The sequence below is a fragment of the Drosophila simulans genome, chromosome 2R, assembly GCF_016746395.2.
Source record: "Drosophila simulans strain w501 chromosome 2R, Prin_Dsim_3.1, whole genome shotgun sequence".
Taxonomy (NCBI): Eukaryota; Metazoa; Arthropoda; class Insecta; order Diptera; family Drosophilidae; genus Drosophila; species Drosophila simulans.
The window spans coordinates 16,260,182-16,717,202 of record NC_052521.2 but is presented as its reverse complement, the minus strand read 5'-3'; the positions used below and the strand labels follow the sequence as shown (position 1 = coordinate 16,717,202).

Genomic DNA, 457,021 nt, shown 5'->3' with positions numbered 1-457,021 from the left:
GAATTGGCAGCTTTCGTGTAAATACTTTTCAATTTTTTAGGGTTTCGACGGCACAAAACGACGACGATTTCCACCACACACACACACCTGTGTTTTGCAAGTGGGCTAGAATAAAAACAAAACTGCCATTGAAATAATTCTGCACTTGAGGGTAATTACATTATCGTTAAATTCAAAATATAATGAAACTGGATTGTACAAGTTCAAATTGGCGAGCTTTGGTTACCGGCAATGCAAACCTGTTCATGGTTTCATGAAAGCAAAAGTTCGAGTATATTCATATTTGTATTTGTTTCCAGCGAAATGTCGGACTTTTATATTTATTAATTGAAGCGCAAGTGTGCCACAAAGTATTAATCCCCGGCTATAGGTGAATACAGACATCAATTTTGCAAAAACTTTTATTTATTGCGAAATTAATGAATGCCAGTAGCTATAGTATTCTATGAACTTTTCGTGTTTGCACACAAAAAAGTGTCGACATGAAATGGTAGTTATGGCATATTTTTTCATTTACATATTTATTATCTGCAATCTGTTCCACCTTCCGCTTAATTGATCATAATATATAATATTTAGTCTTTGGCCTGATAAGAGTAATATGTTCTTATCACTATGAGGTGCGTTGTTAGATAAGAAACTTGGTGAAACGAAACATATATAAATTTAATTAATCTTAGGTAAAATCTGATTGAGAATAAATGTACCTAAAACCGACAGCAATATAATATCACATTATTTATTAGCACTGCTAAAGTAAATAACTAAATATTTTAAATACCTAGAGAAATACAACTTTATGAATTCCTTCGTAGCGTTCTAAATTTATTCATATGTGGTTTATTTTGGGAACTTTTAGCCACCACCCGGATTTTCGACCCTGCGAACAGCAAAACGATGCGGATAGCAAAAGCGAATTGAATCGAAACGCTAAACCCAGCGCCACGCCCACTTTCTGCCTCCCAGCAAGCCCACTTGTGCTGGCTTGGCAAATTCCAATTAATTTATGAGCCAAAATCTTGTTTATCGGCTGACGGTTTGTCGGTTTTGTGGCTTTGTCTGTCTTGCTCGAGTGCTTTGGACTTTCACTGCTGCGGTTGTTGCTGGTCTGAGTATTGCTGCGATTAGAGGCGGTAGTTGCTCCACAAACAAGTTGTTTTGGAGCAAAGAAATGCAGGCAAATAGCCCCAGCTTCAGCTTGAAGTCTTAGCCACTCATATACTAGCTACTTATGAACGCGATTGGCGCTCGTAAATTCAAGTGCCTTCATAGCCGTGATCGTCTAGTGGTTAGGACCCCACGTTGTGGCCGTGGTAACCCAGGTTCGAATCCTGGTCACGGCAATGCTGCAATATGCATTGTCACGGAGAAGGATCTGCTTTTTTTTTGCTCACTATTTTGTTTGCAGTGCAGACTATCTGGCTCTATAGTTTAAGTACTCTAGTTATAGAACTCATGGATGTGTTAGTCTTCAATCCGCGTGTTTGGTATGTGGAGGCGGATGGATAGATAAGGATTAATGTGATCCCCATTTTATAAGCATTGGGAGTTTTACCATTAAGCTTAAAATTCAAGCCACTAATTATTCCTTAACTCTACTATTTGGGAATTTTTTTGAAACAAAAGATTTTTTACTAAGTAAGTACATAGTTTAAGCGCTTGCATACAAAAGCCTTAAGCCAACTTGCATGTGAAATGTAACATTTTATTTTAAATTTCCAATGTCCTTCATTTATTGAAAGAGTTTAAGATAGAGGCTTTTAATAATTTATTTTATAAATCGTTTTTTGTACCTCAACGAGCCAATATATCTACCTCAGAAATCAGCTAGATAAAATAGGCAATTGTAACTTATAAATAAAAATAACTAAACCTCTTGGGCCATATATCTCCCAAGGATATTTCAAGCAAAAATTGATTTATTTAATCTCTTTTTAAGCGCCACACTTTAAATAGTAAGGGAAAGCACCTGAGCTTGGCTTCAATTGTCCTGACTTGCGGCTTTTCCTGAAAACTGAATGGCGGCTGGCTTTGACTTGAATTTTAATTTAATTGTGAGCAATTGACAGAAATATACAAAAACCCAATCCAGCACTTCGACCGAAGGATATTAAGACGCTGCCAGCTGGTGTTGACATAAAAACGCAATAAAAATACTGCCACCGAAACGGAGCAGACGTAACAATACACAGTAAAATTAAATAGGATCCTAAAATACCCTGATTCAAGGAATAAAAATAAAAAGACAATATATTCTATGATTTTCTTACATTGCACCATATAAAATATCCTTTCAAATATTTTGAATATAACTTAAATGATATCTTTCGTTCAAATTAGCAGCACAAGCCTTAAAATAACGTACACCCCAATTTTCCCTTTAAATAAAATTCCATGTTCGGTGTACGTACTGGGTACTTGCCCAAAAATCACTCAAAATCAATTGAATGTGGCCAGCACCGGTTTTCCCGTGGCAATAAGGGAAATCAACGTGAAAATAGCGACAACAATGCGTTTTGTTGCCGCTGCGGAGCAAGTGCTTATTGGATTTCTCGTCGTGAGAAGCGGGTGACAGCCTTTGGAAATCAGTACTGGTTGGAGGAATGGGTGTGGCAGGCAACTGGTCTGGGCTGTGGGTGCTGATGTGGGGCGATACAGAGTGTCCCATAATTACTTCAGGACGGTGTGAATCTTGTCCCAATTGCAATGGCGAATTTAAATTTTCCGCAAATAAAACAGCCGGGTGAGACAATCGCATTATTTACCATACACAATACAATATACACGTAAAATGCAATGGCCATTTTCATGCCGTTTCAATGAAAGTAAAGAAAAATACAAATATTAACCACAAAGGCCTTGCTCCCATCTGTGGGGGTGGTTGTGAGCGGTGGGTGGTGATTGGTGTGCAGTCGCCTGTATTTATGCATTTAAATTCGTCCGTTTCTCTATACGTATGTGTGTTCATATTGAATGGATAAAAGGGATTTGCGTTTATTTCGTTCTGCGTCTGGCCTGTTGGGTTCTTATATAATATATATGTATATATATATATCCATATACGATCTGTCTATATGGCCGATGTCTGCGGGGCCATTTCGGAACAGAACGCAACACGCCGGAAACATTTTTGTTGTGCCATTTGCATTGTCATACAATTTTGCTCAACACATTCGCAGCAACAACGGGCACGGGCCCATTTGGTTTTATATTTCATAAACCGGGGGATACGAAGGTTTCGGTTTTAAGCGGCAAGTCAGAATGTATAAAATACAATAAATATGTCATCAAATTGTGGGTTGTCACAAACACTTTATATACATTTGTACTGAACACCAGTATGAGTTCCTTTCTGAAACTATATTCAATCCCTACATTTTCACTATTTTACTAGCTATTTGGATACAGCCTAAGTTCTTTATTACATTCATTCAATTTACGCTTGTCCAGTCCATCTTAAAGTTTGCTTGTTCTTAAACGAGCAACGGAAATGATCGTTTGAGCGGTGCTAATTGAATAAAATGTTAGACTCGGCTGGGAATTAAGAAGAAACTTGTAACTTCGTTGACTCATTTCACATTTTTAAATATATTTGGTACCTGGGTGATAAGCTACAATTTATGCAAATGCAAGATCATACAAATATATTCTACAATGGCATCGCGACGAGAGCACGTCTGAGTTTAGAATGCAATTATTAGTGCAATTGTACGTGTCTTCGGCGGTGGCAGCTCCTCAATAAGTTAAAATAAACTATGAACTAAACGAATAACAGTTATTAGCACGTGCACGCAGAAATGAGATGGCACCAGTGGTGGCCAGGACAGCCTACTGGACCTTCTTGGCCTCCTTGGGCGCAATGGGTAGTCGTTCCACGGCCTCCTTGTAGAGCTGGTTAAGGCCAAATGTGGCGCGCACATTGTCGCTGGAGAAGAAGAACTTCTGCAGTTTGCCCTTGGAATCGACGCAGGGCCTGCGGTCCGTCTCCTTGCCCTGCTGGAACAGGATCACAGTGGGTAGCTGTCGGGAGAAGCTGCTGTCCGAGATGCGATACTTTTGGGCCACGTCCGGGAAGCGTCCAATGTCAATCTTGCCGAACTTCAGGTGGTCCGTGTTGTACTCCGCAGAGAGCTCGGCAAAAACGGGGGCGAAGTTTACGCAGCTGGGATTCCACACCGTGTAGAAGCAGATCAGCCAGCTGGTTCGCTTGTCCCTGGCCAACTCCTCCTCGAAGACCTGTGCGTTGCGGAAGTAGGTGATGTGCTCTGGTCCGCGGTACGAGGGCTCCGGCAGCACCATGCCCACCAGGACGCAGAGCAGCAGAAAGCCCAGGCCGTAGCGGAAGTCCGCGTAGGCCCACAAAATGGCATTGGCCACTTTGGTGTAGAGGAACGACGAGGCCAAGTAGTTGATCATGGTGACACTGCCCGTTTTGCGTGACCGTATCATCACCACGATCAGCAGGAAGAACAATATTTCCACCTCACGACTGTCCAGGTCGCATGCTTCATCCTCTCCGGCGAGAATAAATAGGCGGGTGCAGATGAACTGCGTCTTTTTGGCTAAAAGGTACGATATGGCCAGCAGGATGTTCACCCAGTAGTATGGCTTGGCCAGCAGCGCCATCTGCTTCTTCCACGTCATCTCTGCGTCCGGGGGCTGAATGCGCTGATGTGGGTCACGGTTTTAATTAACAATTTCCCGAGTTTTTCTTTTCTTGCTTTTGACAGCCAATTGTTAATTTTAGCCTCGCCGTTGATTAGAAATTAGCAGCCTAGTTGTCTGGCACGGGCGTTGCCACCTGATGAAAGAACAGTGGCACCCTTGACAGTGCTGGAAAGTGTATTTAGTTCTTTGGCGCCTTTTTAAATTCAAAATCGTCAATTAACATTTCGGTTTTTTAAACGTTCAAATTTACCGTTTTATTTACTTATATACATTATTATCTTACAAGTTGAAAATATTTATTTTTTTACACTTAGTATAAATTTTTTTGTTTGATAAACATGGATGAGCTTTTCAATAATCTAATGTTATTTGTAGCATTTTATTAAAATAATAATTAATCGAAAGTTAAAAACCGTAAGCAGAACTTGGAACAACCATATTTGTTTGCCCGAAAACCAACCAAAACTGATAAGCGAATTATTGTTACATCAGCATTTTGCTAAAGTCATTGAGCGATTGTTGACCTAGCTCACAAAGGCCACTGCAAAAAAGGTAAAAAAAGGCATCGAGGATCTTCATTATCGGCACACACGCCGAGTTCAAATCTGCGAAAAAGCTTGGCTCTACGTGATCTCAGACGCTCGTGGCTTCCATCAGTCGCCTTATCGCACAAAATTATGTTGGCCTTTTTTTGTAGTTCCTAAATTAAATGTGTTTGGAACTGTGTGAATACTGTGAGAATTTTGTACCCACTTCATAGAGCATCGGCTGTATTATCGCCATCGTGACTGGCTCTCCGCGTTGTGCAAAGATTAATTTTTTTTGTAGTAAACACTGTGCGCGTCACTGGACTAAACGATTTATTTTTAATCGTATTATTGAGACCATTTTACGAGGGTCATCTCCATGATCCCCATCGGATCGATCACCCACCTCTTTACTGGTTTCGCTAGTAGGCCGTTCTTTGTTTATACAGCGATTATATTATGTTCAATACACTGGCAAATAAAGTTAGTTTGTCTGGATGAAATTTAAACTGGCCGGGAAAGTTGTATTTCTGGAAAATTTTCAACAGAGTTATTAGTATTCTCCTCAGCGAATTCTGTAACAACTTTCTAGTGGCTTTATAATTAACTTCAAACAATCATTCACATTATTGTAAAAAAATGTGTTGAAAACATTTTATTTAAATTAAAATATACTTTTTTAAGTGCACAGTTTTGTATAACACCATAGAAATGAAATATGAAAACAATAAAGAAAATGTTTTGTTCTTTTTTTCTACAAGACCTTAGAAAATCCCAGATCGTGAGTAATCACAGGCAAATCAAAGGTGCAAAAGCATCAATATTGTCTGCGCCAAAACAAAAATTAAGTGAAAATTCCAGTAAACAACGTGCACTTAGGTCAGTTTTTAATAATATTATAATCACAAATGCCTTTGCCAATATGCTGAAGTGTGTTGGCAGCCGGATTAATCTGGTTTGGATTAAAGTCTCCTAAGATTGTCAGCCATTTGAGTACAGGGACACTCGAGATGGGGAAGAGAACCTTTAATCTGGGCTGAGGCTAGCAAAACTGGTCTATAGATCCAGGGCTCTGATAGCCATATCAAGCACTCAAATCTACTTCCCAGCCCATCGAAACTTCCCGTAGAGCTTGGAAACAAATAGACTTTTGTGTGTGGAAGTGACAAAAAGGCAAAACCAAAACAATGACAACTGCAGCTGATAAGTGGCACAAAATGGCGATCACTTGCCGGCTTTATAATCGCGCTATCAAGGCAGCCTGATCTCCTGTCTCCCGCTTATCACTTGGCAGCTCCGAACCGAGCCGATCCCCGAACACGCGGTCTATAAATTCCATTCGCAGCCAGGCGACGTCTTCAGTTTAAATCCGAACCCTTGTGCTAAGTGTTCATCTCCGAGTAGCAGGCATAGACAATCGCAGACAATCGAGCAAATTCCAGAAAAAAAACGACAGGCATTAAATGCCAAATCCATCGTGCAAAACTAACCATTCCAATTGGCCTAATCTGATTCATAGTTGAAATTGTGCTAAAAAGAAAAACCAAAGACACTGGGACGCATTTCGATCTGAGCGAAATACCCCCTATCCCAAAAACTTTTTCCGGACTTTGAGTTGGCCTTTGAATGCTGCTGCAGCAGTGCGAAAAAATCATCAACCTCGATCAGCATTTTACAGAGTGCTGGAATACAAGCCCATTGCGAAACTTTGACTTCATCATCTCCCTTCTGAGCGTTATTTCCCTGAGTGGTGGGTGGTGATTTTAGCCAGTATTTTATCAATATATAACTAACTTTTGAATCCCCCAGTTGTTAAGATGGCCGCCATTCCACAAGGTGCATTCGCAGCCTGCAAGATCCGCGAGCAATTCAACGAACGGGAGCTGATCATCGCCCGAATGAGGTCCGCTGCCGCAGATAAGGGTTCCGTTGACAACGGGAACGCAGCAACCCGTAAGTACACATGTCCACGATCTCGATCCACTGGGTCAATGGAGCTCTTACGCATCAATTTTGCACTTCCAGAGCGCGAGTACTCGCCCAACAAGTACAACGACAAGCTGATGAACTCCATCTGGGGATTGTACAATCGCTATTCCCCCCACAATGTGAAGAAGAACGAGTACGCCCCCACCAAGTGAAGACCTAAAGGGGGGCCACGTTGGCTTCCAGCTGACGTGCCCCAAACACGACTAGCATCCCCACCAGGATGTTGGTCAAAATCACATATTTTTATATATATATATACCCACAAATATAATCTCAAGCATATATCCATTTAAACACACATCACTTTGGTAACAAATATCTATTTAATGCTGTAATGTTTTGTAAAATTCAATAAATACTTATGATATTGTATGTAAAGGGACAAGACCATGAAGCGTAGTTCTAATTTAAGTAGCAGGACTCGTAGGTCGGCACCATGTACTTGATGTTGATGAAGGCATCCTCGCCGCCATGCAGTTCCAGCACCTGCAGCGTCTCATCGATGAGGTCCCCCAGATTCAGGTTGTTCTTCTGGGCGTAGTCGATCTCATCGCCGCAGTTTACTAATCAGCACAGAATATTCCCTTCAATGGAAGTTATCTAGTTCAGTGGAATACCTACAGTTTTTCACCTTAAACGCATTGAACATGGGCAGCAACTGGCGGTAGAAGGGCACCAGGGCGGGTCCCACCAAATCCGAGGACATGACCAGCTGTTGGATTATCTTCAATGTCGTGCACATTACCTCCAGGTTTCGTGTGCTCAATGCGTCTGCAAATGGGGGCGTATTTGGATTTGGTTTTGTGCTCGCATTGGCAAGGTGCAAATTAGACCGAAAAACTTCGAGGCATTTGCGTGCCAGCCAATGCCCTGGTACTCACTCTTCAGCGGCAATATTAATTGCGGTATCACCGGGTGTATCTTCTCGCCCCCGGCCAACAGGAGATCCGTGACCCCCTGGCGGGCATAGGTCTTGTAGGGATGTTTCGTCTCCGCCAGTCCGTCAAAGAAGAGCGGCAGATAGAGGCTGTAGTCCAGCTTCTCAATGTCCACCTGGGGGAGATGGGGAAGAGGCGACACCGTGGGCGGGTCAAAGGTGAATAGAGCGCTCCAAGTTCGAAATTGGTTCGTGTACCGGCGGTGGCGCAAGTTTCGCAAGTGTATATTTGCACGCCATGCCGGTTAGGCCCTAGCTGATTTCCATTAAGATGCTCTTTGTTTGCTTACGTTGTCAGTGGAAAATTTTTAGAACACATCGAGAAATGGGCCTGTGTACCTGTACCTGCCTATAGACCTTGCAGTGCTAAGTCTAGACTAATCTTTGTTCGAGAGTCTGGTTTGATTATAGTTACCAGCTTAGCTCAGTTGATTTGAGCTAACAAAGGGTTATAATATAACTCATTATCTTTACCTGATTGTAGGCATATTTAAATGACTCAGAATAGGAATTTTACTTTGATTTTAAGAAGACAGCAACTTAAGTCAGAGGCGACATCGCTGCGTGAGTCCCACATATGGGGTTCCCCAACTTCGACCTTCGACCCCGTGACGCAAATCAGGCAGTGTCACTCACATATCATTCTGCTGTCACGACGGCATTTCGGCCTAGATAAACAAACGCACCACCCAAATGACATACGCCGCATATGTGGACTCCACATGGAATAAGATGGAGTGCCATCCAAGGTCTGTGACATTGAACCAGTCAAAAGGGGTCACACACACCCATGTGAGGTGGGTGGGATTTGGGGGACCCATGACTTTCCGATTGCAGCGGAGTTCCATGGTAAAAATTGACTGACAGTTGGACGGTGCGACGTTTTGAATGTCAGTAGTCGCATTCCGGCGGAATCGCTTGCCCGTCAGCCGTGGAGCTCTACTAACTCCGGAAATAGACAATGGCATATTATTTACTCGGTTTTTGCTTTCAGCTGCAACACTTGAAATAATTGGACACGCAGGTGTACGAAACTCGAGCTGAATTCAAATATGGGCTTTGTCTATGGGTCACCGAGTGGTAAGGTTACCCCTTTCTAGTGACAGTCGTGCAATTTCTTTTGATTTTGATTTGCATTGACTCACATTTGCATAGATGAAGTTTAAGTTTGCCGACAGACATACGGAAAATTCTAGCTATCGTTACAAAAATAAATCATTACCCGTTTGTAAGGTCTTAAAAAGAATTAATTTACAAGCTCTAAATGTATGACCTATCTGAATTCTTATGAGCTACTACTCAATTTCATTTCGAACTAAATAATATTCCCATATATATAGTATAATTAATAAATCAACTAACAACGAACCTAATGGAATTTATTTCCCTACCAATTCCCCCCACTCACCGTCCATCCGATTTTGTCGCCCCCGCAGAGGTACTCCATCTTAATGGGCAGGTCGCCGCGGTCGAAGTACATTCGAAAGAGTGTTCCTCGTCCCGGATCATTAGCCCCACCGGCGGAGCAGCCATTAAGACCCATGCCCAAGTTGAAGGTGGACATGGACTTTTGCTGGCGCCTCAGAACTGAAAATCAGTACAAATGCAAATGGGGCGGGGATGTCATTAGGGAAACAAATACCGATGGGCGAAACACCCAAATAAACAAACTAACGCACTTTTCGGATTGGGCACCCGACTCCTGGCACTGGCTGTCTTGGGGGCGGTTTCGTGGATGGGTCCGTCGATGACGACCGTGTTCTTTTGCTGCGACTGAATGGAGAAGGGTGGAACGTAGCGCGGACGCGACGAGACCGCTGCTCCATGGATGCCGCTAAGTGGACGCAGTTGCGCCGGATTGGCGGACTTGGAGCGCGTCGGCCTGTGGTAGTCGTGCGTGGGACGCCTTGCCGTCGCGGTGCGTGCCGTTTGGGCCATGGCCATTTCCGGATGATGCGACGATGTGCAGCCACGTAGTGTAAACAGCGAACTGCCGAGCGAAGGAATTTCTGTAGCCAGGCTGGCACTCCTGGTGTTGGCGTTGCTTTTGCTGTTGCTGTTGGGTGTCGTGTCGTTTCTATGGAGCACGTTGCTAAGGCCTGGGGCGGCTTAGTGACCGATAAGCCAGCAGTTGGAGCTAAAGCCGCTTGCTCGCATTCGCTGCGGTGCTCTCTTCCAGTCGCATATTTTACAATAGCAAGCCGGTTAGCCTTATAGGCGCCAGTTATGTTGTTATTATCATTCGACTGTGCACTAACCAAAGTCCCCGAGTGCACATGGATTTCCCAAGCAGTTTTATTGGGCATTTCAGGTCAGCGAACTCATCGGAATGGAGGGGATCAGGGTTTTCTGGGGGCGCAACCGCAGATTAACAACGACAAATTGGCACAGCTCATGTCAATCATGCCAGGAAACTTATTGCTAATCCGGGTTTTATTTTATTACATTTGATTGAGTAATAAACTATAAAAACAAATAAACAACTATTGATCCATAAAAGCAATATATTTTAATTTTCAGAAGTAATCAATAAATATTAAAACTTATATAAAGTATAATAAATTACCTATGTTACCTTTTCTGTTAATCAGAATTTATTAAAGCTTTTAAATCAAAGTACAACTTTGGCATCTTCATAATTCTTATCAAGTGCCTAGAGAAAAACATAGAAATAGAATAATAGAATCTCAAACAAAGATCAAAAATGAGGTAAGCATGGGTGAATTGTAAATTTAATTGTAATCCCATAATTTTGAGCCAATAAAATACGTTTTAGGAAGCGCGCCAAGAAAACTTATCGATAAATCGCTAATTCTGCTATGCAGCACTGGTGCTTTGTTTACATTCTGCAGAGTTCGGCGTTTGTCTGGCAACGCCGCACCTGTTCTGTGCGGGTGGCGTGTTGCAAAGTGCGAGGGCACTGAGAAGTACCAGTGTTGGCTAGCGATCGGGTGCGAATAAAGAACAAAAGTGTGATATGTCGCTGTGAATAGCCAATTATCTCTGTTTTCTCGTGCTAAATCAAAAAATTGTTTAAAAATGTCTGAGCCAGAGGTGACCAGCGTTGTAGATATGAAATCGCCCAACATATCCTCCTCCTGCTCCTTCTTCAAGCTGAAGAAGCTGTCGGAGGAGTCGCTTCTACAGCCGCCTGAAAAGGTCTTCGACATTATGTACAAGCTGGGCGAGGGCAGCTATGGATCGGTCTACAAGGCAGTTCACAAGGAAAGCAGCTCCATTGTGGCCATCAAGCTGGTGCCGGTGGAGTCCGACCTGCACGAGATCATCAAGGAGATATCCATTATGCAACAGTGCGACTCGCCGTATGTGGTGCGCTATTACGGCTCCTACTTCAAGCAGTATGACCTGTGGATCTGCATGGAGTACTGTGGCGCCGGCAGCGTCTCCGACATTATGCGTCTGCGCAAGAAGACGCTGACGGAGGATGAGATAGCCACTGTTCTCTCGGACACACTGCAGGGCTTGGTCTATCTGCATCTGCGTCGCAAGATCCATCGCGACATCAAGGCGGCCAACATCCTGCTTAATACCGAAGGCTATGCAAAGTTGGCCGATTTCGGAGTCGCCGGTCAGCTCACGGACACAATGGCCAAGAGAAACACTGTGATCGGAACGCCCTTCTGGATGGCCCCCGAGGTGATTGAGGAGATTGGCTACGACTGTGTGGCAGACATATGGTCATTGGGCATCACCGCCCTGGAAATGGCCGAGGGAAAGCCCCCATACGGTGAAATCCATCCCATGCGAGCCATCTTTATGATTCCGCAGAAGCCACCACCATCGTTCCGGGAACCTGATCGCTGGAGCACAGAGTTCATTGACTTCGTGAGCAAGTGCCTGGTAAAGGAGCCAGACGACCGGGCAACGGCCACTGAACTGCTGGAGCACGAGTTCATACGCAACGCCAAGCACCGATCGATCCTAAAGCCCATGCTCGAGGAGACCTGTGCCATCCGAGAACAACAACGCGCCAATCGCAGTTTTGGCGGCGCCCTGGCTGCTAGTCAGGCGAAGAGCTTAGCCACCCAGGAAAACGGAATGCAACAACACATCATGGACAACGCGTTCATGGAGGATCCGGGTACTCTGGTGCCGGAGAAGTTCGGCGAATACCAACAGAGCTCTGCCTCAGATGCCACCATGATAGCGCATGCAGAGCAAGGCGCGGATGAGGGCACTTTGGGGCCGGGTGGGCTAAGGAACTTGTCCAAGGCAACTGCTCCTGCAGCGGCCTCCTCGACAGCATCTCCTCTGGACATGCCGGCAGTTGACAGCGGCACAATGGTGGAGCTGGAGTCGAACTTGGGTATGTACATTTTTGGGCTGGCCTGGCCATTTGTTAATGTATTGTCTGTTATTCAGGCACTATGGTAATCAACTCCGATTCGGACGACTCCACAACGGCCAAAAACAACGACGATCAGAAGCCGCGAAACCGCTACAGGCCACAATTCCTGGAGCACTTCGATCGCAAAAATGCGGGAGATGGTCGTGGCGATGAAAAACCCATAGCCACAGAGTATTCTCCGGCAGCAGCGGAGCAGCAACAACAACAACAGCAGCAGCAGCAACAACAGCAGGAGGAACAGCATCTGGCCAGCGGAGCCAACGATTTGAACAACTGGGAGCACAACATGGAAATGCAGTTCCAGCAGATCTCCGCCATTAATCAGTATGGTCTGCAGCAGCACCAGCAGCAGCAGCAAGTTCTGATGGCTTATCCCCTGATGAACGAACAACTCATCGCGCTCAACAATCAACCGAATCTGCTGCTCAGCAACGCTGCGCCAATGGGCCAGCAGGGAATACCGGCAGCGGCTCCAGCTCAACCGCCGCCCGCATATCAGAATCAGCATATGCATACGCAATCGCACGCCTACGTTGAGGGTGAGTTTGAGTTCCTCAAGTTCCTTACCTTCGACGATCTGAACCAGCGGCTGTGCAACATCGATCACGAGATGGAGTTGGAGATCGAACAGCTAAACAAGAAATACAATGCCAAGCGGCAGCCCATTGTTGACGCCATGAATGCGAAGCGCAAACGCCAGCAGAATATCAATAATAATCTGATTAAGATATAGGTAAAGCAACTCACAATTTCGCAAGACAACTGATTATGAAATCTTGACTCACTCAATTGCCTCTACATTGGGTTAAATTTGCAGATGATTTACTGAATCTTACAGAACCATCATGAATCTTACAGACCCATCATCTGTATCCTCTATAAATTATTCGTGCATTGTGCAAATTCAACCTGGTGGAAGGGTCTAAAATCAATCACAAGAAATGAAAACACAAAAGCTTTATTGTAAAATGCAGTGAAAACAGAAAAGAAGAGTCATCGGCAGTATCTTCCAGCACGAAAACATATTTTCTGTTAGTTTTCATCACATTTATGTTTGGTTTCTTATATCCTAGCTTCCAATGATCTGTCTTTTAATATAAATAGTTATGCTCGAATAAAATTTATCTTGCGTTTCTTGTAGCTGCACGTATTGTGAACTGCCCAGGCCTTATCATAATTTAATAAGACTTATAATATTCGTTCTTCCTTGGTAACTATTAACCTTAATCTCTAAAACACTTATTTTCTGTCTTCGTGCGATAAAAACAGTAACCCGTCAAGCAATACTTATAAAGGAGAAACATTTTTATACGCATTGGAATGCATATTTTTCGAACATATATTTATCAAAGCAAAATGCACAGAAACACTCACATTTAAACATTTATATATACCTAGTACTTTTAGCAATTATAAATAATTTACATAATAAATATATAGGAATATATGAATCAAAAATTGCATTTAATATTTTACTTGACGAAAGATACTTAAGAAAATAGTTTAATATGTAATGATATATGTAGACCAAGGAAACCTCCTTTTTATTTAATTATGTCTACTCTTGTATATCCATTTCCTGAGTAGCCTGCTGCATGTCGTGCAGTTGCGCCCGCAAATCTTCGGGCAAACTGTGCTCGTTCAAGGCACTAGGGTCTTCACCATCCACGACAATCTCCTCTGGATCTGGGGCTCGTGGCAAAAAGTCAGCCTCTGGGAACAATTTGCCAAATATGTCGCGAGCATTGGCAATGGCCGCGTCATAATCCAGCTCGTAGGTAGGTGGATTGGTGTAGTAAATGTGCTCGGCAGCGGGACTTTTACTAGACTGGGCAGCAATTGTGAAGTATGAGCTAAATATTATTTGTGGGTCTGATTGATCGAAGAGTTGGCTAGTGAAAACAGCTAGATCAGACGCTGGATCCTCGCTTAACGCTGGCGTGGTCAGATGGAAGATATCTGTAAAAATGCATTCATTTAAAAAGAATAATTCACATATTTTCTTTAAGTATTTACATAAACCATCGGGACAGGCTCCTGTGTAGTGCGACAGTTGCATTAGGAAGGCTTCCCGTCCACCTTCATCGTCAAGTAGTCGGAGAAGATTTACACCGCCACCTCCCTTGTTCAGCTCCTCATTGCCCAGGGGACTGGACGATATGAACAAGCCGCGTGAGATGTGCGGCTTCAACTCGATGCCCTTTGAAACTGGTGGATAGCCGGGGGCAGAGACCACATTCTTGGCACGCAAAGTTTTCCCTGCGCTGCTCAGCAGGAATTCATTTGAATTGGAATCTAAGGCAATGTCGTCAACGGCTCGTTTTAGGCAGTAAATGCCTCCATAAACAGCGCACAAACGACAGAAGCACTGCGGCAGTTCCCCGCAGCCATACATGGGAAAGAGAAAGGGTGTGTTGCCATAGCGGCCCAGACTGCCCAGAAATCGTTGTGTGCGCTGCATACCCTCCTCGAAGCTGGTGCTGGGGCCACACATGGCAATGGCCTGCATCACGCACGACGATATCTTTTCGGTCACCCGCTGCGCCTGCAAATATTCCAGAAACGTTCGTCCCCGGAATTCCAACGAATCCTCGTTGCACTTGTCCTCGCCGTAATCGTTGCAGGCGGTGAGAAATTTCATCAGCAAGCGCTTTTCCACGATGGTCAGTGTTTTGGTGTTGAAGACATCGCTACGGGAGCAGGGCACGGACACAATTTCACCTTTGTGGCGCATGCACACATGGTCCACGGCTCGGAATTCAGCATAGCGGCAGATGTTAGACTTGATGAGCAACTGCACCAGCTCTCCGGCTGCGTACAGAATGCGCGGGCAGAGATCCAGGCTGAAGCGTCGCGACTTGGCCAGCACTGAATCCCTATTCCAGGATTGTACATCTGTTTCAGATTCTTTTTCCGTGGTATGCCAAGTGTACCTTGCATTTCGCAATGCGGAATGGGGCTCGACTTCCTGGTCCAAGCGGGCACATAGAGCGTCCATGGTGAAGGAGCTCCATACATCCCCGTAGTACTCATTATTATCCAGGTGGAGCACCGATTTTCCCACCCTGCTGCCCGCAGCGGCGATGCAGGACTCGGTGAAGCCTGAAAAGGGCGTCCCTCGAATGACTCATCTGTGGTTGAAACTTGTTTTCATAGCTTCTTAATTACCTGTGCCTATGACGACCAGGTCAAACTGCTCCGGCAGGTCATCCAACATGTTTTAAGCCTTATTTGCACTGATATTCAAACTATATTTACAGATAAATAAAGTATTCCGTGAATTTATTGCGAATTTACTTAAACAGCTGTTTAGAGATGCGCAGTTAACGATGACGTCCCCAACAAACAGCTGTTTACAGTATTGGCTAACGAAACGAAGCGTTTAAAAATTGTTTTAAATTTTAAATATAATTAAACCTTTGTAAATAATGCAGTTTAACATTGCATTACAACTTTTTAAGCATTTATTTATATTAAAAATTGTCTAATTCAAAAGTTATCGCAGGCGATACTGAAAATACTGAATTTCCCATTAAGCAAATCAACAGGTGCAATAAGAATGCACACATACAGGTGGAAGTTGTGCTTGTAGTTGTAGTCGCCGCTACCATGGAAACGGAAAATTCGTAAACAAAAGCCGGAAAATTAAAAATTGCAGAATGTACGCTGCCGAAACACAGAAACAAAGCCAATAATGTCCTTTGAAAAGATCCTTTACAAATATGAGGAACCGCACGGGATCGGAGATGTGTACTTTATTTGGCAGAAGGCTTTGCTGGCCACAACTGGAACCGATGGATCGGTGGCCCTGTACAATCGGCAGGGCCAACTGGTGCAGCGCATCATACTTTCTGGGTGAGCTATGCTCAATACCAATGTAATAATGAATAATGACCAGTAATGGAATCCCTTTTCCAGGCTGTGTTCAGGATTCGCCTGGGACCAAGAGGGTGACCTGCTGGGCATCATCACCAGTGGCTCTCCAAACATAACGCTGTGGGAGTATAACAGCCAGGAAAAGATCAGTGTGGAGACGGGTCTTCGAGATCCGCTCACTTGCATTCTCTGGTCCAAGCAGCAACAACTACTGGCTGTCGGCACAGGACGCGGTAATCTGGCCATCTATAACCACCGCAGCGGAAAGCGACCCACACCGGTTCTGGGCAAGCACAGCAAACGAATCACTTGCGGCGCCTGGTCCGCCCAGAATCTGTTGGCTCTCGGTTCGGAGGACAAGAGCTTCTCGTTGAGCAACGAGGATGGCGACACAGTGCGCGTGGTCCAGCTAAGAGATGCGCCCACCGACATGTACTTCGCCGAAATGGCCAACGACGAACGTATTGCGGGAGACAATGCCATCAGCATGATCATCGGCAAGCGTACTCTGTTTCTCTACTATCTGCCCGAGCCCGAGAATCCTACGGAGCTGGGCTTCCAGAGTCGCTACGGATCGCTGATGCAGCACAAGTGGTTTGGCGATGGGTATATCCTGCTGGGCTTTTCCAACGGACATGTAGTGGCCATCTCTACGCATCCCAAGGACGTCGGACAGGAGCTCTGGCAGGTGAAGAACCACAAGGACAGCTTGACCGGATTGGCATACTGCCCTACGTTAGATATAGTTGCCTCCTGCGGGGATGACAGGTAAGTACTTATATTCTTATATATAAAACCTGTTAAGAAACATACGTATGTTATTATTCACATTTTTTAAGCAGCATTAAGATTCATTCAATAACGAATCTCCAGGAGACGGAACGTATTATTACCGTGCCAGATCATGCCGGTGTTCAGATGATCGATTGGTCGCCCGATGGCCAACTATTGGCGGTTACAACGAACCATGGTACTGTTTACATCTACGTGACCAAGCTGCCACATCTCTTTGCCGTCTCTGCACCTCGGTTTGTGCTGTTGAGCAGTCTCGCCGAGGTATCCATCTATGTTTACGCACCGGACAAGACAAAGTCGCTACCATTCCGCTTGCCTCTGGAGGGAGAGCCCACCTTCATGGCCGTGGGGCCATACAATTTTGCTACAGGAATTGAAAAGCACGTATGGTTCTATGATCTCGGCAAGAGTTTGGGCGAGGAGCCTCGTCCACTAAGCGAACGCGATTTTCCACGCAGCGTGGAGAGCATGAAACTGAATGCGGACTACTGTGCCGCTTTATGTCCACCACAGCTTATACTTCAGGCCATTGCCGCCGACAATCCAAACTGCAAGGACAAACTGCAGGCGGTTTTTCCAACAGCTCTGCCCAATATGCCCAGTGATGCGGTGATCACGTGCTTTGCACTTAGCCAGGAGCTTCTGATCTTTGCTACAGATGTGTGTAGCTTGAAAATAGGTTTGTTCTTTGCGTAATAACTTATAATATAATTCCAGATTGGTCACCTGGTGTTCTATTCCCTGGAAAAATGGGACAGCTGTACAATCTACAGACACAGTATGGGCATCCGGCAGCTCTTCATGGACATCGAGGGCACCAAGGTCATTTTTATAGATGATCATTCCCAGGGCTATGTTTTCCTCCCCGTTGTCGAGGAGGCCCTGCTCATTCCGGACATTCCCAAGCAGTGCCTTGGCTGCCTTTGGGATCTTACGCAGCCGAATATCTTCATTAGCTACGATGCTAGAATCGTAAATACGCACGTCTTTGTGCGGCATTCTGTACAAGGGACACACACCCTGATGGTGGGTGAGTCCAAACTGAATCCGGGTCAATTTCCTCTGCTGCTCTGCGGCGGAGAAATGGCTTTGCATATAGATGGTGGCCAGTATGCCACACAATCACTCAGTACCCACGTCGTAAATCCCAGCAACAGCCAGGCAGCCAATCTTCAGGTGCTCCTGAAGCTGAGAAACTACGACGAAGCCTACAAGCTGTGCAAGCAGATGAACCAGAGCAGCGCCTGGCGCGAGTTTGGGGAGCAGGCCATTTCCGATCTGGAACCCGATATAGGTAACACTAATTTTCTTTCGCTTAGATTTGAAATTAGAACTCTATGTATTTGCAGCAATTCGAGCCTACCGTCAGCTTGGCGATGCTGCCCTGGTTAATGCTTTGGGTGAACTGCGCTACGTGGAGGATCTGGACATGCTTATCGGCTGCTGTTGTACACTCTTGGCCCAGTACGACCAGGCCAAAGAGCACATGCTAAAAGGAGTATATACAAGAGCAGCTCTGGACCTCTGTCGAGATCTTCTGCAATGGGACCAGGCGCTGCTTTTGGCCCACAAAAACGATCCGCAAGAGGTACCCTATATAGCCAGGGAATACGCCCAACAATTGGAGTTCAAGTAAGGCACCTAATACTGTACCAGTAGTATTTAAATATTTTCCTTACTATTTTGCAGTGGAAACTATACTGATGCTCTATACCACTACGAGAAAGGGTACAAGGAGGACTTAATCAACAGCAAGGAGACTGAAACGGATGCTTTGATGGACAGTTCCCCCGAATACGAGGAGCATGTCCGTCTCTGCAAAATGGGTATTGCAAGAACTTCTATCAGAGCGGGAGACTTCAGACGTGGGGTAAACCAATATCTGATCTTCAACTAAGATAAAGATTTACATAAACCTTTCCTTATGTTAAAGATTCAATATGCTGTGGAGCTGGAGGATCAGCAGCTTTTGTTTGATTGCGCGGAACTGTTGGCCACCGTGGGACATCTAACCGAGGCAGCGGGATTGTATGAGCGTGGTGGTTTCTATGACGAGGCCTGTGGCCACTATATTGCACTTAAGATGTGGAACAAGGCCAATAATATTTTACCCAAGGTGAAAAGTACCAAACTTCATGCCGCTTATGCCAAGGCAAAAGAGAACGATGGCCACTATGAGGAAGCAATACGAAGCTATCGTATTGCGGGTGACTTGGATGCCTGTGTTAGGATCTACCTGGACCACCTGTGCGATCCGCATGCAGCCTCTGAAATTGTTTTAGAATCGCGATCCATGGACTCGGCCAAGCTGCTGGCCAAGTTCTACCAGAAGATTGGCGATGTTGAGCAGGCCCTTCAGTTCCTCGTCATCTGCGGCTGTGTGGAGGAGGCTTTCGCCCTTGCCCAGCGACATAACAAGTTGAGGCGACACGGGGAGCTCTTGGAGCGATACGAGAATGCCAAATCCTCCGATTATCTGGCACTGGCACACTATTTTGAGGGTGAAAAGTATACTCTGCTGGCGGGCAAGTATTACTTTCTGGCAAGGGAATTTACCAAAGCCCTCAGGTTTCTGCTAAAAGCATCCGCTTTCAACAACGAGGAGCAGGTATCGCTATCGCTGGCCATTGACTGTGTGGCCACCTCGAACAATGAACAATTGGCCTCTCAGCTAATCGAGTTTCTGTTGGGCGAAGTGGATGGCGTACCGAAAGACCCACGCTATCTCTTCCGTTTGTACATGGCGAGGAAGCACTACAAGGATGCCGCCAAGACGGCGGTTATTATCGCCAATCAGGAACAGATCGCTGGAAATTACAAATCGGCAAGGGATCTGTTGTACTCCATGTACCAGGAACTGCGTCGGAATAATCTATCCGTTACGGCTGAGATGAGGCATCAGTTTATTTTACTACATCGCTACACATTGGTGCGAATCCACGTCAAACTGGGCAATCATTTGCTGGCCGCCAAGCTGCTTGTTCAAGTAGCCGCCTGCATATCCCAGTTTCCCGAACGTAAGAACTTTCTTATTCTTATTTGAAGATGTATACAACCATGTTTTTATTCAGATATCATTCCCATTCTCACCTCCACGGTAATTGAATGTCATCGAGCTGGCCTAAAGAAGTCGGCGTTTACCTACGCCTCCACTTTGATGCGTCCGGATTATCGGAATCAATTGGATCCCCGGTATGCGAAGAAGATCGAGTCGATTGTCCGCAAGGCTCCCAAGGGTATTAAGCAGTTGCGGGACGAGATCGATGACGAAACCATGGAGTGTCCCATTTGCGACTCGAACTTGGCCAATATGGAGGTGACCTGCTACAGCTGCAAGACCACACTGCCCATCTGCATTGCCACTGGGCAGCACATCATCAAGCAACTGATGACCTCATGTCCACAGTGCGACTTTCTTTCCTTTCGCGCAGAGATGGAGAAGTAAGCTTCGTACGAACTTGCCCTTTCTAAATTTGACTTAATTGTATCCAATTTACAGTATTCTGTCGGAGAATGGAGAGTGTCCCATGTGTGGCGAGAACGTGGCTCCGGAGCAGCTCCTGGATGTGGAGGACATCAGGCCATACATTCTGGCAGCCTCTTAAGATTGAATTATTTAAGGACTGAAGCAAACGAATAGACTGCACATCACAATCACAACACCAAAAATATATTCTTATAAGCGGCAATGCAAAAAATACACTTCATATATCACTAATGTTCTGGCCATTTTTCTGTTCTCTAAAGGGTTTTACAATGAATCGTGGGTTATTATTATTAAAATGTTCTATACATATCAGTATATTATTTAATTATATTTTTCAATGTTCAAAAATTGTTACAACGGCATATGTGGTATTTTTGGTATTTTCTTTTAAGCTCCAGAGAACGCTTTAGTGCTTTTTTTGATTACTACCGACATGGTTGTTGTTAGTCACTTCCCCAATCAATACAGCCGCATACCACCCGGTTTTTCTGGAAAAGTTTACCAAACAATCTATCCATATATATCAGAACTGTACACACGGAAAGCAAGATGTCGACTATAATTGAAACCGGCAAGTCAGATTTCATCAAGGTGAATGTTTCCAACTCCCACAATGATGCAGTCGCCTTCGAGGTCAAGTTAGCCAAGGATCTAACAGTTGCCCAGCTCAAGGTCTGTCTTGTAAAGGATCAATAGGTTGCATATACTCATGTATATTCCATTTTCAGACCAAACTGGAAATACTGACGGGCGGATGTGCCGGCACCATGAAGGTGCAGGTCTTCAAGGGGGATACCTGCGTGTCCACAATGGACAACAATGACGCCCAACTGGGTTACTATGCCAACAGTGATGGACTCCGGCTGCATGTCGTCGATAGTTTTGCTACCTTCTCGTTTGACAGCGCTCCCGTCGAGAAATTCGAACTGTCCAAAGATCAGTACGAACAGCGAACCGATTCTGTGCGCAACTACCTTAAGATGAATCGCATGGGCAAGTACAACGATGAGGAGATGCAACAGGCGGAGGAGAAGAAGCGCCTTCAGGCGGAGGAGATCCAAAAACGGGCAGAACTTTGTGTACTGGGTGGCAGATGTGAGGTAAAGTTATCAACTAAATTCATCGTTGCAAAACGTGTTTATCAAAGCATATGTTTTCTGCCAGGTTACGGTTCCAGGTAATCCAACACGACGAGGAACGATCCGATACAATGGTCCGCTTGAAGGGAAAAGTGGTCACTTCATTGGAGTGGAATACGACGAACCACTGGGGAAAAACAATGGAAGGTAACGTATTACAAACTAAGCGATTCCATATTTCACAAATCTCATTTCTGGTTCCATTGCAGTTTCGGTGGAAAGGCCTACTTTACGTGTGCCCCTAATTACGGCGGCTTTGTATCACCATTATCCGTTACGGTTGGTGACTTTCCGCCAGAAGACTTTAACATGGATGACGAGCTCTGAGAACACTGGGCACTCCCACACACAGGCCACACAATCTCGCATCGCACATGCCAACTTAAGCAGAAGACTTACGAACCGCTAAAACTATTTGTACACATTACAAATGAAAGAACATTAAAATTTATAGTTATGCCATTTTTTATTTATTAATTAAAACATCTATGTATGTATGTATATCAGATATTCTTACAACATGATTATTCGTAAATTCTATAATCGGCTTTATCATAACTCTGATTTAATGGTGTTCTCAATCATTTTGCATTGTTTTACATTAACTCAACCGTTTGTAAATCAAATAAATATCAGAAATAAGTATACATCTAGCTATTGTGCAATGTGGATCTGGGTGCGTCGATTTATATTACTGACCGCAGATTGCTGACAACAAAAAACAAAGAAGGGGTGAAGTTATGTGAAGTATGTGTGTCTCCTTTAGTGAAGGTAGTCCGGCGATCTACTAAGGATAGCTCTCGGTGTATATGTAATAAGCTGCTTGCTTTATATATTTATGCATGTATTATATACCTATGTATGTGGGTTCATGCGCGTTCTTGCCTAGTCCTAGTAATTATTAATAAGTTTCAATTAGCTGTCATTTAACAACAAATATATAAAACGATGCATGCTTTTCTCGAAAGTTAAGAATTACAGAAATGCGTCACAATCATGATGAAGACAACTTGATGTGCAACTTTGTATATGTTTTGGTATATATATATAGACTGTTTTTTGAGCCTCCACAACTTAGATAAATGGTCGTCTTTTTCTTTTCTACATCTCACTTGAGATCGCTCCTCCCAAAGGTATGTTTTAGAAACATTCAACAATTGCATGTAGAACGGCCCTAAAAACCACTGGCTCGTCTTTTCCTCGGGGCTAAGTGAACTTGGTGGAAACTAGGTAACATTGGCCATCATTGCATCGCATTGTTACTTGTTTCGGAGTGGTGTTGTTAGTAATCCTGAAGCCTTAATAATAGTATACATACATTTGCTGTCTGTCTGTTCTATGAACTGTTCAAATTGAGGGAAATTAACAAAAATTTCATGTATAAGTACCAACTACATATTCGAGCAAGGGTATAATAATTACAATAGATGTTCGGGGCGTTGCTATTGGGCACACTTCAATAGAGTAGAATGAGATATCATGAACTAATCACACCACGACACTATCGCTAAGTGCTGCCACAGACGACTTTCTTGAAAGTGCGAATTAATGAAGAAACAACCCGAGTCGGATATCTATGAGTTTGTGTTCTTTGATCGTTTGTTTGCCAAGCAAATTGATTACTGGATATCGACACATAAATGCAGTTTATAGAGCGTTGATTGGTTTCTTGTTAATATTTATTGTTACGGTTTTATTGAGTGGTGTTTCTGTTACCCTTATATTCACTTCTGTTCCATCTTGCATGCTGCGCGATGACATATATTGCTGGCCCATTAACTAGGTTCCTAATAAATAACGTATGTAAATATGTGCGTATCTATGCGGGTGCTAATGCATGTCAGTGTGGATAGATAGAGGAGTTTGTCTGCTTGATTGTAATGTGTAGTAATATATCAATACGTTCGATCTACGGAGAGATGCTAACATTAATTATTTCTTGAGATTCCAGCAGGGGATTCGCCGCATTGCCTTCATATTCACTCATTCAATAGATACAAACTGCCCCACAATTAAACGTATTGCTCATGCCACGCCCTCGTTCCATTCCATTAGAGAGTTGTGGTGCGCAGCATGGCTACCTTGCCCTCCGGCTTGCTGGTTGGTCTCTCCTTATCCGTGTCCGCCACCTCCTGCTCCTTATCCTTCTTCCTAATCGCACCCTTCTTGTCCGCATCATTGTGCCTTCCGGCAGTTAGTTTGCGCACAATCAGGCTCCCGGTGTGCTTGATGTTCCTCTTCAATCGATTGCCCCCACCACCGCCGCCGCCATCGCCTTTGACCTTTTGCCCACTGCAGCCACTTATGCCTTTGGCTTCACTGGTTTTGCCGCCTTCAACGCCCTCGGCATCCTCTTCCATAATCGGATTTATTGGGCTAAATTCAGCGAAGAGTGGCACATCCACGGAGTGACCTGGCTGTGTGTCAATCACGTGTAGATCTTCAACCTCTTCGCTGGACTGCAGATTCTCCTTGGAACTGAAGGGAGAGTACATTTGGAACGCCGAAAGCAACGAGTTCGATTTTTTCTGATCCTCGCTGCCACCTGTGGACAGCCTGCTCTTCTTACGCCGCTGGGAGCCCTGCTGGCTGGTTAGTGAGCGACATAGAAGAGAGAGCTCCGACAGCCGGGAGGTGCTGTCGTTGCTAGGCCTCCGACAATTAGCAGTGGTCATGGTGTCAGATGGATCAGTGGGCCGCGAGGCGGTGGCGGCCGCATTCCCCTCGTTGTTCGTTTGGTTAAGTCACAGCTTGAGTTCAAAAGCAATGCGCGACGCAATGTTCTTGAAGCCAATGCTGGTGCCTGAAGATCAATAGACAGTTGAGTTATTTAAGCTTTACTTAGTAATATAAAGAAATCATACCGGAGATTCGCTTGAAGCGCACTCCATTCAGAGAGAGTCGTGGCAGCTTGCACACTTCTATTTCCCATTGCACCAGTGAGTCTGTATTGGGATCTCCATGCACGCACCACAGGACGAATCTATGAAGTACGGTAAATCATTAATAAATACCAATTTGTTTCAATGATATCCATTAATTTACTCACCTTTCCCGCTGCTCGTAGTCGCAATTATTCTGGTCCAGCACCTCCCTGATCTTTTGCATTATCTGCTCGGGCATCAGGGGCGATGTGGTTTTCATTGACCATGTGAATCGTAGAACTCGTGGCTTAGCCGCCTCGTCTGCGATTGTGGGACTGAAAATATATAACTTATTTATAATCGAAAGTCTCGCGGTCCACAGCCGTTTAAGTGACATTTGTACGTTATTCTCTCTTGCAAATTTGTGTAATGATTTATCAATGTAATAAGCTGCATACTTTTTCATTGCATTTGATTGCTTTCAAAAATTAAATCAATTTCATGTTTCAACAAGTTTCAGGACGTTATTTGTACTCTCATTACAATTTGGCTCATTTTTATATTTTTAAGTTTTAGAAAAGTTTAAGTCAAATATATATTCTTTATTTGTTAACAAACTCCCAGTTTTTTTTAAACCACACCCAGAGTCTCGTAGACAGCAAATGCAAGTGTTAGTGGATAATGAAATAAAATTGAAATGCATGTGGGGATATTCTTTTGCTCGCAAATGTTTCACATCGTTTATTATGGATTTATTAAATTATCAATTGTTTTAATTATGCGTTATTTCTTTGAAACTTAATATGTATAGATAACTACTGATCGAGCCACTGAAGGCGCCCGATGATAACACGATCTATAGATAATCAGCTGTACAAATAAAATGGTCACATGCACTAGTGGTAATACATTGTTATTCCTTGAATTTAAGTTAAATTGGTTTTCATGTATCGCTTTGTATTGTTTTTTTAGTGACTACGTGGTATGCTTAATTACTAGATACGCTGCACATCTGGCTTCTGGGTGATTATGAATTGCAAGATCGTTAGTTTGCTGGCTGGCTGCTTGGTTGGTTGGTTGATTGGTTGGTTGATATTGATATTGATTGATTGTATGATCCACGGATACAATTTAATTCAAGCTCATATCGAAATACAAATACAGATCCATACATACATACACATACATATAAATACAAAGATCGCTAAATAAAATTCAAGATCATCGTTACAAAATTAGCAACTTCTTTTGGTGTTTTATTGTGGCTACTATAAAATAATGATTTGGGCGAAAACACCACGCACTTTAGTTCAGTTTAGATCGTTTTAGTTGAGTTAGGCTTAAGTTAATTTACTTTTTGCAGTTATATCTCACGTTCACTTCATCAGTGATATTTGTTTGTTTGTATAACTATAATTGCGATACGCATTTAACATAAATATATATGTAGTTTAGGTAGTACTCGTAGGTGTAATATTTAGTAGTTAATATAATCCATAATCGTGACAGTGACAGCAATAGTAGTCAGGATGCTCTCTGATCATTGCATTTATCATATCTTGGTTTCTTAGTGGATTTCTGTTTGTTTCGGTTTCGTTTCGGTTTTAATTTGTATAATTCTTTATTTATTCTGTATTGCCTTTTGCTGGTCGCGGTCGCTCCTCGCATCGTTTTACAAACAATGAAAACAAAGGGTTTCGTAATTTCTGTTTGTGGTTGCTTTACTTTTAAATATATGTATATGTATCTTTAATTTATATAAATTTATATGTATAATTAGTTAATAATTGTAATAAAACATAGGCGTATTTGTGAAATTTCAATTTAACGCAACGGAACTCAACGTTGTCGGTGTTCATTTGAAGGGGTTCGAATCGAAACCGGAAACGGATCTGAACACGAAATGGAATTCGAAAGCGATTTCGGATCGGCAACGGCAACGTGAACAGTATCGTTTCCCGATCTGATCCGATCCGAGCGATCCGATTGGATTCGACCATATCTGTGTCTGTCTGTTCATATCTGAACCTCTCCGTCACGCGCGTTTACTCTAGGGGAATCGTTTGTTTCAGTTTCAGTTTTAGAACTATTAACAAGAAGTAGTTAATGCTTGTTTTGTTAATTACTGGTTTGGCCTAAAATTAAAGAAAAAATTTTAAACAAATTATTCACGGCTGGAAAAAATATTAATAATGGGTAAAACAAATACCAGAAATGAAACCAAAGAAGACAGATAAGAATAAAACGGAATATGGGTAAGTTTCATTTTTCATGTTTCTTCATAGAAAAAGAAAAGTAAACGCAATCGTTCTTCAACTGATAAGTACATTGCACATTGTACACTTCACAATTTTTGTCTTTCTATTTGTCAAAGAGCATAATCGTAATTAATTGAATCATGTATTTAATAAATGAAAGAAATAGACAAGAACAAAAGAGCCTTCCTAGCGTGAGGTGATATAATGGATGTACATAGTTGTACAAAGCAAACGTGGATATACAGGATTAGAAAAACTACGTAATATTTATATATGCTTTTTGTAAGAAATCAATCGAGAATAAAACAAACTAAAGGTTGTGACGGAGATTTTGAGAGCGTAGAGAGGAAGCGACAGACGTCATCAGATTATTATTATCAGATTATATAGTTGGATTCAGTTCCGTATAACGTGTACTTTTTCGCACACTGTCACATATGCTTGTATGTATAGTTTTGTATTTGTTTAGCACCTGAATCAGAGGCGGATTTCTATTTTGGATTCGAATATTGATATTGCAATCGGTGTGATGGTTTGAGTTCCGTATTATTTTTTGTTTATAGTAATTGATCAACCGTATTATATGGTACATCCCGACCGAATAGCCAGTCATTCACTGTTTCTAAGGCTGAGCCACATTCAGAGTATATTTCACAAATTACATATGTAAGTAGTATGGTACGTATGCTAACTAAATATGGATAGGAATAAAAATGTTTTAGCAATGCATTGCGAGCGTCTAACTAATCGACCGAACCGACATATGCACCCCACCCATCTTCACCGATCCACCGATCCACAATCACCGAACCCAATGGAACCACCACAACAAATTAGGGGCATAGTGAGTGCATCGGACCGATGTGGTGCATATGCGAGTTGGCGGTCGTTCTTAAGCAAAAGTCCTGGGTGTACGTTAAATGTGTGTTGTTAGGTGTTTGTTGTATATACATAGAGAGTACATACTTTCCTGCTGAAAGTCTTTCGGTTCAACAAATGGAAAAAAAGGTAACAAAACAGAAAAAAAAGAAAAGAAATTCCATATACAAAACATGTGCATATCATTAGTGGAGGATAATCAACTGTTTCATAATTATGAGTTAGCTTTTCGGATTAAAACAAAATATAGCTAATCATCTCATAACGCCCATTACACTTTTTATCCATCATGCATTCGAATGCAAGTGCTGGTTGTCATTTAATTAGTAACTATCCTAATCGGTCGAATAACTTGCGCAGTTGCATAGCAGCTATGTTGGTTGATATGGGGAACTTTCATTTAGGAGTTGCTAACTTTATTTATCCTGGAAATTGAAGCTGCTTCTCTCTCTGTCTCTCGATAAAATTATTAATTTAACAGGGTGCAGTTAAGTAGTTTAACAACGTGATTCTTGTGAGAGGGTGAGGGGGCCAGACATGAATATCCAAAACATTGAAACTATGTGCACGTTATTTAACACCCTTCTTAGGGGCAACACAGTGCGATTCAGTCCATAAAAATAAAACTTTTTAATGCAGAAATTACGAAACGTACTTGTCAGTCATGATGCCCAGATTACTACAATCGCCAATACTGTATAGTTATACAATTTTCCCAACTAAACCTGTACCTTTTCATCTCAAATGGTGTCTGTGGTTCCTCTTCGCCTGTCCTTTCTCAGAGCTAAGCTCAAAATAGCTTTTAACTGTAGTCTGTTTTGATTTGGAAAATTCTGCATATCCAACGGGTGTTTTTGAACGAGATATTTTAGTTATGTGCTCGATGGACATGGCATTGCAACTTGTTTGGTAGCGATTACTTTTGGGGCTGGTTTCAGTGATTTATTGGCGGACTCTCAGAATGGACTCGGTACGAAATACAAACATGAGCATAATAAACACACATGGATGTATGTGCGGCAGATATGCAATAAAATGAAACATAAATATGAAACATAAAATGATAAACGAGAAAAAATCAAACAAACGAGAAGTAAATTAAAAAAGAAAATCATAAACCAAATTGATGTAAGAAAGAATAACAAACGAATAATAAATGTATCGAATTGCAGTTTGCATTTGCTTTTCTTGTAATATTCCATTAACTGAAGAAATGAATTTGCCACTTTGTGATATTATGAAGCCACTACTTACCGTTTGCTAAAACGTGAGGAGAGTTTGGAGAAGAAGCTCATGCGACCCGGATGTGAGGAGTCGCCGGAGGCACCGCTGGTGCCCGAGTATTCCAGCGCTGTGTTGTTTCGTGCTCTGGTTTGACCTAGGGATTGCAATGATTCCATAGTTAGATTCGGATCGCTAACGCACTCAAGGATGTGTACACAAACACAGACTAGATGCTAACTGATTCCGTTTGGTTTTTAAGCTAGGGTATTACTAAAGTAACTCCGAGTACGTACATACGGCTCCACTGCTGGGCTCAAAGTGCAATGCAAGTATATTACTAACAAATAAATGCTATTTTCTAAATGATGTGGTTAACAACTAGTTTACTCACTGGGAAAATCTAAAGTTATTACAATTTAACTAAATCAAAACTTATCTTCCAATTGAATTTAATATGTTAGCTACTGCTATCATTTAATATATTCTTTAAACTCTCCCATACTATTGACTTCAATTGATAACATGTACTAGTAATCTCATTGCACTTTGTCCCATATGCAAACATTTTTCAGTTAACTTTATTTTTAGTGAACGCGCGATAGCTGAATATAGACAGACAAATGTCCGTTCTCGATCGTAGAGTAATTTTGTTCGCTATGAATAGTTTTCCATCCGTATTTCCAAATACACAAATATATCAAATATTTACAGGTGGGCGGTTTTGGATGGGATTTGGTTGATTCGATGCATAAAAGGCAAACGAACTAGATTTACGAATCCACTTAGACAAACGTGCAGAGGGGTGCGGCATTGGATCGCGGAAATCATAAGCGATGCGATGTATAAAAACATAAAGTAAACATTCAGTTAAATGGGTCGATCGAGTTGATTATATAGTAATTAATCGCTTGACAACCTAAAAAAAATAATAGAGGCGCGTTTGATATGCATTTTGTATGGAGAAGAGGTGCAGTGCGGGATACAATTGAATTGTTCTAGTGGATGCAGCATGAAAACGGGTTCAGTTTCAAAAATAAAATCAAAAACATCACTCGACAACGCGTTAACATCTACTAATGAGTTTAGCCTAGTTCGGCCTTCAATTATTTATTTAAATGTTTTAGTAGAAGAAGGTGGGGATAAAATTAAATTATTATCTTTAAAACTAATAAAAATAAGTGAACAGAAAACTCACCAGAGTGAAAGGTTGAACGTGATGGAACATTCCTTGGAAAGTGTCTGCTTGATTTAACAGCCGATGCCATTCTAAGTCGATCGAACAGACTATATATGTACAATTACGATACATATGCACACATAGGTATGAATGGAAATCAAATCAGTATCGAATCAGTTCGTCGGAGTACATTCAAATCCAATGAATCGCATTTCGGGAAACGAATATGGTTTTATCAGTATTAGATTGTTGTTTTTTTTTTTTTTTAGTTTAGTTTGGTTTGTTTGTTTTTCCATTAAATATTTGTTGATTGTTTTTGTTTGGAAATGTGTAATCGTTTGTACAGAACCGTTCGAGCGTTCGTCCCGTGTTATGATCGTTAAAGATAATGTTTTGGTGAATGGAATGAGTAATGGACGTTGGGTCATCATCATCAAATCGAACCAAATCGTATGGAGTTTCGAAGCGTTACCCATGTTGCGTCATTGGCCAATTGGTAGTTTTCAGATTTTGGTGTTCGTGTTTCGTAATTGTTTTCGAGATCGGTAGGGATTGGATTTCGTATTGGGTTGTATGAAGGATGGCGGCAGGCGGGTGTAGATGGTCAGAGCAGCGCGAATCAAGCAGTTCGTTTGATTGATGTGACAAATTGATGATGTTAACCAAGGGTTTATGGTTTTGTATATTGTTTTATCGATCACGTCGCAGACATAAACAAAATGAAAAGAAAAAAATAAAAATAGATCATGTAAATTTTCTTAAAAAGACAAGCACTTAAAAATACGTTTCTTAGATATTAAATCGGATACGACAAACTTCGACTGTTTCGTTGGTTGTATGGACATGAATATATGCAGGAATGTAGAGTATACTCGAAAGCTCGGCAAACAAGAAGGTTTGATCCTTCAAACTACATGAAAGCATTATTTGATGGGACATGCGTTCGACTGACTATCGAGTATCCATTTTGTAAACGTTCTTGTACTTCGGGTGGAGCAATTTATCAACTGAATTTTTATTTATTAGCACAAACTAGAAAGCTCGTCTAAGGCATTATGTCCTAATACGATACGCGATAAACGTTCAAAAGTTGGGGGTTATTATTCGAAGTAGTACGCATATAGTAGTTATACGGTTAGATACATGAAGATCGTACATTGGAGAGCATATAGTATTTAAGACCAGGTACAAAAGTTACAACAGCAGCACAATAACAGACTATATAAAACTGAGTTGTTAAGTATCGGTAGGTAACAACATTAACAATAAACGAAAACACACAATAATGGAAAAAATTCAATTATACTGGCGATGGTAGCAGAGTCAATAGAGTTTTACTGACAGAGACAGACATGCATGAGGAAACAAACAAAATAATGAGTTCTTATTTTAGAAACTTGGATTTCGATCGCTAAAATTCAGGCGACTGATTGGACTTTCCCAATGCGAATACGAAATAAAAAACTATTCACTTGATAAGGGTGTAAATCTGGTAGTTCCTATCAGTTTACTGGAACACCAAGCGGTAAGGTCGAGCAATATGTCTTGGCATCGCCGCCAATTGAATTTCGTTTAAATGAATCACAAAAGTATACCAACAAAATCAGAAAAATATAACCAAACCGTACGCTAGTTGTATATACTTAAGCAATATATCATTTTATGGAAAGGGTCGTGTTCGCATACGTTACGTCTTACGCAAGAGTTACGTGAAAAATACAAATGAGCCATCAAGTCGATTAGAGAATAACTACAATACTTCGATTATGCTATCAATAATTGCAACGAAACTGCAATTATTGGGTATTTGACACGCCCACGACCCTTAGTTCAATGAGGCACAATAAATATCTCTTAACGTAAGATGCATTTTCACTCACCGAATTTGTTCGATTGGTTTAGTTCGGTTCGAATCCAAATTGAATTCAGTTCAAACCACATTCATATCATTATTTGCATATGCATTTTCAAATCGGATTGGTTTTGTTGTCGATTCGGTTAGCAATAATTGTTGAATTGTTGGATTGTTATTGTTGGTTTTGTTCAGGTTTTCAATTTGCATTACGAGTACGATCGAAAAGGTAGTAATAGTAGAGTAGTACAATAATTGAGCGTCGATAGGAGGACGAAGGAGGTTGTTGCAGATTCAGATTCGTAGGTGGTGGTGTTATTTGTTGTTGCGGATATAGAACGCCACAGAGAATGGATGTACATATGTGGTAGTGTAGTAGTTATCAAAATTAGACATTTGGTTTGTAAACAGACAATGTTCAAAATTGTAAAAAACATGAAAAGATAAGAAATTTACATTATTCAATTGATCAAATTGGTTAGGTCGTTAAAAATACACTGGATAAATAGATAAATACAAAACGAATAGAACAAAACTAGGATAGGCCAACGCTATAAACTAAGAGAAGAGTGAACGGTAAACAAATCAAACAGAACACCTAATAAATACTTATAAATACGGATAATAATAGATGCTTAGTCACTAGCCTAACGACCATCGCTTGGTTCCATTCGAGGTCGTAAAATAAACATATTTAATCAAAGCTTTTAAAAATCTAGGCCTGGGTCATAATCATTAATTTGTAATGGTTACCAACAGCCAAGTTTTTTTAACATATGTATCACGCACAGAACAAATACCTCTAGAAAGTTGAACACTTTTTGTAACCTTTGAGTATTTAAGCAATTGTTATTATGGGGCTGTTACAAATCTAATTTACTTTTATAAGCCAGTTCAAATTAAGGACATATTAGCTAAACCATCTAGTATCTAGTTCTTTAATAGTAATAAATTGCAATTCTTTTGCAAAACATCAAAGGCAGATTGGAATTCAGACGGAACAATGGTCATGTATAGATTTAAAAGTGCTTGCTGTCTAGTTGTTTTTGTTTTTCGGTGACGGGTATACAAAGTTCTTTGTGAATGATTCCGAGTCGATGATTCATGAAGATGAAACGGCGAAATGATTGTCAAAATGCACAATAATTCTCCCAAACAAATAAAATGCCAGCCAATATTTTAAATAATAAAGAAGAAACCGAAAGCAGTTGAATTTCAAAGAATGCGTTAATCAAACTAAGAGAATTTGGTTTGTTTGGTTGTTGCGTTTTTTTGTTAATTACTCAAGTGTATACCTCGTTCCGAGCGGGTCATTTGAGACCGAGACGCAGCCGTCTGTAGAGGGGCGAGGGCTCGAGACAGACGCGCTTTTGGTATGACCTTTTCCAGCGGGAGCTGCCGATCCACTGCTGGTAATTTGCATGTTTTAGGTTTAGGCCGAAAAGTGGTAGAATCGTAATCGTAAATATGACTTTGTTTTGGTTTTGTTTGGAAAGAGTTTCGGTTTTTTTAAGATAACCAAATGAAACGATGGGTAAATGATAAACAAGTAATTTTTGAGTGTGCCAAAGGCACGGCAACTAAAGAGAACTGAACTGTGCGTGACTATATACAATTAAATGTCGTTCGATCTTCCAAAGATCTGCTCTACGTTTTTGTATTGATGGGATTATAAGCTGCTGCGGTATCTAAATGCCATCTAACCTCCGGATTCGATCTGATTTGATCAGATCGTTTTGCGTGCGAACCAAAGGCAAATAATATATATATATATATAATTGTGGCAGGCTCCATCGCTATCGACTGACTGAACAACTAAATAAGCCTGCCAAGTGGGGAATGTTATGATGCAAACAATAACTGGGTAGTAACTCGTACAGCTGTTTAAGACTCAAACTAGAACTTATAATCAGAACTAGCTTAACTCTCACGTACTTTGTCTCTGCAGGAATAACGTTGGTTTTCTCCGTCGACGAAGTCTTTTCATAAAGCGTGGTGGAGCGACGTGGAATGATGCCACTTGTGCCGCTGACCGTGCGATTGCCATTCGTCGGATCATACTTCGTTGCCGTTCGCGGCTTGGCGGGACTGTTCAGTGCTGTGAATTCAGTAATAATATAAGTCTCATTGCTCATTTGATCAATCATCATATTAGCACTTACTGGTGTCTGCCGTGGTGAGCATCTTTTGGGTGGCCGAAGCGGGTCTCTGATTCTGAGCGGCCAGTCGCGCTGTGTTCTCCTTAATCGTAGCCGAGTCGATTGTGTTCTGTCGCTTAAAGTTGCTGCCACTGCCGAGGGCAATTTTAAGCTTAAAATGTATATCACATCATCTGTCAAGCTACTTACACTGATGCTCGATCCGCCGCTGATCCTGCAGCATTGTAGTTATTGCTTGGATTAACCGCACCAACGGCTCCCGTGGCCGCCGCAACTGTTGCTGCCGCATTTGTCGGTCCAACACCTAAAAAAAAAACATTTAATCGTGCATTAAAATGGGTACTTCAGCACATTGGCATTAAGTTTAACCGAGGTAAAAATTTTCTTGGACAAAACTGCTTATACTCACTAACTATGGTAGGTGAGTGACGATTAGCTAGCGCACAACGGATTAGTAATTTTAAAAGGAAAGGTTAGTCTAAGTTCTCTATACTAATGTGGGTTTCCTAGCTCTGCATGTTCGACCAAGAAAGTTTTTACTCTTGATTAAATATAGATGAACCGTTAGCCCCAAAATGGGACTTACGCAAAGTTTCCGCACCAGACGAGGCTCGGCGACTTGGCTTCGTGCTGGACGCCGATATGCTCCTGTGGACTCCTCTGTGCGTGGGACTCTGGACACTCGCACTGCCAGCATTGGCGCCCGCATCGTTGCCCGAGATGTTGCGCAGTGAGAGCGAGGAGCCAGACCGCGATCCGTCACTTTCCGGCTGCGTGGAAGAAAATACTCTTTTAGCACTTCTGTTGGTCGGAATGTAAAGGCCACCAACTTACGTCTGTACTCTTGCGACCCAGCAGCAAATATGTGGCGAAAACATCGTCGTAGCGCACCTGGGAGAGCGAAGCCTCGATCTCCGATCGATTGTAGCCCATCGCGACTAGAGCTTCTAAACATCGCGATGCGGAAATGACAGACAATTTGGTTGTGAGTGGAATGTTTTTATAGACATTCAGTGGAGATATTAATACGATTAGGTAGCGCATGCAAATTTATTACAGTTACATTATATATTTGGCTATGAAATCACCGATGTCGAACTGATATAGTTCGATGTCGAATAGCCGGAATTGTGTGTTCTTTTGGCCTTCAACTGAACAATTGGCAGTAAGAACATTGGATAAAAAGAAATCAGGTATATATGTATGTATTTAGATCATGCAGCTAGCGAAATTAAATAATACAATTATCATCGGCGTGACAGGACCCAAACCGGATGCAATCTCGAATTTTTCTCAGAGAACCTCATTTATTTGTTTGTTCGTATATCTGTGCACATACCAACAGATATTTACACTCGCAACAAGTAAAAGAAAAACCAATAAAAGATAACAAAGTCATACAACAAAAATTCGATTTTCCCTTGGCTGGCTGTTCAAGATTGATTTAATTTTAAGATTATCCGTTCTCTTGAGCTGGTTTGATATCTTCCTTGACGGTCTGTTTGTATGTAGAATTTTGAGGACAGAAAGTGAGAAAGAGAACAGAGAGTTGGGGGTTAATGCGGAACTCTGGGGGTCGAGCGTTAACGTTTCCACTACACAGATTGCATACATTTTTAGGTGGACCCTTCCGCTCGTCGATCAGAAAGTTGACCATTAACATCAAGGTGTACGCACTACGCCGAATCGAGAGCGAATTCTTGGCACCGGTTTGTGACCCCGCAGCTATGTGAGAATTTACAAACGAAACACCATAAAGGTAATTGAATTTAAAATACAAACATCAGGATAACACAACACTGGGAGAACCCAAGTAAAAGGAATTCCGTAAGCAACATTCAACTACAAAATGAAAACAAGTTTATAAAGAAAGAGTTTACAAAGGAACTAGTAGTATTACATTACATAAACAAAGATCGCTTGATAACAGCAATAAAACACAACGAGCAATTGGCAGGCAAAACTCCATTCCACACACAATTCGTTAATAATATTAGTAATAAATTTTGTATACAGTACCCGTCTTACCTATCCGCTTGGGATCGGCTAAATCGGCTTTGGGCTCAATATAGGGCTTGAGTTCGTCCTCCTCAAACCCCATGTTCATCCACTTGTCGCCCATGATTGTTTCCAGACTAGCACGCTTTGCGGGATTCAGTACTAAGAATTTGCGGAGCAAGTTTTCGCAGTCAGTCGACATATAGAAGGGAATTCTGTAGGGATAAGCGATTTGGTTTAGTTCTATTCACTTTCAATTTATCTTGCCACACATACCTATATTTGCCTCTGAGCACGCGTTCACGCAACTCCCTCAAGGTGGAGCCGTCGAAGGGCAGGGAACCGCTCACTAACGTATACAGGATGACGCCCAACGACCAAACATCGACCTCGGGTCCGTCGTACTTCTTGCCCTGAAACAGCTCCGGTGCCGCGTACGGCGGACTACCGCAGAACGTGTCCAGCTTTGAGCCGGGTGTGAACTCGTTCGAAAAGCCAAAGTCAGCGATTTTGATGTTCAGTTCGCTGTCCAGCAAAAGGTTTTCAGCTTTTAAGTCCCTGTTATAGATAAAAAAAATTCGGTTAATAAGGTGCCAACTATATTAATGGATCTTTGGTTTGTCCTAGCCTGTTTAAATAAATCATCTGATTTTAATTATCATTTATTACTCTTACCTGTGAATTATTCTTTTTTGATGACAATATTGCACGGCTGAGACGATTTGTCGAAACTTGACTCGCGCCTCCTTCTCCTTCATGCGTCCGTGGAGAACCAGATAGTCGAAGACTTCTCCGCCGGATGCGTACTCCATGATCAGATAGAGCGTCTTCTCCGTTTCGATTACTTGGAACAATTTAACTATGTTGGGGTGATCCAGCATCTTCATTATTCTAACCTGTGGGCAGAGTACGATTAGTAAATTATGTCAAGATAACCTTTTAAGCGAAGTACAAACCTCTCTAAAGAGTTTCTGTAGTGACCCAGGATTGAGTTGGGTCTTGTCAATTATCTTGATGGCCACCTCCTTGCCAGTGGGCAGGTGTTTCGCTAGTTTCACCTTGGCGAAATTGCCCTTGCCGATCGTCTTTATGAGTTTGTATTTGCCAATATGCTCCTCAGTAGCCCGCCATCGCATAGGAGCACTACTCCGCATTTGCATGTTAGGCGAACCCTGTAAAAACAATGGTGAGGGGTAAGTAAATTTGTTTTTTGCTTAGTGTCAGGGGTCGGTACTAGTAGATATAAAACCCAACAATTCTGTGACAATCCTTACTTATGACCCGTTTAAGAACGCATTGCTAACGATTAATAGTTATATTAAATGAGATTTTAAACCACATTGGTATCGGTTTCTCTGAACCAAATGATGAAAATGATATTGAAATATGGTAGATTCTAATGGATTTTGATTTTATCCCTGTTTACCTGCGCAGCATTGTTGCTGTACACATTACTGCGGTTTGACACCACGCTAGGTACGCGGCTAGTGGGATGATGTCCTACAGGCGGGTGAGCTGATCTGGTCACATGCTCTGCTCGACTGGAATTGTACGGCGGAATGGGTGCCACAATTGGACGCTCCGAACGTCTTTTCGAACTGGCTGCATTACTTCCTGTTCCTGAGGCACCAGATGCCCCAGAGGAGGCTCCATGACTATGTGAGGACTTTTGGGCCAACAAAGCTTCAAATTGTCGCAAATTCTCCTCACGCCGCTTAGACGCTGAAATGGTGGTGGCCGTTAGCTTAGATGGAGCCACTCCATCCACCACGCTGCTACTGCTACCGCCGCGACTGACCGAGCGGGAGGTGGACGTGGTGGAGGAGGAGCTCCTGGCCGCCGGAGTGGGTGCAGTGCCAGCTGGTCGCCATACCGCTGGCTGTTTCTCGTCCTGCAAGTGCTGCTTCTGCTTAAGAGTGGCCCTCATGGCCAGCACCGTATCATTATTCTTCGTATCGGAGGCAGTACGTGCCAGTTTAGCCTTCACAGCATTTGCTCCGTTTGCGGCAGCAGCCGAGTTCTTGGAATAGGCTCCGATCGAATTACGACCATCGCTGCCGCGCTGGAATTCCGATATCATCAGCTCATTGCTGTCATCCAGTTCGCCTGCCCGCCTGCCGCCCAAATACTGAAAATCATTCTCGGAGGACATGTCACTAATGCCCGGTCTCAGAAGGTTTTCCGTTTCACCGTAGCGCTTGCTCTGCTTGCGCTTGATCTCCAGTTTCATCACGTCCATCGATGATTGGGATTGTTGGTTTTGCTGCTGTTGCTTAAAGCTCTCCTCTACGTTATGGATGTGCTTCTCGATGGAGCCGAGGGCAAAGGACACACCGGCATCATCTTCGGTGGACAGCAGGCGTGGCATAGGCGGCTTTTGGCGTTCTTTGGGCGTGGGATGCGGCTGCAGGGTGGGCAGAGCCGATACGGCTATCCTGGGCAATGGAGTGGCTTGGTCATCACGTCGTCGAAGCTCCACTATGCTGTCATCTTCGGTGGCTCCATCGAGATCCTTGTTGGCAAGATGTGTTTGATGCAGTTCCATTTCCTTTTCCGTTTCCGGCAAGTTACTGCTGCTATTGTTGTTGTTGCTGCTGCTGTTGATGCCGCAGCTGTGGTTGCTGTTCTGGTTGCTAGATGGCGCCACACTGAGCTTGGGCGGTGCAGGTGCCGCCCCCTTGCGGGCGGCATACAGCCGGACACTCTTCCTGGTGGCATCGCCGCGATTCAAGTCAGGTGTTGTGGTAGTGGTGGCCTCCATAGCTCCTCCGTTTTGCTGCTGATTTCGGTTTGTCTGTTTTTTCTCTTTAATTTTTTTGTCGTGGCACTACTTCCCTTGAGTGTGTTGGTGCACAAGTACTTGTTGCTCGGAGAGATCGCTACTTTAACTTTTTTCTTATTTCTTTTTCAAGTGGCGCTTGGCGTGTTTATTGTTCTTACACTGTGAGTTTGGGGAAAATTATTAAGTTGGGCTTGGGTCTTCGGAAGTACAATGCAGCTCACACCGACAGGAGTAAGTGCTTGTGTGTGCGTTCGTTTGCATTGGGCTTTCTAAATTCTCAACGTTACTTTTGTTTGTTTTTTGTCGCCTAACCAACACACAACAAGTCGCAGTTGTTGCGCATTAAAACCTCGAAAATGAATTAAACACACAGCCAGCAACTTCCATTTCTACGTATGTACATATGTATGTACAGATGGGCGGACAGGGAGTGTGTGTGCGTGATATTTACGACAACAGGCGGACAAGAGCTAATCTGTCTCCCCGGTGACACTGAAATAAACACACGGCAGGCGATGTGGGGATGTGAAAGGGAGGGCAATATACCTAAACTCACATACATACATACATACATACATAGCAAAAGAGAGTGCGCGAGAGAGAAAAGCGAAGTGGCACCTACACACCTGTGGTGGAGGTGAGCTCTTGTGCGTGTGTTTGTTTTTGGCCTCTCACTGATTTGCTCTCTCCTATTTCTACTGCTGTTGCACAAGCTCAGCTGAGATGCCCTCGCTCTCTCTCGTGTGTGTGTCACGCTTTTCCTGTCCCCACCCCCACCCTCCTCTCCCACGCTCTCTTTTCTGTTTTATGATTCATTTGCCTTTTCGCTATTTTCCTTTGTTGCTTTTAATTACTGTCTAAATAGTTACGATGTGGAGATCTACAAGTATCTGAACAATTCGTCCGAACGAGTCGTTAGTTGCTGGCTGGTTATATTCCATTTTTATTCGTCGCTGCTTCAGTGAGCAAAGCGAAAAGCTCCAATGCACACACACAGACACACACATGCACGGTCGCACCAATACATTGAAGCAAATGAACTACTTTTAGACAATTGAGCCGACTTTTTCACTGCTGAAAAACACAGTTAGGCTATATACATTGGTCGTTTGATAGTGTGTGAATATTTTCTTTCTTTTTTTTCACTTGGTCTATGGACTATAAAAAATCACATTTCGCGCAAATCCCGATTATTAAAAGGTTCGTTTCGTTGGCCGGAGGAGTTCTTTAGCCACACACACTTATCTTATCGCAGAGGCACGCGGCTTTCGCAATTTTTCGCACTCATTTTACGTGGGGGTTTGGGTATTGGTACTAAATTATAGCTCCTCCTCTGTAACTCTGACGCAAACGTCGTCAACTGACTACGACTACAACTATACGATATACACCAACAAAAAACACAGCAAAACGCAGAAGACACCGAAAAACAAAGCTAAACAGGGCTCAGCAGCCAAAGAGCCACTTGGCCACTCAGCAACTGGAACTGGAGTGCCGGAGAGCGAGAGCGCGGAGTATTCCAAAAGCACGGAATCGCTTCGAGCAGCGACGTCGACAGCGGCAGCGGCGTCGGCCTTAATACACCAACACACCAGCACAAGCACACGATCAGTGGGCAGCTCTCTCCACTGGTGGAGCAGTACCACCACCAACACAGTGAGTATCTCTATCCGTATCTGCATCTGTGTACTTGTTCTCCCACAAAGAGAAGCCCCGTTTGGAGCTCGAAAGTTGTGCGAGTGTATGAGTGTGCGAGTACCACTGAGCGTAACGCTGGGAAAGAAACTGTTAGCCGTGTTTGCTGCCATAGTTTAGTGTTCTGCGCATGTGCGCAATATACAAGTTCCACCAAGTTACGCAAAGCGCTTCTTCCCTGATTCACTACGATTATAGTAACATTTGATTGGACTTTGGTTTTCTATTATTAGTTCATTACTTGATGCATTATGTAAGAGTTCTAAGTCATAAAACCAAAAGGACATGATGACTTTATCACATCTACACTAATCTATCAAATTGTAGTCGGAAGACTACGCTCGTCGCGAAGATTTCACTAATCAACTTCCCCTATTCCCCTACCACACTCTCAACACAATAAACGAGAAATACACACAGTTTGGTACTAAAACTGCAATCCCGAAAGAACAATATTATGAACAGCTTGTCGTTAAATAATTGTAGGTCATTTGTTAACCGATACAATGAAATTGGTTATATAAAATATTTAGAGACACAAATGATCCGACAGAAACCAAACACATTAGGTATACTCAAAAATAAATAATCTGGAAAATAGAGAAACTGTCATTTTAAGATGTCAAAAAGTGTCTCATATGAAATTTTATCATTCTGTTAATTTGTAACTCGCCAAGTTGGGTTTTAATTTATTTATACGAGGTATTTAGTAGTCGAGCCGGTATAAAGTGTCCGTATTAATTAAGCTAATTGAATAACTTGCAGCTTAATCTACATTAAAACAAGACAGCGAGATTTCAGTCAAGCCTTTCAGGTCCCAAACAAAATCATTAAAGATAGAATTTCATTTTTCGCATGTTAACTAACAGGAAAATCTAATGAGGTCAACTAATATGAACTTGTCCTCCCGGCAATGCAACCGTCTTTATACATATAGCTGTTTTCAAACAGAGAACCCGTAATCCCTATTATCCCCTAATCTTTAAACGTATTTGCATTGGGTTTTTATGTAGCACTTTTTTGATTAGACTGAAAATATATATTAGTTTCCATATGGATTATAGGAATTCAATGTGGGGTAACAAAAATCTGAAATTAAACAAAATCCGTAATCAAAATAATAGAAATCGTAATTCATTCGATCGTGGAAAAAAAACCAAAACCGTGACAGATACAGACAAAAACGAAACAGCGATTACGATTAGATTGAATGAAGGTGGCAGCACAACAACGATAAATTTGCAATGTTCATAAATGAATGGGGAAGTGTGAGAGACCGACAAACTTTATGGCTTTCTTAAGAGGGAGTAAATCACAACTAATATAATCCCCCCCCCCCCCCCCCCACTCTTTTGAAATGAAGTAGCAAGGTCAAGTGTAGTTTTGCTCAAGAGCCTAGGCTCTCCTAGGAAAGTTTACTAACGCGACTAAACACCTGCCTATAAATCACATAATTGCCAATATCGCAAGCCCCCAATATAAATACTCCTTAAGAATTTAACGGGTTACCGTCGAAGGATTTCGAATGTAAGCAACCATCGATAATATCGATAAATTTATATCCAATATTACATACCCTCGAGTTGCGAGCCTTGTCACTGGATGATGCCGACTCCTTGGCCTTGGGCCTTTCCGCCTTACTGGTGGCCACAATGGGCAAGCCGCCGTTCTCGATCATTGTCACCACGATCTTATTGTTTCGACTGCTAACGGTGCCACCCCCACCACCGGTTGCGTAGGATGAGTTCGCCGCCGCAGCTGAGGCTGCATTTGTTGCCGCTAGATTCTTCTGCCGCAGGGCGTTCGATAGCCGCTGCTTTCGTTCCGCTCGGGCCTCCTCCTTTTCCCGCTGCAACTTGGCAATAGTGGCGGGCGTGTGGCTCTTGGAGCGCTTGAGAAACCTCATCAGTTGGCTCTTCACATTGGTGGCGGCACTGCCATTTCCCTGGCTTGTGGCATCGCCTATTTCCTCTGCCCTGCTGGACCTTCGGGATATTTGAGCCTTGGTGGGTACCTCTAGGCGACGGAAGACGCCATCGGCCATTCGCACGAAACAGCCCTCCGACATCTTGTGAAAGGAGTCGGATGGCAGTTTGTGGAAATCGCCATTGGGACTGCGGTAGTAGCAGTGATCCGTCCGATGATAGCCATCTCCCACAATATAAAACTCATTGCGCCCCTCCTTGGGCGCCACTACTGCTGCTGCTGATGCCGAGGATTCGGCAGCCAGATCGTCAGTCTTGGCACTTCGATCCACGGGCAGTTGAAAGGCCATCAATTGGGTGGTGCTACTACTGCTCGCACCAGCTGCATCCTCTGCTGTGTTAGGCAGGACACTACCCGAAGTCCCCTGGCCGGGATTAACTGGTTTCAGCTCACTGATCGTTACCGGACGACGTTCCGGGTTCTTGCGCATGATGCTTCCATTGCGCAGAAGTGAATCTCGCAGGAGGGAGAGCTCATCCTTACGCAATGGTTGCACCAATGTGGGGTAATGTTTCGAAGACGAAGTCGATTTGCGGGTAGAGGTTCGTCGATTTCCAAACTGTGAAGCCGGTTGTGGTGGTTCCTCTTTGTTGTTGTTATTGCTACTGTGGTGCATCTGCCGGTGACTGGAAGTCTGGCCCATGGTGGGTGCTTTGGTGGTTTTGCGGTGGGCGGTTCACTTGGTTGGTTCGTGGCTGGGTTACGGTGGTGTTTCTTCGTTCTCGTCGCGACTCGGTGTTCACGGTATACGGATTATTGGCCCAGTTGCAACGAAACTGAGACACATATTCCCTCGTTCTTCGCGTTGGCAATTATCACAGCGAATTTCTTGTGTAAACATTGAGAGATGCGCGCGTATACGTGTGCATAAAAGTATGAATAAATTTTGTTCGTTTTGTGTATTTTGTGGCACAACAATCACAATTCAGGCGCAGCTTTGTTGCTTTTATTTCGAAAAGACCATCTTGTTAAATTCTATTAGAGCACAATGAGGGAACATTGGAGAAGCAATCGCAGTAAAAGTCACAGTCTCTCGGTCACTAAATTGCAAACACATTCACCGTGCCAATCTTACTGAGCAAAAATAATTTGGATTCGCAATGCACAGAGTAAAACAATATCATAAGAACTGATGGGCCTATTTAGCAAGCCGCTTATCCAGTTAAAGAAGCTATGGAGAATTTTTAGTAGCACAACTAAATTTTCTTGTTGAATATGAAAGTACCACAAAAGTCTTTGAATCTTATATGAACGTATCTAGTCTTGTCATTCACAAATTCATAGTTCTATGACAATTTTAAATTCATTTCTGAATGTCACAGATACATTTTAATGAGTAAAACCTGTCTAGTTGTGGTTGTATGTATAACCAATTTGAAGAGTTCAAAATTGGGACTAATGAGTGTTGCTAATATGTATCTCTGTGCATGAAGAATATGTTATCTTTGCTTTCTTCTCGGATATTTGTAAACTTGTTGCTTACATGACGCGTAAGAGGGGCTGGGGGGTGGGTGGTTTTAGATAACAACACATGTCTCTTATCAGTTATCGCACTTTACACATCTCTCTCCGTGTGAGTGTTTCTGTTTTTTTTTGTGGACACAAGACATTCGCGATAAGTTCCACAACCGTTCCAGCTGGGTTTGCTTTTGAATGGCTGAGTGTGTGTTTGAGAGTCTGTCGCTGAGCGGTTTGTGGATCGTAAGCCTTGGCACGCCCGATACAGATACGCAGATACACAGATAGTAGAAGACCAGCAAAAAAATAACAACAACAAAATAAGCGTTAAAGAGACAACGATGAAGCCCCACACATTGCTGTGGCTATTTCTGTGATTCCCTCTCGCTCTCTACGCTTCCCCGTGTCTCTCTTTCCCTCTGTCCAGTTGTTGTTGCTATTCTTCTGCTAGTTACCTCGTTTAAGCGTTACTTACACGCACACTAGCGCACAGCGACTGTTGCTTTTGCGCGTGTGTGTTTTGGGTAGGAATTTGTTCGTTTTTTTCCTTTCATTCCGCTTTCGTTCTTTTCGCTTGCACTACTACTGTTTTTCTTCATTTTTTTTTTGTATTTCTTGTCATACCGTACTTTATAATTAAATTAACTTATCACCCGCAATTGGCTCATTTCTCAATGTATCTGCGAGTTGAAGTGGTTGGCTCAAAAAAAGCTGGATACATTTCACTGGAACTGCAGCACACACACAAACACACATTTATATGCGCACTCACACACAGCGAGTCCAAGCTGGAAATTTATAAATTAAACACTATTTAACCGAATTTATTTATAAACACACGTGCGTGTGTACTTAGTCAGTTAGAGTGTGAGAGCGACTGTGACTTTTCCTACGTCAATTCGGTTTATTTTAAGCTGCGTACTCATGCCCTTGATTTCATTCTAAGTGAGCTTAGCTGATCGGATTAGCCAGTGACGTTGTTCTTTATCGCGGATGTTGTAACGCCTGCGATTTGGATTCGGATTAGGATCACAACGATGAGAACTGCGCTTCAGCTTTTTTGCAATCTCTTCGCCTTACTTCTGTTGTTTTTTTCTTTATTTTTTGCGATTTGTATTGTTTGACGTAACGCCCTTGTGCTTGTGCGATAATAACTGGTCACAATGGCAAACGGCGAATTATAAATTGAAAGTAACAAAAATAACAACAAGAATACCAGGGGAGTCAACTCATCGCGGGGCGATAACGATACAGGCTAGGCGATATAGCAACGATATCGGCGGAGAGCGGATAATGACAACAGAAAACAGCGCGACGACGGTGACCACACGAATGAAGTGGAACTTAATACTAAAACAAGCTTTCGACCATCGCTGCTGTATGCTGGCTACTTTTGCCATTGTGGCTGCCGCCGATGTGGATTGTAATTCTGTGGATGTGGCGAGCGAGCGAGCGAGCTTGGCATTTTTGCCAAAGTTCTGCGTCTGGGAAGGTCGTTGTTGTTGTTGTTGCTGTAGCTACTCCAAGACAACAACGACACACCCTATTAAAATCGTATGCAATCTGCAGGTAAGTGCAGGTGATTCATACCCCATCACACGCACACTTACTCAGAAAAAACTGGTAGAAACCACACATATTTCTCGCCAAACATTGAAAAACTTAAAAGAGAAGGAGAGAGAACTCGGAAGAGCTTTGGCAAAGGGATCCCCAGTTTGGGAACCTGTCTGGGAGCCAAGCTTAAAGCCCACATAAACATCAACTCAGCATAATTTGAAAAGACTTCCATTAGAAATTCCAAGATAGATAAGCAGAGATTCCAGCATGTAGCTAAAAATCTTTAAAGATTTAGAAAAAATTTCTAAAAAATTAAAAAAAAAAAACAAATAATTTTTTTAAGAACAATATAAATTAAGTTAAAACAAGAAAGAACCCCAAAAACTTTTGTAAAACTGTGGATAAGTTATGATCATCTTGATCTTCATGACACTAAGAAGAAAGAATTAAAGAGGATATAACTAGCCAAAGAAAAGAAAAAGTTAGTCACTCACGATTCCACACCTAACGTTCACAAAGGCAAGTAGTTAAGCTTATTTACCTACACCACGTAAACTATTCAAGTGTATGCATGTCGGATACAAACACACAAACTAAGGCAGAAAATTATTTAAAATCAAAACAGTTATATGATTGTGCGGAGAGGAGTACGAATCCCACGGTTTTGGCTTGGACAACAAAGATAAAGGCTGAGAAACAGAGAGGAGATAGAGCGACCGACGTGATGTGATTATCGAGAATTGTTTAAATACTATAATTGCACTTCTGAATGGACGTCGTCAGCTGTATTGACTCAGACTTTTAGTTTTTCGAATAAAGCAAAGTCCACAGTATGTATGTAAACTATTGGTGCTACCAATTAGCAAGTACCACCCAACATTTTCGTAAAAAGGTAAATAAAGTGACAGTTATATTCCTATATGTCAAACTCATTAAACAGGTCCCAGATATAGAATATTCTTAGATACCAACCCAATTTACTGAACTTGTGGATTTAATACTGTAGCATGGTACACAACGATATAGATTTAATTTAACTGTGTTCACATTGATGATGATATATGTAAGAAAAACAATGAGGTTTCGATTACTCATAATATGAGACACCAGTTATTCTAGATAAAATTCATAAAACAAAACGTGTCCCTTACACAGACAGATTTATAATTCTGATATATGATATGATTTTTAAAATACGTTTTTAAAATGTATTTATATATAAATTTCCCCCACCTGACAAAACACAGAATTACTTTGCGTACGACACATTTGACACAGACGAAAGACTTCTGTAAGGCGAAGCTTAGATTCGAATCAGTTAAATCCAGCAGTATGGTATTTCGTATTCTACAAGCTGACTTTAACTTTAAGAGTCTTCACTTCACCTTATAAATGGACCAGAAGAAAACTGATGACCCAAGCCACAGAACGCATTGCAGGAGCAAACAAGAGATGGGTTGATGAACAAGGCCCCCAAATAAACGGACTAAGGGGGACGTGGGGACGGGTGATAGGTACGGACTCTGAGGAAACCCAAAATAGGACTCACCTTGGCGGACGAGGTTCGTTGCTTGATCGCGGAGGGATGAGCCGAGTGGGTGCTAAGCACATTCTTGTTGACGGTGGGCGCCACTCCGCTGCCGGGGGTGTGGTGATGGTGGTGGTTAATCGCTGAGCTCGCCACCACCGCAGAGTTGTTGCTGGACAAGCGGGCACCGTCGGTGGTCATGTTGTTGGCCACATGATGGTGGTGCTGGTGGCTGTGCTGGTGCGAGTGATTGGTGTTGGCCGCTGACGCCGAAACGGTCGCTGGACCCTGGGAAACTGATCCCACTCCACCTGTCGCTGCCGCCCCCGAGGCAGGCGTGGGCGTGGCCGCAGTGCTATTGCTGGTGGCCGAATTCGAGGACGTTACAATGGGCATCATTGTGTTGGTGTTGGCGACTGGCGTTGTCGTTGGTGGCAGTGACACAATGTTTGCATTGGCCGAATCATGCTGCTGCTGCTGTTGCTGCTGATCCTTGACCGAATGCGAGGATGTGCTGATCGAGTTGGTGGCGTAGGTGGCGGTTGTGCTGGAGACGGCGGCCAGTGGTGGCACCGCGTTTGTGGCGCTCGATACTGGCGCCGCCGGTGCTGCAACATTGGATGCTGTGCCATTGGACACGCTATCCGCTGGCAGGGCCTCAGGAACTGACTGCAGTGTGGTGCGCATTGCTGTCGACATATTTTCAAACAGTCCAATAGGGATTCTTAGAGATTCTGCACGTGAGATTCGAGTATTTTCGGGAGTCTTTCAGGTTTCGGTGCTTAAAAGTAGACAAATGCCCAGTGGGTTTCTATCATCCGTGGTACTCCTTCACATCTGCAAGAAATAAATGCACGCAATTAGTATGGAGCTAAACAAAGCAGACCACTTGTATCCTTCGGCAATTATAATATGGCTGGCCATTCACTTGCCATTATCAAAAACGTAGCCGATTGCCAGCTCCGATTACCGACCTCAAGCCATAACACTTTAGAGGCACAATAAAAAAAATAATCTCCTTTGTCTGCTCGAGTCTACTAGCTTTGTCCACACAAAGTAATGCAGAAAATCAAGTTGACCACTCAATACGAACCACTAGAAGCAGATTACTCAGACATTACGAGTGTATCCACATATTTAAATTATGTTTTGAAAGGCAAGGATCTTAAGGTACTTTAATATTAATTAGTCGTAATATTATATCGACATTATTAAATCTGCATTGAAACTAAAAATTACATTTTATAACATAAACAACAAAATCGGAATCCCAAAGAATAACTATGTTAATTAATTCAAATATTAATGGAAAACTGATTACGCGAACTAATATTTACATACTATTTCAGGAATCTTATGGTATGGTTTTTACAAGTTGCATACCTACAACATCTTTTAAACTAATAATAATTCAATTCAGTACGTTAGCAATAATATTTGGCTTATGGGGTTTACCACTGAGCTCTACAAAAACAAGTTCCGATTGATTTTATTCGGTATATAGTCGTCGGTCAGGAAGTCGATGACACTCTCGATTTCGGCCTTCAACTGAACGTCCTGCAGCATGCGCAGTTCCTGCCGCACTCCCGGCTCCAAATTGTGGCGGGCGAGGAGGTCATTGATTTTCTTGTTGTCGCCGGCAACCAGGGCAACCGCTCCAGTGCCGAGTGCGGGAATCTCCGAGGGGTGTAGCCCAATCCAACGCAGCGCAGGTGTGGTTAGTCCTTGGCTGGAAAAACTCATGGACTGTGAGCCATGGCGATAGACGAGCATTATCTCGACACCAAATGGATCGGCGTCCACGAGAATGTAGGCCTCCAGTTGGTTCTCCTCGGTGAGCCGATGGACAATCCTCCGGGTACAGCAATCGGGGTATCCTTTTCCAGTTATCAGGATGAAGCGTCGTTTAAAAGTACCAAATACATTTCTGGATAAGAGACTCTCAAACACCGACTCCTTTTCAACGATCAGCACAAATTCCGCCTGCGTTTCGATTCGATCTATCTTCGCGGGATCCGTGGGCAATGTCAGAGGTCCACCATACAAGCTACTGTCCAGAACGTCTCCGTTGGTCATCAGCAGCCTTAGGTCGCCTGCAAGAGTAACCGGATGAGCAGGGAGCCTTTGATCAGGGTTTCCAGATAAACTCACCTGCTACCAGGCCCTTGGAGGCGGCCAGTATGCCCAAGCTTAGGGGGGATGTGCTCAGCATACGACAGACATCTAGCCTGGCTTCGGCAATCCTGGACTGCGACCGGACTAGCAGAGGATTGTCATAGTATAGTCCACGAACGGTGAAACTTCCTCCGCGGACTTGCAATCGGTGCACCCGGGAGAGCATGTAAATCAGCACGCAAAAGCTGTGACGACTTCCGCGATTATTATAGCTGACTCGTCGATATTCCGAGATCACGTTGCCGGATGAATTTCGGGGAACACTAAGAGTGGCATTGCCATGAACCAAGTTGCTCAGCAACTCGAGGGCAATTCTTTCTATATTCTCCGCAAATTCACCCATTGTTCTAGCAATTTACTTATATTACGAACGGATTCTTAACAACAAATATGTACGTCTTCTTGATTTCGTACTCTTGCAATCTACAAAATGAGGTTTTTTAATATCCAAATTAAGAGAAATTATTAATAAATATAATTTTACTTGTGAATAATAGCTTTAGACTTCATTAAGCGACATACATACATTTTACCATGAACTTGGTTACTAACGCTTAAATTTTAAACAATTTCATTTTTGAATTCCCCCAACTTTATGTATCCTTGCTCCCAATTTCCTTTAGCTCTGAATTCGAATGAATTCTACTGTTTACGTGAATCAGTTTAATGATTTGAAACATTCTTTAGAATTCGAAGTGTAAGCACTTTTTTGGTCTAATTTAATTGAATAGGGAGTGCCACGCCCCCGGGGTTTTCTTGTTGGTTCTTTGAATGCCTTTGTCACAAGCGGAAACCCCGCAGGAAAATGAGTGAAAACTGTGGGCTAAAACGTTGAAACACGCCCACCGACCTACGCACAGTAATATTTCATAAATACGTAAGCAATTCGTGGACTTACATACCATACGAAAATAAAGTGGGCTTTGCACATACTTATATCTGCTTTTGTAAAAGTTTATCGCGTAAATCGGTGCGTGGAAACATTTCGAGGGGGGTTATAAATAATTTCCGAAAGGAGCTTGCTGGCTAAAAATATACCATCGAAATGAAAATTCCCTTTCGGTGAAAACAACTGTTTTTTAAAAATTTAAGCACGCACACTAGTGGCAAATGAAGAGAGCGCGAGGGAGATGGAGAGTGCCATAAGTTTATGTGAATTTCTTTATTCGGTCTTTCATTTTTCTTCTTATTTTATTATTCTTTTTTCCTTCTTTTTCGTATGTGCAGAAAAGTGTACTCGTTGTTACAAAGCACACATACACCGAGTGTGGGCGGGCGGGGGGTTTTCGCTCTCTTTCGGGGAAGAGAAAGAGAGAGTGGGGGAAAAGAGAGAGCGCCAACGAATGGGCTAGGAAAACTAACGAACGGAACGAAACGGAATGGCAGCCCAAGTATTGATTTGCTGGTTATGGTGCTGCCACTTCTTGTACTTACCAATCAAATACAATTTCCGATCGGCCCAAGAAAAGCTAAAGCTGAAAAGCTATTAGCTCTCTCGCTCAGAGAGGAGTCGCTAGCTGCTGGTCGCTGCTGTTGTTGTTGGTGTTGCCATCGATGTAACGCATATTATTATTTAATTTCTTTCGATTTTCCCAGTTCCTTTTCCGATTCCGTTTACCCGAAAGTGGTTAGGTTTGGAAAGGCTCTGCTTTTTACCGACTTTTACCGAACGAAAACGACGACACACACAACGAAATGCAAATGCAATACATAGCTTTCTCACTCGCTCACTAGCTACCTCTCGACCGCTCTCACTCGCACAGCAGCAGTAGCAGCAGCTCTTTGGTTTTCAATCAGATTTTTCTTTCTTATATTTTCTTATCGCGATGGTTTTTTCGTTCGCTTTTTTTTTAAGAAGAACGGTCACCGATTTTTCACAAAGATTACGAACGCACCCCCACTGCTCTCCCCTGTCACTGAAAAGCCACAATAATAACAACAACAACGACAGTCTTGTTGGCAACAAATGGAAATATTCGCTATATGCTCTGCGCTGCTCTGCCCTTCGCAAAACTAATGTGTATCCGCGATGGGTAATGGGTAACTTGATATTGATACGATTACTAATATTATTGATAGCCGATTAGCCGACATAAGCGGTGGCCGCAATTGGCAAACGACGATTGTCCCGCTCACGCAACGCAGTTAAATATTACTATTTTCCTCCGTCCACATCCACTTTGGCAGCAACAAAAGTATGTACGTCTCGGTCTCTCAAAAAAATTCACATTACGATACGGCAGCCATATTGTAGCAGTGTTGCCAGCTAGACGGTCTTCGAAAATACTAAACATTTTCCCCTGTAACTTATATACTAAAAATACAGCGAGCTGTCATCTAAACAACCGCGCCCACAGACTGATTTATTAATTTGCAATTTTAAATAATCAGTTAAATTAAAGTTTCGAGACTGGTTAGGGCTACACAACCCCATGTACGTGATTGTTTATTGAGATCATTTAAATTCATATGCTAATATATTTTTTCAATATTGACTAAACATACTTTCAGGGGCCAATGACTGTATTTTTGAGCTGCCATGCTGACTTCGGAAACGGCCACTTTGATTTCTACACCGCGCCGTTAACCATCTGGCAGCACTCTCCTAAGAGAGCGTGTTCCAAAATCTAAGAGAACACATTTTTTATGAGAGAAAAACAACCAAAAAGAATTATTATTACTGAAGTTAACTTGAATTATGAATATTTTCTTACGACTGCATTTAACTTAACAAAATATAAACCATTTTTTTGTTTTGCTTTTATTTCAAAAAATATGTATTTGTATAATAAACAATTTATCTAGTTTATGTGAGTCACAAAAGTTTAGTTAACGATAAAAACAAACTTTGAATGATTGTCTTCAATGAATAAATAACTAAGTTACCAAAGCTCTATTCTCCCTTTAAAAACAAGTAGTATTTGTCTTACCTTCTAATCTTACTCCCTGACTTTCAATTCCCTGAAAAGTTCTATATTGAAAACCACGAAACTTAGAGCTACACAGATTAGAGAATGTTTAGCTAAACACTATTTATCCAGTCGTATATAAGTAAAGGGAGGACTAACCTTTAGTAGAATAAAGAACCTTAAAAACTGAAAGTCAAAAATAAATTATTTGATAATTAAGTTAAGTCAAATTTGTATAATTTCCCAACTGATCTCTTCCAGAATTTTTTCTGAGTTGTTCTAGATATTTATGATGCTCTCATCACATTAGTGTATTGGCTGTGAGGGTTTTGAGTTGCTCTCGATCCACTTCCTAAGTAAATCTCCCGGCTGCATAGTTGGCTGTTGCTGCGGAAGAGTGGTCCTCGAGTATTGATATTCACTAGGCGTTATTGTGGGCGTAGGCGATGGCATTGGCGGAAAAACTGCGAGATTTCTCTGACTCTCACGGGCTTCGGACCAGCCGTAGTCCCTTACAGTTGGAGCAGCTGTTCCGTATTGGGCTTCTGGACGTGGCTGCGACTCAAACCCAGAAGATTGTGACGAAGTGCGGGAAAGTTGATTCTGCTGTTTATCTTCGTAATGTCTCATTAGATTGGAAGTGCTTAGATCTTGGTTGAAACTTTGATTGGCCGCCACCCAGGCGCTTATATCAGCTCCGCCGACATTCCTGTTTATGGACGGCAAACGCGATGGCATCAAAAGATTTTGCGAGGATCTAGTGAATGTTTGGCCTTGTGCCAGGTTACTTTGTCCATGGCGATGCCATTGCGACTCCAATGGGTTTCTCATGTGTTTCTGTTGAAACATCATCGCCGGCTGGACTCGCGGTGCAACCACTGTAGAGGCATCACCATAGTTCGAAGACCAAGCCTGCTGTTCCATCCGTTGCTTCGACAGATGCAACGAGTCCAGGGACAGCAGAGAAGCAGGCGTCCGAATTGTTCGCTGGGAAATCGTGGGGGCGGGTGAGTGACACACAGAGGCGGTTCGCATGGACAAATTGCCATTGCTGATATCACTGTATCCACTTAAGTGCTGACTGAGAATGCTCAGCGTTTCATCATCGCATTCGTCCGCACAGAGGCGATGGAAGCTCTCGCAGGCAGACTCGTCCTGATTCACTTGACTCAACAGATTGGTCCTGTTGGTGGCCAACAGAACAAGGGTTACAAAACTTCCCATCAGCTGTTGAGAAAATTTGTTAAATAAGGTTCAAATATAAGCAAATTAACTTACTATAAAAGATATTCCACTGATGTAAGGATCCAGGAATTCGATACCCATAGCATACCCACTCCATAGCAATAGAGCAATGGTGAATCGTGTAAATTTCAATCCGTCGTAAATCGTGTGCAGGAAACACAGGGCCAGCATGGCATATGGGTAGATCCCAATAAAGCAGGATGCGAAGGTTGCTTGCTGCACCTGCTGTTGGCTTAAGCCCAGCGAATACAGCAAGAGTTTGCCAAAGGTACGGCCGTACAATAAAAGTTTGCTTGTCAGTTCGCGCTGTTCCAGGAAAATGCCCACGCCCGAAGTCACCACTCGAATTAAGGCCAGCACATGGGAGTAGGCATAGAACAAGGCTAGCCCCATGAATTTTCCAAGGTAAGTCGTAAACTGAATGGAAGTTGCATTCGGCAGCCGGCAGAGCAGGCACAAAATGTTCACTACAGTCAGGATGGTCATCAGAGTGCGGTATCGCTGCAGCTTTAACTGCCGTTGGGCAGTGGCCAATCGGTTGAAGTGCGGCTGCTTGAGCAGCGATGCTCCCTTGATGATATAGTTCAAGAACTTGGAGCTCAACACCATTTTCTTCTTCTCGTGCAGGACTTTATTCACATGTCGTTCGCAGCTGCTGCACAGGCGAAACTGCTTCTCCAGTTGTTCTCTACGGAAAATATAATTGTTATTATTTAATAACTTGAGCCACAGCTTTTATATTATAGGTTCTCTATAAATAGATGTACAATATAAATCGGCTTACTCATAGAAACTATCTAATCTAGTTAGCATGTCTTTGATTTGCATACCAATGTAGATACGGGTATTTAGATCATATTTAGACATACATTTGGTATGTTTGTGGTATATCTTATTTGCTTGACTTATTTGTAACATTTATAAAACACATCCATAACATGGTATATATAATGCTTATTGTTATGATTGTTAAACCTTGCCAATTTAATTAGCTCACCTGTAAACCTTGAGTTCCTGATCGAATCGGGATTCGTTCTTGGGCTCGAATTGGGAGAGCTTCTCGACCTTCAGGCGCTGCGCCTCGTTGCACTGGTCGCACAGGCCGTTTTTGGGTGCAGGAGGCTGAGCAGTCAGGACATCAGAGTAATATGAGTTGGCACAGATGCTGGAGCTGCCTTTGGAGCTGTTCTTCTGGGAGCCGAGACTGCAGTCCCGCTGCGACGTAATATCCCGGTTGTAATCGCCGTCCTTGGTGAATCCATTGTACTGCTCGCACGACGGGCAGGTCCAACTGTTGCGATCCTGGTACGGAACTCGTACGTTGCCATTGCAGAACCAGCAGTTGACGCGGGCGTCGTAGCGGGATCTGTAGACGTCGCAGGTTAGTAATTCTGGACTATTAGAACTCAATGCATCACTTACCGTATGCTAATATAAACCTTGAACATAAACGTGCCGGCCACAAAGAGAATGGCACAAACAGGTATGGCCGTCGCCGCCAGGCGAATTAGTAGGGTTAGCATCGCTTTAGTATTTCGCTAATCTCGCACGCTTATCTATGCAGTCAGGCTGGTGCCTCTGTGGGTCATGGAGTCACTTAAATATACAGATGCCACTTAGAGATCCACTTTTTCCAAACGAAACGCAACGCCGGCAGCAAGTCGGCATTAGCGCGCGCAGAAAATAACCACAAAATAATACAGCGGAACATCTAGCGATGACAGTCGTTAGGCGATGCGATAGTTTCTATAGTGGGCGTTGATGATAGCTGTGCCGAAAAGTTAAGGTGGTAAAACTCTGTAAATTGGTTTTGTTATTATTTGTTATTTATTTTGTTATTCCCCTCGTTTGTAACTGCTTTGCAAAGAAGTGGACTTCATAACATGGAAATAGGTCAGTCAATAGCTTATAATAAAAATGTAAAAATTGTTGTTCACCGTTTGTTGTCGCTGGAATTTACAGGATCTACACTATTATCAATGTAATTAACAATGTAAATAATAATTTACCTTCGAATTCTGCTTTGTGGTTCCTTAATTTAAAAAAAAGAAGTTTTTTGTTTAAACTTTTTTAAAGTTTGCTTACATCTGGTGCTTATTTTTAAGCTCAACAAGATCGTACTGCAAGATATCTTTTCAACTGAGTTTAATGTGATAAATTGTACCAAAATGTATTCCTTTTCAATAAATTTTTCAACTTAGCTACTATCTTTCGATTAAACTTTGTATTAATTTGATTGATATTAATTAAAACTTAACGTTATGTCGGCAAGTGGTATGTTTTTGGTGTATTAGCACACTAAAACGGGATTTCCTTTTCATTCTGTATGGCCACACTGCTGCCATCGTATAAAAGCCCGCGCTCTCCAAAGCGACTGCACTAATTTTACCAAGTGTGTGAAGCGGACAGTTTGTGTTGTGTTCGACTGCTATAAGCGAAAGATAATTTTAAGTTAAAAGTTCAAAAACCTAAAACAAATACAAAATGAGGGAAATCGTTCACATCCAAGCTGGTCAGTGCGGCAACCAAATCGGCGCCAAGGTAAGTTTTCCCATTTGCATTTTCCATTCATTTTCCATCCAGAGTACAGTTGCCAAAATGGCGTCATTTTTGCACGACTTCGCTGTCCATGTGGCAAAAATTTTTATTGAGGCCGGCATTTTCACACTCACACATTTGCATTTATGTATACCAAGTTGTGTGCGTGTGTGTACGAGTGGTCTTTTTGAGTCCCGGCATCTGTGTTTGTATATACCGCATATTTGTCCGATTTCGCAAAGATGCTTAAAATTTGTTGTTCTACTCTGGCATTTGGGGTCCAAAATTTAGAACGAAAGTTTGTTACGCCCAAATTTCCGATCGATATAATGTTTTAGGGCCATTGACATTCGCATATGTACTTCGTGCACATATGTATGTACATATGTAAGTAATTATAGTTGGGTGTGTCTGCAATTACACCGACGCTGGTGGCTATGTGTATGCCTGTGTGCGTGTTGCATGCATGAGTCATTTTCTCTTGGGCGAAAGACTTTCATAGTTTTTCACCGGTTGTGAAAGCCATTTCACTGCCCAGATGGTGAAGGGTACTTTTCTATCGTCAAAACACGATAGCTTTTCTACACGCACACAAGAGTTTGCTGCTCATTTGTATGTGTGAGCGTCGGCCGGTTTTTTCATTTTATTTTTTTTTGCCGCTATGCGTCTTCTAAAGAGAAAACATGACGTCATTTTAACCTAAAATGGCTGAACCGGTCGTCGCTGAACGGTTCGCAGAACGTATAAGAGTTGATCTTATACATAGATGGGATATAAGTATGTAGATATATGTACGTAGGCTGCATTAGCTGTTCTATCGATTTTCATGCATTCCACACTCTGCTGCCTACTTCAAATTGCGCTACTCCGGCGGCTTCTCTATCTTATCATGGAATGAAACAATTTTCTATTTTTTATTCATGACTATAGTATAGGCAGATTTCGGTTCTCTTTCGGCCATTATTTGCCAAAACGAAACTTTACTTTGAGCAGTAGGAATTGGGAGTCTGCAAGGTGAGATGATGACCTTACATAGAGGAATTTGCCATCTGTTTGTCTCTATCCCAGTTTCCTCTCGCACACAAACACAACGAAGCCGAGAAGGGCGGTGCTGCACATGCGTGTGGGATAACGGGGCTCAGGACACGAAGGTGATGTTGATGATGACGAATCTTTCTAGTCCTTGCCCGAAAAATCAATACCCACATCCTGGGCATGGGCCCATGAGCCGAAAACAACCCTCGGAAACGCCTTAAAACCCGAGCAGCTGCAACATCAGAATTGTTGTGCCCAAGTATGGCTCTCAATATCTCTCTCTCTCGCTTTCGACCCGACCGGCTTACAAATGTGTATTTCTATATTTATATATACACTCTATATACATAGAATCCGGTATGACGGTGCCATTTCGCTAAACGAGTGTCAACCACGCATTTCCTCCAATACCAGTGTAGCGACTTATTTCGGTTAATTGTTTTTATTTGTTTACGCGACATAAACAACGACCATCGCGAAAAGTTCAGGTGACGTAATGCCCTGAAAAACAGACGATTTATGCGCCAGATGGTCGGTAGTTGGAGCACTAAGCTGCAGTTTTAACCTCTCAGCAAACAGACAACGCCAACGCCTCTCTCCAAGTGGTACCCACTGCTCCTCCCACTCCTCCTCCGTTTCCGTCTTGCAGAGACGAGAGTGGGTCGCGAGACCCGAACAACCGGTGATGTAAGCCGCATCGGAAGCAGGGGGCTTTTGGGGTGGCAAACCCCGGCTCTGAGGTCGCCGGCATTGCGTGGGGGCAGCACGTTGACATATAGACAGACAGACAGATAGTAGTCATACAGCTCAGTTTCAGCCCACGCCCGAAGATTCGAGTAAGATCGGTTGGCGGAACGCAATGACAGCTGCGCCTCGAGATCCGAAACGAAAACCCACGCCAGATGACGTTATCGTTGGTGTGGCGATGGTGCTGCTGGTCGTGGTGGTGGAAACGCACCAAAAATGGTGTTATGTTAATCGGAGCTCGGCCCATACACAGAGTTTATGATGGCGTACATGGGTGGCCTAAACCGCGTAGCCGAGCCCAGACATGTGTATGTACATCGGCTGAGCTTGTGCCCATTTATTCCAATCAATAAAGAGTTATATATAGACTGACTTTCCATAACCCAGCACCCATTTCGTTTGAGAAGGTTTCTGTATCGAAGGTATCTGTATAAGTTAAAAGAAAAACAAGAAAATAAGATCGCCTTTCACATGCATCAACTTTTACTGGGCATGGAAGGAAATTTTAAGCAAATTACTTGCAGAATTGGAAATGAGTTTCAGTGATTAGTAAAAGTTTTCTTCAACTGCTCTTGTGCAAATAAAAGTTACCGTTGCTTAAGCATAAACTTCTTTCGTGATTTATGTGGAGCTATCAAATATATAATAGCTATATATATATTTTTCGTTTTACGTGTTATTTGTAGCAGATGGTCTAGGCTTTGAGAAGTTTTACTACCATTGATTTTGTGTGGTGACTCATTTGCAAGTCATTCATACATTTTCTTAAGACTGAGTTAGAAAACACCCCCTAGAAATCGATTTTCCTGCTGACTCATGTTCACAAGAAATTTTGTACAGCACCTGCAAGTCCTAATCCCACTAATCCCAAATTCTTTACTTCCATTTCTCATTTGCAGTTCTGGGAGATCATCTCCGATGAGCATGGCATCGATGCCACCGGCGCCTACCACGGTGACAGCGACCTGCAGCTGGAGCGCATCAATGTGTACTACAATGAGGCGTCCGGTGGCAAGTACGTGCCCCGCGCTGTCCTTGTCGATCTGGAGCCCGGCACCATGGACTCCGTGCGATCGGGACCTTTCGGCCAGATCTTCAGGCCCGACAACTTTGTGTTCGGCCAGTCGGGTGCCGGCAACAACTGGGCCAAGGGTCATTACACAGAGGGTGCTGAGCTGGTGGACTCAGTGCTCGATGTTGTCCGCAAGGAGGCCGAATCCTGCGACTGCCTGCAAGGCTTCCAACTCACACACTCCCTTGGCGGCGGCACTGGCTCCGGTATGGGAACCCTGCTGATTTCCAAGATCCGCGAGGAGTACCCCGACAGGATCATGAACACATACTCGGTTGTGCCGTCGCCCAAGGTGTCGGACACCGTTGTGGAGCCCTACAACGCCACCCTGTCGGTGCACCAGCTGGTCGAGAACACGGACGAGACCTACTGCATCGACAACGAGGCTCTCTACGACATCTGCTTCCGCACCCTCAAGCTGACGACACCCACATACGGTGACCTGAACCATCTCGTCTCCCTGACCATGTCCGGCGTAACCACCTGCCTGCGATTCCCCGGCCAACTGAACGCTGATCTCCGCAAGCTGGCCGTCAACATGGTGCCCTTCCCACGTCTTCACTTCTTCATGCCCGGCTTCGCTCCCCTGACCTCCCGAGGCTCCCAGCAGTACCGCGCCCTCACTGTGCCCGAGCTGACCCAGCAGATGTTCGATGCCAAGAACATGATGGCCGCCTGCGACCCACGCCACGGACGCTACCTTACCGTCGCCGCCATCTTCCGTGGACGCATGTCCATGAAGGAGGTCGACGAGCAGATGCTGAACATCCAGAACAAGAACAGCTCCTACTTCGTCGAATGGATCCCCAACAACGTGAAGACCGCCGTGTGCGACATCCCACCCCGTGGTCTGAAGATGTCCGCCACCTTCATTGGCAACTCCACCGCCATCCAGGAGCTGTTCAAGCGCATCTCCGAGCAGTTCACCGCTATGTTCAGGCGCAAGGCTTTCTTGCATTGGTACACTGGCGAGGGCATGGACGAGATGGAGTTCACCGAGGCCGAGAGCAACATGAACGATCTGGTGTCCGAGTACCAGCAGTACCAGGAGGCCACCGCCGACGAGGACGCCGAGTTCGAGGAGGAGCAGGAGGCTGAGGTCGACGAGAACTAAATTCGAATCGGAAATCAATCGAATTCTCGATCAATGTTTTGCGAAAAAAAATGAAACGAGAACAAATGAATTCAGTTGTAATAGATTTGTTCTCTTAACAACGTAATCAATAAAGTCGGATCCAATTTTGTTCACAAGTCTAAACAATTATGGTTTTTGTGTGGGGGTTTCTTATAATTAATAAGAGAGATATTAATCATTTTACTGACTGCGTTTTGTAGTCCAAGAAAGCTGATTAATGTTTGGAGTGTTGGTATTCATGTAACTAGGCTTATTAATGTAGGTTTTGGCAAAAGCGAAGTATTTGTACATTGTTTTACATTTTCTCACTGTATTATTCGAATTCGCAAATTTATGTTTATTTAATCGGAGTTTCTCTCCCAGCTAAAAACAATAGAAATCTTTTCAACGGCTGTGTTTGTTTTGGACATGGTTATGTTTTGGTGATTGATAATTTCATTCACATTAGTTTATTTATAGACCTTCTTTATTTATTGACAATGATTTGCTCTACCTACCTCAACTTTCGAGCAAATGCTGCATAAACAAAAGTAGTTCGCCCTTGAAGAGGACATGACATGATATTTTCAGCGTAGGAAGTGGGCCTACGTACCATTGTGGTTCAGTCGGCCTTGTATGCAATAAATCTAATTAATATATATATTTTATGATAGACTTAAAGCTACGGTTTCCCACACACGATTTTCATGAAGGTGGAGTGTGAGTTTTTTGTTTTTATTCAAAACTTCAAAATCCACTTTGCATGTGTCATAAATATGAGTCATGTATCATAACCTTAATTCACTTTAATAAGCATAATTAGTTGGTTGGAATAGCTCGATTAACTACTTCTGCGGAGCAGATTAAAGCGATTTGCTGTTTGAATGAGCAAATATATAAATAAAATATTAAATGCACAATTAAAGTGTGGTCATATAAAAAAATAAATTAATATTTAGCAGAGATTAAAATTCATTGCTTAATAAAATTATTGCCTAATTTTATAGTTTTATTGTGTTTATCTTTGAATTACACATATTCGATCTAAATTTAGATGCAAAATAGGAAGTAAAATATAATTTTGCAATAAAATATTTAAAAATCGATAACTTATCGATTGACAACACTGCGCTGCCAGGGCCGCCGAAAACAGTGTGCACAGTGTGTATTGATTGCGTGTGTGTGTGTGTACCGTGCGGCCGTGTGTGGGTGTCACTGACTGATATTTGACAAGTAAGATAAAATATAAATATTAGGGCGATTTTCGCGATCCGTGCTAATCCCATCAACGATTTGCCGCCCCCCACTCAGATGATAGCAATGGACGAGCAGCGCGGCGACAAGATCTACGGCGGATGCGAGGGTCCGGACGCCATGTACGTGAAGCTGATTTCCTCGGACGGCCACGAATTTGTCGTCAAACGCGAGCACGCTCTCACCTCCGGCACAATCCGGGCGATGTTGTCCGGACCGGGTCAGTTTGCCGAGAACGAGGCCAATGAGGTGCATTTCCGGGAGATACCGTAAGTAGGGTGGCTCCACCAAAGGCACAGCCCAGTTGCTCCGCCGGCAGCAGTGCGCTTACCTGCACGGCGACCAGTCTGTGTGACCTAATGACCGGCGACAAATTTGCACAGATGTACGGTACATAGCCAAGATGTACGCAGTTACATGGGTGCATGCATGTACGTAGAGCACACCCAAGTAAAGTCCACGAATTACAGATCGTTCGGTATGATTCAAATTGGCCCGTTTTACACGTAATCTCGGGCACAACTGCGCGCATTAGATTAGCACACAGTCCGGCATCGATTGCTGCTACAAATCAGATTGATGGTGTTATTTCCGTGTATATTCTGATTGATCTGTACCTAAACTCTATAATAGCAATCAAAATGTAGGGTTTCTATAAGAAAAAAGCCAGTCAACTCCCAACTCATAACTTCTTTAGCTAAACCAGCTTATAAATTTAAATGCTCTATGTGCATTTGTGTTATGTCTGTTTAAGCATTATTGTTAGATTGGTAATCGAAAGTAGTTTTTTCAACTATTAAGATTGTTTATTCGTTTCAGATCCCACGTCCTACAAAAGGTCTGCATGTACTTCACCTATAAAGTGCGTTACACCAACAGCTCTACCGAAATACCCGAATTCCCGATCGCTCCGGAGATCGCATTAGAACTTTTGATGGCGGCTAATTTCCTAGACTGCTAAAAACATAATATTGGTTAATTTGAATTTACATTATTTACAAGTGAACGAAGGAGGGCCAGACTGCGTAAAGCTTAATCGCCCATGTTAATTTGGTAATGAAACGAGAAGATCGTCCCTGCGAGAAAATAAATTTCTGTTGATTTCCTAAACGATCAGTTTTGTAATACGCTTTTTTCGAAAAACATTGCTTTTTATTAAACATCAAGACAAAAGTGCAGAGCGTCGCATTTCTATTTGGAGTGCTTGGACCTGGATTTGGCGGCATTTTTGTTGTTCAGCATGGCGAAACGCATTTGCTGGATGAGCCATTGGACACCCTCGCCCAGACCTTCGCCGGATATAGCGCTGCTGGAGCAGATGTGCCAGGGTTTGTCCTTGATGTTCTCCAATCTGAGAGCTGCACACGGATGATATATTATAAGCAACATGTAGTTATTAACTTTTGAGTAACTTAAGAGAAGGACCTGCTGCTATTTTCACACTGGATAGCGAGTCCTCCATGTCCATTTTGTTGCCGTAGAAGAGAATTGGCACGATTCGGTTGCACAAGTCCGGATGCTGCAGCACCAGATCCAGCTCATCCTTGACCACCACTAAAATTGAAACATTGAGCTATGGGCGGGCGTTGTTAATTTGCATATCCAATACCGAATCTCATGCGATCGCTGGAATCAATGACGTAGATGATGCCGTGGCAGTTCTTAAACTGGTGCTCCCACAGATTCCTGTATCGCGTCGCACCGGACATGTCGATTGCTTTTATGGAAACACCTGACATGCCTGCTCCAAGGGGATACATATAGTCATAGCTGATGATTCCATTTCCACTTACTGTAAAACTGTTCCACCATGAACCCAACTGTGGGCACCACAATGGATGTCTGTTCGCTGGACTTTTTGAAATGATTGATTATCGAGGACTTTCCACTGTTGTTCAGTCCCAGCACCAGAATCGTCATCTTATCCTTTTTAATCTTTATCAAATCGGCCAAATTGTGCAACATTCCCATTTTACTGGCGGACGGGCATCAATTTTATTTTGTTTACGGCGATTTTCCTGACATGTTTGGCCCTGCAAAGGACTTTCAATTGCCATGGCAACCCGCTTGGTGTTGTCATCGATTTATTGAAACTTATGGCCACCTTCAACTTTGGCTGCCGCATCCGATTCGTTCGCCCCCACGAATTTTCAAGTTCACCTAAGGCGTGACTTTGAGTATTGGTTCGATTACAAAAGTAGGGGGAGGTCACCCATCATGCCCAAGATGGAATTGTTTTGGCCGTAAGCACACCTGCACTGAACTAAACGAATAGTAAAGGATTTCTGAGCAACATACATAGAGATTAGGCTTTAGGATTTCATAAAATAAATGATCATGGGACTCAACGTGTAGAAAAAACTGGAATTTGTTGCTTTTGTTACAAAAGTTTTCTCATTTAAATGACTTTAAAATTTGCCAAATGAATAGTAAACTTTCAAATCCTTAATGCCTGTCACTGATATCCAAATATTTTCGTCGAGACAATACAATATGCTGTAGTTTTATCCATTAACAAGATGTTGGGGTTGATAGAACCTAAAACCGGTTAAGGAATCCCAGCAATGGTTTCTTGCCAAATAACTCCAATCACGATCCACATAGTTGAAACTATTGGCGATAAATAATGTTGATCAGAACTACGGGTTTTACGTGTTGACACAAGCCAAGGTTTATTGTAGAATTCTTCTTAAAAAACATGGTTACGGATAGAGCTCCTCTACTTCTTGGTGTTCAAGATGATACCATCGTATTTCTGCTGGAACCACTTCATGGCATCCTCCTTGGTGAGGCGGTGCTGGAAGCCGACAGTGCCGGACTTGCGCTTCCTGTGGTTCACGTTGTAGCCTGCAAGATAAACCAGAGTAGGAGATAAGAAATCAACGTTTTTCGCAATCCAGGAGACGCTGTCGAAATTGTACCGTGTGGCCTCGCATGGAATGTAGCGAGTCCAACTAAGCACATCTTCTTTGCTGTGCGCACATTCACTGAGCATCAGAGCCTCGATTGGCAGAGATACCTAATTAAGTGCGCGATTCGAAACGTAGGAGACAGATGCTTACCAGGGCGGCCGAGGACGACGTAGAAGTCCAGACCATAGATACCGATGGAGGGATCGTACTTGATGCCCAGATCGATGTGTTCCTGGATGCCGAAACCGAAGTTGCCGGTGGAGGAGAAGTTCTCCCGACGCAGCTCGTACTCGCGCACCTTCAGGCCACGCTCCAGAATCTCCTCGGCCTTGGCGCCGCGCACCGTGCAGTGGACAGCGATCTTCTCGTTACGGCGAATACCGAACGAACGGACCGTGTAGCGGGCCTTGGAGAACACTGGCTGCTGGCCAGTCAGCTGCTCCAGCACCTGTTGGCATGCTCTTGTTAGCCAGTGATCATGGTTATGCTGCATCTGGGTCTATCTTACCTTGGCGGCACGGGTCAGCCTGTCACCGGACTCGCCCACGCAGATGTTCAGGCAGAGCTTGCGGATGTGCAGATCCCTCATCGGGTTCTTCGCGGGATCGCGCTTGATCTTCTTGGTAACAGCCTGAAAAACAACCAAGGAAACTCGTCACTTCTTGTGCTGCCATCGTAAACACACAGCGTACAACTTTTGCATGACAAAAATATGGTTGAAAATATGTCGATGCGTGCAGCAATTGTGGTTGAACCTACCGCCATTGTGGTATGTAGGAGTGAAAGCTGCTCACAGGTATCCCACGCTACAAATAAACGATTTAAAAGTGGTTAAATAAAAATATCGGCAAAAAAACGCGGAGCACTCACCGGAAACTTGTAAGAAAAGAAGGAAAGGTTAGTGTGACCGCGCTGAAGCGCACAAATGGACCTAAAAAACGCACGACACGTGCTGTTGTCGTGCTGTTATCGAACTATCGTGCTGTTGTGCGCACGGCCTTCCATCACTAACGGTTAACAGAGCAAATTGTAAATAAAGGGGGTATTCCCTAAAATGTTAATCACTAAAATTGGTTTATTCAATTATTTCGTTGAATACTGAACAGCAAATATGGCAGATATTTGCTATTAGTTGATTGTGCGGATGTTTACAAGAAGACCTATTAAATGACTTTGAAGTAGCTTGATTTGATAATTGTTTTATTGGCATGGTATGGAAAATTAGAATAAAGAATTATTTAAAATATGGCCTGGTTAATTAAATTCATTTCGTATTAAACACATCAATTAAGTAATGCATCCAAATTAATAAAAAAGGCACTTTTAATGATATTAATTGAAAAACTTGAAGTAAACGTCAATAATTGTTTATTTGAATTATTAATTTTAGCAATAATGTGTATTTCATAGAAGAATTCCGTCAATCCGTGTGTAGAGCTTAGTCGATGGACTTCATCTTGCAGAGGAAGTTAATCGGTAGCAACTTGATATCCTCGTTAATCCTGCAGACGAACACATCGCCATCCTTGGACAGCACTCTGCCCACGGACTCGCGGTCATCGCCGTAGATGATCTTGAATTCGTCGCCATTGCTTGGTAGCACTGGCGCCAAGTGCTCGCTGACGATGGACACACTGCGATCCTCCTGGCGCAGGAATACGGAGCACACACCGTTCGAAACGGTGCGGATGATGCCCGTTTGCCCAACGAGATCGGTGTCGTCGTGCGTGTGAATGCGAACTTCAATGTCTGTGGTACACCAGTCGCCCATCGAGGAGTCCAGACTGGCTCCAGGTGTCTGGGGATTGTACGGCGACTGCGGTATGCCACCCGGAGTATTCGGTGAATAAGTCGATGGCGACGGAGTGTTCATGTAGCCAACGGGATACGGCGACGGAGCAGGACTGGGGCTGGGATTGAATGGACTGTAGCTTCTGTCCGATCCATACAGAGTGCCAGGAGTTTGCGGGGCAAACTGGGAAGTCATCTGATAGCCAGGAGTACCTTTAAGATTCGATAGTTACAATATGTCAAGAGCGACGCGCAACCAAAGCACTTACTTGGATTGTATCCAGGGCTGGGACTGGGCTCTTCAAGGGAGTAATCGAAATCGTTGTTCCTGGCCGGCGTTGTGTTTGCCGTGGGATCCCAAGCGCCATGTCGTGGTGTCATGCTGCCATCGTGCGATGGTGTCATTGTGCCATAAGGAGTACGAGTATCCGTATCCCAGTTGGGCGTCTGGCTTCCCACCAACGGAGTTTTCGATCCGGCAGCGGTATAACTGGGAGTCTGGGCACCGTATCCGGGAGTGCGAGCTGGGGTGCGTCCATATGTGGAGACACTGCCCTCTTTTCCGGTGACTCCCACAATGGCAATGTGATTCCGGTCCACCGAAATCGTCTGGCATGAGGTATGCAGTTCCACACGAGCCGTGCTCTCGGTGGCATCCTTCACAATTCCCACGGCGCCCTTATAAGGTCCTCCACTAATCTTAATGGTTTTACCCAAGATCTCACGGTCACGGGTCACTCGGAAACCACCTCGTCCACCACGGGCGCCACCACGAGCTCCACGACCAGCGGATGGATGCATGGGCGATTGAATGCGCGGCGACATAAATCCTAGACCGCCCACCATGCCGGCATTATTAACGTTCGTCTTGCTGCCTCCAGCCAATTGCAAATGCCTAGTCTTGCACACAAATATTCCACCGTTCTCCGTGTACATGCGGCAATGGAGAAAGGCCAAACTGCGGTACAAATGCTTGATCTCGCCGGAACGTCCCTGAAAGGTTTGACTTTGAAGATACCACAAATTGGATAAAATGGAATAACTTACTGCATGGGGTCCCTCCATCACTTTGACTACATCGCGCCGGCGAATCTGGTTCTGATCTGCATCCAGAGCCACCGTATGGCGGTTCTCCTTTCGCTTGTGCAATGCAGTTGGCTTGCACTCGATGCACTTGCCATTCATGCCCAAGACATGGAAATTCTCACGCTCCAATCGCACAATGACACCCACATTCTGGGAGCTGTTATGATACAATTCTTATAAGGTCTGTTTTAAAAGTCATTACATTCGTAAACTCACTCCAGTTGCACCATATCTCCCCATTGAAACTGGCCGAGACAGTCCACACCTGTGGCCACATCCGAGCACAGTTGCAAGTCCCTTGGCAGAACCTCCAACTCGTGATTGGTAAGATCGGAGACGAGCACCACTCTTGTAGGCTCGACGCGAATAATGAGACCAGTTTCGCCTTCGTAACGACCAGCCAACACTCTGGCGTGATCTCCTGTTTTGAAGTATTTGCGCAGCTCACTGGCTTTGAAAATCAAAGGATCCTGCAAAAATCACTTGTTTAATTACGTGATCCTACTTTTCTTTTGTAATACACACCTTTAAATCTTGATGTTTAGGCATGACAGTAATCATGGTGCCGTCAATAGCCACAATCTTGGCCTGCAAGTTTTCCAAATCTCCCACGCAGACTTCCACATTGTCGCCCATTGAGAATGAGTGAGCCATAGTGGGATCATCCTTCACGGTGCCCATAATTTCCAAGTTTACCTCTGCATAAGTAAATTTCCAGGTTAATATGAACACAAGCAGGTCTAACTTCCATATCTTACCTTCCGGAGATTCTTCAAAGCGTTCTAGCTCGGCTAAAGTGGGCTTTACACCGTCCGAGAGAATGGCCGACATGGTAAAGTTCTTATAGAGGAATCCCTTTCGCGAATATCGATTTCCCTCGAAGAGCAGGAAGTCACCATCTGAGTGTACTTCACCTCCAATTGCCCTAAACAAAAACGTAGTTTAGGTCTTGAGCGAAATCAACTCCAATGGTAATACATACCTTACGGCCTCTGGATCAAAAGGTTTAGCTGCTGGGCGGCGTTTCTTCTTGCGCTTGTTATCGTCACTCTCCTATAGAATACATACAATTATAAATCTCATAACACTTTATGAACTGTTTATGATCGCCCTACCGTTGCTGTTGTTCGCAAGGCTCCTCGCATGCGTGTGTAGTCAATGCGAGGAAGCAACTTGAGATGTACTTGGTTCTGGGCCAGATCCACGTAGTCCACCTGTGCGATGTCGTCCTTGTAGAGACCGCGCTTCAAGCGCACCCATTGCTTCACTTTAAGGCCAACCTGCTCCTTAACCACCTTTAGCACATCCGTCATCTCCTTGATGGGCACCATTTCCTGCTTCCATTTGCCCATCCGAAGATTACCCACGTTATCAATGCAAGTTTTAACATGAGTCTGCTTGTAGGCCTCCAGGTAAATGTATCCCTTGACGCCTTCTGGTGCAATAATAGATTTGATTTGCAATGGATCGTCTGTGTTCAGGTAGGTTAAGTACTTTCGCATCAGAAGAAGCGCTGTGGCCTTCTCCTCGCCTATGCGACATTTCACCATCCACAAATTGGGATCCCTGTGCGGAGTGCATAGAATAAAATGGTTGCCAGTTGGTAAAGATATGGAAACTCACTTGATGCCGGGCAATAGAGTTTGTTGGGTAATTTCGTCTGACATCTCTTCACCGCCATCTCCAAAGTGGCGTTTTGCAATGGACTCATCGGCGTACTTCTTACGGAGGTACTCCTCTATCTCATCCTCCTTTTGAGTGCTAGAATAATGTAAACATATTAGACTGAGACCGGGTATTATCTTAAGCTTCAACTTACTCCCAAAGATTTGTGCCTCGTCGACGAATTTCAATATCCCTGGCTGTGGGACCCAGCTCATCAATCTCATTGCCCACAATGCCAATTTCATTGGCACCCTCTTCCCACTCGTCATCTTCATCGACCTATAGTTCAGTGAATGATTATAGTTATATATGGAAAAAGTATACGTGTTATAAAGACTCACTTCATCGTCCACTTCAGCTTCGTCAATGATGAAGCCACCAAAACGCTCCTTCTTTTTCTTCTTTCTTGGGTGATCGTCGTTCTCCTCCTCATCGTACTCCTCGGAGTCGATGTCCTCGCCTGGTGGCTCCTCCTCCTCCTCGCCGGATTCATCGCTCTTGCCGCGATTGTCTCGTCTCTGTGGAGATTCCGAGCCAGATCTAGAGTGGCCCGATTGGGAGCGTGATCTGGACCTGGAAACGGAGCGAGATCCCCTGGAACCGGACCTGGAACGCGATCTTGACTTGGAGCGGGCACTCCGTTGCGACTTGTTGGAAATGGATCCATCTTCGGAGCCACTATCCGACATATTACTGACTTCCGAGTCCGACATTATGGCCTATGTGAGTCCTAATAGCAAACAAAGAAATGTGATAACAATCCATTTGATATGGCAAGAATGCACATACATTTAGGAGCACCCCGCCACTTCTGATATGCAGGTGCTCTTGCGGACAAACGAACATATGCAAGTTAATTTTGCGAATAAATAAACTTCATTGGATGTTGATCTTTTCTTTATTCCATTGTTATATAGATGAAACTGGTTAGAATGCCATATCGTCTTTTTTCTACCTTTCTTAAGTTTTTTTGCTTCTTTAACACGAAATTTGTAAACGTGTGCGAGTGCAACGAAGCAAAATCGGTGGTTTTCATATCTTCAACTTTTGTTCACAGTATATATCACAGGGGTATATGCATTTTATACTTGCAGCGAAGATGTAATAAATCTAGTACTTACTATATCCTTTATGTTTAATTCGATTTGTTCGTAGCAAATTGTGCAAAAGCAAAAAAGTAATCCTTTCCACGCCAGTGGTGAGACAGTCGTAAATCTGTTGTTATCGATATCTTGCGTTAGAAAAGTTAATACCAAAGTGGGAACTAGTTCCGTGAACTAATGGTTGTTCAGAAACTCAAAATTAAATTATTATAAGTAAATAATATAAAGCATTTATTCCGCTATAAAAAGATTAATTTTAAAATTGCAAATAAATGTTTAATTCCACAGACGATGTGTAGCGCTCCAGTGAACCAGTTCCAATTCGGGAACAGCCCAGCTGGCTTATTATCAGCAGAAGGATTCGGTCACACTGGCTACTACGGAGAAATAAGTAATCATATTTTTAAAAATAACCATTACTAGCTGATAAAAGCCAGCGGGCAAGCACAATTCCATAACCTGAATCGACTATGTGGCGTTGAAGTGAAAACACCGCAAGGTTCACCGTGCAATTCACTCAATAACCATATCAACCCCACACATCTGGCGCAGACTGTATGTATAAACAGATGCACATACGGGGATGTGCATGTGTGTGCCCACTACCACCTACCGCATTTCCATAAACTGAGAGTTTGGCAATAACGACGAATCTCTCGCTTTCCCGACCAGATTAAAGAATTCGGTTATATAGCCCGCCGATCGACGGCCCGTAACTCTGGCGTCGGCAGAGAGTGGGCGTGCAAGTGGGTTTCTCGGGGCAGTAAGGTGTGGTTCCACAACACCATAAAGCAGACGAAGCGAAAGAAAAAAACAAAAAAAAAAAAACACACAACTTGGTGGTGGGAAAGTCTCTCTTCTCTTCCACCTGTGAAGATTTGCAGGAAGTCCGCCAGTTAGCTAGTTATTGTGTCATGCAATCGATATCCGCCGTAACATATGCTTCTGGTATCTCAGGTTGAAACCTCTATCCGGAATCGCCCACTGTGCGGTAACTGTGGACCATGAACACCGCGGGAGCCACCAGTCAACCGCCGCCCACTAAAAATGAGAGTGAGTTATGCTCTTGCCCCCCTACCACCACACCATAAAACTAAATGAAATCTATTTCCCCGCCAGTTCACTCCGAGGAGTATCTCATCCACGTGCATATGCCGAACAAGAGCTTCAAGGCTGTTCGGTTTAATGTCAAGGAGACCGTTTTCCATGTTATCCGGCGCACCGTCGAGGACCTGGGCACGGATGGACGGACACCCAGCATTCAGCGATATGCCTGCCGCATGCTCAACATGATAACCAAGGAGGTGATCTGGCTGGCCAGGAGCACTTCGATGCAGAAGGTTCTCTCGCACATCCTGACGCCCGGCTGCTCAAACGTCGACTGTCCCAACAACCAGTCGGAGTTGGATGAGGTTCTATTGGAGCATGGAAGAAGGATCACCGACAATAGGGTGTGGCGTGTGGAGCTCAGAGTGCGCTACGTGCCAAATAATATTCAGGAGCTCTTCGAGGAGGACAAGGCCACATGCTTCTATTACTTCAATCAGGTGAAAGAGGACTTTATCCAAGCCAATGTCACATCCATCGACACTGAAGTGGCGGTGCAACTGTGCTGTCTGGGCATTCGTCATTATTTCAAGAACATTACCGTGAAAGCACCAGACAAAAAGCAGCACATTGACTACATTGAAAAGGAAATCGGATTTAAAAGTTTTCTTCCTCAATCTGTGATAGCCACATCAAAGCCAAAGAATCTTAAGAAACTGATCCAAGTCGGTTACAAAAAGGTCTACAATTACAACGACATTGAGTACTTGACGCGGTGGGCATTCCTGAAGTTTAAAGTCACGTGTCCCGTTTATATATCGTTTCTTGTTACAGGTTCTTTGATCTTCTGAAGAATATTTATTTAACAAACTTCGAGCAGTTCTCGGTAACCCTGAGCTCGGCGTGGAATATTTCTGGAATTCTACACGTCGGTCCTCACATTGGTAATTACTTCACAGGTGTGCAAAAAATACCTTGCTAAACATATTTTGTACTTTTAGGAATCTCGTACCAGACTCATCCTCAGGCCAGCTTGAAGAACGTGGCTCAGTTTAAAGATGTGGTCTCTATTAAAACGTGCACTTTACCAAAGGAAAAACTGTCCAAGTCTGGCGAGAATACCACGGAACCAGAGCTTCAGAACTTTAATTGCAACTGCCAGAAGATTAAAACCCAAATAAAAATATCAGCTTCCAACAACGTGGAAGATTTGGTTATAACGTGCAATGGTATTAATGTGAGTTTGTAGTTTAGAATTATGCTTATTGCCTATTTTAACGCTTATTTTAATTATCTACAGACCGCTGAGAGTATTGCTGACCTAATTGACGGTTACTGCCGGCTGTTATCAAAAGACCTAGAGTTCACGATTTGGCATCGAGAGACAAACGCGTCGAACGAAGATAGCGCAAAAGCATTGCCCAATGATGCGACGCTGGGGTCCAATAAATCAACTTCAAGTCAGGGAAAACCGATGCTGACCGATGATTATGCCGAGATTGGATTATTGGAGGGCGAGGGCGACTACTCTACGCCCACCGTTCGGAATTATGAGTTGGACAGAGCCCTCATTACGCCGAGCGCCAAAATTGGTGTGGGACAGTTTGGTGATGTGTATGTTGGCACGTATACGCTTCCGAAACTGGGCAAGGGCAAGAACTCTGCAGGAAATGGAAAAAATAGCAATAGTGACCAAAGAAATGCCGATTCAAGGCCAGATGTTATACAAGTGGCGATAAAGACATGTAAAGCTAACGACGATCCTGAAAAAACCGAAAATTTTCTTGCCGAAGCTTGTAAGTTTTACAATTACGTTTAATTTGTTTGCACTTTCTTAAGACTCAAATTTTACTTTCAGATATTATGCAAAAATTCGATCATCCCCATATTATTCGTTTAATCGGCATTTGCAGCGTAATGCCCATTTGGATAGTTATGGAATTGGCCAAACTGGGTGAACTGCGTGCATACTTAAAGACAAATAGCGAAAGGTGATACTGAAGCATTAATAATTAATTTGATTTTAATAACTTGATTGTTTTGATTAGATTAAGCCACGGTACTCTACTGAAGTATTGCTATCAGCTTTCGACTGCTCTCAGTTATTTGGAATCCAAAAAGTTTGTTCACCGAGATATAGCGGCGCGTAATGTACTAGTCAGCTCACCAACATGTGTTAAGGTAATATTTAATTCACATTTGCGTTTGACTGAGATTTACTAAATTGATTTCAAACTTGCAGTTGGCTGATTTTGGATTATCACGTTGGGTTTCTGATCAGTCGTATTATCACTCAACCCCCACAGTTGCCCTACCCATTAAATGGATGTCCCCTGAGTCAATAAACTTTAGAAGATTTACCACTGCTAGCGATGTTTGGATGTTCGGTAAGTAAAATATGTGGCTACCTATCTACTATGGCTAACCTTGTATTTATATTAGGTGTCTGCATTTGGGAAATACTCATGCTCGGTGTAAAGCCTTTCCAAGGCGTCAAGAACAGCGATGTTATATTGAAGCTCGAAAACGGGGAGCGTCTGCCATTGCCTCCTAACTGCCCGCCTAGGTTATATTCGCTAATGTCCCAATGCTGGGCGTACGAGCCACTTAAACGACCAAATTTCAAGCGGATCAAGGAAACTCTACAGTAAGTCACCCTAAAATCTAAACAATACTTGATTAAACAGTATATTTTTTTATTTCTTAGTGAAATTCTGATTGAAGACAGCATTAATTCATCGGAGACACTGAAGCGGGAGCAACGAAAAGTGGCTTCCATGTCCTGGATTGGCAGTGATGACATCGACATTCCGCCATCGAAACCTTCAAGGGTGATGCACGATCCTGGTAATTAATTATATTTAGCTAAATTTATTTAAGTATTCTAATGCTTTAATTATTTGCAGACATCACTGGTTTAATGCCTGAAACAACGGGGCTACCTCAGACTTATATTATTGCACAAAATCCCGCGGTGCTGGCCAAACTGATGATGGAGAACCAAAAACGAGGCATAAATCCAGCGGCGTACACCACACCAGCTTCGGTATTTAATACTCTAGCCGTAGGATTAGATGACACCAATCCGAATGTTTCGCTTAAGACTACTAAGCTACCAGCAGCAGATTTGTTAAAACTTGACCCCATCGCAGAATCCGAAAGGCTTAGGTCCCAATTTTCAGCTAATAGCAGCGCTAGTCAACTGGCTAATCCCCTTACTGCTTCTGCTAACCCCCATGAATCCCTCAACTCACACCAGGCAGGAATGTTTACGGGTAGTTTGCCTTCAAAAAGCAGCTTCGTCGTTTGCCCACCCCAAACAGAGGAACACATGCAAGCCGAAAACATTTCTAACCCGTCTGTGTCCAAGGTGTCCGGATATAGCCTATATGGGAGCCTGGAGAGGCACCCACCACCACCTGCAAAAGCCATGCACTCCAAAGGTGGCAGCCTGGAACGCCACCAGTCATTGATGTCAGCCCAAAATCTTGTTTTCTACAATACAAAGCCGCCACCAAACTGCACGAATACGGCAGAGCGATCGAGGAGCATGGAGCGGAACACATACTTCCATGCCTATCGCCAACAGATGAAAACCTCTATTGAATGCGAAGCTCTTCCCGAGGAGATTTACGATTTTGGGGGCATCGGACTCAAGACTTGTGTGTCCGCTAGGCAGCAACCCAAGTTTAGCCCAATGGTTAATGTGCGACCAGCTGAACTGGGCCAAGTACAAAACACAGATTGCTTGGGATTACAGCCGAATATTCCTGTATGCGGCACAATGGACTCTTTTGGAGTTATATCCCCACACAACTTGGACGAAAGTCTAAGACATCAGAGAGAAATGGAGCGTCAGTGGATGACTTCGGGACCACAGAGCATCACAGTTAACCCTAACATTTCCGAAGGAGCTGCTTGCTTGGCCACATTGCAAGCTGAAGCCATGGGAAATCAGGTTTGGGCCTATTGGACACGTTGGCAGCCAAGCTTTGCATATCCTTTTTATTTCCCTTTGGTTTTTTACTTTTATGCTAAAGAGCATTATAACTATATTTGTATTTAGTAACATTTTTAAGTTAGCTTTGATTTATTTAAGTTTTAGTTAAAATATTCTTGAAATCCTTGAGCCGCGAGTAACAAATCCTCTTTATTTGCAGGGCATTCACAATGTTTTGGGCGAAAAACTACGACAACAGCAAAAGGATAGCAACAGCGATAGCGAATGGTTAATTCAAGAAGAATTGCTAGTGAGTACCAAATAAACACTATTAAGAAAGTGGTTTTCATATCATACAATTTTCAGCGGCAGAGATCCTGCTCAATACCTCAAGGATCGCTCAATGATCATCAGGCACAAATGTTTAAGCTTGACTTCATGTCAGCTGGTCCCTCCAGTTTGCCGGACTGCTCGAACTCCAGTTCTCGACCTATGACACCAAATGCCAATCTCTCTTCATTGAAGTCGAACCACTCATCGGCAGATCATTTGTCCAGCTTGACAACTGCAGAAGAACAGATGGGCTCAAATGCCCGAAACCTTGGTAGTGCAGTTCCAAGTCGACCACCTAACCGCGCAGATGATGAAGTTTATTGCGCCACCACACTGGTGGTCAAATCAATAATGGCGCTGTCGCAAGGTGTGGAGAAAGCGAATACCGAGGGTTACTTGGAATTGGTTAAGAACGTGGGCGTCAAGTTGAGAAACTTGCTAACATCGGTGGACAAAATATCAATAATATTTCCAGCACAGGCCCTCAAGTAAGCAAGTTCGTTGTTTATAAAGTTGATTAATTTAATGCTATTTGTTTATAGGGAAGTGCAAATGGCACATCAGGTACTTTCAAAAGACATGCATGAATTGGTCTCAGCGATGCGATTGGCTCAACAATATAGTGACACTACGCTGGATTGTGAATATCGCAAGTGAGTGCTAACCACCGAAACTAATTTTGATATTTAAGAATTCTAATTATGATTTCATTGGAAGGAGTATGCTGTCTGCTGCCCATGTTTTGGCTATGGACGCCAAAAACCTGTTTGATGTCGTCGATTCGATACGTCAACGTTATCAGCATCTATTCCCGCCATCCGCCACAAAAGAAACAAGTTGTTCGTCAAGTTTTGAGTCGACTTCTGGATCTATTGTCGCAGAGCCAGTTAATGACCTTGGTGGCTATATCAAGACTAGCACTTCTGGAGATTTGCTTCAAAACACAGGAATATATGATAATGATTTGCATCATAGCTTCAACTCGCAATTACAGTTGCAAAACCCAAAAGGAAGCATCGATTTAAGCGGCGGTGGTAGTCTACAGCGAGGGATGAGCCTTGGCTTGGACACCACCAGGTCGACAAACGAGCCGTTGCGAATTGTTGAGGAGACCCTGGGCAGCCCGGGTGAACATATGTACTGCAATACGTCCGCCTTGCACGGCCACGCGTAATTCTAAAGCTTGTGTTTTTTTCTATGCGAAGATAGATATTAACTTAACGACCTAACTACTGTAAATACTTAATATATATCAGAATATGTATATCACTCGAACTATTCAGCGGATAATTCGCTTATCTACGTACGGAATATACATAGCTTTGAACATACTTACTCACTAAAAAGTTTGACGAGACCCCAACTCGGCCGGCCGCATTCTCACATCGTCATGTAGTCAAAATAATTTAAGAAACAAAGACACGTTTTTGAATGAAGATGGCTAGTAATAGTAATTTATAGATAATCTACTCGATCTAATACAACTAAAAATTAAATTCATCATCATTTCGGGTGTGTTTTAAGACATTTATATTGTGATTTATAGTTTACCATTATAGGCTTTACTCGGAGCTAATTATTTTGGTGCAAGGTTCAATCACAAAAAATAAAAAGATTAACTAAACAAAATGCGTTGTTTCTTTTTTTAGTTATTCGTTGAATCCAAAGCAAGAACATTTTTTAATCATCCCAATAAATAAAAAACATCTTAGAATATACGGGGTATGGAATTCTTTAATAAGTTAACATCGGCTCACGTTACAAATGCAAATGTAATAAATCTTTTTATTGGGTCAACAAGTCATTAAATTAGGTAACAACACCTATTGACATACAAACAATGACGTGATTATATTGGATGAAATCTTTTTCGGAAGTGAAGTTTGTTTTGTACTATATAAAGAAAAATATTGGAGATAGCCATTAAGAGATTCCATGTAAATATTTGTTCGAGTTGATTTGCTAGCTTAGATATATATCCTTTACGAATATATTGTGCGCTCTATCCACTCCTCCAAAGTAAAGGTGGCTGTTTCGTTCTTCTCGGTGTCGCGCTCCTTGAATATATCTAGAAAAAACGTTTACAATAGAATTTCCACTTGTTTAAATTAGGATCATTCACATTACCAATATATGTCTTGATTTTAACAGCGCACATGATGAAATCATCGAAGGCTATTTTGCCATCACGCGAGCCATATCGATGGCCCAAAACATTTAGAACACGATTGTTTAGATGATAGCCGGCAGAGTTGAGAGCCTCGCGAAGCTGGAATCCGGATACCCTGCCCGTATTCTCCACATCATAGACCTTAAATATGGCCTTCCATTTGGCGATTTCCGAAAGTAAAGTCTCGAACTCCTCGAATCCCAGCTTTCCCGATTTATCAGCATCCAACATGGCAACCATGGAGCGGCAAACATCCTTGGAAAAGCCATGAGTCTCATCCACAATTGCTGTAAAGATTTGTTTGTATTCTATTCTTTTTTAAAAGCATATTATTTTACCATTTGGTGTTACAGGACCTCCATCCGCCGGATTGTCCCCTATCAGCCTCTTGTTCGACTGATCATTCATTCCCAACTGCTCCTCGAATGGCGTGCCCTTTAAAAACGGTCCACAAATCAAGGACAAAAGTCCACAAGCGCCAGCTCCATCGTCGCCAGGACCAGCAGCCTGGGTCTCAAAGGCCATGTTATTGGAGAAACGATTGAAAACCACTGGTTTGGGCAAATCTGAAAGAAATCGTTGTTTGAAACACCATGTGTGTAGTTTTTAATCTCGAGCCTTACCGTCCCTCATTGAATGGTCCAGAATGCGTTTCAATTCCATCCAATCCACCTCCATGTCCTTGCCGGCAATGCTGTCGAACAGGCGTCGCAAGCCCTCCTTCTGAGGATCAATGGGCTTGGGTGTTGGGAATCCTGGCGTAATCTTTAAAGCAAAATCTCTAATTAAGCGATCCCATTGACCACAGTTAACTTACCGTATCGGCTTTGCCGCCATAACCCACATGATCATCATTCTCTCTAGATGGGAGTGAAAAGCGAAATGATTGACATTGAAGTGAATGGAAAACAATTCGTTTATAGAGGAACAAATGGAATACAATACTATGTACAATACAAGGATTTCGAATGGCCTAATGAGTATTGAGAAGCAGATATTCAAGATGAGCTTAATTTGTTGGGGTCCATTATCAAAAGTATGTTGTTGTGGGAGTTTCCTTTATTTTTACTTTAATAAATATCTCGTTACATGACAAAATACAATTTAAACAAGGGTTAAAAATAATCCGAAAAATTAAACTTTGTTAAACCACCCCTTTGATAATTGATAAATTAAGGAAGTGGAACTATATATTAATCAGAATTATTCTTAACACGTAACAGACAGTTGGACAGACAGACCGACATTACATTTGAGTTTATCTAGAAGAAATATATTTCGAGTTTCTGGAATACTGCAGGCGTTAATCTCAAGTAAAAATATATATAAGAAGAGTGATTAAAAATGGCATAACCAACTTATCTGTCAGGAATGTGTAGAGGGTAAAGAAACAAATCTAGTCAAACATTTACTAGCACTAGAGATTAAAGAATACTATAGTCACATACCACATATTGCACGTAAGAAGCTTTTAGTTATAGAAACCCCTCATTATTTCTAATATACAAACTCATTGTCATTGTCTACTTGTACGCACTCCATGTTATTTTGAGTTTCTGAGAACACTCGAATGATGAACTCTCCCTCCTCGTTCGGATCGAAAGTTGAAGGCACAATCAGGTAGTGACCAGGAGGCAATTTGAAGCGAGCACACACCTAAATAAAAACGCAAATGTTAAGGGATTGCAACCATATCCTGGATATATCCGTATACGTACTTCGCGGGTGTTGATAAAGTGCGGCGATCGTCCCACAGAAGACTTGTATCTGAAAAAGTTCAGACCCTGGGGACGGTTTTCCAGTTCGCGATCATTAAGGCTATAGATAGCGAAACCAATGGTCAGACACTCCATTCCCATATTGCGCTTCGATCTGCGATTCTTTTGCATTAAGGCCACGATGACGGTACACTGTCCTTCTTCATCTTCCTCATCAGGATCGACTAGGGTGATAATGTACTGGGGGTTGTGCCAGAATGTATCCAGGAAATTGCGGCAGCCACCAGCTGTAACACCGGGTGTCCATTCTCCCTCATACATGGACATCTCCCACTTTCGCTTGCCACTGTTCTGTTGGTCCTCGGTCAGCGAATCAGGCGACAAATTGCAAATCTGAATAAAGTCATGGGTTATGAATCATGAAATATTTCAGCAAGAAATGTTAATAGTCCTACCTCCACGCGATCGAAGTGGTTAAGGAAATCTTGGAAGGACATCCAGAACTCTCCGTCTCTGTCGAATGTTAGTCCAATCTCCGCCTTCTGTTCCTCGGGTATATAACGCCATTCTGGTGAGCTATCACTCCATGGTCCATTCCACTCGGCCTCATTGCCCCAAGGATTGCGCATTCTTATCATAGGGATCTTTCCCTGGCGATTTGGCGTCACGATGTCAATAAGGCAAACCTGTTGAGATAAGTTTGTATTATTAAAAGTTCTTATCATAAAAAGTTTTCTAACAAACCTTGGTTATGGAGTAAGCGTGACCACGGATTAAGCCCTGAGGAGTTTCAGCCTCTGTTACATTTGGATCAGGCTCAATAGAGCATCCCATCATGGAATTGCGTTCAGCTGCTTTTTGCAGGATGGTGAATAGATTGCCGGGGGCTTCTTTTAAATCGTACCACTCGGATACGCCGCCAGTAAAGTCCTCCATGGCCTCGCAAGTGCTGCCTCCCTTTAGTGCCTCGTAGGATCCGTGAAGTCTAGAAAGCATATATACATGAGTGGAACGAAAAGTATGTGAATAACGTTGTCCTACTTGGCATAAGCCTTCTCCAGCAGGGCGCTCCAGAACTCGTTCTTCTCCGTGGAGTGCATGTACATCAGCTCTCCATTATAAGTGGGCAAACGGTCATCAATGATCACATCAACCCATTTACCTTAAATTTTAAATAAAATGGTAAGGAGCGCATGGATATTGGTTTTTAATAACTAACTTACCATACTGCCAAAAGCGGAAATGGAAGATACCAGCATAGTTCTCCTCGAAACTCTGTTCCGCTGGAATTACGCGGAAGAAGAGGTTGGATTCCTGAGTTAAATTGGCTGTGGCAGCCAAGAGCCAACTATAAATGTAAGCATTTATTTAAAACTATTAATTATTCTAGCTGTGGAAGTATAGATTTGATTCTTACCAGTCACCAAGCTCGCCTTGCTGGACATCAAAACGTGAATAACCCTCCACAAAAAACTGGGGATTCTCCGCGATTTCCTTTATAATTAAAGCATTTATACCTTCAGTTACAGGTAATATCAAAGTACCTAAAACTTACATGAGGTCTTAGCCATTCGATGTGACGATCTGGACGCCGGGAAAACTGAAGCGACTCGTTCGAGGCCGGGAAAAGTGGATCTTCGAAAAGGGAACCGCTGGCCAGGCAGCTGTTCAATATTGTCTCATAGTCCTGCACCTCGGAATAGGGTCCCAGGTTCGAGCTCTTCTCTCCCAGCTAAAAAATACGTGCTATTAGTGATATGAATCTAACAAAATTGATGTACTTGAGTAAGAGTATTATGTATGTACACGATAAAGTTGTGTAATGGAGTTGTATAAACGATGATGCGTTTTACACTTTACATGCGAAAGAAAAAGAAAACGAGGACAACACAGTACGACACTTTGGCAGCGCATTATCCTTGGAATGGAATTATGTCAATGCCACAAGGATGACGGGAGTAGGTACTTACGTTCCCATAGTACAACGTACTACTACTTTGAGATTGCAATGGTTGCTAATGAGTGGAATGTATATGTATTTGTTAACATGCATATGTAGATTTCAATGGATTGGTTTCTATGTTTGTTTAGTATAGTATAGCCCCCTGTAAATAAGTGATGATAACCCGGTGGGTCAACTTACAACTCTCATATTCTTGATGCTGGGCAATACCCTCTTGGTGTCGGCCTCCTTCTTGATGAAGATCTCGTTGATCACCGATCCGACCACATCCTTGGCCGCTCCCATTGCAGCCTCTCCAGCTGCGTTGAGGAACTCCTGTCCCGCTTGCCTCAAGAATCCCCTCAAGTCGTCCATCGTGCAGATATCTGAAAATATAATTATGTATGTAGTTTAATGTCAGTTGGCAGTGTAAGGTGCCGCCTCAGATTAAAAACCCATTAATAAATATTTATTGTTCAAACATTTGATGTCTAGTTAGCAACATCCAATATTTATATCGCCCATATTTACTTATAAGCCTCGCGGTGAAATTAAAAGCACACCCAGAGACATAAATATGGTTTAACGAGCATTACAGAATCGTTAGTATTCCCAGTGTGACTGGAAGTCCGGCTAAATGAAATTACTTTAATTCACGCAAACTGAATTATACTTTGGAGACAAGAATGTCTCGGTTCGCACCCAAATATAATTCAAATGTTTCTACATATACAATGCTGAATTTATATATATGTAGTCCCGTATATATGCTATATTGTGTGACATCATTCGGAAGCATGAGAATCTCTAGTGACTCAAAGGGTGTGCGCCATTCGGGAGATTGAGCTTCGTTTCTTATCCATATTAAGCCGGGATATTGACATTGACCCACGGAACTACTACAGATGTACCGCACATATAGGGTATATATTTTTGTGACAATAGTAAATTGGCCTTTAATTGGGGCGAAATATGCTAGATGGGCTCCCATCTGTTATTGTATTTGCGAACATTGGTAATTCCACGGCGAAACCCAAACAGGTTTGATAATTAATGCATTCTTCTGGACTGGCTCATTCCCGTGACCACCATATTTTCGTAAAGAATAGTAGATTCGTCATAAGCACTTGATATTTCTAATACTATATATATTTGACCATTTCCCAACGGACCTTGATTGGCCGAGAGAACGATTTCCGAATCGAATCACGCACTTTCACTCCCCAAAATCACAGCACAACAATAAAGTAACGGAACCGCGTACCTTCACCAGACGGAGATATTTACTCACTACAAATATTTATATCTGTAGCTCAACACCTGACTGCTATCGAATGTTTTGGTATTTATGCTTATCGAAGTATTTGTGATTTGCCAGCCCTATGTCAATTTAAATACATCGATAGCTGCAAGATTTGAAACAAATATCGACACATTGACATTGCCTCAGGTTTGTCCATCCCTAACAAAATCGTAGTACGAAATATCGAAAACGAAACACATCACGCGGGCGAAATTTCGTGAAGTTCAGCATTTACAAATTGTAAGCAGTGGTTTTATCGAACCCATTGACCAATTAGTGGGCTTCTAAAATTAGTGATAGACTTTATTAAATGAAACGAGAAAATAGAGGCGAATACACCCGTACAGCAAATTGACCATCGATTTTTTCACGGCATTGCCGGTGACGAGAATGCGACGCCGTTCATACACACACACGCACGGACACGAATGTGTGTATATGGCGCGGCGCTTGTGTGTGAAAGTGTATTCGTATAAATAATATGACATAATCGACGTGTGCGGCTTAATTGACATAGTTTTTGTGCGAAGAATACCTAAAAGTGCGAAGAGAGCGCCAAAAAAGGCGTTTTTTGTTTGTGGTTAAGGTGGCAAAAAGGACTTGCACCGCTATTTTCCCCTGCGCTTTGCTCCAAATATTCGTTCCTCCCCACACACTCTCTCGCACACACACAAGCGTGTATATTTGGGCGTTGCAGGATGAAGAACTCTCTTTCTCTCTCCCACTTTCCTTCGCTCTCTTCTCGTATTCTCTTGAACACTTTTGCGCAATTTGAGTGATTTGCAAGGCAAACTAATGTTTTTCGATTGTTTACCAAATTTAGTTAACCCCGTTTGGAAGCCAGTTTGTCTGGAAGTTACTTCAGTTTAGTTGTTTTCAACATCTCCACTTGACGTTGCCTAACACTGCCCGCCCTCTCTCTCGGCTTCTTTGCCACTGTCCGTGCGCAGTTCTCTTTTGCGCTTCATTCGTGCTCTGCCCGTCGGACGTGTCCGTACGATTTTGGATTAAGTTCTCGTAGGCAATTCAACTTGAAATATTTATTTGCTGCGGTGCAACTAAAATTTAATTCAAAGAATTAAAAGTGCTAAGTGCTGTTAGCAGCGGCCATTTTGCAAAAAAATATTAACAGTTATTTGGTGTAGTGCAAGAAGCCGAAAAGAAAACAAAATTATTTATATTAAACATATTGCATTCAAGGCAATAAAAAGTTAAATCTATTAAAATATTTTCTACCCTCTCCCTCCCCTTTTACCGATAGTCTCCCTCTGTGGCGTATGTGTGTTTGTACGAATTAGCGGCTGAAAACCAAAAACCGAGGTGCGAGAGCGAGAATACATTTATAAAAAACGCGTGCGTTTCTCCTCTAACACATACAGTGAGTGTGACCGTTGTATTTGTGACCTGTGCCTGTGTTAGCGGCCACTGGAGGATCAACGAATTTAAAAGAATACTAAAAGTACCGGTGAGTATTCTTGCATCTACCGGATAATGTGTTATAATCCCGTTAAATAGTGAATGTCCCCTCGTGCCCTGCATTCGTTTTAACCGTTATGACTATGAGCGGCAATTCGGCCGGTGACGCCATCTTTTGTGCTTCTCTAATAAGTGTTGTTTTTGTTTTTTGGGTTTGGTCAAGCTCACGCAACACGGCGTGTGAGAGTGTGTCTATTTTGTTGTTATGCTTTATAGACAGTGGCGGAACTACAGATTATTATTCAGGGGTCATGTATGCACATTTTAGATAAAGAACATATGATATTTAAATTAATCCGAAAATATGAGCAAATGTTTAAGGTGTAACACCACATTGACCCCCATTCAGACGCCACTGTTTGAGCTTCATGTTCTAGCCACTTTTCTTCTCTCTTTCTCTTTTTTCGGGTGGGTGTGATTGTGTGTGCGTGTGCTTTTCCTTTCCTTATGATTCATGCTTCTTTCTACCTCCGACTTTCTATGCGCTTGTCAGATTATAAAAAAAATACATTTTCCTCTGATTTTATTCATCTTTTATTTGGCAATTTGTTGCGAATGCCACTTGCAAATCTCTAGCCGTGTGTCTAATGCACTTGGGCAATAAATCCGCCTGCTGGCGCGCATCTGTGGGCAAGTTTCGTGACCCACTTTTCCTCCTTGGTCTCTCGCCTTTCAGCAAAGTAAATAGTGAAAAGCAGCAACAAGTGATAAACAGATTTGTAAATATTGTAAACTTGTTTATGCCAATTGTCAGTGCTACCCAATGCCTGCAAGAGACTTTATAGTTGCCGATGTGAGTTCTTGCCACTCAGTCAGTTCGATTTTAAAATTTGTTGTTTCAATTCAGGCCCCATCTTAAATTTTCCGTAATTTATTGTAATCTTGAACAAATAGGGATTGATAACCTTTTTCTTTCATTATTATTTAATCCAAATCAATACGTTATGCTGAAATGAAACATTACGCTTATAGAATTTAATACAATTTAAATTAGCAATGTTTCCTATCCAACTTTGTTTCATACATAGACTTCTTATGTATTTTGAATGGTGCAAGTCATAGGTGTTGAATTGAATGTGTGCTCTCCCGCAATCTTATCAGAACCTTCTCGCTGGTTACGTTTTCTTGTTAGATTGCTGTTTCGATATAAGTACCTACATATACACATTACAACAAGCCAACAACATTACCAATTTAAGTTATAAGGACTTTCTCCTTTGCTAACTATCTACCTACCTATTTACAACTTTCTTCGATTTCTATTACCTTACTTCCTGTTCTATATACTCATCCTATCAAAATCGAGCATTCCATTTGCCTTAGCTACATATTGTGCGATACATGACGTCATTTCGCACACATTGCTTATAAAAAAGGTAAAAAAAAAAAAAATAAAAATTTGCTCTTTTTGTTTGCTGGCTTTTGTTGCTAATTCGAATTTACTCATACAAATGCATGGACTGTGGGCTTTATAATTCATTGCTTATGCTACCTCCCCCTTTATCACCCCTTATCAAGCTTTTCACTTGTTCCTCTTGCTCTGTTGTCCGTTTTCAATTCGCAAATTAGACGTGACTCGTTGGTTGAGGGTTTCAATTGAGGTTTTTTGCACACCGCAAGTTGCATTTAGAGAATTTTCGAAAATCGTTGTGGCGTTATTTGTATTGAATTCCATTGGCACTACGAATACTGAAAAGGTGGAAGCAGACTCAGTGTAAAAAGACAACAAAATTAATACAAAAACAGTTGCTTCCGCTAAAAAAAGTGACACATAAAAGTATCTACACAGGAAAAAAATAAATATGATATAACCTAAACAACATAAAGTACGAAATCTTAGCGGGTTGGAAAATTCTAAATGTTTTCTTAGTCAACCGGATCAGCCAAAATAAAATCGAATTGGCTTGCTCTTTTTTTCTTTGTGTGCATTTCATTCTCACGGGAGGAAGTGCATAGTTAAAACTGTAAACAATTGTTGAGGAAACTCGCCAACAAAAAATGTTATGGAATGGAAATGAGACGGAAATTCGAAATTGTGAGCCCCCGAAACAATAACAAATAAAACAAAAACAAAAAAAACGATAAGAAATGCACTTCAAGTAGACGAGAAGACCAACTTTCTAACCTTTATTGAGGCGTGTCCGTCAATGCAAATGCATTTGATGGGGCCAACCAGTCCTAATGACTTTTGATTTGGGAACTGAAAATTGTTTACTCAAGCGTGTGCTTATCGAAATTCCCACTGACGTCACATCACTTGTGATTAATTGATTTGAAAATGGTTAGGATTAAGCTGAATAATTTTGATTAATGTGGCTGCAGTGGAGTTCCTCTGCGAGTCTGGCAACTCTGGCTAAGACGAAAAACAAATTTGTCCAAGAGCGAATGCTCAAAATGTATGGCTCCCTAAAAACTGAAAAATAAATTCTACTCTGTTTCTGCCCCAAAGCCAATTGACGTGAAGATGCAACAGAGTGAGACGGGAGAAGGAAGGGGAGATAGGCAGCCTGAAAACCCTCACATATAAATAAATAAAAGAGGCGTACGTGCCAAGCTTCAAAACAGAGACACATAAGCAAGATTAAAAAAAAGAGAGATGTTGCTGCTGGCTAAACAACTGCAGCTCATCAATAAAACAGCAAGAACAACAATAAACCAGGCAATGAAACCCAGCTAAAGAGATAGACAGAGACAGCGGCATGCACAGCGACAAGCAATAACAAATGTACAGTTGCAGAAGCAGCACGGCCGCATCGGGCACCTCTTTGAGGTTAGTCTTTAGTATTAAATATATTTCAGTTTTGGAATAGATTTCATTGATATTAAGTAAAGTTAAAATAGTTAAACCAAACATAAAAGTTATCCAGCATTTTTCAAAGCTTTTTGAACTCTTTGAAAAATATTTAAATCCACATCATTTGTAAAAGATAAAGATCTGCCTTGAAGTGCAGTCAACTGTGTTTGTCACTGTTTGCTTTTGTTATTTCAGCTTTAAAAGCTGGCGACCCGCAGAAGGAAAGCAAAACAATGTGGATAATTATATAGAAAAGTTGGGGAGCGAAGCGGAGAAAAATGTAGACAATTTCTGTTAAGATGGGAAGATGATGATGATGGAGCTGTGTGTCTGCATTTCTTGCCTTCTTCAACATTTCTTCTGCGCTGCGCTTGAACTTCAATTGAATCGTATCTTCTCTCCTCTCTTTCATTGCATATATACCCCTCTCTGTCGACCGAAAGTGATTGAAAGCCTGTTATTATGGTGGTCTGATCCGACTGAACTAAATTTAAATCGGAATTTAGGCTAATTTCGTTCTCTCCGGTTGTGTGGGCGTGGGAAATGGGAACCAGTTCTTATGTTGTGTTTTTTTTCCTGTATCTTAAAATTACCACAATTTGTTGTAATTAATGTAAATACTATGGAATTAAGTGTAATTTACATTTGTGTCTGTACAAACGTGACAAGTGGCTGGACATAATACAATAAATAGCACTGCAATTGCTCATTGCTGCTCTTCCGTCAACTTTTAATTCTAAATAGCCAGTCAGATGATTTTCCTCTTTTTAAATGCCCTGGCTAACCCACTTTAGTACCGGGCTCAAATGTCGATACAAAAATCTGGTTTTTCGAGCACAATCTCTGCACTGAAGCATTGCCAAACACGAGGGCAACACAATAAAGCTCTATAAAAAGACCATCATCATTATCATCGGCATATAACAATGAGCTGAGCTGGAGCAACAATAAGCGCAAACGTGTTGCCGCATAAATGAATTCATAATGCAAAAAAAAAAAGGAAATATTACAAAAAAAAGGGGGAGGTTGAAAAAAAGCGATTGTGTAGCGCACGAAAGAGGCGGCTTACATAATCGTTAATATCCTCCGAGTTTGTAAATCAACACCAGAAGCGCCTAAACTGCATTAGCAATGCTTTTTCATTCGTGTCTGGGCTTTCACGCATAAACATTTAAAGAGCATTTATTGGCCAATTGAAATGTGCAAGATCACCTGAGCGCATCGAGGAAAGGTGTTATTAAATCAAATTGAATTGTTATTCGGCCATACCCATATGCTTATCAGCTCGTAATGCAGTCAGTAATTTGTATGTAAATTTTTCTCGCTTTTCCATGTAGTGATTTTCCTCTGGCGAAGAATTCCAGTTATGCTTTCTGCCTACCTATAATTCAATTATTTTATTTTGTTTGCTGGGAGAGTCGTCTCATATGATTGTATTGTTTACTATCTGCGTGTGTGTATGTGTGTCTGGGCAAAGCGCAATATAAAATAACGAGTAGTACGAAAATATTTTAACGTGCGCAAACTAAAAATATTCACATGACATCATCGAAAAGAGGCGCTGACCGCCGAACAGCAGACACAGCATCTCAATAAACTCTCTGTTTGCTATGAAAGACGAGAAAATCGGCCGAGAAAAGGGAAAATGCTCTCTGCTCGGGGAATTCGTTATATAGAATATGTACTTTGTCATGGAAAGCCAATTAAGTAGTTACTTTTTTATGAAGCCCAAATACCAGGAAGTTGACAGTATAGAATTTTGCACAAGTTGTTATAAAATATTGCTTTTGATTCTGTTAACTTAACGTTTTCTTATTGGGATGGAGTGTTTAAGCTAACAAAACAAAAGTTACATTAATATCGTACTCTGTTGAACTTTGAATACTTTTACTAATTTCAAATCGTTTTTCATGCTTCCTTGCAGGGACATCAATATAAAAGTATTATAACCACGCAACAAATTCAATTTTAAGGTGAGTTTTAGTCTTGTGCACGCCCATGAGTCAAGTGCTAAGCAAGCAAATAATAACAGAACGGAGCAAACAAACTCGAGACCTCCCTCTCTTGACTTATTTTATATTTTATCTGCCGGTACATATTTGCTTTTGGTTTTTGCAATCATTGTGATTGAGGCTCTCGTTCGTTTTTATTGACTCTTGCTGTTTGCTGAGGGAGGTTTGAGTTAATTTCAGAGAGCAGAGGAAACCACACCTCACTCAACTTTGAACTTTTCGCTTACGCCACACTTGAGCGATATTTAATTATATTCCGGGTTTTTATTCTAATTTTCGTTATTTGTTTTTTTTTTTCTGTTTTGTATTGTTTGCCAAACTAATTGAGAACTAATCGAGGCCGTGACCGTCAAAGAGAAATAAACGATTTGTACGGCACTCAAGCGGAGATGTTTCCCTCTTTTAGCATAGATTTAGTATTCATAATTTAATAATCAACAACTAAAGGTGATGTCATGGGGGCGAGGTTTCTCAACTTTTTGTGCGATAAGCTGTTTGAAAAAGTTATAACTGATTATATGACACAGTGATATAGATACGCATTTAGGTAGATTTTTTTTTCTAAAAAAAAACTTTTTTTAACGGGCAGCAAGTAGAAACAGAGCAATCATTTCACATAAAAAGCAGAAAAATTGCATTTTATGCAGTAACAGTCTAATTTTTTCTGTCAGATTTCAGAGAAAAACACGCTGAATTGGCATCAGTGCTTCCAGATCTCTTTACATGCCACGCATAACTTCACCTCTAATTCAATTAAGGATGACCTTTGTTTTACTGGACTTTTTGGTACTGGTACATCATACATTCTTTATGCTCTCTTTCTGCTTCGCTTGAAATTGAATTAAAAGCCACTTAAGCGTTGAGTCTGCTTGGCGCTTTTTATACCGACTGTTTCATTTACGACCATTTGAGTATGTGCGTAATGTTATATGTGTATATATTGCTATATATATATCATATCTATGTACGATGTATAAATTCTGATTTACCCTTCGGGCATGGTACACTGGCTTTCAGCAAATAAAGGGAGCAATAAACAGAAAGACAGCAACGAAGATTGGATTGTTTTGCCTTCATCTAGCACTTTCATAAATGGGTCATTGAACCAAACCGAAGACCAACTTCGGTTTTCATTTCTTTTTTCATTTTGGCATTTGGTGTAAAAAGTTTCCTATTAGTTTCGTTTTACGATCACCGCAAAAAGCCAATAAGATAAATATACCGCTAAAGAAGTGGGAGATAATGAAGCTCAGCTTGGTTTTAATTAAAAATTCAATGGGGATTCCCAATTGTAGATGAGTGTTGAATGCGGTTGTAAATCATTTCTATCTTTGAAAATTTCTAAGATAGTTTCTCAAGTTTTAAAGCAGTAATAAATCTTATGTTCCCGTTTTAATATTGTTTATATGGCTGAAAACTTAAAATCGCCTTAATCATAATCATAATAATCATCACTTAAGGGTCCTGTCGATAGTATTCAACCCTTCAATAATTGCCAAACGAACCGGATGTTGTAGTCTGTACGTGGCAGTGCAATTAAAACTCCATTTAATGTTGCAAATATGGGTTCGTATCAAGATTAAGTTACTGTCGCTAAGGACATGTGTGTATCGTTGGGCTTTCCATCGATTATCCGGGCCACTCAAACTAACCGTAAACACGCAGCGGGCTGCGATCGCGTGTCGGGGTCACCAGAGTTCAGCCACCAATCATCCACCTCAATGCCGGGGACAAGTGAAATGAGGCGCGATTCCTTGTGGAAATACCTGTCCCGCGACACGCCCAAGTTTTTATTGGGCTTTCCTTATTGTCCTTACAGTGTTGATTCCTTTTTTTTTGTTCGGCTTTTCCTTTTTGTGGCCGGCATTTTCATTACCGTCGTGTTGCCATGCAATTTGGATGGTTGGCGGCGCCACAAAATGCCGGAATGGTGGCGCCACCAATACGATTTGCCGGCCGGGAATGCTTCCACGCGGCTCGTAAAAATATCCTTGGAGTGGGCGCACTGTGGGTGGGAGGTGGTGGTGCTTGTGCCTCGGCTGTTTATGTTTGCGTTTCGTTTTGAGTTAATGACAGGAAGTGACGTCATATTCCAAGGGGGATGAAGTTTTATTTGAGCTGTGATGGGGTAAGAGGGTGAAGGTTTTGGGTGCGTCAATGTCCTGGATGATGTCATACTTTACAAACAAGATTGTTTTAAGGACTTAACTTGTTTGATGAGGAAGTACAATAACAGGCAACTTAAAATAATGCTATACTTATATTTGACAAAAGTAAATCTAAATTAATATTTTCGGTGCCAAGAGCTTTGTCATTCATATTTTAACATTCACTAAGCAATATTAATTAATTATCCACCATGCACGTCAAACAACCACAACAACTGTGCAGATTTCAAGTTTATTTGGCAATTTTACAAACTAAATTTATGTGAATCAAAAAGACGAAAATTGGGCAAGCTTTTTTCTGGCCTTTGGCCAAGTGAGTCAAAGACACGAAAGCACCGAAAGAAATACATTTGCTTGGACTCTACATAAAGGGGTTTTTTCGTACATCAAGGGCAGATAAAAAGCAGAAGCCCGAAAGCAAAGCAAACAATTCATTTTCCTTTCGTTCAACTTGACCACTTGTTGTTGTCATTTAACTTTTGTTTTCCTTCCACCAGAAGCAGCAATTGTCTTATTTATGCACTTTTCTCAAGTCTTTTTTTTGTTCATACACAATGGGCGTTGGCGCCAGTTTCGATGAGATTTATGTGCGGATTTTGTAATTCAAGACACGCGACTCGCACGCGACTTTCGGTAGACGTTCAGTAGTGGATCTCTGGACTCTGAGAACTAAAGTAAAGTAAAAAATAAACTAAATTGCCGAGAGAACAGCGGAGAAAAGAAGAACGTACGGGTACGGAACAGACAAACCGGCAGCTTTGTTAGCAAAACAAACAAAATTAGCGAGGGGCATGTGAAGAGAAAATCCCCCCGGCTAGAAGATCTGCTACCACCTTATTAAGAAATTCCACGCACGGACGGCAGAATGCCTAAATGTGAGAAGAGATAAAGCGGCAGAACCACGATTAAGACATTTCGGTGATGACAGGTCGCAGATATGCCCATGAATGGAAGAAAGCGTGTCATTTAGCTTATCTATATTTAAAAGGTTATAATTACATTTAAAAGTTGAAGCTTCGGTGGCACGAGAAAAATAAAAATATTTTCTTGCTTAGGGAAAAAAAAGTCAACATGTTTCCGCCCGGGATCGAACCGGGGGCCTTCTGCGTGTTAGGCAGATGTGATAACCGCTACACCACGGAAACAGTAGTAGTTGTACAAACAGTAGCAAAAGCGAGAATACTACATTTCATTCATAGGTCCAATGTGGAACGAACGGAAACTAACGAATCATTTTCTTTCATTTTATTCGATTATAGTTAGCAAACTCGTTTAATAACATGCTTTCACAGCTCACACTATAGTTGACGGCCTATGAATTTATACTTTAATTTGTTCATGTTTCTTACGAACGGAGTTTTAAAAACTAAATGTTTCCTTTTTAAATCTTAAATGTGAATTTCATAGAAATATTCTTCTACTCCATACCTTTGTTATTTGTGATTTTATTAAAAAAAAGGGTGAACATTTATTTTTAATAAACAAAAAGCATAAAAAAAAGTATCACATGTTTCCGCCCGGGATCGAACCGGGGGCCTTCTGCGTGTTAGGCAGATGTGATAACCGCTACACCACGGAAACAGCTGCAAGTCGGGCAACCGAAGACCGAACACTTTTAGTGTGGCAAACAAAAAATATATCAAAATATTAATACAACATAAACAAATCAAAGAATTTAAAATATATGAAAGTGCACTGTATAATATGCCAATCATTTATATCGCACATGTGTGCGTTCCGTTTATTTTGCTTTACACATTGAAAATTTAAAAAATTTAAATTAATTACAGTACTGCAGTGTTTCTTTTTGCAACCATTTACTAGTTCCACAAAAGTAAAATCTTTTTGCAAAATTTCTAGTTTCACAAAAGTAAAAATATAAACTTCTATCGCAGCCGGTAGGATTCGAACCTACGCTCCCAGAGGGAATCTGATTTCGAGTCAGACGCCTTAACCACTCGGCCACGACTGCTTGTGAAGCGAGCGCGTCCAAAGTGAAATATACCAACTGGTATCGGAGCAGGTCACAGCCCTCTTACTCATTCGTAGTGCGTTAGTTTGAAATTCTGGGGATGGTCTGGTGCGAAACCTTCTACTGTGGGACTTGCTAACTGTGCGAGTTCTTATTTACAATGTTTCGCAGATGAACACGTATATATTTTCACGGTGTGCGCGTCGTCCTAGTGATCCACATCGTCAATTTTATACAACAATATCATAGATTTACATTATTTAGGAATTTTTAAAAACACTCCAGAGGTCAGAACAATATAAAATATGACAGTCGCGCCTGTTATTATATATTTGTAAAATGAGCAGTAAACGTCCAGAGATTTAGAATCTAGGTTTGCTTTAAACCATTTCGCTGATTTGAGTGTACAGTTTTTAGTTTTCTTCTAAAAGCGAAGTGACTGACTACAAATTATAGTTATTTACACTTGTCACTCTTTACTACTCTCCGTTTCAGTAACTTTTCTTATATTTATTGTTATCGCCGCCATATGGGAGTGGTCTAGTTTTTTTTTTTTTGTAGCTTAAAAAATCTTTCCACATGATCATCATCATTATTGAATCTGGCCATATGCTCCACTGACTGACTGAGTGACTTGTTGCATTATTAAAACTGAATGAACTCATTTGCGAGCGACCTTATTGCCCGCCTGCTTGCCGTTCTTACATCTCGCACTTGAGGCGATGGGACAGCTGTCTGGTCTGCGCTCGATTGAGTGGAAGATTACGTAAGATCTCTTCCGTTGCGCGATAATTGAATACTTGGGAAATTTAATTAACGCCAGCATATGTGTGAAAACCATATGAATATTGAGGGTGTTTGGCTCTCTGGGTCAATTGGATTGAGCTGTGCAAATTGAAGTGCAAAATGTGTTTCGGTTTAAACTTTAGGGCAAGACCGTGACATATTATTTATATTCATAGTTTAAACAATTCAGGTAAAAGATAATTTACTTAGTATTTAGTTATTTGGTTGGAGTTTATCTTGTTTAACTTTTATTTATGTTATCTTGGTCAGAATGTGGTGTTTAGACCTGTGTTATCGGCCTTGCCTTCCTAACATTCTCGACAAAAAACGTGTATTTACATATATGTATGTTTTTTGTTTGCCGGTTTCGGAGCCGGCACACTTTAACCAATGAAAGACATGGGTGTGTCCCGCAGCAAACAAGTGTGATGTAATTGCATAATGTCAACAACAATTGTCTGACGCTGACGCGCCGGTGGCGACGAGGATGGCGTCGCTGTGGCATTAGCTGCTCCTAAATTTAATTAATGTCTTCCGCATAAAAAGGTCGCGGAGAGAGAAAAAAATATCAAGAGTGATTTGGAGAAGTCGTCTGACATTGCTAAGGTTCAATAAACCAAGTGTTATGCAGGTTTAGATACAATTTCAAATTGTCTATTGACACTTTTGACTATATTCGGTAACCAGTTGCGAATTTTTTGGGCTATTCAACATTTTTTCTGTTGCCTTAAACTGCAGTGCAACGTCAATCGTTTTACAATGTTTAATACTGGATTAAGAAGGGTATTTTAATATTGAGATCTTTAGAAGTCTAATGCAACGCGCGAGAAATCAAATTGCCGTAGGAACTCTTCTTCTCCTGACTTTAATCAACCTTTTGCCACCTACGCAACAAGCAACTCCAATCGGAGGAGTCTGAATCAGCCCACGCGGGAAAACTCAACTCTTTGGCTCGTTAAGTTTATTCAACGCCGACGCACACAAAACTGCCTGACTCGTCTGCATCTCGTTTTTTTTTCAATTTCTTTTTTATTTTTATTTTTTGTGTGGACACTTAAAAAGCGTTTATTCAGCATTATTTGGTTTTATTTCAGGCAAAACCAAAAACTTCTACCGCCACCCACGCACATTGCGATGGGGTTCTGTTTGGCAGCAAAGTTCAATTACCCTAACATCACGATATTGTTGTTAGGAGCGAACTAAAATATGCGGCACGCGTTGCCTGCCTCCCTGCCAATATGTCATAATTAGCAAAACGGCAAAGTCAGCAGCGAATAAAGCCTTTGGCAATGCGCTTTTGCAATGCATTTGCATTGTGACTGCCTCCTTTTGTGAGCAGGTTTTTTTTCCCTAAGCTAATAAGCTGACTACAAAGAAGTGCCGCCCAGGAATGGGGTTATACCTTGAATAGAAAAAAAAAGTAAAGAATAGTATTATTTCTTTATTATTTTATTTATGCTGAACAGCAGTGCTTAAAATAAAAATGTTACAACCAAGATGTTTTGATTTAAAGCAAATATAATAGAATTTTGGCTGTGTGTAGTTTTTCTTTTCCAGAATTTTTCGTTTTTTCATTCCATTGCCTCTGGCAATTTCCTCTCCAAATTGGCACATTTTATGCCTTTAATTACGCGTAGAACTAAAAAATTGCTAGTGGGTGTAATTGTAAAAAATCGGGTCAGCAATAATGTACATTAATTATGGTTTATTGTTGCTGCAAGTGTGTCATCGTGTAGGAATCGAATGAAGTCGGTTCGTTTTTAGTTGGTTCGGGTTGCATTTTTTGGCTGAGGCAAGAAATTGTTGTTCGATTTGTTATCTTAGTGTTGACATTATTTATTTATCTCTAGCATTTATTCGCATGGGGAATGTTACAACAATTTGAAGGTTACAATTCGTGGTATTTGTACGCACCACGCCTAAAGATTTAAAGAGCAACACACAAGTTGGTTTGTTTATTTTGGTTTCTCGCTCTTTCGTTTCGTGATCGAGATAGTAGTTCCTTCTTTTCGTTTGGATTTTCGTGGCATTACTTTTGGGTTTCCCGAAAAGCCAAATGGATCTAAAAATAGTTTTCACCGATTCCGTTTTTGCTGCCGCTGCTTCAGCACGTGGATATGGGAAAAAATACGGATGTACATATGCGTTTTCCCCAGAGTTTTCCCCCTAAAATCTAGAACTTATTTTGGCCAAAATTAGAAATTAACTAAAGTGGAAATATGCGGCAGTCCATTCTGTCGCCCCGCCACTTTCTCTGCTTTCCCCAAAAATACTTTTTGACATTCACAGGGAAACCTGTCAGTTTTCCGCTCTCTGAGAGTCATTCTATATCTCTCTCTTTTGGGTGGTTGCATTGCACTCTCTTCGTTTTCCACTCTCTCTTTTTTGCCACCCCCTTTTTGGTGCTACTGCCCTGCAGTTTTTAAGGTCAGTCGAAAATTTTCCAGCTGAGCGTCAAGTTGAAGAAGAACTTATACTAAATTTGGGAAAAAATTGTTTAATTGCAGCATTTTAACTGAAATCATGACTGAAGTTGAGCAACCGCCACAGAATGGCATAGATCCCACTGCCGGCGAAGATGATGACAATAGCAAAGCACGTCCCGCGGATATTGAACAGGTAAGTGCAGGCCGTCGAAGTCCCAACTGGATAACAACCCCTCCATCAAACACTCACCACCACCACTTTACTTTCTCCTCCTCCAGGATATGCGCGAAATGGAGCGTCGCAAGCGAGTCGAGGCTATAATGGGCTCGAAACTGTTCCGCGAGGAGCTGGAGCGTATCGTGGACTCGGCGCGCGATGGAGGTGCTGGCGCTAGTGGCATCCTGCAGCAGCTGTCGGACATTGTGGGCGTTCCAGTGTCCAGGGTGGGCAGCGTCTTCAAGAGCAGCAACTGCATGGTGCCCATCAACGATATACGCGGCGTCGAGTCCATGGGCTATGCCAAGGGCGAGAAGATACTCCGGTGCAAGCTGGCCGCCACATTCCGTCTGCTCGATCTGTACGGCTGGACCCAGGGTCTGGGGGCACAGATCACGGCCCGACTCAAGGTCGATCAGGAGTACTTCCTGGTTAACCCATATGGCCTGCTTTACCACGAGATCACTGCCTCAGCGCTGAACAAGGTGGACATGCAAGGACAGATTGTGGAGCAGGGCACCACCAACTTTGGCGGCAACAAAAGTCGTAAGTGGCTGACAATTGAATCTATGCTTGAATATATCAGATATATATTTAATCTGTTTTTAACTCCCTTGCAGACTTTGTCCTCCATTCGGTGGTACATGCTGCCCGTCCAGACATTCGATGCGCCATCTATATCGGCTGCAGTCCAGTCGTGGCTATTTCCTCCCTGAAGACGGGTCTGTTGCCCTTGACCAAGGATGCCTGTGTGCTGGGCGAGATCACCACTCACGCTTATACTGGTCTGTTCGACGAGGAGGAGCGCAATCGATTGGTCCGCAGTCTTGGTCCCAACTCCAAGGTGATTCTGTTAACTAATCACGGTGCTTTGTGCTGCGGAGAGACCATCGAGGAAGCCTTCTTCGCCGCCTGTCACATTGTGCAGGCGTGTGAGACGCAACTGAAGCTGTTGCCCGTCGGCTTGGATAACTTGGTGCTGATTCCAGAGGAGTCGCGCAAGGCCATTTACGAGCAGTCGCGCCGACCACCGGAGGATCTGGAGAAGAAGTTTGCCGCCGTCGCCACTGGCGAAGATGCTGAAAAGGATGCAGCCGAAGCAGTACCCAAGGTGGGCAGTCCGCCCAAGTGGCGTGTGGGTGGTGCTGAATTTGAGGCCTTGATGCGCATGCTGGACAATGCTGGCTATCGCACTGGCTATATCTACCGCCATCCACTGATCAAATCGGATCCTCCCAAGCCTAAGAACGACGTCGAGCTACCGCCAGCTGTTTCATCACTGGGCTATCTTCTTGAGGAGGAGGAACTCTTCCGTCAAGGGTAAGCAAATGCACTTAAATTGTACCTAAACGATTCCCTAATAAAATCTCTTTACCATTAGGATCTGGAAGAAGGGAGATATTCGCAAGGGCGGCGACCGCAGTCGGTGGCTCAACTCGCCAAACGTTTACCAAAAGGTCGAGGTTCTGGAGACAGGCACTCCGGATCCCAAGAAGATTACAAAGGTAGAAATCATTACTTTCGAAGATATGAAGCAAACCAAAACCACCAACCTTAAGGAGATTGAGGGAAAATAGTTGAAATTGTTGGACACCGAATCCTTCAACTCTTTACAGACATTCCACTTGCTACCCCCATATATGATTTCCATTTCGTTAGCACTCAGTTTTAGTTTCAACTTTGCCACTAAGCTGCAACTATATTCACGCATAAAATTTTTAGACTTTAAGTAAATGAAAGTAATCAATATACAAATTCTATATATTTATATACTTTGGAAATAGAATTAAAACTCGTGCTAAACCAAAATTATTTTACGTGCTTTGCCAGCAAGCAAACAAATATTGTGTAATGTGCATTAATCAAATAAATAAAATAAACAAGAAATAAAAAATTTGCATAGATGATTTTGTGCCTCATTTAGGGATTTCGCTGCCTCAAAAACAAGACCATAGCGCTAAAACAATGCAAAGAAAGAGAAAGAAATTTGCTATGAATACTAATCACTATGTAACAAATAAAACATTTTTTATTTACCGAATCAATGATTTCATATTTAACCGCATTATTTTTCATTCATCAAAATTTTCTTTGCATGTTTTATGGTATCTTTCTTTTATTCTCTTTGTTATTCAAGGCACAAAATCATTTATGCTTGTTATTTTAGTTAATTTATGTTTATTTGATCATTGAACATTTTGATATCTAGGAATAAATTCTTATATATGTTAAAAATAAACATTTCAACACTTGCACTGGAGTGCCTACGATGTAACATTAATTTTAAGACTGGTGTACAAGAATTCACATAAGATCACACGTGTGTAAAAATCTATCGAACAGTTGAATGGGAATGTGTGTTTATAATTAAGATCTTCCCATATTGATATGAATCTTAGTATTCACTCCACATTAAAATCAAATTTCTTTCTCTTTCTTTTCTATTTGCATTGATCCCCACCCCACCCTCAACACACAACAAATAATTTACAATATAAAACAAAATATGACAGTGGGTGGCTGAGGGTTCCCCCACCCACTCAACGCCAGTGAGGATAGAAGATCCACTCCAGTTTGTGCCTGCAGGAACCAATCCAAGGGAATTTAAGCGTGTCCAGCAACTAGTCAGTATTCAGTATATTCTTAATCCCAATGAACTTTGTTGACAACTGGAAGCTTTTTCAAACAGATTAAGGACAACCGCCGGGCAGATAAGATTTCAGCCGGACCACAGTCGCATATTCTGGAGGGCGTGACATGGGACGAGGCGAGCCGACTCAAGGATGCAACGGTCTCGCAGGCCGGCGACCATGTCGTCATGATGGGTGCCGCCTCCAAGGGAATCATCCAGCGTGGCTTCCAGCACAATGCCACTGTCTACAAGGCTCCGTATGCTAAGAACCCATTCGACAACGTCACAGACGATGAACTCAATGAATACAAACGCACGGTGGAGCGCAAAAAGAAATCGGTTCATGGCGAATGTAAGTTAGCAATCATTCGAAACCAGTAACCAAATAGTTACTTATAATGCATTTAACAACTTTCGCAGATACCGACACAGACTTTTCGGAATCCGAAGCGGTCCTGCAGGCGGGGACAAAGAAATACCCACAAAGCGAACCCGAGACCGGTATGTTGACTATTTACATATAATCCTCATTTACTTGAAACTAATATTATGTGGATATTCTAGAGCACCAGGTCATTGAGATCCAAACACAACAAGCGCCAGTGCCAAGGCAGGCGGAAGTCGTACTGAGCGATGGTAAGTCCACATTTGTACTGAAATATGTGATCTACCTGTTTGTTTTATATATATGATTAAAATGACTTAAATCATGCACACTATAAAACATTTCAAGTACACTTGTCCAAGAGTTATGTCTTTCAAGTCATTATGTGATCGAAATTTTATAGTTCTACTTTTTATGTTCTGTTATTTTGTTTATCTCATTTTTATTTCTTTTGTTTTACTTGGTTTTTGTTAACTATTTGTTTAAGAATTTATTAATTATTTAGGTCCTTAACATGCTGCTATATTTTAAAAGTATTTTGCGTAGTTTTTAAATAATAATAATTCCCTTGTAGTATTATTTCCCTAGTTTATTATTATTATTTTATTTGATTCCTAACATTTATTAACATTTTTATGCCATTTCCCTCTTTTCGTTTTTTTTTTGCTGTATTTTCGCATTATAAATTTACCAAACACACACAAACGCCCAAAACTACACACATTTCAATTGAAACCAACACTTTTAAATTACTTAATAAAGTCAACAAAAAAATTCTTGTAGCAATTGATACTATCACAACTTCCTTTCTATAAAATCCCCAAAATTATTTGCTGTTTTTGTTAGAAATTCAATTTTAAGCTTTTAATTAGTTGTGTTTAATTAGTTAATTACTGTGCAATACAATTCACATTTACACAATACTTCCAAGGAACCAACTGTTGTACAGCGTGCATAAAATGATTTATAATTTCAACGTTCAACAATACGACAGCACATCAATTCCAACTGTTACAACAAAAAGAAACTTATTATAGTAGAAAAGCTGCAGTTTTAGTTGTTCCTTTCTTTTAAAAAATTGTCGTTTAATTTTCCGAATTTGGCCATTTGTATATCAAAATTTGACCTTTCTATTATTTTACATAGGAAAAAAGAACAAAACCAAATAAATTGGCAAATTGAACAGGAAAAATGTGAATTAAGAACACTAGTTAGTATTGATATGAAAGCGAAGTGTGTGTAGGCTAAAAATAAAATAAACCAAAAATTTATAACAAAACGAAAGACCAGCAACCAACAACAAGAAGCAACCGAAGCTCTCAACAGAACACAAAAATTCTACTACTACACTACCACTACTACTACATACTACCTTTTCTACTACTACTTCTGCGGCTGCTGCGCTCTATAACACACAATAAAAAAATAACTTAATAATATGCAGTTTAAAAAGAAAAACCCTTTTGAGTTGGAGGTGAGTGCAGCCCCAAAGGTTTAGTGTGTAGTCAAAAAAAAAAAAAAAAAAAAATCAAGAAAATAGTTTATAGAAAAAATGTTCAGCATAACAAAAACATAAGCCACCTGCACACTAAACCACATTCAACATGACATGTTAACTTTTGCTGAATGCTCTTAGCTGAATCACAATATGCGTTGTTAGCCAAGAAATTAAATTGCAGCTTGCTGTTTTGTTGGGTTTTCTCCGTGTTAACCGCAATTTTCCATATTTTTTTGTTTTAAACTGCAGCTGTTTTCTGTTGATTGCTTCTTTAGTTGCCCAGCAGCCATCTCGTACATTAGTCAACAACTAATCCGTATACCATAAGTTTAAGGCATGCTTGATCGATACTAAACTCTAAAACTCATGCAACACTACGTATTTCTAGTTTAAGGCACCAGATATTACGTCTGTCTCACAATTGTTTAGCAATTTACGTGCGATCGTCTGTCGCTGAATATGATTTTATAATTTTATTTCTCAATACTATTTTAGCCACACTTAGTTTTATAAACGGCGAACGCTCTCACACAGCCACAAATCGCAAGCCGCCAACTGGCCGAGGTAACGAACAAGACCCATTTGAAAGATACACCCTTCAATGTACTCAGGCTAAACGCCCATTGTATATAATCTCGTTGAAACATTATAATACCCCATATAATCCACTAGCCCCTCTCGCAGTTCGTTGTTAATGGTGTATACTCAATATAACCCCTATATAATCCACAAGCCCATGGCAAACTATTGATGCACCACAACTAAACACTAGCTATAGTTTTAGGTTGATATTTATCATTGAAATAATTAATTGCTGTTTTCTAAGTTCATTACATTTGGTTTTGGGAGAAACGATACATCTTCAGCTCTTTTGCACAGGAAACTCGTTGTTTTAATTCAAAAGCCCAACCTCCCAACCTCGAGATATTCTTAATAGGTCATATAGGTCAATCATAAATGGCACATGTTTTTCAGATTTATGGATCTGTAATCCAGTACGTATTGGCATTATGTATGTATTTCGAGAGCCGCACTTACCTAAGATGCTGGCTCCGAACTTTTTGTAGATTGTCACAGATACTTACAATTTTTCGGTTTTTTCACCTCTCACACCTGGATCTTATGTCGCTTTAACTAGATGATAGTAAGAATAATGAGTATGGAGACTACATGGAGAACCAAATATATGAGCGGAACGCACACAATAAAAGCAAGTGCCGACGTGATCTGTTTGCAACCAAGGGCATGGATCTCCATCCATCACCGGAGCGTCTGTATACCTATGTCTATGCTACAGCGGCCTCTGTGGGCCAGTGCGTCCAACCGGAGGTGTGCTCCGCTTTGTTGCGGGCTCTACATAGCGAGCAGTTGGGCTACCTGGCCAATTGCTATCGCGGAGGAGCTGGGAACTCAAATGCTACCACCGCCAGCACATGTACAATAACCAGCGCCACGGGCTCCTCCACCGCATCGCGCAGACCATTGCAAAATGTGAATATTATGTATCCACAGCCGTATCGCACGGGTTCCCATTTTGGATTCAATTCACCACGCCAGCAACCACGCACTGAGCATAAGCATGTGCCCAAAGAGCGAGACCATAATGCCTTAGGCTATCGATCGATGCAACGAGGGATCAGTTACGAGGAGATCTTCGCCACACCTCGCTATGAACAGTTGTGCCAGACGTGTTTCGACAAACTATTGCGCCTTAAGCCCGAGCTGCAAAGGATTGGCAGTGGCACGGCTACTAGTAGTTGTGCGGAGGAGCAGACAAGTACAGGGAGCACTCCCTTGCAACGCCGCCAATTGGCGACTTTACCTGAGTTATGCGATCATCTTGGGGAAATGAAAAAGTTGCCTGAACCTCCGAGCGTCCAACGTAATGCGTACACACAGACACAGAAGTGTTCTCCATCCTCTTCCGCCAATAATTTCCTTAGTCAAATCGAAAAGTTTAACTTCTCGGAAGAATCGACAAACATAAATTATACTCCACGTCCGATTAACAGTGAAAGTAGCCTTTTGGGACTGATTGTGGAACAGGCAACCTCGAGTGCTGGAGCGAGTGCCACAAGTTCTCCTCCTCAAAGAATTTACTGTGCAGAGCAAGTGGACATAACAGAAGTGTGGAGTTTTGGGCGTTGGCTGGAGCCCCAGGACCATATGATAGCGAGTAATGCAGATGACTTTTCCCAACCGCCGCTCGCCGAGCATTGCATTACATTGGAGTTTAATCAACATTATTCGACTGGTGACAATCAGGTCGACCGCCAATTGATGACCCGCGAAGAGCGCCAGCGTCGAAAGTCTGAGTTCCAGGAGCTTTGGCAAGATCATGTCGAGTACTTTGAATCCAAAGAACAGATGCACATTGATGAAAATATCCAGGAAGTCGCGACTCTTAGTGCTTATGATTGCTTCGACCAGGATATAGGCGAGATTGAAGAAAGAGTCAATGATGAAACAATGACTGAGCCAAGTGATGAGTTACCGAAAATGTTGCAGATGGTTGAGGATAGTCTTACATTAGCCGGCGAAAATCTAGAAAAGCTGGTGGAAAGTACCAAAAAACTACAAGCAATTCACACTGAAACATCACCAGCCTCTTCCAATAGTTCACTAGCCGAAGTTGGTAATCTCTTTCGGTCGAGAAGTTTCGAGAGCATTCCTGCTGTCGATGACACTGTGTCTGTACAGGAACCACTTTACAATTTGGCCATAAATTCAAGCATCGAAGAAGTTGATGGAGTGAATGATACTTTGATACAGGAGGAAAAGCGTGACGACGAAAAACCTCTTACTCCCATTTCAACGGAGCCAGAGGAACCGTCGGATAAGGAGAAGGATCTTGTCGACGAGAAAGACATAGATGAAAATGAACATCACGTGGAGGCTGAGTTCCAAAAGGATCTTGGCGAAACAATGCAAGTTACCGTCCTCATGTCAATGGACCACAATACCACTCCCCTGAAAGATACAGATGAAAATGATCGTTCGGTTGAGACTGAGATCCGAGAGTCAGAAGAAGTTAGCTCCTTAGAGACAGATAACAAGTTTTTCACACCGCTGGAACGCGAGGTCCTGCATCGGATCGAGAAAGAAAGACTTGACGAGTCGGAGCCTATATTTGGAAAGATTGACCATAGTATTCGCAACAAGATGACGCCGAAGAAGCTGCAAGACTTGGTCAGCGAAGAGATATTTCGCACACAAACGCATGTATACACGAACCTAAGGACGCCGATATCGAAGAATATACAGCATGACACCACTTTGACTCCCAGTGGTTCATCCCTGTCCGCTCATAATATCAGTGCACCTTGCAGCTCAATGGCGCACACTCATCTAGTTACCCGACCAACACCCCGAATGTCGCGATCCTGGTCCGAGGATCAGCAAAGTGAGGAGGACGATCAAAAGAAAAACGGAGCGGGAGAACAGGGATACATTAATAAAGACACGCCCATAGGTCGAGTCATCTCGTCTACAACATTTGTGTGCAGGAGAAGTCCAACCAGAAAGCGCAACTTTATTCAGGAGAACATTCGCAATGCCAGCAGACCACGCGTTGCAGCCGGCTCGATTAGAAAACACAAAAGCAACATCGTTACTTCTCCTAGATCCAAATCAAGCCCATCCACAGTTTATACTTTTCAGTGTGGCCAGCGGGATAGCGGAGCACGCCTATGGGTTGCCTTGCCAACGTCTCCACGTGGTCAAAACAGTGAAAAATCGTCTACTGCTGCTCGGGCTTTGTACACCGTTCGGGGCAATCCCCCATCGCCATTCGCCAAACGTCGTAGACCCTTGGTTATCCTTCCACCAATGCGTAATAGAAATAAAGCCCATAATCGCGAGAAGAGCTCATCTAATGAATCCCTGCACCGAACTGTTTCCAGTAGCACGTTCAATGTGGACGATGAAGAAGATCCTGCTAATTCGGATAGCATTTCAACGAGTACCTTTCAGTTGGAGGAAGGTCAGGAAGAGTCATCTCCTGCAACTCAGCATAATAGGAATGCGACTAACAGTTCTGTGTACTACAGCGCAAACGATACCACGCGAGAAGAGAGAGAATCTTCGCAGACAAGCAGGGACGAAGCAGAAGAGAATCTTGGAGTCATGGAATTTATGCCCGAACCAATTCAAGGTTTGGAAATACCAGATATCTGTAGCCAACTCGATGAAGACGGTTCATCGTTAGAACTCGCACGCTTAGCAGGGGGATCAGATGTGGGTACAACAGAAGATGACCACGTCGAAGAAGTGGAAAAACAGAGGAAGAGCGCAGACAATGGCGTTAAGGACAGCATTTGTTTCATGCAGGCGGATATTGATAAGTCTGATATTGATAATACCGACGACCAACCGTCGACTTCAAAAGCGGCAATGGAAAACATTCGCATATGTGGTGGTGCGGAATCCGAAGAGAATCATCATTGTGAAGATGAGGATGTGGTGACGCTGGACACGGTTTGCATTGTGCGTGGTCTGGAGATGTTTGTGCGAGAGGTGGAGCCCATAAAGCAAGAAACTTCAGAGGAACTATCAGATCTTGGGGGACTTTTTGAAAATGGGTTAATTGATGAAGGTGGTGAAGAGGCCATGTCCCAGTGAAACCAGAAGTTGATGAAGAATTTATGAAAAAATATTAAGAAACTAACTTTGAACACTTTTTTTTGAACATTTTATATTCGTTTATAATTTTAACATTGCTTGTCATTACCATTTTTGTACTATTTTTCATATTTTTAACTTTGTAACATTGAAAACTTAATTCTTTCTTCTTTTGTATTAAATATGTCTGATTTATTGGTTTTGTATTCATCAAATTTGTGTTAAGTTTAAAATTATGGGTTTAAAAAAAATCGAACATTATGGGTGTATATTAATCATAAGACTTTGAAGATCTTTGTTTAAGATTAAGTATTAGTAGTAAATATTACATCCTAATGTATTAGAATATGTCATCCAGTGTTTCACGTCAATTGTTTTGCGTCCAGTGTGTAAACTATGTTGGTCGTGGCCGTTTTTGGAGGTGCAGGTGCTGGAATCATACTTACATTACTTTCTGTATCCACAACACCCGCCATTTGATATATATCGATTCTAGCACTTATCTCTCAACTGGCTCAAAAGTATGAGTTCCTTTATTCGCCTGGCCAATACATGTATGCCTGCCTGAAAATGGCTCCATTAATGCAGAAGGTTTATGTTATACACAAGGTCGAGCCCGTCAGCAAGCACAACTATCCGCCAGTTCACGATGGCAATATGAGTATTCATCACAACGAAAGTGGAGCCGGATTCATGGCCAATGAGTCCAGCGTTATTAGTAGCACCCCCGTACGCAATGCCTTGGCATCTGTATCATTGCCGGAAGAGAGGAATCATTCTATTTTGGGCTTTTCATCAACTCCGTATCGGACCATCTCGCATTTCGGGTTCAATTGTCCGCTTATTACGTCACCAACCATTCTCCTGCATCCGGAACATCGATCCATTTGGCAACGGGTGGCCGAGCAGCGCGAGAAGGTTGTGTCCTTCATAGATCTCACTACATTGAGCTTGGATAACCGCAAGCTGCTCAATGTGGTGACATCAACGCACCCAACGCAGTGCCAATCGAAATCGCAATCCTTTATCTCTGAGAAGCACATTCAGTTGGAGGTTACGCCTCCGAAGCGAAAGCAGCGGGTCTACAGCGCCACCACCAGCAGTGGTGTAGACGACAGCCTCGATGAGCTGGACTCTCTGATGAGCGGCCTAGCCATTAATATGCCGCGCAGTCGGGAGCAGGACAGCGGTCTGTACCGCAGCTACACCTTTCTACCCAGTAATCATGCTCTGCCCAAGGATACAGATGCCAATGACAGGGGTCAAACGGATCGGGAGCGGCCAGAAGCCGAGCAGGAGGAAAGTTTTCACTGCGCAGGCGACAGTGGTATTGGCGATTCCGCCGGCAGGCGTCCGCGTCTGGCCACCACCAGCAATGATTCGTCCATTCAAGAGGCCGAGGCCTACACACAGGGCAAGCACGTCAAGTTGACTTTGAGCAGCTCACCCACGCCGACGGCCACACAATCACCAGCAACCATCGAAATTCTTATCAATGTATCGCTGCGCAATGCCGAGTGCGTCCAAACGGTCCAGACCCATGAGCAGGAGTTTCGCGCCAAGTTGGAGAGAGTAATCGACGAGGAGATCCACTACATTTCGCAGCAACTTGCATTTAAGCAGCGACAGGCAGAGTTGCTGGAGCAGCAGACTACATCGCGGGCACCACTCGCTACGCCTTCTTCCGCAACTATGCATCCGCCGGCACCGGCTTCTTCATCATCCATGGTTCATCGCAGCAACTCGGCACCAGAGCTGTGCCACACCTATAGCTATGTGGCCGTGGGAATGGCGGATATGTCGACCAAACAGGATCATGCCTCTCCCCAACTGCCAGCGGATGGTGAGCCGTTGAATGATATACTCAGCAGTCTGGAGAAGGAACTGGAGCGTCTGCTGAACAGCGTGGTCACAGCCCACATGCTGCACAACAAGGCCATCATTCACGAGTGCCGGGCGCGGTTCTCGCAGCTGGCCGATGGAATGGTCAGCTCGTAGATACAAATTATGATTTTGATGCAAAATTTACATCTTCGCTTTTGTTGTGATGTTTAAAAATCGACAACAGTGAAATGATTGTAAAAAGCAACTAGATTAAGTTTAATGATGATAATTTGGAAATCTTAAAATCGAACTAATGCATTTTTTACTCCTTTGTTCTCTTAATTTAAATGTTAAGACTGTAACTTAAGCACAATATGAAAATGCAAAGTTGAAACTGAATCTGAGCCAACCATTTAAACATCTGTGAAATTGTTAAGTTTAATTTTTGTCAAATCTTGATTTTCGTTTCATATTTTTATGATTAAAATATAATAAATATAGTTTTCATTAGAAAAGTGAAAGTTTTAGGTTAAGTGTTCATACTCACGAAACATTCATTTCAATCAGTTAACTTTAATCAGCGCCCAGGTAACATAATTTCATTTATTATTTATGTTTGTGTTTTGTTCTGCATGGTTGCTTGCTTTTTAACATATATTGCTTATCCTGCTGCATGTCCCTGTGTTTAAATATCAAATCCTAAACTCCATCTATGTACTTATACGCCCTCACCAATCAAAACATTAAATACACGTACATGTTTTAGTTAGCTTATTCTTCGTGCGTGTCTCATATGGTGAAAGTAATTACGAAATTAATATCGAATATTTTGTGTGCGTCCACTGAGTTACATTTGTAGGAGAACCATGTCAAATGACACTGCTATAAAAATTACTAACGACTTTTTCGACCCTTTTGCAACAGGTGAAAACGTACAAAATGGCGATCATTCGGAGGCACACTTGAGCACCTTCTCGCAGAGCAGTAAAGAGGTAAGTACTTCCGATCTGATCTGCGAACCAAGATCTGTGATCACTTCTCCAACTCGAACTCACAAGCAGTAAGCTGGGTGGTAAACGATTAGACTTGCTAATCGTAAGACAACCAGTTTTACACAATATCATGCATTAAGCTAACCTCATTTGATTTACTAACCGAAGCGCAACCGATATTCTCACTGCAAATTTCTATTACGGTTCCAGGATGTCTCCACGGACGGATCCCCCAAGAAAGACAAGAAGAAGAAGAAGGGTCTGCGCACACCATCGTTTTTGAAAAAGAAGAAGGAGAAGAAGAAGACCGAGGCCTAAGCTGACCATCAGCGGGATCAGTAGGAGTAGCAATCTTGACCACCTCCCACCATCAGCGGGAACCGAGGAAAATAACGACAATGATACCACGAGAAAATGGATACTTTAGCCAGATCAGCAAGAGAAGCATTATATAAAAGAGAGAGAGGCCTAAACAAGCGACGGATGAGCAGCTAAAATCGATCGATATGCATCTGAGGGGCAATCCCCTTCCCCAATTCGCATTCACAGCTTATATCTATTATAATATAATTCTAATTTTTAATTTATACGATATCCACGGCAACACACCCCCTCCCCTCCTCCACACACACACAGAAATGCAATTCACAGAACAATTTGTATGATAAACGAGGAGGTTTGCAAGTGTACACGCAATATCCGACACACCGCTTTGTCCTAAACAAGTAACTTGCATAAATCTTCTAGATGTATTAGCTTATAAAATAACTACGCAACACACCTTACATGATGACATGGTAAAGCAAATGAACAGATGAAAAGGGTACAAAAATTCCCAGGCAACTCTAACGACAAACAAAGATTTGTTTGAAACAAAGGCAAACTTTTGTTTTTTTAGACACATACGTACAAGCGTGGTACATGCATAATACTTAAATGCAATATTTTTTTAGAAATGCAATAAATTCGATGACAACAACTACAATTTGATATTCTAGGCATGTGTGTGTTTTGTGAAAGCGCGTTTTATGTTTTTGTGTTCTTTTGTTTTGTTTTTAAATTCCGGGCAGCCACAATTTGCACACAAACGAATAAATAATTATTGTATACATGCAGCAATTGTATTAGTTTTTTATATAAATAATTATATATTTTTATGTACGTAAAACTGTTTATACATACATATACATATATATATTTATAAAACCAATAAATTATGAAGAAAACGAAAATTCAAAAATACACCACACCCGCATTGAAACATGCGATTACTCGGAGGAAAGCAGAAACAACAAAATCACTGAGAATGGTTGGAATTTTCCAAAAATTATCTCCAAGAATCAAATTTCAGCATTTCTTTTGTAAGTAGATGTGCTTGATTTGTAATCGCTTTCCCATTTATATTCAAATCGATGAATAACGAGTACTGCAATTAACTAATATACGACTGCCATAGCATGTAAAACTTTAAGGCACAACTTAAACGCATTTACATTTCAAATGACAAAACTGACATAAAACAAAAACACCGATAATTAATGCCAGATAAATCGAATGTTTCTGCTTTTCACCACCCAAACCCACCCCACTCACATTAAAAACACTCTCTTTACAACATAATACTTGCATTGCTGAGCCTTAGACAAACAAACAAAAAACGGCAAAATATAATATATAATTAAACTGATTATTTGCGCAACGACAGAAGCTTATTTCTAGCAACTTTTTTGCGCCATAAAGCGAAAAAGTCTGTATAATTTTGTCCTTAGATTAACATTAGAAATTTGTCAATATTCTCACTCTGTGCAAATAATAAAGAACTTTTGAAAAAAGCAAACGAGAAGCCGAAAGTTTATTCATAAAATTTGTTTAGAGTGTAAGAAAATGCATATAAATATATATTTAAATTCGTATTATACACAAGAAAAAACACGACACACACGAAGAAGTAAACACGTAATAAATAAAAACTTGAAAATTGTACAAAATTCAAAAGTATTTGAAATGAGTTATTTTTTATTTGTATTTATTTTTTGAGTAGTCAATTCAAAAAATTTAAAAAGGTTTTGCATTAAATGTTTTGTTTCTAGAGTGAGAATTTAACATATGATTTAAATCGAATTTGAAGAGTATACGGTTTTCATAAACGAGGCCCCACTGTTATTTATGTTTGTATTTCAACGAAGTGGCATCTCTGATCAGCTGCATATATTATCGTTCCTTTGTTGTGTTTATATGTTGTGACTCAGTGCGAAACCGTGATAAAACCAGAGAATTGAAACGAAATTTAGTCGGTCACCAAAATTACAAGTGTCAAGATGTCCCTGGTTTCAGATGAGGAGTGGGTGGAGTACAAGGTGAGGCTGATATATCCTAGCGAGCAACGCAATATCTACAAATCACTTGATTCCGCCATAGTCCAAGTTCGACAAGAACTACGAGGCGGAGGAGGATCTGATGCGTCGTAGAATCTACGCCGAGTCCAAAGCCCGGATTGAGGAACACAATCGGAAGTTCGAGAAGGGCGAAGTGACTTGGAAAATGGGTATCAATCATTTGGCTGATCTAACGCCCGAGGAATTTGCCCAGCGTTGTGGCAAGAAGGTGCCGCCAAATTAACAGAATCTCGATGAAATCTCATTTTAAATAGTTTTCGTAAAGACATTAATCTCTCTGTAATTCTATAAATATGCATTTGTATTTTTAAATGTTTTTCGTTCAACCACCCCCAAATAAACAATAAATCAGCTGTTTTGTACATTTTAAAGAATTTGGGATTTTTGTGTTTTGGTCACTTTGGCTAGGAGAAAAACAGTTCATTGAATTTTGGTTCAATGAACGAATGTTTATTTATCTCTACGAAATATGCAAATAAATACATACGGCTGAGATGGTAAAATTCCATTCCAAAAATATATATGCTTGTACGTGGTATCTATATACATTTCGAACTTAAAGCGGATTAACGCCTTTCCGCAGTGAACTAGTTCCGGTTCAGCATTCATTGAGCGAGTCAGTGAATCGAACTGCAGTGCCGACGAGCGGCAGTTCACACACAACATTTGAAAGTTTGTAAACTTTTACTTTTTCGATCACATAGACACATCGATACACGTAGTTATTTGTTTTTATTTTGTACTAACACCAAACACCTCATCTTACAAGCGCGTAACCACTCGTTTTCGGTCCAATCTCTTGCAGAATCTTGTAGTAGAACCTCACAGCCCAGCCAAACATGTCCGGAATCATGCGTGTGCCATCGATTTTGGCCAAAAATGCAGTCGCCTCCATGGTAAGTAGTCCCTGTTTTGGAAGTGAAAACCCAGGCTCCTCTGTGGCAAACAATATGAGTGGTTATACAACCGGGTCTACACAGAACCCAGCCGCTCGTGATGTGACAACAGAAAAAGACCAACAAATTGGCCAAAAACGCGCCGCCCGTACTCGTGTTATGTAATTTGTGAGCAAATTGTGGGAGTCAGGTGCATTAAATTTTTCCCTTTGCCAGATTATACTAATTTCTATATAGCGAACATCATTCCAAGCAAGTGTTCAGCAATTTTCCCGATTTTATAGTGGAAAGCTAGGTGTGCACCAGCGAGGTTATGTTATGCTGCCGCCCCGCCCCCTTCATCCACACTCTCCTGCAGCGACGATATCGTGCATTTGGGCATTTCGTGCAACAAAATGTAGTTGAAACACTTGGTTTTGGATGCACGACACGCCTTGAAAAGCTTTATAAGTACCGCTCAATCGGAAGATTCGCACAAGAGAGGATAGTAATATATAGTAAATCAAATGAGAGGGAAGCAGAGAGAGAGGGAGAGAGAGAGAGAGAGATGGAGGCACGTCACAGAACTAACAGCTGATTATACAATGGAGCTAATTGATCGCCGTGCTGATCTACCCCGCCCCCCTCCGCCAAAAACCCCGTCCGAAAAATGCCAGTTCAATTATTTAATTTGTTTATTACATAAGCGGTTATCACTGCAAGTCGCTCTTTCTGTTTTTATCAACCTATCTTGCCGACGTCATCAAAAGATACTATCTCCACTTGTATCTACACCTTTTTGCATTTAAATTTAACTAACGCCCGGAATTTTAGTTGCAACTACGTTTTGTGCACTTTCCGGTCTTAATTTTTTTGGAATTTTCTGATAAGATAACACTAAGCTATTTTAGATACGTAAATAATGTGGGTATTCGTGAAACTGTATATTTAAATTTAATTAATAGAAATTGAGTAAACATTCCCTTTAAGGAATGACAACACAGGCAGTAATCTTTAAGTCTGAGTTTACGTAATTTTTTCGCAAACGATTGTGAATTGTCGTTGAATGACTAAAGCAAACAATAAGTTGATAGCTTTATTGACAAACCGGGCTTTCAACTTAGAAAATATTTCAATCTAAAGATTCACAATGAGTTTGGAGATATATTTGACATATTTTTCATAGAATATGGTTTTGAGATTTCAATCCAATATATATTTCAATTACCCATCTCTTAATTATCCCAATTTATATCTTGCAGCAACGTGCCGCAGCCGTTGGAGTGCAGCGCAGTTACCACATCACACACGGCCGCCAGCAGGCCTCGGCGGCGAATCCGGACAAGATATCGAAGCAGTACCCGGTGGTGGATCACGCCTACGATGCGATCGTCGTGGGAGCAGGAGGAGCCGGCTTGCGGGCGGCTTTTGGCCTGGTGGCTGAGGGATTCCGCACGGCGGTGATCACCAAGCTGTTCCCCACCCGCTCGCACACGATCGCCGCCCAGGGCGGTATCAATGCAGCTCTGGGCAACATGGAGGAGGACGACTGGAAGTGGCACATGTACGATACGGTCAAGGGCTCCGATTGGCTGGGCGACCAGGATGCCATCCACTACATGACGCGCGAGGCGCCCAAGGCTGTCATCGAGCTGGAGAACTACGGCATGCCCTTCTCGCGTACCCAGGACGGAAAGATCTACCAGCGCGCCTTCGGTGGACAGAGTCTGAAGTTCGGCAAGGGCGGTCAGGCCCATCGCTGCTGTGCTGTGGCTGATCGTACTGGTCACTCGCTGCTGCACACGCTCTACGGTCAATCGCTGAGCTACGACTGCAACTACTTTGTGGAGTACTTTGCCCTGGATCTGATCTTCGAGGACGGCGAGTGCCGTGGTGTGCTGGCCCTGAACCTGGAGGATGGCACACTGCACCGATTCCGCGCTAAGAACACGGTCATTGCCACCGGCGGATATGGACGCGCCTTCTTCTCCTGCACATCGGCGCACACATGTACCGGTGACGGTACCGCCATGGTTGCCCGCCAGGGACTGCCCTCTCAGGATCTGGAGTTCGTGCAGTTCCATCCTACTGGCATCTACGGCGCCGGCTGTCTGATCACCGAGGGCTGCCGCGGTGAGGGTGGTTACCTGATCAACGGTAATGGCGAGCGCTTCATGGAGCGCTATGCTCCTGTGGCCAAGGATCTGGCCTCCCGCGACGTCGTCTCGCGGTCGATGACCATCGAGATCATGGAGGGTCGTGGCGCTGGACCCGACAAGGATCACGTGTACCTGCAACTGCACCACTTGCCGCCCAAGCAGCTCGCTGAGCGTCTGCCTGGCATCTCCGAGACCGCCATGATCTTCGCCGGTGTTGATGTGACCCGTGAGCCCATCCCTGTGTTGCCCACCGTACATTACAACATGGGCGGTGTGCCGACCAACTATCGCGGCCAAGTAATCACCATTGACAAGGATGGCAAGGATGTGATTGTGCCGGGACTGTATGCCGCTGGTGAGGCTGCTTCCAGCTCGGTGCATGGTGCCAACCGTCTGGGTGCCAACTCTCTGCTGGATCTGGTGGTCTTCGGACGTGCGTGCGCCAAGACCATTGCCGAGCTGAATAAGCCTGGTGCACCGGCGCCCACCCTTAAGGAGAACGCTGGCGAGGCCTCTGTTGCTAACCTCGATAAGCTGCGCCATGCCAACGGCCAGATCACCACCGCCGATCTGCGTCTGAAGATGCAGAAGACCATGCAGCATCATGCTGCTGTGTTCCGCGATGGTCCCATCCTGCAGGACGGTGTGAACAAGATGAAGGAGATCTACAAGCAGTTTAAGGACATCAAGGTTGTCGATAGGTGAATATCAAGAAAAGTATATTTTTTGGTTCCCTTTAACATTCCTTGACTTTAAAGGTCGCTTATCTGGAACTCTGATCTGGTGGAGACGCTGGAGCTGCAGAACCTGTTGGCCAATGCCCAGATGACTATTGTGAGCGCCGAGGCGCGCAAGGAATCGCGAGGTGCCCACGCCCGTGAGGACTTCAAGGTTCGCGAGGATGAATACGTAAGTCACTATCGTACTCAGCCCCTGAACTTTATATCATGGAACAACATGTATTGCAGGATTTCAGCAAGCCCCTCGAGGGTCAGCAGAAGAAGCCCATGGACCAGCATTGGCGCAAGCACACGCTCTCGTGGGTGTGCAATGACAACGGAGACATTACGCTGGACTACAGAAACGTGATCGATACCACGCTGGACAACGAAGTCTCTACTGTTCCACCAGCGATTCGCTCCTATTAAATCAAGACTTGGAGTCGCAGAACACCCGCATATACACACCATACCATCACGCAATCACTCGTACGGATGTCTACTTAAACGTCTTTGTGGGCGCCAGTAAATAAAATTTGTCAAATCGCCAAATTAGCCGCAATATGCTACCAATTGGTAACTGGGAACTCGGCAGCGGTTCCGGGCATATTGTGATGAAACGTAAATCCCGATTTTCTATACACCTATAAATCTTTAAAATCTTTATTACCACTCCGCTGATTCTATATATTTTCACTGTAAGCTGCCCTCCATTTGGTTACTGTTTGGTTGTCGGTTATTTACATTATTACATAAGCGAAAAATGTGTGTGAGTAGACAACGAGTTAGGTCTGAGGCGATATTGACTACGCAGCCTGTTTAGAAGCAAATGAAAACAAATCCAACTACACTTTTCTAGTATTTGTTAAACTTATTAAATTATTAAAACGAAAACGTGTAAAAACAATAAAAAAGAACAAAAGTCGAAACGTTTGCTATACATTAAATAAATGTAATGAAGATTAAGTGCGCAACTAAATGACTTCTTCACTTAGCCGCGGAATACGTGAATTTGATTGGCTCTAACGTCCAGTTGATTCAAAATGTCTACGGCAGCAGTATTGAATCCACTTGGTCCACAAATGAGCACATAAGTACATCTTTCCGGCTGATTTTTTTGGAACATAGGTGTTAGCAGCTCCAGCGATATTCTTTGTGGATTATCCTCCGATTGGGAGAGATAGTTTGTGCAGCTGAATCTTTCGTCGTCGGTGTGTAGTTCATGGAGTTTCTTCTTCAACCAGATATCCTCAGTGGTTTTGTTAAAGTACAACAATTGTAAGCTTTCACTGTAAATGTGGGAAATAAGTAAGTTTTTTCGGAAGTGATTTTTAAGAACTCACATTCGGTTTGTATTTCTCTTCAAGGCGGGCTGAATTAGGCTCAGAATGGGCGTTAATCCGCTTCCCGCCGCTAGGAGTAGAATATTTCTATGTGCAGTGAGATCAGAGAGCTGGAAAGATCCACGTGGCGCGCTCCAATGGACGCGAGATCCAGTTTGAAGCTTTTGCAGGTGACTGGAGACGGGTCCGTTCGGATACCTTTTGATCAGAAAGTGTAAGCATTCTGATCTGGATGATAAGTTGTTCTCTAAACGTAGATAGAAGTGATCCACAGGTGTGTAGCTGCGCTGAATTACTCGTCCCTCCAGTGGGACTTCTATATCCACATGGTAACCCACCGGCAGGACCATCAGAACCTCCTGCCCAACGCTTTGCAGACTTAGTTCGAAGGAGTCGTGATTCAAATCTTTGCTGTGAACTACTTCATACTCGAAAGTTTCATCATGTAAGCGACTAGAGTCCAATCTATTCGAAACATGTGTTCCATACGTTGGCCATGGTTCCGCTTCCGCCTTGACGAAGACTAACTCAATTTTCCCCGTCTCCAAACCGATTTTCGCTACCTTTGGAGGCCATTCTACATTGTTGCTCAGTTCAAAATCAAAGCTGTGCCAATTGTGCTGGACTAGAACCCGCACACTCAGTTGCTGGAGGTCCTTCCGCCGGACAACCAGGCCTGGATTAGCCTGGCTGCGCGTGTAGAAGATCAGGGTGAGTTCGCTCCTCTGCTGAATCCAATCAAAGCGTGGCACTATTTCCGGAGGCTGCAATATCACATTGGTAATCTGAGGACTTTCCTTGGCAGGTTTTGTCTCATTCTCTTTTAGTGGTCCCACGTAGCACTTCCCCAGCAATTGTGGATAGTTCACCCAGGCGTGCACCTCATCGAACAATTTGGTGGCATCGCGACCAACTCCACGCATTAGCTCGTCCACTCCGCCCGGATGAAAGTCCATGTAGCGGGTGACATTGAAGACACGACCCCGAATTGCCATCCAGGCGTCGTCCACCTTGTTGTGCCGTGCCAATTCCGTTCGCGACACGGGCACCACACGCCCTCCTGTTCCAGATAGATCCGCTCCAGAATTGCACAGGCGTATCCAGTTCATTAGGGAGTAGCCCGGCTTTAGGGCGCACTTGTTGCGCGGATTACCAGTGGCCGATCCCGAAGCGGATGATCCATTGGAGTTCAGCTTTTGTGGCGCAGTGACGGGCAACTGGAGGCCACCGCCGGATCCTGCAGGAGCCATCAGCTGGGGTGGCCTTAGCGGTTGGTTACTGGCGGGTGGTTTAAGGGACGGATCGGACATGATTAGTCCAAGAAAATGGCAATCGCGCAAAAATCAACAAGCTGTTTAGTGAGGAGTGGAAGGCGAACAGCTGTATTTTGCTTTTGGTTTTTAGAACCAGTTGCGGAGTCCAAATGAACTAGTTTCACGGAACTTGGCGGTTCTATTTAAAAATGCCTCCATATAACTTCTACAGAGTATATTCCGTTAAAAATAAAAGAAAGTTTACAAGTAACTCTTACACTAAATGATTATTATGATCTGTTTAAATATTCTTAGATAGATAGATTTGGTCCCGGAATATACAATTTTGCAATTTATTTAATAAAGTGATGGATTTACTGACGCATTAGCTTTTCATAGTTTCATTTAATTCTCCATAAAATAAATATCTAAATATTAATAACAAGAAGTTGTATACTTGTAAATTAAAAGCGAAATTATTGAAATTAGTACATTAACATTTTAATTGATACATATTTCTGCGGCAGTTTCTCACGCCTTTTTTTAACCGATAAGGAATCTTTATGATTTCAGACCCACCGCAACCAAATTGCTGTTACTGATTATATGGCTAACCGCTTGAGTGGCGTTAAAGGCCGTTTATGAGGTCCTATAATTCTTGATGAACTAACTAAATGTTTTTTATGGCACCAGAGAACTGGGAATATAACCACCCACTTTAATTTCTTCATGTGCATGAGCACAAAGGATAGGTGAGACTTAAATTGATGGTGATTAATATGTATAAATCTATAATATAATCAGAGTTCACATGAGCCAAGTGTTTTTTTCAACATATTTTTATTAATATATACAAGAAACTATTTCATGAGTTAAATTTAATTAGTGTAATGTGATAACATTTTAAAATATGTACTTCTTATACATAGCTGGCCACTGAATACTGACAGCATAGTCGGGAATGGAGTTGGCAAACCTGATGGACTCATCATCGCCTTTCACGTGCATGTAGTGCGTCGAGATTCCGATCTGGAAAAGTGGGACAGTGAAGTCGCCATCTGCTTTCTGTTGAAATAAATACAAATAAAATATAGAATTAAAAGATAATGATATTACTCGCATACCTTAAGAACGATGCGGAAGCGCAGCGGAGTATTATCGATACCGAAGGAGTAGTAGATGTGATACGGAGGTGAATTGGTTGTTAGGTATTCCTTGAGGAAGGACCAGTCGGAGATGATAACATCCTCGTTGGGATCAATGAAAATGCTGGTGTGATCCGAGGTCTCCAGTTCAAACTCCATTTGAACAGACTTGCCATCAGCCAGAACAGTTTTGTTAAGTTGCTTTAGGATCGGTTCAGCTGGTGTCCAAACGGGATTCTTTCGCGGCAGCCACATGGTAGTCTCCATGGCCTCCACCCATCGGTGATCGTACAGTGGCATGCCGCACATCATGTACTTGGCACAATCGGATGTCATGTTGACCAGACCAGTGAGATCCATATTGGACTTCAGCAACGGAGTAAGTCCGCGACGATCCTGCACGTTAAACAGATATCCACTCTCATCCTTGCTCACTGTTCCATCATACTCGTAGAAAACGCGGCGCACTTGCTGAAAACGATTACGATGTTAGTGATAGTTATCTGATTCTTTATAAAACCATAAAGGTTTATAACTAACCAGGTAGGGCACACGCTGTACGTTGGTTTTGGGGCGGTAGGGGAATCCAATGTCGGTGGAGCTGGCAATATATACACCGGCGGCAGTTGCGGCCAACAGACCGATCAGAACGAATCCGGATCGGCGGGACATATTTACCAGTAAAATCTAGGGATAATTGTGATACTTTTGGTAAACTTAATGAACTTATGCAGTAGATATTCTTACCAAAAATCCCATGGACAATATGGTACCCAGGGCAGTCAAAGCTCCGATGATCAAGTCAGGATTGGTGTCCCTAAAATTGTATACATCTTAGCATTACTTATCTATCCAAGTACAAATTTACTTACACTCCAAAACGACCCATCATTGGCGTGAGTATCACAATGAAGCAGTAGAAGAGATAGCTGTTGTACATGAACGGGGCAACCTGGACAATTTTCAATATACCCGTCCAGGAATAGCCACGATCATGCAGTGTGGTCAGAAGATTGAAGGCCAATGGGATTACGTAGAATGCCAGCGTCCATGTAATGACATAGGTGGTGCGCAATCCATAGTAATTGATGGCAATGCAAAGGATGGAAAGCACTGCGGCGTGTCCGTGGAGTGCCAGTTGAACTTGCTGGGCAAAGCATACCTTCTCCTGTTTAGATATTCAACATTACTATCCCAAAGGACCATAAACCATACCATGAACTTACGGTATTCGCCAACTTAAGATAGATATAGCTGGGCAGAGTAAGGCCCAGAAGACTGGGACATATGTACAAGCCAATCAGGAGCGATGGAGTAGCGAAGTAGCTAAGAGAGAAGCCATATTTGTCCAGGCCATATGCCACCAAAAGCGGCAAGGCCAATGCCAAGACAAACGCGATGAGCTGGACCACAAGAACCAGGATGAAGGTGCTCAGGATCTGTTCGGAACTCACACTTGATTTTTCCGCTATGCGCAGCAAGGAGATATAGATCAGGATTATTGCTGCAGCAGCCGCGGCATAATTTAGCTTCACACCGACATCAGCGGAATAGCTGATCAGATACAATCCCAGGACATCGAAAAAAATGGTGTTGCCAGTCGGATTTCCCTGATTTCAGAAACATTACATAATTTAACAAGAGTTTTTTTTTACATAAAACACTGGCACCTACGCTGAGATCACGCAGTTCGGTGGCATTTGACAGAGTTTGAACCAAACCAAGAAGATTGTCTCCTGTGTTTTGCAGAGCTGCCCGTGGAATCACATCGATGCGATCATACTTGGTATGATAGACGAATCCATTGATGCACTGGCCAATGTCCAGACCTAACATTCAAGTTTGCCTAGTTATATACAACTAAAAAATCAGAGTTTTTCCTTAGCTTACCAATAAGGTTTCCGTATTCAACAAAAATATCGAAATCAGTGTAAGATGGAACAAGTCCAGTTTGGAATATTTCCTCTGCCATGGTGGTGGAGAAATAATGCTTGGCGCCATCCTTATATATCTGCAAGATATCACATGAAGCAGCTAGATATATAGATAGTTTCTTAAGTAACTGGAGGATGCATTACCTTAACCAACCATGGATAATTTGGGCCAGATTGGAACATCAGTTCGCGACCTCCACTGCCAGCTGCATCCAGATTAATGACCGCCCTTGTAGTAAATACCTTTCATAAGTTCTATAAACATAATATCTAACTACTCCTTGAACTTACTTGCAATTCTTAGCCCATTTGTGGTAAGCAATGAATCCGTGAGATGCCTGCAGCGAATTTTCCTCGGATCCATTGATTAAGAAAACAATGGGGTGCTCGAATGATTTTCTCGATGATGAAATCACTCGGAGCACCTCCAATATGGAGACCACCATGTGACCATCGTCTCCGGTGGAGGGACTAGTGGGCTGGGAGTCGAAGTGGCTGTTCACCAGGATGTAGTTTTCACTGGTGGTGCCCTTGGGCGTTAGCTTAACCACCACGTTCTGAATGCCTTGGTACATGTTGACCAGATTCCATTTTACATACGCACCGTAGGCCAGCTGCAAATCAATTTCCATATCAAACAGATCCTCTTGAATATTATCCTTTATCAAATTTAATTCCTTTAGCAGGAACTGTACGGTCTTGTGCTCGTTTTCATCACTTCCAACCACTTTGGTGCCGATAGCCTCGAAATCATAAAGATTGGCCTGCGCCCTTTCGGCAATGAACCCTCCTTTGGGGGCATCCTCCACGGTCAGCGGTTCGGGAAGTCGGTAAAAAAGTGGCTTCACCACGGCAATGAAGAGCAGTGCCCAGAACAGGACAATGCCACCAGCAAAGTACCAGGGTAGTTGAAAGTATCCTTTGTGTTTTCTTCCATGTTTTCGGGAGTACGATTTGACTCCTTCCTCGACTGGTTCGTCTGAAATCTAAAAAATCAGTCCAAAGTTACTTACTTAGCTAGTTAATTATTTAAAGCTTATAGTATTGAAGTTAGCTACCTAATATGTAAAGGTATACTTACAAGTTTTTCCTTGTCACCCATTTTCTTGATTTGCAGACCCTGCCTTCCTTTAATATGGGAGTCGAAACTAAACTGACTTGATTTCTATGCTAAACGCTTTTATATCCCAAAAATTATCAAAACTTCGTAATCATATCTTGAAATTTTATAGCACAAATAAACACAAATTATAAGCATTGCGAGAGTCGCTACAGTAGAATCAATACTTTTCAAGAAATAAAACCCATAACACCTATAATAGAGTTAAATTAAATTAAATGAAATTCTTAAGAACTTAAACATTTTTTTAGCTAGTCGATTAATTTGGCTTGTCTTTTTTAGAATATTTTCCATATATATTACCTTTTATTGGTTCAAAGTCAAATCATGTCTATTTTACAAACCCACCTCGTCTTTGAAAATTGAAATTGCTCTTGAATAGTCTACGGATTTTAATGTGCATAATAACCATTAAAAGATATGACTATCTGGTAACTTAAGCGAATTCGATTTCTCGCACAGATCTTGGTGATTAGATATGGTTTGTACTCAGGACCAGGGCAACGCACCTTAAGTTGTTACCAAAAGAAATCGATTCACTTAATTGCTGGTAAAATCAATTATCAACACTTGTTTTATGGGTTCATAAATTTTTATATGGAACACGCGTTTGATAATAAAATACATATTTATACTACATATTTAAGCTGTTAAATTTGCATTATATCATTGTCTAAACATATCCTAAAAATTAATTTCTAAAATTTATATTTATGTTTCACGACTGATAATTATGTTAAGAAAATAAGTTATAAACAATATAAATGGCAACGTAGACAAACTTTCAATTTTAATAAAGTTAAATAATGTCGAAAATGGGAAATATGATCCATAATAAGTCGGAAGATAAGAATCCATACCCATATACCTTTTATATTGATTATTAGAATACGGGTTTTGAGGATCTTAATAATATTTTTATAATTGCTTGTGTGACTCAAAATTAAACGGAGAATTCTATTTTCAAACAGTTTTTTTTTTAAATAACGCGAAATTTAAATTTGATTAATGTTACATTTCATAGACGGTAAATTTCAATTTGGTTTTATATTTCGAATTATTCAAGTAAATTAACATGGTGAACTGAGGCTTTAGAGATAAAATGAGCACCATATAGAAAATTATCTTGCTTGTTTCCTTTATGAATAATAAATCTAATTATCACATGTAGACCGCCCGTATATAAGTTTTAAAGATACAAATAGTTATTATTCAATGCTTAGCAGTTCATTTTATTGTTCGACTTGGGTTTAATATAATTATTTTCGGGATCGAGATCGAAGTCCTTAGAAAATGTACCGTTGGTAGGAAGCTGGCCAATCCACTGGGGCAGCAAATGATGGAATCTTCTGGGCAAACTCCTGACTGATTGCATCACCTTTGTTGCCAATGAAATGTACTGACAATCCGATTTGACACAAGGGTACGTTGAAGTCGCCATCGAGTTTCTATGAAAAATAAGCAAAGATTATCTCAAAGTACTTCGCATTTGGATTCACCTGGCACTCACATAAAAGTCAATAGAGAAAGTCAATGCCGAGTTGTTCTTGCCATATGAGAAGTACAGATGGGAGGTCGACTGCTGGCCAATGTAACTCTTGGGCAGACTCCAGTCTGAAATGGTAACATCTTCAAGCGGCTGGATAAACACACTGGCATGATCCGTAGTAACTGATTTGAAATTCATGCGCATTATATTGTTTCCCAGTTCAATTTTGGACACAAGCTCAAGTTCCGTCTCATAGGGTGGAATGATTTCTTCTTCTCTCGGTAGCCACATTATCTGCAGACGATTCTTAACCCATCGGTGATCATATAGTGGAAATCCGCACATCATAACCGTATCACAGTCCTCAGCAATGCTGACCAATCCAGTCGTATTCAACTTGGAGAGCTTCAGGGGAGCTGGTCCCCGACGATCCTGGAAGTTGAACAGATAGCCGGAGTCATTCTTCACAACTGTGCCATCGTATTCGTAGAAGATTCGTCGTACATGCTGTGAAACGAAAAAAGAACTTCAATTTTGATCCTTAAAAGTGGTTAGGTTTACCAACCAGGTACGGAAGTCGCTGAACGTTGGTCTTTGGACGGTAGGGAAAACCAATTTGGGTGGAGCTAGCCGTGTAAATGGTAACAGCACTTATGGCCAACAAGGTGAGCAGGATCAGACTGGGACGACGGAACATGTTAATTAGGGGTATCTACGATGATAGAATAATGATGGAATAAATACAGGTATTTAAAATAGGCTGGTGTATCCTTTTTTCTTACCACGAAACCCAAAGCCAAAATGGTGCCCAAAGCACACAAAGCCGATATAATCAAATCCGGGTTGGTTGCTCTGCAAAAAAAGAAGATTTAATAGCTTCAGTCCTCATGATCCGTCCAATGATCTATGAACTCACCTGCCGAAACGACCCATCATGGGAATTAGAGTCACCACGAAACAGTAAATCAAATAGCTATTGTAAAGGAAGGGAACGACTTGGAATATCTTGAGCACACCGGTCCAGGAGAAGCCGCGATCATGCAGAGTGGTCAGCAGATTAATGGCCAAGGGAATCACGTAGAAGATTAGTGTCCAGGTGGGCACATAGGCGCTACGCAGTCCATAAACGGTCAATCCAATGTCCAGGATAGCCAGCACTGCAGCGTGTCCATGGAGAACCAGTTGCAGATGTTGGGCAAATCCAACCTTTTCCTGCAAGGATACGAAAATTATATATATATTATATATTTTATACAACTTAACACCTTCACTACTTACACTTCGTTGCAACTTCAGGTAGATGAAGGATGGCAGGCTCAAACCCAATAGACTCGGGCAAATGTAGAGCCCGATTAGCAGAACAGGAGTGCTGAAGTAAGTGATGGATAGTCCGTACTTATCAAAAACATAGGCTACGACTATGGGCAGACCGAGTCCCAGCACAAAAGCTATGATCTGCAGTACAAGGATCAAAATGAACCAGCAGAGAACGTGTCCTGTGGACACACGGGAAATGCTAGCTGTACGCCAAATGGATAGGAAAATCAGGACAAGTGCTAGTCCGGCCACGGAATAATTGAGAATAACACCATTGCTTTCCGTATAGCTAATGAAGTACAGTCCCAGGACATCGAAAAAGATGGCATGTCCTGTCGCATAAGCCTAAAATATAACGATGAAATACAATGGATCCTTGAGATTTATTCATCTTACCGCTGTGTTATCCAGTTCCGTAGAATTGGCTATGGATCGCACCAGACCAAGCAAATTATCGCCCGTATTTTGGATGGAACCTCTGGGAATATTGGAGAATTGATCGTACTTGGTGTGATAGGCGAAACCATTGATGAACTTGGCCATGTCCAAACCTTCAAGTTAAATTGTATTGTATTTATTTAAATATTCTTTTCAAATATATGCAAAATGCTTACCAATAAGATTTCCATACTTGACAAAGATACCGAAATCAGTATCGGAGGGCAGGATGCCTGTCTGGAAGATTTCCTCAGCCATTGTGGTAGCCAGATAGTGTGGTGCATTATTTTTGTATTTCTACAAAAAGTTTATACTTTAGTGCATGAAATCGGAAATATTAGTAAGTGTTAGTTACTTCTACTAGCCAAGGGCTATTTGGTCCAGTTTGGAACACTATATCACTACCGCCATTGCCAGCTGCATCCAAATTGAGAACCACCCTGAATATGACATTGTTATTAGTTATTAATTGTATATAAAGTTAATAAGTTTTTAGGCTTACTTGCAGTTTTTAGCCCACTTGTGTTGGGTAATGAAGCCATGCGAGGCTTGCAGGGGATTCTCCTCGGCTCCGTTCAGTAGAAAGACGACTGGATGCCTGATGGTTTGCTTGGTCGAGCACATCACTCGCAGGACCTCCAGGATGGCGACCACCATCTGACCAGCATCGCCGGCAGATGGACTAGTCGGCTTGGAATCGAAGTGACTGTTGACGAGCAGGTAAGTGGTACTCGTAGTGTTCTTGGGACTCAGTTTGATGACAATGTTCTGCACGCCCTGATACATATTGACCATGGTCCAATGAATATAGGAACCGGAGACCTCTTGCAGATCGACTTCCATGTCGAAGTAGTCGTCCAGGCAATTCTCCTGTATCTCATTCACTAGCCCCATCAGATAGTCGACCGTTTTGTTCTCATTGTTATCACTGCCAACGACCTTGGTACCGATTTCTGCTAGTTTGTAAAGATTGTTTTGGGCTCGTTCGGCGATGAAGACGCCCTTGGATGCATCCTCAATGGTCAATCCCGTGGGAATGCTGTAAAAGAGTGGTAATACCACAGCCGAGAAGAGGAGTGCCCAAAACAGTAGAAAACCAGTGGCCAAATACCAGGGTCCTCGTAAGTCCTTTTCCTGGTTTCTGATCTTTTTAGAGGATGCCAAACTAACGTCATCTTCGATTGGCTCATCAGAAATCTGTAGGACAAAAAGGTAAATATATTCAGGATAATGTAGTTTTTTAACTCCTTATTACCAATTTGTCTTTGTCACCCATTTTATCGATCAACTTAAACAGCTCAAGTTACTGCTCTGCTTAAAATCAAACTGACTTGCTTTCTCTCAACCCAAGTTCTTTTATACCCACAAAAATCATTGGATATCAGTTAGAAGTCATAAAAATTATAATGCATTTATTATCACTTGAGCAATGTTCATGTTTAGGCAAATTATGATTACTTATGAACTTTTAAAGTTCATAAAGATTGATTATAGCGAGGTCGGTTGATAATGAACACCATTTTTTTTCTGGCTTAGAATATATTAGGATATATTCTTTTCTCAAATTCTCAGAAAGAATCCTAATAAATTCAAGTTATAGATAAAAATATATATTTACAAATATTGTGTATGTAATTTATATTTCAGCAAATTGAATCTAGTATTGCATAATACATTCCATTCCAAAATGATAGCATTAACTGCAAAATAAATGTATTCTGTATTTAAATTATACAAAATAAAAGGTGTCTAATAATAATAAACTAATAAATTATTAACTAATTATTATTAAAAACATTAAAAACTGCTCTCGATAATGGGAAATAGATTTATGTTTCAATTAGTCAGTGATAACAATTCTCTATATAAATTAGGTGTACTTGCTTTTTTTTTAATATTCGGGGGTTTTACTGATTGTACGCTCCATAATCTATACTTTTTTTCTCATTGTTTTATCTTTATTATGGTCTAATATTCTGATTTAATTGCCGTGGGATGATTTTGAATATGTAGAGAATCATTGAACCTATAAACGCCTATCAAGATTGTTAACGATTATTGACTTCATGCGCCGCGATAAGAACCAAACTAGACCCACCACAACCCAATTGCTGTTGATTGGGTATAAATGGGCCTGCCTGTTTCCAAGTAGACGGAACGTGCAAATACCTATTTTAGGGCTTTAAATTATAATAAATAAAATATATAAAAAGCTGACCGCTCCTCAAATAAACGCTTACTAATAATAAATGTTAGGCGTGGAAAGCAGATAAAAATTAAGTTATATATACACAATATAATAACCTTGTTTTTACAAGTATCGAAGCGGGAACGTACTGCTTGCCACATCCCTTCTGTAGGTAAACAATTCAACTGAGTTGCTATTTCCCTTAGTCGCATCATTTTGATCTGATTATTTCGTTTGGAAATCCGTATTCTCGCACTAAAAAGATCTCTTTCCAAATTCTCTTATAATGGATCCAAAATATTCAGCGAGCCCACTTAGTTCTCCGTTTCCAAAAAAAAAACAATAGATAGTGGCCTGTGTTTCTAGCAATATCAAATCGTACTCTGAATGTGAATTTGAATTTGTTGTTCCACATACGTAATGAGTGGTCCCATTTGAACTTGTTTGTTGTACGAAAAAAGTTCTATAAACACTCATATTGTTTACACATTCCATGTTTATTTGTGGTAAGCAAACTTTTGCAGCATTGATAAAGATAAAGATCAAGGTTCTCGATTGTAATTATAGTATTCGTAATGTAGTTTAATAAAATTTGGTATTTGGTATCAGATTCTATACAGTTAATGGTTAACGCTTAATGACTACAATTAGTAAATCAGAAGCAATATCATTTTCGTATTGGCTTAGAAGTACCAGGTCTCGTAGGTGCCAACCCAACCCTGAATGTAGGCATACGACGGAAATCGATTTATGTAGCCGCTCAGCTTTTCGATAGCAGTGATATCCTGCGTCACCCAGTGACCCCCAATGCCAATCTCTAGGGTTGGCGTGTCAAACGTTGAGGTCGTCTTCTGTAAATAATCGTTTAACTTGTTGTTACCTAGTTATTCACTACTAGTTAGCACGCTTACTTCCACATCGATGGTGAACTCCAGAGGACTGTCGTCCAGTCCGTAGGAGAAGTAGACCATGTACGGCGGTTCCGCCTGCTCACGTATGAGAGTGTCATTGAAGGACCAGTTCAGTATCTGGGCATCGTTTTTCACATTGATGAATATTCCCATGTGCGAGGGTCCGGCCAGGGTGAAGTTGAATCTCCGCTGCGAAGGAGTCTCCAGTTCGCTAGAGTCCTGCAGGACCAGCATTGGATATTCGGCGGGTATCTCTGGCGATTCCGATGTTTCGATCCACATGCTGTACTGCCGGGCTTTGTTCCATCGGTGATTGTAAAGGGGCATGCCGCAAAACATTTCCTCATCGCAAAAGTCGCTCACTTGGTGCGCCTCCCCAATGGCATCAATGTTATCTAAAAATGGAATTTAATTTGTTAATATCAAATCAAAAATCAAACACTTTATCACAGGCTTACCTCTGGCAATCCCGAAACGACGGTCCTGTGGATAAATGTACAATCCAGACTCATCTATGCGAGTACTTCCATCTGCATTATGCAAGCGACGATGGGCATGCTAAAAAATTAGTTTTTAAACAATTGCAAATTTAAAAAAAAGTTAACAAAAAAACTTACAATTAAGGAGTAACGTTGTGGAGAAGTTTTTTCCTTGTAGGGGAATCCTGCGTTGGTGACAGCAATTATGATGAACAGAATGGTGATGCCCAGAAAGCAAAGGACTATCGTTCTCGTCTTGCGGAAGAACATGATAAGCGGGGCCTGTATGTAATTAAATAATATAAATTAACTAAATAATAAGCCGAAAAATTAAAGGTAAGCAACTTACAATGAAACCGGCAAACATGAGAGAAAATAGCCAGACTAGAGCCGCTATAACCATATCCGGATTGGTTGATGAACCCGAACGTCCTTGCATGGGCATTAGGGTCACCAGAGCCACGGTGCACAGATATGTGAAGAAGACGAAGGGCAGGATCTGGCAAACTGTGACGGCAATGGCAAACAAATAGGCTGTAAGGATGAATGGATTAAATAAGTATTTCAATAAGTCATAGGAAGGTAACTATTACTTACCCTTGCGATGCCACTTTGTAACCAGGTTAACAATTAGCGCTACAATGTCGAACAAAATGCAAAGCATTATCAGATATGCCGATCGGATGCTGAGTCCAGTCAGGGTGAGCATTATCACAATCAGGCAGATGCAGTGGGAGTGCATGAATAGCTGAATGCGGAATCCCAGACCCAAGGGATCCCTCTTGGTTTTCTCCAAATACAGAGCTGGCAAGATGCTCAGTCCGAACACAATGGGCGCCAAGTACAGGCCAAAGATAGTCCATGATGAGGTGAACCAGGACATCGAACGATCAACACCATCCATGAAAAGAGCCACCAGCAAGGCAAGACCAATGGCCAAAATCAGGGAGACAAACTGAATGGCAATGGTGATGGAAAACCGGAGGAGGACACCCTTCCAGCTGCAACCGGAACGGAGACACATAAAGTATATGGATATGCCGACACCCAGGAGAGCCAGCAATGTGACCACCACATTGACAATAATGCTCGTCGTCTCCGTGTAGAAGATCATGAACCAGCCCAGAAAGTCGTAGAATATATTGTGTCCCTCGGAGTGGGCCTGAAATTGAATTGCGATTAGATTTCCCCATGCGATACATCTCCTCCAGACTTACGGCCGTATCATCCAATTCCGGAGCATTGGCCAAAGCTCTAGCCAATGATAAAACATTATCACCAGTGTGCTGGAAGGAGGCGCGTGGAAAGGCGTTGATCCTATCGTACTTCGTGTGATACACATAGCCATTGAAGATGTAAGCCATGTCCAGGCCGGGAACACCTCCGTAGTCACGAAAGATGCGAAAGTCCGTGTCCGAGGGTATATAGCCAGCTTGAAAGAGCTCCTCGGCCAGGGTGTTGGCAAAAGGATGGGGCACATTGCGATAGTAGTTCATCAGCCACGGATGATTCGGTCCCGACTGGAAGAGAATCTCCCGGCCACCAGATCCGGCTGAGTCCAAATTGATGAGAGCTCTGTGAAGAGTAGGGTTAATTTGTATACTTCCTAATAGGATAGGATAAAAGTCCCACTCACTTGCAGTTCTTGGCCCATTTGTGTTGGGTGATGAAGGCATGTGATGCCTGCAGCGGATTCTCCTCAGCTCCATTGAACAGGAAGACAATGGGATGGGCCAGTGGATCACCGGATTTGGCTATCACACGCATCACCTCCAACATGGTCACGACCATGGAACCATCATCGCCAGCTCCGGGACTTCCGGGCACCGAATCGTAGTGACTATTGATCAGCAGGTAGTTCTCGTTGGTTGAGTTCTTCTCCGAGAGCTTCACCACCACATTCTGAATGCCCTGGTACATGTTGACCATCTCCCAGTGCATGTAGGCACCACTGGCCTGCTGCACGTCCACTTCGATCTCGAGAAGGTCGCTCATCTCGGACTCCACTTTGGCCACCTCGGCGCGCAGGAACTCCACGGCGCTCTCCTCGTTGGCCATGCTGCCCACCACCCGCGGCCCAATCCTGGTCAGCTCAATCAGTGTGTCCTCGGCCCGCTGGGCAATAAAGGAATTGGGATGACTGGCTTCATCGCTGCGGGTCAGTGGGCGGGGCATGTGGTTCATCTGGGTGTTGACCAGCGAGAGGTAGAGCACAAGCCAAAAGCCGAAAAAAGCAGGGGCGTAGTACCATTGCAGCTTCTTGGGAACCTCGAAGTCCACATCGATGTGATACTTGGAATTGAACTGGAGGTGAAAGATTAATAATGTAGTCAAATATTTCCACTGCTAAATACAAGTGCAATTTGAGGTGAATAAGCTTTAAGATTATCCAATAATAGCTAAGCTCATTAGCCAAACAATATCTAATCTTAGTCTGGCAGCTGCCTGTCTAACCGAAACAAAAGTGCCTGGCTAGCTTCTAGTACTTTAGGCCAATTTAGGATCTGGAACAATCCGCGTACGTCTATGCAAACCGAATCGAGTGTCGTTACTGACGCCTCCAAACTGCCGAAATTGGCGAGGGTATCAGCCGGCACGTAAACTTTTATTGCCTTGCAATCCACAATCCGTCTTAATCGATAAGAGTCTTCACCGGGTATGATTCCTTAATTTTCCCTTCTGATTTCCCGAGTAAACAATGCTCGACATTGAGAAATCGTGCTGCGTCGCGTGTTAAATTCATGATTCACGGGCGTGTGGTCACTTGGAGATTGTGAAGGAGACCATAAAGCCGCCGAAGTTGGTGTCATAAAGCGATAACGCCCCAATAAATAGGTAACAGCACCTTTTATCGCTCGGAAATGCTAAGAAATTCGCAACATTCGCTATATTGCGGCCTTTTTGAAGTAAGTCATGTTTTAATCGTTCTCCTATCTTTATGGCTTTTTATTAATAATTTGTTTTGTAATTTTTTGACTCTACTTTGTACATTGATTGTGGATTGTACAGGTGTCCTGGCAACTAACAATGTTTAAGTGCACTTCACAAATCCAAAGAATCTTAATCTGCATTAATTCATTTAAATTCCTTGATTTTGGTTGCTTAAATTCACATTTTGGCAATTTTTTCGATTTTACTTAGTTTTGTAATTTCCGACTATATTTTATACACTCGCAACTAACAATATTTATGTGCACTTCACAAATCTGTATAGTCTTAATCTGCATTAATTCATTAAAATTCTTCGATAGCAGGTGCTTTAATTCACATTTTGCAAATTGTTTCGATTAGATTGATGTCATAAACTTAATAATCATCGTTTTTTAAGTTGCAGGTGTTCAAATATTAATTAAACGTGCTTCAATAGATCGTCTAAAACACTTTCTTAGTGCATTTTCATTATCCTTTCATTGTCTTTCATTAATTTTAAATTAAATATTTCACCATATTCACTTGCCATACGTACACTCATTTTTGCACAGTTATTTTTAGCACTGGTATTTCGTATATCACAGTTGTTTTATTATATTATTATCCTTCGCAAGGACTCCAGAAAACTTTAACACTGCCGGACCGATTCGCCTTTCTAATCCCTTGGTTCTCCCGCAACCGGGGACCTCAACCTTCGAGTGCCAATTGAGGTACCAGTCGCTCCGGTCCCCTAAAGATATATGAGGCCCAGCGGCATTGAAGGTCTGGGCAATTCGCCAACGATGGAAAAATATCGGTAGTAATGGTGATTCTTTGATATCGGAGCAGCTCTGCACGATAAACAGGTAGTTGTTCTGGGGAAAATGGGCGTGTATTTTATTAGATTCCGATGAGCTACATGGGGGCTCCGGCAATTAGCTAACCGATTTTTATCTTTATGGCGAATGGAGCTTGTCCAGTTGTATCGTAAAGGGTGTGTGCAGAAACCAAATGTTAAGATACACGGCACGGCGGCACTGGCGAATTGGAAGTTAAACGATGTCCATAAAGTTTAGGATAGCGAAACTTTGTGGTATATCGTATTGTTCCCGTAATCCCGAGATGTGACTCTTCGCTGGCGTTACCCCTGACTGACTGGCATTAGATTGCTCTGCGCCCGGGTACACCCAGATAGATACCCATTGGCAATCCGAATTCCAGCCCCACTTGTTTCGCCTTTTTTTACAGAGTTTACTAATTAATTTGTGCCCGGCAGTTGTACGATTGTCGCTGATTTCATTCCATTTTCGTTTATGTGTCATCCCACCTTTGTCTGCCGTCGATTCTGTCTCGCTTTTGCCCGTAGCATCAGGTCCTCTTCAGGGTTTTGGGTTCCGCTGATTTCGCTTGATTAACAGATTGTTGTTTACGTATTTGAATTGCTTTCGCATGTATTTCAGATTCACCTGTCTATTGAATTGTCGTTGCAGGTTGTTCCGCCCGAGTGGATTCGATAGCTGGGAAACTGGCGGGTGGCTATCAAATTATGTCAACCGTTTTCTCGCTCGACTGAACGAAGAATTCAGCTACCTACCTACATGTATCTTCAGTTTCGAATGTATCTAAACACCCACGAATTCCAAGAAGAAACTTTGGAAATTTCCCTAGCCAGCATTTTGAAATAAGTATTCAAGTTGAAATGTGAAAGTTATTTTCTCATACGCCCAAAGTACATATATCTTAAAAACAATGTGGTAAAATGGCTTTAAATTCCATTACTGCTGGTTTCTAGGTACAATATGATAGTGGCAATTAAACTTGTAAACACCCAATTAGTCGCTGACAAGGTAATAAAAACGGTTCAATAAACTAATACGAATTCCAGTTGTTGTTATGCCCCTTATCAATCTGAAAATAAGTTCAAAAGTTGTTCGCGTGTAATTCCTCATTGTTAAGATAATACAACATTACAGTAAGTCTTGTAGTTAGAACATATATTGATATCAATAACTAATCAAAATATTTTTAGCCAAAAAATCCAAACTGATCCCATCACCTAACTCCCAGCACGTATTCTATTATCTTTTGGAAATTCAACTTAATTATAATGTGTATTTTCCAACAGTTTAGATTGCTAATGTTTCCCCATAACAAGTTTCCAGGAAACTTGAAGTTTAACATTTCCTTGCTAACAATAACGTGCTGCAACCTAATTCCAATCAACAACACGTTCATTTACTCATATCTGTGAATTTATTTATTTTTTTTTGTGTAATTTCAAATTGCTTAGATTACATAGCCGCGATTCTTATCCATCGAGTAAATATAAACAAATTTGGCAACCAAAGCAAACGATTTTTTGTCGACTAAGGGGGAATTCGTCTCAAGTGTCGTTTGTCTGGCAAATCCTTATCTCCAATGCACTGTCACTTTTCGCAACTCCAAATTGGGTTCGAGGAATCCGTGAAATCACAGGCATCTGCTACTAATACCCACTAATCGCCTGCACTTAATCTCGATTGCAGGCAATTACGAATGTAATCGCTATCCGTATACGGATGAAACAGGCGATGGTCCTCCGCCGCGTTCCACACACCCCACCTGCCCCTCTTGGGCAGTTGTACCTGTCAAATTAAGTGATTAGGTGTCCGCCACTGATAGCTCGATACTTGTGATAAGCCCGTGGGCTCTTGAGCTCTGAGCACTGAAATCCGCAAGCAAATCCCACTCGTATAAAATTGCCAGTGGCATTGTCCGGCGTTTTAGTTTGCCTCCGTTCGGCGAGCGGTTCCATTACGGTAGTACGGTTGCCAGAGGATTCCGTATTTATAACTAATCACTAATCTGTAATCAGGCCATAAGCAGCGGTAGTTACAAGTGAGTGGAAGAGAACGAACGAAAGGACACGTAGTGACCCCAATCTACGGACAGAGAAACAATTCGATATTTTCAAGAGTAATCCCCATTCTTGGTGACCCCTAATTTTTGACCAAAGAAAGTTATAGTACGGTAGAACGCTCACCACGGATTTCGATTTCGCTAGCGGGAAGTTGGATTGTTTTCATCAAACATCAGGCGACAAACGCGAGTGCGAGCGAACCGAAAAGAAAGAGAGTAGCCCCTGGTGACCCCAATCTCCTGTCGTAGAATGAGAGAGGACCGTGCCAGAGAGTTCTGTCGCCAAGTGAGCAGCGCAGTGCAGTGCAGCAGCCGCAGCCGCAGACGAACGCCAACCGTCGAAGGGGACAGTCGTACTCCCCGCCACCAATCAGCTGATCCTCAGCGGCCAAGAAGCGAGCGCTTTTCCAATTGGACTCGCTTTCATCTCGCCCACTAGTTTCAGTTTATTTTCGGTCATATGTGCTAATAAGAAAACGCGAGTGCCAACTAATTGTGCCGGCGATTCTACAGTGCAGGTGATCGTCTTCGCGCAGACGAAAGATTCTTGCAGCGGGCCAAAAGGTAACAACAACAGTTGCCAGGCTTCTTTGCAGTGTGGAGACCAGCATTCTGCGTCTCTGTCTTCTGGGGCCTTTCTTTCAACAAACAACCGCAAGTGCAGCCGCAACTTCCTTTCTTCAGCAGGTTATTGACTCAAGCCCTTGCAGCGTGTCGCGTTCTATGTGTGTTTACGAGTATGTTTGAATGCCGTCTGCATCTGCATTTGTAAATGTATCTGTATCCGCATTTGTATCCGTATCTGTGCTGTTGATTGTTTTCGTTCCAACTTCTTTTATTTTTTATTTTTCCAATGCGTCTGCCTGAGTTTAGTCCAAACAAATGCGGTTCTTGTCGCGAGTTGATGTTGATTCTTTACTGTGGTTTTGGTTTGTGAGAGCGAGTGTTTGGGACTGAAAGAAAAAGTTAGTTCGACTCTCATAAGATCACTTTCGTACTAGGAACAACCTTTCCTTTCTATCTTTAATCTCTTATTGCGACAAGGAAGCATATTGCAAAACTGCCACTAAGTTGTAAAATAAATAATATTACCCATGGTCTGTAGGTATTAACTAGGTATCCAATAGTCCGCAGACCTCTTATTTGTTTGTTGCTTTAGCCGGCTTTTCGTTCCCGCTGTTGTTGTCACAGTTGATTGCCGACGCCTCTGCAACGCAACTTTTGTTTTGGATTCTCCACTTCTTTCAATTTCCCCCATTCAAATTGTCTTTAAATAGTTCTACATTCCACCTCACCCCACATTTTTTTTGTTTTTTTTTTGAATATTAAGTAGGTGTGGCTGCCGCACAGAGAGTATCCCCTATTTGTTTGTTGTTTTTGTGGCAAGTGATTAGTTCAATCGATAAGCGTTTCGAGGGGGTGAAGTACGCGAGCAGATTACTTTTGCACATCCCATTTGGTTTTTTACTTGCCTCACTTTTAATCGCCGAGAAGTTGCCTTCGCCGCCGCCGGCGCGGGTCACCTAGAAGTCAGTGGAAAATGGGTCGATGTCGCTGTTGCACTGTAATCCCAATGGCATTTTTGCATTCAGTTGCGGAATACCGAGTAAATAAAAACCATTTCGCTTAATTGCCTCTCAGTAGCCAGTCGTTTCTCTAACCCCCACCCCCAACCCAACCAGTGGTCCTATTCGTTTTTAGGCCACACTCGCCGTCAGTTTTTATTTTGGTGGACATTCATCTCGGAAAATGCGATACTTGAAAAGTTTAGTGGGCCATTTCAAATGATGATCGCACATTTGTCTTCTTTTGTGGGTTGCTTAAACTTAAAAACGGCTTTTTATGAATATACTTCAAAGGACTAAAATGTGGATTTAATGATTAATTTATAAAAATCATTACTTTTTATTCAACAACATCCGAAACAACCATAGTGTATTTTCACTGCGGCACAGTCAAACAAACAGAAATTTGTTATTAAATATTTCCCACACAAAAACTCAGCCGCATCACATGTGTGAACATTAAACGATAATATATGTATGCAGTATAGCCCAGTTGGCTATAAATAATCATGAAATACCGCTCGAAAAATTACAAAATGTGTCTCGTTCAATGCTGATTTGCCCAGAATGCCTATGCTTTATTCACCCAAATTGTTAGAAATACCAAATATAAATATGGACTCATTGTTTATTTGTTTAAAGCTGCATTATTTCAATGTCGTTGGCTAATTTGCGCCTGTCGATACTTTTCAGTTTTTATTTCATTTTTTTTTTTGTTGGCCAAATGGTGAACACATGTTTTCCGGTCCGAAATTCGGTACGGATTGTATCTATGCGCAATGAAAAAGATAGAAAATAAGAGTATCTGCTCAACGCTAGCATATTTCTTAAATACAAATTACAAAAGCTCTTGAGCACTTTCGATTCTGTAGCCTACTTCATTTCCTGCCCACTTGACACTTCGAATAGCCGATAAGTATTATCTGTGGCAGATGCTTTGAATAATCACTGCCTTGATTCGATAATGTGGAGTATTCACGAGACAAGAACCCCTCATTCATGTTTCGAGGTTTGTGCTCTTGTGCTATCAACATACATACATATTTCCTGATTGATTTCAATGGAATATTGAACTGCTGACAGCCTTAAGTTGATCGCACTGGCTAATCGCGACCCCTAATTATTTAATCGATGCTCAATGCTCAAGTGGCTGCATTAACTTAAACCCTTTCCCCATCGCCAGAGAAATTGAACCGATTAGCCGTGGTGACGCGACGCATATCTGCAGAGCTTTATCAGTCGAATGCGTCACAATTGAAATTCGACAATTGAACTTAATTAGTTGGGGGGGGGGGTTGCTGACTCCGAACACTCTAAATATTTATTTCGCTGACCAATGGATTGAATATGTTTATCTCCCCTTTTCAGGCCACAATGAAATCAAAGTACGAAAACATGAAGATCATCTACAATCGTAGCAAAATCGGCTGGTACTGGGCTCCGCTGTTCGTATCATGCTGGTTTCTGCTCTTCTATCTGGTCGTCATACCCAGTTTCCATCGCATGCCGCAGCTAAAGACGCTCGAGGATGAGCTCCAGCAGCCGGGTCAGTTCATCGGGGAGCGGGCGGAGAACACCCTGCTCAGGCTATCCAAGATTGGACCCAAGGTCGTGGGCAGTGCGGCCAACGAACAGGTGGCCGTTCAGTTTCTGCTCAGCGAGATAGGTGACATCATCGATGATGCTCGAACGGATCTCTACGATATCGAGAAGGATGTCCAGGTTGCTTCCGGTAACTATCTCCTCTGGTCCATGGTCAATGTCTATCAGAGCATCCAGAATGTGGTGGTCAAGCTGTCGCCGAAGAATGCAACCAGTGAAGCTGCTCTTCTGATCAATTCCCACTTTGATTCCGTGCCGGGAAGCTCGGGTGCCGGTGACGCTGGAATGATGTGCGTGATTATGTTGGAGGTTCTCCGGGTTATCACAAAGTACGAGACCCCACTCACCTACTCGGTTGTGTTCCTCTTCAACGGAGCCGAGGAGAATCCACTGCAGGGCAGTCATGCATTCATCACCCAACATCCTTGGGCCAAAAACATTAAGTAAGTGAAGTCCTTATATACAATTAACTAAATTATTAACTCAACAAACTATGATATTTTTTAGAGCGGTCATTAATTTGGACTCGGCTGGCAGTGGAGGACGAGAAATTCTATTTCAATCCGGACCCGATCATCCCTGGCTCATGAAGGTAACTTTTCCATTAGTTCTTACATTTTAGATTGTTGCTAAACTTGTTCATATCTTTTAAGTACTATGGCAAAAACATAGTTCATCCGTTTGCCTCCACTATCGGGGAGGAATTGTTCCAAAATGGCTTTGTTCCCTCAGAGACCGATTATCGCGTGTTCCGTGACTACGGCCATATACCCGGTAATATAAAGTGAAGTACAAAAATGCGCCTAATCACTAAGACTTTCGGTTCGGCAGGTCTCGATATGGCTCAGACTTTGAATGGTTATGTGTACCATACCAAATATGATCGCTTTAATCTCATCCCGCGGCGAACATACCAACTGACTGGTGAAAATATTTTGGCTCTGGTCAAGGCTCTGGCCAACGCAGAAGAACTGGAGAATCCATCGGTGGGTTCTTCGAAAGAATTGTAAAAAAGCAGTAAAGTATTAATCAGAAATCTACCAAATTTAGAAATACGCCGAGGGACACATGATATTCTTCGACATGATGGGCTGGTTCTTTGTCTATTATCCGGAGACCACGGGCATCATCATCAACATAACCGTGTGCGTCCTGGTGTGCGTCACCATCGTATTGTACATCTGGATGATGTCCAGCAGTACGGGCATGTTCCGTCGACGAATCTGGGCGAAGTTTGGCATTCTGGCCGCTCTCCAGTTGGCTGGAGTGGCTCTGGGCATTGGTCTGGTCATATCGATAGCCCTGTTCCTGGACGCGGTGAATCTACCGATGTCCTGGTTTTCGCAAAACTGGATGCTCTTCGGCTTGTACTTCTGCCCCATGATTTTTGGTATGGGCATTGTACCTGCTATCTACTTTAGTCGCACTAAAGAGGTAACTTGAGAGATTGTTAATTTAACTTAATATATATCATAATTCAACTAAATCCTTTTCAGCATGGCTTACCCCTGGGCTATGGCATTCAGCTATTGATGCACTCTCATTGCCTGATCTTGACCATTATCACCGCCATAATGGTGAGCTATAGTATTCGTTCCGCTTTCGTCATAATGCTCTGCATAGGCTTCTACACTCTGTCCGTGCTGATCAATTTGGTTACCAAGGCACACAAAACAAGTAAGATTATATGTTTTTTGTTTAATTTAAACTAATATTTAATTATCTTTCAGATTTCCTGTGGCTCATACCGCACTGCATTTGCCAGGTGCTGCCCTTCATGTTCTATACGTACTGCTGCTATGCCTTCTATGTGGTTTTTGTGCCCATGCAGGGACGCGAATGTAATACCAATCCAGAGATTCTAATGGGTTTCTTTACCGCATTGATGGTTCTACTATTTGCACCCTTCCTGGTGCCCTTGTTCTGTCTGTTCCGCAAGTCCAAGACAATTATCTCAATGTTTGGCATTTGCACGATAGTGTTTATCATATTTGCCGCAACACCGATTGCCTTTCCATACGCCGAGAAGACGGCGCCCCAAAGATTCTTCGCTGTGGTATGTCCTTTTCTTTGGATTTTTCTTTGCAGTTCCTAAGTATTTTATTCACTTACAGCACACAGCAAGAACCTTCCACAATGGCGATGCAGCGAGCACTGTGAGTCACAAGGACTCGGGATACTTTGTCCTTCCGGTCGATCGGCGTCCTCACACCGTGGATGATATTCTCTTTGAAAACACAAACTTCACAAAGTCGGAACGTATTGATTGTGACTCGGAGCTCATGTGCGGATTCCCCATTTACAGCTCCCGCTGGTTAAATGCAGTGTAAGTTCTAAAAACATCAAATAACTTAGCTTTACTTACCGTTTTCTTTGTTTTTAGTGATAACAGCTATTTTGTACCTGGCCCCGAGCCAAATAGGGAATACATTCCCACTCTGACGATTTTGGAAAAATCGAGTAAATCAGCTACAAATATTAAGTTTGATCTTGAGATCTCAGGGCCGGATCACACGAGCATATTCATTCTGCCCTTAAACGACAGCAAATTGGTGGATTGGTCCTTCACTAGGGATCCGCTGGATACAAATGTAAAGCCTCCATACTACGTGTACTGGTCATATGCATTAGATCCCAAGCCCCTGCAGTTTTCACTGGAATTCGAGGTAATAATATTTAGATACTATACTTTTGTGGAATAGTTAACTCATTACTTATTTCCAGCACGAAGATCCTAATTGGTCGGGAGGCACTTTTAAAATAGCTCTAATGGGTCATCGAATACACGACGACATGTATATTACGGAGGACTTCCGGGAGTTCCTGGCCACGTTTCCGCCGTGGGCGCATGTTAGCTCCTGGCTGGGATCCTACAACAGTTGGCAGCTTTAAGTGTAGACTCAAGGTTCCTCCACGAACTCAACTCAATCCCATTTTTGCCATGACACCTCAGCTACTCTTAATTCTGGTACTGTGGATGCAGTGTACCAATTTTACCTAATCCAACGAACAAAGTGTCGATACGCATGGCACGTCCTAAATTGTATTAGTATTTACGATTAGAGCACTGTAGTTACTACTTTGTAATTTTATTAATATATACTATAAATTATTTATTAAGATACGCCAACTTTGGAGTCTATATTCTCATCGCCGCCTATACAATCCAGCTCTCGAGGGCCGAGAACCAATCGGTGGTATAGGTCCAATCGGGAAAGGTTGCGAGGAACTCCTTGTATTCCTCGGTGTAGTGCTCTGGATGGTATTGGAAGTGCTCGGAGACAACCAGCTTCATGTAGGGTCCGTCTGTGTTGCCCTCCTCGTGCTCGAGCTCCACCCAAAAGTTGAGTGGCTCCTCGGTTTGGGAGTATATGGCATAGATCAGGTAGGGAGGTGTGTGCTTCTCCAGCAAAGGTGTATGGTCAAAGGACCAGTCTGTCACCTTGACATTGTCGAGCGGATCTATGTACATCATAACGCGATCACTGGCCCTCAGGTTGTACTCATATCGTACCTTGTTGCCATCCAGGGATTGTTTAGACAGCTGGGTGAGGTTTATGTTCATTGGAATCACGGGTGGCGAGCTGTAGATCCAACGAGCAGAGTCTCTGTGATGAATGTGAAAAGTTTAGATACCAACTAAGGTTAGGTTACGGTCTCTAACTCACTTCCACTCTATCCAGCGACCACTGTACAATGGTAGTCCACAGTACGGTTCTGCGGCACAGGTGGCTGCGGTCCAGCTTTCCGGCTCGGCATTCTTGAAAGTTGTGTCATCCAGTTCATGGAGTCGTGTATCCACTGGTTGAATATAATAACCTGAGTCCTGCTTTCTTGTACCATCCAAATTGTGGAATGTTCGTTGAGTATGCTAAAGGATATATTAAAGAATGAGTTATACCAATATATGGTTAAATATATTCAAGAACCTACCAGCACATAGTAACGCTGAGGAGCCAATTGTTTCACAAAAGGAAAACCGGCGGATGTGCAGGCCAAGATGATGAAAATAATAGTGATCACACCAAACGATGAGAATACAATCTTGGGCTTTCGGAACTTGTGCATAATGGGAATCTGCAAGGATATGCTTTGAATATCTTGAAACCAAGACATGGATTGAATGAACTTACAACAAAACCAGCGTAGTTTATTGCGGTTGCAATGATAAAGACAGATATCATTATATCGGGACTACTTTCGGGTCCATCGCGACCCTCCATGGGAACAAAGGTGACAAGGGTGGCATAGCAGATGTAGGTGTAGAAGAAGAAGGGCAGCAGTTGGAACAACAGATGAACTGTGACGAAGTAGCTCTCTAAACAAGGATAAGGATAAGGATTTAAGAATCCTAAAATAATAAAAATATTGTCAATATACTCACTCTTCAGGGTGAGCTTCAGTACTATTTGCACCAGGACGGAAATCGCGTAGAAGAAGATGCCCACCATGGGGAAGTAGCTGGAGCGAATGCCCATGATGGTCATGATGATGCAGAGCAGCGCCAGCAGGATGCACTGGGCGTGCATGAAGCAGGCGATGGTTTGATCCAACTTCATGTTCGTTTTCCTCTTCGTGAAACCAATATAAGTGGCCGGAAGTATGCCAAAGGCGAAAAACAAGGTGCAGAAGTACAGCCCAAAGGCCATCCATTTTCCGTAGTACCAGGATTCGGCTAGACCCACACCTTGCATAAAAACGGCCACCAAGAGAGTTAGGCCGCAGGCCACGAACAGAGTTCCAGCTTGAACCAGGAAGATGATGGCGAATCTCATTACCACCGCTTTCGGAGCATCTGCACCATTGTCCAATGTCATGATGTACACCGAGGTGCCAATGCAAACAAAGGCCGCCACGGAAACCACCACATTGATGGCTATGCTCACCGATTCCGTATAGGTCATCATGAACCAGCCCAAGAAGTCATAGTACACGGTGTGTCCCTTCTCATACGCAGTGGTGTTATCCAATTCTGGAGCATTGGCCAGAGCCCAAATCAGGGGCAGTACGTTCTCGCCGGTCGATTGGTATGTGCCGTACTCCACGTTTTTGAAGTTATCGAACTCGGTGTGGTACACATATCCATTCATCACACTGGCCATGTCCAGGCCAGGAACTCCTCCGTAATCGCGGAAGATGCGGAAATCGGTGTCCGAGGGAATAAAGTTATGCTGGAACAGCTCTTCGGCTAGGGTCTGAGCATACGGATGCGGCACACTTGCTTGATAGTATTTGGCCAACCACGGGTGATTGGGACCCGTTTGGAAGAGCACCTCGCGGCCACCAGCTCCAGTCGAGTCCAGGTTCACCAAGGCTCTGATTGGTGGAAAGGAAAAGAATGACTTCGATTTTTGACTTTTGCAAGGTAAACCACTTACTTGCAATTCCTGGACCACTTGTGTTGTGTGATAAATCCGTGGGAACCCAGCATACAAGCCTCCTCGGCTCCATTAAATAGGAAAACCACGGGATGGGTTAGCGCTTTTTCGGAGCGTGAGATCACGCGCAGGGTTTCCAGCATGACAACCACCATGACGCCATCATCTCCAGCAGCCGGCGTTTGGACCTCCGAATCGTAGTGGGAGTTGACCAGCAGATAGTTCTCGTTGTCTGAACTCTTCTGGGATATTTTCACTACCACATTAGAGAGATTGGTGTAGGAAATGGTCATGCCCCACAAATGGAAGGCACCCGAAGAGTACTGCGTATCCACTTCAATGTCGTAGAGATCCAATCGGGCCTCGTCCTTGATCTTCTGAATCTCTCGCAGCAGGAAATTTACCGTATGCACTTCGTTGTTGATGGAGCCACTCATCTTGTTGCCGATTGCCGAGTACTCGGCCAACTGGCGCATCGCCCGCTCGCCGATAAACTTATCCGGATGCAGTTCCTCCTCACTCTGGTACAGCATCTTTGGGTAGCTGTGAAAACTGGGCAGTACTGTGGCATAGAACAGAGCAAAAGCGGCAGCCGCGTAAATGGGTGCTCCGAACCAAGGCCACTTCTTATCCCTGGACTTGCCGCCATCCTTCTCCTCTGTGATGTCGACGGTTGAAAAAGTCATCTGGAACATGGAATCCGAAAGTTATAAATCCACATAAAAACTTTTTACGGGAAATCTATGCAAACCGAATTGTAAGAAAACGTTGCATACTTTTTGGCCCCAAATAAAACGGTACGATATTCGCTTTTACGATATAGGATCGGTAATAATTTACAATTATCTCATGCTATATGAGTGGTTGCCGAATCGAAGTCTCCATCGAATGGAAGCCATAAAAGTTTTCAAAATATCATAAATTGCTCCAAATGGAGAGTTTAGAAAGGTCGTAAAGCAATTAGCACCCTACATAGCACTTAAGTTTATGGTCTCCAAAATTTAAAATGCCACAAAAACTTGTTCTAAAAACAGCAAACGATAACAAGACCACGTCCTATTTTATGGCCGATATAAACTTTCTTATCGCCTATGGATACAGGAAACAAGGCTCTTTTGTTCGAAATATTATATCACTTCGTAACGGATCAACGGATCTCTTGATTTTAGCAAGCTTATCACATTTTCAACAGAATTTCTTATATTTTAAAGGAACACAATCACTTTGAGGACACTTTTCGATCTTAATCAGCCAAGACCGGTGAAATATGGCAAGACATAAGCACTAACCTTCAGATCGCACGCGACTCGGACCGGAATCACCAACTATGATATACAACCGTACTGGAGCCCAGCCGTTGGGCAACTAAGACGCTCCAGGCTGTTTCCCAAGAATTAAGTAGGGCCCAGGTCCGGCGCGGTGGATTTCTTATCGCGTCCATGGCAGCGATAATAATTAAATATTATGATTATAATCGTCGATTTCGGCGCATAAAACGATTACATCCAGCGATAGGCGATACCAGAAGCATTTTCTCTTTATAACTTTTTTATGGAACCGTTGTTAACGAGATTAGGACTCACGTTCGGCGGAGATCTTTCGGTGGGGTCCAAAATCTAAAAAATCTACATAAAACGTACATAAAATAATTTAGATTGCTTGCTCTCTTTAATTTGGGAAGTACGGACCGTCTTATCGAATCACATAAATTCTAAACGTGTAAGTTAGATAAGCACGTAAGTTAAATAGGATTAGGAACTTAATAGTAATGCTACAAATTTTAGTTTACCATCCATGTAACAGTAATAACTAAATAAGTAATAGTCATAGACAATGCAACAAATGACATTAAAATTCATGAATTAAATAACTTGGTGGTAAACCCCACAGACAGAGAATAAATTTATAACATTTTTTTTTGGCGCTGTATATTAGATTTTCGGCTTAGATAACAATACCTGTCTGGCACTGGTTGTTTCTTATTGCCTTAGGTTTTTTTTATAGCGGGGCTAAATACTAATAAATATGTCTTAGCAGGACGTACTATAGAACAGCTAATGATTTACTACTGTGAACATTACAGGCTAAACGAAATTTTGGTCCCACGTTTATTAAATTTGTGTTTACCTGAAAGATAATCCATAGAAAATGTTCAACTATTCATGCTGATAAGCATTGGGACATATTAAATTATCAAATCCTAATCTGACAATCTGAAATCAGTCTGCATCACACTTTCCGTGAATGGACATTATGAAAAATACTCTCTTTTTTTGGGGGCGATGTGCGATTTCGCCATTTATATTTTTGCGTGGGGCACAAGTTGGCTAAACTCTGTACCATAAATTATAAATCTATTGCCGATTATTCCCCGACGAGGCCATAAAATTCGAGTTAATACGAATTTTGGTCATTCATTTTACGGACACCGAAAGTACACACACTCTTCTTGGTAGAACTGTCCTCATTTCTACATACATATCATGTAAAAAATACATTCTACGTTTAGGCATTATGTAACTTTCAATTGGCGATATACAATCGCAACACTTTGATATCGGCCGCATAGCTTAGGGGATTAGTTAATATTAATTATTGATAAATGAACAGCCCAATATAACTGACGCTTATCAAGGATTATGGTTTTTCATATCTCAAGAACAAAGTTCTTACGATATTTATTTTAGTAAGGTACAAAAATGTGTACATTAGATAGCTTCTCTAGAAGATCCGGCTCTCAAACGAAGCTGGCCAGGGTGTGGCATCCACATAATGGGGGAAACTGTCGAGGAACTTCTTAAAGTCAGGCGTTATTAGTTCCTTGTGATGGGTCCAATGGCCTCCGAGACCAAGTTCCAGAGTAGTAGAATTCCAATTTCCGTTGGGTTTCTGGTAGAAGTTGCAAATATATTTATAATTAAGTAACTATTGCGAGTTTTCTATAACCTACCTCCAGTTCTAGCCAGAACTTAAGTGGATCTCCATTGACACCCCACGAGAAGTAGATGAAGTAAGGTGGCTCAAAGCTCAGACGTAATGGTGCCTGTAGTTGTCAAGATATTAACATGGAATTCAGACTTATTATGCTTTAATTATTACCTGATGGAAGGACCAGTCCATCATCTTTGCTCCATTCAAGGGCTGAATAAAGAGCGCCATGTGATTGGGTCCACTTAGCTGCATTTCATAACGAATTCTGGTGGGCGACACTGTGTTCTTGGACAGCAATAAAACGGTCGGCACATTCTCCCCAAGAACAGGTTCCGATGCGGGTATCCATAAGCTGTTCTTTCTATAAGGACTCAAATGCATTAGTTTACCAATTCATACTAACTTTTTGAATTGGAAACTAACCTGGTCTTGTGCCAACGCTGATTGTATAGGGGCAATCCGCAATTAATTTCCTTATCACAATCGGATCCAATCCTTTGGGCCAGTGTCATGTTGATAACAGCATCTTAAAAGACGAAAAACTTCCATGAATTAACCTTTAAATATAATTAGTACAACTTACTTTTCACGGTGTAAGTGCGTCTGTCCTGGGGCATAATGAAGTAACCAGATTCCTGACGGCGCACTTTGTTTTCGGCGTCGTGGAAGGTACGCTTGGTGTGCTAAATAAAAAAAACAAAATTCTTTTTACTTATCCATGCAAAATAACTCTGTAGTTTCTTACCAGGACAGCGAAACGCTGGACATTCGTTTCTGGACGATAGGGAAATCCAATTGGTGTCATTGCAATAATGAAGCACAATAACGTGATGCCCATCAGGCCGCAGATGATGGTCTTCGATTTGTTGAACAACTGCAGAACAGGGATAATAAAACCGCAGCACAGGAAGCCCACGGCAACACTGAAAACAGCCACCGCCAAATCCGGATTAAGGTTCTCTCCAAAACGACCGAACATGGGAATGAACGTGGTGAAGAATCCGTGCGAGAAATATGCAAAGAATACAAATGGTGGCACAGTGCAAACAATGTGCGGAATGACCCATGCGACATCTATTAAGAATTAATTAATATATTAAAAAGCAATCTAAGCACACTCTTATAGATACAACTCACCCTTGGTGTGCAGTTTGGTGGCAATATTAATGATCAAGCCCACTGTATAGAACAAACAACTGAGCATCAGGACAAAAACAGAGCGAATTCCACAAATGGTGAAGATCAGGGTAAGAACGGATAAGAGGATGCAGTGGCAGTGCAGCAAAAGCTGAACCCGCTGACCAATGGGAAGCTTATCCTGAAAAAAATGTAGCGTTAGTCATACAATAAATCATACCAAGCTAAATATACTTACTTGCTTGGTCCAGTGGAAATACATGGCGGGCACTATGGCCAAACCGAAGAAGAATGTGGTGAAGTACAGACCCAGGATGAGCCAGGAGTTCGAGAACCAGGACAGAGGCAAGTGCACAGCATCCATGAACAGACCGAGCAGAACTGGCAGGATGGCTCCCACAACAACAGATAGAATCTGTACGAGGAGGGTGTGCCCCACCTTCTTGAGGATCTTTTCGAGCTTTATGCCCGAGTTGACCGAAATCAGCTTAATAGCGTAGCCACAAATACCGATGGATATCAAGGAGACGATGACGTTCAAGATAACGCCTTCGGTTTCGGTGTAGAAAACCAGGAACCATCCCATAACATCGAAATAGATGGTGTGACCTTTGGCGTATTTCTGAAAAAGAAAACAGGAAATTAGTAATTTACTCTTTAGATCAATATCAGCCATGTTACCGCTGAATTCTCAATCTCCGGAGAGTTGGCAATCTGTCGGACCAAAGCCAGCAGATTATCACCAGTATGCTGGAAACTACCCCTGGGAAAGATCTCTGCCTTGTCGTGTCGCGTGTGGTAGACAAATCCGTTGTAGGTGTAGGCCATATCCAAGCCGGGAACCGATCCGTGGTCACGGAAAATGCGGAAGTCCGTGTCAGAGGGAATGAAATTGTGCTGGAACAGCTCCTCGCCCATAGTAGAAGCATACGGGTGCTTGATGGCACGTCGGTAGTTCTTCATTAGCCAAGGATGATTGGGTCCCGATTGGAAGAGGATCTCGCGGCCGCCATTTCCGCATGAATCGAGATTGATAAGGGCTCTGTAAAGGAGAAATGAAAGTATAAGGTAAATTCGGCTAAATTTGAAGCACTCATTTGACCTACTTGCAATATTTGGCCCACTTGTGCTGGGTGATGAAGGCATGCGAAGCCTGGAGAGGATTTTCCTCGGCGCCGTTAAACAGGAATACCACAGGGTTCTTTAGTGGCTTATCGGACTTGGCCAGCACACGAAGTACCTCCATCATAGTGGCCACCATGGAACCGTCATCGCCAGCACCAGGTCCCGCCGGCACCGAATCGTAATGGCTATTTACCAGAAGATAAGTAGTACTGTTCGTGTTCTTGGGGCTGATTTTAACCACAATATTCTGAATGCTCTGGTACATGTTGACCATGGACCAGTGAACATAGCTACCGGAAGCCACCTGAACATCCACTTCAATATCGTTGGCATTGCCGGATCGAATTTTTTGCATCTTCTGGGAGAGCATCTTCAAAGCGGCCATCTCATTCTGTCGACTGCCCACCACTCGGGGTCCCAGGCTCACCAGCTCCCGTAGATTTTTCTCTGCGCGCTCAGCGATGAACTGGTCGGGGTGCTTTTCCTCATCCTGAATGGTCAGTGGGCGGGGAAGGCGATGGCAGGCGGGGATCGAGATGGTCACGTAGAGCAGCAGCCAGAATCCAAAGAAGGCTGGTGCCCAGAACCACTTAATCTTGTTTCGCTGGACAAATGCTCGCTCACAGCCATTGGGCTGAGCCTGAAATGAAGAGGATACAGATTAATTAAATTAAATTCAAACAATTTAATATGCCTGCACAGCCAGTATTGGCTTTAGGGAACTTATCTTATCCGTAAACTATGTGATATATATGATATATCTTTTAAACTTGCCAATGCCCCCTAAAGATAGCTAATTTTCGGCACAGTTTCATTCACACCGAATGGATATTACCCAGAACTTCGTAGTTAGTTAGACCTACGTCTGGCAGCAGACATGAGTCAATTTCGAAAATGGAATCGACTATAGGTATCAAGTCGAAAGTTAGATTTAATCCATCAACGGTTATCTTATCGCTGGTCAGCCCGCCGGTTGGTAAAGTTGCAAAACCTGTTGCCACCGAAAATCGAATTGGTCGCAGGTGGATAGTATACCTCCTTGTGTTGGGAACTGCTCCACTGAACTAAGGCCAGACAGATAGATAAACCGAGGGTGCAACTAGGGCGAGCTGGTGCGCTGCTATCTCAAGGGTATCCACTGTTCGTTAGTTATCGGCTTTTTCCCGATAAGTACTGCACTCATGCCGCCAAAATAAAGTCGATTCTCTTGGAACTCAGCCATGGGTAATGCTCATGTTGCGGCTGTTTTGGTCGGCGGTGATTAGCACATACCACACCCAATTGAAGAGCAATCTAATCAAGGACCCAAAGTGGGTGCTTACCTCATACTGCTGGGAACCGCGGGGTCGTAGCAATGGATCCACATTCGTAGGATCGCTGGTCGGCGTTATGACGCGACGCCGAACATTCTTTTCACTGCCACTCATGTTTCCGGATTACGGTGCCCGGTATTTTGGTCAAGATCTACCAATGAACCGATCGCGTCGGCGTCCAACGCTCTACTGAACGTTCCACTGCATTGATTATCCTAAAGTACCGGTCTCAAATTCCCTCCCTACAGAGAGAAATAGCTTTTTTATTCTCTCGCCCACGATACAATGTTCTTATCTTTCGTACATAGTTCGAAATATGTTTATAGCTACTCTGGGTACAGGGGGTTGTGGGGGGCTGGATTTTCATTAACAGTGGACTGCGAGAAATGCCTACATAACTTCCGCTTGGATTGTTCATAATTCTGAACTTGACCAATTCGATATATATCAATTAATTAGAGCAGCAGCATTATGAGTGCAAACCAATATCTTATCTTTTCTTACACACTGAAAACAATAAATGTATCAATCTGTATTCATCATAGTAATGCCTGATTGGTTTTTTTACTTGCAACAATTTTGTGAATTCACTGACATCTGCACTACATTTTTCTAAGTGCACTTTGCGCATTTAAAAGTGCATTTACAATCTGCATCCGTACCTTCGATCTTTTCTCCTCCGTTTCGCTGCTCATTCCAAGGCGCTCTTCTTCTTCCCGTATCTATGTAATAGCGAAACCGGCGTTGTTGTTTTTGCCGCTGCGAGTTTTAGCCGCCGAATGTGGGATCAAAGTTTCCGAAGCGCGGTTTTAATACCACTCGAGCGCAAAGCCTTGCGGCACTAACTGAATTATTCAGAATAATGGTCAGCGTTTTGTTGACAGTTCTTAGTTGCTAATATTTACACTTTTGACACAGCGCATTATTTTCGTGTTTACTTGGGCAAATATGTGTGTGTGTGTGGTAAACAAAATAATTGTGTGCGGCATTCGATAAAGATAGCAATCGTTTCGATCGTCTATCGCACCCAAGCGGTTTTTATCTGCTACGTAATTGCATACTTTCGGGCGGCAATTTGGAAACAATTTCACACTGGCCAGCAAAATGACCGAAAAGAAGAACACAAGATGGGGTACAACTAAAAGCGGTAATTTTGCTCATTTACAGTTATGCGCCCGCATGACTCTCCCTCTCTCTTTCTGGCCTGCATGTGCATTAGAAAACGATGACGTGAAAAACACAGGCACACACACGCATGCAGCGGGAGCATCCCGTTTGGAATTGAGGACAACGTGGAAAACATGTACCATAAAACGGGAAATGCAATAAAGGCGGGGGAGGTGCAGGAAGGGGCACTTAGGCGCAGTGTCATTCAACCTAAATAAGGAATGCCCGAGTGGGTGTAACCTATGCGTGTGTGTGTGTGTGTGCCAATTGCTCTCGCGAATTCATTCACTCACTAACACACTGACTCCCGCACTCACTTCTTCATTGATGCCTTGTGGCACTGAAATTCGTAAACAAAGCGTTCACCGGAACACGGACCGAAAGGATAATCGATAGAATGAACGCCCAGGAACAAGTGTATGGGAATTCCGTGAGAGTTTCACAATCAGAGCTACGAAAACACTGACCAGCTAGTTTTGGCCGTCTTTTGTGTGGCTGGTTTCAGTCGAAAGGAAAGCGAGAGAATGCAGCAAGTACGCATGCGTGTGAGAGCAATTGCCGGTTTGGGGACACAACCAAAACAAAGCGAAATATGTGTCAGCTGCTTCTTCGCCCGCCTTTTCGACACAAATTCGCGCGTCCTCGTGCTTTGCGTACCCACCATCACCACACATTCAACGTCTATCTTCTTTGCGCGTTCATTTTGGGGGTGCCGCTCCACCCACTCTCTCTCTCTCTCTCTATCCCACTTTCTCCGCCGTTCAGTTGAGCCGCTTGTCCCGCTGCTACTAAAGTCTCAGTCGCGTTTCAACGCTCGAAGCTTTTGGTCGTGCTCGCTGCCTAGGAAAAAGTTCAAGCAGAACGAAAAAAAAAAATAAATTAGGACTCAAAGTGGGATCCCTAACGGTACTAAAAATGTGCTTGGAGTAAAGAAAGGGGCCGCGTATCTATGTGCGCGCGTGTGTGTATGTGTGCGTCTAGCTCTCTGCCTGTTCCGTTTGCCTAGCTAAAAATAAAATTATATAATTTTTAATAAAAAAAAAAGAATAACAGAAAGGAAAGCCCCCAGCGAATGCAAATCGTATGCGGAGCCAGCTGAAGAAACCGTACTGAATTTGTGAGTAACAGCCGCGGGATTGTTGGGCCAAAAAACACGTGAAATGCTTGCCTGCTTTACGGAGGCGAGTCATTTGTATTCAAATACTTGACTTGCATCATGTCTGCGAAAATATTGGATTAAAAAACGCGGACGGCGCATGCAAATCGTTGTGATTTAATGCTAATTCAGCCAAAAGTCTATACCATCAAGTGACACAATAACGAAATTCCGGGACCGAATTCCAGATTTGGGTTGGGGTGCAAAACTTTGACTAGCTGCCCCTATATTTATTGCAAATCAATTAAAAGTTGTAATCAAAAGTTTACGAAATCCAACTTTGGTGAAGCGAAATTTGTTAGTTTGCAACTTTTAAATTGGCTTCCACATGATAGTTTCTATTTATTGATTCCTATTAAATGTCCCAATCGGATTTGGCGCTCCTAAAATGAAAACCTTAATTTGCGGGGATTACAGGTCGTTGACCATGGCGATTATCATTAGCCTGCCGTTAAAATCCCCCACCCCAGTGGAAAAATGTCCTTTATGCGACAATAACTCCCACCACAAGGCAGCCAAGTTTTTCCTTATTTTTTTCCGTTTACTTTTGTGGGTCATAATAAAATTTTTGGACAATGACACAATAGCGGCAAATCAGTGGCAGGATGTGGAGAGAACAAAGCGCACGCAAGGAAGTGGAACATGAGAGGAATAATAAAGGAAAACAAAGGACGAAAAACAAAACAAAAACTGGTAAAAACCAGAAAAGTTTTCCAAGTAGTTGGCTCAAGCAGAGTTTTCCTAAAAAAAAAAATCAGAAACAATTTCCAGATTTGGGTTGACCTTTTTTGTTTTTTAGTTAAGATTGCCTTGGTTTTCAATTTAGCCTTTTCCTTTTCATTGGCACCTATCGAAACAATTTTGTTATAATTAGGATCTGCTTAGTTTCACTTTGAATAGATTTCCAAAAACTTTTCGTGCGATCTGAAAAACGGAATGCCGACAATTGTTTACAAGCGTGGAAAATGTCAAGGGAAAAGTTCAAGTCCTTGGGGGCGGTACTCCTGGGAAAGTTTTCCATCTGCTGCTGTTTTTGGGAGACAAAGGACCGGATTTCATCGAATTTCAGTCCTTGCTAATAGCGAATCGAAGCTGAGGCTCATGGGATGAACTGTGCGCTGTGCGGCTGCGGATAATGGATAATGGGGGAGTAGGTCTATTTAGCCCCCACTCAACTTGGTTTTGGCTCCCTGCTTATCCCCCATGTACACTTGACTGGGCCTGCTGACGATGCTTTTATTCTATTACACTAAAAATCTGAGGAGATCTGCTATTTGTTATCATAAAACTCTACTATTTTAAAGTGATTTTGTCGCTGTAAACGCTTTAATTCATAATTTTTAGCTTAACATATTCCTTAGGTATAATAATGCATTTTTATAGAATATTCTCTCAGTGTTTCTTTGCTTCGTCGTTTCTCTGAGTGCGTGTGTTACGCTTTTTAATGAAGTCATTTGAAGCGTTCGCTGATTCGTTTGTGATTTATGAGCAGACGAAGCAGACACAGGATGAGACTCCCCTTTTTTCACCCCCTCACACACACACACACACACACACACAGGTGACAAGCATCAATCAGTCGGATGTTGTTTTTGTGTCTGGCTGGGCATGTGCATGTGTGTGTGAGTCTAGTTCACTTGTCACGATAATTGCTTCAAAATTTCTGGCCCAGAAGCTAACTGGATTAGGCTAATTGGCTGCCAGATGTTTTGGCTTTGGAAATTCACCTGGTCTTAAACATAGAGGAGTCGTTTTGAATAACGTTAATTAAGGCGGAGGATTGCTGATTGCAAATTAAGCAAGTAAATACAAATCAAAAGCGACTGTGATGTTCGTCCTTTTGTTCACGTGATTTCACTGCATTACAAACAGAGGCTTTGCAATTGAAAATCGCTGTTTTACCTGCAGCTTTCACTCATTAATTAATTACGTTGTTATAATTGCGTATACGCCGTGTAATCCCCAGATGAATACTTACGACCCGTACCCATTTTCCGTTGCTAAAGGATTTTTTAATCCCCAAATTAAGTGCTTGTTGTAAGAGCACTGCCCTTGTATTTCTCATATATATTTCAACTTGGCGAGTCAATAACCTAATCGTACTTCCCTCGCATATATATTCCACAACGATTGGACTATTTCATGCTTGATTAAGCCACCAAGCAAGCACAAATACTTATAGCTCAATGTCTAAAGTTGTATTCTGCCAACGGCGCTGGCAAATGGAAATGGCTTCTGAGCAGGAGCGGAATCCGCCTCATCCTTCTCGAATAACTCAAGGCATTGACTTATTCGTCCTGCTGGATTGCAGTGCAGCTTTCCACCCGGCCAATGACTTTTGTGCTTGGCCAGCAAAAGAGCAATGCATTCCAAGAGGGACTCCCTGCACAAAAGCAATTGTTATTCGTGGCAGTAGCAGCGCGACTGCATCTGAAACAAATTTTTAGATAGCTTAACAAAGAAATCAGACATTCAAAGATAAAGATCTTTCTAAAGGTGTCTAAAAGCATTCGAAAAAGTAATGAAGACCTTGAACTTTCGCTTTAAACATGCTATGTTGAATACTTTTGAGCACTAATATAAGTGATTTAAGTGAAGAATAATGCAGAAAGTAATTAATTATTATTTTATATGCAACCTGAAAATGACATCTATAGAAAATATGAAATTGTTTAATAATTAAATATCTTGTGAAAGAGTTTATCTAGCAGCTATTGTAACTCCTTAAAATGTATTTCTTGTGTGTGTTTTTCGGTCAAGCCATGAAGGGGAATCTTATTAAGGACCACCGAAAGCTACCACAAAGAGACACTGTTTGGTCTTTGAGTACCATGTCCTGGACAGGATAATCGAATCTGTTGTCCAGGTAACCTTTTGGACGATTGAGTGGATGGCCGTGGCGAAAAAGGTTAAGTCAGTCTGGTTTGCGAGCATTTAATGATGTTTGGCAACCACTTTGATGGACAGCTTTATTCAAGCGGTTTAGTTCATTTTTCCGGCTCATATTGTTTTCTCCGGATATACGATGTAATACCGAAATATATGGGAAAATTTCTGCTCAATTCTGTGCAGAATTTATTCACAAGCACACAGAGCCGCTTTAATGAAGAGCCTTGAAGAGCGAATCGTATCCCTTTTCGAATTTTTTTCAACCGTATCGATTGTTTGAGTGTGTGGGCATTGGCGATGAGCTGACTATATCTGCTGCTGATGTGTTGGCCTAATCATTCGACTGGAAATCGTACAAACAAAGGCCCGCCTTCACGAATGTTTTTGATGTTGAGTGAGTGGGACTTTGACTTGTGGCGGGATGGGCGATATGGGCGGGTTGTCCAGGGGATACAACCAGTGAGACCGTTGTTATCGGCTCGTCAATTGTGTCCTGGCCGTTATCCCTTGAGCTTTGTGACCCTCTCGTCGAGCAAATAAAGTTACTTCGCCATCGCACAAAAGTTGGCCTACATCTAGTTAATTAAGTAGCTATTACAGAGCCCACAGGCCACATGAAAGCTACATTCCAAACTATATTAAATACCACAGCTCACACACTTTTTTGTTTAGTTGCCTTATTTCAAAATGATGTTTTAAGCCTCATTGTGATTTGAACAGAAAAAGCGATAAAGCAATCAGAATATAATTTAAGTTATTTTCGGTTCATGGAAATATATAATTGATCAGCTGAAGTTCTTCAACAAATAATGCAATTATATTCGATTGCACGGTTGATAAGTGATTAATCTTTTTTCGTTCGGGAATTTATTTATTTCCATTTGAGGATTTCAATTTATTCCCAGCAAAATCACCTGCGATGCGATTTATAAACTGACAGCGCCTGTAATATCGAGTCGATGAAGCGATTCTTTATTTTATTGTTTCTCTGCATTGTAAATTAGTTATATCGCCGCTGGCATAATCTATATGTATAAATGATTATATATTAGCGCACGGCAGCACACATCAATCAAAATCGAACGGATATAATCAATCCTATTGAAGCGGGAAAAATCTGTGAAAATGCGAAATTTTATTACTGGTATATGTGCTCATGATGATTATAATTATTGTTATGGTGATTTACCTGTCTGCGCTGCCAGCGGCCACAGTGCGTATGAGTGATGATGTGTGAGCGTTGGAAACCAATTACGTCGTGTATGTAATATCCCAATATCACTGAGTGGCAATAATAGTACAAAGACATTTCCGTCGGGCATAAACTCAATGGGAATGCAAATGTCTACTATATTTATATATTCACCCACTCATTTTAGGACATTTTTTCGATGACCACTTGGTAGTCAGTCGCCTGTGGCGAGTGCAAAGTTAATTTTCCGACTAGTCCCCCGGTTTTTAATGAGAATTTGGTTGTCAATTCACGCCAGCGTTTTTGTATTTATATATATTTTTTTTTTTTTGATTTTGATGAAAATTATGTAAATAATGCAGGGGAGAACAATTTGTGTCAGCTTTGACTTTTGCATTATTTCCGTTGGCCGCTTCTTTCTTTCGCTTTTAATACCAAAAGTCAGCAGCGTAATAGAAAATTGTTTGCCTCATAATGGAAGAATAAATCTGCTAACAGCGCATTGGGCACGCGTTGCGTATACGTAATATGAGAAAATAATTGCTGCCTGCCAGCCACTGGCGACTAAATTGCTTTCGAAGCGAGCCCAAAGGCACACACTCATCACAACCAAAACGATGAGTTTGCAGAAAAGTTTCTTGTATTACCCAGAAAATGATTTCGTTTACAATGGTGTTTCCCTTGTTCATTGGCCCTGCCCCTCGAAAGTAAAAAAAAAAAGTCCTGTTTATTGGCCCTCCTGTTGACCAAAACATTCGTTTGGTCTTCCCTGGCATTTCCGTGCACATCCTGGAGTCTTCAGTCACGAGTGTCCCGAATCTCGAGTCTGTCATGGGCATTGCTCTGCTGATGTTTCTCGTTTTGCAACCGCCATAAATCACTATTATCTGAGGCAACATTTTAATGACTTGGGACATTTGCATACCCGTACACCTGTTTACTCGTGGGGCGGACAGGGGGCGTGGCCGGCCTCTTAAGTGTGCCGACCAAATTGTAGTTCAAGGACTTAGCAATAAGCCGCTGGTGCTTAAAGGCTTCAATGATGTCTGCAGAGCAACCGCAAAGTCCCCGGTGCGCAATTCTCGTTTATTGTTTCGGTAAATTTACATTTGTTTTGAATGACTAACGTTTGTCCTTACGAAACGAAATTTATAGTCTGCCAGACCCAAAAACACACATATAATTTAGGGTATTAGGCAAAACCAAACTCTATCTATCTAGCATGTTAAATGTTTCAACATTTTCCCCGGAAAAGTCTGTGCCGCTGGATGAAAGGATTGGTGTATTCACAATTTCCATATGTGGCCGGGCGAAAGGAAACTCATATTCCAATTCACGGCTTTCGGTTTTCCATTGAAATCACTCAATTGTGTGAATGCCCAATAGCCCAATACATGTGCCATAATTCGGCTTTTGCTGCTCGTGTGCATTTCCATGTTTGAAGAAAACTTCCAATTTGCAGAGGATTATTTCTGGCTGATTTGAAGGAATATTAGATCATGGCTTTGGAATTAAAGCCAAACATCATTTTAACTCTTTTTTGCTTTCAATATGAACTAAACCAAGGGCATTCCGACTTCGCTTCGGCTTTTCATCGCTCCAGCTGTTGACCCGCCAAAGCTGTTTTTCACTTTTCCCGGTGACACATGGCCCCACCCTAGCAGCCTTGGATTCTTGGAATCTCGCATGCACAACAAAAATGGCAAAATAGCAAAATGGCAAAATGGCAAAGCCAGCAACAGGGCCAAAAACACAAGTGGGCTCCAACGCCTGCGGACGGAATATGAATATGAAATTCCGTCGGGGGCCCAAAGGACCTGGCTTTTAATTGTGTGTCGGAAATTATGTTTCACTTTTCCCACCTCGGGCGCATCATCAACCAGTCTCGACGGTCTTTTGTTACCCCAAGTAAAAGTGGCCCAAGGCAAGTTTCTACTGCTGTGTAAATTGGAGGCTTTCCGGAAAACATGACTTCTGCTAAAAAAAAAGGAGCACGACTTCGTACAATTGAATAGCTGGGTCTTTTTTGTGTAATATTTTTATTTTAACAGCAACTCGGATCATACAGTTTTAATTGGTCTCTCTGGCAAACATGTTTTGTTTTAAAGGGTTATACGAATTTTTTACTGATTTAACGTTTTGTATACTTGCAGTATCTTTGGACTTCAGTTTACAAGCGGAGCGTTTAAACTAGATTTGAAAAACAAAATATCTCGACCACACACTACACAATCCAACTACAAACAGAATTTAGTAATTTCCTCGGAGCGACGACAACTTTGGAACTTGTAAACCTTGCGGCTTGCAATTGCAAACTGTGCAACAAGGCGCCTAATGTCCTCAGATTAAAGTGCAATCTAATTGATTGGCCAAGGAGCAGTGCGTCGAGCAGAGGTGCAACTAGGAGCTGGCACTGGATTGCGGGCGGCTGGTGGACTGATCTGCGGATGCATTTCGCTTGGACGGGGGCCCGACAAAGACAATACGGAGGGTCTACGGAGTGCTTTGGCCCGTTTACGCAACAGAACGGGCCCCTCTCTTCCACAACAACCCACCCCGCCGGCCTCTCCCCTGCCCCTAGCCAGCACCCACAGCAACGCCCACGGTCACGCCCACATCGCGGAGAGAGGCACCGGTGGCAGGTGCAGCAGCTATTGCCAGGAATCATCGCGTAACTCCGCGCTCGCTGGCCTAAAGTCAAGTGAAGCGGGCCAAGGAGCCGCTGCATCAACAGGATCTTCGGGAAAAGGACCTGCCGCAGACGTTAGCCACATCAATGGCCTCGCCCATCATGTAAGTACTCCATGGCTCAACCGCAGATATGCCGCGTAGAAACCTTATCCATATCTGGGGGAGGTAACCAAAGCTAGACTGGAGCTGCTATTGCCGAAGTATTTTGTATGTTACACCTGACACCGCATAATTCCCCAAAAGTGCACCGCAAGCTTGAATTGTTATATATGATGTGTGATAATATTTGTATTTAAATTGGTTTGGTATAAGAAATACATTTAAACTTTTTCTCAAATGAAAATACCCATTTTCATGCAGTGTAAAAATGGTCGAAACTTTACATTTATTAAATTCGCTGGAGCTTTGGTAAAAGGATATGACAGTGGGCTCCATTATCAACTGGCTTTTCGGTCAGGTGTTAACTGAAATTATTGTGGCAGTCTCGTTATTGGTAATTCGATTTCCACTTACATCACCCTATGTGGGCCGCAAATTGGTTTACCCAGGGTCGAATGGAACAGGGTCAGCACGTGAGTGGACCCCAATTTAAAGGGCATTTCCGAAAACAACGACACCGACATAATTGCGTAACAACATTTTACCATTAGACTTAATTAAACCGTCGTTGAAAATAACTGAATGTGGTTTGGGAAAATGGGAAAGACGAAGCCTGAATCTGCTGCAGAAACTCAGACAAAACCAGCATGAAAATGGGAGACACTTGAGCTGGATGGCAAGGACAACATGCTGAGGAATTTTAATGAGATTTAGGGTTTGCATTTAAAGCGATTTCACGCATTGCAATTCCGGCGGCAGGTTAATTAGGATTGCCTTGCCATTGCAAATATAGCCACCATATTATTCCGCGAACCTTTTCCACAGAAATCAAATGACGATGATGATGATGATAGGTAGCATCTGCCAAATTTGGCAAAAAATAAAAATGAATTTCCATGGCCAAAATCAGAGCATTTCTGGCCAAAAAAAAAATATACACGTAAGACCACAGAATGTAATGTGAAAATATTGGACCAAGCCTCAATTTCATTTGGCCGAAACTTTCGTTATTGGAGAGCAACGGCCATCATCACCATTCCATTCTCTTGCCAATTTATAAAGCCCTTATTTCGGACCGGGCCAAGAGGATTAGGCTGAAATATTTGGCTTTCAGTGGGGGCTTTTGTTTTGCTTTTCGGCCTGCCAATTCAAATTAGAGTGTTGAGAGGGGATTTACTCAGCGGCTTAATTAAACGCCATTATAATAATGTTGACGCTCTCCTGTTGTTACATTTCAATTGTTATTGCCGCACACAGTTAGAAAATAATTACACACTGCTAATCGAATTCGTAAGAATTTTACAATTTTAATCTGCATTCCTAACTCTTTAAACAAAATTAAAACGGATTTGCTATGTATTTCGCTACTTTCTTAATAAGTATAATTACTTCTGATGGCGCAGACGTTTTAGGGTGAACCAATCCACCATTGACTGCATTTTATTCGCGAATAATTTATGAATTGTGTTATGATATTCGCAAGCAGCAAGCAACCGTGGCATTTTTGGCATTGATATACTATATATATACTTGAAACATGTCGTTCACAATCACCCTTTCGCCGATGCCATGTTGCGGTTATGGGTTTTTGGGGGCTAACAGCTCCGCCCAAGGAGAAAATACATCCATTGGGGACCACTCACTTTGAACTCCAGCTCAGCTCAGGTGGCTGGTCTGATTGATTTGATTGCTGTCACCTCGGGCTTACGCATCCGAACATAGAGATTCGGATGAAGTGCTCACCATGACAGATGGAGTCACTCAAATTCGTATGTATATTGCGGTTATCCTGCCGGTTGAATTTAAGCCTCTTATCCGCAGGGGTAAATATTCATAATTTTTCATTTCCCCCCCTGGGCCATTCGTTTCCCATTAAGTTAAACGAAGCTGAATTTGCACGCAGAACGAATGAATGGGTGTATCCTTTACTGTCTGCTCAGTTTGGGATTTTCCTGGGTAAATCGGTTAAAATGCAATTATCGTTGGCAGTTGCAATACGAAGGCTCTTTCATTTGGCCGGAAATCGAATTGATTTGCTGCATGACCACAGAAGAAGACAGGTGAAACGAACCCATGCGACGACGATTTATGGCCAGGAATTAAGCCCCATTGAGTTTGTATAAATGTGAACGTAATACCGGTGGAGCGAGACTCGCATAATTGAAGGCCCATTAAATGGTAAAATATAAAAATTGATGCCTCGCCTATCCAGCCCATTCCAACTTTCGGCGGAAATTGAATTTGATAAACTTTCTAAAGGCAAACGGCAGAAGAAGAGAGGAGTTTCTAGGCAGCAATTAGTCCTTTTTAGGAGGATGTCGATGGGTGGGTTGGCTTGGGCTTGAGTTTGGGTTTTGGGTTTGGGTTTGGGTTTTGGGTGGAAAACTCGGTCAGATGATGGCTACGTGCCATGCGTCAGCTGGAAAAATGGGAACCAAAAAGTTTGTTTATGCTTAGACTTTTTGGCCGGGTCCTCAGATTCGGGGGACCATATAGCACCGGAGCTCTGGCTTCGACTGCTGCTGTCATTCAAGTGTTTTAATCAATTCTGATTTAATTTTACGCCCAATTAAGTGTGAAAAGCGTTTGATGTTGAGCACGGGTGCGAGAGGCAAATGGCTCCGTATCCGCCCCCCCCCGTTCCCATCCACGGGATTTTCCCGAGCAAGTCACGCAAGCGTGAGCATTGAATATGCCATATGTGTGGGGGTTCTCGCCCTTTATGGCTCCCTAGCTCCTGGGCCACATAACCTCCTCGGTTTCAGGATTCAGCTGGGTTCGGTTAGCGACTTTATTTAATACGCAGCACTAGAGTAAACGCATTTTTAGATGTATGTATCCGCCCGAGTTGGAGACACTCACCACCACCGCCGCTTGAGTTTCCTTGCCTTGTGGCTTCCGCACCCGCCCATTGCTCACCGCCTCGCTTACGCTCACCCGCCATTTCTCTCTGTGTACCCGCTAACCATGGAACCACTTTCTTCCTATGACAGAGTCAGCCGTGGCATATAGTTCCGCCCCAGCATTATCCACTAATCTCTATCAACAGCCACTGCCAGCGGGCCGCTCCTCCGGCTCCAACTCCAGGTTAAGTCTGTTGGAGAGCTTAGTCTGCATGACTGCCGATCCCATATCGTTGTGCTTTTGGATTTGTTTGCAGGTAAACACATGAAGACCTCATCTTTTATAATATTTGAATATGAAAACGTTTTCAATTCGATTAATTTTAAACGTTCAATTCATTCCTATAAATATTTACATAGCTCGCAAACTCTTTAAGCCCAAAAAGATTTTAAGCCTTGATGGCCCTTCAGGTGCCACAACTCCTCCAGCAGGGTTGTAATGTGAATTGTAGTCGTAAAGCAATTTTCTTGTACTTTTACAATGCCAGAGGAAAGGTATGGGGTAATATATGGTTGCCAGGAGCCACTGAAAATTGTATCTCCAGAATAAACCCATGAGAATGAACAAAATTATAAGAATCTTTTACAGTAGCGCAGATATAATTTACTTTATTCAGGACTTTCCATGTATTACTTTTTGACATCGATTTTTGTGCACATTAATTTCGATATACATGATTGATTAAATTTAGAGTTTTGGAGATTGTTGTTGTAAGGCTACACAGGCTTTTCACTTTTGTTTTTTAAAGAATGGTATTTGTATGTGCTCGTGTTTTAACTTGGTTTTCAAAGACGACTGCCTTTTTCAGATGAAAGCGTTTGTTTCGTAAGCTAATTAAATGTATTCCATTTCAGTCATTATTATTTCTCACTTTGCACTGTCGTCAAATGTGTGTGTGTGTGTTACACGAGTGTAGTAGTGGTACTATTCCGACTACACTTGGAAATTTAAGCACTAAGTCCACTCATTTTACATTTTACGCAACTTCTGCGCTGTTGACAGCGTGTAGAGTGTGTGTGTGTAGAGTGAGTGTACGGATGAACATAGTTGGATTGTAGTAACTTAACTAATCTTAACTTGTAACTTAGAACTAACTGAATTGTCACTAGTGTTACGTTGGCCAAAAGCAGCCGTACTTTGTTAGCTAACTCTCCATTCAGAGGCCAATTTTGATATATATCCATTTTTGCATCTTATTTCATTTTTGTGGAAATTTTGCAACTTTCAATTTTCAATCTTGCTGAATTTGTTGCATTTCAAGTACGTGTAGAACGTTTGGAAATTCGTTAGGAACTAATTTTGGTGTACTGTAAGAGCCGAAAAAAGCGAAACGCGAAACAAATTCATTTTTTTATAACACCAAACGCTGGCCCCGATCGAAATAGCATTGTCTTGGCCAGCGTTTCAGGCAACAGGTGGATTACTAGGGCCTATTCCACCTGATTTGCCTGCACTAAATAACGGTATGCATATAAAAACAAGGATATCGAGGGATAGAGAGAATGTAGTGTGATTATCCAAAACTAATTCCCTAGTGCTTGCGTTGCGCCTACGTCGAGCAATCGAAAAGCAATCCTTCAAGGATCAGGATAGCCAGTTTTCGTTGCTCGCGCTTTTTTTTTTCGAGCTGTCTCATCTTAAATGCAGTTGTACATTTATAATTTTTTTTTTGTTTAGAAGACCAGGTTTTCTTAAATGATCTGATCCCTCTCCACGCCGAGGCCCCAGTTTTCCAATGTTGTTTTGTTTAGTTTTTTTTTCTTTTTTTGGGGGGTCACTATATCGACGCTTGAGTCGGTTTGCGTGTGTGTGTTTGCTGTGATGTGTGTGATGGTGGTGCTATAATGGGGTGATTTTCGATTGACCCCGCTGGGTGGCTATAGGTGGCATTTGGATGGCCACCCAACGCGGTGCACATCCCATGGTGCGAGCGGTACTTAGTAGACAATGAGCAAGTTGTTTTCATTGAATCCGGCCGAGTGGCCAGCATTGCGTACAATGAAACAGGATCCGTCGAAGTGCATGCGTTTCTCATTACGACTGCAAAAAAAAGACATAATATTATTAAATAAGAACAAAAGGAATCATCAAAAATCCGAAGATATTTGAACTGTGCATTAATTCTGGGAAATATTGCAAAAGTATAGAATCAATATCGAATAAATGTACGACGAGAACATTGCATTCTTCGAGTGCATCATTATTGCAAATAGGTGTGAATACAGTGGCCAACTCACCGGACGAACAGATGCGAGGTCTTGCCCAACGAGGCCGTGCAGTGGATGCCGGTGGTGGTCAGGGTGGCGGATCCATTGCCCGGACTGGTGCGAATCAGGCACTTGCTGTGCTGGCGGCTGACCTTGACCAGGCCGTCGGCCGCCTGGGTGATGCGGAATCCATTAATGTCGTACACCTCGGTGCCGTCCTCGGCGCAATTGTAGGTGGAGTTGGCGATTACTTCGTGGGCATCGGACACAAAGGATGGGCCGTGGCGCGAATCGCTGGAGGGTGTTGTTAATTGGAAAGAGGAGCTTGGCGAATTGATTTGGGCAAATTTCGTGCTTGACTCACTCATAGAACACCGCCAAGGTGTAGTCCTTGGTCAGGTCGGTGAAGGTGTCGGTGGTGGTGCGAGTGCCAGCTGTGTCCACCAGATAGATGAGGGCACAGGACTCGCTGGTGAAGCTAACGCCCTTGTACCACATTTTGGCATAGCGACTGGAAGAAAATGGTTGCAGCTATAGTTGCATAGATTTTATACGAAAATCTAATGAGAAGTTCAAGTTTAAATTCCAAATACTAGCTTGCCACTCTTAAAGTAAAGGAACGATTCTACTTCTAAGCTTACACAAAGTTGTTGGCCTTCATTCCGTCGTAGGTGACGATCTCCACCTTGGAGCCGCTCTGCAAGATGCGCCCATTGGGATGGATGAGGGCAGAGTTGCTGCAGTTGCGCGATAAGGCGGCGGCCACCATGCTGCGCTGGTTCAGCACACGGACAGCCTTGTCCAGGGTCATATCAATGCTAGAATCGGGTATGATTTGGAATGATCAAGGGATTAACCTCCCACCAAGTTCACTTACCGAACGCCCTCGCGCAGGCGCAACTGGATGGTGCCATTGGACATGGCAATGGGTCCCGATCCTGGACACGGTGGTGGTGTGTTGTTCTCGAACTCAAAAGTGCGCGAGCTGACGCGATCCATAGCAAAAGGTGGTGGTGGCATTGGCGATGGGAACTGCTGGGTGTGATGTGCCTGTGGCTAAGTAGGCATCCGCATATTTCTAAAACACGAACGGGACAATAAATCAAAGCGCTTACCATGCAGTAGGCTCCATCCACCTCATAGCCATAGCCAGAGTTGAAGCGTCCAGTGAGACTCTTGCCGCTGCGCGTTATGTTGCCGGCATCCATGTTCCAGCCCACGGCCTCGTAGCCGGCACCAGACTGCGGCACGACTCCGAAGCCCGAGTGGGGAGCAGCGTGCATGCCCATATTCATGTAGCTGCGGCCGCAGTTGTTTGTCTGGCTGGAGCACTCCTTGGCCAGGACGGAGGTGCTGGTGCCCACGCTGGCGCTGTTGCCCATGCTGCTGCTGCTGTTGCCGCGCTCCAAGCCGCGCTTCACTCCGCCAGTCAGCGAAAGGCTGCTCATACGTGTAGCCAATGGGCTGTTCATCGACGACACAAAGCGCATAGTGGCTTGCTAGGGATCGGTAGGGGAAAGGGTATCAGATACTATCTATCATCAATGATGACTGGCAAAAAATAAAAGATAAGATGACTTGCAAAAGATGCGAAGAAAAGATGACTTGCAAAAAATGGAGGAAACCCTATGGAGAAGTGACAACTCTACTAACCGGCGATGGGTTGTTGTTGGTGAAAACGGATCGCTGGCGCACACCATTTGGAGCCTTTGTGGGCGAGCGCAAGATGTTGTTGATCTTGTCGTTCAACTGGGCGCGGGACAAGAAGTCCTCGGCATTGAAGATGCCAACGCGGCCGCTCTTGGGCGTGGCCAAGGGTGCGGGGCCCGGAAGAGCCAGCTCCTCGACCTGGGGCTCATCCAGGGCGCCGGTGTGCTGGCACTGCACCTCCTTGGTGCTGCTGGTCTTGGGTGCAACGGTGTCCTGGGCGTCGGTAACCATTTTGTCAAGATTCGATTGTGTAAACTTTATGGGAAAACCGTATTGGAATCGAATGGGTGATGGATTGGTGTTCTTGGTTGAACCGGGACCTGGACTTTGGTATGTGGATCTAAACGAGAACGGCACACGCGGTGTGCTGACTGCGAAAATCAAAGTACTCTGCTCGACACGGAACACAACGACTCAATGAGAGGAATTTAATTTTTACTTTTTATGACTTTTCTAGAGCACTGCTCGCTGCGACAATTTTCGAAAGAATGACTGGCCTCAAGTGCCGATTTAAGGATGTGCCATCAATTCTGACAGTCCCTGGCCTACCGGGTTTTTCGATAGTTGAAAGTGTCGTAATATCGAGTACATATACTTTCGATACTTTCTTTTCCTTTCTCATCCCTTGAGCATTGGAAGCCCTGGGGCACTTTTAGATTTCCCGTGAAAGTTCAACGTATATCCGATTAGTGCTGCATACTTTTAGACGGCAAAAAGTTGATTGAATTCAAAATAACGCATTTAAGGACGACACTGTAGTGCAACCCATCTCCTCTCGCTTTTAGCGGCCGGAAAACGAAGTTTCGCCTTCGTAATTGAATCGAGAAATAGACTTGAACACACACAGCAGTGCTACCAGCAATTTATTGCCGCTCATTTTTATAGTTTCTCCGCTGCAAGAGGCTTAGGCTTTAAGATTTATTGGGAAACTGCATTTTCCGAGCGGCAGGAAGGGCAAGAAAAAGTGCCGTCATTCTTATCGAACTGGTTAAATGCTGAACAAGTGCAGAGTGGCAAAGTTTTGAAGCGTTGGCAGGAAATGTCAAGAGTCAGATAAAAGTGATGTTTGCACGTAGCACAGTTTAGTACTTTGCTAATAAAAAAGCTATCCCCTTCTAAAATGTTGCCTTAACCTGGCTTAAATTGTTGTCAAAGTCGCACAACCACTCAATTTAAATTTAATATACATTTAACTGAAACTTTTAAAATGCCATATTTAATAATAAGGTATTTATGCGAAATACCTTTACGCTTTTCCAGTCGAACAGCCACAAGTTTTTGGATTATTTCTTAGTGAATGAACACTAAAGTCATAATATATTTTAGTAATAGCTCCTTAATCGTTTTTCTTGTCGTTTATTTGCCATTTTATTTGCCAGAATGTTGACATATTAGCCACAATTTTTGGCAAACCCCCAAGGTCGTTTTGTTTCCACTTTTGTGGGTTCACTAACTCACCTTCAGTGTTGCGAAGACCCTGAACTTCCGGAACTATTGTGTTTTGGTGCGACTGTCAACTCTTTCCGCTCCCATGATTGATTTTGCCTCTTGATTTGAATACACACATATGTGTGGATTAGTTTGGTTAATGAGCGCATTGACTCCTTGCATTTGGCCATCGGCCCACGCAGATTTAGATTGACACTTTCGCCATCATTTCTATTTAAACGGACGCGTTTATTTAGACGCTTGGCTGGCATATTTTTTTAAATTTTATTTTTGGCACTTGGTCGGGTCATTAAAATTCAGCCACTGCAGCTGCAATTCCGCCCACGCATCGCATTGACTCAGTTTTGAGCAGCACCAACAGAAAGTGAAAATGTTTAATATATTTATAGCAGGAATGCATTCGCATATGCATTCAATGAAATACGGAAACTCATTTGTAAAAAGCACCCCGCCCGCCGATGTGATTTTTCCGTTGTCACTTTCGCCAGCCGCAAGCGAACAAATTGGTTAACCTCCTTTTTCAGTATTTATCGTTGGAAATATTCGCACATATTCAGACAGCTGAAAATTCGGATTTTCAGCGGGCGTCGTTGGAATAGTTTTGTCTGAATTTTGAATTCAAGTTATAATTAGGCTCGTTTTGTAAAAGCCAGGGCACTTTTGATATGAAAACTAAAAGGAGAACATTAGCCAAATGAATACGGCAAATTCGCTTTTATTTGCCGAAGCTCATTAAAATGTGGAAAACTATTTTCGCCTTCTGCAGTCGGGGGCGAAAGTCAGTGAACTTTGGCGCAGACAAAGATCATAAAATCCATACTAGTATAGCTTCTATATATAGAAAGTGCATAGGACTCCAACTTGGGCAGTGTTGCAATCTTTGACGTCACCGTTCGCGTGTGTGGCAGTGGCAGTGGTAGTGGTGACCACTCAGATTGATGAGAAACTTATGGCATAATTGAAATGGCTTTTAAAATCCATTTGTTCAGCGCCTTCTTCCTTATTAAATCCTTAGCAATTTTCATTAAAAACAATTAGCGCCAACGACGCCACTTGCCTTTGTCGACAATACCAGCCCCTTCAGTTTCTCCTGGGGGGCAGGAGGTGCTCGGGAATTGAATGGACTGGGTAGGGATGGGATGGAAATTAATTGATTGTCAAGATGAGGCAACGGCAACCGAGCTGTGTAAACAAATAAATGTGTCTGGTCATTCAGCGGGAGATCTTTGTTGTCGCCTCTAGATGATAATGCCGCCCCGCTGTCAGCGATGGAATTACACTCACCCACTATATACCTATATATATATATCCAGATATTCCGATGCACATACATTTGCGGATCTGAACCGACTGGCACGCGACGCTAAAAGCCTCTCGGCTTGACTTCCATCAATATTTTGGCATTCCCGGCATTATTCTGGCCGCGTCGAATTCCTTGGTGACTTTTCTGTTTACACAATCCCCTTAAATCCCGTGCCCCCGCCTCGCCCCCCTGCAAGGTGATTCACGGGGATTTCCTGGAGACGAAGAAGCCACCACCTACGCGTGCCCAAAAAAAAAAAAAAAAAAAAATTATATGAAAACAGATTGAAAGCTTGGTCAATTGGTGGTCTGGGCCAAAAGTCTGCCGACTACCAACGGCCAACTGCCGCCGTTTGACGTCATCGGCTCTTCGGCACTTGCCAAAAAATCCGCCCATCTCATACGCTCATGTCTATGGTCTTATAGTTCATCAAAAAGGTGTGCCAGGCGGTTTTTTCCCCATTTCTTTTTTTCTTTTTTTTTGGCTGCATGGGTTAAACTTTCGCAAGATTTAATGTGTGCTGGCGCTTTGCCCGCGTTGTCGGTCCGAATTTCACGCTTCATTGGCGGGCAAAAGTGACGTTGTCGCGTCTGCTTTGATTTTGATAAAATAGGCCAAAGTGTTCATCAATAATCATTTCTGTAAAGATCGGTGAGCGAAGCAATTATTTTTACAAAATTTACAAAGAGCCTCGCCAACGAACGCACATGATAAGTTGGCCCAGGCATGGCAATCCATTTTTTTTTTGTTTTTTGAACATCCTTCACACATCAAAATTTTACGCCGAGTGGGCGGCTTAATGGGTTAATTATTGTTCTACTTTTTAAGAAATATTATGTCAACAAGTTCTGGGAAATATATAAGCCGTGCACGTGATTTTTTGCAACGCACTTTAATTAGTTTTTGTCAATTTAATTGAATTTTGTCAAGTAGTAGGCAGCAAAGCCCGATTTTGTCGATTAAGTGGAAACAATATAGTTATTAATTCCTAAGTAGGATATTCAAATGAATAACATTTATATGAACAACATAGTTTCCACTTTAAAGGCCATTGGTAAGTTTAAAATTTAATTCATGACATTTAGTAAAGAGTCATATAGCCGCACCACCAGCAACCGCAACTTTATTTATTTAATTTTAATTACTTTACTTAAATTTCCATTTATCAAAGAAAACCGCACGAACTTGGCGCAGCCCCTAGAATATTCCTCATATTTTATTCATTGGTAACCCACATCGAAAGCCACTGTACAAATTTATACATAAGAATTGTGCAAAGAGCCAGGGAAACGCGGACGTGCCTCTTGGCAGGTGCCACGCCCACTTTCCCGAAAGTGTTCTACATTCTCCTGCTTTCCTTCCACTTTGCTCCAAGAATCCCGAGATGGTATAAATCAAGGGGCTTTCACTTCTGCCTGTTCCGCCTTCGCCGGTTTCATATATATATTTTATTTTTTTCTGTTGTTTTTGGCGCATATTAATTTGTGGAATTTTGTCAAAATGAATTGTATAATTTTATAACACATGCTCAGAGCTTTATTTGATGAGCCGTGTCTATAGAAGCGGATATACGTATATAATGACTCGACTGCTTCCCTCCCACTTTCGGGTGGAATAAACTGTCCGTTTTATAGGACAATATACCCCGGGATCGGACAAGGTATCCGCACCCAGAGACAATTACAAATGCATTGGCAATTGCAGAGCAGAGACAAGGGTTCCATAGTTTCCGGCACGCATTTCGCTCGCTTTGTGCCATTATTTTATTTCCAATTCCCGGAGCGGCAAAAGAATCGACCAGACACGCCGTCCAGACGGACGGGTTCAACGCACTGGTTGGTACTGATGGAATCATCGGGACACCCAGCCATTGTTGACTGCCAATTGGCCATAACCAGACCGAGCGTCGAATAATCACAATCGGTCTGAACTATTTGCAATTCCCCAGCCCCAAAAGCCGAACATCTAGCGCAGACAACCCGCTGACTCAGAAATGTGGAACCATTCCCATTACCATTTCCATCCTGTCGCAGCAAGAACCCATCACTATAGCCATCCTCCCGAGAACTGTCAACATTCCGTGGCGTCCTCATTTCGTGGCGAGTGAATTTACAATTTCTGCAGCGAGCACACCTTTTTGCAGTTTACACGAAGCGAAACAAATAAACGAAGTGAAAGTGATTTTTTCTGCTTATCATTATGTTCTTTGTTTTATTTGAATGGCTACTGATGCAGTCGGAGCAACAAATATTTATATTAAGTGTCCCTTTCATCTTGATCTTAATTTTTTATGCAGTCTTTTTTATTCACCTATTTAATTCAATTTTAATTTGTATTCAAATGCATACTAAGGTGTCCTTTCCATTGTGATTAAAAAGTAATACTATTATATGTTTAGATATAACTTGACCATTTTGTTACTTAACTTAATTCAGAAATTTTACCTTGCGATATGTAATTTCTCTCAGTGCAGGCTGTAAGGTAAAATTCTCGTAGCTCTCTGTGGGGGCTGGATAACTGCGAATGCGAATGGGGAAAAAGTGAACCACAACCGCTGCCCATTTTCGTGTGTCTCCGTTGTTTATGGTCCGTTGCGGTGGCCACCGCCAAGTGCACATCTTCATCCTCCACCGGCCATTTGCGCCACCCACACCTCGCTGGGATCGGATCACCTCAGTTTGGTGGAGGCGGAATGCTTTCATGTTATTTCTCGGCGCTGTCTTCTTATTGGGATCAAGTCAATATTTGTCGAGTAAAAATTACTTCCTGCTCCGAAATGGTGGCATCTCTTAAGTAGCCCCATTCCCGAAAACTGCCTGCCACCTTGATGTTGGCATTCCTACCGCCCTCTTAATTTACGAAAAATTACAAATAATTGTTTGTATAACTTGATGAGACCAAAAACGTTTTAATTAGGCACCGTTCCACATTTTGCGCCCTGCAACTTGCCTTCTTTTAATGAAAAAAGTTGCCATATCTTTCATGTTTTAAGAATTGCAAGCGCGAGTTTTTGTTTAATAAATATTATATGTTGTGCTTAAACAAACTTATTCGTGTGTATTTTATTTCTATGGAAAGAAATTTTAAATTTAAAAATTTATGCTATAGCAGGTTGCCCACATATACTATTTAGTCAATTTTTTGTTATTAAAATCTTTTATCATCTTTGACGGTTTTTAATATTAACGATAAATCTATATGTATGGCAAGGTATGGGCACCACTCCATCCAAAATTAAAACACATTAATATTCAAATTGAATTATTTTAGTGAAGGCTTGTTCGTGGGAGAAAAAAAGTGTAGCAAACCGGCGTGTCATTCAATTTTGCAGAGCACATGTCCACTTCGGGATTGAGTTTCGATTTTTGCTGTCTGGCCGGAAGGGACTTAAACCGGAAATGCGAAAGGGGCTGAACCGCCCACACCCCACCTTTCCACCACCCACTTCGCACTTGTCAGTTGGGGGCGGGTAAACTTGGCCGTTGTGCTTGTTGTTGTCGCAGCTGTTTGTTTGTTTGTTTGTTGTTTGCTTTTAGCCAGCGCCAAAAGCGTGTCAAACGAAACTGGTAACTGGAAACTGAAAACGGACGGGCGTTTTACACATGGGTACTTTAATGCGTGGAGCTCGGCAAACACAAATTCAGAAATGTGTACCCAAGAAGTCAAGGACTCGGGAAAGCTCTCAGATTTATTCGGTGCAACACAAATGAGGCAAGGCAAACAAACAATCAGTCGAACTGATTGCTTATCCAAAATTATAGTCGATTCGCGAGGCTACAAGGCATCCTCTAACTGGCCTGCATTTTTGGCGGCCCGGCCTTCAAACGAATTTACATTAGATTTTTGCCAATCGCACTTGAGTTTTCCACTATCAACGCGTAAAGATGTCAGCGAATCCATTAGAAAAACGCCATTAGCGTCGCCATTTGGTGTCATTAGCTGGAATTCATAGTCGTTCTTGAGCGCGTGGACATGCCGGAACTCAAAGGCGACCTTTGATCCAATGATGTTGGCCTAAAAGCCTGGCGGTCGCTGCAATTACCGTTGTGGTTTCATGGCGGCCCATCTGTATCCTACATCCTGCATCCTGGATCGCAGTCACGCAAAACTTTGTCAACGCCTGCAACTGGCCTCGAACCGCAGCAATTAGTTGGTGTGGCCTCGTTTAATGGCCTTGTAATTGGTTATCGGCAGACCCTACTTAGTTGAAAGGTATCTGGCTTTATCACAAAAAAAAAGCAACTTTAATTGGGGCAGTTAGATGTTATAGTAGAATAAAGCGGACCCTTGTTAAACTCGAGCTTTTGGAAGTGGGTTCTTCCAATGGGTCAAGCAACTCAAATCAGCAATAAATAATTTAAATAATTACGTCGCAATTTTGAATACAAAATACATGGCAGTATGCATTTACCCGATATCTTGCTACCATTTTTAAAGACATTTTGGTAGGGTATTGAAAGCTTTCTATTCACTATGGTAACTGGCAAAGTGCCACGATAATCAAAACGATAGCTATCCAGGGGCTAAGAAACACGACCTGACCAGGACTTTTTCCAGGAATAATAGCGTTGTGTATGCCACTCCCACTACTTCCATTTGTCGAGTTCCTAACCCGACCATCGTGTCCATTGCAGAGGTCCTGTTGGCAGGATGTGAAATAAGTGCGAAACGTTTCATCTGGCTTATTGCCATACAGCATCTGCAGGAGAAAGAAGCCAATAAATAAGATTTAAGTGGAGCATAAATGGAATATTCAAATGAAATCGTTTTTAATCACTTTTCATTTAAATAACTTTTAAATTCAACATATAAAGAGATACAAATATTTGTGGTTTCACTTACTATCGGCTTGTCCCGGCAGTCGCGCTGGAAGGACATCACCTTGCTCGAGTTGCGCTGCAATGGTAGTGGCAATAGGAGATCCACATTACAAAAATATGCGCGACTGATTAATGATACCCACTTTCCCGATGCCACCAATCATCACGCTTGGTCACAGGGGCTTATTTGCATTTCGTATCTGCGAATCGAATTTGCATTTGCCCTCGTTTCAGCGGCCAAAGTAATTAATGCCCCAGGTCCCAAGTGCCTCAAAAAGCAAAAAAGAAGTGAAATAAAAGCAAAAGGCGGGTGAAAGGGTGAAATGCAGATGCGGATTGTGGATGTGCGGCACCGAGGCAATCTATGGCCCGAAAGCTAATGCGTAAACAAAGTTCACACTAGGGACATCGTCGGCATGGAGAAGTGTTGGTGGTGGGTACTATAAAGTTTTAATTGCATTGCAGCTAGCTGGCTAGATGGCAATGCGACTAGCATAAGTTTCTGCTCCAGGCGGCTTTGATCCGCACGAAATTCAATCAGCGATTTCGGCCTGTCTAATGAGTCGCTAGCAAAATTTGGAAACCTCATTTGGTTATGTAAGACCTGGCGGACTGGGGCTTAAAAGAGGCGACAAAGTTGACTTTGTGGGGGGTCGTAAGCTGGCCTAAGCCTTCCACGGGATCCATCGGCTACATGGAGTCTCGTTGGGTGTGGGATCTCTGCAATGTATGTGCTCCTTATACGCCGCTCTGGCTTTCCATTAAATTATGGTAATGGATTTTTTATGCACTCTGTTTTCGCTACTTGGGCTTATTTTACAACCACTTCCCGCGTCGTTTCTTTGCTCCTCGGATTTGAGCCGCTTACTGCTGGAAATTAAAGCCAGACGAGCTGCGTCAATACTGTGAAAATAATCAAGGAGTCTGCACTTGATTGCTGCACGCAAAAGGGGGGAATTAAACCTAAGGGAATTAATTCGATGAAAAATATTTAATGTTTAATAGGTAACTACAAAGTAATTTTCTTAAAATTACTTCACTGACAGCATTTTATGTTTACTTGAATAAGGAAGTAAAAAACATTCTGTTTGCATGACCAATATAAAATGCAATCTGAGATATGAAAACAAATTGATTTTGTGTAAATACCAGGACAAATATGTACAAAGTGCACTAGTTACTTTCTGTACTTTCAATGTTAAAGCTAACATTGCTCATACGCCGCGTTGGTCGGCAGAAAGTGCAGCTCCGGATTCAATTAGTCGAAGTGGAGAGTTGGCTCGATTTAATGGCTCCTACTGTGTACATTCGTTGTTTCTGTGCTCATCCCTTACGTGGCAGTCGCTAATTTCACAAAAAGGGGCGAAACTTTAGCTGTGGCAACATTTAGCCAAACAAAGTTGAGCGATGCATAAAAATCAGGCATTCCATGTGCCACTTTGTTGCCGCAACAGCTGCGCTGCGGCAGCTCCAAATTGGAAGGATTGGGGAAGATTGGGAGCGAGTGTGTCTGCAGATGGCTGACGGCATACGTGAAGAGTTAAACGCTCCGCAATTCCCGTTTGCCGACGCTCGGGAACATTTGTGGCACGTTCCACGGTCGTTTTACGACGGGCCAGAAGTTTTTCCGCCTTTCCACATACGCAGCGTTGGTGGAGAAGTGGAAATTTGTACAGCATATGTACATATAGTTTTTTATTCTGTTGTTTTCATACCCAAGCCCAGTAGTAGACATCACGCTTAACATCTTTAATCCTAACAACGAAATGTTTCCAAGGGACTGTGCTCTTAGAATGGTAATTATTATTAAGGCGCTCAAAAAGTATTTACTTCTAAAGAAATGTAAGTAGATTAATTGCCAAGGGAGCATTGTTTTTAAGGCTTCATTTTTTTTTATCACATTCCTATTTTATTTTACAAGAATATTTGCCACTCACCCGCATTTCCACGCGCATTGTCACACAGTATTTCTTGGTGCAGTTGAGCACAGTAACAGCACTGGCGTTCTTCAGACAGGAGGTATCACTGTAAGCGTTCAAATAGGTGCACACATAGCAATCGAGCGCTGCAAAATACACGATATATACTACTATATGTAATAGAGGATTGAACGAGGTCATGACGTTGGACGTTCGTTTTCGTTTCGTGTATTCGAATTTAAATTTGATTTTGATGATCATCGTGATGATCGTGTTGTCGCTGTGCTTTTCTTAGAATTTAATAATAGCCAGCCCCCCAGAGCAGTGGATGCAGCAAAAACAAACATTAGCAGCTATAAAAACACAATAATTAATTGAATTTAAGTGAGAATTTTGGCAGCAGACTTTCTGTCTATTTGCCAAGTGGCACGACAACGTCCTCGACATGTATCGCCGGCTATATCTATCTATATGGCTATACGAATAGCACAATCTATATTTGAATCAGCCTTTTGTGTAATAACAGTGACGTCAATGGCCCCACTAGTGGCCACCATTTCTTTGGCCCGAGATGTGTAAACGGATTGATGACACGAGACTTTTTGCTCGACCCTCGGCAATGGTGCTCTTCTACGTAAATCTAAGAAATCAAAAGACATTGAAATGATGGGTATCGAAATCCTTAGCGCTTACCACGAACACAAATCTATTTCGGTTCAGAATCTGCATTATGAGTTCTGCATAAAAGATTTGACCGCGGAGATCATTCTTGGCACGCTTCGATGCGGTTCGCGGTATTCGAAAGATAGAACATTGTATCATCCCGAGTGACGCGGTTTACAATGGGCTCTAATCGGCGAAAAATGCAATATATTTTATATGATATGTGTGCTAAATAAATGTCATGAGTTTGCGGTTAGTCAGTTATATAAAAATAGTTGGTACCATGCAAGAAATTTTCGTTTCTGATAAATGTATTGAGGTGATTACTCATAATACTTTCCACATAGTTTGTAATAGAAATATATTTCATTTAAATGATGTGCAAAGTTTACTTTCGTATTGTTTCATACCCACATACCCATGTCAACATGGCGTATGAGTGACGTATTTATAAACTGTCTTGCCGAAAGTAGATTTGACTTCAAGTGTAACCATTTGAAAGCCTCATTTACACTTGATGGCAACTTGTGGAGGATGAAGTCTTTTTCTAAAATTAAACACAAATCCTTTGTAATTTGCATAAATGTAAAATTCAGTTCTAAGGATAGCCATTGAGCTTGAGTGCCCTCAGTTCGCCGCCCTCGAAGAAGATTCGGCTTTCAAAACCGCCCGTTCCACTGTGACTGGAGGACTGCCGAGATCTTTGAAAAATGATTCGTATCATCTTTTGTGAGGCAATCAATAAATTTGAATGTGGTCATAGGCGAGTGACGTCGACAGCTGAACTCGACAAAACAGATGAAAATGAACCGAACCGAACCGAATTGTGAGAAAAGCACGGAAGGCACAGTTCGGTGAATCAAGTGGGGGGAATCAGGCCGCTGTGTCCAACGCCCAGCAAAGTGAGGCGAAATGAGTGCCAAGAACACATTTCAAATTCACCTGATTTTTCTCGCTAAATTTGCGCTGAGTTATGAGTCGTAGCATGGCAATTTCGCAATAAAACAGCTAATTAAGTTAAGCGGAAAACGACCTGCTAAGCGAGCACTCAGTGCCAATCAGTGGGTAAGGTTAGGATTTAAATGGCTGGATGATGGAACGGTTAGGGAAACCCGTAGAAATACCATTCGAGAAGGCTGCTGACATTAAGACGACGCCGAGCACCGTGAATGGAAGTAGGGATTTTGACAGTCCGTGCGGCAGATTCATGGCGATGACTTCTATTGCGATTCCCGAGCTCTGACAGCTGCAGGCGCGAATCCGGACTGCTTGGCTTCGACAACTGGCACTTGACTGACTCGAGTGGAGCTCGATACGATAGCCGTCCATGTCGATTGATGTTTGATAAATGGCAAACAACAACAGATCGATATATGTACATTGGTACACAATCCTTATCGGCCGGCTAACAGGGAATGCAACTCTATTTGAACTGTAATTAATGGTAACAATACCGCTTCTTCTTCTTGCTTACAGCCCGACCGCTATGTCCCCGGCTCCCCCATCTTCCGCGAGACCAGCAGCCCAACGCCCCACCCCGCCCTCGCGGGGCCTATAACATCGCCGCCCACTTCAGCCTCCTCCTCCGCCTCCACCAGCACCGCCGCCGATAGCACCGCCAGCAGCACCATCACCGCACCAGGAGCAGGACCAGGAGGATCTGCAACTACCAGGAGCCGAGGAGCCAGAGGTGGGTGCACGCACACGTCTCAATGGAAATTGAATTAAAAATTTACTTTCACGTAATTGGCTTTTAAATCACTTGGGTTGCAAAACTAATTACAAAGGTGTCTCAAAGTGGGTGTTAAGCAAAATCAATGCTGCATGTTTGAGACATACTATGGTAGAACTTTTGGTAAACGGTTTAGTTGGTCTATAAATATTAACATAAATAGGCATCCAATAAATCAATTAAAAAAAGGATGTTCTCATTTTCTTTCGAAATAGCATTTTGTATTATTTGCATCGAAAATGAGTGTTTCAATTCCGAGAACATTTCCATCAACTCAAACCCTCTTTTTTTTCTGCGTGTCGGGTAAGATTTGTGGCCTGATGGCTGATAGTTGACATAGTTTTCGCGACATTTGTGTAAATAATGTACAATGGCAACATGCAAATGGCCCTGCCCGTATAATTTCCGGGCCTGTCAAACTTTTCGCAAATTCTGGGCCAAACTCTTCGTCGCAGTCGACCTCTTTTTGCGCCTCGAGTTCCCTGACCTCCGGCGACAGTCGCCCATGGAGTGGACTATATGCCGGATATGGGTGAGATGGCGATGGCAAGGGGGAAAGCAACCTTATGGGGAATCTCTTTGAGTGTGCCTTGGTAAACAACCACAATTAGGGGAGTGAGATGGCCGGGATATTCTGTCGTCCGCACAATTAATTGTGGAATGGAATTCGATTATTTGATGATTATTATCTCAGCGCTGTTTGATTGTGTGCTTTGTTTTTCCACGAAAAGTTCGCCACGTTTACGTGCGAAAATCTCTCGCCCGTTCCCGCGCTTGTGGCCCGGGAAAATCCCCGGAGAACGGAGCTCAGTTACCCCCCGTTTTGGGGTTGACTCACTTAATGGCGCAACATGTGAGCCATCGACGAATAAGGTGGCCATGTCACGCTATAGTCAATCGATTTTATTTGTTGATTTAGGAGCGAACTATGGATTGTCGGAGGTGGAGTGTAGTTTGCAGCTATTAGCTGTCGTTTGAACTGCATTTATTTCAGAAATTGTGGTATTTGTTATTCGAAAAGTACAGGTGTATCATACTTTAATCAAAGAAGTTTTAATTGCATTTAAAGTTTAGGAAGGATATATGAAACCAGTTTGTATATATGGTTTTTAGTTAGCAAACAGCCATTTGTGTTTATGTGTGCAAAACCATATAAAGCAACCGCAATGGGAAACTAAAAGCTAGAAAGAAAACCGCAAATGTCTCTTAACGTAAATAACCAGCTGACCCTTAATCCCCTCTTCCCACAGCCATGACGGCATCTCTGGCTCATGCCGCACAGGGTAACCACAACAACAATAGCAGCACCAGAAGCACCTCCAACTCCAGCTCCAACACCGGAAAGACCAAGCCACCGGCTGGCTATATGAGCACCCGATCGGCAGCGATGATGGCCTTGGCATTGGGACAAACATCGGGTGGAAGGAGTGACAAGACACCGCAAGCTCCTCGAGCCGCATCACCCGCCCAGTCGCAATCCCAATCCCAGTCCCAATCGCAGTCACCCCATCCCGGTGCCACCAGGAGGCTATCGAATGCCTCTTCCTTACCATGCAATGTGTCCAGATCCAAGCCATCAACTCCGACGGCAACCAGGGCGGCAGCACAGCTAAACGGTTCCAGTCTCTTCTCCGGCGGCAGCAACTCCAGCGGCTCCGACAACGATGGATTCAGTGCGTCCGGCTCCTCGGCTGCCACTGCTCTGCGTCGTTTATATTTCAAGAGCGGACGCAGCATCAAGAACAAGATCAATGCCTCGACCACGTCGTCGACTCCTCTGAATGGACTACCTCTAAATCCGGTGTCCAGTGCCTATCACAACTCCGTTGGTGGACCCATGCACAATATGACGACTGCAGGAGGAGTGCCAAAGGTAGATATATACAATAAACTATAGTGTATCTGTGTATCTTAACGATCCAAGTGCACAGAAGCACTAGTTTCTATGCCATTTGCATTCATTTAAAACAGACACTCTGTTTTATGTTAGCCTGGCTTTAAAGAAACAAATTGGCAGAGATTACCACGAGCTTTTTACATTTATTCCTTTTTAAAAGTGCTAAAAAGCAACAGACCAGAAGTAATTTCTGTAATCCCCTTGCAGCTGGTGGTGATGGGCACCTCATCAGCCTCGATTCCGGACACCACCATTAACACGTCCACTGACTCGGCCTGCACGCTCATCACGAATGTGACCCACACGGATACCTCGGAGACGTGCGACTCCCTGGACATGGGTGAGTTGCTTCACATATATCCCGATCTGATTGCTTGATTGATGTCCTCGTGCGGCCGAATTAATTAATCAACTAATCAATCTGGTCCGCGCCTTCTGCTATTCCTTCTTTCGTTTCCTTCGCCAGGTGACAACTCGGGTCCCAGCGAGCCGCTCTTCAGTTCGCTGGAGGAACCACTGCTCACCGCCGTCCACATCGATTCGGAGCACGAGGGATTCGGCGGCATGGGTGGCGGCAGAGGAGGCGCCAATGGACGCGGCGCCACTGAACTGGAACTAACGAGCTGTTCGAGGTATCCGCCCAGGCCCGACATGAATCTTCAGGACAGCGTCGAGGTACGAGTCGGAATTTAATTCCGGATTAAATTCGCCTGGAGAACAACCATTTTCGCAACTGAATCATGAGATTATTCACTTGTGCCCAGAAATGGGTCCTTATTCCTTCTTAAAGTCCGAATTGGTTTCGTTTCGTTTGGAGTTCTTGAAATTGGAAAATGTGTATGAGGCGCTTGTAACAATTTAAACGTTTTTAAGATTTATGTAACCCTGACGCCCTTAAAAACAATTGATTGCTTCAGTGACTTGAACATGAATATCCACTTTGAAGAGTTCTTTCATAGTCATATAAGCAGTTAACTGCTAGTGCATTTCCATAAATTTACCCGGCAGTTAATCAGTCATAAGGGAACCTTAGATTTTATTTATTACTTAAGAGAATATTGGCCTTATGGTGTTATTACGTTTCCTTGCAGAGCCAGGAGTCCTGCTTGTCCATCCTGACCGGCGAGCCGTCCTCCACCACGCCACTTCTCTCCTCGCAGCGACGCCACCCGACGGGCGGTCACTCGCCGGGTAGCCAGCGACAGGAGGAGCGCCGGGAACGCAAGGAGCGGGAGCCCAGTACGGCTCCACCGCCCACTCGAGTCCGGGAGCACTTTACCTTCGATCCCCCGCAGTCACCAAAGTCGGCGCGCAGCAGCGAAAAGTCCACTAGTCACTTTTCCTTCAAGAACTATGGTAATGAGTCGGCAAAAGATGCCGGAGTGGGCTCTGGAAAAGGAACAGGATCTGGAGCAGGAGTGGGAGGAGGAGGAGGATCTGGATCCGGGGTTGGAGGAAATGGAGTTATGGCCGCCAGTGAAGGCGATGAAGAGGATGACGAGCGCAGCGGCGACAGCATTGGCAATCGCAGCAAGAAGCTGAGGCCCCGGGAGCGTGACCCCAACCACATCTCGCCCAGCGTGTCGCCCTCGCACAGTCGCCGGGCCAGTCCTAAGCGGGAGAAGCGGAGGACCACGCCCATTGCCTCCACGGGCGCCATATCCAAGGTCAGCTCGGCACCGCCCACCATGAAGGATGCGAATTTTTTCGGAAGTTCCGGGAAACAAAAACAGCGACAATCGCAGAACATTCCGCCACACCAACTATCCCCATCGTCGCAGCAGCGAAAGTACTCCTCCAGTTCCTCGAGTGGCAGCAGCGAACGATGCTTACGGGAAGCCACCGGTCCTGGAACTATGTTTCCCTTCGATCGGGAAGCTCTGGACTACGAGCGCATCCAACGGGAATGCTTTGCTCCGAGCTCCACGACGGCCAGCAACAGCAGTGATTCGGAGGCGGAAAACTGTTCCGTGTATGAGCGAAAATCCGGAGCAGACATCTTCCAGCAATACTCGCGATTGAGCCACCAGGAGCAACTGCAGCAGCATTACCAGGAGCAGCGCGACTGGGAGCGGGATCGGCCGCCATCGCGCAAGAACTCCAAGCGCATCCGGCCGGATTCGGTGATCCACACAACCATCCGGGAGAACCAGCAGTACGTGCCGCAGTCGGATGCCTTCTATCCCCAGGCCAAGTCCTCCTCCTCGCCCAGCGATCACTCCTACGCCGAGCTAAACAAGTTCGAGGACATTGCTAGCAAGTTTGAGCAGATCCCGCCCAAGCATGGCTCCGTGTCCGGATCCGGATCCGGTTCCCTGTTAAATCTTCATCACAAGATGCCCAGTCCGGGCAGCGAGTCCGCCGTCAGTCCCACGGACTCCGCTCGCCGGAGATCCTTCAAGAAGAAGCAGCGCCATCAAAAGGAGGAGCACTTCTACATCCAGACGGAGGATCGCAGCGGAACAGCAGCTGGCAATGGACCCATCAATGTGACCGCCAATCCCCTGGAGGCAGCTGCCGTCTGCAAGCAGCCACGTGCCACCATCGTCGTTCAGCAGGTGAGTTCACCAAAGAGGCGAATATTGAATTTATCAGGATCGAGAGGGATTGATTTTCACTCTACCGATCTTGTTCTATAAATATTATCAATGATGCGCATTGATTTCTTACTAAGGATAGTACCTGGTTGTATAGTACCAGTTCCCAGGAAATTTTCCAATGTGAGTCGCTCGCAGATAATGAGTTCTTATTGATTTATGGGCCGGTTCTATTGATAATGTCTTTCGAGCACATCTATAGGGACATACAGATAACGGAAGCTCTCTTTGTCCATCTCTCCAGCTTCAATTTGCTCCCTTGTGGGGTCTCCAATGCAATTCCGCTCCCCATTATCCATTTTCCGTATATCGCACCGCTTTGTCTGCGCTCTCACACCCACTCCCACTTTTGCTCTCTGCTGCTCTCTCTCTCTCGTTTGATTTTCACAGCTAATAAAAAGGGGCGCGCGCCACCGATCTCGTCAGTTATAGAGAGCCATCCGAAAGCAAAGCATCGCCATTAAAGCAGCGGAAACGCGAGAAATCATATTGAAGTATTATTATCTACAGATATCGTGTTGTTAAGTGCCAACCTGTTTGTGTTAGCTATGTAAACGCGGTGCCTTACGGACATACAACGCTATACAAAGGATAATAAATCCCCTAAACAATTGACAACGAAGTTTCCTATTCCAAAGTATATAAATTCGGTGAATTAGTGTAATATGGCGCCCTTCTACAAGCGCATCTGCCGCAGTCTTTCCAAGCGCTACAAGGAGGTAACTATGTAACTAAATATATCTTGTAACTATATTGCCTATGCGCCACAAAATCCCCAACGCTGCCGCTTGATTGATTTAGCTAATGAGCCAACAACTAGTAGGGGGTGGAATCAATAAGCCTTCAGTTGATAAGATATCAAGTTGAAGCAATGATCCATCGAACAGCCGATATGCGAAATGCGAGATTTATCGAGTAACAATGACGTCAATTTGGCCATAAATTTCCATTCCATACCGCTCCGCTTTGCTTGGGTCCATGATAGTGGTTATGGATGAATTCCTGCATAGATCGGAATTCGGGTAGCTTGTTATCAATGTGGACACCCACTTATGGATGATATTGCGACACAATCGCCGCTTCAGTAAATGAGTTGCTGACCCACAATGAATTTTGTCGTAAATAATTAAAATGTTGCAAGTGACAGCGAAATATGGGGGATATTCTTTATTATTCCGAACATCTCCGCGATGACAGATGTCAAAATAAACTACCACAACGGAACGAGAGGGACCCAGTTGCCCAGTTTATAGAGAGTCCCAAGCAGATCGCAGGTTGTTTGCGCCTTATTTATTTACTTGCCCACATCGGATCATAAAAACATGAAAGCAAAGGCCGCCAAAGTGGTGGCGAAAAGGGGCGGGAACGTGTCGCAGGCCCAGACAAACAAATACATAGATATAGATTATCTATCTGTTCGAGTTTATTTAACGCTTTCATTGTAAACGGCAGTGAGTTAGCATTTTATTCCTCGAACTTTTGCCCATTATGCATAAAGAGAGAATCGCTGGGCGTGTTGGAGCAGTGCATATACATATATAGATACAGATACAAATACAGATTCAGATAGATTATAGATGTTCAGCGCGAAGGCATTTCCTGGTGCAAAAGAAAAACAACAACAGATATAAATATGTATGTGTACAGCATACTGGCAGGAAGAGTATAATGTACCATTCAATTGAATTTTCCATCCGAAACAAGCCATAAGAAACGATGTGCGGAGTGGAGATTTTCCCGAGAACCAGGCGAGGCGCATCCTCCATTATTTAGTGGCCCAACCTTCAATCAGGTGTAAAGTGTAATTGTTTCTCGCGGAGATCGATTGCCTCCATAAGGTGCAGCTGGATTCGGGGTGTGCGTGAGTGGGCATCGAGACGTATAAATCTACATAAATTGCATGCGTCCCAGCGATACCTGGCGATTTATCTACCAATTCACCTCCTTCGATTCAGTTTACCAGCTCACCTTGTGCGCTCCTTTGGCGAATTATTAGCAGGCACGCACTTGGCTGGCGATTGCAGCCTTGTGGGTGGCGGGTGGCGTTTGGAGGTTGTCTAATCCCCTTTCCCACCCCCCATGCCATTTCCACCTTCAAAGTAAACATCGACAGAAACGCAAACATGTTTCCCCAGTTTTTCCCATTGTTGGTTGTTGTTTCCTATTGATTTTACATTGAGTGGTCGAATGGCTTCCTTTGATTTCAGGCAAATGTGTGAGAGAATGCATTTGCCGCTCGTTGGCCTTCGATGCCATAAATCGCTAAAGGTTTGTCCTTGCTGGACCTTATATTTCCACCACAATCACCCAAAGCAATGAAATTAAACTACAAAGACTGAGCACAACTAATTACCTATTATTTGTATCACCCAACTACACACGTTAATTGGCCATTACTTCGCTGCCGCAGCCTTCAAAGGTCAGTTTCCCCAGCATTTCTTGGCACTTTCACTTAGCGCCGCGGCCATTCACTCTTTTAGTTGTTGGATATCGGCAGAATTTTGCCGATCATTGATAAATGATAAATGGGAAAAACGGCTATTGACTCTGCCAGGGCCGAAAATCCATATCCAATGTTGCTAATTATAGCGCGCTTTTGGCCAAACATTCGCCACTTGCTTGTGGTCACGGACTCGATTAGGTTCACCTCAACCTTAGCACTGCGATTTGAACCCAGTAATTGGTCAATGCCCGACCAGACCTAAACTTTCCTCGCAGCTGGACGCTGCGTATACTTGATAATTGCCAACGGGTCGGCTACTTAATTCGGCCACTTGATGCCTCTGATACTCGGTGACCCCTGCAGCTACTTCATAATCATCCTCCTTCTTTTTCCTACCTCTTTTTGAGGGCACTGTGTCTCTGGGCAGATTCAGTAGGCTGTTCTCTGCCATTCTGCTCGAGGCCAATTGCCGTATAAAGTGACATTAATTAGTTGATTTATGAACCGCCCCCGCACACCTGGGCCCGCTTTCATCCTTCTACATTGATGGCAAATTCATTGACCCCATTCGGTTTGGCGAAGGCTACTACTGCATTTGCTGCATCAGCATCTGCAGCTGCGTCTGCATCTGCATCTGCAACTGCACTTTCTGCAGCACAGCCATAAATAAACCTTTGCTATAAATAAACAGCAACAAGGAGATATAGATATGTGAGCGTTCTGCTCTTGTTATTGTGCATATGCCAAACATACCAAAAGTAATCGTTCGCGGAAACATTTCCCAGCAGCGCAAATAGTTTGCTGCAGGTAAATAACCTCAGATGCTGCACTTTGCACTTCCTTGCTCAGCTGTCAGAAGCGTGCACAGTTTCAGGAAAAGAAAACCCCCTTATGAGAAATGTTTTACTTGGATTTTGGGGGGAAAAACAGTCCATCACATTGCAGACACTTTCATTTCGGCCAACATCATGATTAGTGTGCGGCGTGAAAATTATGGTGTTTGGAAAATCGCAATTTAAACAGCGTCTGCCTCCGGTAATGATATGTTTTCCACTTCGGCCGGACCCCACATCAGCTTCTCCGAGTTTACCAATTTATTTTTAATATTCGTGCGGCATGAAAATAGCCAGAAAACCTGGCCAACCCCCGACCGCTGGCTCTTTTCAGCCGGATTTCACAGGCGATTGAACACAGAGCGGCGTAAAAATGAAACAAAAACATGAAAAGTGATTTGCATGCATGGCGCGCGATTATTTTCAATACATACTTGCCAAACTAAATGTATTTTTAAGCGATGCCAAAATTGGAAGAGCTTGCAAGTCGATGGGGTGTGAAATGAGTACTGGCAGCTCGTGTAATATCAATTATAATCTATGCGAACAATCTGCACAGCTAAGTCTGCGAGCTTGATAACAATTTCTGTTTGCATTTTCCATAAACAAAACCGAATCTAATTGCATTCCAGTCTGTTCAATTGTTTCTGGTTTTCTCGTCTTGGTTTTCTCCACGAAAGTTTATTGAATTCAGCCAATCTGCCATCGATTCCTGCCACTCTGCACGTAGACTGTGTCTTTGACAATCCAATTCTTTTGGGCATGGATGCCTCGCTTTCACTCGATTCGAAATTCGAATTCCCAACATTTTATTTGCCTGTTTTTTCGGGGAGCGCTACACATTTTCTTAACACCTCGAGTCGGTTTGCTTTTTAATAGCCAATTGTGGAACGGTTGGATATACAAAAGCGCTGCGTAGTACTACTGCATAGCATCAGCATGGAATCTATAAGAATATTCCCTGGGAAAAATGATTAAAATGGGAATATGACTTGTGGTTACCCACGAATCTTAAAAACAAATGGTTCTTACTTTCAACTTACCTTAAAATGAGCAGTGTTGAAGCTACTTAAATGGTTTGTTGTCACTTAAAGCTGACACGAGCTATAGAAGCTACCAATATTAAATGCAAACTATTTAAAATGAAACAGGATACCAAAAAAATAAATGTTGGGAAACTTTTAAACCGCCTGCAATCATATCCCTTTAAATGCTACCCTAGAAGTTCTGTTCTTCATCGCACTTCTTTACTTTTTCGTTTTTTCGGGAACTCTGGGGTGTATGTAGCAACTTTTTCCCCCCAATGCAATGCTAAAAATAATCGAGAAAAAAGAAAACAAAAAAGAACCAACGCACTAAGCGATGCAAGAAAAACTATTTTCGGCGTTTGTGTAATGGGGAAAATGGGAAATGGCAGCCAAGATGAAAAAGAGCAGCGTCATAGCAGCATGTCCAACGCAATATTACTCATACGCCGCGTGTAACGCGTCACTGCTTGTGCGATGTTGGGGACTTTCTCGGTTGGTTTCGTCATCAGCGAAAGTGTCGCATCCCCTTTCGGCGCCATCGAATTGCTCCCCTGGGTTGGTATTGCCAAAAAGTTTCGCCGTTGGCCACTTGAAAGACATGATGCGAGTGTGGGAAGGTCTAAATAGGAGGAGCTGTGAAATCGAGATCCTTTAGTGGGCGGAATCATTAGCGCCCCCCTCACACACGCACACACATTCTCACATTATTAATTAGCGCTTGTGGTGGAAATGCAGGCGAACTTTTTCCTTTTTCCCTACTGTCATGCCTGCCAATAAAATACACAAATTAATTTGGGCATTTGCTGAATAAATAAATGTGCCCATACGGGTGGGTGGGTGTGCGCTGCTCTCAGGTAGACTTTTGCGAAATATATGTATATTTTGCGAGTGCTGGTGTAATTTATGGTGCAAGCATTTCTGTCTGCGTAAATTCTGGTTTAATTTACCTGACTGCCAGTCATTTGTTTTCTGCCCAAGAAACACACAAATTTAAAGCCGAACTTTGATAGAGGTTTATTGTCAGTTATTTGTTTGCAGCACTTGAAAGATTTAAATAATTTGGTTTGTTTTCCAGAAAGTACAAGCTCTAATTTGTTTCTACAACAGAGAAATATGTATACCAATTAAAAAACAATAGGAATGGTATATTTACAGATTACAATAAAGGTTTTCAATAAATATGAACATTGCAATTGCAAGGGGATTTCTCATTGTTATTTAATGGTATTTAAATTATATAAACAACTATTCTATATAAATTCAACTTCGAATTGGATTTGTATGTTATGTAGAAAGTTAGTTATTTCCAATTACTGATTTTGGCGAACGCCGATTTAAAAGTTAGTAACGAAGGCCATTATCTGTCAGGAAAATTGGGCTTGTAGTAGTAGCTTATTAGGGGTTACATTAGGCCCTATTAGCCAAGTACAATTCTGGTCAATAATCCTTGGCCAGTTAACCGAAGGCAAAACATAAATTTGCGGCAGTGGAAATTCACCTCGGCACGAACGCCGGTAACTATTTGAATTTGCAACTGCAGACACGCAATGTAGAGGCTTACGGAATTTTCCCGACTTTTGCATGGGCTGTCAGAACACCTGTTCAAGGTGTAGATAAAGCAAAAAGTTTTTTAAAATCGCTGGGAAAAACCCTTGAAGAGTGGCGAATCCTTGGCGAGTGGCAGAGTGGCACTACTACAAATTCATAAGCCCATGGTGGCAATGAAATAAGTCATCGGGGCATGAGCACTTGGTCGAGTAGTTGCGATTCAATTGGAAAAAGCAGCAATCCGCTTAACAATCAACGATACTTCCGACAGTCACCCTTTCCTTTTTGATGTTTCTTCTACGCTCTTTACATTTTCTTATCGCTTTTTTTTCTCCCCCTTTTATAGCCCTCGTTAAGTCTGGACAATACAGTCGAGACGCTGCTAATCAAGAACGAGGGGGACTTCATCAGCGTGGAGCAGGGCAAGGAGCTGGTGGCTCGCAAGCGCAACTCCCAGCAGCTGGCCCATCCGCCGACCCACTTGCATCACCACAACCAGAACCACGCCCACAATCATCACAGTCTCCAGCAGCAGCAGCAGCAGCAGCAGCAACAACAACACAAGCGGGACGAGAACATGAGGCAGCTGCTGGATGTGACCAACACGCTCACCATTGAGGAGCTGCGCGATTTTGAGATGCGGTACGTAAGCTGGGGCGATCCTCCCGCTCCTTCTATTTAGCAACCGACCTGACCTTTGACGGATTACGTTTTATGGTCCGGCCGGAGATTTAATTTCCGATTGAATGCCAATCGATTTTTAAGACTCTCGTAAAAATGCTCGGACCAAAGCAATCAAATTTTAAATGGCCAAACGGACAAACGAAAAAAAGACAAAAACAAACAAAAAACGGAGGACCACTTTTATAGCCTTCACCTGCCAGCCGTTTTGCATTGCAACAAACTGGCGATGGGAAAAAACGAATGAGAAAAATCCATGATGGGCTCATAACTTTTCAAATTACTCATACGACCTGTTGCCGGTTTGCAAAGTTTTTTTCCGTTTTTGTTTCTGTTGAAAATCAGTGGATAAACAAACATTTCGGACTTGCTCGTGGACGCAGTTCCTGCATTTGATTGTCATAAATGGGATTTTAAATATTTTAAATTTCCACAAACGATGCTGCATTGCATTGAAATGCATTTCATTAGTTTTCGGTCTGTTCAAGAGATTGGGCACTAGAATTATCAATATTTTGCAATTTCTGGCTTGTGGTTAGTTCGCATCGACGCCCAAGAACACTATGCATATGTCCTTTGGCCTGATGGCATTCACAGTTTCCAAGGACATGGCAGGTGAACCCAGTGAGCCGACTGTTGGTGGCGGCATCGGGTAAGAAATGCATATCTTGATCTCCATTAAACCGCTGTCAACTGCAGTTTGGTTACAACTGGTATGCCGTTGACTTCTCCCCTTTTTAACCCCGACTGACAGAACATGAGGATGTGCATAGAGGACTCGCATTTCTAGTTTGGTTTTTGGTACTAACAAGGTCAACCATGTTCGAATTTCAGATATGGCTCACCACATCACAGCCGCTCACAATCGGTCAAGATGCCCGGCAGCAGAGCATCCGGAAGGCCAAATCAACTGTGTCTGCCCCAGCAGAGATCCAGGTGGGTGACCCACACCGGTTAAGTCTGTATGGTTATAACAAATTACTCTGGGATTTAGGGTGGCTTCCATGCCGAATACAGGAGTAGAGGAGGAGTACTACAGACTGCGTCACTTCTCGATCACCGGCAAGGGTGTGGTAAATCGCGGTGATTCCCTCAAGAGCCGTCGCAGTCGCTCCAACAACAGCGTGGCCAGTTCCAACTCCAGCACGGAGCACCTGACCACCCAGCAGCAGCTGTCCGCCCCCGCATCCGTATCCGCCCGAACTTCGCTGGCTTCCAGCAGGGAGAGCAGCACATCCAATCCGGGCAACGGTCCCTACAGGTGAGTCCGTTTTACGGGGAAAGCTATTACATATTTTTGATTTCGCAAACTTTTTGTAAGACTACTACGGCTTTAATTAAATGGGAAAACTGAGATTGGTAATAAATATTATTTGCCATAACAAATTGTGGGTTTCATTCTGAATCAGATACATGCCATTAGTCAATGCCGCACAATTAAACGTAAATTGTAAATCAGAATATATACATCAACCAGAAAGTCGGGCTTATATTTAAATGCCTTACCCTATAACCTTTTGAAAACAAAATTCAATGGGAAAATCAAAAGGTCAAGAGTCAGCTCATTAGCATTAAAATAACAATAGAAACAAGAGCCAATCGACTTCGATCGCTTAGGATAATAGTAACATAAAGAGGGTGACTAATTGGCTTTCTCCGCTTTCTTATTCCCCATTCCAGGGTCCTGATGCTGGGAGGTCCTGCGGTGGGCAAGAGTTCGCTCGTCTCGCAGTTCATGACGTCGGAGTACCTGCACGCCTACGACACGAGCATCGGTGAGTTAGCAGCATGCCCCTCCGGAGATGCTTGCATCCGGATTCCCTATTCCGTATTCCGGATTCCATTCCACCCAAGAGCACTGCATAGCCCCCAGTAACCCCTGTATCCCACCGTGTCATCCCATGTCTGTCTGCTGGTTGTGAGCGAGTGCTTTGGCTTTACTTGATATTATTTCATAATTCATTTGTTGGCACTACCTCCGTTTTCCTAGTCGATGTCGTAGCTGCCTGGCTGTATTATGTTGTCTTATGCTGGCTATTATATTTGTTTCTGATTTCGTTGCTCTGTGTCTGTGCCGTCTGTTTGCCCCCGTATCACATGGCTTTTTATGATTCCGTGTTCGGAAAGTTTATATTCCATAGCTCTGTGCTCGTACTCCCCGCTTTTTGTTTGGTTTCGTTTGCTTTGGGCGTTTTATGATAGCGCCGAGCTATTGCCACCGCCCGATGGGTCAACACAAATTGGCATAAAGCATAACAAACGCTGCTGCAATGAAAATAAATTCGGATCTTTTTTGGGTTTTTGCGACTCTGGAAAGGAATGGAAACGTCCGCGGAAAACTGTTTCATTCTTTGCCTGGGAGTCAATGAAAAGATTCGAATAAACATTTCTATTGGCACAAAAGAAATATGGGAAAAAATATTCATAAAACAATAAATGTTGGCAGCGAATGGAAAAATTAAATGGAAATAAATTTGTCGTTCGTCGCTTAGTTGGAAATTTTTAGTGCGATATTTAACGATCTTTTGTGTTGTGATCAAATCCAAATTCCTTAAGATATATACAAATGTATAGCAAACGGTCCCAGTGTAAATGCTTATCCAACACACAAAACCTCATAACGAAAATCCGCAATTGTATCATACTGTTTTATAAAGCAATGATAATTTGTTCTGTTTCTCTCCATTCCGAATATCAACCAATCATATCAACTCAATGTCTCAAACTGACCCTACAAAACTCGAAAAACTCAACAACAACAACCGAATTAACAACAACATCTTTGTACATACAACAACAAATCGTGGTTGTAATCAGATCTAGGCAACTGTGATATACGCATTCTAATTGAAAAAGCCGCCGACGGTAAAAGCAACCAGCAACTGAACAATATAATTATTAACCTTGTTAATTATGCTACTCCTTAATATTTATCCAAATATCTCTATACACCTAAATGAAACGCTTTTCGACTCTCCAATAAAATTAACCAAACTCAACAAACTAGCCAAACACTTAATCCACAATTGCATTAGCCCTGCGCTTGAAAGCTAATAAAAAACTCCGAAACACACCTGGTCCCGCCCACTAGCCACGCCCCGGAAGTTAGAACACTCCCCCCCTCGAAAAACCAAAAAAAGAAATATAACACCACCTAGCCAATATATAGCGCATATAATATATAGTCCCGTAGACCGCTCCACAATCGATTGTCAATTGAATGCGGCCATTGTTTCGCTTGTGATTTATGGCCAGCCAGTCGATGGGCGGCAGCCTTGAGGGCAGGCATTCGATATTGAAATGATTATGCACATCACAAACACAACTAATGAAATTTAATTAATGATACGCCGGGCCTCGCGTTCTGGCTGCAATTATTGATTGCCACCTGGGGATGGGAATGAAATAATGGTCGTGCCATATATTCAAAACTATAAATGCCACAGCTTCAACTGTAGCTATAGCATTTTTAATTAAAAAAGAGGCAAACACAGAGCCCATTAAATGAATAATAATTGAGAAAACACTCAGTCCCATCACACAAACAAAGTCGCATATACCCAGCCACCACCTTTCTCTCACTTTCACTAACTATTTGGTCAGACGACGGGGTTTTTCGCCCAGTCCATGTTGCGCCCATTTCGTTGCATACTTGTTGGGGCCAATTTAATTTCCCATACATTAGCATACATTTCGGGGCAGTCCGGTGTGGACTTCCGGTGAATCCCCGAAGCTGTGTTCATTCAACTTGGCTAATGGATACCCAAATACTCGATACTCGCATGTAGTGGACGACACTTGTAGATAAGCCCATCACACCAACACCCGACTAAAACATGCACATACTCTTTGTTTCTGCACTTTCGAGAATAGATGTTGTAAATCATTTCATTGCTTGACATTTGAGCTATCGAACTTAAGCTATAGTTTGGCGCACATGCTAATACATCGGTGCTAACCTCGATTTTCTCCCTCAATATGTGTGTGCAGATGATGAGTCCGGCGAGAAGGCCGTTTCAGTATTACTCAGTGGCGAAGAGTCCGAGCTGATATTCATCGACCATGGATACACCGAAATGACTGTAAGTACCTTTCAAAACACTCATCATCCTCTCAAGGGTATGGGACAGTGGTCACAATAACGCAGGGGAATGCATAATTTACGAGCAATATATTTTTAAATGGAAATAAATTTTAAATATTTAAACACATTGTTTTTTTTTTCAAAATATTTCTATATATTTGCATAAAATGCAAGTGCTTTTCATAGTGCCCTCACATGCACACGCACTTTAAACAAATTGGTTCTCTAATGGACTTAGGTGCTTTCGAAACACCCATTATGCAGCCTCCAAAGCCTTGTTGCCATTATTGTGACCAGTGCTATTATATATATACATACATACCTGCTCATCCATCCGGCGCCCTGCACTCTATCTGTGACATTTCATAATGCCATTAGCATGCACGGCCATCAACTTACCCACACAGAAGCGGGAAATCACACTTTGGCAAAGCCCTCAACCTCACTCAATGTCACCTCGGTGTCACCGCCATTTCTCCATCCTTTCACAGCCGGATGAGTGCCTGACCAACTACGATCCGCACGGTTACTGCGTCATCTATTCGGCCGCGGACAGGAGCAGCTTCAGCGTGGCGGAGCAGGTGCTGCAGGTGCTCTGGACCAATCAGAACATCGCCCAGAAGGCAGTCATCCTGGTATCGAACAAGGCCGACCTGGCCAGGAGTCGACTGGTCACCTCTGAAGGTAAGCGACATGTTATAATGCTAATAAATATGTGTGGGAGGATTTCGGTGCTCCCCCCGCCCCCATTAACACTGGAAAGTGCGCTCGATTGGGTCTGTTACGAATAGATATACGAGTATATATATATAGCGATATAGTTGGAGTGTATAAACTGGAGGGTCAGCTGAAGAGTTTGCCAAGCGGAAGTCATCCGGCGGTTCGCCTACCCAAACAGCCGGAATCTTAAGTGGAGGTGATTCTCCACCCCCATTGAAGGTCGCCAGTTTCGGGGGTCCTTTTTGTCTACTCAAGTGCTTTCACTTGACTTTTATATCAGATTCCCTTTAAGACCAAGGTAACTCGGGCGCTTTCATCTAAGTAATTCAATATTTTCCGTTAAATTACGTTTGTTATTATGAAAGTAGGGGTGGGTGGTGGCTGGAAGGGTTCCTCAGTTCTGCCAGTGAAATGGCAGTGGAGGGAAATTGTTTCAGCGCAAAATTGATTACATTTCGTCCCGTGTGGCATGTGTTCCGCTCAAGGTTTAAGGCCCATAAGCCTATTGTTGTAAACAGGGCGACAACAGGACCTCCATTCGCCACCCACTACCCACTACCCCACTTCCAACCCACAATCTTGAATTTGGGCGGAGAGTTCCTGTCCACCTAATGCGACGCCCTAATTTCATAAAGTATTTATAGAATTTTGTATGCCTCTGGCAATAATAAAATGAGCGCTTGGCCCAGAAACGTCTGGATAAAAGATATATTCATAAATCTATACATTGTCACGCTGATTGGAAAAATATGAATAAAACGTTAGTGCGTCACAGGTGATTCTGCCACTCCACAGACTCTAAACAAACCTTTTGAAAATTTAATGTGTTTTCCATTTCCACCTCTTAACTTTTTGGCATACTTAATGATTGTAGTGACGCACTAATTATTCAATTGGGGTAAATATTGCCCGATGGTGCAAAACTTTTGTTTACCTTTAATTAGGATCCTATTTAATCTGTAATCGAAAATCGGAAGGTTAAGAGCTTAAGTCTTTAAGCGCCCAGGAAAAGGCTGGCCTGCCTATCAAACTCTAATAAAACGAACCGAAAAGTACATATACAAATAAATATATATGTAACTTTCGTCACATTGTTAATAAAAATGTGAGCCTGTCATAAAATTTGCACCAGGAGGGTCACCATACGCATGGTGTACCGAACTTTGATGCTTCAGATTTTACGAGTTGTGTACACATCTGTGGACAAGACGTGACGGTTGGGATGAGGAGTCCCCGCATCATGTTTAGATACAAATCCCAGCCCAGAATGAGGTTTTACGACCAACTCCGAGTTAACTAAGCGAGGCCATTCGATTTGATTAACTGGGATGATGGGCGGCCAACTAAGCTTGAATGTGATGCTTTTGGCCATAATTTCCACACATTTTCACTTAACCTCTCCATCGTGCTTTTCATTACAGAGGGCAAGGCCATGGCCACCGCCTACGATTGTAAATTCATCGAGACGTCGGTGGGCATTAATCACAACGTGGACGAGCTGCTGGTGGGTCTGTTATCACAGATAAGGCTCAAGCTGGAGAATCCCGAAAAGTCCAGGTTCGTCGAGAGCTATTCAGAAATATTCTTAATTTTATTTACTTATGGTTATTATGTTTCTTGCCACAGGGATCTTTTCCGAAAGCGTTCGATTCGAAAGTCAAAGAGACGCGCCTGCTCGCCACTGAATGCCGGATGCCTGAATGCCAATACCCCGCTGGGTCCGCTGGGGGAGGCGGTGGCCACGCCCCCGGGCAGTGCCCAAAGCAGGTGAGTCATCGCCACGCCGACAGGCCATCAGAATCAGGCAGTAATGCTGATGCACCCTACTCTTTTGCAGTCCCCGCAAATACCGTGGATCAAGGACCTCCACCAGCCTGAAAGTCAAGGGCCTTTTGGGCCGTGTGTGGACTCGGGACTCCAAGTCGAAGAGCTGCGAGAATCTGCATGTACTCTAAGCACAGAGATTATCCAAAGTGTAACCCACAAGTTTCCTATAGAGTATGCAAGATCCTAAGTTAAAGAAGAAACAGACTCGACTACAACCGGGGGTATTATTCCCAACTGTACATATTGTGTATAATTTTAGCCTTAATTTACGCTAGTCACTTCCTCCATTAATCATTGTATATAGTTTGTCTAAATATAAAACTATTATTTGTAATTGGTTTTTTATGCTTTTCGTTTTCCTCTAAGCATGAGTTGGGATAATTTTGAATGCTCGTTGCCGTACGGCGACTGGAATAAATTAGTTATATTCTTGATTGAAAGAAATTGAAATACAAAGGAATCCAAATAAAAAAGCAATAATTTTTAAAAAGAGAAAATAATATTTTACCCTTGTTCGTCGACGAATGAATACCAATTGTACTGATTTTTTGAAGATATGGCGCTTGGCCGCCGAATGAAACTTATTGTTAATTATATACGTGTAGTTATACATTTGTAATGGCATTGAATCGCATTTTGAAATTGCATAAATATTCACTTGAATGTTGATTGGATTAAAAGTTCATAATTTAATTGATCGATTGCGAACCAGAAATTATATTAACCACATTGTGCAATTTTGCTTAAATAGACCTAGGGATTATGCCGTAATTGTTAACCAAAACATTTTTTTAAAACAAAGAAGCCCATCGTGCACCCACAATCCGCACGCCCTAGGTTTCTCAAGTTAGTCGGGACCATTTCAAAATTAATCAAAGATAACAGAAATACGCAAGAAACACTAGATTTACACACAAGGGCTACTTTTAGGTTCATGTCAGCGTAGTTTTACATTAATGCAATATGTGATTTTACACAAGGTCCACTAAATCAAGAGCCTAAGCAAAACCATTTTGTTAACGTCTGCAATGCGACCTGCTGTATCAAATATTGAGGTCGGATAGAGAATTTGTAGATTTTTAACTATTAATGTGAACACTAGTAGTGTAGGGCAAAACACACAACCATTCCATAACTATCTAGATGTCCATTAAATGTATTATAAATGTCCATTAAGTATTATAATCACCAACAATTGCAGCACAATGGAATTTAACGGATTTGGAACATTCAAGGAAACCCAAAAATAATACGTGCATCCTAAACATGTGTGTAAGATATCCGATCTATACCAGATAGTTAAAATATATACATTTAGCTGTAATTGATTTTTGTCCAGAACTCTGTGTATTATTCTCGCTCAACATGAATGAATATGAATTCGAGCCGAAAACTATATAGGAAAGTGATAAAAGCACACTCGATTTTGCACAGATTGTCATACCTTGTATAAGGAAAAGCGAAAGTCAGCCATAAATGTAAGAAGCAGCAGAGTGTTGAAAAGTTATCAATTGAATGCATGTTTTAATTTTTCCGCTCCGATAATATATGTCTAATGAGTGTGTATTAAATGTGAAAAGTTCAATTTAACTGTTTTCCAAATTGTGTTTTATTTTGTGGGTTCCAATAAAAGGTACATGGTCCTTAAACAGGGTAAGTCAAAATTAGTTTGAATGTTGAAAAATGGTCATTTTCATTATTATGATTAATTGACTATTTTAATATACAAATGCTCACATTTTTGAAGCTTGCCATAGTAGCTTTCGTTACTATATAGATACTCACCACCCTTGACTTTCTGAAACTGTTAGTTAACATAGTTTGTATGTATGTATTTACTAACAGCCAGCTATCTTGTTATCTACTGTTATCTAGTCGTGGCATTGGCTTAACAGAAGTAGACCTCCTTTTACCGTTTACATGAAGAAGAAAAAGCTATGATAAATTAAAAATGAATATAAGCTTACGTTATATTCAATATTAGTATTTCCAATTGGAACTCTGGTTGAGTTGGGATTATTCGGTATATTTGGTATATTCCATGGAGAAACGATGGGTCACACTACGAATTAGAGGAAATAAATACAAACAAATTGGGCTGTGTAGCGGAATTTAAATTTAAACTTTATCAGCAGAAGTGTTAGTTGGCAAACCTCTCGGCAAAAATGAATATAAATCTGCCGAATTTCAATGTGAAGAACCTGGTGAAGGAGGCGGGCAGCACGATATCACGAGTGGTGCAGGTGAATAAATCAATGAATTTGGGTGGCTGAAAAAAAGCGGGTGGTGGTGAACTTTCGGTGGTTGGGCAAATGGCTAATGTCCCTCAAGCCGAACTCAAGCACTTTCGTTGATTCTTTGCCCTTTTCAACGGGTCTCCATCGTTTGCAATGACCTTTTCAGCTCACGGAGGAGAAACTGGGCACCACGGAGCGCACCGAGTACGACTTGCACTTCCAGAATCTCGCCGAGCGGGCTGATGTGACCAAGACATGGACGGAGAAGATAGTGCGCGACACAGAGTCGGTGCTGATACCCAATCCCCAGAACCGGGTCGAAGACTTCATCTTCGAAAAGATCGAAAAGTCGAAGCCCAAAAGGCTGAGCAACCTAGAGCACCTGGCTCTGGACATGATCGAGGCTGGGGGCGATTTCGGGCAGGATCTACCCTATGGTCAGGCTCTGATCAAGGTCGGCCAGGCGGAACAGAAACTGGGCCAGTGCGAGCACGACTTTATTGCCACCTCGGGCATTTGCTTCACACAGCCGTTGCGCAAGTTCCTAGACGGCGAAATGAAGACAATTGGCAAGGAGCGCGGCATCCTGGAGACCAAGCGCCTGGATCTGGACGCCTGCAAGAACAGGGTGAAGAAAGCGCGCAGCATGCTGGGTCAGCAATCGGTAAGTGGGTGGGATTAGATGGGGTTTCCTTATTACAAGGGGGTATGATTGATTGGGTTTCGTAATGGCTTTTTCACTTACGGTCTTTTTCTGCCCTCTGCTGCCCGGAATGTATAGAAAGATGGCATCTCGCCAGAGGCCGTCTTGGAACAGGTATCAAAACCTTGACCGAGCTCGCGCTCTAGATTTATGGCTAATCAATAAGCCAATGTCTAATTGCGATTTTTTCTAGGCGGAGCGGGACTTGCGCGTGGCTCAGGCCGAGTTCGACCGGCAGGCGGAGATTACCAAGCTGCTGCTGGACGGGATCAGCACATCGCAGGCATCTCACTTGCGCCACTTGCACGCCTTCATCCAGACGCAAGTGCGCTACTACAAACAGTGCGGCGATGTCATGGAGCAGTTGCAGCGTGAGCTAGCCAAGTAAGTAGTAGGCGACCGATAAAGGATGGCTGTGACTTACGCGTAGGCACCAAACGAATCTTTTCTTGCACACCAAAACACCATGTCCCATCCTTGATAAAACCCGTGGTCCCTTCTGGTGGTCTCACTGTGCGTTATGATATGTGCTTGTGGTCTTACAGAATGCAGCATCCCAAGCCACGCCTGCGCATCAATAGCGAAGACGTTGATTGTGGGCCTCCCAGCTCGGTGTCGATGCATTCTTGTGATTCCGATTCATTGGGGGGGATAGCCCTAGATAGCGATCCAGATCCCGATTTGGACAAGTCGCTTACGAATCTGCTCGAAGACTTTCACATAGAATTCGATACGACAGCCGTCTCCACAGTTTAGGAGTGTTGTTATTGTGATCTTAATATCGAATCGGATTCCATGCCAGTTAACATTAGCATTTAATTTTAAATCATACGTACTAGATAGGTTGCTGTTATCGGTAGTTGTTGCACCTTATACAGTCAGGTTTCAGCAGTTCATCTCTCCATTTAGAGCCCGCAATCAAATCGAATCAAAAACTCATTAAACTCTGCATCTTCCATCAGCTTGGGAGGCCCCACGCCATACATTCCGCTCGACGTGAACGAGGCCAGTGCCAGCAAGTCCAACATATCGTCCGGAGCCGCAGCCCGTGGTCCCGGCAACAATCACTCTGCCAATATGGCTGCCACCGGCCACAAGCCCAATCAGCCCATGCACGTCAGCACGGATCAGATGCAGAGAGCACGCGTCCTTTGCTCCTATGACGCCAAGGATCACACCGAGCTTAATTTGAGCGCAAATGAGGTAAAGTAATGGATAAACATTATCCCAAGCATTGCTTATATATAACTCATTTTTCAGGTGATCTTCGTGACGGAATGCTCACCAGTAAACGAGGATTACATGTACGGAAAACAGGGTCTGTTGAAGGGTCTGGTGCCACGCGCATTTGTTGAAATGCTCGACGAAGAGCACGACGTCACCCTCTAAGCCCTCCAGCAATTTGTTCAGCAATAATCAATCATTCAATAATCTCAAGCAAAATTAATGAACAAGAAAATACTCCAAGTACGGCAATACTCATACGATAAGGAAGCAGACACGATCGAGAGAAAGGAACGGCAATTGGACAATTATAAGATGCGGCCAAAGCGGCATTTGGCACTAGCAAGAGAGTACAATAATTTATTAGAATATACATACATAAATATATACAAGGCATATACATACATACATGAGCGTGTTGGTTAGTAAAAGCATTGTAGATTAGCCTTCGGTGATAATCATAACCTGATCCTTGCCCAAAAAGCTACGCTACTCCGTTGCACAGATCACGCAGTAATCAAATACGCATTCTGGCTGCCTGAATAACCGTCAAGTTATACATGTAAATTTATGCAATTCCGAACATTATGATTGTTAAATCTAATCGCATATCTAAAGAGAAAGTGCTGTTTTATTAAGCTTCTCTACACTCGACAAAGTATTATATATGTGTTATGTTTGTCAATATCTTAGTTAACAAGCGAAATTCTCTGTGCTTTACTATATATCCTATAATTGTAAACGTAAGTATGAAATTGTTAATCCTATTATCTATATATTCAGCGAAGGCGTTTCCGACTATTATCTAATATATTTAATACTTCCTGCTGCAATTATTATGTTACCAAATTTTTCGTGCAATTTTTGAAAGTCAATTAAATGAATATTGCTTGTTACATTTAAGACAAAAACTCTGAAACACCAAGGCGCTTGATAGCTAAAAATTAACAGATAAATTTTGTTGAAAACGTACAATACAATAATTAAAAAGTAAACAACGATGATTTTTAGGTTTTCAGCAAAGAAACAAAGTTGTAATATGAAAAGCGAATTTTCAAACACCAACTATACTACATAATTACACATATATGATCAAAATTAAAACAACAAAATTAAGTTCAATTTATTTTGTATTTCATTAGATGGCCCGTCCAGCTGTGAAAATCCCATCGAGATGGTAAGTGCTTTAAATTATATTTGTGAGCTTTTCTACTTTAAAGGCATAGAGGTGATTTGTTTTCAAGAGTTCTATTATCTGAGTTCAGTTATAGATCAAGTATTTGTTACTCATTTGTTCGATGATAGTGCATAATCAGTTTAGAGAGATTTCGAATGTGAGCGACGTGAACTTTAGACTTCAGCGATTATTATTTACAAGACTTTATTGGCATTCATACTAGGGTAACAATCAAGGGCTTAAAATTCGTATAAAAGTATATTGTTCTAGTTTTGATCCAAGATTCCAGTCGTAGTCACACCGCCATTTTCCAGCGTAGTCTTGGCAATGGTGGAAATCTTCTCATTGAGAGACCTATGATGACTGGATGTGGCAGCCTGTAGATTCTTAATCACTCGATCAGATGCCTGAATAGTGAGTGCCTTGGTCATGTTGAGCTCGTGTTGTGCAGTTGGCAGATTCAGAGTGACTGCACGGGATGATCGTGATTGCGTCACAACCATTGCATAAATATCAATGGCTGCATTTGCCAGTCGTGTTAGCAAAATTTGTTCGTTAACTATGTTTTTGTTGTATCGCAGCAATAGTTCTTCCACCGATTGTCCAAAAAGATCAATACAATGGGCCGTTTTTTTGGCATAGGGTAAAAGTTCAGACACTACGTGGCCACTCAGATCGGTGCCGCCCAAGCCGACAGTAGAGGCGGCCCGCCTGGAGGCCTCCTTGAAAATCAGTCCCAAATTGGCCGAGGGATTCTTGAATGCGCGCTGCAGTTCCTTGAGGTGGGATCCCGCATATTGGATGCCAGTCAGGGCAATGAACAGCCGGAGAATGTCATTGGTGCCCTCGAATATGCGGAAAATGCGCAGGTCACGCAGGACTCGTTCTAGTCCAGTATCCACCATGTATCCCATGCCGCCCAGAATCTGTATAGCCTCGTCGCAAACGTACCACGCGCTTTCCGAAGCGTAGATCTTCGAGATGGCGGCTTCCAAGTGATAGTCCTTGCTGCCGGCATCCATGTTTTGTGAAATAGTGAACGCCATCGACTCCGTGGCGTACTGCAGAATGTTCATCTGGGCCAATTTCTCTTGGATGGATCCATAGTTCTTTAGTTTTTGACCAAACTGAACTCGGTTGTTGGCATGCTCGGTGGCCTGTTCGATGCATTTCTTCATTGTTCCCGATAGCGTAGCGCCCATTCCGAACCGACCGTTGTTCAATATGTTCATGGCAACCTTGAATCCGTCTCCTTCCTTGCCGAGCACATTTTCAATTGGAATCTTTACATCCTCGAAATAGACTTCGGCCGTGTTCGATGCCTTGATGCCCATTTTCTTCTCTGGTGGTCCATTGGTTACACCTCCGAAGGATCGTTCAACGATGAAAGCAGTCACCTTGTCCTTCTTTTCGCCAGTCTTCGGGTCCACCTGCTCAGTCTGTGCGAAAACGGTCATGATTTCGGCAATTCCGCCATTGGAAATCCAGATTTTCGAGCCATTTAGGACGTAATGCTTTCCATCGGCACTCTTCACGGCACGGCATCGAATGGAACCCGCATCAGATCCGGAGCTGGGTTCCGTAAGGGCAAAGGCAGCGTACACCTGCTCGGCGGCCACCTTGGGCAGGTACTTCTCCTTCTGCTCGGGGGTGCCGTACAGCAGTATTCCCTTGAATCCAATACTCTGATGGGCGCCAATCGTGATGCCCAGTCCCAGATCGTTGACACCCACAATGGCACACAGTCTGCCGTACTGGGTATTGTTCAGACCGAGGCCACCGAAATCAGATGGCACTTGGATTCCGAAGGCCCCGAGCTCCCACAGAGCCGTCGAAGTGGCGTCATCTATTTTAGCGTTGGCATCGTTGCGGGCAGCGTCATTGACATCGGAGAAGAAACGCTCGAACGGATCTATCAGACTGTTGGTCAGCTCCTTCTGCTCCGCGGTCAGGACATCCGGATACGGGAACACTTGGCTCGACACCAGAGACCCACGGAAGATGTTGGCCATAAAGGACTCATTCTCACTTGCCTTCTCCTTGCTGCGATTGCTTTCCGCCCCCAGCTTGGGACTGTGCGTGGCTATTTGCCTGCAGAGCGAGGCATTTCCTGCCAGGTACCTGGTACTTTGGATCGTGTGCCTCCACATAGTTTCGAAATTGTTTGGTAAATCGCCCTTTGGACCGAGAGTCTACAGTGTGCCCACATTCCCGATCACCCACGACGACGTCATCACCGCGACTTGCGCAGTTCAAATTTGGTATATTTTCTCGAAGCACCGAGTATTCATCGTTTGGCATCTTCAATTCAGTTGGTTTCCAAATCTCTTGAAGAGTTTTTTAAATTTCGAAAAGTGTCTGGGGGAGTGTGTTTAGCCGTATTAGTAGTTTTAGATAGCTGCTACTGCTTTTGAGAGTCGTATTGTATAGAACCTATCCAAAAATCGTTTAGCATCTTCAAATCATTTTGTGTTAAAATCTCTTGATACTGATGATGATGATGATGAGGTTATACAGAGGTGATACAAAATGTTTTTCAACTTAACTTAAATCATTGATTTCTCGATCTGGATAATATAAATCTTTATTCATCTGTAAATCGGAAGATTAAAGAAATGGTTTCGGAGTAATAATATTATCTATCCTGCTGTATATTGAAATTAATTATTCATTTACCTTTGTTGATAAATACTTACTCCCCCCCAACTCCAAATTAAAACACAAGTCACGCTCTTAAATTTCAGTTTAATGTCGATAAATATGCGGCTTTTGAAAAGCTTACAAAAGTTCCCTTGTCGGTTGACCTTTTCTAATTCCCTTGTAGAAAATCCTAACTCATTTCTGTTCAGTTAAGCAAATATTTACAAAATGTACACGGTTTCCTTTACAATTAATAATATCTAGTTTCAGTTGATGCGACGTTGCTTAAAGTCTTTTCTTATCTAGTACCGAAAATAAATTAATTGCTGCCAGCAGCATTTTTGCTAAATAGAATAGTTCCTCAAATCTTTTTACAATTCCTTAGGATAAGTTACCAAAGACTAAAGCGAAATTCAGTTGCAGAATTCAGATATGTATCTATGCATCTGGAGCTGTCTATGTTCTCATGGTGAGCGTTTGGCCGACTGTCATGATAGAATCCAGGAGTGTATAATACCTGCACATTGAAGATGATCAATTAATGCAGTTGGGCAATTATTTATATATCTACTTACGATTCTCGCCCGGCGATAGAGTTATATGTATGTCCTCGCGGCTCAGAACAGGGGCTAAAAGTAAACATTTGGCCAAAGCCCAGACACATGTATTTTTGCGTTTTACCAATAAAACGTGTAGAGCAACAACTGGCGAAGCTTGTGTAAATATTTAAATAACGTTCTTTATTTACTTTTGAGGGGGGGCTAAAAATAATAAACTCTGTTTCTCGTTCGCTTAACGCTAGTTTAACGGTTAGAGGATATTGTTAAATTAAACGGCCTGAGGCTGAGGCGATTGCAATTAATATACATACATAAATCGAATATGTTAAAATAATTTAAAAAGGCCGCGCTTAAGCAATTCGTTTCCGTTCGCTGTTGTTTTCGTTTCGCATGTTTCACATGCCTTTCAGGTGGAGCCATGCAGTGGATAATGAACCTGCCGCCTACTAGTTTAAATGCTATCACAGTTTCAAAGTCGAGCATGCAGGAACAACAGTCAGGAGCTAGCTCATGCACGATAAGAGAACTTTGTTATCGTTTGCTGCAGCTTTTGGGTTATGTATGCAGAGCGTACGGCTGCTGGGGCGGCTGCTGTTGCTGCTCAAGGCTGCCGGGGGGCGTGGCAGCAGCAGCAGCGGCCCCGCTTCCGCTGGGAACAATGCGTATCATACCCGGCTGGATCCTAACGTTCTCACAGGCCTCACAAATATTTAGCTGTGGATGGTTGCGGAATGTACACATGTTGCAGGCCCACGAGTCCAGCGTCTCCTCCTCCTCATCCACATCGGAGTCGGACAGGAATTCTTCCTCCTGCTGTGGCTGCGGCTGCTGTTGCTGCTGCATCTGCTGTTGTAGCTGCTGCTGCTGCTGCATCTGCTGCTGTAACTGCTGCTGTCGCTGCTGCTGCAGATATTGCTGGAACTGATAGTACTGGGCGTACGTCGGTGGCGGTTCCTGCTGCAGCTGTAACAGTTGCTGTTGACTCTGCATCTGGGGCGTTAGGCAGGCCGAGGTGGGAGCACTGCTGTGGTGCTGCCCGAAGTCCTGCACCGGCTGGGAGATGGGTGCTGCCGGCACCGAGTGCAGACGTAGTGAACTGGGCGGCGCCTGGACGCGAGCACCTTGACGCTGACGCGGGAATGGCTGTGGCTGATGCTGCGGCTGCTGCTGTGGAGCATTGCTGGCGGGTAACTGGTGCTGGCGGTTCGTCGTGGGATTGGGCGCCGGACTAGGGCCATTCGCCTGTGGTTCTGTGGATATAAGAGGGCCAGATTCAGCATTGGCAAGCCGAAATGCTTTGCAATCATCCTTACCATTTAAGCAGTCAAGCAGCCGATTACAGTCCTCAGTCAGTTGCTTGATATCTCTATCCAGTCTTTCAGATTCCCCCACCGGCACCGGCTCAGTCAGGATGTTGATCTCCTGCTCCAGGACGAGCAGCCGCTTCTTGTTGTCCCTCAGTGCATTGGCCAGCTTGTCGCGCCGCTGCTTCTGTCGCTCAATGGTGGCGGCATGAGCTGAAGTGGATAGAGAGAAGAAAAGCTGATCAATCGATTTGCTGGCTGTGGAATTTGTGGCTTCGTTGGCCTGGCAACAAATGATTGCCTTGCGGCATTTCGCATTTCCAAATATTCCCCGCGGCTAGATTTATTTTTCTGTCTAACGCCTCTCATTTTATTACTCTGTTTTGTTGCTAAAAATAATTACCCCACCAACCGCTTGGCTGCCGCAGAGCGAGAGGGGTTCATAAACAGAATTTATATTTAAATAGATAAATTTAGTTAAAATGCGCAAGCAAGCACAACCAAAAATCAATCTAATAATAATTTATTCCTACGAAAAAATAGGTAAAAATAAATGAATACAAAAAAAAAAAAAAACACAAAGTCTTTCGATGCATTTTGTGTTTGGCTTTGGGCGACTGTTCATTTGAATATTTTTAGACGCTTGATAGATTTCCAACGGAAATAGCCAACAGGGCAGTGGGCCAAGGGATCTCCGATCCAAGACGACGTGCAGAATATGTCACATCATTATGTGCGATTCGCGGGCATCTTAATTGATAAATTATTTCGTTAATGGCTCTGGCTTTTCCAAATTCCAATGTGTTCTATACACCGATGGAAAATTCTCCAACGATTTGAACGACATTTAAAGTGGTTCCTCGTGATAGCGTCGCGTGATTAAATGTCAAAGTGTAAGTGCCTTTTGGGCCCACGCTGCGTATGCTTAATACCTTAGCTGATCAAACGGAGAGATTTTCCTGTTCGCTTTCTTCTCTTTTCCTTTGTTTCTCTCTGGTTTTACCAACCACCCACACGAATCGCCCTGAACTTGAACGACTCGCGGCGAAAACAAATTGAAAACGTCGCAGAAAGAGCGGCAAAAGCTGAAGACGTATAAATAATGTGAAAAGTGAGATGGAGGGGTAAGAAATCGGGAAAAACATGGCCAAAGCCAGAAGCCAGACAAAAAACAAAAGACATTTCGATCCAACACATTTTAAACGCGTGGGCGTTCGATATGGATAATGTTTTATACGTACATGTGATATGCAACAAAGTGGAAAACCTAAATATAATTAATTAATTATATAAATCGTGTACAAAGCAGGTTAATCTATCGATTTCTTATAAAAAGCTGAGCTATGACGATCCTCAATCATATGTATATAGAGTTCTCACTTACTATCGCCTACTGATAACTGCCCCATCCCGCAGTTAATGACGTCAAGATGTATCTCCATCTATAACATGTTCGGTTTTACTTTATAATTAAATCTATTTCACAATCATATCTTGAACACACCCCGCATCGATCATGACACCGGGTAACCCCTGCGTTGTGGCACTTTGAACCCATCCTCACCAATCCCTTAAAGCAAATTGAACGCTGCCAAATAATGTTCGAAGTTTGCGAAACATAAGACAGCCCAGTTCCCGCTAATTCTATTTCAGGGCGTAATTCGATTTCGTTATCAAGTGTAAACAATATTGGGCGAACCTGTCCGCTGATAACAAAACATCGAAGCCCGACTACGACGTCGTCTGGTCGATAAGCATTGGAATCTCAATAAAAACAAGAATGTAGGTCCGAATTTTGTTAGCGAAGCAATAGACACTCTTGTTAATTGATTATACGAATCACTATCGTTTAAAATTTACCACACTTTTGGAATATCTAAGGTAATGACGATTGATGGCAATTATCCATCAACTGACTATATTACAAAATGCTTTTTCCAACTTCTGCTAAAAGTACATTACCCCCTTCTAAGAGTATAATAGTGGAAAATGTCAATAAAAAGCAAATTGGCCAGGCACGTGTGCCCCTAAAAGCACCTAGATTCCAGCTATATGTATGCACCCCAATTTTGATAATGGGTAACCCACCTTCGCGATCGCATTCCTCCATGACTCCTTCGTAAAGGGGCATGGTGGGACTACTGTCCGTGCTGTTGCTGATCCCAATGTTGTTATTGTCGCTGACGGCATGGTTGTTACTATAGTTGGATGCCACAATGTGATTCTGCTCCTGCGTGGGATATGGGAAAACGTCCGACGTCATATCAGCGTCCCCCCGACCATCTGCCACCACTGCTGCTGGCGGAGGAGGCTGCTGGTTTGCCGGAACACTTGCCACCGGCTCACAGGGCGTTGAGTACAATGTTCTTGGGCGAACGCTGCCCGCACTGAAGACACTGCCCTCGTCCGTTACAGTCAGCTGGAAATTCTTCTGCGTCCCACGGCGTGCGTCAAAACTAACGCTGGAGTAGGTGATCCCACTGCCCTGCCCACTGGGCGCCGGACCGGCGGTGATGTCAATGGCCGATTGCGCCGATCCCGTCGGCTGGCGCAGGGTGAGATTGAGCGAGGTGAAGCTCTTGCGTCCACCGGGGGCACTTGGTGACGCTGCCGAGCTCGGCGAGGGTAGCGGCGGCGTACCCGTAGTCGTCGGCGGGAAGTCAATGCTGCGAAAGTCGCGCGCGTACGGCGGCTCTGGCTGTAGCGTAATGACTGAACGATGTCGCACCGGCGAGGGTTGTTGTTGCGTTGATGCGATTGCTGCTGACGCCGCAGCAGCAGTAGCCGCCGCCGATGTTGGTGACGATAAGGGGACCGCGTTGAGCGAAAGCTCCGACTCGCTGGAGCTCATGGGACTGGTGAGACATGAGGAATCGTTGGAGAAGCTGCCGGGCTTCGGTTTCGGTGGCGGCGGAAGTGGCGGTGCCCGGCGCAGCGGCTTGCTCAAGGAAGTGGGCGTCAGCTGGGCTGCCTGGTGATCCCTCTGCTGACGCTGCTGGCGCTGCATAATCTTTTGCTGCAGCTGAGTGCTAAACTGACGTTGCAGATTGAGCGTCGTGGGTCGTGGCCTGGGCTGCGTATCAGGATGTGGGCTACCAACACCTGGCGGCGTAGCCACTCCATTGCTCAGCACAGCTTCCGGCTGCGGTGGAGCTATCCGTGACGGCTTGAGCGGCGTGGGAGGCTTGGCCTGCCTATTCTGGTGGTGTTGCTGCTGCTGTTGCTGCAGCACCTTTGCCGGATAACTTTGAACTGGGATGGGATGGAGCGCGAGCTCCTTCCTCAACATCTGGATACAGTTTTCGCGCTGATGGCAATTCTCATTGACGCATTGCGTCACAATGGCGTCGGGTATCGTGGGGAACTCCTGTTTCATCTCATGAAACAGGTGCATAATACTAATGTTGGTGCAATGACAGCTAGGCTTGGCCTTGCCACTGGTGGCCTCCTGTTGCTGCTGTGGATGCGTTGCGTGATCCAGCAGCTCCAGCTGCTCATAGCTCCCGCTGCGGCTGGCGGGACTGTTAGGATTCGGGGTTGGACTGGGGTTGTGACTCTGGTGCTGGTTCTGGTTCTTCCGCTGAAAGTGCTGATTGATCGCCTCAGTTAGGGGGTTGCCCTTGCCGACTGTTTTGCCATTCAATTGGTGGGTGTTTGATCCGGGCGGCATTGGTGGTGTAGCCGCCATTTTAGGCCATCATTTGTCACAGCTGGAGACCTGGAAAATGCAAGAGAACACATCAGTCAGGTGCTTGGCTATAATTCAATTACCAAGAGGAAAGGAAATCGATTTCTCGGTTCACCCATTCGGTATTATACCATTGCCCGATTTAGAACATTTACTAAGCGTGTTTGCGAGCACTTTTTTCTATTTCTTTTTTTTTTATCCATTTTTCAAAATAATAAAAAAGCAGCGGATAAGCAGGGACGGAGAGAGATCTCGCCCAAAATGACATGGGATATTTAAAAATATTTATGACACAACGTAGCCGTGCCATACTGTCTATATCTCGCTTTGATTGACCAAAAGAATGGGCCATTGTCAAGGATAGCACAAATAAGTGGTCATATATCTGGTAAATACTATCTATTGCCTGAATAGATAAGTTAGTGGCGCCTCATTTCACTGATATGGCAAACTAAACACATTCAATCGTTTATGCGAATAAAGTCAGAATAATAGTAACAATATTTGCTAATGGGAATTGGATTAAATACACTATTTCCTTATTATTTATATCAACTATTTGTTTGCGCCATATTAAATGGAATTTTTACTTTTGATTTTAACTTACATTGTATATAAATAAATTGTATTTTATTATTAATTGCCAGTGAATAAACTTAGTTATAACACTATGAATTTTTTAAAAACTTGTAATTTCATAAAATTTTCGTTATCATTTATGAAAGTATTTTATTTATGTTGCCAAAAAAATGTATCACACACTTCCACTTAAAAAATTTCTTCGTCGTGATTAACACAGCTTGTTCTAAAAATTAGTTATTGTTATCATTCTATTTTTATTTAGTTGTTTATTGTTTAGTTGCTTCGGAGAAATGACAATTGTTTTGCTTGATTTTGTTTTTCCTCCAACGCAACTTTTAATCACTTTAAACTTGAAACCTCACGAAGTTCGCGTTAGAAAACTTTGCGATTTTCGTGTGCTTCGAACGCGTTTGAACGCTTTAAATGCCAGCGAAGAACTGAAATACAAATATCGCACATTTTGAGAACTAAAGGCCTACAAATCGAAAAGATCATGAGCACCGAAGAGGCACACATTCGGCTTGTGTGTGTGGAAAATGTTTGGGAGAGCGTAAACAAAAGGTATAATATGTGTATTTATTCCCGAGAAAATTGTCGAAATTCGAACTAAAAACATAGAAAAACAAAACATTGCGTTGCGAAGTTTGTGAACTTCACAATGTGAACACTTGAAAATTGTGCATATTAAGCATACGCATAGTGGAACAAGTAGGTAACATCCTGGGAAATTCAAAATAAATGTGAGAAAAATAATAGATCCCGTAACGAATCAATTAAATCATTCAATATTTTTGCCACACCAATACCACTTTGTAACAACAGAAATTTGGATCTTTCTCTTAGCCGCTCTCTTTTATAAAAATAAATTTTTGTGTGGGTGTTTTTCACACCAACACTACGAAGCTAAGAAAATTGAATGAAATATTCGAAAACAGCAGCAACAACAACAACAAAAAACAAAAAAAAAAAAAAAGAATCAAGGCACAAAATTAATGATATGCTTGCTAAGGTGAAAGAGTTGAAGGCGCAGGAAATTAATATTAAAAAGCGAAAACCCATAAAGTGGGATAAGCATTTAATTGCTGTCCATCAACGACCAAATGAAAAGCGCCTAAGTTAGTTAGCGGCTTAGCCAAGTATTAGAACCGCCCTCGCAGTCCCACTTTTATACTAACAAAATAAATAAAAACAAATAATAAACCGAAGCAAAACCATGTCAGCGCGACAAAATCTATACAAGAAATGTATAATTCATTAAAATATAAGCCACTAAATTAGCGGCGATGGCGCCTTAAAATTGGCCAGCAAAACATAAATAATAAATTATAATTGTATATATATTTCTCACTTTCCAGTTGCTGTTTATTTTAAAATCAAAGCCAAGCTGTTTTCTCGCGCGATAACAACATTTTCAAGTTGCTAAGGAAATTAAGAAGCCATTAAAGATAAACCCCAGAATATGATGAAAACAATTCTTCTTGTCTTCTGTATTTTTTTTTTTTTTAATTTTTTTTCGCTAGTTCCATAAAATTCCAACATCATTTTGTGGGGTACTTATAGACGGATGAGCGGAACACGTAAATTGCGATCTGATATTTGAAAATATTTAGACAATTTCTCCTTTTTTTTTTTTGTGCCACGAATTTTGTGGGAAAAGAGATCAAAAATCGAAGGGGTAGGAGAAGGGGTCGATGGGAAGGCAATGAAAATTCGTTTTCTGTGCTCTTTAGATTGCTACGTTTTGTTTGCCAGCTTCGTCTGCCTTTCGTTTTCCCCTCCCCCACTTTTCTTTTTTCCTTATTGCGGGTGGCAGACAAACAACAACAACAAGCATGGGGCGATCGACTGCAGACGTAAACGACCTTCACAATTAGCCAGATATATGCAGGGCAGATAGGAGAGATAGAGATATAAAGATACACCCATACAGACGCGTTGCCCAGAATGCACACGCCAGAAAATCGGAAATCGACGTCAAATATTTCGCAGGCCATAGTATATATAAGAAATTGAGAGTACTCGTGTGGAATGATAATGCTGTGCATACATATCTTCCTTCATATGCACACACAAGAGTACAGTGCGGTTCGCATCTGCAAGGACACTTTACGAAAATCTGAACAAATAGGTTATTCTCAACAGGATTATCAATAAAATCACTTAATATTATTTTGTGAATAATATGATGATATGATAATCCATAAGAAAGTTACTTTCTTATAAATTAATGTTTGCAAACGATACTTTAGTTTTTAGGCAACACTTACATTTTCGCTACGCACTGTTTGCACAATATATGTACTTATGGCACAGGTAAAAGATCATTTGTATTATTCTATACTTCGGTTTTTTATTTCATTCTGCCTTTTCGAGGACACGCAAAACAACACATAAAACAAGCTAAGAGCAACAAAAACATGAAAAAAAAAATAAATAAAAGTTCGCACTGTGTGCCAAAAACATACAAAATAAAAAAAGTTTACAAAGTCATTAAAATTATGGCAGCTCACTATTGTTTAGGTATTTTGGATTGTGAGGGCGTGAAATTTTCGGTGGGTGTGGGCACTACGGGCAAACTCTTGTAATTAGTTGAGCAAAATTTCCATTCATTAAAATGCCTTTGTAAAAATCATGGTGGCACGTGTTCTTCCGGCGATTTACATGAAATTGTCTTATGGGAATTTCCAATGATTACATTTCGGTACACAGATGCCAAATGACGAAAAGGCATCAAAATGTTGTTAATAGCATTAATCTTGTACTAAGTTATGTGCGAAATATTTAAAATATCTACCAAACCAGTTTTATCCTGAAAATCTAGGCAGTTTTAAGACTTTAAACTAATGGCAACGCTAGCTTTTAATGGTTTTTATCCAATCTATTACTTTTGATTGATTTACAGCGCAACGAACGTGTAATCCCTCTGTCCATCAACCCAATAAGTCTGATAATATCTTGGCTGGACTGGGGAATTACCATGCCGCCTTGGCGCCCTCGAAGACTTTGAGGTATCGATGCATATTGACCGGAAATCTCGCTGTCTGGCATGTCAAAAAATAAACATATATAAATAACAAAAAATCGCCAAAAATATGCTCGAATACAAAAATAATTGCGAAAGGAACTACGTACTAGATGGCGTCCTCCCGCACCTACAACTTGGTTTTGAAACACAAAACATATGGACAGGCGAAAAGAACGGTAAAGGGAATGCGAAGGGAATAAACGAAGGAAAGAGGCAGCAGTCAATAACATGGAAAACAACTTTCACTTTGTCGCAAAACAACAAAACGAGTCGGAAATTAAATAAAAAGAGATGGAGCAACGAAAAGTATGTGAATTGTGAAAATTATAAATCAAATGCAGAGACATGAAAATGGAATGGAAGCAGCACACAAAATACCAAAAGACGAAAAATGGAACGAAAATAATTTTATTTTGTATTTCGCTGCTCGCTCGCCGATTTTCTTTTGCTTTTCTTGCCTCGCCAATAATTTGAAGAGGCGTTTTGCGGAATTTTCTGCAGACGTCAGGCCTTGACGTCATTGCCGAATTCTAGAATTGAATATGGGCATGGGAATCAAACTCGGAGGGGCAATGGAACCTGGCTATCGCTATGGAAAATCAACGTGGAACACCTCGCCTGATACCTCTCAAATAATAACTAATACACGGTATTCATTTATCCATGATCATCACAACCCTCCGATCGCCGCAATTTGCCTTTTCAAATTTGTGAAAATAATCGAAGCGGAGTTATTTTTAGTCGATGTCCAAATCCAACCAGGTGTGCTGCGGTTGGCGGGGGGAAGCCCACCTTATCGCGCGACATTTGTGTCTCCTCGCAACAGGGGACATATGTACACACACATATACCATATATTTTCCTCAATTCTTCCCTTCCCGAAGCTAAATATCAACACAATTGCTGGCGATAAGATAGATTTGAATTGATGGGAAAGTTTTCATTGAGATCGCAAGAATACACCGTACAGTAGTCACTCAAGTAGGTAAAACACTTAGATGCAAGATTCTTAAGTTTAGCTGATACAGTATTTGAATAGAAGGACCAACGTAATGAAAATAAGTCTATACGTATTAATCTATTATGTCAGAAGAGCGGTTTAACTCTGTCATATCAGCATGACTTTCAAAAAAGCTGTACTCTGTACATGGAAAAAGGCAGTTAATAATGCGTATAATAAGCACAATCGAACGTGTTTTACATAAACAAAAGGATATATTCAGTTTTACTCATATAAACAAAAGGATTTTCAAGTCAGCTTTTAAGTTTTGTATGATTCGCATATTTGGCACATCAAAATTCTTTTTTTAAACGAAATTTGGTGGAACTTCAACAATTTTTTTATTAAAATATACATAATTGCTCACAATCTTGGGAATTTCCAAATTTTTAAAGGAATTACATTTTTAGTTCATGATAAACACACATAAATCACAAGTCGCTTTAAACGTCATTTAAATCGGGTTTTAATTTATGACGTCTTTTGGTTTTTGTATTTATTAATATATTGCGAGATAAAGGGTAATTTTGGTGCTATAGCTGATAATATTGAACAGCCTTGTTGCTCAAAAGCAGAGTTAACGCTTAAATACGGAAGAAGAATTCGGATAATCACAAACAGATGAGGGTTTTTTCTCTCTCTGCTTTATATTTGCACTCTCAACTGCTGAAATGCCGGGAAATTCCCGCAATTACAAGAAAAGCGCCACATAAACAAAGTCACAAAACGCAACAATGATCAACACTTAAAAAAATTAATAAAATTGTTGTTGGTTTTACCAAAAGTTTTTATTTTCGAAAATTGCGAAACTAAGCTGGTAATATAAATATTATTAAAGTTTCACAATTAGCAATGTAATGCGGCAATGCGGAGCTCTTGTATAAAACTTCCGTTTTTTACAGTGCATGACAAGTGCAAAAACTTGTGAACTGGTTTTCTTAATACGAAACTAAACCGAAGCAAAAACAACGTACAGAGAGCGCTTATTGTTATTGATAGTGGGAGAAAATCTAAAAGCACACATAGCAAATCAATATTTGCACTTTGCGATTAGAAGCGCTTGGAGTGGGTTTGAGTGGGCGGTGGGTGGGTGGTGGTCGGGGGATGTACCCGAACGTTTCGTTTACATATTTCGAAAAAAAGGCCATCGAAACTCGAGGGAGTTTCAGCCGTTATCAATAGGCGGAAATACGTATACGCATGTACGAATGGGTAATACAGTTACGTGCAGTCTTGCACAGACACACGAACACCAATGTGCAGTGCGAGTGCGAAAGAGACACGTAATGGCTGTGTTAACGGCACAAGATAAAAACCAGCTACGGCCAGCGTGGGTGCGAGCGAGAGGGAGAGTGAGAGCGCGAGAGAGAGAGATCAAAAAACAGGTGACATTGGCAGCTACGCAATAGTAGATAAAAAATATCCATACATACATATATAAAAACAACCGAGATCGATTGGAAAAGTGAAACGTTGGGAAACTTGGTATGGCCCCTCCCCCTTAAAAAACGCATTCACAACTTGTTGCCCGTGTGGAAATGTGTTTATTTATTGCTTTTATTTGGTGCACTAGGTGATCTGCATGTGTGCGAGTTGTTTTTCACAATTTGTTATTTGCACACAGAGCAGATCCACCCACACCTGCGCACTTCCCAAAAGTATGTGGATGTGTGCGTGAGCAGAAGAAGCAAAATCCACAGATTTACAATTTGCCTCCTTTTTCTCCGTTTCCACTTACCGAATAAGTTAAATTCTTGACGTTTTCCAATTTTCCTTTGTTGCCCCGCTCTTTTTGCCGTTTGTTCTTTGACATTCAAGTTGTGATTTCGATATTTTGTTGCTTTTTAATCTGAATCTTTTGCACTTTTGCCCCTTCGATTTCTACGTTGGCTTTGTTTTCGTTTTGCTTTTCTCACACACTCACAAATACACACACAGTTCACGCAAAAGCTCCGCTTGTTTTAATTTAGTTATTTATTTTATTTTTCGCATTAAACTTAATTAAAAGTATTTTTCACGTCGCTCTTTTCGCGATCACAAAACAGCAGTGTGACCATAGAAGGTTGGTTGAAAAAGCCGAAAGGTTTTGGGATAAAATTACCAAATTGAAATACCAAATTTTTAAAATTTGCATTTCCTTGTTTTGTATTTAAATCTATAAAAGCAATAATTTAATAATCAAAGTCTTTTTAATATTTTTGAATATTGAAATATATATTATAGCCGAATAAGTTTTTGTTTCAAAATATATATGTTATTGTTTTTTTTTTATTTAAACTACAGGCAACTCATAGAATTGTTTCTCAAGCTAGCGTTTAGGCGCCAAGACCGTCTGTTTTCATTTTAATGTATGGTATTTTTTAAATACTACTGACTTGAGTAGTGTTGCGTGGCGAAGTGGTGTTTCAGTGTTGTGAAGCACCGTAAGTCCGTTTGATTTCCGATTTGGCATTCGAAATTGTTTTCCCTTAATTTTCGTGTCAAATACAAGATTTCTGGAAATGAAGACTATGCCGAAAAAGAAGGAGGTGGCCCTGCGCTTGCGGGAATCGCGCCGGGAGGAGCAGAAACCAGAGACGACCAACCTGCCGCCGGACGACGACGCAGAGTCGGATTTGCCCATTCGGGGCCGTCCTTCGAAGAAGCTGCTCATCCAGCAGCAACAGCAGCGTCAGTACCAGGAAAAGCTGGAGCCGAAAGTGAAGACGGTCACGGTTGGAGCCAGCGAGAAGCCGTCGACATCCTCGAGTGCAGCCGCAGCCGCCGCCGGAGCACGCATGAAGGCCAGGAGAGTTCTCTACAAGAAGAGCGTTGGCTCAGCGGCAGTCGCCCAGAAGGCGCCCGGCGAGACCTACGTGATGCGCCTTTTTGAGCGAAGCTTGGACCTGTCCAAATACCGGGATAAGACTCCTTTGTACCCCATATGCCGCGCATGGATGGCAAATCAACCAAAGAATCCCGCTGTGGGCGCATTTCAAACAGATGATTCATTCACGGCCAACAAACGTGAGGACAACGGCGAAGAAATCCTGTCCCAAATTAAAAGCGGTGAGATAAAGATGATCAACCAGCTGCCGCAGGCAAGGGCCACGGATCTGCCCATAATTCCGCCTCGTCTGGAGTTCAGCCAGGAGGACAAGAAGCGGGAAAAGGCTCTCCAAGGAGCCAGTACCTACGATCTGATGTCCTCCAATATGAACCGCTGGAAGAAGGTGCGCGGACACTGGATAAAGCATATCAAGAAGTATGAAAAGGAGCGCTATGAAGTTATTGACAAGATTATGAGCTTGGTCTGCAAAAACTGAAGTGAATTTAGGTGATTTTGGAAGTGGGATAGAAAATTATAAATAACTTGGATAAAAAAAATCATCTTTCCGCTGAATTGAATATATATGCGAATAAAAAGCATGTACACTTTATATACTTATATTAAATAAAATTAAATTTGTCAAGTAGACCACTTCAGGTCTATCAAGAGAACTACAAAAAATTTTTTCTATTTCCTTGTGCATTTGTATTGGAAAGAAAAGTTGCATGATTGGATTATCCCAAGATTTTTGATAAGAAAGACATCACTTTGTCATTGACTTGAATAAATGTTTATTTATATTGGTAGAAGATGCGTTCCCATTGCGGTTAAATTAGTTCTAGTTTAGAGCTGTGTGTGAAGTTATCATTATTATTTTGGGTTGGCAAATGCTGCTGGATTGTTCTGGTTCCGATTATGATGTTATTCGGCTCGTCGCCGGTGCGCCGGTCCGCAACCCCCTGCGATTTGGTTGGGGGTATACACATTGGGCATCCTGTGCGCCTATTCGACCTTGAGCAGCTCGACGTCGAAGGTGAGGGTGGAGTTGGGCGGAATGACGCCGGGGTGGCCACGGCTACCGTAGGCATAGTCCGGCGAGCAGATCAGCTTGGCGCGCTGGCCGACGCTCAACTGGGCAACTCCCTCATCCCAGCCACGGATGACCTCGCCCTTGCCGATGGTGAACTTGAAGGGCTTGTTGCGGTCGCGCGACGAATCGAACTGCGTGGAATTCAAGGCGGATCATTAGCTGGGTATAGCGAGGAACGGGACTCGTACTCACCTTGGTGCCATCGTCCAGGGTGCCGGTGTAGTGGACCGTGACCTTTTGGCCATTCTTGGGATAGGTGCTGCCTGCGGGCGAGGAATATAAAAATGGATGTGTGTGAGCGGGACGACCATATTGTCGCAGGTATTTTTCCGAATTGTGCATTGCGAAAATGCACTAAATAGGTTAGAAATGCCGGTAGATCACGGCATTTCTTGCGGATTCTAACCCAATCATTGGATACTCACCATCACCAGGAGCAATTGGAACCACTTGTACGCCCATTTCGATTAGTTTTTTTCTGGCAAATTACCGAGCGGAAAATAAGCACGTTGATTTCAGTTCGTCGCGTCGCCGAATGACAGCTAGTGGTGGCCGATGGGCGATATGCGGAAACTATCGCATACCGCAATTCGATTAATTATCCAAAGCATTTGGCTTTCCGAGCTATCGATACGCACATTTTAGTATTTTGGCGCGTCAGCATGAATCGGTTACTTCGAACCGAAAGAATGAAGCATTGCAAGATCTTGCCTCTTATCTTAAAGTACGAAACACATTGTTAAAATTCTATTGGTCCCCCAAAAGCGTGCTAAGTATAAAATGAACATAACTATTGTTATATAATATATTTTTCAACTGTCACAGTTTGATTGACATCACGCGCAGCTTTGTGTGTGGGGCTGCCGGTGTGAATATCACTCGTCCTTCATCGTCCTTATAGTCGGCGTAGTCGATGGAATAGATGCACTCCATGCCCAAAGCCTCCTTCTGGCGAGCAGAGTAGAAGCTAGTGCAGAAGGCCATCATAAGGGGGAAGCCATTCGATCGGCCCAGGTCCATCAGGGTGGCGGCCAGGCGGGAGCCCAGGCCCTTGCCCCTCTTCCAGGAGGCCACGCTGGTCACGTGGGAGTAGAGCGCCTTCGGGATGTCGTAGCGCTCAAACAGATTGACTTCGCGCTTGGCCTTCATTAGTAAATGATACATGCGACCCCAAGCGTTATCCTCCACATTCTCGAGCTTCAAGTTCAATGTTCCTTTATTGACATTATCGGGGTAACTGGCACATGCCAGAACTAGGCCCACAATCCGGCCACCATCGTTTTCATCGAGCGCCAAAAGGCTGGTGCCCTCGGCGATTATCGACTGGTTGAAGGCGTCGTTGATCTCCTCGTTTTGCAGGTGAACAGGTTCGCCGCTGGCCTGGCTCAGAGGCTCCGCAGTGTAGTACTCAACCTCCATGTAGGCTTTCACCTGTGGATAATCCTCCGGGCGCATGATGCGAATCGTGACGCCATCTATTGTCGTGGGAGTCATCGTGATCCGGAGCTAATTCGTGCTATATGCTTTTCTTAAGACAGAAAAGCACGCCGATGTGTACATGGCTTTTATACTTCGGCGCTTATCACTGATAATGTGCTTATTTCCCTCATTTGCTAATTGCTTATCACATTCATAGATTGTTTCTGTTTGCCGAAGAGAAAGATGTTGCCAACGGCTTTTGGTTTTATTTTTAATGAAGTGGCAGACTGACCAATCCTCTTAGCAATAAATATTTTTCGAATATTGCTTTCTAATCCAAAGTCTTTGAGGATACATACCTTGTGTAGAAAGTGGTTACTTCGTATAAGAATTTGTTATTATTGCAGGATCATATGTCGGTAAGTTCATAATCAATACAATATCTGAACAATAAAGTAGACCGTACTACATTTTATTACTTTATATGCTAGCATGACTTGCGTTTCCAGCTCGACGACCTTTGTCAATTATCAAAGCGAAAGTATCTTGGGCACACAAGGAAAAGCCTTTCTTTAATTAATAAATTTATTTAATTTTTACATTTTTGAGGCCAATATCCGGATGTGGGTATGTGGTGCTGGTGGATTATATATAGGTCGACCCTGTTCGTCCTTGTAGTCAGCATAGGCCAGTGCATGGATGCACTCACATCCCGCTTTCATCGCCGACCGGGAGGAGTAGTGATTGGTGCCGCTGGTGATGAACAGAGTGTGTCCCCGAGAGCGACCCAAAGTAAAAAGGCACCGGGAAAGTATGACCAAGATACCTCTTTGCCTCATAGATGGGTGAACGGAGATGGCCAGTAGACTCAAGTAGGAGGAGACTCCGTATCGTTCGAATATATTGGCTTCGCGCTCCACTTTGGCTATCAACTTCTTGTTGCGACCCAATGCATTTGGCTCCATTTCCTCGGCTTCCTTGTGCTGCTTGGCCATTTCGATGGGATCCATCGTCTCCGCCACGGCAATGCCAACCAGTAGTCCCCCGTTGTTATCGTCCAGCGCCACTATGGACAGTCCCTGTCTGATCACCGCCAGGTATTGCCTATCCACTTCCTCCTCGTGCTGCAGGTGAATGGGCTCCTCGAGGCCCATTCCCATGGGCTCGTCGTAGTGAAAGTAGTCCGTCATGAAGGTTTTCACTCTTGGATAGTCGTCCTCCTTCATAACTCGAACGGTTATGCCATCATTTTGACTAAGAATCATGTTGGACTGAGCAGCGATTTTCGGTTCCCCGGTTTGGTATACTATGGTTCATTCTACATTCTGCAGGAGCCTTTTAAAGAAACCGAACTGAGTTATCAACAAATACAAACTTAAGAACTTCCATTGTTTTCTATATTCAAACGTTGCATTTCCAAAAAAATTAACGTGTTGGTATTAATCTTTTAATCGACCGATAGGTCTAATCTAAGATACAACGTATCTTTAAGAGGCAGAGGAAAAATGAAAGCAAGAGGTACAATCACAATATTTCTGCATCAGCAAAATGCAGTATTCATGAAGAATCTTACGTGCTTTCGGATTCGATTCATGCCTGCCCGGATGGCCTTCACCGCCAGGATGTCGGTTACTTCTGATCCATGGTGGATCCATCCATGAGAAAATCTCCTCGTCTGTCCAATTCTGCATATTTCCAGCAAAGATCCAGGTGTTGTTAACTATTCGCATGTGCGATAATGTGGTTCTCTGTCCAGAACTCGATACATTTGGATACATGTGCGAATTTTTGGCACATCTTCGTAACAACCTGCTAAAGAAACGAGAATATCAGCATAACTGGCTCGCGGTTTTAATAATGCCTGAAATTGGTTTGTCAATGGCGTTAACCCGCACTGATAACATTTTTCGAGCATAACTTTTATTTTACTTTATTAGCATTAGCATTCAATTAACATATTAAATTCAGTATTGCTTTAAAGGTTATTCCATTATTATATATCAGTAAGCAATCTATAGTAAAATGTAAATTTTTTTATTTCCAGGTAGGTCATTCGCATATGTGTAGTATGTTAAATTAGAAAGTCACGTGAACACAGAATCAAATTAGTTGGTCAATGAATATTTTTATTAACTGTTTTTTGTTAGCTTTTACCATAGTTTGTAACAGGCACTGTTATCAAAGTCATCGCTGTTTCAAAATAAGAATTATAATATTACTTGCATATAATATATATATAATATTATAATATTACTAATTCTATATATCTATTTCTCTCAGTGCCAATTTTTGCGAATACAATATAGTTTTATAATGCGTGGCTCCATTGATTCCGTCACATATAAAAAGAGACGATTCTCCGGAGACTTCCAGTTGTTAAAAATAAAGCTATGATGAAGGTATTTGCGGGACTCGCGTGCATCCTTTTGGTGGCAATACTACTTTGGTAGGTGAATAAAAAGTGATTAAAGTGAATTGCTTCCGATATATTCTGATGATTTGTGACAGTTCTTTTATATACAATTCGAATAAATCGAGTTCTGGACAGAAAACCACGACACCGCTTCTGCCGATGGTTATCAACACCTGGGCCTTTGCAGAAGCCAACAAGGAGGCGTGGCGACTGCTCAATGTGAAAAAGGGCGGAATTGGACAGACGAGGAGCGCCGTTGTGGGCGGTATATCCGTATGCGAAAAGATACAGTGTGACAAGTCTGTTGGCTACGGCGGCAATCCCGACGAGCGCGGAGATACTTCCCTGGACGCCTTGCTTATGGATGGAGGCACCATGGAGGTGGGTGCTGTGGGGGATCTGCGGCATATCAGAAGTGCCATCAAGGTGGCGCAGCATGTCTTGGAACACACGCTTCACACCCTGCTAGTTGGCGATGGGGCCGATGAGTTCGCCAATGCCATGGGCTTCCAGTACGAATCACTGAACTCTGAGGACAATATAGCGTCATTGAAAAATTGGACGACGCACAACTGCCAGCCAAACTTTTGGCGAAATGTCTACCCGGATCCGAGGACCTCCTGCGGTCCCTACAAGCCCTTGGTCACACGGGATCCGGATGCCAAGCAATCGGATCGGATCGAAATTGGTCCCGATAACCACGACACCATCACCATGGCCGCCATCGATGAGGCGGGCCACATCCATGTGGGCACCTCTACCAACGGACTACGCTACACGCTGCCCGGACGTGTTGGCGACGCCTCGATTCCCGGCTCCGCTGCCTATGCGGATAACGAAGTGGGCGCCGCTGTGACCACTGGAGATGGAGACATCCTTATGCGCTTCCTGCCCTCTCTCCTGGCCGTGGAGGCCATGCGGGCGGGCAAAACACCGGCGGAGGCAGTCGAGTTGGTCATCCAGCGAATCCGGAAGCACGTCGATTTTTTCGAGGTCGCCGTTATCGTTGTAAACCGGCTTGGAGCGTACGCAGTCAGGTGCCACGGTACGGGCATGGCCAGGTATAATGGAGAGTTTGCCTACATGGTCAGTAGTCCGGGACAACCGGTGCGCACGGAATCGGTTCCATGCTCAGCGAATCCTGAGAAATCTCCTTCCGAAGGCGATAGACAAGTTATTTGGTAATGTTTACTAATTTTGTTAGACTATAAATCTTATCATTGTTATGCACTTAGCAATTTCCAAATGTATCTGAAACCAGGAGTAGAAGAATTACGATTAGCTCCTGCATAAAAGAAAATGTATCTCAGATTAGACTTATCGCTAGATTAATAGCGTACTCCAATGGACTGAATAAAAAAAGCATGTTCATTTTTTGTAAAAGGCACGCACCCATTATCTAATTTGAGCACCAACGTGAATACAGAAAACAATTAAAGTTCTTAAGCTTGTATTCGTTGATAACACGGTTCGGTTTCTTTAAAAGGCTCCTGCAGAATGTAGAATGAACCATAGTATACCAAACCGGGGAACCGAAAATCGCTGCTCAGTCCAACATGATTCTTAGTCAAAAAGATGGCATAACCGTTCGAGTTATGAAGGAGGACGACTATCCAAGAGTGAAAACCTTCATGACGGACTACTTTCACTACGACGAGCCCATGGGAATGGGCCTCGAGGAGCCCATTCACCTGCAGCACGAGGAGGAAGTGGATAGGCAATACCTGGCGGTGATCAGACAGGGACTGTCCATAGTGGCGCTGGACGATAACAACGGGGGACTACTGGTTGGCATTGCCGTGGCGGAGACGATGGATCCCATCGAAATGGCCAAGCAGCACAAGGAAGCCCAGGAAATGGAACCAAATGCCTTGGGTCGCAGCAGGAAATTAATAGCCAAAGTGGAGCGCGAAGCCAATATATTCGAACGATACGGAGTCTCCTCCTACCTGAGTCTACTGGTCCTCTCCGTCCACTCCTCTATGAGGCAAAGGGGTGTCTTGCTCATAATTTCCAGTTGTCTTTTTAAATTGGGTCGCCTCCGAGGACTCCCTCTGTTCATCGGCAGCGGCACCAATTACTACTCCACCCGGTCGGCGATGAAAGCGGGATGTGAGTGCATCCATGCACTGGCCTATGCTGACTACACGGACGAACAGGGTCGACCTATATATAATCCACCAGCGCCACATACCCACATTCGGGTCTTGGCCTCAAAACTTTGATTAATTAGTACTAATTCGCAAATCTATTAAGTAATAAACAGGGGTTTTTCCTTATAACTCAACAACCTTTGGACTTGACATTTGATAGAGACCCCACAGTTGAAAAAGCGTGTTCAGATGGATCTATAAAGTAATAAAATGTCAGCACAGATTGTGTTGATTATGAATTTATCAAGTACAAAAAAAACACTTTCTATTGGTATGTAAACAAGTTGATGATTGCAGACGGCATAAGTCACTTTAAAGTTTTCAAATTTATGTTGCTCGTTTCGAAAGTGCGTTGAAATATAATATAATATCTGTAATGTAATGTTTTGTGGTATATTTTGCAATCTTGTTTAATTTGTGTAGATATCATCTTATTAATATATTATATATATATTATATATCATATTATATATCATATTATATTATATATTATATATTATTATATTTGCTAAGTTATATTTATTAAATGAAGCAATTAGAAAATATCGTATCCAAAATTGAATTCTCTCACTTTAAAACTAACTGAAATTACCGGTTCGCGCTGCCAGACTTTTGAAGTGTCCGGTGGTATATTTACTCAACGACCACAACGGTCACACTGCATTCTGCTCTTCAAAAAATATTTACTTGATAAAAACACTTGGATTTCGGCGGTTTTGAGGATAGTTTTTCGACTCACGCAGCTAATGCGGCAAAGGAATGACATAAGGAGCAAGTGCAACATATTGAGTTTAGCCGGAACCGGCGGGAAGCCAACCTGTGTGCCATTTGTTATCCAGTAGTGCCCCTATTACAGCAGAATGCAGGATGCCACGGCTCCGGATCCGGAACCCAGCAGCACCGACGGCAATTGCTCCGTTGAACATGACAATCGGCGGGATCAGGAACAGAATCATGTAGGGACCGAGCGGGAGGCGGAGGCCAACGATGCCAACTGCACCGTTTGTGGTGCCGCCAAGGCGTCGGCGCTGTTGGATCTGCGCTCCAACCATGTAATGCAACGTCGCCTGAGTCGCGACTGGAAGATCCATGTGGGTACTCAAGACATCATCCAGTAACGACACCCAGGCTAACTCTTTGATTTTGATTTCCTTCATTCTCAGGCAGATGTAATCCGATCCACATTGAAGGCCATTTGCGTGGAGTGCGTGTGCAAGCTAAACATGCATTCGGAGGTCACTCGATCCCTGATGCAGCGCATGCAACGGCTGCAGCGTTCTGGAGGTGAAACCACCAAGGTGACAACCACCACGACTTCACCCAGCCAGCACAGTCCGCCCATTGCTGATGCAGAGGTGTCCACCACCTTGATTGAGAGTCAGGATGAGGTGGCCCACAGCGGGGAGAGTGTTCGCTCGCGTTCTTCCTGCTCCGTGCTGGAAGTGTACCTCGCCCAACAACCATATTCTCCATCGGCCAAGGAAACGGAAGAGAAGCATGCGGAGGGCTGGAAATGGCGAACACGACTGGAGTGTCATGAATGTGGTCGAGCCTATTTTCGACGGGATTACTACGCCCAGCACTTGAGGCGCTGCTCCAAAACGCGCAGAAAGCAGCCCCGTCCATCGCGCGCCAAATGCCGGGTACTAAATGAGGCCAGCTATGATGAAGAGGCGCCATCCAGAGTCACCCGATCATCGCGCATATACTACTGCCGGCATTGCGACGCAGAGTTCGAGTCCTTAATCAGTAAGCGACAGCATGAGCGGGTTAAGCATCTGCAGCGATATCCGTGTGATTTGTGCGAAGCCCAATTGGACACGAAGTATGAGTGGGAAATGCATCACACCATCTGCCAGGCCAAGCAGGAGGTTAGTATGCATGCATCCCCCAAAAATGATATACTTACATGTTTCGCTTTTCTGTACAGGCCTTAGCAATTCTGGAGCAGCAGGAATCAGGCCAAACCGTTATGACTTCCCGGGTACCAAGGGCCTGCTCGACACGCTCTCGCTCACGGGCATGCTCCGAAGCCTGGGATAGGTACGACATGGATGAGGAGGAAGAGGACGAAGAAGATGAAGAGATCGAAAGCGGTGGGGAGGAACTAGAGGGCGAGGAGGACGCAATGTACGCGCGACGTATGAACTTTACTGGCGACTGGATTGTTAACCACAGCCGCAGCAATAGCAACAGCGCTGGTAATCTCTCCCTTTTGTACGGAGACTACGGAATGGTGGAAACGCACATGACCACCGACAAGGAGTATGGTAAATATCCTTTGAAATATGTTATCGTTCTGTATCAATAAGTCTTGCTATCCGTTGACAGATCTTTACTTACTGGATCTGCTGAAGACGCAGGTGCGACTGAAATCTTTCACTTGTTTCACGCCTGACTGTGGCTACCAGACGGACACCCTAGTGGCTCTTATGAAGCACGACTACATGGAGCACTGGAAGATGAGCTGGTTCTACTGTCACAAGTGCGGCGATGTGTTCACCAGCAAGTAAGTGGCAGCGAACTTTTTTAAGAAAGTAGTTTATTGGTTTATTTTTGTTCCGTGCAGGGTCTTCCTAGACTACCATATGCATCTGCAGAACCGAGGCCTCTACATCTGCCATAAGTGCCGCGAAGAGTTTGAGTTGCAGCACCAGTTGGATCGCCACTTCCAGCTGCACAGAAAAGGGATCAATTACCACTGCAACTTCTGCCGATTTGAGTTCCTTAGCGAGGCTAAGCTGCTGGCCCATTGCAAAAAGCTGGGGCACAGTCCCAACGACGAGCCGCTCATCAGCATTGATCGTTCGCTCTCGATTGTCAACTGCCATGTGCCAAGGTCATCGGACTATCCTCGAATAGTCAAGACGTACGAAGAGCGTGAGTTTTATATTCCGCGAACACCGATGCCTTCCACGCAGCCCATGCACTTGCCCCAACATAAACCCTTTCGTTTCGCCATCGGAATTTGCGATTTCGAGGAGCGAAATCCGAACTGCGTGGGCTGTCACTGATTACGAACTTGTTGTGAGCTCCATTCTTCGTCTGCAATATATTCGAATAGGTCATGCTACGCGTTACTAGCAGAGTGTAAAGTGCTTATATGCACACTCTTTGGTCGAGCAACGAGATGCTCGACTATTGCGTTCTCTTTGGATAATCAACTCTAGTAAATTTAGATATTGGTATTTTTTATAATAAATATTGTGCCGTTGTCAGATAAAAGCGCATTAGTTATTTGATTCTTCAGTCAGTTTATTTCGCGTTCCTTCGCTGATCTTTACATGATGAAAGTCGGGTGTCTAGGGATAATTTAAATTGCAGTACAATTCGGAATACTTAAAACTAGATCTATAATTCGCATGTGTATGTGTGGACTATGATGCTATGTACAGAGTTACTCGTATAACAATTTAACATTATCGACCGTACGACTATATAGTTGCATAAGTGTAGGTGTTTATAATTAAAGAGCCTATTGCATTGCCCCCAGCGCATGTTTTCATGTGTGTTGTTTTTTGTTTTGTTTTGTTTGCCTTATAAATAGTTTAGTTGTAGTGCTTACGTTTAGTTGATGGCCTTAGAACTAATCAATTTGCGGAAAACTTACATATTTTCAACTAAGGATCTCGATTCGTATTTAAGTTTAGTTTGTAATTTTATTTTATTTTATTTTATTTTAATGCGTGTGCTCTTGCTCGTGGTACGTTTGAGTCGGTGTCAGTCTTATAAATTCAACCCAGGACGATTTAAATATCTCGCTAACAGGATAACATGAGGCTAACAAAGATACGCTATTTGAGGTAGTTCTGTTCAAGTGGGATCTTCTGTTCTCTCTTCGATTCGAAAATCATAAAAGTAAGGCCACGTACATGCATGGTCGTTATAAATAATCTAGTGCTAATAATTTTTAAAACAAATCACTGGCATTTAACAAAGTTGTACAAGGTGTAGCTAACCCGCTAACCCATTCTGATGGGAGCCTCTTCTGCTCTGTCCTTAGATAGCTCCTCCACCGCCTCCCGATGCCGCCTTCAGTCTTATGTAAGTGGGTTTACATATGCACACATATCTTAGTTTGTCAGTTGGCCAGCATCTGGGATGGTGGAGGAGTACTGTTTTAAGGCCTACAACTAGCTGGTTTCCAAAGATGGCCTACGAGTGCCTAGCCTAAGGGTATCTATATGTATTCTATGCTGTCCTATCCTACTATCTATATCCTAACGTTTTTGTTTTTTAGGCACAAAGTGATGCTGACAACAATTTAGTTTAGTGTGTGGGTTTGATTTTCGATGGGTGCCAGGTGCTGGTGCGGATGATTCCCACAACGACTGGGATGAGGTTTCTTCGTTTAAAGCTTCACCAACGCTGGTCGGCGCCTGAGTCGCCGATGGTAAGTAAGGAAAGTAACACAAGGATGGATCTAATTGGGGTTGAATAATAGGAGTTGCTATCTAAGCCTGGCCTACTCCAAGGAGTCTAGGCTGTCCGTGGCATACTGCCAGGCCATGGTGAGCGTCAATCAGTCGGCCCGGGCCTGAGCGTCCTCGCCTTCCATCAGCTCCCTCTTCAGCCCCATGGGAACGAACTGCGGCGAGGATGGGTAATCCTCGTGATCCTTGCCATTGGCGGACGCACTGCTGGCGTGCATGATCACGCCGGCACCAGCCTCGGTTGGCTGGGGCGAGTAGGGCGATGGTGGCCGCTCCTTTCTAGCCAGCGAGAGATCCTCCACGTGCTCTTGCTCATGATCCTCCTCATCGTCCGCATCTTCACGCTCGTCCTGGTCGCGTTCCCTCTTGATTATATTCTGCTCGTGCTTCTCCATCTCCAAGTCCATGGCCTCCTGCTCGTGCGGGTAGTGACGACCTTGCGGACTGGGCGACCGCATGCCGTGGCCATTGGAGCGCTGGTCCAACTCCGCCGGACTGCTGGACAGGCGATTGGCAGCGGCATGGGCCGCTGCGGCCAGGGCCATGGCATGGAGAGCCTCTCGGCCGGCCATGTCACCACCACGGTTCTCCAGAGCCTGCTGAAGGAAAGCGTGATCCAGAAGGGCCGCAGCTGAGGGTGGAATGGTGGGCGGCATGCCGTGATGGGCGGGCACATGGTCCACCTTTTGATCACGCTTCACCTCCGAGTGATGGCCATGGCCATGACCGTAGTTGTGGGCAGCAGCGGCTGCCGCAGCGGAATAGGAAAAACCTTGTGAGGACTCAGCTCCCGGAGGGCTGCGCTTGGGTGTGCGATGGGTGCCACGTCCTGTGGTGATGTTCAGCTTACGGACTTTGTCGTAGAGAGTGCGACTAGGCAGGCCGTACTTCCTGCTCGCCTGCAGGGCACTCATTCCCTCCCTCACCGCTTGGATGGCGCACATCATGTCCGCTCTGGTATATTGCTTGTACCGCTTCCATTCCGGCTTCTTGCCGCCGGACTGACCGGTCTCCTCTTCGAAGGATCGATCTGTGTAGGGAGAAAGTGGTTCCTTGTCGCCGCCGTAGTCGGAGCCATTGAAGCTGTGGTTGCGCTCGCCTCCACTTACTCCCAATCCGGCAGGAAGCTGGGTGTTCTGGTGTGGATGAGTCGGCGTCTTCTCTCCATTGGCATTCATTGGTCCGGGTTGCGAGGAGTCAGCGGGATTAGCTTGAGCCAGAACGTTTCTCAGGATGGGTGTGTCGCGATTACCACTCAGAAGCATGCTTGAAATGGCCGACAGCTTCTTGCGCTTGAGAGGATTCATATCGGCGGCTGATTCGTAGACAGAGTTCAACATGGCGGCGGCGGCGGAGGGTGTCAGTGGCCACTGACCACCGGCTTCTCCCGCTCCCGAGGCCGCCGAGTGGGGCGTGGCCTGGGTGGGGGTCAGTGGAGCCTCACCGGCCGGAATTTGACCGGCCGACATCTGCTGCTGCTGAGGATAGTGGCTATAGCCCGGCTGATAGCCAAACTGCGGCGGCGGTGGTGGCGAGCAGCTGCTCGAAATGGCGGCACTGGGCGAGATGTGCGTGGATGTGGAGATCACGGATGAGGAGTGGTTGGATGCTGATCCATTCTGGGGCTTGGCTCCGCCAGCTCCCGAACTGGAGGTGGGCGTGACGCTGGCATGATTGAACTTCATCAAGTTGTCGTACAGACCCTTGACCTGCAGCTCCTTGGCTGTGCGCAGAATCTCCGGCTCCTGGCTCTTGGTCACCGTCGTCTCGCCCGTGTACATGTACTGCAGCAAAGCGGCAATCTCGAAGCCCTTCACTCCCGGCAGTATGATGCTGCAGTGGTCCTGCGGCACATCCTTCAGGATGTGCTGGAAATACGGTGAATTGGCCGCCAGAACCACGCGATGGGCCTGGAACTGCTCATCGTCCACCACCAGGCTGCAGTCCACATAGCTGCCCACCTCGTGCAGGGCGTGCAGAATCTGTACCAGATTGGTCTGATGGTTGTTCCAGCGGAGGCAGTACGTCTGTCCCACCTCGCCGCTGCTGGCCACCGGCGCCGTTGGGCCGCCCATCTCCTGGTCGCGCTCCGTCTCGCGATCCCTGTCCTGTTTGGCCTCCCGCGGAATGTGGTGGTGGCTCACCCTTGAATGGTGGATGTGGTGCTGGCTCGCTGGCTGGTCGGGCTCCTCGTCCGGAGCGGGATCGCTGCTATTGCTGCTGTTGTTGTACACACCGTTCAGACTGGTGAAGGCGGCGCTCAGCAGCGTCGGCGAGTAGAAGGATAGATGCTTCCTGACCTTGAGCGCCAGTTTAAGGCCTACGGATCACCTGGTTGCCTGGTTAACGGAAACGAAAGAGAACAAGCGGAGAAAATGCTAATTAGTACGAGTTCCAGGGCCTCGGCCAAACGATTAGATTTTGGCAAATGTCAGAGGGTTGGTGTGGCACATTTCAAATTTCGCATGGGTTGCTAAAATCAACAGGAAGCACAAACAGAAGCTTCCATACACACAGGCCAATGTGGGCAAATGGAAGTCAGGTGTGCGAAACTGGGGATGGTCGCTCCTCCAGTTCCACCATTTCTCTTTTTTTTTTGGCGGAAAATCTTTCTTGTAAAATTTATGCCCTTCGCCACCCCCCGAAGTTTTATGCGCCGTAAAAAAAAGTGAAAGTGAAATGGGGAAGTTGGCGGTGGGTGGCAGTGGTGGTGTCGAGGAAAACGTGTAGGAAAAATGGGGGAAAAAAATATGCAAACATCCCTCGAAAGATGTGTGCGCGTATTTTTCCGGCTGCTTTTCGCGCGTTTTACTTTTACGCATACATATACATATTCAAATCTATATGTATAATGTCAGGCTTTCTTTTTTTTACCGCCACCGCTGCCTGGAATCGGGCAATGGAAATGGGAAGGCAAGGAAAATAAGGGAAAATGTGGCTGAAAAACTTGCAATAATTTTCATTCATTTCGTGTACGAAAAAGGAAGGGGAGCGGGGCGAAAGGCAGGCCATATGCCTATGCCCTTGTCCTTGGCATGACTTCAAATTCGGTACTCGGGTTGTGGTCGAGTTTCAGATTCAAGTGGACGCCATATGCTGGCATCCTGGCGTCATGTGTTGGCCATTCGTCAAGGAGTTCGCATCCCAAATTGCGGCCATGTGGCGTGTGTGAATCTCCAGTTACCAACAGGTATAGTGGCGCAGGATCCCCCCATAAACGATAATGGCAATCAGACAACAAGAGGAAAATGTCAAAGGGGCGAGGCAGCGTAAAAAATAAACCAGAAGGTATATGGCAAAAAAATGAGTAAAGAAATGCGGACAATCAGACAAAGGCGGCAAACAAACGATCGCATTATTGTCTGCGGAAAATGCGCAAGAGATCATCAATTGTTGTTGTCTAGCCATTGTCTAGCCGACAGGATAATGGGCAACCTGCGGAGATCCCAATCCCGATCCCATTCCCATTCCAGTTCCCACTCCCGTTTTGCGCAACAGCGAGCAGGTAGGCGATTTTGCAGCAAGAAGCAAGCGCATTAGATGCGGTTATAATAATGCCATAAAGGCGACGCCTCAACGCCTCGAAGATCGCGCATTGCGTATACGCCACGATCGCCAAATGATCGAAAGCTCGCGGCGGGAAGCGGAAAGCTTTGGCCAACTTTTGCTAACAGCGCTCGCCAACAGCGGCCACCATTTTGTGAGAAAAACGTTTAATTAAAATTATCACAAACGTCATTGAGGCGAATGCACTTGGGAACCGGTTTCGCTGGGCTTAGGGTTTCCAGTTTCTATTTTTTTTTTTTTTTTTTGACACGTATTGGGCTCGAAAATTGCGAAATTACACCAAAAATAATTCGGAAAAGAGCACTGTGCTACTGAGTTATAAAGTGAACTTTTAATAATGGAAAATAATAAGCAACCATCTTAGGGTTACTGCCTAAGCGAAACCCAATTTTAATAATATTCTGAGTTCGAGTTAAAATTAGGTAAAATAATTTATTTATAACCTTACCACGAAATAATGAAAATGCCGCAGGTGGGGCACAGTATTGATAGTGCTAAGTGGCCAATTTAGTTGCTGGAACACTTTGAAGGGTATTTCGCATTCAGTTGTCCACTGTTGTTTAAATTTGTAGCTTTCGGAGTTTTTCGATGTTAAAAATGTTTTCACATTCTCAGAACAGAGTTTTTTTTAGTTGGTATTTTTCCTTGTTGTTCGCTCTTCTGCTCCACACACACACACAATTGCACAAAACACGAGATGTTGCCAAAAATATTAGATATTTTCCAAGAAACTGCGACACGTTTAGCGTTTATACTTGAGTTTTCCGCTCGCCTTGTGATTTTGATGTTTTTGAGAAAATTTTGAGAGTTTTGCGTGCACGTTGTTGCAGATTCGAGCGCTCAAACTTGAATAAAACTGCCACGGTTTTCGTGTGCAGCAAGTCATTGAAGACCAAATTTCCCGAGCGCTGCCAGAGCGGGATGGAGCGATGCACAGAGGGTGAGAGCGAGAGAGCGGCGAGAAAACTGTTCGAATGCGAAGGGGAAACAGGAAAACTGTGCTACGAATCCACCCTCGCGCCCTCTCTTTCGCGCAGTTGCAGTTTTGTGCGTGAGCGAGATTGCGATTGCGAGTGCTTGTGTGCGTGTGCGAGCGTGCATGTGTGTGCAAGCTGCATATATGGCTGCTGCCATTGGATGCAGTGTGTGCGAGGGAGAGGTGCATAGCTGTGTCCCAGTCTTTTGCCTTTTTGGCGACTGCATTTTTTACGTTTCTTTTTCTTCTTCTTTGGTTAATACTCGAATTTAGGCAGGTTGCGTGAATAACTGGTCTCGGGTCTTTCGTTGTTCGATCTTTACTATTTTATTCGACACCCTTTCTCCTCGTTTCGCTTCTCCGCGGCATTCGTCGCCATTTTGAACTGCCTGTTTTGATACTTTGTCGCCTTGCCTTTTCGTGTATTTTCTATTTTTCTCGCTTTACTCTCTTTCAACGTTTTTTTTTTTTCTGCCACAACTTCTTAGTTATGCAAATTTGAATTTAAGTGTAGAGATAAAGTAACGACCTTCGGCAATCAATGCACAATTGAATGCAGTTTTGGCCTGCAACGCGATTAATTTGCATATGTCTCGACCTTCGACCCTTCGGACGATAACCCTTCGATTTCTTGATTTTTTATGCAAATTGCAAATTAACGGTCGCTAGGGGATGCGTTTTAAAAGGGTAACATATGACATACTGCCAATTTGGGATTTCGTTATTATCATGCAAATCATGTGAGGCACCTGTAAAATGTCTTAGGGTATCTCGTTTTTTATTTTTCTAAAATAGCATTCTTTGGGGTTGAGGTTTCCAAGGAGTCCTTAGGTAATGGACTTTCTAAAGATCGAACGATCTGCAGCCCTTTTTAACATTATAAAACTAGCGATAACAGTAACAATCGAATAAAAAATACTGCATAGTAAAATTTTTAGGTTAAGATTCAATATTAAGTATTTTCTAATTTTGCCTAAAAATCGAGTTCACAAACAGAACCTTTCCCTATTTGCAATGGTCATCTGTACCAGCTGTACCCCACACATTTCTGGCCACAGCTCAACTTACATTTTTTAATTGTTGATCATTAGGTTTTTCATCGTCGTTTCCTCTGTGTATCAACCCCCTCCCCGTCCCGCCCGCCTTCACTTCGGCTTGCCAAACCCATTAATCATGTTTGGAAATTAAGGTCAACCGCATTTCACGGGGCCATTTTCCGTCCGCCCGTGTTTTCAAATGCATTCTTTGTTTTTTGTTTTTTTTTTTTGGCAGCTCCGCGAGATCGGCCAACACTATCTTCACCCGAGAGTCCGAAAAACTAGTTCGCAAGTGCATTCACCTCCCCCCGCCCCCGCGGATTTCGGCACCAAGCTGATAGTGCAAGAAATGTGTGTAAGTACGGGCATAAAAAAGCGGAAAAGTTGCCGCAACTCGGACTCCGTAATCTGGACTCGAGCATTTATGGACAAGAGCCCCGGGGCTTTACTCTTTTAACTACAATGCTTCCATATATGTGAGCCCCGACCCCTTTCCCCACTTGTAATCTTATCATCATTACCCCCAGCGCCTGTCAATGTCCCAGTGAAAGTGTAAAATGTGAATTCCAAGAGGCTGTAATACGACGGACTAACGAAATATCACTTCTTTATAAGAAAAATATTAGTGAAAAATAAAAATCAAGAATATAGTAAACCTTTGAAATCGTTTAGTTTTGCAGGTTCTTAAATGATTACGTAAAAGAGTTGTTTCTGTTTTAATGACCTTAAGTTACTTTTTGATGTTTTTTTTATATGTTAGCTTAGCTTAATTAATAAATTAATAACTTATAAAGATGCTCAGTTAGTCCGAGGAAACTCCCCGACACTCCACATGTGTCGATCACAGAGAATTTCCTTAAATGGATTATCCTCTGGTCAGTGTTGACTTTGCTGACTTTTTGACTAACTGCTGGCTGGAATCTGGCTAATACCGGAGATAAAGACGTTTTCCCAGCTCAAAGCCACCGCTCATTATGGGGGATTAGCAAGGAGAAATCCGCACATAATCCAACCGCAAGACAGTCGCTCAATGAAGCGAAGGACTCTTAATGAACTGCTAGTATCCTTGTATCCTGTTCACTACCTGCTCGTTGGACATGTGTGGATCCTAGCGAAAAAGAAAAGGCCCTAAAATGATTTAACAATCAAGCAATTCTTTGTTCATCGAGCAGCACTAATTTGCAGTCATCTGCTCAAAATGGCATTGTTCCAAAGTGCTTCTTATCACCTCTGAGTTTGCACTCTCAGCTTAAATCTGAATTTGAATCTGAATTTGCATTTCGTATTTGTGTTTGCAAACTGCACGACAAATGTGTTTTCCTCTGCGCATTTTCGCGATTATTATTATCAGCTCTTTGTTTGCTGGTCAGCATATGGCAATAAAAACCTCTGGAATCGAAACCTTTGACCTGCTGGAAGATTTTTATGGCGACAGCGAAAGGGTTTCGTCTGGTATTTATGGGTTTACGGCTTTTCGCAAAAATATGCCAAAATAGTTCGAAGGAACGGCGTTTTACGATGCGTAACCCTTTGCTTTTTGGTCATTACCATTGAGCGACTATACTGTAAAATATTTGCATGCGAAAAAAGGAAGAAACGGATTTTCCAGGAAAAGCCTTGCTTTGGGTTTCAATCAATGTCTGGACTTGATAGCAGCATTTGTCATGCAAAGTAAAAAATGAATGCGGAAAAAAGAAGAACACACACGCACACACACATCGAGGTTGCGTTTTTCCGGCTTTTCCCAGGCAACCCTTTACCTTTAGCCCTCGTATCTTTTGCTTTTACCTGGGCATCTTTCGAGCGAGCTGCTGAGATTCTTGAGCATTCTCAGTTGCTGAAGTGTCGCCTCTTAGAGCATCTTTGAAGTAGCAGCGGCACGTGAAAATTCTCTCCAACACAAAAGGCAATTAGCGTGGCTCAAAGGGCAAACAGGAGCCGCCGCCTACGATGGACAATGGGCAGCCTGCGGAGTTTGGTTCAGCGACAGGATCTCGGCAGGACCTGCCATAAAGATCGCCGCTCGCACTCGTGTGCTAATGGAGGCGAAAATTTAGAGATATCTCTCCCCTTTCCGCCCAGTGTTTACACAAAACTCACGCGGCGGAAGGGCAAAAATACGAATACTATCTAGCAGATACACACTGCACTCAGAGAAAAGTAGAGTTTTTAAAATTGATCTTCGGAAAGTTGTATTTTTGATCTTAAGTTTAAGTTTCAGCTTACGTCTTTTGACTATTGCCTTTAGAAAAATGGTTATTTCAAAATATACATTTTTCAAGCCCCCATTTTCCGAGTGTACTTTCCTGTGTGTGGGTAGAGCAACAGTCGAAAAACAAACAAAAACTGCAGCCCGGGGAAATTAATAAAAAAATGCAACAAGAAGACCACGAAAAAATTCGACGGAGAGAGGGAAAATTAGACAAATACGAAGCAGCGGAGAAACGAAAACGCTGGAAATTTATCGCGCGCGTCATTCGCTGCAACTAAGGAAAGTGGCACGTAGACCGCGACTTCGAAGCGCGATGGTGGTGTTGGTGGGTCCGCTGGCGGGGTTATGGACGGGGGAGTGGGGGGAGCGGACCACGAATGGGTCATTGCACTTTTGCAACGCACTCACAGATACGAAAGCATAGCACAAACACACAGATACAGATACATTTACAGGGCCGACAGATAGCAAAGCAAAAGGCAACATTTAAACGAGAGTTGTGTAAAAAAGGCACGAAAAATTAGGCGAAAGCAAACAGAAAGAAGGCGAAACAGGGAAAGAGGGGAAAAGCGGGAGAAGGCAAACAAGATACAGATACATCTGTGCATGTGTGCAAAGTGTGTGAGGGGAAGTGGAGATGGGGGGCTTCTAGTGCAACTGCAACTTTGCATGGGTCGGCCATTTTGTGATCGTTTTCGCTGGCGCAGATACAAAGATATAATCTTTACACAGAGAGAAAAGTTTATAAAACGGCCTTAGTGTAATAAATACCTTTTAGTTCTGTATGAATAAAAGTTAAACTTCGCTTGTGACAAAATTCAATTGAGTTGTTGACACATAAAAATGGCAGAATTAATTTAATTTTTTCTCTGTGTGCTAAAGACTTTATATCTGTGGGGCGTATGGCGACAAATATAAAACTGATGTTTGCAATGATTGTTTGTAACTCAAATCGCGTTCCCCGAGTGACAGTCCCTTTACGTACATATATGTAGATATGCCGAAGTCGTTGCAGATCCGGCCGTAGATATGCATATGCATAGATACAGATACAAAAGTACATATGCTCTCCATGTAGCGCGCAGATACGAATGCGTTGGCTATAAATAGCGAGCCATGCCATTTGTGCCGCCAGCGCCACTCGAGTGTGTCGGTTGCAGTTGCAGTTTGCCGCTCAATGAACATGTGGAAATTCGGGAAATGGAAAGCCGACGACCACGCCCCCGTTAAGTACAGGCTAGCATTTTTCGTGCGGCGCATGGGGTGCATTTTCCACGATGTTTTCACCAAAAACACGCTCGCACACACACGCACGCACAAATGCGTTATTTTATTTTTAGCAATTTGAGGGAAATTTCAAGTCGAGCGTTGTGAATTTTGGTTCGAATTTATACGGCCATGGTCACATGGGAAGGGAAGGTGGGGGCGAAACCGCCCTCCATAGAATACGTAGTGTGTGTGTGTACTTACCTTGCTTTTCCGCTGTTGTTTTATTCACTCCATGTACATATAGTATCTGCAAGATCCAGCGACGTTTTTCGGGGTTCTTTCAGTGCGTAGAACACGTTTTACAAATGTATCTGCTGGCTGATCAGAACGCTGATTCTAACCATAATTCGATTCACATTTTCGCACATAGTCTAGCCACGTTTTCACTGGTCTTAAGTCAGCCAACATTTTAACCGGCATTATTGTGTGTTTGGTTCGATTTTCACTATATTTCACTGCAGTTTTCTTTGGTTTTCTGGCTTGGATCGAAGTGAACTCTTTGCCTTCGAATGGCAAAATGACGCAAGGTTACTAAACAACAAAAAAATAGTATAAAAAAGGGCAATACAACTGATTCTCAGAAGTGTTTCAGTATTCACAAGCATTCGGATGGGCACATATATCCGTGTATCTCTGTATCTGTTAGTTCGTGTATCTCGAAGGGCGGGGCAGGGTTGGCAGCGGCGATTTACATGTGTCGCTCCGCTGTAAGTTCTGGACAGACCGCCAAACTTCTGCGGCGGTACGAGCACTGACCTTGAGTTCAGGCGTTTACCAAAGGGACTGCGAGTGGAACTGGGCTTCTCAGTTTCTCTGTTTCTGAGTGGGGACTGTATTGCCGACTGAATCTGTTTTTTAATTCTTTCGCCGATTCTCGACTGCAGAGAGAGAGCTCCGCAAAAATGGCGTGTGTGTAGAAAAAAGCTTCGACTGTACATAATATACTAGTACATAATGCCACTGACTCACAAATTGAGCAAAAAAGCAAAGTTCCCAAACTAGCGAAAAAAAAAATATATATAAATTTGGGCCTCTGGAGGGGGGAAAGCTCTTTCGTCGAGCATAGAATTATCATCGGCCCTTGGGCCCACGTAAGAATTTTGCAAATATATCAACACGGTCATGAGTCGAAAACAACAACCGACAAATAAAAAAATAACCCGCCAGTTGGTCGCTTGTTTATCTGTGAAGCGCTTTTCAGGGTCACTCTTGATTATTACACAATTTTTGTTTACAGCAAAATGCGGCGCAAATTTTTGTAATCTATATTGGTGTGTGTGTGCGTGTATGGTTTTGGTTCTCGAGTTGAGTTTGTTGTTTACCACGAAAACATATTCGGTGGGCCAGGGTCAAAAAGCGGCTACGTGAAAATGCGGAAGGACGGATCGCTCAATGACAATTACAGCGAAAAGCCTTGCTAACCAATGAGCGCGGAATTGTTGCTCTATTTAAAGTTTAGAACAATTTATATTTGAGTAAATGCGAAAAAACAAATTAATATGTAGTAAGAATCTTATAAATGAGCTCTAAAGATTTGTATCTCTCAGATAGAAAAGTGGTGGAAGTATCTGATGGATATAAATGTACAAGAGGTATTCTAAATTGTGGAAAACAAGAAACCCCATTCAAAGCCCTTTAAATATTTTACCCCATACGTGAAAGCAACAAGTTGCGTCAACAGAACCACAGACCAAACCCAAATCCCACTCACATAGATACGTTTACACACACACTCTGGTGCGAAAGCACGCCAGAATTGAGTAACAATAACAACATTCCCGCCGTCCCTAAACTTGAACTTGAATTTCGCAGCGAAAACAAAAATTCAAGAGCAAAATGCCGGCAAAAAACAAGAAAAAGCGAAAAAAACAACGCAAAAACTAGTTGCGAACAATAACAATTTCGCGTAAACAGTCAGATGCTCTCGCTCCCTCGCTCTTTGGAGCCGATGGGGTCCGAAGTGGAGCCGAGGGCCTTCGGTTGCCGCTCGGCAAATTGTGCAAGCTTTCGATTCGCTTTTGCGACTCGCGAATTCCCCCGAAATTCGCAAGCCGACCAATCAGAGAGCATTTTTGCACACAACAAAAAGAGCAAAACGAAAGCTTTTCGCCAAATGTGTGTGCGCTGCTATGTTGCGAGTATTGGTGAGCGGGCTTTTGCTTATTTTTGGCACATCGCATATCGCCATTTTCGCGCAAAAAGTCAAAAGCTGTCTTGGCGTCGTGTTTTGTCGCTTTGAGGTGATTTAAAGAATCGCCAGACACGTGGTTCTTAGTTGGAGAATAGAACACGAATGCGTGGAGCTTGCTGGGCGAAAGAATCTCACCAGGAGAATTCACCAGCCACGCAGAAGAGCTTTCTGGAACGATCGAGAGATATAAGACTTGTTGTGGTCTTGGCAATGACGTTTAAGATCTGGAAAGATACATTACATACATACTTACACTTTTTTGATAAATTCTTAAAATTTACCTTTATCAATCAATCCATTAGTGCCAACTTTTTAAAATGTATAAATGCTTACATGTTACTTTTTCTGAGATATGAATTACTGATATTCTCGTGTTTTGATTCAATATTAAGTACGTAATAAGATCGCTTAACCATTGTTACTATAACCTTGAATAAATTTAACATAGTTAACGAAAGTCTAGTGAGATTAGCATCATAACATTCTGCAAAAGAAAGCTTTAATAAATTGTTTATTCATTAAGCTTTGAACAATAATAGAGCAGAAGAGATTTCTTATAACAGATACTGTTACTACAATTTTAGCAATAAACAAATTCTGATCAAATTGCTTCTCTTATGCATATAAGCTTTTCTAAATAAAGTATCTAGTCAGCTTTACTGTCATTAGAATTTTGCGAAGCAAAGCTTTTCGAAAAGTTTGCACTTTATAGAGGTTTGTCTGATCTAACGATCTAGTAAAGATATGAACCCGCTCTGCGCATAAAGAATTACCTATATAAGCTGGCAGATAAAGGGATTCCCATGGAATTGCAGAGCCAATTTAGTCCTTTGTTCGACACTATCATTAGCCCTCAGCTCCTTTCTCCCCATTTGAAGCAACCTGCTGAACACACGATCAGCTGCGATTGCAACTGCGATCCTGACTTGCAACATGTTCCCTTTTTCACCGATTTTCCTTTTTACTCCGTCCGTGTGACTTTATCGTGTGATTCTACGGCTGCGCCCCTTATTATTCTCTCGATCGAATCAAAAAGTTAACTTTTCCCAGGGATTTTCAGGCATTCGAGGATTTCATCCCGCATTTGTGCGTGTGCGAGCATCCTGTTGCATGTGGATGCAACTGTGGCAGTGGCCCCCGCCTCTTCTTGCAACAGGAGCAGCAATCGATTTGGGCATTCGCTTTGGTTTGTCCTTCGCCCATGGTGCATAGTCCTTCGTCTATAGGATCGGGATATTCCCAGCTCTTTGTGCGCTGCTGCTGCCATAATTTCTCGTCATTCTTCTGGTGGCTCTTTGTTGGGTTATTGAACTATTGCTTCCCTTTGGGTGCACAGGTGATAATTTTTCGGGAATTTACTGCACCATCACTTGTCGCAGCAGTTTTGGGGCCAATGGAAAATGGGTATACAGCCATATAATCGCATTAATCGCATGTTCGGCCAATATTAGTCTACCCCTTCTCGGGCTTCTATTTTCCGGATCCGTAGATGTTGTTTCCCCGAGTTTGTCCAAGAATTTCTCACACATTTCACGTACTCGGGAGTGCAACTAAGTCAACAATTGCACGGCAGGTATCCGCATCTTGAGGCCCAAAGACAGGCGCAAATTATTTTGACAAGTGGCCGAGAAATTGTCCTCCATTGTCCAATGCCACCAACAAAGACGATTGTTGGTCTGCTGCTGGCTGAGGATGAGGCGAAGATCTCGGCTGCTGCAGTTGCTTTCTGAGTGACAGGCCATTATTATTATTATCTTGGGATCTTGGAGATTGCAGACCAAGTGTCTTCCCTGCTCGCTCGCATTGGATAAATATTGCAGCCCATTAATTACAATCAAAGTGCCACAAGCACACTCGAGGGCAATACTATCGCTCAATGTCTAATGACAACGTGAGTCGATCAATTGCCAAACTGTTTAAACCCTTTGTGGCTTTATTTGCATTTATAACGAAGTCTGTGAAACATGTCAATTTGGTTTTTTAGTTCCTAAGTCTTTTACATTAATTAATTGGGGTAAGAAATTATTCTTTTGCCATTTAAATGTATTCAAAAACACATATAACATATTACAGATTTTACATGTTTAGGTTTTTTTAAAAGTACAAATAATAATGATTAATTTAAAAGTAAAAGTAATAATGATCATTGTTTTTTGAAGATGGTTTCCAAGCCACAAACACTCTTATTGGCAGAAACTTGACTTTAATTGCTGCTACTTGACGCCGTTTCTTAAACACGAACTAATTTAACCACCGAAGGTCATTATAGCCAATTTAAACTGTGCTCGCTGGTACAGTCGCCGCTCTATCTATTTTCAGTTTTTATTATTTTTTCGGCGCTGTGCGGCCGGAAATCGCCAGCAATTGCACGTCCCATGTGCGTGTCTTCCAAAAATATGTGTGTGTTTTCCACTTCTGTTTTTCCCGTTTTCCTGCATTTTCCGTCGTTTCTCGCCTGTGGAATAACAAATAATTAGCATTAACCACGCAATTGAGTCGCGGCGGCGCAATGTTGCATTTAATTTTCGGGAAAATGCGTTGCACATGTGCATGCGCGAAAGAGACGCGAGTAGGTGCAGCGAAAGAGAGGGAAACAACTGCAGCGGCAGTGCGATAAAGCATTTTCGGTAATGTCAACAAAAACGCCAAAGAAGAACGACAACAAAGTAAGCAAAAGAAAACCGTGCAATGGGTGGGGGAGGGTGAAGAGGGGGGCGATAGCGAGGTCGCCATCTTGGCTTTCCTAGAAGAAGGGGAAATTGGTAAAAACACAAGATACTCGAACTTGTGGATGCACAGATACACAGATACACGCACACTCGCGCATTTGTTGCATGCCTCGCGTGGTTTTTCTTCCACTTTTCGACTTTTTGTTTTTCATTTTTGGGATCGGCGGCCCTACGCCAACAAAACTGAAGCCACATCACGATTTTGGCTACGATCGTGGCATTCGGAATTCAAATGCTGGCCACGCCGCCTCAGATTGCATAATTGCCACGACAGCACGGCGATCATCGAACCTTCAGGGCACTTCAATTGTTAAATGAGTATTGGGTTTTATAATAGCTAGTTATGCTAAGAAATGAGTCCAAAGCAATGCAGATAGCAACCAATTACTCTTTTTATATTCTGCCCACTACTAAATTAATTAGAAAGATACATTTTAAATATGTTTTCAAAAGTAAGGTACAAGCTCTACATCTCTTTCTGTGACCTTCAATATAAGGGCTCCTATTAATTTGCAAGGCATCGACCCCTATCAATTTTTCATCAGTTTCATCTGGGTATGCATGTATCTCATTACTGAGCGTGGCTAATTTGCCCGCAGAGGTCAAGAAGTCAGGACGCTGGTCAGCTATGCGCCCTCTCGCTCTGCCACACGCTTGGCAGGATCGGGCAGCAGCATTCAATACAATGCAAAAGGATCTGCAAACGAAAGTGAAACCAGGATCGATAGCCTCGAGCGATTCGAGCGACTGACACACGCTGTCCTTTCAGAAAACAAAGGCCTCGAAATGCGACAAATTCAAACAGTTTTTGTTTGGTTTTACGTTTTTTTTTTCTTCTTTCGTTTTTGTTTTTGGGTCTTTCGAATGCATGTTGCTTTGTTCGAGTCAAAGTTCCCAGATATCCTTTGTAATTGGATCCTTTCCCGAGGAGCAGAACAATCCCTGCGCGTGTGAAGCGCGACGAGTGCGCGTATATCTATTTTCATTTTCGCTGCATTTTCCTGTTTTCTCGTATCTTGAGCGTTGTTTATGTCGCATAAAAAACCGAAAACGAATCCGAGGGATACGTTTCCCATCCCCAAAACACCCGCACTTTCCAGGGGTCGCTGGAAATGGCGTACGGCGTGTAATTTATGCCAAATATGATAGCAGCGAATGTTTGTCCTCGTTGTTTACAGACATCACGTTTTCCCTGTCTACATCTCCAGTTTCTCCGCGTGTTTCCACATGAAAAGTGACAGTTGCAGATCCGAGTGCGATAAGAAAAGTCTGGATGGTCCCCAATGTCTGGAATTTTCACATTTCCCGGCTGCAGATCGTGCACTAAAAGAAAATGAACTAAAGGCAAATAGTAGTTTCTAATCGATCAGTAGGCTACCTAGAAATACTCAGACTTATGCATGTAATAATTGTATATTCTTAATAATAAAATGAAAAAACATCTGCTGAAATAAATCATATTTATATAATGCTATTTGCCTTGACTGTGTTTTATCTAGATTAATTCACATATTTTATCAGTAAGAAAATTCAAATATGTAAGTTAAATTAATCTGGTTTACATTTAATCATATTTCCCGAACAACAACAAAATCGATATAAAAACCATCCTTGGATTATTTGCTTAAAATGCAAAGTCGCCTGCGACTTAAATGGATTTTCCTGCTCAACAAGCTCTCGAAAAAAAAAGAAAATATTTCCAATTCGTGTGGGGGACAATGTCCTATTGCCAAGGCAGTTTATCTCGGGTGGAAAATGGCCACCCTCGTGAAAACCGCAATGCGAAAAGCCAAAGTAGAGCAGGAAAATATTGCAGGAAATGTGGAAGCTCCTGTCGCATTTTTAACGCTTTTTAGCATAAACAACATCGGGCCGGGAATCGCAGAAGGGCCATCTGGGTGGTTGGTGATATGAACTTATATATGTATATACTTATATAATATAGTAAGGTTTCCCCGTCTGGACGACGTCTGCTGCAGCTTTGGCTTTATTTTCCGGTTTTTTTTTTCTAACTTCGTTCGTTTGTGTACGCTCATTTCATTTTCAACCCCTGGCTGATTGCTACAAAAAATTTGCATGCGGCCCTTTGTCGCGTTTTGTTGTTGCTGCAAAATTGCCAGATACAAGACACTCGCACACGCACAATCCACTTTTAATAATGCACACTAAGTGTGTGTGCGTGAGTGTGTGTGTGAGTGCGTGTGCGTGCGTGTTGGTGCGCCGCGGAGGGAGGGTGTTTTGGGGTGTTTTCGATAAGTACTTTACGAGAGACAACCCTCGTTTTGCGGATTTTTTTATGATCCGCCTTTGGTAGTCCAGTGGCAACATCAAAGTTCATATCCTGCTTCCGGAGGGGGGAAAGCGGAAAACGTTCCCTGTGCCTCCGGTGGTTGCTCCTGGCAAATGGGAGTGGAAATCATTGGCATTGGCTGCCCCTGCAATTTTTGCAAACATGAAAATGACTTCGATTGGGTTTTTGGCGAATCGCAGTGGCGATTTTGCAAGTTTTCCTGCATTTTAGGGGTTGCGAGCGGGGTGGTGGTGGTTTAGTCAAAAGAGGAGGTTTTTAGCCAGCGAATCATGTGCGAAAATTCTGCAAAACAAAGTATGGAATTAGTAAAGAGTGTGGCATATAAATTTTTAATTTAATTAAATCTAATATACATTTAATGTTTATGCCTGTACGAGCTTTAAGACTTTAATAGTATTTATTCATAAAAAAACTTACTAAAAAGCTGTCATTAAAAATTATCCTAACATAAAGGGCAAATAAAATTAAATACATCGAAGTAGGATTAGATCCATATTTCAAATAATGAAAATTCGCATAAATCAAGCCTTTCGCAAAAAGGATATTCCTAACCCTTCCATAAGGAAGTCCATCAACTTCTTATTGTCCTAAGTCAAGGAAGTTCGGTGTAGAATTTGCATAATAATCAGGACGAAAACAGGGATCGCCCGAATATGCAAATGACCAAATCAATCGAGGGCCAAATTAAAATCGATCAAAATTGATTTGTTGCCCGGTGTGCAGAAACCCAAACACCGCACCCCGAAATGCCAGATCACCCAGGACCGTGATGCCTCCAAGACCAGGACATTGCCGAAGGAGTTGTGCGAGGAGCGTGAGAAAGTCTCCTTTTTGCACGAGTGATTTACATAATTTTTGGGCAAGTAAATTGCATGCACATCTCGTGTGTGGACCTTATGCAAATGAGCTGCGACGCTATTGCCATAGTGCCGTCCCTCTTCAACCCCCTGCTGCCAGCGCGCAGGACGCAGGACGAAGGACTCGGGCCGGGCCGCAGGACTCAGGTGTGCGAGCGTGTCGGCATGCTGTGAACGAGGCGCCGTCCACTGTGCCCGTAATTAACCCCTGTCTCTGTGGCATTTCCCTTTTTCCAACCCATTTTCACTTTCGTTTGCATCCGAGTCCTTTTGGCAGTTTCGCAATGCGAGTTTCCTTATGCAAATGAGAGTGCATCCTCGCCCTTCCCTTATATTCGCCAAGTGAAAATCTTATGCAAATTTCCCTGGCTGTGGAAAACTCCTTCCGCCGCGAGATACAGGATCTGCGTGATCTCCGCTCTAATTTGACTGCTGGGTGTCAGGTACTGCGAGCATCGTTATCCTTTTTTGGCTGCGATCGTGAGAAAGTTCGGAAATTTGCATAATTTTTCGTGAAAATTTTGCTGGTCTACGTGATCGTTGCAAAGACAGCAGAGATTGGAGATGCTAAATCACTGATCTCTGATCGCAATTTTCCAATCTCTTGGGAAATAATGAGTTCATTAATTACAAGCGCATTAATTGTTTTTGTTTCCTGCCCAACAATATATATACACAAATGTGTTATATAGGTGTGTACAGTTTTATTATATTATTTTTGGTATATTTGTACCCAAACCCCCTTTTTTACAAATATGGTTATTATGGTAATTATAAAATGCAAACGTAGAAGTCTTATGAGGATTAGGCTGTTCTCATCTGTCCTCCGGGTACAAGGGGTACCTCTTCAACGTCGGAGGAATCGTCGGAATCGGAGCCGCTGCTCGAAGATGAACTGGATCGGGAGACCGCCCTTGAGCCGGAGCCAGCGCTGGAGCTGGAGCTGGAGCCGGAGCTAGAGCTAGAGCTAGATTTAGAACTAGAGCTAGAGCTAGAGCTGGAGCTGGAGCTGGTGCTGGACCTGGACCTGGACCTAGAGGCTCTGCCGGACTTGGTTTCCATTTCCGACTCGCTGCTGCTGCTGCTGCTGCTGAGTTCGACGACGAAGGGCAAATTGGGAGATATAACGGGTTGCTTCTGCGGAGGATTATTATTCCTTGGAATATTCCCCATTGGAGTGCCACCAGCAGGCTGCGGTTTCATGGGAGGTGGGACGTCCTCATCGCTGGAATCGCTCAGATTGTGACTCTCAACAACACCCGCTCCCAATTGTGGAGCCATTACATTGGCCTGTGGCGGCTTCAATTTGGCAGATAGCGGAGCAATTGTTCTCTTGCGCACCACGTTATTGGAATTGATGGTTTTATTCCTGCAATTGATCAAGGGACCACATCGGCGTCGGTTTTTGTTGAGCATCCGTGTAATGTTCACCAGCTGGGACTGCAGAGCGCGCTGTAGTCCTTCCTTTTCCGAAGGCTGCATGTCCTTGAGCTTGAGCTTGTTATGGGCCCTCGACGCCTTGGTGACGGCACTTTTCATCAGGAGCATAGTTTCTGCGGCGAAAGCCTTGACATCGAAGCTTAGATCTCCGCAGTTCTCCGAGGAAAATCCTTCGATTTGCTGGACCATGTGAATTATCTCTTTCATGGCGTTTGTCGGAAGTTTGGCAAATATTTTCTGTGTGGCACAGCGCTCCGCGTCAGTGACAGGCGTTGAGGTATCGATGGCTTCATCATCTGAGGATTCAATGCTGACTGCCATGAGGTTGTCTATTTCATTCCCGTTCAACAACTCGATAGCTGGCTTAAATTCGCCTTGGACCAAATCCGTTTCCGGTTTTGGGATCAATTTCTGTCGTTTGCTAGATGATGGCTTTGAAGAATTACGTTGACCTGCCTCCATTTTGTTTATCATCTTTTTTAAGGTGTCACAGAAAGTCTCCACCAAATTCTTGGCCCTCAGAGGTTCCCCGGAACCATGCTCTTGGACGCACTGCATCAAGCGATTTTCGGCTAACTTGGCGGCAGCCAGTAGTTCATTTAGATCTGCAGCATTCAAAGCAGAATCCGGCGAAGAGCCGGGCATTCCATTCATGGAAGTACACCACACCGCCGGCTTATTAAAGACTCCTTCGTAGAGGATTTTAGCCGGTTCGAGGTACTTTCTAAAGCAGATGTCCACATGACAGCAAAAATCATGGACGGATTTGAAGTACTGCCGATCCACTCTCTTTTGCAACGAATCCCACTTGTTATTGAAGAAATTGCGCGTCATGGCATCCGTCTGATTGGTATAGCTCTGCAACTTCTGCAATATCTCCCGGCACTTGAGTTCGATCTGCGCGGCACTAGGACCATTGGTCCTAGGCCTGCCCACCGCCATGGGATCCCTGTTGCAGGGCACCTCTGGACCAGACGGCAAACCTCGGAGTTTCTTTTGAAAGAACTTCTCCAGCATCTGGCCCTTGCGGTGAACGACATCGCCCGGTCGATTGAATTGAAAGCAATTGCTAATAATTAGCTTGAAATCGGCAATCGCATCATTGACAGATTTATAGTAGTTGTTCTGCACTCTTTTCAGTATGGTACCGATATCCATGGGGCGATTGATAACCGAGTAGTATGTGGGCACCTTCAAAGCATCAGTGTCCACGGGCTCCAAGAAGTCCAACGCATACTTCTTCTTGCGAGCCTCGTCGAGAAAATGCTTCTTGAAGTAATGCAACTTATTGGTATAACAACCCGCCTTTCCGAAATGCGGTATATACTCGGGTTGGACACGATTTGGAAGTTTTAGTTTTATGGAAAGCGGTTTGGAGTTTGCCTGGCAATAGAATGACTTGTAAAAATTTCCGCAGTGACTAGCTTACGAACTCACCATTCTACGGTTTTTTTTTTTTTATGTAATTTAGTATACGTTTGGGGCAGTTATTCACTGGTTGTTCAAATGTTTCGATTTTTGAAAACTTGTCTCTTTCAATTTTACAAAATTATAAACTCGAATTTGACTACAAATCGGGAAACACTTTTGCTGTTCGTCCGTCCACTTAGATGAACAAATTTTTGTGAAGGAAAAAACGTATCACCGCTCAGTTTACAAGTAAGGTAATCGCACAGCCTACTGCCATTTAGTAATTACTATCGAAAGTTTTAGTCAGGGATTCAAGACATTGCATTTAAATAGGCGGCAACCCTTAGGATTTTGCAAAAGTGAAAGTCACTATTGGAACATTCGTTAATTTTAAAATCCAGCCTATTCTTAAACCCTCCATAAGCAGCAGTGCACCAATTATAGGCTGGTTGATCAGAAACCGTATCATTAGTAGACACCGAAACTAAAGCAAACAATGGGCACATCAAAGGGAATGGAGGCAAACATCCAACCACCCATACCAACCCACAGGCCCCATCCACTGAATATTTATAATATTTTGCACCACTTCACAGGCTTTCAGGTTTTTGTACCCCACCTTCCAGTTGGAAAATGTGGCAATGCGACATAAAAACTGCTTTTTGCAATTTACATCAACATTTTTATCACCCCACCACCCACCGGCACATCCACCACCGACAACCTTCAAGGAGTACAGCAACAACAACACGCTTTTCCTATTTGCATACATATGTAAGTGTGTCCCATAAATACAGATATACGGCCACGCCCCTCACCGCCGCCCACCTCGACAGCCTCCTGCGTCTTTTTGCGCACTTAATTACACACGCATACGCTTCATTCCACTTTGCGGTGCTGCTTGTCTAGCATTCGAGCCACCCAACCAGCCAAACCACCCACCCAACCAGCCACCCACTGGAGGACAGGACTTCGCTTCCATCTGCGAACCACCGCGGTGGGACAGGCCCACTACGGAAATAGACACACTCCGGAGGAAAAATCGTACAAAATGGAGGTCATCACTGTAATCCCAATCGATAATGCAAATTAACAAGGAGCAAGCCAACCTATGAACTTAAATATGGAGGATTAGTTATTAGTGCAAAATTATATATATAAATATGTGGATTTTTTTATTTTAGCCCTTAATTAAAAATTGTATATTGTGTAACTAATTTAAATAAAGTCGAATGTGATATCGGGATACAGCAATGGATATTTATATAATATTCGTAACTATCATACATACTATCATCTCTGTTGCACAGTGTTCGCAGTACAGTCCTGCGATTATCGTCCCTTGACTTTTCGTGCTGCAAATTTGTTGCTCTTTAGGCAGTGGCACTCACAGAAAGGACCACTCACGGAATCGCTGGAGACGCAGGATGCCGGCTATCGCAGGTTCTACCTGCCCTGGCCAAGGTGTCAATATTGCGTTATCATCCCGGGACGCTGAGTCCCAGCTCCGATCCCCGACCCCTGACCCCTGAGCCCTCTCACCCCGACAAACGTCCACGTCCTTGGCCATTCTTTCGTTAATTTTATCTCTGACGGCGATTAATGCGAATAAATTTTATAGACGAAAATGTGCACTCGCATGTCCCGTCGCCGAGTTATCCTCTTTTGTGTGTGCGTGTTTTCCCTGGGACCTTTTCCCCCGCCCCCTTCGGCTGGCATTTTCCTTGGTTTTCCTCCGTTTTCCTCTTCGCCCCCCTGCCCTTGGCTAATGTTTTCTTACTGACTTTCTGTGGCCATTGTGCACCGGCCTGTGTTTTGGAGTATGTGACTTTTGCTGTTTGTCTTCGGCACCTGCAGACCTGCAGTTGTTAATTGTTCGATGCCCGGTGCTTACGCGATCTTGCAGCTCTCAGGATCCCGACGAATCCGATTCCGATCCCTCGGCGATTCACCATTCTCTCTTCCCTTCCCTTCCCATCCCATTTTATATTTATTTTTTTAGCAATTGCCGCTGACTCAGCATCCGTGGAGAGCGTGGAAACTCGTAGTCTCAATGCCCCCCCAACCAACCCTCAATTAGGATAGGGCTCGGCATGGAAACAGCAGGTCCCGGTCCAGGTCCAGGTACAGGCTGGCCAGAGCGGAGATACAAGATACAAGATGATACAAACAGGTTTTCCATTTTCTTAACCCTCGTCGTGGTCGCGACACTTGTCCCGCTCCCCGAATTCATCCGGCATTGTTTGCGATGTGTTAACCTTAAGCGATTTCTGACTTTTGTGGACCCTATTGTTGCGACCCTGACTTTTTTCCCTTGATTTCGATTTTGATATAAAAAAAGAGTGTATATTGCCTGACAATGGAAATCCATTTCGGTGGGAACGCCGCGAATCCTGGCCAAACGACAATGGCGATCGGCGATGGTAATCGCGCCGCAAAAGATGCAGGTTTTCTGGGATTCATTTGGTTTTCCCCTGCTTTCTTTTACGTCTGGGTGAGAAACGGCGCACCCACACACGCACTATTTATGGATTTCCGCTGGGAATGGGAATGGGAAAGGGAATGGCGGAAAAGCTATGCCTTCGCTCATTTTATTCGCGCCGCTCCCGAAAAACAGGCAAGCAAATGAAAGGGGGGAGTCAATGACCCGCCGGAAAAGTGGGAAAGTCGAACAACCAGAAGACGACGAAATGTTGCAATTGCAATTCACCAATTTAGCTGGCTGAGCCCGCATCTTGGTCAATAAAAGGGAATTGATTGAGAAATTGTGAAAATAAATTGGAAATGCAAACGGGTGGGGGAAAGTGTGCCGCGTGTAGAATGGTGAAAGTCCAACAATTAAATGGCAAACAAATTTCCGCCAATTATTCGACATTAATTATGATCCATCGGCGGATGAGGGTCAGCGGTGGACAACTCCTTGCCGGGAAAAAGGGTTGGTTACCTTTTCGAAGGACCATGCTGGTCATATCAGATCACCCATGAATCTTAATCAGCGAGGTTTTCGGTTATGGCGGTTTGCATTTAGCCGTTTTCCCAGGCATGCGAGTAAAAACACAAGTTTCAAATCCCCATCCCCATCATATTAACATTTAAACCTTTATTTTGCAATCCTATAGAATTCAATGATTGGATATTGGATTGGATTGGATTGGATTGAATTGGATATTTAATATTAAAGCTCTTTAAACAGACACCCACATTAAGTTGTACAATCTTGTTTCACTAAACTTTACAGGAAACTGCTTCAAATCATTTTGAAGCCCATTTAATAAAATTTAAATAATTGAGTGTACAAATTTGTATCTGTGCGCAATATGCATTGGTGTGTAAATCTGTCAAGCGTTTCTTTTGGTTGCCCACGGAAAATGCCTCAAGAGTCATTGACTTTGAGGCACCAGAAAACGCATCTGCATTCGGTGCAATGGCCGATGACGCTGACGGCCCAAAACGCCAATCGACCAAGACGCTGCCCCGCCCCCTTCTTTTCAACCAATTAAGCCATGAGAAGCTGCCCCAAACTGCAATCAAAGAAGGCTGGAGGAAAGCAAAAACCCTAAAAATGAAACATTTTTCTCAAAGCCCGTGTCCGAGTCCGAAAAACGCATTATGCGATGAGGAAAATCGGGTTTAGAGCTGTTAGCCAGACTACCTGTGCAGGTTTTTGGCCCCACTACTACCACCACCACCACCACCAAGGGAACTGGCCGCAAAAAACCCACAGCAAACAACAAAAAACGATCATCACAGTTGGCCGAGAGTCGTGAAAATGGGTTTCTTGGCCCAGCAGCATCACATATCACATCGGCCAAAAGTCACTCCCGACCGACCAGATTTCATATCGCTGGGGTCGGGGATTACACACTTTGTGCATTTGCCGAGTGCGAGTATAACTATAAGTTTCAGGCATGACCTCGCCGCGATCCCAAGCCCCCCAGCTCCTTCGATTGATTTCATACACTGCGAATAACAATGTAGGCTTTGCCTTCTGCAAAAAAGCCTGAAAAATCGAATCATACTTAAATAAACCGACATCGAAAGGGTTTCGAGCTTAAGTTCTTCAAGGATACTGTTTATATATTTATAGCTCAACTATTTAATATATATATTTTATATATATATTTTCTATCCACATTAATGCATAAACTATTTTCAGTGCATTCTTGATTCTTTATGGGTTGACAACTTGTAGGCGTGTTGAATCGCGGACGTAAGAAGACAGCGATTGAAAATGGAAATGGGACTGGGATTGGATTGGAATCGAGAAAAAAGGGAATAAAAGTCGGGATTGGGATGCACATTTAAAATGTGCAGCGATCTGCAGCGGCTGATAAAGTAAGAGTCTGGCCCGAACCTGTTTTATGGCCAAAAAAAACGATCGAAAAACGACTGAACAAAACGACAAAATGAAATGCATAAACGTAAATCTCCCAGCAGGTAGTCCCCGGATGGCCAAGATGGAGTTGGAGATGATATGGCATGGAATGGGATGGGATGGGATGGAGATCATTTGGCTGGACCCGAAACCTGTAACATTGCGCTTGATGATGACTTTTCGGTCTAGCCGGCGACAATAAATTTCTCAATTTTCCAATGCTCCAGATTGCTGCTCCTGATTGTCCTGTCTGCACATTTTACGCACTCCTTGAGCAGAACAACTGCGCACTTGCCAGGTGCATAAAATGGGGTGAATGGATAATCAGCCGCGCGGGGGAAGGGGAATATCACGGGGATGGGGTTTAAGGTATGGGTTTCGATTTCTGCGTGGGTGATTTTCTTGATTTCCCAGGCCAGAGAAAGGGTTTGCCGATTGATTGATCTCCTAAGATGTATGCACTTGCGTGGAAAACCAAATATTTGCATCACTTTTCCCTTCTCACACATAAATCCGAGTTTAATCTGCGGTTGCGAGTGTGTGAAAATAGTTTTTTTTTTTTTTTGCTTTTCGCCAGCACCAGCAGAATGCTGATTTTCCAATTGAGTTTTCCGCTTTTTACTTGCCAATTGGCAGAGCTGCGGGTCAAAGGTTGCTTGCCGATCGACGAAAGGCCAGACAATTGCCAAAAGCGGGTGCTCATTGTGATTTTTTGTGCAGTGCCAGCGATAAAAAAATCACATCCCCTCCCAAGTAAATACAGTTCAGTTTGGCTCCCCCTGGGCGCATGTGTATCTGTATCCGTACAAAAAGTACAAAATACACAACAAAGTGCACCCAAATAGTTATCGCAAACAAGCGGAGCCCGGAAAAATGCGTAGACAGCACCGAAAAAGTTCATTGACTTTCGCGTACAGAAAACAACAACAGCACGCATCTTTTTAGTGCGTTTATTGCTGCACTGAGAGAAAAAAATCACTGACTTTGATGTATTCAGTAACATTCTATATCTGCTCGGGTCTTCAAATTCCTGAACTTTGCGGAAATATCAAAGAAAGAATTTTTTTCCAATAATAATTTATTTGTTAGGAATTATTTAAAATGTATTTTATATGGGGAATTATTTAAATTATCCGAAAACTAAAAGAAAAGAGTATATAGAAAATTAATAATATGAACTAGGTATATAAAATATATTTCCAATTTGTAGATATATTTTCTCTGCAGTTAATATTTAGCACCTTCATATTTTTTGAAGTGTTTTGATTCCGAACAGAAATAAATATGGCTGCCCCAACTCAGCGTGTGCACAAAAGAGCAAACTCCAAAGAGTGCACACACAAAAAATTACATTAAAGTGAAAATGAGCGATAACAACGCCAACACAAACGCACAAACGGCTACAGATACAAGCACAGATACGGACACACGCACTAACACACGCGCAGCAGAGCGCCACCCCCTGATTCGCCCCCTTCCTCCTTCCCCCCAGACCCCAAAACCATCGAGCATTCGAGAAAACTGCACGGCCAACGCAGCCATATTTATAAAGAAGAAAAAAAGCCAGCATGCCATAAATATTCGTATTCGCCTTGACACGATCGTGTGAGTGAGACAGCCTGCACTCGCCATCTCATCGCAGTGCATTAAGTGTATAACACTCGACCGGTTTTCTTGGGGTTGGGGCACTTCCCCTTCTTCGAAGCTTTGTGGGGATATACTGAAAAGATCGCTGGACTGCAGTTGATCTCATAAGTATGCTACACTTTTTGGCACTGCACTCGCAGATGCTTTCGGCTGACCAATTGTGTTGCATACTTTTTAGCTTACTTCTAAAAACCGTCAAATAAAAATTCTAGCGATTTTATAGCTATTTTATGGAATGGTATAAAGCATGCTTATTTCTAAACAAGAAGATGCAGATATAATTAAAAAAGATTTTTATTGATACACTAAATAGAAGAAATTCAAAGAATAAAATATGGTAACATTTTTTTTGTGCAATAATGACACACTTATAGTATGTTTAAGAATAATTAGCGCATTCCTTTGATTGTCAAGTGTATTGACTACGTTTTTTTGAATATAGCCGTAAGTGGTTTTTCTAATTTTATGCCTGTTACAAAGTCAATGCAAAACAAAAGCGTCTTCTGAGTAGACACACTTTGTTAGCATGATAAATGACATGTTTTGTAACTTATTATTTTTGCAAATGGGGAATGAACCAAGTTCATGCTCAAACAGTAAATCGAAAAGCGACTGCCAAAGAAGAATATTTATGTGAACAATGTCACAGTTCGCAAATGGGCTTTGTATATATGTAAACTATTGGGAATATACACAAATATTTAATGACTCTCTAATTTTAATGAACAAAAAATTCAATTACGTGTAGAGAGAACTGAAAAAAACATATGCATAAATCGATTTATAATAAAAACAATTTGCTAAACTCAAAAAGTGAAAAAAAACTATAATATTTATTTATCGCGATTCAATCTAACGTGATATTAAATTTTCAATAGCTGTTATATTTGATCACAAAAGCGAAGAACAGGTATTATGTTTTTCCAGTCTCACAGTGTTGCCCAAATGAATACATATATCATCAATGAATCCTAACGTTATCCTTCCTGGACTATTTTTAGCAGCTCTGTTCCTCATGATCAGTGTAAGTGTGAGAAATTTAATTTTTAAAGTGAAACTAAATAATCTGTTTTCAGGAGGCACCCTATGTCAAGCTGACAAATGTGGTTTGTGAATCAAAAAACAAATCATGGGCAGTTTTTCATTATTGCCGGCTAAAGGCTTACTCGCGTAACAAGACCAGCATGAACATAAATGCAACATTTCTGCATCCAACGAATAATGAATCCCTCAGATTAAAGATGGTGAAAAGATTAAGTGGCTATAAGCCATTTCTCTTCGATATCACAATCGACGCCTGCCTTTTTTTGCGAAAACGACATAATCCCGTTATAAAAATGTTTTATAGCTTTATAAAGGATTATTCTACACTAAATCATACATGTCCTTATGTGGTGAGTTTGGTTAATACAACTTTGTCATCAGCGAATTTTAAACCTTAAATTTGTAGGGCTTGCAGGTGGTTAGCGATTATCACACCGCTGTTTTTCCAGTACCATTGCCTACAGGAGACTATGGAGTGTTGCTAGATTTCATCTTCGATGCTAAGAAGCAGTTTCACGTGAATATTTATTTTACTTTTGTGGAGGATTTTTGACCACAAGTTTCTATAAAATTATTGTTCTTAAATGACTTATTAAAAACTTATTAAAACTAATAAATAGTTTTAGAAAATCATAATTATTTGATTTAGATATTTTGAAAATAAAATTCTTTAAAAAAATTCGATAGTTAGCTCAGACATAGCTACCAACTTTCGCAAATATGACCCTCAACGAAAATACAATTACAATTTATTACCTACAAAAACAATCGATAGTAACGTGCTATTAGTTAACCGCACTTATGTCTGTCAACCATGCATCATTAAGTCATATTTCCCCAAGCTTTTGCAAACGTTTTTCTTAATATACAACTTCATTAGTATCTGCCTACATTTACTACTAATATATACTTTCGGTTTTAGGCAGTTTACATTTATTTATTTCTAAAATAGAGAAGTTAGCATATTCATTCGAACAAACGCAAAACTAGCCACCGAAATGATTGTTCTACATCAAATCAATTTTGTATAATTAAAAAGTACATCAGATGTCGTGCTACCATCACTGAAATTGAATTTTAATAACCTCTTCAGTACAAGACTGCCCACAATATATCGCTCAGATCAAATCAGAAGACAGCAAAATTAATCAATCAAGCAAATCGATTATTTCAAAGCCAGTCATTTCTTGTTTAAAACATAACTTTTTTTGTTTTTAAGCATTACTATATTATGTTTCTATTTTAAATAGTATACCTAAAAACGCTGAATTGTTTTGTACAGATAGTGCTGCCTAACATATCAATTTTGTGTAATTACAGATGTAAACATATTTATGAATAGTATATCTTAATTATGTATTTAACTACCATTACCTAGTTTGTAGTTTATATCACAGTCTTAAATTGGTTTTTGTGTTTGTCGGACATGTTGGCCAAATTGATCATTCTGGGAGTTTTTGGGGCTGGAGTTTTTTTGATTTGCAGCGTAAGATTAATTGCTCGATATTATTTAAAAAAAAAATGTAGAAAGTATACCACTTCTTTAGGATTCGGCTTCGGTTAAAATGACAAATGTTGTTTGTGAATCATATGACAAATCGTGGACCGTTTTCCATTACTGTCGCTTGAAGGCCTATTCCAGGAACAAGACAAGTTTGAACATAAATGCAACCTTCTTGCAGCCAGTCAATAGCTTATCCGTCCGATTCAAGGTGCTGAAGAGGGCCAATGGTTACAAGCCTTTTCTTTTCGATGTCACCTTCGATGCCTGCCAATTTTTGCGAAAACCAAATAACCCCGTCATTAAAATAATTTATAATATGATAAAGGAAGCATCCAACGTCAACCATTCTTGCCCGTATGTGGTAAGGTATTTAAACGAAATAATGTACAATTCTATATCCTTTTTGTTTGATTTACAGGGTCTACAGGTACTTAGCGATTTTCATCGCATTTCGATACCCCTTCCATTTCCCGGAGGAGATTATTTAGCATGCCTAGATTTTATATTTAATGGTAAAACGCAGTGCTACGTAAATGTTTATGTACATATAACAGAGGACATATAAATGGAAGCTTATGAACTAATGTTAGCTATTTATGTTTTACTGACTTATTAACTGGCAATGAGAAGTGAAAATAAAATAGTTCGATTTAATTACTACAAGGCATTTCAACATAAAAAACTGTCTTTATTTGGATGATAGACTTATAATTCGTATAAATTGTACATTCACGTGTTTCTGTCGAGATCCGACATTTATAAATATCATAAAGTATTCATAATTTTGTTTAAAGATCTAACAAATATCTGTTTGAGAAGTTCACAGTTCCTCCTTTTCCGGCGCTGTCTTGGTGACCTTGTGAACCCTAAAGACTTCCAGGATGTTCAGTTTCCTTAGCAGCTCCTCCTTCTTGGCCTCGGTGACCTTGCCGGCCTTGAGGCGCAGGAGTCGCTTGGTCTCCTCCTCCAGGAAATCGTAGCCCACCTCGTGGATCTTCCGCATGTAGATCAGATAGGCCCTGGCGTTCTGCTGCTGCTCGGGATCGGTCAGCTGCTCCTGCTTAGCCTGCAGCTCCTCGATAAGCTTCAGTTGCTCTGCATCGGGGATATTGGCATAGTTCTTGAGCACTTCGTTGAACTCCTTGATGCAGCCATCACGACCGATGTACAGAGGTGTGTTGGCACTGACAAAAGCCTTCAGATTGTCCAGCGTTACATCGACGTGGCTAGGAAGCTGGACGTACTCATCGGCGTTGCCCTTGAACAGGAAGATACTCGGGAAGTTCTTGTCGTCGACTTTGTAGCGGTCGCCCAGGGCCTGGAAATTGGCATAACAAAGTTGAAATAATAAATAAATCAAATTTAAAGTGCTTTTAAATATTTTAAGTACGACAGAGTTTTTAGAGGGTCATCCAAGCTTACGGCTGAAACACAGGATTCCAAATGAACAGAGTTGGACAAATTTTTTTTTCCAATCATTACTACATATCTAAATCCTAGGTAATCCATAAAAAAAACTCACCTTGTTCTCCAGTTCTCCATAGTCCTTGACACCCACGGTGGCTATCAGCAGATCTTTAGTTGCCTTGTGGGCAGATTTGGAGAAGGCGGTGAAGGCCTCATGCTTTTCCCCATACGGATATGCGATATCGAATTTCACTATGGAATAGGGAAATCGCTCCACCGTCTTCTGGAAACTCAGCTCATCCAGATCCACGCAGCCCGTGCAGGTGACGGCCCAGGTGGTGGGTATCGAGTGGCAAGCGACCAGGAGCAGAGTCACCAAAATATGCATCATCTTCGTGGCAAAAACCAGAGACTTCTGAACTTGACCCTACTCTTGCCGTTCGACGAGCACGAGAAGAGCGGTGAAGTTGTATTCGAGTTCGAGTTCTGGGCCAGTTTACGCTTCGCTCAGCTGAAATTGTTTGGCTGCTTTGGCCAACTCACTCAGTTCTGGACTCTCTGGAAGTCTGAAATGCTATGAAATGCTCTGACGTTCTCGTCTCCACAATTTCTCGATCGAGTTGAATGACACGTCAGTGAAAAGAAGCCGCTCTCTCACTCAAAACCGGCTATTTCGTTGACCAACTCTTGTGTGTTAGTTCAGCTGTTTTGGCTGTGGGTCTATTGTAACACTCGTAGGGAGATTTATTATATAATGCCTGGTACCTTATGCGGGTGCCTCGTTTTTGACTGTCGCTTTTAAACGTAGAAATAATTGTCATCCCAATAGCAGGGGAATGGGCATTGATGCCAAGCTGATAGAAAACGTATTTCGGCCAAAAACGATCAGTTGGCCAATAGAGCGTGCCACATTAAACCAGGGCAATTAGCCATGTTCACAAAACTGACAGTGCAAGCGAAGTCTACAGGAAGTGGTAATTTGCAACTGTACATGAGTGTTTTCGGGTCTTTCGAATTGTGGATACCCTTTAAATGTATATAAATAAATTTCCTTTCATTTCCTTTCAATCACAAGATTTCTTATTTATAAGTTATAGTAACTTAACTTTACAAAGTATCTGTAGATACAGTGAATTGACATAATAGCTGATCGACTCGTTAGTAGTTTGCCAAGGAAAATGGAAACACCTGCCAGTGGATGGAAAAACGGGGTTAGTTTGCCATAATTTTCATTAGCCTGGAATTGAAATTTTCCCGACACCAGATCCCACCCCCAATTCCGTGCTCCTTCCCCTTTGTCCTGCTTAATGGACATTTTCGGCAATTGTCAATTAATAATTCATGTATGCGGCACACATGTTGGTCACCTCAAACCCAAAAGACCGCCGATGGCCAAATGCCCCGCCTCCTTTGGCGGCCAAAATAGTTGGTTTAGTTTTTCCATTTGCGGTTTCGTTTGTCCACTCTACGGAAAATTGAACATCACGGCACGCAATTCGGGAAGGAGGTACGGAAAAGCGTTGCGAGCTTCACACGATCGATATGGCCGACCGGTAAATTATCTTTTCTGATGGATGGGCGTGTGTCTTTTGTGTGTGGGGGGTGGTGGTAAATGGGTGTATGGGTGGTTGGGCGTTCGATTGGTGCGTCAGGTGCAAGGAAAATCCAAACGGCAATGCGCAATTTCCGAAGGAATTAACTGGCGAAGCGGGGCCGGAGGTAATGCCTGATGGAGATCCAGTAATGGGGCCTGACATGCGTGTGTCAATCGCACAAAGGCCCGAAATTACCGGATTGGATGGATGGTTGGGAGGTGCTCTATTTGTAATGCTGACCTCTTTGCTGGCCGCGCAAAAAAATGGAGTCCAAGTTCGGTGTGTATTCGGTTCATGGCGCACTTGTGTTTGCACTCCATTTATTATGCAACAAAGGACAAGCAATTTGCTAAGTACACCCCAGTCGAAAGGCCTTCAAAACAACATGGAAAACTTGCCGGGCATACTCCAACATAGCCTTCAATTAGTTGCCGTGACGGGCATTTTATATTGAACACTTTGCCACTGGACGTCAAGTAAATCCTTCTTCGGTTTTAAAAATAAAAATCTAGATTATATTTAGACAAATTATGGGAATTACCCAGCGAAGAACCTTCAAGAGTCCTCCAACTCGGGATACCCCATATGCGGCATTAATAATATAAATGGTGCTACTTTTTCGTAAGTTTGAGTGCAGCGGCACTAATAACACAATGACCTTTATGCGAAACGACCCCCTTTGGCCCACTGAGGGGTTGGCCCTGACCAATCGACATTAAAGTGATAAGCGCGCAAATTTCAGGACCTGGAACGGCTGCAATCTTGGCGCGGAAATCAAACGATTGCGGCATTGTTTTTTATAGACCACATCTATTGGGTTTTGGAGCAACGGCCAATAGACAAAGCTAATCGCCTACAGCAGGGCAGGTGCTCCATTTGGATACCGTGTAGTGAGATCTGTAAGGGGTATATTTGGCCATGTGATCATTTGATAGTAATTACATCAATTATAGTCCTTCGTATTGTATGTTAGTATACATTTTAATTTAAAACTTTATATTATATATGTATGTTTTTTATAGAATTAAATATGTAACAATAAGCTGAACTCCTTGAAAAAATTATTAAAATATTTTTTAGACTCCTATGAAAGTTTTGCTCTTTTTCAGAGTTAAGTGTCCTTGCAAGTAATTTCCGAAACTCATTTTCCGCAGGGTATCTATTAACAATCCCGCTTTCAGGACAACCTTTATTTTTTGGCAGCCCCACAGTCTAATTATGTGGCAGTACATTGAAGGCGGGCCATGAATTTTTCATGGCCCACGTATGCCAAGACATGCAATGTTGGAGCCAACTGGCCAACTGACAATTTGGATAGAAAATAGATGGAGTTTGTTGAGGGGGAGGGGATGGGGCTGCGAGTTCCCAACTTGCGTAAGAACCCACGCGATTTCGAATCATGGAAATTCCCCGGTCTCGTTTATTGTAAACTTTTCATTTGGGATCCAGGCACTTGTGAAGTTGAAGCTCATCAAATTTTTATGCCATGGCATAATTCCATAAATGGGCCATGGAATGACCCACCTGAAAAAAGGCCATATGTTCCACCCCCCAAAAACGAAAACATGGAAAAATAACTTCGACAATAATTCGCATGCCCAAATCGAAACTGCCAAAGTCGAATGACCCGGCTAAATGGTCAATAGGCTGTGCTCATCATAATTGGTATTTATTGAAAATGCCTTTTGGTTAACCCACACATCGGGTGTTCATAACCATAACCCTTGCTTTCGATAAAGAGAGAGAGAGGGTTAAGGGTTATGGGTTAAGGGTGGACAGACGTAGGCCTGGATATCGTGTTTATAGCTTTTCATTTGCATTTATTGCCATTTCGATACGTGTGTGGCTATCAGGCCTGGCAATTTGAGGCGTTTAGCGCAAATTTCTTTTCAATATTTGTGCACCCAATAAACCGAATTGGTCAGTTAGCCGGGTGCTTTTATTCGCTGCGGTCTTCCAATTTGATTGCAAATTTCTTTTTTTTTCGACTTTTATGCCAACTGCGTGCTGGGAATTTGAGAGCAAATCGTTAGTGGCTGAAAAGCGCTTAAATGGTCAATGATTTTCCACGAAGCGGGTATGAGTTGCCTTGGCTAATTAATCACTCGAGTGCATTATTATGTGTTCTGCGCTAATTATGCCTTTTCAATATTTATCCAAGAAACCGCGGTCCAAATCAAACAAAATTCGTTTGCCTTCATTCAACATATTCCAGTGACAATGGGCCTAATGGTAATTTCTTGAGCGATTGACTGGTTGCCTTATCGTGGGGAAAATTCCATTAGCATACGGCCTATTAATTAGCCAAAAATGAATGTGTCTTAAGTGGTGCGAGTTGGTTGTATTGGTCATTTTGGGTGCTTAATTGGGTCGCAAGGAGGAACTGTACTTTTTTTCTTGGCTAATACCTTCCACTATCCACTTAAAACACATTTGAACAGGATTCCCAGCTTACTATGATATGACGCTACGATCTTCAATGAACTAATTATAAGATAAATCTAAGATAAATTTATCGTTTTTCAACATTTTCTTAGCTTGAGCAGCAGACTTTCCGTTTTCCTTTAAACCTCAGGATATGGTCACTTGAATAAGGATCATTCTGCTATTGCTCTAGTGCATCCATTCGCTGGCCATTTCCCTCAGGACTTTCCTCAGGGGAAACTAATGTATAACAGTTGTGGCGGGAAATTCGAATGGCGCATGCGTGGTTACCGCTCCGAGCAAAAGGACTTCCAATGCGATGCCACATTGCAGCCACTCTATCCGGGGTTAGGGCATTTGTTTACAAACAAATGCAGAACAGTCAAAGGTAAAGGGGTAAACTGCACTTACACAAAGCGACCGCCCTGGCGAATATTCCCAATAATCACCTCAACTTGTTGCTTGGCCATTTTCCGCGCGGGTTGGAGGGGTCAATTACTTAACCGAGTGGGTGGGCGATGGGTTGGTCAGGAGCCGAGGACACGAGCAGACAGACATGCAAATTGCAGTTTCATGTGGCAGAATTGGATTGCCACCGCCTTTGGGGGCTGCACCAAGTCGCACAATTCGCATGACATTTCCTAACATTCTTTTTCGCTTTGCAGGATAACGCCCCCCTGGACTTTTGTTTTATAACATTTGAGCATTCGGAGCGCATATGGTCATCAAATCTAATTGGCGACGTCGCGTCGCAAATACCTGAAATTGCAGGGCATGCAGTTGATTTTTTGCACTGATTTCGATGCGGATGTCAGCTGGGGATTATTAGGGTACGGATCGATGCATCGGAGGGTTAATGTGCTGACCGTACTCAGATATTCCATTACTTTGTAGCTGCGGCGAAGAACAACAAAAACTAAAAGCAGCGGGGCAAAGTTGATGCAATAATTTGCCACAACTTTTCCGAGTGACCACAACAACATGCAATATGCAGTGGGCTCGTCAAAACTACACTTCAAATAAAACTCTGCTAATACATTTTCATTAAGTATTTCGCTACATGTAATAAATTCGAAAGGAATATATTTTTTTTTGAGTGCAGGAAAAGCCGCGAACGTTGAACGAAATTTTCGCAAGAGGATTTTCAAACGGCGCGATGTAAAAAATGCATGAGCCGACTGAGCCCAATGCGGTTATCGTGTCCTTTGGGGTGGATATATGCTTGTAACAGGGACATAGACATGCAGGTGCAAATTCCTGGCAACCCCAGGTGAACTGACTGACGGATTGACTGAATGACGTACGGATTGACCGCATGATTTTCAGCATGTGAACGCCTTTCGGGTTGGCATTTTATCGGCGGAGCGCGTTTTATATCTAAACTATGAATCAATGCATTAGTCAGTCACCTTGTACGCTCTACTTTAATTACGGCTTTTTACGCTGCACCTGAAATGCTGCACCCCTATGCCCACCAAACGTCCTCTTCCTTTTCCAAACTCTGCCTTCGACACGATTTCTTTTCTATTTCAACAGCGAGCTGACATTTTTTTGCATGTTGTTGTGGCTGCGAATTAAAAATTGCATACAAAAAATGGCAGCAAAAAAATCAGTGATCTTAACTCGACTTAGAAATACCAACGAATCAGATTTCACTGTTGATCAAAATAAAGCATTTAACATGAAACAAAGCCTTTTATTTATATATATTTATAATATAATTTATTTTTATTGCAAATTTGAGAAAAAAGATTATAATATTGGGTATATATTTATTGTTGTGATTGTTTTGTAACTTTTGAATTATTTTAAGTACAGGAAGAAGGATCGTCTAACTTGCTTTTAAGTAAATTAATCAAAAACTCCAAATCGCTGCCAGTAAACTTACTCCAATAATTAAAGAAATTCGATATTGTTTTAACATACCCCTATCCTTTAGGAACACAGGGTGCAAATAGCGAAATGAAATTCCTGGCACAGTACGTAATATTATTAGCGGGGAAGCCTTGTCGACCGCCTCCACTTGATTGCGAGCAACTCGGGGCCATAAATATTGCATTACAATCGCTTTACCCCCTTTTTTTTGGGTTGGCGAGTTGTCGCGCAGCCGGTGGTTCCACCTCCACGTGGTGGGTGGTGACCCCTACTACCCCATGGGGTATGCAATTGCGAATTGGATTTCATGTTAATGCAGGGTCCTTATCGCCGGTCATGTGCTTGGACGGTCAGCAATGGGTTCATTTGTGTTCTATTTGGCCGGTAATTTCACTTAATTGCGATGACGTTGTGTGCAAAAAGCCATGGCAAGTGGGTATATCGTGGTGGTGGGGGTGGGTAGTGGGTTTAGACCCTGTGGATTGCTGATTTATATCGCCATCGAGCGAGGGAGCACGGTCCATCAAATATTCAGCGGTCCGTGGCTTATTGAAAAGCACAAATGGCAATTTCAGCAAGTGCGAATGCCCCGAGGAGCCGCCAGTTTGCCATCCAGAAAAGCACTTAATCGGTTTTTGTGTGTGTACATTTAGGTTTTATTCTTGTATTTGAATGCAATCGTGGTTTACAATATATAGAGTTTTCATTTCAACGTTGCCTTGCACATTCAATATATAATATACGTAATAAAAAGTAATTATAAACAACAGTTGTAATAAAAATAATAAACATGTAGATGCATTTTCTCGTAGACGGTAGCGGTAACGGATAATTGGGAATTTATCTTTCATATTTCTTAGTGTTATGTCATGTGGGTCATCAGCTCGAGGTCAAATATACACTCGTATGTGTATATATATATTTTTTTAGATTTATATTTAGATATAGGTTGTATAAAAGGTGTACTGCAAGTGCTGCGTATGCGTGGGCTGGTGTTCATGTGTGTGAGTGTGTGCGGGTTTACTTAGAAAATCCTCCGAATGGTTTAAAAATAATTATAAAATCTACTGCGTTTGCTGCTGAATTTCAATCTTCTCGACTGTCATGTCCGGATTCATGGCCGTCGCTTCCTGTAATCGAGTAAAAACCATTGGTATCAGTTAATGTATCTCCTGGCGGCGAAGTTAATCCATTAGATACTCACTTGTATTGCCTCGGCCAAGGCTTTGTCATGATCGATCGGATCTCCATCGGACTGAATGGTTATCTTCTGTTCCACTCGTGTCTCCACAATGCCATCGCGTTCGGTTTTGTACTGTTCATTTAGAGTATTATTAATAAATGTTATCATGTAAATGTGGTACAACCTGAACCCATTCGAACAAGGACTATGCATGGAATATACAGTGTGGTGCATACGTTCACAGGAAATATCTTTCGGATAGATAGATAGAAAGCCTACCTCTGGCTACTTACGCATCCTAATCGAACGGGATCAGGTGGCTTAGTTCCGGGTACTTACGGTAATGGTTTCCACAGTGCGGGTTTTGCTGCTCACGGTTTGGGTGGAGATGATTTCGCCATGTCCGGAGAAGCCGGGTGTGTCCTCACCCAGAACCACTCGGGTGCTTTCCACATGGGGTCCAGTTGTGGCGGAGGTCGTAAACAGCGGAGATTTCTGTGTAAAATTCGAGATTATTAGGCTTGGAATGGAACCTTTATTGGAAAAGCAACTACTCTTAGAGGGCCTTTATATTGATTGCTTTTATTGCAAAATAGCCATGCATGACCCACCTGGTTATCTGTGCGCACCACACTGGCACCATCGTAGGGTCCGTCGATGGGCGTGCCCGAATCGCCGGAGCTGGTCGAGGAAACGCTATCCCTCCTCTGATACTACACAACACATAATATAACATAACATATCGAAATCATAATGACAACAATCAACTCATGCAAAGGGGTGCAGCCATGCGATCTTACCTGATCCCCACTGGTGACAGTCGCCGTCGTCTTCACCTCCTGGGTGACGACGCGCTGCTGCTGCTTGTTGGGATCGTGGGTGCGGGTGGTGGCCACCGTCTTCTCCTCCAGCTGCTCCGTCTTGGCGTTCTTGCCCAGATCCTCGTGCGTGGTGGCGGTGCGGGTGGTGACTGCGGTGGCCGTGACATAGGCGCCACTCAGGTCGGTGGGTGTAGCATCAGCCTAGGTGGATTGAGTGGCAATTGGGTGGTTCAGTGGGTTAGTGCGTACGGCATAATAATACAACAACAATAACACAACAGTTCAAGCAACAACATCAAATAGAGGCGGAAGTTAGGCAAAGGCAGAGATTAAGTAATATAACTTTGGAAAGCGAAGCGCAAAGAGACAGAAAGACGTTTCCGGTTTTCAGAGTCCTGGGTTTTGATCCAATTCGATTGCGATTTTCTAAATATTATATTTAAAAAAACCTCAAATGGATATTTTTTATAACCCATAAATAAAAATCGAATTCGATCAAAGCCCTTAAGAATTGAATTCCAGTTTATCCATAAGGGACGTAGTCCCTCGCTAACCTTGTGTTCCTGCGTGGAGTAGGTGACCTCGCCGGTGCCCAGGTTGCGCACCTCCTCTTCCACATTGTGGGTCACGCCATCGATGTTCTTGGTCAGCACCTGTTTGGTGGTGGTCTTCACCACCGTGGGCGTGCTCACTGGCTTGCCCAGCTTGCCGCCCGCCTGTCCCGCTGGACTGCCGATCAAGACGTCATTGACCTGTTCGGTACCATACTGTCCGGTCATGTCGTCATCGGAGCTGCCCTCGGAATCCCGCCGTAGAGCGCCCTTGCTTATGTGCTTGACTCCGTCGAAGAACTGCTGGCGGGTGATGGGTACCGTTTCCGTGGTGGTTTGCACCTGCGCCTGTTTGCCGAAGTGCGAGGGATCGATCTGGGCATAGTTGAGGATCAGTTTTCCGGTCACGGGATCCGTGACAGCCGTGGCGGGATCAATGTCTCCCGTGTTCGGGTCAATGTCGCCATACTCGCTCTTAATCCTGCCGGTCACGGGGTCAATCTCCCCTGTCAGCGTCATCGTGTGGGTCACCGTGGTGCGGGCGCCAGCGAAACGCGGGTCATTGGGGTCCACCTGAACAATTTCACCGGTCACAGGGTCAATCATATTGTAAACATAAACGGTCTTATTGAAGAACTTAAGAACGCGGCCGGAGACGGGATCGATTTCGCATGTGGAGGGATCGATCTCCTCCGGGCGACCACGCTCGTCGGTCTTCGAGATAAGCAGGATGCGCACGATCACGATCTTGCCCGTCTTGGGATCGACGCGGGCCAGCTTGGTGTAAACCTCGCCGGATTCGGGATCCACCTGGGTGGCCGCGTACAACGGCTCCCCAGTGGCCTGATCCACCTCCCCGGTGGCAGTGTATATCTTTCCGGACGTGGGTTCGATCTTGATTGTGTTGGGGTCGAGCTTGGTCTGTTTCTTGATCTCGTTGGTCTTGGGGTCCAGGTAGCCATAGATGGTGATAACGTATCCCGTCTTGGGGTCCACGCTGCTGGAGATGTACTGCTGCTCCTTGGTGGCAGGATCGGTGGCTCCCGTAGGTACCCAAATCTGGTTGGACTTGGGGTCCACCACGATGTCCTTGTCCTTGGAGGCACTGACTTCAGTGATGGGCGCCTTAGTGGCCGGATCCACGCGCTGTTGCACGATCCTCAAAGAGATAATCCTGGCATAATCCTTGTCGGGCTTGTTGTTCTTCGGATTGACCTGGTTCTTCAGGACAATCTGTCCGGTGGCTGGTTCAATCTTAATGTCCCTAGTAACCGTCTTTCCTGATTTCGGGTCATTGAACGTGATCGTATGCTTAACCAGATCAATCTGTCCGTATTTGGTATCAATCTTGCCGGCCTTCGGGTCGAACTGACCTCCAGAGGTCTCCACCTGAGCCGTCTTGGCATCGATGATGTTCCTCTTGGAATCGAACTTGCCCGCCAAGGAAGTGACCTCCACAATTGGGTCAATCTGTTGGCCCACCTCAATGAGGCGACCCTGGTTCGGATCGATCTTGTTCGTCTTGGGATCTACAACGCCCAGGATCGTGATCTGGCCAGTGCCCGGATCCACTTTAACATTCTTGCTGACTACAATCTTGCCAGACTTCGGATCAATGGCCTTAAGTTCGCCGGTGCGTGTGTTAATCTCTCCATACTTGGTATCCAGCAGGCCAGTATCCAAGTTCAGGACGCCCAAGGAGCGCTCCACATCTCCGTTAACTGTGTCGATCTTTCCGGTTGCAGGATCGATGCGACTGGTGATCACTGTTAGCTCCACCACAGGATTATCCTGGGGTGTGATGCAAACGATCTGACCAAGGGTGTCGTCAAGGCGTCCTGTCTTTGGATCCGCCACACCAGATACCAAATGAAGATTGCCCGTCTTGCCATCAACATCGCCCTGGAACACCTCCTTCTTTCCGGTCTTGGTATTCAGAGCCTCCAATGTTCCCTTCTTGGGATCAATCACGCCATATTTGGTGTCAATGAGTCCGGTGGCGGGATCTAGAATGCCAGTGGAGTGCTCAATACTTCCGTTCTCCGCATCAATACGCTTGGTGGAGGGATCGAATTTGGAGGTGATGACCATGATCTTGACACGCCTCTTTTTCGGCTTGGCCGCTGCTGCTGCAGCTCCTGCGGCTCCAGCTGCTGCCGCAGCTCCAGCTCCTGGAGCTCCCTTTCCTGTCTTGGTGGGAGAACCAGGCTTCTTAGATCCAGCAGCACCTGCAGCACCAGCAAGACCAGCAGCAACGTCAGCTTTGGAGGGGCCAACGTATCCGGGCTCCTTAATGTAGCGCTGGGATTCCAGGAAATCAGCCGTGGGATCTGAGATGGGCTTGTAGCTTCCTGGAGCTCCAGAGGAGTAGCCCTGGGGTCCCTTGGTGGGCGAGTAGGATCGCTTCTGGGAATCACTCAGAGGAACAGCAGCCGCATCCACAGCGCTGCCCTGGAGCTTAGCGCGGGTGGTGGGCGAGAGGAGTGGATCCTGAAGAAGCTTAGCCCGCGATTTGGGCGAAAGTTGACCGCGGTTCAGCTTATCCTGGGTGCGAGGAGACAGCTGTCCTGCCTTCAGCTTCTCAGCCGTTTCCTTCAAGGCGTTCTCGTTACCAGGAGCATAGTTAAAGGCCAAACCAATCTTCTTTTGCTGCGAGGTAGGAGACAGCTGCTCCTGGCCATCGGCACCGGATTTCCTAGAGTTAGGATCCTGATCGTAGCGGAAGCCACCAGGGGTGTATGATTTCCTTGTGGGACTGGTATTGCCATCATTATCCACGGCATACTCATACTGCCTAGTGACACCCGGAGTGGTGGATCCTCGGTTCTTAGCCGCATTCCTAGCCGCCTCGTCCAGGTTCTGATCCTGCTGATTATCGCCCAGACCGGACGTAACGACCAGACCAAGTCGACCCACCTCCTTGTCCTTATCCTTTCCGGACTTATCCTTGCCATCCTTGGATGGGGAACCGCTCTTGCTCTTGCGACCCGAGGAGAATATGCCAACGCCCTGTGGATCGTCGGTGTTTCGTCGGATCGTTTGTTTTCGAGGATCAAATGAAAAGATCAAACATAAAACGAAAAGAAATGGGAGGGAAAAATTAACAAAACGAAACTATAATAAATATCACAAAACCAATGAGTTAAACTAAAGATCAATTTTCGGGTTTCACTACAAACTATCATAACTTACGGGTGAAACTTAAGTGACTTGGTATGTGGATTTGGGTGGGTATTGGGTTCGGGGGGTTAAGGGTATTTACACAAGGGCGGGCGCATTCGGTGCGTGGATATCGCTTAGCTTAGTACACCTAGTCTTGTGATCCTATGATCTAGCTTAAGTTGGGGATAGTCAGATAGGATACTTACACGTCTGCCTGAGGACTTGTCAGACTTGTTGGAATCATTCAGCTCGTCATTGCCTAGAAAATATTTTCAATGAGGTTAATAAGATTGCTTCCTTAGATACTTCATCTTGAGGATACTTACCATTAACAGCCGCTCCTGCAGCGGCACCAGCGGCAAGTGCTGCCTTGGCAGCCTTTTCGGCCTTCTTCTTCTCCTCCAACTCACGCTTCTCCCGCTCCTTTCGCTCCTTCTCCTCCTTCTCCTTTTGCTTCTTCTCACGCAACTTAGCCTCCTTATCAGCATCCTGAGAAAACATCGATCATTAGTTAGTTATAGTTTTTAGCGTATTGTTGAGAGGAAACAGATATTTGGGGCGAAAAGGCGACATGCTACAAAATGGCTGAGATGTACAATATATATTTACAATACAAGCAACAAAATTATAAAAATGGTTAATTAAGCATTTTAGATGATCTTTTTTAATACAACCGCATAATCAGTGCCAATGCATGTTTTGTGTGGACTGTACTGGTGTGGCCCTAAATGGTATTTACAGCTCGAGAAAGGACTCTTACAGACGTCACAAAATAATCAAATCAAAGTTAAATAAAACACTTAAAAAAGTCAGATAGATAGTTATGATGTAATGCACATTTAACAGACAGTTGACGGCACTGTTTTCTTTTTTTACAGAAATTACCATCAGATCAAGGTACAGCTCGTTGGGGTTCTATCACATTGGTTAGAGAATAGTCGGTTATGAAACAAAAAATATAAATTAATAGGTTCAGAACATCCATAAATTACTGGGGTATAGTAGCCCTGAGCTGAACAAATAAACGAATAAATAAGGGAGACTTCAAATCAAATCGTTTCATACGTAAGCTCACAACATTCGAAAAGCAGAGTTCAAAGCCGATAAAAAAGTTAGGAAGGATACATTGTAGAAGATTCGATTCGGAGGATACTTTTGTTTTGATTTTTTTGAGTTGTAGGTAGTAAAGTGTTAACCTGAACGGGGGGCTCAGCCTCGATGGCCTCAATCTCTAGGTTGGTCTCGTAGTCACCCTCGAGGGAACTTTGCGAGGAGGCCGAAGCCGTGCCGGTGCTCGACTGTCGCATCAACTGGTTAGTGTTATGGGGGGTTAAGGTGTGTTTTTTTTTTAGGGGACGGAGGGTTAACATTACGAGCACATCATTTCATATTCAGAATCACAGAGTGGATGTGTGTGTGGTTGTTTGGTTTGTGAGTGGTTGTGAGTTAGTAACAAACCGAGAAGAAAGTACAAAAAACTCTGGTTAACTCCGAAATCATCGTTAAACATGTTCATCTCAATAGCTATGTTTCGTCAGGCATTAGTGGGTTAAAAACTGGATGGGTTACCTTCTCCTTCTTGTTCTTGATTGGACTGCGGCTGTGGGCATCGCCATCGGCATTTCGATCTCCCCGATGATCCAGGGTGCTGCTCTTCCTAGCCACCTTTTCCTTTTCGGCCAAGGCCAGAGCTAAAAGGAATCAGATAATTAGAAACAATCCATACTAGATAGATTCAAAACTATCAGGTTATAATCAATAAGGACTACTCAGGACTAGGTTTAATTACCATCCATGCTCCTGGAAGTAAGACGAGCTCCGGACAGAGTCCTGTTGAACTTCGGAGGAGTACGATCCACGGGTGTGTTCGTACTCTCGGCCTGAGTGCGACCCTTGTAGCGGTAGGTGGACCCGAAGACCGGGAACATCTTGGACTTGCTGACCGGCTCGGGGGTCATCAGGCGGAAGAAGGTGTGGTGCTCCACGCAGGACTTCCACAGTTTCTTGGCGGCACGATGGTTGGCCAGTTTGAAGCCAATGGTGGATTCGTATTGCTCGAATTCACCCGGTCGGATCTTGATGTAGAAATGGTGGCGCTTGTAGGAGATCTTCAGGATCTTGGGCCAGGCAAAGCGGTTTATGCGCAATCTAGTTGGATTTTGATTTATTAATAATTGTTTAATTCAAATATAGTAAGAGCTACTCACTTATCGCGGTAGACGAGCAAGCCGGAGGCACAAACGCCCAGCATGATGTCCACGCCCTCGGAATCCTTGGCGGGATGCAAGTCCACGCCGTACATGGCCAGCTTCTTAGCATTCTCCAGGTAGTGTAGCTCGGCCTCGGCGGGCGATTGTCCCCTAAAATAAACAATATTAAAGTGAGTATAAATACTTGATGTAGTCACTTTGAACTCACTTGTGGGTCTTGTGCAGATCCATGACCTTATCCTCCAACTCGGCAGTCTGATTTGGTGCGATCTTGAAGTCCTTTAGGTAGGCCCTGGTGGGCATTTCTTCGGCATCGTAGTCCCCCATCTCCGACTGCACCAGGTAGGATCCGAGCAGAGCGTGGGTAACGAATGTGCAGGGCAGTCGGCCCTCCAGGATGTCATTGCGCACCTGCAGGCACAAATGGTAGCGCGTGATGTCCTCCTTCAGCTGCGATGGCTCCGGAGGATAGAACTTGACGGCGAAGGTGAGAGGCCAAGTGTCCGTGCGGAAGAACTTGGACACCGGCTTCTCCAGATCCAGCCAGGTGCGCGGATCTGTGGGAGTTTCATAGGTCAGGCCGAAGTAGTCCTTTTCGATGAGGTTCAGACCGGCGCAGATTGAGTTGATCACATCACGGCCAATGGCTTTGCGCTATGGATATCAAATTGGACATTGTTGTTAATGTTATTAATCATAACAAATAGAAATTGACAATTCATCCCAGCTTACTCACATCAATGGACACGTCCAGAAGGGATCCATCCAGCAGGGTGACTCGTGCAAGGGCAGGCTTTCCGTGCGAGGATGAGCTGGTCTTGGGTTTGCTCTTGGTCGGCGTTTCCGGCTCAGCGGGCGCGGATGGTTTAATTTCCGCCGGCATCTTGGATTGGGGGACTTGGCTACGCCAGCGGCAGCTTGGAGTTGGCTGCAAGAATGTAAAGACTTTAGTAAATTGCACTGGATACAAGTTAAATGGCCGGAAGTGTCCACTCCGCGGGGTCATGTGTCCGAGTGTGTGTGTGGGCGCCTTTCGCTCATTAGATGTCTGCAGTCTGGGCATAAAACACGACATAAACTTTCTCAATTTGCCTGGCGCCACTGCGCAAATAAACTCAGCAACACACACACATTTAAACACAGGACCCTCAGCCAGGATGTGTACAACTCCTGCTCCTCCATTTGCTGACGGCTATGATGTCACCAATTGCAATTGCGTACTCACTTCCAAAGAGCTCTAGAATTTCTCCGGCAATGATTTCCAGCGAGCTGTAAGAGAAATTTCGCCATTAAAAGCTGAACTGCAAATTGAATTACCATTTTACTAGCGAAAGCAGATAGTAAAAAACTTTCAGGTCTGAGACCATTACAATGAGTTGGCCATAAACCGCACAAAAGTCAGATTTCGCAGATCTATTATTAAGCAGAGTGAATACAGATAATGCCCCAGTAATTAAAATCATTAAATTTACAAAAGTGCATGGGAACAGAAGTTGGGAACGTCCTTTGAGTAAGCCGAAAAGTCAAGTGATCGGCGACAGCTCACGTTCCAGATCTGAATTCAAGTTCGGCAGTGACATAAGTCTTTCATATATATATATATATAAATATGTATATGTATATTCTATATCGGTGTGGGGTTATATAAGCCGGCAAGTCGAGGCAGCGTCATGTTCTCGCTTTTATCCCCTTCCGTTTCCATTTGATTCCGTTTGCGGTCGGCATTTAGCGGGACTGCAAATTGCGCGAAATAATGCCATAAATGTTGTTTTCTTCTGGAAAGAGACGATATCGGCACTTTGCCACGGATGTGGACACACTGCCCCACCCAGAAAAGAGCCTTCAATCAACGCTGATTGGGAATGTACTTGGGTGTAGCCATAGTTATGGGTATGGTTAACGTGCGAGGATCGAGAGTCAATTGAGCCCAGATGCACTGACCGATTGCACAGCGAGTTCAATTTACAATCGCAGTGTTTAATTGGTTGGGAGTCATGGGCCATGAGGCATCCATCGATCCCGCAGAGGAAACTAGCTGAACCAGTTTGCCACAGACTTCGTGATAGAGGTCTTCTATGGCGCTATAATACTGTTTCAGTTTCGGACACGACCCCCAAGCGAATTAACTCTGGTGGCGTCATCGTGCGTTCAAAATTAAACAAAAACACACATGAAATATGTATGCTGAGAACCAGAACCCGAAAACCCAAAAAAAAGGCAGACAAACATCTAATTTATATTATTTTATTTATTCTCGCGTCTTTGTAGCGCGCAGACCATGTGTATATGGACTCCATATAGCATTACTTTTGGCAGCGTGCTCGTTCCCATAGTTGAAGGTTGCGCATACGCAATGTTGACATCATCGACGGGCGGTTGCAACCACCTCGTTATTTTCGCTTGGCCAAATGCAGGGCCCATGGGTAGTGGGAATGGAATACTTGACTAAGATCGGCGGTGAATCAGCGGCATTATCTCGCCGTGCCGCCTTACAAATTGTTTTGGCTGGCAAACCAAAACAAAGTAAATCGCTCGAATTGTCGATAGCGCATAGCGACTTTACATTGCGGGGGCATTCGTACATGATTTATTTTCGATGACATCATCACCTAAGCGATCAGCACCAGCTAAGGCATAATATCAAGAGCTATTTCTAGAGTTTATACAAATATATTTGCAGAAGATGCCGACACCCAAAAACATTTCAGCACTCGGCGCATTCGCCTCAATTGAAGGAGGTCGAGGTGAAATTCATCAAGTGGCGCGCGTCTAATCTTTAGGTTACAATATTGCTGGCCAGGCGAGAATAAATACGTCCGAATTGAGCAGAGAAGAAGCAGGCTAACCAAGTGAGTAGTATATATACATAGATATATCTGGTATTATTGTGAAAGTAACGAAGTTCTTGTGGCGGACAGAAGGCAGAAGCACAAAAGATGGCAATCGCGTCGTTTCAATTGAGATTCGGAATGAGAACATGGGCACTCGTACTTTGGGTGCAGCCGGCTCCCCTTTAATTAAGTTTCATTTAATACAACTTAAATCAAATTCAATTGGCGACGACGCTGTGCCAGGGTTTTCATATCCGCGGGGATGGCTCATACATGTGTCATCGAGTTATTACTCTGACATCAACATGGGTCACCTGGTGGGCGGTGGCGTCACTTCCCCAGGGACGGCCGACTTTGAATTTCTCCCTGGTACATAATATACATAGTACATTACCTCTAGTCATTGTGACTAAACTTTCGCTTTTATGCCCATTAACATTAAAATTTCCCCCGGGGCTGTGAAGTGCACAAAACTTTTCAAACTTGCCATTTGCTGAGCTCAACGAAGCGTTGCCAATAAATCGCATTTAAAATGTATTATATACTGACTTCACATCCGTTTATAAACATGGCCGCATTTCCGCAAGGGAAGCTGTTACATTTTCCGTTGTGGTGCATAAATTGAAATATGTACATTAATTTGACAGACATCTGAGTATCGTTTCAGCTAATTAGAGATATATTATTATTTCCATTTGAGCTCTTAAGAATACTTTCCTTCTCTTCATCACTTGACCCTTTTGAACCAATCATTCACTCGAATGAACAATGGATTTTCCTGCCTAGTGCGTCAGGTCTTCCAAGTTATTTTGTATATTTTTCGAGGAAATATGGAGTGGGAAATACGTAAACATTCGCGCATTCTGGACTGTGTGCTAAAGTGGGAAAGTGGGTCAATCAATACAGAACGATTAGAAGAGGGTGTGTTGCGCCTTTGCGAATCCATACACTTATCGACGGAGTGGAACCGCCTGGCAGTCGAGGATGGCGACTCCATGGAACCCGCCAGTCGATAAGCCAGATCCGTTCCCATTTCCCGTCGCACTGGTAGCCCTGAGACAGCGATGACCACTAGCTAGTAAGTCAGAAGTGGATCAGCCACTTGGGGCGAACTGGTTTCTGGTCACCAGATGCCACTTTTCGACAGCTCAAGTGACGGCTCTGTGGAGCAGTGTGTCGCTTGACTAATTACCGCTCTGATCGACGTTCGGATGACAAGGCGACATAACCGCACTGGATCACACCCACACACATAGCCATCTGCACCACTCCGCACCACCACCCGCCACCATCACTTCTCCACTGTCAATGGCTATTTAAAGCATTTGACTTCGCCTGGCCAACGAACTCTGAAATGCATCCACAGTTGCTGCTATTTCTACTCCATAAAATATAAGCGGAACCAAAATGCAAGTCATTTTAAAATAATAAAATAGTGAAACCCTTTTAAACAATTTTTTGGTTTCAGGAACATGATGTTTTAGTAGAACAGAATAAGGTGTTTTAGATTAATATTTTTCCCCGTGTTGTAAAGCCACACCCACTGGCACATCGCGTTTTGATTTCTGCCCAGAAGGTGAGGGAAAAAGTGTCGCGAAGGGCGGAGAAAGTAAACAAACGAGCCGCCCTCGAGGAGAATTTTGTCCACTTCAGCGCTTTGCACATTAATCATAGACCTATAGACGCCCCATCCGCACAAGTAAAAATCGATGCGACAAGGAATAAAAATAGAAAACGGAAAATCGAATGGGCATATAGGAGGGGCGCAAGAGGGAAACTGATTGGCTCAAAGGGGGCTGGAAAAGCTGTCTTCCATCCGATTAAGTTTGTTGAAAGATTAGATTGGTTTTTCCCCTCGCTGAAGGAGGGTGGAATTCTTCAGGTGAACTAAGAATAGCTAGCGATTCTAAAGAGGATTCATAAAGATAAAGATATTAAGATACATAGTAGGTGAGATCCCCAGTCTTAACAACGATCTGGCCACGCTGGAAAATCGCTGGTGGGGCTTAGTCTCCGTTTTCCGCCGAGAGAATCCGAGAGAATTCGGAGAGACGCGCTCTGGGAGCTTCTAACGCTGGAAGACACACCTAGTTGGTAACGCTCGAATTCGGAGTCGTGTTCGAATTCAGGTTTTCGAGGGGGCTCTGATTCCGACTCATTTTTTTAGCCATGTTCATTCGCGTGCTGCCAAGTCGTTAGCCCTCCGAAACTCTCTCACTCTACAGATTTTTTGTAGTATAGTTTTCCACTCGCTGGTTGTACAGTTATTGGCATTCAGTTGGCTGGCACTCCTCGTTTGCTTTGCTCGGCTGCTTTATCTGTTTGTCTGCTGTGCAGCCAACTTCTTGGCCAGCAACAACCGGTTTTTTTTTCTAATGCAAGCTCAACCTCATGTTAGCCAGTTCGTTTCCATTCCCACTTTGCATGGCCTGGCCAAGAAGATGAAGTCTACATGTTAATGTTTCTTACTATTTGGGTCAAAGCCCACACCTCCCGGAAAAGGTGGAAAAAAAAGACTCCACGTAAACAGCGGTTTTCGAAGAACGGTTTTTTGGTTGCCAAGTCAACGCCCCAGGTTTTCCGGGGATGGTGAAAATCGTGCCGTGACTCAGTGGATGGGGGATGAGGGGACAACTAAAATATCGCCACCAGTCACCTGCCATTCATAACTGGCCTTTGTTGTGGTGGCCTTATCTTATCTTAGCCATGTTGCCTAGTGGCTGGGATAAAGACCACCGTTGTTTACCCCAGCCGATATCAAACATATGAAAAATGCCAATGCAAAAAGCGCTCAATGTTTTGATAAGAAATGCGGAAACCTGCTCGCAACCCCGATCGATTCTATTTTGGGAGCAGTGACGTCTTGATGCTTGGGGAATTTAGCCACCATTTGAAACTATATGCCATATGAATGCGACGAAATTCCAAAATTATATATAGGCGAGAGAAAGAGATGAAAAGGAATCGGTTTCCTTAAGTGCGTAGTTTTAGGAATTTTGATTTTTCGGTTGGTAGTTGCCCCTCTTTGAAATATAAATGCGAAGTATAAATTCTACTCAATTAATATTTAAACCTAAGAGGTTTTCTATTCAAAATCATACCATTATGAATAAACTTTTCAATCTGCGTAGAATTCAAAAGTGATTGTATCTGCCTCTCCACATGCGTATCTATGAGATACATTTGAAGTTATATGTGCGTACACACGTTCTACTATTACCGATACTAAGTAGTTTGTATAAATATATAAAGTATTTGCCCCCTTTTTTATAGTTCACTGCTAAACGAAACTATCTTTGAGATACATTTGTATACGATCGGTGTTGTGGAACGTTTCCTTGACTACTGCGAGTCCAATAAGAATTTCCCACCCTGCGCCCCGAAATGCGAAGCAAACGAGGAAAACACAAAAGAGGGAAAATTGGAGTAAGGCAACGGTAGAGGCAAAATCAAAAGAGAGCTGGCGACAACAACAATGTGGGCCGAGTTGACAAAAACAAGAAGTCGAAAGAATAAGAATATCGTGCCAAAAGATACACTCGAAAAGCTTGACAGCACACAGATACAGATACGCAGATACAAATGCCGCGTGAGTGAGTCCGGCTCTCTTTCCGCTCCCGCTCGCAAAGCTGCTCTCAATTAACTCTGCTTTCGGCTGTGTGTGTGTGGTGTGTGCTATGAAGTCATACTGCCCAAGTCATTCTGCGCTTGTGTTGGTATCGAAAACATAAGCCACCAAAAACTCCCGACCACAGCCCAAAAGAAAAAAACTTGAATAAAAGTGTAATTAACCTATGTCGCAATCCCCGAATTGTACTCACCCACTTAAGACGCCTCTAGGAATCCTTTTTAATCCACAGCAAGGACACGCAGGTACCGTTAGTTTGGCGGTTGGCTGCTTTTTACTCCTGTATTTGTGTTGTTTTCACTTTTCTCCCGTGGGCACTGCACTCACTCGCTTTCACACTAGTAAACAAATTCTTTGCCACTTTTTTCTATTCGTTCGCGAAAAAAGACAATTTGTTGTTGTCGTCGTCGTCGTTGAATACCTGTTGAAAATTTGACGTTGAGTTTCTTTGAGTGAGTAATAGAGAACGCAAGAGTGGGAGTTGAAGGGGTGTGTGCGGTGTGAGGGGGGGGGTATAATAGAGAGCGGGGTGGGCGTGGGCGGAAAATGCGCGAATAGTGGTTGCTAATAAATTAATTTCCCATTTTATTTATAAACACAATGCTGCCGAATTGCGCGCTTTTCTTTTCTATCCGCTCGTCGCCGTTTTGCAATTACTTTGCTGCTGGCAAACAACAAATCTTCTCACAATTCTGGCAGCGCGATCACACACAAAACGTACCGTCGTCACAAATATTCGATGTGCTGTGCACGAAGAGCAAACTGGTACTGAAACCGAAAACTGAAACTGAGAGCCATCCGCTTTCCGCTGCTCGATTTGGAATTGAGTCGATTTCAGTTGAGACCACTGAGTTTTGCTGAGAAACCACCACCAAGTGGTTGCAGTGCTGGCAAATGCCGGTGGTTCATCTGAGTGGTTCGGTTTGCTTTTCAAATGTTTATAGCAGTAGCGCTGTTTGATATCGCTACCAATTATACAGAAAATGTATATAAATCTATATGCTTTCTTAATAAATGTATGGTCAGATTTCAATCGTTAAATTTCTAAATATTATTTGGCCTCTAATGGGAATTCGAGTGATTTTTTTATCTTTTATAGATCTTTGTCGCAAGTATCAAAATAAAAGTCAAGGCGCTATGTATCCGACAAACATTTTTTATCGGTGACCTTTTTTTTGTTGCTAAAAAATCACGCCTTATCAACAATTTGTATATATGGGACCAAATACTAATAGACCAAAACACATTTGTAAAAATTCCAAATTTATTGCGGTTCCTAAGGTTCCTACATTAAATTAATGTATCTATCTATAAGTGCATTCTTTGTCTTGGTTTTTTAACAGTTCGCAAAGTCGGAAATCTACTAATGTCATCTATTAATATCCTATCGCTTGCGATACAAGCAAGGTTTGAGAGAGAAAGCTTTCATCTTGGTGTTCTTGGGCACATGACGCATCTTCATGAATTGGAAGAAGTAGAAATAGTTAACAGCCACATCCTTCTTGATAAGATCGAATCCACATGCATTGAGGCAACGCACAAACTCCCGCACATCCTCGAATCGCGACTGAATCTCCGCGATATAGACACTGCCGTGCAGATTGAGCACTCGATTGGCCTCCAGAAAGAACTCGTTCAGATCCGTGCCCATTAGTGAGAGGCAGTATACGGCCACGTCCAGAGATCGAGCTTGAAGTGGAGTATCCGTCATGTTGCAGGCAATGATGTCGCTACGAGCAGCCACCAAGTCCATGGAGTACACCTTGTTGGGCACGGATTGTGCCAGTTTGCCCTCGCCGCAACCAAAGTCGCCAATTATGGCTGTTTTGGGTATCTTCATGATGGTCTTGATGATGCGATTGAGCGGATTGATGGGCCACTTCTCCACCTGCTGACGGTAGCCAGCGTGATAGGCCTCGAAAGCGGAGCTATCCTTGCGGAAAAGTGCCTCCGCCTTGCGACTGGTCGTCGAGTAGAGCTGCTCGTTGATGTACCGGAAACGTCCGCCCAGGAGTTCCGATTGCAGCCTACTGGCCAGCGAGTTTGCAGCCGGCGTGGATGAGCTGGTGGCCTCCATGGCCTCCACAGCCGCCTGGGCCAGTTCAGGTTTCAGTTTAAGTTCCTTTTTGCCACCTTTTGTTGCCTGCGTTGGTGGTCGCTGTTTCTCGATTTTTCCGGACATCATCTTGTGCATGGCCCGGATGCCATCCTCCACATCGTCATCATCATCTGAGGAGTCAAGAGGTCCTCTGACCTCACGGTAACTGAATTTTCCAGCTGCAGTGTTCACATTCAGATTTTCTTCTGGCACAGCGCCCTTCTTCTTTTTGGGCTTCTTTTTTTTGGGTTTCTTCTTCTTTGGTTCTCTGGCGGCGACTCCACTTCCGGAAGGATTCGGCTCGAACTCAATGATATCGCCTTCTGTCTCCCAGGGCGGCACTTCGAAAGGCTTCATTTTGCGATGGAAAATTGTAAACAAATGAAACACGTGAAGTCTACGTTCTATGAGTTATCGTACTTTTCGATAACGATACAGACGCATTTTTGAGAAATGCCTAACGCGTTTTGACAAAAGAGTGCGGGCTACTTGAAAAATGTACATATTACTCAAAATTGTCTGTGAAGAATTTAAAAAGGTTAAAATAAAGGAGAAAACCATTTCTTTCACGTATTTTTTTATTTTTGCACTAAGCTAGAGTTCAACAATTTTGTGAGTTTATCTGGTTGTTTTTCTCTGTATTAGTTTGTAATTTTCGGTTTTTGCTTTGTTGTTGTCGTATGAACTAAATAACTTAGCATCTAGTAGAATATTTATACAACTCAATCGACAAAAGTGCTGTTTGGAAAGTTGTCTGTTTTCATCGCTTATCTTATAGCCTAGAACCGTAACTATGACAATCAGTTTACTTGTTTAACATACAGATACAGACCATTAATTTGCATTTATTTTGTTTTGAATTCGTGTTACTAGGTTAGAAAAGTCTTACTAACTAGTTTTGTTTCCCAACAAACCGTATCATCCTATATCGCATTCTTCAATTTCTCGTTCTTGATTTTCCGTTGCGGTTTTGAGCCAATCGAAAGCAGTTTAACCAGCTAAAAACATTGCGATTTACAATTGCTATAGACTAAATATAATTGTTTAGTTCTAATTGCCTTAATGGGTCTCGAATCGTGTGGATAATTGCCTGTTTAAGTGTATGTATACGTGGATTCTCCTGCTGGCTGACTATTTGGAAACGTATCTATTGGCTTTGTGAAGCGTTTACACAAATCTCTAACATAACTATTCGTAGCGATTACTGTAGTTCATTAAGGTTAGTTGTATAAATTAAAGCATTTCTTTGTAATACAAAAATATAGCTACAACGGAATCGGGTAGACGCAGACGTTCCATATATATCGAGTGATCGGCAGATCTAAAGATAGCGATTCGGGCCGAGTATCCCCGTCAGTGTGCAAGGTATTGTGGATCCCTTCTTCGAAGACCGCCGCTTCTAGGTGCTGTAAAATTGCGCTAATCTAAGCTATCGAACGCTCGGCATGCAACTGGCTCTCTCTAGTCATCTATGATCAGTGAACTCACTGCTTAGCCTACGAGTAATTAAATTACAGTTAATAGTTGACGACGACGGCGGCGACAGCCCTTAAAACTTGTGTGGTGAACCGGATTATATTTAAAATATAACAGTGGATTGGGCGGGCGCCCATTAGCTTAGTAGCTAGCCTCGTGCCCGGCCAGAATGTACAGATCGTGTCCCTCCTCGCTGCCCAGGGAGCCGGTCCTCAGCAGCTGGCTCTCCAAGGCCACAACCCTGTAAGAAATTGAAGTAACCTTTTACTAAAGAGTTCTGAAAAGCAAGAGTTAAAGGTTTTCATACTTATCGCTGCCCAGCAGCCTGTAGGTGCGACTCATGTCCTTGATCTCCTGCGTCACCTCGCCATTGCGCAACGACTTTCCCTGCATGCCGTGCTTATGGAATGCCAAAACGCTGTCCGGCAGACAAACTGAAATCGATTCGCACAATGAAGGGCATATCTTCTGCGAATGCATATCCAATCGCTTACCAATACTGTCCACGTTGAAGTCAAAGTTGAGCTGCGATACCATCTTCTTGTGCTGCTTGGGGTTCCCCTGCAGGGTGACCACCTGAATCAGATTGCCGTAGCAGACCAGAATGGCGTCCTTCTCCACCTGGTGCACACGCACCACCTTCAGCAGGTCGCGTCGCGGCACCATCGTGGCCATGGCGTCATATTCCAGGTCCTCCGAGTGGAACCAGCTGGCACCTGCAATCACGGAATTCCATTATGAGCATATATTTGATTTCCAATCACTAATTGCACTCACTGTTCATGTTGATCAGCTCCAGCTTGAGGCAGCCGTTCATGGCCTTTCGCACACCCGTACACACAATCGGGTATTCCAACTCCGGCGTGATAATCATCTCGAATACGGGCGTATGTCCATTCTGAACGCAGCCGTGACCTCCGCCCTGAATACTGATGGCTGGCCACTCGCACTGCTTGAGCAGCATAAACTTGTTCAGTGGATCGTACCACTGCATCAGGAAAATGCCGCTGGGCGTCGCGCCACAGAGGTATTTGTATCCGTTATACGGATTTCGTGTGACACAGCACTGTGTGCAGCACTTTGTGTCCGGCACCTTGGTGGTCAGAGCGAACTTGCGCGGAACCAGTCGCTCCGGGATCTTGTTCATGTGCAGCGAGAAGCGTACCGTCTGTTTGGAGTGCAGAGCCACCAGGTCGTGCCTGTAGAGCTGGCAGGATTTTCCTGAAAAATGGATTGCATTATGTACAAGCTCATCCAATGAAGCAAGAATCTTGCACCCACCTGACAGACTCATGAGCACATCCTTGATGACATACAACCAGGTGGTGCGGCGCGGGAACAACTGATCGATGGCCGCGTCGTGCAGTTCGTTCATGTTGAGGTTGTAGATGCCCTCCTCGGCGCCGATCAGCAGATGCTGGTCCCGCGTCTCCGGATGAATCCACGAGGCGGTGCAGTGCACGCGCAGTGGGCAACCGTTGAAGATCTTGGAAAAGCAGGCGCCCATGTGCACCTTGGGAGTGGGCGGCAGTCCGTTGGAGATGGGTCGAGGTGGCGTGTGACGGCGTTTGTGGGAGCGCTTCGGTGGTACCGGTGGGGTGTTGTTCAGCAGATCCGGTTGCGCCTCCTTCTCCGCTGTTTTATATAGAGAGAATACTAATTAATTTACGTTTTTATTGGGTATTGCACATGCACTGACCTTCGTCATCGTCCTGGGTGCCACCATCGCTCAGGCTGCGTGTCCTCGAAGACTTGCCCATGTTTTCGAGCAACCCAATCAACTGATCCATGGAGCTATGGCGTCGAGGCGAGTCCTCCAGACCATTCTGGGAATTAAAATAGAGGTAGTTAAATAGTTGAACCCATTTTAAGTTGTATTCCCTCACCTGGTTGTTCTCATGCCGGTAATCACAGTTATTGCCCGCCGAGCTCGATCCCGCTGGCGTTTCACCAGAGCTGCTCCTCAGCAGGTTCTGGTAGAGATGCGAGGAGTTGCTCGACGAGGGTCCATCGTTATCCCTGGATCCGGTCGCTCCCGCTCCGGAATTCGCCGTTGGGCTATTGGAATGCGAGAAGCCATCGCCGGCCGACTTTGTAGCCGCTTGGGGAAGAGCATCCAGCTCGTGCTTGTCCAGGAGGCCATTGGTGCCACCTGCTACTCCTCCGCTGCTGCTTACGTTGCTGCTGCCGCCTCCGTTGCCGCCTACGACTGCATCGCCGCTGGAATTATCGAGGAGTAGGAGGCGATTATAAAACGAAGCTGATGACGCAGAGGACGAGATGCTGGATGTGATCGGCGCATGACCATGGCCGTTGTTCGAATTCGAATTGGAGTTAACGTGGGGATGTGCCGCCTGCGATGCCTGAGCCGCGGCGGCGGATCGGTAGTTGCTGCTGTAACGCAGATAGTGCGCCGCAGAGGCGGAGCATCCGGATCCGGAACCGTTGCCAGCACCGGATCCGTTCCCAGGAACGGCGGCAGCAGCATTATTCATGGCCACATCGGCAGCCACCAGTTCATCGTCGTCGGCATCGATGCTGGTGGTGCGCAGGTTGGACATGCCGAGACCCATGCCAAATCCCATACCCATGTGGCCAACCACATGGGAGCGCATGCCCAGGTAGGCACTGAGACCTGGCATGGAGGCCAGCGAGGCGGACGAGCTGATGTTGTTGGCATTGGCGGTCACCAAGCCGCTGGATATGGACGAGGTCATTGGATGGTGGTGATGGTGTTCCTGCTGTGCCGCCTGATGTGCCTGCTGCTGCTGCTGCTGCGGCAATTGATGGGGCTGATGCTGATGCAGATGATTCGGATGGTGGTGATGCTGGTGGTGCTGTTGGTGCTGATGATGAGTGGTGCCGACTGCTGCGCCTCCGCTGCTGCTGCTGCCGTTCGCGGCTGCCCCGCCTGCTCCTACTCCTACTCCTCCTCCTCCTCCTCCGGCGGCTCCTCCATTGTGGGAGGAGCAGCTGCACTCGGCGGCGAGTGGATCTTTGGTGTCGCTGTTCAGTGGCAAGGTCGCTCTGCGGAGCGTTTCAGACAATCGGATGGATTCGAGAGATCAAGAGAAGAGAGGCGAGAGAGAGAAAAGAGAGCCGAGATGTTGAGCGTCCTTCTTCGATCGGTTAGGTAAACACTATATGGCTATATAGCTTTTCGATTTCTTGTTGTTCGGGGGGTGGTGAGAGCGTGATTGGGTGGGTTCTGGTGGTTCTGTTGTGGTGGTTGAGTTCGAGTTCGAGTTTCGTGTGACGGAGGAGGCAGGAGGAGCTGACCCCCGGCTCATCCTGACTGGCATGCAATTGGGGTCCCTTATTTGTGTTTGTGTCTTTTTGTAGCATGCAATCGAATTGATAAACTCCCGATGGGCAAAACCGCAAGGGTGGCAGTAGAGTGTTAAGCGGATTACGCTTTTAATGAAATTATTCGCCACCCGCGAGGGTTAAGCCCACTTATTGGTGTCCTAGTTGGTAGTTGTTTTTTTTTATTGGACGCAAGGTAAATAAATAAATAAATGAACTAATATGAAGCCATAAATTATGCATGAGATGCAAAACACAAATGCTCAAAGATACACAAAACACATCGCAGCACATTCACAATCACACACACGCAAATGAAAATGGAAAATGCTTGAATAGAAAATTGCCTTGCACATGAATGCACAGAGACAGAAAGAGCATGGGAAGCAAACACAAACAATAAACAAAAAAACAGCAGCAAAAAATTTCAAAAAAAAAAAAAAAAAAGGAAAGAAGAGAATTACAAAAAAAGCATGGAAAATTAATTCTAAAAACAAAATGCCAGGAATGTTGGCCAAATGAAACAAGTCGGAATCAAGCAAAAACAAACAGAATTTGCTGGAAAATCTCAACAGCTGCTTGCGATGAGGGCAAGACGAAAAGTTGGCCCAAGGAATCCCATTTTCCATTTGCCGAATTAGTTTTCTGAATTTTCAGTTGGTGTTAGCATAATTGCAATTTGTTTTCCATCGTCTTGTTTCTGAAGGCCAAAAACAGCTTAGACCCCTCGGAATCTCCTCAATCACTGCGATGGCCAATAATGCTGCATATTTCAGAGGATTTCGGGTCCTACATTGGACAAATCAACACTGGACGATCACGACTACGTGTGGACCTTGGCTGTCCAATAATAATAATAACAATAAAAGCAATGCGACGCCCATTTGCACACACATCAAATAAATAAACAATAAACATGGGAAAAAGGGTCCAGAGGCTGGACAAATCGAGCGCCCATCGATGTATAAATTCTCCCTTAAAAAACAAAAAAATATATATATAAACCAATTGTTCCGTATAAATTAGTTGAGAACTGCTTTTCTGGTTTTGCACCCGGCCAAATAATTGAGCCATCGAAGGGGTCATTTTCGGGCGTCCCACGGTGCGTATGCTCAACGTGCGTTTTTCTTTCTCGCTTGGTTATTTTATATTTGCTCTCTCTCTCTATTTTACGAAATTCCTCGCATTTCCCCATGGCTTTCCATCGATAGACAAAGGCAAAAGTTTAGGCGGAATAAGAGGCAAAAGTGAACAAAGCCTCGCCCAGACAATAACCGACAAAACAAAGAAGTTGGCCAAACAAAGAATGCGAGAGCAACAAGAAGAACTAACTTATAAGATGGTAGATGGAAGAGGAACAGCAACCGTAACTTAATACGGTTTAAATGGACGCAGAACGAGCCGAAAAAAAAGGAACGTAATGAAAATGTAGCATGTATATGGGATGGGCCATCTGCCTGGCCGGTAATAAACCAAGGTGGCCACAAGATGAGCTGCTGCTCCTGGTTCATAATAATAATGATGCAGCAGCTCCGGCGGTGAGGATTTTGCGTGCGTGTGGGTGCGGTTTGGCATCTGATGGCTGCCAGGATGGCAAACACTCATTTGCATGTGTGTGTGCATGCATACATGTGAGAAGGTGGCGCAGAAGAACCAAAACATAACGTATTCCCTTGGTGAGATAAACTTAATGCTATATCAAAGTCGAAATGGTGATTGCCTTCATTTATGCACTTTTTATAGAAGACAAACCGAGCTAGTTCTAATGTAAGAACTTGTATTATTCAGTTAAGAAATGATTGTAGATTGAATTTAGAATTCACAGTCTAAATATCATTATCAATACTTTGAAGACTAGTAATATCTTTCAGTGTATAGGTGGTAGTGCATATGGGTGTAAAGTATGAGAAATGTTGGGGTTAGTGTGGGTCAGCTAGATCTATGTGGGAGGGGTGAGTGCTTTTGTTTTGAGGAGTGGGACACACCGAGAGCCGAGGCTCGAGTCTAAAGGAATACATTAGGTAGGTGGGTGTAGTTACCTTAGCTTCAGCTCCTCATCAATATATTGTAAGAGGCTCCTACAAAAATCAAATACAAAAACAAAGATACGAAAAAAAGGAAAAATAAAATAAACAGAAAATTTCATTGTGTTTAGTTTGACATAAGAAAGAAGTGGAACAAAATACAAAAGTAGGAAAAGTAACAAAGTTAGTTTCGAAAAATTATTCAGCAGACCCAAATAGAAAACTAAAGCTACTTTCAGATCACAGCAAAAGTATTAATAATCTCAAGAACTTGTAAATATCAGAGTGTGTTGTAAACGGGGGTTTGGTTTTGTGTGTGTGTGTGTGCGTGTTAAATTTAAATCATTATCCTTTAAGGCTAGCAGCAAGGACATGCCGCTGGCGGCATGACAAACAGTCCTAACGCCCAATTAAACGCATCAGCTAATTTGCCATGTTCATAATTCTGCCTAATGTCATCTGGCGCAGCCCATTACTCCACTTAAAAAGCAGCCCATAAACGGGATATTAAAAATGTGGCATTCCTTGGCTCATTTTCTACCATCATAATCTTTTTCCTCTGCCGCCTAGGCAATTAATAATTTTCCCTTTTTTGTTTGCGCCCTTCGCCGCAAAAATAAAACAAAACAAAAAAACAAAATAAATTCCTATTATACTTTCTGCTTATGACGGTTTAAATGAAATTAACCATAACGGTCGAGCGGCTCCAAGCAGAAGGAAAGGCGTAAGACGAGCCGCCAGCTTTTGAAAACTTTTCGGGCGCCACAAAGCAAGCGGATGTGGGCGTAGTTCTCGGGGTGGGGCGGGGGCGTGGCACTTAGCCAGAAAGTCGCTTGTAAGTAGCGCTCAGTACATTGAAATTGGCGCAGCCGTTTTTATGGCTTCAATAAAATTGGGCATCAGCATCGAAAGTGGGCTTCTTACGAGGAGCTCCCAAAATGGGGGGAGACCCTTTTGGAGCCGCTATCGCATGCATATAGACAGAGTGACTTGGCTTTGTTGTCTGCGACGCCACTCGAACGGCGGCTGCCGCAAAGTGTTTGCCACATAACTCAAATCGAGCACTTCCAGACTCCCGTTTTCCCAACCCACCCACCATGCCACCATCATCGGCGGAGGGCTTATTAAACGTGCCACTCCCCTTCATCGGCGGAGAACAATGTGTAATCGTTTAAAATGACAAATGGCGCCTCATTCGTCTAGTACACTAAGAAAAAACTTTTCGAAAATTCTATAAAACAGTAAAAATTTAAATAGCTTGTTTCTACATTCAACTAATTAGTTGCAGTGATTTTACTCCATTGATAATCAGGTAAGTTTTGGCCAATTTATGCAGTTCTGAGTTCTACTTTTCTTAGCCAGTATTGTTCTCACTGCACTTGACATATTGAAGCTGCAGTTGCGTGCCAACTCGGCGTATGCTTGATGTGCCATCCATCTATCCTCCGCTTTTCCCGCTCCAGTTAGCTGTTGCGTTAATTGATTTCTTGGAAACTTTTGCCTGCTCCCCAGAACCTGCCACTCACTGCTCGCTGCTCGCAGCTAGTTTCAAGTGCGCTGCCATCTATCTGTAGCTGTAGCCCCAATTTTTCATAGGATTTTTCTTGCAAGTTTCTTGTTTTCCGAGCCACGCTGATCCGGGGAGCTGAAGGCTGCTTATTATTATTATGTTGCAGGATACTTGGCAGGGAGGGCTTTTTTACGCCCCCGACGTAATTACTTCTGGCTGGCAATTAAATAGCCCACAAGTTTGAAGCGCCCGCCTGGGGAATCGTGGAAGCCAGGTTGCAATTATACATCCGAGAATGGAGTAAGGGACTGAGACTGAGAATGGGACTGGTGCTGGGATTCGCCACTCGTCCGTGGAGTGGATGAAAAATGCACAAGTTAGGAATTTTCCGGGGCAGAGACACGTAGCTGCAACTAAGCGCAAGCGTGTGTAGCAGCCATATACACATGAAAATGCAGCAGCATTTCAGCAAAATACGAAAGTAAACACAGCTCCCCAGGAACGTGCAACTAAAAAAAATTGACTGTGCCACAAGCCCAAAGTTTCGAGCAAATTACACAGGGCGCGTGCTGTGGCCTTAAGTTTCCATTTTGGCCAGCATAAAAAGCGCAACATGCAATGCCGTTCGGAATATAGCCCCTTTATTTTGGCTAACCTTAAGGACATGTTCATAATCAGGGTGCCGCTCAATTTCGGTTTTGATCGCTCGGCGCTGGGACTACAAGTACAGAAAGAGAAAAACGTAGAAATGGCTATAGAATTGTTTAACTAATGGCATGGCCAATGGTTCGCCTGATGCATCCACGCGCTGTGTGGGAAAACTTCCATATGGATTTGGGTGATTTTAAAGCTGGTGAATCCACAGACAGCATTTACAAGCTTACAAGTGTAAAGTGTGTGTATGTACATAGTGGAGTGTGTTTGTTTCTGTTTTCTTTGTGTGAGATAGTGTGTGTGAGTGTGTGAACTGAAACCGAAGTACCAAAACTGAAGCGGATCTAACCCGTTTCGCAAGTAAGAAAAACCATAGACAAAACTGTAGCATAGGTCCAGGCAAATCGGAGGAAAAAAGCAGTAGGAAACGGGTTCGTCGGCACTTACATGTCACTGGGTAACGTTTCGGGACTAGAAGATCGCTCATTCCACGTGGAGTTCGTCGTCATGCCTTTGGGGTAGAAAAATATACCGAAATTGAAATAATAATAATAGTATAATAATCATAGATCTTGAGAATCTGTTAGTTACATTGGGAAAATTTATTACAAAGCCTTCCAACGCTTTAAGCACCACGCATACACGTAGTGACGAGGTGCACCGCATAAATCTTTCACACATAAACAACACACTTCTCAAGAGCTATGAAACTATAAACGAATCTTCAAGTTTAAAGCGCGAAATGCAGTAATAAAATTTTATTTCCTGATTTTTGCAGATTTCCCTCATAAGCTCACCTGTTTTTAGTGTGTGATTTTGCGCTGGCACGCCATTGGTGCGTGACGTCATTTTGCTGGCAATGCGTTGTGGCACTCCTGCCACAGACTGAAAAGTGAAAAAAAGACAAAAAATGGTAAAGAAAACTTTATAACTCACACTTCGCGAATGGACCTTCACCATCGTCGTCAATTATTTGGCGACAAAAATTTTCTGGCTGCGATAAAATCTCATAAATCAAAGTCATATTGGGATTTTTGAGCGTGATGCGTTATTTCTTTTTCGCAGCAAAGTAAGCGAGCTAAGTAAAATTTGAATATCTAAGACCAGGGAAACTTATTTGCCACCGGCTGCTAAAAGTTGGCCAAAACATCCAAACAAATTGAAGATTTATGACTTTTAAGGGAGCCATGAAAATGTCTTTAAAATGGACGCCCCTGCTGGTGAAGCGATTAAACTTAAATTCGATTTCGCATTTGCAAGTGTCGTTAAATAAGCTTAGGGACCAACAGTCTAGACAGCTGCATTAGTTTCGACCGACTTTGGTGGCCAATTAATTAGGTCGAGAGCTGGAGGAGCGGAGCACAGCAAAGCCAGAAGCATAAGGCCCCCAAAAGTGTCTAATGGCGCACTAAATCGTTGACCAATCCCGAAACGCAGCAGAGCTGAAGAGTTCTTGGAGTTCTTAGCTTTAGCTTGGTTTTCCCAACTTTACTCTGGCTTTGCCGCTTTGACCCACTAAAAGCGTAAATAAATTACGCAAAAGGTGCCAAGTGGCTGCTGCCATCCCCAGACTTATCTGACCCCATTCCTGCCCAGCACTCACCTCCTCATCGCCATCGAGATAGTAGTAGAACTGCGGATTGGGGCTCTGGTACTTCTGCAGCAGCTCCTTGGCCACCCGCAAGGACATCTCGCACTGGACGAAGGGATGCTGCAGCAGGCGCTCGGCGGTGGGTCGCTTCTTCGGGTTCTTCGTCAGCGCCGTCTTGATGAAGTTGTGGAACGTGGGGCTCCACTTGTCCTTGTTGTTCAGAGTGGGCGGCTTGAAGCCGCTCTTCGACATCAGGAATAGGGCGCGCATCGGGTGCAAATCGAACATCGGCGGTTGCAGCTCAGCCAGTTCTGTTTTTTAGTGGTGGAGAGGAAAATATAAAAGTAGTAGAATGGTCATAAGTGGTTTTCCTAGCAGTACTAACGATTTTCTACCGTCGATAAAAGCAATTGTCAATTGAATTTTGAGTATTTTGAAATTTAGAGTGCATCAAATACGACTTTATTATTTATTTACTATGTAAACTACTTAAATAAAATTTGAAAATTCAGCATAATACATCGTTTTATTATTAAACATAAAATAATCTGCAATAAATTCACTCACCGATTGCGGTTATGCCGCAGGCCCAAATATCACATAGTTGATTATAGCCACCCTTGCGTTCCACGGCTGCCACCTCAGGAGCCATCCAGTAGGGCGTACCTAAAATAATTAAAAAAAATATATATATAAGTTAAAAAACTGATTATATAAAAATCCAGGCTATCGATACCCATATGGTTTTGCTGCCTCAGCTAATTATGCAACATTCACACATTTAATTTCATTGCCGTCGATTATGTTGCTCTCATTTATTCATTGTGCCGTCCAAAGCGCTTTTGTTTAATTTAATTAGTGTTTTTTATGCGACAATGTGAGAATTGTGCAAATAAACAAATTGCTGAATTATGCAGAGCGTGGTAATCAAAGCCGGTTGGGTGGAAATGGCATTTGCGACACATTTTGCTCTTCATTTCGGGCGCACGTTTTATGATCGCAACAAGGAGTGGAGCTAATGCGTCCATTACTCATACGCCATGTTGCAGCCAGGCAACAATTTTGCCGCACCAGCAGCAAGCAGCATAGTAACAGCATCTGCTGGAGTAGTTTCCTTGGATGGATGGCAGCCACGAGAAAATTAATTTTCCTCTCACTTGACAAGTGGATGAGTGGAAGTCGTCGTGGCAGTTAATTGTATTTTCAATTTAATTAAACCACAACGCAGGTGGAAAATCAGGTTTGATGCCGGCTCTTTGATACCTTGGCCAAGTTTAAGTTACGGTTTTCGGTTTCCCCAGGGGAAAACCCCAACGCCCCCTCCTCCAGCATCACCTCGTCATCATCATTGTTTCCGCTCTTGTTTGAGCTTCGATCCGGCAAACTGATGCGGAATCGAAAGGCTGAATTGAAAGCATCGAAGCAATGCGAATTCCCTGAACTGAACTTTCGCATGCATTTTAATTAAAGGCCAACACAAACAAGTGCAAACACACACACACAGCGAAACTGATACAAAAGAACACACACATACACACACAGTGAGGGGAAAGCAATTTTATCCACAAAGTGACAGCAACAACAGCCAGTCAAGTATCATTTTGTTAATTGCTGAAAAAAAGGAGCAAAAAACGGAAAAAAATCGTCCTGGCATTAAAGGAGACAGCTGAATTAAATGTCAAAAAACAAACGGTGGCAGGCTTTTAGGTTTCTGCATCTATTTAATGCCAAGACGCATTTCCGTCAACTCGCGAACTGGGAAGCATTAAGGACATCCCACACACACACACACACGCACATTCGCATATTCATGTTTATGGCATAACTGCGGCTGAATAAGCGAAGTGGGCGGGAAATGGATGGGAAATGGGTGGGCGGTACGGCTCAGGGCCACCGAGGTGGAAGTTTCTGCTCATCGTGTGTTGCCATTGACTTGTTAATGACACTAAACACAAGCGTAAGCACCTTTTTATTGAATAATAAAAGCGCCAGGCTGTCGCCACCACCGTTTTTTTTCTCTTCCCGTTCTATCTTCCTGCCTGTTCCAACTCCTTTTTCAGCTCAGTTGTTTGTTTATCTTGGCTACAAGGACGAAGATTCACTGGGAAAATAAAACATGACTTCTTGGTGCAGAATCAACTCTTCAAGATAATGTTCTGGATAATAAAAGATTGACTACTCACTAGGCTCCAAAAACAAGCACAGAATAAAGGACTCGAGTATTGTGCATTTATTTATGTTTAGCAGAACACTCTAATCCTGTACATTTTTCTCAGTGTGTCGCCTAAAAATATGCAACCTCAAAAAGCTTGAATATCTGCCATTGTAACAATCGATAGAAGCTCAGCAATTGACTTATGTGCATATGCATGGAGTACAAACGATTCGATGTTGACCTCGTCCTCCTGTGCAGACATTGTCGATGGGGGCATTAAGGAGCGTGGTGTGCGTGTGGGTAGGTGTGTACTTATCACCGCATTTGTCACAGCAGTCGCCACAACATCTGAAATGGCAACAACTACATAGACACAATGGCATTGTGGAGCTGGAGTGAAGAGCACTCGGAATGATAACAGTAAGCGGACGTCACATTGTTTGACAGCTTCAGACAAACAGGGGAAGATAGTGGCATGGAGATCCCAAACAATCGACCACCTAACCACCCACCAAAACCCACTCGAATCGCTGTCACTAACACTGCACACTCTGCCACATTGACATGCCACAAAAGATGCACGCTCAGCTCGAAAACGTCATGAAAATGCAGCCAAAAGTGGCAACAAAGAGCCAAAAGGAAACAAAGGATCCTGGCAACCTCAAGGTCGTTAAACTTGGAAGGTTTGAGTTGCCTCCCCCCTTTGGTTCTGTCTGTACGTATGTATGTGTGTGTGTATATAGTGCGTACTTTTTGTTGGCATTTTTCGTTGCACAAATTGCAGTCCATTAATCACATGCACTGCCAACCCAACTGCGGAATTGTCCATTCAAATAAATCTGGAATCAAATTAGCGCTGCGGGAGCTTGCTTTATGGCAGATTTTCGCTTTTACGACGGACAAAAGTCGGCATTAAAAATTAAACTGCTTTGTCGTAGTAGGATAAAATCCAATTTGGCGTAAATGAAATCAAATCAAATGCCGGTTTTTATGATGCCCCTTCTTCAACGCTCTATCTATTCACTGCGAAAGTGTCATGAACTTTAACTTGGTTTAGATTTTATTAGCGCCAGGACTCATGGCTCTTTTCTTAGGCGAACTGAAGGACATGAACTGAGTGAAGTGAGTGAAGAGCCAGCTGTCATAACTTAATTAGCTGGCGAGTGTCAACGGCCCGATGAAGGGTTGTGCGAATTTTAATTAAGTGCAGAGCGAAAGGCATTTCAAATAATTAATTGTGCGCGGACAGTGGGTTGTGGCACTTCTGGGGAGCTTAACTGATGGCCACGCGTAACCGCAAAATCTCATTTGCAAAGTCTTGGAAGTTGAAAGTCCCTGTGATGACGAGCGAAAAAATGTTGGCTCATGCAAATCATCGCTGCTTCGCCTGTTCGTCCTTAGATTGCAAGTTGTCATGACAAACTACACCCCCTTGCAGGCCACCATCCCCATTTTTAAGCCGCACATGGCTTGTGACTGATAAGTTCCTATTTACATTCAAATTGCGTATACGCCACGTTGCCCCGGCATCATCGTCTTAAAGCCCTCGGCAGGCATTTTAAATTAGATAACATGGTGAGGGAAAATACATCAAAAAAGGATTGAGCATACCTTAAACAATTTTGTATTACTATTTCCATAAAGATCTTTATTGAAGTTCCCATCAAGTCTTTCATAGTTGCTATCAAACAATTTTTAATATTTTTTTCGTGTATCTCTTTTAGAAAATATCTTCGCTGGAATTGAGAAAGCAGCTTAACGCTGCTCATTGCAGCAGAAAAGCTGCAGGAAAGCTGAATTCTATTAGTGGCGAAAATACTTAGCTGAAGTGGAAGTAGGGAAAGGTTAAATGCGACTTTGAAGGCTGAACAGCCCACAAAAGATGTGGCCACCGAACTAAGACTCTCGACTCTCCAATTGGGACATTTTTCACAAATTATTTGCTTTTGTGCTTCAGTTTGGGACGTTGACAACAAAGTTGGGCGGAAAACTCCCTCCATTTCTTTTCCCCTCCCAGGATGGCAAACAATGAGCCAGACTGGCCACCTGCTGGTCAGCTACTTTTTGTCCAGTAAGTCTCCCCCAGTCGTTTGCTTCTTGTATATTTTTTTACGTCGCCTGCATTTGAAATATTCTTCAAATTGAATTGTTCCCTTTGGAACCGCCGCCATCGTTTTTTGATTATATTTGAGAATTCCTTGCAGGAGCCATTATAATGCTACTCCTAATTGAATTGCATTCAATTGGAGATTCCATTCAGGGAATGGACCGCATTTCCAAGTGCTTGTGGAATGGAACCACTCGGACGTATACTTGATTTTCCCTGCCGTGTCTAATTTTCATCTTTCCTTCCTGTGTGTTACTTTCTGTTATTTGTGCTTTGTCATTTCTGACAGCTGCTCCATGGGTGAGAAGCGTTTAGAAGCGTTAAACGCAATTGTTGCTCCTGTCAGGACACTCTCCTCGCATTTTTCTGCTTTGATGCTTCGGTTTGCTGGCCACAAAACAGCATTTCATAATGATAAACACTTTGTGTGGCAGGACACCTTGCCCCGCCCATCACTTAAATTCTGACTTTGTCGGAGAAAGTTCTTGATGCCAACTAATATTGCAGATGTCTCTTTTACTAAATGTTGTACTGAACAACAATTTTCCTAATATATTTTTATGTAAAATCGATTGCTCACTCACCTATGAAGCTCTTGCGTTTGTTAATTGTGGCCGTGATCTGCGCTGAAACGCCGAAATCCGCCAGCTTGACATCGCCGTACTCCGTCAACAGGATATTCGCGCCCTTGATGTCCCGGTGCATTTTGCCCATGGAGTGCAGGTACTCGAGTCCCTTGAGAGTCTCTCGGCACATGTACGCGATCTGGACTTCGGTGAGGGGACCGGTCACCTGGTAGATGTCCTGCAGACTGCCACCACCACAAAACTCCATGCAGATCCAGAGTTTATCCCTGCGCAGGTACGAGCCGTAGTAGGCGATGATGTTCGGATGGCGGCAGTCCCTCATCATGATGATCTCCTGCTGGATAATCTGTATATCGTCGGAGGGCTCCAGCTTGATGACCTTGATGGCAGCCAGCTCATTGCTCTGTATTCGTTTCGCCTGCAAGAAATCAGAGAGATTGCCTTGAATCAATACCGATGGTTCTCAAAAAGTCAATGAAAATATGGAGATTATGTGGGGGCATTTTGAGTGCCGCTGGCGGGCTGGAATTTTTGATTGGCTGCACACCTGCAGCATCTGGGGCATCGCCGCTCTGTTCATCTTCATTCATGCAAATATTCCTGCTCGTTTTCAATAAATTTTTAGCGCGCGCTCTTGCACATAAAAATGCATTGTAACCACTTCACAATTTCGCCACCCCCAGCCACCAAACAGGCAATGGTCCATACTATTTGCATAGAACAATCGCCTGCAGGTTGAGTTCTTCCCACCCAAAATCCCTTCTTCCACCCAATTCCATTCCCATTGGCAAAACCATATCATCGTTGGCGTCATCAAGTGGAAATCTGCGAGTGGCTGCAAGGAATATTAAAAGGTTGCCAGGCAAGACGGCTGAGTTAAATCGGTTTTATGTTCCCTCCTCACTGTTGAACAATGAATAATTGTGCAAAAATAATAATAATAATAGCTCGGAAAAACAGAATTATTAAAATAATACCCCAAAATACACAAAGCTACACCTGTAAAGTGTAATTTTAACATGCTGTTGTACAGGAAAACGAAAGAATGAAGGAACAATTTTTCAAAGGTGTGTATCTGAGAATTTAATAGCCCCACATAATGCAGATACAAATTGCAATAGAAGATAAACGTGAAAAGATTGGGTGATTAATCATTTAAGATAAATAAACATTTTCAAGGGAATTTATCGATGTTCTTAAATAAAAGATGATTTAATACAGGATTTTCTGTAAAATTTTAAGGTTTTTAGTGCTGTTCTTCTGATCATTACGCCCAAACGTACTATTTTGGCCAGGAAGTGGCCGCTGTGACCAGTAGATTCCATTTAAGACTGGCTTTTCGCTTCGAAGGCTCGCTGCAATAATTTCGCTACGGTTCGCTTCGTTTGTGTTGAACCAAAGTAGGGGCAAGGGGCAGTAAGGGTGTAGTCCTTGGAGGACTTGAAGTTGAAGCAGCGCACTGACTGAGTAAGAGATACACCCACGCAGGGACAACAATGCATGTGGTATCCACTTTCAGCCCTTCACCTGCCATCCGGCTACCTTTATCCTTGACGTCCGTGTGCCTGTGTACGTGTACACGATTCCACCATTTATCCCTGCGTCATGTACTTTATACGCCCACGCCACTTTCTCCTCCTTTCGCCATCTCCTCCCGCCCACTCTGTGCTTTCTCCGCCTTTCCTCCTCCGCAGAGCTCTTATTTTTATTTTCGTTGCATTTATTATTCAATGCGGTAGCTCCAGCTCACTTGTTTGTCTTCCCCGTGCAAAAGTGTCTGTCTGTGTGTGTGTGTTATTTTTTTGCAATGATATCTTGCTCGACTTAATGAAGATAAAGCGATTTTTATTGCACTGCAGCAGCTTCAATCGAGTTTAGTTTGTTTATTTTTGCTTTGCTTTTTTTCGCAGCTGATTGCTTGTCCTTGCTTTTCTGTACCTCGTTTCCCATTTGCTCGTCCTGCAGGCAGCATTGTTGCATTTTTGATGTTTTTATTGCAATCTGGGCTGGCTTCCAAAATGCTATGCCATACTTTATCGCAGCAGGTCCTCCATATCCTGCCGCCCTCCACCGTCTCTGTCTGTGCGGCATTCCCTCCACTGTCTGATTTTTCCCATTCCAGTTGACAGGCGGCCATCGTCGGCTTTTCTTGTTACTCATCTTGTTTATGGTAAATAAATTATGCGTGATTTTTAGACAAGTTCCCTGCGGCTGCCGGAGCACAAAGATGAAAATGAAATGTGTTGAGGCAGCAGCAGCTAGCTGGAAATGGGGAAAGGGGAGTGGCGGCAAGCTGTCCCGCCCCCCAATCCGTTTCCCCTCTGTCCAACCACTCAGCTGTGGTAAGCATAAAAAGCTGCTGATATGCACAAGCCGAAAAGGGAAAGGAGCTGCTGCTTCTGGGCTTCTGCTTCGATGGCTCGAAAGGAAGCGAGCACAGCACATCCTGCCATCCTGCTATCCAACTATTCTGCCATTCTACCATCCTGCCATTCGTGGAGCCCAAGATGCAGATATGCTGCATCAACAAATTTATAATGAGCTGCGCCAACGTCAACGTCTTCGCCAACATTTTCGCAGGATTTGCCCGGCGCAAAGTGCAGTGCTGCAGCGCTGCAAAAGTCATGGCAAACAAACTTTTAATGACTTATTTCGGGTTCAGTTACAGGAGTCAAGCGGCGATTGATTCCGGCAGCACTTGACGTATTTATTTTAATTAAATTTGCATTAAATCATTGTCCGAGGCTCGTTAAGGAGTCATTTCAATACGGTAATTATTATGGAAATATGCGAAGGGAAGCGCAAATTTGCCCTATAATGTATGCTACACTTTTCACGCAAACCGAGATGTAAGCAATCAATGAGGATCATCAGTGGATGGGTGGCAAGTTGGGTGGTTGCATGGCTACGCCATTTCCTGTGTATGCGTGTGTGTGTGTCCGGCATGTAATCGTTACAATTTCCGACATATGCTCATATGCATGAGCAGGCCAAGCGGACCCAGGAGCAGCATATCCTTCCTCCTGCCTCTTCGCTCCTTCCTTTGCGGCTTTTCGCATTGGGCAAAAAAGGGTTTACTTCTCCACGGCATTCTCCCTTCCGCTTTTCGCCCTACTTTTCACATTATGTCCGTAATGGATATTACGCGTTAAGCCGGAATTTTTCATCCTGCATTGTTTGCTAATTGCATGGGCAGGCGAAAAAGTGTAATGTTTATAAAGAACCCCGAACTCAACATGTCCAGTATTCAGAATCTCATTTTCTTCGCAATTGTGATTACCCTATAATATTATTAAATTAAATAATCTGTTTTCATATTTTTACAGCTTTCACTATTCTTTTTGCATACCCATTTACAATTTACATACCAATCAGGTGTAATAAATAATATGGACCCATAAGCCATTGATTTAATTTGAATTAAATACATGCTTTTATGTCACATCTCTTTATGTGATTTGAATAAAGTAAGATATATTTATGTTTTTATTCAAGAAAAGCATTGAATATTATTTTAAGTACAGAATATTAAATGGTAGAATTATATATAATAAATGGGACTTCGTAGGATTTTCTTTTTTGTTTAAAGGTTTTATTTTTTTTATTTTTCTTATACCCACCATATATGGTCGGTTTTAACTCATTTTGTTTAAAAAGGAATGTTTACTGTGCGCCGTGCAAAAGGTGGGTCATTGGCCACTGGACACGCAGGCTTAATTTCATTTCAGGGCTTTCACGGTGAAATTAATTTAGCGGACCAAAATGAAAAGCGCTTAAAATTGTACAGCTCAAAATTGTGCACGTTTCTGTCGCCGTCCCCCCCTCGACCTCATTCATTTGTTTTGCATTTGACGGAAATAATTTATGATTTAATTCAAGAAAAGGTCGCGCTGCTGCCAGCCCCAAATTGCGATCTTAATTCAATTTGAACGGAAAATTTAAATGCACTTTGTTCTTGCTCACGTACAATTGAAATTGAATTACGTTATTGATCGGCCATCTCAGTTCCCAAATTTCGCACTCCTCCATAAACGAACACTTGATGCCGGACGGAGCACTTGAGAGACTTTTTTCGAGCGACTCAGATAGCTTAAATTAGCCACTCGAGTTTATCGATGAGCTCGCCATTTCCCAGCAATTTTCACGCAATGCCAAGAGCACAATATAAAAAAAATTGGATGGCCCGGGGAATATTTCAAGTGGCTCCGGGGGTCTCTGGGTCATTGCCAAGGGACAACGCTGGCATCTCGTCGAGCGTTTTTCAGTCCACCGGGAAAGGCGAACCACCAGGCGGTACAATAAATGGGCGGGAAATTGAACAAATTTGTCACTCGGCGAGACAATGGGCTAATGGTTCAAGGGCTGACCAAAAAATATGCGGCAATCAATCAATCAAAATGCCCAATCGATATTGGATGAGCATCCGCAGTCTATGTGTGCTTGAAACGATAAGCCAAACTACACAGGAAATAAAGTACTTTATAGGAAAGTTACATAAACAAAAATGATACCTCTGTCCGTCCGTTTGTCTGTCCGTATAAATGTGGAGATCGTTCTGAAGCTACATTCACTAGTTTTTACACTAATGTGCACAAAAAATTAGATTCTGTATTCTGTGCTCACATAAATGCAACAAGATTAACCCATTTTCGGAAATAGATTTGTTGTTGAAGTCTCGACTCTTCATTTACTCGATTTCACACTAACTATGTTCATTTTGCGCATAAATCTGTTTTCACAGAATTCGGTTATTTGTTTCAGGGCCTATCCCAACTGATTCAACATTGCGAGCAATAAAGACGGAATTGTGCAATATTTCCATGCAGCGCACAAAATTCAGTGTTTGTCGGTGGCACGCCCACATCAACGCCTCCGCCCACGCCAAATATAGAACAGTTCCTTTTTTTCCATGCTCTTTTTGTTTCGGTTTCTTTCGCAGCTTATTTGGGAAAAGCTTCTTTCACTGATGTTTTCTGTTTTCCGATTTCGGCTCCCCATTTGCCACATGTACGAGTACTTTTCGCCGCAAATATTTGCCATTTTTCGCTGTCGGTTTTGTCGGTTAATGCGGGCATTATGTCAGCTTTCCAAATTGTTTATTCGCGCATTTGGAATGGAGTGGGCTGTGCTCCAAACCTCCCCTTTAAAAACAACCCACCCACCCCTAGCTGGGTGGCAATGAACCACAAGTTCTTTATGCCGCATTTGAACCCCGCATGAACCTCTGGAATGCATGTGCAAAAAATGCAGCTAAATATGCCTTTGGTTTAATTGCGAGATAATCCACATTCGGACTTCTGTTTAGCATGCCGCCATGAAATATGCAAACTCTTATCGCCGACACTCAATAAACAGTTAAAAACCACGCAGAGCGGAAAATGAAACGAAAATATGCTGGGAAAACGAGGGACCTGATGGGCGGTGGGCGGTGTTTGGTCTCCGCCTGCTGCCATGCGATAATGTGTATAATGAGCGGTACACTTGAACGAGGCGCCAGATAAAAACGAGTTAAATATGACGCAGAAAACCAGACACTGAAAAGAGACAGACGACGCGCGAAAAGGGGAGACAGAAGGTGAGGTCTGCAGACAGACAACAAAGATAAAATTGGAGGCAACCAAATAAAAAAAGGGAAGGGAATGGGGGCAAATGGGGCGACACAGGAACAAAATTGCCAGAGTAGTAATGAGCAAAATGTCCAGTTAACCCCCGTTTAGTCGAGTGCTTTGAACCCTTTGGCTGGGTCATTAGCACCCCCTCTTTTTAGCCCCCCCACACACATGCTTATGTCTCTGCATATCACCCACGTGACTTGGCGTTATTAGATCCATTATTGTTTATGATTTGCATGTGAGCAGCCAACCAAATGGGAAAATGGCGAGCCAACGAGCAGACGCAGCTGCCATATTTATTTTCCACTTAAAGGCTTAGAGACAGGGTTTCTTTTTTCGAGATACAAAAAGGACACATGCACAATAATTCTATTGTTTCATGAGTAATTTTGCCATTCCATTAAATTCTTTTCAAATAAGAAGCACAATTATTTCAAAAAACCCATAAGAATGTGACTATATTATAAGCTTTAAACATTGAACTTTTGCAATTAAAATATGAAAGTAGTACATATTTTTTTTAGTGCATACAGTGGGTCACGTAGAACCAACAATGTTGTTTTTAATGGCGAAATGGCTTTTCACTGCAACGAATTGTAACTGACTCGAACATGAGTTTTCCATTCAGTCACATGCAAGTCCTTCGAACTGTTGTCCTGGTCAGTGGGACAATCTGTGCACCGCCCACCCCTTTCGAAACCCTTGCCCCTTAACCCATGCACGCCCCTGGCTGTGCTCCACTTTGAGCGTCTCTTGATTAACCGTTTCACAGTTATTAATGGCTTCTACAGTCGCAGTCTTTTTTTTGTTTTTTTGTTGCACATCTACAGCTCGTTTACAGTGTGTTTTGTGTTTATGTGTTTATGTGTCACATGCTGTACATCTGCCTTCCTGCTCGTTTTCTCGCTGTCCATCTCACTTCCACACTCGTGCAGCAACAGCAGTTCAAACAACTTTGGTTTGCTCAAAGCGGTTCCCTCATTCTTACACTGCCATTTTGTTGGTATTCACTATGCTGACCCACCGCAAGCGTATGTGCACAGAAAAAAAATTCGCCCACAATGGGATTAAAAAATGTCAAGAGTTAAAAGAAAGCAATTTCGGGAAGAAAATATATATTTACAAGGCACTTTTGTGACAGAACTAAGTCCCTACTGAATTTTACAGCTAGCTCTTTAATATTTGTATTATTTTTCTTGCAGTGCATCTACTTTGTATCTCCGTCAGTTCTCCACCCGCCACGTCCAGCTCGTGCTATTTGCTTTTAATTTCCACCGTTTTCTGCACATCATTCGCGACGACCTCATCGCCGCCATCCATCTCTACCATTCACCATTAGAGCCGGGGCATCTGGGGCCCCATCTTTGAACTGGTGGGCGTCTCAATCTCGTATATTAGGGCTAATATTCCGCTTCGTTTGCCGCTGTCCGAACGGAATGTTTGTTTGGCTCGCGTCGGTCAACAGGTTCAAAATTAGCGCTTTAATTTCATTTCGAGAGCTTTGCTCATAAATTCCAATAAGTGCCCGAGCTGAGGTCTCTCAATGAGTGGGCGAAAGAGGGGCACGAAGACCCTCTTACCCGGTCATCGAGTCTTGGGGCAGGGAAAATGCTAATTGAAAATACAATATCATTTAAATTTAAATTAGTTCTCGAACAAGGTCGAAAATCCGACTCACGAGGGGAGGTAAAACTTTTATAGCCACTCAGGTGAAGGTCAGAAAGGGAAAACCCATCATCATCATCAACATCATCCAATGTTTCTCTGTATCTATTGCACTTGTCATAACACAGGCACATCACGTATACGACGAGTATGCGGTTGCCAGCGAGCAAAACCTTTTTGCCATTTTACGCCCACTTGCACCTGCCGTTAGTTATCAGAATAAAAGTTTATCATTGCCCAGACCGCCCCTACGGGGGCGCCACAAAATTTTTAACGAACTGGTTTATGCATGAGCTACTTTTGTCGTCCAACATTATGCATTGACAACATGTGGGGAGGCGTTGGGTTGTAGGCCGACAACCTTAACCGACATATGCGGAAGGTACACGGGGAAAAATGAATATTAAATCGGTCATCCATTGGGTAGTTATCATATAATACTAAACGCTTGAAGCGCACTTTACTTTCTTCCCTTTACTTAAGCATTAAATGAATGGATTGCCAGAAGAATCGGAATGAATCCGTATTCCTTGCACACAACCAGTAACTGATAATATTATTTATTCATATTATAATATTATTATCTTCATTCTAGGCCAGCATATAACCGCGTCTAAGTTTCGCCCTCATTCCTCACCACTCGAGTGTTTCCGTTTTCGTTTTCTGGTTTTCAAGAGGATTTTTGTGTTTTCTTTGAGTATTTTCTTGAAGGATGTTCACTCACCTTTCAACTCGCTGCATAAATGCATGAGCTTCGTGGGATTCTGCGGATGGGCACGGGTTAGGATGCCCAAAGTGAACCCTTCACCTGCACCTCATTAAGTCAGTCAGCCAAAGTTGTCGCACATTTTGCATTCAGCTAAACTAATTTGCTCTGGTCGAGTGCCACGCCCCCCTGTGTCAACTCTCTAGTGTGACACCTCAAGCACATACACACACACATAAACTCACACCCCTGGGGAGAAAACACAAGAAACTTTACAGGTGACAGTCGACCCGGAAAGGAGAAGAAGAAGCTGCTTGGCCAGGACGATAGTTAAAACAGATTCAAGTGGCTCAGTTTTGTTGCATGAATTAAAGTTTGCCCTTCTCCGCTGCGCCACGCCCCCTTCATCTGGTAAGCTAAGTGTTGCCGGCTTTTAGGCGACGTCCCACCGGATGTCCGTTTCTATAGCGAATTCGTGTAGCGACTGCGAATTAAGCGTTGGGGGCACAGAGAAAGTAGAAATGGAGGTGGGACTCACAGCGAAATGCGACGCAAAATAACACTTTTTTTTTATTTCAGTTGAAAGGGCTTAGAGATGCTCCTCCTCTAGCTTTTTGTAGCATCAACTACCCCCTCCCTGGAAATTCCTATCCATTTCTCTCCTGCTTTACGACCAACTGGTTCGATGGTACAACGTGGCGTATGATTCATTTTTGCATGTGTTTCGATTTTTAAAGGGAGCTATCATGGGGGCGGGGCATTAAAGGGTGGCGAGTACAAATTTCCTTTTTAGCACCAACATTTTTGCTGTCGTTATGGCGCGGGCCATAAAAGAAAAATCGAGCACGCTGGCGTATTTCAAATGGAAGCCAAACGTAAAATGGATGATTAGCTGTGCGAAAATTCATTTGGCCATAAAAAGCGTTCACTGAACTCGGGCAAATGAAATAAAAATGGCTCGAAGAAATCGCATTTGAGAAAAAATTATAATAATACATTAGCTGTTAATGAATTTTAAATTGTAATTGAACATATTTATTAAATTATTCTCATTTGCAGCAGCATACGATTTATACTGTTTAATAGAAAAACATTGTTTGATTTTAAATGCAAAGCTTTCTTTTCGAACAAAAATTAATTACCAATATTGTATTGAGTAAATATGTTATCAATAAATGAAAGCTTACTCTTGTATTAATAGAACAATAGGTTTCAACGGAAACTAACATAAATAGGTAAGGGCATCTTGCGATTTATTAGGCATTTATTAATTTGGTTTAGTTTGTATTATGGGAAATCTAAGGAGCATTAAGGACCCTTGATTCTTGGAACCCATCGACGCAATTTCCTGTTTCAAATCTTAGGGTAAGCCCCAATCCCTAAGCTTTTGGCTCCATTTGGCAGCGTCCAGCTTCAATTAGTCGGCAAATTAGACTACGGCAGGCAAGGGACAAATGAAATTGCTGACCTCAAATCCTGGCCACGCACGCAACAATCCAAGAGGCTGCAGGATATGGGCGAGGATTAGGACTGAGCCTGGGCCCAGACTGAAACCGATGCCAAGAAATGTGCGTGGGAAATGGCAATAGATGGAGAGACTAAAAGGAACGTGTGTGTGTCTGTTTGGCCAGAAGGTGTTTCTTGTTTTTCGGCCTGTTTCCTGCCTTTGAACCGGCTTTCCTTATGCCCAATGCAAGGCTTAGTACTACGATCTGACAGGCATATGGCCAAGGAGCACGGTCACGATCCCGCAGGATAATCATGTAAATTAAATTATGCTTTTCCCATGCATATTAAACTACAAATCGCACGAGGATTACGCCGCCAAGCGGAATCCAACTGGCGCACAAAATAAATGTGTCCCCACAAGAAGGTCGACGACTTAGGAGCCAACAACAAGCACTCTAATGAAAATGCTTAAGCGAGAGCTCTTGGGGGTTTCCACCGCCCTCGTCAACTTGTTGGCCCCACAGGCAGCGACGTCTTTTGTCATGACGTTGATGGAATTAAAATAATTTCTCTTGGCAATTTTCTCCTTTTCCCTTGCGTTCACCTTTCCTAGCTAAATTGTGGCTTTTCCGTCTGCCGCGGCACCTGAGTGTCTGTGCTTAACCCACTCTCGCCCCCCCGTTCACCTTAACCCGCCGCAGTGCCGCAGATTCCACGCCCATTTTCCAGATTCAACAACTATCAGCTGCGATTGAACGACTTGATGGTGATGAGGTTGTGACTGCAAATTTGTGACAATGTCGCGTGCTTCTGGATTCCAATACACAGGACGAAATATAGGTATGTCGGTACTCCAACTTAAATGTGCATATTAAATCGAATAATTTAAAGGACTAGCAACATTCCTTAAATTACGGTTAATATCATATATTAATACTGGTTTTATTTTCATTGCTCTCTTTTTTATTTGCCATGTGCACTTTATCTGTTTGCGAGTGGCGTGGCTGAAAATAGCGCGGAATGGCAACAATAATGTGAACGGGAAACCGGGAAGCGGACTAAAAACAGCCAGCGATGCGTTTGCGGTCAGCTACAAAAATAGCAGGAGAATAGCAGAACAGCAGGCAGCGGGCAAAAAGTGACGTCCTGGGCCGACTGAAGGAATTGGGTCAACTGCAACCGCCAGTTGGCAGCAGCTGCGGTTGCATAAACTCCACGCTCCCCGTCCGTTCGATTGCCATGGGGTGTTAAAGAAGGAGAAAGAGTAGAAGGCTGGGTACGAATTTATCACCTCCATTGCATAAATTGATAAGCAATTTCCAGCAGCTGACGCGGAGGAAGCAACTTCAATGCAATTGCCGCACGGGAAATACAAAATACGCCATAAATTTCCAGCTAATAAAGCAAAGTGCAAAGGGGCAGGAAACTGCGAATCGGGCGGATTGAGTAGCCTGACCAAATGAAATATTCATTGGCTGGGGGTAACTGGACCATCGCATCGTTCCACCTGATGACAGTGTGGCGGAAATTTAATTTATTTACCCCGCCCGAGCAATCGACAGCAGCCGTGTCGAATGTATCTTGCAGATACACATTGCCGCTCATTGAGTGCCTGCCTGCCTGGCCTATTACTTATTTTTTTATCGACGGCAATGCCAAGGCGCAATTTGCTCGTGTTGTAATCATCAATCGCAGGCTGATGGTCAGACGAGTCACCACCAATCAATTGCTATAATCATAAATGGCTTATCAAGCCAACGAGACGAGCGAGGAAATGGGGAATTTGTCTGGTCCTACGCATTGCCAATATACGTATTTCGTTCAGACATTGGCACACGCCTGACTGAATGAGTGAGCTTCTGAGGACATGGAAGAGCAGTAAGCCTTGGCCTCCTGGTCTTCCTACTCGTGCCTTCCAGCTGCCCATCAGCAAGCTGGCGAGCATTGCAAATGTGTTAAAGTCTCAAGGATTTCGTGTACTTCTCGGAAAAAGCAAAGCGAGCAACGGAAAATCTCAGCCAAAGTGGAAGTGGAAGACATGACACAGCTAGTTTGAGTGCTGCTGCACTCGAAAGTTTGCCCCATAAGATATTCTCTTTCTGCGAAGAATTGAATTTCCAGTTTCTCCTTATTTCATTTACCTGCGAACACTTTAAGCTTAAACAAAAACGGCTTTAGTATTTAATAAGTTTCAATATTTTCATCTTTGATGCAAATTTATATTACAAGTTTTTGCACACTTTTTGGTTCGAGTGTGGCCTTCCCTATCATCCATCCATCCATCGGTGTGTTTGTCATTCGCCTCAGGCGCAATCAGTTTCAAATTTTGCGTAGTTTACTTTTTACATTTCAAGCTGAAAATTGAACAACCAGCGGGGGAGTCGAGGGATTTGTGTGAGAAGGGGCAGCCTCCCGGAATTTCCCCGGGAAAACTATCCGGCGGTAATCGATGGAGAGAGACACTGGGGGTGAAAGGAAGTCGAAGTCATTGGCGGCACTCTGCGGGAGATGTTTGTCGTGCACTTGCAAATCGAATTTATGGCCAGGGGACTGAAATGGATGTGCTACAAGGATCTCCAAGGTGCGATGGCAGCAGGAGCAGGAGCATCCGCATTAGCCGGCACTGGTGCAGCTGCTCCCAAAACGAAACGATATCGTATAGCCCACATCCAACATCCGCATCGAAGCCAATTTGGGTCCATCGTTTTTTAAACTTTCGCTAAATTGAATTTTTTATTACGTAAATATTGAAGTAGCTGCGCGTCATTGTGTGCGCGTTACTCTCTCCTTGCTCCTTCGGTTATCCCCATCCTACTTTCTCGCGTACTTTCTCCGCCTCGCGTCTCCTAGTGTCCGACATTTGCCTTTTGCTCTTTCGCCTCGCCAAGGATTTTCGCACGAACGCCCACGACAAAGTGCTGGCGCCAAAAAGTATGCTATAATATTTAAAGCTCACGCAAGCAAGCGAATTCTACACTTGTCTCTGCTTTTTTCTTCTCAGCAAGTTGATGGTAGCAGGATGGTAAAAACAGATTTTCAATACAGTTTAATATAGTCAATACAGTTTAATATAGTCAATATCAACTATTACCTGAAATAATTTAATTCAAGCAATTTGCAAAAGTGTGCAAGAATTAAATTCAGAAAAAAAATGGATTTTCTAGCATATATGACTAAACAGCTACATCAATTCTTTTAAAGCATTTCTTTGTACATTAGCTAACTTGTAAAAATGAATGAGTTCTTAATGAATAATATGAATTACTTCTTTTTTTTTTGAGTGTATTTGCTTCTTTCGCGACTTTGTGCGATTTTTATTGGCCAGCAAAGTAGAAGCAGAGCACGCAGCTGTAAGATGAATAATAGAAAAGGATTGCCCAAACACGAATAATGTAATAGTCGAAAACATCGACCTTGTCCATCAGATGGCAGTTCAATTAATCGCTAGCCCGGAATACCCGCAATATTCAGCGGTTTCACGTCGCCGGGCAAGATAAATTTATTTATTTATAAATGCGCTTATCTCGACTGTCCGACCCAGAGAAATGCCTTTGATTTATGGGCCAGCTATTTGTTTCCTTTCTTTTTTTTTTGCAACAAAGAAACCAGACAAATATTAAGGGGTGATGGCCAAAACGAAAGCAGCAACATTCTTTTTCACACATTCGACAGGGCTAGTAGGTCCATTTGCGAAGCGAAAGCCCTCAATTAAATGGGTATGCACATCATCAGTATCGAAGTATCCACGTCATTATCGTTCCCATTGATGGGACCATCGTTCCCCATCGATTTTTATGCTGATTATCAGGCGCTCGCTCTGCTTGGGATTTTCCAAACAATTGAGCCAATATTCTAATTATTTTCACTGCTCGCAGATTTGGCACACAGAATCAAGCGATAAAACGCGTGCGAACTCAAGTGCGGAAAATGTGAAGAGGAAAAGTGGAAAGCTGAAGTGAACAAAGCAAACGGGAGAGAAATTAGTTTGTCGACAAGAGTTGATTGAGATTGAGTTGGTTTTTCGATGGAGTGCCACATACATACATATATACAGCTCATAGCCCTTCAAAAATGAACTGACTAACTGCTGAAAAGTCATCGTTATGGAAAGCATAACACACACTCATTCTTATTCGGATTCTGATTCAGATTCAGATTCGCTACTCTAGTTTTGAAGAGTTTGCCCAGATTGCTGCACATTTCTTGCATATTTCATGACCCTTTTGTGCCTCGGAAAAATAATGAATTTTTCTCGCTTTTCGCCGCTGTTGTTGCTGATGTTTTAGTGCATTTTAGATACGTTGGCCAGGCCACTTTTATTGTTGCTTTTCGCGATTTTCCATCGCTGGGCGTTGGGCCCCCAGCGTTTGTTCCCCAATTTTCCATGCTCCATCCCGCTCGCCGCCATTTCCCATTGTCCGTTTGCAGTTTCCTGCTGACTTCGTCAACGCCAATGCTGGTTGTCCCCAGTTGCCGGCGGGAAAATTGCAATTTAATTAAGCTGCTCGACTTGCTCAGTTTACTATCCACGCCCGGCGAATTCCCCACTTTACCATGCAATTTTTCGGGTCGCAGTTCAAATAATTTCGATCGTCGAATTTGCCGCCTTTGAAGTGCATAATTAAAAGCAGACTCTAAACTGTAAACTCGCTAGAGAACAGTCTGGAATGGCCCCAAGTCCACTTTAATGTTTTCAGCTTACCTGTAACGATAGGAAAAATGGTGGAAAATTAGATTTTAGTAGCATTTTCTCATCCCTTGCACCGTTGTCGGCCCCGATGTCGCACTATAGGCTGAATGGTACCTTTTTGTGGCCAAAAATCCATTTTTCAAAAGTCCGTAATACTAAGTCCCGTACTGGTCCCGTACTCGGGACCCCCTTTTTCTCATCCATCACAGCGCATACATCGACCTTTTGCATATTTTTCTCGCTTCGGTTTTAATATAAACAAATTTGATTTCATAGTCTCTCCACTCTTGGTATAAAAAAGAATAAATAAAAATATTGAGGCACAACCAACTGTTTGTTTACGCTGTGCGCATTTTATTTTTGGATGAGTGGAAGAAAATAAGAAAAAAAGAAAGAATCACAGCGTAGTACAGATACATTCTTGGCTCTTTCTACCCGGTATGTGTTTGAACGCATTTCTCGCATTGCTCGCCACATGTTGAGCCTCAATTGATTGCGAGTTCCATAAATGCCATCCATCCAGACATCCATCTTTCCATCCATCCATCCATTGAAGTTGATGTCTGAACTACAATGTGTGTTCATCAGGAGCGAAAAGTTTCAGCGGGACATTATACTAAACGCTGCTCCAGGGAGCAGCACTTAAACCACTTAAAAACTTTAAATTGTCTTATCGGTCGTCAGCAGCGATAGACAGCAACAAAAACTAGCCTCAATTTCAATATACGTTCAAATAAAGGGTATAAAGGGGAAAAACCGCAGAAACTTGTTCGCCCTAAAGTATGAAACACACAAAGGGGATTATCCTGTTTGTATGTTAGTTGAAGATGAGCACGTGACTTGTTGGCATTAAGTGTTCTTGTTTTGCCAATTATATTTTAAAAAACTCTAAAATTACAGTTAAGTTTTCTCATATCAAGAATGTTAGAAAAATGGAAGGCAAAATAAGGATATCAGTTTTCATCACGCTGTCACCTCTATCGTGCGTGTCTGGCTTTCAAACAATTGGGAAAATTAGTACAAATGGCCGTGCTAGACGAACAAAAAACAATCTAAAAAAAAAAAACTAGAGCGAACAAAGCTGAAAAACTCGGTTTAAAATGAATGGACAGCGGGAATTGGACAGCGGGAAACTCGCAAAAATGTCATTTGAAAGTGTCCACAAACGGGAATACCCGCCATTGTGAAAAGCCAACCAATTTTGGCGAATAGACGATGGGATTGGGGTAAAAACCAGCTGAAACAAAGAACTAACGCCACCACAAAACAGACAGAAACTGACTCAGTTTTCCACCCGTTTCTACGTCCCTTTTCCCCTTTCTCGCAAATGATGACAAATCACACACGCAGACACATGTAAATAAAGTTATTCTGTGGCGAAATTAGAACAACGCTGTGGAAATTGGGACTAAAGTGTCGCACTTAATTACATTGGGACCGCAATCATCAGAAGATACAACGCCAACACCACTGGAACGATTCTATTGCAACTCACAAAACAACCAGCTGTATTGCAAGTTCTTCCGCCAAAAATGCAATAAAAACTTTTCGATTGCTTTCGAATGACAAATAAAATATAAGTGCAGAACGCTAATATATCTGCAAACTTCAGATAAGCTGTATCTTTCGAGTACTGAATGACTTCTAAGGCATTGTTCTATGCATTTCCAGGATCCATTGTTTTCTCCCAGGAGTTCATCGTCCTTGCCATCAATTAGAGTAGGAAAAAGTTTCAAGTCCCAGCCAACAATATTCTAACTACACAGAATAAGTTCCGTTTTCATTCCTCAATTGCACACGGAGAAAAAAAGTTTCTATTAAAACTGTGATAAAAGGATACTATGCTTTAAAAGAATACTAAGGATGTGTATACTTTTATAAACATTATTAAAAACAGGAGTTGTTTTTTTAATTGCATTCTTCTAGACAGCTTTAGATCTACACTTTTTTTGCTCTCCATTTTTCTTGCGAGCAAAAGGTAATTTTTCTCGTCCGATTGGACTACTCTAATTTAAATAATATATACTCTTTTCTGAGTAAAATTCCTATTGCTGTTCACCTATTGCAGACGGTAGTTTCTGCTCCTCGGGTGCCTCCATTGTTATTGGCATGCCGAGGAGGAGCTGGGCTTGCGTGCTAAATTACCTTTCTGGCCAGCAGGACGCGCGTTTCCTGTTCCATTTTCTGCTCCTTGTCTGGCGGGAAGCTTCGTTTGCGTTATTAATACAGTTCCGTTCTAACCCATTTTGTGCTCGGGCACGAGAAATAGTGGCGGCTTCTCCGCCATTTCATTCTTTATCGATTTTAGCATTTCACCGATTTTTCTTTGTTTCTTGTTTTCTTTTTTAAGACACACCACCTCAGTGGTCGTAAATTATGCAACCTAGTGGGTAATAAGCAGCTCGCATGATGTTTTTGGCCCACAATCCAGATTTACGGCCAGCAACTGTCCAGACTGGCAATTAAAACTTACGCTTCCGCCTCGGAGCGTTCGCTTTGATGGCCGGACACGGATGGAGCTCCAAGGGCCTCGGATCAGGAGTCGCATCAATCAAATTATACCTTTGAGCCGGACCAACTTTGCCGAGCCGATTTTCCCAATTAGCGCGAGCAGCGTAGAGTCCTTGCCCGCCAGCCTCTTCAGCCGATTAGGCCAGACTGTTTGAAATGGGCGCCCCGAAAAGTTGCAGATTTAATTAAACCGAATTTAAAATTCAATGAGCGTAACTTTTTTCTCAAACATAAGACCGAAATCAAATCTATGCTGGGCTAAATTCATGTATGCAATATCTTTTTACACGGGAAAATATAAGATACTCAAATGAAATGAGTTGCAATAAAAAAGTTTTTTTCCGCATAATATACCTAAACTACCATTTAAATATTGGCACTAAATAAATCAGTTTCAAGCCCGAGATTTCGTTCTTTCACTTAATGAGTTTTCTTAGAATCAACAGGAAAATTTGTGGCAAATTGTGGAAAAACGAATCGAGGCAAGGAAAACAAACCAGTTGAAAAAACAGAGCGGAAACGTCCTAAACGAAACGAAAATGAAAAAGGGAAAATTACAAGAGGAGTAAATTAATTTCGGCGGTGAAGGATTTTCCAGTCATTCTCTCTCCCTCTTGTCGTCTCTGTTTTTGGCCTTTGTGAGAGGACCTGGTCAGTAGAAGGACTTCGGGGCTGGCCACAAGCTCCTGGGCTCCCTAATTGCCCCCGAAAAGTGGAAGAGAGGGGAAAATTGCATAGCGGAAATGGAAAATGAAGCACAAGAAGCGAACTGTAATGAGTTCGATGAAAGGATCTCGCGGCGACTTTTTAATTGAACCCGCTTGCTCCTCTCTTTCTGTCTCTCATGGTAACTCTTTGCAATTTGTCAACGTTTCTGGTGGCAATTTCCGCCTCAAGCTTTGCCGGCTTATGCCTTTCGATCATCGTGAGCCTTTTAAACTAATTGAGTTCATGTTTTATTAATTGGCCGGCTCAAAGGAGCAGTCAACCGGGTCCAGACACGCTTTTCCGGCTACGGCTCGGTCTCGTAAATAAACGATTAGCAAAGGGGACACACACGCACGCATGCAACAAACTTTGCTGGAGCATCAAAAATGTTAGGTGAAGTGGAAAGAGTCTGGAAAATCCTAGTACCACACTGCTAGTGAACTCGTTGACCCTTAAAGCTGGAAGTCGACGAGTTCCCACATTAAATGTTTGGAATTAGGACCTCCACCTTTCCACGTTTCCTGGCCAGCCTGCTTGTGCAACGCACAATTCAATTAGCCAAAACTAATCCCAGTGCCCAACTCTTTCCAGTTGCCGTTTCCGGTACCTATCATCTATCATCTGTAAGCCAGCTCAAAAAGGTATCAACTCTCCCGCACACTTAGCCCAATTGCAATCATAGTACAGTTGCACACTGTGCAAAATTAGTCAGGAAAGGATAATAAAAAATATAAAAAATATGGTACATAATCAAAATACAAAGATAAAAACTTTAAATTATGTAAAATATATTTTATTTAAACTGCACAATTTTTCTTGTTGTGCAAAGCAGTCGGTTAATTCCTTTTTTCGTGTTGCAAACCCAGGGTAATAGAAAAAAGGACAAACATGCAGACACAGTCAAGTGCTGGGCAAAGTTTTTGCTCCTCCTGGAAAAGTTTTCGAGCGAACAGCTACAAATACAAACCGATGGCTAGAATGGAGCCATCAAAGCAGTCCACTATCCCTGCTCCTTTCTCCGAGCCATTGGCTTTATGCATATTATGTTTTCCGCCCCCTCACTCTCCGCCTGTTTTTCTGTTAGCCTAGTTCTCATTTTGTTGTTTTGATTCTGCTGCCCGCCTAGAAAACATTTTCTACAAATTGAATATCATTTGCAGCAGCTGCGAGCTTTTCCCGGCAGTTTCCCCTTCCCTAGGCGCTTTTTTCGACCTGCTACCTTCCAGTTTTGTGTAGCGACCTGGGAAAATACTTTAATTACTTTTAGTCATCGGGGTGCGCCCACCTGCTCTTGGACCCGTTTAACGCCTTTCGTTTGGCAATCAAATTGAAAAGTTCAACTGCAAAAAGGGACCAACACTCTTTTCAATGTCCTGCGCGAGGGATACCAACTCGAAGCCCCAAAGGCCGAGCCGACCACCCACTCCATTCAATTGAGTCGAGCGAGCCGGAACGTTGTCGAAATATTAACAAGTTGGGCACAAATATTCAAGAGGTGTGGGCTGGGTGGTTTCGTTGAAGGACCCTGCCTCCTCCATCCTGTCGACGTTCTCCCCCACTGCACTTGACAGGAGACACGTGTAAAAAAGGTAACCCCAAGCCAGGTGTGGAGTTGGGGTATGCGGTATGCTAGGGATCTCATTTGGGTGCCACTTGGCCTTTGGCAACATGCATGCACGGGGGTGAAAGGTCCTTGTCCTTGCCCGTTACATTTACATGTTCCCTTCGATGGCAAATGGTATTTGAACATCCAGAAAATTTACGAAATTCACTCTTTACACTACGAACTTTGTCACTCTGAATAAATTCGACCCTTTCACCTCAAGATATTTTTCGAAAATTGGCACAGCAGGTGCATGTTATGGAAAATGCATATACAGCATGAAAATCAGTGCAACACATGCGAGCAAAAATAAAATTGCCTGTTTACAATGTATGTTTTGAATCAAGTATATGATATAGACACTCGAAAAAAAAAAACAGTAATGAAATATACATGAATTTACCCAACTGTGGTTAATGCTTCTAACAGAAGCTTATTCTCTTCGCTAGTATTGTTTTTCTTTGTTATACACACTTCAATTTACTTTCCGGAGCAGTGCTTCTAAATAAATAGATGCACAAAATGCACAAAATACGTTTAGCATAACAAATTGAATTGAATTCTCCGAGCGAGTGTCATTGATGGACTAACAAACACACACGCACACACACACAGGAAGGATAATAGAACTAGGCCGGAAGTTGCCGGCAAAGATCTGTAGTCATCAATAAACCATAATCAGCTTAGCAAACTGGACATCAAACTGCCAGGGAATTACGATGTGACATTAGCAGCGAACAAAGAGTTTGTTTCATCTCTCGACGGGCCAACGGGGCGCATTAAAGTTGCGCATACGCCTCGTGTGGCATACGCAATGCAATTTAGGCAGGGTTATATAAATGGCAAACGTTGTTTTGTCAACATCGTCATTCCCCCCTATCATCACCATGGTACACACTCCCCCCCTCATAAGCATATGCTAATTTCCTTGTTTGATGCAAGCTCTCCAGCAAGAGGTGACTCAATAGCTGGGCTGAACCAGTGAATGAGCAACTGAATGAATTTCAAGCACGGTTCTTGCTCTCTGGCTTAATATGCCAAGCGATAACATTTGAGGAGGGTGTTCCACGGTCTGGTATCTTGGTTTCTACACTCCGCAGGGAGAAGAATTGGTGGGGCTGGGCTGGGCCGGGCCGGGTGGGGAAGCATAAACTGGGAATGCCAATGGCACACTTTCAGGCCCCCAGACTGCCAGACCATGTGTGAATGTTGATGCGTGTGCACCCGCCTGTGCTGAGTATAAGTACCCATACAGACAGTAAAAGATAACATCAAGGCAGCCACGCTAATTGTTGTTGCTTTGTTGACTTTGCCATCGCTAATAGAGGTGAGAGCGTGAGTCACGACAATCACTAATGTTGTATAAAGTTTCAAAATGTATTTTAGATATTAGTACTTTAATATAATTGTCATAAATATGATGAGCCATTTCCTCTACTCTCTTTTGGTTGAAAAATGCGCTGTGTTTTCCAATTTTACATGCGTTTTATCATTCCCTTTCGCTTTGCACACCTGTCGAATGTCAACTTTTATCACTCTTCGCCTTCCCATCCTCATCAATCACATTCGAAACGAACCAGCAAGCAGCACAAGCACCCACCAGCAACCCAAACCCCCATTTTCCACCTGTTTGTCACCTGCCGCCGGGTGGCTCCTCGGGCAAATGGAACGTGACCATTTGACCAACGTGCCGAGCATTGGGACTCAACAAAATGCGTTAAGAGAAGGGTTTGGAGCGGAATCCGATGTTCTTAACGGTTATTGCGTTTTAAGACAGCAAACAGTTCTCGGCTGCCATAAATTCATTGAAAGTGCCTCCGACTCATAATTCAAGATTAAGCTCAAGGAGAATTTGAAAACTTTTCAGCTGCCCACAGACTCACTACCGCGCTCGACTATTTCCCAGAAAATTTATCAGCTCCGGCGGCACTAAATGGCAAGTGCTCAACACAAATCCAGAACTTTTCCCGCTCCATTGACAATATTTCCATAAGATTTACTATTTTAATATTTACTTTTGGCGCCACAACAAATCGGGGAGAAATAAAATCTTATGGCCAGTTGAAAATTTCTCTCGCTTTTTGAAATTGATGTTCCGGAAATATGGAAAGGGAACAGATGTTCTAGGCAATTATTTTTCAGAACGGAAAAAAAGTTATAAGAAGCCATTTCCAATTATTACATTACTATATTTATCACTCGTTTGATTTAATAATACATACTTCACTATCATGTAGGTCAAAGTACATTAATTTCTTTGTCCGGATTCTAAGCAATTGCTAATCACTGACATAAAGTAATATCTAAACGCTATTAATGTTCCTTGATAAGTGAATAGCAGTCGCTTGACAACATATATTGATAATTTCTCCCTGTGTCGATTCCAATTCCAGTTTTTGCCAGAATTGATATACAAAAGCGATACAAGGGAAATTGATTTGCAACTTGAATAGAAGAAAAGCGGCCAGCTCACCTGCCGCAAAAAGGAAAACATTTATTTTCGAGATCAGCAATCGGGAGCTTCAAGATTGAGGACGAACCATATGTACATTATTGAGAGGCACACAAAAATGTTTTTCCATCCCGGAAGCGTTGGCAGAGGAAAGGAAAACCCAAATCAGAATTCATTTTCCACCTGCCAGCGGAGATAGGAGTTGTGCCAAAAACGGGGCCAGCAAAAAAAAAAAGGGCGATGGAAGTTCGGTTTCAATTTGTTGGAAAATAGAAAATTGCATAATTGAGGGATTCCTCGCTGTGGGAGTCACAAAAGCTAAAAAATAGGAACAAAAACGGAAAAACACAGCAACTGTGGTTGGGCGCCTCCTGCAGCTCTGATGGAAATTCCCATTTCCACATTTCCCCCGCCCGCAACTGCAACTTCCGCCCTTTATTTCTCGCTTTTGTTTCGGCATTGTTTGTGAAATATTGGTCAGCGGTTTTCACTCTTCTGGCCTTTTTCTCCCTCCCCCTCCCCCTCCCTTCATCATGCAGGAATTTTTACCCAGCCAGAAACGTTATTATGGTTGCCTGCAACGTGAAATATTTGACAACAGTTTCGGGGTTTTGCATTAAATTACGTAATGTTTTGGAAAAGGAACTTCATCAAGCTGTTCGGCGCAGTTGAGGGCATAAATCAAACGGAAAAACCGGGAGAAAACTCAGCTTTTCACGCGGAGGCGCGACTTTCGTGAAAAGCTTCGCTACAGGGCAGCTTCATCATCATTTAACGCTCGCTGGTCGTCATCTGTCATGAATGCGGATTGCCGCAAGTAGCTCAGTTCGCAATTTATATTTCACTTCAGTTCAAGGTCACCTTGATAGCTGCTTAAAATATAAAATTCGCAAAAGAATTTTCATTGAATAAAACATGGACACAAGAAGTACGTAGAATATTTTTAAAATAACTAAACTTTATATTAAGTATTTCTTTCCAGACCTCCCCGACTACCGTCCCTTTGTTCGCTCTTTCGATTTAATGAAGCGCATTTCCCTGGCGCAAACTTTGAACTTGAGGCAAACAATGTTCATTATGGACCCATGGAAAACCCAACTCAATCCAGCGGGTAGAGAGCAAATGAGATGGGGCAGGGCGGGAAACCCCCTCGATCCCTCGATGGTCGCTGGCAGACAAAGGCACATAAATTATTAGATGAGGCAAAAGCGTTGCTAAAGACTTTTTATTTGACTTGAAGTTTCCTTTGGCTCATTTCACTTCTTGTCTGCTGCTTATTCGTTTCTTTCTCTGGCCATTGCCATTGTGCTCTCTGGCTCCTAGTGACCACTTCATTTTTATCATATTTTTTCTCCACACTTTCATAGCTACCAACTTTACCCTATCATTTGTTCTATAAAGTTTTTTTTCCCCACTTTCGCACTCCGTCTGTTTCATTCTTGTACGGCTTTTTATGGCTCCTATTCGAAGGCTTAGACTTGTTTGTCAATTTGGCCAGCAAATGTGTTACCCATTAGAAATAAACTCCCCTTAAGGCGCCCCCCCTTATCATCCATTAATGGATGTTCTCAGTTTTTTTCCACTTCTGTTTCACTTTTGACGCACATAAGAAAAAATACAAAGCGCGAATAGCAAAAAGTAAGCTTAAAAGTACCGAAACTTGCTAGCGACTTAAGGCGAATTCCATTAACTAATTGCTATTGCACACATACACAGAGAATTTCTAAATTCTAAATTGATTCATCATGCGCTACAATTAGCAAACAACTTAAAAATTGTAAACAAGTAACGTAAAATTAAGCTACAAACATATTGTAGATAGGATATATAAAATCTTATCAGAAAGTCATTTAAATAAATACCAAAAACATGTTTTTAAACTTTTTAAGTGAATAAAAAGGGCTTTCACTATGACGTTTCTCACAGTGTAGAAAGAACTCGGAGATTCTACTCACATATGGAAACCCTAAGAGCATTTCTCGTTCTGTTTCTATAATTCTTACTTCTCTCAACCCAGGAAAAAAGTTTATTTCAAGCGCAATTATTTCGCTTAATTGTGTTTCTGTGTCTACTACACTTATTCCCCATCCCTTTCACTCTGCATCTTCCATTTCGAGTTTGTCAACAGTTTCGTCACGCTTGTGGCTCCTTTTCTCTTTCACATCTCTTTGCGGCGGCCTGCCTGCCATAATAATTTTCATAATTTCGTCATGTCTCCCTCAATTAAAGTCAGTTTAGTGTTATGCGGTTTACGCTCAGCACAGAATTTCTCCGCCCGCAGGGGCGGCAGTGGATTTCGTCACTCATTAATTATGCTCGGTGCCGGCCGAGTTCTCGCCGTTTATGCAAATTACTTTAAGGTTAATCATTATTATTTTTTGTTTATTTTGATTATTTTGTCAACTGCCAGGTCGGGTCGACCCTCCAGCATCCAGGTCCTTATCATCATTATGATCCTCCTGATGAGTGGATGCGGTTTTTCCTGAGAGACGAATTTCAAATTTTCTAATTAGCGCCGCAGTTGCTTGGCAACTTGAGATTATCCCGAATCGTTGGCTTAAGACATCTGCGTGCTCCAGCAATTGCAATCAGCACAAAAACAAGAATCTACTTCCAATTTTTAATTTTTTGGCTTTGAGCGTTGGTTTATGCACTTTCGCAGGAGCCACAAACAAGTAGTGCCTTTTGCCAACCGTAAATTGGAATTACACAATTTAATGGGAATTAGTTTGGGCTGAAAAGTTTTCGGACTCCCGCGCGGTAACTTTTGCCGGCTAATGGAATTATGCAAAACAACAAAAACAGGGGAAGAGGCAAGTCAACTTTGGACGGCGATTACCACTACGAATCCGACCCACCCGCCACTTGTTAAGCAGCTCATTTCCCTGGCATAATTCTACAAGTTTTTAATCATCCCTCGCTGACCGCAGGGAGTGCAAGTTTTTCAAGTGGCAAAAATTGAATGCAAATGCAAATTTAGCTGCCAATGATTTCATCTCAAGTTGTTCGCAGCAAACGAATGTCACTTGCCTGGGGATTATTATTTTTAGACTACACGGAAAACAAATCCATACTGATTAATTAAATTTTAAATATTATTGTAAGTCCATATAGAGGAAAAGCGCTACTTTTAAATAACTTTATTATTTTGCATACTTATTTAACTGTAAAGAAACTAATTAGGGATATAAAATGGTAATTTTTGTTTTAATTTCTCAAGTTAGCTTATTTTTCTTTCTGTGTACCAGGCCATTGAACTTTGAGAAAAGGAAAAGGGGGCGGTCGGCATTCATCGCGACATCGATAGGTCTCTTTTTCATCTTTCAGCTTGACTTTAAGTTTCAGTTTCGTTTGTTGTTTAATTTTTTTTTTTTTTGCTGCCACTGCAACTTTGCAACTCTGTGGCGACTGCGAGAAAAGAGTGTGTGTGTGTGTAGGCTGTTGCCACGCCCACTGGCGCTGGCTCAAGTTTATGACGGCATGCCTGAAATATTCGCCCGTTTTATTTCTGCCTCAATTTATTCTTACTTAGCTTCTTATATAAGTTGGCTGTTTGGACGCCGTTGATGATGATTTTAATATGGCAAACTCTGACGTTGCAAAGTTTAGCGTGGCCAAGGAGCGGCAAGAAGAAGCAGAAGAAGAAGAAGAAGAAGTTATAATGAAGGACAAAGTTTTTGGCAGCCCCACACACACACACACACACACACACACACACACACACACTCAAGGCCATACATATGCACATGTGCATGCACATATGTATATCCCGGCTAAGTACATAGCAACTTAGAAATGGATAACTGCTGGAGAGCCGTAGAAGGAAGCCCTGCTAAATCCTTTACGAAATTGGCCAAATAACGAGCTTGAAATGCTGTAAACACTTCCCCCGTCTCTCGCTCTCCGCGTTTTCCCACCTAACTGGCATACATCCAATTGATGGCTCTGCGCCCGAGACTTTTCCATCGGATAAAACGAAGAGTGAGTGAAGGAGCTGCTGCTGCTGCTGCTCAATATTCAAGGAAAATGTCAAACGGAAATGAGCAAGGAAATGAAGAGAAAAACTAAAGAAACCACAGGGTGGCAAAGGAATCGCCACCCCATCTCCTTTTCTTTCCACCGAAGGGGCAGTTGGAGCAAGATGAATGGTGACATTTAGACGTTGCACAGGCTCCAGGGTCATGCACAAAATCATAGGGATTGCAGAGGAAAAACTTCAACTGAAGCATCTTAAAGTATTACTCTTTATTGTTAGTATTCAAGTTTAATGTAATTAAACTACTAACAACGGCAAGTTTGGTTATTGAAGAAACTAGTTATGAAGAAACGATTATAGATCACGTTATTTAAATATAGATAACTTATTTAAAGCAGTTTATTTTTCTCTCAGTGCCGCCAGATAAGATAGTACGAGTAGGCACACTAAGAAGAAGAAAGAACAGTGGAGGAAATTAGCCAGGAGCAGCTGCCACTTCCTATGCTGCCCAGTGCCAAAGACAAGGCCTGGTGTTTTCTCCTCTTTCCTGGACAAGTGACAAGTTCCAAAACAGGAAAACTCAGGAAAGCGCATTCGCCCCACGGTCACGCCCACAACAGCCAAGTGTCTGCCTACGACTGACCCTTTCTCAACATTTTCCCACCCCCCATTTTCCAGACCCACGCCCTCGCCGCCCAAAAAACACCACTTTAAGCACGGCCAATGGAAAAGAAACATATATATTCCGATTTAGAGACGGATTCTCCTTTATTTTGCGCTTTTTTTTTTTATTTGACTTCGGGGACGTCTGCTGATGTCGGTGAAAAAGAGAACGAGGGACCTGTGTTATATTTCTGATATGTTTTAAAACGAAAGGATATGAAAGGGAGGAGGGGGGTGGGGCAGGGATGTGGCTTCCCCAACAGACAGTCCCAATATTTGCACAACTGGGATTTTTCGGTTTTGCGGGGAACGAACAGCCGGAAAAAAGGGGCGAATTTAGGGTTCCCAGGAGTTGGGTTTTTATTTAAATTTCGTGCATTTGAGTTGATTTGGCGAGTGGATTAGTTTAGGCATGAAAGGATCCCAGATAAAAACGGGGAATGGAGCAGAGGGTTGTCCGTCTGGTCTGCTAACCCTGCTGGGATTTTCATGCGAGAAACAGAAAGAGAATGTCAGGGAGCAGTGGGAATAGGGAGTCGGAACACGTGTCCCTGTTGGCACTGTTCCTGCTAATTGCACCAAATTGTAACTATTCCTGTTCCTATTCCTGATCCGGTTGCCTAATTCACCAGGACACCATTTACCATGTTAACGCAACTCAATTAAGGTGCCTTTCACATCCACCTACACACCCAAAACAGCCCAATTGAAAATGGAAATCGTAATCACAAGTGGGCAACTTGGTTATTATAGTGTGTGCCACAATATGAAATGGGTAGTATAGAAAATAAAAACGAATTTAAACTGATTTAATCGCTTATGCAATGTGTCACTTGTTGGAAAAACAAGAAACTTTTTGAACTATTTAGATAACGTTCACTTTTAACATGACATAAGTCAACGATTTATAGAATCCCTCTGACAATTGAGTTATGTTCCCAATAAATTGTTCTTAAATTGTTCCTGCTGCATAAAATTCAAAATTTAATTGATTCATAGCTAGTAGAATAAAAATGACTTTAAATTCTCTTACTACAGTATCAGTAAACAAGCTTTATCTACGCACAAGTGCCATTTTTATAATGTGCATTTTATTAATCGTCCATCTAAACTATCATTAGGAATTCATAATGCACTATAATGATGATATAATAACCCCAATTTGCGGCTCCATTTGTTCTCCGTGTGGTAATCAATATCTGCTTATGTCCGCAAGTCAGTGAACAGGCTAATGAGCGAACATGGAATACATTCTGCTATAGTATCCGTAGTTAACTCGATTTCACTGGCCAACATCAACCAATTGTTGTTGCAATATTTGTTTTTGCTCAAGGGGTGGCGGGGTGTAATAATAGGTGCAGAAGGGTTAAAGAGCGAGGGAGAGAGAGAGAGAGAGGGGGGAATGTTGGACTGAGATAGAATGCAGCCGCAAGCCTACAAAGCATTGCATTGCATTGAAACTGCCCTTCTAAATACCCCCAGCGTTACTCATTTTTCACCCACAACATTTCCCAGCAGCGCAGCGCCGCTTTCCCGCTTTTCCGCTTATTCCCCTTACAGTCCTTGTTCTCCCTTTCCCCCTTTCCCCGTTTCTCCCCTCGCCAGTCCGTAGAAGACGTGCAAATTATTGCCGCGGCGGAATTGGGTCAACATGGCGACCCTTTGCACCGCCTGACTTTCCCACTCCGCAGCCCCCGCGCTAACAACCCAATCGTCACTTGTTTTGTTATGGCGCTTTGTTGTTGCTAAATTAAGGGTTGCCATTGCCACCCAACTTTGTCTACATCCCAACACTGAAAGAAAAAGCTTAGAATCGAAAAGTTTTGAAATATTTTACCAAGGGTTCTTTGAGCTATACATAAAATAGCTTAAATTAGGCAAATGTAGTTTTTACAGAGAACTCTGTATTACAAGTATATATTTCTTTCAGTGTGGATTTGTTTTCCCTGTTCTAGGAAAAGTTCTGCGTTCTGTGCGTTTCGCCATTTAACATTTAAATGCGGCGAAGGCGTTGAAACTGTCTCCCTGCTGGTTTGCTGGCTTGCCTGTTTGCCTTCCGTCCATTTCGCGGTGGGCGTGTCAAGATCCATTTGCATATTACCCCCACCAGAAGCCACCAGAAACCAGAATCCCGAGGATCTCTGGGCTTTTGCTTTGACTCCATAGCTGCTGCCGATGCGAAACGCGGGAAAAACCCTTTGACATTTTCTATTTGCCTTCGCTGTTGTTTTCGCCTTTTGTTTTTACCCGTCGCCTAGTTCAAGGCAAACATTTTTCGGCTAGTCTTGGTTCGGGTTTCCTTTTGCCGTACTCTTTTTCATCGCTTTATTGCTTTTTCCTCCTCACTTTTTGCTTCGTTGTCTGGGCCGACAAAGTTGTTGGGCTTTTAGCGCAAATGATTTGGCTGTGTGTTTGGTTTTTGCGTAGCATAGAATTTTGGAAATTCAGAGAGTCCTCGTAGAAACAATGACAACATTTTCGGCAAACAAAAGGAGCGGGTGAAGGGGGAAGGGGGGGAGGCATGGAACTGAGCTTTATGTTTAGCAGCAGAGCCAACTGCAATTGCAATTGCAATTTGTGTGAAAACCGAAACCAAACAAGCAGCAAATCAGCAAACATAAACACATACTGTCAGACAGACAAAACGCATTGAGCCACGCCCACACACACAGACACACACGCACATGCGTTGCCTACGTGACCTCCTTAAGCGCCCACCGCCCTCCGTCCCTAGCCACGCCCCCTTGCCCCATCACTTTGCTGCTACAAATTCACTTCACTTCGTTCTTTTCTCTAGTAATTTTCTCAAAACCCTCCAACATCCCTCCTCCAACCAAAAAATAAAAAAAACACCCGCCACCCACTTTAGATGAGAGCTTTGCGCCAATTTTTTCATGTTTTCATGCGTGTTGCGTGCACAACAATAACAACAGGGCAAAAACAAAATAAAGAGCCAGTAGCAACAACAATGACGAGGATGATTGTTAAAGTGTGGCAACAACAACTACAATGGATGGCGAAGTCAAGTGCCTGGCAAAGGCAATCACACACACACATAGAAGAAACACACACACAGATGCGAAGGCACACGCATAAAATATGTATGCGTCTATGCACTAGTATTTGTGCCAGTTTTCATTGCATAACGCTAGGTAACCTGGCACTTTTCCTTTTGTGCTCCGTGAAAAGCACAGAGTTCACTATTTTCATATTTCTGTTATTTTCTTTTACCCACTTGCGTTTCGCTCTCGAATTTCCGGTAATGAAAACCCCGTGCAACAGCAGCACCTTCCTCTTGAGCCAAAGTTTTCCCCGTCCTGAGTTTTCCCACCCGCCATGTCAGGTGCCATTTATGCTTCAAGTTTTTCTCCAGAGGAATACTCGTACAAATTAAAAACATTGCAATAACTTTTTATATAGCATATTAAAAAAACACGCATAAAATAACTAAAGCTTAAAACTTAAAATAAATATTTTTTGAGAAGATTGAACAAAGGTAAAATATGAAAGAAAGGGGAACGATATGACTAATTACAGTTAAATAAACTTGAAACAAGCACGTAATATTAAATTGAGTCACTAGTCGAAAAATTCTACTTTAAATCTCGCTGAAAATATAAATATGTATATTTCATTTATCATCTGCATTCGTTAAATTGAACATCTAAATTTGCATGTCGACAGTCCAACAAAACTGAATCACATAAATTTTTAAAGCTCCACCCATTTTCTCCAGCTGAACATTTATGTGCGGCGTTGCACTAAATTTTTGGATCATTGTGCCACTAATAAGAATCAATGAGTGAGTGTGGTTGGAGGTGGGAGTGGCATATGGGGGCGGTGGAGCAAACAAATTGGAGCAGTGGAAACCCAATTCCATTCGTAATAGCCTGTCAACAGGGCGCATTGTTGTTCATTTCGCTGTTATTATTTCTATTGTAAATTGATATCGCGAAACGAGTTGCGAAAAAAATGAGGGGAAAAGCGAGCTTTTCGATTGCCCTGCACTTCAAGTGTTCGATGTGTAATTATGGTTTAGCCAAAACTTAGTGTAAACAATGCGGAGAAACCGAACTGCAAATTATCCCCAAAACCGATTGTTTTTCATTTGGCGAACTTGTCGCTTTTGTAAACAGAATCGAAATGCCAACGTCTCCTTTCTAGTTGTGTGGCATCATAAATTCCCTTGACAACCAAATACCTCGATGTGAAAATAAATAAAAAAAAACCAAGTAAAAAGCCGGGGGAACTACAGAACGAAAGAGTGTAAATGGTGGATTGAAACCGAAACCATGGGCTTTGGACTCATGGCATGACGCATCTCATGGATGGAACATGGAGAAAAGAAAGCAAAACGGACCGGACTCTAAAACACAAGACAATAAGACACAATCATATGGCAAAATGAGCAAACCAGATGTGGGCAAACATAAATAAATAAATAAATAACACATTCGAAACTAATCCCCATAATCAATGCAAGCGCGTGGCTGCTTATCGAATAAATTGAAGTGAGGCAAAATGAATCAAGTCCCAATATCAGTGCGATGAGCAAGAATAAGCCTAATCTCAACAGTCTTGCGTTTCGATGACTAATGATTGACTGAATTAACAGAAAAACAACATAAAAGGTTATTAAAATAAACCAACCAAAAACTACACATATTATTTGAAACCTAAGCATTCAAATTAAGCATTCAAATGTCGTGCAGTATTGTGGTGCACACTATAGACATATTGATTTCATTGTGCGCTGTCAAACCAAGTTATCAATATGCCAAAGCAAATTAATTAACAATTCTCTAATTTTCTACAAATTAAAATCTATACATTGTGGTCTAACATAAATGAATTCGCTCTTTCCAACAAAATAAGTTAATTGTATTTCAGTTAATTCTGTATATACAGGATTTGGTTGAAGTACAATGAATTTCATTTTCAATTACGATAAACTTAACATCGAATTTCAAAACTGCACAAACTAATTGAATTTCCATCTTTTATGAGCAATGTGAAATTTAATCAATTTCAATTTCGTCAAAGTTAATCGAATGGAAAACGTTCGAAAAGCTGATGATTTATAGATTTCGGTGGCCAACTAGAACGCAATAAATCGAATTGAGGAAATCCCTCGAATTCAAAGGCATTCCATATGGAAAGTGAGGAACTTAACCCTTGGTCTGCACATGAGAAATACCATAATGTCTCCCCAGATATATTCCCATATAATCCCGCCCCTGGCAACAACAATTGCCACGCCCTCCCCCGCCCAAGGGCAACTTCTCTGGCGTTTCGGGGCATTTGTCATACTTCCCTTCGACGGGGCAGCAAAAGTAAACATGGAAGTTGGATGGTATAAAAAGAACGATCCAACAGAGAAGAGATGGAAAACTAAAATTGCGCATATTTTTGTTCGGTGGGGGTTTGCGGGGAAGGGGGTGCTGAAAGGGGTGTGGAGTGAAGGGGGGTGGGGGAGTGATGGAATGAGGAGCATGCTGTGGCAAACAGATGTACAAATGAGGGTCTGCAAGTGGGTGGCGGTGGGGGGAGATCGAGGGGTACATGCAGTCGTCTTGCACTGAGCTCAAAGAAGCTGGGTTCGGAAAAATCGAATTTTTGAAATTTAAAAGCTGGAATCGTTTGCCCATTTTTTGCCCATGTTTGCCCACCAATTAGTTTTTTTTGCCCACGTCCAGTTTTTGAGATATGAATTTTCGAACAAGTTCGAAAATTTTCGAAGATCAAAAATTTCACTTTTTTCAAAATTTTTTTTTTTAATCGCAATAACTTCGTTTGCCCACGTTTGCCCACCCTTTAGAATTTTGAAATTTTCGAAAATTTTCGAAGATCAAAAATTTCACTTTTTTCAATTTTTTTTTTTTAAATCGCAATAACATCGTTTGCCCACGTTTGCCCACCCATTAGAATTTTGAAAAAATTTATACTTCAGAAAATATAAGACATTCAAGTTTACCTCGGTCTACTTCGCAAAACCTTTAAAATGAGTTTATTTCGTTTGCCCACCCTTTAAAATTACATTTTAACGTTTGCCCACCCTTCAAAATTATTTTTTTTCGTTTGCCCACTCTTAAAAATAAAAAATTTCGATTGCCCACCTCTTAAAACTAAATAATTTCGTTTGCCCATCCTTTAAAATTAGTTTTTTTCGTTTGCCCACCCTTCAAAATTACATTTTAACGTTTGCCCACTCTTAAAAATAAAAAAAATCGATTGCCCACCTCTTAAAACTAAAAAATTTCGTTTGCCCATCCTTTAAAATTACATTTTAACGTTTGCCCACCCTTCGAAATTAGTTTTTTTCGTTTGCCCACTCTTAAAAATAAAAAATTTCGATTGCCCATCTCTTAAAACTAAATAATTTCGTTTGCCCATCCTTTAAAATTAGTTTATTTCGTTTGCCCACCCTTCAAAATTACATTTTAACGTTTGCCCACTCTTAAAAATAAAAAAAATCGATTGCCCACCTCTTAAAACTAAATAATTTCGTTTGCCCATCCTTTAAAATTAGTTTATTTCGTTTGCCCACCCTTCAAAATTACATTTTAACGTTTGCCCACTCTTAAAAATAAAAAAAATCGATTGCCCATCTCTTAAAACTAAATAATTTCGTTTGCCCATCCTTTAAAATTAAATCTTAACGTTTGCCCACCCTTTAAAATTTGTTTATAATGTTTGCCCATTGTTTAAACTTAGTTTTTTCATTAGCCCACCTCTTTAAAATATATATTTTCAGTTAAAACGTTTGCCCACCCCTTAAAAATGGTTTTTTCGATTTTTCATCTATAAAACCAAATTTGTACATATGTATGTAATAACTGTAAGTTGTGGCGCCAATTTACATATGTATCTTAGGATCGGCGGACAGAAGCACTAATATTATATGATTATGATGAACACATATATGTATGTACATAAATATATATGTATATATACAAAAAACTATATATATGTATGTTCATCAACACTTGCATGAAATTTATCAATGATTAAGAAAAATTGATAATTGATCCGCCGATCCTAAGATACATATGTAAATTGGCGCCACAACTTACAGTTATTACATACATATGTACAAATTTGGTTTTATAGATGAAAAATCGAAAAAACCATTTTTAAGGGGTGGGCAAACGTTTTAACTGAAAATATATATTTTAAAGAGGTGGGCTAATGAAAAAACTAAGTTTAAACGATGGGCAAACATTATAAACAAATTTTAAAGGGTGGGCAAACGTTAAGATTTAATTTTAAAGGATGGGCAAACGAAATTATTTAGTTTTAAGAGATGGGCAATCGATTTTTTTTATTTTTAAGAGTGGGCAAACGTTAAAATGTAATTTTGAAGGGTGGGCAAACGAAATAAACTAATTTTAAAGGATGGGCAAACGAAATTATTTAGTTTTAAGAGGTGGGCAATCGATTTTTTTTATTTTTAAGAGTGGGCAAACGTTAAAATGTAATTTTGAAGGGTGGGCAAACGAAATAAACTAATTTTAAAGGATGGGCAAACGAAATTATTTAGTTTTAAGAGATGGGCAATCGAAATTTTTTATTTTTAAGAGTGGGCAAACGAAAAAAACTAATTTCGAAGGGTGGGCAAACGTTAAAATGTAATTTTAAAGGATGGGCAAACGAAATTTTTTAGTTTTAAGAGGTGGGCAATCGATTTTTTTTATTTTTAAGAGTGGGCAAACGTTAAAATGTAATTTTGAAGGGTGGGCAAACGAAAAAAACTAATTTTAAAGGATGGGCAAACGAAATTATTTAGTTTTAAGAGGTGGGCAATCGAAATTTTTTATTTTTAAGAGTGGGCAAACGAAAAAAAAATAATTTTGAAGGGTGGGCAAACGTTAAAATGTAATTTTAAAGGGTGGGCAAACGAAATAAACTCATTTTAAAGGTTTTGCGAAGTAGACCGAGGTAAACTTGAATGTCTTATATTTTCTGAAGTATAAATTTTTTCAAAATTCTAATGGGTGGGCAAACGTGGGCAAACGATGTTATTGCGATTTAAAAAAAAAAAATTGAAAAAAGTGAAATTTTTGATCTTCGAAAATTTTCGAAAATTTCAAAATTCTAAAGGGTGGGCAAACGTGGGCAAACGAAGTTATTGCGATTAAAAAAAAAAAATTTTGAAAAAAGTGAAATTTTTGATCTTCGAAAATTTTCGAACTTGTTCGAAAATTCATATCTCAAAAACTGGACGTGGGCAAAAAAAACTAATTGGTGGGCAAACATGGGCAAAAAATGGGCAAACGATTCCAGCTTTTAAATTTCAAAAATTCGATTTTTCCGAACCCAGCTTCATTGAGCTCTTGCACTGAAGTAAAAAACATTCCTCATTTATGATTTAATGCGTTCTACATTTTAACGCAAGTACAATTTTATTATTTATGTCGCTTGGTGAGCATTAATGATACTCTAAATTGAGAAAAGTGACTAAATTCCTTTTCTATAAATGCATAACGGAGTAGAACTAGTTTTACGATATTTATATTTTAAATTTATTGTTGATTAATTGCCCAAAAATTATCCAATAGGAACATTATTCCTAGGTTTTCCAATCCAATAGGTCAATATTGTTACATAATGTTATGTCTCTTTATTGAACCTCCTGACACAATCCAAAATGAATTAATCGAATTTATGAACTGTTGTATAATTTTTTCCTGTGCAGACGGAATGCAAAAATTGCAGTGAGGGAAACTATAAAAACTTACGGATTTTTGGGGAAACATTCTAAATCCAAAGAGCACACTTTGCAATTTCTTTGCCTTTTGTTTGCTGGTGTTTTTATTTAGAAGTTTTTGCCTTTCCCTTCCTAATACCACTTTGTACTAGAGCTAAAGGCTTTTAGTTTGACTCACCTTATAGACGTCGCCGTAGGTTCCCGAGCCAATCTTTTGGATAAGTTCGTACTCGTCCTGCGGATTTCGGCGAGAGATGTCCGAGCTGAGCATATTGGCATTGTGGTGGCTGTGGGCGGCGGCCATCTTGGCAGCTTCCGTATCCGTTTGCCGTTGCCGTTTCCGCTTCCGCTTTCGGTTCGAGGCGATCGAGTCCTTTTGGCTGGATCTCTCTTTACTCGATGTTTATACTCTTAATATTTGATTGGCACTCTTGACGCTGCTTTATTCGTTTTTTTTGGTTTGACTGATTAGCACACGTAGCAGGCGAAATTTACATACTTTTTTGGATCGAGATGCATTTTGGACGCTTTGAAATACACACAATTACGTAAGGTTAACTGGACTTTTGTATATTATGCATTAAACATAATATACATTCATTTCATATGAATCAGATTCTGATCAGAGAATTGAATTGATACACACACGAAACTAGAGAATCGCGATTTATGACGCAGAATAAAAAAAAGCGATGAAAACAAAAATCAGCAAATAAAGCAGCAACAACAAATTTGATAAAGGCCAGGGTGGAGAAGAAGGTGGAGAAAGCGCGGGGGTGGGAGCGAGAGGGCAGCAAGTGAACGATGTCTCGTTTTTTGTAATCCCCTCTCTCATTCGCTCTCTCTCTTCCACTGCACATATTCTTTATCTTCTCGTCTCCTCTTCCTTGCTTCTCAATGCATTTGCACTTTAATTACTTTTTATTAAAATTTATGAAGGCCACTTTTGTTTTTGCCAGCAAAATTGCCTAAATAAATAAATAGTTGCTGTGCTGCCGAATAAAAAAACACGCGACAACAAAAACAACAACGCGAGGCGTGTCGCTTTGTCGCCCGTTCGTGTTGTTGTTGCTGGCGTAAATACTACGTTTATTTTTTGTTAATAATTTTATTCCGATTTTCGCTACGCGCAAGTTGAGCACCACAAACCGTTCACATATTACACCGACACGTGATTGCGGGGCAAATTCGGCCAGTGGATAATTAACAATTGTCCTACGAACACGAAAAATTTCACATGCACTTCGTCAACGCGCAGCCCACAAATGTTGTTGTTCCTCTCACCCCTCGCTAGCGATGGCACTCTGTCAACGGGCCTATCGATAGCAGCGCTGGTCGTTCGGCGGTGGCAACTCTGTCGGGCCGTCGTTACGAAGATATCGATATTAGTTGGCCAGGGGGTTGCCAGACCGGGGAAAATTTTTAAATTGCTGAAGGACATTCAAAATTCAAAGAACTTAATTATTAAATCCAAATGAGGGTACATTTAATAGCAGCACAAACACATTGTTCAAGGGTTCTTTAGTTATTAATTAGAAGGTCATACAAATGATTTGAGTCACTTAAATCAGTTTTTATCAGGCAATTTAGTCTGGGCATTCTAGGACTATTTAAAGACATTCTTATTAAAAATTTCTACGCCTCCTTAATAATAATTAATATATGTATTACAATTATTCTCGGTATTTCCAATCAGCAAGGTTTATTAGGAACTTCCCATTAATCTTTCCTACGTTACTAAGAAATTTGAATAAAAAATAAAAAAAACTAAACTGCCAGAACTAGTTTGGAATTGTAAGCCACACAAGACAAGCGAAACGATTATAATACAAACACATCGGCTAATGGAGCATTTGATTTTATTTAAACGCACACTTCAAAAAAGCAAAATTAAAATGCGATAAGGAGTCCGCAACTGCTGCAAAATCTCAAAGAGCAGCCATAATCAGCTACAAACTGGGGATCAATGCAATAAATGCAATCATTCCACGCAGTCATGAGCTGGAAGTTGCATCTGCTGGTTTTGCTGGGAGTGCTCGCCGCAACCCTTTGTCGGTCTGAAAACTGCGAGTTGGTCATGTGGACAGAACCACCGGCGGTGCTATCCGGCGGATCCATAGAAGTGTTCTGCAGGTGCAATAGTTCCACCGTGGGATGGCAGGATCTCGCCATTTCCGACTGGCAAAATCTAACAGTCGAAACAAATCGTGTCGACGACGTCACCATTAAGCACAGAAAACGGAACGTCATAAGAGACTTTACGGATTACTTGTACTGCAGACTTCAGGATGTCGTAGTGACCAAGAAGTATATGCTCATAGTTCCATTAATTCGCGTGGAGGAGTTAAGATGTCACTTTCATCCTCTCCAAACTGAGCTATCGTGCAATTTCAGCGATGCGAACTATTTTGTTGACAACAAAAACTACTTCTTGAGCATTAACAGATCACCGAGCGTTTCGTGCTTATTGAAAACCCACGGAAATACCTTCCATTGCCCAGGAATACCCACAAAAAACATATACAATAAGTATAACTTAACAGTGGATATGGAGTACAAAGGATACAATCAGTCCCTACAGCTCCAACTCGGCTACAAACAAGTCCTTTTCCCGGAGTGGCCGAAATATAAAATGCACATAGTGGCCGCTAGTCGCCACATACTATATCTAATTTGGCCAAGTCCTTTCGATCCGCCCGATAATGATAACATGGAATGGCGAGTATGGTACTTGCCACAAAACCCCAGGATTGAGAAGTATCTTATCCAGAAAAAGATGTATCTAAGATTACATCCATTTTATACGTGGTACATTTTTCAAAGTCCATCGTTCGCACACCAGACCTATAAATTGCGTATGTCACGTCGATATCCCTTTTGGGAGTCACCCTGGTCGCCCGAGATCGAGACTGCAGAGTTCGTAACGGAGGCCAGGACACCGGATCGACCTCCAAAGTTTCTACCAAACGGATTCTTTCACCAGCCGGAAAATGGAAATCTGTATGTGTATTGGCTTCACCTGGACGAACTAGAGTTCAACGGACCGAACTTTACGTATTACGTTTCAGCTGACAAAGAGTAAGTCAAATTAATAAATACAATAAAAATGATAAACTAATAAGAAAAAGTGATCATTCTGTTTACAGAAAGACAGCTACCATCTTGAGCAACAACTCCGCTTTGTTCCGGGATTGGGATGCCACCAAGCCGGCCACAGTAGCCATTTGGAGCGAAAACTCCAAGGGAAGATCAGAATTCAACCGCGAACTGAAAGTGCCGATGTTAACCAATTCTTTACGACACCAAGCCAGGAATTTGTGGTACCACCTGGATAATCAGAGCATCACATGGCAGCCACCAATGGAACAGGCTGACCTCGTTGGATACACAGTCTCCTGGTGTCCCGTTACCGTCAATAGTTTGCCCATCTGCGATGACCACGAGCTCATCCAGTTCAAAGTGCTGAACGCTTCTGAGCTTAGGTTTCAGTTCAAAGGATCCATGGTGCTGCCAAATATTGCTGTGACTGCAAACTATATGAATCATACTGGCGGTGGAATGCAATGGCACAGTCGCAGGTGGATGAGTCGCCAGGATTACGAAAAAGTATCAAGCATATCATTGTATCTTGCTTTCGCGGTCATCGTGGTTTTGATTGCACCAGTATATGTTCTTATTCGGAAGCTACGACATATGGCACAAATCGATGTAGACGTGCCTGATATCTTGTTCAAGTCCATGGATCCGAATAAGGAGTGCGATGGTAGGAAGAGAAGCTCCTTTGTGCAGACTGCCGTTCCCGGAAACTTCTCGCCCAAAGCTGTGATGAACATTCCTACACTTCCTACGGATTCTAATGAGATAATATATTCTCAAAGCGATGCTAACTCATACGTATGCATGAATCAAAAGTTAAGCACAACAACAATTGGATCCTAAACTCAAAACAAGTGAAATTTTTAAAACCTATACTCATTCTATCTGCTTTTCGAAAAATACCCGGTATTTTTAGTGATCACAACTTTATTGATTCACCGAATTTGTTGTTTAATTTAAAAAACCCTAATTCACTTTTATTTTGTACAATTATTATTCGTGTTTGTAGAAAATACAAAATATCAAAGGGCTCGAGCACGTTGACACGGAGAAATGGGTTAAAAACGAATCCAAAGAACTTATTGCACATGTGTGTGTTGTGTTCGCGTGAGTGTATAAATAAATAACGTAATGTATCGAGGATTTCCATAGCAGAAGAAGATGGTTTGCGCAGCTCCTTCACTTCTACGTAACTAGGGTATTATTTCGATTAAGGTTTCTCGGCTGGTTTCCAGGGTATTCCCCACATTCACAGCTTCCGTATGCTGCGGTCTGCCGCCGCTGAATTGAGTTTAGTTCTGTGAAAATAAGAGAATAACGAGCGTTAGATTTATATAGACAAAAGCAATCAGTGGTAAACAATTGGAAAACAAGCTTCAAACAGTGTTAGGCCGAATCTGAACGAATTAACTGGACAATCCTCAGCGGGAATTGCATTAGTATGGATCGTAGTGCGATCAAAATCGAACGAGAGTGTTAATTTAGTACACAACACAGTGGAGCAGAACAAGGAACTTCATGCGAATGCGTTGCCAGCTTACCCCGATTTTCCAGCTGCCAAAGGGTCAACTGGAAAATGCGCGAACCACTCAAAACTGCAGCAGAACGGATCTAGAACCCTGGAGTTTTTCTATTTTTTGTTTGATCAATTCGAAGGAGGATGGTGTATGTTCTTTTGAAATATATATATATGGCGTCAGAATGAACTCGCACATCGCTTGGGGAGCACTTAAGAATGGTATTTAACTGGCTTTAAAGATGCTGTGATGTGGCTGAGACCTTTCTACTCCTCACTGGCCATCCTGTGTCCATGTGGTGGGTTGGTCGGTGATATTTGGTTGTATTTGGTGTGGTGTGCGATGAGAAAAAGAGCTCGAATTAGTGCCCAGAAGGTATATACACATAATGAAACAGCGTGGCCAAGCGAGGTGACAGTGCGATTGGGTATGGGATGCTAGCGGAAGCCGGAAAACGAAGCCGAATTTTCCATTTCTGACGCCAATTCAGAGGAGTGAGTAAATCAAAAAGTTTGCTCTTGGTAAATATCAAACTGCATTTGGCGGACTCAAGGTTTTTACAAAAGAATAAGTAATCAGATGGTTGGATTGGTCACAAAATAAGGATTTAGTTAACTAGGTTTATATCTCTCTCTGTGAGTACCGGAAATGACGTTCTGTTTTTTTTTGGTTTATTGGGTGGGTGTGTGTGCGTGCGTATTCGTGTGTTGTGTGTGTGTGGAAAGAGAAAAATAAAACGAAATCAATAAATTAGTATTGGGTATTGGTTAGGAGTTTGTAGTTCCCTCAAATATCAAAATCGGGCAGAGAAAAGGGTCAAAAGCTGGCGGAGATTAAGATGCACTTACAGTTCCATGGAGAGCACCGTGGGATTGGGACATGCTTGTGGTGCCCGTATGTGGCACTGCTTGTGACAAATCAGCTGGCAGTCGCGGCACTCGTAGCCCTGCTTTCCGGGCCTCCGCGGGATGGACTTCATGCAGATGGAGCACTGCAGACCGCTTCTGGAATGGAAAGGATTTGTAAATGGGATTCCCAGCAACTAATGCCTACTACTTTAAACTTACCCGCTCAAATGCTTGGCGATGAAGGTGTGATCGTTGTAGATGTGCAGCTTGGTGCCCTTGCGACGCCAGCGCGGTCTCTGGGCGATGGCCAAAGGCACAATGAAGTGGCTAAAGATCAAGCACAGGGAGCAGGTCCATCAGAATCCATAAAATGCAAACACGCGATCGAAACTCACCGCTTTATGCCATTCTCAATGGTCTCCAGCACCAGGGTGGAGGCCTCGTGCACGTAGGTTTTATTGCTAGCCGAGGAAAAGCCTGAGATGGCCGAGGATTCTGAAATTGAGGAGCGGCGTGAGTGGTCGGTGATGGAGTGACCAATGCCCATGCGTGGTCCTGCGTTTTATTAATTTTAGTGTGTGTTTGTTTTTTTTTTATTTTATGTGGCAAGTTGAGAGTGGCACACAAACCAAGCACCCGTTAGGACCCATCAAATCATATTTTGCACATATGAAAATAAAAAAAAGAAAATAGGAAAGGAGTATGAGAAATAATCAAAACCAAGTCACATTAAATATTATAAAAAGAAAAATTCAAAAGCCAAATTCCAAAAATAAGCCCAAATATTTACAAAATATTCCAAAAATATTCAACCGTGTTAAGTTTTTGTTGAAATAGGTGTTTCATGTGCGTGTGTCGGAACCATGGAATACATACAGATTCGTGTTGTGGATCACAGTTCAGTTAGCAGTTGATGGGTATTGTGTTAAGGGAGAGAAGATAAAACAGACAACAGATGTAGATACAAGTACAGATACAGATTACCAAACAGTTAATTACAAGCTTTGAATGGTACAATATCTGGGGTACTTAAACATTAGGGGAGAAAAGCAATTTACACTTAGTACTAAAGTTATTCATGAGATAAGATGTGATGTATGAAAAATAATGATTTTATGATTTGAATCATGGCTTATAACTACTACTAATAAGGCTGAAGCCTCAATATTAAAGCGAATATCCCAATTAAATATTAAAAAGAACGCTTTTAAGAGAGCCAAAAATATGAACAACTTAAAATAGTTATTAGACATAAAAGATTTTGCAGTGCAATAAGCAGTTAATAGTTGATCTACATGGAGTGAACTTGAAATATGATATTCCTTCGCAGAATTATTAGCAGAATGCAGGAGTTGTCCAAAAAATGTGCGTTAAGCCGGGCTCAAATAGTTAAAACGTGGACACTGGCGGAGGACTGTGACTGGATGGTAATTACCAAGTGAATTGCTTTTGGACAGAGTGGCACGATCGACAGATAATGAACGGGAAGAATCACCATTGAGGGTTCCGGTGGCTGTTCGAGGGAATCCGGTGGCTGTTGTTGTATTCGAGTTGGTGGCTGATAGTGACTTATGACTGTTATTATTAGGTTGATCGGCCGAGAGGGTGCGTGTCTTGGAGCGGCTGAGCCGCTTCTTCAGGGTGCCAAAGAAATTACGTTTTTTGCTGCGCCCGCGATCGTCGACCACGTCATGGCCCTCCAATAATCCGGAGTGCTGAGCCAGCTGCTGGGCACCACCGTTCCGCGGCAGACTGTTATATCCACCCGAACCGGCGCCATTGGAGTTACCATTGCCATTGAGGCTGTAGTTGTTGTGGTAACTACTGCCATTGGGCGATGAGGCGGCATTGGGCTGTCCAAACTGCAAGTGATTCAACGGTTATTAGTGCGGGATCTTCTCTAGCTTTCAACTCAAACTGCATGCCATGCCGGTGAACTTAGTGAACTCAGTGTACTTACCTCCGCGGTGCTGTCCTCGTTGACGGTGCCGTTACCTGAATCGATGAGAGGCTCACCCAGCTGGCTGGCCTTCTCCTCCTTGGCCAGCTCCAGCTCGAGCTCGGTTTGTGCCTCGTTGGCTGCCCGTTCGAAAGCCTGGGCCACTGCCTGATCCAATTCCGTCGCCGTATCGGTCACCTCGATTTGGCCATCTCTGTTCAACTCGACCTGATTGGTTCGAGGATTTGGTTAAAGAAGCGCATTTTGGGGGGTTAGGCAGAGCAAACAGAACGAGAAACATTTTGAAATTAGCTTGGCTTAAATACTAACTAGCCTACATGACTTGAAAACCATCATGAGGGCGGGATTAGAGACGCAGTAACTCAGATAACTCAAAAGAACGATTGAAGAAATGATGACCAGGTCTGGGTGTTTACCTTAAATGCATTCGGGCTGCTCGAATTCTGGGCGGGATCAGAGACGGAAATGAAATGAAATAAAGGTAAAGAAAAACAAAAGGAAATTATAAAACCGTAGAATGCGGAAAAGGAGGGCATGAAATGTATGAAAGCTCTAACGACAATTGGGTGTCACGGATGTTATTTTATTCTCGGAATCTTTGTCAGAAGAATTGTGTTTCCACAACAACCGTGAACCCATTTTTGCCATACACACTCACCCGCTGCACGCTGTGGATGATCAAAGTGCTCTTGCTGGGTTGTCCGCCACTTCCGCTGCTCGAGAGCGCTCCATCCTGCAGAGCTCTTACGGCTGCATCCGCCAAATCCGCTCCATTCCGGATGTGTTCGTTAATGGCCGGTGTGCTGAGACGCAGTGCCTCCTTGAGACGCTGTGGACGGGCGCCCGCCGGGATTTCGGCACCCTCGATGAACACAAAGTCCACGGTGATGGCTCCCGAAACGGGCTGCGTCTCATAGGGGCGCGGTTGCAGCTGCAGCAGCTGAGTGGATGCGGGTCCAACGGCCAGCTCATCGATTCCAACCAGGCCGAGACCCAGGAACTTGGGCGGATCTGAGGCAATCACCGGATGGTCATACACCTCGAATAGGATCTCGGCTGATTGAGGGGAGAGTTCACTACAATAGAAAAGAAAAACATTACTATTTGTGGCCAATATGAAATCTGTAACAACTTACAAGAGGAAGTGCTCATCCCAGAAGGGTTTGCTGCCGCGCTGAGTGCCCGTCTGGTTCTTCTGGGCCGGCTCGTCCATCTCGATGACCACGTAGGGATTCTGGGCATCCCTAATTCCATCGCCCTTGACGATCTTCACCAGCAGCCGACGGCCGGAAACCATGTGTTGGGAGTCCCTCAATCCCACGCCACCCATGTGGTGCTCCATGTTGTGCTGTGTGAATTGTAGGAGGACAACATGCGATGAGTGAATGCAGTGAGAGACAGAGAAAAGATAGAAGTCAGGGAAGAGGAACTTCGTTCTGAGAGCGATAAAAAGACGGAATTAGGGGCTTATGAAATTCGCCTTTAATTAGGAACTAATGCGTGACAGACACTAGAAATTGTAATAATATTGAAAGTATTGGTTGCCCTGAAAAGAGAGAGCGCAAAAGATAGTTCTTTTTACTTTCCAGGATCATCAGGGATCATAGGGGGTAACAAAACGAATTCTCAACGGAAACACGAGCGATGAGCTGAAAGTCAGATATCGAAAGGCGAATTCCATAAACACAATGGAGGACGGGAGCAATGAGAAGTGTCTGTTTGTTTGCTTGGATGACAACACTGTACAGATAGTCTCAAGTCGAGTTCTGTGTGCGATGACATGTGTACCAGGACACAGGAGTACAAAGAACAATAAACACAACACTGCCACAAATACGGGAGCTGGCATCTTCTCACTGCTCCCGACGCTCACCGCCAGCGAGTCATAGTGAACGGGATAGATTACGGGCAGGTCCAGGGGCTCCACCTCGGCCCTCGGACAGGTGGAGTAGATGGAGAAGTCCACCGGATAGATGGTGTCGCGCAAAGCCGTCGTCAGGATGTCGCTGATCACCGTCTGCAGTTGCTGTTCGTCCTGATCCATTGCCTTGATGGCACCCACGCTGTTCATTGCGATGCGAACCTTTGGAAAAAGAGTAGTATTTCAATTAGTATGGAACATGGTCTTGGAATTGGTTTATAATTGTGTCGAAATAGCAGCACAATTCATTACTAATTAAACATACAAATTTACTCTACTTTAGGTTCACTCTCAGATTAATCAAACTTTAATCAGTTGTATGATTTGTTTTTAATATTTCTTCACAGTTGGGAAAGTTACTCACATCCGGATAGCCCTCGACTCGCATCTCACCCTTGAGGCTGTTGTAGTTCATGGGAATGGCCATACGGGCGCGGAACCTAGACACGGTGACCTTGTAGTGGGAGGTCTCCACCTTGCCCGACTTCTGGCGGAAGGTCTTCACCTGCAGCACCGGCATTGCATCGCAGTCAAAGGTGATGAGCTGTGATGATATGGGGTTCTCAAGTGATTAAAGTCCCAATTGGCAAGTAAATTGATTTAATTACCATATCAGCGGGATTGTTTTCATCGCAATTACAAAATATATTATTCAATCCGGGGGCAGGACTGTCGGGTAGCACTCGAACCACTTCAACGGCCACTCCATGCTGCAAAAGGGAAGAAATATATGTACGTATGTATTAACCACTTGTACGCAATCAAACAGATGGGCTCCTTTCCATCGCTGAATGTTTTATTCGCGAATTACGTAATTCAGTAGAGTGCGTTTTTTGGGGCTATAATTCAGAGACGGGATAATGACTAACGACTAAATTCCGACCTTGGCCTACGACTGGCTCCGATCACGTAAAAGGCGATAAAAAAGCAAATCGGAGGAAAGCAAGCGAAGCAATAACATGTATTTCGACTTTGGAATACCCTTTAGCCGAATAAAGTTATTAAATATTTAGATTAATTTAGTGGATTTGTGATTAATAAAAAAAGCCATATGAATATCAATCAATCAAATAGTTTCTTTCGTATGCAAATTAAGTTCATAGGTGACCTACTCAAGATAGCCTTCTTTTTACACTTTTTAAAATCAGATACAAGCTTATTTCTCAGATTTCATCATTTAGTTTTGCTTGTCACAATTTTGTAAATGAACACTATCAACTCGTCGAGCTAAATACTACACGGTATAGAAAACTGAAAACAAAACGCGTTTTGACATCAGTTACGGCTGAGCGAGTTCCCAGTTCGCCAGTTGGCCGGCGAAGGGGAAAGAGCTGGAGCCGAAGCAGCTGAACATCGATTTCAAGTTGAATGTCGTGGCGGGCCAAGAACAAAGGTTAATGCCCGGCCAATAAAGACCAAGTCGGGCTCAGCCATGACATCAGAGCCCGGACGGCCGTGTATGATGTCAAAGCTGCTGGCCGTATGATGTCATTTAGCCATCCTCCGATTGAGACTCACCTCCTCCACAGACTTGCGCAGCGTGTCGTTGATGGCGATTACCCAGGACATGAGCAGCTCGTTGACGATGACCAGGTCGCTATAAAGCCAGCGGAACACCTGGCTGGTCCAGGTGACGGAGCTCTAAAGATTAAAGGTAAATATAGATCAGTTGATTAGTTTAAATGGTGCTTTAAAAGTGTAAACATCCAAACGAACTATGTTTCTTTTATATCTATATACATATGTATATGGTTTATAATATTAAATATTCTCACCGTTTCTGGACCCACGACATTTGACGGCGGTGGGACATAGCGCTTCTTGCGATTCTCTGGCCCAGTGGAACTCTGACGCACCACCCGACGACGTGGACCGCCGGCAGCTGCACCAGCGGTATTCAAGGGCGAGGCTGATGAGCGTCCTCGACCTCCAGATGCGCCGCCCAGAGGCTTGGATAAGTCCAAGCCTTCCACCTTGCTCTTGGTGGCCAGGAGATCGCGCGGCTCCGAGAGACGCTTCTCCGTCTTGCCGGCGACGGACGTGGGTGATCCGGATGTGGGGGCCACGCTCGTCTGGCGACTGTTGGCCGCACTGGCCGACTTGTCCTTGTTGAGATACTTGTGGTAGAGCAGCTTGATCAGCCACACGGAGAAGAGGGCCAGAACGGCCCACAGGAAAATGAAGATGGCCAGGGAGTCCATTGTTAAGTCACCAAGTCCCTCGAACGAACAGATATAGTCATCGATTTGATCTGCTAGATCCATCGTTCAGTTCCAGGCCGAGTTAATCCCACAGATCGTCGTCATCGTCGTTATCGTACTGCGGGAATAGAGTCGTTTAGTGGGTGTTTCTCATCTGGCGAGAGTATCTCCGAAATGGGTTGAGATGAGAGGAATTTGTGTATCGGGGCAGCCATGAAAGATCTTAATCCCCCTCCTTCCCAACCTCCGTCCCCGTCGTATTCTATTTATAGAATTTGTACAATTTTCTTTGGGGAAAATATGAAACGTTGGGGAAAAACTGGCCACTCACAAAAGCACACAATCCACAGGAAGTTAAGAAATAATAATCGTTTAAATATTTCCAACTTTGATTGTTTATATTGGTTAAAATATGTATTTGCTTTAAACAAATAATGGAATTGAAAAGGAAAAATCGAAATATTTGAAAACGGAACTAAACCGAACCGAACTGAACTGAAACAGAACTCAACTGAAATGAACTGCTCGCATGCAAATCAATTCGAATCGGATGGTATCTTTGGGGGATCTTCGCTCTCCGCGGCGAGAGGCATTCTCATGCAAAGGAATCTGTATCCGACAGTACGGATTCGAGCGAAAGATACTGCGCCGGCGCCTGTAGCTCGTGTCAGAGATGTGAACACTTGTTATCCATTTGGTTGTTCGTGACTCCAACTATTCCATTCTTCTGGCATTTATTGACGTCATAGTTTTTTGGGTCGCGACAGAGAAGGAAAAGCGATGACGTAAGGCTGATTTTCCGTTGAGGAACGCCACACTATTTACGACTTCACCTTATTGTTTATAATATGTTTGTTCTGCTTGTATTTTTAGACCTATCACTGTTTGTTTCGTTCTTTCCGCTACTGGTAGTTGTATTACACGGATTTATTAGAAAACATTCGAGAGAATTGGCATTCGACTATGGGTCTTGCCGGGGGAAAATAGAAAATGTTTTCGTTTCACTCCCCCTTGGCACTTGTTGCAGTTAATACTGAAAACACATTGTGCGGTTCGTGCCCTCGTCCCATTCATTGCTAAATTTTCGCGAAAATACGAAAATGCGCTAAGCGTTTTTGGCGATAGAAAAACAATAACAAAAGCGCTATTATGCTGGCGATTATCTGTTTTATATCAAATAATAATGGCAGTGTTATTTTCGCTTCTTTTTCGCCACAACTACGCACGCCATTTAAAGGCACTGGAAAAAAATTATTGTAACTAATAGAGGCTAGGTATTAAGTATATGTATTTCAATTACCATCATAGTAATACTACAAGTCTATACATCGAGGCACTTTGGCATTTTTTTATTGAAATTTATAATCATTTAACGCACACACTTTCTTTGCCTGCGCTACATTCTTCGACTTTCTGCGCCACTGATTTTCCACTTGGCTTTTCTGCTTTTCCACTCTCCAATCCCAGCAAGTACAAAACACTTTTCGAGCATTCTCAGCCACTGGCACGTCGTCTATTGACCCCTCGCCATTATGTGGGCACCAAGGGCGCTGCGGAGGGGCGTGAAAATGGGCGGGAGGGGTGGTGTTCTGTGCGAGCGAGAGGGCGATTACGAGAGCAACAAGTACTCGCGACTATTTTTAGCCCTTGGCAAGCGCACACAAATCGCGTTGGGGAAAATGCCGTCTGCCACGCCCCCCTTTGGGCGTGCAACATCGGCCCTAGTACACATGTTCCCATTGCCCCCTGATTGACAGAGATCTGCGATCTAACGGGCGTGTGGGAAAGTGTCCACATCGTTAGGGAAAACATTAAGTGTCATATAGCTAGAAAAACATACGATGCAGAAGACTCTTAATACTTTAAATATTAAAGTACAAGCTGATCCCAAAAAAAAACTCTTTTTTAATTAGCATATTTTCCAGTGCCCTGAGCCAACTTCTCATTAAAATAATCCACCCATATGAACCATTTTCCGCCGTGTGAAAGATGTGCAAAGCTCGGTGTAGTAATAGTTTGTATTCCCAGAAGAGCCGCTGGGCCTGGCTAATTAATGCGAAGTGTGCGGCACATGCAAACTATTGGCCAAGTGGCTTTTGGCCGGCCCGCTTCCCAAGCTCGAATTTGATGGGCTTGGGCAACGGCAACAGGTTGCCAGTACTTCCGTTTTAATTGCCATGCCCGTCAAACCTTCAAGGGGGTCAGAGGTTTCGGGTTGAATGCCCCCAGCCTTCCGAGTGGAGAACGTCTAGAAATTGCGTCATTCTTAGTGCCCACTTTTTTGTTTTCTGAGGTCTCAGTACTTTTTTCAGCAAGCAAGCAAGGTATTCGGTGTGCAAACATTTTGAGATGCACACCAAGTGCGCATTGCTAATCACATTCAAATGCGAATAAATATTGAAAATGATTTCCGTTACCACGCCAGAGCTAAAAATAGAGATTGGGTAATCCAATCCAATCCAAGCCGATTCAATCCGATCCGTTCCAAAGCCGGCGATCGGAATAGAACAAACCACAGGCCTGAATGTCGCAAAATATAATATATAATGACTCAAATCCGAAAAGTTAGACAGGGGAACACACACTTGAGTCACCTTATCTTATCACACTCTTTGCATTTATCGCATTTAATAGCCATTAGTGAATTGGCATTATGACTCGATATGGATCTTGGCACTTGGCTAATAAGACAGCAACAGGCTATCTGGCTTGCTCCCTTAATGGTTTAATAAAATATGTCAAATGACGACACCGCCAACAGTTTCAAATACATGATGTCATTCTGCTGAATGCTCAGTGCTATATGTTTCATTCAAATTGATAAGACGCTGCTTCAAATTCACACAGTACAACAAAGAAAAAGCTCATGTTTTCAAATTCAAAAGTGAGCGGATTATCTTAGGTATTTCAATTTGGGTGTCCAAGACCTTGGAAATCAATTGATCTTGAAATAAGTAGTTCCATCATCTCGAATTGATTGCATACAATTTGTCATAGCAGTTATTAGGTAGGTTACACCCATTGATTTAAGTGCACTCGTGCCGTCGAGAAAGCTCTAATCAGTCATCCATGCATGAAGAGCCTACGAATAAAATTGCACTTCAATACAGCCCGATTAATCTCTTAACCTATGGCAACGATATCAACGACCGAACTTCGTCGTGTTTGCCATTTCAAAGTGTCAAGGTTGGGCTAAATTTGGAAATGCGAAAGTAAATGGCTAGCGAGCGCAGACAGGGCGTATGCTTGATTTGCAACAAAAGACATTAAGCATACGCAGCTTGATCCCGAGATACAAACGTATGTCAGCACGCAACTGAAAGAGACCACGTCAGAGGTCAAAGGGGAAAGGGCCAGTTGCGTGTTTCACTTTGGTGCCAGCCAAAGTTCAGCTCAGCAAGGCAGCACAACCCATTTTACACAACTCTCCGAGACAGACAAACAGCGTTTCGGAACCTTTCGACTTTGGCCTATTCAAAAACTCGTTTATCGATTCAAACTGGTCCCGAGAACGCATCGATTTTCGCTCTGTGAATATGAGTTCTAGTCAGTCGAAGGCGTTACGCATCTTACTCGAGGAAAGTTCCTGCCCCCGGCTTATTGATTTTTCCCCGGGTTTCCATTCCTTATCTGAATGATTGGCCTGCAAATATAGTCGGCGGCCAGTTGACTCGCCAACCGCATTTACCTTCGGCTGGCCAAAAGGTATTTGAACTTCGGGGCCAATTGTTTTGACCACGTTTGGTCACCCATTTCAGGACCAGGGTTGCCAGGGCAACCACTTAATAATTTAGGGCCCGCGCATTGATTTGTCAACGTGCCGGAGTGCCAAACAAAAATCTGAGTAGAATCGTAAAAAAGTGCTCACACTTCACGGTTTATTTGTTTGTTTACCCAAAAACATAATTTTCCCTTTTCCTGGAAGTTGCTTTTCCGAGGAAAAGCTTTGACCGGCAAAGGATGCGCCATGCGAAAGAGAAAATAATGGAGAGCAAAGAGTAAAGAGAATGCCAGGAGGGGTTGGAAAATGCAGGCAGTTACACGAGCAAAAAAATATCTTAAGTTTTTGTTTTGTTTCCCAATTAGTTTAGTCATGAAATGTGGCAGTCGAAAAATGAAATTTAAACTGGTATAGAAATATCAATAAAATCAATAAAATCTTATTGAATTGTAATGAGGCTCTTAACTATTTCTTAGTGCAAAAACATACTACCAAATTCAATATAAATCGAATAAAATTTTAAATTTTTTATTTTTTCTTCGTAAAACCTTCAAATATTACCCTGTTTATATATTTATTTCATATTAAATAATAAATGAGATGGTTGGTGTTTTTCCCTGTGCAAAGTTTTCCCTGCCTAGTTTTCCTTGCTTTCAACAGCACCAACAGCCAGTGACACAGTTTCCACATTTTGGGGTGGCTTCCAGGGGTGTAGAGAGATACGAAACCAGAACCACGAGGGTTGCAGATGGACGAAGCACGCAATTTGGGCCTCTATCGCACGGAGGATCGCCGCAACGTCTTCATGGAGAGCCATTAGGAACACACCCAAAATAAAAGCCAAGCCCAAAATTGGGCAAACCCTGAGCTCAACAGAAGGATGGCGGAAAAATGGGGCGTTTTCTTTTTGGAGGAAAAAAAGTGCTTGCTTCACTTACCGTATCACAAAGAACGCAATTTGTAGATGTAATTATAGTTGTTGAATCCGCAGGATGAGTGTGTTGCAATTTGCGTGGTTCGTGGAAGTAAAAATTGATGGCATTATTAAGGGAGAAATCACAACCGTAACCGTAACCACATATGTAATGGCTTTTTAGCCCTGATTCTGCGACTTGTCGGCCGAAATGTACTTGGTTTTCAGGTGTTAGGAAACATATTTATAAAATGCAAATACCCCGTGATTGATTAGTGACAAAAAGCTTATAGACCCAGCTCTTTTTATGGGTATTCATGTGTGCATGTATTTCAGTATGGTTTGCACGTGAGTTACATAGGTGGCCAAATATATAAAAGTTTCATTAAATTCCAGAGCCAGTAATTTAGGGCCAGAAATTTCTCTGTGCGAAATGCGAATCGATAAAGGAGAGGGGGGTGGTTGGTAAAAGGGGGTGGTGGCGGGCGGAAAAGCTTGGCACACATAGTAAACAAATGGTGTTTTCACTGAATTTTTATATGCTCTACTCACACGGTTGACCGAATTTTAAAGGCCACGTTAGCAAATAATATCCCTACGAATTTCGAAAAAAGTTCAACCAAAACACTGCCGATTATTCTTGTCTCAAAAATAATGCCGTTTCGAATTTTATTACTTCATATTTTTCAAATTATTTATCTATTTCGCTGAAGCGAGATAGAAGATAGTCGTTGATGATGAAATTCTTTCGTTTGTTATTGTTCTTCTCTTTTTTTTTTTGTGTTTTTGTCACTTTGTTCGTTGCGAAGATGGCGATAAAGGAGAAGCGAAGAGGGGAGGCGAGGCAAATCGAGTAGACGTGTGAAGAATTTTACAAACTTCCGTAAAATTAACTAAAATTGAAAGACACAATTGATCTTTTGTTCAATAAAGCCGGATTTCAAGCAATAAAAATATTTCCATTTCATGTTAAAAAATGTAAAACTAATTTTTATACGTGAAATTGGCATTTCACAATCAAAAATGTATTAATGCGTTAAAAATTCCACAATATTTAAATCCAAATCGAATGAAGCCACTCAAGTTACAGATAATCAAAAACAGAATAGTGGAAGCCACTCAAGTTTAAATAAAATACAATCGAGTTATTCAAGTTCGCCTGTGCTGTATTCAAACTTAAGTTCAATGTCGTGGGTTGCTTCCGCTTGCTCATAAAAGTTTCTTTTGGGATTGTTTCTCTGTTATATTTGAATGTCTTCGATAAGAAATCATAACATTCAAATTATGTAGATTGTCCGTTGGCCTTTGTGTGCTTTACACTGCACTACCCGTTTTTAGTTTTTACTAGTTTATACCGACACGTTACTACAGGGCCACACAGTCGATTTAGTGGTTTTCTATTTAAACTTGGCCAACATTTAAATTTCCCCAGCCACAACAACAATTAGAACCGCTGCAGAGAAAAAGAGAGAGAGCGACACAATCAGCTGTTTGCAGCATCAATGAATAACGCTGCTTTTCGGCAGTCTTTAATTTCGATTAAAGTTCGGCATTATAATAAATTGTTTTTTGTAGAACAAGCAACACAGAGTCACACACACACACAGAAACACGCGCGCACAGTTTATATGTTAAATTGTATATTTCTGCAATGCTTTTTGAATATTTTGCTGCGGTACAACAAATATTTTAGCGGTTTGTTGCCAAATTTCCCATGCACAACGTACACACGCTTATCGAATAAGCTTTCGGTTTATTCTTTTGTTTCCTTTCTTTATTTTATGTTTTTTTTTTCTGTTGACCACTAGAACAATAAGAAATCTTTGCCGCCGCTATTTTATTTTTCATCCGCGAACGAAACGAACACCAACCTTACTCGTTGAATGTCAAAGAGAGAATAACATTCGCTCATAACATTAATGTTAACAGAGTAGCAGAGAGTACGTGGGAAATTATCGATATTTGTCGTCTTGGTATCGATAGCCATGTTTAGGCACTTGTTGCTCCCTGCAAATGTTGCGCAACATGGTTTGTAAAAAATTCGGTCAATATATTTCTTATCATATTGAATTTGTTGAACTTTTGAACTACGAAATTTTAACATAAGTAATATAATTTAAAATACGAAAAAAAAACCGCTTTATTCCAAGTCAACCAAGACAACCTTCACTTCCATAAATGTAGAAAATTAATACAAATGTTTCGTTTTTTTACATACAAACGTTGCTGTTTATTTCACTTTACGTTCTTTTGTTGAATATGCATATAATGTTTTTGCGCTCATACTTCGTTCCCCGATCGCCGCCGCTCTATAACTTACGCCCCTTACCGATCTAAGTGAATCCGTTGCTGATTTTTAATATATATTTTGATCTCGAGTCAATGCTGGCTGCTACATCGTTTCCTCATCTCTTGTATGTATATTGAATATTCTGGTTGTATATAAGTGTATAATATATTTAATTTAATACATAAAAAGTTGCGCCCACTGCAAGGCGCATCGATTTTCATTTGCTTCGTTTAAAATAGTTTACGTGTGTTTAATATTAAATTGTTTCCATTGTTTTCGCAATGCAAAGATCATATATAAAAATACAAAAATCATAACATTTACATACCACACCGGACTGGACCGTGTGTGTGGCCGCCATATAACTAGGTATTTCATATACTCTATATAATCATATATCATATATCGACGCAACCTCGCACAGTCAATATAAATTATTGTTAAATTACAAAAAATTAAAATGTATATATGTATTCGAATTATACACAACTACCACTCTCTCTCTTTCACTTTTCAGTATAAATAAATTTTTGTCCACTTAATAAACAATTTCACTTCTTTATGCTTAAGAACTAAACTCTTCTTATCCCTTATCCTTCCTCTGCTCCCGCCTCGTGTCCTTCCTTTCGTCCTTCCTCTTTCCCGCTGTCTGATCCACCTTTTTTTCCGATTTGCTTGGCCTGCTATCATTCAATAATTTCGCTATTTAGTCTTAGTCGTATATGGAAGTTGAATTGGTACGCATATGTTCAGGAGCGGCATTTTGCGCCGAGTCTGGGGGGGGGAGTGTACATTATTTATGGGCGTTCCTTTATATATTTATAAGTATTATTAATATGTATAATACGCAGCAGTCGATTGTTAATTTAGCTTTCTAATTTCGCTGTATAGATCGTATAGATCGCTGGATCGCAGTAATTATTCGTGTGACACTAATGCTAAGTTGCTCGAGCTAACTCTGAGTCCTGAACACCACGCTCAATTCCGCTTTGAACTGTTTTTTTTTTTTTGTTTGTTTGTTTGTTTGTTTGTTTATGTTTCTGATTTGCTGAAGACTTGCTGGTTCTTAAATTGAGTCGTATGAGATCGTGTGCTTAGGAAAATGTTGTGGTTTTGTTGTAGGAAATGCGTGGAGTGTTTCCATTTTTTCAGGACCTTTGATGGATGACGTTTGTGGAATTGTTTTTGAGTCGTAATACTAGTTCCCTTTAGGTTAGGTTAATGAGTAGTCCATATATATTAAACCATATATATATATGTATATATGCATGTTTTTGTGGCTGTGTATAGAGAGATACGTTCTATGTATAATTACAAACGTTGTTCATTTTGATTTTTTGTTTTTGGTACGAAACAATAGAGAAATCCCGGCGAGTATAACGAACTAAAAGGTAGAGGTGGGGTAGTATGGAAAACAAACGAAAAAGAGGGGGGATTACGATATACCGAAGATTGCAAGCAATTCTCTTGTTCTCACACTAAAATTGGCTTATAGACTTATGCAAAATAATGTACAACAGAGTTAGTTACATAACTTATAGAAGTCGGTAAGCAGTTCTTCCCATTAAAATATAATTACTTTGACTAAATTTCTCCTCATCGTCTGCATCTTTGTGTGTGTGTGTGTTTGTGTTAGCCTAGATGTTTGTGTTAACCTAGAGCAAATGCATCATAAATATGCGTATGCACATGCCATCACCTCGTCGATCGATCGTCAACATTCTGGCAATGTTGCGAGCTTCGATCATCGAATACGTCGCGAATGCCTTAAATTACACGCCCGGCTCCTGGTTCTCTCCAGTCTCATGATTCTGATCCTGATCTTCGTCCCTTTACGGACGACAGCAGTGTTGTGAGTTGGATAGAGCCTGGTTACACATTCGCGTTTATCGTGACAGCATTTTGATCTATCTGCGATTGAACTCCGATTTGATAGCTGCAAGAATAGTTGGAAGATCAGTGTCAATTGAAAACTTTCTACTATACTACTATTACTATACCACCTACCATCTATGATCTCGTTTTTGACTTTCTGAATCTCCAGTCTCATTTCGCGCACAATCTCAGCCTTCAGTGTGTCCAAGTCGCCATTGGAGAGCGCCAGCGACAGGCCATCGCCATTGACCTGCTTTAGGGATAAAAGGTTATAGACCTCTAACGTGACCACGGTCGGTATCACCCACCTTGAGAATGGTCTCTTCGCTGGCACTACCGAATCGTTTGCGCATGGGTCGCGGGGACTCGCCGCCACTGTTCGTTGTGTTGCTTCCAGCACCGCCCGAGTTACCATTCGCTCCTTCATGGCCACTTCCTGCTGATCCGCTTCCAGCTCCGCCGCTCAGCTTATGGGGCAGTGTATTGGACTTTTCCCAGGGGCGTTTTTTCACCTCGGCTTCAGGATCGGGCTGCAATGTTCCAATCAATTAAGATATTGATTATGGAATAAGTTGAACAAGTTGACTCACATCCTTCTTTTCTGCTTGGGCGCGTCGTCGTGCCAGCGTCTTGGCCATCTCGTCCATCATGGAGGCCATGCCATTAGAGCTTCGTCCGATGGTTCCATAGTTGCCGCTGCCTCCACTGGAGGTGCTGCTGCCGCTATTCTCGGGAGCAGAGGTGGTGACCTAAAAACAATAAACGGTTATACAATGCTTAGTCAGGTTGCATAAGTTAAATAAATTGATATTTTACCTTATTCTTTTTGAGCTTGAACTGCTGCAGCTGGGAGGCCAGCGAGCCCATGAGATCTGCCTGGGGATCTTCCTTTTTAGGCGCTCCTCCCAATCCCGGCGGCGGAGGAGGTGGTGGTGGTGCCCCTGGGCCGCCCGGTGCTGGCGGTGGTCCGCCACCCATTGCTGGCGGTGCTGGTGGAGCCGGCGGTGGTCCACCACCCATGGCTGGCGGCGGCGGTGCGCCGTTGAACATCTGTGGCGGGGCTGGTGGCGGTGGTCCTCCTCCAGCAGCTCCACCAAAACTGGGTGGTGGCGGGGGCGGAGCAGGAGCCGGTGGGCCACCTGGACCGCCCTGGCTGCTCATCCGGTTTAGAGGCACCTGACCTGGCTGCTGTTGCTGTGACGGATTCATTGGCGGCGGCATGGGTACCTGACCGTACGGATTCTCTGCCTGCTGCTGGGGCGGAGGTACTGGTGGACCTCCGTAGCCCGGACCTGGCATCGCCGGCGCCTGAGGTGCCTGTGGATGCGCCTGGGGGAGCATCTGCTGCTGGCTGGCGTACACAACACTGTTGGCGCTCGCGGAGCTCGGAAGATGACCATGACCCACCATGTACATTCCACCGTTCTGGAGCGGCGGCTGTGGCGCTTGCGGCGGCTGCTGCTGCGCCTGCTGTGTCGGGTATTGGTGCACAGTTAGATTGGGATTAGAATTGGAGAGCACGTAGTGGGGTTGCTGATACTGCTGTTGGGGTTTGATGGTGGTGGTGTGTCGGGGTTTTCAGGAGATTCAGATTCAGGATCAAGCCAATTTGCCAATGAAATGAAACAGAAATACCGCATGAGGAAACTGGGACGGGGTGAGGTTATAGCATATCCAACTCACCTGAGAGGGCGCATAGCCCGCCTGGACCATTTGCTGATATTGCTGCTGCTGCTGCTGAAACTGTTGCTGTTGCGGCTGCTGCTGCGGTGCCGGCGGAATCTGTGAGTTCACCTGCTGTGGCAGGCCATTCGAAGTGGGTCCATTTCCAGTGGGTCCATAGTGGGATCCCGGCTGACCCATTTGCTGCGCCTGCTGCTGCTGCTGTTGGGGCTGTGGTGCCGGTGGGGCGCTGAGGGAATTCCTTTTTGGGTGAGCAAAGGTTCGGCGTGGGATGGGGATGGATCAATGAGTGATATGAGCGATGAGACACGAACTCGGATAAAAGTGTTGGCAGCTACTGCTCATGTATGAGTGGATAGATATTGATCCTAACTTGCGTAATACATATCTTGCTAGAAAATGTATCTGCATCTGAAGACTAATTGGAAAATGGTCTGTCGTTCGACTATGAAATTCTTGACTTTAGGATTCATTTATAACAACCACGGATTTTCAGCTTTACAATGTTCAAAGAAAAGTGATGTTCCGACTAAAATGTACTAATGACTTATTCAATAGATCAATCGAGTTTGAGCTAATGGGTTTTTCCATTGCAATGAGCATGCCGTATCCAACACAATTAATGGAAATGGAGCCTACCTGCTGGTGCGATGATGACCCTGGGGCGTCGGCGGGCTCTGGGGGATGTTGTTCTGGTTGGTCTGCGAGGTGGGCGTCTGGGCCGAGGGCGTGACGTGCCCACCTATGCTGTTGTTCTGGCGCAGTATGGCTGCATCCTCGCTGGTCATCGTGCGATAGCCCATGTCCTCCTCATAGCCATTGCCATTTGTGGGCGGTCCACCTGGGTTGTTCGCCACGCGACCACTGAGCACCTGAGAAAGACATTCGAATGTTAGCGAACGATGCAGATTTTGTTGTGAAAGATATACTTACTTCCAGGGCATGCATCATGGCCCTAGCAAAGTTCTCCGCATCATTTTGGCTCGAGAAGTTCAAGCCGTAGACGAATTTCGAATCGCGCCACTGATGAAATGTGGCCGTGGCCTGGTTGTACTTCAGTCCCTTCAGAATGGAGCAGTTGATGACCACCTCATGATCCTGCAGCTTTCGTCCCACCACCCGGAACGTGTTGTTCTGCTGATGGTGGTAGATCTGCACCTTGCTCAATCCCGACGAACTGCCCGAGGGCACCCACTTCTTCTGGTTGTCATCGTACACCATCACAGAGGCTCGCGCCCCAATAATACTCTGCTCACTGCAAGAAATAATTGTGAATATCATGGTTAGTTGGGTCACTTAACTGGTATGGAATGGAACCTTGAATGTGTATGGAAATGATGAGGAAGAAGAAGTTCGAGCTAAAAGTTGATAATAGGGAATAGCCCTTGCCTTGAGAAGGAAAGATATGAAAATGTGCGAGAAACATATATGTAGAACAGTTCCATTTTATGATCTTAAAGCTTCAAAACGTATCTTTTAATACCGCTTTCAAAGTCTTAAAAGATCGTGGGAAACGAAACGGAAGTTGTGCTAACAAATTAGCCAAATTTGGCAACTTTATTATTTGCACTAAACGAGTTCAATGAAAGAGATACAAATTTATTAATGGCTATCGTGGGATTGGAAGTAAAAAGTATATATTGTTCTATGGAAAGCTTATATATTCATAGAAATCGATTTGCCGTCATATTAAAATACTTCTTAGACTCGATTAAGACTTCCCAGAAAGAATGTCGCAGAATGAGCAGTCGTTTTCAGATCATTAGATCGGCTCTACAGTTTTCCCCTTGAAGAACCCATTCCACTGCACTTTGCTGCACTGTGATCTTCCAGACTTTTCACACGCCTCAAGTGAGCAAGGGCTTTGATCTATGTATGCCCTCGACCCCCCTCTAATCCCATCGCTTTCAGGACAGGAAGTGCAATGCATTTCTTTGTATGCTCGCACACCTGTCATCCATCCAGCCAGATGATCGTCTCGAGTCGCACGGACCGATTAAATGATTCTAATGAAAGTTCTAATATGAACGTGTGTATGCTGCTTTCAACCTTTAGCATTTTCTTCCCCCCGGGACACTCAGTTGACAATTAAAGTCAGCGAGTGAAGTAAACATGGCCAGCAACAAATGAACGCCTTCATTGGAAAAATGCAAAGGCGATGACGAGTTGCCTTGCCTTTTGCTCAACTTGGCTATGTGTTCTTTCTATCCTACAGCTCCGTTCTTTTTTTTTCTGCCCCTTTTTTGTTTTTGCTAGCCTGCACCGCTCCAAGTTGCCTGAGCAGCTCCAAGTTACTCCAAGTTGCTCCGAGTTGTGTGTTACTGGGGGACAGAGAGATAATGACGGAGAGCAGCCGCCAAACGAGTCGAGTCGGCAGTATTCTCGCTTCAGACTTGGCCCGGCCAAAAGCCGCAAGTAGTTTTGCACTTAAATGGAGTGCGCAGATCGGCGGTACGGACGCCTGGACAGACGGACGAATCTCAATCCGAATACGATTCCGAATCCGAGTCGCAGTCTGGCTGGCACAGCTGTGCGCCGTTTCAGGGCCTTATATAACCACCGACAGATCGGAGCTAAGTCTTATGAGCCTGTCCGCTTTGATTTGCATCGAAATTCGTGGCAACGAAAGTGAAGTTTTTTTTCTGCACACTATAAGAAACTGCGAAACAATAGCGGTCAATCAGTTTTTTTAAATTTCTGTTTTTACAATCGAATCGATTTAAATCTCATAAATTGGATACTGCATATCCGAAAATAATTATAGGAAGTTGGAGTGAGCACAAACATAGCTTTTGGTAAAAGTGATTTACTCATTTTAACAACTTTAATGCAACTTAAATTAGTTCAGTAATTCGCAGCAGCAAAGTAGTTGGGATTAGTAATGCATTTTATGACTAACTACTGCTCCACAATCAGTAAAAAATGCTTTCAGTCGATTTTACAAAAAAAGTGCCTATTAAACGTGCCAATTCCAAGATTTAAGCTACAATCAGAACTGTATGTGTTTTAATACCATTTGATTATAAATAAATGGAAATGAGTTCATGTTGCGATGACTAAATCGTAAAATGGACACATGTGATACATATTATTTTTATCGTTAAAGAAAGCAATTAGATATTTCAGTACGAACTACATCTTAATCGTTTTTTTGCGCTGTGCAGCTGAGTGGAAAACCCAAATGAAAATCGAAAAATGGCCAGTTAAATGGGATGCTGAGGGTATGCCTATAATTGAGCCACTAGAAAATCGCTTTGGGAGCGTTTTCAATATGTGGCAGGTGAAATTTTTCATGCCTTGGGGATTTATTCGTGCGTTAAGCTTAAGTTTTCAAACTGCAGCGGAGTGCAAGATGCAGATTCGTGTGCACACGATAGCGTTTTCCAGCTTAATTGGCGTTAAATTATAATTATGATTAAAGCGGAGAGTACGACGAGTGCTGCTCTCTGGGGGTTAAGAGTTCTTTGATTTACGAACGATCTCAGCTGAAGCTGAAAAACGCATTCAAAAGTCCAGGGCCAAGTACTACGTGCTGAGATTGGAGAAGTATAGTAGAGAAAAGTGGGGAAAATAGGGGATTATTACAGAACCCCAAGGACAGACGCATAGGGAAGTGGGTTACACATACGCAAAAATCGTTGTAATGCCCCCAATGAATTTATCTTTGACCGAATTATGGCGACGTTGTAATGTGTGGTGTTGTTTCTGCTGTTGTTGTCGGATCAGATAATGATGTATGTTGCTATAGAGATGTTGCTTGTGTTGCTGCTGTGCCTGCTGATGTTGCTGCTGTGTCGATAGTGTTGCTGTTGCAGTCGCAGTTGCTGCTGTTGCCGTTGTCGTTCTAATTGAAAACGACATGGAGCAGCCCAGTTTGGAGGGTTGAGTTTTCGAGGGTTGGTTCGGATTCACCGAGGGATTCGAGGGCGAAACGCATTTGCGCAAAGTGGAAAAGATCAGAGATGAAGAGGAGGATGGGGACGGGGATGAAGTTAGGGTAGATGAGCTGGTTATCGATGTGGCTGCACTTGATGATGAATCTCTTAGCGTTGCCGTTGGTACATACAACATCTGATCCTGCTGCTGCTGAGATCTCTGTGGTGCCTCATAGATGGGTCCTGCCTTCGGACTAGCCTTGGGTAACTGCAGCACCAACTGCTCGTGCTCATGGTAGCGCTGCCTCAACTCCTGCTGCTGGTAGTGATGGTACATGGGATGACGATAGTCCAGCAAATCCAGCTCCTGCAGCTCCTCAATGCTGTAGTACTCCGACTTGGAGCCCAGCCCGCCGAGTGGAGGCGACATCTTGTGGTGCATACTCTGGCTGCGGCGTATCATCAGCTCGCCGGAGTGACCAGGTGCCACCACCTGGTACTCGCATATGCCATTGCCCGGCTGCTGATGCTGCTGCTGGTGGTAGGCCAATATCGGAGTGGAATTGGCGGCACTCGATGGCTTCTTGCTGGTGAACGAGGTCTTCGCGTAGAGCTTCTTCATGGCCATTAACCGTTGGCCAATATTTGCAGAGGCGTCACAGACACTAAACAGATCCCACGATCGATCCCACACTTAAGCACACTATGAAACCGAACGATCGGATCGGATGTATCGTATTTATGTTTGCCTAGGCTCTTGGATCTTGGCTATTCGCTCTCTGCCCACTGGTCACTGATCACCGATCACCGATCACCATTCGCCGTTCCAAGATCTCAGCTGCACACGTCTGAACGCACTCAAGACCCGCTGGAGACTAAAGCCAAGATCCAGACTGAGATCGCGACTGGGTCTCAGAGACCGAAACGGTCTCTCAGTCGAGGCCAAGACAAACAAAAGCCGAGAAAAAAAAATCTAAAGGCGAATGAGCAGAAAAGACGTGAGCGAGAAACTGAGTATATCGGCTCACAATCTGTATTTTTCTCTCATTTTTGCGGCTGCTGCGCTTTGAATTCGTCTAAAAGGCAAATAATTACACTTCAAAGTCAATAAAATAATAAGAAATGATGAGATGTGCTATGGCTGTTGAGCTGGATTGACCCCGAGCTGGGAACCGAGCATAATGGCCAGGTAGATGGAGACCACAACCTGACTCACAGTCGCTTCAGACGATTCCCAAATGGCATGACAATTAAAAGACGTGAGGGGAAGTAGTAGTCTGCATAGAACCTATTGAGAAAAAACGTTCTCGTTTTACACGATTTTCGGTTAAGGAAAGGATGTAAGATCAAGGTATTTCAGATTTTGATACTCAAAACATAATGTAAACGCTTGAAGTACGATTATATATATATTTTGAGAACTTTTTAGGCAGTGAAACAGAGTTTTAAAAGGATTGTTAGATCCTTAAAATATTCAAAATCTTCAGAGAGATACAATGACCAAAATCCTAAAAAATGAAATAAGTTCATTCTAAAATATGTCATAATGAATTGAAGGGTATACCCTTACAACTTATCGCCTAGCTATGAAATTGTGCAAGTTCCTTCTCAAATTTCTCATGCAACTTCGAAGGGTATGCGATAAGTTCTCAAATCTTACAAAGTTGCGCCTGGGGCATTTCTGCCGGCAATCTTGAAGCCTCGCCGACGTCTCGTGACCGCCGTTTAACCAGTTGGTCAGTCTGTCCATCCGCCAGTTAGTCATTCGGCCAGTGTTTGTGATTCAGTGAGTTGGTTCCGTCCGTCAGTGCGATAATTACTTAAGAAACGAGCTCAATAATTTATATTTCCCCCTCGAGTGACTATTACAAGTATTTTTCCCTCGCTGCGTTTTTGTTTCCTCCATTTCAACTGTTCTTTGGCGGCGAAAAGCGACGACGGCGGCGGCGGCGGGAAATGGGGGGACAAGCTGGAGGCACAGCTTGTAGCATGTTATGAAAAATTCATATACAACATTGTCTATCTCAACTTGAAGCACTCAGCTCTCAGAGATCTGAGCCTCTGTTTCTGACTCGCTGGCTTATGTTTCAGTCTGATTCGGTTTTTTGCCCCACAACAATTCCTAAACGTAATTTCCAATTAACATTATTGTGGCCCATTGTAAGTGGTTGTGTAGTGGCTGTTGGTGGTTCACCGATCTCTGATTTGAGCCAACCGATTACCGGCTAGCTTTAATGGCTCTGTCAGAATGGTTCAGTTGGTTTTTTTACCCCACTTTTTTTGGACCAGAGCGTGTGCCGCGGCTTAAATGATTTGGCAACTAAATATTTCTAAGGGGCACTACGAATGCGAGTACTATAATCCATATGGCTGTCCATAAAGACCCGCAGGCAGACATCGGACTGGGAAAAAAAAGCATAAAAACAAACAGGGCCCACACATGTGAGCAGCGGAGTCACAAAGTAGGTTGCCAGGCAGACAGGAGACTCAAAACAGTTTGCCCATGGCAAACATCAAGAAGTGCTGGGGGACAAGTGGGGGTCTCAATCAATATCGAATATCACTGCGCGATGAACTCGTCACGGGAGGAGCGCTTCCTGCCGAGGCTGCACTGCGAGAAAATCCGTGCTCACTTAGTTTGAACATTATTATTGGATGGAAAATAATATTTTTCTAAGCTTTAGCAAACCACAAATTCGGAAAGGCAACTGTAAACAAGTTTGTTTATGATGGTGAATATTTAATATAAAATACACAACTTATAGATGATTTCATTCACATTTTTTGTTTATTTTTTGTTTGTTTATTGTGTACAGCAACTTTTTTCTCAGTAGTGACTAGCAACTTATAAATCCTGACAAAAGCCTGGATTTGGGTCACATTGCAGCACCTCATCTCAGACCTTCTTATCCACTGGCACAGGTGACGATATGTTGGGATCCATTCAGCTTATGGAAACCGACTTCAATCAAGCTCACAGCCAAAAGGATTAACGTTGGACGTTCCGACGAACCACTCATATTTACTTATGTATATCCACATTCGTGGTGACTTAAACTCAAACACAAATAAGCCCGGGTAAACTCAGAACTCGTTTGATTTTGTACCGGTAAACATAAGAACTTTTTCAATTTTTCGAAAACGGTTCTTTCAATGAAATTCGTTTTGATTAATGCACACGATAAGCCGGCAATTATGGTACTGCAATTAGGGAGCACTTCACTGATCGAAATAGACGCATTTAATAAACAGGCGCCAGAGATGCATCTGCTCCTCACCTATTCGGTAGACTTCCATCGAGCGGCTCCGTGGGACAAATGTTACCCATTGAGCGGCGGAATTTCAACTGGGATACTCAGCGAACTGGACAAATTCAGGGGAAAAGCTGCGCACAAATTAAGTTTAAAGCACTCGCTGGCTAAGCTGACCGGATTTCCTTGGAGACAACATTTTAATGATGACACACCCAAAAAAAAGGCAGAGAAAAAAAACTAAATAAACGCAAACTTGCAACGTTTTTGCTTATTCACAATTCATTTATCGTAAGGGGATGGTGTTCTGCCAGCTTTTCAGCAAGCAAACTAACTCCCCAAATGGAAAGCCGCACCCCGCTTTTAGACCAAACAAATTATGGGGATTAATAAGCGAGCAGCTAGCTGCTCCACTTTTCGAAAATTAACGCCCCAGCCCCATCCCCAAGGAACTGGGTTTGGGTTAGCCATAAATTCTGGCAAATGAGCTTCCAAAAAGGTCGACCCATAAATTTTGCAGGCATCAATTTTAGAGGTGTCAAGTAAACAAAATTATGCCGAAGGCCAGGGAATTACAACTCAATTGAATAAAAGCATAAAATTGTCGTTTGATTATTGAAAAAAAAAACCTATACTATATGTATGTATAATTCTGCCAAAATGTTAAACCCACAAATGTCATAGACAATCACTTTTAAGGTGGCAATCACACTTTCAGAAAAATTCGAAGAGCATATGTGAATTGAACTCAATTTGAATGAAAGTCAGAAATTGTCGTTTGTCTAATTGAAATGTCCTTCACAAGCGATTGACAACATAACTTGTATCTGGCAGATACGCAAGTAAGTGAGTGTTGTATCTATTCATTGTCAAATGTTCTGGTCGTGTAAACTTACGTCATTGCAATTTGGTTTCCGTTGTTTTCCTAGCTGCTGCCTTCAGCTTTCACGTTTCTCTTCGGTTCTCTGCTGTGGAGGGAAATTCGCTTCCAGTGTCTGGGCTTTTCAAGGGTATGAGATCTGCAAGACCGGAAAAGAAGAAGATACAGATACAGATACAGATATAGATACGATTACGGTTACAGCTCGTAAATCAAGTGCAGGCACACGTGTATCCCACAGATACCACTTCTTTTGGTGGGAAAATCAATGCGAATATTCCCCCTTTTTCCTTACGAGCACAAGTTTGCCAATTTCCTCCATCCAACGAGGGCCGTTTGCAAAAGTAGTTGTATCCCCTTTTTCCACTTAGCTTGCTCCATTCGGTACCAATCGAACCGCCCGTCCTTTTTTCTGACCGAACGGCCATGAATTGATATTGGCCACATCGTTTATGAGGCATTTGCGTAATGAGGCAATTGCTTTGGAAGCAGCCCCAAAAAAAAGGGTATGAAAAAGGTGAGGTCAACGCACCCGGAGTCGAAATGTAATAAACTTAGTTGTTCCGCAAAATATCTCCCATGGATAAATCGATATCTGGGAACCTTGAAAACGGCACTGTTATATGCAGAACCCATCAATTAACCATCGGCGGTAGTGAAAGCTGGTCTAATGAATTAATAACCCGCGCAGAACAATCAACTCGGTATTAGAACCGAACTAAAACGAATTGCTTGACTTTTTCTTTCCATCTATCTTTCTATTATTTTGGTCATTGACAAAAGACACAAGTCATAATGGAAGCCGCAGTAAACAAAAGTAAAATGAAACGAGGCATTTGCATTTTAGAGGCGGATAAAAAATCAGGTCAGCGCTTTAAAGAAGATCTGGGCCGCCCCTCGCTGCCACGCCCCCGCGGCAACATCTTGGGCCAAGAATTTTGACCTAGTTTTCCTCCCCCCCAACATTCCCATTCCGCTCTGCCAAGCTCTGCCTCCTGAAAACCCCACCGCTTACGTCATAGAATTCCGCCTGGAAAAACCTTCATTCAAAAGCACGCACTTGTAGTTTTAACTTTTTTTACCCGGAAATGTTGTTGCAACATTGCTGCAGCAAAAAAAAAAAATAAATAAAAGAAGTGGGAGTTGGGTGACTTTTTTAATTGGAAAATGTTGGATTTACCCCCGTGTTGATGGGCCAACATTTTACCAGTTAATTTTCGCATATTCCAAAACAAAAGAAAGCCATTGAAGGGCAACTTCAAGGTGTGGGCGGCAAAATGGGTGGCAGGCGCATATGTGCCGCTTCCCCCTGTCCAAAAAAAAAGAAAAGCACACACCACCGAAAATTAAGCCCCTGGGCAATTATCCAGAATAAAAACCCGAACAAAATAAAACAAACAGAGAGCATGAGAGAGTCAGAAATGAAGAACAAGTGAAATATTTGGCACTCGGCAGGCAAAAAGGGAGGATAAGGAAATATATTGGGCCAAGGGTGGTTTTGGACTCGTCTGATTTGGGACAGCAACCCCTGGCCAAGAGTTTGCACTTTAGAATGGCTCTCCGTTTCGCAGGGAGGAAGTTCTCTAAGGGATCAGAGTTCATACACGGTGTAAATTTGTTACCGGTTTAAATTTCGATGTTTAACCCGGTTTCAAGGGTGACTAGCGCATATATCGGTTGACCAGCTCAATTGTTTACCAAAAACAAATGCAAAGAACAATAATATTTAGCCTTAGTAATAGTACAAGAATACGATTTAAGTCACTCGTTATCTAAACATTTTAGGAGTCATACCGAAACTCTCCTTGAGACACCATTTATTTGAAAGCGTTTTCCTGGTATTTTCACCTCTCCCGATGATGTCAGTGGGTTAGGAGTTGACTCATTTCCCTCCTCGCGTGATATTAACAATTTGTCAGCCCGAACGAAACCACTCTAGTGTCCTATTCACAGAAGGAACCATTGAGTCAACGCTCCTTCCCCAGAAACCCTATATACTCCCTTGACTCCTCCTTTCCTGCAATTTACTTCACCTACTACACAGTAATAAAAAAAATATAATTTAGGCATTTTTTTACACGAATTTTACACGACTGATATACATTTTACTATTAGTTATTAGCATAATTTATAGATTTTTATAATAAAAGTGTTACATTTTTAAGGTTTAAAATTGACTTTTTGGCTCAGTGCCTCCATTCATTTTTCACTTGCAGCTCATAAAAGTCGCAACGAATCCTCATTAAGTCCGGCTAACTTTTCCTGCCACCAAAACTCCCCCTTTCATTTGTCTTCATGCCACTCGCTTTATGCGGTAATTTCTGTTGTCTCCTCTGCTGCTGTTTTCTTTTTTTCTTTTTTTTTCAGCCCCAAGGGGAGTGTTTCGGAGTTGGAGCTGCTGGATGGTAACTGGTTTTGGGGCCAGGCTTTGTCCGCGTTTTTTCCACTCATTTGTGGGACTCCCGAGTAGGGACTTTTGGCCCCGGGGTTTTGGGACCTGTGCGCACACACGTGTTGGCCAAATGGAATTACTGCACAATTTTAATGCTTATTTGGGTCGCACTTCGGTACTTGTGATCTTGCCCGCTGAAAGATCTAATTGATCGATTTGCGAAAGGAGCTGGCGATAATCGATGGATGCTTTGGGATGGATTGCTTCGCAGAAGAATGAGACCTATAGTTTTGGGATGAGGAAGCAACTGTGTGTTCCCTGTTGACCTGAATTCCCAGGCATATCAAAAAACATGGCTAGCCAACCGGCAAGTCATCATTATCATTATGAGCTTCTTCTTCAGCGTGTCTTGGCTTCTTTATTTTCTGTGTGTTCGCCTTTGGCAGTAGCTGCAAATTAAAAACATATCTACAAGTTATTAATTTGGCCAAAGATGTTGCAAGTTTTTTCCCTTTTGTTTAGGGCGTGGCTGTCGTCTAGGAATTAACCCTGGACGGCCGAACGTCTTTGCAACTTAATTCGTAGATCGATCTTCGCTCTGATTCGTGGCGGAAAATCGAGGAGTGGAACTGGCATATTTGGAAAAAAATTCAAGTTGTTTTTTCGGTCGGCGTTTTGCTTCAAAGCGTAAAGTTAATGGAGCGCGGCAAATCTTTTTTTTTGTTTTTCTTGTCAGCGATAATTATTGAATAATGATTCAATTGTCTGTTGTTGTCGGTGTTGTTGAGGAATTTATGTTCTCCCAGCTGATAAAAAAAAGCCAGAGAATCAAGTCAAACATTTTCCACCACAAAAGGGGAAGTCTATTAAATTATTACACTGTCACTGGCACAATGGAGTGTGGTGCCCACAAATTCTGTGACAATGCAGCACCGCCCCCCCCACCAACCGCTTTCCAGCACTGGCTTTTCCACAATCCGCTGGCGGTGCACAAAGTTCAAGTGGGGAGCATCATAAAAATATCATAATCATAATATAATCTAAAGGGAAACGAGTGAGTAAGAACACTCAGGCGAACCGAAGTTAAAATACCCTCGCATCAAGGAAAACTATTTGGAATAACATTAGTTACAAGTGTAAAGTAGAGTTATTCGGCAAACAATGGCTTAAACATTCACAAAGTTAAATTTGATATTTATATCATATAAATATAATAATATTTATAAACTATCTATAGAATCATACAATTATGCTAAGAATTTCCAGCATAGTTAGACTTCCTTTAGGGTACAAAAAAATCCAGAAATGTGGGAGGGCAAAGGGAGGAGGAAAGTGAGAAAAAGCCGAGAAAAAAGGGTGGGGAAAAGTCACTGCAATTGAGCGAGAAATAACAATAGAAGCGGGACGGGAAGGCAGCCAACAAAAGAGTTCAAGTTACAAATTGTGCAGGAAGATAGGAATGTGTGAAGGGGCAAAAACGAGACGGACGTATCACGGGAGTAAGCGAGATAGACGAATGCAACGCCACCTGTGGGCCATTCCGCAAACCTCTCAAGAAGCATTTTAAAAACTGAAACCAAGGCAAAAAAGAAACGTACGAATTTGAAGTTTAGGTGGAAGCTTTTAGTTGAAAACAAGAAAACGAAAGAAATCCCACCCACTTTTCACTTCCCGGCGATGGTGTTTTTGTTGTTGGCATTTTATATTTCCCGTTTTCGTTGTTTTGCCGACGCTGGAAACTTCAGACTTGAAGACCGAGAGACCGGAAGCACTTCAAGTGCTTGCAATTCCATTGAGCAAAGTGCGGGGGCTATAAAAAGGGGATCAAGGGGTAAATGTGTGGTGGGATTGACTTTGCAATCAACTTCGCCTGCAACTTTGACGCGATTTGAATTCGGTTTCCATCATCATACCAGATTGATGAAAAACCCAATGGGGATATCAGCCCTACTATAATTATGTGCCCTCAGCTGTTGACTTTTTATTTTTTGAGAATCACTTTTGGCAGAGATTTACACATATATTTGGTAGCCTCCAACTCGGGGCAAACATAAAACTTATATATTCCCTCAACAACTGTATTTATTGAGGATTTATCAGTGGAGCACTTCCCGTTTTCAAGTCGAGAGGGAAGCATTCGCATTTGAAGATAACGCGTTTATCTGAAATTTTTCTGGGGCCTTCGCTTTTGTCAATAATGGAGGATCTTGCAACATGAAAACTCCCACAACAGAATTCAATTAGTATTTGGTGTTCCGAGAATTCTTCATATACCCAATATTTTTTTGCGCACTTTGCTTTGCTCCGCACATTTTCATGATCAATTTTCACATCGTAATTTACCTTGAAACGGAAAACAAAAAGTTTTCTTGCTTTGCTGCTTTTTTTTTATACTCTTTCCCAGAAGCGCGTCCAAAAATAAACTTCTTGTTTATGGTTCGAAATGGTATTATTTTTGGCCAAATACGGTTAATACCGAGAAAGCCTACTTCAAAACCCATTCCCCAACTCAGTTTAAACAAATGTAAATTGTAAATTAGCCGCAGACAACATAATTTCGTTTTAATTAATCTGCAACTCATAGAAATTACATGGCTCGCATATCTGAGGCACTGCATCTGCAAAGGGGGATAAATAAGCAGACATATTCATATATGACCATATATAGTATATACAGCTAGCCAAGCGTTAGAGCGTGAAGTAGTAGCAGTCGGGCCAGAAGACGAGCTCAAGAAGATGGGGAACCCATGAAACTGTGGGCTAGGTCCATGTATTCCACGGCTTTTCATCTTTTTTTTGCCGCTTGCCGTTTTCTGTTTGTTGTGGCAAAATATCTAGGCCGTAAAAAATGGTTAAACGCCAGAGCAATTACCAGGCCAAACAGCTTGAGGAGAACGTGGCTAAGTACGAAGTGCGATGCCCATGGCCAACTACAGTGGAGGTCTTATTAAATGTACATATATCTTCAGGATAGGAGAAGAGAACTTCTCTGGCGACTCACATTTCATGGCTTACATTTTTCTGGCATATGTATGTTGTATACTAAAATGCAACAGAAGAATCCGAAAGACAATGAAAGCTTCCACTTAAGCGAAATTTCATTTCTGAATTTTCCGCTTATCTGTGCAGTTTGCGACCCGGTTATATCTGCAATTTATGCCATATATAGCCTCTCGTATTTATCATATATACACATTTGTGTTTTATGCATACGCAAACAGGGCACATTTGTATGAGAATGTTCAAGTTTAATCTGAGTTGGCTGACGCTTCTCAGCGCTGCGATTGCAACAAGCTTTAGAAAGAATTAAGTTTTTGATAAGATGATAGAATATTGGTTACCCCTTAGGTAGGTGTGTACACTATTCTATATTCTGAAGGTTTATTAAATCACATTATTCTTCTTTATCTGGAAAAGTTAGAACATGTGCCTAAACAATCTTCCTAACAAGTATGTACTCTTGCTAAATAAACAGCGATGATAATGAATTAAAGCTTTATAAACATTCCAATCTCGACAAGCGTCATATGCTCGTTTGTGGTGTTCACTTACAGGGTATCACCGTTTCCAAAGTAAAGATCTCAAAGTACATAGCTGCATTACTTTCCAGTTTTCTGCGATGACAGCTGACTCTTGTTGTCTGGATCGCTAATTCCCTCCATTAACTATTACTTAATTGCCGCTTGAAACGACGCCTAAGCTGCATGCCCCCATTTCCCCGCACTTTCCCATGGCTGGCGATAAAAGTCCAATCAAGATAAGATTGTTTTATCTGTCTAGCTCAGTTTTTGTGAGTCATATGCAAAATATTATAGTTTCAGCAATATCCAATCCAATCAAATCAGATCAAATCATTTCCTGAATTTGCGCAGAACATTGTGAAGAGGCGAAACAGACACACAAATCCAGAGATATAAACAAAAACAATTGATTGAATCAACAAGCGGCCAAGTGAAAGATATTAATTAGTCAGCGTGGCATGGGGGCATATAAAGGGGAATACTCTAATGAGAAAACCCAAACACGTTCCACACATCCGATTCCGATTGGCGGTCTCCGTTTCTGTGGATCATGAATTATGCAGCCGGCGTTTAATAAATATATTTAATGCATCGAAAGAAACACAACATTCATTTAGAAGGAAAAGAATCTTAAGATTTAATCAGATTCTCATAACTTCTATAATGTTATATACCATATAAAATATACTTAGTGGGTATAACTAAAGTATCAGCAAAGTAAAATATTACTATCTTAGTAGAAAATGTTTATTGCTTTACATTCATAGACCCAAAAAAGTATTTATTACGATACAAATTTTTCTCAGTGTACAATTGATTTATTGAGAAATGGCCATGCAATTGCTGGCTAGAGTTGCCGAGGTTCCATGGAGTTTTAGTTATAGAGTCATTAGACAAAAGATCTGTGTCACGAGCCATTTCCTTGGCCAAGTGGAAGGAAGCTAGCGGTTAAGCAGAGAAAGAATCGGGCAGAGGAAAAAACATGTCTCAAGATTCCGATTCCTAGGCTCTTCATGTTGGTCCCGCATCTCCATAACTCACACACAGATTCAGATTCCGATGCGAACTGAATTGAAACGGATTGGTTGGGATTGGATGACTCGAGTCGAGTGCGGAGAGTGGGAGGAAATGGCTGTGGATGGGGATGTGGAAGTGGACAACAGGCCTTGGCAGCAACAACAATGCGGAAATGTTAATTGGATTTGTTGTGGCATCCATGTGGGTGGCTCACCATAGACATCTCTTTCAGAGTTCAGGGGTCAATGCATCGACAACCATATCAGCCTCTCCGCTTCGCTCTTTGTCTTCCGCTTGAGGCTAAAGCTGAATGATACGACACCCGAGGTTACTCACAGAAACGAAAAGTTGACGCGGCCAGTTGATGATTCAGATTCAAAGGTATTTTTTCGCTTCAGTTTCTTTCCGATGCATCCGCCTTAAATACCTGGAAGTTTTGCGTAAAACCCAGCGTTCCAAACATTTAGTCATCGTAAAAATGCCAAAAAAATAAAATGCCAACAAGGGAATGTAAACAAGGGAAGAAGTGCTATCTCTCTATTTCACTTTAAATACAGTAAGGCTTCGACAACTTAAACAAGTTGTGGTAACTTTGCTCAAGAAATTCAGCATAAGAAGTCAATTTAGAAGGTGCATCAAAACTGAAAAACTGTAGTTCAAGGAGTTGCCACAGTAAATTGTCCATCTTATAGACGCTTGACTGTAATTCATTTTAAAGCTGATAAAATGGAAATGGGGCAAGCAAAAATAAAACAAAAACAACTACAAATGGGGGAGCATGTTGTCTGTTTGTTATTAACCAAAGCGAATCGTAAAGCGAGGACATGTGTGTTTTGGTTTTGTTTTCCGCTTCATTCGGCGGGGTTTACTTAAGTTTTTTATCTTATCTAGTAGCAGCTGGAAAACTGGGCTAACGGTGTTCAAATAACTGTGTCGTCACACCCTCTTTCTCTCTCTCTCTCTCTCTCTCTCTCTCTCCCTCCCACACTCCATACCTCTCTCGTTCTATCGCAACACCTTTCCCGTTCTAATGCAACAATTACGAAATCCGCGTTGCATGCGGCCATGTGTTTTCAAATCGGTTTTGCCCAAGGGAAACCCAAAGAAGCGGGGAAAAGCATAACGAAGAGTAGGCCAAGAAAGAGGTGGGAATAAATGGTAGGTAGCAAGCTGAATGCAAATTTCTGGATCTGAAATGGAACTTCCCCTACTTCCATTATCATATGGCGCTTCGAGATATGGTAATCTTATAACATTGCATAGAAAAGAGTAAAATTCAAATGAGGAAAACTATAGAGGTTTTTATAATAATACTATGTATATTGAACTCTTTCGTCTTAAATCTTCTTATTTGCTGTTAATTGAAAAACATTCAACACTTGATTATAGTAATGCAGTTTTGTTTCGAAGTTATAAAACTAAACTATAGTTTGGATTGTTGAGTAGTCAACGACAAATGGTTTTCATAATAACCCACCTTGATGTTGAGTAAGTTACAAGTTGGGCTTTTAATTGAATTGCTTGCCATGAAACGCTGACTTTCGGCCCATTTGCGAACGGGTTTCTTCGGTTTGAGCCCTATGAGTGTGGCATTGTGTTTGTTTGTGTCGGGTCTTTGGCCCGCTTCATTTGGCAGGCGAGCGTAAAAGCCGAAAAATGAGTCATGGCAAAGTTGGCTGCCATTTCAGGGCTAAAGGAGTTTTGCAGTCTTGGTTGGTTAGTAGTAGTTGTTGTTGTTGTAGTTGCTGGCTGCTGGTGCATTGACATTTGAATGTTTGCTGGCCATAAGGGGTGCGGGAAGGGAAGGGGGGCAGAGCTTGAAGTAGAAGTGGAAACGGCGACTGGAGAGCTGTGGCATAAATTAAAGTTCAAACAAACACGAAGAAGAGGAGGAAAATCGAGGCTGCCCCACCCGCACAATCTGCGCATCTCTCTCTCTCTTTTTTGGGAGCTCGCTCTCTCCGCGCCCCTCGCTCTCTCCTTGTGCTCCTTTTCATTTGGCAGGTTTTTGTTTGTTTTGCGGCGAAAGAAGCCCGGGAAGAAGAAGAATAGGCAGTGCAGTTGCAGCCAAAACAAGAGGAATAACAACAACAAAGGGAAGGCAGAGCGAGAGAGGGGAGCTAAATAAGTAATTAAAGCAGAGTCGAAAAGGAACAGCTGCCCCTTTTCTTCTTCTTGGAACTCCAAAAACGAAATCAGCAGCAAAACCTGGGGCTTTTTAATGAAGGGATTGACCTACCACTCCAAGAACTTGTTTTAAAATACCCATAATATATGATATTGTTTATTAAACTTTATTTTCATAAAATATGTAAAAGGATCCCCTACAACTTTACTACACACCCGCCCCTGTTCAAAATGAAAACAGGTTTTGGGTGCAGGCAAAAAGCAAAAAAGAAGAGCAGCCAGAGTAGCGACAGCTGTTTTTAAAGGGCCCACACTTAATTTGCGCAAATCTAAGCGAATTTAAATGTTGGCGAAACTATCTAAAAACTGCCCTCGCACACACACACATGCACGCACGCCGAGGGAAAAGGGAGAGGTGCGCAAAAAAGGGCGTGTTTGTATAGGAAGAAGAAGCAGCAGTTAAAGAGGAAGGCAGCAGGAGGAAATTGGCAAACAGCAAGGGGGCTTTTGAAGATGAAACAGCAGCACATATCATTATAATGGAAAGCATATAAAATCGAAAAAAATCAAGTGCATTTCCTGGATTAAAAATAAATTCTTGCAGAAAAGCAACAAAAACTTACCACAACATTTTGGTTGATTCCGTTTCCACAGCGAAAATGCGTTGGTATTGGTGTGCGGCGTCTGCTCCGCTGCTGCTGCTTCTTCTTCAGCTTCCCACAAAGAGAGAGGGAGCGAGAAAGAGAGCGAATTGCAATTTTCACGTCTCTGGCGGTTTAGAAAATAATTGTGATTTAGATTTTTAATTAAAATGCTTGACTTCTTTTCGGGTTTTTGATTGCACACACACCACACGCAAACCGAAACAAACACAGTTATGAGCGTGAGTTAGCGGGAGAGAGAGAGTGAGAGTGAAAGAGAGCGGGCGGGCGGGGGAGAGGAAGAAGCGAAAAACTCCTTTTCAAGGAGTAGACACCAATTTTTCTCGGCTCTCTCTGTCGACGCGAAAATAGAGTTTCAACTTGGGCGATTGCTCGATTTTTGTTAATAACAGTACACCAGCACACACATACACACACTTTTCGCGAGCCCAGGATGTTCTATAAGATGAGCTCCTTTTTCCCCAAAAACTATGCGATCTTTACTTGTTTTCGTGTTTTGTTGTTTGCGATTACTATTAACTCAATCCAATCACTCACAACTAATCGCTGGCGTTTGGCGGTGTCATTTCCGCGACAGCACCAAACAAATCAAAGGAAAGGCGGCGTTTTTCCCGGAAAAAACAGTCCGTGTCCGCTTTGCGTTCCGTTTCGATTCGTTTTTCGCGACAGTGTGCCCAGATGGTGGTATACCATTTACGTTGAACGCTCGCAACCATCCATGAATTCACTCAAAAATCTTGTTTCCCCAAAATACCATCGTGAGTCATAGACTAGTGTGGGCACACTTAAGAACGTATCGAATATTTTTATTTTGATTTAAATGTATATTCAGATGCATAAATTGTATTCTAATGAAAATTTTAGTAAGCAATTTTAATATTTAAAATTTATTCATTAGACTTTGAAGTTGACAAATAGTTCTCATTAAGGTATAGCCGCGACACAAACCCTCAAGATAATTATTTTGTGAATATCTTAGATTTTAAAACTATCAAATTCATCATTCAAAATTTAATATATTTAAATACATGGTTTCATAATCTACCCTGTTTGCAAGATCAAATTGCTTCTTTTGAAAGTAAACTTAAATCTGGTGATCGATCCTTAATAAGTACATACGTTTGGATATCATATCGTTGGGAATTTTATTCAATTTTTACGACTACTATATCTTACAAATGACAACACCTAATACATTTAAAATATAGGATTTATCCCGGAATGTCACAAAAAAGAATAGACGCTAATAAATTGTTGACCCAGAACTAAAATGCAAAACTCAAAATATTGTCGGGGTTCCTCAACTCCTTTAATTTGGGCGGAAAATTTGGAACGTGTCAGTGTGATTGCGGTAAAAAACTAAATTATAATATTCGTCTAATGCATAAATTAATATCCAGTTGATCGCACCTAGTATACGGCGTCACGGTAGTTCTCCACAAACTTTTGGATCAGTCCCGGCAATTCCGGTGCTCGGCAGAGGTATTTGTGTCCATACTTTCGGCTCGCCCCAAAGCGATGGAACTCCACGGGTCCCGAGGATCGACTTCTTCCATCCAATGCAATCCTATACAGACGATAGCCCAGATTAAACGGCACAACGACATCGTCCTCAGCATGGATGATCATGATGGGTTGCCGGAACTCCAAGACATGAACATCCGACTCAAATCTCAGCCTATTGGTGTACATTGGTTGCGAGATGGTAAAATTGAACCAGGGCAGATTCTTATACAGCTTGGCGAACGGATGCATGCGGATCTCGTCCCGAATGTTGGTGAACGGGCTTTCGAGGATCACTCCCCTGGGAGCCCTTTCCCGTAGGCTGGCTAGCTTGGCGCACAGATGCGTGGCCACTCCGGTGCCAAGGGAATGGCCCCACACCACAATCGGATTGGAGGTGGTGTTGGCTATGTATTCAAAAACCATCATGGCATCGCGCACAACGCCTTCCTCCGTCGGAGGCACGGGATCGGAGTCGGCATAGCCTCTGTAGTCGAAGGAGAACACATGGTAGTTGAGCTTCCGCAGTAGCTTATACACCTCCGATCGATGACCACTGCCTCGGCTGGCTGTGTTTCCGTGGAGATAGAGGACCACAGTACCGCCGGGCATCCGCAGCAATCGCTCATAGAAGAGCTGCTCGTTTTCCGGCAGCACGACGGGAAATTCAGACCGTATGGCTGGCGATAGCTCCTTCAGCTCGTGCTCGTTGCCAGGGGCAGGATCCAGCTGCTGATCCGGGTCCTGGGCCACTTCCTCCTCCACGCGCAGCTCGCGCTTAAAACGACGCACTGCATTGCTGGGCAGGACGTGCCACACACCAACTCGCACTCCATCCTCGTCCTGATCGTGATCCTTTACGGTTATGTAGAAGTTCCGTGTGGCATACAGACCCACGCTTTCCGGCTTGGTGAGATCAAGTCCTTTGGGATACTTAACTAATATGAGAAATTCGATTAATATAGAACAAATGATACTTCTTCGGTGTTCTGGATACTTACTAAATGTCAGAAAGAGGATGCCACGCTGGAACGTTACGGAGTAGCGAAAGATCAAAGGCAGTACCACGAAGATCAAGAAGAAGATCAGCAGACAAGCTTGCAGAGATCGCAGACCCACCCTGCGAGAAAAGTCAATTGGTGAGAGGTGATCGGTGACTGGGTGACTGAGGGGGAGAGACTAACAACAGTGTTAAGTGACAAAACAACATAAAGGACGAGCAAGCTGGTGCGGATGTGAGCGTCATGGATCAGGGGGTAATGTGTATATACAATTGGGTTGCAGGCAAAGCGGATAAATATACGGAAAAGCGGAATCGGAACAGAGCCGGCGAATTAGCCGCGAAAGAAATGTCGATGTCACGATGTTCGGATTAAAAATCAGAAGAATGGGTTTCGGGTTATGTCTACGAAAGTAGTAAAAACAAGCGCACAACATCGAATCGAGCGTGGATACTTACAGACCAGTTAGCCAACTAAGTAGGATCGTTCCGGGAATGAGTGTGGCTAAGAAAACGGACCTTAGGCAATTATGAATCTCGTACATTGTGAATGTTTTACGTCCGTTCTGTATTATCGGCTTAATATATAGTTAGCGATATAACTTTCTATCGGGGAAAGCGACTTAACACTGAATGTTACTGATGTTGTGCGTTTTTGTGTGCGTAGCTTTCCCGGGCGAAAAGAGAGATAAATAAGTTTTTTGGTTAATTCAGATTGTTTTGATTTGTTTTCGATTTTTTTTTATTTATTTTGCTGGACGGATTAACAGGTGGTACGCATGCAACACCGAACCGGACCCGATAGCTCCTCCTCCGGATAGCGACCTTTGCACCAGAGGGGATAAACACTGACAAAGTGGCGTTGTGGGTGAGTGGTTAGGTGATCGGGTGACTACACATATATTATGAGCAAGCAAAGGGCACTAGGGTGGTTCTCTATTATCCATGCAAAAGTAGTCCTCGGATATGTGTTTCTTTCAGCTCAGAACTCAAAATTGAAGTTTAATTTTGATTTTTTAAGTTGTAAAACCTTTTCACTTCGCTCTACTTGTACCGACTGAGTTCACGGGACCGCAAAAACTATTTTCTGTGACATACTTCCGTTTTTTGATTCACTATCTACAAAAAATTTGGCACCCTATCGGAGCTTGAGCATTAACATAAAGATAATACAATTGGTAGGCGATAAGAAAAAATTTGTAATTTGAAATACGTATGGTATGTATGTACATATATTAGTCGGGGTGTACAATATCTATCTGCTCCACAGATCACTTTCACTCATCCCCCTCATAACTTAATAAAATCGAGCCACCTTATTGGACAGAAAGCACAATAATAATGATAATGGCGGTATAATGATATCAGATATGAGCGCTACTCGAGCGTGACTAATTCTTAAACGCCCGTAACTTTTCTGGGGAAGTAGGGAAGCAAAAACTACGGAAGCAAATTCGTCGGGTGGTCGGTTATTCGGGATCGGGAGATACGAATATATATATATATCTATATATGTATGGGATCACAACACTTAGTTACACAAACAAACACACCTTTTGAGGAGTCGCCGGCGCGTGAAGAGCATAACTGTAAAAAGTAAGGGAAAAATAGAGAACATTGATAAGTCGATCATGATAGGGAAACAAATCAAAAGAACCGCCAAACTTTACAATTGCGATCAGTTATCGGTAGTCGCCTATCGAGCAGGAGGAAATTGTTTCCGGTTTGCAAAATTTTTATATCAAATGTTGTGCTTTAACTTGAAATGTTGAATACGCGCTTTGAGCTGTGAGCAAAGCTTCTTCACAAACTGATGGCATTTAAAGTCGCCGATTTTTCGTTCCCTAACAAGTGCAATAATGCCATGCACTTGTGGCCAATTAACATCTAAATTGGCAATTACTCTTACTTGAAAAGAGAGCCTCTGGTCGTCAGGTGGAATACAGCGTACGGAATCCGATCGAAAATTTCTCTCTACGCCAGAAGCATGATGACCTGAAAATAATAATTAATAGAAAACTCATTAAAATTCAGTTAAGTGGGTGGGCGTGCCGCAGGCAGGTAGAGCTACCGTCTCGAACAGAACTTTTCTTTGTACGTGTGAATAAACGGAAGGAGAGTAAATCGTGTAAGCACTCGTAGCCACTCCACCTAATCTCATTAACCCATTGGGGAGCACCCATAATCCCCCCTTTATAGCTGGCGCATCAATTTTTTATGTAATTTGTTTGCGGTTTGTATGTGGGGTAACACAGTATTGTTATTATTAAGCTTACCACTCACGCGCCAGCAACTTTTCCTATTTTCGAATCGGAAGCGGTCTTGGAAAACGTTTATTTCGCTATTTTCTGAAGCAATTAATGCGATTTGGAATATTTTCAGCCGAACAGCTGTCAATGTTGTTATTGACTATCGATGACAGCCAGAGATGCACAAAGTGATGGCACAACTTAAGCGTTGTATTAATTAATTTGCTATTCGGTGAAGGTTATCCATTGGCATACTTTTATGACTGCTTAGTTATTTCAGTGGAGTTCAGTTTCAGAATTAACTATTCTTTGTACGGCTGTAATTACTGCCTCTTTTTTTAATAAATTTCCTTTCCGATATATCGCACCGGCTTTTTACGACTACCATCACTAATCAGCAATCGGTGTCGTAGAAACAGTGTGACCAGACATCCGCCCATATAGTTTGTTTTTTTTTCACCTAGCAGAGAAACAAAAGAATTGACAATTTAGCCGCAGATCAGACGACGCAAATCCCAATCCAGGATGAGGAGCGTCGAGGAGATCAAAGCGGAGTACCCGCTGCACTGGCATATCTGGCACAACGAACTGGAGCAGCTGCAGGCGGCCATCGACCAGGTGAAAAGGGGAGGTGGTGCTCCATGGGGGTGGGTGTGGCCTCCGGGGACAGGTGCTAATTGAATTAGCAGGGCACGGGGAAGTGGCACTGCGATAAAACTCACTGATTCCGTCACCTTGCAGAACGATAAGGAGAAAATTGATCCCCGCGGCCGGACGCCACTGATGATGGCTGTGAGATTGGCCAATTTGCCATGCGTTAAATGCCTTCTGGCGGCCAAATGCAATGCCACCTATGAGCACGAAGGCTGGTCCAGTAAGTTAACCAAGAGACGCCCCAAAAATTAACTCCATTAATTGCCTCTCCACCCTTAGTTGTCCAGGAAGCCGTTTGCACCGGCGATGTGGACATACTGACGGCTATCATCGAGGTCCGGGATCTCCAGCGTCATGTTCAGCGGGTTACGCATGTGCCTAAGCTGCTGCAGCACCTACTGGACGCACCCGATTTCTACATCGAGATGAAGTGGGAGTTCACTTCCTGGGTGCCTCTGATGTCGCGTCTCTGTCCCAGCGACACCTACAAGGTCTACAAGCGGGGAGCCAATGTCCGGATAGATACCACCCTGCTGGGCTTCGACAACAACACCTGGCAACGGGGCAATCGCTCCTACATCTTCAAGGGGGCCAGTAAGTGGAAATAAATCAAACAATTTTTAAGATAACCGCCAAAATTTCTCTACACCAACAACTTATAGAAGAAACTGCCACGATGATCGAGATCGATCACGATACAAACGAAGTCATGGTGGAGGAGATGAGCAGCGATATCGGTGATATTGTGGCCATTCCACCCGCCTTGGGCACCGTGAGGGCGCGTCTCAATGCCCCGGTGATCACGAACAACATCGAGATGGACAAGATTAGCTTCGAGCGCAACAAGTGCGGCATATGGGGATGGCGTAGCGAGAAATCTGAGGTGATCAACGGCTATAACTGCAAGGTGTACGGGGCCAGCAACGTGGAGTTTGTTACAAAGACGCGAATGGATCACCTTAGCGAGGAGCAAATCAAGGTAAGAAAATTTAAAAATACAATACAAATGAAACATGTGCATGGCATCATTCGTAACATTCTGTGAAATGAATGCATTCTACATGGTTGTGTAAAAGAGTTTCTTCTATGTTTCACGTATATTTTCTAATTAACTGAACTCGTAAATAAATCTGCTTTTCTGTTTTAGAACAAGACAGCGAGGACACCACTGCATAGCCTGCTGGGAATTGCTGATGAGGACTATGTGTCCCCCGCTGATGCTGCTGCGGCACTAAAAGATCGCGTAGGCTATTCATATTTTTAATTTTTTCCTCAAATAATTAACATTCCTTGCTATAGTCACCATCGCCCCGGTTGGAGGAAGCTTCCAACGCTGGAGTCGAAAATGGTGGTCGAAACTCACCAGCCCCTGGAAATCAAAGCAACGGAAGCTCCGCCTGTGCGTCCGGCACCAGTACTCCCAAGTCTTCTGTTACTCCGGAGGAGTATTTTACTCCGGAGTTTGATCTTCACGGAAGGGATGTGGGCGGTCCCAAGAACCTGAGCACAAAGGTGCAGCGCTTTAAAGCCAACCTATGGTTAGCCGAGGAGCACCCCATTCGACTGCAGGAACAAGTGCTTCCCATTCTGGATCTCATGTCCACCATGGCCAGTCCACATGTGTCCAAGCTGAGAGACTTTATCACCATGCAGCTGCCTGCTGGTTTTCCAGTCAAAGTGGAAATCCCGCTCTTCCATGTTCTAAATGCCTGTATTACATTTGGAAATGTATTTGCTTTAACCACGCCCGTGGATAACGTGGCCACGCTGCAGGAGCAAGATCGTGTCACTTGTTTGGTCGATGATCGCTGTTTCGATATCCCAGCTCACTACACAAACAGGGGCAGCGATGTCCGTCGTCAAATTCCTCTTGACGAGGATGACATGCTACAGTATGCAATTGAGCAGAGTTTGGTGGAAACAAGCGGAGCCTGTGGCGTGGACGCCCGAGACGACGACAAGGTGGACATCTGGGAAGTGTTGAGAGGGCAAAATGTCGTGGGCTCCGATCTCCTGCCAGAAGATGACGAGCAGCTGCAACGGTACGTTCCCAACATACGATTGCCTTTGCAGAATACTTTTGTAGTTATCCTGCAAGGGATTATTAGGCTTTGTTTGTTGAAACTCTGATTTGTAAGCAAAACTAACACCTGTCAATGGTAAACGCTAGTGGCCACCGCTTATCCTCGCACTTACTGTCTCCCCATCGCCAGCAGTACGGGCGGTACTCGCCCTCGCCTAAGCACCAACCCCAGTCCTTTCCCCACTCGCAACTCCAACTGGAGCCGCAGACTCGTGGGCGATCAAGCTCGGCTGGTGCGCAGTTCAAAAACGATTTGGGCTACATGAAGAAGATCTTCAAGTAGCGCTAAAAAGATAGTCCCCCTAACCCCTCCTGTCGTATTGCTAGTTTTGATCCAAGCTTTGTGTGTTCTTGTGCCCTTTTCTTGTATCAATTGCAGAGTCCTGCAGGAATCACTTCTTGGCGCCCATGCTAATCTCCAAAGCGGTTCGCCCGCCTCCGACGAAGACGACGATGGAGGCTTCCGGTATGTGGATCCCGATTTGGCCATGGCCATGCGACTGTCGCAGCAAGAGCAGAGAAAGTTTGAACTGGAGCGGCAGCAGGAGCAGGAGATGATCGAGCAGGCGCTGAAGCTTAGCCTGCAAGAGCACTAATATACTACCAGCAATTCCAAATTGAAGTTATATTGATTTCAAGTGTAACCTTCGGGCTAAGTTGTAAAAATAATACGAGTACTTTAAGTTACCCTCGCATCCTTCTGCGCCCTGTCCTTGTTTTGAATTGTGATACAAGCGGGACGCAAGCGGGAAGCAGTCGCCTGGTCTCAACTCGTCCACTCGCAACCGAAGGATCCACCCTATATATACCATGTATCCAAAGTAGTCCTCGTAGTTGTAGCTTTTGCATTGTATCTGGTATCTATTAGATACTATCTTAAATTTAAGTGCGTGTGGCGTCCGTGAGATATGTCTTATATGCGATCGAAACGGTTAGCCACATGCTTGCGTGTCCTTAATCTGTAACCACTAATCACCATTATCCGTAATTTATACCAATAATACCCACTCACACATCATGCGCATGTAAGCCGACACCTTTTTGTGTAAATGAAGAAAATATATGAAATAATCATCAGGAAAACAACAGGCGTCTTTTATACTTAGCGATGTAGTAATTTCGTTTATTAAGCACTATATACAAGTCAAAATCGGTACACAACTTATGCTAATTAAGCAAACGCAATAAAGTCTCAAAATTTGATTTGGTATCTCTACTCAAGACTAATTCCTAAGAAAGTGTAGTTCTGAAAGCAGCATCTAGACATTTTAGGCCATGCGACAAACATAGTTATTAATCGGTCAAATGCAGGCTGTGCTATCTCGACTGGCTTATCAGTGGCTAACTTGTGTCCAAATAGAGTATATACATATGGGCTTGTTTTGGTTTTCACAGATTGTACGATTTGTTCGATTTATAATGAGTGAGTAACTAAATTTTCTACCTAAATAGTTTGTTTAAAATTTTTGTAATATTCCGTATTGCACCTTTGGTTAGAGTTCTTAAATAATATTGTTAAGATATTCCAATTGGTTGGGTTTGATGTAGATATATAAAAACAAATATGTGAAAACCGTAACAGGCCCGATAAGTTTTACTTACAACTAAAAGTCATTCAGCTGGTGATCACCTCGTTAGGGTAAGTGAAGTGGCCGCCTTTGTCGGAATAGGGATTCTGGGATCAGTTGTACGACTAGATGTACTTGAAGCACTTTTGCTTGTCGTGCGGGATGCGCGTCTTGAAGAGAATGGAGTCCGCTCGGTATTGGGTGTTCAGCAGCGGCGTATAGCCGAACACCCGGCTGAAGAAATTGATGCACTTGTGCCGCTCCTGGAAGTGAGTGTCATCCTCGCTGAGGGAAACGGGGCAGCCGGTGCAGCGGAACGTCCACCTGGAGGTGACTTTGACTGGTGGTTTTCTAGTTATATGCGATACGAGGAAATTCATGGCAATGTCCTCGCAGTTCATGTACTCATCCACCTTGTCCCTTATCGCCTGTGGCAGATGATAGGTGTACAGGTAAAGGTAGTACTTGTGTACAAATGCAGCTCCTGTCAGCACCATGCTCAGTTCGCAGCTGTAATTGGAGTTGTAGTGCCACTGGCCATTGGGATTTCCCAAATCCCAGGCGTGGTAACGTCCCGGGAAGCCTACAACTCGATCGCGATGCTCCCGCCAAACACGGAATCCAAAGAGAATCTCATCATGACGCAGATGAGCATCATCGTCGACAGAGAGCACAGCCTCGGTTTCAATGACATCAAAAGGCAGAAATCGGTTGTTTAACGAATTCCTAGGAGCACGAAGGACGGCCACTGGTACTCCAATATCCGGCCATCTTAGGTCATCCAATGGTGGCTTCGGTGAGTTCCAAACCACCACGACTTTGTGCAGATACGGCAGACCATACAATCTGCCCAATGAATCCATCAGGACTTGTTCTCTTTCGTAGGTTAACATAACAATGGTGAACTGCTCCCGGGGGTAATTGCCGCCGAGTGACTCGCCGAATTCCTTGCCTGCTCCTCCTAGTCCCTTACCTATCGGACGAAAGCCTGTGTGCGAGCCCATGAACTTGGCTTCCGAAGGCAACGCAGGATCAAAGGGCAGCTGGGGATATAGGTAAAAGGGATCCAACCAATCGTTCCAGGCTTCCTTCGCCTGCATACGCAGTATTGTATAGTTTCGCCGGAAAGCAGGACTGGGATAGGGTGGTTCGATGGGTCCCAACGACTCTTCGGGTTCCGTATCCATGCCAACAGGTGGATCGGATTTAAGGGGTATAAATGTGCTGTTGAACACACTTTGCGCTATAACCGATGGCACTGGTCTGGGCGGGATTCCAAGGCGATCCCTTAAACTGGCGATCACTGTATCGACGGTGGCCTGCACAGAACTCAAATAGCGTTCCCAGATGAGTCGCCCCTGTCGTCGCAGCAGCAGTAAGTCCGCATCCTGAACTGCTCGTAGAAGGAAATGCAGTTCTGTGATCCGAGCTTTCGGTAGAAGTAGTGCCGTTCTTCTCCAATCCACAGTTTCAGCATACGGTAAACGCAACTCATCTGCTCCAAGGATAACAGGCACTGCTCCCGAACGGAGAGCTTCATAAATTCTAGCAAGCATTAGTGTCGACGAAACTCTGCCATTCAACGGGGGTAGTATCAGAGAAAACGTAGAGTCCTTAAGCAACTGGCGGCGCGAGGAATCCGAGCCACATAGGGTCCAATCTGGCAGGGAATCACCCTCCGGCTGTTCCGTAGCTGGGACGCACTGGAACTGCAGAACGAACTGATCTTGCGTAGCGCCCTTGGCCATATCCGCCAGGTGCTCCAGAATAAACGCATCTAAGGGGTTCAAACTACTTTGTTTGGGTCTCAGTTCTCCCTGGTAGGTAAGCAGGTATTTCCTTCGGGCGGGCACCATTTCCGCGCACTCCTGCCACACATCTCCTCCAGGAGGTCCCAGAATAGGGGGCACAATTAGGTCGTAACCTGGACGGAACTGTTCTCTCTCAAAAGCACTTTGCACCACAATTGCTCGCATTGTGTTCTGCCTGTAGAGAGGATTCGTACGATGGGATGTGAGATCTCTTCTCGCCAGGTTGAGCAGCACATGATTGCGTCCATCGCCGCCCCAATATGGCAGGCTGTAAAGCTTCTCCATGTCCACGGGGCAGTCATTTTCCAGAGTGGGCGTTGAGGGCTGCTGATGCTCCGCCTCCTGAGCCGCATAGCGATTGTTTCGCAATAGATCCTGCTCAAGCAGAGCCTCTCCCACCAGCACTAGATATATGCAGGCATGCTTGGGATCCTTAACTATATGAGCATTGTATCCCAAAGTCTGCTTTAGAGTCGTCTTCAGGAAACCATCGATATCGTAACCCTTTCGCTGTACGCTATGCTCATCCGGATCGTACAGATAAACAGGGAATCCGGAGGTTAGGCTGCAGCGGGAGTGATTGAAGCAGTTGTGCATTTCGCAGCTGGCCGCCATCCCTCCAGTGATGGGATTATTCTTTCTGGGCAGTGTGTTGGGTAAAAGAGAGCGTGGCAAGGCCAAGTCCGGTGTGTTCCGCTGAACAGCTTCCCGCTGGGCCACCTGCGCCTGCTCCACGGAGATCTTGAGGCGCTCCAGTTCCGTTTGCTCTCTTAGCAGTTCCTGTTTGAGCTCCTCGATTTTTTGGTTGTACTGGCTAATGTCCGATTGCAGCTTCTGACGACGGGACTCCAATTCGCGCAGCTCCACGGACACGGTACTCTAGATGAGAAGAGGTTATAGCTTCTGGCTATAGGAGTTCTCGGGTACTAACCTTGATTCTAACCATCTCCTCGATGCGCATTTTCAGATCTCCTGCTCTCATGGCGCTGAAATCTTCGTAGGCATCTAGAAGCGGTGAACTACGATGTAGATCCAGTGGCGGGGCATCTTGCTCCACCTGGAAATTGTGAAAGTTGTCAGTTGATCAATATTTAGAATATTATCTATGGTAAGTAAATATCTTTGACACACACTGATAACGTTAGGAGATAAGCAAAAAGTTTGTAGTTCTTGTGTGAGTATCTGAGATCGGACATATTTTCAATATTTCAATTATATAATTGCAATGATAGATTAAATTCGAATCTTAGAAATGATTGTATTTGTGTTTTACAGCCTGACCTACATACACGTATATATAAAGAAAACTCAAATATTTAGAAACATCCGAATGTAAGAAGAAGATAGTAAGATTATTATTGATTCAACAAGTGTTCTGTTTTGTTTTAGTGTTATCTTTAATTATAAGATCATCATCACAGCATCGATATATTTGGTGCTCCAAATATTTGAGTTCCGTTCTCCACTGGAGTTCACTTCCGGTATTGGGAATGACGGAGAATCCGGGATACCTACACTCAGGATGCGGTATGCCAGGCAGGAAACGAGGAACAGGAGCATCAGCAGCACCATGGGCAGTTTGTAGCGGCGAAACTGCCGCATCCAGGATGTCCGGAATCCCATCGAGTGGCGGATTTGCGCGGAGGATGAGTTCGGGGCACAGGCGTCGTTGCCGCCGCCGCTGCCAGTGTCCAGGGGTTGGTACGCCTCTCCGGAATGGCCAAGGTCGTACGCCGGTGGCATGGCATTAGTTTCAGCTCGCGATTCCACCAAAATATCTCATTTATTTACACTTTATCGCGAGTGGAGTCCGTTTGGTTGGCAACGCGATGCAGGGATGCACAACCACCACTTGGAGTATGCGTGTGATCGGTACATCGATACTAATCGAACGCATCCGTTAGCCCGCCAAAATCGAAATATTCAAAAAGTGCAAACATAACAGTTTTTAATAAAATCTTCAACCTGAAGACACAAATCATTTTTTTTCTGTTTTTCCTGCTTAGAAATCTTAGTTATCACTGCTAGCGCTATCAAATAATAACAATTACCGCAAAGAAAACAGAAAAATTTTAGCTAAAACTTGCTAACAGAATTACTCGCAACAGCGAATCAACAGATTTCATTTAACAGCGGATTCAAAGCTCGTAACAGTCGGATTTTTAAGTTGTCTTGGCAAAGTGTGTTTGCGATTTTAGTCGCATCCAAATCCGCGGTGCGTCTGCTTCGCCTCGCGGTTTATAGTTTGAAATAGTTTGTTTTTGTAATTACCGGCTAAACACTTGAACCGATTATTAATAGCCGCGAGATGACTGCCAATTTCTGACCATTTGTGTTCGAGTTTTAATTGGAAACGAAAATAGTTCCTAAGTGCACAAAACCGATTCCGGATTTTAATTATAGCCGCAAAGTTACATCGATCATTCGCCGGAATCCTGCACGGAATACTCGAATATGGGTAAAAGCCTCTATTTATATTTACTGTCGGTGACATTTTCACTTTCTTTTGGCCGCCCATTGATTCTTTTCTTTGCTTTGGGCCTGCTTTTGTGGGCCGGGCCTTGAAAGTGAAAGCCAAACGAAAGGAAAATGGCAATAGGCGTGGGTACATTCCATCGATACCCTAACACTTAGCACTTGGAGGTGCGATTTTTCGTGGACACTATTGGCCATTTAGAGTTTAGATAGCTATCTATTATTAGCTAACCCTTTCAGACTAAAACAGCCTAGTCTGTGCTTCTTAAAATTAGAAAATATAACCTTTAAATACTGAAAATGTAATTTAATATCATATATTGAAGCTTTGAAATAATAATTTAAACATTCCTAGAAAATCTATACATTATTTGTAAGCTACAGAAGATGTTTAAGGTGTTAGCTCTTCAAATCTGCAATCTTTTTTCGTCCAATGATAAAGCTTTGACCAAAAATCACTGTCAATTTGATAAGATACAATCTTCCTTTGTTGAAAGGTCTATACCCTTCCAGTAATATATATATTTCACTAATGTGTGTCAATTATAAACACAGGCAGTGCAACAATAATTCCAGTGACGCTCTAATCTTATTAGTTACTGATAACCTTTGTTAGACCCCAATAGGTTAAGCTAATATTTATGCATGGCATTAGTACTAATAATAAACATGATTTTAATTAAACCCGAAAAAGATAACAAATGCTCGTGCAATATTTACTTGTCCAAACGGTTTGAGAACTAACCCATCAATGTGTGTCAACTTATTTTTATAGGGGAGTAGAAACTTCCGCATTTCGTTCCCAATCAAGACTAATTAAACTCCAGTTCGAGACCAGCCACACTTAATTGAAACTTAGGCCCACCCTTACAGAGTACAGTCTGCCCTGCCTAACGTGACTAAGCATCGAGCATGTTACTATAACTGTAACTATAACATAGCTATTTGAACAGTAAGTTATGAGTTATGACCATGATGTGGATGATGACATGACACGATGATGTGAAGCATTGGGGATTTTGAACTATGACTTTAGAACAAATTGAATTTGAAGTATGATTTTTAGAAGTCAGACTGTATGACTGGATGACCGAATGACGAGTCTAGAGCTTCGGATTTGGAACAAGCCGCTTAGCCGGCGGCTTATCGGGGTTGGGAGGTGTTCCGCGGGGGGTGTGGGCTTAATTAGGGGCACATTCAGTGCAGTGGCGGTGCGTGTCTTCCTACAGCTACCTCCATCCGCCCTGTCCCCTTCCCGCTAAACCCCTTTGCCCCCGTTTACCCCGAAACCCCAACCCTACGACCTTTGGCGCTGGCAAGCGGTCGCAATTGCCTTGCCCACTAATGACACATCCGCCATGGGCTTCCGCGGACCCGGACTTGTATTCCGATTCGGAATCGGATTCAGTTACCCCGCAGCGCCGAACGTAGCCGCAAGAAACCGGCACACTCCGGCTGAAACAATTGCGGATAGTTGGGATTCATCCCCGCAACGAATCCAGTGAATGCCAACATGCATCTGAGGATCCGTCTCACGTGTCGCAAATATGAAATTTGGGGTAAGCACTTCAGTTGGCCCTGCACCGGTTCTGGTTATGTGTGTCTGGCTCGGATCGGATCGGATCGGCTGTGGATGTGGTCCGATGTGGTGCGTCTGGTGGCCCCCTTTCGAGTGATATGTGCGCAACGGTGCATCGCCCGCTGTGCCGAGAATTTTAATATCTGGAGTTTGGCTGGATTTCCGGCGGTTTTGGGGCCTTAAAAGCCCCACGCGGCGCAGGTGCAACCTTAGTCGATTTCGGTGTGTCGAAGGAGTACAGTGATTGCCCATCGCCATGTGTAAGCCAAGTGTTCCCAATTGTGTGACAAAGTATAATCAGTGCCAAAACCTATTAAATTTTAAGCAGCTCAAAATGGAACACTTCATTAGCAAGAAGTACAAATCACTTATGAATTTATTTGTCTTTGTAACATTTAAAGTGCACAACAGCTTTCGCTTTTTAAAGCGTTACCTAAAACTAAAAGATTTAATAAGCAAGAAGTACAAATTAGTAAAGGTTTTTTTTTTGTCTATGTGACATTTAAAGTGCAAAAACATTAAAGGGTGTAGAAATATATTTTAAACATGCTTAAGATTTTTTATGTGTACAAAAAGATGATTCAACCTAAGTTGTTAAATTTTACAATTTCTGGTTTTGAAACTAAAATATTTATATTTTATGTCTAAAATTGATTCAATATTTAGCTACTTCAAAAATGTATTTGTTTTTATCCTAAAATTCAGCAGATGAAAATTAATTCCTAAAAAAATAATAGGCTACATTATTATGGGAGGATTATCTTTGCTTGCAATTGGTAAGACAACAAATCAATAGAAAAAGAACCTTCGCATTACTTTGATGCATGTTTATTGTGCATACTGCATGTATATTTTAACAATAACATTGTTTTATGATCCCAAACATTTCTCAAAAAAGTATAAGCAATTGATATTTATTGAAACTAAACTAAACTAAGATAAAAATGTAGTTTCAAAATTACAAGAACTACTGGCTATGTAACGGTAAACAAATCGAGCCATCGAGGGCCTATCGATCTTTGGGGAAGCTTTCTCTGGAGCTTTTCTGGCCTCACCAGCATAGACAGCTTTTGCGATTAGACAGCTGATTAACGAGGTTAAACATGTGAGACGCGATAAATAAATGGGGGAAGTAGCTGTAGTTTCCCGGCGACCAGCGAACGTGAGAGAACGGGCAAAGTTCTCGCTTTTCTCACTGCATGCGTATTATGGGATTGTGGCGGTTTCTGAAATGTTCGTTTCGCTTACCTTTTTGCCTTTTGGAAAACGTGTTTAACTAGCAAAACAAAGTGCCAAACAATGCCGACATTTGCATAAAAAAGAAATCAAAACAAAAGCCGAAACAAGAACAAAACGAAGGCAGAACATGAATAAAACAAAAACACATTCTAAGCAGAGAACGATGACACATTGTTGTAAATGTATCTGTATCTGTACTAGCTTTACTGGGAGAGAGAGATACAGAGAGTGAAAGTTTTTTCCTTGAAAGCTCGTGCTCTCCGGTTTCGCAGTTTTGCTTTGAGCCGCTCATTCGCATTGTTTGGCACTTTGCTTTGTCCATTGTCCTGATCGTGTTGTTGTAATGCAAGATTCCGATTTCATTTCCGTTTCCCTTTGTTTTGATTCTCTTCGTTCCGATTCGTTTCGCCCGCCGACTTTGAAAATTTGAATCGTCTAAAACCATTGTGCAAGTGAGTATGAATATCGCAGCGGTGTTTTCTGTACTATAGTACCGTTACCAAAAAGCTGACATTGGAGAATTCTAATTAGCCTGGGTAATAAAAATAAGAGGGGGAAAGGGGAAACGGGCATTAAAAGGCAGATAAGATATGAGAACATTTTGAGTGTTTCTATGATTGGCAAAACACAGTGCATATACAAAATGTAATGTCATTTGTTGAACCATAACATTTTCTTTCAGTGTTCAATTAGCCGTATATTAAAAGTGTTCGTTCTTTTAGCACCAAACACATTAGAAAGTTCAAACGGATGGGTAACTTATATTACCATATTGAAATATATGTACATATGTATGTATATTTATATAATATTAATATAAATAAAAATAATGAATTATAGTTGTTTAGCTATTGAGCTTTTTCAATAGCTGTTGCGAATAATAAACCACAAGAAAGTTTGTTTTATTACGACAGTTTTATTTTGCGAAATAGCGATAATTTACGATAGCGACAATGGTAAGGTTGGTCTTTTCCGAAAAGCGAAGAAATTGCAACTGGCGGGCAGGCAGCCGAGAATGCTGCGCCCAAGCTTAGCGTAGGTAGCTAACAACAACAAAGGAATGAGCGCCGTACAGATAAATGCACGCGAGAGCAGCGGTTTGCACTATGGGCATGCTACTGATAATTTGGCTTAAATATTAACAAGTATGAAATTAGTCTACTGCACAGTTTTGGCGGCTGCATGACCCAACATCCTCCCCCCGTTGGAAGCTTGTGTTCCAACAGAGTCCTTAAGGGGGAGCAGACACAGCTTGTTCACTGCCCGTCTTATTACTCCAGACGCGGTCCTCAATTCTGCAACTCGAGCGACGCCGTCTCTGCCAGGAATCAACTGCATGGCTCTCGCCAAAGGCCATCTCATTGGGGGTAGATTCTCGTCCTTAACAAGAACGACGTTGTCCACGGCTGCGCCAGGCTTTGGGGTGCGCCACTTGGAACGCTGCTGGAGCAACGTCAAGTACTCTTCCTTCCATCGCGACCAAAATATATGCTGAAGAAAGGAGATGCGCTGCCAAGAGTCAAGCCGATTATAGTTTAGGCCCGTTATATCTGGCTCGTCAAACGACGAAGGCGGACCACCATTGAGAAAATGCGCCGGAGTGAGGACATCTAGATCGGCAGGGTTCTCTGAAATGGGAACTAAAGGTCTGGAGTTAATAACTGCCGAGATGTGGCAGTTATTCGGGTGGCGGCCATCAAAGTCCAACGACGAATTCCGGAGGCGACCGCCAACTCTAAGAAGTCCGAATTGATCCAGGAACGGCGAGAGCGATGATATGGGACTAGACGAGGAAACTCTTCCCAGCGTTTTTAGGGACTGCAGGTCCTCCCATAAATGCGAAAGCTGCACCAACCGCAGATGTTGGAATTTCTCAACGTTGGAGAGGTCCGGATGGCTGTCGATTATGCTCGTGAACACGGAGTGAAAATCCGCCCAGTTTGCGTAGCCGCCGCCAAACGTTGGCAGCTGCACAGGCGGCAACGGCATCGGCCTCGGCCGCGGCTGCGTTTGAGGACCACTACACTGGTGGGGCACAATACCTTCCGCAAGCGTTGAGTGCGGCGCGAAATGCACATTGCGTTTGGCTATTTCCGCGCGCACCCTAGCCTTGAATTCAACGATGAATTCAAAGAAAGACTCGCTCATTTCACTGCCAATTTCGTCGAAGTCCAATTCCTCCAGTTCTGTATGCAGAACATTGAAGGCACTTTGCAGCTCATCAATCTGCTCCAGCCTCACCGTAAGAGTGAATTCGTCGTATCCGCTTAGCGTCTCTATAGACAGCGACGTTTGTAGCCTCTGCAACCTGCTGAACAGCGCATTGGTTTTGCGCTTTAAAAAGGTCACCCTGTTTTTTTCACCTTCAGCGGGCATAGCAACAAATCGCCTTTGATTCGGTTCAGCGGGAAGATGAGCACAAAATAGATGCCGAAAATGCAAGCGGGGTCAATGCACGCAACGATATATGTAGCAATGTATGTATATATGCAATGCTAGCTAGCTTAAACACAGCCACTATCACCGAAATCTCCACTCACTTGTCCAACCGATTGCGATTTAATGTATTTATATTTATTTATAACAGGGATAAGTGCATTAATTACTGCATGCAAATTAACACGATCACGTCGGGGTCACCAAATGTTTAGCTATTGAGCTTTTTCAATAGCTGTTGCGAATAATAAACCACAAGAAAGTTTGTTTTATTACGACAGTTTTATTTTGCGAAATAGCGATAATTTACGATAGCGACAATGGTAAGGTTGGTCTTTTCCGAAAAGCGAAGAAATTGCAACTGGCGGGCAGGCAGCCGAGAATGCTGCGCCCAAGCTTAGCGTAGGTAGCTAACAACAACAAAGGAATGAGCGCCGTACAGATAAATGCACGCGAGAGCAGCGGTTTGCACTATGGGCATGCTACTGATAATTTGGCTTAAATATTAACAAGTATGAAATTAGTCTACTGCACAGTTTTGGCGGCTGCATGACCCAACAATAGTAATAATGATTTTCTTTTGCACTTATCTTTTACGCACATGTTATCATGTATTTACCTTAGATATCTCTGATAAGCAGACAATGGGATATAACTGTTGTAAATTGAGCGGGCTTATCTTTCCTATAATAACTGATATATCGAATCTTATTATTGATTAATGTAGAAACTCTTCAACAAGCCAGTTGTGCAATTACTTACAGTTCTTTGCAGTTCTTAAAACCGGAATGTCTGCACAAGATCAATATTATACAATTGTGCCACTTACCACGCACATATCTCTATATAATCGCGTTTTTCCTCATATCAGGAAATTGAAATATGTGATACGCACAATTATCACACCCATTATCGGTGCGGTGTAATCACCCCAAATTGAGTCCAGTAGCGAAACTCTTCTTTACACCCTGTATCTCTATGTGTATCTATTCGCAGCTCTCTCTTTCTTCTCCCTGGTCACTGGTCTTTATGTCCTGCACTTCTCCATAGCCCTGATCCTGGTCAACAAGGAGGTGCCACAAACGCGCGGAATGCTGTACCCCAGGGAATCGGAGACGCGGGAGGTGCGATCTCTGGACGGGATCTGGAACTTTGTGCGCTCCGACCAGGCGAATCCCACGCAGGGCGTACGGGATGAGTGGTATGCCAAGGAGTTGAGCAAGAGCAGGGCCACAATCCCCATGCCGGTGCCCGCGTCCTATAACGATATAACCACGGACAACTTGAGGGATCACGTGGGCACAGTGTGGTACGACCGCAAGTTCTTTGTGCCCCGATCCTGGTCAAAGGATCAGAGGATATGGCTGCGATTCGGCAGTGTTCACTATGAGGCATATGTGGTGGGTACTTAAAATATTTACTAGTAGAGGATCCTATAAAATTAATGAGAATTCCCTTATTTCAGTGGATCAACGGCCAGAAGGTGGTGAAGCATGAGATGGGTCACCTTCCCTTCGAGGCGGAGGTCACCGATCTCCTGAACTATGGAGCCGAGAATCGGATCACCGTGATGTGCGACAATGCTCTCATTCAGACGACTGTGCCGCAGGGCAGGATTACGGAAGTGCCCAACGATGGTGGCATGACCATTGTGCAGAGCTACACCTTTGACTTCTTCAACTATGCGGGAATCCACAGGAGCGTGCATCTTTACACCACGCCCCGTACTTTTATCGAGGAGGTTGAGGTCACCACAAACCTCTCAAAGGATGCCACCGGTGGGTTATTACTTCAATTGAGTTTCTATTAACTTAACTTAATTAAAACTGTAATACTTTTAGTTGGCGAAGTGTTCTATAGCGTAAGTGTGAATGGCAGCGCTGCCAATGAGGCAGATAACGTCCTGCACATTCAGGCCAATTTGTACGATAAGGAAGGCATTTTGGTGGCGAATGCCACGTCGGACCAAAAACTAGGCGGCAAGTTGCAAGTGAACCCAGTGAAGCCCTGGTGGCCCTACCTAATGCATTCCGAACCGGGATATCTGTACCAGCTGGAGATCAAACTGCTGGCGACCAACGACGAGCTCCTAGATGTCTACCGACTCAAAGTGGGAATACGCACACTAGGTTGGAACAGCCAGCAGTTCCTGATCAACGGCAAGCCCGTTTACTTCCGTGGATTTGGACGGCACGAAGATTCAGACATCAGGGGTAAGGGTCTGGACAATGCACTGATGGTGCGGGACTTCAATCTGCTCAAGTGGATTGGAGCGAATGCGTATCGCACCTCGCATTATCCCTACTCCGAGGAGTCCATGCAGTTTGCGGATGAGCACGGCATCATGATCATCGACGAATGTCCCAGTGTGGATACAGAGTTGAGTTATTCCAACACTTCGTGGGGATTCTTACTAATGCTGTTGTTTTCGATTTTCAGAAACTTTAGCCAGGAGCTGCTGGGCAAGCACAAATCGTCGCTGGAGCAGCTCATCCATCGGGATCGGAATCATCCAAGTGTGGTGATGTGGTCCATTGCCAATGAACCCCGGACTGGCAGCGTGAGTGCGGACTCGTACTTTGAGTGGGTATCTCTCTATCTTATTTCCGATAGTACTCAGTTTAATCTTTTACTTTATCATTTCAGATTAGTGGCCAACTTCACACGCTCTCTGGATAAAACCAGACCCATTACGGCTGCCATTGCTGTTCCAAACACCCAGGATAAGGCGGTAAGTAAAGAAATGCTTAACCTAAGAATCTCAAGATATATAGAACTATATACCTTTCTTATTCAGGGCCGCTCTCTGGACATCATCAGCTTCAATCGCTACAATGCCTGGTACTCAAATGCCGGACGTCTGGACATGATAACCCAGAATGTGATCGACGAGGCCATTGCCTGGAACAAACGCTACAACAAACCCATCATCATGTCTGAATATGGAGCGGATACCTTGGAGGGTTTGCATATGGTGAGTATGGATGCTACGTATAGATACTTCTAGTAGTTGTATCTTGAATCACTCTTGCTTTTAAGTAAAGTAAACCAATACCTTCATGTTGTTCTATTAGCAACCTGCATATGTGTGGTCGGAGGAGTTCCAGACGGAGGTGTTTTCCCGCCATTTCAAGGCCTTCGATGAGCTGCGCAAAAAGGGCTGGTTCATTGGCGAGTTTGTGTGGAACTTTGCGGACTTTAAGACAGCACAAAGTGAGTGAAAATACATAGTTATTTTATGTATAATTTAATAATTTTCCTATTCAGCCTACACCCGCGTGGGAGGCAATAAAAAGGGTGTTTTCACCCGCGCCCGCCAACCCAAAGCGGCAGCCCATCTCCTTCGCAAAAGATACTTTGCATTGGGCAGAGATTTGGATCAATGCAGCTTCCCGGACGACCTCTTCACCTACATCGCCGACCTGATATCCTAATGGCTAGGAGCCAGTTGATGCTGCCCAAAGTATTCGGCCACTGTAAATAAGTTTACCGAGAAACACTTTATCAACGGACTTGCATTTTTGTCCGATTTCCATTCCGCTGCATTGCCCTGTACAATATAAAATGGTTAGCTCTAGTTGATTGTATTTTTGTATGTATTTGTATGTTTAAGAGAATAAATGAAAGTGCATTATTTATATTTAACACACAATATTTGGAAAATTTTCGAACAGCTCATAACTTAAAATTTGAAAAGCAACAAGCTTGGCGGTGAACTATCGATAACTAACGATAGGAATATGTTAGCAGAATGTTAATGATTGTATAAATTTGCTCTGGCAACACCCAAGAAAGTACGTTATTATTTAATTTTAAGTTATAGTAATTGTCTAAAATTCTTTATTTTAGAGAGGTTTTTACTTATCCAAACCCAATTCCCAAAAAATCCGCAGACTCAGAAAAGAAACTTCGCGCCTTTCTTCTTGCATGAAAGTTGAATTTTTATTTAAATTGCAGCCAATGAATTTTATAGTTATCTCGTTAGTTTAACTTATGCTGTTTGTTTAGCGAAATTCCCGGAAAATCGGCACGCATACACAGCAATAATTCTTTAAAAAATGCGCGCCAATTTGTTTGAACCAAAAGTACAAAAAATTAAGTGACAATAAATAAAAGAAACCGCCTTTGGCAATTTTTAGCTAGAAAATTGTGTGGGTGTCTTTTCGAATTATTGCGAAGTATGCTGCCAGTGGGATTTGCCTTATTTCTATTGGTTTTTAAAGATAGACAGATCTGCAAACACTTAGTCGCTAGTTAATGATGTCGGCTTAAAGTTTTCGTAAAGTTTTGATTTTGGTTTTCGAATAGTTCGCTTGGTAGTTTTATGTAGGTAAAACATCGTGATACCCGCCTAGTCTAAACTAACATATAAATACATATGTATGTATGTCATTATGCAGTGTTTGTTCTAACGCTTTTGTTTGTTTTAGCTAATTACGTTTTACCCATTTTTCCCGAAAGTAGTTTGCTCTTCAAATATTACATGTCATTCGAACTGTTTGCTTATATGATACGTCGTAATATGCCAGCTTATTCAAAGAAATCCTCGACACATAATTACCAATCTAACACATACGTAATAGTACAACAGTTTTAAATGTAATTTACCTAGTTGTGGCTTTTAACAATACGTTTAAATTTAATTTAAACTGGCTTCCCACCGGTTCGATATTTTATAGATCCTATATGCAATATTACAGTTTAGTACGATGCTCAACAAATGTTCTTAACTCTACGATGCAATATGCTTATTAAATGTCTCTAGCTGGGCTATACATAATCGAGTACTCGCTTCAGTTATAACGATTCCAATGCCTTGATTCCCATTTCCCATTTCCCACTTCCCTTTTTCCATTTCCTATTTTCCAATTAGCGATCCTAAGTCCAACGTCCCTTTTTCTGAAGCAGAGAAGAGAGATAGAGTCTAGCGGCTAACACGGTTATGAGTTATACAATTCACGTTAAGTTGGAAAACACATAAAAATTGGTAGTAGATTGCTCGTTATGTCAACTATGCGGTAGTGGTGGCTTATCCCTAGTTATTTTGATTAGATACTTTTGTATTTCCTTGGTGGCATCTCCTCACAATTCAACTTTTTGTTTGCTTCTAAAAACAGTCTCCACTTGGCTCTATAAATTTAGCTATATCTAACACAATATATATTTGCATAGGTTAACATCAATTCAATCTGCTATTTACACACTTAAGAACTATTGGTTATGCGACTGCTCAACCGCTCGACTCCTCGATCCTGCGTCGTCCTTGATTTCATCGTCTTTGGTATACAAGATGCGTTAATCCTCGTTATCCTGGTTATAGCCGAAGAGGTTAGATCAACATCCGCTGGTCGGTTTAGCAGAAGCGTCTGCAAGGATGTTACAATTGCAAGGATTCATTAGTGAAGTGTGAATTGAGGGGGGGCGGATGTTCGGGTGCTGAAAACTTTGTGCATTCACAGAAAAGTTCATCGAAATGGCGGGGCGCCCAACTAAGCAGGAAATTCTTCAAATTAATGTTACTTAATTTAACTTTCATGTTGCCTTTGCAAATGAAAACGAATGAATGGCAAAGATTTAACTGCTGCCACATCCAGATGGCTCTTCCTTCAGCAAACTCAAATGGTAACTATTCAAAACTTATGCGCGCCATTCCCGCACTCATTTTGTAGATAAAAACCCATTTCCCGATTTAGATTTCGGTTTAGCTTGCCTTTCAAGCGGCAATGTTTCAACCGAGCTGTGTGGCATAATTCTAATGCATTGACCAACATGGCTGGTTGGCTGGGTGGTTGGGTGGTTGGGTGGTTGGGTGACTGGGTGCAGATGACAGGTCCGATAAAGGTCTGATAAAACTTTGGCTCTGGGTTCAGAAAGTTCTTCCCTTGGTTTTTTAAGCTAAACAATGGTTTCGGCTCCTTTGCAAACTGCTGCACTTTCCACTCAACTCAAGCAATATCAATTTCGGGTCCTGGCTTCGAGCATTGAAAATTGAAACTTGCCAGCTAGGGACAATAGCAGAAAAAGAATGCAATTGCGTGTGCGTTGAATCGATTCAAAATGTTTCCAATGGCTGTCGGCTAAATTGTCTAACTCAATAACCATAACTGCGGCACACAAGGACAAGGTGCACGGAAAACAATTTTCATGTTTATCATACAATATAAGTAAACAATTACTAGAATAACGAAAGTCTGCTAGATAAAGCCATATAAGTAAGTTAAAGTAGCCTAAAAATATGCAATTAATTTGGTAACCTAGAGATTTTCAATTTCAACAAAGGAATTCTTGTTAGTATTTATGGTACTGTGAGATGCGGGTCATATATTTTTCTTTCAGTGCACCTCCATCGCAGGGTATTGGCTTCCCCAAGGAGCACTCACCTTCGCCTCTTCGCATGCACTATCTAGAGCTTCCCGCTGCGGTAGTGGACTGGTCGGTGGCCGCCGAAGAGGATGCGCTTGAAGGCCTGTCGGAACTCCGGACTGAAGATGGTGTAGATAACCTGCAAGGGGGAATCATTTAATCAACAATGAACGCGAATGAAAGCTACACTCATAACCATTTGATTTAGCAACAATTTAAGTAACTAAAAACAGTGAAGAAACTCTCTACTTTTAAATTTATTTTATAAATTGTCTGATTATTAGAAATAGTTTAAGAAGATATATTATAAACTACGCTCTCAAAATTTTAAAAGTTCATTATTAAAATTCAAAGTAACTAATAGGTTACAAACTCTTCTCAAAGAATACAGACAAATTGCGAAGTTTAAAAGTCTTAAAATTTCTTTATATATGCAAAGTTTTGCACTATTCCTGCAGTTACTTAGCCATTTATTTATTATTCCATTTACCGGATTGAGGGTGGAGTTGAAGTAGCCCAGCCAGAGGAAGAGCGAGGCCACGGAATCGCTGATCTGGCAGGCGGCACAGAGGGGCATGGTCAGGGCCATGACGAAGAAGGGCAGCCAGCAGACGACGAAGGCGCCCGTGATGATGGCCAGCGTCTTGGCCGCCTTCCGTTCCCTTTTGGCCTCCAGGGTCTCCTTCCGCTTGTTCACCTTCTGCATCGGATTGGCGATGCTGGAGAGTTGCTGCTGCTGCAGCTGCTGCGCCTGCTGATGCGGCTGCTGCTGCGGGGTCGCCGGCTGTCGGCTACGTGGCTCTGGGGTCGATGGGGATTCGTTGGCGGTGCCGCACAGCGGATGCGACTGGTTGCAGCTCGTCAACGTGCTGGTTTTGGCCGTCATCGGTCCAGCGGCGGCGGCGGCGATTCCAACTCCCTGCGATGTTGGCGTTTGTGGCGATAGCGCTGATATCGACGTAATTGTGGTGGCATTTGACGTACTGGCCCCACCTCCACCGCCGGATTTAACCGATTTCTGCAGCTGCTGCACTTGTTCGAGCTGCTGTTGCAGCTGCGGATCCTCGAGGACCTCCACCCCGTTGGCCTTGCATTGGTCCTCCGCCTCGTTGGCGCCTGCCGCTGTCGTTGCTGATGTTGCGGTCGTGGGCTGCAGGCCAACCTGCTCGTCCTGGTCCTCCAGCTCCTCGCGATCCTCCTGCTCCCCGTGTTCTGGTCGCTGGCCGTCGTCCTCTTGTCTGCCCGATGGGGTCATCCCGTTGACAGCGGCTGAGGATTTGGCGGTGGACTTGCCCTGCTGCTTGGCCAGCGCAACCAGGTGCGATACGGTGGCTATCTGGTTGCCAGAAGTGCTGGGTGCCTGGAAACAGGTTTGTTCAGATATTTAGATATAAAGTTCATTTTAATAAGTTCTTAATTCAAGGTTATTTTACACATAACTTAGATTAAGAATTCAAATTATACCTAATTACTTTTTAACATTCAATATAGAGATAGAGGTAAGACAACTCTTCATTCCCGAAAGCCACTTGAGTCTGATATTATATATTATAGTTCATCCAATTCTGATCAGCGGATGGAAATTTTATGCGGCAAATTAGCATTTTAAATCAGTGCCCGCATTGCATTCATAAATATATTTACTGCTCATCAAATTTCATGGCGCTGGGGCCATAAATTTCGGTAAATGAATAAAATCAGAGTGTAAATATTTACTTTCGTTAAGCTCGTTGCCCATTTTTGGGGCAATGGGCCCCATTCCTCCACCCTTCACCCTCCTCCCCTCCTTTTTTTTTTATCAGACCCCAGCCACTCGGAAAGGGCTGCTAGGCAATTTGCCGGATGTAACGTACATATTTGAGGAGCCGGTCCTGCTAACGGCTTGTCTAGCACTAAAATTCCCATAATCACCTGTAATTTGAGGTTGGCCGTAGGTGTGCGTCGAGCGGAAGTGGCCGCAAGGTGCTAAAATGAACTTTACGTGTGATAAATTGTCTACTTCGCAGCTGGCACCTTTTGCCGGCGATAGCGGTATTAACTAGCGATGTGAGTGGGGTATCAAACAATGCGATAGTTTCGATTAAAAACGATTATCATTCATCGGATACTAAGATTTACTAAACAGCACTTGCTTTAATATCATTAAAACATTCCGAAAACAATTTAGACTTAAGTTTAATAACGATTTAGATTTAAGTCAACATTTCGAAAATGCTTTCGTGTTTGTATTTATACGCTTCACAGAATATTTGAGCATGTATTTATCGTTTTAATTATGATATTCTTATCTATTTGCCATCACCATCGCTCTTGAAACTAAGCCAAGTTTATTAATGGCCTGACCAAATGAATTTTATGACTACGATGCTGCCATAAATTTCGAAACATATTGTGTTGAGTGTGTAATTTGTGTGACCGGGAAGACATTCAAATTCAGAAAATAAAAACTGACGTTCTGCGAACACAATGGAGACATGACATAAATCGCTGGACACGAGCTTAGTTCACATCGAATTCAATGGCCATTTGCCAATTGTGCCTGAACACAAAGCAACCACAGTGAATCCTAGAAACATATGTGTGCTCATTAGGGTGGACTTACAGTTTCTCAGAATGAAAATCTATCACTGGAATACTGGCAAAAGGGAAACCCTGAGAACTGATGTTGTTTAATTGGGTCTTTTATTTTACAATTAAAACTTAGAAAAGTAACAGACAAATGACAAGGAAATGTAATCCAGAAATATTTTTTGAAGGATGTACAATAGGATGCTGTCAGCTTGTCCTTTTTGGTCCACTCTACTGAACGGCATTGTCAGGGGCATTGTAATTTTGTGCCCCAGCACCGGCAAAGCCATTCGATCTGCTCCTTGCTGCAGCATTTTTAATATGTTGCAAGGGGGCACAGCAAGGAAAATGAAAGCCACAGGAAATCAAAGTGAAGCCAAAGACAAATCGTGAACAAAGCATCCAATTGCCAAAGCAAAGAGCGAAGTTTAATTTACTGATACCGAAAAATGGGGAACAATGGGGATGAGGAGGGATCGAGGAAATGAGAATGGCTGTATATGCACATTGAAATACGGAGAATATTGCAATTTTGCACCTGCACTGAAGGACATTCGTTTCGCCTTAATTATAGACTGGCTTCAATAAATATGAAGCTGTGCCGCAATATATAAATGTTGCTTTTTTTTACTCCCATTTCTGTACACTTTTTCGGTCATATTTAACCCACACACAACTATAATAAATTTATATATTTGCTTTGGGCCATGCGTGCAAAAGTGTGTTTGTTTATTTATTTGTCCGTTCACTTATTTGCCAAAGAGGAGGCAGCCCGAAAGAGAGGTGTGTGAAAGCCATTCCCGAGTAAATATTTAATCTCAGGTCCAGAATGGGGTGGTGGTGGGGCTATTGGGGCGATTGGGGAGCTGTGTTGGCCAAGCGAATGGAAACGAAAGCTGTTAGCCATAAGCCATCAACATATTTTGCTCAATTACTCAAGCGTATTGAGTGCCTTGTTAGGCGGCCCAGAATCAGAATGGGAATCGCAATCGAAATCCACGGGTCAAGGAGTCAAAGGCCCCAAAGTCAACTCCCCATATTTCTCCATCTCGAACTGTCTTTTGGCTCCTGTTGCTATTTTGTTTTTATACCCTTTATTAGGATTCAGTATTTTTGTTTGGAAGTTTCTTTTATATATTAAGCAAATATTATATATTTTGGTTAAACGAATTTTAAACTTCTAAAGCTGTCTAAAAGTATGCACCACTTCATTGCACTGCATATCTAGCTAGTTTTCAATCATACTTTTAGATACTTTAATTTCTGGTTCCCCCTTAATCTTTGGACTCATTCATCGGTTAGAGTATTTCCCAAATCGATCTTCGCCATTGTTTATTTCATCTGATTTTCATTTGAATCCGGCTCTCTCGCTTCTTTTGCCCCGTCTCTGTCTCGCCTTTTGCATGCCAGGCGGAAGGAGGCGTATCCTTGTCACAGCTTATATTTGACTTTGCTATTACTTAACCGGCACGAACCTGGCGATTCCGGCTCTGGCCTCCGACCTCGTGCCCTCTCTGACCCCTGACCCCTGGCCTTTGGCCAGTCGCCTTGACTTCGCCACCTCGTTTCGACCAGTGCAAAGGTATTGGCCCGGCTTGTAGCAATGCAAACAAAACGTTCAAGCAATTTATTTTGGCTCTGCTCTGCTCTTTTATGGCTTGCTTTCGCCCCTTCGCTTTAATGCGTGTTATTATTGAATGTGTGCGGCACCGCTTGGATTATTTTTTAGCCATAAAATCGCTGGCCGAAAATTGAAGTACATAAAATGCGGCTAAATACAAATTTGGGTTCGAGCCATCTACCCCTGTATTAGCTACGGGGGATTTCCAAGTAAAAGCCTTGCCTGCATTTTATCGCTGACATTTTGTTCGAGTGGCGGATAATTTGCCCGGATTTTTGGGGCTTATTCTTGGGAGTTTGTTTCTTATTCCAGCACTAAGGATAACCGCTTAATTTACAATTATCAAATTGCCATTTTATTTCTCTATGTAAAATTGTAAAACATCATATAATGGAGGTATATAATAACCAGTCTTAGTAACATCCATTGGTTCATCTAGAAATTTGTCGGTGGCGGACAAGGAAAAGGTTAATCGCCCCATGGCATCCGCTTGGATCATTATCGGGAAATGTTTCCCCAGGAATTCTCAAGTGCATATTGCTGCGATGGCAGCTGGGCTAATGAGACATTAGCCGAGTGAAAAAAATGGCTGGGAATGGCGGGCCAAGATGGGATGGCCCACTGGAAAAGGTAGCCAAGAGGAAAAATCATTTCAATCCCCCAAAGGTGAAAGAGCGACAGCGGGCCAAAGGGCACATTCTAGTTGGAGTCGCATAATAAAGCGAGAAATGAGCTGAACTCGGCTGGGTTTATTTTTGGTCAGCCCATCTGCCGGAGTATCTGTATCTGACTCTGTTGCTGTATCTGTATCTGTGTGCCTTTCATTAAAGTGTGCGTGTGCATTTCGGGCACAGGAAGCAAAACCCCAGATCGTTGGGCACATGTCAGGCGTTATGAAATTGGCTTTAAACCCAAAAATGCGCATTGTTTCTTTGGTTCACTTGGAGAAAATATGGTATAAAAGCAGGATTTTTTAGATTTTTGTTGCAAGTTTTAAGAGTTTTGACTTTGATTAGACTATGTAAGGCTTATGAAATATCTAGCCCGTAATATCAGTAGCCCGTATCTACTGATAATTATAGAAAAAAATTAATTCCACTTAGGAATAACTTTAGTTTTTAGTGTTTATATTGCTCACATACCTCGACGCCTGCCCGACTTTTGCTGTCCACATTCGAGCTGCTGAACTCGGTGTCCTCGACGGTGTTGACCGTGTTCGTTGAGTTGCCATCGACGAGGCCCAGAGCCCTGCCCCCGGATGCGGGTCCTGAGACGCCCCCGGCACTTCCGGTTTTGGATTTGGCCGTGGAGAATCTGCCGAGGCGTAGACGCAGTCGATTAAGTTTCGTATCTGTTGCCGCACCTCCGTCCGGCTGTAAGCGATAGAGATGGATACATAGTTGGTAAAAGAGAGAGATAGGGGGCGATAGAGTGCTCTAGTTGCGTCTGCATTGATTTTTTGCCCTTTGACCCCGTGTGCATGGCTTCAAATTAAATTCATACTTCTTCGCACAGCATTAAAATGAATAACAAAAGAGCGGTAGCAAATTTACATTTTCGGCTTTTTCTGCCTTACGCTTCAATAAACCGCAATTTGTACGCATATCCAAAAAAGTTTTAGGCTGAACCGAAAGATCCGATCTGATCCCCACTTTTTTGCCGCCTTTTTTTTCTCCTGTTACCATATGCATATGTAAGTGGGTTGCGTCCCGTAAATAAATTGTGTGTATTTGTTACAGCCACCCCAAAAAACATCTCCCAAATGGACCACTTCGCCTGACCGCCCGGCATCTCAAAATAAATTTCACGTTTGACTGCTCCCAGCGCTTGACCTCTTTGATTTTTTCCCAGCCGCGTATCCTTTCTTTTTTTTTTGTCTTTGTAGGGTATTCAGCTTGCAGGGACAATGAACTTCGACTTCTAGACGATTTTTTCTTATAAAAATATTCAATAAGTTCTATTTTTGGTTAAATGCTAATTGGGTTGGTTCAAGCTAAAAGTCTTGAAAAAAAAACCAAAAAAATATTGAATTTCTTAAAATTATCCTTAAAACTAAAAGTTGTCATATTTATTAAACAATTATATCGAATGATATAAAGTTTAAAAGCCCGATGCTGATATGGGTTAGTATTCTTAAATAAAACAGAAATTATCATACTTTAGAATGCTTAGCATTATACAGTGTATAAATACTTCGGCTTTCTTATTTTCTAAATATTCCCTTTGTGTGCGTATTTTTGTCGCCTCAATCCCACCAAATTAAAGTAATTGAGTAGTCCAACCCTTTGCCATCGGCTTCGTCATCTTTGTCGCCTTAGCCTCCGATTGTTGACCCTTTTGGCAAGTCGATATTGCTTTAAATAAATAAAATTATGCTGATTTTGCCTTCGTGTGCGGGAATTTCAGCGTTGGGGGAAAAGGCAAAGGGTTCCGACTCGATGGCGATCCAAAAGTGGTGTGAATATTTGCGCAAATAGTATTAAATGGGTTTACAGCATGACCCATGTGTGTGTGACCTTCATTTTGTGGGCCAGAAACTATGGCCAAATTGAGGAAGAAAATCTTAGTCAAGTGCCTTGTGGGTTGCCAAAGTAGAAGTAAAAGTTCTACGGTCAGATAGCTTATTAAATATTGAAGAGTTTAAGCTTAATTAGGCACGAGCAGAAAGGGCGGCAAATGAGATGGCCCAGTGGGAGTTCGCTGTCTGTTCGAAATTAATAAATAACAGGCTTCAAGTTGAGGCCAGTATTAAATTTCATTTGCTGACTGGAGGAAAAGTTTCATTGAATTTTCACCTAGATAAATTTGAAGTGCAAGAGCAAAGCCATTAATTTCATGGCAAAACAAAAAAACAAATGCGGAGCAAGTCTCCTTTGGGGAAAACTAAAGTATCTACGCTCTTGTCTGTTACTTAAATACCAAAATAGCAAAGCAAACATGGCCAACACACACATACTCGCACACATGCACGTGATAAGAGCGATAAGAGCTCTCTTTTCAGCAGTTTGGCAATAACGATAAGGATGCGGATAGAAAACCTCGGCTCAATGTGAATTTTATGCAGATGTGCTGTCAGCCAACTGTTTTTCTGTGTATTTAAGCGTTTGCATAAACGATACACTCATTCTCTAGTCCCGGAGTCCTTGGTCCTTAGCCATTTCTGGCACTTTAGCTAATTTATGTAAATTGTTTTCTTATTTAATTGTTTTTCTTGCCGGGACACATGTTCGGCCTGCGAAAGAAATGCGTACGTATGTGCGTGTATTCAATAATGTGTTTCCATGCGATTTATGTTGGTCCTGAGTGTGACAAGAATGCTCTGGTATTAACTACACTGGGCAACAAAATTTATGGCTGCTACGGGCCAAGGGTCCCGCTGCGAAGGCTTCTAGGCAAAAATTAAAATAAATCCGCAATAAATAACAGCAAAATCAAATGCAAGCTCAGCCTCAACTGACGCACAATGGAGACTGCATTTTTTTCCTAAAAATAATTAAAATTGTTGTCCAGATTTGCCTTAGAATGGAACAATCAAAGAGTTTGCATTTACAGTTTTGTAAGAGTTTAATAATTAATAATTACATAAATATAATTTTAATCAATGCGGCAATTGAAAGTTATTACTTTATATTATATATATTGATTAAATAACAAACGATTTTCTTTAAGGAGTTCATTTTTGTAAAGTACTGCAAATTATTTCTGAATATATTTTTTGTGGAATTTTCGCTGTTCATTTTTCCTATTGATTTTCTCAAGTATTTTCCTCTTTTGAACGCAGACACAAACACGTCTTCGTGTGTCACAGATGGCGAGTTAGCCAAATATGCTTTTCACTCATGCGAATTCAAGGCCTCGACTGTTCTGTCACATGTTTGGCTATGAAAATAGTGTCAATATCTGGAGCAATCAATTCGAGATGTTCTTGCAAATGTGATTGTAATGATGGTATATTGCCCTGCGGCATTTGGTTCACTTCGCTTTGCTGGATTATAAATAGCATTTGCCGGTCGCTGGTCCGAACATAATGCCAATAGCTAAATTAAGGATAATACCTGTTTGGCTTAATTGCTGTTTGGCCATCAGTTAATTGGAAAATCAATGTGCGTGTGACCGGCATGAAAATTACATTTTAATTAAAAATACAAACATCGTGTTTCGGCGAAAAATTAGTTTTGTCCAATGATAGTTACATATACATATGTGAATTCGATTAGGCAGCTTTGTGCCATCGAATTATTTAACAATTTGCCAATAAACATACCGAATGCAAAGGCAATTAGCTTGACATTTATACAGGCCAATACCCTTTTTAGCCACAAAATGAACGCATCGCTTTTTGGTATACCCTTGTCAACGTGGAGAAAAGCAATTTGCGATTTGAAAGCATTTAGTTATTAAAGAACGGACAAATAAAACCAATAAACAACAAGTCGCTGGTCTAATGCCCTTTCCTGCGCCTCCAAACTTCCGAGAGAGCCGGGAAATCTTTTCAATTCGATCGCATGGTCAACACAACGGGTGTAAGGGATATATCAGATGTGTGTGTGTGTGCCGGGTAAATATATTCTAAAATCAACAAGCTGCTCTGTGGGAACCGAACCCGAACCCGGACCAACTAGTGAGTGGCACTAAATGGATGTGGGTGTGTGTCCACGGTGCTGTGTGTACTGTGGGTGTGCGGGTAAGTGTGTTGACATGTAACTAAAGCACGCATGTGAGGCCAGCTAGATTGGGCCGGACATCATCGGAGGACATGGGAGCAGGCATACATAGCTAGCTGAGCAGGACATCGGGGGCAGGACGTCGGGCAGGACATGTGTACGGATGGCAAATAGTGGACAACTTGCCTTGTTTGCGCATTGAATTTGTGATTCCAATGACTTTTCGCTCTAGTCAGTGTGATATGCACACACGTGGCATCGCACAGGTGCGGTCAAAAAAATAGTGCGAAACGTGTCTGCTTATTTCACCTAATTAGCGTTTTACATACATACAATTGTAATCAGTGTGTAATGCAAAATCATCTATTCAAAAATCGCATTCGATTTTGTAAGTTATACTCGTAGGCTCAGTTCCATTGATTAGGTTAGATACTAGCTACTATTTCTGTGACCGCAGCTGTATGTAAAAGCGCATGTGTTTGTAAGTGGTTGCAAACATTTTTACGTCAAATGGTCATTTTCAATTTAGTAAGCACTAAGCTTAAGCTAAGTAGCAGCTTGCCAGCAGGTCAAGATTGAAGAAAAATAAATAAAATGTCCTGGCGAAAAAGTCAGTTAGAGGACAACAAAGTGAAGACCAAACTCTAGATACACTATCGTGCGTTAAAAGTTAAGCAAAGTCAAGCGGAAGATTCTTTGCAACGAAAATTAGTTTTTAATTTCGTTGATAAACAACTCGGAACTTGTTGAAAATTCTTTCTTCTCGAAGCGAAAACAAAATTACAATTTGGCCAGGCTGGACTCGGGCACATCCTGTGCGTATTAGTTTGACCAGCTGGCGCATTAGGGTAGAAAGTTCTGGCCAAACCACTCACACACACACACTCTCGAACACACTCGCCAGTCAGGACAAGATGCCACTTATCGCTCAACTTTCGGCCAAGAAGGCTTTAATGTCCACGTGGCGTATGCTTAACTTAAGCCCCGCCTGCCCCTGATTTCTTAGTTTTTCCTATCCACTGAGCATAGAAAAAAAACCTTTGCAATGCATATTTCATCACTCGGGATGGTACTGCCTAATTACAGCCCCCATTTCCTTGGGGTTTCGCCGCAGTATGCTATGCATATTTAAATTGGACAGCATAATTTCATAAGGTCATGCCCCAAGACATGTGCACAGAAATTTCGGAATGCTGCCTGCGGTTTGGCCTTTGACTGACCCGTGTGGGTTGGTCGAAATTGTGGCCTAAGTGGGCGCGGTTTGCTTCCATCGAGAGGATAATTGCAATGGCCATGCTGTGGCATTGATATAATATAGGGTGTCCATTATAGGACCAACGCTAACAAATAGGTCAAAAAAACCACTTTCAGGATAATACGAAATGCATTATTACATATTTTTTAAGTACTCGACTAAGACCTTAAATTAGACTGCAGCTTAATCATGTAATTAAGTAGTTTTGGATTTACAATTTAGATTCTCCTAATGATGTATTACCCTTAAATTTGTAACTCAACTAAGGACAACCAGTAATCGATCAAGGCAAAGGCGCATTATGTATGCCATTAGGGCCGGTCAATTAAGGCAGTCAATCGATGACGCTTATTGCATATGAAGTCTGCACTTTACCTGATTATTATTGACCGCCGCATCGACGGGTCGCGGTCGCCGACGATGGATGCGTTTGCGGGCCGTTTGATAGATTTTCCAGTACAACGCCAGGATGACCAGCAGTGGCACGTAAAATGTGCAACAGGTGGCAAATACCTGGAAAAAGCAACGGCCATGTGATTAATTAATAAGAGCGTACATGGTCGAGATCCGTGGTGTGCACACCTGATAGGAAACATCCTGCGAGACCATGCACTTTTGCTGCTCGATGCGCTGCAGATAGTCTGGATCCTTCCAACCGAACTGTGGCGCCAAAGACACAATCACCGCCGCTGTCCAAACGCAAAAGATCATCATGAAGACACGATTGCTGGTCCGCGAGTGGATGTAATCTATATTGGTGACCGCCCAGTAACTGCAAATAAAAAATTAAAAATATATACATTTTATAAAGTGCTATGCCTAGGATACAATAACATATATAAATCATACAGTAGCACCCAATTTCCAATTTATTTACAATTGCGGCCACTTTAACATGGTCGCTTAGCTACTCCATTATCCGAGACCACAGAAATTTAAATAAAATGCTGCATAAATCTAGGCGCTGCCAACAGATACAGACACACACACAAGCGCACACGCACACATATGGCTGGGCGACAAAGTAAAGAAACGTGTTCGATATTCAGTTTCCGTCTAACAGTTTTCCGTAGCGCTTTGTAACAACCTTTTTTGTTGGTTTTTCTATTTGCCGACCGGGCCAAAACATGTTTTATGTATGTCTGCGTCAAAGTGTTGGTGTATGTGTGTGTGTGTGCGTGCCTATGTGGGAGGCATTTTAAAAATTTCCATTTTTCGTAGCTTTGGAAAAGTGAGGTTAGTCTACTCATTGATGCTGTGGATAAAAAACTTTTTAAGCCGAATGGTTAGTAGCATCTTGGGGGACTCACACTTAATGAAGCCAAAAATTCAGCTCACATTCTCCTATGTTTGGTTTTACTTTTGGCCCAGTTAGTCCCGACTTCATTGTCTTAAATTGAGTTAGTAATGGCTATTTTCGTTCATGTTTCTGCTTGGCCGAAGTGAGGGCATTCCCCATTCGTTGGAATCCACCTACACATGTTTGTCTGTAAGCTATTTTCCCATTTGGTTTGGCCCGAACAACATTCCTAAACGAGTTTTTAAAACGTTACGTGGTCGGCTACAAACTCGAACAAATACAAAACAGCATCGTAAGTTCGTTCCACTATTCTGGTAGCGTTGTATATAATGCGCCACTGCCACTGATGCTGCTGCCATTAAAGTGCTAATAGCCATGGGGAAAGCGGGGATGTAAGTGTATTTAAACAGGAATCGTTATGGCAAATATCGGTAAAAGTGCCCCACACCTTATTTATATAAATATTAACATTCAAGTCCAACACCCTTTTAAGTAACCTGCTTATTCTTTAAAAGTAAAAGCTTCCACTAAATCTCTTTCATATATTTTCTTGTACTTAAAGCCAGCTCACTTCTATATGATTTAGTGGAATCCCTTAAAGAGCTAACATTCCATAAAAAACGGTGTTTCCAGACTTTCAGCCCGAGGCTAAAAATACGCTTCTTCTCATCTGCGTTGCGGCTTGAAGGAATTAACGCCAGGAAACCGCATATTTCAGAATTTCTCAAATGCTAACAAGTAATGGCTGGAGTTTGCTTCATTTTCAGATACCGCGGCTCGACCGCAGAGCTTTAGATGGCAGCCAAAAACAATCTTAGCATCGGCAGGAGCTCCGGCCAACACATGTTTATGTATTAATTAAATGCAATTTGCATAAACAAATATTATACGAGTATTGCCAGCCCGAGAAGGCTGAGAAAGTCTCTTTGCTATAGTGTGTGTGTGTGTGCTCGTGTAAGTTGAAATCAACAGTTAAATGAGTTGACTAAGCACTCGAAATGAGCCATAGATGGGATCTATGTGTATGTATATGTGGCCAGGGTAAACCGATGTGAAGTGCCCTTTTGGCCATAGAGCATAATTTAATTTGCCTACAATTGAGCACTTAAATGACAGCTTTATAAATATTTGTAAATGCCGCTGCGTGAAAGCAATTAAGTGTCACTTAATTGTGGGAATTCAGCAAACTAAATCTCCATTAAAGTGTATTTTTCATTAAGTTTTAATAACAGTCGATCACCATTTGCCGCTGACTCCTCGCGCATCACGCATACGCCATGTGTGCTGTGCAAATAATAAATAATAATGAATGATGATGGCTGCTCTTGGTCGATGACTTATGTCTGCACTGGATCTGACTTTCTCGTTGGGCTTCCGAATACATATTTCGATATATATTCCGGCTTGTCCTCTGTCTAGGACAACTTCGTTGGCCAACAGCCGGTCTACATCAGTCTGCCCATCCCAAATTCATTAGCATAATATAATCGACTTCAAGTTGGCAATTTTGATTGACTGCTTAAAATTAATGGAATTTTGTGATTTCGATGTCAGTGCGGCGCGTGAGTATATATGTATTTGTATGTACTTGTATTTGTTGCCTCTTTTTTTTTGTATTTTGCCAAAAAGAGGCTTTTTGAAAAGATTGTGCTGTGCCGTGCATAGGCAATGAAAAATCTGTGCAAATTAATAGCGAAACCTAATAAAGTGTCTGTCATGCTCTTTTTGAAAGTATTGCCGTTCCGCAATTTGCGTAACTCATACGAGGAGTGGATAATAATTTGTTATAGAATGAAATATGCCCGTCGGCTATGTCTGCCGATAAGATTCAATTGAATTGAAGTCAATCAATTTGGGCGAGAGTATCTGGCGACGTTCGTCACCAAGCTAAGTTGAGTGATGAATTATAACAATTTATTTGTGAGCCAAACAATTTAAATGCGATTTTTCCATTATACCCTGTCTATGCTTAAGTGTGTGTGAATGATTTCTTTTCATTTTTTTTTGACGGAGTATGTGATAAATGTGCGGCACTCGAGTGTAACACTTTTTTAATGCATTTAAAAATTGCGCGCCTAGCACACAAGAAAGTCATTACTCTTGTAGCTGCCTAAGGCGAGAAAATTGAAAAGAAAATAATGGTGGGTAGGAGAACCTCTTAGGCAAAGGATGTACGAATTTTTTAATATTTTCCAAATCATAAGCTCAATCATTAATTTTGTCAACATGTTGCGAGCATATTTATAAAAGGTTGAACTTATAGGCACATATTCAACACGAATTATTAATAAACTTAAGAAAGGCATTAAATCAAGAATATCATTCCATTAAAAATTCGCAATGGAGTGAGTTGAAATTTATTTGCCAACAGGCCACAAACTCATTAATACAAATCCATTTAGAACAAAAGACAGCCAATGAAACTGGCTTTATAAGCCGTCCATAATTAATTGAAATTTTATATATATTGTCAAGTGGTGACAGTCAATATTTATCTTCGCATTGGATCGTTTCATGGTTCCATTTTTTTTTGCAATTCCCATTTCAATACATATTTGATGCCTGTCGCCTGCTGTTTACGTTTTATGCTTTATGACTTTATTTTTTATTTTTATTTTTTATACATAGGTAGATGGGAATTTTTTCCCCCTTTATACTTCTGATATCTCCCCCTCGGCTAATCGATTGCATTACATTCGAAATCAGCTCAGCGTGGAGTATGGAATAAAAAAAAACCAGCTGAGGAAAACAAAAGCATAAACAAAAAGTGGATTTTATTCACCTGCGGCTGCCCCTTTTTGGTCGTCGACTTTTTGTGTTGTGAACAACAGGAAAATAGCTGGGTTGATGGGTTCACATGTGCCGGTAATAGTTTTGTTTTGTTCTAAGCCCTGCGGCATCTGTGGCATGATTAAATTTTTGTAAAACTACTTGTTCCCTCTTGCATTTAACAATGGCTGGGCTAAAACAATGCATCCCATTTTCACCTCCGAATATTTGTTCTTCACTAGGCAGCTGTATCGCAATTAAAGTCATAAGCGAAGTTTAGAATATAACTACTGAAATCCGATCTCTGATATATATATTATTAAAATAAAAAATATATTTAAATACGCCTCATTATTAGAAGAATAATTTATATCTACATTTTTATTTACACATGAAAAAATATGTAATTGATAATGGTTATGCACTCATATCATGTGGAAACTTTGATTAAACATAAAGGTGTGAAAAAAGCAAAGTAAATTTCATTTCATCATGGTTTTTTTTGTTGTACAATAACCAACGACATTAATAACTTTTTATTTACTAACAAATAATAATTCAATGAACCGGAAACTGAGTGATGTTGAGGTAAAATATGTTATTTAATATAATTTTAGTAGCTGTCGACTATTTTTACTTGTCACATTTCTGCCACTTATATTCTCCATTCTGTCCAGCTACTTTGTTTTTTCCATAAGGATTACAGCCACTGGGCCTCGTTTTGATGGAAATTTTCCCGGGTTACCAGTTTTCAATGCGTCCGTGGTGCTGACAAGCGGCTGGTCCACAGCGAAATTCAATTTAAAACGTGCTTACGTGGCCAAGTTCCAAGGAAAATGGCCAGCCGGCTTACCGCATTCCGCTACTCAAGTGCTCTTTTTTTTTTTGGTCAACAGAGTTTAATATTGCAGGGCAAAGGCTGAAATTCTTATTGAAATATATAACTTTGTACGGTTTTATATCTCTTTTCGTTTCCGGCTTTTCCTCGACTCGGTTAATTTCCCATTTTGTGCGGATAGAACAACGGCAAGTTTTGGTTTATTCTTTTAATAAACGCAACAGGAATTATCCATAAAACATTGTGCTGGGCCACGCTAAAAGTTTTCTAGTTGCCGCACAGCTGGTGCAGGATGCGTCTTTTCTTGATTACAGGACCCTTTCTTCGACCAAGTATGTGGACAATTGTGGGCGAAAAAGTGTAACTTTTAAAGTAGTAAATAAAATTAAGTGTGTTTTCTGTACATACTATCCCTAAATCTATGCCTGAAAAGTTTAATATATACTATTTTATTTTTATGTATGCACCTTCATCTAAATATTTTTTATATTTTTCTGTCCTCCGCTGTGCCATCAGCGTGTGTGTGTGAGAGTTGCGTGCGTAACCTATGCGTGCCCCAAAGGGAGGGCAGCAATTGTAATTTACGACTGGCACACACACGCGCTGACAAAAGGCGATGGGCACATGAAAAACTTATGTAAATTACAAGAAGAAAACAAAGGACAGGCAAAGTCTGCTGGCTGCTCCCCAAATACGAATCCTTGGGCTCCTTGCGCTTGTGGGGTGCATCCAAGTGTGCTGATTACTGTCTGGCTGCCCTGCTGCGCTTCCTGCGAGTCCTTATGCGTGCCTGAATATCCTTGCATTCGGCTCGTTTTTAATTCGGCGTGTACGTCTGTTGCTCGTATTTGCATTCGCATTGCATTGAGTGCATGCATCCGCCTAAGAGCTCAATATGAAATACCCAAGGAACCAGTGCACCATTTCAGGAAGGACTTCCTGCTGAAACCAGCATATTTCAACTGAAATTAATGAAATACCACGAGGATCCACTGGCTGAATAACTTTTAATTACAAAGTTATAAAGAGGTATAGATATAAGATGTCTAGTTCAAACCTATATTGGGATTAACATGGTTTACAAATATTTATCAAATTTTTATATATATTAGTCAAAACTAAATTTTGGTTGCCCGAATTGTGAAAATTTCGATTGAAACGAATTTAAATATTTTTAGCTGAATTAAGCCAATTTCCGAACAGCCTTTAAACGGCTTTTTAGTTGGTCGAAAGCGTGATTATTTTAAATATGTTACCTTATTCGGCATTTATTATTCCGGGTCAACGGCTTAGTCGATTAAGTTGAATTAAGGTCATTACAGGTTTTTGCATATTCCAACGATTTGCATAATTTTGTGGGCAATTCGGTTGCGGGACTCAGATTCAGGTTGACGACTTCGCGGTGCGGACACTTAATTATATTTAATAAGCCTAATTGTCGACGTTACTCGACGTTGCATAATTGTGCAGCAATTTGCGTGTTGCATGCCGAACGCTGTGGTTGCAACAAAAGAAGCCGTGACCTCCATGGTAAGGGATAAAATGTAATCCCTAATTAGAAAACGATTTCCCGGGGCTCAAACCGAAGACAAAAGTCTTGACAAAGTGGATTTCCATGTTTCCTTTGGGGATCAGCGGGTGGCATTCAATGCGGAATTTCGTGTTCAAGGGGCAACAATGAATTAACCAGTTGGTTGACTGCCTTGCTGGCTTCTTGGCCCGTTCACTTGGCCATTTGCCTTCGAGTTTCGACGCTTTGACTACGGTTTCGGCTTAGTCCTTGTGGTTTCGGTGAAACTTTTCCCCACGAAAAGCCGGGCAAGTTTGGTGCGGCAGGAGATCCAAAAAACCGACCATTAATCACATGGCCAGAACGGCAAACTGGGCTAAACTCAAAAATAAATACAAACGCTAACGCAAACGCTTGCTTATGGCTTAATAAAAACCACAGAGTTTTCGATGCAACTGGCAAAAGGTAAAATGAAAAGACTTTCTGTTAGTTCTCTAATGCATTTACTTTTCGGTTGGCCTTTTAATTTATCTGGAAAATTTTAATTTATCTTCGGTCACGCCTTGGAATCTCTTCTATTCCTTACTTCTACCTTTTGCCTTTAATTTTCATTTTCCTTTATTTGATTTGATTTATTTGAAATTCAATTTACTCTCTGCACTGATTAATCATCCCAGAGCAGCCATTATTTTGATTTATGCGCCGAAACAAACAAAAACGGAGAGGCGAAAGAACTTGGCCAAATTGAAATTACGCACTTTTGGGGTTAGCCGCACAGTGACAGTTATAGAATTGTAATTCATCTTGACTGCGGTTGGTCGGAATCTGCTCCATTCCCTATATATTTATATATATATATATATATATGTAGCATATCCCCTTCCGTTTTTTGGTTTCGTGGTTTGCCAGTTTAAATGGAAATATTCATAAAATTTCTGGAAGCACACAAGCTCTGTGGTCTTGTGCAGTTTGTTCTCTAATTGCTTTGACATTTCATTTGAAAAGTTCTCGCAAACGGATGCAGAATCAATTAAATTGAGGAAACAGTAACTCGGCAATTCGAAGTCACTTCGTTTTCAATATTGGCGTTTAATCTGTAAATATCTGAGCAGGCCGAAAAAGTATGCAATCAAGCTAAACTTTAGCTATAATTAAGGATTGCTCAAGCGTACACACACATATGCAACACATGCACAACACACATTTATATAAGCTGGCCATTTATGGCCATGAGATTGCTGGGGAAATATTGATTGAGGCATTCTGTGATGTTGCCACTCAAATGCATAAATCATTAGAATTATGTCAAGCCCTTCTAATCGAGATTGAATGAGCCCCTAATTTACACACAGACAGCCTGACTGACACACACACACACACACACATGCAGGCACGCATACACAGAAGGTAGCACTTAAAGCCATTTCAGTTTGTTTGTTTTATGAACTTGACTTGTTTGTGAGTTCATCAGAGTGAAAGCGAGACAGAGAGCGTGACGGAGGGAGAAAGACGGGAAATCCCAGCTTTAAATGTCACAAACACCTCATTGCGAATGTCGTTGTAACTATTACTTTCTGGAAACACATACAGATGCCTGCACAGTAAAAAAATACATATCATAGAAAATAATATAACAATTTAATAATATTTTATATAAAGTATTTCTTAAGCTAGTCAACAACCTAGGTTCATTATTCAGTAATAACCAAATATTAGTATTACGGTATGTTGGTTTGATTTTATCCTTACACTTATATTCCTGTGTATGTGTAGGTTTGTTTTATTGTTGTAGGGATTAGAAGATAACGTAAATGTCTTAGTAACATATCCGGTTTTATTGCTCGGTAACGTTGCTGTTTGTGTTGTTATTGCCGCTGTCTTGCGTCTTCTGTTTGCTACTTTGTCTCATTAAACATTTGAAAAGAGACGCACACAAAGTACACATTACACACACCCAATGTTTAAGGCAAATGAAGCGTAGTCGGTGTATGTAGATGTGTGTGTTGGCAGCCTCTCTGCGACCCAGGAAAACTAATTATACTGTTAAATGCGTTTGTTTAACTGCCAATTTAATTAAGGTTATGCTTTTGTTCTGGCCAATCCCTAATCTGCCAGCTGAGCTTGTCCAGCCACCTCCGTTGTCCCAAAAATTGTTCCAACATTTGTGCAATTACAAAAGTGCCCCGCCCCGCACACACACCACCTATTTCACACCGCCCATGAAAGTTGCGGCTATGCGGTTGCAAGGGTTAAGGGTCAGGGGCGCAGGGGGTCAGGGGTCGGCTGTGGTGGCCAGGAGCCATTGCCTAAAACGCAACGCGACAGTATGAAAATTATGTAAAATAAGTACAATGTGGAAATGCACTTAGCCGAGCGTGCACAGTGGCAGCGAAAAGTTTTCTCATTTGCGCTAAGTGAATCAAAATATTAGCTTGAAAAATTCCACATGAATACCTGTTTGAAAATTTAATGATGTTAACTAAAATGTTGAAAGCTGATTATAAGCAATGAAGACGTAAGTATAAGAAATAAACTTATTTAAAACCACTTAATTTCTCGAATTAAAAACTGAACATTATATCGGATAGTACGCTTAAACAAATGATAAAATCCTTGAATTTTATTCCGGAAATTCGCTGGCATGCATATTTAAACGTGTCCCCATTGTTTTATACTTTTTTCCATTCAGCATTTGGCTTTCGACCAAGCCGAACAAAAAAAGTAATCGTGTGACAACAGCAATTACAATTACACATGGCACACAGCACATGGGACGCAGTTGTAGTTGTTATCCTTATTGTTCAACTGCAGTTGCGGTTAGAGTTGCAGCAACAGCAGTAGCAGCAACAACAAAAAACCACTGCGAGGATAGCAACTTGGAGTCCAGTGCATCGTCGATGGTAGTGAATATGAACATGTAATTACGTTTTAAGTGCTAAATTGTAAAATATTTGCGTAAAAACTATGTAAACTTAATTGAAATTTAATTGAATATGTCATAAATGTGCGAACAGCAGCAGCGACAACAAAAACAGCAACAGCACATGTGCAACATGAGCAGCGATGCGCACGAGCAACATGAGCTCGACAGCAACATGGCCGACAAACTGTTGGTCAATGCGGTTAGCAGTCAGCAATCAGGATATAGTCCCATGATCTCGGCTTCCAATGGGGTAAGGGCAGCAAGATGGAGGGCATATTTCGTGGGGGCCTTTGCGAAAACTTGGCATTTAAATGCTTTCGACCAAGGCAGCGTGGAACGCAAAGCCGCGAGGCATTTATCATTCGGTTCGGCCGGCCGTTGCTTTTGTTGTTGGTTTCGTGTGCTGCCACTAATAATGACGTCAGCAGCATGCAGACCATGAAATTTATGCACATCGAGCTCCACTGTATGAGTGTATGTGTAAGAGAGCCTGTTCTATATGTGCATATATTCCGAGGGCCAACGGCATTCGACAGAATCGGCCGAAACGTTGGGTCAGTGCCATGAAGATTAATGTCCAGGCGCTATTTGTCGGTGCGGAATTCCAATTTTTGGTTTCTTTTATTACACAAGGAACAATTTTAGCAACTTGCGATCTAAATTTATTTTAATCCATATACCTAATTTTTTACAAAACGCTTTAAATTGAATTATTTGCATCCAATTTCTTTTAAATTTTACTAACTTGTAACTTTTTATTTGTGGCATGGTCTCATTCGTTCTGTAGGTCAGTCTGCTGGTCATTCTTGCTCGAAAGTATAAAATTTTTAATTATTTAATTAAAAGTTCCCTCCTTTTTTACCGTGTAGAGGCTTTATTGTGCTGGCAAATAGCAAAGGAAAAATTCTCTGGCGCTGCTGCTCAGTTCACTTGTTCTACGGCTTCGTGTTTTTTTTTTTTTATGCCGGTTGCCCTCTGTGTGAACCCCTCGAATCTCCGGCTTCAGCAAATACTGTTGGCACTTTGTCTTAATTGCTTAAAAATTACTGACATGGAAAATGAACTCGGAAAATGTTAACCACTTCCTCCACTTTCCCTGGCAAATGTCCCGGCATCGTATTGTCAAAGATTTGGCTGTCCTAACGGCAAATACTTGCAAATATTATTGTAGTCGAATGTCGGCAACTATTTATCATCCAGTTTGGGCGAGCTGAGTTCGGGGACCATTTGACAAACTTAATTTATTAATGCACCACTCCCATCTCGTTTCGTCCTACTGTAAATGCCTTCTGCCTTGCTTAAAAGCACATTAATTTTCATTTCATTTGGTGATAAAACAAAGACTTTCCATTTTAAATATCTAGTGACAACTAACAAATAAAATGTGCCCCAAAGCCCTCTCGGGGTAATTGTTTCCCCCACTCCCTATGCCATTCGACTCAACTTGAGCCCCAAAAAGTCTGGACCTGAGCCGGAGGCCTTTTATCTTGACGATGATGTGGCACTCGGGCAAATCATCATCACTGGCTGTCATGCCTCGTCATTTGCATACTTGCCAGCAGAAATGGAAGTAGTATTGCCCCAATGCCCACTCCATAAATACGCAATTCGCTGCTATACAATCATAATGTGAAGTGGGACTTGGGCTTTCTTTTCGGTGTCCAGCTGACAGGCGAGTGGCGTTTGCGAGGTGCCAAAGATAGGGCGGTTCTCCTAATGTTAAAGCCGGGGCTTCGGCTGATTGATATGCATGCGAAATCTAAGCATCACTTGGCTTTGTTTATTGACAGGCAATTTGCGGCGCCAGCGCTTCAATTTGCCAATTGACAGCCACATCACAGGGTATCAGCGTGCTTTTTTCGGATTTATTTTGGCCACTTCTGACCACCGGTGCAAACTGCTTTCAAAGGAATAGTTTTCAAAAGCACATTGTGTGGGGGTGCAATTTAATTCGCCGGTCGGCGGTTGCGAAACGAATTTCACAAATGCGGTGCAGCCATTTCGTAGCATTTGAATGCATTAATTAGTGACAAAAACAAATATCAATTCTTCTCTTTGCTCTTTTGCACAGAGAGAAATCTTCGAATATTTTGTATAATTTATAAATTATTTTGGCTTGGTAATCTTTTTTGTAAACAAAAAATATTTTTCATTAATTACATGAAATTCATCAAATTGAAACTAATCTTCAAACTGTGAACGCAGTTTTTCTCTGCATGTGAGCGGTTCGATTTTAATGAGCTGCTCCCCGCGTGTTGCGTATACGCCACGTTGCAGCGGCAAAGAAAGCGTTTTGCATTATTTATGGCTAGGCTGGTCGTCCGGTGGCTCTAATTGAAACCGCCAAATAATTGGCCCGCATCGACCTGCAGCTAAGCCAATTAATGCGGCCATATAATTTCAGTTCATGCGGGAATTGGCGGGAAAAGCAGCTGGATGTGCGCAGCTCCGAGCCCAGTTTCAAATAAAATGAAATTACCCGGTCAAGTGCAGCAAACATTTTGGAAATTACACGGTCCATGGGGAAGGGACGGGCGGCGTGGCCATTGCATTTGAGTGTTCATTAAACACACAACAACAGGCTAAAGAGTCACTGGTCGCAGCGGCATTCAAACGGCATTACGTATACGCCGTGTGGGCCGATTGGAAAATTGCGCCAATCTTGCAGCTAAGTGGCCATAAAACTGCCAGCCGGGCCAACTATATTTCCACACAACACCAGCTTTTTCTCCGATTTTCCTGCTGCCGTTGTGGAAAACATTTTCCTATGGCCCTTGCCATTGTCATTGGTGGCAAGTGCACGAAAATTAGCTGGCATTGGATGCTTGACAATAAAATTGACATTCGGATCGACAACGAGTTCAAAGTGCCACCCCTTCCGCACTCTCCACTTTTTCCAAGTGAATAATGCAATTCGTTTTTCACTGTTCCATGCCCTGCCCAGCCACGCCCCCTCGTTCGCCCTTTGTTGTTTGCCGTTTTGCGTTCTATTTTTTAATCGATTGATTGAAATGTTTGCTGCAAATTGATTGATGGCATGCAGCCAGCCATGTTCCCATATATGTATCATTGCTTGCCATATGCCATGGCAGGAGATATATATATATATATAAATTTAAAATTGATATAGCCATCAGATGACAGTTAAGTGAATGGTTGGTTGGGAGGCGAAATGCGAAAAACAAACTATACACGAACCGCAACAGTCTTTGAAGTTCGACGGGCGGGTAACCATAAAAGGACCACTTTGTTTATTGACAAAAAACTTTGTGCATACAGGGCATTCATCAGTCGGTATTTCTAACAACTTATTTGAGTGTTTTCGGTTTATTTCTTCGAACAGTACTGGATTTGTAAAGAGATTTAACATGTTAAAAACTTGATTGATTGATTCGCCTAACTCAAACACACGTTGCCACGCTTTCCCACATATCCCGCCATAAGTGCGGATATATCTATATTTAGGGAGGAACCACGACGGCTTGTCTTACACGCCACTTACATGCTGGCTTGTGGGGCAATTTATCATGGGACCGGAAGTGGTGGTAGCTCCTAGTAATTACTTACCGATCCACGGCAATGGCCACCAGATGCAAAATCGAGGCAGTGCAGCAGAGGACATCGCACGACGTCCATATATCGCACAATTCCGGACCAAGTATCCAGCCTTGGCTGATCTGTGGGCACAGAGAGAGAGAGAAGGAAAAAAAGTAAAGTGGGTAGATGGTCATAAAGCTGGTTAGTCAAATAGACAATAAAAGTTGATGGCTTATTAAATTTGATGCTCCCCAAGCATGGAGTGTAAAATGTAATGGCTTCTAATAACAAAGCAAACAAGGGTTGCCAGGCTTTATAAAGGGTCAACTGTCGAACGGTGGAGTCAAAGTGGAAAAGCAGCCATGGGGAGTCGTTTCTTCATACGGAACCTAATACTTTTTGGCCTTTTGGCCAGCAGCAATATGCAGATTCCAGTCGGAAAACTTGAGAACAAATTGGAACTGGACGTGGACTTCTTGCTTGGGGTGACCGAATTCATGGGCCACATTCATGGACTACATTCCATTACTGTGTATTCGGATTGCATCGACATACAACCTTCAATCCAGCAGCGCATTATGGATAAATTTGTGGTACCCGTTTATACGATTGGATCCTATCTAAGGCGGACTAATTACAACAAACTGAACAATGCCAATATTCGGATTGTTCTCTTCACTGGCCTGAATGACACCATATTGGTTAATCTCAATAAAACGGACGTTCCTTACTCAGATCATTTTTATATGCTTGCGTATGCTTCACCATTTAAAAATAAGTCCGTCGAGTTGGATTTTATTGAAGAGGTATTTATACTGCTATGGAAAATGTCAATTGATAATGCAATCCTATTGGTACGTGGTGAGTTCAAGATGGAAATGTGGGCCTACTTTTATATGGGAAAAATACACAAGATTGAATTGACTAAGGCCAATTCGTTTTTGGAAAGTCTTCGCAAATACAACTATAGGTTCGCCCTTCAAGTTATCGATGATCCTCCAGCCATATTTTGGGTGAGTTCATTTGGCACCACCAGCAAATATTAAATGATTTAGTTACTACAAATTTTAAATGCAAATGCTATTGAGAATTCCAAATTTCACTTGCAGTACAACTCATCGGAACAAGCGGATGTGACTGGCGGTGGCAACCTCAGTGTGTCCGGCCCAGTCGGGCTGATGATCATAAATTTTATGCGTCACCTAAATGTGACCACGGACATTGTTCCGGTTTCAGGAAAGCAGAACTCACAGTACGAGTTCTTTCAGCAGCAAGAGGACTGGAGAGCGGAAAATGGAGCCAATATGGTAGGCGGTGCCCTCTTGAAATACAGCCCCTTGGTGACGCAGTCACGGATGTGTCTGTTGGTCTCGAACCGCAGGATGATTCCTTTCAGCAGATTCCTAGACAAGCTGGTTAGTCCCGGTGTCCATAAACTCACCTTTGCCTCGAGTATTGGCATATTTGTGGTCAAGTACTTCTCCCATCGACCTCGATCGTTTGTGGATGCATTATTTTGCACCATACGATTTTTTTTTGCTATTCCGCTGCCAAGTAATATTTTAAATCGCTTGCCCTTGGTGGATAAGTTAATAGAAGTGTTCATAATCATTTTCGTGGAAATCTTACTGAGTTCGAATATATCCATGACAACCAGCGCCCTGACAACCGGGTTTTGGGAGCCACCTATCAGAAATGTCGAAACGATGAGAGCTAGTGGCCTGCAGATTATCACAGAAGATCCGGCAATTCCACAGGCCTTCAAGGAAAATATTTTGCCCAGCTCGTTGGCGGATCTGGTGATTCTTGTGGATAAAGGCACTTATTTCCATCACATCACCACCTTGAACAACACCTACGTCTATGTGGTGCAATCGCACAAGTGGCAAATATTTCGGCTATACCAACAGCAACTGACAAACGAGCCATTTGAGATTGCTAGTGAAGAACTCTGCTCCAAATGGCGAGTCTTGGGAATGCCGCTGAATCCAAAATCGCCACTTAGGTTCATGCTTAAGGATTATTTCTATAGGATTCTGGAGTCTGGACTGCAGGAGAAATGGCTTCATATGGGCTTTAAAAAGTTTTGTGAATTTAATAACTTGCAAAAGCTGCCCGTTGATTCCGCAGATAGTTGGCAACCGCTGACCATTGAGTTCTTTTTAAATTTCATAAGGGCTTATATAATAGGATTAGTGATCGCCTCCTTGGCGTTCGTTGGTGAACTGCTTCACAATAGATATCGTCGTAAAAATGTGAAAAAAACGTAAAAAAAATCATATATATGAGAATTATGTTGATTGATGTGTGCAAATTGTAATTGTCAAATAAATACCGCACCCTGCTTTAGCTTTTTGGGCACCCCTAATTACCTCGTATACAGCTCCTAGTGGCATTACTAGACAGGCCACGAACAGATCGGCGACGGCCAATGAAGCCACCAGGTAGTTGGCCACGTTTTGCAGATTCCGCTCCAGGATAATGGCCGCTATGACAAAGACATTGCCTGCAATGATCGAAGAAATGGTAAACTGAATTAAATGAAGAGCGGGAAACGGAAATCGGGTCGATGTTAGTGGGACAGGGGACTTTTAGCAGCCTAATTGCGAAAATTGACTTGGGCCAAAAGTTTGCAATTCAATTCGAGCTGCAGCTGATGACCGAAAACGAAACCAAGAACCTCAGCGGCACAGATAAACTTTTTGGGAATTGGCAAACTTCTATGGACGCCGGCGAACGTCGAGAATGGGAATCTTATTAAGCATGTCCCTCAGCATTGCACTGTTGCAATTCCAGTTGCACTCGAGCTGGCAGGGCAGACAAAGAGAAAGTTCACAAAAGCCAAAATAAACGACATGAGCTAATCGCGCTGTTGTAAACTTTGCCAAAAGCCCCAGACGAGGATGAAGGGTGTGAAATTGACGTAAGGGGGTTTTGGATGCTCAATGGTCTTAGGGAGCGCCGCGGGTGAGGACACCACACCTTTGATGTCTGCTGGTGCGCTTATTTTTCCTGAGTTTTCTCGACTTTTTCACTATCTTTTGCCACCACCACCCTTTGCCGCCACTGTCGCCGACAACTTGTGATGCACTTGAGGCTGCAGAAGAAAGACAGCCACTACAGGTGCGAGACATGCAATTTGTGGCATTGAATCCGCCGGCAGTCGACGGCAGGAGGGCTCGCACACACTCACAGCACCCGCCTGGATACACACAGATACGCAAAACACATACACAAACACACGCACACACATGCACCCTAGGTACATGCAATTAGATACTTGAGTGTCAAAGTGAAGGCAAGTAGACGAGCCTCATGCCTGCCAGCTGTTTGCGTTTTTCAGTTTCTCAGTTCCATGCAGTGCCTTCGCCACGGGGGTCACTCAAGCCGTTGCATCCCAGAAAGGATCCTTAATCTTATCATGGGGTAGTAGTTTAATAGTGTAAAATTCCCACACAAACCACTATTTGTGTTAAGCCACTCATTAATGTGTCTTTAAGGCATCAAACTTTCAATAGAGTATAGGTTTTAAGTATTCGTATTAAAGTATTAAGTAAGTATTAACTGTAAACGAAATAAATAGTTCTTCAAATTAAGACCCAATAAAAAAATTTCAAATCATCTTAACACTTTATAAATATAATCTCTAAAAACGCTTACAAATCAGTTCCAAAACGAATAATAAGTGGGTCAAATAATACAACCATAAAATTCATATATATTTTGGCAGCCCCTCAGTCGACATTTTGTTCCGGGTACTTTTCATGCTACTTTTTTTTTCAGCTGCCGAGTGACCGAAAGCGTGAAGCAATCTAGCTAAAATTAGCATTAAGACTCATTAGCATTTTCTTTTTAAATGCTAAATGCTGCTGCCGTCCCACTTGGAAGGCGACTAAAAAATGCAAAAGTTCAAAAGCGGACGAGCTCGGCGGGAAGAAAAGAAAACTAAAAAAGGCGGAATGGGGCGAAATGGAAGAAAGGCCGGCGGAAGAGGAAAAACTAAATAAACACAAATTAGTAGGAAATCAAAATGGAAACAAGCAAGAGGAAGCGAGACATGTGAATGGCTTCCAGCTCAATTCAGTCAGGATCCTTTCGGAGTGGCGTTAAGAAGCGTAGCATACTTTCCAGCGCTCGTTATTTTTATTTGCCTCTTGACTTTTGTGTGCTGCCCGTTTTAAATGAAACGAAACGAAATGAAATGAAATGAAATCTACTTAAATTAATGAAATCAATTTCAGCCGGCTGCTCTGCTGATTTCGCTTCTTCGCCTCATTTTCATCTGTTACTGCCTGATTTTGATACATTTTGTTCCTGGATTTTACAACGCGAACATAAAGTTTCCCGCTCGACTTGGATTGAAGGGGGCGGGGCACTGTGATTGATTGATTGACTGTCAATTTTAATGCGGCATGTCTTTGCCTAGATGGATGCCGGTTTGTTTGCCATCGGATTTATGGCTAAATGCGTGTAATGAATGTAGCCAACAACAAAAGCGGCCTCATTCTCGTTCTCCCTATGCGAATCATCTACGTCCACCCATTCCACATTTTGTTCCTCGTCATTGAGCTGCCTTATTAATAACTGAGACTGAGCTGATGCTTCTGCTGCTGTTGCTGCTGCTGATGCTGCTTCAGCATCTGAGCCATAATAACAACAATAATAAATAATATAAAATGCCCTGCCAGTATCATAAATATCAGTTACGCGTATTTTATTATCTACAACTGAAGCCGAGGCGCCCGACAAGTCCCTCCGGGTCCTCCTTATTGAATTGTTTGCCATATTCCCCAAGGATTAGGAGGCAAGCAGAAGGCGCGTGCCTGAGACTGGCATTCGAGGAATTTATTTTGGGTGGCATGGCTCGCTGAGCGACTGAAATAATTATGTCTATGTTTGGGCTTTGGCTTACACTCAAAATAATATAAGAAGCTCCAGATTGTAGTAGTATGAAAAAAAAATAAAATTTGTAATTAAAAAATGGTAAAGTTTTGGAAATATTTTTATAAATATTTTTAGCATAATATTTCAATGTTTTAACCATTTTAAAACGACATTTGCCGAGTGTACCTCTTTTTTTTACGGTTTTCAGTAAGTACTCACCAATTATGGTGACCAGTATCATTAGACCGAGCAGCACCGATGTGACGGCCATTCGCAGCAGCTGCGTGAAGTCGTCCTCAGCCACTTTGCTGGTGGTCACATTGAGGCCGGCCGTGCCGTTGATCAGATCCAGGTGGCCACTCCGGTTGGCAAGCATCTCGCCGAACAAACTGGAATCGTTGCCTTCGAGAAGGAGCGTGTCATTTAGCAGCATGGCGCCCAGTCCGACTGCGACATTCGTGTAGTTATTGTCCATGTCGATCAGTTGGAGGGCTGGAGAGGATGCTGGCGAGGATGTAGCATCCTGCTTGGTGGTCAGTGCCCTGTGTGCCGCCTTTGCGGTGATCCTGGCAGCCGCTGCCGCCACCGAGGCACTAGCGGCTGCCGCTGCCAAAGCGGCGGTGGCCAGTGGTGAGCCGGCGGTGGTGGTGGTGGTGTTCGCATCGGTGGGCGGTGGCTTCAGCGCCAGGGAGCCTATGAAATCTGCTCGTCTCTTACCGGAGCTGTAGTAGCGCTTGCTGTTGATGTTGTTGTTGGTGTCCTCCATCGGTCCATCGTCCGTGACCGCCATGTCTTCTAGCTCCTCCAGCTCCGCGTCGTCCTGGTCCTGACCGTCGACATTCGGCTCTTCGGGATGAGGTTCGGCTATCAGAAAGGCCCTGTCATTCATGCTGTTCGCTATGTAAATGTAGTCAAGTGCATCTGGAGTGATGAAGAAAAAGATATTTACATGATTGAAGACTTTCATAGTTACACTGAGAAAATGCCTATAAATTTTTATGTGTTTTCTATTTAAAAGCTTTCATTGAAGTAGAATGGATATCACTTTAATGACCTAACTGCCACATTCTTCATGTGTACCCACCATTAAAGCTGGTCTCGTGCGCCATTTTGTGGATACTCGGTGTGTTTTTTGGGATGCTTCGCTTCGCTTAATTGCAGCCGCAGCGGAAATGAGGAGTAGACGGAAACGGAAGCGCGACTATGCAACGGCAACGGTAACGGTAACGGCAACAGCAATGGCAATGGCCTCCTGGCGCATGTGTGTGTCTGTGTGGGTGGGTGGGCATTTGGGATGGTGCCGTTGTTTCAGCTGGCGGCCACTCAGACACGCGGGACGGGACATGGTGACACTTTCCCTACTTTCCCTGCTTTCCCTATTTGCCGCACTTTCCCCACTTTCTCCTCGGTGGTCCTTTTTTGTTCCAGCGTGTGCTCGGTGCCGGGCAGGATGTATTATCCTAACGAGCTTTCAAGTGTTTACATGGAGCGTTTACAATTTCGGCTTTTGGCTTTCACTTTTCTTTCCGACTTCCTCTTATTTGTGCTCTTTTTTTATGTTTTCTTTAGATTTCTCTGTGTGGCAGTGTTGCTTTTGTTCTGTTGATTGTTGCCGACTTGGCTTTGTTGCTACTGATGTTTTGTACTCATTTTGGTTTATTTAAGCTCTTCCGTTTGCTGTCGTGTGTTTATGGCCCATTTGATGGCTATTTTCATATCCTTGAAGTAAATTTCACATCCGATTGCCTTCTGGTGTCTGCATTCTGCGAAAAGCAAAAAGAATTCAATTAGACAATAAATTCTCGTGCGCAGCTAACTAAAATACTAATAAATAGCAAATTGAATTTCTGCGGTTGCCCCCAATATATTTGTTCCTTTCTTTTATTCTGCCCCTCATGCCTGGTGGAAAATAATTTCCTGCAGGTCTGCGGCATTTTTGGCTGTGAAATTTATTGTATTCAATTTCCTTTCCGCATTGTGCGTAAAGTGTAAATGAATTTGAAATGCTGCCGCTGCTGCGCCCGCTTGTTAAATAATTTAACGCAATTTCTGCAATTACACGGAATCACTTGGCACGATAAATAAATATGAAGACTGGCATACCGAGCGTTGTTTTCTTTATTTTCCTTTTTCTTTTTTCCCCCCAGGCTTGCCACATACACACACAAACACACGCGCATACACACGTAAACGCATTTACGCATATGTGTGCGACTGGCGGAAGTTTTGCGTGCGTGCGACAGGCGCCATTGCCAGCGGCTCCTTTTCTCTTCTGCCCCCGCCAGTTTCGCCTTTCGATGCCCCAATGCTGCGACACAGGCGGCAGAATAAATTTAAAACGCATAAAGGAAAAAGCAAAGGGGGCAGATCCCCAGGACCAAAGCCGCCCTGCCAGAATGTCATCGCTTTTACTTAAAAGTGTACGGCTACAACTGTGGTCATCTTACTAGTTTGTAATGATAGTTATTTCGATGTTGGATCTATCTGTACTTAAATATTGTATATCATTTTAAACTTCGTCTGCTAAGACAATTAAATACAAATGCCCTCAATTTCTAATATTTTTTTAAGAAATATTAATAAGTTCGATTCTTTATATAGTACTATGTTATATTATTAATCATCTACTTAAAATTTGTAATAATCATTACTTTCAAGTTAGTTAGCCACAGAAAATATATATAATTATTGATTATGTGCTTAGCTTAATAAGAGATTAATTTGAATGGTTTTTATAGCATCAATTGCGTCATTTTCCAAAATAAATTTTTTAATTTTGTGCTTGATAATTAATTGGCAAATTGATTTTACTTAAAAGTATTTAAAATTTTACCACAACTGTGCGTGGGTGGCAAACGTGCTCCTATGTAGTACACATTGCGGCGCCATAAAACCCAAAGCGAAAATGTTGCATGTTTAATGCCCACGATTTTATAGTCGCTGTATAGAGCTGTAGTTCAGGAAGGGGACTTTGGCCAACTTACTAATATGATTTGTACGAAAAAGAGCGGTGCTTACTACTGTCAGGGAAACTCTAAAAGTATCTTATTTTATTATTTACATATTTTTCTTTGACTTTTCTCTCCTTTAACCATGCACAATTATTAAAATTTGTTTAACTTTGACAGAAATACGTTTACAAATCTGTAATTTCATATCCTTGATGCGTAAAGTGCACGGCAAATTTTCTGCTATGCATGAACGTGATTAAACTACCACTTGACTTGCGTTTCCCAAGGATTCGTGTCAAAGAACATGATGCTGCTCCTACTATTCTCGCTCTCAAATGGCAAGTTTTCCACCTAATGCTCTTTCCAACCTGGCTTCATTAGCAGCCACTTGCGTTACCTCTCGTCTGACATATGTGCTTTCGTGTCTTCATTTGAATCTTAGGTGGTGTATGCAATTTTCCAAAAAAATAGAAGCAAAGCTAAGAGATTCTCCTCGAATTCCTTTGAGATGGAGACCAGTAGAGAGGCCCCACCATTACGCAACTGCCTGGGGTTTATGGGGCGGCAAGAGGCCCTTCATTCTATGTGCGTTCGAAAAGTTTCCACCTAAGTAACCTTCAAATGCCAGCATGCGCTTTTGCGATTGGCCGTGTAACTAACGTTTTCAAGTTCAAAGTCGACTTAATGCGGAAGTTTATGCCAGCTCACAAGTGTTCAAGGTAACTACAGGTAAACTTTTTTAAAATGCATTTCTAGGTACAGCCTTTTTTTTCAAATTTGCAAATAGATTTGGAACTTTGATTGCATTAGTGTAGTTATTAATGATTTATATAATGCATAATTGGTTTTTAATTACGAAATATAGATTCTTAAAAAACACCTTCCAAAAACTATAATAATTCTTATATAGAAAGGGCTAATATTATCTTTTAAATGTATCTGTTATTTATTGTACGGTTCACTGACAGATAGGTACCACTGCAGTTGCATACTGCCAAGTAGTTTTAGAACTTGGCCACGTGCGCTGGGCCCGTTTGAAGTGCAGTTGAGTGTGAAGACGACACATGTCGCTTAAATGCACACCCAGCCGCACCTGTCTGATCCCGCCCCCCTCCACTGACCCCTCACCCATTCCCATTTTAGCCATGGTGAGTGCACTTGTTGCGGTTCGCAACTTGTCCGGCAGTCGCCTGCATACATTATGCAAGTGTTTGCCAACTGTTTCTGTATCTATGTGCGAGCATGTGTGCGTCAGCTGCTGCGAGTGTGTCGGTATGTCACTCGCTTTTTATAGTCGGGCTTATCGCATATTTATGCAGTGTGTCCTTTGAAGCAGCGGCACAGGACGCACAGGGCTATAAATCAACTTTGGTTCACCGCACTCTGCTCCTGACCATGCTCCCACTATACGTCCTCCATACCACTCATTTGGATTCCCATTCGTATTCGCATTCGCATCCGCATAGCAGCAATTACGAAAATTGCCTATCTATGCAATAGTTGTGGATGCCGCCTCTTACTGCGAAATAGTTCCCAGACACTTGCTCTTTTTGCCTTGCTTGTTTACCCAGCCAAGTCATAAATCAAGTGAGTAACTAAATCGAGAGGGTGGGTAAATGGGTAGTGCAGAATATTTAAAAAATGTGTGTTCGAACCGTAATAATTTAATTATTAATTTAAAATATCTATAGCTAAAAGGGGTGAGCAATATCAATATGTTTAACCAATTCTTTGCCCATCTGGCGAAACTTTTCAATCCACCCACATGTCACAATAGCAGTTTTTTGGGAGCGTGGTATTTGGGACGTGCGTGTGTGTGTGTGTCCCATCAAAGTGCAGTTTTCCGAATGCAAGCCAAAGCAATGCCTCATTGTTTGCCCCTTGCCAATGCCAGCTGTTTGCTGTACTTGGAAAGGGTTCAGGGAAAACGGATGGCGGCGGGGCAAACTAAAATAAAGTATAATAAATGGCATACATATTTCATGCGACGCTCGATTTCATTCACCACAAACTCACACATGCCCAAGAATGCTGAATGTGCAGCTGTGTGTGTGTGTGTGTATGGTGTATGTGTATAGATTCAGACATGACCAGACATTTATCAGTTGTTCGCATGCATTCAAAAGATACTAATGTACATATTAGTTCAGCTCAGTAAGTGGCTCCCTGCCACTTTCTCGGCATTCGGAGTCCCACTTCCGGTTCCGCTTCGCCCCCTTTCTGTTGTTGGGTTCCTTTTTGCACCATTTCCGCTTCATTTCATGCGCCATTTTTCTCTATCTTTGCAGTCGAGTGTTTGCGCCTTGTACCCATATCCTGGACGGCCTTTCATTGGCCTCCTTGTTCCGCCCACTTTTAGTTTTTCCTCTTGGTTTCTCCTTACAATTTTCCCGCCTTTCGCCGCCCGCTTCATTTTGCGGTTGCAGCTGCTCTGTATACGTATACAGCTTCAGTTCAGTTCGGTTCTGTTTCGGATTGCTTGCACGGTTTTGTTTCCCATTTTCCATTTCCATTTTCCCTGGCCGCCTGCAATTGCTTTTGCCAATCAGTCTACTGCAAATAATTTATATGCCTCGAGTGTGTGTTGGCACCTTGGTTAACTCATTGGCATGTTTTATGGCTCTTTTGGGTGTGCGTTCGCCATAAATATTGCCCATACGCCGTGTTGACCATGCGAATTTCATTTGGCTTAGTTTGTTTTGGCGTATTAGTGTTTGTGAAGTGTCCTCCGCTAATTGCTCATTAATATTCAATTGCCAGCAGCTTTTGTTCAATTATTCAAGCGCAAGCTTTTCACCAGAGAAACAAATTGTCAGTCGCACATTCTTTTCCCTTCGATTCTCCACATTCCCTATGCGTGTTCAACAATGCAAATAAAAGAGGACATACGAAGTATGCAAATATTTAAATTCCAGCTTATTTCATGTTCTGAACGCGGGCGTGAAATAAATAACATTCAATGCATTTTTTATCTGCGCAAAAGCCGAACAAAAAATATAACTTTAAAGTGAATGGCAAAAGTCGAATGTGCAAATACTCTGGTTTGAACTACACATTTTTTTATAAGGATTTCATATTTACAGTTAAGGTTTAAAAATAATTTATTTGAACATTCACAGATTTCTAAAAATGTTCTATTCATTTTTGTACTATTTCAAGTACTTGATATTTCACGCTAATCTCCCTTTGAATAGTGGCAAAATCCGTACCTTTTCAGGGTAAATTGCCATTTCTATTTCCTATCAATGGAATCGAACAGATAAAAGAGCTGGTCTTTTTTTTGGTTGGCTTAAAGTTTTGGCCTGTGAAAAAGAAAAAATTCCAGCTTAAACGAAATAACAAACAAATGCTAGAACAAATGTTGGCCATGTCGAGCATCAAATAGAATTGTAATTTGATTAAATATTTCAATGCAACCAGAATGATTGATCCATGTTAGCCGCCACAAGCCCATAAAACATTTAAGCTGTACACTTTTGGTTAAAAAATTGAAGTCGCTTATTGGGACCTTGAAGGCATTAAAAGGAGTTTGTAGCAACAGAGCCTGGGCGAAGAATAAAATATATGGAGCGGAATTGTTGGCTTTTAATTACTTTTGAGCATCGTTGTCTGGCAGCTCACTGCCCGTATATATCTCAATATTTTCCTTAATGTCAGGACGGCGGCACGATAATAAATTTCCCCGGACAATATCCTGCATTTAAATAACACTTCCTGCACCACGTCTAGGCCAAGGCATCCGTCCATGTCCATACGTCAGTCCCAATGCGCTGCTCGACGTTTTCCAGACAGTGAAATGAATTTATTTGCCGCCGGGCCCCATAACAACAGGAAAAACTGAAGTTCAGTAACTGCACTCTGGTGCTCGACCAGTTGATTTTGCGCTGAATGGCGTGCAAAAGGCACTTTGCTTCATTACTGTGTGTATACGCCGCCACTCGACGAGATATCCTGTCCAAAGGACTCGGCTCTGCCTTCATTCCGTGCGGCCAAAACTGTGCTACGGATTTTTGTTTACTTTGGTTAGCCCAGTGAGAATGGGCGTCTTTGCCACACAATAACAATTTATGAGCCAAAAGCTGGGTGTACGCTACAAGTCTGGCATAAATTTAAAATGTGCCACAACTTGACATGCTTTTTTGTACTTCCACTTTTTCCCCTGCCAGCGTCATTTTTACTTTGCGACATGCAGGTGTGTTTGGTGCTGCATCTGTGCTCTCCGCTTTCTTGCATTATGCATGATTCAGCTAGCAGGATGCAGTTTTAAGAGGGTGTGGCGGCCACTTTTCACACTCCTCGATCAATTAGTCACAGTACAACAAAAGGACACGGCCGCCGTCAAAGGGGGGTTTTGGTTTTATGCTTGCATTTTAACTAGTATGGGAACTACTGTTTCCATGGTGTACAGTGTACACCAATCTCTACAACTTTCATGGGTTATAAGCATAATATATTTGAATTTGAATGAGAGCCCCCGCCCAAACATCTTGTTTATTCGCCTCTGCGCCGAGGTGATACTCCTTTAAAGGATGTGCCATTTCAGCAACATGAGCCCCCCTTTAGAAGATGGCCAGCAGACAAGAAGGCTCGAATCCGAGGCAGACGCCTCCCCCATAAAGATGATTTTACGCTTTTGCGCACAATTTGCGAATATAAAAAAGATGTATGAATATGTGCGCCAAGATACCAGTGTGTTTGTGTGCGTGATTGTAAAGGTAGCAGCGGCTCAAAGATTTGTGTGTCGGCCACGTGTGCGACGTGATTTCTTTCTCATGCAAATAAACGTGTAGCAAATGGCGGGGGCTTTGATTTTGAAGGGGTGAAAAGTGGCACTGAATCTGTATTTAATACAAGCAAAGTCAGCAGGATCCCTCCCGACTGCATATTGATAACAATGTGCTTTAAATTCAAGGATAAGAGCAATTTAAGTTTATAAATTTTTTAAGATTAAATTGTATAATAATCTACGAAGCATTATACTTATTTTATTTACAGAATGGCAAGTAATGTAGTGCACTTGGCTTAAACCCTTTAGCCGTGTAATTTTTAACCCGCTTTTTATCCGCTTCTGCTCTTTTTCATCTGTTTTCCTTTGAGTCCCGAAATTCCATTCAATTCTTTAGTTTCTGTAATAGCCGTCGTCTTAATTGGCCTGACCACTGTGCTGACTGACAGTCCGTGTTTTCCCCGCCTGAAATTTAAACCACCTGCACCGCAGGCGGTCTGGCACACACTTGACCCCCATGGCAGCCCGCATCCATCCCGCCGCTGACCCCTCAAGTCCTTTTGGGCCCCACCGCAACCACTTAGCACAGGTTGACGCCCCGGTGAGGGCTTTGATTAAAAATTTATTAATATTAAACTTTGCGCACGCATTGACAGGCCACTCCAACAACAACGCGAAATGGAAAAAGCAACAATATATATACATATATATATTTATCCAACTAGCAGTTACTTTGCATAATTGCAAATATAATCGCCCCAGACGGTGGACAACAACTCGGCGGGCGGAAAAATGTGGGTGGCGTTGGCTTTAATTAAGTTGTTAATATTAATGAGGAAATTTTCAGCTCCCGGCGGCCTGATGTTTGATTTTCATTTTGTTATTAATCAGCCTTTAATATATTTAATTAAGTTTTCAGCGCTGCCCGCCGAGCTAAATATGTTGAATATTTCAATAAACAGTAAGCGAAATAAAGCCCCAGGGGGATTCCTCGAGTCCGCTGGATGCGGCTAATAATCGTTATTGAAAATAGCAATCCAACAGATTAAGCGAGCAGCAGCAGCAGCCCGCAGGACTTTTTGCTCTGGATGGGATTGGTTTGGGGGCCAAATATTATTACCATGGCGTCCAAGAAACTTTTATCGACATTTAAAGCAGAGTCCAAAGTTTCAGCCCAAAAAAAAAAAAAAAAAAAAAGGCAAACTTTTTGCTTTGCTTCTGAGAAATTTTTTTCAATTTGCTATTGGGGAATTTCGTTTTCTTCGCCTCGTGTTGTGTTTTATATTGCAAAGTTCTCTGCTCGCTTTCAGTTTTTTTTCTCTATCCCATCGACAGAGTGCTTCATTGGCATAACCCCCGAGGCATCGTTCCCTTTTCACCGCCCTCATATGTTTGACACTAACAGATGGCGTGGGGCAGCTGGTCGTGGTCCTCGTTTTCCCAAATTTCCCACTCATTCCGCCCATCCCGCTGCTTTGCCTCGATCATGGACGGTCACTTGTCATCTTGAGTGGTCGCTCATTTGTCTGCACAGCTTTTGGAAATTCGCACTTTATTTACGCAACATGCTGTCCCGAGTCTTGCTGCCAAGAGTCCTGCGAGTCCTTGTCCCTAACCACCTCAACCAATGCCAATGCCTCTCTCTGTCCCGCCTGGCCAATTCAATTTTTCATCTTTGCCTCCACGGCAGACCGTTTATCTTTTGATTTGTGTTTTGGCTTCTCCGCGCCCTTCGTGCTCAAGTGTTTACAAATGAATTGCTGTCTTGCTTGTTACACTTTTTCGCAGGACCTCAGGTTTTTCCGGCTCCTGTTTTTGTTTTCTCTCGTTTTTCTTCGGGTAGGCAGCCCCACCAAATGACTCGAGTGAGTTGCGCTTCCGGCTGTTTTCGAGCTTGTTGGCTGCAAAACGTTTCAATTGAATGGCCTGACTTTGAGGTGCGAAGCCATCACATGCCGCCAGCCAAATCAGCCATCGACCTGGCTCATTTGCATGCGTTTGAAATTGAAAAGCGGTGTCGCCTTCAAAAGTCCAAAAGGAGGACCCCATCTTAAAGTCAACTTTAAGTACAGACAAATAGCCGCCGGCCAGGGCAACTACAATCGTTTTGGAAAAGTGGCCAAGTCCGAGTCCCAGAAGTCGGAGATTGTCGAAATTGAGGGCCTATAGTACAAGCGGGTTTTGGCTGACTTCCAGCCATTGTCAAGTCATTTTTGCGTTTGTGATGTGCACAGAAAAAAATAGGTTATATAAAATCTAAAAAAACGCAAATATAAATTTTATAGCTATATAGTATATATATATATTATATTATAGTAACTTTCAGTTGCCTTATATATTTATATTTCTCTTTTTACATTTAATCCTTTTAGGCCCGGGTTTTTTGCAGTGTAGTCCGGCGGGAGATCTCCACTGCTGAGCTGCTTAATGTGTGTGCGCTCATGTCGACGAAGGCGATAGCCGGGCTGCTTTGAATCTGGCGCCCGGCGCTCGTAAAACCAGAATATTGGGTGCCCAATGGGGGCGGTGGAGGTTCTGGATGGTTTCTGGAGGGTGTGGCTGCCCCGAATGGGAGGTGCACTTTGTGGCTGTGCGCAATTAAATAAAATCGACTTGTGCAGCTAGTCCCTGGCATTACGTTCTGCCATCCACCACTACCCACTGCAAAGCAGCCACCCCACGAACGTCCTTGTCATTGTTTGCTGATGCTGTAGTTGTAGTTGTAGTTGCCGAGCTGCACTCAATGTTTATGAACAGTTGCGCTCGGCAATTGTCGTTTTTACTGCCAATGCCATGAAGTTTTAAGAGGCAGCCATTTCTGTTGCACTTGTTGTTTGTGTGTACTCGATTCCAGAGAACTCTGGGATTTACTAGGGGAGCGTATGCAAATCAATTGCTTGAACACTACTTCTAACACAATCACTTCACATTAGCTACTTATTTTGCAGCCGAAGTTCAAGGCATCGGCTGCCGTGTGTTGGCCAACAAATGGCAGCACGATGTGCAAATAAGAATATGTTGGCCCAAATGCGGATGGCCAGAATGACGATGGCGGAACAAAGAACGTCCTCAACCGCAAATCCTGACCGAGGTGTGTTTGATTTAATTCAGCAAACTGGTTTTGGTTGGCATAATCTATATGGGCATATTTGAAATGCTTTTGGTTGCAAAAAATATATATATTTGCTTAGCTGGGCTTTCAACGTTCAGCGAGAAAATAATATCGTTTAAATATATAGTTCCATATTTATAGAAACTTTTATGTTATTTTATTTATTTATGAAATATTTTCCCTTGGAAATCAAATTTATATCAATTTTATGACTCTGATCATCTTACTCCACCAACCTATTGTTATTTTATTTTACTTTCCTGCGAAATTTATTGAACAGCTCTCGTAAAAATTTCAATGCAGGCACTGGCATTTTATGCGCTAAACAATACAACCAACACACAGATACAAACGCACACAGATGTACGCTCGCTCACATACCGACAAAAGGCAAAGCCATAACAAATGAAAAGCAAACTTGTGGCTTGACATTGATGAATGCACGATGAGATTTATGCTCTGCCCCTGATATTGTCTGTCTGTGTGTGTGAGTTCGTATCTGCGTTTCCAGTGTCTCACTGACTTTACCTCCGTGTGCGTGTAAGACTCGCACACGGACACATAAAAGTCCTGTCTGGCAGAAATAAATGTTAAGTATACGCATAATAAGCGCCACACTATGTTGTTGTTCCTGCTGCTCACCTTCCCATTTTCCGTTCCACCCACTTTTCTATCCTCCTGAGTCTGTGTGTGTATTTTACTCATTTACGCACTTTAAGTCGCTGGCTCAACACATTCACCTTCATATGTGTGCGCTAGTGCCACTTCTCTGTTTACTTGGCAAGCTAAAAAAAGAAGACTAGGAAGAGAGACACTCACACAGCCAAAGAAACTCAGAGCAGGCACAACACTTATGCGATAGCTATTCCAACTATATGATTCCCTTTGAAGGGATAACGCTACTAGCCTCAATTGGTTAGTGCATTAAGGAAAATCATTAAGGATGCTTAAAATAATGTACAACGAAATTTATTAAGTGGTTAAATAAAAGATGTGTTAGAATTGTTTGAACAACTAGTTTGCATTCTCGGAATGACACAATGAATTGTGATTTCGTTGTTTAATGAAATGATTTACTGAATTCTTGGAAACGGAGGAAATATATGTGCAACACTTCCGCTTTTCTTTTAGTGCATTCCAGTTTCGTTGTGACTTTGCCGGCGATTTCAGCAGTTTCTGTTCCGGCGCTTTTATTTTTAATTGTTTGTTTATTTGCTCGACGTGGCTGAGGGCCATGGACTGCTGGAGAGCCAGGTAGCAGTGTTCTAGGCTTTGGAAAGCTTTGTGGCACTGGCTCGGTTCGGCCGTACCTGCCCTAAAGCCAAGGCTTAGCATTTGGTTCTGGCTTGGGCACTGATTCGCCTGATTATTGTTTTTCTTTTCCTGGTGCCCGGCAAACTGCAATTGTTGCTCGAGCACTTGACTTGACAGATTTAATCGCATTATTATGCAATGCTGGATCGGAAGAGCGGAAACTGGAAGTCAATTAATGCCAGTTGCCAGGACCTTGACCGGGGGTTCCAAGTCCAAGTGCAAGACCGCAGCCAAATAGACTTCATTGTCTGCTTTGGGCAGCGGCGTGTTAAATGGCAAATGTCAGATGGCGGCTTTACTTTGGATCCAAATGGATATATATGTGTGTGTATGAGTTATACGTGTGTGTATGAACTGTATACTTAGGCTAAGTGCAGACGATGTGTATTAAGAGCCGCAGCTTGTTACCTGCCGGAGCAATTAACGATCCAGCAGCAGTAATTACATAAGCAGCATACGTGGGGAGTGCTGAGGAACAGAAATTAATTAAAATGCAATTAATGGGGCTGCCGCCCACTTCAGCTTGTTCCGTTTTAATGGTTTATTTTATGAAATGGCAGTCTTGAGTGCTATGAACAAAAAATGCAAGCCAAACTCAAATAAAATCTGATGCAAGCTTGCAAATAAAAAACAAAGTAAAGTGGCTCTTACGTTGCGTATACGCCGCGTATACGCCGCGTATACCTTATGCCAAATTCCTACCACATTTTATTTGCATTACTCCACCAGCTGGCTGCCTTTTCCCCGCTCACTCGAGTGCACTTTGCTTAATTGATTATGCTCGAGATGGGAGGGTAAAATGCGAATAAGGTAAACAGTCAAAGTTTTTCCACTAATTCACTCAGGTACTGTGCATTTGGAATCCGTGACATGTGCAATAGGTGCTGAACAGTAATGCTAAATAATAATATTTTACTCGTTGCTTAAATACAACTTTTCAATAAATAAATATATAGGTTTGGTATGATCATTTAAAGTAATCTCTTAAACTCTTAAATAGAATATATACTCAATATTTTAAAGGCATTTTAAAGACTACAAAGCTTATCAAGTGGGTTATGCTTATTTTGGCTTATTTATTTCTGATTCACATTTACAGAAAGTATTGTTCGAATATATTTCGAAAAAGAACTTTACAACTTTAGCTTATAGCCGTTTTAAGGGCTTAACAGGTGGACTTTTGGCTCGTCTGTGGGAATTTCGCCAGTCTCTCAGTTTAATTGCAGCAGTTCCCCAGCCTTTTCCAAAGCGGGAAATCTCTCAAAAGATGGCCTGAAAACCATTTGAATCACACACAGAAAAAGGGGCTTAGAGAAAAGGGTTGCGATTGGGGGCTTGGGAAAAATGTATAGGGTGCGGATTGACTTGGGGCTTCCATCATAAACAGCCGTCCCCATTGAAAAGTGGGCGGAGATGGTGGCGTGGTTGGGTTTTTTGGGCATTCAGCCTTTTCTGCTATTATTAAAATGTTTGGCTCGTCGTCCTTTTCATCTTTCTCTCTCTCTGTTTGTGTCTCTGTTCGGTTTTCATTATTTTTTTTTTTTGTTTAACTGCTGCGTTTATGCCAGGCAAACATGCTTTATGTCTTCTTTGGCTTATGTGTTTGTGTATAAATATATATATATATATCTACAAATCTGTGAGCTTGTCTGCATTACGAGTGCGCGTATTTTGCGTAAACATTTCGGCTTGTGATATTTTGTTCATCCTTTTATTCAGTATGCTCCACTCCAGGGAATCCACTGTGTTTATTTCGCTGTATTTTTCATTTTTTTTTACTTTTTAAGGGCTTCCTTTGATTAGGCGCTCTGTGTGTTCAGTCTGCTGATGTTTTCTCTCAGCTATAGATTATGCTACCGTGGGGATATGTGACTTTTGCCAGTCCCCTCGAATGCTCACTTCCCATCACTGGGGACCACAGCGATCCATGTGGGGGTGGGGACCCCACTCAAGTGGATATTTGCATGGTGCGGAAGTACTTAAAATTAAAAACCGAATTCCTGTCATTCGTGAAATATCTTTGCAAAGAAAAATATCTAAACACTTCGGAAACAATTCGACAAGTCAGCGGCGACATCTTGGAATGCGTTTTTCTCGGTTGGAACAGGTGTGTGTTTTCTCCAGCTCTCCAAGGACCATAAAACGCAATAATAACGCACATGAAGCATATTTTACACATGTCTTTGTCGCATTTATCACAATCAGCATGGGCGAAATGTAGAAGTTAGAGATGTCCCCCAACCGCCGACTGCAAAATACTTAAGCAAACACGTCGCATTTTGTGAACTTTTATTACATTTTTTGCTGCTGCCTAAATGTGTTCGCCAATTGTTTGTCCTGAGTTCCTTCTCCATGCCATTTCACTCTCCGGTAATGTGGCAAAGTTTTAATAACTTGGCCCCTGTGTTCATGCACAGGTGAATAATAAACATGTTGACAGTCATAACGTTCCAAGGGGGCACTGGTTCAACACATGTCAACATGTGACGCCAAATGATATCCTCAGGTGTGTCGAAGGCGAGGCAAGGAAATTGGCGCTCAGGTAAGCGGCCAAGTCAATAACCAAATGGCCTCGGGCTAATCATTGTTGTACTAAATGAATTTATGCGTCGATGATTTTCGTATGAATAATGGGAAAAAAATTGGTGAATTTATTGAGAGGAGGAGGGAAAATAAATATGGTATGCTTTGATTTCAATATTAGCTAAATAATTTTAATGGCGAAAATAGCATTAGAAGTGATTGTGCTTATGATTTAAAGTACATGATAAAAATATTTAATTAACTCCGACAGAATGCATAACTTATTTAAAAATATATCAACTTATATTCTATTTGTTCGCTAGAAATTTTCCGGCAGTTAACCGCACATGTGTTTGGTATGCACATATAATATTTGAATGGAACATTCCAGGAATTTGTGAATTGAGTTATTGGATACCTTAGCAAAGCATTGAAACGAAATGGCAGAAACTTGCGCTCACACGTCGTATGAGTAATGTGCATCGCGCAGCTCGCATTCCCGGGCATTGATTGAATGTTAAAGAACCGGTTACGCATGTTTTTCTTACTCTCCTCCTCAACATGACTGAAAAATCAATTGCTTTTGATGGGCGCACACACATCGCTCATACGCAACGTGATCCAGCCATGCCGACAAACGCAATTTGCGATTGCAGCCATCGATGCTGGAGCAACTGAAAATGGATGAATCTCGTCGATGGGCGCAATGCAGTGGCAGATTGATTAGTTGCGTTACCAGGCTACAAGGAAAATGCATGGGGAAATGGGTGAAAAGCGGAATAGGGGGGTCGTTAAGGTTAGTGGCAGTCAGGGGAGTGAGAGGCCCGTGCGAATGGTGAAAGCACTTGGAACGCGTAAAGCAATTAACACGCAATTACCATTTCCACTTTGCCATGTCACAGTGTTGACATTTCTCACGATTCATTCTCGCTTTTCCCCGCTTTTCCCAACCTTATATCTATCCTGCATATGGAAGTGCGTGTGTGCAGGGGCGTGGTCTGGGAAATTGTGGGCTGTGAGGGGGCGTAATTGGCAATGTGTCTGCGCGTAAAAACGCTACGGCCACGTTGTCGCAATACAATAAAAGAGAGTACAAAAAAAATTGGAAATGCGCAGAAAACGCCAGTCACCGAAGGAATAAATGCTCTTTCTGACAGTTATATGAAAGCGATTACTTTAAAAAGTTCTTTATTTAGCCGGTTCTGATAATTGCACACATAATTCATTCCACAAAATAAGCTTTTTCATAAGCTTAGTTTTAATAAGAAACATTTTTTTTTTTAATTTTCTATATTTCCTGTTGGTCCAATTCACCAATACCCGCTGTGAGAGCAAACGTTAAAAAAAACGAAACCCGCCGCTGGAGAAGGGGGAAAATTCTTTTGGTTGTAGCTATATGTCAAAGCGAACAGATAACAAATGACAGGACACTTCCTACAGCCATGGCCAAAGCCGAAAAGTGTTGGTCAAAACGATTTGCTGGCAGCGCTTGTGGCCCTGATTGTTTTTGCTGCTCGTTTGCTTAGTTGTCCAACTGAAATCACTCAAATTGTCACTTGCCTCAATAATTAACATTAATGCGTGCCCCGAATCGCTGGCGTCTGCCAACATAAATAAGTTGGCCAAAAGGCGCTACGCATCTCCGACAATTGCCATCTGCTTGGGTTTCTGTCGACGGAGTGTGGGTATCATCAACAACATGTTTGCTTTTTAATTAATTTGTTTACTCGCAGCAAAATCGAGCCATAATTAACTCAAATGTCTTTCTTTGCCCGCCTGGCGGCGTAATTAAAGCCAAACTTTTGGCCCCACTTTGAAGTCTTAGCCAACTTTACCTGATCGCGACTGGAGTGTTATAAATTCTGTTTACAAAGGGTAATTTGGGGAGAACTAATCCATAATTCGAAGTTTATTAAAATTATATTAGATATAGTTATGCTTATGGGCTTATCGGTTTAAAACTTTCTTTAGTTTCATGAAACATCATTTTAGCAATATCAAAAAGGAAAGTAAGTCTACATAATACATAAAATTATCACCCTGTTTCGTTAAGCTTACATAATAAAATATTTGCTTACCCATTTAGACGGGTATTTCTATGGTCGATCTATCCTCGTACTTTATTTATCAGCCATAATTTTCGGTGGCAGGCCGTAAAAAAGCAAAAGTTTTGTTGACCATAAAACATCGAAGGGAAAGTTTGTGCATATTTATGTGAATATAAATGTACTATATAAAAGTGTGTGTGTGTGGAAAAGCGTCAAACTGTGCTTCAGCAACAACAATATGGAACGAAGTAAAGTGGATGCTGTTGGTGTAATTTGTGCTTCTAGTTTTGTTAATTTTACGGCTTCGCTCTTACTCTTTCTTGGTGTGAGTTTGTGTGTGCTTGTGTGTGTGTGAGCCATTAAATTTTGACATATGCTACAGGCAGACATAGCGTATTGCGTCTCACTCTGGCTCACTCTTTTTGGGGGTTGCAATTTACGAGCTCCTACTCTTTTTGGCCATTTTACATTTGGTAAAACAAACACGTTTCCATTAAAAAGTCTGCGTTTGATGGCAAGCCAAGAAATTCGGTGTATGTAGGATGATGATGAAGATTGTCGGCGGCAAACGGGTGTATAAGCGCATTGGTCCTTTCAATAGGCGTGGCCCACAGAGCTCAAGGTCAACCGCTTTGGTACTGGGACTTGTCCCAAATTACGCCAAACAGAAGGGTGGTGCAAAAAAGCACTTTTTGCATACTTGATGCGATGTTGCTGTGCCCCACGAATGAAGAATTGATGAGGGGCTGCAGCACCATCCAATTTCCCCCACCCATTTGGAATTAGCTCCACAAGCTGCGACATGAGATGTCTCTGCATTGATACAAGCAATTACCTTTGGCAACAATTAGTCCTGGATTTGAAATGACCCTGCTCGTGCACCTGTTACAGCGGCAATTAGTCGAATCAATTATATATATATATGTACGCCCGAGTAATTGCCATGGTTTTAGCTGCGCTTTGCCGCAGTCGGAGATGCGGAGCGTGGGTCAACGGAATTTATCTTTAAAGGCTGCCTGGAAAAGCAGGCAATGCTTTAAATTATGCATGGAAAATACTAACAAACACGAGCTTCGGCACAAAATACGAATGCAAATCTGTGGGCGGGCAGGTGAGGGAAAAGCGTTGGAAAAACGAAGGAAAAGTGAAGGAAGCTGAGACGTTTGGCAAGTTCAAATCGCAGCAGATCCGTTTTGGAATCTCGTTTTGCAGAGCTTTCACTTTGGCATGCTCCCATTTTGTTGCTGGCCGGAAAATTGGGCACGATGCGAAGTGAATTTATTTATGTCATTTTGCATCTGTGTGGGCCAGTGCTCGTATGTCTGTGTGTGTGGGTGTGTGTAGACGATAGCATCCTCAAAAAAGGACTCAGTCGCATTAGAAGCGAGATAAATATTTTGGCCTGGTTAGAGTATTTGTATCATATTTGCCTCCAACTCAAAAGAAATTGGACAAATTTTTGGCTGAGACCCCTGGGGGGACTTATCCTCTACGAGGACATATTACTCCCGTAAAATGCTACGTGAGAATCTCCGGCACCCCGAGACTCTTGATTGTGGTTTCGTGTTTCTAATTTCGACAAAGCTCAGGTCGTGCTGTTTGCGGTTAAGATAATTCCACTTTCCCAGGAAATTTATACGAAATTAGAAAATTGAATACGCCCAAAATCGGAGTCAAAGCCAGAAGGCGAGGAAAATAAGGCAAAAGAATGGGCGTTGCGGATTGGAAAATTTAATTTGCAACGGCCGAAGAACTTTCTCCACCGACGGGCAAAAGAACGAAGAAAAAAGCAGAAGGAAAATGGTTTGAAAAAAGCGAATAAAAAAAGGAAAAACAAAATCAACTGACAAATCTGCACACAATACGAGGACATTGTCATCCTGCTCATTGCTCGCCTTTTCTCCATTTGCCTCAATTTCCCACCGCCTCTGTCCGGGAAACCCGCCTTGGCTTATTGCTTGAGGTTTTTCCTCCTTGGCTCCTTTTTTCGTTTTGCGGGTTTTAAAGGGCCGTCTTAGCCGTCGCTTGCTTTTGGCCATCTCCGACTGTTGCCGCTCCTTTTGTTCTGGCATTCGTTCTCATTTGGCCAATTTTTTCCACGGCTTTCCTTCTCTGCTGCCGTGGATGCTGCCGTGCTAAACCAAATTTCAATTATTTTGTTTGTTGCCATTTTCATTACGTTTCGCTTTCATAGTCGCCGCCTGTCAGCGTGTAACAATGCGTCGAGCGGCAACTTCAAGAAGCAGGGCCACAAAAATGGAACGAAAAATGGAAAATTGCTTATAATGCAAACACTCGCTCTCACACACACAGACGAACATAAACTGGCCATAGCAGTCACAATGTGGAGCGGCCATTGTCCGCAGCTAGAACCCTTGCGACCGCCTCTGGCATCCATTCCTGCCGGCCACCCACCGCAACACACCACCCACCCATCGTCCTTTCCATCCACCATATTTTGCGGTTTTGTTTCGCGCTATTTTGCGAAGGCAGCGCCCCTTTAAGCGACATTAAACTGTTCCAGTGACATAATGAACTGGCCATTGCACGGTGGAAAAATGGCACTTGAGTGGGTAATTAAGTGCCGCTTAATCGACTTTCCATATGTCCTACTTGCAGAAAATCCTTTTTATAGACAGCTGATAAGTGTTATTCATGCAATTGCTAATTTTTAAATTTCTAGAATATTACGTTACGTTGAAAATATAAATGACAACTTATTTGATAATATGCATTTAACTTAAAATCTAAACCTGTCATCAATATATTAGTTATACTTTTCTCGAAATGTAATTTGGTAAAAGTTTTTCTCTTAGTGCATTTGCTAGCACTATTTGCTGCAGGAACAGCAGCAGGACCATCGATGCGTGTAGCCTGTGCTTTGATGTGTGTGTGTGTTTGGGTGAGGGGGTGCCATGGGTTCCACCATGTCCTCCGTGTCCTGGCAGCACTCTGCTACCCCTGTCAAATGCAGCCTTTTGTGTACATTTCGCTGGCTTTGCTGCCATCTCGCTTTCAATTCAGTTCTATATGCTGTTGCCTTTTTGTTTTTCTATTTCGCATTTTTTTTATATCACATATACGCGGCTCCTAGGCCAATTCGGTTTGGTATGAGACATGCTTAAAATACCAGACTTGTTCTCAAATTGAAACTTGATTATGTACCCACAGACAGAGGGATATCTGCCCCTCTGGCATTATCTTTGCATCCTTAGTCCGGGGTGCTCTTCTGTCCATTTCATTTGGCCCAGCAACATCGCGCTTGGCTGCATTGTAAATATTTTGCTTAGCCGGGCTTTGACACCAGCTGACACGCAAACGCCGTGGCAAAATATAAATAAGTCGCCACTGCCACTCTGATAAACTAAGCTTCTGGTGTATATAAGCATAGATACGTATATATATATATTGGGGGTCCTCTTTAAAGTCAGTCACTTGGACTTGTCTGAAATGCGAAGAGCTCGCTTTTATGGCATAGTGATGTAGATTCTGCTTGGACTTTACTCTGAGCATACATAAGCTTCACTCTAAATTTTTGTGGCACGACTGCATCATTCCTCTCTGTTATCTCTGGTATAAGTATTTAGTCTGATATAATGTTTAACCTCCTTCAAATGAAAGTCATCAAATAACAGAGACGAAATAGAAAAATACAAAAATATATATCAGTTTAATATGCAGTATTATATCTGGGAGATACTTCCGTTATTGACTGCAATTATTGGTAACAATGGCTTAAGCCACGGTTCCATTGTTGCTATGCTGACAATAGAAAATGTTTCGACCCCAAATTGGTCAAAATTTGAGACTACAGAAAACAGCTAAGCTAAGAACCCGAGTGCTCCAATTTTCGCCCTTCTGTCAAAGGTTGAAAATATATTTCTGCTCTCGATACCCGCTGGAATTTAATATTGTTCTCTCCACTTATAGTCGGTTTGAATACAAATTCGCATTCTAGTGTCAGCCGAGTTTGCTTTGCACTGCTATGCTGACAGCTGCCTTTCAAATGCAAAATATATTACCAGTTTGCTTTTTATTTGAATTGTAGTTGGCCCTTTTTTTTATGGCATCGCTTGTGCTGCATTTTGTCGATGCTGGACTTTGGACTTTGGCGAAAACGTTTCTTCTGCAAATGTGTTTTTAATGAAGCCTTTTAGCCAGTCAGTTGGGCAGCCTAATAAAGACTGAATGGCACTGACCCCCACCCACCAGTTCCACCTTTCCAAGTGACGGCTTGTCGTCAGGTCGTCAGAGTTCTTAGCCGTGCTTTTCCTCATTTTTCCCTCCATTTTTCCTGCGATATTCCCTTTTACGGCGCTTTAATGGGCTTTTGCCGTTTGCCACCGTTTGCTTTTCCCTTTTCAATAAATCGCAAATGGCAATGTGTCCCCTTCGCGCAGCCGAGTCTCGAAAATAAGAAGGCGAATCCTTGACGGGCCAAGTTTATGCAAAGTAGCTTTTAATATGTTTACGACTAAACATTTTTCGGCTGCTGCCGGTTACGCATCAGGTTAATGTCTACTCTTCGTCTCGCTTCAGCGAACATTCCCAGTCCTTCGAGTCCTTTCAGTCCTTTCCCCTTTATTGCACAATTTTTTAATAATTCCTGCCCCCTTTTAAAGGCAGAAATATTAAACTTTACTGCTGCGGCCGCACATTTCCCCGGTTGGCGCAGCCATTTCATTGTAAATTATTTCACCGTAGCCGACTCAAAGTTGAAGTGGCTTTCACATTAAAATGGAACGCTGGCGAAAATTAAATGTTAATGGAGTCGGATGTAGCCGCGCAAATATATATCTTGTAGAATTTTTAGGTACACAATCTACACCGACCACCCGAACCCAAAAAAAAAAAAAAACGGTTGACAGTTCCATTTCCATTTGCAAAACTTCCAGCAATTTTGTTGCTTTTTGAAATTAATTAACATTTAAGCTGCTTAAAAGTTTCTGGGTCAGTGCCGAATTTAATATTAAACAATTCCAAGACTGGATGGAGCAAGACTTAGGCTAAGCACTTCTCGCTACTTTTGGACAGCAAGGAAGTGGATGGCGGTGGCGGATTTCTTCTGAATTTTTCGGAGCGGATAATGCGGCGTATGCGTAATTTGCCGCTGGTCAAACACATGGCTGGCACAATTGTTTAATTTATGCCACAGCACGTTGTTGGCCGCTGCTGAGTCCATTTGATGGCTGCGGGGGATTAATGCAGCTCACCGACTGACTCATAAAACTCGGCTCATTGCCGCAGTCGACGCCCAAATGTAGGCAATAAAAAATTTTAAACCCTATATTATGCACAGTGAGAGTAGAGAGATGCCGGCCCCGAAGGGCCTGTGCATTAGATTTGTGACCCAAAAGCCAGCCAAAGTTTCAAACATTGTTCGCATAATATGGGGAAAGTTGCACATAAAAGAAGTCGCAGCCGGGGACTGCTCATATTGGGGCATAAACATGGAGCTGGAGAGCGGAACGTGCCACTTTGCCACTTGATGATGAATGAAACACCTCGGGCATGTGTGTGCCTCGTTGACTGTGGTTTATATTTGGGATCCAGCTTGGGTTAAGTTCTCGCACGCTCTACGCTCTTTATGGGGCTCACTACTTTGAGCCACGGCTTCACTGGATACGTTAATCTTATTTGCCATTGGGAGAACAAGTGCACAGCAAAAAATTTTGGTAGATATACAAGTTCCCCCAATTAAGAAGTTTAGTCTTTAGATATTATAAAAGTCGTAGGAAATTACACCATAAATTGCTTACATTTATTCTGATTAGGTCTGTTTTTTTCAGTGTTCGTTGCGTGTGCCTAAATAAAAGTAACAAATGTCGCCCAGAAAAACTTAGCGCCAAAGGCGCATATTTTGTCTACGAAAAGCATGCCGGGGATTTTCCCAAACTCTCGGTAAAATCGAGCCAAGAAGCAGATTTCCGGAACGCATGTGTATGCGTGTGTGTGTGTTGGCCAAGTTTTGGTGCGTGAATTGAATGCAAAACTCGAAAGTTAAATAATGCACGCTTCGTAGGCAGGCGACTGGGCGTCTTTCGTTTTTTTGTCAGTCTCTTAAATTTAATTAAAGAGACAGCCGGAGCAAATGCGATTACATCACAGAAAACTTTCAACTTTTGGGCCAAAGAAACGGGACCGAGAACTGCCAAAAGTGATTTGCACAGTTTGAAGGATTAGCAGGGAGCAGCTTAGGGGCCACAACCACATCCACATCCACATCCACATTCACATTCATATCCGCATCCACATCCTTGAGCTGCTGAGCCTCAGCCTCAGCCGGCCAGACAATCTGGATCTTCGCCTGCAGCTGTCACTGGCTCACATAAATCTAAACATTCTGATGTTCTACACGCTGGCTGGCATGTCAGAAGCCGCCCGCAGCCTGCGAGCCAGGTGAGTGACTACCTGTCCAACCCAATGCCCCTCAGTCCTCCTCCGGACCCTCGCACCCTGGCGGAAGAAACTGGATGAGCGTCGGTGGGATGAGCCTGGATGGCTCTAGAACAACATATCTTTGCATACTTGATGGCGCATAATGGTGCAAAAAATTGTTTACATGCATAGAGCAACAGAAAATGTTTTGCATTTACATAATTTTTGACTTTTCAAGTCGCAGCGCATTTTTTCGTAATTTCACCATGTTGGCCTGTGCAATTTTGTGAACCGTGAGAGTAATGGGAAAATTTCGTGAAATGAATGCTTCCCTCTTCCCCAACCAGCGACTGCCAATCAAATATGTATGGAAATTCTCCAGGCAACAATTTAAATCCATCCAGTGATGGACGAAATTAGACAGAGGGCCAATGAATCAGCGAAACCATTTTAATATCATTTAATGAGCAAAAATCTATTTTGTGAGCAGAGGTTTCATTGCAAATGATTCAATTATATTTTCTTAAATGCATAGATTGGCTGGCTTGTTTTGATTTTATTTGGATAAAGTTTTCTAGTTTCATGACAACTACTTCAACTTTTAGTTTGCATGTTGTTTTGCATATTAAAGAAGTAAACTTTCAACGTTCCTTCTTAATTTTATAGACAAACTTTAATATTGTAGCCAACAAATTATTTAACGAATTATTCTTTATACATTCATATGCCCACTAAGACCATTTAATTCAATGAATAATTATACTTTTTTGACAAGCTCGTTGCCACATTCAAGTAGCAGCTCATTATTAATTGTCAGTAAAATGTTTTCTCTTAATTATTTTTTTTTTATTATCTATTACAAATACTTTTGGATTATTACATTATTTTCATAATATAATGAGCTTGGTAACTGCAAGCTGCGTTGCATTTTATTCCGACAAATTAAACACTGCCATGAAATTAGTTTTCATCTAATTAAACATATAATTTGCATGCCCGAAACAATTACTATGTCAGCTTTGTACATTTTTAAATTAGGACACTTGAACGCATCACAAAAATAATGTTCTATAAATCCCGCCCTGCATTTTTTGTTTATGTGCATATTTTCTTTTATCTATTTTCAACTACTTACGTATATTTAAAAGTTTTTTTTATCGCGTTGAAATCAATTTTTTCTCTATTCTTTGGTATTTTTTGTGAATTTTTCGCTGCCTTTTGCTGGCATTGGCATTAATTGAAAATGCCGCCAAAACTTTGTTTGCACCAAGCTCATGCTTCACACGCGCGCTGATAAGAGCGTTTAAAGTTGGCCAACACACACACACACACAGACACCACTACCACCAACGCCGCACACGGACACTGATTACTGATACTGATTGGGCCCACACACACACAGGGCCAAAATGGTCAGAAGTGGCAAACGCGAGTCAGTCGCTTGGCCAGTGAGCTGATGCCATTGCCAAGATGATGCGAATGTACGTCCAGTTGCGCGCTGTGCCATCGACAAACTGATGATAAACGAAAACTTTTTATCAGCAGCAAGCGTCCTGCGGCGCGACGTCAGCAGGAGCGCCCGAACATGTTGTTTTGGTTCGGTCGTATAAGAGTTGCATATGCGAGTTCGATGCAAACTGCTATGCTTTAAGCGAAAAAAAAGAGAAGCAGTCTGGGTTTACTCTCTCTTATTTTCGCTAAATGCGCGCTCTTATAATTTGTTGTTGGGATAGGCTCAGCGGCCAACCGATGTTTGTTAAATGTTTGATTTTAAGTTTAGAATAATAAATTTTCCCAATTACTGGATAACTAACTATTGTAGTTTTTAATATAATAATAATCACTTTTGAATACTAAAAATAGTTTAAGCTAATACTTATTACCAATTATTTATTTTAAATTTACCCTTAAACGGAATTTCTTATGGTTTTCTTTAAACTGTGATAAAATTTAAATTTTCATGCGAAATTCGTACATATGTTGGCGAACAATTCAATGTGACATATGTTGAAAATAAATCCAAACTATAAACTACAAAAAAACACAATGAGCGAGCCAAATATCAGCTCAAACGAGCCCTAATTGCTCTGCACAAATAATGTGTGTTAGATTGTATTTAAAAAGTAGTCGGAATAAATAAACTGAAATTGTCTATTTGGTTAAATGAATTGCCCGCTAGCTAGTGCATTTTAAATACCCACTGTCTAATTAAGTTCAACGCCACTCACAGACTTTGGCACTGTATTTCACTTCCGTTTTCGGTTCGCCCTGCTCTCCAGTTTTTCTACCCGCCTTTCCCGTGAGCTAATGGCCAATAACTTATTCATAATTATGCATTTCCCATTTTCGCTTTTATCTTTCGCTTCGTTTATTTGGCATTTCCTAGCTCTTCAGCAACCACTGTGCTGGCCAAAAAATATTCAAGGCGAGAAGGAAAAATAGTTTTTATTTTTTCGAGAGCGTGCTCCCTGTTCGCCGTTGATGATTAATCAATTATGGCCAAGCTGTCAGAATCGCAAACAGAAGTTGCAAAATAGAAACATGAGAAAAAAAAGAAAAAAACAAGAAAAACAGAAAATGTAATCAAAATTTCAGCGCTGGCAGATCCAATAATAAATCGAGGGCCAAAGCAAATAATGAATTTATTTGCCGCTTTTCATGTGTTCAATATCTGCTTTTGGCCAACCGATTTCACGCCGGATCATTGGCCATTAAAAAGGCTTTGACATGAATGAAGAGAGACGGCATGCAAGCGAAATGAAAGAGACGGAGGCCAGTTGATGGAGCCGGACCATTGAAAAATGCATAATCACCTGCCTCGCGGCCAAAAGAGTAGGTTGCGAAAATTTAATTTGTTGTAATTTGCAGCTCCGACGGCGACGATGGCAACGGAAAAGCTGTGCGGAAAATGTGCACGGCAAAAAAAACGGTGGCTGGCCATCTTTATGAGTGACAAATTAAAATGCACTTAGCGCACACCTAAAATAAAAGCGAAAAAATGGCTTACAAGTTGTCAGCCAACTTTCTCAATCTGCCTGCGGTCATTCCGCAGGTCTAAGGAACATGGTTATAATAAACGGGGAGTGGGCAACATGACGTGACTTAAGCGTTTTTCCGGCTGCAACTTGACATACTATCTTATTGGGTTAAGCAAGAATTGGGAAGAACTGACAGATTTTAGCCTTTAAAAGGAAGGAGTGGCGACAATATCTTAATCTCTATTACGGGAAAAACACCTGCGTGTAAGTTCAGATGGTCCCAGGCAAATGGAACATTACAACCACTTTGAACCATAAAATCTCATTGTGTGAATATTAATAATAATCATTTCTAATAAACAATAAAGATTCCACTTATCTGCAGCTTTAAGACATCTCTACTTTGCCCGCATTTAAATGTTCTGCCATTGTCCACTGCCAGCCACTGAAATTGAGTTGTGAATGGTTGGCGGGAGGGGGGAAAGTAAGCCAGTCGATGGCATTATTGTCTCCAGAGTTTCAGCTGGGTACAGTAAATAATGCTTAGCAGTTGGCCAAGCCACATTGATGATCCTTGTTTATGCATGCAAATCGTGAGAGTTTTCCTCAATTCAAATTGCCGAGCTTAGCCATCATCAACTATGATTTGTTCAATAAGCATTCGTTGGTAGCTTGTGTACCTCGTAGGCATTGGCCACTGTGCATCGTAATTGCCCTGGAAAATTGAATTTCCACGGAGACAGCGTCGGCTTGACAACACTGTGGTCATCTGGCAGTACCCCTTGCTCCCAGCCACTGCCTTCCATCCTGGCATTAGGATTAATCAGCAGACTTGACATTTAATTGTTGCTCTCACTGGGCGCCCAAGAAAAGGGGCAATGGGGGTCAGTTGAGTGCCAGGCTGGCTAGTTCATCATTTGGCGACTTCATGGGCGGGGCCAGATTAACTTTATGGCTAAGGCGACTACTTGAAAATGGCTTGATGCTCTACTTATACCTATTAATCGTAGAGTAGAGGGGTATACTAAATGCTTTGAAATGCTTGTAACACTTTTCGACCATAGATATATATGTATATAATTTTATTATCATTGCCAGTTTCTATCAATATGCCTGTTCCGCCGACTTGACCAGTCCGGAAACTCAAATATAGAATTCTCTCCTGTTTTTCTTTTGAACGGTGTACATTCTCTCTAGCATTTTCTCACAGTGTCCTTGTGTGCTTTTCCAAAAGTGACTGGGAATTTGGCATAGACCTTTAAATGCATTTTGTGTGCGCATGTTAATTGCATGGGATTGGGGCAACGACAGCAGCCCGCAGCAACATCTTTCAATTTGTCTTTTACAATGTGATTTATATGCTAACAGGGAGTGGCCAATTTGTTGTAGTGGCAGTTCGAGAGTTGCTGCCTCAAGTTGAAGGCATTTTTTGTGTGTGTGTGCTGCTGGTTGCATTTGTTTGTTTGTCTTTTTGCTTTTTTCGTAAGCATTTTTTTCTTATTGTGCAAGAGTGTTGGTTCGACTGCTGCGTGTGCATGCAAATGACTTGTCAGCTGACAATGGCAACAAGCAAAATTGCTGACCATGTAGCAGAGTGTAGGTGCGGATGATAGTGTCTCTGTGGGAGCTGTGTGTGTATCTAGCCAAACCAAAAATTTGCACATAAACTATCCCTGACAGCAAAGTTTTGCACTTGTAAAACTTGCACGCAACAAGAAGGAGGCGCACATACACAACTTTTCTCTGTTTTTGCGGTTTTACTTGCAAGTGCGTTGAAATAAATTTGACTTAGGAAACGAGCAAACAATAGCAACAACACGACCCAATTACACACACCACAGCACCAAAGGCACTTTAAAGGATACATCTACGGCCCACCACACCCACCTCATCCCATTTTGGCCATAACTTCACACAACGCCTCGTCGTTGTTGACAATTTAAATAGAGTTTTCTTGCATTTAAGCCGCTTTGATGTATGCTCTCACTTGTACGCGCCGTTGTTTATTTGTTTATTGATTTTCACAGCGTTTTCATTGCGAAACGTCTGCATTCTGCATCGCTCGGCATTTTATCGACAATCCTTCGTCAAGCGAAATAATCAACATTTTTTCACCCATTTTTCCTGCCAGTTGGCTTTGTATCCTTTCGCCCATGTGTTTTTTTTTTGCGGTATGCGTGCGGTTGGTATGCAATTGAAGGTGACACTGAAATTTGCATAATTCTGTTGTCACATGTCGCATACGCCATGTATGATAGCCGCAAAAGGCAATCGGGCGAAAATAAAATAACCGCCTTTTTGAGCCGCACTGCAAAGTTCAACGTTTGACTTTAACGTAAAGCAAAGTGGTTAATAAGTTGATTAATTTATTTTTAATGAATTGAGTGAGGTAATGTATATTAACAATGTGTACACAATTGGAGGGTGTTTACTGTACTTGTTCCTTTAAAAAGGAACATATTTACGTTAAGAAAAGGTTTCTGCGAAATAAATACAATAACAAAAGCTACTACGTAGCGTAAAAGATGTTAAAATTGATTTTAAAAATCAATTTACACGAACAACAATCTGTACAGCAATTTAACAATTGTTTAATAAAAACAATTTTATATGTATTTCACTTGCATCCAAATTTAACTATTACCAAACTGATTTTACCTAACAGCAATTCCTGTATTTATTAGCATACAAATTATGGTTATCGAATTTCCATTAAACCACTTTAAAAACGCCAAACCAGTTAAGTAAAACACTTTTCGTTTAAAATTGATGATAATGCCAGAGTGAGCTTAAAAGCAGCAAACTGATTTTTGCAATTTATACTCACCAATTTATTTGCTGGTTATTTGTGAAAAGTTTCCCCTTAGTTGTCCAAAAAATGTTTATATATCTTCGGGCAGATTCCTGATACTTGGGCCATGACTTTAACGGCATTTTAAAGGCCCTATGCCATTCATTTGACTTTTGCTGACTCAACAGTTCAATTGAATTTTATGTTGTTGCCTGTCGCCTTTTGACTATGAAATCTAGATTACAACTTTTGGCAACAACTTGTGGCTAACGTAATTACAAGCTTCCAAATGACAACCATAACATTAACAACAAAGGCAACGAAAGACTGGCTGAAATTCAGACCGAAAGCCAGACGAAGCGAGTGACTGACAGAAGAGAGTCCTGGCAATGTCCTGGCAACGCTCGTCTTTGTCATCCTCATAATGAAGCCATAAATTTCAAAAGCAAAGAGATTAGCGAAAGTGGTCGCCGCCTGCCTTTCTCGAAATTTATATTTATATTTATATCTATATTGCACGCATCTTAAAGCTATTTACGCAGATGTCAACTTAAAGCGAAAATGGCATTGGTGACGAAAGTGTGGCAAAAGTTAATGCACTTGCAGTGCTGACAGGACCTTGGAGTTGAGTGGAATGTGGAATGGCTGATGCAAGCATTTATTATTTACACTTGTAAATAAATATATGTGTGCGCGAGTGTTTATGTTGGAGGGGGCCTGGTCACTTAGCAGCGGGAATTGCACATACATTCGCATTTACACTCCAGTTAACACCCCAGGGACATTGGCAGTGCCACCAAGTGCAGAGAAAAAAATAATGTTTACCTGATCAGATGGACACCTTGTATATTTATATGTCCATAATAAATTTTAAAAGATTTTTTTTTTGAATATAAGAGAATCAGAAATTACTGAGAATAAACAAGTAAGTCCTTTAATTATTCCATTTATATGTCGGTAATCGTATAAAACACTATTAATATTTAAATAATAATTTAAATTTTATACCACTATGGAAATATAATTATTGTGCAATCTTACTCCATTATTCCAATTTTTCCAAATGTATCTTGAAGTCGAAGGAGCTACGCAATTTTACGAATGCTGCGTTGCACTTTTCCGCTTGGCACATGTAGATGTACTGGCATCTAGTGCAGTTTATATAGATTATATACATGGATTTGTGAAGCAAATTTGTATTTATGCTGATGGCCAGGCACCCATGACACTCGCTATTTCACTGGCTTGCGTTTTCCTTGGTGTCCCGAGTCCTGAGTCCTGAAGCCTGAATCCTGATTCTCGATTCCTGACTCCCAGCACATTATGTGCCCCATTTAATGTCTATGTATGTGCAGCCAGTACACTCGCACATACTATGGCACACACTTACACGCCCAGTGAACGTCAAGTGGCAATTTACATTAGTTTTATTGTATACGAAATTAGCAGCATTTAGCAGTGGCAGCCGGCAAAACTTTTGCCTTTCGGCTCCACTCGCTGTGTCCCACTCCTACACACACACACATGTATGGCTATAAATGGAGGATATATTCTCATCCGCAGTCAAGGGTTTGTATGTTAGATTTGTTTGCTCGTTTGACTGCACTGTCGCACTCGGCATATCAATTTTCCCGCCCAGCCACCTCTGCGCTCAGGACATTTCAAGGTAGGAAATCGATTTTGTTAATGAAAACGAAGGAGAACTTCAAGGAGAAGGCCACACAGGGGATCGGGTGTCGATTGGAGCGAAAGTTTGATATTTGTTACGGGCGGAACAATGGCCATTCTGCGTGATGATGGCATTCCCGAAGGATTATAATGCAGCTATAGAGCTTGATTTTTTTATATTCTTCCGCTGAACATATTCCTTTTTGATGTGTATTTAGTTTTTATTGTCTGTTTTTGTATATAGAGTAAAATCCTTACATATGCAAGAAATATAAACTTCCAGTTGGAGCAACAAAAAATAAAAAAAAGAATGCGGAAAAACAAGTAACCTAAAATTTTTAAGAAACATTGTGACAGCTGCCCGTTTTAGATTTAGATCAGATGGCACTCGTTCACCAAAACGACATCATCCTCGACCATGTCGCCATTGCGATTGGCATGGTGCTCATGGTGGATGGGACAGCTGACGATGAGCTCCTCCTTGGGTTCCATCTTTTGTGCCTCCTTCTTGGCCTTCTTCGTTAGTGCCTTATCCTTGATGCCCTTCGTTTTTTCCATCTCCAGCTCCAATTCCAGGTGATCGCCCAGCAGATGATCGATGACATCGGGATTGTTGCGCAAAGCCAGATCCATGGCGCCATCAAGGAATTGGTAGAGGGGTGAACTAGCGCGACGCTGTGGTTCCTTTGGTGGTTCCAGCAAGAGATTTCCCTCGAAAGTGGGCTGCAACAGCTGTTGCAGCATGTAGAGCATCGGTGGCAAAGCCGGCGAGGATTTGTGCTTGCGATGGTGCTTCAGTGGTGCTGCATTATGAAGTCCGCGTGGAGTGTTCTCGGCTGCATTCAGCAGTAGCACTCCGGCCAATTCCGGTGGCAAAACTTCCGGGCCGTAGTTCAACTCCTGCTGCACACTCTCAATCATCATGTTGGGCGCCAGCAGCTCGAACTCCTTTATCTCGTGCTTGCCATCGGGCGAAACCAGCTTGTTGTAGTACACATAGGGACTGGAATTGGGATTGGGATTGGAACTAAGATTGGGATTCGGGTTGGGTGGGAGTGAGGTGGCCATAGCAGCAGCTTCCACCGCTGGGCGACGCTTGTGGTGCAATTGTCGTGGCTGCAGACTGTCGTCCATCAGGCTACCCAAACGCCTCTTGGGACGGCGCAGTCCCAGCAGATCCTCCACTAGCTGGAATTTTCCGGCATCCGGAGGCGAGGATGTGGATGCCACAGCAGCAAGTGATGATGATAATGCGGTGGTGGTTGTGGAGCTAGTGGTCTTTCCACGAACTACAGTACTGCGCACCGGTCCAGCAGTAATCTTCTGCTCCGGAGATGTGGCTTCAGTCATGTTAGCCGTGGTAATGGTGCTATTGGCCAACACGGTGGCTTTTCCGCTCAGTGAGCCAGTATTGTCCATTGTAGTGGTTTCATTATAATCACTTGCAGTATCGCCTTGAGAACGCTTCATGCGCAGACAGTCGCCGTACATCGGTAGCATCAACATGAGGGCACCTTAAGCAAAACAATGGATGGGTTTGTCATGAAATATACGCAATTAATTATAAATAATTGCACGCTAGATGGTACTGATGACTAAAGTATACTTACACCCAAGGATCAGCAAGTAATTCATCCTGTAGAGCATGATAGGCAGCGCTGTGGAAGACAGTTGAGTTGAAAACGTTGTTAACCGAAAAGTGACCACAAATATTCTCTGGGTTGAATATTTATTGTAGATTTTTTTTCACCAGCATAGTTACAATTTGAACTTACTTTATTTGATTGGAGTGAGTTCTAGGTGTGCTCGACACAAAGTTTGTACTGAAAATAATTCGAAATGCTTCCTGCCTCATGGCGAGGCTTTGACAGACAGCTGGGGACCTGGTAAAAGGTTACTGAGAGCACGAAAAAAATCGAATTTCAATATTTTTCTGATGGGGATTTTCCACACACACACACACACACAAACTTCCATTTGTGGCGACCTTTTCAAGTGCTGCAAATGGCAGCAATGGTACAAAAACAAAACAAACAAACAAAAAAAAGAAACAAAACACAACCGCGCACACCAAAAAAGTTTGTTTCGTGGGCCGCAAACAAAAGCAAACAGTGGAAAAAGTTTAGCTTATAAATTTCCAATCAATTTTTCGTGCAAAAATCAAGCGCCCTCACACTCACACACAGGCACAAGCTCAAGTGTTCATACACGTTGTGTGTGCCTGTGTGTGAGTAGCTATTACTTGATTAATAAATATTAGCAGCAAAAATTGGAAAATTCTCAGCGAAGCGTAAAAGTGCAAACACCCAAACGGAAATGCGATACATTTGCGAAATGGCAGGAGCATTTTCCAAAACACCGATGCTTCTCTACGCACACAAGCACGCACACAGCACTACTCACCTACTCCATGTAACTTTTGATATAAAGGGTATATAAGAATTATCGAAGATCTGAAATAAAGATAGTTTATGATAAAATATACATAGATTCTTAAGAATATATTGACTTATAATAAACTATATTTTCACATTTGTGCAAAATGTTACAAGTATTTCTTCTATTAATTTTTGTTGCTTTCAAAAGGGTATCTCTTTTTCGTTTCGTTTGCTTTTAGCCTAAAACTTGAACTTGTTTCTGCCGCCTTCGGCTTTAGGCATTAATAATGTAAAGTGCGTGCGTCAAATGTGAATTCCTTGCTGCCAACTCACGCGATTTCATAAACTGGCGACATTTTCAACAAACAATTCTCATCGCCGTCTTCGAGGTGTGTGTGTGTGTTTGTGTGTGTGTACGCCCTTCGAGGCGACTTGGCGCTCAGGTGGATTTTGGGGAGCAGGAGGCGGTAAACCAAGGGACCCCGAGGAGCAGGCACTTTTCCTTATCAGCTTAAATGTAAATGCCAAACGAGTGCAGTTGAGGGGGGTGGCGAAGGGGGGCGTGGCTGAGCAGCAGCTGTTGCTGCATTGGGGATTTGCACATTTATACTCGCATATTGCAGCCCCTCTCCTCGAAAACCCCGAGATCCCGATCCCTCCTGCTGTCTCGTTTTCATCTTCTCGGTTTATTTTTTTTATCTGCCAAAGTTGATTTTTCGAGTGTATTGAATAAAAGTCGATTTTCCCCTTCTGGATTTGTGCGCGTTCGACAAGCGGCTTAAATGCGTACAGTTAATACATATCCTTTTTGCATATGTCTGCGTGTCTGGGGCTCATAAGCCAGTGTGTAAGTGGGTGTGCGTGTTCTTGCTTTGATGTGTGAGTCAGTTAAGGTCGTGGCTTATTAGGGGTCCGAAACCTTTGCCGCAGTGCATCAACGCGGCGGGATTTGCACGCAGACACTCCAGAAAGGCTCCCAAGGCGATCCACTATAATTGGTAGCGAAAATCACGCATCCGCCGTGTGGGTCAAGTGGTGCTGGGGGAACTGCTCTAGCAGTTGCTTTGATCTCGGGCGGAAAATCGGTGAGTGCGACTTTTATTAAATGTTTCCCTTTCGATTTGTTTCGGCGGAAAAACACCCTGGCTTTGTAAACTTTCATTAGTTGCCTCGTTAATATTCCAATTGTTGACACACAAAGGCGAAAGGTGGCGGAGGGAATGGCTGGCTGGTTGGCTGGCTTAACCTGTGTATAAAGGAATTTAATTAATAACGTCCTTCGTCCTTTTGCGTGTGCAGCGCGGCGTAAACTTAATTAAATGCGCAAGTGGCAAGTAGCAAGTAGCTGGGGCCACAGTGGCAAATGACAAGTGGAGATGCAGGACCAGCAGACGCAACTGGAGAAGCTCAGGTGCAAAGGTTGAAGGTAACACCTGGCCCGGCTAGCAGTAAGAAAAAATGTTAAGGAAACCCTGCTCCTGCCCCACATGTCAAAAGTTTTATTGGCCCAAACGCTACTTTTATGGCTACTGTTAATAGTGAAAAATGGTGCAACAAAAGCCAGAATGATGGCAGATGCTTAGACAAAACCAGATGGAAATGGCAAACTGGGGGAGTTGGGCAAGTTCATCGAGTTGGTCATAAAACAACGAGTTGTGGCTCAGTGACTTTAACGCGCTTCCATCTTTACGAGTTTGGTGCGCCGGGTTTATAACCTGTAACTGGGGGCAAAGTTTATTAAGTTTATGCCAAGTGCATCAAATATGCAAAACCGCTATAGTTGATCATCTTGGATGCTCGATGGATTTGACTTCGAGTCTGACGGAGATGTCTCTTAGCATAATCGCTGGTTATTGCTATAAAACCGGTTGGCAATCATTCTATGCTGATTTTATGATAATCACTATTTCAGCTGAGATCTATTGAAGGTGCTTTTGTGTGTTAAGTTGGTTGTATTTTTCTAATGGGAAAAAGTCGTAAAAATATATCGTCCTCTTGCTTAATCTTTTAAAGATATATATTTCATATAATTATGTTACCATAGGGCTTTAAATATATATTATATTATTATGAAAGTGTGACATATTTTTCTGCGTGTCAAAGAGTTTGAAAAGTGATTTGCAACGCAACTATAAAATGCACTGGCATTTCGGACTGTTTTTAGTGCGGAAGCTTGACTGACGACCGTAAGGAGTTACGCCCATTCCCCGCATTCTAAATCAATTTCAGTCGAACGCCTTTCGCCTGGCATTGATTTATGGCCCAAATCCAAACGTCGTCTAAGTGGAAAAGCCGAACCGAAAAGAGGCGCAACTTTACCGAA

General features: G+C 42.8%; 59 protein-coding genes, 2 long non-coding RNA genes and 4 other non-coding genes across 190 annotated transcripts; 26 read left to right on the top strand and 39 right to left on the bottom strand.

Moving 5' to 3' along the window:
* The first annotated feature begins 1,271 nt into the window (after positions 1-1,271).
* On the top strand, positions 1,272-1,343 carry Trnah-gug. Its single transcript has one exon. It is a non-coding gene; the product is annotated as a tRNA-His (tRNA).
* Positions 1,344-3,560: 2,217 nt separating this feature from the next.
* LOC27206182 (thioredoxin-related transmembrane protein 2 homolog) lies at positions 3,561-4,791 on the bottom strand. Its single transcript, XM_016168525.3, has one exon. It carries the CDS (start codon positions 4,642-4,644, stop codon positions 3,829-3,831), a length of 816 nt encoding a protein of 271 aa, XP_016028621.1. The 5' UTR covers positions 4,645-4,791; the 3' UTR covers positions 3,561-3,828.
* A 1,755-nt stretch (positions 4,792-6,546) lies between these two features.
* LOC6735272 lies at positions 6,547-7,574 on the top strand. Its single transcript, XM_016181539.3, has 3 exons — positions 6,547-6,945; positions 7,005-7,148; positions 7,221-7,574. Exons 1-3 carry the CDS (start codon positions 6,822-6,824, stop codon positions 7,334-7,336), a joined length of 384 nt encoding a protein of 127 aa, XP_016028620.1. The 5' UTR covers positions 6,547-6,821; the 3' UTR covers positions 7,337-7,574.
* Positions 7,489-10,129, bottom strand: LOC6735271 (parkin coregulated gene protein homolog). Its single transcript, XM_016168524.3, has 5 exons — positions 9,801-10,129; positions 9,530-9,708; positions 8,066-8,237; positions 7,806-7,955; positions 7,489-7,747 (listed from the first exon to the last, which is right to left on the bottom strand). The coding sequence occupies exons 1-5, from the start codon at positions 10,063-10,065 to the stop codon at positions 7,587-7,589; spliced, it is 927 nt and encodes a 308-aa protein (XP_016028619.1). The 5' UTR covers positions 10,066-10,129; the 3' UTR covers positions 7,489-7,586.
* Positions 10,130-11,017: 888 nt separating this feature from the next.
* LOC6735270 (serine/threonine-protein kinase hippo) lies at positions 11,018-13,630 on the top strand. The gene is made up of 2 exons (XM_002082204.4): positions 11,018-12,448; positions 12,505-13,630. Exons 1-2 carry the CDS (start codon positions 11,161-11,163, stop codon positions 13,221-13,223), a joined length of 2,007 nt encoding a protein of 668 aa, XP_002082240.1. The 5' UTR covers positions 11,018-11,160; the 3' UTR covers positions 13,224-13,630.
* A 158-nt stretch (positions 13,631-13,788) lies between these two features.
* Positions 13,789-15,839, bottom strand: LOC6735269 (rab proteins geranylgeranyltransferase component A). The gene is made up of 3 exons (XM_002082203.4): positions 15,659-15,839; positions 14,507-15,592; positions 13,789-14,449 (listed from the first exon to the last, which is right to left on the bottom strand). Exons 1-3 carry the CDS (start codon positions 15,705-15,707, stop codon positions 14,049-14,051), a joined length of 1,536 nt encoding a protein of 511 aa, XP_002082239.1. The 5' UTR covers positions 15,708-15,839; the 3' UTR covers positions 13,789-14,048.
* Positions 15,840-15,986: 147 nt separating this feature from the next.
* On the top strand, positions 15,987-20,879 carry LOC6735268 (WD repeat-containing protein 19). 3 transcript variants are annotated; one of them, XM_044922454.1, is made up of 10 exons: positions 15,987-16,063; positions 16,149-16,345; positions 16,409-17,134; positions 17,206-17,821; positions 17,879-18,455; positions 18,511-18,793; positions 18,851-19,031; positions 19,095-20,178; positions 20,233-20,602; positions 20,661-20,879. In XM_044922454.1, exons 2-10 carry the CDS (start codon positions 16,185-16,187, stop codon positions 20,764-20,766), a joined length of 4,104 nt encoding a protein of 1,367 aa, XP_044778389.1. In that variant the 5' UTR covers positions 15,987-16,063; positions 16,149-16,184; the 3' UTR covers positions 20,767-20,879. The 3 variants fall into 3 exon arrangements, with proteins under 3 accessions (XP_044778389.1, XP_016028618.1, XP_016028617.1); XM_016181541.3 differs by lacking the exon at positions 15,987-16,063 and having other exon boundaries at positions 16,070-16,345; positions 17,209-17,821; XM_016181540.3 differs by lacking the exon at positions 15,987-16,063 and having other exon boundaries at positions 16,070-16,345.
* A 192-nt stretch (positions 20,880-21,071) lies between these two features.
* Positions 21,072-22,434, top strand: LOC6739474 (tubulin-folding cofactor B). The gene is made up of 4 exons (XM_016172105.3): positions 21,072-21,320; positions 21,377-21,748; positions 21,813-21,934; positions 21,997-22,434. The coding sequence occupies exons 1-4, from the start codon at positions 21,198-21,200 to the stop codon at positions 22,112-22,114; spliced, it is 735 nt and encodes a 244-aa protein (XP_016028616.1). The 5' UTR covers positions 21,072-21,197; the 3' UTR covers positions 22,115-22,434.
* Positions 22,235-24,462, bottom strand: LOC120284222. The gene has a single exon (XM_039291744.2). It carries the CDS (start codon positions 24,460-24,462, stop codon positions 23,839-23,841), a length of 624 nt encoding a protein of 207 aa, XP_039147678.1. The 3' UTR covers positions 22,235-23,838.
* Positions 24,452-51,666, bottom strand: LOC27206181 (MAP/microtubule affinity-regulating kinase 3). 28 transcript variants are annotated; one of them, XM_039291717.2, is made up of 17 exons: positions 51,536-51,659; positions 37,625-39,139; positions 37,155-37,370; positions 36,874-37,094; positions 36,475-36,756; positions 36,220-36,413; positions 35,035-35,147; positions 34,787-34,970; positions 34,390-34,504; positions 34,204-34,331; positions 33,977-34,139; positions 33,337-33,450; positions 30,208-30,296; positions 29,043-29,166; positions 24,837-24,986; positions 24,652-24,770; positions 24,452-24,590 (listed from the first exon to the last, which is right to left on the bottom strand). In XM_039291717.2, the coding sequence occupies exons 2-17, from the start codon at positions 38,957-38,959 to the stop codon at positions 24,532-24,534; spliced, it is 3,606 nt and encodes a 1,201-aa protein (XP_039147651.1). In that variant the 5' UTR covers positions 38,960-39,139; positions 51,536-51,659; the 3' UTR covers positions 24,452-24,531. The 28 variants fall into 28 exon arrangements, with proteins under 28 accessions (XP_039147651.1, XP_044778393.1, XP_044778395.1 ...); XM_044922458.1 differs by having other exon boundaries at positions 30,208-30,278; XM_044922460.1 differs by having other exon boundaries at positions 30,208-30,251.
* LOC123327084 lies at positions 39,631-52,452 on the top strand. Of its 3 annotated transcripts, none has more exons than XR_006541542.1 (2): positions 39,631-40,636; positions 51,891-52,452. XR_006541542.1 is itself a non-coding variant. In XM_044922475.1 (2 exons), exons 1-2 carry the CDS (start codon positions 45,413-45,415, stop codon positions 52,008-52,010), a joined length of 396 nt encoding a protein of 131 aa, XP_044778410.1. In that variant the 3' UTR covers positions 52,011-52,452. The 3 variants fall into 3 exon arrangements, 1 of the variants encoding a protein (XP_044778410.1); XM_044922475.1 differs by lacking the exon at positions 39,631-40,636 and adding an exon at positions 45,413-45,688; XR_006541543.1 differs by lacking the exon at positions 39,631-40,636 and adding an exon at positions 51,687-51,813.
* On the bottom strand, positions 47,911-50,260 carry LOC6735265 (meiotic recombination protein W68). The gene is made up of 3 exons (XM_002082199.4): positions 49,356-50,260; positions 48,660-49,297; positions 47,911-48,041 (listed from the first exon to the last, which is right to left on the bottom strand). The coding sequence occupies exons 1-2, from the start codon at positions 49,720-49,722 to the stop codon at positions 48,669-48,671; spliced, it is 996 nt and encodes a 331-aa protein (XP_002082235.1). The 5' UTR covers positions 49,723-50,260; the 3' UTR covers positions 47,911-48,041; positions 48,660-48,668.
* LOC6735264 lies at positions 52,121-55,275 on the bottom strand. Its single transcript, XM_002082198.4, has 4 exons — positions 54,956-55,275; positions 54,531-54,899; positions 53,567-54,221; positions 52,121-53,515 (listed from the first exon to the last, which is right to left on the bottom strand). The coding sequence occupies exons 1-4, from the start codon at positions 55,054-55,056 to the stop codon at positions 52,595-52,597; spliced, it is 2,046 nt and encodes a 681-aa protein (XP_002082234.1). The 5' UTR covers positions 55,057-55,275; the 3' UTR covers positions 52,121-52,594.
* Positions 55,276-55,899: 624 nt separating this feature from the next.
* Positions 55,900-60,183, top strand: LOC6735263 (tubulin beta-1 chain). The gene is made up of 2 exons (XM_002082197.4): positions 55,900-56,074; positions 58,753-60,183. The coding sequence occupies exons 1-2, from the start codon at positions 56,018-56,020 to the stop codon at positions 60,037-60,039; spliced, it is 1,344 nt and encodes a 447-aa protein (XP_002082233.1). The 5' UTR covers positions 55,900-56,017; the 3' UTR covers positions 60,040-60,183.
* A 942-nt stretch (positions 60,184-61,125) lies between these two features.
* LOC6735262 (elongin-C) lies at positions 61,126-62,403 on the top strand. Its single transcript, XM_016181542.3, has 3 exons — positions 61,126-61,272; positions 61,351-61,562; positions 62,113-62,403. The coding sequence occupies exons 2-3, from the start codon at positions 61,351-61,353 to the stop codon at positions 62,252-62,254; spliced, it is 354 nt and encodes a 117-aa protein (XP_016028612.1). The 5' UTR covers positions 61,126-61,272; the 3' UTR covers positions 62,255-62,403.
* Positions 62,404-62,423: 20 nt separating this feature from the next.
* LOC27207779 (ADP-ribosylation factor-like protein 6) lies at positions 62,424-63,334 on the bottom strand. The gene is made up of 4 exons (XM_016183454.3): positions 63,087-63,334; positions 62,903-63,034; positions 62,719-62,847; positions 62,424-62,651 (listed from the first exon to the last, which is right to left on the bottom strand). Exons 1-4 carry the CDS (start codon positions 63,262-63,264, stop codon positions 62,485-62,487), a joined length of 606 nt encoding a protein of 201 aa, XP_016028611.1. The 5' UTR covers positions 63,265-63,334; the 3' UTR covers positions 62,424-62,484.
* A 599-nt stretch (positions 63,335-63,933) lies between these two features.
* Positions 63,934-65,117, bottom strand: LOC6735260 (60S ribosomal protein L11). The gene is made up of 5 exons (XM_016168522.3): positions 65,076-65,117; positions 64,965-65,011; positions 64,714-64,836; positions 64,356-64,653; positions 63,934-64,140 (listed from the first exon to the last, which is right to left on the bottom strand). Exons 2-5 carry the CDS (start codon positions 64,968-64,970, stop codon positions 64,013-64,015), a joined length of 555 nt encoding a protein of 184 aa, XP_016028609.1. The 5' UTR covers positions 64,971-65,011; positions 65,076-65,117; the 3' UTR covers positions 63,934-64,012.
* A 439-nt stretch (positions 65,118-65,556) lies between these two features.
* LOC6735259 (transcription elongation factor SPT5) lies at positions 65,557-69,994 on the bottom strand. Of its 2 annotated transcripts, none has more exons than XM_016168520.3 (12): positions 69,869-69,994; positions 69,089-69,477; positions 68,902-69,026; positions 68,706-68,843; positions 68,198-68,648; positions 68,065-68,135; positions 67,841-68,007; positions 67,608-67,780; positions 67,299-67,552; positions 67,044-67,239; positions 66,266-66,989; positions 65,557-66,209 (listed from the first exon to the last, which is right to left on the bottom strand). In XM_016168520.3, the coding sequence occupies exons 2-12, from the start codon at positions 69,458-69,460 to the stop codon at positions 65,644-65,646; spliced, it is 3,237 nt and encodes a 1,078-aa protein (XP_016028607.1). In that variant the 5' UTR covers positions 69,461-69,477; positions 69,869-69,994; the 3' UTR covers positions 65,557-65,643. The 2 variants fall into 2 exon arrangements, with proteins under 2 accessions (XP_016028607.1, XP_016028608.1); XM_016168521.3 differs by lacking the exon at positions 69,869-69,994 and adding an exon at positions 69,537-69,679.
* A 166-nt stretch (positions 69,995-70,160) lies between these two features.
* LOC6735258 (focal adhesion kinase 1) lies at positions 70,161-76,799 on the top strand. 3 transcript variants are annotated; one of them, XM_016181544.3, is made up of 16 exons: positions 70,161-70,241; positions 70,808-70,903; positions 70,970-71,672; positions 71,732-71,841; positions 71,899-72,134; positions 72,198-72,693; positions 72,756-72,888; positions 72,946-73,078; positions 73,140-73,284; positions 73,340-73,544; positions 73,605-73,744; positions 73,804-74,855; positions 75,058-75,147; positions 75,204-75,658; positions 75,713-75,823; positions 75,888-76,799. In XM_016181544.3, the coding sequence occupies exons 2-16, from the start codon at positions 70,855-70,857 to the stop codon at positions 76,342-76,344; spliced, it is 4,515 nt and encodes a 1,504-aa protein (XP_016028602.1). In that variant the 5' UTR covers positions 70,161-70,241; positions 70,808-70,854; the 3' UTR covers positions 76,345-76,799. The 3 variants fall into 3 exon arrangements, with proteins under 3 accessions (XP_016028602.1, XP_016028605.1, XP_016028606.1); XM_016181547.3 differs by having other exon boundaries at positions 70,181-70,405; XM_016181548.3 differs by having other exon boundaries at positions 70,182-70,903; positions 73,804-73,943.
* An 87-nt stretch (positions 76,800-76,886) lies between these two features.
* LOC6735257 (calpain-A) lies at positions 76,887-82,403 on the bottom strand. Of its 2 annotated transcripts, none has more exons than XM_016168519.3 (15): positions 82,265-82,403; positions 81,202-81,386; positions 80,614-80,790; positions 80,476-80,552; positions 80,282-80,406; positions 80,100-80,220; positions 79,803-80,043; positions 79,514-79,744; positions 79,059-79,451; positions 78,878-78,996; positions 78,158-78,200; positions 77,964-78,105; positions 77,679-77,906; positions 77,298-77,627; positions 76,887-77,238 (listed from the first exon to the last, which is right to left on the bottom strand). In XM_016168519.3, exons 2-15 carry the CDS (start codon positions 81,373-81,375, stop codon positions 77,153-77,155), a joined length of 2,487 nt encoding a protein of 828 aa, XP_016028600.1. In that variant the 5' UTR covers positions 81,376-81,386; positions 82,265-82,403; the 3' UTR covers positions 76,887-77,152. The 2 variants fall into 2 exon arrangements, with proteins under 2 accessions (XP_016028600.1, XP_016028599.1); XM_016168518.3 differs by having other exon boundaries at positions 82,173-82,316.
* A 10-nt stretch (positions 82,404-82,413) lies between these two features.
* Positions 82,414-109,756, top strand: LOC6735254 (protein hu-li tai shao). Of its 14 annotated transcripts, none has more exons than XM_039292042.1 (14): positions 82,414-82,543; positions 83,565-83,768; positions 88,498-88,546; positions 96,019-96,130; positions 96,217-96,700; positions 96,775-97,474; positions 97,536-97,659; positions 98,668-98,778; positions 98,844-99,138; positions 99,207-99,287; positions 99,351-99,422; positions 101,165-101,233; positions 108,038-108,105; positions 108,316-109,756. In XM_039292042.1, the coding sequence occupies exons 4-14, from the start codon at positions 96,035-96,037 to the stop codon at positions 108,421-108,423; spliced, it is 2,208 nt and encodes a 735-aa protein (XP_039147976.1). In that variant the 5' UTR covers positions 82,414-82,543; positions 83,565-83,768; positions 88,498-88,546; positions 96,019-96,034; the 3' UTR covers positions 108,424-109,756. The 14 variants fall into 14 exon arrangements, 12 of the variants coding, with proteins under 12 accessions (XP_039147976.1, XP_016028587.1, XP_016028598.1 ...); XM_016181556.2 differs by having other exon boundaries at positions 108,310-109,756; XR_005543651.2 differs by lacking the exon at positions 101,165-101,233 and adding an exon at positions 100,616-100,645 and having other exon boundaries at positions 108,316-108,392.
* Trnav-aac lies at positions 91,826-91,898 on the bottom strand. The gene has a single exon. It is a non-coding gene; the product is annotated as a tRNA-Val (tRNA).
* Positions 92,262-92,334, bottom strand: Trnav-aac. Its single transcript has one exon. It is a non-coding gene; the product is annotated as a tRNA-Val (tRNA).
* Positions 92,644-92,725, bottom strand: Trnas-cga. Its single transcript has one exon. It is a non-coding gene; the product is annotated as a tRNA-Ser (tRNA).
* Positions 109,757-110,276: 520 nt separating the features above from the next.
* LOC6735253 (protein CTLA-2-alpha) lies at positions 110,277-110,854 on the top strand. The gene is made up of 2 exons (XM_002082190.4): positions 110,277-110,462; positions 110,524-110,854. The coding sequence occupies exons 1-2, from the start codon at positions 110,424-110,426 to the stop codon at positions 110,722-110,724; spliced, it is 240 nt and encodes a 79-aa protein (XP_002082226.1). The 5' UTR covers positions 110,277-110,423; the 3' UTR covers positions 110,725-110,854.
* Positions 110,855-111,034: 180 nt separating this feature from the next.
* LOC6735252 (succinate dehydrogenase [ubiquinone] flavoprotein subunit, mitochondrial) lies at positions 111,035-115,183 on the top strand. 2 transcript variants are annotated; one of them, XM_016181570.3, is made up of 5 exons: positions 111,035-111,173; positions 111,307-111,397; positions 112,639-114,236; positions 114,294-114,444; positions 114,504-115,183. In XM_016181570.3, exons 2-5 carry the CDS (start codon positions 111,341-111,343, stop codon positions 114,681-114,683), a joined length of 1,986 nt encoding a protein of 661 aa, XP_016028579.1. In that variant the 5' UTR covers positions 111,035-111,173; positions 111,307-111,340; the 3' UTR covers positions 114,684-115,183. The 2 variants fall into 2 exon arrangements, with proteins under 2 accessions (XP_016028579.1, XP_016028577.1); XM_016181568.3 differs by having other exon boundaries at positions 111,098-111,219.
* LOC6735251 (cytochrome b5 reductase 4) lies at positions 114,904-116,992 on the bottom strand. Its single transcript, XM_002082188.4, has 2 exons — positions 115,598-116,992; positions 114,904-115,543 (listed from the first exon to the last, which is right to left on the bottom strand). The coding sequence occupies exons 1-2, from the start codon at positions 116,905-116,907 to the stop codon at positions 115,246-115,248; spliced, it is 1,608 nt and encodes a 535-aa protein (XP_002082224.1). The 5' UTR covers positions 116,908-116,992; the 3' UTR covers positions 114,904-115,245.
* A 727-nt stretch (positions 116,993-117,719) lies between these two features.
* On the bottom strand, positions 117,720-121,079 carry LOC6735250 (endoplasmic reticulum metallopeptidase 1). Its single transcript, XM_002082187.3, has 11 exons — positions 121,011-121,079; positions 120,221-120,915; positions 120,074-120,158; positions 119,886-120,006; positions 119,670-119,824; positions 119,222-119,605; positions 118,868-119,163; positions 118,743-118,812; positions 118,536-118,682; positions 117,975-118,466; positions 117,720-117,915 (listed from the first exon to the last, which is right to left on the bottom strand). Exons 1-11 carry the CDS (start codon positions 121,029-121,031, stop codon positions 117,754-117,756), a joined length of 2,628 nt encoding a protein of 875 aa, XP_002082223.1. The 5' UTR covers positions 121,032-121,079; the 3' UTR covers positions 117,720-117,753.
* Positions 121,080-122,254: 1,175 nt separating this feature from the next.
* LOC6735249 (endoplasmic reticulum metallopeptidase 1) lies at positions 122,255-126,691 on the bottom strand. Of its 2 annotated transcripts, none has more exons than XM_016168516.3 (11): positions 126,598-126,691; positions 124,796-125,490; positions 124,649-124,733; positions 124,470-124,590; positions 124,252-124,406; positions 123,817-124,200; positions 123,455-123,750; positions 123,321-123,390; positions 123,104-123,250; positions 122,560-123,045; positions 122,255-122,497 (listed from the first exon to the last, which is right to left on the bottom strand). In XM_016168516.3, the coding sequence occupies exons 1-11, from the start codon at positions 126,640-126,642 to the stop codon at positions 122,336-122,338; spliced, it is 2,646 nt and encodes an 881-aa protein (XP_016028575.2). In that variant the 5' UTR covers positions 126,643-126,691; the 3' UTR covers positions 122,255-122,335. The 2 variants fall into 2 exon arrangements, with proteins under 2 accessions (XP_016028575.2, XP_002082222.1); XM_002082186.4 differs by lacking the exon at positions 126,598-126,691 and adding an exon at positions 125,549-125,644.
* A 268-nt stretch (positions 126,692-126,959) lies between these two features.
* Positions 126,960-131,954, bottom strand: LOC6735248 (endoplasmic reticulum metallopeptidase 1). The gene is made up of 10 exons (XM_016168515.3): positions 131,726-131,954; positions 131,338-131,656; positions 129,508-130,175; positions 129,089-129,446; positions 128,469-129,033; positions 128,221-128,405; positions 128,010-128,153; positions 127,851-127,950; positions 127,393-127,787; positions 126,960-127,332 (listed from the first exon to the last, which is right to left on the bottom strand). The coding sequence occupies exons 2-10, from the start codon at positions 131,341-131,343 to the stop codon at positions 127,165-127,167; spliced, it is 2,589 nt and encodes an 862-aa protein (XP_016028574.1). The 5' UTR covers positions 131,344-131,656; positions 131,726-131,954; the 3' UTR covers positions 126,960-127,164.
* A 1,597-nt stretch (positions 131,955-133,551) lies between these two features.
* On the top strand, positions 133,552-139,970 carry LOC6735247 (endoplasmic reticulum metallopeptidase 1). Of its 2 annotated transcripts, none has more exons than XM_016181573.3 (11): positions 133,552-133,658; positions 136,613-137,289; positions 137,354-137,438; positions 137,500-137,620; positions 137,678-137,832; positions 137,897-138,280; positions 138,343-138,523; positions 138,577-138,902; positions 138,961-139,172; positions 139,230-139,512; positions 139,571-139,970. In XM_016181573.3, the coding sequence occupies exons 2-11, from the start codon at positions 136,619-136,621 to the stop codon at positions 139,736-139,738; spliced, it is 2,586 nt and encodes an 861-aa protein (XP_016028573.1). In that variant the 5' UTR covers positions 133,552-133,658; positions 136,613-136,618; the 3' UTR covers positions 139,739-139,970. The 2 variants fall into 2 exon arrangements, with proteins under 2 accessions (XP_016028573.1, XP_016028572.1); XM_016181572.3 differs by lacking the exon at positions 133,552-133,658 and adding an exon at positions 133,971-134,243.
* LOC6735246 (endoplasmic reticulum metallopeptidase 1) lies at positions 139,920-143,670 on the bottom strand. The gene is made up of 7 exons (XM_016168514.3): positions 143,514-143,670; positions 142,225-142,910; positions 141,231-142,162; positions 140,980-141,164; positions 140,780-140,923; positions 140,515-140,717; positions 139,920-140,454 (listed from the first exon to the last, which is right to left on the bottom strand). Exons 2-7 carry the CDS (start codon positions 142,908-142,910, stop codon positions 140,004-140,006), a joined length of 2,601 nt encoding a protein of 866 aa, XP_016028570.1. The 5' UTR covers positions 143,514-143,670; the 3' UTR covers positions 139,920-140,003.
* A 1,191-nt stretch (positions 143,671-144,861) lies between these two features.
* Positions 144,862-149,727, bottom strand: LOC6735245 (endoplasmic reticulum metallopeptidase 1). Of its 3 annotated transcripts, XM_044922585.1 has the most exons (12): positions 149,636-149,653; positions 149,393-149,575; positions 147,399-148,057; positions 146,974-147,334; positions 146,531-146,914; positions 146,293-146,473; positions 145,901-146,229; positions 145,739-145,838; positions 145,579-145,681; positions 145,324-145,516; positions 145,175-145,267; positions 144,862-145,113 (listed from the first exon to the last, which is right to left on the bottom strand). In XM_044922585.1, the coding sequence occupies exons 2-12, from the start codon at positions 149,423-149,425 to the stop codon at positions 144,946-144,948; spliced, it is 2,604 nt and encodes an 867-aa protein (XP_044778520.1). In that variant the 5' UTR covers positions 149,426-149,575; positions 149,636-149,653; the 3' UTR covers positions 144,862-144,945. The 3 variants fall into 3 exon arrangements, with proteins under 3 accessions (XP_044778520.1, XP_002082218.1, XP_016028569.1); XM_002082182.4 differs by having other exon boundaries at positions 149,393-149,727; XM_016168513.3 differs by lacking the exons at positions 149,393-149,575; positions 149,636-149,653 and adding an exon at positions 148,740-148,963.
* Positions 149,728-161,024: 11,297 nt separating this feature from the next.
* On the top strand, positions 161,025-195,879 carry LOC6735241 (platelet binding protein GspB). Of its 4 annotated transcripts, XM_039292173.2 has the most exons (16): positions 161,025-161,084; positions 176,376-176,589; positions 177,882-178,504; positions 178,736-178,868; positions 178,995-179,203; positions 179,620-181,086; positions 187,324-187,619; positions 188,493-188,594; positions 188,653-188,919; positions 189,339-189,433; positions 190,476-190,523; positions 191,649-191,740; positions 192,234-192,426; positions 193,884-194,019; positions 194,089-194,229; positions 194,300-195,879. In XM_039292173.2, the coding sequence occupies exons 1-16, from the start codon at positions 161,040-161,042 to the stop codon at positions 194,415-194,417; spliced, it is 4,179 nt and encodes a 1,392-aa protein (XP_039148107.1). In that variant the 5' UTR covers positions 161,025-161,039; the 3' UTR covers positions 194,418-195,879. The 4 variants fall into 4 exon arrangements, with proteins under 4 accessions (XP_039148107.1, XP_039148108.1, XP_016028566.1 ...); XM_039292174.2 differs by lacking the exon at positions 190,476-190,523; XM_016181574.3 differs by lacking the exons at positions 161,025-161,084; positions 176,376-176,589; positions 177,882-178,504; ... (1 more) ...; positions 178,995-179,203; positions 179,620-181,086 and adding an exon at positions 181,534-181,844.
* On the bottom strand, positions 162,032-165,258 carry LOC6735244. Its single transcript, XM_002082181.4, has 7 exons — positions 164,689-165,258; positions 164,151-164,534; positions 163,913-164,091; positions 163,677-163,853; positions 163,400-163,546; positions 163,066-163,329; positions 162,032-162,868 (listed from the first exon to the last, which is right to left on the bottom strand). The coding sequence occupies exons 1-7, from the start codon at positions 164,974-164,976 to the stop codon at positions 162,766-162,768; spliced, it is 1,542 nt and encodes a 513-aa protein (XP_002082217.1). The 5' UTR covers positions 164,977-165,258; the 3' UTR covers positions 162,032-162,765.
* Positions 171,944-176,348, bottom strand: LOC6735243. Its single transcript, XM_002082180.4, has 4 exons — positions 176,024-176,348; positions 174,255-174,382; positions 172,340-172,393; positions 171,944-172,196 (listed from the first exon to the last, which is right to left on the bottom strand). Exons 1-4 carry the CDS (start codon positions 176,226-176,228, stop codon positions 171,969-171,971), a joined length of 615 nt encoding a protein of 204 aa, XP_002082216.2. The 5' UTR covers positions 176,229-176,348; the 3' UTR covers positions 171,944-171,968.
* Positions 195,880-196,321: 442 nt separating the features above from the next.
* Positions 196,322-199,575, top strand: LOC6735240 (endophilin-B1). 4 transcript variants are annotated; one of them, XM_016181579.3, is made up of 6 exons: positions 196,322-196,532; positions 196,693-197,190; positions 197,308-197,343; positions 197,423-197,613; positions 197,775-197,979; positions 198,490-199,575. In XM_016181579.3, exons 1-6 carry the CDS (start codon positions 196,455-196,457, stop codon positions 198,616-198,618), a joined length of 1,137 nt encoding a protein of 378 aa, XP_016028564.1. In that variant the 5' UTR covers positions 196,322-196,454; the 3' UTR covers positions 198,619-199,575. The 4 variants fall into 4 exon arrangements, with proteins under 4 accessions (XP_016028564.1, XP_016028562.1, XP_016028563.1 ...); XM_016181578.3 differs by lacking the exon at positions 197,775-197,979 and adding an exon at positions 198,192-198,432 and having other exon boundaries at positions 196,326-196,532; XM_016181577.2 differs by lacking the exon at positions 197,308-197,343.
* Positions 199,576-199,817: 242 nt separating this feature from the next.
* LOC6735239 (very long-chain specific acyl-CoA dehydrogenase, mitochondrial) lies at positions 199,818-201,855 on the bottom strand. Its single transcript, XM_039292176.2, has one exon. The coding sequence runs from the start codon at positions 201,778-201,780 to the stop codon at positions 199,897-199,899; it is 1,884 nt and encodes a 627-aa protein (XP_039148110.1). The 5' UTR covers positions 201,781-201,855; the 3' UTR covers positions 199,818-199,896.
* Positions 201,856-202,358: 503 nt separating this feature from the next.
* Positions 202,359-214,533, bottom strand: LOC6735238 (putative mediator of RNA polymerase II transcription subunit 12). 2 transcript variants are annotated; one of them, XM_016168510.3, is made up of 6 exons: positions 214,168-214,533; positions 206,223-207,852; positions 204,144-204,347; positions 203,502-204,080; positions 202,846-202,899; positions 202,359-202,787 (listed from the first exon to the last, which is right to left on the bottom strand). In XM_016168510.3, the coding sequence occupies exons 2-6, from the start codon at positions 207,820-207,822 to the stop codon at positions 202,759-202,761; spliced, it is 2,466 nt and encodes an 821-aa protein (XP_016028559.1). In that variant the 5' UTR covers positions 207,823-207,852; positions 214,168-214,533; the 3' UTR covers positions 202,359-202,758. The 2 variants fall into 2 exon arrangements, with proteins under 2 accessions (XP_016028559.1, XP_016028558.1); XM_016168509.3 differs by lacking the exons at positions 202,359-202,787; positions 202,846-202,899 and having other exon boundaries at positions 202,994-204,080.
* Positions 214,534-214,769: 236 nt separating this feature from the next.
* On the top strand, positions 214,770-216,044 carry LOC6735237 (protein lin-37 homolog). The gene is made up of 2 exons (XM_039291603.2): positions 214,770-214,852; positions 214,921-216,044. Exon 2 carries the CDS (start codon positions 214,931-214,933, stop codon positions 215,732-215,734), a length of 804 nt encoding a protein of 267 aa, XP_039147537.1. The 5' UTR covers positions 214,770-214,852; positions 214,921-214,930; the 3' UTR covers positions 215,735-216,044.
* On the bottom strand, positions 216,013-216,910 carry LOC6735236 (peptidyl-prolyl cis-trans isomerase Fkbp12). Its single transcript, XM_002082173.4, has 3 exons — positions 216,754-216,910; positions 216,521-216,591; positions 216,013-216,459 (listed from the first exon to the last, which is right to left on the bottom strand). Exons 1-3 carry the CDS (start codon positions 216,788-216,790, stop codon positions 216,241-216,243), a joined length of 327 nt encoding a protein of 108 aa, XP_002082209.2. The 5' UTR covers positions 216,791-216,910; the 3' UTR covers positions 216,013-216,240.
* On the bottom strand, positions 216,775-217,891 carry LOC6735235 (arylalkylamine N-acetyltransferase-like 2). The gene has a single exon (XM_016168508.3). The coding sequence runs from the start codon at positions 217,820-217,822 to the stop codon at positions 217,148-217,150; it is 675 nt and encodes a 224-aa protein (XP_016028557.1). The 5' UTR covers positions 217,823-217,891; the 3' UTR covers positions 216,775-217,147.
* Positions 217,892-218,314: 423 nt separating this feature from the next.
* On the bottom strand, positions 218,315-219,067 carry LOC6735234 (arylalkylamine N-acetyltransferase-like 2). The gene has a single exon (XM_002082171.3). The coding sequence runs from the start codon at positions 219,010-219,012 to the stop codon at positions 218,344-218,346; it is 669 nt and encodes a 222-aa protein (XP_002082207.1). The 5' UTR covers positions 219,013-219,067; the 3' UTR covers positions 218,315-218,343.
* Positions 219,068-220,016: 949 nt separating this feature from the next.
* Positions 220,017-221,602, top strand: LOC6735233 (putative N(4)-(beta-N-acetylglucosaminyl)-L-asparaginase GG24090). Of its 2 annotated transcripts, XM_016181581.3 has the most exons (3): positions 220,017-220,193; positions 220,256-221,341; positions 221,396-221,602. In XM_016181581.3, exons 1-3 carry the CDS (start codon positions 220,138-220,140, stop codon positions 221,451-221,453), a joined length of 1,200 nt encoding a protein of 399 aa, XP_016028555.1. In that variant the 5' UTR covers positions 220,017-220,137; the 3' UTR covers positions 221,454-221,602. The 2 variants fall into 2 exon arrangements, with proteins under 2 accessions (XP_016028555.1, XP_016028556.1); XM_016181582.3 differs by having other exon boundaries at positions 220,018-220,193; positions 220,256-221,526.
* Positions 221,603-221,707: 105 nt separating this feature from the next.
* On the top strand, positions 221,708-222,591 carry LOC6735232 (arylalkylamine N-acetyltransferase-like 2). The gene has a single exon (XM_002082169.4). It carries the CDS (start codon positions 221,717-221,719, stop codon positions 222,383-222,385), a length of 669 nt encoding a protein of 222 aa, XP_002082205.1. The 5' UTR covers positions 221,708-221,716; the 3' UTR covers positions 222,386-222,591.
* Positions 222,592-222,928: 337 nt separating this feature from the next.
* On the top strand, positions 222,929-225,555 carry LOC6735231 (zinc finger protein 33A). The gene is made up of 5 exons (XM_002082168.4): positions 222,929-223,404; positions 223,477-224,184; positions 224,244-224,583; positions 224,645-224,822; positions 224,883-225,555. The coding sequence occupies exons 1-5, from the start codon at positions 223,174-223,176 to the stop codon at positions 225,325-225,327; spliced, it is 1,902 nt and encodes a 633-aa protein (XP_002082204.1). The 5' UTR covers positions 222,929-223,173; the 3' UTR covers positions 225,328-225,555.
* LOC27206180 (sex determination protein fruitless) lies at positions 225,551-231,195 on the bottom strand. The gene is made up of 2 exons (XM_039291526.2): positions 230,762-231,195; positions 225,551-229,085 (listed from the first exon to the last, which is right to left on the bottom strand). The coding sequence occupies exon 2, from the start codon at positions 228,819-228,821 to the stop codon at positions 226,836-226,838; it is 1,986 nt and encodes a 661-aa protein (XP_039147460.1). The 5' UTR covers positions 228,822-229,085; positions 230,762-231,195; the 3' UTR covers positions 225,551-226,835.
* Positions 231,196-244,580: 13,385 nt separating this feature from the next.
* Positions 244,581-246,962, bottom strand: LOC6735229 (nucleolar protein dao-5). The gene is made up of 2 exons (XM_002082166.4): positions 246,773-246,962; positions 244,581-246,718 (listed from the first exon to the last, which is right to left on the bottom strand). Exons 1-2 carry the CDS (start codon positions 246,773-246,775, stop codon positions 244,700-244,702), a joined length of 2,022 nt encoding a protein of 673 aa, XP_002082202.1. The 5' UTR covers positions 246,776-246,962; the 3' UTR covers positions 244,581-244,699.
* Positions 246,853-247,931, top strand: LOC27208068. 4 transcript variants are annotated; one of them, XR_001600688.3, is made up of 3 exons: positions 246,853-246,994; positions 247,043-247,519; positions 247,582-247,931. It is a non-coding gene; the product is annotated as an uncharacterized LOC27208068 (long non-coding RNA). The 4 variants fall into 4 exon arrangements; XR_001600685.3 differs by having other exon boundaries at positions 247,049-247,519; positions 247,582-247,930; XR_006541571.1 differs by having other exon boundaries at positions 246,860-246,994; positions 247,342-247,519; positions 247,582-247,930.
* Positions 247,932-253,653: 5,722 nt separating this feature from the next.
* Positions 253,654-254,364, top strand: LOC6735228. 2 transcript variants are annotated; one of them, XM_016181583.2, is made up of 3 exons: positions 253,654-253,791; positions 253,844-254,161; positions 254,218-254,364. In XM_016181583.2, the coding sequence occupies exons 1-3, from the start codon at positions 253,732-253,734 to the stop codon at positions 254,362-254,364; spliced, it is 525 nt and encodes a 174-aa protein (XP_016028553.1). In that variant the 5' UTR covers positions 253,654-253,731. The 2 variants fall into 2 exon arrangements, with proteins under 2 accessions (XP_016028553.1, XP_002082201.1); XM_002082165.3 differs by having other exon boundaries at positions 253,654-253,797; positions 253,844-254,158.
* An 846-nt stretch (positions 254,365-255,210) lies between these two features.
* LOC6735227 lies at positions 255,211-255,903 on the top strand. Its single transcript, XM_002082164.4, has 3 exons — positions 255,211-255,297; positions 255,359-255,673; positions 255,734-255,903. The coding sequence occupies exons 1-3, from the start codon at positions 255,238-255,240 to the stop codon at positions 255,878-255,880; spliced, it is 522 nt and encodes a 173-aa protein (XP_002082200.1). The 5' UTR covers positions 255,211-255,237; the 3' UTR covers positions 255,881-255,903.
* Positions 255,904-255,982: 79 nt separating this feature from the next.
* LOC6735226 (protein windbeutel) lies at positions 255,983-257,325 on the bottom strand. Its single transcript, XM_002082163.4, has 2 exons — positions 256,838-257,325; positions 255,983-256,633 (listed from the first exon to the last, which is right to left on the bottom strand). Exons 1-2 carry the CDS (start codon positions 257,111-257,113, stop codon positions 256,136-256,138), a joined length of 774 nt encoding a protein of 257 aa, XP_002082199.1. The 5' UTR covers positions 257,114-257,325; the 3' UTR covers positions 255,983-256,135.
* A 5,923-nt stretch (positions 257,326-263,248) lies between these two features.
* Positions 263,249-277,862, bottom strand: LOC6735225 (protein 4.1 homolog). Of its 12 annotated transcripts, none has more exons than XM_016168499.3 (17): positions 277,724-277,862; positions 277,196-277,423; positions 271,769-271,812; positions 271,280-271,471; positions 270,752-271,197; positions 270,541-270,693; positions 270,123-270,481; positions 269,903-270,024; positions 269,530-269,643; positions 268,660-268,822; positions 268,540-268,592; positions 265,175-268,180; positions 264,600-264,821; positions 264,411-264,512; positions 264,139-264,294; positions 263,821-263,931; positions 263,249-263,746 (listed from the first exon to the last, which is right to left on the bottom strand). In XM_016168499.3, exons 4-17 carry the CDS (start codon positions 271,424-271,426, stop codon positions 263,681-263,683), a joined length of 5,220 nt encoding a protein of 1,739 aa, XP_016028544.1. In that variant the 5' UTR covers positions 271,427-271,471; positions 271,769-271,812; positions 277,196-277,423; positions 277,724-277,862; the 3' UTR covers positions 263,249-263,680. The 12 variants fall into 12 exon arrangements, with proteins under 12 accessions (XP_016028544.1, XP_016028550.1, XP_016028547.1 ...); XM_016168505.2 differs by lacking the exon at positions 269,530-269,643 and adding an exon at positions 269,219-269,248 and having other exon boundaries at positions 277,724-277,861; XM_016168502.2 differs by having other exon boundaries at positions 265,175-265,744; positions 277,724-277,860.
* A 386-nt stretch (positions 277,863-278,248) lies between these two features.
* LOC6735224 (ribosomal RNA-processing protein 8) lies at positions 278,249-279,567 on the bottom strand. Its single transcript, XM_002082161.4, has one exon. The coding sequence runs from the start codon at positions 279,455-279,457 to the stop codon at positions 278,387-278,389; it is 1,071 nt and encodes a 356-aa protein (XP_002082197.1). The 5' UTR covers positions 279,458-279,567; the 3' UTR covers positions 278,249-278,386.
* Positions 279,568-279,660: 93 nt separating this feature from the next.
* LOC6735223 (mitogen-activated protein kinase kinase kinase kinase 5) lies at positions 279,661-330,578 on the bottom strand. Of its 4 annotated transcripts, none has more exons than XM_016168495.3 (15): positions 330,402-330,578; positions 329,431-329,779; positions 294,508-294,928; positions 290,229-290,327; positions 289,674-289,972; positions 288,868-288,955; positions 288,518-288,581; positions 285,922-285,960; positions 282,463-283,603; positions 282,276-282,402; positions 281,858-282,211; positions 281,354-281,797; positions 281,071-281,292; positions 280,884-281,010; positions 279,661-280,817 (listed from the first exon to the last, which is right to left on the bottom strand). In XM_016168495.3, the coding sequence occupies exons 2-15, from the start codon at positions 329,554-329,556 to the stop codon at positions 280,718-280,720; spliced, it is 3,651 nt and encodes a 1,216-aa protein (XP_016028540.1). In that variant the 5' UTR covers positions 329,557-329,779; positions 330,402-330,578; the 3' UTR covers positions 279,661-280,717. The 4 variants fall into 4 exon arrangements, with proteins under 4 accessions (XP_016028540.1, XP_016028541.1, XP_016028543.1 ...); XM_016168496.3 differs by having other exon boundaries at positions 282,463-282,796; positions 330,402-330,577; XM_016168498.3 differs by lacking the exon at positions 285,922-285,960.
* A 655-nt stretch (positions 330,579-331,233) lies between these two features.
* LOC6735222 (cytokine receptor) lies at positions 331,234-334,236 on the top strand. Its single transcript, XM_016181585.3, has 2 exons — positions 331,234-332,330; positions 332,399-334,236. The coding sequence occupies exons 1-2, from the start codon at positions 331,249-331,251 to the stop codon at positions 333,189-333,191; spliced, it is 1,875 nt and encodes a 624-aa protein (XP_016028539.1). The 5' UTR covers positions 331,234-331,248; the 3' UTR covers positions 333,192-334,236.
* Positions 333,261-347,341, bottom strand: LOC6735220. 28 transcript variants are annotated; one of them, XR_001599717.3, is made up of 17 exons: positions 341,127-341,313; positions 340,370-340,913; positions 340,113-340,235; positions 339,203-339,304; positions 338,959-339,138; positions 338,547-338,756; positions 337,810-338,021; positions 337,332-337,749; positions 337,090-337,116; positions 336,674-336,880; positions 336,149-336,575; positions 335,109-335,268; positions 334,933-335,040; positions 334,714-334,869; positions 334,509-334,521; positions 333,890-334,150; positions 333,261-333,646 (listed from the first exon to the last, which is right to left on the bottom strand). XR_001599717.3 is itself a non-coding variant. In XM_039291992.2 (16 exons), the coding sequence occupies exons 2-16, from the start codon at positions 340,856-340,858 to the stop codon at positions 333,641-333,643; spliced, it is 2,838 nt and encodes a 945-aa protein (XP_039147926.1). In that variant the 5' UTR covers positions 340,859-340,913; positions 341,127-341,313; the 3' UTR covers positions 333,261-333,640. The 28 variants fall into 28 exon arrangements, 24 of the variants coding, with proteins under 24 accessions (XP_039147926.1, XP_016028533.1, XP_016028532.1 ...); XM_039291992.2 differs by lacking the exon at positions 333,890-334,150; XR_001599718.3 differs by lacking the exon at positions 334,509-334,521.
* Positions 347,342-347,634: 293 nt separating this feature from the next.
* LOC6735219 (protein enabled) lies at positions 347,635-369,734 on the bottom strand. 12 transcript variants are annotated; one of them, XM_044922565.1, is made up of 11 exons: positions 369,486-369,733; positions 368,964-369,108; positions 359,300-359,422; positions 352,211-352,532; positions 351,917-352,149; positions 351,278-351,518; positions 350,411-351,136; positions 350,185-350,343; positions 349,903-350,124; positions 349,727-349,847; positions 347,635-349,655 (listed from the first exon to the last, which is right to left on the bottom strand). In XM_044922565.1, the coding sequence occupies exons 3-11, from the start codon at positions 359,302-359,304 to the stop codon at positions 349,627-349,629; spliced, it is 2,058 nt and encodes a 685-aa protein (XP_044778500.1). In that variant the 5' UTR covers positions 359,305-359,422; positions 368,964-369,108; positions 369,486-369,733; the 3' UTR covers positions 347,635-349,626. The 12 variants fall into 12 exon arrangements, with proteins under 12 accessions (XP_044778500.1, XP_044778499.1, XP_016028503.1 ...); XM_044922564.1 differs by having other exon boundaries at positions 369,540-369,732; XM_016168459.3 differs by having other exon boundaries at positions 368,964-369,734.
* Positions 369,735-370,128: 394 nt separating this feature from the next.
* LOC6735218 (lysophosphatidylserine lipase ABHD12) lies at positions 370,129-373,942 on the bottom strand. Of its 2 annotated transcripts, XM_016168454.3 has the most exons (6): positions 373,782-373,942; positions 373,415-373,500; positions 373,059-373,092; positions 371,965-372,172; positions 371,507-371,625; positions 370,129-371,443 (listed from the first exon to the last, which is right to left on the bottom strand). In XM_016168454.3, exons 4-6 carry the CDS (start codon positions 372,048-372,050, stop codon positions 370,413-370,415), a joined length of 1,236 nt encoding a protein of 411 aa, XP_016028498.1. In that variant the 5' UTR covers positions 372,051-372,172; positions 373,059-373,092; positions 373,415-373,500; positions 373,782-373,942; the 3' UTR covers positions 370,129-370,412. The 2 variants fall into 2 exon arrangements, with proteins under 2 accessions (XP_016028498.1, XP_016028499.1); XM_016168455.3 differs by lacking the exon at positions 371,965-372,172.
* LOC123327102 lies at positions 371,625-372,373 on the top strand. Its single transcript, XR_006541566.1, has 2 exons — positions 371,625-371,761; positions 372,276-372,373. It is a non-coding gene; the product is annotated as an uncharacterized LOC123327102 (long non-coding RNA).
* Positions 373,943-374,150: 208 nt separating the features above from the next.
* On the top strand, positions 374,151-377,577 carry LOC6735217 (ankyrin repeat domain-containing protein 13D). Of its 2 annotated transcripts, none has more exons than XM_016181586.3 (7): positions 374,151-374,372; positions 374,496-374,628; positions 374,688-375,002; positions 375,071-375,387; positions 375,556-375,651; positions 375,708-376,450; positions 376,579-376,776. In XM_016181586.3, exons 1-7 carry the CDS (start codon positions 374,280-374,282, stop codon positions 376,772-376,774), a joined length of 1,893 nt encoding a protein of 630 aa, XP_016028497.1. In that variant the 5' UTR covers positions 374,151-374,279; the 3' UTR covers positions 376,775-376,776. The 2 variants fall into 2 exon arrangements, with proteins under 2 accessions (XP_016028497.1, XP_002082190.2); XM_002082154.4 differs by lacking the exon at positions 376,579-376,776 and adding an exon at positions 376,871-377,577 and having other exon boundaries at positions 374,153-374,372.
* A 6-nt stretch (positions 377,578-377,583) lies between these two features.
* Positions 377,584-381,743, bottom strand: LOC6735216 (exostosin-3). The gene is made up of 3 exons (XM_016168453.3): positions 381,386-381,743; positions 380,802-380,927; positions 377,584-380,749 (listed from the first exon to the last, which is right to left on the bottom strand). The coding sequence occupies exons 1-3, from the start codon at positions 381,611-381,613 to the stop codon at positions 378,185-378,187; spliced, it is 2,919 nt and encodes a 972-aa protein (XP_016028496.1). The 5' UTR covers positions 381,614-381,743; the 3' UTR covers positions 377,584-378,184.
* Positions 381,744-382,047: 304 nt separating this feature from the next.
* Positions 382,048-391,244, top strand: LOC6735215 (beta-glucuronidase). Of its 5 annotated transcripts, none has more exons than XM_016181588.3 (9): positions 382,048-382,328; positions 388,596-388,999; positions 389,065-389,377; positions 389,441-389,978; positions 390,039-390,182; positions 390,246-390,330; positions 390,397-390,573; positions 390,674-390,812; positions 390,867-391,244. In XM_016181588.3, exons 1-9 carry the CDS (start codon positions 382,325-382,327, stop codon positions 391,031-391,033), a joined length of 1,971 nt encoding a protein of 656 aa, XP_016028492.1. In that variant the 5' UTR covers positions 382,048-382,324; the 3' UTR covers positions 391,034-391,244. The 5 variants fall into 5 exon arrangements, with proteins under 5 accessions (XP_016028492.1, XP_002082188.1, XP_016028494.1 ...); XM_002082152.4 differs by lacking the exon at positions 382,048-382,328 and adding an exon at positions 383,726-383,904; XM_016181590.3 differs by lacking the exon at positions 382,048-382,328 and adding an exon at positions 383,967-384,184.
* Positions 391,245-391,515: 271 nt separating this feature from the next.
* LOC6735213 (5-hydroxytryptamine receptor 2A) lies at positions 391,516-446,420 on the bottom strand. Of its 3 annotated transcripts, XM_039291994.1 has the most exons (11): positions 446,019-446,420; positions 422,916-423,594; positions 422,051-422,752; positions 419,320-419,453; positions 416,978-417,087; positions 404,653-404,842; positions 404,446-404,583; positions 399,294-399,524; positions 394,453-395,322; positions 393,980-394,101; positions 391,516-392,965 (listed from the first exon to the last, which is right to left on the bottom strand). In XM_039291994.1, the coding sequence occupies exons 2-10, from the start codon at positions 422,938-422,940 to the stop codon at positions 394,003-394,005; spliced, it is 2,499 nt and encodes an 832-aa protein (XP_039147928.1). In that variant the 5' UTR covers positions 422,941-423,594; positions 446,019-446,420; the 3' UTR covers positions 391,516-392,965; positions 393,980-394,002. The 3 variants fall into 3 exon arrangements, with proteins under 3 accessions (XP_039147928.1, XP_044778497.1, XP_039147929.1); XM_044922562.1 differs by lacking the exons at positions 419,320-419,453; positions 422,051-422,752; positions 422,916-423,594; positions 446,019-446,420 and adding exons at positions 418,389-418,523; positions 418,577-418,631; XM_039291995.1 differs by lacking the exons at positions 419,320-419,453; positions 422,051-422,752; positions 422,916-423,594; positions 446,019-446,420 and adding an exon at positions 418,389-418,610.
* Positions 446,421-452,520: 6,100 nt separating this feature from the next.
* LOC6735212 lies at positions 452,521-454,217 on the bottom strand. Its single transcript, XM_016168451.3, has 3 exons — positions 454,096-454,217; positions 453,931-453,978; positions 452,521-453,834 (listed from the first exon to the last, which is right to left on the bottom strand). Exons 2-3 carry the CDS (start codon positions 453,965-453,967, stop codon positions 452,693-452,695), a joined length of 1,179 nt encoding a protein of 392 aa, XP_016028489.1. The 5' UTR covers positions 453,968-453,978; positions 454,096-454,217; the 3' UTR covers positions 452,521-452,692.
* Between the last annotated feature and the right edge of the window lie 2,804 nt (positions 454,218-457,021).

Excerpts from the sequence above, each read along its gene's own strand:
- LOC6735239 (XM_039292176.2), bottom strand. The coding sequence starts at position 201,780 with ATGTGGAGGCACACGATCCAAAGTACCAGGTACCTGGCAGGAAATGCC.
- LOC6735258 (XM_016181544.3), top strand. The coding sequence starts at position 70,855 with ATGAACACCGCGGGAGCCACCAGTCAACCGCCGCCCACTAAAAATGAG. Across the intron at positions 71,673-71,731 it reads GACATTGAGTACTTGACGCG|GTTCTTTGATCTTCTGAAGA; the intron begins GTGGGCATTCCT and ends TTCTTGTTACAG. Across the intron at positions 71,842-71,898 it reads ACACGTCGGTCCTCACATTG|GAATCTCGTACCAGACTCAT; the intron begins GTAATTACTTCA and ends TTGTACTTTTAG.
- LOC6735245 (XM_016168513.3), bottom strand. The coding sequence starts at position 148,844 with ATGAGTGGCAGTGAAAAGAATGTTCGGCGTCGCGTCATAACGCCGACC. Across the intron at positions 147,335-147,398 it reads AAGTGGGCCAAATATTGCAA|AGCCCTTATCAATCTCGATT; the intron begins GTAGGTCAAATG and ends TCTCCTTTACAG. Across the intron at positions 146,230-146,292 it reads CACCAAACTGCACACCAAGG|ATGTCGCATGGGTCATTCCG; the intron begins GTGAGTTGTATC and ends AATTCTTAATAG.
- LOC6735234 (XM_002082171.3), bottom strand. The coding sequence starts at position 219,012 with ATGATTCTTAGTCAAAATGATGGCATAACCGTTCGAGTTATGAAGGAG.
- LOC6735250 (XM_002082187.3), bottom strand. The coding sequence starts at position 121,031 with ATGGGTGACAAGGAAAAACTT. Across the intron at positions 118,683-118,742 it reads TATTGTCCATGGGATTTTTG|ATTTTACTGGTAAATATGTC; the intron begins GTAAGAATATCT and ends AATTATCCCTAG. Across the intron at positions 117,916-117,974 it reads GCTTCCGCATCGTTCTTAAG|AAAGCAGATGGCGACTTCAC; the intron begins GTATGCGAGTAA and ends TTATTTCAACAG.
- LOC120284222 (XM_039291744.2), bottom strand. The coding sequence starts at position 24,462 with ATGACCACTGCTAATTGTCGGAGGCCTAGCAACGACAGCACCTCCCGG.
- LOC6739474 (XM_016172105.3), top strand. The coding sequence starts at position 21,198 with ATGTCGACTATAATTGAAACCGGCAAGTCAGATTTCATCAAGGTGAAT. Across the intron at positions 21,749-21,812 it reads TACTGGGTGGCAGATGTGAG|GTTACGGTTCCAGGTAATCC; the intron begins GTAAAGTTATCA and ends GTTTTCTGCCAG. Across the intron at positions 21,935-21,996 it reads CTGGGGAAAAACAATGGAAG|TTTCGGTGGAAAGGCCTACT; the intron begins GTAACGTATTAC and ends GTTCCATTGCAG.
- LOC6735272 (XM_016181539.3), top strand. The coding sequence starts at position 6,822 with ATGCTGCTGCAGCAGTGCGAAAAAATCATCAACCTCGATCAGCATTTT. Across the intron at positions 6,946-7,004 it reads GAGCGTTATTTCCCTGAGTG|TTGTTAAGATGGCCGCCATT; the intron begins GTGGGTGGTGAT and ends TGAATCCCCCAG. Across the intron at positions 7,149-7,220 it reads CAACGGGAACGCAGCAACCC|AGCGCGAGTACTCGCCCAAC; the intron begins GTAAGTACACAT and ends TTGCACTTCCAG.
- LOC6735270 (XM_002082204.4), top strand. The coding sequence starts at position 11,161 with ATGTCTGAGCCAGAGGTGACCAGCGTTGTAGATATGAAATCGCCCAAC. Across the intron at positions 12,449-12,504 it reads GGAGCTGGAGTCGAACTTGG|GCACTATGGTAATCAACTCC; the intron begins GTATGTACATTT and ends TCTGTTATTCAG.
- LOC6735236 (XM_002082173.4), bottom strand. The coding sequence starts at position 216,790 with ATGGGCGTACAAGTGGTTCCAATTGCTCCTGGTGATG. Across the intron at positions 216,592-216,753 it reads TCCAATTGCTCCTGGTGATG|GCAGCACCTATCCCAAGAAT; the intron begins GTGAGTATCCAA and ends CCTCGCCCGCAG. Across the intron at positions 216,460-216,520 it reads CCCTGGACGATGGCACCAAG|TTCGATTCGTCGCGCGACCG; the intron begins GTGAGTACGAGT and ends AATTCCACGCAG.
- LOC6735240 (XM_016181578.3), top strand. The coding sequence starts at position 196,455 with ATGAATATAAATCTGCCGAATTTCAATGTGAAGAACCTGGTGAAGGAG. Across the intron at positions 197,344-197,422 it reads CAGAGGCCGTCTTGGAACAG|GCGGAGCGGGACTTGCGCGT; the intron begins GTATCAAAACCT and ends GATTTTTTCTAG. Across the intron at positions 197,614-198,191 it reads TTGCAGCGTGAGCTAGCCAA|CTTGGGAGGCCCCACGCCAT; the intron begins GTAAGTAGTAGG and ends ATCTTCCATCAG.
- LOC6735254 (XM_044922571.1), top strand. The coding sequence starts at position 96,035 with ATGACTGAAGTTGAGCAACCGCCACAGAATGGCATAGATCCCACTGCC. Across the intron at positions 99,288-99,350 it reads ACAAAGCGAACCCGAGACCG|AGCACCAGGTCATTGAGATC; the intron begins GTATGTTGACTA and ends TGGATATTCTAG. Across the intron at positions 99,423-101,807 it reads GGAAGTCGTACTGAGCGATG|ATGATAGTAAGAATAATGAG; the intron begins GTAAGTCCACAT and ends CGCTTTAACTAG.
- LOC6735238 (XM_016168509.3), bottom strand. The coding sequence starts at position 207,822 with ATGGCGGCTACACCACCAATGCCGCCCGGATCAAACACCCACCAATTG. Across the intron at positions 204,348-206,222 it reads GGAGGAATGCGATCGCGAAG|CTCATGCCGCCACCATTGAG; the intron begins GTGGGTTACCCA and ends TATCCACTTCAG. Across the intron at positions 204,081-204,143 it reads GCTGCTTGACTGCTTAAATG|AACCACAGGCGAATGGCCCT; the intron begins GTAAGGATGATT and ends TTATATCCACAG.
- LOC6735227 (XM_002082164.4), top strand. The coding sequence starts at position 255,238 with ATGTTGGCCAAATTGATCATTCTGGGAGTTTTTGGGGCTGGAGTTTTT. Across the intron at positions 255,298-255,358 it reads GAGTTTTTTTGATTTGCAGC|GATTCGGCTTCGGTTAAAAT; the intron begins GTAAGATTAATT and ends CCACTTCTTTAG. Across the intron at positions 255,674-255,733 it reads TCAACCATTCTTGCCCGTAT|GGTCTACAGGTACTTAGCGA; the intron begins GTGGTAAGGTAT and ends TTTGATTTACAG.
- LOC6735246 (XM_016168514.3), bottom strand. The coding sequence starts at position 142,910 with ATGACTTTTTCAACCGTCGACATCACAGAGGAGAAGGATGGCGGCAAG. Across the intron at positions 142,163-142,224 it reads AAGTGGTCCAGGAATTGCAA|AGCCTTGGTGAACCTGGACT; the intron begins GTAAGTGGTTTA and ends TCCACCAATCAG. Across the intron at positions 141,165-141,230 it reads ACTGAAGCTCACCCTGAAGA|AGAGCTACTTCGTCACAGTT; the intron begins GTGAGTATATTG and ends ATCCTTGTTTAG.
- LOC6735253 (XM_002082190.4), top strand. The coding sequence starts at position 110,424 with ATGTCCCTGGTTTCAGATGAGGAGTGGGTGGAGTACAAG. Across the intron at positions 110,463-110,523 it reads AGGAGTGGGTGGAGTACAAG|TCCAAGTTCGACAAGAACTA; the intron begins GTGAGGCTGATA and ends ATTCCGCCATAG.
- LOC6735269 (XM_002082203.4), bottom strand. The coding sequence starts at position 15,707 with ATGTTGGATGACCTGCCGGAGCAGTTTGACCTGGTCGTCATAGGCACA. Across the intron at positions 15,593-15,658 it reads CCTGGTCGTCATAGGCACAG|GCTTCACCGAGTCCTGCATC; the intron begins GTAATTAAGAAG and ends CGCCCTTTTCAG. Across the intron at positions 14,450-14,506 it reads AGCCTGTCCCGATGGTTTAT|ATATCTTCCATCTGACCACG; the intron begins GTAAATACTTAA and ends GCATTTTTACAG.
- LOC6735262 (XM_016181542.3), top strand. The coding sequence starts at position 61,351 with ATGATAGCAATGGACGAGCAGCGCGGCGACAAGATCTACGGCGGATGC. Across the intron at positions 61,563-62,112 it reads GTGCATTTCCGGGAGATACC|ATCCCACGTCCTACAAAAGG; the intron begins GTAAGTAGGGTG and ends TATTCGTTTCAG.
- LOC6735226 (XM_002082163.4), bottom strand. The coding sequence starts at position 257,113 with ATGATGCATATTTTGGTGACTCTGCTCCTGGTCGCTTGCCACTCGATA. Across the intron at positions 256,634-256,837 it reads ATGGAGAACTGGAGAACAAG|GCCCTGGGCGACCGCTACAA; the intron begins GTGAGTTTTTTT and ends GCCAATTTCCAG.
- LOC6735215 (XM_002082152.4), top strand. The coding sequence starts at position 383,859 with ATGCATCTGAGGATCCGTCTCACGTGTCGCAAATATGAAATTTGGG. Across the intron at positions 389,979-390,038 it reads TGTCCCAGTGTGGATACAGA|AAACTTTAGCCAGGAGCTGC; the intron begins GTTGAGTTATTC and ends TTCGATTTTCAG. Across the intron at positions 390,331-390,396 it reads CAAACACCCAGGATAAGGCG|GGCCGCTCTCTGGACATCAT; the intron begins GTAAGTAAAGAA and ends TTTCTTATTCAG.
- LOC6735223 (XM_016168495.3), bottom strand. The coding sequence starts at position 329,556 with ATGGCCGCCGCCCACAGCCACCACAATGCCAATATGCTCAGCTCGGAC. Across the intron at positions 294,929-329,430 it reads CCTACGGCGACGTCTATAAG|GCGAAACGAATACAGAGCAA; the intron begins GTGAGTCAAACT and ends GATTTCTTGCAG. Across the intron at positions 281,011-281,070 it reads CTTCAACGTGGACAGTATTG|TTTGTCTGCCGGACAGCGTT; the intron begins GTAAGCGATTGG and ends AATCGATTTCAG.
- LOC6735231 (XM_002082168.4), top strand. The coding sequence starts at position 223,174 with ATGCAGGATGCCACGGCTCCGGATCCGGAACCCAGCAGCACCGACGGC. Across the intron at positions 224,584-224,644 it reads GACCACCGACAAGGAGTATG|ATCTTTACTTACTGGATCTG; the intron begins GTAAATATCCTT and ends ATCCGTTGACAG. Across the intron at positions 224,823-224,882 it reads GGCGATGTGTTCACCAGCAA|GGTCTTCCTAGACTACCATA; the intron begins GTAAGTGGCAGC and ends TGTTCCGTGCAG.
- LOC6735257 (XM_016168519.3), bottom strand. The coding sequence starts at position 81,375 with ATGGACGACTTGAGGGGATTCTTGAGGCAAGCGGGACAGGAGTTCCTC. Across the intron at positions 79,745-79,802 it reads ACGCTTACTCCATAACCAAG|GTTTGCCTTATTGACATCGT; the intron begins GTTTGTTAGAAA and ends TTATCTCAACAG. Across the intron at positions 77,907-77,963 it reads GGACCATTCAATGAGGGACG|ATTTGCCCAAACCAGTGGTT; the intron begins GTAAGGCTCGAG and ends GATTTCTTTCAG.
- LOC6735235 (XM_016168508.3), bottom strand. The coding sequence starts at position 217,822 with ATGACTCCCACGACAATAGATGGCGTCACGATTCGCATCATGCGCCCG.
- LOC6735220 (XM_044922549.1), bottom strand. The coding sequence starts at position 340,858 with ATGGATCTAGCAGATCAAATCGATGACTATATCTGTTCGTTCGAGGGA. Across the intron at positions 339,139-339,202 it reads AAAACAATCCCGCTGATATG|CTCATCACCTTTGACTGCGA; the intron begins GTAATTAAATCA and ends ATATCATCACAG. Across the intron at positions 336,881-337,089 it reads GCAGCCCGAATGCATTTAAG|GTCGAGTTGAACAGAGATGG; the intron begins GTAAACACCCAG and ends CGAACCAATCAG.
- LOC6735241 (XM_039292173.2), top strand. The coding sequence starts at position 161,040 with ATGACTGCCGATCCCATATCGTTGTGCTTTTGGATTTGTTTGCAG. Across the intron at positions 191,741-192,233 it reads ATGGATACACCGAAATGACT|CCGGATGAGTGCCTGACCAA; the intron begins GTAAGTACCTTT and ends ATCCTTTCACAG. Across the intron at positions 194,020-194,088 it reads GAGAATCCCGAAAAGTCCAG|GGATCTTTTCCGAAAGCGTT; the intron begins GTTCGTCGAGAG and ends TTCTTGCCACAG.
- LOC6735268 (XM_044922454.1), top strand. The coding sequence starts at position 16,185 with ATGTCCTTTGAAAAGATCCTTTACAAATATGAGGAACCGCACGGGATC. Across the intron at positions 18,794-18,850 it reads GCCCAACAATTGGAGTTCAA|TGGAAACTATACTGATGCTC; the intron begins GTAAGGCACCTA and ends ACTATTTTGCAG. Across the intron at positions 20,179-20,232 it reads CATATCCCAGTTTCCCGAAC|ATATCATTCCCATTCTCACC; the intron begins GTAAGAACTTTC and ends GTTTTTATTCAG.
- LOC6735212 (XM_016168451.3), bottom strand. The coding sequence starts at position 453,967 with ATGCTCTACAGGATGAATTACTTGCTGATCCTTGGGT. Across the intron at positions 453,835-453,930 it reads TTACTTGCTGATCCTTGGGT|GTGCCCTCATGTTGATGCTA; the intron begins GTAAGTATACTT and ends GTTTTGCTTAAG.
- LOC6735263 (XM_002082197.4), top strand. The coding sequence starts at position 56,018 with ATGAGGGAAATCGTTCACATCCAAGCTGGTCAGTGCGGCAACCAAATC. Across the intron at positions 56,075-58,752 it reads GCAACCAAATCGGCGCCAAG|TTCTGGGAGATCATCTCCGA; the intron begins GTAAGTTTTCCC and ends TCTCATTTGCAG.
- LOC6735213 (XM_039291994.1), bottom strand. The coding sequence starts at position 422,940 with ATGGCGCACGAGACCAGCTTTAATG. Across the intron at positions 422,753-422,915 it reads GCACGAGACCAGCTTTAATG|ATGCACTTGACTACATTTAC; the intron begins GTGGGTACACAT and ends TCATCACTCCAG. Across the intron at positions 404,843-416,977 it reads GTGGCCATTGCCGTGGATCG|TTACTGGGCGGTCACCAATA; the intron begins GTAAGTAATTAC and ends TTTTATTTGCAG.
- LOC6735224 (XM_002082161.4), bottom strand. The coding sequence starts at position 279,457 with ATGAAGCCTTTCGAAGTGCCGCCCTGGGAGACAGAAGGCGATATCATT.
- LOC123327084 (XM_044922475.1), top strand. The coding sequence starts at position 45,413 with ATGACAACAGAAAACAGCGCGACGACGGTGACCACACGAATGAAGTGG. Across the intron at positions 45,689-51,890 it reads AAATCGTATGCAATCTGCAG|GGGCCAATGACTGTATTTTT; the intron begins GTAAGTGCAGGT and ends ACATACTTTCAG.
- LOC6735264 (XM_002082198.4), bottom strand. The coding sequence starts at position 55,056 with ATGCTAACCCTACTAATTCGCCTGGCGGCGACGGCCATACCTGTTTGT. Across the intron at positions 54,900-54,955 it reads AAGGTTTATATTAGCATACG|ATCCCGCTACGACGCCCGCG; the intron begins GTAAGTGATGCA and ends CGACGTCTACAG. Across the intron at positions 54,222-54,530 it reads CAGGAACTCAAGGTTTACAG|AGAACAACTGGAGAAGCAGT; the intron begins GTGAGCTAATTA and ends TATTTTCCGTAG.
- LOC27206181 (XM_039291717.2), bottom strand. The coding sequence starts at position 38,959 with ATGGAGGCCACCACTACCACAACACCTGACTTGAATCGCGGCGATGCC. Across the intron at positions 37,371-37,624 it reads ACAGCAACAATGCTGCGCAG|GGTTCGCCTAACATGCAAAT; the intron begins GTAAACAGGGAT and ends TTGTTTTTACAG. Across the intron at positions 34,505-34,786 it reads GTCTGGTGCGGAAACTTTGC|GTGTTGGACCGACAAATGCG; the intron begins GTAAGTCCCATT and ends TTTTTTTTTTAG.
- LOC6735247 (XM_016181573.3), top strand. The coding sequence starts at position 136,619 with ATGAAATCAAAGTACGAAAACATGAAGATCATCTACAATCGTAGCAAA. Across the intron at positions 137,290-137,353 it reads CCTTGGGCCAAAAACATTAA|AGCGGTCATTAATTTGGACT; the intron begins GTAAGTGAAGTC and ends GATATTTTTTAG. Across the intron at positions 138,524-138,576 it reads TACCAAGGCACACAAAACAA|ATTTCCTGTGGCTCATACCG; the intron begins GTAAGATTATAT and ends ATTATCTTTCAG.
- LOC6735243 (XM_002082180.4), bottom strand. The coding sequence starts at position 176,228 with ATGGACGGCTATCGTATCGAGCTCCACTCGAGTCAGTCAAGTGCCAGT. Across the intron at positions 172,394-174,254 it reads CAATGCGCGTGGAAATGCGG|CGCAACTCGAGCAAGGTGAT; the intron begins GTGAGTGGCAAA and ends CTACCATTGCAG. Across the intron at positions 172,197-172,339 it reads ACTGCCGGGACAAGCCGATA|ATGCTGTATGGCAATAAGCC; the intron begins GTAAGTGAAACC and ends TTTCTCCTGCAG.
- LOC6735259 (XM_016168520.3), bottom strand. The coding sequence starts at position 69,460 with ATGTCGGACTCGGAAGTCAGTAATATGTCGGATAGTGGCTCCGAAGAT. Across the intron at positions 68,008-68,064 it reads TTTGATCCAGAGGCCGTAAG|GGCAATTGGAGGTGAAGTAC; the intron begins GTATGTATTACC and ends GTTTTTGTTTAG. Across the intron at positions 67,240-67,298 it reads GGAGATATGGTGCAACTGGA|CTCCCAGAATGTGGGTGTCA; the intron begins GTGAGTTTACGA and ends GTATCATAACAG.
- LOC6735232 (XM_002082169.4), top strand. The coding sequence starts at position 221,717 with ATGATTCTTAGTCAAAAAGATGGCATAACCGTTCGAGTTATGAAGGAG.
- LOC6735228 (XM_002082165.3), top strand. The coding sequence starts at position 253,732 with ATGAATCCTAACGTTATCCTTCCTGGACTATTTTTAGCAGCTCTGTTC. Across the intron at positions 253,798-253,843 it reads TCCTCATGATCAGTGTAAGT|GAGGCACCCTATGTCAAGCT; the intron begins GTGAGAAATTTA and ends ATCTGTTTTCAG. Across the intron at positions 254,159-254,217 it reads TAAATCATACATGTCCTTAT|GGCTTGCAGGTGGTTAGCGA; the intron begins GTGGTGAGTTTG and ends TTAAATTTGTAG.
- LOC6735271 (XM_016168524.3), bottom strand. The coding sequence starts at position 10,065 with ATGGCCATGGCCCAAACGGCACGCACCGCGACGGCAAGGCGTCCCACG. Across the intron at positions 9,709-9,800 it reads TCGGGTGCCCAATCCGAAAA|TTCTGAGGCGCCAGCAAAAG; the intron begins GTGCGTTAGTTT and ends ACTGATTTTCAG. Across the intron at positions 7,956-8,065 it reads ATTAATATTGCCGCTGAAGA|ACGCATTGAGCACACGAAAC; the intron begins GTGAGTACCAGG and ends CCCCATTTGCAG.
- LOC6735233 (XM_016181581.3), top strand. The coding sequence starts at position 220,138 with ATGATGAAGGTATTTGCGGGACTCGCGTGCATCCTTTTGGTGGCAATA. Across the intron at positions 220,194-220,255 it reads TTGGTGGCAATACTACTTTG|TTCTTTTATATACAATTCGA; the intron begins GTAGGTGAATAA and ends GATTTGTGACAG. Across the intron at positions 221,342-221,395 it reads GGCGATAGACAAGTTATTTG|CAATTTCCAAATGTATCTGA; the intron begins GTAATGTTTACT and ends TTATGCACTTAG.
- LOC6735217 (XM_002082154.4), top strand. The coding sequence starts at position 374,280 with ATGAGGAGCGTCGAGGAGATCAAAGCGGAGTACCCGCTGCACTGGCAT. Across the intron at positions 375,003-375,070 it reads CTACATCTTCAAGGGGGCCA|AAGAAACTGCCACGATGATC; the intron begins GTAAGTGGAAAT and ends AACAACTTATAG. Across the intron at positions 375,388-375,555 it reads TTAGCGAGGAGCAAATCAAG|AACAAGACAGCGAGGACACC; the intron begins GTAAGAAAATTT and ends TTTCTGTTTTAG.
- LOC6735218 (XM_016168454.3), bottom strand. The coding sequence starts at position 372,050 with ATGTACGAGATTCATAATTGCCTAAGGTCCGTTTTCTTAGCCACACTC. Across the intron at positions 371,626-371,964 it reads CTTAGTTGGCTAACTGGTCT|GGTGGGTCTGCGATCTCTGC; the intron begins GTAAGTATCCAC and ends CTTTTCTCGCAG. Across the intron at positions 371,444-371,506 it reads CATCCTCTTTCTGACATTTA|TTAAGTATCCCAAAGGACTT; the intron begins GTAAGTATCCAG and ends TTCTCATATTAG.
- LOC6735251 (XM_002082188.4), bottom strand. The coding sequence starts at position 116,907 with ATGTCCGATCCGTCCCTTAAACCACCCGCCAGTAACCAACCGCTAAGG. Across the intron at positions 115,544-115,597 it reads AAGAGAAATACAAACCGAAT|TGAAAGCTTACAATTGTTGT; the intron begins GTGAGTTCTTAA and ends CCACATTTACAG.
- LOC27206182 (XM_016168525.3), bottom strand. The coding sequence starts at position 4,644 with ATGACGTGGAAGAAGCAGATGGCGCTGCTGGCCAAGCCATACTACTGG.
- LOC6735225 (XM_016168499.3), bottom strand. The coding sequence starts at position 271,426 with ATGCCGGCGGAAATTAAACCATCCGCGCCCGCTGAGCCGGAAACGCCG. Across the intron at positions 271,198-271,279 it reads TTCTGGACGTGTCCATTGAT|CGCAAAGCCATTGGCCGTGA; the intron begins GTGAGTAAGCTG and ends TGATATCCATAG. Across the intron at positions 270,482-270,540 it reads TTGCTCGTCTACCGCGATAA|ATTGCGCATAAACCGCTTTG; the intron begins GTGAGTAGCTCT and ends AAATCCAACTAG.
- LOC6735237 (XM_039291603.2), top strand. The coding sequence starts at position 214,931 with ATGAAGACTATGCCGAAAAAGAAGGAGGTGGCCCTGCGCTTGCGGGAA.
- LOC6735219 (XM_016168470.3), bottom strand. The coding sequence starts at position 355,780 with ATGGCCATGAAGAAGCTCTACGCGAAGACCTCGTTCACCAGCAAGAAG. Across the intron at positions 351,519-351,916 it reads GGTCATCATCGCACCAGCAG|GAATTCCCTCAGCGCCCCAC; the intron begins GTAGGCTCCATT and ends TCACCCAAAAAG. Across the intron at positions 349,656-349,726 it reads CAAAAACGAGATCATAGATG|CTATCAAATCGGAGTTCAAT; the intron begins GTAGGTGGTATA and ends CTATTCTTGCAG.
- LOC6735222 (XM_016181585.3), top strand. The coding sequence starts at position 331,249 with ATGAGCTGGAAGTTGCATCTGCTGGTTTTGCTGGGAGTGCTCGCCGCA. Across the intron at positions 332,331-332,398 it reads TACGTTTCAGCTGACAAAGA|AAAGACAGCTACCATCTTGA; the intron begins GTAAGTCAAATT and ends TTCTGTTTACAG.
- LOC6735216 (XM_016168453.3), bottom strand. The coding sequence starts at position 381,613 with ATGCCACCGGCGTACGACCTTGGCCATTCCGGAGAGGCGTACCAACCC. Across the intron at positions 380,928-381,385 it reads TGGCATACCGCATCCTGAGT|GTGGAGCAAGATGCCCCGCC; the intron begins GTAGGTATCCCG and ends CACAATTTCCAG. Across the intron at positions 380,750-380,801 it reads AGGAGATGGTTAGAATCAAG|AGTACCGTGTCCGTGGAGCT; the intron begins GTTAGTACCCGA and ends CTTCTCATCTAG.
- LOC6735248 (XM_016168515.3), bottom strand. Across the intron at positions 127,951-128,009 it reads CACAACGTTACTCCTTAATT|CATGCCCATCGTCGCTTGCA; the intron begins GTAAGTTTTTTT and ends CTAATTTTTTAG. Across the intron at positions 127,333-127,392 it reads AGTTCACCATCGATGTGGAA|AAGACGACCTCAACGTTTGA; the intron begins GTAAGCGTGCTA and ends GATTATTTACAG.
- LOC27207779 (XM_016183454.3), bottom strand. The coding sequence starts at position 63,264 with ATGGGAATGTTGCACAATTTGGCCGATTTGATAAAGATTAAAAAGGAT. Across the intron at positions 63,035-63,086 it reads CATGGTGGAACAGTTTTACA|GCATGTCAGGTGTTTCCATA; the intron begins GTAAGTGGAAAT and ends CCCTTGGAGCAG. Across the intron at positions 62,848-62,902 it reads CAGCGATCGCATGAGATTCG|TGGTGGTCAAGGATGAGCTG; the intron begins GTATTGGATATG and ends TTTCAATTTTAG.
- LOC6735252 (XM_016181570.3), top strand. The coding sequence starts at position 111,341 with ATGTCCGGAATCATGCGTGTGCCATCGATTTTGGCCAAAAATGCAGTC. Across the intron at positions 111,398-112,638 it reads AAAATGCAGTCGCCTCCATG|CAACGTGCCGCAGCCGTTGG; the intron begins GTAAGTAGTCCC and ends TATATCTTGCAG. Across the intron at positions 114,445-114,503 it reads AGGTTCGCGAGGATGAATAC|GATTTCAGCAAGCCCCTCGA; the intron begins GTAAGTCACTAT and ends CATGTATTGCAG.
- LOC27206180 (XM_039291526.2), bottom strand. The coding sequence starts at position 228,821 with ATGGGCGGCCCAACGGCGCCGGTGGCCAGCAGCGGCGAGGTGGGACAG.
- LOC6735249 (XM_016168516.3), bottom strand. The coding sequence starts at position 126,642 with ATGTGGCAAGCAGTACGTTCCCGCTTCGATACTTGTAAAAACAAG. Across the intron at positions 123,751-123,816 it reads ACCTGAAGTTGCAACGAAGT|GAAAAGGTTGGATTTGCCCA; the intron begins GTAAGTAGTGAA and ends GTATCCTTGCAG. Across the intron at positions 123,391-123,454 it reads ATGATGGGTCGTTTCGGCAG|AGCAACCAACCCGGATTTGA; the intron begins GTGAGTTCATAG and ends CTTTTTTTGCAG.
- LOC6735244 (XM_002082181.4), bottom strand. The coding sequence starts at position 164,976 with ATGGTTACCGACGCCCAGGACACCGTTGCACCCAAGACCAGCAGCACC. Across the intron at positions 164,092-164,150 it reads TGGATGGAGCCTACTGCATG|CCACAGGCACATCACACCCA; the intron begins GTAAGCGCTTTG and ends ATGCCTACTTAG. Across the intron at positions 162,869-163,065 it reads ACCTCGCATCTGTTCGTCCG|TCGTAATGAGAAACGCATGC; the intron begins GTGAGTTGGCCA and ends TTTTTTTTGCAG.
- LOC6735260 (XM_016168522.3), bottom strand. Across the intron at positions 64,654-64,713 it reads GGCTGACCCGTGCCGCCAAG|GTGCTGGAGCAGCTGACTGG; the intron begins GTAAGATAGACC and ends GCATGCCAACAG. Across the intron at positions 64,141-64,355 it reads CGTCGTCCTCGGCCGCCCTG|GCTACAACGTGAACCACAGG; the intron begins GTAAGCATCTGT and ends TTTATCTTGCAG.
- LOC6735265 (XM_002082199.4), bottom strand. The coding sequence starts at position 49,722 with ATGGGTGAATTTGCGGAGAATATAGAAAGAATTGCCCTCGAGTTGCTG. Across the intron at positions 49,298-49,355 it reads CTCCAAGGGCCTGGTAGCAG|GCGACCTAAGGCTGCTGATG; the intron begins GTGAGTTTATCT and ends TTACTCTTGCAG.